General features: G+C 37.2%; 19 protein-coding genes across 32 annotated transcripts; 10 read left to right on the forward strand and 9 right to left on the reverse strand.

Moving 5' to 3' along the window:
• Window positions 1–997: 997 nt before the first annotated feature.
• LOC101890368 (sarcoplasmic reticulum histidine-rich calcium-binding protein) lies at window positions 998–74,523 on the forward strand. Of its 3 annotated transcripts, none has more exons than XM_059121306.1 (6): window positions 998–1,468; window positions 5,921–7,347; window positions 52,558–52,717; window positions 67,424–67,647; window positions 69,692–70,161; window positions 70,276–74,523. In XM_059121306.1, exons 2-6 carry the CDS (start codon window positions 6,193–6,195, stop codon window positions 70,382–70,384), a joined length of 2,118 nt encoding a protein of 705 aa, XP_058977289.1. In that variant the 5' UTR covers window positions 998–1,468; window positions 5,921–6,192; the 3' UTR covers window positions 70,385–74,523. The 3 variants fall into 3 exon arrangements, with proteins under 3 accessions (XP_058977289.1, XP_058977291.1, XP_058977290.1); XM_059121308.1 differs by having other exon boundaries at window positions 998–1,207; XM_059121307.1 differs by lacking the exon at window positions 998–1,468 and adding an exon at window positions 1,491–2,571.
• LOC131802005 (uncharacterized) lies at window positions 28,267–31,111 on the reverse strand. 2 transcript variants are annotated; one of them, XM_059121309.1, is made up of 6 exons: window positions 30,232–31,111; window positions 30,034–30,174; window positions 29,762–29,974; window positions 29,340–29,690; window positions 29,127–29,286; window positions 28,267–29,060 (listed from the first exon to the last, which is right to left on the reverse strand). In XM_059121309.1, exons 2-6 carry the CDS (start codon window positions 30,151–30,153, stop codon window positions 28,588–28,590), a joined length of 1,317 nt encoding a protein of 438 aa, XP_058977292.1. In that variant the 5' UTR covers window positions 30,154–30,174; window positions 30,232–31,111; the 3' UTR covers window positions 28,267–28,587. The 2 variants fall into 2 exon arrangements, with proteins under 2 accessions (XP_058977292.1, XP_058977293.1); XM_059121310.1 differs by having other exon boundaries at window positions 28,267–29,286; window positions 30,034–31,111.
• Window positions 74,524–74,559: 36 nt separating the features above from the next.
• Window positions 74,560–77,208, reverse strand: LOC131802041 (UDP-glucosyltransferase 2). The gene is made up of 2 exons (XM_059121387.1): window positions 76,559–77,208; window positions 74,560–75,451 (listed from the first exon to the last, which is right to left on the reverse strand). Exons 1-2 carry the CDS (start codon window positions 77,206–77,208, stop codon window positions 74,569–74,571), a joined length of 1,533 nt encoding a protein of 510 aa, XP_058977370.1. The 3' UTR covers window positions 74,560–74,568.
• A 2,000-nt stretch (window positions 77,209–79,208) lies between these two features.
• On the reverse strand, window positions 79,209–95,942 carry LOC101890193 (dynein axonemal heavy chain 2). Its single transcript, XM_005182877.4, has 13 exons — window positions 95,791–95,942; window positions 94,804–95,505; window positions 92,896–94,745; window positions 92,133–92,814; window positions 90,523–90,907; window positions 90,008–90,451; window positions 86,773–89,952; window positions 86,503–86,701; window positions 82,150–86,032; window positions 81,985–82,089; window positions 80,408–81,350; window positions 79,858–80,348; window positions 79,209–79,801 (listed from the first exon to the last, which is right to left on the reverse strand). Exons 1-13 carry the CDS (start codon window positions 95,861–95,863, stop codon window positions 79,254–79,256), a joined length of 13,485 nt encoding a protein of 4,494 aa, XP_005182934.3. The 5' UTR covers window positions 95,864–95,942; the 3' UTR covers window positions 79,209–79,253.
• Window positions 95,943–97,140: 1,198 nt separating this feature from the next.
• Window positions 97,141–100,253, reverse strand: LOC101890537 (uncharacterized). The gene is made up of 3 exons (XM_005182879.3): window positions 99,436–100,253; window positions 99,148–99,373; window positions 97,141–97,570 (listed from the first exon to the last, which is right to left on the reverse strand). Exons 1-3 carry the CDS (start codon window positions 100,134–100,136, stop codon window positions 97,274–97,276), a joined length of 1,224 nt encoding a protein of 407 aa, XP_005182936.2. The 5' UTR covers window positions 100,137–100,253; the 3' UTR covers window positions 97,141–97,273.
• A 2,575-nt stretch (window positions 100,254–102,828) lies between these two features.
• Window positions 102,829–307,391, reverse strand: LOC101890034 (muscle-specific protein 300 kDa). 9 transcript variants are annotated; one of them, XM_059121315.1, is made up of 30 exons: window positions 307,123–307,391; window positions 301,427–302,555; window positions 245,849–245,910; window positions 232,680–232,952; window positions 229,060–229,223; window positions 228,723–228,999; window positions 226,047–228,653; window positions 212,652–225,848; window positions 212,126–212,279; window positions 211,895–212,055; window positions 210,691–211,833; window positions 209,147–209,384; window positions 206,141–208,923; window positions 198,254–198,559; window positions 184,846–184,997; window positions 168,183–169,152; window positions 167,903–168,115; window positions 167,508–167,768; window positions 129,045–164,093; window positions 125,037–125,147; window positions 124,460–124,624; window positions 116,869–124,335; window positions 114,277–114,582; window positions 112,383–112,640; window positions 108,257–111,261; window positions 107,911–107,946; window positions 106,917–107,543; window positions 105,507–105,648; window positions 105,131–105,207; window positions 102,829–104,658 (listed from the first exon to the last, which is right to left on the reverse strand). In XM_059121315.1, the coding sequence occupies exons 2-30, from the start codon at window positions 302,331–302,333 to the stop codon at window positions 104,418–104,420; spliced, it is 71,352 nt and encodes a 23,783-aa protein (XP_058977298.1). In that variant the 5' UTR covers window positions 302,334–302,555; window positions 307,123–307,391; the 3' UTR covers window positions 102,829–104,417. The 9 variants fall into 9 exon arrangements, with proteins under 9 accessions (XP_058977298.1, XP_058977302.1, XP_058977295.1 ...); XM_059121319.1 differs by lacking the exon at window positions 107,911–107,946 and having other exon boundaries at window positions 307,123–307,390; XM_059121312.1 differs by lacking the exons at window positions 301,427–302,555; window positions 307,123–307,391 and adding an exon at window positions 284,773–288,144 and having other exon boundaries at window positions 105,507–105,636.
• A 2,042-nt stretch (window positions 307,392–309,433) lies between these two features.
• Window positions 309,434–314,794, forward strand: LOC101894148 (E3 ubiquitin-protein ligase msl-2). The gene is made up of 3 exons (XM_005180289.4): window positions 309,434–312,200; window positions 312,260–312,899; window positions 312,962–314,794. The coding sequence occupies exons 1-3, from the start codon at window positions 310,776–310,778 to the stop codon at window positions 313,627–313,629; spliced, it is 2,733 nt and encodes a 910-aa protein (XP_005180346.2). The 5' UTR covers window positions 309,434–310,775; the 3' UTR covers window positions 313,630–314,794.
• Window positions 314,795–315,025: 231 nt separating this feature from the next.
• Window positions 315,026–317,895, forward strand: LOC101891975 (Hemolymph juvenile hormone binding protein (JHBP)). The gene is made up of 4 exons (XM_005180276.4): window positions 315,026–315,358; window positions 315,418–315,725; window positions 316,702–316,819; window positions 316,914–317,895. The coding sequence occupies exons 1-4, from the start codon at window positions 315,283–315,285 to the stop codon at window positions 317,786–317,788; spliced, it is 1,377 nt and encodes a 458-aa protein (XP_005180333.1). The 5' UTR covers window positions 315,026–315,282; the 3' UTR covers window positions 317,789–317,895.
• Window positions 317,896–318,008: 113 nt separating this feature from the next.
• Window positions 318,009–321,611, reverse strand: LOC101892148 (exocyst complex component 2). The gene is made up of 10 exons (XM_005180277.4): window positions 321,409–321,611; window positions 320,731–321,351; window positions 320,465–320,679; window positions 320,118–320,400; window positions 319,899–320,062; window positions 319,397–319,836; window positions 318,936–319,250; window positions 318,776–318,873; window positions 318,398–318,716; window positions 318,009–318,277 (listed from the first exon to the last, which is right to left on the reverse strand). Exons 1-10 carry the CDS (start codon window positions 321,515–321,517, stop codon window positions 318,139–318,141), a joined length of 2,703 nt encoding a protein of 900 aa, XP_005180334.1. The 5' UTR covers window positions 321,518–321,611; the 3' UTR covers window positions 318,009–318,138.
• A 1,854-nt stretch (window positions 321,612–323,465) lies between these two features.
• On the forward strand, window positions 323,466–325,311 carry LOC101892608 (AN1-type zinc finger protein 2A). The gene is made up of 3 exons (XM_005180280.4): window positions 323,466–324,008; window positions 324,514–324,643; window positions 324,725–325,311. The coding sequence occupies exons 1-3, from the start codon at window positions 323,569–323,571 to the stop codon at window positions 324,908–324,910; spliced, it is 756 nt and encodes a 251-aa protein (XP_005180337.1). The 5' UTR covers window positions 323,466–323,568; the 3' UTR covers window positions 324,911–325,311.
• On the reverse strand, window positions 325,186–328,642 carry LOC101892315 (conserved oligomeric Golgi complex subunit 3). Its single transcript, XM_005180278.4, has 9 exons — window positions 328,446–328,642; window positions 327,852–328,376; window positions 327,301–327,794; window positions 327,102–327,241; window positions 326,871–327,031; window positions 326,680–326,812; window positions 326,445–326,620; window positions 325,809–326,384; window positions 325,186–325,745 (listed from the first exon to the last, which is right to left on the reverse strand). Exons 1-9 carry the CDS (start codon window positions 328,605–328,607, stop codon window positions 325,350–325,352), a joined length of 2,763 nt encoding a protein of 920 aa, XP_005180335.2. The 5' UTR covers window positions 328,608–328,642; the 3' UTR covers window positions 325,186–325,349.
• A 1,451-nt stretch (window positions 328,643–330,093) lies between these two features.
• Window positions 330,094–350,526, forward strand: LOC101892781 (lethal(2) giant larvae protein). The gene is made up of 12 exons (XM_005180281.4): window positions 330,094–330,256; window positions 330,916–330,988; window positions 332,703–332,843; window positions 345,270–346,048; window positions 346,121–346,666; window positions 346,734–347,248; window positions 347,312–347,439; window positions 347,507–347,615; window positions 347,686–348,337; window positions 348,399–348,859; window positions 349,715–349,823; window positions 349,889–350,526. Exons 3-12 carry the CDS (start codon window positions 332,760–332,762, stop codon window positions 350,019–350,021), a joined length of 3,516 nt encoding a protein of 1,171 aa, XP_005180338.2. The 5' UTR covers window positions 330,094–330,256; window positions 330,916–330,988; window positions 332,703–332,759; the 3' UTR covers window positions 350,022–350,526.
• Window positions 350,527–354,453: 3,927 nt separating this feature from the next.
• LOC101894319 (putative uncharacterized protein DDB_G0271606) lies at window positions 354,454–398,226 on the forward strand. 2 transcript variants are annotated; one of them, XM_059121321.1, is made up of 4 exons: window positions 354,454–355,955; window positions 394,433–396,112; window positions 396,571–396,807; window positions 396,933–398,226. In XM_059121321.1, the coding sequence occupies exons 2-4, from the start codon at window positions 394,631–394,633 to the stop codon at window positions 397,467–397,469; spliced, it is 2,256 nt and encodes a 751-aa protein (XP_058977304.1). In that variant the 5' UTR covers window positions 354,454–355,955; window positions 394,433–394,630; the 3' UTR covers window positions 397,470–398,226. The 2 variants fall into 2 exon arrangements, with proteins under 2 accessions (XP_058977304.1, XP_058977305.1); XM_059121322.1 differs by having other exon boundaries at window positions 354,459–354,614.
• A 5,440-nt stretch (window positions 398,227–403,666) lies between these two features.
• On the forward strand, window positions 403,667–408,279 carry LOC131802042 (uncharacterized). The gene is made up of 5 exons (XM_059121388.1): window positions 403,667–404,018; window positions 405,907–406,056; window positions 406,119–406,388; window positions 406,445–406,701; window positions 407,031–408,279. The coding sequence occupies exons 1-5, from the start codon at window positions 403,667–403,669 to the stop codon at window positions 408,204–408,206; spliced, it is 2,205 nt and encodes a 734-aa protein (XP_058977371.1). The 3' UTR covers window positions 408,207–408,279.
• Window positions 408,280–410,430: 2,151 nt separating this feature from the next.
• On the forward strand, window positions 410,431–413,841 carry LOC131802007 (pre-mRNA-processing factor 40 homolog A-like). Of its 2 annotated transcripts, XR_009342003.1 has the most exons (7): window positions 410,431–411,145; window positions 411,207–411,454; window positions 411,525–412,876; window positions 412,935–412,997; window positions 413,054–413,143; window positions 413,204–413,567; window positions 413,632–413,841. XR_009342003.1 is itself a non-coding variant. In XM_059121323.1 (6 exons), the coding sequence occupies exons 1-6, from the start codon at window positions 410,748–410,750 to the stop codon at window positions 413,492–413,494; spliced, it is 2,442 nt and encodes an 813-aa protein (XP_058977306.1). In that variant the 5' UTR covers window positions 410,431–410,747; the 3' UTR covers window positions 413,495–413,841. The 2 variants fall into 2 exon arrangements, 1 of the variants encoding a protein (XP_058977306.1); XM_059121323.1 differs by having other exon boundaries at window positions 413,204–413,841.
• A 4-nt stretch (window positions 413,842–413,845) lies between these two features.
• On the reverse strand, window positions 413,846–416,858 carry LOC131802009 (splicing factor 3B subunit 2-like). The gene is made up of 5 exons (XM_059121324.1): window positions 416,714–416,858; window positions 415,827–416,653; window positions 414,802–415,768; window positions 414,498–414,742; window positions 413,846–414,432 (listed from the first exon to the last, which is right to left on the reverse strand). The coding sequence occupies exons 1-5, from the start codon at window positions 416,732–416,734 to the stop codon at window positions 414,066–414,068; spliced, it is 2,427 nt and encodes an 808-aa protein (XP_058977307.1). The 5' UTR covers window positions 416,735–416,858; the 3' UTR covers window positions 413,846–414,065.
• A 2,237-nt stretch (window positions 416,859–419,095) lies between these two features.
• Window positions 419,096–420,184, forward strand: LOC131800533 (histidine protein methyltransferase 1 homolog). The gene is made up of 3 exons (XM_059121325.1): window positions 419,096–419,187; window positions 419,244–419,664; window positions 419,724–420,184. The coding sequence occupies exons 1-3, from the start codon at window positions 419,111–419,113 to the stop codon at window positions 420,147–420,149; spliced, it is 924 nt and encodes a 307-aa protein (XP_058977308.1). The 5' UTR covers window positions 419,096–419,110; the 3' UTR covers window positions 420,150–420,184.
• A 4,624-nt stretch (window positions 420,185–424,808) lies between these two features.
• On the forward strand, window positions 424,809–429,933 carry LOC131802010 (uncharacterized). The gene has a single exon (XM_059121326.1). The coding sequence runs from the start codon at window positions 426,105–426,107 to the stop codon at window positions 428,967–428,969; it is 2,865 nt and encodes a 954-aa protein (XP_058977309.1). The 5' UTR covers window positions 424,809–426,104; the 3' UTR covers window positions 428,970–429,933.
• A 110,495-nt stretch (window positions 429,934–540,428) lies between these two features.
• LOC131802043 (uncharacterized) lies at window positions 540,429–544,811 on the reverse strand. Its single transcript, XM_059121389.1, has 2 exons — window positions 542,777–544,811; window positions 540,429–540,826 (listed from the first exon to the last, which is right to left on the reverse strand). Exons 1-2 carry the CDS (start codon window positions 544,809–544,811, stop codon window positions 540,429–540,431), a joined length of 2,433 nt encoding a protein of 810 aa, XP_058977372.1.
• Window positions 544,812–576,716: the final 31,905 nt, after the last annotated feature.

Genomic DNA, 576,716 nt, shown 5'->3' on the forward strand with positions numbered 1-576,716 from the left:
AAAAAATCCCTTTGATTCTGAGGACTAATAATTCGCCGAAGTCGTGTGACGTGGGTGGGCGTTAAGCTTGTTTTACTAATTATTTCATAATTTATTTATAGCATGTCGATTAGAGCGAAGAGTTAGTTGTTATGTAAAAACTGGTAAAACAAATTGTTACAAACAGCCCACGCATTTTATTTTCCTTGACGGCTATCCGCCGCTCACAACATTGCTGCAAACTGTTGCAAATAATAATCGCAACTTACGCAAAGAAATAAATTCTGGCGATTACCTGAACAGGTCATATTGGCTGGGAGAGTGCTCAGCAAGGAGAGTGCTTGGCAAGGAAGCTGGTCTGAAAATTAACTTAGTCATTGGGAATACTTGCGAGTAAGAGGTCACAAGTTTACATCATTTTAATTGGTATTTGTTTACAAATATCGAGTCTACAATTAGATAATTTCTGAAAACTTACATTTTACTAAAATTGTTTTGACCTGGAGAATAAAACACAAACAAACATACTGGAGATTCCATCAAAAACCATGTACGCCTGTGTACTTGGCGATCAAATATCATCCAAATAGACTCAAAAGAGAACTTGCTGACTGCTTGAGTGGAAACATTAACTCAACTCCAAATGATACCGGCTTTTTTACTTGCTCCCATTTGATTCTCGCTACGATTTTTCTCAAAATTCATTCATTGAGAAATTCATGAAAAAAGCCGGTTGAGTGACTCCCCACCACGAGAGCAGAACACAGAGACCGATGAATGGTTGCTGGTTGAGAGATTGGAGCTCTTTTTGCGGCGCTCTGTTTACTACATAAACAGAGAGCCCGAAAATCAGCTGCAAAACAAACACAAAGTGCCTCCTTCGTCACGATAATGACGTTACTGTTCATCATGAAGTTGAAGGCGATAATGAATGAAATCATCATTGTCTGGATCGGCGTTGATCGTGCGGTTGCTTTGAATCGTGTGGCATTTTTGAACAGAAACGCGAGAACTGCGGACGAGTGCACAACACCACAGCGCTCTGTTAACCGACACCGAGAAATTAATAATTCAATAAATTATCAGAAAATAAATGTTTGCTCGCCCCCGAAGAGCGAAATACTGAAAAGAAATACGCAAACTTATAATATAAATTCAAACCAACGGGGATTTTGAACAAAACCTCAGAAGAACAACAATAATATTGAACGAGCAAAAATACGAAAATGTGTGAAATTGTGGAGTGTAAAGATTTGCATTAAGTTTTTTAGCGGTTGATTCACATCCATCGGTTCGATGCATCTTTTATAGACTTCCATGAAGAAGGATCATAAAATAATCCAGGCAGTGAAGTGCCATAATTTTTTTACAACACCTCCGGATGAGGACCACCAACACTTCGTAACATTAATTCGTCGTATAAACCTGATAGTGATAACATTTGCAAGCGTTCGCCTTTGCAGTCGGTCGTCGGTCGGTCGATCTATCGGTCAGTAAACCTGTGAGGCATTGCTAAGAGCAAGTCTGAAATTTTATGTTTTTAGAAATTTGAGTAAAACAACTGTGAATGTCTCCGAACACCCCCACAGCCAACATCAATCTATGAGTCGGCTAGATTATGGGCAGCAATTAATTTTGAAAACGTGATCATCAATTTGACAAAACAAAAAACAAAAGTAAATTAAAAACACAACAGCATCACAACAAACAGTGATAATGTGCAATACAACATTGCAAAGGCGGTGAATTCTTTTAATTTCTACAACAACAAAGCTTAGGAAAATCATTGTCGATACCCTTGTAGTAGGCGTTGTTGGCCAGGCAACGATATTCCCAAAACCCAGTGTGAAATGAAATACCAAAATCGATTCCAACATCACTTCGAACAACCACAACAAAAACAACATAATTAAACAAAAAGTGCATTAATTTGGGTTTTCTGCTCTTTGGGTCTTGTCTGTTTGCTCGCAACTCTTGTTTGTCTACAGATAATTCCGAAATCACTTTTGCCACCACAAAACGTAAAAGTCAATAAATTCATCGCTGCTCGGCTGATCATGGAAGCAAAGTTGAACAAATAAACGACGATCGCGCCAAACAAGCAAACGAGCAGCCAGCCAACCAGTCAGTCCGTCAGAGAACAAGAAAGCTTCTTTCGACTTGAGCAATTCATTAGATCCACCTGTCATCTAGTGGCGGCAGCAGCAGCAGCAGCGGCGGCAGCTATCGCTTGATGCTGTTTGTTGTTATTGTTAATTCGTGAAATTACAACAGCAATAATTACAAAAACAAAAGTAGCTACCATTCAAAGATTAATGAAACAAAAAAAAAACAACAACAACAAAATCAGTTACTGCTAAACAAATGCAACAACAACAACAGAAAAAATTTCAAGTGTAACATGCAAATTTATAAATTTTTAATTGGGTCGTCGTCGTCGTAGCCATCGATGTCTGTCGGTCTGTCTGTCTGTCCGTCCGTCCGTCTGTTGTCGCTGCCGTCTATGCATTCAATCGTAGATGTTGTGTCGTGACGTGTTACCATAGCCGCAGTGACATTTTTGTTTCTCGCCGTTGCATTTGGTGGACAAAAGTGCGTAACTATTCACGAAATGCGTTAAATTTCCATGTGAACAAAAATCTCTCGAAGACATCTGAATTGTGCGAATCGTTAACGTGAGAGTGGTGGCCAGAGTGTGTCTACAGCAAATGGTTTGTAGTTCAATAGTATGGTAATAACAGTGGGTCAATAGGTGCCGCCATCATACCGATAGAGTTCATCTTCGCCTTGAATCCTAGTTGAACAATAATAGTGCAAATTTGGGACCGAATTGAGGTCCCCGTTGCCATTACATGTGATATATTTCTTTCTTCTGTAAACTAATATAGACCATTGTAACATCGGATCTTATGATAAATACATAAACAGAATAAACAATGTATGTGCGTTCCCGTACTAAAAAAAAAACCTTTCAAAATATTTATAAATAACAATTTTGTAAAAATTACAAAATTCTTGCAAAAGTACCAGGTTCTCGAAAAGGTCTTAGATTTAGGCAAACCGTTGTCGTTACCCTTGTAGGCGTTGTTGGCAATGCAACGATATTACCAAAACCAATTGGAATGCAATACCAAAATCGAATACCCTAATGGCTGTATACATTGTTTTTGAAAATAAATGTCCACAATTTGGAAGTGTTGTTCTGGAATTAACCTCGTCATTATGATTCGCCAAACAATACTGAGTAGAGACGTCGCATTAAACTGTCAAACAAGCTGTCCGATAACAGAGTGATTCATATTAAAAATGCTCTTAAAAGCGCCCTTTGTGTGAATATTTGGGAATTTAAGAGAGCATATATCCGAAATGACAGAAATAATATACAAAAAAATCTTAAAAACAACAATGTCTCAAAATTTCAAAAGTAACGTATGCACATCTGTCTGAAACCCTACTTATACTTTCTAACCGGACAGTTTGTAATTCGATTTTTAAGTTGATTTGTTCAACCAATGTTTATATCAAAATATTCTTCACGAAGTACCACCCCCACATAGGTGTTAAACTTTGAATAATCATAACTCCTATAAAATTGAAAATACATTGCTCAGAAAAGGTCAACATTTTAAATAAGTTAAACTCCCTTAAAATACTCTTCCCTTTTTTTCAGAGTGTAAAGATAGTAGTGATAGATAGTAGTAGTGTAGTGTAAAGATAGGATATATAGGTCCAATCTTTATGTATATATAAATAAATGGTCAAGTTATGAGGTCATATATCTGTCTGAAAACGAACTGAGGTTATTTTAACTTATCATTATAGAACTTTTAGACTGTTCAACGAGAATGTTAATAACGTTTTATAAACAAAGTAAAACAAAATCCAAAGTTTCCGAAATGAATACTACTTAGCATGAGTCCTTACAAGTCTCAGACAAATTTCAAAGATATGTCTGAAAATGTCTTATATACACATACTTTTTATACCCTCAGTCATATGGCTACAGAGGAAATATATCATTTGATACGACCAAAACGTGCCTCATCGAAATAACGATTTTAGACCATAGGTCTCTTTGAATCAAATCCGTTTCAGGACATCCGTCTATCTGGCTGGCTGGTTCGGGAGTATCGATTTGGTCCAAACTTGGTACATGATAATATTATTATCAAACTTAGATCGAGTTCGGAGATGGGCATATCGGTATTCATGAAACCCATAGAACGCGAAATTAACATCCGATTCCATTCAGACTTGGCACATATTAAAATTTCTATCTATAAAAAATCTTTTATAAAGATGGTAGAGATCGGACCATTCCTTCTGGTACCTCTCCCCCCAAAAGGTCAAAGTTTTGAATAACCAAACCGACAATAATATCCGAAATAAGCATTCAATCTCTTGAAATTTCACCCATACAAACAGTTTTACTAACACAAGAGCTGTTGTGAAGATAACCCCTTCTGGTACCTCACCCACAAAGGGTCATAATTATCAATACTTTTATCTGTCGTAACTTGCAAAACAACTCAGCGATTCTTAACAACTTTCTATACCTAAATACATATCTCTCAACCAGAAACCTGAGTTGATACGGAATTTATGATTTCGCATAAAATTGGGTATAAATGATCGATTTTCTTCTATTTTTGCCCATACCAATATTTTAACCTGTATAAGATTAAGTATGAAAATAGAATACCTTGGTCGGCTATACCTGGTGCATCACGCACATTTGAACATTTTCTAAAAATTGTAATATATCTCATATAAAATGAAGGAAGTAACCAATGTAGTCCAAACCTGGCACGTCGAAATATTTGTATCATATTTATTTAGAGGGTCAACAATTTGAATAATACAAAGTCAAATATTTTTAAATAATCGAATATTGGCTGAGGGTATACATCTGTCGGCAAAAACGACTGTTACTTTTTAGCTTATTATAAGACATTTCAATAAGATATTTTCCAATAAAGAGTTTCGAAGGGTGCCTTGTTTGTGGCATGATTCTGCTGGATTATATTTTCTATGCAGTTTAAATTGATGTTAGGAATTAGAAAATCCAACTAGTTTAGGATTTATTAATTATAATGTGTACAAATATGACCCAAATTTCGCCATATCTCTTATAATATTCTTGCAGAGATAAAACGAGGTGGCTATTTATTTTTTATAAAAGTTTTATTAATTAGAGAACAAACTTGAAAAATGGTATGAGAATCAAATTTTAAGTAAAGAAAAAAATATGTTTTACAGAAAATTTTGAAATATTCAGAGTGTCACAACAATATCATGGTTTCCCCACTGTCCCAATTGCATATTCCATGTCACTGCCGACTGCAGTGGTCTAATGTTGTCTCTTGTTACGGAGTCACTTTTCGGGCAAAATACGACGTCATTACCACGTCCATGTAATTAATAAATGGACGCATTTAAAAATGCGATTAAGGCAAACGAAAATAAAAAAAGAAAAACAAAAATACAAGCACTTCTACTCGAACATAAATTTAACGTTTAATTGACATTATTAAAACTCAATTGACAAGAATATTATCGAGGAACGGTAGCAGTGACGTGGTAATTTTACATTTCACGAAGGGGCAATTAAAAAATCAATCTGTAATCACTTATTTTCAACCGGAAGTTAAATTTCTCCCTCTCCAATTCCATGACCCACATAACACTTTCATTTGGTATCCCATTGCGAAAACGTAACAAAAACGCCACTGCTAATTGCCATAAAACACTCAACACCGCCACCACTTTTTCGTGCGAATCACTTCATCTGCTTTCAAGAAAATAATAAAAAGTATATTAATAATTATTTGTGAAGAAAAAGCAAGAATGCGAGCCTAAAGAGCTTCCACAAACCAACAACAAAAAATATAAGCGTGCAGAATTTCTAAGAATTTTCCAAAACATAATTCTATATTTTCAGCACACAGAAAAGATCTTTAAGATTACGATTTAACAAGAAAACAAAGTGAGAATGAAAAGAATGAAAAAATCCAGTGAAGGTGTGAAAAAAGTGAAAATAATATTAAACGATAAAAAACAACAGAGAAAACTCTATTCAACATAGGAAAGAGAAAAAAAGTAAAACAAAAAATAAATAAATACCACAACAACAACCAATTAACACATATCCAAACCGAAAGGAAATACAATACCCAACAACAGCAACAGACACTTCCAAAAAATACGGACAATATGAAACTGCAACCCCACCTTAGGAAAATGTTTGACTTTCACACGCTTGTGATCCTGGTGTGGTGTCTAACCCCAATGCAGACGCCTCGCCCCACACACGGACTACTTCTAGAACAACAAAGTAATCACAGTCATCCCGGCCATCATCATCGTCATCATCACCGTCATCATTATCCACGGCAGCAACAGCTCAGCCATTATCACCATACCACACCTAGAATAGAAGATGAGGAAGGAGAAGCCACCACAAACACACCTCTGTCCCTGATGGATGATAATGCGATCACCAACAGAGAGGACGAAGAGCTTCTTCTTTTCAAAGGCATCAATTCGTGGAGCTCCAGCACCACGAAACCCGCCAGACATCACCGCCACCAACACTACAACCATCGGCATCACTCGTCGGAGCAACAGGACAAAAATCAAAGTCGTAATGGACAACATTTAATTTTAACCTCGTCCAGTTTATCATCGCCAACATCGGCGGCTTCAACATCCTCCAAGTCATCCTTCTCAAATTCCATATTGGAACAACCGCAGCAGCAACAACAACAACACCACCACCACACCCATCATCAACGAGGGCAGCCACATCATCCACATCCCCAGCAATCATCGTCAGCCGCCTCATCGCCGACCCAGAGATTAGGACCAACACCTTTACCACCACTGCCGTCATATTTCTTATCAGCTACAACGCAAAAACACAATCACCCAGCCGGCCATGGAAATGGCGACGGTGGCGGCCATCAAAGACGGCTGTCTTCTAAGGCGGCCGAAGATGCAAGTCCTGCGGAACGGTCTAAATTTAGCTCTCATAAAACCGTATCATTGGAGCGAGACAATTACCAGAAACCACAACAACAGCATCATCAGGAGCACCAGAACCAGAACCATCACCCAACAAAGCATCTTCAGCCTCAGACGAAAGATTTGACAATGAAACGAGACTATGACGACGACGATGATTTGCAAGGGCGACACACACGAACACCGCAGGAAGATGCTGATTACTATGAGGAGTACAACGACAGCGACGACGAAGATGCCGATGATGACAATGAGGAGGAAGATGATATTGACGGCTTCGCAGATGACACCGATAACAATTTAAGTGATCGCTCCTATGCCCGAATAACCCGTTCCAAACTAGATGTAAGTACCTGCCAATATGCATTGATGTGTTTCTTTTTTCTTCTATTTTACTATTTCGCTTTTCAGTTACAGGGTGAACCATAAATCATGTTGCAAATTTAAAATTTTATTTAGTAAAAATTTCTTGAGATTGCATTTTAAAGTAAAACAATTTTTACAAACAGGTCCTTTAACTAGTAGGCGATAAGACCTGTTTTCTGGACCAACAAAAAGGTACTAGAAATTTATTTGTTTTTAGCTAATATCCTTCCTTCAGAGCTAAATTCTTCAAATTTCTCACGTATATTTTCCAGACAATAGATAAAGTGAAGTTTTATGAGCTCCAGGGTTATTCAAAATTTTGGCCCTTTGTGTGGGAGATACCAGAAGGTGTAAACCTATATATCCCATCTTCACAGCTGACCTTATATTAGCAAAAATAATGGGATGTGTGAAATATGAAGATAACCGCATGTTTATTTCGGATTTTATAATCGTTTGACCCTTTGTGGGGGAGGTACCACAAGGAATGGTCCGATATCTCCCACCTTTATAACAGATCTTGCGTTGATATAAATGTTAAGATGTACCAAGCCATGGAATCAATCGGATGTTAATTTCGTGTTTTATGAGCCTAATGGATATTCAAAATTTTGACCCGTTGTGGGGGGGGGGGGGGTTACCAGAGGGAATAGACCGATATACACCGGACCTTGGGCTAATAAAAATATTGGAATGTGTGTAATTTGAAGACAATCGGACTCATGCAGCACATTTTATAAGAGTTAAACTTATTCAAAATGGGGGAAGGAGGTACTTGTTGGAGTTGACCGATACTGTGAATTTTCATACCTGACATAGCTATCATGTAAATATTAGGATTCGCAAAGTCCGAACAAAATCGGATTATCCTTTCTCTTTGTGTGCAGTAAAGTGTTTATTTTGAAAATATCGACTTTTAGTGGGGAGGTTCAGAAGTAGTAGACCGATATTGTTCATCTCCGAACTCGATCTCATAATTATATTACGATGTACCAAGATTGGAACAAATCGGATTCTGCCTTCGACGGACATTGCTAGATCGACTCCAAGTGTTCTGTAACGCTTTTTGTCCAAAGAGACCTAAGCCTAGAACCGTTATTTCGATGAGGCACGTTTTGGCCCTATCAAATGATATATACCCTCTGTAGCCACATGACTGAGGATATAATTATCTTAAATTTTGCGAGGAATTGAGCAACATATTTGAGACCCTTTGAGTATGGTTAAAGTATTATTGGGAACCCGAAATCCTTAGGGATTTTGATCCACTAGCCGAATACTATTACCTCCACTTATAATTATACATCTCCCAGGCCATGACCCCACAGTGACATAAATCCTTAATGAGGGAATTGAATCGATAAATTCGTCGCTAAAATATATGTTCGTCAGAAATTCGAATAAATTTCAAAAATTTTCGGAATGAATGAGATGATGTATTCGCGCTCAAACAAGATCATCTCTCTTATGTTGGACGCACTCACACACTCATTGTTATCCATTAACTTTTGTCACACTCTGTCAGATGGAAATAGATGCATGTATCCCCACACTATTTCATCCGTATTCCGACATTTTAATTTAATCATTGGCATTTCGGTTGGACTTTATGAATCATAGTTGGCTGTCGCCCGTAAATATATTCACCTTCTTTACGACGAAACATTGTAAGCGATGACAGTTAATATTAAAAAAATAGCCAGCCAGCCAGCTAGGAAGGCTGGTAGGCAGACCGCCAGACATGACCGACAGTCCGACCGTGCGAGCGGACATGCAGACTAGAAGCAGGCAAACAAAAACATAATATAAAAGAAAAACAATTTGAAATTGCTGTAGTACATTATATTTAGCCCGCCTGCTACTGGGGTTTTTTGTACCACACACACACACAGTCACACGTACAACAAAAGCAACGACAACAAATCGTAGACAAAAATGGAATGTGTTTTCCGTGCAGACATAGATTTGTATCCTCTGTTATGAGACAGTGAATTGGAGAACATTTTTCGTTTTCATTTCAAAAGTTCTAAAGGGATAGGAAGGAGGCAACTAAGTTGTACTATATATTGTAAAATTATCCACAAAAAATGCACGATGAGCAATAACATAGGAATTCCCACATTGTTTCCAAATCAAGCCAAGGAAGGGCATTTGAGGATTATGGTAAAAAGGATATATTGTGAGGAGAACTTGAATTCGCCACTTAAAAAAGTTGTATTCCCTGGATTTTTGCCAGTAATATTGTATGTGTTATGTACGAAATGTTAACTCGAATATTGTAAAGATGGACAGGACCTTTATATTTATGAAAACATTCGAAGAAAATTACTTTGATTATACAATTATACAGGGTGTGATAAAAAACTGCAACAAAGTCAAAGGCCATAATTTTTAATTATTTTGTTAAATTTTATTGAATGAAAGCAATAAATGTCGGAAATAGCATCAAATTTTAAAATAAGTTTAGATTTGTTCGAATTGGTCACATTTTGCACGAATTATGACCTAAATTGCTCTGCGGTATTTTAGCCCATTCCCGGCAAAGCGCTTGCTTGAGGTGATCGACACTTTGGTATTTTTTAATGCCAACCTTACTTTCCAAAATACTCCATATACAATAGTCCAACGGACTGGTATCCGGAGATTTTGATCTCCATTGTGCGCTGGAAATGAAGCGAAGAACATCATTTTGTAACCATTCTTGGGTGGCGCGTGCTGAGTGCGATGGTGCTGAGTCCTGTTGGAATGTCCAGGGCCTGCGGCCAAAATGTTTGCGTGCCCATGGCTTTAATACACCCTTCAGAATATTTTCGCGATAATATTCGGCTTTTATTCAGATGCCACCGTTGATTACTACGAGCGGAGATCGACCATCGGATGTTATGGCGGCCCACACCATCACCATGGCCGGCGCTTGAGTTCTGGTGGGCAACCGAAGGTGCACATTTTCAGCTGACCTCTTTGGCAAGTAAACACGATCATTTGTTTGTTTACAAACTGCTGGACAACGAATGTTTTCTCATCGGAGAAAACCAAATTCGGCAGTTCACCACTTTCGGCCAAGCGAAGCTACTCTTTAGCTCTTTTGAGTTATTGCAGTTTTTGAATGGAATATTGAGATATGTTCAGCTTACGAGCCATTTTTCGGCCACTGCGACGCGGGTTTCGATCAAGTCGCTTCAATACTTTCCGAACCATTTCTGTTGATGTTGCTGTTTTCTTCCGTCCAATTCCTTGACGTCAGGCTACGCTGCCAGTATCACGATAACGAGCGATGGTACGAGACACAAAAGATTTATTCACATTTAAATGCCGGAATGCTCTAACGATAGCCACTTGTGTTTTTCCAGCCAAATATAAAGAAATCACATTATCACTCTTGAATTCCATCACGAATATTCGAATTCTCACCAAAATGATTATGTACGCTTGTAAACAATATAGTGAACTCTCACTAGAATAATTTTAACAGCTGTCGGACGAGTGGTTTAGAAACGACAGCAGTGTGAAATTTGAAGACAATCAAGCTATTACATCACATTTTATAAGCTAGACGGACGGACATCACTAAATCAACCACAAATGTCCTGAAACGGATTTGGTCCAAAGAGACCTAGGATTTAAAATCGTCGTTTTTCTAGCCGTATGCCTGAGGAAATAATAATAAAATAAAATATAAGAAAACATCACTTTCAGAAAATGGAAGATCTCTGAAACCAATATTTCCAATACGTTGCATACATTTTCGACCAATTGCTACATTTAGTCACTTACCCCCTCACGAAATTGCGTAGGTGGTAAAATATATTTATATGTGTGGATCTCCTTGAAATAAAAATAAAATAAATGTTCTAACAACAATAAAAAGCAATTATTCTATTTTTATTTCATATCTTGAAAAGAAGCAACAACATTTTCGTATAACTAACTGAGTACCTCACAGTCATGTTTGTGAACAGATATCGGAATGATATTCAAAGTGTTGATGTTTATTTTGAAAAATGAAAAAAAAAAAACGATTTATGTTTGTTTTAATGAATACATTTTAAAAAGCAAATGATTTTGAATGGCGTGCAGCACGAGTCTAAAGCAAATAAATTTTGTAGACATATTTATATCTTTTGAAAAATTTTCTTTTGGCAAATATTCAAATTGTTTTAAACAAAAAAAACATTCACACACCTTTGAAGAAAGGTGCTTCACAGGTAGAGATTTTTTGAAAATTTTTAAAAATCAAGATAAGATAAAATGTAAACGTAGAAACCTGAGTGCCATTGAGGTGAATTAGAAGTTCCTTCTTTTATGCTTCTGCTTAAATTAATTCCATTTGGAATAGAACCCATTCAATCCATTTTGAACACTGTACACCAGAGGTTTTGTCTGCCACATTCAGCTTACAGGTGCAAACACTTGTTTAACAATTCATAGAAGCAATTCAGGCCTCAAAGATAGTCATGAAAAGGAAGGAAGGGGGACACAGACGAAGATAAGATGAATAATTGTGAGTTGTTAATTGCAACGAGACTTCTTTCGGATGTATTTAACAAATTGCCACCATGTTAAAGGGGAGGAGGACCGCCAATGTGTTGTTTATACATCTTCAAATAATAATAGTCATAACTTCCACCCACCAATCTGCCAGACACACAGACACACTCACATCAACGACTCGAAAGATCAACATCCAATTCAGATTCCTCCTTCCATGGGCTGAAGATTGTTCGTTTTTAATGTTCCCAACACAACCACTAAACCGTAAACACATTCTCATTGTTACAGATGGAGTTTTTTTTATTAATTTGTGGAGACTTCTTTTATTACTTAATTTGTTGTTGTTGTTCTTATTTTGGTAAGCAAAACAAAAATTTGATGGCGCTGTTGGGTGACTACTTTTGTGCCACCATTAGTGGAATTTAAGACCTCCATTTAACAATAAATATATTTTAAGCTTTGGCTGTTGTTTTTTTTTTCAGTTTAGCATTTGTATTTGGAAATATTTCAATATGTGCAATGTTGTCCTGGACCCCCCGTTTTTTACATTTTTAAAAATGCTATTTTTTAAATGTTGTGCATCTTACAGATAGTTTATGGGTAATTTTTTTACAAAAGCATTTTATCGTGGGTCCATCGACTTATCTTCTGCAGTAACTCGATTCTTAAGAATGCTGTGAATGATTTCATTGCTCAGGAATTTGTACTTCATTTCTCCAGTTGAGAATCCACTCAAGTTTATTTTGATTAGCTGGAAAAGTGAATGTGGAAACTTGTTTTTTTACTTTTACTTTAAATATATCTGCATGATGTAATATTTTATGCAGATTACAAAATTGTACGCACACATTAGTGTTTTTACAAGGTAGGTTCAGTGTTTTTGTGGCATAATTGTTCAACAAGGCATATACCCATGGTAATTTGTGGGAATTTGTTACTATCGAATACATTAATGTATTTTTTTTACCAGATATGTATGTGTCTTCGTATTTAGGCTCAAATTATATTTAAAGAAATTCATTTATCTTGTATTTAAACATCATGAAGAGACAAATAATAAGAATGTATCTATTTGTTTTCGACAACCTATGATAAACTCATGCGTATGTACTTTTGGTTCGTATACCATGTGCGATGTAAAGGTGAGGGCCTCAACCATATTCTAAGGTATATGATGCCACCAAATTGACGGTTTGAGACTTTAAGGCTCCTAACGAAATCCATTTTAGGACATTTGAAGTCGATATACAGGGTGAGATGAAAAAACTACAACCAACTTCAGATTGCTTTCATGTCTAAGCCACTCGTCCGATAGCTGTTAAAATTATTCCAGTGACAGCTCATTATATTGTTTTCAAGCGTACAGAAAAAAAAGTTATTCGTGATGGAATTCAAGCATGATTTCTTTATATTTGGCTGGAAAATCTCAAGTGACTATCGTTAGAGCCCTCCAGCATTTAAATGTGAATAAATATTTTGTGTCTCGTAACATCGCTCGTTACCGTAATACTGGTAGCGTAGCCCCAGAAAACAGCAACATCAGCAGAAATGGTTCAAAAAGTAAAGAAGGGACTTGATCGAAACCCGCGTCGCAGTTGCCTGAAAATGGCTTGTGAGCTGAACATACCGGAATATTTCATTCGGCAAATATTGAAAAATGAGCTCGGGCAAAGCCATTGAAATTCCAAAATGTGCAAGAACTTACACCGCAACAGAAAGAAAATAGACTCAAAAGAGCTAAAGAGTTGGTTCGCTTGGCTGAAAGAGGTGAACTGCGAATTTGGTTTTCTTCGATGAGAAAACTTTCGTTGTCCAGCAGTTTGTAAACAAAGAAAATGATCGTGTTTACTTGCCAAAGAGGTCAGTTGAAAATGTGCACCTTCGGTTGGCCACCAGAACATAAGCGCCGGCCATGGTTATGGTGTGGGCAGCCATAACAGTCGATGGTCGATCTCCACTCGTATTAATCAACCGTGGCATCAGAATAAATGCCGAATATTATCGCGAAAATATTCTGGAGGGTGTATTAAAACCTCGGGTACGCAAACATTTTGGCATCAGACCTTGGACATTCCAACAGGACGTAGCACCATCGCACTGAGCACGCGCCATCCAAGAATGGTTACAAAATGAAGTTCCGTGTTTCATTTCCAGAGCACAATGGCCACCAAAATCTCCGAATACCAATCCGTTGAACTATTGTGTCTGGAGCATTTTGGAAAGCAAGGTTGGCACTAAAAAACACCAAAGTGTCGATCACCTCAAGCAAGCTCTTCGCCGGGAATGAACCAAAATACCGCAGGGCAATATTCGGGCACCGTGTGATGATTTTATTGAACGTTTCAAGGCCATAATTCGTGCCAAAGGTGACCAATTCGAACAAATCTAAACTTATTGTAAAATTTGAAGCTATTTCCGACATATTTTGCTTTCATTCAATAAAATTAAAAAATTGATTTGTGGAAATAGCATAATATTGTCCAAAAGAAGTAAAACATAATATCGGAAGATATGCATAATTACAATTTTTTCGGATTTGCATTTGTAATGAACCAATTAAAATAATTACAAATTGAAAGCAAAACTGTGCTCGCTGTCACCGCCAAAAATACATCTGTTTACTTTTACGCTTTCAATGTAGGATATCCACCTTTAATTAAAGACATTTATCGGTGTCTCTTCGTTGGCAAAACATTCGATATCTCGAACATGAAATTTGTCTGTCGGCCGATCTACAGACACCTTAGACTGATTCGTTGTTAACATTTCGACTTCCTTGGCTCAAAAACATTAAAGGAGCCAAAATGCCCAGACATAATAATTCGTACTGGCCAAACGGCTTTTAACAAATTTGTTTTATTAGCTGGCACCCAAAAAGCAAAAAGAAGGAAAAATAAGTTAAGCTGATCCCGTGATCAAAAGTATGAAGTAAGAGTATTAAAAATGCTTCCTACTGACAGGTATTAGGTTGTACTTAAATTAGACTACTATGTTAGCGAAAGCAAGCTTGGCATGTGTGAATGGTTGGGTGAGTGTTTGTGAGTGTGTGTGCAAGGAAAATGGGGAAAATGCAAACAAATTAATTCTTCGTGATCCTTGCAGATTATTCGAATGGAATTTATTTTACGTAACTGGGGTACATTTTAAATATTATTTACTTTTTCCACAGCTTTCGTGGCAACAACTTTGTAACAAAGATGCTTAAAAGAAACAACCGAAAAGGTATCACACGGGAAAAATTCATGGATTGGAATAATTCAAAAGAGGGATCATACTTCAGTATAAGCAAACAATTTTCGATAACTTTCAAATAGATATAATTTTTTAAAGTATACGTTTTTGTTCTCAAGAGAAGGCATAATCATCAGCGAATAAGGTCAAATACATGAACATAAATTATATACGATTTCAAATAAAATATGAGAATAAAAACTTTTGACACTATATACCACCACAATTATAAAAAAGGAAAATTAATAATACGCCTTTTTTAAAAACACATTTTCAATATTTGGTAACTTTTAGGAAAATCATATCATACATACATCCACTGGCGAAATGACGGCTTCATAGATGATAGAACTATGGAAACAATACAGTTTTCGATTCAATAAAATGTAGAGTGAAGAATGAAGCTACATCGATTAGTAGCACAACTCAAGAGTTTTAAAACATCTCCGAGTTTTAAGATTGGGCCTTTGTTATAATGGTGCCAACAAAAACTTTAAAGAAAATCGAACACTTATTTACAATTCTATTGGAATAATTGATAGCCAAAAGTATAACCGGAAGGAAAATATTAATTATATATCTGGTTAAAATAAATATTAATACTCGAAGTTTGATGAAATTCGCTGAATTGTTCCACATGTTATAAGGGTTATAATTATTCAAATTGTTGGCCCCTTGTGAGGGAGGTACCTGGAAGAGTTCGCCGATAAATTTAATATCAGAAATCAATATTCTTCAGATCTCTGGTTGAGAGATATATGAAAGGTATACTTATTCAAAATTTGGACACTTTGTGGGGAAGGTACCTCAAGGACCAACCCGATATTATCCATCTTCAAACCAGATCTTGTGTTAATGGAAATATTAAAATGTGAGAAGCTTACAATGAATTGAATGCTTATTTCGCATTGTATGACAGTTTAGGTTATTCGAAATTTTGGCTTCTTATGATCAGTTCGCTTCTTGTGATCGAATGCTCATTTCGCGTTTTACGACCTTCACAGTTATTCAAAATTTTGACCCGTTGTGGGGTGGTACCAGAAGGAGGTCCGGGTGCCATATTTTTACATTTTTTTTAAATTTTATTGAATGAAATAGCATCAAAATTTAGGATAAGTTTAGGTTTGTTCGAATTGGTCACCTTTAGCAAGAATTATGGCCTTCAAACGACCAATGAAACCGTCACATGCTGTCCGAATGTTGCTCTGCGGTATTATGGCCCATTCCCGGCGAAGTGCTTGTTTGAGGTGATCGAAACTTTGATATTTTTTAATGCCAACCTTGCTTTTAAAAATACTCCAGACACGATAGTCCAACGGATTGGTATTCGGAGATTTTGGTGGTCATTGTGCGCTGATAATGAAGCGAGGAACCTCATTTTGTAACTAATCTTGGGTGGCGCGTGCTGAGTGCGATGGTGCTGAGTCCTGTTGGAATGTCCAAGGTCTGCGGCCAAAATGTTTGCGTGCCCATGGCTTTAATACACCCTCCAGAATATTTTCGCGATAATATTCGGCATTTATTATGATGCCGACTAATACGAGCGCATAGCGAACATCGGCTGTTATGGCGGCCCATACCATCACCACGGCCGGCGCTTGAGTTCTGGGGGACTTATTCAAATTTAAATGCTGAAGCGCTCTAATCATAGTTTTCCAGAAATCACACTATCACGCTTAAATTCCATCACGAATAACCTTTTCTGGAAAATTCTCACCAAAAAGCTTTTCTACGCTTGTAAACAATATAATGAGCTGTCACTGGAATAATTTTAATAGCTGTCAGACGAGTGGCTTAGAAATGACATCAGTCTGAATTTGTTTGTAGACTTTTCATCTCGCCCTATATATTGCACATCTCCGAACTCGATCTATGTTTGATGTACCAAGTTCGGACCAAATCTGATGCTTCCTTCGAGAGTTATCGTGCGCACCAGCCAGGAAGTCAGACGGGCATTGCTAGATCGACTTCAAATGTCCTGAAACGGATTTGGTTTCGATAAGACACATTTTGGCTGTATTAAATGATATATACCCTTATTGAGGAATTTTAAAAACCGAGGCCAATAAATTGTGACTCTCGTCTAAAACTTCCACATTCTTATCCCATATAAATGTAGAGAAATTCCTTATAAGCTACAAGCACCATGGGTTGTACTCACTGACAATTAAAAAAAAATCAAGCTTTACGATTTAGCACATTTCGCGCCCTAATAACTAGTACCAATTACAAACAGCTACCCACCAATATTTACGCCCGTATATAATTTAGGGAATACCAATCTATTTTGTTCTCTGAATTTCCAAAAAGCCTCCTTACAGTCTCCCGTTTCGTCGGGGCGTAGGTATTTAGTCAATGGGTCAGTTTGTTAACGTCTTACAACATTTTCACATAAATAATGTTTGTTAAAAAATTTTGTTGATAAAAATATCAAATTGCTCAGGTAAATTAATTTTTTAAAGGTAAGATAATCGAAACAAGTAAACGTTAACCCTTACGTCGAATGCTACCCTTAAAAAGACATAATTATTTTAAAGTATACAATATAACAGAAGTGCTAGCTTGAGCACCATTCGAACATTAAACCTGGGTCAAAGAAGTGTTAAATGATTCGCTTCTTTTCCTTCGCACACTCATGCTGTTGTATCCTTTGAAAGAAATTGCCCAAAAAAAAATTGCATTCCCTTTGTGCCTTAAATTCATTCGACAACTGTCATAACTGAAGAAAGAAACTCAAATCAGCGACTGATACCATCAACTCAACAACATCAATGACATCGATAAACCTGAATTTCGTTTCAATTTTTTCTTTGGCACATTTTTTGCCAGTTTGGTAATTTAGCCTGTTTTTTGTCAGCCGGGTTTCGTTCGTTCAAAAAGCCAAAATGGGCACAAAACATTTGCATTTACATGATTTTATGAGAAAACGAACGTCTTTTACTTTTTAATGGCTTCACTTTATCATTTGTCCCTTTTTGTCTGGAACAGCAATTGCTTGGCTGCTGTGTGGCGAGCTGGCCGTTTGGAGGCTTCGAAGTTGTTTAACTGTGTGGGTGGCTGCTTTGAGAAATATTGGCAAATAAAATTCAACTTCATCGGTATTGCTTTTATTTCAGTTGCCGTTATTGTTGTTGCTGTTGCGGCTGCTGCAGTCAAAGGTTAGCTCCAGAGATTTACAATTATTTGGCTTAACATTCGCCCCATTCGTTTCGGGTCTGCAAATTATTATCTGTTGTTGTATTTTGTTAAACAGTGAGAAACTAAATCAATGACAACAAATTGAATGCAATTTATGAGATCGATTTTGAGGTGGGTTGTTTGTTTTGGCTTTCGATAAGCGATTTTAATTTATAAATGGAAAAGTTGGTTAAAAACGTTGGTTGTGAGCAGTATATTTTGGGGCACAATGTAGAGAGTAAGGAATGACGCTCTGTTGGTGGATATTGCCGACAGTCAGATTTTTCTCTGGACTTTATCACCATTTTGATATGTAGGTCATTCTTGATCTAAAAAAGTCCATAAATAATACAAAATGAAAATAATCAATATTCATTATTCTGTTTCCCCGATTTTAAATGTTTTGAAGTTTGATTGCTCTAGTCTGGAGTATTCCCCCATTGGCTTATCCTCATATTACTCCTTATCACAGAGAGCAGTGTTTTTATACCCTCAGCCATATGGCTACAGAGGGCATACAGGAAAGTAGACTCAAAAGAGCTAAAGAGTTGCTTCTTCGGTTGGTCATCAGAACTCAAGCGCCAGCCATGGTGATGGTGAGGGCCTCCATAACAGCCGATGGTCGCTCTCCGCTCGTATTAATCGACACTCAGCACGCGAGTTAATTCTTGTAGTAATCCGAGTATTAAAAAAAACACAAGTTTATTCGTTGGTTGCTCAAAAATTACTCCTCTTTATTGAAAACAATAATTAAAATGAAAGTTACGATTATAACTTATTTAAAGTGAAAATTGCAATAACTGCATTTTGACAATTTATAAAATTATTAGTAATTCTATAGCTGGTGGCCTGTTTACAATTCTTTGAAATTTAAATATATGCTTATTTAACAATTCTTTTATTGAACAATTCTTTATTTTACAGTTCTTTTTCGGTCTGTTGAACTATTTAAAATTCTTACTAATTTTATATGTAGCAATTCATACGGTTATTGACTTATTAGCAATTCTTAATAATTTTTATTATTTATTTGCTTGATTTAACCTTGGTGGCTTTGTAGGTGCTTGTGTTAATGTTGTTGTTGTTGATGTTGTTTCTGTAACTCCTCCCCCCTTAGTATGGAGCGATGGCCAAAAGAATTGATGGTCAGAAGCGACAACAGTATTGGCGGGAAGTTCATTTACCACTAATTTTGTCTTCTGTTTCATTATATAGGTGAAAATTACAATTCCAATTATTAACATTAAAGTTCCATAATTTATGTGTCTGTGAAGTTCTGTATTGTTTGATAACTCTTCGATGGCTAACTTATTTTCTAGATGGTACTCTTTGAGTTTAGGTATATTTAAAGTTTCTATTGTAGACAAAGGTTTTATGTTTATTTCTGTGGGTAGTTTTACAATAAAATCGTCCCAATATATGTTTGGGTTATCTTCGTAGATAATTCCGTTAATAATAACATTACAGTTTTTAAAATTTATTAATAAGTTGCCTTCAATATTATGTTTTTCGGAGTTACATGATGTTTTCATTTCTGTGGTCGGTAAATTTTTTATTAACACAAGTCCTTGTTCAGGTTGTGATATTTCTGTAATTTGGCCTATATTATTGAGATTACAATTAGCTTCTAAATTACTTATGATTTTTCCAAAGCATGAAGAATTTTCCATAGTTTCTTGTAGTGAACTTTCTTTACAATAATATATGTTTTCGATTTTCTTACATAAATTTTCGAAATATTGAATTTTATTATTATTATAAATTGTGTAAGGTTTTATAACTATTTCTTTTGTTTTATTAATTGGTATAGGAATTGTATGGGAAATTGTGTAATTGGTTAATGGGATGTGGGGAATTTGAATGTTAAAAACGATATTGGTATCATTGTAAAATGCCTGTAATTGTAAGAGTTCATATAAATGTTCTGTTGTATCAATTTTAATTGACTGATTCTCTAAATTGTTCCCTATTTCTTCTAACTCTTGCGTATTTAATATCATCTTGGGTATAATTCCGAGGCTAGACAATGTCATCGCTTCAGAAACATCTTTAATATGATTTGTCAGTAAATCAATGTGGAAATTAATCTGATTTAAATACTGCATATCATTTATAAGTCTTGAGTTGGAATTTATGCTATTTTGAGAATTCTTTATTGACTCTACTATTATATCTTGTTCTTTATTTATGTGGTCTGTGATATTTTCTATTCTTTCAATGATTCTAGTACTAAGTATATTCTGTTTACTGGTTTCAGTTTGTAATTTATTTGTTAGATTAAATATAGCCTGGTTAATACGGAGAGCATCATTATCGTCCATATTACCTGTGATAAATTTAACTGCTGAACCTATACCATTAAATAATCCTCTTTTCCTGCGGTATTTAGGAGTTATTGAATTCAATTTATCCTTAAGGTCTTTAAGTTTAAATTTTGTTACCTTTAAGGAATCTCTGTTGTAATATGTGGGAGTAAATTGTTTGACAGATTCCTCAATTTTCATGACATTATCCTTATAAGAATCTAATTTTATTATATGTATAAGGTTGATATAGTCAATTATTGTTTTAGCAGTTCCCAGTTTTATTTGTAATAATCCCTGGGTGTCTTTTAAATTGTGTACCTCCAGTGTTTGTGTGTGTATCATGGGTATTAATCTGAAATAAAAGATTATGAAAATTGTTTTTTTCTTATTTTTGATTTGTGAAGTTTCGTGTTTTGTGTAGTAAGTAATGTTGCTTTGTTGTTTTGTTTCACTTTGTGCCTAGAAAATCTCGGTGTTAATTTGTTTCTCCTACATTCCTTCCTGTATATATAGTTATCTACATCATAATTTAGTGGATCTTGTCTGTCTGCATTAAGTTTTTCTATGCGTTTGTCCGTGTCGGTTTCCAATTTTTCCTTAATAGATTCGTAGAGTTGTGTTCGAAATTGATTAATTTTAGAAAGATATTCGTGTTCATTGTTAAATGTAATTTGACGGTTAATTTTATAGGTTCTTCCATAGAAAAGTTCGAAAGGTGTAATTTTAGTAGAAGAATGTATTGCGTTATTATAGGTTATAAGAACTTCTGTTAGGATGTCGTCATGATCCATTTCTAACTTTTTTTCTTTAATTTTCTCGACTATTAATCTGTAAGTTTCAGTTAATGTTGAATGGAGTCTTTCTACGGGGGAATTGCTAGAAGATTGTTGAAAAGATGTAAAGTGTAGGTCAATTTGGTATTGCTGACAAAAGTCTTTAAATATGTTTGATGTGAATTCGGTTCCTTGGTCACAAACTATTTTGTTAGGTATGCCATGCAGGCTAAGAAAATGTTTTAAAGATTTAATAACGCAAAGGCTGTTTCTCGCTGTTAGAGTATATGCTGCGGCGAATTTGGAAAATTTGTCTATAATGGTTAAAATATTTTTGCTGTTAATCGTGTAAATGTCTATATGTATTATATCTAATGGTTTTACAGGTGTGGGAGGTTTTTCAAACTTATTCTTCGGAGGATGTCTATCATATTTTAGTCTTTGGCATGAAGTACAATTATTTATTGTTTGAGCTATCTTTGATTTCATGTATGGAAAGTAATATTCGCGTTTTAGGTGGTCATAGGTTTCTTGTATGCCTCTGTGATTATTGTTTTCGTGATAGTCTTGAATGATTTTATCCTGATTATCGTTTTCTTTTATGTCCTTTACTATTTCAGTACACCTAACTAAACGAAAAATTTTGCTTTGTGCAAAATGTTTGGAATATACATTTTGAATAATGCGAAAAGTTTCATTATCTGTAAAAATTGCCGTGGTTTTATTGGGCGCTAGATGATTTTTAAAAATTTGTGTTATAATTTCCTCCGTATAATTGGGGTATGTAAATGTTTTTCTATATTTGTTTTTAAAAACTACTTCTTGTTTTATGTGAGAATTAGAGTTTCCTGTCTTAAATAATGTTTGTAAATTAAAATCATTTATTGGTTTTTCCGAAATCGGAATACCATCATCGCAGTTTTCCTCTGCAGAGTGAATAGTACTACCAGAAGTGGCTTGATTTGACGTTGTATCAAATGCATTTATGTTTAGATTGACTGATGTGTCAGTCTTTATGCGACTAAGGGCATCGGCGTTTGTGTTTAGTTTGCCTTTTTTGTATATAATTTCATAATCGAATTCTTCTAATTTCAGTCGCCATCTTATTAATTTAGAGTTTGGCTCTTTCAGGCTCATAATCCATGTGAGTGGTTTATGATCTGTTATGATTCTGAACTGGTGACCAAATAGGTATGGTCGAAAATATTTTGTAGCCCAAACTATGGCTAAGAGCTCTTTTTCTATTGTTGAGTAATTGATTTCCGATGTCGTGAGTGTGCGACTTGCGTAACAAATCGGTTTGTCGTTCCCTATAGGTCCTTGCGAAAGAATGGCTCCTAGCGCAAAATTACTTGCGTCTGTCGTAAGATTGAAAGGCTTAGAAAAATCTGGATATTGTAAGATAGGGTCATTTACCAAGAGTTGTTTACAAATTTCAAACGTTTTTTTATAGTTATCGTCGACTATAACAGTTTTATTTTTCTTCAGACAAGCTGTAAATGGCTTTGTTATTTTGGCAAAGTCTTTAATAAATTTACGGTAATAACCTAGTAGACCTAAAAACGATTTTATTTCTTTTTGATTTGTGGGTATAGGAAAGTTTTGGATCGCCTTTATTTTGTCAGGATTTGGTTTTACTCCTTCTGTGGTCACTAAATGGCCCAAAAATGCGCATTCCTTATGTAAGAATTCAGACTTATCTAATTGAATCTTAAGATTAGCTTCTCTAAGGGCTTCAAAAACTTTTCTTAAATTTTCCGAATGTTCTTGGAGTGAGGTTGAATAGACAATGATGTCGTCTAAATAGACAAGACACACTGTTCCTATCAAATCTTTAAGAACGCAATCCATCACCCGTTGAAATGTTGATGGTGCATTTTTTAAGCCGAAGGGCATTCTCACAAATTCGTAGTGCCCATTTTCTACTGTAAATGCTGTCTTGGGAATATCTTTTGGATTCATTTCTATTTGATGGAATCCGCTAGCCAAGTCCAATGTGGTAAAATACATGCACTTGCCAAGTTTGTCCAGTATTTCATTTATGTTTGGTATTGGGTATCTATCTGATATTGTTTTATCGTTTAGTTTCCTGTAATCAATAACTAAACGCCACTTTTTTTTCCCACTAGCATCTGCTTTTTTTGGGACTATCCAAACAGGTGCACTCCATGGTGAGTAGCTTTCCCGTATGATACCCTGATTTAACATGTCTGAAATTTGTTTTTTTACTTCTTCTTTGTGGATATGGGGGTATCTATATGATTTTGTGTAAATAGGAATGTCGTCTCTTGTGACAATGTTGTGTTTGATTTTATTGGTGAAGGTAAGGGACTGATTATCTTGAAGAAAAATATCTTCAAATTCTTTACATAGTTTTGTGATAACCTTTTGTTCTTCCATATTCAAATGATCAATTCTAAGATTGTCCAGTAACTGAGGGCTTTGAAATTCAGGAATATGTTCGAAGCTTATATTATTAATTTCCCTATAATATGAATTTTTTATTGGATCTACTTTAATTGGGTTTTCGATTAAAATTATTTTGTCCGAGTTTGACTTATTATTTATTTCAACGAAGCTGTACCAGTTTTCAGCCTTGTACATACCAGGTGAAATGGTTACTTCTGGGTTAATTGATATTGCGGGGATTAGGAAATCGCCACTTTCTAAATCTACAGGAATTTTCATAATTGCTTTAGTTTTTGGTGATATAAGAAATTTACCGGAAGTTAAGTTTGGTTTAAAAGACAAAGGGATGCAGCAATTGTTTGTAATTAATTGCTTTTTCTCGAGGTCTATTTTTGCACCTAAATTAGTAAGTATATCGAGTCCAATGAGACCATCGAAATAGTTATGAAATTTAAAGACAAAGAATTCCAGGATTCCACATTCTCGGAATTCTATGAACATAGGGATGTTAACTTTTGTATTCAATTGGTGTTTGTTTAACACAGTGGTTATGATTATTGGTGCACAGTTTTCTATGTTTAATTTTCCTGTATATTCTGGGTTTATAAAGGATGCTGATGCGCCTGTGTCTATAAGAAAACGGAGTGGACGCCCAAATGGAGATGAAATGTTTATGTAAGGCAGGTTAGTGCCATGTTTGTTTATGTCTAGGTATCCTGTTGGGTTTTGGAGGCATCTAATTGAAAATTTTGTACATCCTCTATCTCGTTGTAATTGTCCAACTCAGGTAAATAATTAGGAATGTTATAGTTTACAGGATCTGAATAGGTATTAAAGTTCCTATAGTTATGGTCAATATGATGTACTTCTCTTGGAAATCTACGTGTTTGTCCACTATTATTCCTTAGATGAGTATAGCCTGAACTAGTGTCCATGGGTTCTGGTGGTGGAAGATTTGTGTTACTGTCTAAACGTTGTTGTCTAAAATTGCTAAATTGGTTTTGATTGTTTGTGGCTGTAGGGTATTGTGTTTGCATAGGTGTTGGTAAAAAACTCTGTGCTAACTGAGGTCTATTAATTGGTGTTGGTAAATTTAATTGGGGTCTATTAAATGGTTGATTCATTGGTAATTGTGGTCTATTGAAATGCATAGGTGGACTATAAATCGCGTTTTGTTGTCTATAATGATTTGGAGTGAATGGTTTTTTAATGTTAGGGTAAGAATGTTGTGAATTGTACTGTCTATGAGTTTCTTGCCTTTTCAAAATGTTCCTGTTTTCTTGTCTTATATAAAACATGTTTTGTTCGGTAATACAGTATGAAAAAGCTATCGGTAAAGTATCTGGCTTCATAGCCCTAATGGAAGAGCCTAATGGTTCTCTAAGTCCAGATAAAAATGTGTTAAGGCACATTTTATCAAATAAATCTCGTTTAGCTTTTATTATGTTGGCATCTACCTCGTGTATCATCAGATTATTGTTAATTGAAGCTTGGATCTCTACAACTGAACTATAAAATTCCTCAAGTGTCTTATTATTTTGTTTTAGTAGGTGTAAGTCTCGAATCAATGAAGTTTCATTTCGTTTATCAGAGTAATGTAATATGAGATTATTTTTAATGCTCTGCCAGCTCAAGTCTGTGCTATACATATTCAAAATCTCATTTGCTTCTCCTTCAATTTTGTTACGTATAGACCTTAAAATCATCTTGCCAAGAGGGGTGCCATCAATGGGTGTTAATACTGTAAGTATTTCCTCCACATTGCTTATGAAATCGTATAGCAATCTCGGATTTCCATCAAATTTTGGAAGATCCTTGACAGCATCTGGGATTCTTAAGGAATCCAGTATATTTCTTTCTGTCGAGGGTGAACTGTTCGTAGAATTCATTACACCACTTTGATTATTTTGACTGATACTCATATCGGTTTCAGATTCTGGGATAGGAATAAGGGTTCTTGGGATAGTACACCCAGAGAAAAAATGACAACATCCGTGTATGAAATGACCACATCCGTGTATGATAGTGTATCAACCACGTTTGGTGTCAAAATGAGCACGCTGTTGTCATTTTGACACCGAGATTTTGGCAACGATTTCAACAACAGATGTGCATGAAATGAGCACATACGTGGTCATTTCGAGCACGCCCCGTTGTCAGATTGTCAACGCTTCGTTGTCAGATCGTCAACGCTTCGTTGTCAGATTGTCAACGCTCCGTTGTCGGATTGTCAACGCCCGTTGTCAGATTGAAATCAATGGTGGTCATTTTTTGATATCCGTTCCTTTTCCATTTTATACCCTTAGTAGAAGAAACGACATTTTTTGAAAAGTATTTTATTGAACGAAACCAATTACATAAATTCAATATAAATACATATTTGATTTAACAAAACAATTCGAATTACATATATTCAATGTATAGAAACAAATTAAATTAACTTAAATCTGAAATAAACTTTTCCATTATTCATAGGATATAAGTGAAATGGGTAAGTAATAAAATCTAAAATTGGTATTAAAAAAATTGTATCCTCATTCAGAGAACCAACTTCATACGATTGTAAATGGTAATCAAAGTTTTTAACTTTTACTTGGTTACATAAAATGTAAACATTTTCATTTTCAATTATTAAATGTTTAATTTTGAAAAGTTCAATTGCGGCATTATTTGTTGCTAAATAATAGTTTTTTTTATACCTAGTTCCCTTAAAAAAAATGTCATCAGACACTTTGCAATTTTGGTAATTTAAAACTGGCTTACTTTTTTTGTAACAATATTCCTCTTTTGCCAAATCTTCGATGGTATGCGTATTAATGATAACATTTGGTTCTAAGTTATCTTCGTGTTTTAATAAAAAATTGGAAAATTTCAATCCAGACTTAATAGATAATGAACGACAGGGATTTACTCTTGATGTAGTATTTCCTAAATAGGCTTTTGCTTCCTTGTGTTTAGCTTCGAATCTCATGCTCCAGAGATATTTAAGGGGACCACATTTTCGGATAGCTGTGGGATAGTGGACAAGAAAGTGGTGTTTCGGTTTTAACGAACCGTATAATGTTATATAAAGTGAATGGTGATCTCTAATTAATTCTTCCAATTTTATTAAATCGTCTTCTATATAACTTGGTCTTAAAAGTAAATCGATTATTTGTAATAATATTATAAAAACTTTCCAGTGATCGTTGGAGAAAGGAATTAAATCGCCTACCATTAAAGGTAAAAAATTAGTAAAACACATAGTTTCACTAGCTGTCATTTTTAAGTTATAGTTTTTCAATCTACATAAATCTAGTGGTCCAGATTTATTTCCCACTTCAATTTCTCCAAATTGGAATAAAGATTTTCTGCTGTTAATACAATCTAACGTAACAATATTTTCTTGAATCAGCCCGAGAATTACATTAGACATATCGTAGACACATATGCCCTCGAAAATGTCATGCATAATATCAAAACAAAAATTTTCAGTGACGTTAAAATTTGGTAAAGATTCGAAGATACACTTGTTTTTAATACCTGTTTCTTGAAAATTATTTTCCAATACATTTGAGTTGTAATTCTCTTGGTTTCTTAAACTATCTAAATGCTGAATTGCGTCGAATTGCATTTGGGACTTTTTTCTTCTACATACCCGGCAAAATCTTTTAGAGTTAAATGATTGCACGTAGCCTAAAATACTATTAACTGCTAAATTATCTCCAATAATTACACCTAAAATAAAATGCACCTTCTGAACACTTTGTTGAACACAAATTTCAACCCCTTCTTCTAGAATTTTTAACTCTTCTACAAGATTGTGAAATGAAACTTCATTTCCACGTTCTTTTAAATCCTTTGATGGTATAAACGCAGCAGTTAATATATAATCAAGTTTTGACAACAAGTGCTGTGGCATTGAAGGAAAGCTAATATAACAACCACATATGGAAAATGTATGGGTTCCAAGAGGATTATTAATTTGAAAATCATCCATGTAAAGGACATAGGGAATAACTAAATTGTACTGATATTTTAATAATTTAGTTTTATATAACTCACCGTTTGTAAAATTTTGTAAAACAGGTGAATTTAGGAATTTTTTGGAGTTTTCTAATGTCAAATCTAAGAGATTTGGAATTTTAAAAAGGGCACTTATCATGAATTTCAGTGGCATTATATAAATATTGGATAACTTTGGACCTAAACTGGGATTTCCGCTGATAACAATTTCCGAGACTTGATTGCTAATTACATAAACCTTTGGATCATCATAAAAGTTTAGTTCTTTTAAAATTTTTAAAAGTCTATATTCCGTTCTAGTTTCTTCGAAAGGATTTTTACAAAAGTTTAGTAAGTACCTTAAGTCTTCATAATTTGGATGATCAGTTATATATTTTTCAATTGTACATGAAATGGATGAAAGCAGAATTGAAACAGAATGTTGTATTTCTATAACATGATTTCTAGGCATATAGCTTTGACCATGTAATTGTAAAGACAGATATAAGGTTTTCTTTTTCAAAACATTTAAATCCTTTTCTATTGTATTGTTGTTAATAACAGTTTCACTGTTTGTATAATCATTTTCTTTTGATGATGACATTTCAACTGGCACATTAATGGCTTTAACCATTGGTGGAGCTTTTGTGTGATTCTTGTGAAGTTTTTCTAAATGAATTCTGAATGACGTAAATTTTGTAAATGTTTGCTTACAGTTGTCCTGAACGCATTGTACTTTTAAAAATTTAGTGGACATTAAATGGTCTGTTTTCAAATGAGCTATTAAAAGATTTGCCTTATCAAAATGCTTACGGCAACGAAAGCAAATATACATTTTGAATTGTACTTTAATTATTGTTGCAGAAATTAATAAGTGAAGTCAAATTAACTGATTTTATATCATATACAGTATTAATTTCATAAAAATATTTTTGGATAAAAATCCATGGAATTTGGCAGGCATTTGGATATTTTAAAGAAAGTGCATGAAAAATTTTATAACATGTATCTAAACATTCGAGGAACGATTGAAATTTTAACAAATTGTGGTTAAAAAAAACATAAAAACCTTTTATATTGAAATCGGACAAACCCTCCACAATTATAAATGGCTGTATAGTTAATCCAGCATTGTAATACTTTTCAGTGACTGTATCAATTTGCCTTTTATAATCGTTAATTGTCGGTAGTCGCAGTACGAAACTTTCCTGCGAATCAGCTATTGTTACTTTTTTTCGTAATTTACCGTTTCCACATTTAAACCTAGCAGGTGATGGTAAAACTGAATTCAACAGTATTGCGTATATATAATCTTGAGCATCTGCAACCGAAATATAAAATAAATATTACTTTTAATGTTTATGATAAATCAGGAATTAAAATTTACCTATGCTGCTTGCCGTCAAAACATTTGCGAAGAGTTGTTTGCAATGTTCGTTATGAATATTTTTCCCATAATAATTGTAAATTTTTTTCTTAAATTGGTCCCATTTAGAAAGTAGAAGATTGCCTTTCTGTGGATACATAATATCGAAATCAATGTTGACCTAAAACGAAACATTAGTATCCATATACAAATAAATAGCTCATGGCTACTTACCAATTCTGAAGCTCTTGCATCGGACAACTTCGTCCATTCAAGGAGAAATGTATGGCTACTTAAATTTTTTATATCTCTTTGCCGTATGTTAAAAGATCTTTTCCATTTTTCGCAGATCGATCCCCAATCATTACATTCTCTTAGTAAGGAAGCTTTCAATGAATTTTCAACTGATTCATCAATTTCGGGAACATCTTTGTTACAAAAATTAGGAGATGTGTGAGTTGCTGCTTTGCTTGTGCTAGGCTCGGAAATCAAAAGCTTTATTCTTTTGGACTTCTTGTTTCTATACTTGGCATAAAGTTTTCCGCTTGCGTTGTTCTTTCCTTTTCTTGAAATGTAATAATAATCCTAAAAATAAAGACATATTATAAGTTAAGAAACTACATAATCAGATACGTTGTTTATATTGTTAATCTTACCCTCATTTCGTTTTCAAGAGGAAAAACGGAACAAATTTCATCCAATATGCGCATATAGTCTTGAGTGTAAAGAGTAACATTGTTGGTTAAAATATCTTCAATAATTATATTAATTATATCATCTCTTTGCTCGTCACTTAATTTCTTATTAACGCTACTACATTCAAGCGCTAGTTTCCCCTTCGAGGTATGTGTTAACAATTCCGTTAGATCCTATATTAAATAAAAAAACTACATTAACTATGCTTACACAAATATTACTCTTACCTTACCTCTGACAAAATTCCTTTGGCTTTTGAGCAGTTCGAACCTGTAGTGTCGGGAGTACCAGGAGTACTTGCAGGTGTCTCGTTGCGTTTCCACCATTCACCTATTTTAGATGGAACTGACATAGTTTCGTCATCAATCCCGAGCTATTGTTATGACAATATTAATACTGAGTTCAACTCTGTAAAACAAATAATACGTACCTTTCGTTTTTTCCAAGCAAAGAGCTTTTCTCTGAATTCAACACGCAGTCCCAATGGTGGCACTGCTTCCTTTAAATCTTCTTTTTTCAAGTACTGCAAGCTGCGAAATGTTACATGTGATGCTAAAAGAACAAAAAAGAAAATTCTTTGTTAATTACACTGATTAACTGAAAAATTCATTTTTATTTACTTACCTTTTAATTGTTCAAAAAGCGACTCCATATTTATTCCTTTTAAGAACTCCCTTAACATATAATCGTCCTCATTGTTTTCCGCATCTTGACTGCTGCAATGGTTTGTATCGCGAACCACAACAATATTGCCATCGATTTCTAACAACTCACCAATGATATTTTGAGGATCTTGCGAATTATTATTCATTTTCAATAAATTTTTTGCACAATGCGTCCTTTCTCTTTCAATAACACGGAAAAAATGGTAAATATGCAGCCGATTGCACACGAGTAAAAAAAATGACAACGGTGGTGCATGATTCATACACGGTAGTTGCTAAAATGGCAACGATCGTGTACGATTCATGCACGTCGGTGTACAAAGTAACAACGGTGGTGCATCATTATGCAGGTGGTGGTGCATAATTCATACACGACCGGTGTCATATTGACAACGACCGTGTGTGAATCATGCACCACCGTTGTCATTTTTTACTCGTGTGTAATCGGCTGCAATTACCAATATTACAAATGGACAAATTAAGCACGGCTGTTGTTGGTACCGAAAGTTGACCACGTCTCGGTGTCAATTTGAGCACGTTCGTGCACAATTCACCAACAGCCGTTGTTGAAAAATATAACAACGGGTCGTTGCGAAAATGACAACATACGTGCTTGATTTCGCAACGGGATTTTTCCCTCAGTGTATAAGGACGAAATTTACGCATATGCTTATTTTTTCTCTTTAATTCAATCAATTATTTTCTTTAGAAAGCAAAATTATTTTATAATATCGAAATATATATGTTTATATTTAAATATATTCACTTAAATAATATTTAATAGGTAAATTATTTAAAATATTATCTATTTTTTCTTTTCTTTGAAAAACACGGTTAAATTGTTTTATATTTGTTCACAATATAAGTTTTCACTTTTACTTTTATTAGTCTTTAAACTGAATCTTGAATCTTTAAAATATGTTTCTATTTTATCTTTTAGTAAAATATTTAATAGTATTGCTTGTTTCTAGCACTTTTCCACAATAAATCTGGTAATAATAGAAATTTTCACTTACAATATTAAAATTATAGTTCTTATTGACATTATTGTTGGTAACGTTGACTGGAATCGGTTGTCCTTAAAGTAGTTTTCCTTGGCAGATGTCCGTACAGATGTCCTCTCTTGTTGGTTCTGCTTTTCCTCGTGATGATCCGTCACGGATGCTGGTTCTGTTCTGTTCTTTTCAGACGATTATCCTTCGTCTTCTATGTAATTCCGTGCGCTTTTTTTTTCGTTTGCGATAAACCGTCACAACACTTATTTAATTTTTTTTTTTTTTTTTTTTTTTGTAGCGCAGGAACCAGAACTACCCGACTGCGCCAGTTAATTCTTGTAGTAATCCGAGTATTAAAAAAAACACAAGTTTATTCGTTGGTTGCTCAAAAATTACTCCTCTTTATTGAAAACAATAATTAAAATGAAAGTTACGATTATAACTTATTTAAAGTGAAAATTGCAATAACTGCATTTTGACAATTTATAAAATTATTAGTAATTCTATAGCTGGTGGCCTGTTTACAATTCTTTGAAATTTAAATATATGCTTATTTAACAATTCTTTTATTGAACAATTCTTTATTTTACAGTTCTTTTTCGGTCTGTTGAACTATTTAAAATTCTTACTAATTTTATATGTAGCAATTCATACGGTTATTGACTTATTAGCAATTCTTAATAATTTTTATTATTTATTTGCTTGATTTAACCTTGGTGGCTTTGTAGGTGCTTGTGTTAATGTTGTTGTTGTTGATGTTGTTTCTGTAACTCGCGCCACCCAAGAATAGCTACAAAATGAGGTTCCTCGTTCATTTCCAGCTCACAATGGCCACCAAAAACTTCGGATACCAATCCGTTGTACTATTGTGTTTAGAGTATTTTGGCAAACAAGATTGGCACTTAGAAATACCAAAGTGTCGATCATCTCAAGCAAGTGCTTCGCCGGGAATGGACCAAAATACCGCAGAGCAACATTCGGGCAGCGTGGGACGGTTTCATTGTCCGTTTGAAGGCCATAATTCGAATAAATCTAATCTTATTGTATAATTCTATGCTATTACCGACATTTTTTTCTTTCATTCAATAAAATTTTCATTTCAATTCACTCAAAAAATGTAAAAATTGTGGCGCTTGAATCGGTTCCAGTTTTTTAGTCTCACCCTGTATACCATGTTCTATTTACCCTATAAAAATAGTTACACTATTCGCCATTATTTTAACCGTAATTGGTTCCATATCAAAATAATGAATTCAATAATCATTTCTGTAGAACTAAAGCATATGAATGCCAATTCTTCAAAAAAAAAAGGAAGATTATTTTTATTTTACTCTCCAAACACCCTGAGTTTCAGACATGTCCAAAATGTGCGAACTTCTTTCACAAAGTCCACTATACTGTTATTACAGTATAGTTATAAAACATATATATATACGAATTTTTGCAATAGCTTTGTGCAATACAAAAGACACTTTACGAGTTGGCAGTCCGTTCCATTGCATAGTTGGAATTTAAATGATTCGTTCATTGGCTAAATGCTACTGACCCAATATTTATGGATAGCCCCAGCCTTATGCGTATGTCCTACATACATATGTACGCACATAGGAATGTACACGCATGTGATACGAATGTGTACCTATAAAACGATATAAAAGTAAACGTTTTCTAAAATCATACTAGCTGGACGAACAGAAAAGGTCTCCACATGGCAAAAAAAAAAAAAAAAAAAAAAAAAAAAAAAACTGAAAAAACCCTTCACCAATGTCACAATAATGGCTGATGTAAAATTAGTGCCCCATGTAGTTATGGACTTCTGCTTCCTCTTCTTCTTTTTTTTCTGTGCTGTTCAAACCAGTTGGCTGGTTTCATTCAAGCCGGCAGCCGTCACTTGCAATTTTTCTCATAATTCTTGTGGATGCAACCGGTAGAAAATGGCAGCGGCAGCATCAGTGCAGCACCTCTGTGTGGCCAACGTCAATCGCCCCAATTATGAACTTTTGCTCGGCTCTTTCTTACCACTGCCATGCCAAGCCATGGCAATTTGGCCAACAGCAATTGTGTAAAAGTGAAACCACCTCGCATAGCCATACTAGGCAGCATTAGTGCCATCTTCAGCACCGGGAAAACGATAACAAGGCCCAGCCATTGAACGAGTCTTCCGCTTTTTCCTGTTCGTTTTTGTTGTAGAAAACAAGGCAACAACTCAGAGCGAAAAACGGTGTTCTCGTTTCAAGGTATTTGAACTATGGAATGGCATGAATCTCTTTCACAATCTCTGTCATTCGATGGTTGACAATTTGTGTAACCACATTCCGCTGGCGATGTCCACGTATTGTCAACCCGCCCGCCCATGGGAATTTAATTGCCCCGGTATGATGTATTGTGTGGCTGCGTGATGTGCCCCGCACCGACTACTTGGCGCAGAATTACAGTGTTCATGTCATAATTACCGATAATTTGAGGGCAAAATGTAATTATTTAGGCTTAAATGCTGATATTCAGCTGTCGTAATGAACGGTTGTTCCGACCGGGTCCCTAGCTGATGATAGACAGCTACGACATCTACGAAATCTTCTTGTCTCCACTTCTTGTGTTATTGTTGTTGTTTGATGTTTTTGTTTAGGCGGGGGGATGGTCATTGATCTTGTTCGATCACTTGGCCGCTGTGCATGTGTGTGTTTCGGCTCCTTCATTATCAGCGTTGCCATTGTCATCGATGCAGTCCGCAGGTCGGTGATCATGAAAGATCTTTTGTTCGATCCCCCAATACCGCAGTCATAAATAAAGATATTAAATACTATCGAAGATTTACAGTATCATTTCGGACAGAGACTTAATCGGACTATTGTTTTGGATGTTTTGTTTAAACAGACAGGGGGCAGCGCACACACGCCGAGCCAAACAGAAGCTATCCCATTCAAGTATTGAGAATGGAAATTTATGAGATACTTTATAACCGTTGTGCGGCGGTTCGGTGGGCAACATGAATGAAATGGAATTCCATTATGCAAATGAAGATGTCTGACCATGAAATTACCATGACGTCATATACACACACACATGGGGGAAGATAGATAGATAGATAAGAAAACCTAAGAAATACTACATCTTCCGTTGGTCATGATGATTTTTTTGGGGTTTCTCAACTATTTGATACTTCCGTTAGAGTAAAATGAAGGAATGACTCAGATTTGTGGAGGAATCTGTTTCCCCTTAAAACTCGATAATTGAACAGAAGGTACTATAGTGTCATCATTATGTTTGTATATGAAGGTTATTCAATATATTACACAAAATTGGGATTTACAAAATATTAAGGAATTCGGATATTGATTTTCCGCCAGCTTTAATATTTCAAAATGTTAAAAATATTGAGGTTTCGGAAGGTGTAGTCCAACATTATTCACATTCGCATATACCAAGTGTGAGCTTATATGAAAAATATTTATAAATTTTAACAAGAGAAGACTTATATATCCCATTGTCACACTTGCTCTGATATAGGCAAAAATATTGGATTTGTTAGCTTTGGAAAGTATCGGACACTAATATTATATTTTAAGAGGGCTATCATTGTTCAAAATTGTGGCGGACGGACATTTATATGTTAAGCTATATATGTCTCACGGTGGATGGAATTACAATTATATAACTTTCAATCCTAACAGGTAAAACGCGTTCAATTCAGCCGGTCGAACCTTTAATACCATGAGGTAAATATATTCGGCAACCATCGACTGTTATCGCGGCCCATACCATCACCATGGCTGGCGCTTGAGTTCTGGTGGCCAACCGAAGGTGCACATTTTCAGCTGACCTCTTTGGCAGGTAAACACGATAATTTTGTTTGTTTACAAACTGCTGGGCAACGAATGTTTTCTCATCGGAGAAAACCAAATTCGGCAGTTCACCACTTTCGGCCAAGCAAAGCAACTCTTTAGTTCTTTTGAGGCTTTTTTCTTTTTTAGCGGTGTAAGTTCTTGCACTTTTTGGAATTTCAATGGCTTTACCCCGAGCTAATTTTTTAATATTTGGAATATTCCGATATGTTCAGCTCACGAGCCATTATTCGGCCACTGCGACGCGGGTTTCGATAAAGTCGCTTCTTTACTTTTCGAACCATTTCTGCTGATGTTGCTGTTTTTTCCGTCCACTTCCTTTACGTCGGGCTACTCTACCAGTATCACGGTAACGAGCGATGATACGAGACACAAAAGATTTACTCTCATTTAAATGCTGGAGTGCTCTAACGATAGCCACATGTGGTTTTCCAGCCAAATATAAAGAAATCACACTATCACTCTGAATTCCATCACGAATAACATTTTTCTGGAAAATTCTCACCAAAATGATTTTGAACGCTGGAAACAATATAATAAGCTGTGACTGAAATATTTTAAACAGCTATCAGACGCGTGGCTTAGAAATGACAGCAGTCTGAAGTTGGTTGTAGCTTTTTCATCCCACCCTGCATGTGTTTTTTCTGTACAAAATCACAACTGAATACCGAATACGGTGTGGTAGAAAAATGTGGACCAACATGAACTCCTTATGAACTTAACCTCGAACTGACAAAATACACATGTATGCAATATTTTGGTTCGTAAGTTAGCATGATTACAACAGACAGACAGAAAGATAGACGGACGGACATTGCAAAATGGACTTTTATCGAATTTTACGCTGATCAAGAATATATATACATTGTAGAATCTAGCATGTGTAATTCGAAAAGTTACAAAGGGAATGGCAAAGTTAATATACCCTCCATACCACTGAGAGTTTTGGGATTCCGCAAAAGGAACACGGCCATAATCTTAATTACCACCTTCATAGACAAGATAGTTCCTAAAGATTCACATTTATAATTTTGAAAGTTCTTAGACAACACAGATGTAGTCTCGGTAGCTCTTTAAAGATCTACGTTTACAGTTCTGCTATCCCTAGAAAATCGACTACATAAGTGGATTTAACACCATAGGAAACATTAGATAACCTCTTAAAATATCACATATCTCTAAAGTAAATATAGTCTTATTTGCCTCTCCTCAATCCCAAAGTCCTGATTTAAACTATTTTGAAATATGTAAACAGATCACACTGCAATGAAAAGCATCAACAGATGTCAACAGATTTTTATTTAATTTTTGAAAAAGGACCCGGGCGAAAGAAATAGCGTTTTCCTTTGTTCAACTTAGTTTGTTCTTTCAATTCTAGTTTCCATAACTCAAAATTTTATAACGCTTCCTGAAATAATTCCCCAACGTTTTATAAACCAAAATTACTTTTGATAATTTTCTCTTTCGTCTACACATTATTACTCGCTTATGAAAGGCTAATGTATATTATAACAACTTCAAATTAGCAAAATATGATGAACAGAGTTGTTGAATATTCTACACCACTAGAAGCTCCTTTTGAAAAACAATTCAAACTTTAATACCCATCATAAAATTCAAACACTTACTTCCTCAATAAAAATGCCAAATATGCTAAGAAAAATTCGCTATACCACCACGGAATGAACGATCGAACCAAGGAATGAACATGTGTAACTAATACCTTTGTCATAATTATAAACAATGGTCGATGGTAGGCGCCGCCAAATTCTCCAAAAAACCAATAAACTAATCCCCTAAACACCAGCGAAAAACGGCAACTAAATCGATTTAATCGACAGAAATTCCAAGGCACGTTTGCACCAATTTATGACCATTTTTGCTGCTCTGCATGCAAATTCCTGCGCTTTGGCAAGCCATGCAGACAAGGAGCAGCGACAAGCTATCAAGCAGCTATCAAGCAGCTATCAACCGACGGCCGACAGCCCACCGACCGACCGACTGTTGGAGGGGTTCCCAGCTGCTCGGCACACAGGCATGCCTAGGTGGCCTGTGATCGATCGATCTAACCATGGGGCTATTGAAACGCTAGATCATCAGCCGTATATTTGTGCTGCGTGCCGGAAATAAAACTTTCCTCTGGCAATATTTGTTGTTGCAGTCATGTTGATTTTGTTGCTGTCGAATGGAGAAAGATGGAGATGTGCAAGTTATAGTTGTTGCTAATACCCCTATGAACTCCAGAACATAAAAAAAACATTCCAAGCACATCATCCAGGCATCTCGCCAATGGAGATACACGAAAAAGAGAATATTATCATGCTTCCCAGCGAACAAACAAAGTTGTATTCATTGACCCCAACACATTTGCATTCATCTATTGCAAGCACCACACGCTGCATTTCTATGTATATGCGTGTTTGTGTGCGTATTTAAGCTATCTATCTGCATACATACTTGCAGCGTCATTACATGGCAGGAGTGGAGGACCCGATCGAATGTGTGCTGAAAATGTTGTTGTCGAAGTTGTTTTTGGCCATTGTCTGTTTAATTGTTTGTCGAATAGAATAGAAACAACAGCAGTTGCAGCCGCAACAACGTCAACATCAACGACAACATCATCAGCAACGGCATCAAAAACAACATCAACATCGCAATCACCATCAAATCATGGGGACGACCAATGGACAATTTGCCGCAGCAACAGCTCAGCAGCCAGCCAGTCTCATCGCTGTAATGTAAATGTTTATATTAATGTTTATTTTCTCCCAAAACAAACAACAACTACACCCGGAGTTGAAACACACAGCATAGCCACAACATCATAATCATCATTAGAAACCAAAACAAAATATATGTTTGAGGAAAAAAGCGTAAATTATCCACTGCGGGAAATGCAAGCGCTGCGTTTTTTTATTAAAGCAATATGAAAAAATCTAACAAATTTCTTTGGGGGATATTTAATACACTCGAAGAAAAATGTCGGGTTTTCTTGAATCCAAGTAATATTTATTCCAAGTAATATTTATTGATAAATATATATTTTTCAAACGGATGAATGTAAGGCTGTGTGCCGAAATATGCCCAGCGTACGGAATTTAAAGTTAAACAAATTCAACATTGGCAGAACTTTTTTTCCATTTCGGATGATGTGGCCTGTACTAAATAGTACTAAATTTGAAATTAGGCGAAGAAATAGAGCTGAAATCTTTAAATTTGATTAAGATGTCCCCGTTGGTGTCTGTGGTTACGATATGGAGGTGGTTTTAAAAATGCGTTTTATATTTGTACTAAAAGTACTAGGTATGGTACTAAATGTGGTATTCGGTGAAGGGATAGGGCTGAAATCCTTAAATTTGATGTTGAGGTCACTGTTGGTACAAGGAATTGAGATATGGAGGTGGTTTAATAATTTATACTAAAAGTACTACATTTTATATTGGGTGAAGGAATATAGCTGAAATTTGATAGAAATGCCTCTGTTGGCGTCTATGATTAAGATTTTTGAAAAGCGTTCTATATTTTTGTATGTTGAAAATAACAACGAGTAGAAACTTTAAATGCCCTCCACAATTTAGAACGAATTTGGAAATTTTCAAAAATTGTCAAATTCCAACAACATTTTTTTAAACCTTTCAAATGCCAAATATATCCGTTATATTGGGGTCTATACGAAGACGTGGACCTGCATAGACAACTTTTGCCATAAGCCATTACAATATTCAAATACGAAACATAAGAAAAATCCAGTGAATAATGTGGCTTAAACCATCAAAATACCGAATATAGGGATGTACCGTTATATCGGGGCTATTCGAAGACCTTGACCTGCATAGACAATTTTCTATCGCAGCCTGTAGTACCTATTAGTAACTTCAAATACAAAATTTCAAACAATTTCGGTGAATATTGTAAATTTCGGTGTAAAAACACCGAATATAGGGCGGTGCTGGTATATGGGTTCTATAAGAAGGCCTGGACCTGCATAGACAATTTTCTATAAAAGACTGTAGCTGCCATTACGAACTCTAAATAGGAAATTTGAAACAACTTCGGTGAATAATGTCGCTAAAATAATCAAACTACCCAATATTGGGAGGTACCGTTATATGGAGGATATACGAAGACGCGGATAAGGACGTGGACGTGTATAGAAATTTCTCTTCCAGGGGGAACTCCTTGTGTAGATTTTCAGACAATTCCATTGAAAAATTTGGCTACAGTCATCAAAATACCGAATCGTGGACTGATATAGCCCATCTTCGAACTTGACTTGCCTGAAGACAAAAGACAGATTTAGCCTACTATCTTTATTCATTTTGAGTCTAGCGTGATTACAACTGACAAAAGGACGGACGGGGCTAAATCGTCTTAAAAATTTACGCTGATCAAGAAAATACAAGTTTTGACAGGTCTACAGGGTGAGATAAAAAAACTGCATCAAAGTTAAACGCCACAATTTTTACATATTCAATGTTATTGAATTAAAGCAAAAAATGTCGGAAATAGCATCAAATCAGATTTGTTCGAATTGGTCACCTTTGATACGAATTGTGGCCTTCAAACGGTCAATGAAACCATCACACGCTTACCGAATGTTGCTCTGCGGTATTTTGGCCCATTTCCGGCGATGCGCTTGCTTGAGGTGATCGACAATTTGGTATTTTTTAGTGCCAACCTCGCTTTCCAAAATACTCCAGATATTATAGCCCAACGGATTGGTATCCGGAGATTTTGGTGGCAATTGCGCGTTGGAAATGAAACGAGGAACCTCATTTTGTAACGATTCTTGGGTGGCGCGTGCTGAGTGCGGTGGTGCTGAGTCCTATTGGAATGTCCAAGGTCTGCGGCCACAATGTTTGCATGCCCAATGCTTTAATATACCCTCCAGAATATTTTCGCGATAATATTCGGCATTTATTCTGATGCCATGGTCGATTAATATAGCAGAGAGTGACCATTGGCTGTTATGGTGGCCCACACCATCACCATTGCCGGTGCTTCAGTTCTGGTGGCCAACCGAACATTCCCAGCTGACCTCTTTGGCAAGTAAACACGATCATTTTGTTTGTTCACAAACTGCTGGACAACGAATGTTTTCTCATCGGAAAAAAAAACCAAACTCGTCAGTTCACCACTTTCGGCCAAGCGAAGCATCTCTTTAGCTCTTTAGAGTCCATTTCAATTTCGATAGCTTTACCCCGGGCTCATTTTTCATTGCGATATGTTCAGCTCACAAGCCATTTTTCGGCCACTGCGATGCGGTTTCGATCCAGTCGCTTCTTTACTTTTCGAATCATTTGCTGTTTTCTTCCGTCCACTTCCTTGACGTCGGGCTACGCTACCAGTATCACGGTAACGAGCGATGGTACGAGACACAAAATATTTATTCACATTTAAATGCTGGAGTGCTTTAACGATAGCCACTTGTGGTTTTCCAAATATGCCAAATATAAAGAAATCACACTATCACGCTTGAATTCCATCACGAATAACTTTTTTCTGGAAAATTCTCACCAAAAGGATTTTGTACGCTCGTAAACAATATAATGAGCTGTCACTGGAATAATGTTAATAGACGTCGGACGAGTGGCTTAGAAATGACAGTAGTTTGAAATTGGTTGCAGTTTTTTCATCTCACCCTGTATACATACTTTGTTAGGTCTAAAATTATTATTTCGATGAGTTATAAACGGAATGATGAACTTAATATACCCTTCATACTATGTATGGTGGAGGGTATAAAAAATTTACTATTTGTAATTGGAGAATATTACAATTAGGCGAATTCAAAAATTATAAATTTTTACAATGGTTTAATTTGATGGATATGGAAGAAGATATGGCCAACCAAGATTTTGTCGAAAATTTTTGTAGATATCCACAACAATCTTAATATATAATTTTTAATTCCGTTTGCAACACGGTCTGGTCGAACTTTACCCATATACTTTTTATTTTGAATATCTATAAATTTTTCAAACATCTTCTCTTCTCTCAAACATTTTCTCACAAACGTTCGAACTCCATTATTTCCTTAACTGTATATATATTTTTAATGTAATTATGAATTTGGCCACTCATTGCGGGAACATGAACATTATGTAATTACCGATAATGTTAATGCATTGAGTATTTTACTTATAAAAAATATAATGAAATTTTATTAAATGCACTTTTTGTTGTCTTTTGTTGTTGTCATTGTAATTTCTTGTTGCTGTTGTTACTTTGACCATAATCTTTTTGAGTGTTTTTTTTTTCTTATGTTCGAAGAGGGAGGGAATAACATTTGTATATCGTAAACTTGTCGCCAAGTTCATAAATAACAAAGTCATCAGACATTGTCGACAGCGGCGTCGGGCACTGTGGAAAACACAACGACGTGGCTAATTTAAAAAAAGTGTTGATGTTTAGACGTCGCAACGAAGGATTTACCCTCCAGACGAATCAACAATTTGTCTAATTGACCCGTGTGGTGGTCATTGGATAAAACTAATAATAGTGCTGGAGCTCCTAACGGAACATGTTCGATAATAACATACAATGTTGGAAAATAAACACATACATGTGTGTGTGTATATAAATGTATAGGGAAGTGAAGAGAGTAATTGAGCAAGAGGAATTTTCATATTCAAAATATCTGTAGTCAAATCAGAGGAGATTATTGTGTGGTCAGAATTAATAATCTGAATTTTACTAGCCTATGTTTTAAAGCCAGACAAAGATCAGGAAATCTTCAGAAAAAAAATTGGCAACAAGTTTTAATGTTAATGCACGACTTTTTGGCGCCTATCCAAATTTAACGATCTGATTTCAGTTCCGTCAAAGATATTATTACATTAAGCTAACTCAATCCAATTAGGAAACAATCCATAACCACGTTGAATATTTATAGTACTGTTGCACTTTTTGACTTTATGCCTGTCTCACAAAAGAGCTTTATTTTCGAATAATAAGAATCACATAAACGATTTTAATAGCGATTTTATTGTTGCAATTTAACACAAAATGAAGAGTTGTTTTTTATTGTCGTATGACTAAAAACAAAATATTTATCGAAAATTGCCTTTATCATATATCGAATAATAAAATGATGAAAAAAAGAAAAATAAGAAAGACGGTATTTTTCGTCGATCTAAATTTGTTGAAATCCAGCATCATGGGGAAAGTACACCTTTGAACATATTTCTGAATCTATTGAGAATCGGGTTTCGAGTGACATAAGTATCGGTACCATATTACACCCATGTTGTTTGTTGAATAGTAATTAAAGTTATCGTAGCTTTGGTTAGAGGTATTTTTCACTCCTTTCTTTATTTCTCATGAGTACAAGCACACGAGTCATGAGGAGATAGATTCTCCAAACAAAATTGGGCAATAATTGCTTATTTGACCAGGGCATATTGGAATACTATTTCAGAAGTTGAATTTCCTTCCGATACTTTTACCCTATATTCGCATTAACATTGCGAAAAAAACGGGGCCGATGTGCATTCGCCTCAACGAATATTCTGTGGTATATAAGGCAAAACTTTTAAATCAGTAAATCAGGAAAGTACTAAACCCTATTCTGCAAAAACATGTGTCTCATCGATTGATTTAGATTTTACAGATAAAGTGGGCCTACAACAAATGTCTTTATTGGCCTAATAAGTTCCATACGTTCCGTAGCTGCAAATTACAAATTATCACAAAATACACAAGTAGCAATTTGAAAACAAATATATTTGACCAAATTTCACAATTTTTCTCAAATGGAATTCCCAAACTTGAGAATATACTGTGCGAATGACAACCCCCTTGATCTTTTATAACGAGTACATCGAAATACGCAGAGATAAGTGTAAAAATGTTTGATATTTTTAAGTGAGTCACTGATAAGGTACATGTGTCTTGTCTCAATTTCGATTAGAGACTCAATATGCAATTCAAAGCTTGTTCAAATGACTTCGACATACGACTGGAAAAGTGTCAAGTGCTTTGTAATCGGTCCACTCTCAATTGACGGAACGAATGACTGATCTAAAGTGTTCCGTTGCCATCGTCGCCGCATCGCAATCAATACGTTTAATTATGATTTCTAAAAATTACGTGATAATCGACTGCTGGAAAGTGTTTAAGAGGGTTTGTGGCAATTAGTTTAATTCCGATTTCACACAATTAACGAATCGTTCGTTCACACAATGTGAGCGCTAACGAGTTTTAAATAAACAAATAAAATAAATTGTTCATAATTGTAATTGCCAAGAATGACAATTGTTGAAGTGCTTTTATTGGTTACGTGATAACATCAATACAACACTGTCGCGTTCGATTCGAGTAGCGTTAATTTCATGTTTATGAATCTATTCTTATTTACGGGCTTTGATTCCTAATCGAATACGTATTCTATGAATTATGGTTGGGGTTATGATTTAAATGAACTCCATTTTTTGGAAAAGGAAAAAAACAGAATCAAATATGAAATCAAAAAATCTAAGGGAAAATCCTTCGATTATGATTATAAGAAATAAATAGAATATGGGTATGCAATCTTTGTAGCTTTTAGGACACAATTAAATAATAAAGGGTACAATAAAATATAAATAATCACATCTTTTAAATATTCAACTCATTTTTTCATTACCTCAACGCCCAATGGAATAGATTTTTATCCTGTTTACCGGAGACGGATCAGCTTATCCGAGACTGATCTGGCCCGATTCTGCTAAACAACAATATAAGTATTTTAAACCCTTTGTTCCCCGAATAGTTATTCTTGCAAATAAAAATATTTTACAGAAATGTAGAAAATTTTGTTTAAAGAGAGTAAACTAAAATAGACAATTAGTATGGGGAAGAAAATTCGACTTTATTGTTAAATTTGTGCAAACCCGTGGCACAAACTGTTAAAAATTACTAAAAACCTCTCCAACAAGTGGATAAAATAAAGTTATTTTGCTCTTTGAGGAGTTATGCAAAATAGTCTGTTTTTGGCCCCAGACTTGAAAGACCAAAAAACTTTAAAAAGTTCACATTATGGGTTATTGCCAAACTTATGGCAAATTATACCTTACAACAAAATTTTTCCTAAATGACAACTATAATGACCGATTTTTGTTCAAACCCCAAAGATGTACGCGGTTGAGAACATGAAGAAAATCTCATCCGATTACCACCTGAATTCCATAATCCTAGGATAACTACCAATTTAAGAAAATCTTTAATTTGGAAAACCAATAGAAAAAAAAACAATTAGTTCGGCCCGGCCGAATACCCTCCCTCCACCATTTGGAACGAATTTTGAAAAAGAATTAATAAAATCCGCTAAAAATTTTGTCAAAATCTTAAAAATACTGAATGTAGGAAGTCGTAGTTCATGCATGGGCAATAATCAAATACGAAACTTGAAAAATCCGGTGAATAATGAAAAATATACCGAATGAACATAGGGAGCTACCGATATATGGGGGCTATAGGAACACGTAAACCCGCATAGACAGCTTTCTGTCATAGGCTGTAGTACCCATTACAAACTCTAAATACGAAATTTGAAAAAAATTCAGATGAAAAATGTTCCTAAAATCATTGAAATACCTAATATCGGGGGCACAGTTGTATGGGGGCTAGACGAAGGCATGGATCTGCATATAGACAATTTTCTGTCATAGACTGTAGTACCCATTAAGAACTTCAAATACAAAATGTGTAACAATTCCCGTGAATAATGTCGCAAAAATCATAAAAATACCGAATGTAGGGTTTTACTGCTATTTCGGGGCTTTACGATATCGTAAACCTATACAGGCAATTCTCTTCCAGAGAGTAATGTACTCACAAAGAACTCCTTTTGTGGATTTTCAGACAATTCCATTGTATCGAGAGTACAGTTATTTGGTGGCTGTACAATATCGTGGACCGATATAGCCCTTCTTCGAACTTGATCTGCTTGCAAACAAAAGACATACCTATGCAAACTTCAAGATTTCTATTTTTATTTCTTTTGAGTTTAACCTGATTACAACAGACGGACAGACGAACGGACGGACAGGGCTAAATTGTCTTAGAATTTTACGCTGATCAAGAATAAAAATACTTTGTTGGGTTTAAAATTATTACTTCGATGAGTTACAAATGGACTGACGAACTTAATATATCTTCCATATTGGATTTTTCATTCCAATGTCACCCAAAATCTTTGAATCTTGAAATTATATTAAGACATACGGTACAATTTTGATTCGTCGGTCAAATATTATATTTTACGAGTAAAAATACTTATCCCTAAAAAAAAACAAACAAATCGAAAGGTTTCTACCCCAAACCGAAAATATTGTCATTTTGAAACAAACGCGTGTTTTTGGGGGAAATCCCCCACATTGGCAACACTTGGCATACAAATAAACATGTCAATGTAACGAACATAACAACAACAATTAAAATGTACTCACCTTCAAATGGTCAGTTTTGTTGTTATTTGGTATTCTGGCCGCAACAGCTATCATTCGGTTGACACTTCCTTCTTTTGTTCAATTTTCTTTTAGCGAAAAAATAAACCATGGATTTTCTTTTTCTATAAATACCTAAATAGGTATTTTCACTTTTGCTTAAACACGGCGTACCTACCTACACGAAATGTTCACACCTATTTCGCACGCACTCACGCACACCCACTTATCTACGCATCTGTTGATATTAATTTTCATTGAATTGCAAAAAAATGCAAGTTAAAACAAACAAAACAACACCAAACGCCACATTTAAATAGCTATTAAAACAAAACAAAAAAATGAAAATGAATGACACACTCACGACATGAACAAAGAGGGAGGGAGAGACAGAGAGAGATCATAACAACACAGCTCCCCTTTTGAAATTATCAAATATGTACACAACAAAGCAAAGAGCATAGAATCGGGCGACAGTTTTGCTCTCCATGTCACTCATTTTTTTGATTTTCTCCACAACAAAAACAATAACACCTTGTACTTGATTTGGCGTCGTTTTATCATTTGACAAATTAAAATATGACTTTTTTGCAAATTTTAAGTAAATTTCGACTTTTATTTCACACTTTTTTGGTTACCGAGTATTCTTTGTTTAGTTTTTAATCACTATTTTGATATTTAAGTTATTATTGATGAACACAAATTGTATTAAAAACGCGGACGCGGATCTTAACATCTTTCTTCGGCAAATTTTTTTAACAACTGACATTTGTTGGAGAATATTGAGAAAGGGTTGCCAAAGTTACGTTTTAAATAGAATCGAGTAAAAAAGGACAATATTCGGGAGGGGATGTAATTGTAATGCACCCAACTGCTTCACCTGGAGAGAAATATTTAGATATAGCAAGTTGTATACAATCGCCGACTTGTATCGCAAGTTATGACAGATATAAGAATTGGAAATTGAGACCGTTTGTGGGTGAGGTACCAGAAGGTGTTGGCAGGGTTGGTTGGGGGATCTACCATCTTCACAACAGATTTTGCGTTAGCAAAAATGTTTGGATGTGTGAAATTTGAAGAGAGTTAGATGTTTATTTCTCGTTTTGTTTTTCAAAATTGTAAACCCTTTGTGGGGGAAGTACCACAAGCTGTGAGCCGATATATCTCATTTTCACAGCAGATCTTGAGTTAGTAAAGATAATGGAATGTGTGAAATTTCTAGAGAATCGGATGTTTATGTCGGATTTTTGATCGTTTTGGTTATTCAAAATCTTGAACTCTATAAGGGAGAGTTACGAGAAGAAATGGTCTGATCTCTCCCATCTTTATAACAGATCTAGTGTTGATGGAAATATTAAGATATGCCAAGTCTGAATGGAATCGGGTGTTAATTTCGTGTTTTATGATTTTCATTGATATTCAAAATATTGAACCTTTGTAAGGGAGATACCAGAAGGAGTGGTCCGATATATTCCATTTTCACAGCAGATCTTGTTTTAGTCGAAATAATGCGATGTGAGAAATATAAAGAGAACTGGGTGCTTCTTTCGGATTTTATAATCGTTTCGGTTATTCCAAATTTTGACCCTTTGTGGCGGAGTATCCAGAAGGAATATTTTTTATCGAAAATGTTGACCTTTTGTGGGGGATGTACCAGGAGGAGTGAAACGATATTGCCCATATCCGAAGTCGATCTAAGTTTGATAATAATATTACGATGTAAAAAGTTTGGACCAAATCGGATACTGCACCCTCAAAGGGTTATCGTGCGCACCAACCAGACAGACAGACAGACAGACGACTTCAAATGTCCTGAAGCGGATTTTGTCCCAAGTGACTATGGTCTAGAACTGTTATTTCGTTTTTGCTCGTATCAAATGGTATATACCCTAGCCCTAGCCATATACCTGAGGATATAACTATCTCGTTTCCTTTGTCGTGAAGAAAATAGAAAATAAGCCCAACATCGAACATCCTTCAATAGTTGAATTTCGCCCTCATCTTTCAACAACAAAATTCAATTAAATCGAAATATATACCCTAAGTTCGAAAGTAAAAAAGCTTATGTAGGAATTGAAATATAAACAGTTTCCTTTAGGGTAACACATCTATTCACATTTTCTTCAATTATGAAGTGAGAACCTCATAAATAGTTTGTTGATTTTCACGTATCATTTCAAATATGTATGTCATACCCCTTGGAATGTCGAAAAGAAGACAACATATCCAGGGTCTTGCCAATATTAATAATTACACACACACACATATGTATTAAGTATATAATGCCCAACAAACAACACAATTTTAAACAAGGAACGGCCTAAATGTTTGGACAAAGTTTATGCCAATTTTACGGTCTTTCGTTAATTTCAATTATTCTGTAGATGAACGTACATTTCGCTATAACCCGACCAGGCAAAAAAACACCCAATCATTGTCATCGTCGTCAGACACACCTTGACAATGTTCAAACACCTTCTTTTATTATTTTTGATTTTTTTTTCTTCTCTATGGCATTGTCAAAGGATCATGAATTGACTGTTAAAAATGGCAACAACAACAAAAACAAACGGAATGTCTGTCGCCTCGTAAAAGATTGCAACAATACAAAAATGTACTAATAATGGAACGCTGGAACCACCGCCAAGACGCTGACTGTCTGACGGACAAATCCACATAAATCCCCATCACAGAAGGCGAGAGAAAAAGAGAGGATTTAAAAATTCTTAAACGACTTCTTATCGGATTTGAGTGTGGCATTTCTTTTAATGTGATTGGGATTTGAAGGCGTGAGTTTGGGCAAAATGTATGTATGTTCATACATGTCCATGTTGCAAACATGCGAAATGTATTTATTGGTGGGGTTGGTATGTATATAGGTATTACGAGAAGTTAATTCTTTATTTTTTAACTCTTTAAAAAAAGGAAGCATATTTAAACGAGAATAAAATCCGCTACATGCTCTTGATACACATAAATTAATACAACTTTAGTAAAATTCGTATTTTATTAATTTTTCTTTTCCTTTCAAAAATTTTAGAGCCTGGACCTGAAAAGAGTAGTTTTCAATCCGAATATACCTTTATTATTCACTTGACTTTGCCAATTAAGATATTTTCCATAAAATCCAGTTCTCAAGAACTCAAACAAATCTCATATGTGTCTTTCCAAAAGTCACCCACATCAAAAATTATGTGACTTTGTTTCAAAAATGTTCTTGCCGGTTGGTGGGTGGGTGTTTGTTTTTGCAAAAATATTTACAAGTATAACAACAAATGACTGCTTGTTCATCTGTCTTCTAAATTATTCATGACTTTTAATATTGGAATTCAATTAAGCGTTACCTTTTTTTTTGGCAAATTTGCACAACATTTCATTTACATGAAAACGGTAATGGCGAGTTATTTCAGTGGTTATTCGTAGAAAAAATATTTATGTGTATATATGGCAGGTAATTTGTCAAAATGTAGTGTTGATTTGAAAATTACATTGGAAAATGTTGATTAGCAAAAAATCGAAATTTGAGCAAAGCTTGCTGGCCTTGGCATCTAGATATGTTTTATTTTTAGAATGTAGGATGACAAGTTTTCGATTAAGATACGCTCGATTACACTTTACAAATGAAAGAGGTCCCATATATAGATGTGTTTCACCCGATTTCGAATTTCAAGTGAGCCAGAGATTAAACATTTATCTGTGACAAAAAAAAATTGCAAGGACGCAAGGATACGAGCTTTTAGTTTCTAATTCCGATCCATTCTAAAAACTAGAGAAATCATGGCACAATTACTCAAAGAAGTTAATAATTTAAAATTTTTAATGGAATGAAATTTGAGTAAAAAGCAGACATAAAAAAATGGACAAAATCAATCCTGTTTTTTTTTTAGAAAATACGGACGTACAAAATATTTTACCATAGTAGGGATGTTGGGTATATGTGTACGTTAGGTAAAATTTTTGCTCTGCAGTATTTTGGCCCATTCCTGGTGAAGCGCTTGCTTGAGGTGATCGACACTTTGGTATTTTTTAGTGCCAACCTTGCTTTCCAAATACCCTTGACACAATAGCCCAACGGATTGGTATCCGGAGATTTTGGTGATCATTGTGCGCTGGAAATGAAGAGAGGAACGCCATTTTGTAACCATTCTTGGGTGGCGCGTGCAGAGTCCTGTTGGTCGATTAATACGAGCGGAGAGCGACCATCAGCTGTTATGTCGGCCCACACCATCACCATGACCGGCGTTTGAGTTCTGGTGGCTAACCAAAGGTGCACATTTTCAGCTGACCTCTTTGGCAAGTAAACTGATGGACAACAATTTTTTTTCTCAATGGAGAAAACCAAATTTAGTAGTTCACTACTTTCGCTCTTTTGAGTCTATTTTCTTTCTGTTGCGGTGAAAATCCTTGCCCTTTTTGGAATTTTAACGAGCCATTTTTCGGCCACTGCGACGCGGGGTTGTTTTCTTCCGCCCACTTCCTTGACGTCAGCTACGCTACCAGTATCACGGTAACGAGCGATGGTACGAGACACAACAGATTTATTCACATTTAAATGGTGGAGTGCTCTAACGTTAGCCACTTGTGTTTTTCCAGCCAAATATAAAGAAATCACACTATGACGCTTGAATTCCGAATGAATCACCACAAATGGTACTGCATTAAATACCATTGTTATTGAGCGCATACGAAGAGCCGGAATTCCAAAATGTGCTATTTTAAGTAATATCGGATGATATTTTATATCGAGATAACGTATGTGAGAGATTTTTAAATACTGTGCTGAAGTACTCAAATTAAATACTTGCAACAACTAGTTTCTTCGTTTAATTATAAGTGTGTTCATGCCGACGTCGATATATAGGTACTGTTTTCCATAATGAAATGTTTAACGACTTGATAACCTGTAGTCCGACATTTAAAATTTTAGTATTATTATCAACTATTCGTATGATGTCTTTCGTATCACAACCCAAGACAGCAAAACTTATCAACTTCACCCCATGCTCCAAAAATGCTTTGAGGAGGCTCATTTTCGATTATTTCAAAGGCAATGATAAACTCAGTTATATGGCTAAAAAGATCAGCCTGCACATTTTCAAATATCCTGTGACACTTTGAATAGAATATTCTCGATCGTATGCAAATGGCTCGTCCTTTTGAGCACTAAAAATATAAGTTTGCCTTGAGACTTTATTCTATATGAGTTTATGTTTTAGTATTTCTTTTTCTTTGTCTGTGACTACTCATTAAATGTCCCTTATATGTCTTGTGAAATAAACGAATAAATCCTTTGTCGACCAACATGGTTCTATCGGATTTTCTTTAAAGTGTTGTGACAATTATCCTCTTAATTTTATTCACTTCATTTCCAACTACCTGTGCCCACCACCAGCTGCATGTTTTAAAAAGAATAAAATGTGGTTATCCTTAATGGCGACAATTTAACCAGGCAGCCTTGCACATTCATGAAAAAGAAGCCTTTTCATTATTTTATTTTTTTAACATAAAAATTCAAAACTAAGTTAGTAACACTTTAAGAACGTGGTAATATTAAAAAAAAAAACAATTATCCAGAAAAAAATCTCCACTCTCTTTCAAGTATGCATTTCCAGTTAACTTTAAATGATAAGGAATTTCAAGATCTGATTTCGAGGAATTTAAACGGTAAACAGATTATGTCGACCTCACGTGTTTAACGAGGTATACATTTAAGTCCTCTTGCCACCACACTGTGCTTTTATTTAAGTTTAACGTTTAATGTCCCCCACCCCCCATTACGTATATCCTTGGATGGTGCAACGAATTCTCCAAAAGAATACCAGTGGAAAATCTAGGTTATTTCCTTCCTTAGCTCTTGGACATAACGAGTTAATTGCATTGCAATTGTTCTGCAAAAATCAGAGAGAAAGAGAACATTTCCAAGGATTTTATTATGCAAATAATGGCATGCAGCCACACCCCCAGGAAGACTAAGAAATTCTTATTATTTTTGAAGAAATTTAATTTAACTTAAATTTACACCAAAATGTTGAAAACTATTCTTTTGTAATATCTCCTTGTTCTGGCGCTGTGGAACGAACATCCATCCACCTTGAGCTCTTGGTCACATGACAAACATTTGTTCAACCTTCGCTCCAACTGGTTACAGTAACTTGAGAATGAAAGCTACTTTGGCCAGCAGCTGAACGCTGTTAGTTCATCGATAGTAGATTCCCACTTGTGATTCCCATTTGTTGTGTACTTGACTACTGGTTTTCCTTTGCCTTTGAATGGTGGACGCTCTCCTATGGCCATTGAAACAATCGGAGTGGTGGCAGGAACGGCAACAGCAGTATTGGTTTCTTTGAAGTGATTCCACTTGAGAGTGCTCAATACACGGGAAACGATAAATAATCTTCCATTGCTGGTGCTGGTAGTGGTGGTGTCGATTGTTTTTTGCTGGAACGAATGGTGAAACTTTAGAAAATGGGTCGCACTGGGTGGTTGGAATGTTATCGCAATGTTGCTTCCTTCTTATCAGATATAAGCAATAAATGTCCGTCCCTCTGCCACCTCCAACACTACAAGCTATCATTGCAATCATTTTTCACTCGTGGTGGTGGCGGTGGTCAGTAGTTCTTGTTGTCAGTGCCAATCGAAAACAAAAACAAAAAAGATTGCAGCTGCTACTCATTCCATTCTAAACTGTGTCATTCTCCAAGTGCAAGTGGGTTTGCCAATGGATGACCAACTTGCCTTCACTCTCCCTCCCCCAATTTACTGAGCTCTTGAAATGCTGCCATTGATATTTTTGTAATAGATTATCTCCATCTTCGATTTTCTTGCAGGATGATTATGTCGATGACGAGCCCTATCGCAATGCGGTCGACGAGGAAATGCAAGGTGATGCACCCGGTGTACTGACGGAGCAAAAATACCAGGAACTTGGCAATGAAAAGGGAGTTCAGCAAGCTCGAGAACGCTACATTCAGGAACAAAAGAGGCCAAGTAAGTATCGCTTGTCATAAATGAATGAACTTTTTTTTTGCGGCACCATGAATCAGGGAATCGATCGATGAATGGCAAACTGACAAAATGAGTTAATGAATGAATACGTGCTGCATTCACGCGGGCACACACACACAAACACTCACGCACACATGCCTGTCGTTGTGTTCATTACGCATTCAGGCATTGTTCATTGTTCAGTCGCTTTTATTTGCATTTAGAAGTAATTAATTGTCGCTTCATAAAACACTGTTTTATTATCCAGATGCGGTATCGGACCTTAAATGGCCACGATTGGAGGAATGTCGTCTTAATTGCTTGCTATTCAAATTAGACGTGATGAAGATATGCCAGCAACAGATTAATTAACCGGCAATGATTCGCTCGATTGTCTGGTGTCTGGGCCAACTATTTGTGGCCACAATTCCTGAACGAAAGGTTAATTTGTGGGTTAACTTTGGATTTTCATGCGATATATAAAGGCGATGAAGAAATATGCTGCTTTGTATTGCAGAGAGTGTTGAATGTTGTCCTATTTCTTAGTTATACCATCGGCTTAATGGGTACAGAGGGTACCATATGAAAAGAGCAAAAATGTGATTCATAAAAAAAGTTAAATAGTATCAGTCGGTTTTGCCGACAGGTATATACCCTCAGCCAATGTTCGATTATTTCAATATATTTTGACCCTCTGTGGAGTGGGCTCTGAAGGAATGTTCCAATATTGTCCATTTCACATCGGACCTAAATAATTATGATATAAATATTGCGACGTGCCATGTTGGGGCAATATCGGGTAACTCCTTCACTTTATATGAGACATGTGATAATTTTTAAAAAATGTTGAAATGTGCGTTGTTTTTCAAAATCTTGAACCATATGTGGGGGAGGTACCAGAAGAAATTGCCCGATCTCTATCATCTATATAACAGATCTTGTTTTGATGTTCGTATTGCGATGTACCAAGTCTGAATGGAATCGGATGTTAATTTCGCTTTTTATGAGCTTCATGGATGCTCAAAAATGTGACCCTTTGGGGGAGGAGGTACCAGAAGTGGAGTGGACCGATATATCCAATCGTCACAGCAGATCTTGTGTTAGAAATAATGGAATGTGTGAAATATAAAGAGAGCCAGAGGCTGGTCGCTTTGGTTATTCAAAACTTTGATCCTTTGTGGGGGAAGTACCAGAAGGAATGGTTCGATCTATACCATCTTTATAACAGATCTTGTGTTGATGGAAATATTGAGATGTGTCAAGTATAAATTGAATCTGTAATTAATTTCGTATTGTATTAGCTTCATGGATATTTAAAATGTTGATTCTTTGAGGGGAAGGTACCTGAAGGAGTGGACCAATATATTCCATCTTCACCCCTGACCTTGGGTGGTAATAAAAATATTGCGATGTGCGTAATTTGAAGACAATGGGAGTCTACATCACATTTTATAAGAGTTATAATTATTCAATATTTTGTCCCTTTGTGGGGGAGGTACACCGTACCTTGCACTGATACAAATATTAGGATTTGCAAAGTTGGAGCAAAATCGAGTAATCCTTTTTCTTTCTGTGCACTAAATTATTATGTTTCAAAATGTTGACCTTTTGTAGGGCGGTACCTGAAGGAGTGGACAGATATTGCCTATCTCCGAAATCGATATAAGTTTGACAATAATATTACGAGGTACCTGGTTTGGATTAAATCGAAAAATCCCATCGAGAGTTTTCGCGTCCAACAGCCAGCAGGCAGACAGACGGACATCGCTAGATCCTAACGGATTTGGTCCAAATAGACCTAGGGTCTAAAACTGTTATTTCGAAGAGGTACGTTTTGGCCATATCAAATAATGTATACCCGCTCTAGACATATGGCTGAGGGTATAAAAACTTAAATCTCGAAAAGTGGGAGAGATATGCCGGCTCAGAAAAACACTAATTGTTAACTTCTTCTTCAATTCACAATTTTGTATAAATATAACACGAACAGAATATCTTCAAACTTTGGCACCTCTAAAAGTGGGACATATTGACCCATTTTTTTCGGTGAGTTCCGAGAAACAGCCAGAACTTTAAAGAAAGTTATAGAGGGAACGGAATCCATGATTTTACTCACTTATGGCACATTGCATCAAGTGTCCTGAATTTAAATGTTAATAACTCTAAATAAAGTAAAAACGCTTATTTCCGGTCAGATCGAACATTTAATATACCCTACTATGGGGTTAGGAAATCCTCTCGCAGTTTAAGGTGTACTCCTTCGAAGGATGAAAAATTCACTAAAAGTCCTCACAACTACATAGACAATTTCAGCTGCGGTTTATGGTATATTGCGAATTTCAAATACCCACATTGAAAGTATGCTTTTGAACAATGTGGCTAGAATCATCAACATACTTAATACCTGAGCATACCGTAATATGGGGGTAAATGAAAATATTCTATCATCGGAGGAAGACCTTATTTCTAACCATAAATATCCAATTTTAAATAAAATCGTTGGAAAATATTGCTAAAATCGCCAAAATACTGAACATGTGGCATTTATAAATTTAGAAGTCTATAAGAAAACGTGGGCCATTGCGACATCTAAATATCAAATTTTCGTAAGAAAGTGTTTGTGAAATCGTCAAAATACCGATTATCAGGAGGTACCCGTATATGGTATGATCTAGTAAAAAAAAATCATGCAAAAAGTACTAAAATTGTCAGAATAGTAATAATCTTGAGAAGGAGAAATTGTAAATTATGGTGAATTTCCTTTAAGGTGAAAAGTTCCTCGATTTGGCCCTGATTTAGCACATTCTAATATAAAATTTTATTCAGACTTATATCTACATATATTAGGTTCACACCGTTCTTCATCGGTGTTAAGATTCTGGGCCCAAAATTGCTTTGAACGAATATACGTAACTATCAAAGTTAGTAACCGGAAAAATTGTCAGCATTTCCCAAATTTAGATTCAACTTAGGTTAATTTTAAATATGGACCTTACCGTTCTACTCTTTCTGATACCACAAATCGTAAACATTGAAATCTTTGTTCCCAATTTAACTGAACATTCCCCATCATAAAATTGTGTGAAAAAGAATTTATCAGCTTATCTAAGAATTTTCATAACACACTAGATCTTTTCTCATGAAAATTAAAAAGAAAAATCCTCCCATGTCCCAAAGCCTCTTATTTTTCGCTTCACGTCAATTTAAAAGATTCCCAATGATTATCGCCTTTTTTTGAAATCAAACGATTGGAAAATGAAAAAGTGCATTATCAGGCAACAGTAAACCGTTAATGTTGTAACAACATTCGTACAAGCCATAAACACACATACTTTGTCAATAATATGTATGTATGTATATATGTACATATATTACAAAATACATGTTTTTGTTTGTTCCTCCTATCATCCGTGTGATCACACAACAATATAGCACTTCGACCAGAAGGAACATCTGTTTGACTAACGTATCTCTCTCTCTTTCGCTCTGGTCGACAACTAACCTCCGGGACGGGTAAGGAAAAACATGGAATAAAAGACAAGTTAAGAATCTTTTGCTCCGTGTCTTTTAACCACATTGCCTGGCAAAGCTAATATAACCACGAGAACATAATCATTAACATGGCTTAGCTATTGTTTTTGTTTCTTTTGCGTTATCGTATTCACACTCTGCTACCAAAGACCTAGATGTCTTGCGACAATACAACAATGGACATTGGGGTGGTAAATGACGTTAGTTGTGGGAAAATTCGAAGATATAGACCTCAAAGTAATATCAAGTAAATATACATAAACAATTGCAATGAAATTGTTGTGATTGTTATCAGTCATCCAATGTTCGATTATTAAAATATATTTTGACTTCTGTTATGATTGTTTAAATTGTTGACCCTCTCTGGAGTAGTTTTCGAAGGAATGGGCCAATATTGACCATTTTGTATCGCACCTAAATCAATATGATATAAATATTGCGATGTTCAAGGTTTGGACCGTATTGGTTGCTTCCTGCTCTTTGTAGGATATTTTTCGAAAATGTTGAAATATAAATGTGAAATATACTTATATAGTGAAACAATTAGTGATACGAGAAAAAAAATCAAAAAATATCCAATTTTATGCAAAATCATTCCATATTCATCTTAGGTTTTTGGTTATGAGAAATATATATATATATATATATATATATATATATATATATATATATATATATATATATATATATATATATATATATATATATATATGTATGTATGATGGAAATATTGAGATGTACTAAATCTGAATGGAATCGGATATTAATTTCGCGTTTTATGAGCTTCAGGGATATTCAAACTTTTTACCATTTGTGTGGGAGGTGCCAGAAGGAGTGGACCGATATATCTCATCTTCACATCAGATCTTTACTTTGTAGAAATAATGGGATGTTTAAAATATGAAAAGAAACGGATGCATATTACGGGTTTTATAATCGTTTTGGTTATTCAAAACTTCGACCGTTGTGGGGGAGGTACCAGAAGAACTGGTTCGATCTCGACCTTCTTTATAATAGATCTTGTGCTGATACAAGTATTCATATGTGCCAAGTCTGAATGGAACCGGATGTTAATTTAGCGTTTTATGACCTTAATGGGTATTCAAAATGATGACCCTTTGTGGAGGAGGTATCAGAAAGAGTGGACCGATATATTCCATCTTCACACCAGGCCTTTAGTTAATAAAAACATTGTAATTTGAAGACAATCGGAGTCCTACATCACATTTTATTAGAGATATAATTTTTCAAAATTTGGTCCCTTTGTGTGGGAGGTACTTGGTAGAGTGGACCGATATTGTCCATTTTCGCTTTTGACCTAACACTGATTCAAATATTAGGATTTACAAAGTTGGAGCAAAATCGGTGCACTAAAATTGGACCAAATCAGATACTCCCTTCGAGAGTCATCATGCCCACCAGCCAGCCAGACAGACGGGCGGACGGAGGGCATTGCTAGATCGACTCCAAATGTCCCGAAACGATTTGGCGCAAAGAGAACTAGGGTCTAAAATCATTATTTCGATCTGCAGCCATATGGCTGAGGGTGTAACAATGTGGTTAAAAAAATAAAGCTATATACTTAAGGCTACTTAAAATCGGGAGAAGTCTTTATACCCATTATCTGGCTTTATTGTAAAACGTCGACCTTTCACCAAGTGGAAGTACTCGATGACAAATCCCAATATAAAATTATATCTAAATAATTTCAAAAACCGGGTCCAAACTTCTTAAATTGCTAAGATATGCCGGAATAGGCCAAGAAACTTTTTTCAAACTTTCGACATATGAAGGTACCCCAAATCGTTAGTGTTTTGGCGAACTTTTTTAAAAACTAAACATTTCGAATTTTTAATGGCCCAAGAACCTTGAAACCAAAAATTGGAAATACCACCTGAAGTACTTTGACAGTTTTTATGACATTTTCAACGAAATTAGAGATAAGTAAAAAATTAAAAATCTGAAATGTTCTGTTATTTGCCTCATATAATGGTAACATCTAACTTCCAACTGACTTGGATAATGTGGTACTTTAAGATGGTATTTAATATAATGTGGCATTTTAAGAAAAATGTTCCAAAACGGTATATTGATATTCATATTTTTAGAGAATAGAGCTTCGCCGAATACTGTATTTCGGCGATATTACAAATAACAGGATATCTTTTGCTTCAAGCCAAAAGCTGTCGCTTGTGACCAATTTGCTTCACTATAACCGAAATACACATACCAAGAATTAGTTTGAGGGGGTGTTAGCGAACAACCCATTATTTAAAAAAGTTTTTCGGTATACCCCAATAAATTCAAAGTCATGTATGGCCATTAACTTGTATCAAGTGACTTTTTTCAGTTTTTGTTTCCAAAGAATCTATACGAACACAAAGTCATCATCAGCTTCAGCTTCCTCGTGGTTCAACACTGCCAACATGTCGTTTACATTTATCATGACCAGTGAACAGCGTCGAGATGAATCATACTTTGCATGCGAAACGCAATTGGCGTAGAGGGGCCGAAGGTAGGACAATAATGACTTTTCTGAGAGGGGAAATCGCAGCTGATCTTCAGGTCGATTATTGTCAACTGTTCACCAAACCATTCATGAATGGTATTGACACTGAACTCGGGATTGACAACAACGACAGACAACCAGACGAACAAACAAAATGAGAAAATATTTCGTTGTTGCTGTCATTGTAATTGTGGAAATGCTTCGAATTCGACTTCGCCAGCACCACTACCGTAACCACAAATAATTGCCAAGTAATTTTCAAGATTTTGTTGTCGTCTCTCGAGATGACTTTTGTTGCAACAACGGGTTAGGCGTTTGGCTTCCACATTTCAATTGCATTCAAACTAACACACAGACATACACACAAATGCAATAGGTATCATACATTGTATGCGCATGGCTAAATGGATGAATAGATGAATGAATAGCTGGGAGATGTCATTGATGACTTGCTGCATAATTTTACTACAGTTACAGCTAATTGTGAATTGACAACTGCGAAATGGAGCAAATTATTGAGTGTATGTGTGTGTGTGTGAGTATATGTTGTCAGGAATAATGTTAATCAATTAACATGTCAGTTTTGTAACGTCGAACAGTCGAAGAATAGCAAACGTTTGACGTTCATTATTTTGCCTTGATTTGCACCAGTAAATTTCAGTGAGTCGAAGTGGGCGAAACACTAAACTAACTACAACGCATAAATATCGACTAAAAATTCTGATACTGTTCAAATTGTAGTGTAGTGCAGAAAATATCATATTTGTATAGACTTGAGGAAAATATTTTCTGTAAGGGGCATATCTTTGCAATAGCTTAAATCTTATCATGTTATATAAGGACTGTACCAATATAATTCATGCCAGTAGCGTTATAACTCAATAAGAACGCCAGATACAAAAATTTGTTAAAATTAAGTGGAAATGTGACTGCAGTGTACACAATTCGAATGGTCGACTCACCTTCATCAACTAACTATTCCCGAAAAAATCAAAAGTTCTCTAGCAATTTGTAGAGCTTTCCAGTAATACAGAAAAGTTTAGTAATTTTCAAACCTCAACATTAAATGATGCGAAATATACCTCAAAATATTGGTGTCCCGTGGTCAAGGCCTTATAAAAGACCCACAATGTCTGCACATGCTTTGACACATTCCTTAAAAAAATAAGTGAATAAGGACATTTTGTAAATTTCGAATGGAATTTTTTACATACAGGGTATGATAAAAAAAACTGCAAACAAAATTTACATTTTTTTTTAAATTGATTCAATTAAAGCCAAAAATATCGGAAATAGCATCACATTTTAGAATTAGTTTAGATTTGTTCGAAATGGTCACCTTTGGCACGAATTATGGCTTTGAAACGGCCAATGAAAGCGTCACACGCTGCCCGAATGTTGCTCTGCGGTATTTTGGCCCATTCCCGGCAAAGCGCTTGCTTGAGGTAATCGACACTTCGGTGTTTTTTAGTGCCAACCTTGCTTTCCAAAATACTTCAGACACAATAGTCCAACGGATTGGTATCCAGAGATTTTGGTGGCCGTTCTCATTTTGTAACCATTCTTGGGTGGTGCGTTTCTTTTATTCCAATGCCACGGTCGATTAATACGAGCGGAGTGCGACCATCGGCTGTTAAGGTGGCCCACACCATCACCATGGCCGGCGCTTAAGTTCTGGTGGCCAACCGAAGTTGCACATTTTCAGCTGACCTCTTTGGCAAGTAAACACGATCATTTTGTTTGTTTACAAACTGCTGGACAACGAATGTTTTCTCATCGGAGAAAACCAAATTCGTCAGTTCACCACTTTCGGCCAAGCGAAGCTACTCCTTAGCTCTTTTGAGTCTATTTTCTTCCTGTTGCAATCTAAGTTCTTGCACTTTTTGCAATTTCAATGGCTTTACCCCGAACTCGTTTTTCAATATTTGCCGAATGGAATATTGCGACATGTTTAGCTCACGAGCCATTTTTCGGCCACTGCGACACTGGCAACATCACAATTCGAACCTTATTCAGAATATTTATTTTACAAAAAAAGTGAAAAAAAGTGATGGACTGTCGTAGGACTTTTTGGATCCGGCTAGATGAGATATTAGATATTTCAAAATGTTTCCGTTTTTAGGGACTCGAAATTATCATTTTTCAACTTTAAACATTTTAAATAATACAAAATAGTTTCAAAAATGTTCAACAGGGTTTCTATTTTATTGAGGTGTTAGAGTTGCCTGACTTCTCCCTTCAAATCTTTCCCGATTACCTTGTTTATTTCGTATTCAATGAGTTATGGCATCACTTTCAAAGGGAAAATTAAAGTAAGCAGAAAAGACCATGTGAAAATCAGATCCAACAAATGTCCATAAATCTCCGCGTGGACCTAGAAAGAGACATGTCGAAGAGGAAAGATCCGTCTCTAAGTCCATAGAAGAGAAAAATTAACATCATTACCACGTGATGTGAAACATTATTTCAACCGCATTCAAGATTGAGTTCAGCAATTCAACAAATTGACTTCAGATTTGATATATTTAAGGTTTCTCGCATTTTTCAAAAGTAACGACAACTTAACTTAATTTTTAAACCCTTTCAACACTTGGAGTATGTTTTTAATCAACATAACACAAACATGGCTCATCCGAATTTTTGAATTAGATTAGTCAGTGACATTTTCACATGACGTATACCTAATATTTCTCGGTCCATTAAAAACAATACGTATACGCCCATATAGCACACTTTTCGTATAACAAATAAAAAACATCGAAACAAAATATTTCAGACAAATTCCCGTAGTATTTTAATATTAGCCGGATATTCGTAGCCATCTCTACAGTGCTTTAGTAACAAATCAATGGAAGCTATTTCCCCAAATGAAATTTGCAAGCAAACTATTAACACAAGAATGGGAACTTATCCATTTCAAATAAAATCATCACGCATGCATGCTAGCGCATGTTGTGAATGTGTGCCACTGGGTAATGTCACTTGCAAATGTTGTCACACTTTTCATTCCCCGAATCTCGAAAATGGACTCTGGGTGGTGACACCAGCAAATGCTTGCCAAAAGAAGAGACGCATGACACGGACTCTGACTTTATTTCAAGCAAGAAATCTATGGACCTGCCTGCCTAAATAGTCCATTGAAAGAGACAGTCCGAATCGAGATGCCTCGATGACAACCAAAGTGGGTTATTTCGCTTCGCATAGAGGCAGTTTTACTTTTCACCTGCCATTTTGGCAAATCATCATTGCTGTTGCTGCTGCCGTGGATGTCTGCCCAAATGTCTGCATTTTCTGATGTGAAATGAACTGAGTTGGTCGCATGTGTGACGTTGTCATTATCATTCAGGTGGACAATCTTAAGTCGTCGCTTTGGGACAATGGAAGTTGACAGCGTGGCTACCGTAAACTATAATTGTGGCCAAAACGCCTGCTGATAACCAGTTGTGGAAAATGTGTGTGTGTGTGTATTTTGTTCGATGTTTAGGTAATCCTCTTAATTATTGTCACAGCGTATCTGTCTGTCTGTCTGTCGGTCTGTCCGCCCATCCGACAACTCTTATGAAAATTGGTACTTTGATCAGTGATTGGCGATTGTGTGTCACACGATATGGGGGCATTGCATTGCGGATTTGTGGATATGTAAATGATGTCCATAAAACAAAAACATTGTTGGTTGGCTGCTCGCCTGCCTGGCTGGCCTGCCGGCTGCTGTTGCTGATACCTCCTGACAACGACAGCAGCAGCAGCAGCAACAATTGCTCTTCGAACATATCAAATGCATGGAAAATAAATGTGCCCAATGCCCCGACACAAGAAGTCCCATTTATCAGCAGAGTCTGCAATAATTTATGTTATAACAACGATCCAATCCGATCCGATCGATCCGAATTGGCAGTGAGGCAATCATTCGCCGAACCGGGCCTAGCAGTGTGCCAACATAGCAAAATAGAGTCATAAAACGTCACTTATCACGTATTAGACGCGTTTGCATATACAAATAGCTGAGAAGAGTCTGCGGCAGCGATAGCCTCCTTTGGTTGGTTATTCAGCTGCTAAGCAGCAGAACTCATGCTGGCCAACTATAGTCTATCGCCATTTGTCGGTGAGAGCAGCAGCCGTGGCAGCATCTGAGCTTGCCTCAATTACCCACAAAGACTTAACGCCCATTTTGCCTGTTCGTTTCGCTCAAGCAAATTAGAGAAAGCAGCTTTTTATTATTCGCTGCCATATGACGCTTGCGATGCACAATTTCTTGTTGTTACCGTTGATGGTGGCTAATTAATGGGGTATGCCGAAAGATACCAGACAAAAAAAGTTAAAATATATTCCAAAAGAAACATACCCAACGACACACTTTTTATAAATCGGATAACTAACCTATAAGTTTGACAAGAACATTTCGATCGGGACAAGTGGGTATATTCTGTCCATTTTGTATGGTCGTCGGATAACATTTAGCGGTTTAGGTTTTCTGATGATTTTAGGGAAATTATTCAACGGAATTGATTCAAATTTGGTATTTAAGGTTTGTAATGGGTACTACAGCCTCTGACAAAAAAAGGTCCACGTCTTCGTATAACCACCATATAACGATTCTTCCCGATATTCGGTATTTTGATGATTTTAGCAACTTTATACACCTGAATTGTTTTACCGTTCGTACTCGAAGTTTGTAATGGATACTTCAACCTATGACAGACAATTGTCTATGCAGGCCCACGTCCACTTTGCATACCCTACATATAACGGCACGTCAGTTTTTTCGGTATTTTTATATATATATTATATTAGCGACATTATTCAACGGGGTTGGTTTAAATTTCGTATGTGAAGGTCTTCATATAGCCCCCATATATAGCGGTTTTCATTCAAACGATATTTTTCGGAAAAATTTTAAGTTTTTGCAGTTTCTTCCAGATGGTGGAGGATAAATACCCTGATGTTGATATCGTATACACTATATAGCCAGATTTCGGAAATGTAGCAGAAACTATAAAGAAATCTTGCTTGGTGAAAACATCCGACCTTTGGAAATCAATGCAAATATAAATTTGGAAATTATTTGCAATTTATGTCGAACAATTTCATTGATGACTTCTTTGCCAGCCCGGCCAATTGTCTTCTACGACACACTCTAATATACTTGCATTTTATCATCCGCATACAACACATGTATGTAGATCATTTGCAGCTTATAAAGATCATAAATGTAGACAAACTGCCTAACAGAGGAGCAGCAATCTGCGAAATCGATCAAATGTTAGATGGCGATCGATAGTTTGAAAATCATTCATTAGATTTGCCACCCATTATTTTCATCTATGCCACCCAAGTCAAAGGAATTTGCCACCATGAATTTGTGGCAACTTCTCAACACACACACACACACAAATGGTTGCACTCACACACTCATACACACACAGAAAACATGACACCCATCGAGTCAAGTATTAGGCGAAAATTTCCTCAATTATGTTATTGGTATTCGAGAAAACGTCTTACAATATTGCCACAACGATGATAACTTGCCACATGTTGCAAGTTAGCAGATTTGATTAGAAGACTGCATACAACAAGACCAACAACGAAAGCAACACAAAAATTATAGTCATGTTGAAATCATTGTGTAAATTTTGCCGGAGGGTATCTCGTGATCATTCCAACAACTGGTATTTGGAAAATGTTTGTCCAACCACACAAGACGATCAGGCGAATGTGTGTAAGAGAGAGAGAGAGAGAGAGAGAGAGAGTAATGGGAAAAGGGAAATATTTTGCTTGAATGATAAATAACTACACCCTCGTAATACATAAGGCTATCGGGCAAATGAAATAGTCCTAAACATGGGATATATAGGGTGAAATGAAAAAAAAAAAAACTGCAACCAACTTCAGACTGCTGTCATTTCTAAGCCACTCGTCCGACAGCTGTTAAAATTATTCCAGTGACAGCTCATTATATTGTTTACAAGCGTACAAAAGTATTTTGGTGAGAATTTTCCAGAAAAAAAATTATTCGCCATGGAATTCAAGCGTGATAGTGTGATTTCTTTATATTTGGCTGGAGAACCACAAGTGGCTTTCGATAGAGCACTCCAGCAGTTAAATGTGAACAAATCTTTTGTGTCTCGTATCATCGCCCGTTACCGTGATTCTGGTAGCGTAGCCCGACGTCAAGGATGTGGTCGGAAGAAAACAGCAACATCAGCAGAAATGGTTCGAAAAATCAAAGAAGCGACTTGATGGAAACACTCGTCGCAGTGGCCGAAAAATGGCTCGTGAGCTGAACATATCGCAATATTCCATTCGAAAGGTATTGGAAAATGAGCTCGGGGTAAAGCCATTGAAATTCCAAAAAGTACAAGAACTTACACCGCTAAAAAAGAAAACAGACTCAAAAAAGCTAAGGAGTTGCTTAGCTTGGCCGAAAGTGGTAAACTGCCGAATTTGGTTTTATCCGATGAGAAAACATTCCCTGTCCAGCAGTTTGTAAACAAACAAAATGATCGTGTTTACTTGTCAAAGAGGTCAGCTGAAAATGTGCACCTTCGGTTGGCCACCAGAACTCAAGTGCCGGCCATGGTGATGATGTGGGCCGGCATAACAGCCGATGGTCACTCTCAGTCAGAATAAATGCAAAATATATTATCCCGAAAATATTCTGTATTAAAGCCTTGGGCACGCAAACATTTTGTCGGCAGACCTTGGACATTCCAATAGAATGGTTACAAAATAAGGTCCCTCACTTTATTTCCGGCACACAATGGCCACCAAAATCTCCGGATATTAATCCGTTGGACTATTGTGTCTGGAGTATTTTGGAAAGCAAGGTTGGCACTAAAAAATACCAAAGTGTCGATCACCTCAAGCAGGCGCTTCGCCGGGAATGGGCAAAAATACCGCAGAGCAACATTTGGCCAGCGTGAGATGGTTTCATTGGCCGTTTGAGGGCCATAATTCGTGCCAAAGGTGACCAATTCGAATAAATCTGAACTAAATCTAAAAATTGATGCTATTTCCGAAATTTTTTGCTTTAATTCAATAAAATTTGAAAAAAATGTAAAAATTATGGCGTTTGGCTTTGTTGCAGTTTTTTCTCTCACACTGTATTTAAAATATGGATTTTGTTTATTTTTATTGGAATCCATTTTCCGACTTGACTTGACTTATCGATGATAATCGATGAGGTCCCCTCACCAGCAATACTCGAACGTACTCTTCTTTTTGACGTTAATAGTATAGTGCCGATCGCCAGAAGAACTTGTCATAACAATAATCTTTGATTCTAAACTTACTCTGTAGAATTAGAGAGCCTACAAGTCCTTTCGACTGTTTTGAAACATATAAAAGTAATGCTTTTTTTAATTGCGATACTTTTTTAATCATCCGCCAAATTCTTCGCCGAACATTCACCCCCATCTCGCTATCGCCCATCCCGGAAAGCTGTTCATATTCTAATAACATCAAAAGCCATTAAAAGACAAGCAAACAAAATTGCCAAAGTTCAAATTCTTTGAACTGCTTTATGTTCTCTGGCCAATAAACTTGTTGTAACTCTTGGTGTTGTTGGAGTTGTTGTTCATGTGGCTTTTAAATGTTTACACTCGCCAGTGATGGACAAACTTGAATCAGACTCCCATGAGCTTGCTTAATCCGCCTCGGCCATTAAACACATTTGCCGGATAAAAGGTATTTACTGTTAGAAATTAATTACGCTAATGCCAGAATCGTATGGAACCCCAACAACAACAACAACGGACCCATGGACAAAATGCATAATCGATCAATGGACTGCCGTTACCAGGAACTCAATGAGCAGCCAGCCATCAAACATTCACTTGGCTAGACACGCAATGATTTTATGCACTCATTTGTTGAATGGCTATCTGGCTGGCAGTTTGGCTGGTTGACTGACTGAGTGGCCGTCTTGAGGCCTGGGACATGCATACCTTCACTTTAATGCATAATTTTGTGTAAATGACCGCCTCCACAGCAGCACAGCCGCGGCGGCAGAATGACCAGGAATAAACCATGGAAACCTGGAAAAGGAGACGATCTGAATCTAGGAGCTAATTCTGGAAAATGCAAATTATATGACACGGCTGTTAAAGCGCCTGCGTACGCCGCATTGCACGGCTGTCAAGCTGACAATAGGCCAGGCTTGCTAGCCCTAACAATGCCGTGTTTCTTGTTTTTATTTTAAGCTAGAAAAACATAAACTTCATGAGAATGGCTAGGCTTCGAACAATGCCATGTTGTTGGGCATTCGGTAGGAAGGGACTGGCCATTTCATTGCTAAGTGTTCGTAATAAAGTTGTCCTTGTTGTGCGCATGCGCATGGATAGGTAGGTAATTTCCAGGCTATGCCATAAATATGCCCGCTGCCAATGACTATTGAGATGAGTTATGCTGACATCTGGCTGGCCGTTTAGATGGTCGGTTTTCTGCTTCACTGGCTGGCCAACCGGCCGCCTGACTGATTGAGTGAGTTGTTGCAGATTTAACTCCTCCACATTACTGAAAGTGCCAACTCACAAAGATCACCAACGCTGGTCTGAATTGCATATTCTTAGATTTGGTGTTCTGCTGTGTGTTGTTGTTGTTGTTGTTCTTTTATGTTTATGACTTGATTTTATTTATTTTCTTTTCTTTTGTCTCCTCCTTTTTCGCAGGAACTCCACACGAACTGGCCACAGAACATTGGCAACGCATGATACATGCCACCAAATGTCGGAAGCCAATGCCACGCGTTATACCCGTTTCGAACAATACCTCGAAACGCTACGAGCCTTATGCCACGATTTTGCACAGATGTGGAGAAGATACTGGCTGCTGCGGTTCCACGGCCAGTGTCTGCACGGTGAAGCGACAAGAAGTTGTCATGGTCTATGTATTTGTAAGTATTTCAATTCCATATTTGAGTTGATTGCTGTCCAAGTGGCCCGTGTGTCTATCTCTCGGCCGGGCCTTCATAAATTGTTTGACAAATTGTTTGAATATGAAATTCCGAAGGCGTTGTGATAAATATACCCATTTTATGAAAAATAACAACGGAAGAAAAACAGAATAGATCGATCCGACATGCACATGTGCCAGATGGGTTTATAAAAAAAAGAAAGATTTTCTTTGGGATTTGATCTGGAATAGATGGGTAAAGACTACGGAAAGGGTAATAACGTTTAATGAAAGAGAAGGGAGTTAAATAAAATAAAAGTCAAGTTTCCTCATCCCTCTCGTTTAAAAATCTAGAGAAACCTTATTCTAAAGAAAGTACAGGGTGAGGTAAAAAACTGCAACTAATTCAAACGCCATCATTTTAAAATTTTTCTTTTTTTAATTGCATTGACTGAAAGTAAAAAATGTCGGAAGTAGCATCAAATTTTAGAATAAATTTAGATTTGTTCGAATTGGTCACCTTTGGCACGAATTATGACCTTCAAACGGCCGTCACACGCTGCCCGCTGCGTTATTTTGGCCCATTCCCGGCGAAGCGCTTGCTTGATATGAACGACACTTTGTTATTTTTTAGTCCCAACCTTGCTTTCCAAAATACTCCGGATACAATGGTCCAACGGATTGGTATCCGGAGATTTTGGTGGCCATTGTGCGCTGGAAATGAAGCGAGGAACCTCGTTTGTAACCATTCTTGGGTGGCGCGTGATGGTGCTGGGTCCTGTTGGAATGCCCAAGATCTGCGGCAAAAAAAAAACAGCAGTGATCCACATGGCATTTTTCAAAATTCTAGCTATACTTCTTCGAAAATAGTACCATTGGTACCATTTTAATATCCCAGAAGTAAAGCAGCTAAGTTCGGCCGGGCCGTACTTATAATAACCTCCACCATATGGAAGGAACTTGAAAAATTTAAATAAAAAATCTTAAAACTACCATTTAAATGAAAACCGTTATATGGGTGCTATAGAAGATGTGAACCTGTGAATAGGCTTTAGTTCCCATTACGAAATACCGAATACGGGGAGGTACCTTTTTATGGGGGCTATATGAAAACGTGGACTGACATGGCCCGTTTACGAACTTAACCTACCGGAAAAAATAGGCATGTATGCAAAATTTTAGCCTTCTACCTCAATTCGTTCAAAAGATATCGCGATTACAACAGACGGACAGATAGACCGATGGACATCGCTTAGACATGTCCATCCAGACATGATCCAGAATATATTTACTTTGTAGGGTCTGTGATAAATATTTCGAGGAATTACAAACGGAATGGCAAAGCTAATATATACTTCCATAGGTGTAGGGTATAAGAATGCCTTCAGATGAACATTATTGTATTCGAATCCGTATCCTTACTTCGACAGTAACATTTCCTTAAAGAAATTTCAAGACTCAAGCTTCTGCAGTCATTTTGCAGTTTTTATACCAGTAGTGGAATTCTCTAAGTCATTTTTGAGTTACCGAATCGCACTACAGAGGTCACTTCTTAGCGTATGGTACAGTAGACTAATTTTTAAAATTCCAGATATAACCATACAATATTTCATACTTATCAGTACCTCTTCACCTCACCTGTCTTGTTTCGCTCTAATTGCAACCTACATGCGAAACTTCAATATCCTAGATTTTAAAGACAGAATTGCAGTCTTTTCTACTTTATAGCTCCAAAGCCTTATCTCACGCCTATGCAGCGATAGTAAGCAATCTCTCAAGTATCTTTAACATTTCGAATTTTGCAGTTTCTTTTAGAATCTCAACCAAACTAACTTATTACACCAGCCTCGTAAACATGCATTCACTGTTTTATTGGAAAAAATAACATATTCATACGAATCGATAGGACTAAATACGATCAGATCGTTGGTGTCCGACATGATGCCGCTTTTTTAGTGGCTTCGTCTCTGAATCTTAATAATTATTTAAATGACTCTCATCTTCAACCACTTGGCATGCCTTTTTTATTTATTTTCTGTTTCCAGTCCTATGACTTTAATTATCGCAAAGAAATCGAGGCGTTACCAATGCAGAACCACACCGAGTGTCATTGTGTCAATCGCGCCAGTTTGCAGTATGAATCGATGCCACGTGGTAAAAGATCTGGTTCATGGCAGCATCATCATCCTCGATCGTCACAATTGCAAAAACCTCCGCATCATCACCAGCACAAGAGCCATCTACAAGCGAGCGCAGCGGCCGCGGCATCGCCAATGTCTCGATCAGATATAACATCGCCAGGGCAGCCGCAGTACCATCACTATTCAGAGAATATGCTTAGTTGTCATTGTCCTCGACATTTTAGTGCCTTGGAAGAGGATGTTGAACGCTACGCTCATCTGCCTCGACCACACACGGTTGTGACGCGCAAATGCCGCTGTGATTGCTTGGCGAATAATCCCACATGTCTGCGGTTTAAGCATGGCGAAGAAGGATTCGCCCTGGAAGATCGCAAGTAAGTAACGTTGGCTGTTTATTTTTAGTCTGAACTAGAACTCAAAACTCGATTTCGATTTAATCCATTGCTAACTGTGTATGGGTGTTTGTGTGTTTCTTTCCCTTTTTACAGATGCATCGGTGAGCATGATTGCAAGCCTCCCGTATGTGCCTTTGGCGAATACAATGCTCAGTCGGGAAGATGTCCCACTTATCGGTCACATGGCAAGCCCAAATTTTGAGAAACCGACGAATTTCCATTTTACTTTACGTTTTCACCTAAGCTAAGTTTCCAAATTAGTCATATTCATCGATTGAATTTAGGTTTAGTTTTAATTGTCGATATTGTGGATGTGTGAGTTTTTTTTTGTGTTTTTAATTTTAATTATTATAATTATGTTTTTTTGTTTTTAGTTATAGTCACTTTATTTTTATTTTATTTTTGTAAAGACTATCTGTTTTCCTTGCCATAAAAGAATATTCCCTGCTTCCAAATGAAACTTATTACATTTAAAAAAAAACGTTGGAAATCAAAAGCAGATCATATAATCGAATGCAATTTGAGTTCATAAAGGAGAGAGGCAAGTGTGAGGCCACCTTCCCCCATTCCTCTCCTCTCTTGTGCACATCAAAAAATGCCATATTTAACGTCCTACAACATAATATCGCTTGTTTACTAAAAAAAAGATACATAACTCAAACATAGGGACCTTTGGAGTTAAAACAATTTTCATTTTTTCTACATATCTTAATTTATTTTTTTGTTGTTGCAAAATGGTTAGACTTAACATTAACATTATTGTTATTTAAAAAACAGGGGGAGGGCAGAGAAAACCTAGGTTTCGGAAAGAGCCACCAATCCTCATCAGTTACCCTGCTTTTTGTGTGGGCATATTCTCTCGTTCAGGTAAACAAAAGCATAACAAGTGGAGGGAGATGAAATTTTTTTATAAGTGCGGAGAAATGCCAAAAGAATGCAAACAGAAAGAGTTTAATTTAATTCTTTGGAACCTCTTCTATTGAGCTTACTATTTCGTCACTTGGGTTAACAAAGCTTTTTGTCATATCAGTTACTGTGGTTTCCGTTGGAATTGCAATTTTCGAATTTCGAAAAAATGAAATTTGTGCTGAATTTCGCAGATTCTTTTCGAAATTAGAAAAAAAAAATTCTGAAAAAAAATTTTTTCGAAGAAATCTGAGAGAATTACAATTTTCGAATTTCGAAAAATTTAAAGTTGTGCTGAATTGTACTCGGTTTGTGCCCATTTGTGTCGTTAAAACTTTTAAGATATCTTTCGATGACAAGTGATATGGTATGATTGATAAGTGAGCACAACTCAGCACAATTTACCTCATCTCAATATTTGAATTTTTACAACAATTACAGCGATTTTTCTGAAAAAGTACCGTTTTTTTATTCGAAATTTTCATCTTGAAAACGGTTAAAGATATTGAGAAAAAATAAACGGCGCAAATTAGCACAAATCAAACAGAACTCAGCACAACTCTCAATTTTTCGAAATTCGAAAATTGCATTTCTTGCATTTTAAAATAACTCCTGGGGAGAATATCCCTAGATAAAAAGCAGGAAAACTAATGAGAATTGGTGACTCTTTCCGAAACCTAGGTATTCCCTCCCTTACCCCCTGGTAAACATTACCATCTTTCACCCTACAACACATAATGGTAAGGGTATTATGTCTATGCGCATTTGTTTGTAAAATGGAGAAGGAAGCGAGATAGACCCATAGTTACCCATAGGATCTTCATAGAATCATTCGATGTATTTTTGTGAACAAAATGCAGGTCGTATTTATTATCCAATTCAGATGAAATTTTTCAAGCAATAATTTTTTGGCCCAAGGACTATCTCTGTTCATCTTCAACCGAGTTAGGGTTAATTGTGCAGCAAATGGCTAATATCAGCCAAAATAAACTGAATTTTGGCAATTCCGAAAGAATTCATCATAGAAATAAGTTCTTCAAATTTGTTGAAAATTTGTTCACATATAGCTATAGCTCCCCCTCCCCCATATAACGGTACCTTGGTATCGGTATTTTGATGATTTTAGCGACATTATTCACCGTAATTGTTTCAAATTTGTTATTTGAGATTCGTAATGGGATACTACAGCCTATGACAGTAAATTGTCTGTGCAGGTCCACGTCTTCGTATAGCCCCCATATAACAGTACCTCCCAAAATTCGGTATTTTGATGATATTAGCGTCATTATTTCAAATTACGTATTTAGAGCTCGTAATGAGAACTACAGTCTGTGACAGAAAATTACCCATGCAGGTCCAGGTCTTCGTATAGGCCCCATATCCCCTCCTTATATTCGGTATTTTGACGAGTTTAGGTACAATACCTACCGAAATTGTTTGAGATATCGTATTTGACGTTAGTAATGGATGCTATAGCCTGTGACAGAAAATTGTGTATGCTGGTCCAGGTCTTCGCTCAGCTCTGATATAACGGTACCTCCCTATATACGATATTTTGATGATTTTAGCTACATTATTCACCGGTAATGGCTAATGACAAACAATGCCTATGTTGGTCCACGTCGTATAAACCCAATATAACGGCTATATTCGGTATTTTTAAAATTTTGACAGAATTTTTTAAGGATTTTATTTTTTGAAAATTTCTAAATTCGTTCCAAATGGTGGAGGGCATTCAAAGTTCGGCCCGGCCGAACTTACTGCTTTTTAACTTGTTTTTTTTTTTAATTTTATTAAATGAAAGCAAAAAAGTGTGGGAAATAGCATCAAATTTTAGAATAAATTTAGATTTGCTCGAATTGGTCAACTTTGGCACGAATAATGGCCTTCATACGGTCAATGAAACCGTCACACTCTGCCCGAATGTTGCTCTGCGGTATTTTGGCCCATTCCCGGCGAAGCGCTTGCTTGAGGTGATCGACACTTTGGCATTTTTTAGTGCCAACCTTGCTTATATCCAAAAATTTCCAGGCACAATAGTCTAACGGATTGGTATCAGGAGATTTTAGCACTGGAAATGGAGCGAGGAACCTCATTTTCGCGATAATATTCGGCATTTATTCTGATGCCACGGTCGATTAATACGAGCGGAGAGCGACCATCGGCTGTTATGGTGGCCCACACCATCACTATGGCTGGCGCTTGAGTTCTGGTGGCCAACCGAAGGTGAACATTTTGGATATAGCTCCCATATATATCTTGAGTTTTATTGTTCACCAAATGGCTACTATCAGCCCAAATGTACTGAACGGCACTTCCAATGGAATTCAGCGTAAAAGCAAGTACTTCACATTTTGGTGAAAATCGGTGCAGATAAAGCTATAGCTCCTATATAAATGAGTAATATGCACTGATATAGTCGGCACCACCTGACTTTTGACCTTTACTTGCTGATGTTCATAAAAAAAAAACAATGGGATAAAGCCAACTAGCTCGCAACAACAAAATACTATGGTATCCCGAGCAAACCTTAAGTTTACTTAATTTTTTAATATCTGAAGTTATATTGAGTTTATAAGCATTTAAAATCATTAAACCATGTTTGCTTATGCACAGAAATTTAGCGCTGATATTTGGCGGCCTCTTTGCAAATTATTATATTATTTTTTTGTTTTATAATCTTTTAAATTCGTGAAGTCAAATTTTTAAAATGCATTTTTCTCCGAACTTTATTTATTGAAGATTCTTTGAGTAAATAAGCGATATACAAACATATATATATTAAAGATTGATATGCGCTTTATTTTCACACAATATAAGTATGTAGTAGATTCAAAGGAATTTCGGTTCTTCTAATCTCAACCAGCATACTTCGAGTCTCAAAAAAAACAAGATTTTCTCTTTGATTTTCTAAAATATAGATGCAAACACAAATAAATTAATAAATATATTTTTACACATCATTTTTGTATATACATATATAAGTCGATTACATATTCACATTAAAAAGTATTTTACTAACATTCGAAATATTTAAACGGAAAAACAACATTCAGTATGTACTTAATTCTATTTTTAATAATTTATATACATAATTTGTAATTGATGAGAACTTCTTCGAATATACATATACATACAAACATATATATATACATACATAATAAATAAATAAATAAATACTATATATAAGTTAAGTATAAAATACAAGAGGATACAGAAAAAGAAGGATATTTTTGAAAATAAATTCCTTATTTTAAACATTACTAAGCTTGCGTGTGTATGTGTGTAAATTGCAATCGTAGCATATACATGCATACAAACATATATTTTTATTTGTCTTGATTTTAAAGATTTTTTGTTGTTTTTTTACAAATAAATAATTATGATTTTTTTTACATAAAATGCTACATAATAAAGCTAGTCATATGACGACAATTACCGGTAATATTTGATTTTGAGCTTAACCTTGGAGGTAAGTTTTTATGATTCGAGCTTCTTTTCCAACCAATTGCATAATTTGACTACAATTAACAATATTACAATGACAATTAAATAAATATCTAATGAATAATATTCAAAAAAGTTCAAATCCCTCAGAGGACTGTGTAAATGTCTTGCACCGCCGTATCGCATGACATATTCCAGCCAAAAGATGACGCTTTCTTCGCTGCTTTGGGGCCTGTCGCGATATAATCGAGAGAATGCCAATGCATTTCTATGATACCGATCAGTCTTTAGAAGTTCGTTGAGCGTATCCACCAATTGGGCTGAGGTGAGATTATAAATGTCCAATGCCATGCCCAACTGTTTGGTTTGTATTCTGGCCACGTTGGCTCTCTGATCGCCAAAGAAAGCAAAACCCAAAATGGGTTTAGCATGGCTATACACTTCCGAAACACTGCCCTTGCCGCCATGCGTTATAAAAAGCTTTGTATTATTCCAGGCTAATATTGCATTTTGAGGCCACCAAGCACGACATTTAATGTTTGGGGAGAGTTTTTCCAAGTCCTCACAGTCTCGGTCATAAGTCCATATAACTGTATAGTTGATGAATAATTTAAACGCCTCAACGAAAACTCTTGGCATATTTCTATCCAACATTGACCACTTAACTCGGGAACCAAAACTCAGATAGATAATGTCCTTTCCCTCATTTAGGATGGTTTCGAGATCACTGTCACAGTGTTCAGTGGAAGTTTTGTTGGCATATAGTTTTGAATATTGCAGACCACCAATTTCAATAATCCCCGGTACCTGTGGACCAATGGGACCCTCACTCAACGAATGGTGATTGACAAACGTCAGGGAGACATTTTTTCGTATTTCCCAAAATGTAGGGTATTCGGGTTGGGGGAAGTGTTCACTGAAATTAAAAAAGAATATAAATATTCATCAAAAGCAGAACTGAAAACTAAAGTAACTAAAATTCTTCTCAAAGAAAAAATAATCTTGTTCGGCCGTTACGAATTTTTACACATCATATAGCTAAGTGGACTGACTTAAAAAAAACAAGGAACTTTGTTGAGTTTAAGCAAACTTGGATTGAAGAGAAAACTTTTTATATACCATCGAGGACTAACAACGACTACCAATATCAAATTTGATTTTTTTTAACTACAGGCTGAGATGAAAAAACTGCAACCAACTTTAGACTGCTGCCATTTCGAAGCCACTCGTCCGACAGCTGTTAAAATTATTTCAATCACAGCTCATTATACTGTTTACAAGCGTACAAAAACATGGTGAGAATTTTCCAGAAAAAAGAGTTATTCGTGATGGAATTCAAGCGTGATATTGTAATTTCTTTATATTTGCTAAAAAAAACACCAGTGGCTATCGTTAGAGCACTCCAGCATTCAAATGTGAATAAATCTTTTGTGTCTCACACCATCGCTCGTTACCGTGATACTGGTAACGTAGCCAGACGTCAAGGAAGTGGACGGAAGAAAACAGCAACATCAGCAGAAATGGTTCGAAAAGTATGGAAGTGACTTGATCGAAACCCACGTCGCAGTGACCGAAAAGTGGCTCGCGAGCTGAACATATCGCAATATTTCATTCGGCAAATATTAAAAAAGGAGCTCGGGGTAAAGCCATTGAATTTCAAAAAAGTGCAAGAAGATACATCGCAACAGGAAGAAAATAGACTCAAAATAATCCAAAAATTACAAAAAATGTGGCAGGATGTCCATCCATTTTGATTACTTCGTGATGTAAACTTTCAAACCCCCGATGCACCCTCACAATCTTTTGAGTGTTTTGAGTGGCAACCGTATGCCACTATCAACTATCCCTCACTTTTTATAGGGAATATCTAATGAAGGCTGTCCGTTATACCATCCAAGGCAATAGTATATTGGCTCGGAGCTGATTTTGATGAAAAATATCGATAGAGTCTATACAAATAGCAACACAAGCACACACGAGTTTACATTCATTTTATACGTTATCCTTTCATCCTAGTACTCACTCATACACTTCCTTCATTTTGTGCAAAGCAATGCTTTCGACGAACTTCTCGAACCATCCAAATGCAACACCCCTCCAACCTCTGTATTGATGTCGATCGTAGGGTTGAGGCACATATCGTCTGTATTCCGGATTACCAATTAATTTATGAATAAATCCAATTGGCTGCCCAGTCCAAATCACCACCGAGGGACACTTAAAATGAGCAGCCACACCCAATTGGTAGTCATTGAAGAGGTAACCCAATAGCATAAGATCGAAATGATGGTCTCTCGGATCCTTCATAAATTTACGCCACGCTGGATCGTTCATAAACTCTGAGGTGTCATCGATACGCTTCATCATGGATTCAATCTGTTCCAAGGCATTCGAATTTGGCAAATGCCTCGATCTCGTGTACTCCGATGATAACTTTATCCATTTTAGATTTTCAGGAGCTGAGGAGAATTCTTGCACTTCCAGAGTGGTTATAACGGTTACATTGTGTCCCCTGTCCAGTAGCAAATTTACAATTGATGTGTAGAGCAGCAAATGGGAACGGTGGCTATTGATGAACAGGGCCAATATGTTGGATGCGTTGGTCAGCTTGAAACTCCAGCTGCTAATTAAGGCCACTGCCAGAACGAACGAAGTGAACGGTGACCCAAACATTTTTCGAATGCCATTTGGAAAAAAATTAACCGTTTGCCAGCTATGTTTTGCATGGAAAAGACTTATCTGACGTTGAAAGGCAATTAACAATCAATCACTTCATTAGGTTGATAAAGAAAACGCCGCGACATGCGTTGGTGGTCAGTGTAGCGCCAGCGATTTTTTTATCTATTCGACCCTTTTCTGTTGGGGGCTGACGACAGTTGTCTATCACTTGGTAGTCATTAAAATGCAATTATATTTAAAAAGTTTTACAAAACTATTGTATTATTAAATAATCCAGATTTTTGAAATAATAAATATATGGAAATAAATTCTGATTTGTGGCTAAAATATGGGAATAATGTTGGTGGGGCACATCGCGCTTTTTAGTTCAAATATTATATCGCAATTGCAAAATCCAAGGTTTCGTGGGGGTTATTTCTAGGTTCGGATTTCTTACATTCGTAATTAGCAATATGTATAGCGAACTATATGTTCAAAGTGGACCATGTGTTGGGAGAATGAAACGAATAGCAATTCTTGTTTCCTGTTCCGCATTGACATGGCAGTGATAAAAAAAAAAAAAATTCTTGAAGAAAAGGACCAATATTGTTTGTCCAAATTCTAGTGTTAACACAAATACCAACATATAAATAGACTAACTGTATGAAATAACCAGCCCAACACCAGGTGTCCTAACAAGGCTTTCAAATAAAATTGTACCGAAGATATGTTACGAACACATATTATATAGACTATGCAACAACAGCCGCTGGTTTCTCCATTCGCGATCGTTTTTTGAATTGGGCACTCCACAAATGTCATTAAAGCGTCAACCCCAATAACGTTCCTTGTTGTGTCCTTGAAAAGCATGAACATTTTCCAGAACCTAATCGAGAAATCGTCTTGACTTATGAGGCCCATTTACACCTCGCAAGCTCAATCGGAAATACGAGAGGATTCGTTGAGAAGCCTCTCCATACTCAACGTGTGAAAGTTTGGGGCATTTTATGGTCATGCGTAGTCATTGTTTCGATTCAAGATCCCAAAAATTATTCGTTATGGAATTCAAGCGTGATAGTGTGATTTCTTTATATTTGGCTGGAAAACCACATGTAGCTATCGTTAGAACACTCCAGCATTTAAATGTGAATAAATCTTTTCTTGCCTCGTACCATCGCTCGTTACCGTGATACGAGTAGCGTAGCCCGACGTCAAGGAAGTGGACGGAAGGGAACAGCAACATCAGCAGAAATGGTTCGAAAAGTATAGAAGCGACTTGATCGAAACCCGCGTCGCAGTGACCGAGAAAAGGCCCGTGAGCTGAACATATCGCAATATTCCATTCGACTAATATTGAAAAATAAGCTCAGCGTAAAGCCATTGAAATTCCAAAAAGTGCAAGAACTTACATCGCAACAGAAAGAAAATAGACTCAAGAGAGCTTCATTGGCCCTTTGAAGGCCATAATTTGTGCGAAAGGTAACCAATTCGAACAAATCCAAACTTTTTCTAAAATTTGATGCTATATTTTTGACTTTCATTCAATAAAATTTAAAAAAAAATGTAAAAATTATAGCGTTTGACTTTGTTGCAGTTTTTTATCTCACCCTGTATACATTTTTTTTGACCTTTTGTGGATAAGGTACCATTTCTCATTTCATTTGATTATGGTATCAATATTAAAATAAGTAAAAGTTATATAAATCATATAAAAGGCACCAAAAAAAACGTTCTGATATATCCCATCTTCACCCTAAGTTTTATACTGACTGAAATATTGGGATGTGCGAAGTTGTGTGAAAATCGGACAAGTTTTTTTATTTTATTGGGATAATTATTACTTTCAATGTCAAACCATTTTAGGGGAGGTACAAAGATAATTGCTCTCAGATGTAATTTTGAGAATAATCTTATAGCTGTGACCACACATAAATCTTTCGAAAATAATCCAATATTTCATTCCTTTTGATGTTAAGAAACTCTTATGCAATACCCCTATAATGAGACACCCCACACATATTCAACGCAAACATTTATTAAACAATTAACCTCAATTAAAATTATGTACTCAAACTCAACAACAATGCTGTGCCCCGTTTAATCCAGTAATCGGCAGTTTCTGATCCAGATTTCAAGTCAACAGCTATTACAAACGAACCGGCCCGTTCCGGATAATAGTAGGCGGGACACGAGTAGATTCCTTTGGTTCTCCTCTTCGTTTGTTCGACTGGCTTGAAATGTATGACCGGCATGGGGTAGACCAGTTCCATGGGTAAAGGATCGGTTAAACACTGACCCTTACGCAGCCAACCGGCACCCTCCAAAAACAAGCCACGGACATAGACACCACCACCCTCGCGCACTATACGAGCTGCTGCAGCGTCTTCCTCTACGAAAACAAAAAATTCCCAACCCAATTCATCGATGGGCGTACGACTCGAGCGAGCTGACGTTTGCAGAACTGCTGTTATGAATCCCGTGGGAAAGGTGTAGGCTGCCAACCAAAACAACGTTGGCGGTTTCAGAACCTTGGCCCACTGGGCGAAATGTTCAATGCGAAAGACCAAATCTCGGGACCACGAAGCCAATGGCTTTGTGGACTGATAACCTATTAAGAAAGAAGGATGAGCCCACAGCGCACAGAGAAAACACTTAGTCCCTTACTTTTTAACCACACCAAAGGCACCCGACCCTCGTACACCGCCTGATATATGTCTTCCAAATCGGTGCTCATCACCACCAACCCCTTTATGCCCATTTGCAAATCCCTGAGATGGATTTTGATATTCCGCAAAAGGACATTGTAACGTTCCATCTCCTGCAGCAGTACCACCTCCAATGGTGTGCGCTTCAGGCCAATTAGTTTTGCGGTTTGCTCGTAATTCAGTTCATCCGGAGTACTTGAAGCGATGTCGTGGGCCAAACGCAACACCTTTTGCTCTTTACTCTCACCCACCGATGCTGAGGATTGGACTTGCATTGAGATGAGGGTTTCGAACAGCAGACGCGTCTCTCCAATCAGGGAAGCAATATCAGCATTGGGATGTTGTCCAAAGGCCTCAGGCCTATCAAATGTAGGAAATTGCTGTATTTGATCCAGATACGACTGAACATCACCATCCGGTGGTATAAAATAATTGGGCAAAGAGGATAATCTAAAAGGGTGTTGTGGATGCGGAACACAGAAGGAAATCTCATAGAAATTCGCACTTACCTATGCTTGGACACATTTATTGTGTCGTCGCAATAGAACTGATTGATGTAGGTGGTCAATAGCCTGCGATCCCAATCGTCTGTGACATGACCACCATAATTGACGCCAGCAATTAGATATTTCAAAGCTCCCCACGGAGTGTTCTCATATTCATTCAAATACAACAGCAACAAGACCTCGGAAACCTCAAAATCCGAATCATTAAAACTATAAATGACATTCCAGCCCAGCTGCAGGAACTTCTTGCGTTCCAGGAGTATTGTGTGAAAGAAACAAAGCGAAAACAGAAGTCTCTTGTACTTCGATGCGTCATTGGCCATTTCGAAGTTGTCTTCATTGACATTATTGTATAGCCGTTTCATGTTGGCCTTAATGCCTCTGGGTGGCTCTGTGGTCATTTTAATGCTGGACTGTAGTATGGAGATGGGGAATTCGGGATGTGGACTCGAACTTAGCCACAAACGAAAGCGTTTATGCAGTTTCATAGACTGCATGGTGGCAATAATTTTATCCAGTGTCGGCATCCAGCTCAGGGACAGGTGGCAATTGGCCAGAAATACCCAGTTACCATCCCTGATGCCGTCCATTATCAATTTGGTTGCCACTGGCGCTTGTCCCTGACCCAAGCTCAGCGAAAACATGCGGGCGGACATTTTCACCTGTTCGGCCAATGTGAGCAGTGATTGGGCGGGATCCACTCCCGGAGATAAGACAAATATTAGAGGCGTCTGTGCTATGGACTCTTCAAATGTAACCTTCAAATCCAATACTGGGGGTTCCACGAACCGTGTTCCCAAGGAATTGACGATAAATTGGGTCAGACAAAATTGTATGCGATCGGGCCGAAGACATCTTACCACGCAAATTTTCTGAAAGTCTGTAAGTTTGTCGTTCCATTCACCGACCAGATCTTCCACTTCGGGATTTGTCGTGGCATACCAAACTGAGAAGGCGAACAAATAATTACGAAAGTTGCAAAGAATAGTTAAACTGAAATATAAACATTAGGGTGTCCATAATCGAAATCGAGTGAACTATTCTGTTCAGGTTAGTGGGGCTGGTAGACGAGTTAAAAACGGCTATTTGGCTCGACATGGATGCCACTTTTGTTCTATTTTTTATACCCTCAGCCATATGGCTAGAGAAGGTATATATCATTTGATATGGACAAAAACGTGTCTCATCGAAATAATGGTTTGGGCCATTTGATACCATTTGGTACCTCCCCCCCACAAAGAGCCAAATTTTATAATAAGTTATACTTCTAACTAGTAGGACATTTTAAGAAAATATAATAATAATAATCCTCTCTTTAAACCCCCTTTCGCTCTACATATTTAGCGGAGTAAAACCTAATAGCATGGGTGCCAGCTTCTGAATCCCTGCTACCTGATTATAAAGGATTAGCATCTAATATTGGTATTTTAAAATAGTTTTGCTGTTTCGCATTTTCTGGAATTTTCTCAGATTTAATTTAACACCTCTCGTCCTCTCTCTCCTTTTCTGTGTATTCCTAGTCTTACCATTACAAGTTATGCAAATACCGCATATATTTTGCCATTGCAATAACAACTCACCCTGCCACAGTTTGGCACTCTGCTCGAAAGAATCGATAATGCCATGGAAACCAGCCACTTTGTCCAATTCCGTTACATTGTCCCACGCCTGTTCACTGATCCAATCTAAAATTGAATACAAAATTATGACAGGACCACATTCCCTTGCAATAATGCATAACATACGTGGAGCAGGATTCGGTGGCTGACCTTGTTTGTCCAAAACAATGCCACCCTTCAGAATGAATTCATATTCCGCTTCGACCAACCTCCCGGCATTGGCCAAAATTTGGGCGGTCATGTGAATTGAGAACAAGAGTTTGTGTTTCTCGAAGAGGCCACGGCAGGTGTTTTTGTACACCGCATAGGTGTGATAGTCATTGATATTCATAATACGTTCGAAGACGATCTGATGCTTGGGACTGCGCTCGATGGACTGCGTGAAGAGCAGTATATAGGCCGACAGGGAGAAGACGTACATTGGATCTATCTTCGACATGTCCATGAGGACGAAGAACAAAATTGAGGCTCGCTCGGCAGCAGGTTGATACTCTTGACGCGCCGTGTCTATTTCAATCTCAGTCACTTCGGCCGTGCTCAGGGACTCCTTGACCAGTGTTGAGGTTTGCCGAGACTTCTGCAATGTGGCAAACAGCTCGTCGTCTTCCAGCAGCGATCCCCTACTCTCATTAAGCAATCTCAAAATTTCATTGTCCAAATCTATTAGAGTTCTCTTGTTGCGGGCTATAGTCACCACCAGTTCGTCCTTTTGCTCCTCCAAGGCCGGCTTCTCCTTGCGCACTATGATACCCAGTAGCTGGGTCTGCAAACCATCCTGCTTCAGGGCGAAATTGACAATTGTAGTTTTCGACGATATCTCCGGAGGGTAATGGGGATTGGTCATTTTTGTTGTTATGTACAGTCGGAAATTGTCATTGAAGGTAGAAAATTTGTCATTGAATTTGATTAGCTTCTGACCACCCTGCAGGGTATAGCTCTTGCGCAATATGGGATTAAGGGACTGATCAATGCTTTCACCCACATTCTGCAGTAGAACTGGATTGCCATTCTGCAGTGCCAACTCCAGAGTTTTCAAATAATCCAATTGCCCGCAATCGATTAGTTTCAAATCATTCTTCTCTTCGTAATTTTTTATCCAAGAGTTGGCTTGCATTTGCGGATCAATAATTAGAGGCCAACGACTGCCCCGAGTCACAATGACACCATTCTCGGTGCTAAAATCATCAGCAGGCAAGCCCTGAATATTCCACTCACGAATAGTAACTGCATCGGAGAGAAAACCCGTGATCTTCAGGTCTTCGGTGGCTGGTATTAACTTTTCCTTGATGAGCAGAGCCCATCGTTCCAAAAGAATCTCACGATATTTGGTGTCGAATGGACCCAAGTAGGACATAAAGGCGGTGGATATAAGACAATCCCCGGGCAGCTTTTCGAATTGTTTATCCAGCTGGGCGACTGTTTCAATCCAGCGCTCCCGTTCACCCGACAGAGATTCCACCAAGATGATGGCTCTCTCCAGTTGTTTTCTCAGGCGTTCCTCCTTCAAACGAAGCTCATTCAGAAGATCTGTTTTCTCTTTCAACTTCCTATAGAGTTCGGCCAGTTGTGCGTTTAACTCCTCCAGTTTCTTTCTGGCTGCAGCTAGCTGTGCTTGCTTCTCTGCCAACGAACGCATCGCATTATCCAACTTCTCCTGCTTGGGCGCCACTATGCGATAAACTTTACCATAGTTTTCAATTGCTATTATCCACTGCATTAAAGACTTGCAAGCTAAAGACACCACGGCGACCTTGTCCGGTTCCAACTCGGGATTTTTTGTATACAAGGCAATGCGTTTCAAGGTTTTATCCGATATATTGTCGCGATCAAAGTTTTTGAGATCATTGAGAAACGTTGCTTCGCCCAACACCTTCTTCGCATTCTCCCATGTAGGTTCTTTGCCAATTAATATCAGAACAGCTTCCATTACCTTTTCGATCTTCATGGGTGGACGTCCGTATGACTTGACCTCAGCCACATCTTTTTTGTTGAGAGCATCTAGAGCCTTGACAGCGGCATCCACCATTGGCATAACAACATCTAGATCAGCCTTGGCGGTGGCTGCCAAATCTAAGCAGATCACCTCATCACGTCGAATGATAACTGCCTCGGCATCCACTTTCTCTTTTTGCTCTGTCGCCTCCGTCTTTTGCTCCTCAATAATGGCGATGAACTCTTCGCACTCCACCGCCAACATTTTCACCTGTTCCGAACTCACTTTCAGCTCTTCGGACATCACAGTCACCTTTTCCTGAGTTTCGGCTATTTTCGAAAGGCCATTGCGTAACTTGTTGGCACTGGATGATATTTCAAAGCGCTTGCTTTGCAGAAGCTCCTTGAAACCGCTTACCAGCTGCAAATAATTTAAAGACGTCACGTAGTTTTGCCGTTTCACCTCTAAGAGCATCATCTGAGAGATTTCCGTGACGCTGGAGTGTATGACTGAAAAGGCATAGGCCACATCCCTTTGCAGTGTCTCCTCGGTGCTCATTACTAAATTGTCACGATGTTTTTCATCTTCTCTGCCGGGCACTGGCACGTTAATTTTGAATTCTGATAGGAACTTGGCTGCGACTTCCAACAATGCTTCCTGAGGCCATAATCTAAACCAATTCGGTGTGGTGTTGTTAATCAGGGCCGGATATTGGCGAATATAGGATCGAAAAGCCTCCCCGATGGGACTCATGGCCAGGGCAATATGCATGTTGTCCCGTACATTTTGCATGAAGAAATTGTACAAGGCTTCCGTGGTTAGTTGGATTCCCGCCTTCTTTGCCGGCCTTTCCAATTCAGTCTTTAGTTCCTCAAATTCATCCGCCTTGAAGAGATTTATTTCGCCGGTGCTCAGCATATTATTGAGGATTTCTAAGAAGGTATCTTCGACCACCTGCTCGCCGCTGAAGATGAAAACTGTTGCCCTCTGTTTCACCCCAGTCACTTTGTATAGGTTCTTCAGGTCCTCCTTAAATTCCTGTGTCTTGTACTTTTTAGTCACCTCAATTTGAAATACACCCATCTCCAGAATAAAGGCTGCCAACTTGACCAATACCTGTCTACCGGAACCACCAATGCCAATGTTTAAAACATGGCCCCGGGGTTGTGATATGACCCGGACAATCCGGCAGACATGTTCGATAGCCTCTTTGAAGAAGACCAAATTCATGCGAGCCATGCCAGGGAAATTGTTGTACTCCATCAACTGGTCATTGATGTATGAACGCAAGTTGTCTGCGTTCAGGTCCTCGTAGAAGCCTTGCATACTCATAAACTCACCGAAAATCGGCACAACTTTATTGGGGCACAAACTGTGAAAGGTGACCTCCATGTGTTTTCCCAGGACATCATTAATCTCGTTGACAAACCAATCGTAGTCGTTGTCATCCACCAGCCGATCACAGAACACCCGAAAACACTCGTGTATCCACAGCCTCAGAAATTGGGCCTTCTTCACCAGCACCTCGGAATTGGCTCGTAGCAAACCCTGGAATACCTTGGATATATCACGCAGATTGAACAGATAATGAGACCTGTTCGGAGTGGGTAGCATTTTTGAGACCACATCGTTGTAGAGGTGGATGGTGGCCGCAGAGATGCGATGCCACAGTTCGCGCACCTCATTGGCGAATGGTTGCAACTTCTGACGTATCATCGTTCCGAAAATACGCATTATCACAGCCTCGGTGGGAAAGGTCATGTTCAAAAGGAAAAATCGACTCATGGTGCGCGACGATATCACTTGGCGACCACCGCCAGGAGGACCCATGGCTGCCATTAGCAGAGTGTTGGTGACATAGATCTTCTGCTGGTTTCTTCGATTGAACCAGTATTTGTAGTCAATCCATTGCCGTATCAACTCCAATGGAGGCTGTGATCCGTACACATCCTTAGCGGGCATATTAAAGTCATCCATAAAGCAGATCATTTTCTTGCCACCAATCGGAACGAAATGCGTCTTTGTTCTTTTCTCGGTGCGATTTTCAATGGATTCCTGTAAACCGGCAGCGGTGGTCTGTAAATAAGAGGATAGGGGTCTTTTGGTTCTTTTATTTAAAATTTTTGTTATCCGTAGCACTGACTAAGACCTTATATACAGACAATTCAAGGACTACAAAAAATCTTAATCCGAAATGTAACCAAATGTGGGGGAGGGGGAACTTGCCCCATTATTTAGGTTACTTTGCGGTATAAACTTTTCAAAAACAGATACCTGTGTCTCCTATTTTTAGCTCTACTTTCATAATCTGCTGCATTTTTGGTGTAATTAATAAAGTGAATTTTGTCGCACAGTGTAATTTTGTGTTATAAGGCCCAACAAGTGAAATGAAAAATTTTATAAGGAAATCGTTTTCATTTCAAATTTTCATAGAACAAGCGTCTAACCCCAGAGGTATTGGATAACAGCGCATGCGCAAATCCACATGCGCATTTAATAATCTCCCAACTTTTGTTGATTAGTTCAACGAACAACGCTGCACTTACCTGGGCCGATATATTGATGGAGAGGACAGTAAATTTTGTCTTGTCACAGGACTCCATTACACTGACGGCCGTTGAGGTTTTGCCCGTGCCAACATTGCCAACCATCAGTACCGGATGATTGTCTTGCAAAAGTTTTGAAACCAAATACTCATAACGAACTGTGTCCACGGTGGGAACAATGATTTTGTAAAACGGTTCCCTAGCAGAAGAAGAATATCAAGAAAGGCACATTTTAACAACACCCACTCCCTCCCCCACCCCTCTACTTACTCTTCGTTAAATCTCCATGTGTCGGACAGTTTGCTATCCCAGGGCAGAAAACACCTCTGCACTGGATCAACGTAATAATCATAAATGGTGTCCTTGATGGGGAAACAGCTGTCCAACTCTCTTATGTAGGCATCTTGCCGCAAGCGTCCCCGTTCATCGACAGTGCCGCAGACGGACCAAACCAAACAGAACATGAACCATAATTTACACATGGTCTCCAGCAACTCTTCGTTGCCCACAACAATGCCATTTTGTTTGGTGGCGAATCCTTCGAGGAGGTGACACATCGACATCACCACATTCAGTTCGTTGGTCTTGACAATTTCCTTGCACTCGGAGTTCTTGAATGTCAGAACTTTGTCCAAGAACTCATCGAAGTACTGGCGGATATACTTGACATATTCGGGGGGTTTCTGTCGCTGTAGCCATGACTCGACAAAGGGTCTCCACCCCCAATCACGATAATCATTGTAGACCATACCACAGCGGGACACTGTGGCAGGTGAGGCCACTGCCAGGTCGGCCACCTCGAACAGCAACGACACCTGGGCCGGCATGGTTATGCGCTCACTGTTGACCAGCGTCAGTATCTTGTTGTCATCCATTACGGAATTCATATTTTCTATCCACACAGCATCAACGGGACCATCGAATAGCAGCCACTTCTGAGTTGGATCTTCGTCGGCGCATATGATGCGCATTATCGAACTTAGAACACCATCCAACCATTCTCCCGTCGCCAAGTTGTACTCTCCATAGAGTTCGGCTAAATTGAGAGCCTTGGGATTGACAGGATGTACCGCCACTGCCGGCCAACCGGTTTTCTTTTGGGAATTCATACGTCCGAAGGCACCCTGCAAGCATTTCCAAGTAACCGACTTCGCCGTGTTAGTATCGCCAATAATCATCGTAGAGTGTCTCGAATTCTTGGTCTCATACAACTCGATTACCTTCTTCACAGCACTTGGTATGACTTGCAGTCCGTTTGCCAGCAGCTCATCCTCAATGGCTGTTTGGAAATCGCTGTAGTCTATCAGGGGCACTTCCACTCCGGGGAATATATCCGACATTATGCCATTGAAGAGTGGCAAATCATTGGCCGTCAAGCGGGCCACATTCATATCGCGCATGGCCAAGTAGACCACCTCCTCTTCGCTGGCATGAGGCAATTGACGTCTCTTGCGTCCCGCATAGCGCAGCAGAGCTACCATTGAACGCAAACCGAAATCATAGTGGTATTGCTTGGACAGCTGCTGCTTGGCCAATTCGTACAGAGTGTAGACCTTGCGGGCCAAACTTCGGGTGTTGGTGAAACCGTCAGAATACAGGGTGTTCTCGGCTATAATTACATTGTCGGGCACCATCATAGAAATCGGTCGAAACATGGACTTCAAATTGTCAGGCAACTCAGTACGGCCGGCATAGCCCGGATTCATGGTGATAAAGAGTCCCACAGTCGGAACCAGTTTTATCTTTTGACCCTCGAAGACGAATTCACTCAGTTTGGCAGACAGTGCCGACAAAATCGACATAATTTGTTGGGCCACCACTGACAGCACTTCGATGTTTATGCGATTGAACTCATCGAAACAGCCCCAGGAACCGGTCTGAGCCAAACCGGAAAAATTCTTGCCAATGCTTTTGAAATCTAAGCCCTCCGAACAATTGGTGACAATGACCCACATACCCAGGGCCTTCCCCAAATCTTTTACCGTCTCCGTTTTACCAGTGCCTGCAGGTCCCTTGGGACTGCCGCCACGATACAAATGCAAAGCCGTTGTCAGCGTAATGTAGCATCGATCGGTGAGAGGAGTTATCACCAATCGGCCTGAATTGCCAATGTACTCATATCCGTACCAGTGCTCAGTGTTCGTCTGTCGTATGACGCACGATTCCGACTCACGATGCCAATAGAAACGCAGCTGGGAGAACCACTCAAAGTGCGACACATCCTTGCAATTGGTTTTGTACATCCTCTCAATGACATCTCGTCCATGTATTTCGACCGTGATCAGAGTGTTCACCTTGAGGCGCATTATCCTATTCAAATCTTTGCGAGACATCTCCGAGAGTTTGCCCAGATTTTTACTCTGCTTGCGCTTCAGCTTGCGCAGGGGTTTCTTTTGATCGACCATTTTACAGTGGACCAGGCTGCGCGTACACTCCGTGGTCCATTGGATTAGACATGTAGTATTAACCAGTTGGCCCGGCCACAACGACAGCCACTTCTCCCGATTCGATGCGAGCTTTCGCAGCGAGGCTCTGGTCAGCTTCAACTGTTCCCGCATTACAGCAAACATATAATCCTGAACCATTGTCAGCCATTTCTCAGAGGGACCATCTATGTAAATGACATGGAGGAATTCCACATACTCTCCGTCGTCTGAATACATGCCCAGAGCTTGCCAGCGATTCATGGCCTTGCCAACTCGTCTCAACTCCAGCTTAACCAGGTTATCGAATAGCTTTTTCAAATGGATTTGCACCAAATCCGGCCGCTTGTTGTTGCCCAGAATTTCCAAAAGATCGTCATTGGAAATGAAATAGAAACGGGGAAATAGTTGCCTCTTCCGTTCCAGATATATTTCCAATGCCCTCTGTATAGCCTCCAAACGTTCGTCCATTTTCTGAAAACGGTTGAGCAAAAAGGGAGGAGCCTTCAAATGGGTAGCTCTTAAAGCTGTCTTGGCCTCAAACATTTTCGACGACAGCAGTGAAAATTCATCGGTTATGGCAGCGAACCGGGTCGCCTCACTTGGTAGTTGTTTACGTATGTCTTCCCCCGAAAATATGTTCTCCAGATACAACCACTGGCGTTGCACCTGCAATGCTTTTTCCAAAGTCTCCGAGATGTAGGATAAGGTTTTCTCCCAATAATCCACCACCGCGGCGAAAGGTTCAACAAACCTGGTGGATTTCATGGCTGAAATCTGGACCATATGTTCCTCCAGCAGTTGGCTGCACTCATCCACGCTCTTGATTTTGTAGATGCCATCTCGGTATGGCGTCATTTCAAAGGCTTGTTTCCGCCAAATGCTGGCAATATTTTTAATTCCATTTTCGATTTGCAACTCCATGGTGGCGGCATTCGATATGTCTTGAATATCCTCGGAATAGGCTTGAAAATCCAATGCGATAATTAATTCCAATGTGAATTTCTCCGAATTTTCATCGAAGTCCCTGGAAAAACAGATGATGAAAAAAGCCATCCCTTAGGGTAGAATATTTAACCTACACTTGCATCAGCTCCCTAACGCGATCCCAATGCCTGGGGCGCATACAAGGATTTTTCAGAGCCGTTATCAAGGGCAGTGTCCTGCGAAAACTATCCAAATTCTTGGTGGTCGTAATCAGCATATCCCAATTACGTGGATAGTACTTCTTGTTCAGGGCGCTAAATTCCTTGTACAGACCCAAGGCTGTGTCCTCCATGAGGTCAATGTTAATTTTCCAAAAATTGCCCACACGCCACTCATTCCAAGCATTCTGCCATTCCAAGATGAGTTCCCAAATGTTTTGCACAATTTTCACTTCCCCATCTAATTTTTTCAGGTCCATATTTTCCGGCTGATTGATGCGAAAAATCGCCAAATCATTGATAAGACTTTCTTCGAATTTGAAACAAGCGGCCACTTTATCGGATATAATTTTCAGATATTTCAATGCTATTTTGGGATTTCTAAAGGCGAAGGGAGGGAAGGGAAATTAGGAAGATGAAGGGGAGGGGGCATGTGATGGAGAAGGTATTACGTTTGTGAGGAGGTGGGTAATTTAAGCATAAAGTCAGCCAGAAACTCCTTCATGATGGCACGGAATTTATCTGCTTGTTGCAGCAGATTCGCCTTGAATTCCTCTTTGGTGTTGTCCAACATTTCTCCGGCCTCTCCCAGTTTCTTGAGATATGTTTCCCACGTGGGCTGCAGATTAACCACCAATAACCGGGTATTTTCCACAATGTCGATTTGATATTTGTCTAAAACTTTGAAAAGTTCCAAAATTTCGGGGAATTCGTCCTGTTTTAAGGGTGCTTCCGTTCGCAGGCGATTAAATAGTTCAGTTGCTTCACGGGCCTCTTTCAATGTTCGTGGTACCACACTAATTCGTTTCTCATTGCGTTTGACATAGCGATAGACACCTGTAATTCAGCAAGAACAATAACAAAAATGACAGCATTATTTTTCAGATGTCTATATAGCTCCATATTTTCCTATGGCCCCCACGTAACGGTACCCTCTTGTATTCGGCATTCTGGTAATTTTTTTTTAACAAGGTTGTTTAAAATCCGGTACTTAAGGTTCGTTATTGGTTTTAATTCCTGTACCACTGATATTGGTTCACGTTTTGCTATAGCATAGCGAACACGATACGTGGATTTTAAAGGAATATTTTTTAAAGACGAAGAGACTATAATACGTGGATTTTTAAAGGAATATTTTTTAAAGACGAAGAGACTATAATACGTGGATTTTTAAAGGAATATTTTTTAAAGACGAAGAGACTATAATACGTGGATTTTTAAAGGAATATTTTTCAAGCGCCCACAGAAGGACCAACAGAACGTTGAACGTGGATTTTTAAAGGAATATTTTTCAAGGACCAAGAGATTAGATTTTTTTTCAAGCAACTGCAATCCATCGAACTTGGGATTTTAAAGGACCAACAGATTTTTAAAAGAATATTTTTTCAGGACCAACAGGCCACCAAACTTGGATTTTTAAAGAAAATAATTTGTCAAGCACCAAATCAAACTTTGATTTTTAAAGGAATATTTTTTCAAGGTCCATCAGACCACGGAATGGGGATTATTAAAGGAATATTTTTCAAGGCCAACAGATCATCAAACTTCGTTTTTAAAGGATTTTTTATTTCAAGTGCGCACAGATCACCAAACATGGATTTTTAAAGGAATATTATTTTCAAAGGATTTTTTTTAAAGGACCAACAGAACGCGGAACGTGAATTTTTAAAGGAATATTTTTCAAGGACCAACAAACCACCAAACCTGGATTTGTAAAAGAAAAGGACCAACTTCGATTTTTAAAGGATTATTTTCAAGGACCAACGTAAATAAATAGTTTTTCAAGGACTAATAGACCGCCAGATTTGTGCTATTGGACTCTATGCTGCTGAAAATTATTTCAATCAAATTTTCAAAGAAATTACTTTGACCAAAACATAAAAAGCTACTGGACCGGTACTTAGGTTCACTTCATAGGTAAACATTTATTACGTTCCAGCGTTAACTTCCACTCATGGGTACTTTTATACCAAAACGACCCTATTTTTGATTTGACTGGTTTCAAAGTTCTAACTACTAAACATAATTTTGTAAATTAATTTAGATATGCATTCTCACTCACTTTTAATCCGCGAAGTTGCTCGTTTCGTAAGCAACTTCACATTCAATAGCTGCCAGCGTTCTATGTAATCCATGATGGTGTTTTTCAAGGCCGTTTGATTTACCATTATAAAGTAGACATTGACAATGGCATCTTTCATGGCGATCAACTCCGCCTGGGAGCTGTACGATTCAATGCTGTCCTCAAAAATGTCGGCGGTTTGGTCGGTATCCTCAATACGCTTTACAAACGCCGCTTCGCTGCACTCCCAAATGTCGCTGCAACCTGTCCAATTGTGCACAAATTTATCGATTTCCTCTTTGCTGTAATCAACTTCGATGCTAATTTTCTCTTGGATATCGGCTATGATAGCATCCTCCATCATTAGCTTAGCAAAGGGTTGTCGACAAAGCTCACGGGGCATTTCCAATTTCTGGGCTATTCTCGGTATAGCTTCTAAGCTGCTGTGAATTCGACTTAGCATGCCCATCATTAATGTTTCAATGGTCGCCATGGTGGGACTGAGACTTAGCTTTTGGTCTTGAATATCTATGGAAATAATAATTATGGGAGCGGGATTTATGTCGCCCTCCGAGCGTAAAGCAAAATACACATTGTTCAAAGAGTTGCGAGCACAAATTAGCAAAGCCTCCGCCAGCATATCTTCGAAACGATGTACATACTTATACCATTCTGCCGTCATCTGAAAAAGGAAATGCAGATAAATATTCATCTATCTTTATCAAAAATCTCAAGGCGAACACGAAACCAACTCCCCACTCACATCTTCAATGACATTTTGAAATTCCTTAAAGACCGCATAAAGCAAATCGATTATCGTGTTGAAGAGATTCAAAATTTGATTGGTTGCTCGTCGATTGTAAGCATTGACATTTGCCTCGAACGAAGACAACTCCACGGCTCCGGGTAGGGTGAACTTAACCAAAGGTGTATCGCATATTTGCTCGCATATCTTGGCAATGTGACGGTTGGCGCGTTTATAGATATCTAAAGACTCCTGCAAGCGATTGGTGTGCTTGGCACAATCGGCTATATAGGCATCACTTAACTCGCCGCCCCATGTCAGTTTGAATAGGCCCGGAGCTATTTTGCGATCACATGACTGTATGAGGGCCCTGAAGAGTTTTCGCTCCTCCTCGGATAGGGCCGATAAGATGCGATTGTAATCGAGACACACAGCTATGACACTGTTGTAGACAAACTGCAGGGTGGCATATTTCTCATAGAGCTTTTTAATCGTTCCGGGAATCTGGAAACCCATTTGCTCAAAATGTTGGGCCTGTTGGCAAATACTCAACACGGAACGATCCATATTGCACTCCAAGAGTCCCTTCTTGGCTTTACTGCGCACAAGCAGGGTACGATCCAAACGGCTCAGCAGATTGCCACTGCCACAGCTTCGGACCCATTCTTCAAATGACTTTTTCATTTCTTTTTCGAAATCCCTCTTCAAGTTGTCGAATTTTGCCAAAGTGGAAGCTGCTTCAGGAACCGCTGGTAACCACTCGGAATTCTTGAGACGATCCCTTAACCACTGCAAACGTTCCATATTTATGCGATAACTCACCGCTCTCGAGGCGTAGTAATTAAGCCAAGATTCATGAAGCTTAACCCGATCCATTAGAGCCCGAACGGTGCTCTCCATTTCCTTGACAAACATTGTCCAAACTTCGCTGACCATGCCGAGATAGGTTTTACGAATGGAACTCCTGTAGGAGTAAAAGAGTACTGCATGTAATACCTCCAGGGCCTCCTCAATGTTGCAAACTCTTTGGAATGCACTCGCCATCAGACGTTGCACGGTCTCCTCTAGGCTCTGGACTGTTTTGCGATATTTTAGCACTTCCTCGTACCAAATATTCTTGTGGACGTTAAGAATCAAATCTTTCGAATCGCTTTTCAGCAGCTCCAAGGTCTGACGAAACTCAGTTTCCATTCTCTCCGCGGTCTGTTCAAACTCTCCACCATTTGTTCCCCCAAAACGGGGTTTGGGTATCTCGTCGCTCTCATCCAAACGGGCAAAGACAATCATTGACTCACAAATATCGATTAAATCATGCAGTCGCTCTATGAAGGCATCGACATGGTTGAAAATCATCGCATTGTCCAGATCCCATCCGGCGTTAGGTTGTTTCTGAGCCAAGTCCTTGGACATGCGTTCGTATATCAGTTTGTACGACAAACAGCAGTCCACGGACATGTTGCACATCCGAATGCCAAATCGGGAATTGCCCTGCAGTATTTTGTCCACATCCGTCTTCGATACACAGAAGCGGATAATTTGATTGCTAACATCGCGGAAGAGATTCGTTATCAGGTCCTTGCGATTATAGAAGGGAGAGTTGAGCCAAATGTAGCGAATAAAGTTCACAATACGTGGCAAAACGCCAGGCACCGTTGCAGGACTGTCACACTTGTCAATGCGTGAGCAGGGCTCGATCAGCAAATGCAGATATTTGATGTTGGACTTGGCCTCCGTCATTTCCAAACGACACTCCGCTATGAGTTCATCGATTTGCTTGATATAGACGGAGTGGGAAGTGCGCAGTACGTTAATGATATTCTGGACATCCAATTGATCCAATTGCGTGTTGATGCCATGTAACACTTCGTCTGAAACCAGAATTGACCATTAAATTACCATTGCATCATTCCCGTTAGAAATACTCACATCGGTAAAGCCAAAATTCATATTCCTCCTCGGGAACTACTAGATCGTGCGGCACCACCAGCACCTTGTCCGACAATAACGAACGTATCTGGGTTGTCCAAAAAACCACAATCGATTCCATATTCTTCACAAATTCTCTGTCGTGAGCCACATTCTCCCGGGCCATCTGCTGCACCACATATGGCACATACAGAATTGTCAGTCCGGCCATTTTCGAATTGAGATTGGTGAGGTAACCCAATAACTTGTCCATAGCTTGGGCGAATCGTGATTTCACATTTTCATTCCAGTCCGAATAGTTGCGAAAGACCGGGGCATAGACCAATTGCAGGACCCTTAGCAAACAGCCATCAACATCTTCGTGGACAGTGCCAAAGTTGACTTCATCATGGAATCCTTCCACAGAGAAAATGTGATTTGGTGTACGACTGAAATAGCTTAGATCTGAGACAGGCGTAAGGGGAAAGCCCAGACAGGCAGTCAACTTATTGCCATCGTAGAAGAGCGTCACCAGCACCTCATTGACCTCCAACAGCCAACGTCTCAAAACATCCAATGTCTCTTCCCTCCAATCTCGATGATCCAAAGCGAAAAGCATGCACATGCGTTGCATATAATCGACCAGTTTGATCAACTCTTCGTCCGTGTATGTCGGCCGGGGTATTTCCGGAGTTTGTGGTAACTGCTCCTTTACGTTTTCATCTGTGGCGGAGAGTTAATAAGGAGTATTCAAAAAATGACATTATTATATGATTTAATTTTTGTGTTTTGAATTGTTAAGGTTAAGATTCTTACTGATATGAAATTTGCCAATGAAATGTCTTTTTTCATTGCAAATTTCAGATCATTGAGCTCATCTCTTAAGTGAAATAAACAAATAAAATGTTAATATATATACACATTACTAATTCACAAATTAATAAAAGGTAATAATGGGTGGGGAAAGTTTGCGAAGAATTCAGAATTGTATAAATGTCTCGAACTTACCTTCCTCGCCAGACGAGCAATAACTGCTTAGCTGATCCCATTGATCCCCAGCGCCGTTATTTTGATCCGTCATTTTTTCTTCTAATTTAAATTGGAGTCGCTTCTTGCGTTCTTGTTCTTTTGAAAATTATTTTTTTTGTATTGAAAATAACCACATGAAAATGTGTGACAATTATTATTTGACTCAAGTTTTTTCTTTATTTTTGACGGTTAGTACAAGGCCTATTTTTTTTATTGCCATAGCATATTGAGAGATTGTTAACATTTTGTTTTGACATAAAACAAGTTGTCATAGAAATATATATTTTTTTCATTTATTAGCAACAGGCTAAAATTTTAAAAATAATGAAGTCTAACAGTGCAATGAAACTGGTGACATCTATTGTTGTTTTAATATAAAGATAGCGAAGGCGTGTTCAATAAGCACTACATTACAACGGGTATGCCATCTAGTATTAGATAGTAAGGTATTGATAATTTTGTACAGTTTAAAAACTGTACAAGCAAATATCATATCAAAGACATAAAGTAAAAAAGACCTCACATTTTAGTGTTGCTATGTTTAAGTAGGTGGCGCTAGTTGTATAAAAAATTGTCACCCTATCCTCATATATTTCATAGAAATCGAAGCACTTCGTTATATTTATTTCAGATGTAGATAAGGTGCGTATCTATATATATACAATTGCAAAAATATTTAAATATAAGATTGATATAGATATACACATAATGTTTGGCCGATGAAAGAAAACGTGTATCTTTTTCTGCGTTATTCTTTAAAAACAAATTTACATTACTACTCTGCCTGGGACACCCAAGAAAGAGGTTTGAGTTTGAAAACCTTCAAACTGCTGTTATTTCTAAGCCACTCTTCCGACAGCTGTTAAGATTATTCCAGTGAGAGCTCATTTATTTTTTACAAGGGTACAAAAGCATTTTGGCGCGAATTTTTCAGAAAAAATATGTTATTCGTGATGGAATTCAAGCGGGATAGAAAATTGTGTATGCAGGGCCAGTTCTTGGCATAGCCCCGATATAAGGGTACCTCCTTGTAATCAGTATTTTAATGATTTTAGCTAGACTAGCCACCGTATTTTTTTCATGTTTCGTATTTGAATATTGTAATGCTTACGACAAATAATGCCTATGCAGGTTTTCGTATAGACCCCAATATAACTGCTACATTTTTAAGATCGTAAGAGAATTTTTAACGGATTTTATTTATTTTTTTTGACAATTTCCAAATTCATTCCAAATTATGAAGGATATTCAAAGTTTTTTACTTTTTATAATTCGGATTTCATAACAACGTATCGTTACTTTTTTGTGAAATATAAACTGAGTGTAAGGTATTATCTATAATTAAAGATTTGTATTTGCACACAATGAATAACATACAAATATAAATTCGAAATAAAAATTGTCATAAATAAATATTTTGTAAATATGAATTAGTTTTTAAAATAAATTACTTCTTAAAAAATTAATGTAGGGCAATTTCATCTCTCCGGTTTTCATCAGTCAAATATTGGCACGCATTTCCACAGTTCTGATCCATTTCGAGGTCACAGCAACAAATACATGGTTCAACATCTGATCCAACATTGGCCATATCAGAATCGATGGAAACTGCTTCTTCGAGGGTTACGCACCTCACTTTGGGAGGGCACTTGACAACGACTAATGCATTACCATCATCGTCAAAAGATGATTCCAGTTCGCAGTAGCTATGAAATCGACTTTTAAACATAAAATATTTAGTGAGGCAGCAAATTAATAACTGAAAAGAGAACGAAAACAATTGTGGGTAATGGAAACGTTTCCATATTTAGAATACACTCAACATTTAAATGGAACAGTTGCAATTACTTAAATCTGCCGTGTCGTTTTTGTTTGTTTTTGCAAAAATTTTATTTTCTTAAAAAAAAAAGTTAAATTTAAAAAAAATTGATCGAAATTAATTTAATAATATCAGCTTATTAATCTAAAATGAGCATACAGAAATTAATTTCGATGGAAATTTTTTCGATTTCGAATTTGAGAGTTTTGCCCAAGTTGACGGAGTTTGGGCAAACTCTAATTTTCCAAATATTCTAAAAGCTTTTGTTATTGTCTGAACTGTGTTTTCCAAGTGTAAGAATATTTACAATATTTGTCCAATTATAAGAATAACATAGCTTAGCCAACTAGAGTTTCAAAAAAAAAAAAAAAAAAAAAAAACAAGTAAAAAAGCAACTAAATTCGGCCGGGCCGAACTTTTAATACCCTCCACCATTTGGTAGGAACTTGAAAAATTTCAAAAAACTTCCGTAAACTACCCCTTGGATGAAAAATGATATATGGAGACTATACGAAACTGCTTATAAAATTTTTTGTCAAAGGCTGTAGTACTAATTACGAACTTCAAATGCCAAATTTATAACAATACCGATGACTAATGTCGCTAAAATCATCAAAATACCGAATATCGGGATGTACAGTTGTATGGGGATATACGAAAACGTGAATCTACATACGATTTTTTTGTCATAGGCTGTAGTACCTATTACGAACTTTAAATACGAAATTTGTTACAATTTCGGTGAATAATGTCGCACAAATCGTAAAAGTACCGAGATTGGCAGGTATCGTCATATGGCGACTATACGAAGACTTGGACCTTCATACAAAAATGTTTGTCGTAGGTTGTAGTACCCATTACGAACTTCAAATACGAAATTTGAAATAATTCCTGTAGTGTCGCTGAAATCATCAAAACACCGAATATCGGGAGGTACCGTTATTTGGGGGCAATACGAAAACGTGAACCTGCGTACAAAAATTTTTGTCATAGGCTGTAGTACCTATTACGAACATAAAATATGAAATTTGAAATGACTCCGATAAATACTGTCGCTAAACTCATGAAAATACAGAATAACAGAGGTACCGTTATATGGAGGCTATACGAAAACGTCGACCGACATGGCCCATTTACGAACTTAACCTGCTTCCTGGTAAACTATGCATGTAAGCATAATTTTATCAGATCGTCTTAGAATTTTACGCTGTTCCAGATTATAAATATTTCGAGGAATTACAAAAGGAATGACAAAGTTAATATACCCTCCATAGGATGGTGGAGGGAATAACAAGAAAAGCCACAATTGAGAATTTCATTGACATTTTTAAGCCGTACAATAGTATTTGGTTAAACAATGCCATTTGTTGTGAGAAGCTAGAGAATTTATAGAAAACCGATACCCACCAAATTGGTTCAAATTTTATAATAATACCAAAATTTAAAGAATATTGAAATATAGTAACTGCGCAATAATGTGGGAGTTAAAAATTAAGGGAAAAATAATTTTAACTCACATCTATTAGTACAGCTGCTGATACCAAAACCATCAGGATATGCATTGCATACCACAAATATTCCTTGAAGAGCGGTAGACAAGGTTTTGTGTTGATTTCTGTGAAATTCAAATGCGACATGCTAGATATACTACCGTCATCGGTATCATCACTGCGAGGAAGATAGTTCTGATAGCACGACAAGCTGTTATGTTTACAGCAAGCATATGGAGCCAAAATTCGCAATCTAAAAACACAAATATTAACATAAATATGAGGCTGTAATATAAGACCAAATAGTATGCCAACCCAATATCATCACCACCATCAACGTCTTCAATTGATAAACTTGGATTTTCATATGAGATCGACAATTCCGTTGATTCGTGATTGCCTTGTGGCTCCTTTCGTACACAGTCAGTTATTATTCTGGATTCTTTAGAATTGTGTTTGAAACGGCCTCCATTATATAGCCTAGAATCTTTCGATAGTTTAACGGTCGTCTTAGGCATCCATGTGGCATGCATCCAATCATCATATCCCTCGACACCACAACACTCATTATTATACTGTATCTCATCCCAAAGAAACTTCCAGGCTGGACTTGTGTAATACACCTCCATGCCGTGGAACAGCATCAGCGATACATTCGCACCCAGAATTTCTGGCATATCAAGCAGACACCACATTGTCACACAGCCACCAACAATAATAATACAACAAAACACCGACCACACCATCAAAAGGAATTGAATGCTGCGCGAGTATCTTCGCGTCCATATAGTTCTCCACATCGAAAGACTACATAGGTATGTTGCAATCAGTTGGAAGCCCATTATATACAAATTGACTAATGTTGAGAACAATAAACGTTTCTCCGTGGGCGCCATAAATGACCCCAACACATTTTGATACGCCGCCGTTATCGTTACAATGGCAATGCCAAGCTTGATCTCTAGTACTAATAAAATATTGACAATTAAGCGAAAATGTCGAAAGGGTTCACGCATTTGTCCATTGTTTTCTTTTCGAAATTCGGTTTATATGATTTTTAAGGAATATAACGAATATTTATGATGTCAAAAGTACTTGTGTAATAGGTGAGGTCGAACATGGGATGGTTGATAACTTTTCTACAAAAATATACCTCGACGTAAATTCTGTTTCTTCCCTCAAGCAATCTTATTGCAAAAAATTATGGTCCACAAAATGCAAATTTTTATTAATATTTTGAATTTGTTTAAACAGTTCAAAACAAAATCCATGGTGGAAATACCAGGTAGCAACATAGGCGAAAATTACAACAAAGCAACTTTTTTGGAAACTTGATATATCAAAGTTGTAGTCAGGGCAAATTGATTTGAAGTACAAAATTTGGGGCAAATTATTTTTCCAATCAAAATATTGAATTAAAAATTTTCAAAATTGTTGTTTTTTCTATTACAAAAGCAAATATTCAAAACTTCCAACATCGATTGAAAGTAATGCTGAAGCCGCTGCATCTTGGTTTGATTATAGCACGTTCAATACAACATTTTTGAAAATCACAGAGACTGGAAATGGAGTGATCGTAGTCTCCAGCGGGCCAACGAAGGACATTTGAGGTAATATAAGTCCAATCGTTGTTATCTCTTCATCTCATCCTTACACAGCATGCAGTCTTGGTAACGTTGGCAAAGTTGATTTCATATTCAACAGCGATAATGTCTTTACAAGAAAATATCCGGAAAATTAGTTTTGATGCTTTAAAATTAGGTTTTGTGGTGGTTCTGGGGTATATATACCAGAAGGATTTCGCAGATATATATGAAGAGATCTTGTGTTAGCGAAAATGTATGTATGTGTGAAATCTGAAGAGAGGTGGTTGCTTCTTTCTTTTTCTTTGAGCGTTTTTTTTTTTTTTTTCAAATTTTGAACCCTTTTTATAACACATCTTGTGTTGATAGAAATATTGCGATTTGCCAAGTCTGAATGGAATTGGATGTAAATTTCACGTTATATGAGCTTCATTGATATTCAAAATGTTGACCCCTTATTTCGATGAGGCACGTTTTGGCAGTATCATATGGTCATATGGGTATAATAAAGTCATTAATAATAGTGCTCGATTGATTTGTGGTAACATTACTTGGCCTTGGTGCATTTTTTACTTCATATTGTGTCAACAATTTTCATTGGTAAATTAAAATCACTTTTAAGAGACCTGACCAAACTCAATACAAATGTTTCGATCTCGTACATATATATATATATATATATATATATATATATATATATATATATATATATATATATATATATATATATATATATATATATATATATATATATATATATATATATATATATATATATATATATATAGATAGGTGTCTCTTGTCGGATATATTCTGTGCCGTTAAAATATTTTTTAAGATACTATTTTATTATTTAATGCACCATGTCAGTTTAAAGTGCCCTGGAGACGTTCAAATTTGTTCATCAAGCAAGTGCGTATGTATTAGTGTGTGACTTCGTGTTTTGCTCGCAAACGTTCAAACAAGTTTGTCAAACATTCATTTTGTAATTGTTTTCGTTGAGTGCAGTCATGTCGTCGTCGGAAGATGAGTGGCTTTTTGTGACAGCAGTTGTGTTAAAAAAAAAAAATTTTGAAATGAAAAAGAAAATATGGATGAAAAAGCAGCTTTTGAAGGAGCTGCGAATGAGTAGTGTTGATGACTACAGAATTTTTTTGAGGATATTTATTTTCAATATATTTATTTTTTTAACATCTTCAACAGTACCATCGGGGTACTGTTCCTTATAAAAATCAAGGAGTATATTATATTGTTTTTTCCCTATTACTGTACGAGTCTGTCCGTACATTCCACAATGCATCAAGGCATTGGTACATTTCAATAAATTGTATTGTAAATGTTTTTCGTCCGCACACTTACTATTCATGTTTACTCCTCAACGTTACAACACAAATGGCCTTTTTTGTTTGACAAACACTAATGGAGACGTACAAATAGATTTGCGCAAATAAAAATATCAAAATATTTTGATTTTCGATCAAGCAGAGCCGACAACAAATGTGTGTAGCCGACGAAAGCCGATTAGACTCACATGGACACACACATATAAGCTGCTTGACGAAAAAATTGAACGTCTCCAGGGCACTTAACAAAATCTAGACTAATTCAGGTGATTTTCTTTAAGCTACTGCACAACTGTCTTTTATTGAACCCCATTATGGCCAATGTTGGCATCAAATATTCTTCAAATTATATTCTATTTATATATGCCTTTAATTAATTACAAAACACATTAAAAATTATAATTTTTTATATATAGCTTTTATTGCAATTTTTAGAAAAATGTGATAATGTTTTTTTTCTGTATGTTAATTCATATATGTATGTATATATATTTTTAAATAGAATATATTTATTATTAGTTTTATAATTTAGTTGCATATATCTTATACACTTCATTTTGTATAAGGAAACTTAATACGTAATGTTAGGTTAGTTTTATTTTTATTTTTCATTAAATGATATACAATAATAACAATAAGAAATATAATATTAATTACAAATACAAATAATAAAAGCAATAATAAGGATTGATAGTTTACTATTTTAAATATGTTTTTATTTTATAGGTACAAGAGTAAGAATAACACAAATTAGCAAAATGTGATGGATATTAATTAACAAACAAAAATAAGTATACAATGGAAAAATAAACTCTTATAACATAAATAATAATATATATATTTTTTTCTTTCTTCATCAGACAACACAAAACATTTAAAAGTCGAAAACTAATTGAAAAATACAGCAAGATTTTTGTTTTTTTTTTTTTTTTTTTTAATTTCAAATGCTTAAAGCATAAAATAACAACTTAAAACAGCAAAAAAAAATAATAATAAATCAAAATTGAAAATATTTATGGAGGGAGAGTTGTTTTAATTTATACAAAACCTTGTTAGAGGTCATTATTTTAGTTTAGTTTTCTTTGTCTTCTTTGCATTTACATTTAGTAACATGTTTTCGATTTCCGTTTTTTTGTTTTTAATTTTAAGAGAACAAATTTTATATATAAATTTTGTTTAATGGTTTAGCACCGGCATAGGACACTTGCTGCTTCGTTTTTTAGGTTTATTTAAAATTTTTTTGTACATCCTTATGCAATACAAATAGTAGAGGGAAGCTAACTTTATTATGTTTTTATTAAAATATCACTAGTGTTTTGTTTTTTAAGCAAAAATATGTGGGAATGTTTTATTTGTTTGTAAAACTACAACGGGGCATTTGAAGATTTAAAGAATTATTAAAATCTCATAGAGCATTGGCAATGAATACAGGGAGAGATTTGGTATTCATGTGCTCGATATTTCAATAACTTTTAAATTCAAAACGAAATCCTTTATAGTTGGAATTTTTGTGGCGTTTTCCGTCAGGGAAAAAATACACAAAACCTATGAGAACATTAATATTTGGGAGACTGTTCAAGGTATTGTTTTTATTTTCCACAGAAGTGTAGCCAAGGCGGGTCATGTGGTGTTTCTTAGTTCGAAGAGCTGGAGAGAATTTTGAAAGATTTGTCTTAACTAAATTGCTTGCTTCCCACAAAGAAAGAGTACTACTCTTTGTATTGCAAAGGATATTTTTTGTTTAGTTAACATATCACATATTTTATTTTGAATCCACAAATGTTCCACGATAGGTGTTTTCAAAATAAAATTGAATATATTTTTTCGTAATTTATCAAATTTTTTTATATGTTTTTCCTGTTTTTATGTCGTTTTATGTGCGTTTCGTACATTAAATTTTAATTTCTTATAAAATATATTAACTTTTAAAGTATGTTTTTGTTTTAAATTTGTTCGTCATTGTAAATTTTTGTTAAGGAAATAGAGGAGGGGACTTAATTTTGTTCCTGCAAAAATGTACAAATTATTGAATTCCTCTCAAATACACATTCATTGTTTGTTAAGGAAATAGAGGAGGGGACTTAATTTTGTTCCTGCAAAAATGTACAAATTATTGAATTCCTCTCAAATACACATTCATTCACGCAATATTACATAATACCGTATTTTGTTTATAAACATTTCATACAACTAATTACAATTTAATTTCATCATTTTATGTAAATACAATATAATTTTTGTTTTCTTTAAATGTTCAACATTGTTTTTTATCTTTGTAGCTTACTTTTAAATGAGTTTCTTAATTATGTATTTTCTTTTAGGAAGATAGGCAAGGATAAGAGGATATTGGTTGTTAGTTACTAGTCATATCTTATGTTGGTGGCGGTCCATGAGGATAGGAGAGCATTGGCTCCAGACTACGGGCAAATGTGTTTGAGAACATGCAGGTATAATCCTCACCGTGGGGCACAAGTGTGGCAACACCCAACAACAGTAACATGAGCGCTTGTATGGGCAGCGAGGCACGAGCAACACGTCCTAGGAATCTGGCGCCTCTGGCAAGTACGGTGGTATTTATGACATCTCCATCGGCAGCATCGCCATCGGCTTGGCTATAGAAGTTTAAGAAGATATGAGTAAAGAATACCATCAGTTAATAACATTTAGAAAACAATAGCTCATAAACAATAACCATAAAAATAGCATTCTTAAGAAGAAACATATGCAGGGAATTGATTTTCACATATTTTGAAAATTTTCATGTGAATATTGTTGTAATATCAGAAATTAGAGATCATATCGCAAATATTTTATATTTGCAGTTTCTAAAAAAATTAAACTGCAAATTAAAAAATATATATATTTTAAATCTGTGCCTTTCTGCATATATTTCTCCCAATAAACAAGCTTTTCTTCTATACACTCGACTTAAAGAATGGGTGAATTACAGCGTGCATTTCTTAAACAATAATTTACTACAAAGGGTTTTTTCTCATAGAGGGGTACTTTTTACGTTAAATAGATAATAAATAAAAAATGAAAATAAAAATACTATTCTACAACTACAAAGACAACAATATTTACTTTGCATTTTCAGTGTTTGGTGCGGCAGCCTGCATAGAAGAGGAAGAAGGTAATGTCGTTACAGATTGATCCAAAAGCTGTTTAAGAAAAAAAATCATAAAAAGAAAAAAAAAAACATAAAATTAAAAACAAATTCAAAAATTATACAAACAAATACGAATACAAAAGAAACAAAACAATATTATTTTCATCAACAGTTCAATTTGTTGAACAAAATATGGTTACCAATTTCACTCTTGTTATTATTCTTGTATTTATATGCAAACCCTATTTTTCACAGTGCTTTAAATTATAGTCAATAAAATTCCTTCACTGTTGTTTTAAGTAAAATTAAAAAGAAATGATCAAATAATAACTCTTAAATTCAATGACTTACCTCACTTGAGAGCATGTGCAACGATACACCCAAGTTGTCACCATCAACACCGAGAACAGCACCCAATTTCACAATATAAATGCCGGACAAGCGGCGCAACGACTGCAGCCTCAGTCTCAGGTCGGTCAATCTGGAAAGGGTTCTTTAATTTAGTGTATGAGTTATAAAGCTCCCAAGGGTTAAGGATAATGAGGGGTTAGCATGGGCGGACGAAAAAATTTCGAGTTCAAACAAAAAAATTGCAAATCAAATGAAAAAAACATCGCCGAAAGGTTTGATTGGTTGGTGGGTTGAAGGTGGAGAACGGGGCGAACAAACGTAACGAGTAATGAAGAATATTAATACGATTTTAATTTCGATATAATAAAAAGCATTCCAAAGGGAGTTATTCGTGGAAATGCAGTATATAAATTTTAAATGTATTCTGTTAATATTGTTTTCGGGCGAGAAAGCAGTGGAAAGAAAGATCGTGTAATCATATCAATCATATTTATATGCGTATATGTATCCAAAGATTTTATGCTAATTCAAAATGGAAGAAATTGTGAAAAACATATGTGATAAATGACCTCAATGATGGATAGAAAAAAAAAGCAAAAGAAACTATAGAATATAACATATTTAATAAAAGATCTCTAAAATAAACTCGATTGAACCGCAAACGTGCAAGGCTCTCTATTTGTCTACTGTGTGTCTGTAATCGTTTATACAAAATACCATAGTTTTAAAAGTGGCTAGGCCTATTTCGAATTTGTACATGGAAAATTGGATATCTACAACTGAGATTTATATCAACATTTTGTATTTTTTTCTTCATGGGGATTGAAACACTGTCAATTGGTGTTCTAACCGATTTCCCCTTTAAGATGCATAAAGAGGGCAAGGATGTGGGGATTAACGGATTGTATAACACAATAACATTATAAAGAAAACAATCACTTGTTACTCAGACATATTACGACACAATTTCGTATTGAAGAAGAAGAATAAACCTAAAATTACAAAAATAAAATTCAAAAAAAAAAATTAGAAGGTAATATCTCGAAATTCTCTCAGTTATCCCATTTTTAGTTATGATATACAAATTACTTTCAAACTACAATTTCAACAGCTACAACTACCGTTACGGAGAGGGGTACAAAATGAAATGGATTGCAATGAGCAAAAGCCATTACTGAACCACAGACACGCATATCCGTTTAAGTTCAGCTTTGGACATTCGCCTTAAAGAAATCACATTTCGATACCGCCTGCTCTTGAGTCTCTTTTTCATGAGTATATACTCTACAAAGTTCTACACACACATACACATAAGTAGAACAAATACAAACATTTACAATTTCTATGCTGAATCCCATTTAGAAAATTTTCATCGTGCCGCCCTACGGCTCCGGCATATAGATAACTTACCTTGCATACGTATGTGTAGACTCCTGCTCAGAACCTTCGACAGATTTGAGCAATTGATCGGCGGCGTCTTGCAAACTAACCACTCTTGGTTCGCAACGTTCCAATTCGCCACGCAAGTCCTTGAACTTTTCAAATTTAGCTTGCAGTATGGCACGATCTTCGGTTAGATCGACAGGCTCGGAGGCCTTGATATTGGCTTCGGTTTGTTGCAACCAAGCGCAGAGTTCATCGATGATGGAATGGAATTCACTATTACCCATCAATGCTGTTTGTAGCTGACCCTGCCATTTGGTGGCGTTGATACACACATTGTTCCAACGTTCGTTGTCCTGCTGCAGGCGATCTCTCAACTGCCGGGCTTTGTCCGTGTCCAAAGTGTGTGTGGCCAAATGGTCACCCACCACGTTAAGGGAATTCACAATCGATTTGTGGCTTTCCAGATCAAGCAGAAATTCGCGATGGTCTTGGACAACATCTTCCAGCAATTCAATGTTAGACGGTGGCGCAGATTGGGCCTTTTGAGTGCCTTCAGCGAATTGCAGCCATTGTTCGAGACGCCAGAGATCATTGTCGATTTGTTGCCAGTTACGTTGTGTGCAGAGCGGACATGTTAGTCGCCCGATCTCGCTATAGAACGAAAGAAACATAAATTAATATGACGTTGTAGAAATGAATGTAAATATGTGTTTAATGTTATAAGTCCACTACCCTAAAACCAGAACACAAACAAATAAGGCAGACATTTAAGGCGGTGAATAAACGACATATTTTTCTAAAAGTGGTTCGTTCACAAATACAGACAAGAAACGCGGTTATAGAACAAGGAAGACTTTTTGTATTTTTGAGCGAATCAGACTATGTGAAAGCTAGGATTCTTCTTTGTTTTATCGATCGATTTCTTGCTCTGTGAACGCCTTAAGTCTAGTGCCACTTGGACGAATGATTGGATGAGTGGTTATAGGTGGTGAGCGCTTAAAAATATCGGGAAACTTACTGTGTACATTGGTACTTATAAGCAAGTGGCAATTTGCTGCATTTTTATTTGAGGCCGTAAAGCAGTTGTAAAGGCATAGATGATGGCAAATAGATGGTGTTTTTTTTTTGTACAACAGAAAGACAAAAGGTGAACGCATTGTTGTTGTTGGTGGTGGTGGTGGTGGTTGTGTTTGTTGTGTAATAATGATTTGTTATTAACAAAAGCGTGTAGTTTGGGAATGAGAGCATTATTGATGTTGTAGATAGAAGAGAACATAAAGAAGTTCAAGTTAGGCGTTTTTAATTCAAATACCAAAACCATTTCTAAATACAAATAAAATTATTAAAGGATAGTGAGGACATACCTTGAATTTTGATCGTTTTGCTGTCGCGCCTTCCATTGAGACTGTAAAGTTGCGTAACGTAACATCAACTCTGCCACTGTTTCGGTTTGGGCGTCTTCTTTGCTGGCATTGCATTCGCTCAACAGCAGTTGACTCAAGTGTTTCACCAATTCGGTTGAGGACTGTGCATTGCTGAGGAGTTTGGACATCTTCTGGGGGCCTGGTTTTCGGGTGCGATCGCATATTGTCTTCTGCAGATCGTTGAGATTAGTTTGACATTCGGCTATGGCTGTTTCCAATTCCATAATGTAGGCATCTTTGGCGGTAATTGAGGTTTCCCGGGCCATAGGGGCTTTACGCAATTTACGTTTGGATAGAGTATCCACTTGGACACCGGCATCCGATTCTCCAACCCTAGTAGCCGTAATGGCAGCTTCGGCAGCCGCCGCACCTAAGGAGGCAGCCTTCGAAACCCATTCTGTTTTGATGGTAGTTATCTTAGTCTGAACTTCACGCCATAATGTCGTCAGTTGAGTTAGCAAAGTAACAATTGTCGTCAGATCTTCTTGCTTCTTCAGTTTGCCCTTGGCTTCCGCGGCCAATTTATCAGCATTTTGAATTTGAACTTCGACCTTTTGCAGTTTACGTTCAAAGCTGTCGATTCTACGCAATGCCTCTTTGGCTTCTTCAGGGGTCGTGGGTGTGGATTCTACCAACTTTGCAATATCACCATGAATTAGACTCAAACTATGAACTGCCTCGTCTTGGGCCTTTTTAAAGTCACGATACAGGGCCAATTCTTTGTTAATGGTGTCGGTTATGCCATGGCATCTGCTACTCAATTGCTTCCATTTAGTCAGCATTACTTTGGTTGGCATTGTCAACTTTTGAATGTTCTCGGGATCTACACCCGAACTGGAGGTCAATTTTGCATAGATCTGTTCCAAAAGCTTTAGGTTGGGCTCCTGGCTTTCCAATTGCTTGAGTTTTTGCTCGACAGCCTGTTGTCTTTCCTCCACCTGTTCCTTGGACAGTTTGCTTAAATCACGTTCCAAGGCGCTTATTTCAGTCTCCTGCGTCTGCAGCCAAGCCTTGTGTTCGGTGGTCAGTTTTATTAGTTGTTGCAACATGTTCCACACGGTGAGAATACGTTGTTTTCTCTCGGCCGATTGGCTACAAACATGTTTCCAGCGGGTTTCCAAGTTTTGGGCGGCTAAGGCAAGATTTGCTGTATTGAGATGTGCCCTCCAGGTGTCGGCATCGTTAAGTAACATCTCCACGAGATTCAAAACTTCACCAACATTACTGCTCTTTTGTTCCACGGAGCGTTGGATTTTCTCGTGCTCTTTTAATTTGGCCTCAATTACGGGAGGAGTGTAAGAATCGAAGGTCAATGGTTTACCCAACTCCGATTCAACTTCGAACATCCATGATCGCAGGAGGGCAATGCGTTCCTCTAGACGTTGCAAGGTCATTTTGAGGTCGTTGATTTTGCTTGTACGCTGTTTACACAGATACTTGATGCGATCCCATCTGTCAATTAGAGTGTCAGATTTCTCTTGCACTTCGGAGCGTACGGCTTCGCCATGTTGCGTCTGATCGGCGTATAAAGCCATTATTTCACGAGCCGACGACAAAAGCCATTCACGATCCCTCTCACGGAGTGTGAGTTCCGTATTAATTTGTTTTTCCAATTGTTTGGCAAATTCTTCTGGATTGGCTACGGCAGAAATGTCAGAGGTACGTTCCAGACGTTCTTCCAATTTGTCCAACCATTTAGATAGCCGTTCGTAGCGATTCTTAAAGTTGGCCAGAAGCATGAGGCGTTCTTCGATGGTATTGATAAGTGTCGAGAGTTCGTAGTCAATATCTGAATGTTGCTGCCACAAAATCCAAATTGATTGGCGTATGGATTTCATGTCATGGGGGCTAATGCACTCCTTCAGTTCTTCTTGCAGTACATTGAGGCCTTCCAACGTTGGCGTCAACTGTGACAGGGCAACTCGTTGATTCCTCAATTGGCCGAGGCATTCTTGAATAGCTTCTTGGGAGATTGGCAGGTTAGCTTCAGTCTTGGATACCAGCTGTTGAGCGGCGCCCAACTGATTTTGTACATTGGCCACCTTCTGCTCATATTGTTTCTCCAAATCCTTGATTTTAGTCAAGAATCCAGACCAGGTCTCCAAGGCAGCCTTGAGGTTGTTGACCCTCTGTACTACAGAGGCCTGTTCCATGCGCACCGACGTGGCCAATGCATCATCACAGAATTTCGTAAGTTCCTGTTGTTCATTTTTCAGTTTGGCACACAACTCTTCGCCGACTGGCATTTGGTTGATGAGGATTTCCATGCGCTGTTGCAAACGATTGAGACGTTTCAGGTGGATATATCTCAGTTGGAGAGCACTGCGTTCCTTCTCACGCTCCTTCAACCACTCGAGTAGGACTTGTAAGTCTCGTCTATAACTGTTCCAAACATCCATGCGGCGTTCCAATTCTACATTGCGCTGTGTAATACGCGACAGCGTCTCATTGTGCATGTTGGTCAGCTGTTTGAACTGTTCACTGACCTCGGGCTCTTGCTCCTGCTCAGCCTCAGTGTGGGAAGCCAAAACATTTTGTTGCGACACCAATAGATTCTGATGGATTTCACAAAGATGCTGCTGCTCCTTCAGGGCAGTGTAGTCTTCGGGTATGGCACACGATAGGAAGGATTGAACGTGTTGCAAATACTGACGCCACAAACGGAATGCCTCGGTTGAGTTCTGAGAACGTACCAACTTGGTGGACAAACGATGATATTCCTGGAAGGTGTCTTGGAAAACTTGTTGCCACAATTCCAGGACCTCAATAATCGAGGTCTCATCTCGCTGTTGACCATTCTCCACCAAGGGCAACGTGTTTTCCACTTCACGTTCCCTCAACTGTTTCAACTGTTCTTCGGTACGGGCCAAGGTTTGCAAATGGTTTCTGAGAATATTCAGTTGGTCCTCACTCTCTTTGGGGGTGCGGGATTCTTGACTGATATCCTATAAATGGAGATAGTGCGGAAAACAAACGGAAATTAGTAAAATTTGAATTTGAATCTTTTTCTGCTTGCTTCTACTTCGGACAAATGGGTTAGCGTGTGTCTATGCAACAAATGCGTTTTGCATACTAATCACTTGGCACTTGATATTGCAGCGCGTGGCATTTTTTCGAATCAGTTACCACCGCTACTGCTGGTACTACTACTACTGTCTGCATTTCTGATAATGACCTCATCCATAATTTTGCGCAAAAATCAATACTAGAACAAACAACAACAACAGCAAAGCACATACCATACCTCCCCACCCCAACCTGTGGGGAATGAGCAAATGTGGTTTGGCCATGTGCGTGTTAGACGCCAAAGCTCAAGTGAGCAAGGCAGGCTAATGGAAGAAGGTATGTGTTTTATTTGATGTCCTCTATTAGGAGTGTATGCTATATACGTTTTCATAATGAGCGCTGACCACGCAGCAACCTATAAACAAGGCCAACGCCGTTAGGGGCTTGGTTATGTATTTCAAATATTTCGTAATGGCCAGTAGTCGTCCAGAAAGTACCAGAGTGGAGTCATTTGCCAAATACTGTCATTCTTTAAGGATTAATGTAGTGCAGATATAAATATTGTAGTGCTACTATTTATTGTTATTGTTTTTTAGAAACATCTACCAACGGATTTTTAAAAATAGGTGGTTGTGAGAATTTTCATGAAACTTAATCCATTGTGTTGTTGTGTTTGTTGTTTCAATACAATTCTAATAGAAGATAGTAATTATCTAAAATTTCGCAAGGGTTTGAAAACTACCAATCGAAATGAATGCTTTACGAATCTTTAATACACCATTATCCTAAACCTAACTACTAATTATTAACAAGTTGTTTTGGTTCTGTTTTTCGATACCAGTGTACCAGTGTTAAGCAAATCACTGACTAAACTTCACAACAATTAGCTTGATTTTAACGATGCTCACAGCGACTAGTTTTCAACACTCAACTAATTGTGTATTTGTTAATTGTTCACCCAAAACGTCGTTAGCTTTTTTCTTTTCATTTCAGGCCTATTTGTTGGTAATTATGACACAGACAACATGATAAATGGAATAGAATGCTGAAACAAACATACCTGTCGCACATTGTCAAAATATTCCTTGGCATCGGAGCAGTTCTTTTCGATTTCTTTGCGTTCGCGTTCCTGGGCCTCGGCAACATTTGCCAATGTTGTAATGGCCTCCTTGCAGTTCTCTAGACGCTGGCCAAGTTCTTCCAATTCACCATGCATAAAGTTGGAGGCATCCAAGCCAATATCGGCAGCTATTTTTGAAACCATATCGCGCAACTCTAACAGCTTGTCATCCTGGTTGTTCAAATTGTCTTGACAGGCCTGAAATAGAAATGGGTAGAGTTGGGTGAAAATAAATTCAAATAAAATGAATAATGAAAGAGAGATAAAAGCAAAAGTGTGCCTTGTGTTTAAATTTAGCAATGCAATTGCATTTCAGAAGGGCGTGTGGTAGGCCAACAGCTTTCTTTTCCTCCTCAAAAGAAGCTATAAATACTTCATTTCACAGACAGTGAAGAAAGTGACCGATATTCAGGCATCGCCACTGCCGGCATCTATAGGTGGGTTCTCTTGCTTTATTTACATGTCATTCACTTGACTTACAGTTGTTCCATTCTTGTTTTGCTGACCGGTGTCATTTCACTAATATTTAATTCAAAAATTATCGATTTTATTTTACGCTAGTCTCTGAGCGGACGAGGCAACTGACCACCACCTTCCATAAGTCAGTCACCTACCTAACCAAAACTGACAAGGGAGCAGGGGGTTGGTTGTGTGACTGGAGTAGTATGTTGTTTGGTTTCCGTTCGTCATACATGACATTTTGTAGATATTTACTTGTGTCAATAGAAATGTTCGTATGTCTACATGTCTAGTATTTCTGTATACTGTAGATATCAATGACCATTAGTCTATAATATATTAATGTGTGTTTTATTTTCACTATTTCTTCTGTGCTTTTATTATTAATTCGTGAAAATATTTTCGATTACATGCTGTAGGATTACATGTACACAGGAAAAGAGAAAATAAAACGAAAAACTGATTTTAAATAAATGAAGCAGTTCATTCTATGCCTATGCAACCTCTATACCAAATTATGATTTTCAAAATCCAATTTAAGTAAAATATAACTACTCCTGATCAGATCATTAGAACAATAATCAAAATCCGCAACAAAGAAATTATATTTTCAAAAAACCCGTTACGAACCCATTGTAAATCCTTCCACATTTTTGCCTCTCACTGTAGCCTGCATTATTGATCAATCGAATTAACGTAGGAAATAATCAACAAAACAACAATCGCTGGGCCAAAAATATCTGACACAATTTCGAAAATTGTTATTTCGTTTTTTTTTTCGATTAATTACAGCAATTACAAAAAGACAGATAAGAAAACGATTAGCAGCGAGCCAAAAATGTCTGCTATACATTGGGATTTACGACTGGCTGCAGATTCACGGCAATTAGAATTTGTAGAAAAACGTTTTGATTTCCCATATAAATACGGAAGCAGACTAGAATTTCAACATCGCCATCCCTAACATTATTTTCACTTTCAGAAGAATTAGATTTGAAACGGTTTTTATCTTAGTTAGTGAAATCATTTTCACTTCTTTGCAAAATAAACAAAACAATGAGTTGTGAATAAATAATGTAAAAGATAAGCTTGTTGTGGCGGAATATTTTTTACGGTTAACATTATAATTTTTTCTCAACTACTACTCTTTCTTATTGTACAGGCTGGCTGATAAGAATTCTGCTGAACTCAAACAAAAAAAAAAAACATAAAGAATGAAATATGCAGCCCAATGTACATACTTTTAACTCCCAGTCATAGAAACCCTCCCACCCACACCCTCTTCGTGGTGCGTAAAGTTTGTGGGTTCTTTTCAGCTTTTTCTTGTGGTTAACTAAAAGTTTTTTTTTTTTTTTTTTTTTTTTGTGGAACTTACCTTGGCATGTTGCATTGATTCCATGGGTTGTTTGAAGGTCTTCACCGTATCCATTTGTTGTTCAATATATTCCTTGACTTGAGCTGAGGCGTTGTGGTATTTGTGCCAGAGTTCTACAGCACGCTGGTAACGTGTACACAGACTCTGCAGATTATCGGATGTATCATTCCAGGCTACGACAGCTTCTTGGACGGCTGATTCGATTTGCTCAACTATCTGAACATCACAAGTTTCGATTAGAGGTTTTGCCGATGTCTGTAAATCATCTAACAAAGTCTCGCGATTTTGTAAATCACCAGCGAGTCCCTGGACATGGAGAAATGGAAAATAATTTTTGAGTTTTACTTAAATTTTCACTTCAAATTTTTCATATACGACACTTTCAATTCATTTGGTATATTTGTGTATTTCAATATTCAACGTTCATAGTTTTCAATTTGAGTTTGAAAAAACTTTCGTTTCATTTCATAGTAGCAAGCGATTAACGTAAACCGACCACGACGACCGTGCACGTCTTCCGAGTCCGCGAGTTTTGTATTAACTAAACGACTTAGGGTTTTACCAGTCAGTCGGTCGGTCCATCAACTTTCGTAAAAACGAACACTTATTTTGGTCTGTCACACTCGTTCTCTGCCAACGGTTTTGGCGCTTTTTGCCCGCGGCAGTTGTAAACGAATTATGTGGCCGGTGGTTTTGTTATCAAAATCCCCACAACTGGTGAATGAGTAAAACGAAATTGTGACAATGTTCTGGTTGTTGTATTCGTCTCCGTCGTTGCCGTTACCGCGAGTGGAAAATCTTTACTAATTTATTATGAATAATTATTATGAAGAAATTTAAAGCAAGTGCGTTTTGGTGTTACTTCATCTACCGCTGACAACTAATTACTTCATGTTTTTATTTGGTCATAGTTACTTATAGGTCTTCCCGTCAGCTCTGCCCAGTCGACTGCCCATAACGGCCAATGACCAAACTAAAGTGAATGGCCATTCTGACTACCTAAGACACATTGTTTTTTCATTGTTGCTGTTTTCAGTGTGCCGCCCAAGACATGGCAAAGCAATGCAGGCATGCACGCATATCATGCGAATAGACATAATGTCTGTCCCCGAGACAGAGAAAAACTCAACTGGATTAGTTTTATTTTTTAGTTAATCCTGCGAAAATACCAATTGTAAAGATATAGTTGAGTGTTTGTTTTTATTTTAATATTTTCGAGTTGGACCGACTTATCGTCAATGTTCAATGTGTTTGTTTTCCAAAATGTTCAATGGGCACAGTGGGTGGAAACCGGAAACAGGGACGAGAGTGAATTTCTACTAAAACTTGTTTTTTTCCTAAAATGTCATCTTTGGAAAATGTTTAGCTCAACATTGAGAAGTATAGTTAAGGTAAGAGTCGGTTGTTATGGTCTTAGCATATGGTCCCAAAATTATATTTTGCGAAGTTCGGAAACTTCACATTTCAAACAGAAAGTGGTTTATATAGGGTCTACGTTTACGAAGAGCCACACCTTATGTTATAGTTATGTTGAAAGTAAATTTTGTCCGGGGTTTGTTGTAACGCTTTGTGGGGAGGGGCCTGATATTCGATATTTTTCATTTTCACCTCATCTAAGTCGGATGGATTATATGAGATCCAAGACTATTTACATTGTAAGATAAGTACCAAAAGAGGTGGGTTGATGCTGTCAGGTACAAATATTATGATTATTTTAATCAAATTGGATATTGCATTCACTTTCTACGAGAGATATGCTTGTTTCAAAATTGAACATTGTTGGGAGTGAGTTTCCTATTAGGTGCTGTGAAATTTCATCTATTTAAATTTCGATTTGTTATTATTATTGATTTGAATTTTTGCATTAATATATTTTCTTTTGAATAGCTTTTACAAGGAATTAACAAAGTTTGTATTCTATGGTTTACAGGGATGAACTTGATTCGTTTTCTAATAATATTCAAATCATCATTCGTTTGAAAAATATTTCTTTTGTTTTCGACACACTGTGTCATATTTGAGTTTTCCTAAATAATTTGTTTATTTCCTAAATAAAATACATACATATGTCATTTGTCATGTCCACATGCCAGGCATTCAAACAGCTTGCCAGTCAGCCAGCCAGCCAGCATATTTTCGAGTGTTAAACGAAAATAAGGTCATTAACAATATTGACGAATATAATATGTGAAGGAAAAACAAAAGCGATAACCGCCAGTAGGCAGGTACCGGAAACTATCCACTTTCGTTGATAGGAGTGTGTGCCGCCTGTGTGCGTTTTCGCGAACTATTTCACCCACATTGTTGACGATGAGAGATAAACACAAATGGAAGAGGGTAGGTATAAATGACTCGTTCATTTGTCGGACAATATTATCAAAACAAGTCATATCTTAAAAAAACAAGGGCTTGCCATAGGTCAGGTAATCGATTAACGTTTACTGGCGACTAACGGAAGCTATTAAACTTAGTGGGTATCAATAATTCGTATCGCCGCTTAATTAGATTTGTGAATAAATTGAAACCGAAACATATCAAAACGATTGAAAATCACATATACGTTGCGGATAATAATGCCTTCTTATCACTTACCTCTAGACGTTCAGTGGCCTTGCGTAAGCGCTCGTAATCGACTTGTCCATGGACCTTCAACAACTCCATCATAAAATCGGTCTCCTGCACAGAATTGTGCACCAGTTCCAGTTGCCGTTCGTAACGCATCCACAGAGCCAAGCGATTACGCAATATTGTCATAATATTGGTACATTTGCTCTCAAGGAATGCGTGATCGTCCTGTAGTTGTGATATATCACGTTCCAGTTTAACCGGCGACACCGACATTTTCAAACGCATTGGCAGCGTGTGCAACATTTGCCGTATGCGCATGATTTCCTGCCAGGCTCCAATTAGGTCGTCGCCTACCGATTGGCAGTCGACCACGGCCTTTTCGATGGCATCGCTTCCCAACTTCTCGGCAGTTTCGCATTCGTCCAGAATTACGGAAAGCTTGGCATGGTGTTTGCGTAGATTCGAGATACCCTCTTGGATGGCCTGCAGCTGTTGTTTGAGTACAGCGGCGCCCTCAAGTTCCTCGGCAATTTGAGTGGTGATCTTGTGTGAGAGGGCGAAGAGTTCGCCCACCTTCTCCGGCTCTATGGCAGGCTCCTGCAGACCAATGCGGCCCAACTCGTTGCCAATGAAGCCAACGCGTGTGCGCAACACCTGCAAGCGCTCAATGTACAGGCTAAGTTCTTCGTCATTCTTAATGACTCCTTTCATGCTCGTCATTGTCAAGTAGATTTCTTGCAATTCTCTCTCAACCAATTTCAGTTTATCTTCGGGAGCTACATCCTCCGAGGACAAAGATCGGACAATTTTATTCTGTATACGTTCAATGTCCTGGGCGAGAGCATTACATCTGTCCTCCAACTGAGCATGGAACTGTCTCTGTAGCATTTCGTCAGCGAGCGGTATGACTTGCAGGGACTTTTCGAAGCTGTTGCCAGCCTCGGTACGAATGTTGTTGTGCATTTCGAATTGAGCCTTGATTTCCCAGAACTGACGCATGTGTTCGATCGGTTGCTCCAAGGGGTATTCGGGTATTTGTATCTTCTTTAGTTCCTTCTCACTATCGCGCACAAACGTTTCCATTTTATCCGTTTGATTGACATATTGGGTCCAGATATCCTTGAACACCAACAAACGATGCAAGTAGACGGATACCTCTTCCCGCAACTTGAGAAGGACTATCAGCGCCTCGTTGGTTTCTTCCACCAAATTGGGAGCTTGAATTAGGTCTTGCAACTTGTTGGCAATGTTTGAGATGTGAGTCATCTTGACGTAGTGGTGGGAGATGTCCTGACTCAATGATTGGTATAGGGTGGTGTATTGGTCATAGTCGGCGGATGTGACGGCAGAAAGGTCGGGTACTCTCTGTTGGGCCACTTGTAACCATTGCAGCTCGTCTTTCATGCCCTTCTCCAGAACGGTCCATTTCGAGGCAGCTTGCACCAATTTCGATGACCTTTCGGAAGCTTTCTCCAAGAGAACTGTAGCTCTATTGTACAGTTCCTTGTGCAGTTCAGAATGCTTTTCCCTGGTCTCACTGTCGATATTCTCCTCAAGGGATTCTAGCATGGCGCGGCAGTGGCTTAGGTTGACAAAGAATTTGCGATGTTTCTGAACCTCGTTGTTCAGCTGTTCCAAACTGCTCGTAACAATCGGACCCTCGACCAATTTGTCAGCCAAGACGGTTATATTTGTGAACTCTTTCAATGTTTGCTCATACTCATCGGCCAGGGCCTGCAATTGCAGGAGACGATCTCGTTCGGCAATAATGTTGTTGTTGATATTGCGACAAGCCTCATGGGCAGTGTAGATGTCCTGAGGAACCTTTTTGCCAGGGAAATCTCTTTGGAAAGCCCGAGCATTCAACATGAGTTGGGAGATTTGGCTAAGAGTGGAATTGTTTTGCGATTCCAATTCATCCAAGGCCGACAACTTCTGTTTCAGGGTTCCGTCTTGGTTAACAACTGTCTCGTAGCGTTCCTGCAAATCTTCCAGCAGTCCCGAGATGCGATGCACCAATACAACAAAATTGTTCCATTTTTCAAGGTCCTTAATATCTTGATCTTGGTTATCGTGAGTCTTCTCCTGGACGGCACTCACGTGCATCTTCAGGGCATCCACGCACTGCTGAACTTCCGGCTGCTTGACTATATCCGACTTGCCCAGTTGAGTTTCCAATTGATTTACACTCTGACCGATGATGTTCAACTCGTCATTGAGCTCGTTGTAGTTCTTGACCTTCTCTTCGGATGGACCGTCATTGGTCTGTTGACGTATCAAATAGACACGGTATTCGATTGTCTCCAACCAGGTGGAAATCTTTTCAATGACAGTAATAACAGTGGTTTGGATCACTTTTTCATTGCCATCCTCCAAGGCCTTCTCAAGGTCAGTCAAACTATCGTTAACTTCTTGGACTCTCTGGTCCAGGGGAACTTCCTTGATTTGCTGTGACAGTGTGGCCAAGTGCAGAACATTGCTGAGAGGAGTCTGGTGGGACTCTGCCTCTTTCAAGTGTTTCATGCGACCTCCAATTGATTGTTTGGCCTCCTTCCAAGGGTCTTGCCGCTCTATAATGATTGTCTGCTGCCCAGGGTAATGCAAGAGACTCTCCGACAGAATGAGTGCCTGAGATGCATCTTTAACGGCTGGCTGCTCTTTGGGAATGTTTGCCGCAGCAGTCATCCATATGCTCTCCTCGTGGCGAATGTTTTCCTCATCGTTATCGGGTCCGGGCGTTATGGGCACTGCAATTTCTTCCATTGGCGAGGTGACTTCTTCAATGGTCACCGTGGACGTAGGTCGGGAACGTGGCTTGGATGTTTGTTGGGCAGCAATGCTCACCTTGTTCTGCTCGCTCACGTGGACTGGCAGGTCGGGGAATTGTTCGATGACTGTGGTTTTTGTGATTTGCAATTGCACTGTCTGTGGTTTCTTCGCATCGCCGGGTTGGACGGTAATCATGGGCTCCATACCGTGGGCATCATCAATTTCCACATGGACATTAACCTGGGGAGTATCGTCGACTAAAGACGACTCATCGCCTTCCTGCCTCTGTGATTTCTTATCTTTCTTAGGCAACTCAATGGTTTCTGTGTGTTCATAGATCACAGGTTGAGCCTCAGAGGTATCCGAATCAGCTGGTATCGTAACTGTGGTTTGTATTTCCAAATTATAAGGTTCTCCAGAGGAGAGTGAAGATTCTTCCGATGGTGGAGCCATTTCAACTGTCTGAGATGGTTCTTCACGAGGTGATGTCTGACTGTCGGTAGTGGATGTCAAAATGAGTTCCAAGGTTGATGTCTGTTGTTCCTTCTGTTCAACAGGAAGCTTTCCAACCTCTTGTGGTTCTGGCGTTATTGTCTGAACATATGACTCATGCATTGGTTTTTCCTCGGTAACAGTAAATTGCTCTGAAGTTTCAATTTTCGGTTCAGGCAATTCGATGGCGACATCGTCAATTAACTCCCTGACCAAGGGATTAATGACATCAGCCGTGGAGACTTCAGGTTCACGCGGAGAATCTCTGGGTGCTGTTTGCAATTCCTTTTCAAGTGTGGAAATGACAACAGTCTGGCTAAATATGTGGCTAGTTTCGGGTTTAATTTCCTCCTCAGTTTGAACTTGTTCTGTAGCAGTTTCAACGGGCAAAGAAGTCTCCGTTGGCTGGGTGTCTTCCAAAGGTTGGTCCAATTTTTCCGTTTGTACCTCAGTTTCGCTGACATCAATGTGAATGGTTTGAGATTCCACTTCTTTGTTGTCTGGTACAACTTCCAGACTGGTTTGCTGACCTGTCTCTTCGACTGTGACACGAGGAGATGTCTGAATTTCTTTAACATCTTTCTCAATTTCAATCGCTTCCTCTACTGTCTTAGGCTCTTCACGAGGAGTGGTCTGCTGTTGCACATCCTGGACGAAAGTTAATTCAACAACGTCCACCGGAACTACAATTTCCTTAATGGGCTCACGTGGAGAATCAGATTCAGGCGATATAATGGCCTCTTCTACCACTCGTACCGTGGTGTCCGCAGTAATGCTAGAAGCCTCGCTTTCTGGACTAAGCTCTAGCACAGTCTCCTGTTGAATTTTACCTTCAGATTGTAAACTTTCAGAAGGCAAGCTTGTATCATATTCCAGGGATGAAAGCGGCATGTGGCTGTCATCATCAGCGGGGGCCTTCAGTGACTGCTTTTTCTTACTAAGCTTTTTCTTTTTACCGCTATCATCGTCACTTTCCTCGTCGACTGTTGCCGTTTCGGCTTCGTAACCAATTTCAGAAACTGTTGATAGCTCTTCAGGTTCTGGTACAACTGGTTCTTCAGTTGCGATTTCGGCAACTGGAGATTCTACAGCTTCTACTTTTGGCTCTTCTACTTCTGTCGTCGGTTTCGGCTTCTTCTTTTTCTTTTTACTTCGTTTGGTATCATCCTCGTCGTCACCGGAAGCAACTGGAACCTTGCCGGTTTCAATGATGGTCATTGTTACTTTCGGCTGGTCAGAGGCTGTTGGATGTGAGTCTTCCGACTCGGCCATTATGACTTTAAGGACACTGGAACCGTTGCGTTCAATAGATGGCGCTGTCATCGTTATAGGCGAAGCAGTGGCTTCTCCAGTGATGAACAATTGAGTGGTAGATTTTATGTCGAGTGTAGGTTTTTCTTCAGCAGGTCGCACCATGAATTGATCTTCGGTGGATACTTCGGACTCTAAGCTGCTCTCAGGTTTTTCTTCCGCTCTGGGAAGATCCTCATGAATTTCGCTGTCTTCACGTTTAATAATGTGGGAGATTTCTTCCGCTTCGGCAATAGGTTTCGGTACGCCAGGCAATGTGGTTTCCACGGTAGTTTTCACAATTGTAATAGTTGCCTTGGCCGGTGAAGATTCTACTGGCAGGGGTTTTTCGTCCTGTTGTGGATGAATTGCAGTTTCCTTGATTTCGCTCACTGCCATAGGTTGCTGCCGTTCACTTTCAAGCAGTTGTGTTAAGACTTCCTGTGACATCTCAGAAGGTGGTTTAACTGATACAACTTCCTCAGACTTAGTATCGACCCTTGGAGTAGTTTCCTGTCTTTCACTCATGAGGAATTGATCCAAAATGTCTTTAGGTGCATCCGGAGGCATTTGCTCAATAGCAACGACTGATGTGATTGTTTCTTTAGTTGTTTCGACAACAGGTTCCATAGCCTTTGTTTCTCTTTCCTCTACTGATGCAGATGCTGGAGTGGCATGTTCCTCTGGCTCAACAACCTCAATTGGATGACTGTCCATGTTTTCTTCAGTTGTGGTAACAGTTGTTGTGACCGCTATTGGTTTAGGAGGACTTTCATCGGACTGTATGGTTCTATCAAATTCATATTTTTCCAACGAGACTGGATAGCCTGTTTCTTCGCTTAGAGGCCAAATAGGTTCAACGCTTGAGCTTGGCTCGCTTGGTACGGCTGGTGTTTCAGTGTGTTGAGAGAATTCAATATTCGTGGGCTGTAGATGATGTTTAACAGGCCATATGTCGTGGATATCTTGCACGGCGTGCTCCACCTCATCCGCCTCCTTCTTTGGCTGCAGCTGCTCAACTAATTGGACTGAAACATTGGAACTGATTGATGGTTCGACTTCTTTGCGGTCTGGCTGTTCTACTAGGGTGTGTTCGACAATTTTTTCAACTTCTACTTGGGGTGCAGGCAAGTCAACAATTTCTACTGGTGCTTCATGAATTCGACTTTCAGAAGTCTCTGTTGTTGTAGTAGTTGTTGTTGTTTCTGTTGTTTCAGCAATAGGCTGTGGTTGTTGTTGTTCTTGTGTTTCGTGTTTTGTGGTTGGAGTCATTTGGGTGGTAGTAGTGGTAATAGTTGTAGAATCAATATCAAATACCTGTTGTGGGGCAAACTGAGCTCCCGCATCTGTCATGTCGGTGGAGATTTCCTGAATAACTACCCCAGGCTCTTGGGTTAAACGGTTGAATTCCTCTTCGGTCACCACTTTGCCATTGACAGTGCGTATTATGTTGACATTGACCTCGGGTGGTATTTCCTCTTCCGTAACCTCAATTTCTTCGGGTTCTTCAATCACTTCTTCGGTGACATGTTCTACACCATCGATGATAACGATACGCTTAATGATCTTTCGTGTCTTACGAACAATCTTTCGCGTAACCTGCTGGACAATGGATTGAATGGTGCTTTGGTTCAGGCCTTCTGCTGTTGCCAATTGGATTTGCTGTGGATCTATAGGCATAGCCGAGGCACCGCCTTCACGGAATTCTTCATATTTAACAACTTCCGGTGGCGTTTCGAACTCTTTAACAACCACAGCCTCCGGATTGGATCCATCAACCAGAGTGCCACGAGTTTGATGGGTAACAACAGTGCTGTAGCCTGTCTTATCGTCTCCGGTGGTATCGACTGTTTGTATATTTTCCAAATTGATTTGATCGGTCGACTTGACTTGAATGTTACCATCAGCGTCGGTGACAGTGGCAATGGTGCTGACTTGTTGTTGCTGCACTATTTCCTGGCGACTACGGGTGACTTTCTTGACAACAATGTGCTTGGTGCCGTCGGGTGCAACCACTACTTCCGTGGTGGTCTCATCTGGTTCTACAAATGTCGTCTCGAAAGTCGAGGGTACGTTCTTCAATACCAATTCGGTCGACCTTTCGATATCACCCTGTGGTGTCTGGTGATAACGGGCTTCGATTTCAACATTTTCTTGCTGCTCGGGAACATCGATATTCGGCACGGTATCGATTTTAATGGTCTCCTGGCCGAACTGCTTAATCTGTGTTATTGTTATGTTCTCCGTGGGTTTCACCTCCTTTTGCGTTTGCATGGCCATTTCAACAGTTTCCACATCCTTAGGTGCCTCCACCAAAGGCAAACTAGTCTGGGCCTCAACTGTGGCACTTTCCTTTACTGCCTCTTTTGGTTTCTCCAAACTGGCTGATGTCTGTGTTTCGACATTGTAAACTGCGGGTATTACCTCCTCTTCTGGCATGGGACTGGAGCCCACTGTGCTATCATTGGAGGCAAGAGATTCGTCGACCTTGCTCACAGGAGGCTGTATGGCCTGATCCTCTTCAATTCGCTGGCGTCGTTCTTCCTCTTCTTTGGCTCTACGCAACTCCACAATTCTATTTTCAATTGTAAAGATGCGTTTGGTGGCAACCGAAATTTGTTCCCTCAGTATGGTGATGACGTACTGTAACTGTTCAATCAGGCTATTGGCCATGGGTGCTACATCTTCGTGAGCCAACAAATGTTTGGTCTTATCGGCCAAGTCTTCCAGGGATTGTTGCCTTTCCTTCAGAGTGCGCAAGAGATGTTGACTCTTTTCGACGTGTAACTTCAACGTGGGTTCGTCAGTTGGACTGTCAGCGGTCAGTTCGAGATCCTTAAGTTCTTGGGTGACTTCGAGTATCCAACTTTCGATTGAGGTCAAATGCTGTTGATATTCCTCAAGTTCTTGGGTGCGTTTCTTTTGACCATGTACGGCGCTCTGTGGACGAGAAATGAGGAGTGAGTTTTTTTCAGAGCAAAAAGGATTCCACAAAAGTACGTTGTAAAATTTGAAATGTATTGAACCTATATAACCCTTAACCCATTTGTTTCGTTTATCTTACCGCTATCATGGTAATGCCCTGTTGTGTGCGTCTCAGTAGAAGATCGATGCGATCGATTATGTCGTTCAGTAGACGTTCAGTGCCAGGATCTGTTGGAAGCGTTTGGCTGACTGCCTTTAATCTTTGGGCTTCCTGTTCCTGATATTCCAGATTCTCCTGAATTATCTGCAGAAGTGTAAATTGACATTTAGTATTTAACCGTACACATTTGCATAAATTGTCAATATCAATTATCTAAATCAACTACTTCGGGGATAGAGATAGACAGAGGTAGAAAGAGACTTCAGATAGAAAACCTAAGGGAAAATTCAATACTCCCAAACGGCTTTGTATGAAATGCGGATAGTTTATGATAGTTTCATGATGCTTTTAAAACAGAGTTAAAACACTCATTGCTTATGGGCAAGTAACAAACGAGATTTGTGGGCGAGGACATGTGTTTGCCTCAATAAACACTTTTGTATTTTGTTAGTTTAAAAAAAACTCGATTATTGAAATAAAGTTGTGTGCAATTAAAACTGTTAGTCGAAAATACGTATCGAAACTTGAAATAGAATTTTATTTTTCTTCGACTTACCTTCAGGCCTTGTAGCATACCATCCAAACTGTCCTGCGGTAAATATGCAATGGCGCCCTCTACAGTGGTTAGCGATTGAAGCAATTCATCAACTTCTTGATTTATAACATCCTGTGGTGGTGATGATGATTTCATATTTCAGTTTGTATATGTGTGTGTGTGGGTGGTTGGGTGTATGTTTGGTATTAACAAAACAAAAACAAATCGGAATGTTAAAAAGGTTTTTTTTTTTTTGCAAGAAAGAACAAGAATTAATAATTTTTGCATTTTTATGGGCATTTCAAATAAAATTATAAAATAAACAATTAGAAGAACACTTGAAGAATGTATAAAAAAATTGTAGAACAAAAGCGGTTTTCAAATTGGATATGCAAGACAGAAAAATAACAGTAGTTAGAGGTAAGAAGAGAAAAGCTATAGACAATATCTTAACGGATGTAAATATATTCATAGGATAGGTAGTTATAAAAATATATAGAAATAATTTGGCTCATATAGATACATATGTATAGAGTATAGACCTTAAGGTTCGTGGTATATACATGGGCTTAGTTAGTTTCCCACATGCTTCGATGGAACGGGGGGAAGGGAAAATATAATGATTTTAAATAAAAATTTCTTAAGTAACGATATGCTTATATTCTTAAATATTTATATACAAGTTATATTTATGTAACAGTAATTGCTTTCAATACTGATTGTATTGATATGTCGGAAAGAAGTAATGCGTTGTGGTTTGAGACCTATTTTACACCAAAGTTCAACTATTTTTTTTTTTTTGACAATGATTGAAAATGCCCTGCTCTTATTATTTTCAACATTAAAAACACTTGCCTTTAAACGGCTAGTTAGACTATTTTGGGAATATTTGGGCAATCATTTTTGCACATTTTCTCTTCCACATGATATTCAAGAATGGCCAGAGAATAAGACCGAATTTTATACTAAATGAATAATTATGTTGTTTGAAACATCTGTCGAAGTTCAAAGACTCTTAGCAAGAGAAGAACACAAAAATGCAACAAAGAAAGTAATATTAATACTACAAATTGTACAGTTCTCGCTGCTTCGGACACATTTCGCAAAATACAAAAGTTCTTTGTATGTGAGGATATGTCAAAACTATGGTTTCCGAATTAACACTTTCAAAGAAATTTAGGTCGAACATTGGTTTTCTTTCTGTGTAACGGTAGGATAGAGATTTCAAAATGAATGATTATTCAAAAAAATTAACAAAATCCCGAAACATGGAGGATTGTCATTTGAAATTCTCAATCATATGGAAAAATATTGATTTTCCATTTATAGAATTAGAATAGGCAACATTTGGTCTGTTCCAGAACTGCAAGAATGTAAACGTTTTTACTACGATAACCTATTTTCCCATTATAGAATCGGAAAAAATTGCAACAGAGCAATTACTTCCAAATATAAATAGAAGTCGAGTTAATCGAGTAATTTACATTTTTTTTTACAAATAGCTTTATTTTCAACACGGCACTGGCCAATTATTTAAAAATAATGTAAAATATTTTCAATTTCCATAAAAATTAAAATTTTGAAAATAAAAATTAATTTCTTTTTTAAATTTATAGATTTTCTAAATGTAGAATATCAGAGCATTTTCAATCACTTCACTATTGTCACGTCTAAACTTTTTACAGAGGCACACATAAGAAATTATCCTTACAATTTCACCATATTTATATTTAACAGTAATCGCAAATGAAATCAATTTAGCAGATATTTGTTTCAAACACTTACACCCAGCCAAACATGTCGTGTGCCTTTAATTTGAAGTAAATATTCGTTGGCACTCAACTTTTTGTGGCATAATAAAAACAAACCAAAAAAAATATATCACGCAATTATGCAAAAAAACGAAAAAGAACACAAAGGAAATCAAAAGCGACTTCGGTGGAGAGTTGTAAAATTCTGTTGCAAGACTGAAAATTAAAAATAACACCACACATGGTTTTATAGTTTTTGGATGCAACAGTTGCCGGCATCAAAACGCAGCGAAATTTCTTCTCCGTTTTTGTTTGTTTTCTTTTTAGCGGCTATTTTTAAAATTGGCCTATGTCGAAGTACCACATCAAATGCATTTGAATACAAAATGACAATCTCATGTTTATCTCCTGCTTGCTTGCTGATTCTACACAAAGAAATATGAAGTCTGAAATTCAACGATTTCGTTCGTTTCTCCTGAAGTGGATGTTAGGTTGAATGGCTTTTTGACTAAATTTCTCGAGATTTATGTATATGAGTTCAATAAACCTGATCACATTTTTCTATCGTCAAATACACACGGTAGCAAACTAAATGGCAATTCTCGCTTATTTATTGCAGACAACACGAAAAGTAAGGTTATGAAAAGAATATGCAAATCATGACGACAAAACAATTGCAAAACGCTATGCTTCTGCTGATTTATGGGGCGAAACTTTGGTTTTATTGAGTTTCTTTTAAAAATATAAATGTAAATATTTTTGATATTTTAAAATCAAGCCACTTATTTTAGAGGCACGCAAATTAAGTCGATATTTGAAATTTAATTGATCTGAAGGGTTTCTTCCAAGGGATTTCAAAGAGTTAAGTTGATAAAAAAAGCAACCCATTTTTCATAATAAACTATAAACTCTCAAATTTCTTTAAAGCTGGTATGACATTGTAACATATCTGTAACATAACCTTACTTTCCCTACTCCAATCTGAATGCGACCTATTTTTGGTTCTAAAACACTTTGTAAATAAATAACTATCTGCAGTAGCCTGCGGGTGTTCATGTATTTGGATATGGTGCAAAATTTGTGGGTGGTAAAGTGCTGAAGGATATCGTTATTGAGGTTTGTTGCAAAACAAAACCTGGGTGTTGTGTAGTATTGAAATGTGTGTTTGGATTCAAAATTTGGTTATTAACGGTGTAAATGGTTCCTGGACTTGTTGGTTTCTAGTTTACCAAAAAAATACTGTTACGGGACAACAACTACTCTAATGGATTAATTAAACATGCTTTTCTTTTATTTTGGGTTAAATCGTTTTTTTTTTTTTTGTATATTTTGTTAGTTATTTTTATTAATAAAATATTGTTGTTTATATACTACGAATACTAAAACTAATTAAGGAATTGGTTTGTTTTGTTTAATTAATAGTTAGGTATTACTCATTTTCAATCCAAGGTTAATTTTGAGTTAATTAAAAAAAAAAGAAAAATAAATCAAAAAATAATAATAAAAAATAAATTTTAAACGCAAAACTTAACGAAAAGGCAAAAATAAAAAAAAATTAAAGAAAAACACAACTAAAAATATATTATAATAAGTGCAAAAAAACATTATGATAAGGACAACAAATAGGTGACGACAATTACATTTGAAATGTTGTCTAATGGCTTTTTAAAAGAGAATAAATAAAAAAGGTTAAGGAAAACAATTAAAGCTTTTTTTTTCCTTTTGCGGTACACGAGAAATAAAAAAAGTTGTTAAAAAGCGCAATATGTCCATGGAGAGATGTGGTACATTTGCTTCAAATCAAATTGAAAATTTCCAATTTTTTTTATTTCTCGAATTAACCAAGTACCCACAATTTTGGCAAAGTCTTTAAGATATTTTTCATTCAAAATTGTGTTTACTTTGATCATCTGAATTGATTAATTATATAGAAATTAAAAAAAATGTTACGAACTCATTAAAGACATACATACATATACATATATAAATGCAATGATTCAAGTGATATATAAAATATATATAGATAAAAAATATATGTTCATCTTTTTCGTTCAGTTCAGTTCAGCTCAATTGAGTTTAGTTTCGTTTAGATTTGATTTGATTTCGCTTAGCAATTATTGTTGGAACTAATGTTAGGATTCAAATGAAACTAGATTCCAAACATTCATTCTTTACACCAATCAAAACCGTTCAAAAGCCATAAACATAGACCAAAACCACAAATAAAAGCTGTTATTAATAAAATTAGCAGAGTACGTATTCTCAACGTTATTATCACCTTCGCCTGTTGTTGATGTTGCTGCTGCTGCTGTTGGATGCCGTCTAGACCCAAACCTGTAACGGTGGTTGTGGTCGTCGTGGTTGTGCGCCGAAGTACGTTGCTGGGGTCACTCACAACGATGGGATTGTAAACCTCCTCCGTAACCGTTGTGGTTGTAGTGGTGGTTTGTGTTGTTGTGATGGGTGTTTGAATTGTGGTTAGTGGTAACTGGGTGGTTGGTGTTGTTGCTGCTGCTGCTGTGACAATATCTTGTCCTTCTTCCTCTTTGGTCACCTGGGTGGTGGTCACCGTTGTAACTGTGCCCGGCGTGACAACTTGGACAACATTCTGGCCGGATGTTGCAGATTCCTCTTCGGTGGTTGTTGTTGTTGATGTTGTGATCTTCGAAGCTTCTTCGGTTGTTGAAGAAACTACGGGAACTACATGGTGTTCAGTGACAGTTGTAGTTTCTGTAGCTTCCACCTTAATATCGTCCTTGGGTTCCGAAGTTGTTTGAAGCTGTAATTGAGGTACAACTTCTTCATATGTTGTTGTCACAATTATTTCTTCTTCTCTGGGTGCTGCAACTTCTTCAGTGGTGGCCACAGTTACAACTTCCTCAACAGTTGTTGATGGCTGTTGTTGTTGTTGATGTTGCTGAGGATGTGTTGGCTCTGTCGATTGGGTTGTTACTGCCGCCACTACGGCTGGTGCCAAGGCGGCACCAACCACTTGGGGCAACAGTGATGCTGCTGTTTCTACTGCTTGTGTCTTTGCCGTCTGGACCGCCATCGTTGCTTGAGCCGCGGCATTTAGTATTGTGGTAGTAGTAGCTTTAGCTAAGGGTGTTAGTTTACTAACAAGACTTACATTTTGTGTGGAGTCGGTATCGGTAACGATATCGGGGGATATGAGGGATTCAGATTGGGAGGGAACGGGAGTTGTTGTATTGTTAGTTTCAGTGGGAGCAGCAGGAATGCTTGTTGGCTGAGGAGCAGTAGCAGTAGCGTTGGTATCTTTTTCTTTGTCTTCTACCACTTTACTAGCAGAACTAGCATCTACCTTGCCCTCTTCTTCCTGTCCCTCTAAGGCTAAATATGTACTTTGGTCACGCCAATGGCCAATACCACCTGGCAGATCAGTCGACATATATTGCGAGGAGCAGGAGCCGTAGCTGCCACCCTTGCTCATGTCGTGTTCGGGTGTGGGTGTTACATGACCACTACTATCACTACCTGGTCCACCTCTGTGATCGTCGTCATCGTCTTTGGGTTTACGTATTTCTGGTATGGCGTTGGCATCACCACCCTCTTCGTCATCGTCATCATCGTCGTCGTCATCGGAGTCACCAGCGTCTGGTTTAGTGTCGGTCTTCTTTTGTAAATCACCGAAATCGTCTTTTTCGTCGGGTTTCGTTAAATCGTTCGATCTCGCCAATTTCTCAGAAGTCTCTGCAGTCACAGCGGGCAGAACACTTTCAACTGAATCTGCCTTCAGTTCGTTGGATACCCAAGAATCCTTGGACAAGTTCACCAGAAGAGTGTCTGTTGCCGGCTGAGAGCCCATGCTAATTTCATTGGGGGGAATGCTAACGTCAGAGATTGTCGTGGTCGTAGACTCAACAACAATCTCAGTATCAGTCTTTTCAGTTGTGTCGGAGGTCAGTGTGGGTTCTTCATCAGTCTTTTGGACAGAATCTGTAAGGGATTCTTGTGGTTCAACTAAGTGGACCAAGGAGCCTTCGTGCCTGAGTATTTGATAGTAATCTGTAACGATCTTGGGGAAGTTGTCATTAAGTAAATTCTTCAACAAGGAGTCGGTACTCTTCGCCGGTTCTTCCTCTACAAGAGGGGTGGCTGTACCCTCAGTCATATTTGGATCTGGTGGACAGACACAAATAATGGGTTTGTAGTCGTCGGAAGTTGTAGTGGTTGTGTCGCTTGTAATAACCTGAGTTTCTGTTACCTGAGTTTGCTCTAGAGGTTCTTGAATCTGGGGGACAGTGGATTGGCTTAATGCCCACTTGGATTCAAAAACATTGGATGAGGGCAACGCCTTCGATCTTAAATCAATACTTAAGTTCATTAGCAATTGATCTGTTTGCGAAACTACTTCACTTGACTGAACGCTATCGTCGCTAGGAGCAGAATCACAAATGATGTCCTTAGTTGGTTGTTCTTGTTGTTCTGGCGAAGCTTCGACGGTGTTGCTTTCGTCGTCGATTGTAGCAGAATCAGTTTGAGGTTCTTGTGGAGCATGTTTGGTTTTGAGAGCATTTTCGAAGATTTCATACTTCGTTGTCCAGTACTTGTTAATTTCTTGGTACAAATTGTAGCGCAGTTCGTCTTCGTGAATGCGTTTCAATTCATCAGCGTCGACAACTGTACACAGTTCGGTGGTTTCGGGAATAACATCGGGTTCGGTGTGACTGGTAACCACCGTAGAAACATATGTAGAAACCTCCTTCTTCTCACCCTCAGCGGGTGGTGGTGTGTGAGTGGTCACTGTTGTGGCTACATAGGAAGAGGGTGACTCTTCTCTGGTCTCTACCGATAGATCCTTGTGAGTGGTAACAGTGGTGGTCAAATAAATTTGAGATTCATCGGTTTCACTGGTTGGTTGAGGTTTGGGATCTTGGTAATCGGTAGTTTTACTAACCACGACTGAAGACCATGACACCGGTGATTCTTCTGTTTCTGTATGTTTGCTGACTTCAGAGACAGGTTCTTGCTGCGGTTGTTGTCCTTGTGTGAATACCTTTTCTTCAGTCTGAATAATAGCTGCCCACGATGTGGGTGTTTCTGTTGGCGATTGGACTGGGATTTCAGGAACTTCGATTTCTTCGGATATTGGAATTACAATTTCACTTGGTTTCAGTGTTGCTGACCAATAGCTGGTCTGAGATACAAAACCTTCAAGGGGCTGATCCGTTTTCTCGGCTTCGATAAATTGTTGTGTCAACGATTCACTTGTCGGTGCCTCGATTTCTTCGGGCTTGAATTCCTCGTCTCTCGAATCACTTATCTCTTCAGACACAGTACTTTCTTGCTCAGTTTGTTCACTTGTTGTTGTTGTTACAGTCACAATTTCTTCAACTGTTTCAATTGTTGAGGGTTTCTCCTGAACTGTAGCTGGTTCAACGAACACCTTTTCCTCAGTCTTAATAATGGCCGCCCATGATGTGGGTGTTTCTGTTGGCGACTGGACTGGGATTTCAGGAATTTCGACTTCGTCGGATGTTGGAATTACAATTTCACTTGGTTTGAGGGTTGCTGACCAATAGCTGGTCTGAGATACAAAACCTTCAATGGACTGATCCTTTTTCTCGGCTTCGATAAATTGTTGAGTCAACGATGCACTTGTTGGTGTTTCAATTTCTTTGGGTTGGAATTCCTCGACTCTCGAATCAGGTGTAGTCTCATCAACAGTAGGTTTCTCCTTAACTTCACCATCGGATTGAAGTTGCTCGATTGACACTGAAACTTCGCTCGTCTCCTTCTCCTCAGGTTCAATGGATGTTGGGTTCTCCTGTAATTTTTCAGGGGCAACATGTTGAGAGTCGAATTCCTCCACGCTATGTGGCTCACTCGTTGTTGTCACACTTACAATTTCTTCAATTGTTGTTGTTTTCTCCTTGACATCATGTGCTGCCACCTGGACAGTAGCGGGTTCGACAAACACCTTTTCATCAGTCTTAATTATGGCCGCCCATGATGTGGGAGTTTCAGTGGGAGATTGTACGGGCACTTCCACTGTATCTTCGGGAACAGTAAGCTTCTCTGGTTTCAGGGTAGCTGACCAGTAGTGAGTCTGTGCAACGAAAGTGTCAGGCTCTGGAATCTCACTCGATTCAGATACCTCACTGATGACGTCTTTCTCTACTTTAGGTTGATCAAACGACTCAGTTGTAGTAACGGTCATAGTCTCCTCACTGGTGGTTTCAGATTCAGTGACTGGTTTTTCAAACACTTTCTGTTCGGTCTTTACAATGGCAGCCCATGATTTTGGAGTTTCAGTGGGCGATTGTACAGGCACTACAATGGGCTCTTCGGTGGCTTCCGGTGTTTTAGCTCTGTGTTCCGGTTTCAAAGTGGCTGACCAGTAGTGAGTTTCCGAAACGAAAGCATCTGCCTCAGGCACTCCTTCGGAAGTTGAGGTGTGCTTTTCCATCTTTTGGTCCTTGGACTTCTTGTCCTTCTTCTTTTTCGTTTTCGGTGTCTCTTCACCTTGTCTTTCGGATTCCAAGAATTTTTCGGTTATTGAAGGCTGTTCAACTGATTGTGGCAGAGTTGTGGATGGTTTACATACATCAGGGGTTTCAGTCACCTCTGGTTCTTCGACCAAGGAAATGGGTTCATCAAACACCTTTTCCTCCGTTTTTATTATGGCAGCCCAAGACTTGGGTGTTTCCGTTGGTGATTCCACTGGTACAACAACTCCTTCTTCCTTGTCAGGTACTATTATTTGGGCAGGCTTCAAAGTTGCTGACCAATAGGAAGTTTGCGAGACAAACGAGTCAGGTTCCTGGGTTGTTTCATAAGTCGTTTCCCTGACTTCTTTCACAACTCTTCCGCTGGGGGAGACACTCTTAGATTCTGGCTTCTTCTTGGTCTTTTGCTTAGGTTTCTTCTCCTTCTTTTCTGCCTCCAGTTTCACACTGATCATGGTCTTAGGCTGATCTGGAACCTGTGGCGCCTCCGTTACCTGTGCAACTGGTAATGCACTTTCGGTGATAACACGAATCTTTTGGACAGGTTGGGGCACATTTTGTGCGGCAATGGCAGCCCAAGACATACCAGAAACCACAGGAGATGGAGCTGGTGTAGGTAGCTCCACAGTAACTTGTTCAGTAGTAACTGATTCCTCTACGGGCTCGGGTTCCTTGACAGGTTCAGGAGATGAAACATCAATCTGAGCAACAGCCTCTGGCTGAGCAACTTGTTGAACTGGCTCTGAACTACGAGATGGGCGTGCTTTCTTCGATTTCTTAGTAGATTTACGTGACTGATTGGATTGTGATCTGGAACGAGATCTGGGTCTAACAGTCAACCATTCAGATGTAGAATCAGTGTCCACCGCATCTAAAGGAACCTCAGTAACTTCGATAGTGGGACGTTCTTGTTTGCGAGACTTTCTTGATGTAGTAACTGTCGTCTGCGTTTCTTCACTTTCAACTGTGGTTGTCCACGGTGTAATGGGTACCGGTTGTTCAACTATTGGATGAGGCTCCGATTCTGTCTCACGCCAGGTCATTGATGTAGGTTCGTCATTCCAATTGGTTTCCTCTAGATCGGTTACAATCCTTTCAATAGCCGCTACCATTTCTGTCGATTCGAATTCGGGCTGTAAAGGTTCTGGGTGTGTAACTTCATCACTTGAAGCCAACATAGATGTTGAAGTTTCAGGCATTTGCACTGATGGAGTGTCATTGCGTCGGGTTGGTAATGGTGAATATCGTACTTTTCCCGGTTCTGTCAATCCTGATTTTCTTACAACCTCAGCATAGGTTTCAGATAAGGACCACACAGACGGTGGTGCTGGAGTACTAGGCAATGGCACAATAATTTCAGTAACTTCTGGTTGAACGACAATTGGAGTTACATTTTCGTCTTCAGTCTTTGTCTTCTTCTCCTCAGGCTCTACTTCTGGTTCACTCTCTTGGATTGATGGAATGACCTCGACGGATTCCTCAACATGGGGAACTTCTGAGATCTCTTGCACAACAGGTTCGGAGGAAGGAAGAGTTTTTACTTCATCCTGGGAAACAATCACCCATGAATCTTCGTGGCTCTCTTCGATGACTTCGTCATACCAAGAGGTTTCCCTTACAGGTTCTTCTACAGTTTGGACATTTTCAATGACATATTCGTTGCCAGTCTGTGCCTGAATATCTTCTGCAGGAATATCGTTCGATGTCTCATAAGACATTACAGTTTCTTCGGTAGTAATAGTTTCCTCAATTTCTACTTCAGGTTTACGTTCTTGCTGAATAAACGTGGATGAAACTTCTCTCACGATTTGCGGTTGGACAGGAATATTCTCCTTTAGCACCGCCGACCACGACTTCAGCAGTGGTGGTGGTTGAGGAGAGATTGGTCGCTCCATTTTCGGAACAGCATCAATATGTGTTTTGGCATCAAGTATTTCTACCTTTTCAGATGTTTCTCTAGGCTTCTTATCCTTATCCTTCTTCTCCTTTTTCTTTTTCATTGGAGTTTCCACGGTTACGCCTTCAGGAATGCGTTCAGGCTTATCATCCTTTCCATGTTCTCTGGATTCAAATTCATAGCGGTCTTGTCCTTCTTGTTGCAAGAAGTCTGTTACTGTTTGTTTAATATTCTTGGTAACTGTAACCACTTGTTGGACAGATGTTTCAGGCACTGTTTTCATTTCTTCTGTTGCAGTTGGAGACCCACCTGTAACTTCTTCAGTTAAAGAAACTACTGGAGGCACAGTTTCTTTCTCCTTTTTGTCCTTCTTCTTCGATTTCTTATCCTTTGGTGCTTGTTCTGATACGTCAACAGATTTATCCTCCTTCAACAAAGCAGACCATGATATAGGAGCAGGAGCAACAGGCTCAGGAGACTGTTTAACTTCTTCGACAGCATCATGAGGAACTTCTGTTATGACTGTCTCAACTGTTTCCGTGATTACTGTATCAACTGCAGCTGGAGCTTCGGTGGAAGAAACAACAACAATTTCTTTCTCTTTTTTGTCCTTCTTTTTCTTCGATTTCTTGTCCTTTGGAGCCATTTCCTCGACAGTCGATTCAGGTTTTGGTTCCTCAATAAGTTTATCCTCCTTCAACAAATCGGACCATGATTTTGGAGTAACATTCTCAGAGGAAGGTTTGGTCTCTTCCACAACATAATGTGATATTTCAGTGGTGACTGTCTCGACGGATTCTGTAATGACTGTGTCGGTTGCAGTTGGAGCTTCAGCAGGAACTTCTTGAGTGCAAGAAGGAACATCAGACACAATTTCTTTCATCTGTTCGTCCTTCTTCTTCGATTTCTTATCCTTTGGAGCTTGTTCTGATACGTCAACAGTTTTATCTTCCTTTAACAAATCAGACCATGATTTGGGAGCAGGAGCAACAACCTCAGGAGAAGGTTTGATTTCTTCGACAACATCATGTGCCACAACTGTTACAACTGTTTCGGTGATGACTTCATCAACTGTAGTTGGGGCTTCAGCTGCAATAACTGTTTCCACAGTTTCTGCATTGACTGCATCAACTTCAGCGATAACTGCTTCAGTGGGAGGAACAACAACAAGTTCTTTTTTGTCCGTTTTCTTCTTTGATTTCTTATCCTTCGGAGTTATTTCCTCCGCTGCCACTTCGGATGTGGGTTCCTCAACAGGTTTATCCTCCTTCAACAAATCAGACCATGATTTAGGAGCAGGAGCAACAACCTCAGGAGAAGGTTTGATTTCTTCGACAACATCAGTTGCAACTTCTGTTATGACTGTCTCAACTGTTTCAGTGACGACTGTATCAACTCCAGTTGGAGCTTCATCGATAGGTGCTTCAGTTGAAGGAGCAACAACAGAGTCTTTCTCTTTTTTGTCCTTCTTTTTCTTTGATTTCTTATCCTTCGGAGTTATTTCCTCGACAGTGAATTCAAGTTTTGGTTCATCCTCCTTCAACAAATCAGACCATGACTTTGGAGCAGGAGCAACAACCTCAGGAGAAGGTTCGATTTCTTCGACAACATCAGTTGCAACTTCTGTTATGACCGTCTCAACTGTTTCCGTGATGACTGTATCAACTGCAGTCGGAGGTTCATCGATGGGTGCTTCAGTCGAAGGAACAACAACAATTTCTTTCTCTTTTTTGTCCTTCTTTTTCTTTGATTTCTTATCCTTCGGAGGCATTTCTTCGACAGTTGATTTAGGTTTTAGTTCCTCAGCTGGTTTTTCTTCCTTCAACAAATCAGACCATGATTTAGGAGCAGGAGCAAGAACCTCAGGAGAAGATTTGATTTCTTCGACAACATCAGTTGAAACTTCTGTTATGACCGTCTCAACTGTTTCCGTGATGACTGTATCAACTGCAGTCGGAGCTTCATCGATGGGTGCTTCAGTCGAAGGAACAACAACAATTTCTTTCTCTTTTTTGTCCTTCTTTTTCTTTGATTTCTTATCCTTCGGAGGCATTTCTTCGACAGTTGATTCAGGTTTTAGTTCCTCAGCTGGTTTTTCTTCCTTCAACAAATCAGACCATGATTTAGGAGCAGGAGCAAGAACCTCAGGAGAAGATTTGATTTCTTCGACAACATCAGTTGAAACTTCTGTTATGACCGTCTCAACTGTTTCCGTGATGACTGTATCAACTGCAGTCGGAGCTTCATCGATGGGTGCTTCAGTCGAAGGAACAACAACAATTTCTTTCTCTTTTTTGTCCTTCTTTTTCTTTGATTTCTTATCCTTCGGAGGCATTTCTTCGACAGTTGATTCAGGTTTTAGTTCCTCAACTGGTTTTTCTTCCTTCAACAAATCAGACCATGATTTAGGAGCAGGAGCAACAACCTCAGGAGAAGATTTGATTTCTTCGACAACATCAGTTGCAACTTCTGTTATGACCGTCTCAACTGTTTCCGTGATGACTGTATCAACTGCAGTCGGAGCTTCATCGATGGGTGCTTCAGTCGAAGGAACAACAACAATTTCTTTCTCTTTTTTGTCCTTCTTTTTCTTTGATTTCTTATCCTTCGGAGGCATTTCTTCGACAGTTGATTCAGGTTTTAGTTCCTCAACTGGTTTTTCTTCCTTCAACAAATCAGACCATGATTTAGGAGCAGGAGCAACAACCTCAGGAGAAGGTTTGATTTCTTCGACAACGTCATGTGAAACTTCTGTTATGACTGTCTCAACTGTTTCCGTGACGACTGTATCAACTGCAGTTGGAGCTTCATCGATGGGTGCTTCAGTCGAAGGAACAACAACAGTTTCTTTCTCTTTTTTGTCTTTCTTTTTCTTTGATTTCTTATCCTTCGGAGTTATTTCCTCGACAGTCGATTCAAGCTTTGGTTCCTCAACAGGCTTGTCCTCCTTCAACAAATCAGACCATGATTTAGGAGGAGCAGGAGCAAGAACCTCAGGAGAAGATTTGATTTCTTCGACAACATCAGTTGCAACTTCTGTTATGACTGTCTTAACTGTTTCCGTGATGACCGTATCAACTGTAGTTGGAGCTTCAGCGATAGTTTCTGCAGTGGGAGGAACGACATGGGACACAATTTCTTTTTCCTTTTTGTCCTTCTTTTTCTTAGATTTTTTATCCTTTGGCATTGTTTCCTCTAGAGGTACATCAGGTGCTGATACATCAACAGGTTTCTCCTCCTGCAACAAATCAGTCGTTTTGACTGTATCGACAATGGTTAGGGATTTCTCTTCTTCTGTAGATGGTTTTGGTTCTGTTTCTTCCAAAACGACAGCCTTTGGAACAGTAACTTCAGCAGGATTAATGTCCTCTTTCAATAAATCGGCCCAAGATTTTGGGGCTGGAGTTATGGGTTCAACCTTCTCCGAAATTCCGCGTTCCAAGTTGTCCACTTGTGTTTCTGTTACGTCTGTTTCCGAAATTACGGTAATGATTGTTTCCACTACAGTTGGAGGTTTACCAGTCACTTCTGCAATAACTTCAGATTCAGCCGGTATGGCACGATCTTCCTCTATTGTTTCGGGGACAGATTCGACAACTTGAGTTAGATTTTCGACATTTGATTCCGTAACCACAGTGGTTGTGGTTTCAACTACTGAAACATGCTTCTCTTGCTTCTCAACTTTTGGAACAACGTGCTGCACATCGTCTTCAGTCTCGAATTCAGAAATGATTGAATCTAATGTGGTTGGGGCAGGCACTCTTTCTGTTTCGGAAATATCCGTGGAAGTATTAACATTTTCAACCACTTGGAGTTCTTCCACAACACCTTCAGTTGGTTTTTCGGGTTGAGTCGAAACCACAAATTCTTCAACAATTGGGGATTCTTCAACTTCTGTCTCTTCGTCCACATTTTCTGAAACTGGCGTAACTTCTTCCACGACTTGTTCCTCGGGTTGTGGTGCCTTCGTCGTGGTTTCTTCAGTAGTTTGTAGGCCAACGATGCTGGTCTCCGTTACAATTGTAGTAACGGTTTCAGTCAGAACAGAGGATTTTTCAGTGTTATCTTCAACTGGTGCGAGACCTTCGTCATCCCTATCAATTGGCTCAACAACAACCTGTTGTTCATCGACTGGGAACTGAACTTGTTTTTCCTCTTCGATGATGTTTGTCACTGTCTGTTCAAGCGTTTGCGAGAAATCTTCTTCCACATCATCGGACCACAATGTTTGTGCAGGCTTGCTATCTTTGACTAAAGCTTCTTCAACTGGATATTCGTTAGCCTCAGCTATAACTTCTAGTTCATTTTCTCTTTCGCAAACCGAAACTGTAGTTTCATCCTCTAGCGGAACTTCGGGCTGAGGCTTTTCAATTTGTGGTGTCGGGAACCATGATTGTTCTATTTCCTCAACTGGCGTCCAAGGTTTGCTTGTAATCTCTTTGACTTCTTCGAAAGTTGTTGTGGTAGAAGTGATGGTGGTGATTTCCGATACCATTTGCTCGGTCTCTGGAAGAACATCTGTTGGTTCATCGGATTGGATCTCAACAGGTTCTATAGGCAGACGTTCTTTCTTGGATTTTTTATCAATCTTTGGTTTCTTTGTTACGGAGGTTTCAATACTAGCTGTCGTTATTGGTTGCGGCTCATCGATAACCGTCGGTTGTTTTGCTGGTTTCTTTTCTTTGGGTTTCCTTTCAGGCAGTCTGGAATGCAATTCTTGGTGAATGAATTCCTGAGTCTTCTTCTTTGTGTCGAACGAAGTCTTCTTCAATGTATCGACAAATGGTTGAGTAATGTTCTCCTTCAAAATATCTGACCAAGACTTCATATGACCGCTGGGAACCTCTGGAATTGGTTTCTGTTGTTGACTTAGTGTTTCAGCCTCATCTTCACTTGCGGGTAGAGACCAAGAGGTGGTTTCAGGTTGCTGCACCACTTCAGCTTCCTTTGTTTCGCACTCGGTCTGGTCTAAAATTTCAACAATGTCTAAGGTCTCCTCCCTAACGGGAATCTCAGTAACAGCTTCGGTTATTATTTGCTTGTGTTTTGGTCTTCTTGGTTTTGGAGAATCCGAGGGACTTTCCTTCTTTGCTGGTGCCGTGATCGTTACCATTGGTTCAGAAGATTCCTCAGCAACAGTTTTACTGACAATAGCAGACCAGGACATTCCTGTTGGTTTTTGAATATCCTGATCAAGCGGCGACACATATTCCACTTCGGGTTCTTCAACGACAACAGCCGGTTGGGATATTTCAGAGGGGAGGAGCATTGGTTTCTTTGTTTCCTCCTTAAGTTGTTTCTCTTTCTTCTTCTTCGTCTTGTCCCTCTTAGAAAGTTTGACTTCCGATTTTTCATCGATTGTATCGGAGTCAGAAGAAGATTTTATAGGCGCCTTCGTGTGTGGAACTTCTGTGTGAGATGGAGCCATTATTTCTTCTTTAGGTGGCTCCGGAGCCTTCCTTAGTATGTCAGACCAAGACATCACAGCGCTGGGCTGAGTAGAATGTATTTCAACGGTCTCTTGCGAGACTTCTTCACGACGTTCTTCAAGAAGTGTGTCCTCAGAGGAAATTTCTATATTTTCACTTACAATTTCCTGTGGGATGGGTTTCTTGATAACTTGCTTCTTGTCCTTCTTCTCACGTTTTCTCACGGGTTCGGCCTTAACCTTTTCGGTCTCGAGGAAGGAAGCGGTCTTTTGTGCAACAGATGGCTGCTTCTTTACGTCTTCCTTAGGTTCGGGTTTCTTCATTTCCTCTGCAACTGCTTGTGGTTCTGGTGCTTGCTGAAGCACGTTGGACCATGACATAGCTGACGATGAGGTGACAGTTGTGGTTGTTGTCAAAGACTCGGAAGTTATAGTTACTGCTTCAGTTACTGTGGACACTACTTCTTCAGAATCCACTATCGGCTCAACAGGTTCTGGACTCTTCTCCCGTTTAGGTACAACAACAGCTGCGGCACGCTCAGGGCTCTGCTTACGGCCAGCGTGTTTCTTTTCCTTCTTTTCTCGTTTCTTTTGAGGTTCAGCCTTTACTTTTTCTGTTTCTAGGAAGGTAGCAGTTGTTTGTGCTATGGAAGGCTTCTTGGCCTCTTCCTTTGACTCATCGTTCTTTACCTTGTCTTCTGCAGCAACTGGTTCAGGAGCTTGTTGCAGTATGGATGACCATGACATTTTTGGAGAAGGAGATGTAGTCTCCAGTGTCTCAGTGGTTGTAGCAACTGTCTCAGTAGCAATAACTTCTTGAGTAGTAGTCACTGTTTCTTTTGTTGGCACCTCTGTTTCCGCTATCTTCTCTGGTTTTGTTTCTCCAACGTCTTCGCTCTTTTGGGGACTAGTCTTCCGAGCGGCGTGTTTCTTTTCCTTCTTTTCACGTTTCTTTACTCTTTCTGTTTCGGGGGTGGAAACTGTTTCTGTGGGAGCCAGTGATGGTTTCTTGACGTCTTCCTTTGGTTCGGTTTTCTTGACTACCTCGGGCAGTGGTTCCGGAGCTTGTTGAAGTATAGACGACCAGGACAGTTTTGGTAATGTGGTGGTTGTCTCCAAACTATCAGCCGAAGTTGTAATTGTTTCTGTGACGGTAATGACTTGTTGTCCAGTGGTCACAGTTTCGGTAGAGGTCTCCTCCGTCGAGACCTCAACCTCTTGAACCTTCGGTTGTTGAGGCTCATCGACAATGTCCACCTTTTCAGGACTAGACTTTCGAGTAGAGTGTTTCTTGTCCTTCTTTTCTCGTTTCTTCTGCGGTTCGACTTTTACCTTTTCGGTTTCCAGGAAGGTTGTCGTGCTTTGAGCCACATCAGTTCTCATAGATTCCTGATTCGGTTCGGGTTTCATCACCTGCTCTGGAATAGGCTCGGGAGCCTTTTGAAGAATGGTGGACCATGACATTGTAGGGGCAGAAGAAGTAATTTCTTGCTTCTCAGAAGAAATTGTAACCCGGTTAGTATCGGTGATGATGACATGCTGTTCAGTTAACAGAGTTTCAGTAGTTGTAACCTCAGGTAAAGCAATTGACTCTGGCGATATCTCTTGTTTTGGTTCGTCAACAACATCGCTCTTTTCGGCGCTAGTCTTTCTAGCATCCTTTTTCTTGTCCTTCTTTTCTCGCTTCTTTTGAGGTTCGGTCTTTGCCTTCTCGGTTTCGAGGAAAATGGCAGTTTTTTGTGCCACAGAAGGTTTCTTGCTTTCCTCCTTGGGTTCAGGTTTTTTAACTTCCTCCAGAACTGGCTCTGGAGCTTGCTGAAGAATGGAAGACCATGACATTGTTGGTGACGTCGTTTCTAAAGTCTCGGAAGTGGAGGAAATGGTCTTCGAAACAACAATATCTTCTTGTTGAGTGATCACAGTTTCAGGTGTTTTATCGATGACCGCGGGCTTCTCTGCTGCAGGAATTTCTTCCTGTTTTGGTTCTACAACAGTTTCGTCCTTTTCTGGACTGGACTTGCGAGAAGCATGTTTCTTGGTCTTCTTTTCACGCTTTCTTGCTGGCTCAGTCGCAATCATTTCTGATTCCTTAGATTCGGGCTTCTTCGACTCTTCTTTCTTTGCTTCCTCGACAGTAGGCTCAGGAGCTTGTTGAAGAATAGAGGACCATGACATTATTTGTGAAGTAGTTGTGACTGAAGTTGTTTCCAATGCTTCGGAGACGGCGGTAGTGACGTCTGTAACTTCAACTATCTCTTGTTCACTAGCCACCGGCTCGTTCGCACGTTCCTCTGGTTTGTGTTCCACAACAATTTCACTTTTCTCGGGACTAGGCTTGCGGAGAGTTTGTTTTTTGTCTTTCTTCTCTCGTTTCTTTTTAGGTTCAGCCTTGACTTTCTCAGTTTCGAGGAACATAGCCGTTTGTTGAGCCAATGATGTTTTCGGTTCAGCGCCTCCGCTAGGTTCTGCGGGGATATTCACCTGTTGCGGAGCTTCTGGTTCGGGGGCCAGTTGAACAATTGAAGACCATGACATTTTAGTTGTTTGAGTGGGCAATTCCATTGTCGTGGAGGAAGTTTTTTCCTCAATAGTGGTGATAGGTTTCTTCTCTGTGGTTGGCTCAGCCACAACAACTGCTTGTGGCTGCACTTCAGGTTCAGGTTGACTGTCCTCAACTTCAACCCTAGTTTTTGGTTTCTTGTTCTTCTTTTCGCGTTTGTCCTTAGTATCTTTTGGTTTGTCGCCTTTAGGCTCCTCTATCGGCTTAACGTCTTGTGCCTTTGTTTCTTCTATTGCTGGTTCTGGAACCTGTTGAACTATCGAAGACCATGACATTTTGTTAGTGATAGTTGTGGTGGTGGTTTCCACACTGGTTGTCGTTGCATCAGTGAGTTCTTCGGTTTTAATGACGGTAGTATCCTGTGTTTCTTCCTGAACGCTTTCAACGTCATGTGGTTTCAAATCGTCAGCGATAGTCTTCTCCTTCTTTTCCTTCTTATGTTTTTCGGTCTTCATCGGTTTTTCCTCCTTCACAGGAATATCAGATACCTTCTGTTTATTATCCTCGGTTTTTGGAGGCTCTACAGGGGTAACAGTGACAGGACGTTGGTGAATGTGTTTCTTCTCTAAATCAATAAATTCAGTCGTTTGTTTCAGCATATCGGCATATGTGGTAGAAGGTTTAGTCTGCTTCAACTCCACAGTCTCCATAGCTTCTTCCGCTTCTTCAATAAGTTCGACCATGGCGTCGTCCTTCCATGAAACATCCAGTTGGGGCAGATCGAAGGCAGTACTGATTTGGGTTGATTCTGTTGTTGGTTTGTCATCGTGTGATTTCACAATTCCAGTTACATATTCCTGGGAAACAGTCGACGTCCAAGATGATTCAGTTTCCGATGATGCCAATTCAGCTGTTGCCACTTGAGTTGCATCTACTGTGGTATTTTCTTCTACAACTTCGGTATGTGGTTGCAATGGGGCAGTGAACGGTTTTTCGGGCACTTGAACTTCATCGACAGAAGGTTTCTCTAATACTTTAACTGATGGTTCTTCTACAGGAACTTGGTGTAATACTTCGGCATAAGCAGGATTCTTATCCTGCTCGGTTGCTTCAGCAACAAGCTCAACTTGTTCAAGAATTTGCTCAACCGCATTTGGCTTTTTGGAAACATCCTCAGTAACTGGTTGTGGTTCTTGAATTTCTGTGTCCTTGTCAGTGGTCTCTGCTACCACAGTAACAATTGTCGTTTCCTTTACCACAGAAGTCTCTTCAACAGATTCAGTTGTTTGGATTTGTTCCAAAGGAGCTGCATATGGAGCTGGCTCTGTTTTGGTTTCTTCGTCAGAGAATGCCATCGGTTCATCCATAACATCCATCCAAGCATTTGTGGATTCATCGACTGGCAAACCGGCATAGGCGGGTTTCGTAACTTCCTTGGGTTCTTCAGGAGCTGATTTGATTGGTTCTGGTTCTTTGGGAACTTCTTCAGTAGCAGGTTGTGGTTCTACTTTTTCTGTGTCCCTTTCCGTGATCTCTGGTTTAAATTGTTCCGGAACTTGCTCAACTGCGGTTGGCTCTTTGGAAACTTGTTGAGTTTCCTCAGTAACTTGTTGTGGCTCTTGAATTTCTGTGACCTTGTCAGTGGTCTCTGTTACCACGGTAACAATCGTTGTTTCCTTTACGACAGACGTCTCTTCGACAGATTCAGTTGTTTGTAATTTTTCCAAAGGAGCTGGCTCTGTTTCGGTTTCTTCGTCAGAGAATGCCATAGGTTCATCCATAACATCCATCCAAGCGTTTGTGGAGTCATCGACTGGCAAACCGGCATAGGCGGGTTTCGTAGCTTGCTTGGGTTCTTCAGGATCTGATTTGACCTGTTCTGGCTCTTTGGGAATATCCTCAGTAGCAGGTTGTGGTTCTTGTTTTTCTGTGACTTTCTCAGCTGTCTCTGCTGAAGGAACTGTATCAACTTGTGCCGGAACTTGGTCAACTGCCATTGGCTCTTTGGAAACTTGTTGAGTTTCCTCAGTAACTTGTTCTTGAAGTTCTGTGACCTTGTCAGTGGTCTCTGTCACCACAGTAACAATCGTTGTTTCCTTTACAACATTAGTAGAAGTCTCTTCGACAGATTCAGTTGTTTGTAATTTTTCCAAAGAAGCTGCATATGGAGCTGGCTCTGTTTCGGTTTCTTCGTCAGAGAATGCCATAGGTTCATCCATAACATCCATCCAAGCGTTTGTGGAGTCATCGACTGGCAAACCGGCATAGGCGGGTTTCGTAACTTCCTTGGGTTCTTCAGGAACTGATTTGACCTGTTCTGGCTCTTTGGGAACATCCTCAGTAGCAGGTTGTGGTTCTTGTTTTTCTGTGACTTTCTCAGCTGTCTCTGCTGAAGGAACTGTATCAACTTGTGCCGGAACTTGGTCAACTTGTTGAGTTTCCTCAGTAACTGGCTCTTGAATTTCTGTGACCTTGTCAGTGGTCTCTGTCACCACAGTAACAATCGTTGTTTCCTTTACAACATTAGTAGATGTCTCTTCGACAGATTCAGTTGTTTGTAATTTTTCCAAAGGAGCTGCATATGGAGCTGGCTCTGTTTCGGTTTCTTCGTCAGAGAATGCCATAGGTTCATCCATAACATCCATCCAAGCATTTGTAGAGTCATCGACTGGCAAACCGGCATAGGCAGGTTTCGTAACTTCCTTGGGTTCTTCAGAAACCGGTTTGACTTGTTCTGGCTCTTTGGGAACTTCTCCAATAACAGGTTGTGGTTCTTGTTTTTCTGTGACCTCTTCCGTGATCTCTGGTTTAAATTGTTCCGGAACTTGCTCAACTGCCGTTGGCTCTTTGGAAACTTGTTGAGTTTCCTCAGTAACTAGTTGTGGCTCTTGAATTTCTGTGACCTTGTCAGTGGTCTCTGTCACCACAGTAACAATCGTTGTTTCCTTAACAACACTAACAGAAGTCTCTTCGACAGATTCAGTTGTTTGTAATTTTTCCAAAGGAGCTGCATATGGAGCTGGCTCTGTTTCGGTTTCTTCGTCAGAGAATGCCATAGGCTCATCCATAACATCCATCCAAGCATTTGTGGAGTCATCGACTGGCAAACCGGCATAGGCGGGTTTCGTAACTTCCTTGAGTTCTTCAGGAACTGATTTGACCTGTTCTGGTTCTTTGGGAACTTCCTCAGTAACAGGTTGTGGTTCTTGTTTTTCTGTGACTTTCTCAGCTGTCTCTGCAGAAGGAACTTGGTCAACTTGTGCCGGGACTTGCTCAACTGTCGTTGGCTCTTTGGAAACTTGTTGAGTTTCCTCAGTAACTTGTTGTGGCTCTTGAATTTCTGTGACCTTGTCAGTGGTCTCTGTCACCACAGTAACAATCGTTGTTTCCTTAACAACATTAGCAGAAGTCTCTTCGACAGATTCAGTTGTTTGTAATTCTTCCAAAGGAGCTACATATGGAGCTGGCTCAGTTTCTGCTTCATCATCAGAGAATGTCATAGGTTCGTCCATAACATCCATCCAAGCATTTGTGGATTCATCGACTGGCAAACCTGCATAGGCAGGTTTCGTTACTTCTTTGGGTTCTTCAGAAACTGGTTTGACTTGTTCTGGCTCTTTGGGAACTTCTTCAATGACAGGTTGTGGTTCTTCTTTTTCTGTGACCTTTTCCGTGATCTGTGGTGTAACTTGTTCCGGAACTTGCTGAACTACCGTTGGCTCTTTGGAAACTTGTTGAGTTTCCTCAGTAACTTGTTCTTGAAGTTCTGTGACCTTGTCAGTGGTCTCTGTAACCACAGTAACAATCGTTGTTTCCTTAACAACATTAGCAGAAGTCTCTTCGACAGATTCAGTTGTTTGTAATTGTTCCAAAGGAGCTGCATATGGAGCTGGCTCAGTTTCTGCTTCATCATCAGAGAATGTCATAGGTTCATCCATCCAAGCATTTGTGGATTCATCGACTGGCAAACCGGCATAGGCAGGTTTCGTAACTTCCTTGGGTTCTTCGGCTACAGATTTGACTTGTTCTGGCTCTTTGGGAACTTCCTCGTTAGCAGGTTGAGGTTCTTGTTTTTCTGTGACCTTCTCAGCTGTCTCTGCAGAAGGAACTGGGTCAACATGTTCAGAAACAACTGTTGGCTCATTGGAAACTTGTTGAGTTTCCTCAGTAACTGGTTGTGCTTCTTCCAATAATGTGACCTTGTCCGTGGTCTCTGTAAACACAGTAACAATCGTTGTTTCTTTGACGACATCAGTAGAAATTTCTTCAATAGCTTCAGTTGTTTGTAATTGTTCCAAAGGAGCTGCATATGGAGCTGGCTCAGTTTCTGCTTCATCATCAGAGAATGTCATAGGTTCGTCCATAACATCCATCCAAGCATTTGTGGATTCATCGACTGGCAAACCTGCATAGGCAGGTTTCGTTACTTCTTTGGGTTCTTCAGAAACTGGATTGCCTTGTTCTGGCTCTTTGGGAACTTCTTCAATGACAGGTTGTGGTTCTTCTTTTTCTGTGACCTTTTCCGTGATCTGTGGTGTAACTTGTTCCGGAACTTGCTGAACTGCCGTTGGCTCTTTGGAAACTTGTTGAGTTTCCTCGGTAACTAGTTGTGGCTCTTGAATTTCTGTGACCTTATCAGTGGTCTCTGTCACCACAGTAACAATCGTTGTTTCCTTAACAACATTAGCAGAAGTCTCTTCGACAGATTCAGTTGTTTGTAATTCTTCCAAAGGAGCTACATATGGGGCTGGCTCAGTTTCTGCTTCATCATCGAAGAATGTCATAGGTTCATCCATAACATCCATCCAAGCATTTGTGGATTCATCGACTGGCAAACCGGCATAGGCAGGTTTCGTAACTTCCTTGGGTTCTTCAGCTACAGATTTGACGTGTTCTGGCTCTTTGGGAACTTTCTCGTTAGCAGGTTGAGGTTCTTGTTTTTCTGTGACCTTCTCAGCTGTCTCTGCAGAAGGAACTGGGTCAACATGTTCAGAAACAACTGTTGGCTCTTTGGAAACTTGTTGAGTTTCCTCAGTAACTGGTTGTGCTTCTTCCAATAATGTGACCTTGTCCGTGGTCTCTGTAAACACAGTAACAATCGTTGTTTCTTTGACGACATCAGTAGAAATTTCTTCAATAGCTTCAGTTGTTCGAATTTGTTCCAAAGGAGCCGTATATGGAACTGGCTCTGCTTCGGTTTCATCGTCGGAGAACACCATCGGTTCATCGATTACATTCATCCAAGCGTTTGTTGAATCGTCAACTGGCAAACCGGCATAAGCAGGTTTCTTAGGCTCTTCGGTCACTTTAACGGGTTCTTCAGGAACTTGTTTTAGTTCCTCTGTGACTGGCTTAGGCTCAGCAGCATTTGGTTGTGTTTCTTTCTCAATGTTCTTGGATTCCGTTTCGATGTGCAAAGTTTCCTCGGTTATCATCTCCGTAATTTCGGTAACAACAGTTTCAGTCGATGTTTCTTTCAATTCCATTGACTGCAGCTCCCTTGGTTCCTCAACATCTTTCTCAAGCTCTTCAAGCGGGTTTTCTGTTTCTTCGAAGACTTGCATAGATTCTTCAACAGCTTCGCTGGAAACGTTGGATTCTTCTTTTGTTTCAATAGCTTCCGTCTTGTTGGGCTCATCTTCAGTTTTGTCAATAGGTTGCAGTGGCGCGGTAAATAGCGTGTCTTCCACCTTGTCTGGTTGTGTTTCTTCCACAAACTGTTGTCTTGCAGGCTCTACTTTTTCAACCAGCTGTTCTTCGATATCTTCGTCTTCGAACATAGCCGTCCAAGAGGTGGTATCAATCTTTTTCTTTCCTGACATTGCACGCTTTTCGGCTTCCAAGAAACTGCTAGTGCTTTCGCTCACAATGTTAGCCCACGAGGGAGCGGAGGCTTCATATGGATCAACTTGAGGGGTAGATTTCTCGATCTCTTCGACACGTATTGGCACCTGTTCCTTCTTCGGTGTATCCTTCTTGTTCTTCTTCTTGGGCATCTCGACTGGTTCTTGTTTTGCCGGTTTCACTTCTTTAGCAGGTTTAGGTTTGGGAGTGTCTTCCATGCGATCTATTTGACTGGCAATCTTGGCCCAAGTGATGGTGTTGGTATCTTCAGCCGGTTGTTGAACTTCGACCTCTATAACAGGTTCTTCCACAACCTTTGTAGCTGGTTCGGTTTTGTGTGGAATTTCAACGTAATCGTCATCGTAAAAGCGAGCAGACTTTTCTTGCTTGCGCTTCGGCTCGGGTTTTACTTTTTGTGATTTCTCTGATTTCTTCGGCGCTTGGATCTTAGTTGCCTCAGGTTGACGAACTGGCGACTTCTTTCGTTGACTGATATCATCAATCCACTCGCCAGGTTTTTTAACCAATGAAGCCCACGAGAAGCCATTGTTTTGTGGTTCAGGCTGTTGGGGCTCGACAGGTTTTTCGAACTCAATCACAGGCGAATCCTCAACGACCACAACGGGTTCTTTCTCAACAGGCTTAGCCAGGGGTTCTTCTTTCTTGGACTTTCTTTCCTTACGTTTCCTTGGCGATTTGTCGCTATCATCAGAATCGGTTTGTTTCGATTTGGATTGATCACGATTTTGTTTAGATTTTTTGTCCTTAACTTTTGTGGGCTCCTCTTTCTTTTCCTGTACAGGTTTCTCAGGCTTCTTACCTTTGGATGTTATGGTATCAATCCATTCGCCTGGACGTTTCACCAAAGCAGCCCATGTTGAGGTATTCACCTGGACGTCCTTCTGCTCCGTGATGGCATGTTCTTCTTGTACTTTAATGATGGTTTCAGGTTCTTCTGCCGCCAAAGATTCTTGCTCGGTTAACTTAACTGGTTTTAGTTCTTCCGCAACATTATCTTCTTCTGAAGTGGTTTGTAAAGGCGTGGACAAAGGTTTGCGGGTTTCATCCTTTTTAGATTTAACCTTCTTGGGCTTTTCTTTCTTGGGTTTGGACGGCTCTTTAGATTCCTCAACCGCCACAGGTTCTGCTGCTGGTTTTTGCTTCTTCCTCAATGTGTCGTCAACCCATTCGCCTGGCTTTTGAACCAAGGCGGCCCATGAGAATTCCGACTTAGTTGTGGTAGTTGTCGTTGTTGCCGTTTCCACGTCCTCCGTTGCTTGTGGTACGTCAGTTTGTGGCTTATCGCTGTCTGATTCTGAAGACGTATGTGGTTCAGGCTTGACAATGAACTCTTCAATTGGCTCCCGTTGGGGCGATTTCTTTGCCTTCTTGTCCTTCCTTTCCTTCGTTGGTTTTTCTTTCTTCTGTTTTTCTGGTTTTTCTTTTGCTTCGGTTTTGGTAACAACCTCAGCTGGTCGTACAGATTGTTTAGTGGCTTCCAGTGGCGTAGGTTCGACAACTACGTCTGATTTCGACTCCAAGAGAATATCAGCATAAGTTTTGCCATTGGCAGCAGCTTGTTGCCAGACATTGGGGGTTTCCTCCGCAACATCCTCGGAGACCAAGGGCTCAAAGGTGTCCACCGTTTTCTGTTGTTGCTGTGTTTGAATGGATTGGAACACATCCGAGAACTTCTCTACCTTTTCAGGCTTAGGCAACTTGTCTTGTCGTTTTGGTGATTTCGGATGTTTCTTAGATGTTTTTCCGGGAGCTTGGACCTTCTCCTGGGGCTTACGCGACTGCCTACTTCTCGGCACAAATTCATTATAAATTCTCTCATTGGCCAAGAATGTGTGGGTTTGGTCAGAGTAGGCATGACGCAAATATGAGGGTGTGAACTCTGGAGCATCGGCGGAAAGCTTCGATGTCATAGCTATGGAGGCAACGTTTGGTGTCGTGTCCTCCAGAACGCTAGACCAGGTATCAATAATTGTTTTCTCATCTTGCTGAACGATGGGCTCGTCAGGAGTATCGGTCCACTGTTGTTGTGGGAGATCGGTTGAAAGTTCCACAAACACTGGATGCATTTGTTCGGAGGGTCGTCTGGGAACAAATTCTTTAATTTTGCTTATGTCCTGGGTGATAACAACCTTTTCAATATTTGTTGGTTCCGGAGAAGCTACAAGAACTGGGGAAGATTCATCTGATGTCAAGGATTCGGTGACGGTTTCACTGACTTCGTCGGTAGTTGTTGTAACTGAGATTTCTTTAGGTTCTTCGTTTTCGGTATTTGCCAGTGGTTCTAATGGAGATTCGAATGCTTTGTCAGTCGAAGATTTCGCAGAGGTGGATTCTTTTACGACGGTTGTTTCCTTATCCTCTCCTTCCTCATCGGAAGGTACAATAGGTTTCTTGGGTTCAGCAGATTTTAGTTCTATTTCCGTGGTTTCAACTATGACTGTTGTGGTTTCTGTTGAGGTTGAAACAGTATCATTGATCGCTTCCTTAACAAGGGGTTCTACAGGCGTTTCGGCCACAGTTTCCTTTTCTTTAGGTGTTTCTTCAACTGTTGCAGTTTCTTGTGTCTTTGGTGCTATAGATTCAGGTTGATGTTCCTCTACTGTGACATTCTCTGGCTGTTCGTCATCAGAAAGCACCATAGGCTCGTCAATGACATCCATCCAAGTGTTGGTGGTTTCATCGATTGGCAGACCAGCATAAGCAGGTTTCTTGGGTTCCTCCGCCATCTTTTGCATTTCAGTTGTTTCAACTGTGACAGTGGTGGTGGTAGTTTCTGTGACTGTGGAAACAATATCTTCAGTCTTTGGTTCGACAATGGGTTCAACAGTTGGATCAACTAGCTTTTCGACCACAACTGTCTTTTCTTCAGATGTTGTTGATTCAGATTGTTGTTCAGGAGCAGTCACTGTTTCTTCTTCATCAGAAAGTACCATAGGCTCGTCGATGACATCCATCCAAGTGTTGGTGGATTCGTCTATTGGCAAACCAGCATAAGCAGGTTTCTTGGGTTCCTCTGTCTTCTTTAAAGCCACTTCAGTCGTTTCAACAGTGACAGTGGTAACTGTTTCTGTTGTAGTGGAAGCAGTGTCCTCAGTATCTGGTTCGACAAGGGGTTCCATAGGTGCTTCGAATGGTTTTTCATCTCCTTTGTCCTGGTGTTTAAGTGTTTCTTCAACGATGACTGTTTCTGGTTCCCTTGGCAACACAGATTCAGGCTGTTTCTCCTGTACTGGAGATGTTTCTGGTTCTTCATCATCAGAAAGCACCATAGGCTCGTCAATAACATCCATCCAAGTGTTGGTAGTTTCGTCGATTGGCAGACCAGCATAAGCAGGTTTCTTGGGTTCCTCCGCCATCTTTTGCATTTCAGTTGTTTCAACTGTGACAGTGGTGGTGGTAGTTTCTGTGACTGTGGAAACAATATCTTCAGTCTTTGGTTCGACAATGGGTTCCACAGTTGGATCAACTAGCTTTTCGACCATAACTGTCTTTTCTTCAGATGTTGTTGATTCAGATTGTTGTTCAGGAGCAGTCACTGTTTCTTCTTCATCAGAAAGTACAATAGGCTCGTCGATGACATCCATCCAAGTGTTGGTGGATTCGTCTATTGGCAAACCAGCATAAGCAGGTTTCTTGGGCTCCTCTGTCTTCTTCATCTCCACCTCAGTGGTTTCAACTGTGACAGTGGAAATTGTTTCTGTTGTAGGGGAAACGTTGTCGTCAGTCATTGGTTCGACAAGGGGTTCCATAGGTGCTTCGAATGGTTTTTCGTCTCCTTTGTCCTGGTGTTTAGGTGTTTCTTCAACCATGATTGTTTCTGGTTCAATTGGCAATGCAGATTCAGGCTGTTTCTCCTGTGCTGGAGATGTTGCTGGTTCTTCATCATCAGAAAGTACCATAGGCTCGTCAATGACATCCATCCAAGTGTTGGTGGTTTCGTCGATTGGCAGACCAGCATAAGCAGGTTTCTTGGGTTCCTCCGCCATCTTTTGCATTTCAGTTGTTTCAACTGTGACAGTGGTGGTGGTAGTTTCTGTGACTGTGGAAACAATATCTTCAGTCTTTGGTTCGACAATGGGTTCCACAGTTGGTTCAACTTGTTTTTCGACAACAACTGCCTTTTCTTCAGATGTTTCCTGAACTTGCACTGTCTCTGGTTCCCTTGGTAATACAGATTCAGGCAGTTTCTCCGGTACTGGAGCAGTCACTGTTTCTTCTTCGTCAGAAAGTACCACAGGTTCGTCGATGACATCCATCCAAGTATTGGTGGATTCGTCTATTGGCAAACCAGCATAAGCAGGTTTCTTGGGTTCCTCTGTCTTCTTTGTCTCCATTTCAGTGGTTTCAACTGTGACCGTGGAGATTGTTTCAGTGACTGTGGTGGTAGTGTCGGTCACCTGCTCGGCAAGAGGCTCCATAGGCGATTCAAACGGTTTTTCATTCTCGATAGGTTTGTCTTTAAGTGTTTCTTCAACTTCAACAGTTTCTGGTTCCTTTGCTAACACAGGTTCAGGTTGTTGTTCTGGAGCAGTCTCTGGTTCCTCGTCATCAGAAAGTACCATAGGCTCGTCGATGACATCCATCCAAGTATTGGTGGAGTCATCGATTGGCAAACCAGCATAAGCAGGTTTCTTTGGTTCCTCTGATTCTTTTTCGGATACAGTGGTTTCGACAGTAACTTTGGTTGTTGTTTCTGTTGTTGTTGTTACAATTTCTTCAGCCTTTTGTTCGACAAGTGGTTCTAAAGGTGTTTCTTGGACTACATTCTCAACCTTTTCGGCTTGGGGTTCTTCTACTGTCGTCTCTGGCACTTGAGAAACCGATTCGTTGGTCTCTTGTTTCGGGATATCAGCTAGTTCTTCTACTTGATCCTCTACAACTTGCTCAGTTTCCTTGCGGCTTAAGGAAAGCACAAGTTTTGATTCAGCTTCATTGAAAGCTCCTACATTGTATTTGGGAATTTCAAAGTTGACATAGTTGTCGGGTGTTGGTTGCGCTTCTAGTTCTGCAACTTCTTCGGAGAATGGTTGTAATGGGGCTGAGAATGGTTTCTCAATAACGACTTCCTCGAAAGTTTCCTGTTGTGGTTCTTGTTCAAGAACTACATCGTCTTCCTTCGGGACTGGTGTTTCAACCATTTGTTCTGGTTGTTCAACTTGTTGTACAATCTCCTCGGTTTCTTCCCTTGACAATGTGGTCAGAATAAATTGTTTTTCTGCAACGTTAAAGGCATTGACATTAAATTTGGGAACTTCGAAGTTGTAGTAATTATCCAACTGCTCTTTAGATTCAGGTTCAGATGCTCCAGCTGGTACTTCTGGTTCAGTGAGGGTTTTCTCTTCGACGGGTTTTTCTTCAGCATTAGTTTCAGGTTGTTCGACTGGATGAACAATCTCCTTAACAGATTCCTCTTTCTCAATCTCAACAGGTTTAACGGTTGTTAGTACCATTTGCTGTTCCGCAACGTTAAAAGCACCCAAATTATATTTGGGAATTTCAAAGTTGTAGAATGTCTCTGTTTCGGAAATGGTAGAAACTTCTGGTTCAGTTGTCTTCTTGGTCTCAGCTGGGAAGGATTTCTCCTCCTCAACTAATGTTTCGGTAATCTTTTCATTGATTACTTCTGAGGTTGTTGTAACATGCTCCTCCACAATTTGTTGAACCGAAGTAACTGTTGTTTCAGTCTCCTTAATTTCAGTGCTCTCTTCGGTTGATTCAACTGATTCTGGTTCCTTGGTTTGGTCAGTTAATACAATTTCGGGTTCAGTTTCAGGTTTAACAGATTCTACAATTTCGGTAGTTTCTGGTATTTCCTGAACTTCTGTAATTTGTTGTTCGACGCAAGTCGTAGTTTCGGTAAGCGATTCGACGACTTCTTTCTGCTCCGATTCTTTAGTAAGCAACATTTGTGATTCTGCTCGATTGAAAGCTCCAACATTATATTTGGGAATTTCAAAGTTGTAGTAACTGACTACAGGTTGAGGTTCAGCTGCCTCGGGGACAACTTCAACCTCGGACTTCTCAACAATAGTTGAGACCGTCACCTGCTCGGGGAATGGCTGCAAAGGTGCCTCAAATGGTTTATCTGTCGGAGATTCCTTTTCAAATTTGGTTACATGCTCGTCTGTGATTGCTGTTGTTGTTGTTGTTGTTGCAATTTGCTCATCATCCTTGTTGACCTGTTGCTGTTGTTCACTAGATCTTAATATATAATAGCTGCTTTCAGCCAAGAGCATTTGCGGCAAATAGTATTTGGGGATTTCAAAGAGTAAAGCGGACGGACTTACGACGCTATGTATGTTAGTTGCAAGCTCAGTAGCTTTCAGTGTAGTGGTGGTGCTTACCAGACTAGTAGTATTTTTAGCAATTGTATCGTCTGCTTTAGGAACATCAACAACAACAATATTAGTATTAGAAACAAGTGTGGTTTGCTCTTCTTCTTTGGGACTGATAGCGGTGGTCGAGACTTCTTCGACCTCCTTTGCATTTTCTAATGGTTCAGCCAATTTTGTGGACTCAGGTGTTTCCCTAACGCTTTCAGCCTTAATGAATTCTTCGGGCAGGGCTGGACGCTTCTTCTTATCTTTCTTAGCTAACTGTCTCTGGATTTCCTTGAAGAGAGATTCCTCTTCAGGGGTCATTTCACCTAGTTCGGGTATGACATCCTTCTCGCTAACCTGAATATCTTCGACGGGCCTAACTTCTACCTCTTCTTGTTGTACTAACTGAGCGTCAACTGGATGTGGTTGGGATTTGTCAACAACATCCTCTACCTTAACATCTTCCTGGACTACTTGGGTCAAAATCTCTTTCCTACCTACAATAACCTCAGCGGGTACTTCACACTCTTCGTCAATCTCATGAATGAACTCCTTGTTGTCCACAAGTGGTTCAGGCAATTTCTCTATTACCTTCTCCACTTCGTCACTAACATTGATTCCTGCCTCTACATTTTCGGTCACAGTTTCGGTAACGCGAAGGCTCACTTCGGGGAAATCTAAATGCATCTTAACTATGGGTGTCTTGTGCTTCTCCTCATGGGTAATGAGGGAGATTTTCTGTACGCTACCGGGTGGATACTTGCCATCGATGCCATCGCCTACATAGACTACGTTCTTACCATCGTCGGATTCAAAGCTACATCTTTGAGCCATTGAAAGAGCGGTATGTTTCGAGGTAAATTTGGTGGTAGTTGTGGTGGTGGTAGTGAAAGTGGAACTGTCTTGACTGTCTGTGTTTTGTGATTGGTGTAATTGAGTTGTGGTGGTGGTAGTGGTTGAGGTGGAGGTCGGTTTGGGTGTCATGGGCAAAGCTACTGTCTCTATACCTACAATCCTTACACCAGTGGCAGAGCTGTCAGATGTCTTGGCAACCTCCTCCAAACCACTCAGAACTATTTCCTGGGGTTCAGGTGTTGCACCTAACAACCTAGCGTTGCTACTATAACTGCTACTGCGTGAAACAGATGTGGAGGAGGAGGATATTGTCTTGTCCGTCTCGGAACTGTCGGGTATTTCAATGGTCGATTTGACCACAACGTCATCTTCTGGAGTCTCGTCAGATTCTTCCATGACAACACGACCGTCCTGCGAAATCTTCTTAACAATGCGCATCGTGCGTATGGTGGTGGTTTTGATAATGGCACCATCCAATTGGTTGGTGGTAACGCTAACCGTTTCACTTGGTTCCTCAATAATGGTGGGAGGAGCCGTTTCAGATTCAGATTGGGAAGAAATCGACATATCTTCGGAAGTTTCAGTGTCTTGCGATTTGCGTTTGACAATCTTAGTTGTTCGAATGGTTGTTGTTTTGACCACGCCACCAGCTTCCTCCGCTTCCAAGGCCTGGACAGGCTCCAGGGCCATTTCAGTTGGTTCCTGTTTGCTTTCTGTAACTTCAGTCGGGGATTGCTCATCCGCCGTTGAGATAAGTTCACTTTCAGAATTTTGAGAAATCTTCTTAACGATCTTCGTAGTGCGTACAATAGTTTTCTTAATGACTTCACCACTCACATCCGATGATTCCCACGAGGATTCTTCAATGGGTGCAGTTTCTACAGGTTCCTTAACCACTGGCTCCGGTTCTTTTTCTTTGCGATCTTCAGGCTTGGGTGCATCAATGCCCTCCGCTGGACTATCTGCAGCAGGGGCTTTTGTTGTGGTGACCTCTTCTGTTTCACAATTTTCTTCGTTCTTAATTTTCTTGATCTTCTTGGTGGTGCGTATTATTGTAGTCTTTACCACACCGCCTTCGCGTTGGGGTTCGTCGGTGGTTGGGGAAGTTGCACTTGTTTCGGTCAGGGGCTCTGTTGTGTGTTTGTGTTCGGCATCCGTCTTCTCAGACAGAGGTTGCAAGGGCGCTTCGAAGAGCTGTTCGGACAGTGGTTCTTCGGCTTTGTCAGTGATACGCTTAGTAATACGCTTCGTAGTTGTTGTCGTAGTCTTCGTCACGGTTTGATCTTCGGCCACTGGCTTTTCGGCATTCACTTCTTTTGGAGAATCAGCTGTAGGTGTTGTTACCACAGATATTTCAGTCTTCATTGGCAGTTCGGTGACCTCTTGTGTAACCTTGGGCTCCTCGTCGAAAACTTCTTCGGTTATTTCCTCGCCATTTTCGTTGATTCGCTTGATAATACGTTTGGTAATGGTGGTCAGTGTTTTGGTTATAGTACCACCTTGAATTACCTGCGAAGTGGTTGTGGTAACCGGTTCACTGGTTGTGGTGGTAATTTCCTCGTTTTGTTCCTTTGTCGGTTCCTCAAAAACAATTGTGGTTTGAGTGGTCGTTGGCAATTCAGAAACTTCCTTGGTAACAACTGGCTCTTCGTCAAATACTTCTTCAATGACTTCCTCGCCGTTTTCATTGATTCGCTTTATGATACGTTTGGTAATGGTAGTCAGTGTTCGGGTGATGGTGCCACCTTGGACAATTTGTGCCGTGGCTCCAGTAGAAGGTAGCTGAGTTTCGGGAACATTGACTTCCGCTTTGTTGTCTTCTTTGGGTTCGCCCGACACTACATAAGTTTCGGTTTTTGTAGGTAATTCCAATACTTCTTGTTTGACAACTGGCTCCTCATCGAAAACTTCCTCAACAACTTCCTGGCCATTTTCATCGATGCGCTTGACAATACGCTTGGTTATTGTGGTTAAGGTTCGGGTAACGGAACCACCACGAATAATCTGCGATGTAGTGGTCGAAGTCACATCGGAATCGGCAACATGTTCAAATGGCACCGGGGACACCGATGTTTGGACAGTAACGGGCAGCTCAGTCACATCTTGAATAACTTGTGGTTCTTCGTCGGAGACTTCTTCGATGATTTCTTCTCCATCTTCCGTGATACGCTTGACAATGCGTTTAGTGATGGTGGTCAATGTCCTGGTAACGGTGCCTCCTTGAACGACCTGTGTGACTGTAGTGGTGGTCGGTACATCGACGGACTCGGAAAGAACGTGTTCAGTAGTTCTAATTGCCTCCCTTGCGGGCTCAGTGACAACTGGAGATTCCGCGGAAGTTTGAGGTTGTTCCGGAACCTGTGTTTGTTCCAATGCCGCGGCTTCGAGGGTTCTCTTAAGGGTATCAACAATAACTTCTGTCGAAACAATTTCAGGCTCGGAAATAATTTCTACAACCTGAATATTTTGCACGGAATCTTCAATGGGTTGCAAAGGAACGGTGTAGGGCGATTTTGCCTTCGCATCATCCGCGGATTGTGGCACTTTTTCACCTGAATTTGGCTCAGCCGAAACTGGCACTGGGATTTCTTGGGACTCAGTCGTTGTGATGTTTGTGGTAATGGTCGATACAGTTTCGGTCACATTTTCTTCCATACGAGTTTGTTGATCCCAGGCGCTTGATTCAGTAATGGTGGTCTCAACTGTTGCTATAGCTTCTGGAAGTGACTTTTCTTCCTGCAAAGTTTGTAACGGTTCTGAAGTATCTTTGGACTCAATGGTGACAATTTCCCGGACAGTTTCTGCAACATGAAGATTTTCAGATTTTGAAATGTGCTTCTCTTGTTCCACCATTTGCAAAGGTTTCGCTGAGGTCACGTTAACTAAATTCTCGACAGGTTGAGATGTCTTAACTTCTGTTGGTTTTGGATCTTTCTTTGTATCTTTAGGTGCCTTTGCAGGTTCTTCAGGTAATACCTCGAATTTGTGCTGTTCTTCATTTGCAACTAATTCAATTGGTTGAGATGTCTTAACTTCTGCTGGTTCTGAATCTTTCTTTGCGTCTTTAAGTGCCTTTGCAGGTTCTTCGGGTAATATCTCGATTCCTGGCTGTTCTTCATTTGCAACTGTTTCGATTGGTTCCAGAGGAGCAGAATAAATATCTTCTGGTTTCTCCTCCTGAGACTCAACCACTGTTGTTGTAGTGGATATTGTTGTTGTGGTTTTGACTTCAGATGTGCTCTGCTGATGATCAACAACTGTTTGGACATTTTCTTGCATCTGAACATCTTCAACGATTGGTTTTTGTTCAGGTTCCTTGGATTTCTTCTTATCTTTTCTGGACTTCTTCGTTTTTTCCTTGGGTGTATCTTTGGGCGTTTCCACCAATGGTTTCTCTTCGGTTGTTAACACTTCCGAAACTGTTGTTGTGGGTTTAGTAGTTAAAGATGTAGCAACAATGCTGGGCAATTCTTCTTTTATAACAGAAGAGTCCAAAGGTTCCAACGAAGCTGAGTAAAGAGTTTCACTTGTTGTTGTGGTTGTTTTTGTCTCTTTCATTGACTTTACGTCCGCAACAATTTCCCCAATGGGCGCAGTATTCTGTTCTGCTGCAGGTTCAGGGCTTGATGTTTCGAGTTCAGGAACACTCTCAGTAACTTCGCTCGATTCTTTAACGTCTACAGTTGTGGAGGTTACCGTTGTTGTTACAGTGGTGATCGTTTCGCTTTCGGCAGCAGAGCTAACAGTTTCCGAAACCTTCGATTCTACAGATGGTTTCTTATCTTTCTTAGATTTTTTGTTTTTAAGCTCGTCCGTGACGGGAATATCACTGGGCTTTTCTTGTGCCAGTACTTGCACGGCCTCGGCTGGCATAGGAGACTCCTCTAGTTTGGCGTTGCTGTCCTCTTTGGAGTCTACAATTGTAGAGCTTACCATAGTAGTTACAGTAGTGGTGACCTCGCCCACTGGAACCTCTTCAGTTGTTGTGTGGGAAACTTTAGGTTCTACGGAGGGTTTTTTATCTTTCTTCGATTTCTTGCCCTTGGATTTTTCCTCTGGTTGTGGTTGTTCAACAGCATGCACTACAGGAAGGTTGTCTTTCTGAACTGGCTCACGTACGGTCTCGACTGTGACTTCTTCAACAGTTTGACCATTTTCTCTTTGCTCGAATGGCTGAAGTGGTGCCTCGAAAGGTTTTTCGCACACACTTTCGTCTTTCACGACAATGGTGGTTTGTTCGGTGCTTGGCAACTGCACAACTTCCTGCTGGATTTCAGGTTCATCCTCATCGATCTCTTGAATCAGTTCTTCGCCAGTTTCAGTGATGGTCTTTATGATCCTCTTGGTTTTCTTGATGACTGTCTTGGTAATTGTACCATCGGTTTTCAAGATGGTCTTGGACACAGTGAAATCGTCCAGGTTTTCACTCTGGGTAGGCAATTCGATTTTTTCCACAACAACATTTTCTTGTGGAGCCTCGTCCACAACCTCTTCTTCCACTATTTCTTCTTTGCCATCGACAATTATTTTGACAATTCTCTTAGTGATGCACTTGGTCACGGTTTTGGTCGTGAGGATGCCACCGGATTCCAGGGTGGTAGTCCTTGAGGTAACATTCTCTATTATCTGAGGTTCGCTTTCGAATGTTGTTACTTGTGGTGAGCCGATTTCAGTGGTTTCGATGGTGGTTATCTTTTCGGTTTTCTTGGGCTCTGTGGAAGTTTTCGATTGTTCGGAGGATTTCTTTCCCTTCTTCGATTTTTTAGAAGGCTGTTCCTTAACCTGAACCTCTTCCACTTCCGGTTTGGTCTTGGGTTCTACAATAGGAGCTTCAACTTTCGTTTCCTTCACTGGTTCCTTTGGCTCTTGTGGACTTGTTTTCTTTTTAGGTTCAGCAACGGGTGTTTCCACTTTAGTTTCCCTCAATGGTTCAGCACCGAACTGCTCCTCTTGGCTTGACTTCTTCTTGGGTTTCTTGTCTTTTTTGTTGGTCGCGTTGTGTTTTTGTTCGGATTCAATAAACTGGACATTTGTGTTCGAAGTTTCTTTCACTTCGACATTTGTGGGTTTCTTAGGTTCCTCCTTCTTGTCCTTTTTGTCTTTCTGTACGGGAAGTTCCTTCTGCGGTTTTACCTCAGCATCAGCTTTGGCGACTTCCTTCTTGGTTTTCGTATCTTTTGTTGGCTTTTGTTCTCGCACAATGTCGGCCATTTGTGGCTTCTTCTCAACGAGAGGAGATTTCTCTTCTTTGGATTTCTTCTTGGTGGGGGGTACTTCCCTTTTGTCTTTTTTGGGTTCTGAGTTAGGTTTCGTCGTTGTGGTCGTCGTACTCGTCGAGTGTTGTTTCTCGAAATTGATAAAGTCTTGCAAAGAGACGGCCTTTTCTTCTCGAGATCTTTTGGTTTTCCTCACAGGCTGTTGTTTGGGCGCCTCAAATGTTTCCACACTTGCTGAAGCCGCAGCATTACGCTGCTGGGCCTTTTGTGGCTTGTGGCTAGCTTCAGCAACTGTGGTCTCTCCGTAAACATTTGCCGCGCCAGTCTGTGGTTCTTCCATCATCTTTTGTCTCTTGTTGCGACTCTCATCGCGAGGTGATTTAAATCTCTGATCTTTGGATTTGCTGGGTTGTGGTTTCGTTATTGTCGTCGTCTTAGTCGTTGTTGTCGTCGTGGTTTCCGTTTTGGTTGTCTGATTATTTACAGGGGTTTGGGCGCTTACACTGGCGGGTGTAGCGGCAACTTTGACATGGGCGGGTTGATGACTGGATGGCTGGAAATTTTGACCATGTCTTAGACCGAATAAAACTTCGGCGTATGTGGTACCGGCCATTTGTGGTTTGGTTGCTTCCACAACTTGAGCTTGTTGCTGTTGTGGCAGTGTCGTCTCGTGGACATACGTTATGTACTCTTCGCGGCGAGTACTGGCCGTCTGTGTTGGTGGTGGAGCTGCTACTGCTGGAGCAGCGCTTTCTTGGCTGATTTCTTCTGCAGGCTGGGCAATACCAGCTGCTGGTGCGGTCGGCTGGGCAGGTATACTCTCTTGGGGTATACTTTCTATTTCATTTATATCGAACTGACCGAACGTCAGGTCGGGTATGGGTTCTTCAACCTGAATTTCTTGGGGTTCGTAGAGTGTTGGGGCCGGTTGTTCCGGCTGTTGGTTTGCTTGAATGGTTGTCGTTTGAACTGTCGTGGAGGTGGTAACAGTTGTTTGTTGTTGCTGCTGCTGTTGCTGTATCATGGAGGCTAATGTCGTAGCAACATTGGACAATGTGTCCATGGTGGTGTATTGGACAGTTTGTTGCTGAAGTTGAGGCTGACTTTGTTGTGGCGGTTCCGCTAATTGCTGGGCTACTGGGGTGTCATAAACATATTGCTGATACTCCTGAGTACCGGGTTGTTGGTAATAGATCTGTTCATTGGTATTGTAAATGTTCTGATAGGTCTGATCGGCTGGTTGCTGGCTTGGCTGATAATAGCCGGTGGTAACCAGTTGGTATTGTGTGGCCTGTGCGGGGTATTGATAGCCCGTATACGTTGTTTGTATGGTTGTGGGCTGTGTGTATTGCACTTGCATCATTTGTTCGTAGAAGGCATCTGTGGTCGAAGGCTGCTGCACTGGCGTTGGCTGGGCCACGTATCCCCATTGATCGCTGTCTTGCAAATTTTCATACATGGATTGATACAATTGGGGGTCCGGTTGTAAATAGGTAGCCTGAATCTCCTCAGCCGACATGGGAATGTTGGAGTTATAAGTACTTACGTAGCTGCTGGAACTTGCGGTTTGTTGTGGCTCGGGTTGCGCAACGACAGGCTCTTGGGTGGCGGCATAGCCAGAGGTTTCGTGGATAGTCTCTGTGTAATAAGTGTTGTCGGGAACAACAACCTCGCTAACCTGTTGAATTTGGGGTTGCGCTTCTTGAGGTGGCGCCTGCACCACTTCCGGAACCGCTTGAATAGGAACCATAACGGTTTCCGAGGTTGTTGTGGTCGTGGTAGTTGTAATTTGATTTTGCTCGTTGGCATGTGAAACCATCTGGCTTTGCTCGACTTCTCGGTGTGCCTTTCTTTGCTGCTGAGCTGCCTTGAGAGTTGCCTGTCTTTGTCGTTCCAGTTCAATGCCCCTCAGAACCTCAGCATATGACGTCGACCCTGGTGCCCACATGGGACTCTTCGAGCGGGTTCGATCTTCGGCAGAGGGCAAGTTCAATTGAGCTGTGGTCGTGGTGGTAGTCGTGTGGAAGGTTTGGTGTTCCTCGGGGGCTAAATGGTGTCGCGATTGAGGTTCAGCACCACTTGTGGCTGAGGTTTGCTGTTGTCTTCGTCTGGGAGAACGTCCTCTTCTCTGTTCTCTGGGCGGACGCAGTGGTTGCTTACCGGCCTGCGGTTGAGCACTACTACGTTCCTGGTGCAAAAATTCCTCAGACTTGACATTAGTGGTGGTGCGAGTGGTGCTAGGAACATTTTCGAATATCATCTCCTCAATCGGCGAATGCTGTGGATGAGGTTCTATAATCGTTACACTTTGAGGTTGTGGCACATTGTCGGTTGTATCGGTGGTGGTGGTGATGTTGGGGGTAGCGGTATGTTTACCTCTATGTTCACGAGCCTTTTTGCGGTCTGGTCTTGACGACGAGGAAGAGCTGGTGGTCGTTCTTGTGGTCTTTGTCGTGGTGGTGATTACTTTGTGCATTATGCCCTGTTCGTCGACGTACTCTTCCGTTGTGGTATTCACCTTGGTTTCGGGCGTTTCTCTTGCGATTTGTACGGGCGTCATAGACGACAAGGTCACGGGGCTAGTATGGCTTTTATCTGATTCGGGCGAGGATTGACCTGTAAGTACCTCGGCGTAAGTCAGACCTATCTTAGAGGGTTTCAACATCATGGAAACGGACGATGATGTTGCGACCACCGAATGTGGGTCCAGTTTGTATGACAAAGCGGCAACCCCATCATATCTTTGTTGCATATCTTCGATGGATGCACGTAGAGCCTGGTCAGTTGCAATAAAAAATAATGTGGGAGAAATTTGCCAAAAACGTTAGGTTTTGTGGAAAACAGTAATTGTGGGGGTATACAAAGAAACCTAACCTAAAAATCAACAACAACAAAAGCCTACAAAGACACCTTTCCGATTCCTTGCGAATCAAGGAGTAAAAAAAATCTAGTAAATGTAAATTAAAATTCTGTGGCATTTATTATTTATTTTTTCCTCTTCTCTTTTTTTTTGATTTTCAGATCTGAGGGGTCATGTTCCTTGCAATAATAAAATATAAACTATAAATAATATCAGATACTATGTTAGATATATGGGGGAGGGGGGAAATGACAATTGGTGGAATGTTTTTTTTTTATTTAAAAGACATTTTTGGAAAGGAAAATCTCTTTGTTTTTAGCTTGGGAGAAAACACAAAAAACACTCAACACTCATTGCCATTCCCTCCATTTCCCCCCAATGTGGCGGTGGCTGCTTAAATATAAGGATGACTTAAACCTATAGTTCGGGTAAGGGGTGGTGGGCAATGGTGGACAGTTACAAAGTTTATAATTCTAGAAGGGTTTCATCTGGAGTACCACGATGTATCATAAGTTTTATGCGCTCATTTCGGGAGGTTATTTTCGAGTGGAGATTTTTGACACGTTCTCGACACGCCTATTGTTTTGGAACATCGAAGAATCGAGACATGTGGATTGGGGGGACCAAAATGGGTTTTGTGTGGATATGTATGGATTTGTGTGTGTGTGTTTGTGATGGATGCGTGTGTGTGTTGATATTTATATAAGAGAATACAAGCAAATATTCAATAGGTAAACCCGACAAAGAAGAAGGCAATCATTTCGATTTAATTGTTTTTATAATTATTGTTATTGTCATTTGGAATACAAAAGTTGAATGGTAGTGGAGAGCATTAGATTGTTAAAATAAAGCACAATTATGTTGAGAGAGAGAGAGCGATATATAAAGAGGTTAGATCAGAGATCAACAGATTAATTAGCACATTTAAGTGTGATAAAATATCATGTAAGAGAGAGAGAGAGCGAGCGAGCGGGAACAAAGGCAACAAATAATTATGATTTTGTTTGTTTGTTTTTTTTTATACCAATACCGTTTAAGAGCAGAGTAGAGCAACAACACCGGATTTTGTTTAAATGTGGATGGAATTTGATTTGGAATGTAGTTTTTGTTTTTGTTTAATGGAAATGTCGATAAAAGAAAAAAGAGAAAATTTTTTATGTCAAATAAAAACCAAATACCAAACAAAAATAATATAAGACATATAAAACAAGGTAGAGAGAGAGAGAGATAAAACCATATAACCCATACAAATGAGAAACTAAATAATATACAGGGAGATAAAAAGAGAGCGAGAGAGTGAATGAAATCATAAACTAATACCATTTTACCAAAATAAAAATGAAATAATGCTAATGATATATATACTTTTTTTGTTTTTGTAATGGAACCACTTATTGGTGGGTGATTAAACTAGCTACCAAAAAATTGTTTTTGAATTATAACCAAAAGCCATGAGTGATGATGATATCAAATCAAAATGAGGTGAGGTAATTACACAGAAGGAGGGGCCCAATTGCCAATGCATTGTGGCCATGTCAAGTCCCTGCTTCTGTTAACAATGTCAATTTTTGCAATGTGGTTTGTGATGCTCTTTTGCAGTGATGATTCTTGTGTACGTTTCGTTGGTGAGTGAGATTGGGGGTAACTTGGGTGGGTGATATGTTTGTGGGTGATTGGTGATGAGGGATTTTTCTCCAAACTTATTTTTCTTTCTTTCAGATCTAATACAAAACTGATTCTCGTTTAACTTACAACTATAAATGATGTTGTTATCAATCAAAGACAAAGAAAAACTGGAAATGACTTACCCTTCAATTGCAAAATTCTTGCAATAATATATTTAATTAAATACAAATAATGTATATAAGGAAAAAAGAAAACTTAAGCTAATAATTCAAAAGGGAACATGGCTATAAGGTACTGGTCTGAACAGATATGGAATTGTAATTAAAAAAGTTAATATTTTTATTTTTAAATCAAATTTGTAAACGTTATAGCCACATTACACTTTATAATTAATCTAATAAAAATTCGAGTCATTTCATTGATTTTCGTGGCAAATCTCAACACTTTTCCTCATTTCAAATTTCTAACTCAACCTAAATAAAGTAAAACGTGTGTGTATTCATTATTAGTTCTGCCTGAGTGTGTTCGTATAAAAATACACACAATTTGTAGTTCTGACACTATGGCTATAAAAAAGAATATTTTTTGAACGTCTATATGTATAGAAGTGTGTATGTAGTTTTTTTTTTTTTTGGAGGTTAAATTGTATTTTTAAACTAAACAAAAAAAGGCACACTCATCAATGAGAAATCCTAAATATTACTTCATGGCCTTACAAAAAAAAAAAAAAAAAAAAAAAAAAAATGATGAAAAAAACTTGTCACGGGATGTTTCTGGACACCTAAGAAAAAACTTTGCCACGTGACAACAACATTTCTTGAGGTATTTCAATTCCAGTCAATTCTATTTTTTCGTTTTAGATTTTGTTACTGTCTGAAGGATGATGTTATTTTGGGTGTGCGTTTCGAATGAAAATGATTCTGGATGATTTGTTAAAATATTCACATGAAAAATGTCGAAATACATATTATGACAGCGATCACGTTGGTATGTGTGTATGTTGGTCGGAAAGCATTGCTTTTTTCCTTCAAGGCACAATATGAATGGTATAAGTGATGTTGGGGTTCATGACCATGATCAGGGCGGGCGCACAAAATGTTTTTGTTCGTTCAAGTGACAAGATATTAGTCAAAATTTTGAATATGAAGGCTGCCTGAAGTGATGTTAGGGAAAAAAGAACGGCGCAACTCAAAAAATAAACAAAAATTCAGCAAAATCAAAAGGAAATAAAAAAAAAAAAACTAAAAATAAAGTTAAGATAAGGAAAATAAAAAAATCTAACAACTTTTCTTATTTGGCTTTTGCTTCTGCTTCTTCTCGAAACAGCCACCGTGCAACGAAAATATCTTTTTTCTCGTTATTAATTTGTTATTGTAGCTGTAATATTGTTTGCTGGGTTATTCTGGACGTTCCATCATTACAATCATCATCAGTGGATGTTGGTTTAGTAACAAAGAGCCATAACTCATCATCATCATTAGGATTGAGAGCTCAAAACTAAACTAAAACATTTGATGCAAACGTAATACAATGTTTGTGGATAAAGTAGTAATGAGGATGAGGATAACTCCTAAACACCTTGCAAAATATAACTCTTTCTAATTTCAAATGGTTTCCTTTTTTCCCCTCCTGGGATAATTGCCTGCACAATGCCTAACTTTCTAATAAACAAGAAATTCGATTCGGAATAAAAGGGGTACGTACCTGTTGCTCGGCCAGTGCACGCTCACGATCATGTGGCAGATATGTGGGTGCCATGACCAGCCTCAACTGTTGTTCCTCTTGGATTATCTTTTGCCTCAACGTTTGCATTTGCTGTTGATATACATCGATTTGTTGCAGGGTTTCTTCCAAGCCAGAACTGGTGGTTTTCACCAAACCAGCCAAGCTATCCAGAACCTTTAACAAATCATCAACATTTTCGCTCAGACGTGGATCTCCACCCATGCCGTTCTTAAAGTGGACCTGTAAGTAAAGACATGTCCAGAAAGCAAAGGAAGAGAAAAAAGGGGAAGATTTGTTGGTGAGTCGGGTGTGTCTTTTCGAATGGTAGAAAAAAACCAAGCAGAGTATCAAAACTACATCTTCTCTGGCCATACCTCCAACTTTTCAATAGACAGTCTTAGTTTGGTCTTCTGTACATTTATATCGGCCATTGTCTTCTCGCAATAGCCCAACTGATCCCTCAGCGGTTTCTTTTTGTGTTGGGGCGATTCCAAAGACTGTTTGGTTTTCTCTATCCAGCTGCGTATATCCTTAATTTTACGTTCACATTGATCCCATTCTTCGCAGGCTTCTTGTAGCAATGAGTTCTGGAAGAAAAATGTTTTTTTTTATATTACTGATGCCTCCTAGTGAGGAGGGGAGGCGACGACATACCCTCTCTAGCAATACAGCTTCCACAGCAACCTTCGCATCCTCGGCTTCTTGCAGTTTGTCCTTGAGATCGCCAACCGTTGTCACCTGGCCTATGTGTTCCAATTCCTTGTCCATTTCGCTCAAGTGTTTTACAATGGGTTTAATACTCTTCACAGCCGTCACGTAATCATTGAGTTTACTGCGGGCCTCGGGCAGGGTCTTCAGTTCAATACTTTGTTCCAGGAATACACGTTTCTCGGCCACCCAGGCCATGACTATCTGGTACAGGTTCATAAAGCGGGTCCAGGCATCTAAACTATCACCAACTTGCTGTTTCTTCTCATCCAGCCAGGAACGCACTTGTCCCAGCTGTTGGGCCAGCTGGTCGATTGTGGTCTGCACCAGCAGTTTTTCGTCGCTGCTGCGGCAATTGTCAATGATCAGCTGGCCGTTGGTCTTAACCATTGTGAAACGTTCGTAGATGCCGGTGATTTCCTGATTGATGCGGTGCAACAGTTCCTTCATCTGTGCCGGTGCCAGGCTGCGGTCCTGCACCTCTACTTCGGCTTGCATCAGCCACTTCTGTATTTCATCGACGCCGGCAAGATAGTCTGTGCGTACGGTTTTGGCACGTTTGAATTCCTTCTGTTTCGACTCCATGTTGCCCTGGACACGTTCCGATAACAACTCGAGTGCGGTAAACTCTTGATCAATATCACTGGGTACGAGGTTTTGCTTCTTCAAGTACAGCTCCTTGGTTGTACTGACTAGGCTTTGGCTTTCCTTGACGGTCTTCTTGACTTCACTATCCAGATTCTCCAGTTGTTTTTCGATTTTGGCAATATTCTCATCAAATGCATGAACACCCTGGATTTCCTCCAACAAGGCGTTGAATTTGTCTTGTAGCGTAGAGATCTTACGGAAGATGGTCTCGATTTCTTCTAGATCACGACCAACCTGACGATCCTTATCGTGCAAAGAGTCGTTCAATCTGAAAATTACAAGAAAAATATTGAAAAGAATGCAAAAATTATTGAGAACAATTTCCGAATTATTTGAATGGCTATTTTGTTGCTTGGTTGCTGTTTCCAAGCACGCGGTTCTGTCAAACACCAAAAATTGTATTTCCAATGGTTTCCAAAACTATATGCTCTTTGTGGTCAATGACGTAGTCATGCCGTGGTCTGCTGTGCGGCGGTGTCTTTTTTTTTTTTGTTGTTCTTTCAACTTGAAAGACGTCGAAGAGGGGGTGGTGGTGATGGTGCTCTAGCAAGCGGTTATAATATTTTAGCCGCAGCGCACTATAGGCCCAAGCAATGTGCTGTTTCTTTATTATTCCTATTATTCGGTTTATTTCTTGGATTGTTGAAATTCTGCCGTGTTTCTTCGTTGCTTTGTATTATTAAGTATTCTTTGTCATATATACGTATGTAAGTATGTATGTTCGAGGGTATACTGCATATATGTAAAACAATTGCTGTTTGTTTTTATTTTTCAAAAAATTTCTGTTTTATTGTTGTTGTATCCACACAAAAAGTCTCAAAAAGGCTGGGAAGATTGCCGTGGAAAAAGTAAATGCGGCTGTTTAGCTACAAGTTTCTACTCAAAGTGAACAACGCAATATTTCGCACACAAGGGCCAGCCAGCCAGCCAACCATCAGATCATCATCTACCAAAAGAATATTCGAAATCGAAAATTCGAACATTGAATTGATTCATACATTCGCTCATTCATCACGGTCAAAAGAGGCGAGCGAGCGAATGGAACTCAGACAGGCGGCCAATGGCCAAACTAGTTGGCCATGGTAGGAAGGAGCGGCAAATGTGTGTATGGCGGCATAATTTGTGTACTCTCATAATGTTCTCAACTTGAGAAATGTTTGAAGACGCGTGCCTTTGAGGCCTCTTTTTCCAATAGAGAAGATCCCCTAGCATAAAGAGAAAATAATTTCTCCCTCTTTACACTCAAACTTTTAAACTAATCAACCCTTAAAGATCGGGCAAAGAGACTCTGTCTTCTTGGGGTGCTAAATTAATTCTCTAAGAGAGAAAGAGAGTAGATTTTTTATTATAAAAACAATAACTCAAAAATAATCTATGAAAATGATTTACTCAGCTATTGAGGAGAAGAAGAGAGCTGTCAGCATGTCCACTCTTTTCTTAATGTTTATAAATATTTTCATGGTTTTCAATAAACAATGACTACATACAACCATTATCTAGCAATTCAAAAGAAAAGTGAAAATTACTTTGAGGAAAATATGTTTCTCTCAGATTTTTTGATTAACATACAGAGAATCATAACTTCTCAATTAAAAATAGCTCCTTTCTAAGTCAAAGGGCGAAGCCGAACTGGAAAATTGTCTAGGCCGGTAATTTGCAGCTAGTATTATCGAGCAATGCAAGAAGTGTACATTTGCTATCTCGAATGGTATTCCCCAATATACGTTTTTATTCAGGCTGCGTATACATGTATCCATGTTTTTAAATCTCTTTCAATATTTAAATATAATTTTTATTTGAAGATATTGAAATAATAAATTAAAGTATGATTATTTCTCCTTATACTAAGTTAAAGAAAATGATTTTTATATTCATTTGCATTTTCTAGCTTTTTTAGCGGCCTTGGTCAAATAACAGCCTTTGTTTGTGAAATTCGAAACAAGCTAATTCGAATTTTGTTTTGAATTTTTCAAATAATTTTATGTAAACAACAGAAAGGATGTAAATTCCCTCGAATTCGCTTGTTTCGAATTTCATAAACAAAGGCCGCTAAACCAGCTACAAATTGCAAATAAAATTAAAAAAATTGTTTTCTTTAAATGTTGTCCGAAAAGAAATAATCATACTTCATTCATTATTTCAATATTTTCATATAAACATTTGATTAAAATATTGAAACAATTTTTCAATCAATTTTGAAAAAAAAAATCAAATTCTATTATTTTCTCTTTCTCTCGATTTCATTGAAAATTGTTTTAGAATCTCCGAATTTCTTTGGGAAAATATCACATACAAAAAAAAAAAAAAAAAACACTATTGCCGGCCTCATTTTCAAAACGCCATGTCTCGACATTAACTGGCACTAATTTTGTGCGAGTGTGTGTTTGAGTGTGTGCGATCTGCTTTTCTGATTATTTTTAGATCATTTTCGGTTTTTATTTTAATTTTTCTTCTCTGTTGTGTTTTTATTTTGATATGCGTCGCATAAGAATTGTTAAATTAGAAAATATAATAAAAGCACACAACAGCAGCGTACAGTTTTCGGTACAAAAACAAATGTTTTTTCTCAATTTTAGAAGTGACGTCATTTCTACAAATATATCCGAAAGGCGTTACTAGACAAAAACGACGTTACGCTTCAATAGAATTCATCAATTGAAATAAACAAAACAAAAAAAAACAAATGCAAATTCTTCCATGGTATTTGTTGTTGTTTTTGCTGTTCGCCATGAATCAACTGGGCAGAACAATTAAATGTTTTAAATATTAAAAATTTTGAAAGGCAAGAGTCATCATCGAACATCATTTGATTCTCTTATATTCTCCTTCATTATTGCTGCGTTTACTTTATCACTAATTGACTGACTAACTGACTGACCGGCACACCTTGTTTGGAGATGCCATTCGAAATGTAAATAAATACAAATGAATTTTTATAAAAAAAAAATCCAGAAGAAGTGAAATTAATTTATGGCATTCCCGTGCAGCAATATATGTTAGAAAAAAGAAAATAATGTCACGTTGCCGATGATGTCTTGTGACGTGTGTTCGTCTTGAGGCCACCACAATGCGATTAGCCAAATATGAAACAAAATTTTGCTATGAAGAAATGATTCCAATTGGAATATGGCCAAAAGTCCATTGTTATTTGTATTCTTTTCTAAAATTCTAATAATACAAACAACACACACACACATATACACAAGTCAAAATAATAACAATAGAACAACGTAAAATCTCTTCACACATTTCCATCTATCTAAGAAAGCATGCATGGGTACGCTATGCGGGAAAGAAAAGTTTGAAATTAAAAAAGATTAACATTATTGAATATTTATGTTAATACTTTGTGAAGATTTATGACAATTTTTGTTTTCCAAAAAAAAAAAAAAAAAAATGTAGACAAACTATTTGCATGGGTGTTTAATGTTTCCTCTTTGAGTATTTAGAAAAAATTTTAAAATTCAAAATAAATGTTTGAAATTCGAAACCTTCAAAGTGAAAACGGATAAACATGTTCAAAGTGAGTGAAGTGCGATCATTTTGCTGTCATTATTTGTCACAAAAAAAAAAAAAAAAAAATTAAAATATGTCCTTGCATGACAATTTGCTAAAATATCGAATGTCTATGCGGAAAAAGTAATATATATTTACAAATGCATAAATGCAGAAATTTTTTAAAGTTTTTGTTTCTCATTGTCTTTTGCGTATTTTCATTTTTTACTTTTGACATTTTTATGATCGAAAAATAAATTAGATTTTAATTTCACTTTCACAAGAGGCCATAAACAGCAGTTTTCATGTTATTAAAAAATTAAAAAAAAAAAATCTAAAGGATTTATTAGCATGTTTCTTGCTAACGTTTAAGCTACAGCTGGTGCTCAAGCCGTTCGACTATTAACCATTAGTCGAATCCAAAATACGAAACGAAAGGAAAGGTTCATTAAAAATGTTTGATAAATTGCATTGCATTGTAAACAGATTATTGGCAAAGAAAGTTTGTTTGGAGTGGTTGGGAATTCTGAAGGAGAGTTTTTGGGATTAATGCAACTCCTCCATTCACGATAGTGGTGAAGTGGTTTAATTTGTCCATAAACATTTTTGGTTGGTTTCATGACTTTTCTTCTTGCGCAGCACAATTTGCATAGAGCCAACTAACCAATCAGACAGACAGACCGACAGACAGACATCCACGGCGACCGACAGCTACACAGCTAAAAGCACTGCCAGGCAACCAAATCTCGGCCCGTTGTTATTTTGTAAGTGAATGGCACCTAAACGGCAAAAAGAAATGCCGAAAAAAATATATCTGCGGCACGAAATTTAGGTCAATTGTGGTGTTATTTGACTTACGACTAGGCAGGCGACAGTCGAGCAGCTTCGAAAGAAACCAAAATTCACAAAACTCTTTTGAGCAACCATACGATAAAGAGAGAGGGGGGGCTATGGATTTAAGAATTTTCTTTCAGAAAAATGCAAAGAAAAAAGGGCAAACAACAAAAGCGAATTGCTTTCGTTTCATTTAGCATTAATGCTAAACATATTTTCTCTGGCATTGCCCGAAAGTAAATGACCGACCTCTCAAATAAATGGCCATGTAGAGTTTGGCTTTTGCATTTAGTTTTCAACTCGTTTTGCTAATCGCTTGCTGCTGTTAACATAGCTGCCGTTGGTTTGTGTGTGGTTTTCGGAGCCTGACTGACTGCCTGCCTGCCGACTGCTGCCGTTAGTGTTTCTGGTGAACGAATTTTAAATATTAAATGAAGTCAGACTCGATATTCACGAAACGAGCAAGAGAACAGAATAGAAGATGACTTAATGTGATGAGTTTCTAGAAAGCCAGGTTCATGGCTTGTTTTTGTGCTTTTTTGTATTGTGACATTTTTTACACGCCGCTTAGCGAAGACCCACCTTTTTCTGTAGACGTCTTTTGGCTTGATAAATTCCTTACGATAAGGATTTTACAACAAAAGCGTAGGTTGTGTGTGTGCGTGTGATTGAAATGGAGACGCCTGAGTTGTTGGGAATAGCTCAGCTTCAGTTTCAGCACAACTACTCAACCTTCTTTTAAACAAATAAAAGGCTGGAGTGTGCCCGGGTTTTATAGCCAATGGAAAAGCTACAAGTTTGCCTCTAACGTAAGACAGTTGTTGTTGGTTTTGTAAAAACTAAAATCAATCATACGCCTTGGTAATCCACAAAGCAGGCAAGTATGATTGATATCACAGCCGTTGTTAAGGATTAAAATCCTTGCTCCTCCTCCTCCTGCTACTCCTTTTTTTGCGTTTGTCTTTTCTCCTTGCTTGCGTTCTCTGTGTCTGTGTGAGTAGAGCCGGTGGCAAAAAGAAAGTTAAGTGAAAAGATTAGCCAGACAAAAAGGTCAAAGATTTTATACTTGTGGTTTTCGTAACAGAAATGCTTCCAAAATTTTGGCAAGCCTGCGTTTCGTCCTTGCTTGCCTTCCGCGCTGCTGCCGTTTTTATCACGCACTTTGGATAACGACAAAAAATCTCTCTCTACTTTTTTATCTTTCTATTATTGTTCTTTTTCACACAATTTTGTATTTGTAGAAATACTTTTAGAAATTGTTCCTCTTTCAACGAAACGGAAAAAAAATTATTCAATCGCTTCTTCTTTTTCTTCTTTTTTCTCAACTATGCGTGTTGTATGAATTCTTTATTTCTTGCTTTCTTTCAATTTCCAGCCATCCAGTAAAAACACGTCTGCTTATCTCTAAGACTATATTAACACTGAATGCGGCAGCCAGCAAAAAGTACGGAAATAACGATCGCATACATTTTTTTTTGGCAAAAAAATAACTTGAAATGTGTTAAGCTAACACCAACAGCAAACAACAACCAACCATACACTCGCTAAGAAACAAGAAATTCACCACAATCAGCAGAGAGCTTTTGTTGGAAATCTTAAAGAGAACTAACAACATACCAAACACACACACACACACAGAGACTTATAAACTTTGCTCTCATTCGCTCTCGAATGGGTTATAAATGTGATGTGTTGCCTCCATTAGCGAGCTGTGTTGACGTTTTTTTTTCTTTTCTTTGTTATTTTTTTGGTGGTTTATTTGTTTATTTATTTTTTATAGAATTAAAAAAACGGAATCATGCAAATGACAGGTTTAACGCTAGTCATGGAATTAACGAGATTTATCGGCAGTAGAATATTTTCGGTTTGAGATGAAATGAAAGCATTTAAATTTAGACGTTTTTTGTTGTTGTTTTCGGACAAAAGACGAGTCATTTCTTGAAATTAAGAACAATAATTTTGTTTTCATGAAATTAGATCGGGACTTGGGTGCAATAAGTCATATAAAACCTCACTTAACCAGAATATTTTCTTTGCAGATGTTTCAGGCAAAGAAAATACTAACATTTGTAACATTTAAGGCCAGAATGAATTAATTAATTAATATTTTGGTGATTTTTTCAAAGTAGAAGCAATAGCCACATTGACGACAATCTTCCGAGGTGTTGTCTCTCATTGCAATTGCTGCATTAAGTTTATTTATCAATAATATATACATGTCTACAAATCTCTGTATATATGCAATATTATATAGACACCGGCAAACAACACTTTTTTCGAAAAGATCTTCAAGTTTCTATTGAGTAATGGAAAACGTGTTGTCGCCCAGGAAGTCCACCAACATTTATCAGTTCTTTAGATAAGAATGCAATTTACCACAAAAAAAAAAATAATATTAACGATAAGAAAAAATGCCGGTAATTCTCAAAACGGCGATGAGAGGGAGACGACGGAGAATTTGAATTTGTTCAAAAGCTCCGTGGTGAATTTCGTAGCCGGTCTCTGCTCTCTCAATAGTTGAACTGCTACATCATCATCATCAGTGATGTCAATGTTATGATTCATTGCTAAAAAGTGAAACTACTTTAATTAAACTGAAACAAACAAGCGATCCTCAATATGCATTGCACGTACAATGGAATGGGAATAGGAGTTGGGGGAGTTCAAAAATTAATCTGCAATCAAAAATTTGTTTTGTTGTTTTTCGCAATTATAAAGTTTTGGTGTATGCACACCATATATGGGGACATAAATAGGAATGAGCAAATTATTATATTTTTTGTTAACACTTTTGGGCAAAATAATTATTGTAAATTATAAAAACAAACTGTTTTTCAATTCGAAGATATTCTTTAATTATGATTTCACTGAAAAGTTTATATTCGTTGGTTCTCGGGTGGAAATACCAGGTCTCGTATTAGGTTTCAAAGGGTTTTTTGTTTCCAATGACCGCTTATATGCATAGGACCAAGGGTTCCAAGTATGTGTTCAATATTTTGTTTCACACATAAACAGATTAAATAGGATTTTATGAAAATGCTGTCAAATCAACAAAAAAAATCCTGGAAATAAGCGTTTTAGAACCCATAAAGTATATACAGGGTGAGATGAAAAAAACTGCAACCAATTTTGGACTGCTGTCATTTCTAAGCCACTCGTCCGACAGCTGTTAAAATTATTCCCGTGACAGCTGATTATATTGTTTACAAGCGTACAAAAGCATTTTGGTGAGAATTTTCGGGAAAAAAGTTATTCGTGATGGAATTCAAGCGTGATAGTGATGGAATTCAAGCGTGGCCGAAAAATGGGTCGTGAGCTGAACATATCGCAATATTCCATTCGGCAAATATTGAAAAATGAACTCGGGGTAAAGCCATTGAAATTCCAAACAGATCAAAAGAGCTTAAGAGTTTCTTCGCTTGGCCGAAATGGTTAATTTGCAAGTTTCTCCGATGAGAAAACATTCCATGTCCAGCAGTTTGTAAACAAACAAAATTATCGTGTTCACTTTCCACAGAGGTCAGCTGAAAATGTGTACCTTCGGTTGGCCACCAGAACTCAAGCGGCGGTCATGGTGATGGTGTGGGCCGCTATAACAGCCGATGATCGCTCTCCGCTCGTATTAATCAGAATAAATGCCGAATATTATCGCCAAATATTCAGGAGGGTGTATTAAAGCCACGGGCACGCAAACACTTTGGCCACAGACCTTGAACATTCCAACAGGACTTAGCACCATCGCATTCAACACGCGCCACCACGAATGGTTACAAAATGATGTTCCTCGCTTCATTCCCAGCGCACAATGGCCACCAAAATCTCCGGATACCAATCCGTTGGACTATTGTGTCGGGAGAATTTTGGAAAGCAAGGTTGGCACTAAAAAATACGAAAGTGTCGATCACCTCAAGCAAGCGCTTCGTTCTCCACTAATAAACAAACGTTGTTTTTATAAAAACAACTATAGAAGGATTAAGCCTGACCATTTTGCAACAACAAATAAAAAAATGTAAAAATTATGACGTTTGACTTTGATGCAGTTTTTTATCTCACCCTGTACTCTACCATCCATTTTTAAATTAATGATGTAATGCGTATGCACTTGGCGTATGAGTAACGACCTGTTGGGTCATAAATCATACGCTCCCCTTGAGCCAATGCATTAACACACACATTCCGGCCTTAATCTTTGTTGACAAATTTTTGCAGAAAAGTGCATAAAATCTCACAGATAAAAGTGAAATTGATTTCTTTGCAGGCTACTTTTTGGGTTCTAGAAATGCTAAGGAAAGAAAGCTGCCAAAATCCCTCCAAAATCGCCAAAGTTGATATACTGGCATGAACAGTAAACAGCATGTATGAGGCATTAAGTCTCTCTCTAGCCCCTCCTCTCTCTAGCTCTCTTGCAGTAAAAACAAGTGAAACCAGAAGTAATAAATAAAAACAATAAAAAATAATAAAACAACTCTTTTCTGCGAGAAAAATTTGTTTAAAAATAATTTATAATTATGTGATTACCTCATTGCCTTTAATAGCAAAAAAACTAAACACAAAAAAAAAACAAAACCAAAAACATTGAAAAAGTTTAGTTTGCGTTTTTTTTTTTTTTTTTCGTCATTCAAATACAAATAACGTGAGAATACCTCATAGACAACAACAATGCCAAGAACAAAAAAAAAACATAGCAACGAATCGAATGCAAACCAAACATGTGTTTGATTTGTTAGCTGGGGGAATGTCGGCAAACTAAAAGATGGGCGAGGGGGTGAGTTGGGGGAAGAAGGAGGAGAGAGAGAGAAGACAAACAATAGGCTCCAATTCGACCACAAAAACGTAGTACCGTACAACTGTTCAATGCTAGTCGTAAACAAATACATGCACACACACATACATGCATGTCTATTAGTCGTCTAAGAACTTTGGCACACACATACATATGTATGTGTTTGAGCTTTGCCTCACTGTTCGCTGCAGATAAAATATTTCAAATGATGAATTGTATATACTCGATACAATATTTGTTATTGTTGTTGTTTACACTATGCACATCGTAGAAACCATTAGATACAAACACACTCACACACACCCAACCACAACACACACACTGTTGCATATACTATGTATACGGATACTTATATCAGCGATATTTGCATTTTGCCGGTAAATGTGAATGAATTTCTTCGAAAATGATTTCACACTTTCTACGTTTCGGCTGCTGTTATTAACGCGATGGCGATTATGGCGCCGCTGTCGTTATTCTGTTAATCATGGTAGTGTTCACTAAACAGAGAGAGAGTGGGAGAGAAATAGAGGGAGAGAGGGAAGCTGCACTGCGTTACTAATCGAAGAAGAACTAGCTCATTGCGTTTGCCCCCATTTCGTGTAATTCGTTATTGTGCAAGGCGAAAATCTAAATGTGCCGCTTCAAATGTTTTGTTGTTCGATAGGCAAGGGCAATTGTGAAATTATGAGGGATACCCTGTTTGTTCTAAGTTGTATTTAAGAACGTGAGAAAATATCGCGATTGGATTTTTATTCTATAACTTTGCCATTTCTGTTTCGGTATATTTTTAGGTTAAAAAAAAAAAAAAAAAAAAAAAAAATATATATATATATATATATATATATATATATATATATATATATATATATATATATATATATATATATATATATATCTGAACCGATTTCGATCAAATTTGGCATACTTATTTTCAGGCCTAATTTGATTCCATATTGTTTGGGCTGATAATACACGTTTCGTGCACAATAAAAATGCAAATCGGATGAAGATATATATGAGAGCTATATCTAAATGTTGACCGATTATTTACAATTTCAATAGGGTTAGTCCTTGGGTCAAACAAATGATTTGTGTAAAATTTAATCTGGATCGGGTAATAAATGCGACCTGTGCTTTGTTTACAAAAATACATGGACAGTCGGACGGACATGCATTAATCGACTCAGAATGTGATTCTATGCAGATAATCAAAAGGAACTATGGTCTATCTCGTTTCCTTTTGCCTGTTACAATACCCTGGCCACCTTGTGGTGTATGGTATAAAATTAGAACAGTAAAACTAAAAACATATTAAACCTCTGCATATGCTTTGGCTTGCATTAATGGTAAAAGTCGCCCGACAAAGGCCGAAAATTTTGCAATTTGTACCACAGGCAAAAGTCGACTTCGACTTTAAGGTTCCAAGTTCAGGAAAAGGGTAATCTTGGAATTTCGGTACCAACCGAATCGGCTGTAATTTTATATTACGGGTTCTCACTGCAACAATTTCCAATACTGATCTACAGCTCTGTAAAATCCATATTAAGTGCATCCCGATTTTGAAGTTTTCAGCCAAAAATTCTAACCGAATAAAGTTTGAGGCTATGGTCCTAATCACATTTTCAGACAAAAACAACAGCGATTTTATATTAAATGTCTGGTCTGTTCGAAAATGTGGTCTGAAAATTTCCAAAATTTTCTTTAAGTTCTTCGACACGATATTAAAACATATTTTTTCGATTTCTTCTCACCAGCCACTTTCCCTTCGTTATTATAGAGACATATACAAAATAATAGACTTTTTATTGGCCTTGTTAACCCCCCATTGTTCAGCAAAAGTCGTGATCTCAACTTAAACAAATAGTTGACGTTAATTAATAGCAACTCAATTCATACAAAATTTGCAAAAAAAAATAAATCAAATTTAAATATGCAAACTTGAGGCACCAGCCATCTATGCGGAAAAGATGTGCGATCGAATGCAGTGCAACAACAACAAAAAACTGGTTAGTAGCTAGCTTGCAGCGAAGCTAATATTCAATCATTTCAATGTCAAGAGTAAACTTTAGCAGGTTTGGCGTTGAACAGACTTCTAAATTGAATTTGACTTTCAGCAGCGTCATTGTCAATTGACTCGAGAATGGAGAGAATAGAGTTGTGGTGAAGTGGATAGAATTATTAAAAAGCACACACACACATTAAATAAACAATCGATCGAGGATTACTAGGATTGTTTGCCAATTATTAAAAACAATTATTATTATCTCAGACTTCGAACAACGCAATATTCTCAACAAGTATTTCCAATGTAGTAATTCATATAAAAATAGTATTTTAACACGCCAAATAGCCAGCCAGAGGCTGACCGGCTAGGCTGCAATGACATCACATCCATCAACGGAATCTGTTTATTTATTTATCTGGCATGGCTCTGCTGTGCATACAAAACGCAAATGGAAAATACACAAAACTAAAATAAAAATCAAACAAATAATGGACAAATAAAATGAGTCGGAGACACGTTTGCCAAAAAAAAGAAGGCCAGATCGCCCAGAGAAAAAAAATACACTTACAAAAACGATCAGTTCATGAAAATTGAACTTTTTTTGGAGGATGTCAAGTTTTACATAAGGAAAATCCAGCAGCCCAAATATGCAGTTTGACCCAGAATTGCTCGTTTTGTAGCATTTGAAAACGTTGTGGCCTCTGTGAAGTACTTTCCTGCAAATCACTTAAAACAACTTGAATTTCCATTTATGATGACAGTTCTGACAAACGCAATGATAATATTTACTTTTCATTAGGAGAGTATTGAAATGAAAAACATCTGTTTTTGGCATACAAAAGATATAATATCTTTTTTTTTAATTTTTGAAATGCAACACTTTTTCTAGGGTATTCCCCCATATTTTTTTTCTTTTGCAACAAAGGAAATGGTCTTCATATGTTTTCCCCATCTTTTGTGATTTCAACACAATCCCATTGAAATGGAAGTGATTCTGTGCTGCAAACATATGTATGAATGTAGACACGCGTGACTGAAATTGAAATGGGTTGTGGAAGGAGAAGAGGGGAAATTCTGGAAGCGATCGTGGAACTAGTCTACATATGATGCAATGTTTTTTCTTTAAAAACTTAAGCGTGATTCACTCATCATCAATGAACAAGTTTTCGAATGACTATCAGCCATAGTTTGTAATTCTGAATAATTACACAAGGTTACAAGGTATTGAAGTGGAATGTAAATTCAGAATTAACACATTTTTAAAATTGATACAATAAGGCATTTTGAATAAGAAATTTTTAAAAATACAATTCTGAGCATTATCTGATAAAATATCATTAACATTTTGAGTTCAAAAAAAAATAGATAATAATAATAATAAAGTAAGCAAATTATTTCTTATTAAAATATTGAACAGGAACATTAAGACGACATTCCTCTAAATGTACAGGGCGAGATGAAAAAACTGTTATTTTGTTCACAAGCGTGCAAAAGCATATTGCTGAGAATTTTCCAGAAAAAAAATATTCGTGATGGATTTCAAGCGTGATAGTGTGATTTCTTCATATATGGCTGGAACAACACAAGTGGCTATCGTTAGAGCACTCCAGCATTAAACTGTGAATAAATATTTTGTGTCTCGTACCATCGCTCGTTACCGTGATACTAGCAGCGTAGCCCGACGTCAAGGAAGTGGACGGAAGAAAATAGCAACATCAGCTGAAATGGTTCGAAAATTAAAAGAGCGACTTGATCGAAACCCGCGTCGCAGTGGCCGATAATGGCTCGTGAGCTGAACATTCGGAAAATATTCCATTCGGCAAATATTGAAAACACCAATTGAAATTCCAATAGGTGCAAGAACTTACACCGCAATAGAAAGAAAATAGACTCAAAGGAGCTAAAGAGTTGCTACGCTTGGCCGAAAGTGGCGAACTGCCGAATTTGGTTTTCTCCGATGAGAAAACATTCGTTGTCCTGCAGTTTGTAAATAAACTAAAATCTCCGAATACAAATCCACCAATCCGTTGGACTATTGTGTCCGGATTATTTCTGAAAGCAAGGTTGGCACTAAAAAATACCAAAGCAATCTTCACCGGGAATGGGCCATAATACCACAGATCAACATTCGGCAGAGTGTGACGGTTTCATTGGCCGTTTGAAGGCCATAATTCGTAAAAATCTAAGAATATTCTAATACTTGATGCTATTTTCGACATCTTTTGCTTTCATTCAATACAATTTAAAAAAATGTAAAAATTATGGCGTTTGACTTTGTTGCAGTTTTTTTATCTTACCCTGTATATGTCATTAAACAAACGGCAGGACTCGAAATTCACCTGCCTTTGGTAGTGGCCGGCCACAAAGGGTCAACATTTCATACAACTGTGAATCTACCATCAGACAAAGACGTCTTTAAGTTGGTCCGAACAAAGGCTACGTAGTTATACTATTGCAGTCGGAGTTATGTTAGGTGTTTATGTCTTAAAGTGAAGTTGGGGGATGAATATTGTGATTTTTTTTAGCCATTTCAGAATAACTTCGTTTATAGGCATAGACTTCTCTTTCGCTTCTATAAGAAGAGTTGTGCCTACCTAGTTCGATCCAAAGAATTGGTTCCTTATCAAGTTCCGTGGAATCGGGACGTTTGTATAAAAACTCTGCGTATGAGTGATATGAAATATATGAAATCACTCATACGTTTGGGAACTGGTGTACTGACCTATGAACTAAATTAACCCAACTCTATGTATAAAAAATCAACTTCGACAAATGTAAATCTAAGTTGGAGAAATATTGAAATCTTTCATTGAAATGGTTAAAGACATATTAATCACTAATCGTTTCCACTAATCAATTTCTACTCTCAAAACGAACAATTGTGGCCATGAAGATGCATCGAAGTGGAAGCACTCTTACGTGGGAGTGGCCATCACATTGCACTGGTAACCATGCCCACTTGCCATGGCTAAAATGAGGTTCAACCATTCGCTAATTCTGCAAATTCGTCTCTACATTTGAATAGTTTATAACGCAGTTGGGGGACTGCCATTCACTTGTTCTTGTTCTCTTCATTCGACTGCTTAAGTATGTTTAAGAAAACTGTTTCCACTATCTTTAAAATTAATGTAATTATTTTATTATGTTAAAAGTTAAGCAAATGAAATCGTCGACGATCACTGATCCGTTGCTTTCTTGGTCTAGAATAAATGCTTTTGCCTTTTTTTGTGAGCGCACCGAGAATGGTGTATAAAGAAGATAAACACATTATTACAACGGTAATAATCTTAACGACCGACAATAAAAGTGGTTTCGTATGAATAAAAATGAATGATATCTTTGAGAGAAAAAGAAAGAAAAAAATTAACCCGAAAAGGGTTTTTAACTTGGTGGTTATCGAATTAAACTGCAGTAATTAATAAGGCAGAGTTGTTCGAAATGCCACAAAAAGGCGAAAAAAATTGTAATACCGATACTTAAGTAGGACCAAAAATCTGAATATTGGCATTTTCTAAAATTTCACTGTAGGAGAAAATAAGCTTTACGACCTGTTTCTGTACGACAATACGAATGTGAATACGAAAGATAAACACCATTCCTAATAAGTTTTTTTTTTATATTGAAATACAAAATTTGCAAAAAACACATTTGGATTGATGTTTTACGTTCGCAAATAATAATTAGACCTAAAAGCATCAAATACTGTCAACCTTCTCTAAGAAGGCCCTTTTATAATAAATCTGATCTGTACGGCCTTATTATGCCTAGGTGCGCTTAGTAGTACAAATGCTGTTGCTACTACCACGAAACGGTAAAACACATTTCGTGTTGAAAAGCCAACCTTGTCGTTGAAAAGCATACGACGCGCCTTGTTGCTTTGCCACATTTGTTTCCAACAACAATTTCGAGTGAGAAAATGCAATTAAAAATAAAAACAGAAAATTAAATGTAACGAAAAACCCCAAAGAAAAATTAACGGCAGTGACGACGATGAGTGCTGAGTTTTCAGCGTAAAACAAAAATACAAAACCTAAAGTCGAAAAGTCAGGCGGACGGAGGGGCGCACAGGCACACAAACAAACCAAGAAATGCGACATATGAAAAATAAAACGTTTGTAAATGGCTACAAAACCACATGGGCTCGAATTACAAAATCTGGTCCAGGAAAAATAATTACAGAAAAAAAAAACACAATTATCCGGAAATATCAGAAAATGTGTGGTCGTCTTAGGTAGTCAGTCATTCGGCCCAATGGCTGAGAACAATAGAGCACTTCGTCTAGCCAAACTAAAAGCATATGCATATAACTTTAATTGTAATTCAAGTATTTGAATTTCTATTTTTAATTAGACCATTGCGGTGGTCAATTGTAGTGGCATTTAGTGATCAGCTAGCCAGCCAAGCCATCTGGCCAGTGCTGTTCACTCAACCTGTTGATGGCACTGTCCGGCCACCATATTTACACGATGGGACAATGTACTTTACATGGGATTTGTTGTTGTTAAACTCTAACGGAACTTCATTCTATGGCGCAATTGGCAAATATCAATTTCCGGCATACGAAAATAATCATTGAAAAAAAGACCCAAGGCATGTAAAAAAACTATGTAGAATTGATTTGCTGGGCATGCCCACTAAATGTTTTGTTATTTCACAAAGAGGTATATTTCAAAAAAAAAAAAAAGAGACGCCCAGAAGTTCAACCAGCCAAAGAGAACTGGGCATTTTGGAAAACCATTGTCATATATATGATGTTGATGTTGTTGTATTTTTAATTGTTTACTATTCAAATGATATTTCCATCACATCGATCAAATAAAGCAAAGTAATGTTGTTGTACTCACTCTTGTTGCTGCTTCACTAAGTTATCCAATTTGGCCTGTAGGGCCTCCGCCGAGGGTTTGTGTACTTCCCCAAGGAATGTGACGATTGATTTTGAGAGCGCCTCAATATCTTTATGTGATGATTTAAGTTCTTCCGATTCGCTGAGTATTTCCTGTTTCAAAAGAAAAACGATAACAACAAAAACAAATAAATTAGAAAAAATATCAAAGAAATCGACGAAATCGACATTAATTGGGAATGTTATCACAGCAAATTGATAAAGCAGCAGGCATCAAACAATGCCCTCAAGCAACCACAATAAATATCTTTTGGGGTTTGGTTCGCTTCAAAGGGATTGTTGTTCGAGCCATTTTAAACAAGTTGACGCATTTTTGGTTGGTTTGTTGTGTTTTTTTTTTTTTTTTTTTTTTTTTATTCTTCTATTTCTTTGGTATAAATAAACCAGTTGTGGCCGATATTGTTTTTTTTTAACTTAAGAACCACAAATTAGATATGCATATTAATTTCTGAACACCAGGCTTCAGGCTAATTAAGAGGGTGATGAGCAAAACAAAAGATAAAAGAGGAAATAGCTTTGGAATCTAACCAATTCGAACTGGATTTTTTAAATAAAAATAGATTTTCTTTTTATTTTGGCAATTCCGATGTTCCTCAATCGAATTGGGAATTTTTATTTTTTAGATACAGAAGAGATTTAGAGATAAGGCTCTTTGGACCAAATCCGTTTCAGGACTTAGGAGTAATTCAGGGAAAATATTTTACTTCATAGAAAGAGAAAGGATCATTTGTTTTTGTTCCTACATAACAATTCCTAATATTAGCGTCAGTGCTAGGAAAATATCAGCCCACTCATTTTATGCTCTCAGCCATATGGCTATAGAGGATAGATGATATATATTTGATATGGCCAAAACGTGCCTCATCGAAATTGCGGTTTTAGACCTTAGGTCACTCTGGACCAAATTCGGTTTAGGATATTTGGAGTCGATCTAGTGATGTCCGTCCAACATATATTTTTATGAGATAAAAAAGCAACAAAATCAAACGCCATAATTTTTTTTTTTAATTTTACTGAATGAAAGCAAAAAATGTCGGAAATAACATCAAATTTTAGAATAAGTTTAGATTTGTTTGAATTGGTCACCTTTGACACGAATTATGGCCTTCAAACGGCCAATGAAACCGTCACACGCTGCCCGAATGTTGCTCTGTGGTATTTTGGCCCATTCCCGGCGAGGCGCTTGCTTGAGATGATCGACACTTTGGTATTATTTAGTGCCAACCTTGCTTTCCAAAATATTCCAAACGGACTGGTATTTGGAGATTTTGGTGGACATTGTGCGCTGGAAGTGAAGCAAGGAACCTCATTTTGTAACCATTCTTGGGTGGCGCGTGCTGAGTGCAATGGTGCTGAGTCCTGTTGGAATGTCCAAGGTATGCGGCCAAAGGTTTGCGTGCCCAAGTCTTTAATACACCCTCCAGAATATTTTTCGCATTATTATTCGGCATTTATTCTGATGCCACGGTCGATTAATACGAGCGGAGAGCGACCATCGGCCGTTATGGCGGCCTGCATCATCACCATGGCCGGCGTTTGAGTTCTGGTGGTCAACCGAAGGTGCATGTAAACACGGGCATTTTGTTTGTTTACAAGCTGCTGGACATAGAATGTCTTTTTCTTTTGCTGGACATAGAATGTCTTTTTCTCTGTTGCGTTGTAAGTTCTTGCACTTTTTGGCTTTAGCCCGAGCTCATTTTTTAATATTTGCCGAATGGAATATTGCGATATGTTTAGCTCACTAGCCAATTTTCGGTCACTGCGACGAGGGTTTCGATAAAGTCGCTTCTTTACTTTTCGAACCATTTTTGCTGATGTTGCTGTTTTTTCCGTCCACTTCCTTGACGTCGGGCTATGCTACCAGTATCACGGTAACGAGCGATGGTAGGAGATTGGAGTGCTCTAACGATAGCCACTTGTGGTTTTCCAGTAAAATATAAAGGAATCACACTATCACGCTTGAATTCCATCACGAACAACATTTTTTCTTGAAAATTCTCACCAGAATGCTTTTGTACGCTTGTAGACAATGTAATGTGATGCCACTGGAATAATTTTAACAGCTGTCGGACGAGTCGCTTAGAAATGACAGCAGTCTGAATTTGGTTGCAGTTTTTTAATCTCACCCAGTATTTTGCTGTCAGAAATGTTGGATTGTGTGAAGATAGTTTGGAAACTTTTTTCAAATTTTATGGGACTTTCAATTGATCAAGATTTTTATGGTGAGTTACCAGAAAAAGTCGACATATTAAAATGATAACAATTCATAATGTTCTCTTCTTCATTTTCAACTATTCTTTCGTCATCCAACTCGCGCACAGAAGAACGAATGAAAGTAGCTAAATCGACTAAAATTTCCCGAAACGGATCCCGCCCTTAATTCCGAACAAACTCCAGTTTGACCGTATAACTAAGGGTATAAAACTACAAAAGTGTAAAACTATTAGAATTATACACATTGCTTTTATCAGAATCTGCTCTGATAGAAGCACTCCATGGCAGACATAACACGCTTTGGGTATTTACCAAAATTTTATCTAAAATACAGAGGGTTAATGACGTGAATGCTAACCCAGAATATACTTGAATTATGCAAGCGGTTTTCAACAAATACACCGGCATATAACAAATGGAATGATAAACCTAATTTGCCACCTATCCCAAACATCATGGGTGGCTAAATTTGGATCTATAACTCATTAATCGTTGTAGGTATTTAAAATTTCTTTACACCTCAAAACTAAATAAATACTTTTCTAAACATTTGTACGCGTACGTGCATATGTAAACGTATCTAAATGTAAACATGTGTGAAGAAGAATGCAACAACAACAACAAAAACTCTGAAAACTACTAAAAAATTCTCGACCAGACTTTCGAAGGTCAGCAACCAAAAAATGTTTGTATTTTTTCAGAGCGATCGTTGATCGCCATCAACACCACATCGCCCAAAAAAAGCGCCACAAACGTAACAACAACAAAAAACTACAACAAAAGCACTTAATTGAAAATAAAAACTAACAACAACAACAGCGATTTTTTTATAAAAGCTCAGCTTAAAATTAACAAAACCTCTCAATTTAAATTCAATAGAAAGAGGGGAAAAACATGACGGCTAGAAAGACCGCGTTTGGAGAGCGAGGTTGGAGGTAGAAGCAGGGTGGTAGGCCAATACATGTTTGAAATACAATTTGATGAGATTGTGTGTTCACCAGGCATAACGTACAAATATACATATGTAGCCAAGTTCATACACATGTACATATAGCGGGGTAGCGGGGAACGGAGGTGTGACAGCAGTCCGCAATGATGTTGTCATCAAGCTCACAGTAACAAATTTTGTGATTATTTATTATTGTCACTTTTTGTCATTGTTGCTGTTGTTGTTGCCATTGTAAGTTTGTTCCATTCGTTGTTGTTGTCTTCTTATACAACTCAGTTGTCAGTTTAGTTCATTTGTTTGTTGTTTATGACCATTGGAATTCAAAAGAAAAGAAAAAAACGAGGAAAATTGAATGAGAGAACCCGCGAAAGAACGAACGAAGCGTTTTATTTAAAGTATGACACCATCGAAGAAACGACGACAAAATAAAAGAACAGCACAACAACAAATATGATAACAACAATATTTACGTTGTAGTGGTAACAACAAAAATAAAGTGCGTCTATTTTTTTTTTATTTTATTTTTTTGTAATGAATAGATTGCGAGCAGAGAGTGTTTTGCTAAGAAGCCACAGAGGGGAAATGCCACATAAACGGTGGTGCTGGTGGTCTAAGCCAAGAATGCGACTGGAGGCATCTATCTTCAGGGCTTTGTTTACATTAACAATGAAATTATGAATGAATAATGTGTAAATAATAAAATAAATCATGGCATATCTACAAATGTATGTTATGTATGTGAGACAGGTTGTAATGGTAAAATGGAACTCTTCCCGAATGTGGGTTAATCAGGTGTACATTATTTGAAAATTGGGCTTAAATGTTTAGCTTCGTTAAGTTTGGACGAAATCGTACTTAGCACTGTTATTTTCTGATTTTTTAGCAGTTATCCGATATCTGCTCTAATTTTCGAGATATTCATGCAAAAAGCATTCATTTGATTTCTTTTTTTTAATTAACAACACTAAGTATCATTCAATGGGGGTGGATTGGAAAATTCTAAAAAAAAAGGTTCCAAAAAAGTTTGGGGGTCCTAGGCCAATCTTTTTAGGGTCCATTATATGTAGCCATAACGAAATTCAAAGTACCTTAAATATTTTGGTCTACACTTCACAAAAATTACAATAGATTTTTCCAAGTGGATTCATATTTTTACACCCTCTATCTTGGAAAGGATGGTATATTAAATATGTCATTCCATTTGTAACACCTCTAAATATTCGGCATAGACCCCATTAAGTATTTATACAGGGTGATATGAAAAAACTTCAACCAACTTCAGACTGCTGTCATTCATAAGCCACTCGTCCGACAGCTGTTAAAATTATTCCAGTGACTGCTCAATATATTGTTTAGAAGCGTATAAAAGCATTTTGGTGAGAATTTTCCAGAAAAAAAGTTATTCGTGATATAATTCAAGCGTAATAGTGTGATTTCCTTATATTTGGTTGGAAAACCACATGTGGCTATCGTTAGAGCACGCCAGCATTTAATAGTGAATAAATCTTTTGTGTCTCGTACCATCGCTCGTTACCGCGATACTGTAGGTAGCGTATCCCGACTTCAAGGAAGTGAACGAAAGAAAACAGAAACATCAGCAGAAATGGTTCGAACATAAAGAAGCGACTTGATCTAAACCCGCGTCGCAGTGGCCGAAAAATTGCTCGTGAGCTGAACATATCGCAATATTCCATTCGGCAAATATTGAAAAATAAGCTGGGGGTAAAGCCATTGAAATGTCAAAAAGTGCAAGAACTTACACCGCAACAGAAAGAAAATAGACTCAAAAGAGCTAAAGAGTTGCTTCGCTTGGCCGATAGTGGTGAACTGCCGAATTTGGTTTTCTCCGATGAGAAAACATTTAAATAATTGTCTAGCAGTTGGTAAACAAACAAAATAAACGTGTTTACTTGCCAAAGAAGACAACTGAAAATGTGCACATTCGGTTGGCCACCAGAACACATACCACAAAATTATGTCCAATTTGGTATTAAGGACTAACAATAGACTACAATTTTTGTAGTATAAAATTTTCTATAAAGGCTCCCGTTTGTTATGCCCCCCATATAACGGCTCCAGCCACTATATCGTTTTATTTTTTTTTTTATTTTTTGAAAACTCTAACTGAAGGTATTGTCAGCTATTTCTGGGGTCTGGTGACATTTTTCAATTCATTAGGCCCTTATTTTTCATATTTGCTTCTCTTAGCAAAAATGTTTCAATGTAGGTCAACGTTTCGGACTAGCGTCCATATAAATGTACCTCTTGATTTTATCTACTTCCAATATATTTGGCTAAAAAATTCTATTAAGGTTACATTCATCTTACATAAAAAAATCAATATGTGTAGGTATATGTTTTCTAAAAACATATTTCAAAATTTATTTGTTATGTTTATTAAAAAATTGGACAAAATGGTGGGAGTTATGAAAAATCGGTGACTTATTTCATGATTTAAAATGTGAATTTTTTTGGGAAACTGAGAACACGAAGCGTCAATTTAGTCAAATAATTTTGCAGATTTTTAAGAAGTATTGCCATCTGTAACAATGTCGAATAATGTCGCCAAATATTGATTATAATTGCGATATTCGAAATCTATCGTATCCATACATTTTATTTATTTTTCTTTTCACAACAATTATTATCTGTTATATTTTTTTCTGAAAGCCGCACAAAGAACAGCTTGATAAATGAACAAACACAAAATGCAATTTATTAATATTTTGCTTTATCGAAAGTGAGTTAAATACTTTGGAATGTCAAAAATAAAAAAAAATATTAACATTTCAGTATTATCGTTACGTTAAATTGATGTTAATTTTTGCAAAACATAGAACGTATCCAATCAACTCGTGGTCTTGACTTTCCAAAAAAAAAAAAAAAAAAAAAACGCGTCATATAAACAATTCTACAAATGTACGCATATCATTACGGCTTTGTATTAACAACCGGTTCAAATAAACACAGAAAATACTCAACCACAAAATGACGGATAAAAAATTTACGGGGTATACAAAAATTCTAACGAATTGTGAGATTATCAAAAAACACACACATAAAAAACGAAATAAAAAGTAACAAAAACAATATAAACCATTATTTAAAAACATACAAAAAGATAGGCTTTAGATATGAAGACTAAAAATAAAACCAGAAAAAAAAGAGATGCCGCCTTGTGACAAATTTAAATATTTTATTATTCATTGTAAAACCAATTATTTTCACATTACAACTTTTTTCCCTCATCATCAATTAAAAATTTACGCTGTTGACATATTTAGGCCCTTCCCCCAAGGCATTCCCCAAAATTATGGAATTCATATCAACTGGCATCTCTAATCTCCACCATCTAACGCAGGCGCGTTTCGTGGCTACCAAATTGTAAAAAAATATACAAACTAACATTATGTTACTCTCACAACAAACACAAAACAAAGAGCCCCAACAACAATCAAGTTCACGGTCAAACATTGTACTCATACTTCAGAGGTCGTAGCAACCAGAATCGGAAGCCAGGCATGCCGGCAGAAGGGAATTCAAAAGAGAATTGTAAATATTTTTCAACTAACGCCAACGCTTAACACATTTGATATGAAAACTTGGATGCAAAATATGGTGGGGGGAGGGGTAATTACCCGATTGATATAATTGATGAATGAACACTACACGAGGTTCGCACGGAATAATGTTTGGGGTGGATTTTACATACTTAGACAGGTTGAAAGTAAATACAAAAACTTGAAAATAATTCTTGGGTAAAAATGATAATTTTTAAATACTATGAGTGATTATGTATTTACAACCTACACCTTGAAAATGAGGGTATTTTAACATTGTCAATCCGTTTGTAACATCCCTAAATATTTGTCGTAGACCTCATTAAGTATATATATTCATGATCAGCATAAAATTCCAAGTCGATTTAATGATGTTTGTCTGCCCATCTGCCTCTCTGTTGAAATCACGATACAGCCGACATTGACGTAGAGCGTCAAAATTTAGCAGAACAATTTGTATTGTGTCTAGGATGATTGGTATTGAAAATGATATATCGGTCCACGTTTTAATATAGCCCCCATATAACGGTACCTCCCGATATTCAGTATTTTAATGATTTTTACCACAGGTCATAATGGACTCTAGCTCGTGTGGCGATACATTGTAAGTATAGGTCCACGTTTTGATATAACCCCATAGAACGGTACCTGCCGATATTCGATATTTTGATAACAATTGGTATTTCATAATATATAGCGCACATATAACGATACCTACCGATATTCGGTATTTTGATAATCCTAATCACATTTTTTTTTTAATTCGTACTGTAATAGTACAAAAAGGACGGAATAGTACAAAATAATTTAACATGGAAATTTCGTGAAATATGGGTGATTTGATGGAAATTAAAGGATGAAGTTAAAATCGTCAAATATTGCACCGGGGTCAGCCAGGAAGTTGGAACTATGATATCATTGAATAGCAAGTGCCCGCCACTTCGTCAGCGAAAAATCTACCTTAAAATTTTAGATTCGTCCCAACAGAAGGAGTTAGGCCTATTTATACCCTCCACCATAGCATGGAGGGTATATTAAGTTTGTCATTCCGTTTATAACACCTTGAATATACATTTTAGACCCCACAAAGTATATATATTCTTGATCATCATAAAATTCGATTTAGCGATGTAAGTCCGTGTGTGGAAATCACTCTAGCTTCCGAACGAAATGAAGTAGTTTGATTAAATTTTTCTCAAATGTATATTATGTCTGCAGAACTTTTGGTATTAAAAATGGGACATGTAGGTCCACGTTTTAGTATAGCCCCCATATAACGGTACCTCCCGATATTCGGTATTTTGATGATTTTAGCGACATTTTTCAGCCTAAAACAAAATATTGTCTGTGCAGGTCCACATTTTGGTATAGCCCCCATATATTGATGATTTTAGCTACATTATTCACCAATTTTTTTCGAGTTTCGCATTTTAATATTGCAATGGCTTAGGACAAAAGTTGCCTATGCAGGTCCACGTCGTCGTTTAGACCCTGATATGACGGCTACATTTAGTATTTTTAAGATTTCAACTGAATTTTTAACGGATTTCATTTTTTCGAAAATTGCCAAATTCGTTCCAGATGGTGGAGGGTATTCAAAGTTCGGCCCGGCCGAACTTACAGCTTTTTTACTTGTTAATATTTAAAATGTATAATTTTTTCATTTTGAGGGGGAAATGTTTACCTTTTATACCTCAAGTCTTAAAAATCTTTCATTTTGAAGTTTACGGAGAAAGATCTTATTTTTTTCGCCCGAAACAATTTTAACGTCATACGTAAAGCCTTGAAACAGTGATTTCAGTATCAAATTTCATAATTTCAGCTCTATCCCTTCGCCCAATACCAAAATTTAGTAACATTTAGTAGTTTTCGTATAATTTTAGTACTCATCCCTTTACCCAATTATTACTTTTCGAACAACCATAATAGGCATTTCCAAACCTCCGAACCTTAACCTCAGACACCAACACTAACATATATTCAAATTTCAGCTCTATTAATTCACCAAATACCAAATTTATACAAGAAGTTTTGGAAAATAAAAGTGGGAGTAAAAATGTTTGAAATAGAGTAAAAGCTTACTCTAAGAGTGAAAGCGAGTGGAAAAACTATTTTGTTTTCAGATTTGCCCATACATGTAGTAATAACAAACCGGTGCGGACTGGGAACTGGAAATTCACACATTTACATATAAAACAACCATTGTACAACGACTAAAAGAGTACCCGTCAAAAATATAACCATGTTTACTCTCGCTCGAAAAGGAGCAAAACATACTCGCTCTTATTCGAGTGGTATAGATAAATGGAATTAAATCAATTTCGGTTTATACTCGCAGGAGTACTCCCGCTCAAATTCAAGTAGAGACTGAAACCCGCTAGAGCATTTTCGAGCTCTGATATTAAATAACATTCGCATTATAAAGTAAAACACTCCACCTTCTGTATTGAAGATCGGAGTGAAGTATGACAGTGATTTTCTTTGCTATCGACAGCTTTCGGAAAAGCATAAAAAACTATCAAAATAAGTACTCTTTCTATAATTTTAAAACGAAAGTAAAATTTCCACACAGCTGCACGTGTTACTAAAACCAGTGTTATTTTTCAAAAACTGTAAAAACGGTATATTTATATAACCTCATTATTATTACATTCGAAATTGTATGTTTTAACGAGAAAAGTATACATAAAATACTTCCGTTTTTACTGTAATTCCCCTGAAAAAGAATAAACTTGAAAAAAAAAATGGAAATAAGGTCGTCTCTCTTCCTCTGCTCCCAAAGAGAGAATATATGTAAATTAGAACAAACGACACTTGACAAATTAACCTAATTAGACGTTGCTAGATAATTGACATAACTTTTAATTATTATGGACATATCAGTATTGCTTTTTCTAGTATTTGCCTTTTTTTATGACTCACGGCAGACGGCTTCTTCGTTTCCACTTCATTATTAAATAGCAAACAGACAAAAAAAATAACACTGCTTATCAGTTCTTGGGAGGCATGCTTGGGACCCACACATCACACTCACATATTTATGTGTTTGAAGGCAACAGTCACTGGGCCTGTAGATCAGTGGATCATTGGTTTTAGTCGTTGCTACGATTACGTTTAATTGAAAGCTTAATTATCTGAGGCGATTAAGAAAATTTGCTGCTCTATACACCACCACATAGATTCGATGTTCGTTATTTTTTTCTTTTCGTTTTCATCCATTTGAATCAATGAATGTTGGCGTTTCACGCTTTCATTGTTTATTTGTGCTGGCTAAAAATAGCCGCCTAATCGGTTTTGTAATCGAAGATTGTTTGCAAAAAAAAAACTGCATTGGGAATTCCATACAATTATTGCAGTTAATAAATTTTATTATATAATTTTTTTTTGTTTTTCAATTATAAAAGCCAACCATGCAACCTGCTGGCGGCATGCATCTATCCATCCATTAGTCGTTTATTTATTTAATTATTTTTTATTTTCGTTTTTAAAACCTTCGCGTCTGTCTATGTGACGACCGACCATGAGCCACAATGGCTTTTTAATGAAAAAAGTAGAATTTATAAAATTAAAAATCACTTAGTACAGACACAAATACTCGCGCAAACAGACACACATATGAAATGAATGAAATAATAAACAAATCACGAGAATCGAATTTGCATAAAAAATTGCTAAACTGGTATTGAGTCAATTATTGAGAAATATGAAAGTAATGTTGACATGAAACCAAAGGCGTAGAGTCAAATGAAATTCTGAATAAATTATACCATGATTCTTCAATTTCACTTCAAGTCCCAAAAGACAATATTCGAGGTGGGATAGTGAAATTAAGTACTCTGGCCCCAAAACGGCTACACTTAACATTTATAAACAAATATAAAATTTCAAGTGGTATGCTGTGAGCTTCAATTAGCACAACTTGAAAAAAAATTGTTTTTTATTCAGATTGTTATATGAATATACAGGGTGAGATGAAAAAACTGCAACCAAATTCTGACTGCTGACATTTTTATGCCACTCGTCCGACAGCTGTTAAAATTATTCCCGTGACAGCTCATTAACTGTTTATAAGCGTACAAAAGCATTTTGGTGCGAATTTTCCAGAAAAAAATGTTATTCGCGGTGGAATTCAAACGTGATAGTGTGATTTCTTTATATTTGGCTGGAAAACACAAGTGGCTATCGTTAGAGCACTCCAGCATTTAAATGTGAATAAATGTTTCGAGTCTCGTACCATCGCTCGTTACCGTAATACTGGTAGCGTAGCCCGACGTCAAGGAAGTGGACGGAAGAAAACAGCAACATCAGCAGAAATGGTTCGAAAAGTAACGAAGCGACTCGAAAATCGAAACCCGCGTCGCAGTGGCCGAAAAATGGCTCGTGAGCTGAACATATCGCAATATTGAATTGGGCAAATATTGAAAAATGAGCTCGGGGTTAAGCCATTCAAAATTCAAAAAAGTGCAAGAACTTACTCCGCAACAGAAAGAAAATAGACACAAAAAAGCTATGGAGTTGCTTCGCTTGACCGAAAGTGGTGAACTGACGCATTTGGTTTACTCCGATGAGAAAACTTTCGTTGTCCAGCAGTTTGTAAACAAACAAAATGATTGTGTTTACTTGCCAAAGAGGTCGGCTGAAAATGTACACCTTCGGTTGGCCACCAGAACTCAAGCACCGGCCACGGTGATGTTGTGGGCCGCCATAAAACCCGATGGTCGCTCTCCGCTCGTATTAATCGACTAAATGCCGAATATTATCGCGAAAATATTCTGGAGGGTGTATTAAAGCTTTGGGTACTCAAACATTTTGGCTGCAGTCTTTCGACAATTCAACAGGACCCAGCACCATCGCACTCAGCACGCGCCACCCTAGAATGGTTACAAAATTAGGTTCCTCGCTTCATTTACAGCGCACAATGGCCACCAAAATCTCTGTATACCAATCCGTTGGACTATTGTGGCTGGAGTATTTCGGAAAGCAAGGTTGGTACTAACAAATACCAAAGTGTCGATCACCTCAAGCAAGCGCTTCGCCGGGAAAGGGCCAAAATACCGCAGAGCAACATTGAGGCAGCGTGTGACGGTTTCATTGGCCGTTTGGAAGTCATAATTTGTGCCAAAGTTGACCAATTCGAACAAATCTAAAGTTATTCTAAAAGTTTATGCTATTTCCGAAATTTTGGCTTTCATTCAATAAAATTTAAAAAATGTTAGAATTTATGGCGTTTGACTTTGTTGCAGCTTTTTTTTATTTCACCCTGTATAAGTCAAGTCTTCAAAATATCGAAACTAATAAGATCCGATACGAGAATTGGTTGCATATTTTGCTTTAATGAGCCTTTTTTTATTCAAACTGTTTACCATGGTGAGGGAGATTTTGCAATTTCATGAAATATCTAATTGCTCCAAATTTTGACCCGTTGTGTGGGAGGTACCAGATTAAGTGGCACAACAAATTTCATGTTCATACCAGACCTTGTTTTGGCAAAAATATTGAGATGCGCTACACTTTAAAACTTTAAGAAATCGAACCCTTATTTCAAATTTGATAAGAGTTGTAACAATTCAAAATGTTGACCCTTTTTTGGGGAGGTACTTGCTTAATGGAGTGGACCAATATTGTCCATTATCAGTGATCCGAATATTAGGATTTGCGAGGGTTGAACAAAATTGTATGATCCTTTCTTGTTCTATTAAGCATTATTTTCTATGAAAATTTCGATCTTTTGTGGGGAAGGTAGCAGAAGGAGTGGATCGATATTGCCCATCTCCGAACTCGATCTATGTTTAATAATAACAATATTACGATGTACCAAGTTTAGACCAAATAACATACTTCCTCCGAGAGTTATCGTTCATACCAGCCAGACAGACGGACGGTCGGATGCCCCTAGATCAATTCCAAATATTCTGAACGGATTTGGTCCCAAGAGACCGTTATTTCGACGAGGCATGTTTTGGCCGAATTAAATGATATATACCCTCTGTAGCCATATGGCGGGGGGTATAAAACCAACATCTTCGCATTCATCTATAAAAAGTCTTCTGCACTAGGTCTCTCTATTCTAATGTTACACTTTAAGGTACACATCCGCTTTATGAGCCAGGAATGCTGTTGAATTAATTTTTTATTACAAAACTCGTTCCTTTTGTTAAAATGAAGTCTAGCGGAAGTAATTGAAATCCATACACAACTAAGTGTTAGGCCTCCTTCTAATAATACATGTATTACCAACAATAATAGATATTATCTTGTCTATGAACACCGACGAGTAGACATTAACAACAACAGCAACAACGCAAAGAGTCTACCAAAAATTTATGGCCCAAAAGTTTTGCAAAGAAGAAACTTGATTGTGGCTGCCCACACCGCTTAGGCTGTTAAAATTGCTTGCTTGCTTGCCTGCTCGGCGCTAGTTAAGCCTAAAAACCTGATTGGAATTGATAAACTGTGAATAAATGCCGAATATAGCTGGCGAAGGGCGGTGTTAAGGTTTCAACTGGTTTTTCTTTGAGTTTTACAACAACAACCAAAAAATCACGTCACTTGTGTAAATTGCCGAATTGTTGTTAAGTAGATAAAACAAAATAATAATAAATTAAAATAACATCGGAAACACTTACCTGGATGGCATGCTTTGTATCTTCCAAGTGACGACGAGATCTTACCACTGGGTCGACATTGCGGAATTTATCCGACAAACGTCCAATGGCCTTTTCCCAGCTCAATAAGCGATTCTCGAATTCGTCCCACTTATCGGCGACAGATTGCAAATTGTCACGCCTCTTCTCCAACGAAGCAATGAGGTCCTGCCACAAGCGATTCAATTCAAGATTGTCCTGCTCAATCAGCTGACGATTGCGGGCATCAGCTTGACGCAAAAGTCCTTGGGCTTGTTGATTGGCTAGAGTGATGTCACTTGTTTGACTCTGCGGAGAAAGAAGAGCAGAAAGAGAAATAAGATAAAATTGTAGTTAAAAGACAAATTATATATTTTATTTATATAGGAAACCCCCTCTCTCTCTCTAACACTCTCTTAGGCTAAATATTAACATCTTGTGAATTGTTAAAGAGAGCACAGTAAAAAAGAGAAAACTGCCAAGAAGGAAGAATTGTTGTGGACATATGTACAGAGATAAATATAAGGAGAACAGATGACTTTTCTTAACAAGAATTAATAAAACAATAAAAAAGTTTAAAGAATATAAAGTTAGAATTGTTTTAACAATTTCTTTAATGCAAAAAAAAAACTCCGTCTTCCACGGGAGACAGAGTTTATGTATAATCTTAATTTTGAGGATGAGCATATTACTAAGTATTGAATTTTCCATTGGGGTAGTCATCGACTGACTACTAGAGTATCTCTTCATTTTGAACATTGCGAAACGAACATAACAGTTCCAAGGAAATCGGAACATATGCCTCCATGGACACATGCCTTTAACATGTGTACCCACATCGGTAAATGTAGCAAATTTCAACTGAAACGGCAACACTATCTATCCATCCAAAAAGAGCTTCGTTGGAATGTTTTCGTGTCTCTCCCCTTTGCCTTTTTGGCATGTCCTTTTTTTGTTTTATCTTATTTTTTGTCATTCTGTTCTTTCTTTAAGGGATAATTCAAGGGTAAAAGAGGTCATCATCTATTTCACAATCAAAGTAAATGTCTCTCCTCTCAGTTCACACCTCACTCGCTCGCTCGCTCACCTTTAGAAGCTGCTTTCAATATTTCTTTTTTATTCAAATTAAACTTAAAAAAAAATGACGTCGCTTTGTGTTTTGTAAAATATTTTAATTTGTTTGTTAAACAAACAACTTAAAGTTGTTTTTTATTTGTTGTAATTCTTCCACGATTTCTCACTTCTTTTTTTCGTCACTTGGTTAGGTATTCTTATCTCGGCACGATTAGGCCTATATTTTTTTTTTTACAATATGTTTTGTTTTTTATTTGTTTTTTGTTTCATTCAATCAACGATAATTCACTTTGTTGGTGTTGTTGTTGTTTATTGTATTATATACAAAATTTTTGTTCAGACAATTTTTGAAATTGCTTCACTTTGAATGAAAAATGAAAAAAGTATTTCTTTTTCACACACCAAAATAACACCGGATTCTGATTGATCTAAAAACAACGTGGACTCATGTCTCGTAACGAAAATTCACACAAATGCGACGTCCATTAAAGCTCACTTTGAAATGAAACCTCAACTCTGGCCATGCCGAGGCAAAAGCTGCTGCTGCTGCCAGACTTCATACAGATACTCACAGCCATACGGTGAGTGTGTGTTTGTGTTTCCCCACTACAAAACTACCACCATTACAAAACGTGAACAAGTGTTTTCCACTCTTTGAAAGAGAGTTTTTCTTCGTCGTCTCATCAGATACATGTGCCGGCTAGCGGCAGCTGTGGCCGTAGCATAAAAACAAAACAATGACATTCGTCAATTAGGGCTGCCATCAGACTTTAGCCGGTAAAAAATTAGGATCTTGTGAAACTTGTTAACGGGGAAATTTTATGGGATGAACAGCCATCTAAATAGGGGCAAAGCATTTCCATGGGGAAATCCATGCTTTCATAAAATCTGCACTGTGTATATTGAATTGTTCAACTAAATAGCGATAGCTACTATTGCGGTCCAATATATTGTGATTCAATGCTGTCCAAGGTTTATCCTGGTACTGATGACTTGCAAGGCATTTAAGAAAGCAGTAAGGAAAGACAAAATATAAAAAAATTTACTGAGTTAACTTTGGATTCTATTAGGTCCCAAAAATCCATCGGAATGGATAAATGCAGCGTTGGCCGCCTATCACAGTAAATTGGGGGAATTTTCATATTGTAGCTAACTCCATATCCTTTTATTTAAATCCATTCTTAACATATCTTGGTTAAGCTATAAATGAATCAAGTTAAAAAGTATCAGTCGGTTTTGCCGACAGATGTATACCCCCAGCCTTGACTTATGACTATTCAAGCAAGTTCGGTCCCTTTATGGTGGAGGTTCCAAAACAGTTGATCTATATTGACCAATTCGTATCTGACCTAAGGCTGATATAAATATTACAACGAACCATATTTAGGCTATATCGGCTACTTCCTATACTTTATATGAGATATGTGCACATTTTTGGAAAATTTGGAAATATGCGTTAGGTAACAGTTATAGCGGACCGAAGTATTCCATTTTTATAATTTATCTAATACGGAAAAAATACTGACATTTGCCAAATTTGAAAGAAATCAAATATTTATATCCAATTTTATGCGAAATCATAAATTTCGACAAACCAGATTTCTGGTTAAGAGAAATGCTCAGATATAGCCAGATGTAAAGAATCCGGTTATGCTTTCTTTTTCTTGTTTCGCAAGTCATGATAGATATAAGTATTGGAAATTGTGACCCTTTGTGGGTGAGGTTGCAGAATGGGTTGGTTTATTAGTGGAGAACGATGGTAATGTTTACCAGGGGGTAAGGCAGGGAATACCTAGGTTTTGGAAAGACCCACCAATCCTCATTAGTTCCCTTGTTTTTTGTCTGGGATATTCTCCCCAGAAGTTATTTTAAAAATAACTTCTATGATAAAAACATTTTTTACCCAAGTGACGAGATCGTAAGCTCAATAGAAGAGGAACCAAAGAATTAAATAAAACTAAAATTCTTTTGGAAAAACATCGTTCTCCACTAATAAACAAACGTTGTTTTTATAAAAACAACAATAAAGGGATAAAACCTGACCATTTTGCAACAACAAAATACTACGGTATCCCGAACAAACAAGCCAACACTGTTCTTAAATGCCTACATTTCTAATTTTCCGTCTTACTGGCAACCCTACATACCTCTCCAACCTCATTTCGTGATAGCACAGTCGAAGAGAAACTAAACTCGAGTAGACACCAGAAAAAAAGTATCTCATCAAATGGGCAACCAACCATTTTCGGGGGTAACCATGAAAAACACGTTTTACTTGAAGTTCCCATTCGTGTTGTGCTTGGCTAACGTCATCAATTACACTTTTTTCGCATTGCCATACAACCAAAGAGATTCTCTATCTATCTCTCACAACAGGCTGACACACACACATACACCAAATTACATATATGAGACAATTTTAAGGTGGAGTCCATAACAATAAGCCGGTCTAAGTTAGGGCCAAAACAAAAAAAAAAAACACTTTGAAACAACAAATGTTTAGACCGGCTGCATGCATCACAGGGAGATGCTTCTGTGTGGGGGAAATCTATTGTCAGCAACGATTTTCATTACATTCCTTTATGGCCAAAGAACACGGAAGAGACAGTATTTAATAATGTCTGGTCATTGCAGACAGTTTTGAAATTCTATAGCACATACATATGTATGTAACAATGTAAAGACATTTGTTGTTGCATTCCAAGAAAGACTTTTGTATGTTTTTTTTTTTTTTAACAACTGAAGATTTGTTTCCTAGGAGGAAGTAGATGCTACGGATAAAATTCACCTTTGTTGAATTTTGTGGCATTTCGAATTGATTTGGTGTTCATTTAGTAATTGAAAAAGTAAAGTATTTGACTCATCCACACACATGGTACATTTTAACCATCAACCTCTCTTACTCATGCGAGAATCAGCTGTAAATTGCCTCCGAAATTAATAATATTTGGCAATTATACAAAAAAATAAAATTTGTTTTTAAGGTAATTTAATGCAAACTGTATGGAACGTAACAGTTTGAATTTATGGGTACTGTGTATTCAGATTGTAATAATCGCAATAATTGTAGTATTTTAGAAGTTGCTCTCTTTGCTTTGGAACAGATTGCGAGTGGCTGAACTCTTTTTTAAATCAATAAAAAAAAATATGTTTTCTCTGCCTTTTACAATGTGTCTATAATCAATTTAAAAGAGAAGATCGATGGCGTGGTGTGGATGCTTGGATAAAACTCGGTTAATTTCAAAAAAATATTTAGGTACCCCTTTCTGTGATCTACACATTATATCAAATCAAGCCTTTGTTATAAGTGTTTCTTTTTAATTTCTTCAATATTTCTGGGGTTTATAAAGAACTGTAAAATAACCTCTCAACCGGTAATATATTGTTGCTGACAACCAGTCTATAAATAGCTGTATTGGCCCATAAAAATTCCTTCGCCATTTTAGAAATGCAATTCAAATGATACCAACTTTTCTTGTATGCGGGCAAGAACTGGATGTCTTTTCCCTTTTTTTTCCTGTCATATGCCGGTTAAACGCCGGTAAAAGTAGCTGAAACTTGAATATGAACCACAACCATATGACAATGACAACAAATTTTCTGCATGAGCGCAAAGAAATTGTGTTAAGCTCTCCCATTGAGAGCTTTATCAACGGCGGAGCACATTGTTGGACAATTACAATTAACAATGACATCATCATTTGCCGGTAATCAAATGCCAAAAAACAATAACAATTTGCCTTGTAAAAGAGTCGTCTCTTTGGATGAGAGAAAACTTGGGAGATTAAAGAGAAATCGAGTTTTTTGTTTCTTTTCGATGGCACACAGAGTGAGCCTGTATCGATTATCTTCTCATTCGCCACTACTTGGATAAGACACATTCATCTTCTACCCAACTCAGCTGTTTTGTTTTCCTTTTATTTTGTTTTTGGCTAAGAGAGACTAGACAAGTCATGCAACGCCTGGATGGATGGCAGTAACTTGAAGATACTTGTATACGAAATGTATGGCATGACGACCAGAGATACAAATGATACGAATGGTGGGGGTATGGCCAGTCAGCCAGTCAGCCAACCAGCCACATGGATAATGAAAACGCGAAACGTTTGTCTTGTTTGTCACAGCCAGACAAACTGCGTGCTTAAACGATGTTGTTTTTGCAGCTCTGCTTAAGTGAAGTTCGTATGTGGAAGTCCATATATTACTGACAGTGTTGGCTTATTTCATAGGATAGGGATGTCGATAAAAGAAATTCGATAATTCCAACAATCTAAGTAACGTGTAAGAGATCGAATTATTTTAGGATCTGGTTTAGAGTTATTTGGTAGCCATGAAAGAAAAATGGAATGAAAATCTCCAATTCTGCTCTCCACAAATCCCTCAAAATTGTACACGTCCGACATCCGAAACATTAAGGAAAGACTACGTAACACCCTATACCATTATTCGCATTTAGAGGGACGTGGTGTAGGGTATAAAAATAGTAGGTTGAACTAAATCTCGTGAAATGTTTAAAATGGTTTTATACCCCCCTTTGACCTAAACCAACAAATTACAACTAATTAGGTTTTGAAAGTGCGTCTAAAGCCCTTATAGTATTCACATATGAAAAGAGTTGGATGCTTATTTTGCTTTCTTTGAGCGTTTTGTTTTTCAAAATCTTGAACCCTATGTGGGGGAGGCACCAGAAGAAATGGTGCCTCCCCCACATAGGGTTCATAACAAATCTTGTGTTGACGGAAATATTTAGATGTGTCAAGTCTGAATGGAATCGGATGTTAATTTTGCGTCTATGAGCTTCATGGATATTCAAAATTTTGACCCTTTGTGGGGGAGGTACCAGAAGGAGTGGACCGATATATTCCATCTTAACACCAGACCTTGGGTTAATAAAATTATTGGGATATGTAAAATTTGAAGACAATCGGACTCTTAAATCACTTTTTATATGAGTTGTAATAATTCAAAATTTGGATTCTTTGTGGGGTAGGAACTTGATAGAGCGGACCGATATTGCCCATTTTCGCAGCTGACCTAGAACTGACGCAAATATTAAGATTTGCAAAGTTGGAGAAAAATCGGATAACCGTTTCTCTTTGAAAATCTCGACTTTTTGTGGGGAGTTACCAAAGGAGTGGACCGATATATTCCATCTTAACTTAAATTATTGGAGAGGGTGAAATTTGATGACAATAGGACTCTTACATCACATTTTATTAAAAAGTTTGACCCTTTGTGGGGGAGGTACTTAGTGCAGTGGACCGATATTGTCAACTTTCGCACCTGTCCTAGCACTGACGCAAATATTAGCATTTGCAAAGTTGGAGAAAAATCGGATTATCGTTTCTCTTTCTGTGCAGAAAATACATTTTTTGAGAATTTCGACCTTTTGTGGGGGATAGAAGGAGTATGCCGTTATTGCCCATCTCCAAAATCGATCTAAGTTTGATAATAATATTACGATATATCAAGTTTGGATCAAATCTAATACTTCCTTCAAGGGTTATCGTAAAGACGGACGGACGCACATCACTAAACCAACTCCATATATCCTGAAACGGACTTGGCCCAAAGAGACCTAGGGTCTAAAACCGTTATTTCGATGAGTCACGTTTTGGCCGTATCAAATGATATATATCCTCTCTAGTCATATGGCTGAGGGTATAAAAAACGTTCTTTTCCAATTTTCAATGTTCTATATATATGGTTTCTCTCTGAACAATTAGGTGGATAGACATAAATTGATTTTGAATTTAATGCCGATCTCCTGGAAAGAATATCACCAGACAAGTGCTGATTATGATTGAGGTGGCTCTTACCGAAACCAAGGTATTCCCTTCCTTAAACCTTGGTATAAAATAACATCTTTCTTCACTTATAAATAAAAGTTGTTTTTATAAAAACAATAATAATTTTTCAACGAGGTGTTGTAAAAGAATTAACTGATCTAATATACCCCATACTGTGGTGGAAGGTATACAAATTGCAGATGAAACATTACTGAATGTAACCTCAAAATACTGAATGCATTAAAGTGGACCGATGTACCGTTTTCCATGTCAAACATCCTACGAAAACCTCCATCTAAAATATTGAGAATTCTATTGTGTTGCCAATAGACGGACATGTATACATATATATGATATAAAAATCAATAGAAGACATTCCTAATGTTCAAGAATCCTACAGTTTTAAGCAAAGCTCACAGTAAGTTTCAATAGCTCAACATTAAAAAGTCACTCAGGCTATTCGACTTGATGATTAATGGAATCAATATTCTTTCACACTGGCAAAATATAAAAACTGCCTAAAAATATGGCACACTATACAAAATACATATGTACATTATTTTTCATTTTTTTATGTCTGCCTTATGTCAAAACCCCAGCCTACATAACGAATGCAAAATGCGAATGCACTTGGGTTGCATAATTCTCCAAACTCACAAATGCTTGGCGACTGATTGACGACAAGCGTGTGGGTATGCCTTTAAAGGAGTTTGCAACAATTACGTTTTTTTGGGTAGGCAAACCAAACAGGAATGCTTCTTATGCTTTGCCAATGGATGGTGTTTTGTTGACCGTACATGTAAAACACAGAACATATTTCGCTATAGAACATAACTTTTAATTGAAATTTCCTTAAACAAAAATTCGTTTGAAATTAAAAACTACACAAATCATTTAACTTGATAATCGAATTTTCCTAAATTGGTGTAATATATAAACACTTACACAGCCCTAAGCAATAAATATCATTATTACATAATTGATTCCAAGAGAGATTATCCCGCAATAAATACATTTTTTGACTCACCTGAACATTACCAATGGCATGGGTCAATTTCTGTATGTTGAAGTGAACACCAGCCAAATTCTGCACTGGCTCATCGGAGAACTTCGAGCGTTCAATGGTGGCCTTGACACGTTCCACTGATTGTTGATACTCACGCCACAACTCGTTCTCCTTCTCCAACTCACCCTGTTGGGTCTTAGCCTGGGCCAAGGTGTTGGTCAGTTTTGTCTGGAATTGGGACAGTTCGGCAGACAGCTCAGTTTGTTCAAAGTTATTCAGGGATGGCCATATCTTGTCGGCGGCATCTTGAATCTGTTTGTGCACCAAATTGCGTATGGGCTGTTCATTGCCGAAGAACACTTTGTGCTCTTCCAGATCACGTGTCAGATTCTCATAATCAATGCCGTGTTTGCCAACTTGCAAACGATCCTCGGCCTCATGCAACCAATCCTTGAATTGCGATACCAATTTCATGTAGTCCAGGCGGGAATTGCGGTTGTTAATGAGATATTTCTCACGTTCCTCCAATTCCTGTGGCAATGAGGATACCAACGAACGTCCTTCCGACAACATTTCGACCAGGGAGCTGGGCATGCCAACTTCGCTCTTAATGCCACTGTTGATTTTATTGAATTTATCCAGATAGGATTGTACCTCAGAGCTGAGGTCCTTGTGTTTCTGCAGTTCACGCTCAACACTATCGGGATCGCGATCGAGCAGAGGTCTGGATTTGACTGTACCTTCGTTGTTGTGCAACCAGTCGAGGATTTCAGACAATTCAGCAGCCATTTTCTTGTGGTGCTCCAATTGGATTTGATGTTTCTGTCTTTGTTGTTCGACAGCCTTGCGCAGATTGCCCAATTGGTTCTTCAACGACTGCAGTTGCTCGGTAATGGAGTTCTTGTCGGCAGCAGTGCCTTCGGAGGCAATCTTCTGTCCCTTATCAGTTGCGGAGGCCAAAACACCTTCACATTCCTGGATCTTAGCAATGACATCGTCGTATTTGTTGATCTTCTCCTCCAAGCTATCGGGAGCGTTTTCAATGTCAATAATGACATCGGTGTATTTCATGATGAAGGCGATGATCTCATTGATCAGGGCAATGAATTGTTCGCGCAACAACAGCAATTGTCTCAAATGGGCCAATTGATCTTCGATGAGTTTAATCATATCATCCTGTTGGGCCAAAATGCTCTGCAATTCTGGCAGATCATCAACTTTCATGTCGCCCATTTTCTGTTTACTGTCCTTCAATTCCTTGAGAATGCCCTCGTAGGCACCCAACAACTCCTGGACGTCTTCAATCTTGGAGCCAACTGGCTTGTTAAGATCTCGCAAACGTTGCTGGACGGTGTTCAAGAAGTCCATGCATTCGGTAAGCTTAGACTTGGCATCCTTATATTTCTTGATGTGATCACCCAAGGTGTTCACTCGGTCGGCCAAACACTGCTTAACCTTACCATAACGGTCCTTCATATTCTTCAGCTCCTCGTTCAACTTGAGCTTGTCGGGATTGCTTAGAGTGGGCACGATGCTCTTACCCTGTTCATTGATGTCGTTCATCAGACCACCCATGCCATCGGCATTCTCCATAAGTTTCTTGTAGTGGGCCAGCTGTTCTTCCAACACAGGAAGGCTTGAGGTTCTCAGTTCACCTTCGGTGGCAGTTTCCATTTCATTGAGCCAATCGCCCATCTTCTTCTTGGCGTCTTCAAAGGCCTTGCGACCTTGCAATAGATCTGCCAAGGACTTGCCTCGCTTGGCACTTTCATCCTTGAGTGTCTTGTAGTCGGCATCAATTTCATCCAAAATCTTTTGCAGGGCAGCCTTGTCGGCATCCGAACAATCCTTCATTATATTTGCAGCCTGGCGTTGGACATCGCTTAGCACGCTATCGCTGAATTGTTTGGCATCGTCATCATATTTCTTGTTCTCTTGCAGTTTCACTTCGATTTCGGCCGAGGTCAGTGGATGATAGACTGGTAATTTTCTAACTTCGGATATCTTGGATTTCAACCAGGCACGAGCCTTCTCCAGATCATTCTCCAAAGCTTTGCGAGCCTTGCCAGCATCCAAAGCCTTCTCCATTTCAGATTTCAATACTCCCGACAAATTCTTTTGTTCGCTATTCAAATTGCGCAATGCCGATTCCAATTGGGCATATTCTGCAGGTTCCAATTCGGGCTGCATATTGGCAATTCTCTTTTCCAGAGCGTCGGCCAACGATTGCTTACCTTCGGCATCTTTCATTAGAGCCTTAAGAGCTTGCTGTCTAGCCTCGGCGGCCTTAGGTTCGTAGCCCAAGGTGGTGGGTGCTTGTAGTTCTTGGATTTTATCCTTGACCCAGTTTTGAAGTTGATCAATTTCACCCTTGACACCACCAACACTCTTATTGGTCACATCCAACAATTGGGCCTTGCGATCTAAACGCTTGCCTAAATCGACATAGCGGCGGTCCAATGATTTCATTTGTTCCTCAACCTGTTGGCCATCCAAATTGCTGATGACTTCGGCCACTTGGGCAGCCTTGTTCTTTAGTTCTTGGAGCTTTTGAGGACCTTGTTGTTGGTATTCGTTCTTAATTTCGGAAATGGCAGCCATTTTTTGGGCACAATTCAAGCCGGAACCCTTGTCGAGAACATCCATACGCTTGATCAAGCCATCGATCCAATTCTGCATATCTTGTACGCCCTGGCGATAGTTGTCGATAACATTTTGGCCAGCTTGTTTCTTGGCAATGGCATCCATGAGTGCTGATTCCAATTTGTCAATGTTGTCATCGAGATCTGTATCATCTTCAGCAACTAAATGAAGAGAGTTTAGTACATTAGGATTTGTAGAAAGATTACGAATGGGATTTGAGTTATAAAAATAACTTTATTGTGACCCAAACCCCCTTTATTGGTTATTCCGAAATTTTTTGAAAATACTTTAATATGTTCTTTGGAAAAAAAGGTATTGAAAATACACTGACAGACTAATTCCACTATTCCATTTCAAAATGTTAATTATCTCATTTCGACTTACGTGATCCAGTCATTTCCAACATCAATTGGGAGCGCTTGTCTCCAATGGAATTCAACAAGTCATTCATGGCAACCAACTCCTGTTTGGCGGCTTCGGGACGCAATTTGCATGGTCTGGTTAACCAATCTGTCACCGAGCTCTGTTGCTTCTTAATCCAGTCACCCAATTCGGCGCGTTGTTTCTGCTGTTGCTCCAATTCACTAACGGAGGCAATCAATCCACCCAAGTGGGATTGAACCTATAAAGGATAAACAAAAGTGGGATTATTAGAAAAAAATTGTTTTCACAATGTCATAGAAAACAACAAAGAAGCCAATTAAAAAGAAGCGTTAAGAAGGAGATTTTTGCCAACACCATAAATACCATAACAATTTCCCAATTTTTTTCTTTAAATTTACGTTCTTTCCATTAGCAGGACTTGGCCTGGACATATGTCGGGACATCACACTCACATAACTGTAGAAGAGTTAGTTTAGCTTACCTTAGTCTTTAGAGCATACAATGTGTGGACAATATATATTTCGGAACGTATTATGGTTTTGAATCTCTGAATACGTTCATGTGAAACGGCGTCCAGTAAAGTATCACTAACTTCAGAAATCTCAACGTCTAGCAGATCATCTTCGTTGTCTTGCGTTGAGTTTTGAGTTTGTTTACTGGGTATCTGTTTGTTGGCATTATATTGTTGTTGTTTGTTTTGGTGTTGATTTTGTTGTTCATTAAATTATAGGAGGTGGAAGCATTGTTGGTTGTTTTTTGGGTGGATTTGGGCGTTTAAAAGGTGTTAGAGGCACAACAAAATAAAATTAAGGATTTTGCGGGGTATTTGTTTTGCAAAACACAAACATATGGATATAAAGTGCATAGTGCAGCAAATAAAAGGAAAAAAAAAAATAAAAAACAAAATATAATTATGATTATTAGTAAAAAAAAAACAAAAATATTAAAAATAAGCAGAGTTTGCAAAATGTGTTCTAAAGACGATTACTGCTACTATTCTACATAAATATAAAATGCTCTAAAAAGTATCGATCTACTTCAGTGAGTTTACAGATGTTTGGGTTATTCTGTTATCTACCATACATTTTGTTAGTATCTGTAAACTATTTATATACAATAATTGAAGGTCCATCTTGGTCATATTTCCCAACAGTTTAATTTCAATACGAATACCCCCAAAGAGTAGTAAATATATTAAAGTTATTGGTTGGATCTCCTAAAACTGTCATCTAACAAGGACTATAATTTACAGAAAATCCAACTTGGTTTAGAAAAGTTAAAAATTTTAACTAGAAATCCGTCCAGAGAAGTTGTGTGAATGGGCTACAATAGCTTCTTTGTCAGTATAGAATATCGTCTATATCCCTCCTAATTTTGAACTATTATCAGAATAATTTGCAAACTCTTAAAGCCTTAAATAAAGATGAGAAATTATCAAAATCGTTATTTCAAACTACAATAAAAATAACAACAACAGAAACAAACATAAGTCAATATACAAAACTACGTCATATAGATGCCTATTTAATCCGCCTAGTACATACCTGGTCCAGCAGATCTTCCAACTTGGCGCGCACAATTAATTCACGCTCTGGAATAACTTGCATAGCTGTTTCCAGCGGTGAACTGGGGCGACTGATGGATGCGGTTGCTGCCTCGCATGCCTGCACGGCACTGGCCAAACGTGACTTTTCGTGATTCAATTTGTTTTGCATATTCTGGGCACACTTCAATTGATTCTGAGCCATTTCCAAGGTGGTGGCTGGAGCATCCAATTCCGTTTGAATAATCGGTTCATATTCTTCCAAATTACGCATAATGCTGTCCAAGGTGTCTTCGTACTCTTGGAACTTAGCCAAGGACTCTTGCAGGCGATTGCGTATCTGTACGGAGGTTTGGAGCAGGGAATTGTAGCTGTCCTGAATGTTCTTCAATTGGGATTCGACTGTGTCGCGAATGGCAGGTGTGGTAGGTTCGTAGCGTTTTATTTGATTTTGACCCTTGGCATTGAGGTCATCAATGTTGGCTTGGTATTTCTGGATTTCATCCAGCAATGCTTCATGCTGTTTGATTTGTTCTTGGGTTTGTTGGCGATTCGATATAAAGAGCGAGTTGTGAGCCATGAGTTGGAAAGAAATCTGCAACAACCACTTCTCAACATCTTGCAAGGCTTGATGATAAGAGGTGTAGTCATTGATTTCGGATTCCAATTCCTTGATGTGATTGTTGCAATCGTTCTTGACCTTATCCCAACGACCTTGCAGGCGATGGACATCATCAAAATCAACACCCAGTTCCTTGGCTTCGGACATTAGGTTTTCCAATTCTGAGCCCTTAAGCTTGATGTCGTTCTGCATAGTCTTGTAGCGTTCTAATTGGGTCTTCATCTCACCAAGTTCGCCCTTAGTATCTGGCACAGTCTTAAGGGTCTGCTCCATGTCGCTCAACCATTTGTCGAGCTTCTCTTTGTTGGCAGAAAAGTCGGACCAGCGATTTTGGGCTTGTTTCAAATCGATCAACTTCTGTTTAACAGCCAAACCCAATGTGTCCCAATCCTCACGCACCTTTGTCATAAGATCACGTAATTTCTCTTGTTTATCTTCTGGCAGGACATTTGATGCCTTGGTATAGGCATCTTGAACCATGCCCAAAAGATGTTGGCCTTCGGGCAAACGCGATGACAAAGACTGGATAAGAAGAATAAAAATTCAGACGTTAATTTTTTTCATAAAAATAACAACAACTTACATTAACGGTCTCAATTTGCTGAGTAATTTGTTGGATATCACCCTCGCCGTTGCAGCCATCCAAAATGTGTTGGGCCTTTTCGATCCAAGCATCCATCTCGTTTTTATAGTTCAAGAATTCGGTGTGATCCGACAAGTTCTTTTCGATCTTAGCCACCAAACCTGCGATTATGTAAACAAAATCGATTAAAAATGACGGCGGGTATGCATACATTTCCACTAAGCAACCTACCTTGAGCGGATGTCAGCAATTTGGTGTAGTTGGCTTGGGTGTCAACCGTTTGATCTCTAACTCTGGAACAAGCACTGTGCTCCATCAGCAGTTCACACGAATCATTCAGTTCTTCGACATTATCCTTTTCGGCGACAACTTCTTCCAAGAGTTTCTACAGAGGAGAAAGCAAGGGGATTAGATTACTTTTTATTCGACCACTGTTCGCAAGTGAGTAGTTTAGTATGGAGGAGAAAGGCAATTAGTTCGTAAAGGGGTTAATTGATTTACAAGGATATAGTTTTGTTTGCGGGGTTAGCTTAGTTATTACAGAGGTGCTGAAATCTTAAATATCTAAGGTTAGAATACGAATTGAAATGATATCACGAAGTGCTTTTGTGAGGGTGTTGTTGTTGTTTCGCATTTGGAAGTTGCTTAGATAAGGGGGTTAGTGGTGCCGTTTGGTTTTATTTTTGGTTGCTACGAAAGCGTGTGGTAGTCACAGTACATTTAGTTATGCCACCTGGTGGCGACTGGTGGCACTTACCTTGGCATTCACCAAATCTTCGGGGGTCTTATTTTCCGATTCGTTGGCTTGATTGACTCTCTTGGTCATGTCTTCGATCCATTTATTGATCTTATTGAATTTCTGCAAGAAGCTCGACCATACATTCAGGCATGTCTCCAAGTTGGAACGAGCATCGCGCGACATGACTTGAATGGCTTCCCATTCGGAGTTCAGATGTTTAATCTCTTGTTGCACTGTGTCTTGGCCTTCGCTGCCGCTGGTGTTGATGACAGCCTGGGAAAGTTCTTGGCATGCCTCCAACAAGGACTTGCCCTCGAGCATTGTGGCATCGATTTCGCCCAGCTTGTTAATGCGATCTTCGACTTGTTGCTTCTCGCCATGACAGTCGGAGCACTGCTCGATGTCCATGCGAGTCTTGCGCAACCATTCTTGGGTCTCGTTGAAGGCTTGCTTGTATTTATCGTGATTGTTTACTTGATTCTCCAGCGATTCAATGATGGAATTGACCTTGGCTTGCAGTTCATCGAACTTATCCATGCCAGGCTTGAAATCGTTGCGATCCAAAGAGTTGTCTTCATTCAGACGTTTATTGATTTTCTCGACGATGTCGCTGTGGCCATTGAAATCTCTCTGTATGGCTCTGAACTTCTCCAGAGCGGCTCTCTTCTCACTCAAATCGTTGAGGAACTCACCGGTGGTCTTGAGACTAGGCTCAACATCCTCCAGCCATTCTTGCAGAAGTTTGTACAATTTGAAGATTTCTTCCAGCTGAGCCAAACGGTTCATCAACTTCTGCTTGACATCATTCATTTGTGTCAGCAAATCGTCATAGTCCTGTTTCAAGGCATCAGTGTCCTCTTGAACCTTGGCGGCTCCAGTGGGCTCGGTATTCATAATAACCTTTTCCTTCAATTCCATCAAGTAGCGCAATTTATTTTGACCCGATTCGAAACCTTGTCTCAGATTCTTTACGGTATTCAATTTGGCTTGGACCTCACTCAAAGTACCCGGTATGACCTCGCATTTCTGCAACTTCTCACGGGTCTGCTCAATCCATGACTGACACTCTTCGTAGAGGGTGTGATGTTGTTGGTGTTCTTGATAGTGCATCTCAAGACGACGCATCACTTCCTTGGCCAAAGTCAACAGCGCGTTGTATTTGGTGGTCAGTTGCATAACGGCATTACTGATGCGGGTGTCGGAGCAAGTCTCCAACAGCATTTGTGCCTTCATGTTCAAGTGATCCAAAGTCTTCTGCCAGTCGAACAGAGTCTGCAAGTGTCCTTGGAACTCCTCCAATACGACCTTCTTTTGAATCAGGTTCTCCTGCAATTTGTTGTAGGATTGAACCAAAGCCTCGGTTTTGGTCAACCAATCCAAAGCCTCGGTATATTGGTCTTGATAGTCGGACCACTTGACAATGCCCATTTCCAAATAGTCTTTGGTCTTCTTAAGATTGTCCACGTAGGCATCGAATTCTTCCTGCAAGAGAGCCACCTCTTGTTCAATGATCTCACGATCTTCGGGCTCGGCACTGCGACAAGCGATTTCACCTTGTTCCAAGGCAGCTTCCAATTTCTTTTGACCTTCGGGAACTTCACCTTGCAAAATCTTAAGCTGATGAGTTTTCTCAGCCAAGGCCTGCTTATCGCCAGTGGGTTCGGAACATTTGCTGAGGCGCTCCTTGGCGTTGCGCAACCATGTGGCGAAGTCATTGCCGGCATCAATTAAAGCCTGGTATTGATCGATAGTATTCTTTTGCTTTTCGTACAGATCCTTGGCCTGCTTGGTAAGGGTTTCATATTTGCTGGAAATTTCCGAAGCTGGAGCTCCCTGTTGCAAATCGGAAGCCTTGCAGGTGACAGATTGAATCATGGGTTCAAAGGAGACTATATCCTGGACAATGTTGTTGGTCTGTCTCAAGTTGGCCTTGCGTTCGCTCAAACCACTGCTCAAGCGTGGTTGGCCCTTGGACTTTGTAATCTTCTGCTCACAAGCCTGTTGCAACTTGGCCTCGCGATCTTGAATCCATTGTTGCAGCTGGGAATAGCTGGAACTGTAATCGGCCCATTGCAAGAGATTCGTTTCCAATTGCACCTTGGCCGTGGACATTTTCTTGACCAGGCGGTCCCAGTCGTTTTGCAAATCCTTCATTTCACTGTTGATAGCATCGCGGCCATCGGAGCGAGTGTTGCGCACCACCTTCTCGCCATTGTTAATGGCGGTGTGGACAAGATTCTGACCCACCTCACGGTTGCGTATAAGTTCCTGAATCTTTTCCAAGCGCTTCTCCAAAAGCTCCTTCGATCCGGCACTTGAAGATTCGCTACATTCACGAATGACTTCCTTGGCGTTTTCGATCCAAGCATGGGCCGCTTTCATGTTGCCATTGAATTCACGGTGTTGTTCGCAATTGGTTTCGACCTTCTTGAGGACATCCTTAGCCAGGTTGACCTGCACCTGATAGACTGAGTTCAAATGTCTCAACTGATTGTTGACATACGTATCGAGGTGGGATTTTAGTAGGCCTGCTGCGGATTTATTGAATTTCTCAATGTCGTCCTTGCCCTTTTCTAACCGTTTCATGATGTCGCGCATATCAGCCACCTGTTTTTCTTTTTCCGGCAAGTTGGGCATAAGGTTGAGTTTATGGTTCTTGACCAAAACATCGATTTGTTGGAGCCACTCAATGAGGCGCTCGTACTCCTCCTTATAGGTACGCCACTGCGACATAGTTTCTTCAAGGTTCTCCTTTTGCGAGTTAATGTCGCGGAACAGACTTTCGAAACTGTCACGCAAAGAGCGGATATCATTGCGTATGATTTCCTGACCTTGTGGAGATGTGCTGGCCAGCACCACTTCACCAGTGTGCGTCAGGTGTTCAACCAACAACTCACCTTGGGCCTGTTTGTTCAGCATATTTTCGGTGGCCTGTACAGCATTTTCTATGGCCAGTTTATCGCTCAGTGAGCTTTGCTTCAACGAGGGGAACTTCTCGCGGGCCCTGCTAATCCAGCTTACCAAATCATCATAGGCCTCTTTGTACAACCTGTGATCGCGATACTGATCTTGTCTTTCGGACAGCAATTTCTGCGACTTGGCCGCCAATTCGTCGAATCGGTCCAAAACCTTTTGGGCCTGGAAGGCCGACTGACTTTGCTGGCCACTGGCAATCATATCCTTGGCCTGCGACTTAAGTGCATCGACGTCGATCTTCTCGACACGCACCTTTTCCTCAGTTGTCTTGACCCGATCCAGTTGTGCTCTCTTCTCAGGCATGGTGGCTTGTAGTTCGGAGAGCTCCTTCAATGTGTTATCCAACCAATCGTTGAATTTCGAAACATTTTGTACCTGCTCCAGGAAACCAGACCATTGCGTTATGGAATCATCCAGTTGGGCCTTGACATCAACGATGCGCAGGGCAATTGCCGACCATAATTCTTGCAAGTCCGCCAATTCTTTGTTAATGGCGTCGTGACCGTTGGGCGCCGTGTTGGCCAAAACGTTTTGAGCCATTTCCACGATGCTGAGCACCTTGGCAGAACCTTCGTCCTTCATGAGGATGATATCTTGGATGGTAGCTAATTTCTTGTCCAATTCTTTTTGACTCATCGAGCTCATGTCGGAGCAGTAGTCGAGTTTTTCCTTAATGCCATTTATCCAGGAGGTGCATTCCGAAATGCTATTCTCAAAGTCTTGATGGGTAGTGACATACTGTTGCCAACGATTGTTAAGTTCCTTCACTTTGTGGAAGAGCTGTTGGTATTTCGTGACCAATTCAGGTCCAGAGCTACGTGATGCCGAGGGACCCTTCATCAGCAGCTGAGCCTTTTCGGAGACATTGTCAATTTCCAATTCCTTGGCTCTAACCTCGCCTTGCAAATTCTTCAACTCCTCCAATTGAGATTTCTTTTCGCCCAAGTTTGGTTTCAAGTCGATGGAGTGCAACTTATTGTCACAGTCTCTAATCCAGGCCAAGCATTGGTCACGCAACTGTTCGTAGTCGGACCACTGTTGGAGACGCAACTCGATGGCTTCTATGGTGGAATTAAGTTCGGCAATCAAACCCTCCCACTCCTGTTGGGTGTTGTCGATTTGGGTCTTGATATTCACTTGACCGGCGTCTACGGTGCCGGGAATTACCTTCTCACCCAGAGACCTAACTTGATCCACGCGGGGGAATTCATCGGCCAAACTGGCCTTCAAATTCTTCAAGCGATCCATGTTGGTGTGCAGAGATACCTGCTCCAAGTCCAAATCTCCCCAATAGTCAATGGTGGAATGGGTTGATTCGATGAATTCCTGGGCATCCATAACGGCCTTGCAGTACTGCTGGTGGGCACTGACAATGCGTTCGTAGTTCTCCACATATTGCTGGGCTCTCTTCTGGACTTTGTTGTAGCGGTCCACAATTTCCTTGGTGGCCGCTTCGACATGCTCCGTCTTCTCGGGCAAATTGGCGGCGATTTCTTGCAGATTGCCAATTTCCGCTTGGTGGTTCTGTATGTCGTTCAGAGAGTCGCGGTAATTCTGCAACTTGGCCCGTTTTTCATCCAAGGTGGTCTTGAGTTCAATTTCGCCGGGTACTGCCTTTTCAATTTCGGCCAACCAGTTCTTGAGTTTTTCGGCGATTTCGTCGAAACCGGACCATTTAGACATTTTGTCTTGGATCTTGCGGCTGTTGCTGGTGATGTTGTCGAAGAGTTGGTCGAACGTTTGTTGCAATTCCTCCAGTTGGGAGCGTATGGCTTCGCGTCCTTCGGTGGCTGTTGATGGGTAGCACTTCTCGCCGCACTCAATGGTGTTGTTAAGCAGCAAAGTAGCAGAGGGCTGTTGAGCCAACAGTTCCTGGACAGCAATTTGTTTCTTAAGCAAATCATCGCGGGAGCCGACCTGGCTTAAATCGCTACTATCGTCGTATTTGGCTTGAGCACTGGCCAACCAATCGGAACATTGCTTGTACTTTTCGTTGAACATCTGGTGATCTTGAACAGCCTGTTCGCACTTCTTCAAAATCTCCTTTGTGGTGGCCTGGATAGATTGGAATCGCGAGGTAACCTGTTGCACATTCACAGCAATGCGAGTTTCGCCCGAACTTTGGATCAACTCGGAGGAGTCGTCCTTGATTTTCTCGAACTCTACTTCCTTTTGGCGCAAATTGTGGTTAAGACTCTGGAATTTGTTCAGCTGTTCTTCCTTCTCTTCCAAAGTGGCTTTGGGATTATAGTTCTTCAGGGCATTTTCCGATTCGCCCAGCCATGAGATTAGCTGATCCAAATTGACCTCATAGTCATTCCATTGTTGCAGGCGACTTTCTAGACCGCTCTTAACATCAGTCAGAGCAGCTGAGAACTTCTCAAAGTCAGCACGCAAGTTGCTGAGATCGCGGGTCATCGCCTCCTTGGAACGAGCTGGCAAGACCTTGGTGTTGTTGTCAATGTGATCGGACAGAATCTGTAGTTTTTGCAAGCCTTCAGGTAGGGAATCCATAATCTCGCTGACCTTATTCAGGCGAGCCTGCAAGGCTGGTTTGTTACCCGAATAGTCAGAGTAGCCGGTCAAACGATCCCAAAGGTTCTTCTGGTAGTCCTGTTGGGCCTTTTGCAATTCACTGAACTGTTGATATACGTCAAAGGCTTCCTCCAGCTGTTGCAGTAAATTGTTGCAATCGGCAGAGACTTTGTCGTATCTCTGGTTCACCTTCTCGACAGCCTGCTTGATTTCAGCGGCATTGGCTGGCAAAGCGGAACTCTGCAACAAGCCGGCCTTTTCATTTACAGCCTCAACTATACGCTTATGCGAATTGATATCCTGCTGGGTGGTCTTGAATTTATAGAGCTTCGAGCGGATCTCCTGGGCACTGGTCCAGGTTGAGGGATTCTCATTCTGCACTGCCTTCTCAACTTGATCCAACCAATTGATCACTTGGCCAAGTATGTCTTGGTAGCTGGAGAGCTGAACTGTCTGGGCTTCCTGTTTCTTTTGCAAGTTGCGAATACCTTCGTCCAATTTGTCCCAGCGATCGCGAATATCACGCATTTCCTTGCGCAATTTCTCGCGACCTTGGGTGGAAGTTTCGGGCAAGGCCTTTTCACCGGCAGCATTGAGAGCGGCAAACAAGGTGTCGGCTTGTTCCCTCTCCGACAGTAGAATGGGAAGGATGTTCGACACTTGGGATGCATCTTCCTTTTCGGCATTTTGCAATTGCTTTTCGATGGGTTCCAACCAGAGGTCAACCTCATTGTATTTGTCCTGATAGAATTGATGGTCATCAACGAGGTTGGACCAGCGGTTCACGACTTCCTTGCTGAGCACTTGCAGCAACTGATAGCGGTTGGTGATTTGAGAAGTCAACGTCTTCAAACGCTCGGCTCCGCAATTGTTCAGCAAAGCATGGGCCGCATCGGCAAAGGCATCGATCTCCTTCTCCTTTTGCAGAATCAGATCGCGTTGAATCTTGTATTTCTCCAGTTGTTCAACCTTTTCGTGCAGGGTGGATTGCAGTTGTTGTTCGCGGAACACAGCCTCGGCAGCGCGACACCATTTTGTGAGCTCTTCCAATTTTTCCTCAAAGTTCTGCCATTGCTGAAGAACGTCCTTTTGTTTGCCCTCAATACCTTCGATATCATCGAAGTGAGATTTAATGGTCACCTCCAGTTCGTTGATTTCCTTGTCGAGGACATCGACTCCCTTCTCGGAGGTCGATGGTTTCACCTTTTCGAATTGCTCTCGAATGTCGGATACCAGTTTCATGGCTTGTGGTTTATTCTGAGACAAACTCTGGAGGGTCTCAATTTTGCGTTTGATATCGGATTTTTCTCCATAGGCATCATCGCACTCCAGCAGCTTGGCCTTTTCACCCGAAATCCAGGATTTGGCAGCCGCAATTTGGTTGTTCAGCTCATTGTGTTTTTGCACACAATCGTCCAGGTTATTCAAGATCTCCTCCGACTTCTGGACAATGTTGTTGAAGAGTTGTTTGATCGATTGCAAATAAACATTCAGGGAATTGTCCTTGATTTGATCGACCAGGACTTGGGCCTTGTCGCACACGTTGTCCACCAACACATTGTGGGTGGTGATTTCCTGGTGCAACAACTTGTGGTTCTGCAATTGGGCACGTTTCTCCTGCAGAGTGGTCTTGGGTTCGGTGTGAGATTGCATGGCCTTATCGACATCCTTGAGCCACTTGGTCAACTGATCCTGGGCAATGGAGAAGTCATTGAATTGCAACAGGCAGTGGTCAATCTTTTGGGAGGCTTGATTCAAGTCATCGGTGTAATTGTCCCACATAGTGCGTAGATTTCGGAGCTGTTGTCTGATGATTTCACGACCATCGGGACTAGTGTGACCATAGAGTTTCTCACCACGATCGATGAGATTCTCAAAGGCAGTGCTGTCATTGATACGCTTGTCGGACATGTCGCGCAATTTATTTTGGCGCTCTTGCAGAATGGCTTGGTCGCCAACGATGTCCTTGTTCTTCTCCAACTCATCAATGCAGGATTGTAAATCCTTTTTGAATTTCTCATAATCTTGATCGAAGGCTTCGTGATCCTTGACATAGTTCTGGTATTTAGCCACTGATTCCTTGCAGAGATTTTTCAAAGTTTGATATCTGGTATTGAGGCGGGACAGTTTTAGATTCAAATCTGTTTCGCCCTCAATTTCACGTCCTTGATCCATCAAGTCATTGATGGATTTGGCACGCTTCTCAATATCCTTCGAGATGTCGAGCAACTGTTGGAGATGAGCCTTCTTGGCCTCGGCAGTGTTCTTCAGCGATTGATTCTTAACAATGGCCTCGACATTCTTCATCCAATTGTCCAGTTCATCGATCACCGTCTCGAACTCATCCCATTTCGAGCAGAGCTGTCTAAGTTTGACTTGCGAGTCTTGGCACAACATCATGAAGTCATCCCAGGCCTGTTTGGGTTCCTGGAAGCTCTTCAACAAAGCCGGATGGCCAGAGGGATGAGTCTGGGATAGGACGGTGTTCAGAAGTTGCTGGCAAGTTTCGAAAATGGTGTCACCTTCAGGTTTGTGCTGCAACAGATTTTCTACGACCTGAAGCTTCTCTTCTGCTCCTTCCTTTTCGAAAGTGGTCTCATTCAGAATATCTATGGCTTCCGATTTAATTGTGTTCAGCCAATCTTGTGCCTTTTCCAATACCTGGTCGTAGGCTTCGTGTTTGGCCACTTGATTGGTGACGACATTGATGCGGTCGGTAATTTTCTTGGCCAGGTCGGTGTATTCGTTTATGGACTCTTCGGTCTTGCGTTCCGATTCATCATCGCAAAGAGCCACAGCACGTTCCTGCAATTGTTTCAAAGCATTCTTGTGCAGGGTGGCCTCTTGCAATTGGATCTTGTAATTTTGCAGAGCAGCTTTCTTGGCCGCCAGTGTGGGATAGAGTTCGTCAGCCTTGAGGACCTTGGCCTTGGACTCGTTGAGATAATGCGAAACTTGGGCATAGCTTTCCTCAATTGTGGTCTTTTGAATGAGGACACCTTCGACCTGTTGCAAGAGAGCATTGGCTTCGTCTCTCAAATAGTCGAAGTTTTCTCTCAGATTTCTTAGCTGAGCACGAATCTTTTCCCTGTTCTCGGGTGTCACAGTGGGATACAACGACTCTCCCAGGTCGACAACATTGTTGAGGATCACTTGACCATTGTCGAATGTGTTCAGATAATTCTTAATGGTCTGCAATTGTTGTGCAGTGGCTGATGACGAGCCGGGAGAACCCATTCTAGCCAATTCTTGGAATTCAATCTTGGCTTCGCCCAACCATTCGGTGGCTTCGTTGAGAGCACGATTGTATTCGTCATTGGCCTTCGATGCGTCCTTCAATTTGTCCATGTATTGTTGCAATCCCTTGCCCACAGTCTGGTAGCGTTGCACTAAGTGCGTCACAAATTGACCGATGCGGGCTTCTGGGTTCTTGTTAATCAACTGCTGGGAGGTCTTCTCCAAGTTGTTAATCACAGGCTCGTGATTGTCAATGTCCTGCTTCAATAGCATCAATTCCTCCATCTTCTGTGGAATATTTGTCAGGTCGATTTGATTGCTTGTCTCGGCCTTAATGCGACCCTCAATGTCTCGTAGCCAAGAGTTGAGTTCCTCATTGGATTTCTCGTACTGAGTCCACAGATCGACATTCTCATCGAGGATGTTTTTAATTTGATCGAAAGCCTTTTGTAGATCGCTCATCTCGCCATTCAGACGTTCTGAGTCCTTGATAAGTTCGGCCATATTTTGTGGCGTTTCAATGGCTTTCAACATTTCTAGGGAATTGGCAATGTCTGCCTGACGCTTCGTGCAGTCGTCCAAAGCTTTGCTAACTTCTTGAAGCGACGATTTCTTCACATCCAAATTGTATTTGTCCGAAGTGCTTTCGGGTTGGCACCAATTCACCTTCTCCTTTTGTGTTTGAATGATGCGCTTCAACATGTTGACGCGATCGGCATGGAACTTCTTCAGGAATTGCAGCAGAGAGTTTTCGATTTTCTTGGCATAGACTTCTACGCCCTCGTATCTCTTTTGGACATTGTTCAGCTCCTTGGGAATTATGGATTCACTGAAAGTGGGATAGAGGATGCGCAGCTCTTCGACCTTCTGCTTGATATTGTCAATATCGTTGCCGGTTTGACCTAGCTGGCCTTGCAAAGCTCTACACTGTTGTAGACGTTCCAGTATCTTGGCATTGTCGCCGGACATATCGTCGCACTTGATGAGCTGTTCCCTGAGCTTGGCCACATTTTCACCGGCTTGTTTGATGTTTTTACGCAACTCCTGTTCCTGATCGTTGAACTGGGCTGTAATGCTGTTCAAACGTTCCGCATTGGACTCGACCTCTTGGAATTGGGCATTCAAAAGTTCATTGAGTGCGGTTAAGGCAGGTATTTCAACGTTGTTGTTGATCTTGAGAAGTTCGGCGGATTTTTCTGCAATGGTATCCTTCAGGGCCTGGTATGAGGGCAACTCAGAGCGATATTTCGTGAGACGCATGGGGGCAAATTCAATTTCCATGCTGTTATCGGCGGCGTCACACAAACCCTGGTTAGTCTCTGTCAACCATGGTACGAGATCCTTCTTGGCGTCCTCGATTTGAGACCAAATAATCGCTTCAGTCTCATACATGTGGGCATTCTTAACGGTCTTGTCGTGCAACTCCTGCCACTTCTGTTTGGCTTCGGCAAAGTCTTTGGGTATATCTTGGGGCATGACCTCGCCAATGTTGTCGAACAACTTTCCGACATTGGCCACCTTGCGGTCCAACTCATCGAGCACCACCTTCGACTTGCGGACTTGATCCATGGTTTTGCGAGTCTTTTCAGAGGCTTGATGCAATTCAACCTCGTCTCTGGGTTGTTGTGGGATCGAGTGATACAAATCTTGGGCCTTCTTCAGCTCTTGGCTGAACTTATTCTTGCAGTCGGCGAATTCTCTCAAGGCCTGCGAGATCAATTGGTATTTCTGAATACGTTCGGCAATTTCGCCTTGCAAGGAGTCATAGTCCTTGTCCAAATGCAGGAGAGTCTCCTGAATGGCTGGCATACTGGCGATGTCTTCGCGCATCAGTTGATTGCCCTCGTCGTGAATGCGATTCTTCAAGTCCGATTGGACCTTGAGGGCATCATTCAGTGCTACCAAGTCGCAGATGATTTGATCAATATTATCCAAGTTCGGCTTGCGTTTCAAGATGTCAGCCAATTTGGCTCTGTTGTCCTGTAAGGCTTGGCCTAAATTATTCTCCAAGTTGTGGAATTTATCCTTGCGGACTTGCATTTGTTCGATTTGTTGCTTTTGATTTTGCGTGCGCAGTTGCAGATTTTCCAGTTTGTTTTCAACATCGTTCACAATCTGGGTGGCAATGTATGGTTTGCGGGTCAGAGCATCCTTGAGATGGATGACAGGATTCTCATCGATTTCCTTGGCTTGAGTCTTCCAATAAGGCACTGTTTTGGCAATAGTTTCTATTTCGGACATTATCTTATTCAAGTCCTGCGATTGCGGAGCATCGGGCTTCTCGATTTGATGTTTGATGTAGTTCAAGTGGTTTTCGGTCTCATGTTTCCAATTCAACAGTTCCGTCCACTTTTCTAAGCAGGATTTCTTTTGTTGCATGTTGGTTTCGAGATTTTGATAGTTAACCACCAAGGCGGAATAGGCTTCGTTGAGGCTCTTGCTCTCCTCGGGGGAGGCGGCAAGGGACAATTGCTTAACTTCGTCGTAGATGGCATTGAAGGCAGGTTTCTTGTCGTTATGCTCCTGCAACAGGGCATGGATGACATGCAAACTTGTCTCGACACGTTCCGGATTGATTTCTTCCACTTGGGCGACTTGGGACCTCAGAGAGTCCATCCAATTGGAGAAGTTAACCATTTTAGCGTTGAAATCTTGACGAGCAATAATGGCATCGGAGATTTCATTGATGTTGGCGCGAGTGGCTTCGGAAAGCTTTTGTAGCTTGCCCTTCAAACCAGTTACGCGGTCTTTTACGGCAACTGCTCCTTCGGGAGCTAAATGTAAGCTAATTTGATCGGCAGCCTGACCGAGGGCCACGAGTTTGGCTTGCTGTTCGGATATTTCATTGTTGAACGACTTGAGACGAACCAATTCGTTCTCCAACTTATCAATGTGCGGCGTATTGAGGATGCTGGGTTTACGGGCTACCATTTGTTCGCCCTTCTCCACCCAATCCTCCAATTTACCCGCTTCATTTTCAAACGATTTCCAGTTGGCGACGAGTTTTTCTAACTTAGCACTAGCCTGTTTGGCATTCTCATGCACGGACGTCCAACGGGAATGCATGGCATCTACTTCATCGGGGGCATTGGTTTTGCATAACATTTTGTGTGTAATGTTTGAGATGCCTTGGAGACGGTCTAATTGCTCCAAGCAATGATTTTCAAATTGTAAGGCATTCTGTTGCAGAGCAACAGCTTCTTCAAGGGACAATGGCTTAGGGACTATGTTATTTACCTTGATTTCGCATTCCTCCACGATGGGCTTCAGGTGCTGCAGGCCAGTCTGGAATTGTTGCCAATTGACAAGATCTTCCTTGACGGCTTGGGCTTGGTGATCCACGTTGCGGTTAATGGCACTGAGTACTTCCTGCAGTTTGGTGATCTCTCCTTTGAGGCGTTTCGCTTCAGCAATATTGCCCTCCTTGGGCGCCAATTCGGAAGCATCGGCAGCCAGGATGTCCAATTCTTTCATGCGGTCACCCAAGACAGTCTTGAAAGCGTTGACCTTCATCACACGTTCCTCGGGTGTCAAGTCCTCCGAATGCAAAGCTTCAATGGCCTTGGGCGCTACCTTATTGGCCCATTCTTGCAGAGCAGCCAAGCGTGACTTGTAGTTATTCCATTTGGCGCTGTAATCTTCTAGGTAGCCAACACGGTCCTTGACATGTTCCATGGTGTTGAAGAACATCTTTTCGACTTCGGTTACTTCCTTCTCCAGGATGGGTCTCTTCTCAGCTGCAGCCAAGGGAGCCAATTCAGCCTTCAAGGCATGCAACTTGGGCAGCAGTTGGTGCGAGGCTTGTTGCAACTGAGCATTCAGTTCACGTTTAGCCTTCAAATCTTGGCTTACGTTCTTAGGATCCGTTTGCAAAGGAGTGAGGGCACGCAATTCGGTTTCGGCCATTTGCAGAAGATGGCAAATTTCGGCCTTCTGATCGGAAAAGTCATTCCAAACAGCTTGGGTACCCTTCAGGGCTTGCAACTTGTCGGAAGTTTCAGTGTAGGCCTCATTCCAGCCGGTTTCCAAGTTCTTAACTTCGACCTGGACAAAGGATGGTGCATGCACATCCTTGCTCAAATCACGACCTCTCTGCAACATGGACATAATGTGAGGACGTTGATGGTCCAATTGATTGATGGCATATTGCTGCTCCTCAATTAGTTTGTTGACACGCTCCAGGCTGTCGGGTGGTGGTATGCTGGCTGCCTGCTCCTTAACTTTGCTAAGAAGGCACACGACTTCGTGAACCTCACGACGGTAGGTGTAGCATTTGGAGAACACCTCCGTCTTAACCATGGTGATCTCAATGGTTGGTATGAGGTTCTTGTAACGAGCAATCAAGTCTTCCAACTTCTTTTGTTCGGCATTGGCCTCGTCTTCGGTGGCATAGCTGAGTAGGTGATCCAAAGTCTTGACCAACCACTTCATATCTTCACGTTTATTGTCGGCTTCTTGGCAGATTTTCTAAAGGCGGAAAAGAGTAGAGAATTAATTGAATTGTCTAAGGAAAAGCACTTTATGAAAATGAAATAAGTTTAATGACAGAAAGTCTAATCGTTTACCACAAGTTCCCTGAGCTGCATGTGTCAATTAAATGGAAATATGCGAGTTAGTTATTGAAGCGTTATAGTTATGCTTGGTATGTTATTTCAGTTAACCTACCTGGAATACGACTTTTTCCTTCTCGAACTCTTCCATGCTGTTGACCTCGTTGACAATATTCTTCAAACTCTTGTCCACGGTGTCCATCCATTCCACCATTTCGGTGAATTTGTCGTGATAGGATTCCCATTGGGCGGGGATTTGCTGTAAGGTTTCGCGCATTGAGGCAATCTTGTTAGTCAGGTGGGTGTATTGAGAGTGGGCGTTCTTGTAGGCATCCTCGAGACTGCTATCACCTGGTTTTTGCTGCTTGTAGGCCTGGCCCAAGCGATGCATGTTCTGCAAAGACTTCTCCAAACGAGGCAAGCAGCCAGATTGAAGGAAGTATTGCTGATTACGTTTCAAAATTGAATCAACATCCTCATTACGATTGAGAGCCTGTTCTTCCAAATTCAATTCCTTTTCAACCTCTTGCATGGTCTGTTGGAAGGCCTGCTCATCCGAACGGAATTCCAGCTTCATTAGATGCAGAGGAGCCTGACCCAAAACATTTTGCCAGCGGTTCTGCAGTTGTTCAACTGAATCCACAACTGGCTTTTGTTCTTGAGTGGGCAGGGTTTTCAACAGTTCTTGAGCAGAGTCTACCAAATCGGGCATCCATCTTTGATTGACATTTTCAAAGAAGTACTTCTGCGTTTCAATGGTGGTCTTGGTCTCGATGTGCTTTTCAATGATTATTGTTTCGGCCTGGGTCAACCATTCCGTAACCACCCTCTCATTGTCCTTGTAACGGTTCCAGCTGTTCAGGGAATCCGTCAAGCGCTGCTCCCATTGTTGCGAATTGTTGATGACGTAGTTGAAGCGGTCATTCAACTGTTGCATGTTGTGTTGGGCTTGTGTGGTATCAATGTTCTCATCCTGGACTACATTCCTCAGCAGATTTTGGAAGACTTTGTTCTTGCTTTCCAGCATAGATCGGTAGTAAACGGTACGCGAGAAGAATGTCTTGTGTTTGGTGAGCTCTTCATTGATCTTGTCACGTCCACCGGCCAAGGTGTGGGTGCCAAGCAACGACTCGGCTTCGTTCAGCCATTGATGGATTTCCTTTTGGCCGGCTTCCAAAGACTCCTGTTGGATAAGCAATTGATGGATCAAATGCAGCTTGCTGGGAATTTGGGCTCTAATGCGCACCAAAGCTTCCTTCTCTTGTTTCAGGGTCTTCATCATGTTGTCGACCTCTTCACGCGACAGATCTTGGATCATGCCTTGAATGTTGCGGCTGATGGTCTTGAACAACTCCTCATTGTCGTCTATTTCGGAGGCCAGTTTTTGTAATTCATCGCCATATTTGCGAATGGCTTCGCTGTCTCCCAATTGTTGTTTTTGGTTTAAGACGCTTTCGGCATAACGCAACCATTGCGAAAGTTTTTCGATGCCAGATTTGTATTCCTGGCGAGCTCGGATGATGTCACCGGCATGCATGTATTTCTTGGTATTGGCAAAGAGGCGTTCAAAGCGCTCGGACAACATGCCATGATGCTGTCTCAGATTTTGAGCTATGGGCTCTTCGCAAGAAGCAATCAAGTAGTTGGCAGCATTGGCAAGAGCATCGAACTTATCCTTCCACACGGAAATGTCTTGGAAGAATTCCAATTTCTCATCTTCCGATTGCATGGCCTTTTGCTCGGCCACACGTAGCCACTCTTCGCAGTTGGGTGCCAATTGATGCCATGTCTTCCAGCAATTGACCACTTCCTCCAAGGAGTTCTGACAACATTTCAACTCCATGGAGACACGCTTCCATCGTTCCTCGGTCTCATACATGAAACGATCAATGTCAATGGTCTCTTTGCGAGACACGTTGCCGTCACGTTTGTATTCGTCAACCACTTGTTGCATGTCGACAAAAGCCTTTTGGAATTCTTGGAAAATCTTGTTGCGCGACACAAAGTTCTTGTACTGTTCCAGTTGAAGGGCCACCTTGTCTTCGGTACCATATTTACCGGTCCATCCCTTCATCTTGTTCTCGACCAGATTCAAGAAGGCCACCAAACAGCACTTGTGTTCCAAGAACTTCAATCTGATTCTACGTTCACTGGCCCGTGGGCCCACATCCTGCAAACGTTTCTCCATGTTGCGCAACTGTTCCAAAGGCACTTGTTGGGCCAAAGGCGAACGCTTGGCGTTGTCGAACATGGCAATGATGCGAGGCAAATCGGCAAAGAACAGTTTATGCTCCTCCAATTTGCGTGATATGATGGCGGCCGTTTCTTCATTCATGGAACTGGGGATATCATTGTCCATCAGAATTTTCTCAGCCTCAGCCAGCCATTTGCCAACCTCACCAAAGTCACCGGGTAGCTCTGAATCCAGGAGCCACAACCAGTACATCATTTGATATTGGACGCGTTGCCACAGGCTGTTAATGTCTTCCCAGGTGTGTTTGGGCACCTGGAGGAAACCACTTTGTGATTCCACCAATTGCTTCAAGCGATTGTAGGTTGGTATGTGGGCATCAACCTCGGAGCGAGCAATCAGATATTCGGCAAAGTCTCGCGGGAACGAATTGCCCAGGACCATGGGCTCATATTCCGTGGTTTTCTCCACCAAGAAACGTCTCAGCTCGTCCAGTTCTTGATGGATATGTGACAGATCCTTGTTAGCACCCTGGAAAATGAAAATAAAGATAATTTTTTGAGATTTGCTCAACCTAAAATCCACTCTGTCTGGTATTACCTTTGGTTCGGGATACTTGTGCAAGAATTGAGCCACATAAGTCATAATACTCTTTTCATCGGGCTTGGGTACATCCACATCCTCAGCATCAAGCAACTTGGCAATGCCCAATTTGCTTTCGGCCACATCGAAAGCAGTTTCGAGACGTTGACGGTTGCTTGTCTTCTTCAGTTCAGCCAAATTAACCAGATTAGCCTTAATGGCATCGATGAGGGCCAGGAAGGCGACACCATCTCTCCAACTGGCGCCGAAATCCTTAACCTCTACACCGCTCTCTCTGCAATTTAGACAAATGATCAGAATACAATGTGGGAGAGAAAGTCAATTCAATACTTACTTTGGCAGAGCATTGGTTACCCAGTTAAGTAAAGTCTTACGGGCTCCCTGCTTCCATTTCTCGGCCTTGACATCGCTGGCATTCTTGCCAACACTGTCCAGAGAACTAACCGAACCACTGATACCATGACCCAAATATTCAAGGTTGCGGCTATTCTCTTCGATCTGTAAAAAGGTACAAGAGAAAAAAGAACACAAGTTGTTCAAGCAGTTAGTAAGGCTTCCCAATTAATGGATGTTTTTTTTTTCTTGTTTTTAAATATCTGACATTCTCTTCAAGTGAAAAAGAAAACAAAACACACAATGTGGTAGCAAACTAAAGGGGCACAACGAAACTAAAATCGAGGAAAATAATATAAATGAAAATGTGAGGAGATGTTCTTAAAAAAATTAACTATCCACAGGTATAAAGGGGTTAAAGTTTGCCGGGTCGAATTGTTAATACTCTCCACCATGTGAAGAATAACTGTAGAAAGTATGTTTTACGATTCGATATTGCGGAAATTGAGACTATTATTTAGTTATGAGAAGCAATAATGAATTTCAGTTCTCAATTTACACTAAAAATCTGACGATAACGTGATCTGGGTGCAAAGCCAAAAATTGTAAGTGGGCTCTCATCAACAGCCTAAAGAAGTACAGTAACATGGGATTATGTATAGAAGTATAGTAATGTAGGCAGATGACGCAGTTTTAATTTCCGTCGGCTTTGTTTTTGTGGGAGTCGATTGGTTGCCAATGACAGTACGATTTAGAGATAATTTGGGTTGGATATGTTGACTTCATGTTCAAAGTATGAGAAATAATTCCTATTCACCACATTGTTTGGTGGGGCAAATTCCATTACTATCATCTGGGTTTATATCCAGTACGAATTAAGTAGCCTTGGCAGAGATTTAATCACCATTGGCGACTTTCTTTTCCTGTTTCAGATTTGGTTCAACCAAAGGGTGTCCCTGCAACTGTTACTACCCGAATGCCATCAAGACCACTATATCAGCCGAATAGAAAACTATACTCGAATAGCACTGTGGTTGGGATTTTTAGACCCTAGGTCGCTTTGGACCAAATCCGTTTCAGTCGATCTAGCGATGTCCGTCCGTCCGTTTCTCTGGCTGGTGCCCACAATAACTCTCGAAGGTAGTATCCAATTTGATCCAAACATGATACCTTATAATATTATTGTCAAACTTAGATCGAGTTCGGAGATGGGCAATATCGGTCCACTCCTTTTGGTACATCCCACTCAAAATGTCAACATTTTCAAAGAAAATAATTTATTGCACAGAAAGAAAAAGGATAATACGATTTTGCTCCTACTTTGCAAATCCTAATTATTGCACCAAGTGAGAAAATGGACAATATCGGTCCACTCTATCAAGTACCTCCCCCACAAAGGGTCAAAAGTTTAAATAGCTATAACTCTTATAAAATGTTATGTAAGAATCCGATTGTCTTCAAATTACACACATAACAATTTTTTATTAATCCAATGTCTGGTGTAAAGAAGGAATGTTTCGGTCCACTTCATCTGATCTGATCTCCCCCAAAAAGAGTAAAAATTTTGAAAACCCATTAAGCTCATAATACACGATATAAACATCCGATTTCATTCAGACTTGGCACATCTCAATATTTCTATCAACACAAGATCTGTTATATGATGGTAGAGATTGGAGCATTCCTTCTGGTACCTCCCCCACAAAGGGTCAAAGTTTTGAATAACCAAAACGGTTATAAAATTCGTCATATTTCACACATCCCAATATTTCCATTAACACAAGATCTGGTATGGAGATGGGATATCTCGGCCCACTCCTTTGGGTACCTCCCCCGTATAGACTCAAAAGAACTAAAGAGTTGCTTCGCTTGGCCGAAAGTGGTGAACTGCCGAATTTTGTTTTCTCCGATGAGAAAGTATTCGTTATCCAGCAGATGGTCAGCTGAAAATGTGCACCTTCGGTGGGCCACCAGAACTCAAGTGCTGGCCATGGTGATGGTGTGGGTCGCCATAGCAGCCACATGGTCGCTCTCCGCTCGTATTAATCGACCGTAGCGTCAGAATAAATGCCGAATATGATCACGAAAATATTCTGGAGGTTGTATTAAAGCCTTGGGCACGCAAACATTTTGGCCGCAGGCCTTGGACATTCCAACAGGACTCAGCACGTGCCACCCAAAAATGGTTACAAAATGAGGTTCCTCGCCACAATGGCCACCAAAATCTCCGAATACTAATCCACCGGATTGGACTATTGTGTCGAGAATTTTGGCACTAAAAATACCAAAGTGTCGATCACCTCAGGCAAGCGCTTCGCCGAGAATGGACCAAAATACAGCAGAACAACATTCGGGCAGCGTGTGACGGTTTCATTATCCGTTTGAAGTCCATAATTCGTGCCAAAGGTGACCAATTCGAACAAATCTAAACTTATTCTAAAATTTGATGTTATTTCCGAAATTTTTTGCTTTCATTCAATAAAATTTTCAAAAAAAAAAAAAAATTAAAAATTATGGGGTTTGACTTTGTTAGAGTTTTTTATCTCAACCTGTAGAAGGTCAACATTGGCTGAGGTATACATCTGTCGGCAAAACCAATTGATACTTTTTTACGTTTTTCCTTGAAAGGAAAAGATTTTAAACAATAACAGACAGTTTTGTCGAACGTAGCAGCTCTAAATGTGACCATCTTCAATGCCATTAAACGAGGGAATAATACAAACATAACTACGATATCCAACCGAATCCGTTGTTTTCCCTTAAAAAATATGTTCGAATCGTTGCCCAGGAATTATGGTTTTTCAAATTTTTGCCATATTTAAATGATGAATTAAAAATATTTCATTGTTCTCCTTGGCATTTAATACCGGGAATAAATACGGTGTTCTAAAAATGAAAATAAAATGTTCAACTCAGTGACAAACTAATGTGAGATGTAATCAAAATCATAAAAATAAATCAAAATTAACGAAAGAAAGGAAGAGATGTGCATTAAAATCGGATTTCATACAAAACACAGCAACAACATCAACAGTTGGCACACACATTCATACAACTAAATACGCTACACTGCAAGAAAGAATAAATCAATATGTATCTCGAATTGCTCTAGATGACTACAAACTAGGTTTGACTACAGTTTTCAAAATTACCTGTGGCTTATAATTAATAACTACTAATAGATTTTTCCGTCTCTTTTTACGAATCTATTTTGTTTTAGCAATAATTTTGATTTTGGAAGTACAGTTTTACGACAAATCGATAAAAATGATTGGTTTCAAAAAAAAATTGAAAATAAGTAGAAGAGAAGAAGAAGAAAAATACATTGATATAAATTAACAACAATGACATTTGATATTTCATAATTTTCTGTGTGCGTGTGTGTGAGACGACATCTTCGAACTGTGAAAAGCCTTTCTAGAATATGAGGAGAAGAAAATCTATTGATTTTGGTATGAGCATGGGTGTTGAGCGATGATGACCAGTGATTTTTTCAACTTTAGGGTGTTTTTCTTTTCTATTTGGAGTGCTATTGTTTGCATTTGGTTTTGTTGTTCTTTTTTGGTGCTATTATTCAATATTATTTATTTAGACTAGTTTTCTTTTCTTTGGCCAACTTACCTGGAAGTACAAAATGATTGTCCATATCAAACCCAAAACGACTGGTGGTCTCCCATCCACCAAATCGGCTGGATTGATATTAACCAACTTGATACGTTTGCTGGCCAAGAATTGCAGGGCGGTATTGGCATTGCTGAGGAAGTGTGGACGTCTCAGAACTCGACCCTTTTCAACGGGCAATTTCTCACCGGACAACACTTCGAGAAGTGCTATCAGTTTGGTGCCATCGCGCAGATCATTGATTAAATCATCAACTCGAAGCGGTGGAACACGCTGTAAGCAAAAGAAAGAGAGGAAAATATTTAATATAAAATATTAAAAATATAATTGGTTTTAAGATGAATATGGAGAAATAAATATAAAAACGAGAAATATAACTGCCCAATACTTTTTTTTTCATTTCGACAATGGTAGAGTAGACGAATTTCAAATGTATTTTTAATAATTTATCGATATGTTAGGAAGAAACATTTTTTCTCATTTTCATGTGATTATAATTAAGTAAAATTTATGGCAGCACCTGCTTGTTTCTAAGAATTCTCTGTAGAATTTTCCTATTTAAACGACAACGACACGAAACATTGATTTTTTGTACCCTGTATATAATTGATGGGGAAAAGACATATCATAGACATGTTTTCAAATCTGGAATCAATATTTGTATTATTTATACGCTCTTCGTCCAAGCATATCTTTTAAGGTTTCGATTTTCCCATTGATATATTTTTGGTATCAAAAATTGCACATATCCTATAAATCATTATTTAGTACCAATGGGGACCAATCGTTTCCGAAAACCCTTTGAGTACGAAACTCCAAAAACATCTCTGTACGACGGATTGCTAATCATAGTAAAGATTCAGAGACTTTTCCTCGCTTAATACAACTGACTGACCAAGAATCAACGCCTACGCGAAACGGCAGAAACTAGAATCTTGAAGTTTTGCACGGGGGTTAGACTTGGTGCATAGGCAAGTGAAAAGGGTTCTTGGAAAGGGTCTTTGGAAATAGCACTAAAATCAACTAAAACTTTGTATGGACAAACCGGATGAGCTAGAATTCTGAAATTTGGAATGAGAGTCTCTGATGTAGAGCAGGATCGATGAAGCAAAGGGTTTTTGGAAATTTAAACATTAAGGTTAGGAAAGCTTCAGAAATGGTATTAAACTTCTAAAATGGTACCATTTGGCATTATGTAAATTGATAAGGCTAAAAAATTACAATTTGGTATGAGAATTGAGGTTGGAAAGTAAATTTGATATGAAAAGCTGATTTTGGAAATGTGCACTAAATGCGCGAATTGTACTAAATGGTGATAAACATGAAATGCATGTTCGTAAAGTACTAAATAATATTATATTTGTTACAATTTGGTATTGGGTGAATAGATAGTACTTGAAATATGAAATTTGGTATTAGAGTCTCTGTTCATGTGCAGCCTGGGCGTAGGTGGTTTCGGAAATGTGCATTATGCATGTATTGAGTGAACAGATACAATTTTCAAATTTGATTTATAGAATCGGACGTTACGAGAGTTTATGAGCTTCGTGGATACTCTAAATTTTGACCCTTTGTAGGGGGGTTTACCGGACCGCTATATCCCATCTTCACACCAGACCTTGGGATAGTAAAAATATTGTGATGTGTGTAATTTGAAGAGAACCAGATGCTTATTTCAGATTTTATGATAGTTTTGGTTATTCAAATTTTAACCCTTTGTGGGGAAGGTACCACAAGGAATGGTTCGATCTCTACCATCTTTATGAGATCTTGGATTCAAAAAAATATTGTGTTGTGTGTAATTTGAAGACAATCAGACTCTTACATCACATTTTATAAAAGTTTGTGGGCACCTTTCGTACCCTTTAGTTCGAATTTCATTAAACTACCATCATACCGAACTCTTGTGTTTCACGATTCTAGAATCCGCCGTTTCGTTTATATAAAAATGAACTATACTTTTTTATATCAAAAATGTATCTAAACGAAGTGTCTACCTCTAAAAAGAAGGGCTATAATCATTGTAATTTAAAAATAAAGACTAACATTTTTTCAGTGCAGACCAAATTAAGGACTGGGCTAAATGCCTAAAAAGGGCAAATATGCATTCCCTCTTTTCATTCAAAAAAATCTGGTAATTTAACGTTAATATCCGATTCCTTTCGTTTTTTTCACACCAAATGTTATTATCACCGTCTTTTTTTATAATAGCAGAATAATTACGGCAAATTTGTTAGCACGATTATTCCATTGCCCATTTGAAATGACCGCAGCGGTGAGTGTGTGCATTGAAATAATTGGATTTCAGCCAGAGTCCATCAAGACCCGCAACAGCCTTAATTATGATTACAACGAACGGTCGGATGGACGGATGAATGAACGAACGAGTGTATTCAAGGTCCAGCAAACGGCAAATGATTTTTTTCTCACATAAAATAGCTGCCATTAATTGAACGAGCTAGACAAATGTTGGCCCCATGTCATGGCGGATACTTTCTAAAACTTTGATTTATATTCAAAACATTGCCAGTCACAGGTATTGTCGTTGCAATGCTTCTTTTTAAAATTTTTCTTGTAAAATGCGTCGGAGTGAAAATCTGTCACACATTCCAAAGTTTTGACAAAAGACAATAAACGTGATCAAAAAGAAAATATGAGAGGAGGGTGGTGCTGCTAAATCTGGTATCCATTCTACAAACTACTTATAAATAATATTGGTGAGAGGCCGAAAAGAAATTGTATTTCTTGTATTTCATCCCATTCGAAACAAATATTTGAGGCCAACAACAACAACAACAAAGAAACCCACACAAATGACCGGCCGGCTGACAAACAACGACGCTACATCGGAATACTTGGAAGCCCATTCCCATTGTTGGTGCCATGACTAGCTGTTGTGCATTTTATGCCGGCCGGCCGGCAGCCGCCGCATTAGTCAACCAACAAATCCCATGAACCAGCGATGGAATCTCAAAATCTCATTCAAAGCACAACAAAATCAAACAAACGAACGAACAGCCGAACGGGTGAACTAACGTGGCAGCCAAGTTCCAAGTGCTATCTGCCAGAGATACATGTCTGTAGACAAATGAAAAAAAAATATGCAAGTCAGCCAGTTAGCCAACCACTCATATTGGAAACAAGACAGCAGCAAACTTAACATTCACTGCTGGTATTCTTTCTTGGCCTCGCACTGCACTGCAGCAGCACCGAAGTAGTTGCAGATTTGTTAGCGACTTTTTGTGTTTTGATTTTGTTTTGATTTGCCATGCACCGGGCAATTGAAGGAAAAGAGAGATATTGGCCAAAACTTTATTTGCACTGCAGTGTTACCATGGCTGATAAGGTGTTGAGATTAAAAAGTTATTAAGAAGGAATTATCGGAAAATAATGAATGGAAACGTTCTATTAAATGACGTAACTAAAAAGCAAAACTGTTTTAATATTTAATAATTTTTGGAAATTGTATAAATAATTTTCTTAAAGCAACCAAAGGGTTGTGAACTTAAAACCCTAAAGGCCAGATTAGAAAAAAAACAAGCCGGACCGAACTTTTGAAACCCTCCACCTTTGGTTAAAGGAGACATTTTTATATAAAAATATCTGAATTAAAGTCTGTTCCAATTCATATACCACTAAGGCCGTTTGGATAATACAGTTAAACTTATCAAAAAACCATAAAGTGAGTGAGGCCGTTATATGGGGGCCATACCAATGCAGACAACTTTATATTACAACGGTTGTTAAATACTGTGGGTCTTCATTGCCAAATTTGGAAAATTATTAAAATGCCGAATATCGGTGGGTATCCTTATATGTGTGCTATAGGAAAACATGGACCTAGATATTCAATGTTCTTCCATCGGAGCTAAAACCCATTATGACCTACAAATGCACTCCAGCAACATCAGCAGAAATGTTTCGAAAGCAAAGCAGCGACTTGATCGAAACTCGCGTCGCAGTTGCCGAAAAATGGCTCGCGAGCTGAACATATCGCAATATTCTATTCGGCAAATATTGAAAAATGAGCTCGGGGTAAAGCCATTGAAATTCCAAGATGCAAGAACTTACACCGCAACAGAAAGAAAATAGATTCAAACAAGCTAAAGATTTGCTTCGCTTGGCCGAAAGTGGTGAACGGTACGAATTTGGTTTTCTCCGATGAGAAAACATTCGTCGTCCAACAGTTTCTAAACAAACAAAATGATTGTGTTTACTTGTGTGCACATTCGATTGGCCACCAGAACTCAAGCGCCGGCCATGGTGATGGTGTGGGCCGCCATAACTGCCGATGGTCGCTCTCTCTCATCGACAGTGGTATCAGAATAAATACCGAATATTATCGCGAAAATATTCTGAAGAGTGTATTAAAGCCTTGGGCACGCAAACATTTTGGCCGCAGACCTTGGACATTCCAACAGGACTCAGCACCATCGCACTATTGTGTCTGGAGTATTTTGGAAAGCAAGGTAGGCACTAAAAAATTCCAATGTGTCGATCACCTCAAGCAAGCTCTTTGCCGGGAATGGGCCAAAATACCGCAGTGCAACATTCGGGCAGTTTGAAGGCCATTTTTCGTGCCAAAGGTGACCAATTCGAACAAATCTAAACTTATTCTAAATGTTGATGCTATTTCCGACATCTCTTACGTTAATTCAATAAAATTTAAAAAAAGTAAAAATTACGGCGTTTGACTTTGTTGCAGTTTTTTATCTCACCCTGTATATACTTTATGGGGTTTACGAGGAATATTAAGGGATATTACAAACGGAATGACAAAGTTAATATACCCTCCTTTCCAATGTGAAAGGCATAAAAATGATAAAAAATCATCAAAATACCAAGTTCCTGTATGGAAAAGGGACTATACCAAAACTTGGACCTGTATGGATAGTTCTATGCATGAATGTTACCTATATACTGAAGACACTGTCATTTTACAGCAAATTCAGATTCGGATTAAAATTTGACTAAAACAGCCAAAAGACTTTAAATATGTCGTACAGTTTTATAGAGGCCATACCAAAACTTGGGCTTGTTTGACCTATTTTTCCAGCTAGAGTAATTTTTACAGATGAACAGACAGACGTACGAACATCTCTAAATCGACATAGAATTTTATGCTGATCAAGAAAATATATAGACCTTAAGGGGTCTCTCTCCATACATTGGTGGAGCGTATAACAAAGAGTAAACTCTTTCGTCTTAGCAAGTGATGTCCCTTACCTTTCTTATGTATAATTCCTTGTATATCCCCATCACCATTGAAATATTTTACTCAAACATGGGTAGTTTTAATATATCAAAAAAAAATCGAATCCTAAATTAGCCTATCTGCAACGTAGTAGAACTTAAAGTCCAGATATTTACACAGTCAGTATTTAAATATCCAATACCTTACTTGAGCCACAAATATTTGGCAACACTGGCCAATTGGCAAGGCATTATAAGAGAGTGTTAAATAAAAGTTTTTGGCAAAAAAAAATCACAACAACAAGAACAACAACAAAAAAACAATTGCAATTCATACATCAAATATTGAAACAAGTTTTTTATTTGGCTTCATTTGGCAAACACGAAAGATAAAAACATAACCCAACACACAGTCGGACAGCCGGACAGCAATCAAAACGAAAAGCCAAAAATCCTAGAAGGCGATTACGATTGCGACACGCTAGGCTTAATGTGGCCACCATTGAATCCAAAATGCCACACTTTTAACAACACACGCATACACCCTGGTCAACTACAATTCATTTTGTTGGGCAGACAGTCAGATCGACAGGCCATGGAGGCTAAAATCTCCACAACGCCTCTTCTTTTTTTTTTTTTTTTGCTGCGAATGTCTTGGTTGTTGTCTGCCAAGCTGGCGTGGCGTGTGAGTGATATTTTGCATGTGGCAACGTAGAAAACGGGTAGAGATCAGAAAAAAGTGAACGACCACGGCAAAAGCAACGAAAAAAAGAAAAATGAATTTTGAAAGAAATTTGCTATCCTTTAACGTCGTCTTGTCTTCTGCTGCGCTGAAGCAGCATCTGAAAGCCACCAAATATTGGCATTCGTTTTGCAGCTGAACGCTGAGGATTGCGTGGGTTCTGTTTAATGTGAAAAAGAAACGTTGCAAGAAAAGTGATTGTAAAAAAGCTACAACTTCATCATCGTGTCATCTGTATCCGCTGTTTATCTGCTGCAACGTCTTACAACAAATTCCCTCTTGACAACCTCAATCCTTTTTTTTTTTTTTGAATGTTTACGAAAGTTGTTTCTTTGTGTCCGTTACACAGTCGCCATCCCAAACGAAATGTTTATTTGGAACGGTCAATGGACCTACTAAGTGTGTGTGTCGGGATTTTTACTTAAGTTTCAGATTGAAAATCCACCAAAACATATTTTAGGACATGTTCATGAGGTATCTGACACACTGACAAATAATGTGCGATGTCAGATCAAAATGTTGTTGTTGTTGTTGTTTTGAATGACATTGCAGACATTTGGGAATGTTGACACACCACATCCAAAAGGCCAATATTAGATAAAACAATAGGGAGACAAGAATTGACAAAAATTATGTAAATTGGTAAGATTTTTTTAAGGGATTGGATCACAAGAATAGAATCCACAACAAACTTTTTTTGGTTTATCATTGCTCTGTTCCAGAAACTGCATGAATCTACTAGTTTTTATATTTTTTTGCCGATAGAATGAAGAAAAAATTGGCCACAAGAACTCAAGCGCCGGTCATGGTGAGGGCCGCCATAACAGCCGATGGCCGCTCTCCGCTCGTATTAATCTACCGTGGCATCAGAATAAATGCCGAATATTTTCGCGAAAATATTCTGAAGGGTTTATTTAAGCCTTGAACACGTAAACATTTTGGCCGCAGACCTTGGACATTCCCACAGGACTCAGCACCATCGATAATAATAATTGTTACAAAATGAGGTTCCTCGCTTCATTTCCAGCGCAAAATGGCCACCAAAATCTCCGGATACCAATCCGTTGGACTAATGTGTCTGGAGTATTTTGGAAAGCAAGGTTGGCATATACAAATACCAAAGTGTCGATCACCTCAAGCAAGGGCTTTGCCGGAAATGTGCCAAAATACCGCAGAGCAACAATCGGGCAGCGTGTGACGGTTTCATTGGCCGAACAAATCAAAACATATTCTAAAATGTGATGCTATTTTCGAAATTTTTTGCTTTCATTCAATAAAATTTAAAAAAAAAGTTAAAAATTTGGCCTTTGACTTTGTTGCAGTTTTCTTATGTCACCCTGTTTTTTTAGAACAATTCCACCGAAAATGAAAAAAAGGCCAAACTGAAAAATGTTGGTCCAACAATTTTTACTTGGCAATTTTATTTAATTTCAGATCGGATCTACATTTCTTTGGAATTGAACGTCTATGTGCAACATATTCTACACGCTTCAATCTCGGTTATACGCAAAAACCTTGTTTGCGCTCTCAAGAAAAATTTACAACATCTAAAAAAAACGACAGATCATAAAACTCAACACAGTTTGACACGAAACTACAATAACAATCATTTGAACACTGAAAACTTTATTTGCATTTTTTATTGTTTTTTATTTAAATTACAAATTTGTCAAGTTCGGTTTTGACGTATTTCTTTGGAAGCTTTGAAACAAACAGAAACAAAACACGTCGTTAAATCACAACAATCTAATGTTTTATTTAAGAGTGAATATCGTTTTTTTCGAATTCGTCTGTCTGTGTTTTCCATTTTTTCGACTCCATTCCCTTTTTAACAACCGCCGTTTATTGTCTCCAAATGAACGGCGGCTATTTTTAATCAAAAATTTATATAATTCTGGTTTCAAGGTGAACACGTTCCGAGTGTGTATCTCAAAACTGGACATGTAGCACAAATGGTTTAGACGAGGCGAAACAATTCTGATCACCTGGGACCTACAGGAAAAAAAAACAAACAACCAAAACAAAATGCATTTGTTTTGAGTCAAATGTGTGTGTTTTTTTCAATTTCCCATCATGTGACATCAGGGGGCATTAGAGCTGTCATACAAATGATTTATTTATTAGCAATCAGCTTTGAAGGAAATTTAGAGTGTACTGAGAAAAAAATCGGCTTAAAGGTGAACTATTTGTGATTTTCTCACGTGGATTGCACTTTACGAGCGTAGATTGAAATAAACTTTAGAAAATGTATGATCTCATTTAAAACTGAATAGTGTGAGGCGGTATAAAAACCCAGGATGATTTGAAATTAATACTTTGGGAGGGCTGGCATTGACTGTAAATTTCTCGAATCGATTTACTATATTCATACCCTACAACACTATGTGTGGGGGTTATAATAAGTTTGATTTGTCCAAAAATTATGTAACACCTCGAAATATTGGTCTCCGACATAGGAAACTATATATGGATCTTCCTATCTCGCCGAGCTGAGTCGATCTAGCAGTGTATGTCCGTCCGTCAGTCTGTCTGACCATGTTAATTTCTAATCACTCTACAGGTCGCAATTATGGCCGATTCTCACGAAATTTAAAATGTAGGTGGGGTTAGGATCAGAATAGAAGATTATTTTTTTTTCTTTTTTTTTTTTTTTGTAGGTGTTCGTACAATATTTGGGGGTTGAAATGGACCAAAAACAGAAAAAAATCCTGATTTTGCATTTGATCTACAGGTCGCAATTATAGCACAATCGACGCGGAATTTAGCATAGGGCTAGAGTATAGGGCTGGTCAGAAGTCTACAATTTTCTTTGGACATCGGACAATGTTTAGCGGGTAAAATAGGGCACAACTTTTATGTAAATAATATGCAATTGTCACCAAACCGCGAATATTTTTGGCCATTTCGAACTTGTGAGAATTGCCAAAACCCGTCTAGCCGTTCTTGAGTTATAAGCGGTCTAACTAACACCCCCTTCATTGATATATTTTGCTATATATGCGATACCTTGGATATGAGCATCAATGTAACAGTCAGAAGTGACATTTTCATTAATTTGTAGTTTCCCAGGATTCAAAATATTCGCGGTTTGGTGGAAATTTAATATTATTTAGATTATAAAATTTCCATAAAGAATTTTATATCAAGATATCGAATATATAGCAAAATATATCAATTAAGGGGATGTTAGTTAGACCGCTTATAACTCAAGAACGGCTAGACGGGGTTTGGCAATTCTCACACATACGAAATGACCTCTTGCTAGAAAAGGATAAACCTAAGAAAATCGCGTGAATATATGTCAATAAAAAGGTGAATATTTTTTTAGATTTTTTGTCATATTTTTTATCGCATGAGATTTTTTTTCATATTTGACTCACAATATTGAAATTTTCGTAATATTGTTTCATCTTACAACACTATGTTTTGGGAGTATTATATTCATGTTTCAATTATCGTCCGATTCTCAAGAAATTTTTCATGGGGATAGAGTTAGGGTTCGAATTAAAGTCTATTGTTTTTCAATACGTATATTTAGAGGTTCAAATGGGCCAAAAATTAAAACTTCCTTGATCTTGCAGTGGCTCTACGGTTAACAATTATAAATCAATCCACACGGAATTTTACATGAGGTTTACAACATCAAAGAAGTGTAGCACTTTTGTGTGAAATTGTTTTGGATACCTTCAGGCACTACATAGAGTGTAAATATAAGGAAAATATCCCCGGTAAAAAAACCAAAGGTAACATTTGTGCATTTTTTCGCGAAAAATATAGTCGTACACCTGTCTATGGCAAAACAAAGTGACATAATTTCGTTGACATACTAAATACCTATGTTATCTTTATAAACATTGTACTTTCATTTGTCGAACACACGCACATACACCTAAAATTGGTGTTAACAATTGATAACAACGGCAAGTGAATTTGTTTTTGGTAAACACTTGTTTTGTTTATAAATTCACAAAAGATTGCAGAAAATATTTCAGTTATTTACCGAATGCAATTAACACCAAAAACTGTTGGCGTTTTTTATTTGCAGACCATCATGTGATAAGAATATAAAAATCCTTTTGATATGACTTGCATTTAGTATAGATTGGCGATATTTTAAAGATTGATAAATGAAAGAGAATTGTCATAATTCTCACGCAGACCTCTGCTATGCTACCAAAATCACTGTTGAGCAAAGGAATGCCATGGCAAAGAATTCATTTCTTGGCATCCGCATTTTTTGAATGACATTTGTCTAGCCGACCGACAAACATCAATGTCACGACAATGATATACGAATGACAGACCATTTCATTTAAATAAATTACAAAATAATTTAGATAAACAAGACATTATTTATAAAAAATATATATATGTATGTGTAGGTACATATATATTTATATGTTATATTTAAATCGCTGAAGAGTGAAAGTATTTTAAACGAACGAAAATTTCGAGATATTAAAAATATACGACATTTTTTATTTTAAATTTTATCGTTTCGTTGGCAACAAAAAGTACTTGGCCTATTGTCAAAATATTCCTCAATTGGCACCGAGTACTTACACAGCGATGGGCCCTTTTTTACTTTGATTGGTACCTTTGTACCAATTTCCAAGGACATTTCTTTTCTCGACATTTTTCAAATAGCTTTAACCATGATGTCAATTTCACGTTTCTAACTTCTGGACATTCGTAGAAAAACCATGGTACACTTTTTAGAACGGCTCAGATATTCTCTACTTTTTTATACTCTCCACGATAGTATGGATTGTATATTATGGAGGTATTATTAAGTTAGTATTTGGTGTTAAAAATATATAACGTATTCTCAGATGAAATATTTTCTAAATATTCCCACATTGTCGTATAACCGCTATATAACCATATCGAGCGATATTCGGTAATTCCCATCACAGAAAATTACCTGCATGGGTCCTTTATATCCCCCAAATAATGGTATTTTCCAATATTCGTCATTTTTTTCGATTTTAAACAGGATTGTCACAAAGGTGGTATTATGAGTTCGTAATAGTCATCGTCTCACCGGCAAATATTTGGCTATAGACGTCCACGTATAGTCCACCAACCCTACTTTCGATGTTTGAATAATTTTCGCAGCGTTTTTCATCGGAATTATCAAGATACTTCCAAATGGTGGAGGGTATTAAAGGTTAAGCTTGGCCGAAGTTACTACATCTTAGAAATGCTTCATAGAGGGTTAAGACATAAGGTCTCTTCGGACCAAACCCGTTTTAGGACATTTGGAGTCGATCTAGGGGTACCGATACTCGGTATTTTCATAATTTTAGCGACATTATTTACAGGAATTATTTCAAATTTCGCATTTGAAGTTCGTAATGGGTACTACAGCCTATGACAATAAGTTTTCATTTAAGTGATAGATTAAGTAATTTTGTTGCAATTGTTCAAGTTCCTATCGTATGGTGGAGGGTATTAAAAGTTCGGCCTGGCCCAACTTAGCTGCACTTTTACTTGTTATATTCTAAACATAAATCCAACATAACAATGTTTTAAGTGACCTTTTTTTAAACCAGGATTCAGGCCAGTTTTTAAACCATTGCCTTTCTAACTAAATGGAAAAACTTATTCGGGTATGGCTCAAAAATGATTTTGTCAAAGAAATCTAATTTGATTGCTTTAAAAGTTCAAAAGAAATTATTCTATTTAAAAAAATTAACACTCCTTAATATTAAAATAACATTTCCCAAAAATAATTATGACAACAATGTATTTCCCATAATTAAAGGAAAAACATTTCACCTTGTTTTGCTTGCGGAAAAAAATAATTGCCTGACGTAAAACAAATCATAATAATTATATACCATTTAAACAGGAAAATCACCAAATCGGAACATTAATCATCCCGTCGTCTGTTATGTCATTGACTTATCACACCATTTTCTAAAGATAAACATGAAATAAAATAAATATTTCCCAAAAGATAAATTCGCATCTGTTGAGACAAATTCTTGACATTTTTCCTCTCCCCTCACGGGGTGGGCTGTTTGTTTTGCTCTGACGCAAGTATTTTGAAATAGAAATGCTTAAATGTTTATTTCATAAATAACAAAAATAATAATAATAGACGAATTTGTTTCTATTTTTGTAGTCATAAAATATCTATCTATTTTCGCCGGATTGCAACACACATGTGTGTTGAGGTGTCGAAATTGATTAAGTCCCTTATTTTTCTCCCGATTACGATATGGAAAATGAACTTTGTAATGAGATAATTTGGTTAGAACGAATTACTTATCATCACCCAGTAATAACCACAAGGGAAATGATTTGGTGTGTGCGTTTTTTTTTTTTTTAATGAGCAAAAACTATTTTGTATTCCAATCAATATCACAATCTATATTATGTTAAGGATGAAATAACTCATCTGAATCACAACAACTACGTCATATTCCGCACTGAGTATATCCATCACTTTTATTGGCGTCTGATTTCTTGGCCCTCTCTCACTCCCTGCCTCTCGCTTTCTCCCAATCGGCATTGTTTTCCTATGTAAACAATGTGAATAATATTTCACTTCACAGGAAAAGCGAAACAAAAATTAGCAAACAATTTTTGTTGTTTTTGGGTTCCCCAAAAAAAAGAGATTTATTATTAACAAAATGTTTACATCAAATTGCAAATGCCAGAAATTTCCACTATTTTTAGATCAAAAATGAGGATGAGTAACTTGTGAGCAAAAGTGAAAAGCCCCAACATCCAAGTCGATGATGTGAAGAAATTTTAATTATCAAACCGAAAACATATGGCTGGCTGGGCAAGAAAAATGAACCATGAAAAGCAAACATTAAAGAGGTTATGGCCAATTATTCAGACAAAAGAAAGGTAATTGTGCCAGGAATTATTTAAATGAAATGAAAATAAAACTGGGAAAAGGATTTTTCCATTAGAACAATTTGAAATATCGATTTTGTTTATGTGAAACTCATAGCTTCTCTAGAGGTGTAGTAAAATCATAATATTTGACCTGATGATTTCTTAGATATACATAGGGGAATTATGTCTAAGTTTGAACCAATAATCACCAATATCAACAGGGTTCCTCCTTAAATACCAACAGCGGATAAAATCAGAAAAATAGGACTTTGGATTCAAAAAATAAAAATAAAAAATACATTACATTTCTCTATATTTCTCTACATTTAGTAGCAAAAATATGACGGCTCCCAAATGTTTACAAAAATGATTTACTCACCTTCGAGAGGTATGAATTAATCCAATTAGTGAATGTTTTCTTTTGAACACGTTCTTGTTCCTCTGCAAAGAAAAAAAATCGAAAATATTTCAATTAATAAAATGTATTGGAATAAAAAGTAGTTGCATTAGTATTATGTTAAGTCAGGTTGTCAGATGGTACGAGACACAATCGATTTATTCACATTTGAGTGCTGGAGTGCTCTAACGATAGCCACTTGTGGTTTTCCAGCCAAATATAAAGAAAATACACTATCACGCTTAAATGCCATCACGAATAACTTTTTTCTGGAAAATTCTCACCAAAATGATTTTGTATGCTTGTAAACAATATAATGAGCTGTCACTCGAATAACTTGAAAAGCTGTCGGACGAGTGGCTCAGAAATGACAGCAGTCTGAAAGTGGTTGCAGTTTCTTCATCTAACCTGTATTAGAGCTATAATTATTCAAAATGTCGACCCTTTGTGGGCAACTTAGTTGGTGGGGTTGGCCGATATGGTCAATTCGCGCTGATAAAAATTTTAAGATTTGCAAAATTTGAACAAAATCAGGTGATAACATTTGAAAAACTAAGTTCGGCCTTGCCGAACTTTTAGTACCTTCCACCATTTGGAAGAATCTAGAAACATGTATACCTTTATACGGAGGCTATACGAAGACGTGGAACTGTATACGAAATTGGTTGTAATACCCATTAAGATCTTCAAATACGAAGTTTGAAACAATTCCTGTGAATAATGTCGCTAACATCATCAAAATACAACATAAAGGGAGGTACCGTCATATAGGGGCTATACGAAGACGTGGACATGCATACGAAATGTTTAGCCATAGGCCCATTAAAAACTTCGAATACGAAATTCAAAACAATTCGCTAAACTCCTCAAAATACCGAATATCGGGATGCACCGTTATATGGGGGCTATACGAAAACGTGGACCGGCCTGGTCTATTCACGAACTTAACCTGCCTACTGGCAAAATACAAATGTGCGCAAAATTTTAGCATTCTATCTCAATTCGTTCGAAAGATAACGTGATTAAAAGAGACAGACAAACGCATCGGGTATCGCTAAATCGTCTTAGAATTCTACGTTGATCCAGAATATATATACTTAGTAGAGTTTATCATAAATATTTCGAGGAGTTACAAACGGAATGACAAAGCTAATATACCCTCCATATAATGGTGAAGGGTATAAAAATATTAAGATTTAAAAAATTTGAACAAAATCGGATGATCTTCTCTCTTTCCACAAGGTAAAGTATTTTCTTTCAGAATATTGTCTTTTGTGGGGGAGGCACCACAAGGAGTGCATCGATATTGACTACCTTCGCATAAAAACGCCTGGAATTGGGATTTTTCTTTCGAATTACATAAAGGCTAGTTTACCCATACATTTTTACATTTACATTTATATTCAGCATTTTTATAGCATACTTTTAGGCGTCCACCCAATTTTTAAACTGAGCAGAAATGCTTTCCGATTTTCTTCAGTTTTCGTTTGATTGCAATATGTAAAAATAGAGTATGTGTTAAATAAGGGAGATATTTCTTAAAAATGAAAAGTGAACTGACAAGGCCGAGATCGCCAAAATCCAGCAACTGAAATGTTATTGAAAGTATGTTACAACGTAACCTGGGGCCACATGAAAACGACAATTTAAAAAAAATGACAGACATTGATTATTTATTTACTTTTTTTATTGTTGCGAATCTTCAATTTTCAAAACCACACACTTAAATCATTACCAGCTATCATGAAATACACAACAAGACATTAACCCAGCTCTAATAACTTTATGTGTAAGCTATACCAAATAATCATTTAGAGTTCATAATTTTTATGGCCTGCGGTGAACGAAAAAAAAAACTAAATAAAAATACGAAACACGAAACCACTGCCTGTATTAGGTGGTGTAATGTTCAACAACGATCGTGCCCCCATTAGTCAAGCGATATTAGTTTCCCAGTGATGCGTTTTAATGGTTCATCTAATACAGTTATGAACTTTATAAAAAAGCCATAAACTATTTCATTACAATTAAAAAAAAAATACAGACTTTCGTAATAATTTTAATTCATGCTTCGTGGGGAAACAGTTCTCGGGTGAAATTCACAGAGGAAATGCATTTTAATGGGGTGTGAAAAAATCTCTTAAAAAGCATTGATGTGTTTAAATTAAAAAAACACATACATACATACACATATGTGTATACATCTGTGTAGGAGAATTTATGAATTAAAATTATGGGAAAATATATTAAAAATAAATATAATTAAATTAAAAGTGGGTAAACGCAAAGCAAATATAAATCATGTCGAACTGTGATGAACGAGTCAACACTAATATATGAGAAAAATAGAAAATTTTTTAAAAATGATTTTTTTAATAATTTCATATAAATAAATGTCTTAAAATTCCTTTCACTTCATTGTTTAATCGAAATATATCTAATTTAATCGACTTAACGATGCCATTCCGTTTTATTTCGAATGACTTGTGCTATTTGAGTTTATGGTAACCCCCCTCGTTCTTTAATGGCATTTTTATTTCGCATCGTGGAATTTCGAAAATTATGCCATATTAATGTTTATTAGCACACATTCGCACAACGAACCATAATTATCACAAAATGGTATGCAAACAAAACAAAGTAAAAGAACAAAAAATTAAACATAGAAATGCTTCTTATCAGACATAAGAATGCCAGCTTTGCTATCTAAGAATTTCCAATTTCTAATTTTAGACCGCAGACATTTCCTGCATGGAACGTCCAAACATGCAATGCTAACCCCGAGGCGTGCACACAAGTCCGTCCCATCAGCCAACCTATTTGTTTAATATGTATGACTTAACGGGTTTCGCAAAAGTCATAAAGTTATGCGGCCAATTAGAAAGGTCTGCGGCGAAAAACTTTCTCAAATGTGGAAAGTGCATTTATGAAGTAATGATGTCAAGTAGAATTAGGTGGGGGAATAGAATATAACATAATTTATGTATTTTTTATGTATGGTTCAATATGAGGTGGAGGTTGAAACTTGCCCTTCCCTTGGGGTTTATGTTAATTTGAGACTTATGGCAAAATAGGAATCATATCCAATGATTTAAGGCTAGGATACACACAATGTCAGAATCATATGTAACGATACTTTTCTACATTTATTTTACGCATTTTTATAACACACTTTAACTCGCTTCACATAATTTGTTATTTATGAGGAAACACTTTATGTAGAATAGTATAATATATTAATAATATTATATTGATATATTAATATATTCATGGTATAATTAATATAATATATGTACAGGGTGAGATGAAAAAACTGCAACCAACTTCAGACTGCTGTCATTTCTAGGCCACTCGCCCGACAGCTGTTAAAATTATTCCAGTGGCAGCTCACTATTTCTAGACGGTCACATGTGCCAAAATCTATTTTATATGGTCAGATATTACCAATTCGGCATTTAGAAACCTAAAATCATTTGAAAATGTATATGGAAGCTATATCCAAATCGGAGCCGATAAATATCACTTTCAATAGAGTTGGTCATTGGATCAAAAAAGGAAACTGGTCAAAGTTTTGTATCAATGGAAGAATTAATGCATGGAGAGAAGGGCGAAAGGGTATTTAGTATGCTCTTCCATGTTTTTTAATAATAAAAATATTATACAATTTTGGAATAATTTTGAATTTTCGTTTTTTGGAAACATGCAAAAAATACGAATGTTTTGGGGTTTATTCAATCATTTAAGAAATTGGTGAAAAACAAATTAAAATATAATAAACTACAAAGTTGAATTAAAATTGTCAAATTACATAAAAAATATTTCAATGATGACACTCTCTAATATCTTTTTTTAATTTCTTCAAATCTAGTAATCATTTAAATTAAATAGTTTCGTTCACTATGTTGTTAAGCCAGTAATCGATTTTTTTGAATTCTTCGACAAAATTTTATGTCACAAATATTGGCCTCAAAACCGTCACTATTACTTGACGTAATAAAGCTTATTAATGATAAGTACAACGCACGTACGTCACACGCACAAACACCTCGACAAAAAGAAAATACGACTCACCTCATGCCAGTCGAAGCAGTGGTCATTAAGAAAAACATTCTTCAAGAAAATAAAAAAAAAACTGGGCAATTTTCCAAAAGAAAAAGAAAACCTCTAACATACACACATACATATACCCATACTTATGTTTACATATTTAACAAATATACATATATTGAATTCAAATCGAATTGCAGCGAAGTCAAGCGCGATAGTGGGTACTCTGAGGCGTGTGGCCGGCAATTAGATGGCAAAGTGTAAACAAATGCATTGTAACAAAATAATGTAATTGGCCAAAAGATAAGATACGAAATACGCTCACACATACACACACACTCAATCTTACACACCAACCAAAGTCGGGCAAGATTTACACACAAAAGGCGTGCATTAATTAATTATCATTGTATTTGGTGGGTACTACTCTTAATTTTTTTCAATTACAACATTTTTAGTTGTAATTCTTTTTTTGTTGCAACATGTGTAAATAATGAAAACAATAAAGAAATAGAATTAATTGCGATAATAATCTAAATTGGTGGTCAATTTTTTTTTTATCAGAAACATATGTATGTACCAAATTGGCGTAGTGGTCTTAGAGAAATCTGTCATTAAAAATACTCGAACACAAGTTACTTTAACATTGAATAAATTACATTTTTTTAAATATTGAATTTTTTTCAAAATTTTAATGGTGGTTGTGAAATTTCTTTCGAAATGAAACACATTTCTATTAACAAACATGTCATTCTTTATTTTTGTTTTTCTTCAATTTATTTGTGTTTTCAATTTCTTGTCTTTGGCGTTATTGTTGTTGTTTTTTTCGCAAGAAACTAGTTCAAGGTTTTGAGTGCAAAATATCTATTTGGCCAAAAAAAAAGAAAGAAAAACATTTTTGACAGTTTTAGATCATTTCAGAATAGAAAAGAAAATTTGAAAATGTTTTCTGTTGTTGTTGTTGTTGTTTGATTTGGCTAGTGTTTTTGTCGGTTTTGAATATTTATTACCACTTATGAAACTATTTTCAATGTCAATTTTAATGAAGCATCAGACAGGGCCGGGCTGGGCTAGGCTGTCCGCTACTAATGCCACAGAACTTGAAATCACATTTGCAAATTGAGAATGGGTGGTCGTGAAAAGGAATGAAGAAATTATTTTTTTCTGCCTTTCTTTTTTTTTTTTTTTTTGATGAAGGTCACCGAAGAACGCATTTGATTAGATAATATTTTATGCATATGAAATATATTGCTTGGAATTTTTTAATGGACACTTTCAAGAAATTTCTGGACAATCTGCAAAATTATGAATGTGTCAATCAATCATCGATACATTAATCCTCAGAGATGTTAAATATATGATGAAACATATGCAAATTAAAAAAACCCTGTTGCAAATAAAACTTGTGCAGAAATATTTAGAGGAATGTGCTTTAAATATATTTATTTTTTTAAAGTGGCAAAAATTCAAATTTTTTAAATTCATGAGATGTGGGTAGAAAAATGGAATTTATTTTCAAGAATATAAAACATACCCATACAAACAACGAATGGACATTCCCGTCAGTGTGGCATTAAATTGAAGACCGTAGTTCAAGATTTGATAATGGGTAATACCCTCTTACGTACGACAGGTGGACAAAACATGATATTTTCCATATAAAATGTGAAAAATGTCTTCAAATTGAAAATTTCGAGATTCCTTTGGGCTCCTGATTTTTTGTATTTTAGAATGTTTTTTTCCAACATTTCCATCCGAATCAGCTGTAATTTGACATTTGGGTTTATCCGTATGTAGAAGTGAAATCTGAGTCCACTGTTTAAAGTAGCCTGTATATAACGTACCGTCGCATGGGTGATTTTAGCGACATTATTTACCGAAATTGTTTCAAATTTCGTATTTGAAGTTCGTAATCAGCACTACAGCCTATGACAATAAATTACTTATGCAGGGCATGGTATTCGTATATCCCCAATATAACGGTTACATTTTTACAAGTTCCTTCTAAATGGTGGAAGGTATTTAAAGTTCGGCCAGGCTAAACTCAGGTGCTTTTCTACCTGTTTTCAATTTGGGTTCTCATTGAAAATTTTGTCGCATAAAAATGCTTGACACATCTCTAAGTAGAGGTGGGTGTAATTTATATTTTAAAAACTAGTGTGCACATCCTAACAAAATTTATTCAACGTAGATCCTGGGTTTGGAGAGGTACCACATTTTAACATTTTTCAAAAAGTGACACATATATCACATAAAGTTATATAAATAGTCGATATAGTCTAAAGCTGGCATTTTGTAATATTCATATCGGATTTAGGTCAGATACAAAATGGATGACATTGAGCCACTCCCACTCGAAACCATCCTCAGAACGCCGGTCAAATTAAATAGATGAAAATTGGCCGAGGATGTATAACTATCGGCAAAACCGACCAACGACGAATAAAATATCCCAATTTATCGAATCTGTGATCCTATTTGTGGCCAACTTATTTTGAATAACCTTAAATTTCCTTCCCGTTTACTCTAACCCTTTAAAGGGAGCTTTATTGACAGATGATTTATTTTCTCTAAAATATCATTTCTATAATGTGTAGGACATTTCAGAGGTCGCTGGAGTCAAACCCTTCGAAATGGTTCTTATTCTGATTTAGAGAGAGTAAATATTATGACTTTCTGAAGGTATGATAAGGAAGTTAGACCGATTTTAACCAAATTTCATAAATTTATTTCTAAATTTAACTCAGTCGTATCTGCTTAGGGTTTTAGTTCGACACCTATTACAAAGAACATACTTCCTTAAGAACAACTATCACAAAAAATTTCAAAGGAATAATTCTCAATTACTTTGTGTCTTTAGAGGAAATGTGAGAATATCAGAATATCTACATCAAACGTATTCTGTGAGGAGGTGTTGAGAAAAAATATGTCAGTAACAACTCCCTTCTCAAGTCGCTCTATTTAATTCACTGGAACCCATATCTCATCTCAATTTTTTATAAATATTATTTTTATCTGAAATATTCCCAATATAAAAATAGTTTATAATTAAGAATGTTTCTCTTTTTCAGAATATTAACTTAATCAAAATAACATTACAATTATTGTTCTCCATACAAATTATTTTTTTAATTTTCTTCATGGGAACACAATATTTTAATAAATTAAATTATTGTATGTGCTCTGGCAAATCCAATTCAAATTCGTTCCATTGATCATCTTTAATAATCTAGTGAATTTAATGTCCAACATATGTTACCCTTAAACTTAGTAGCCATAAAAAACTGTTTCCATGGTTCCCGACCGACACTTTTTATTGTCTGAATGAAAAGGCAAATTGTTGTTTAGAAAAATATGACACCCACACAGACCGCCACTACGTGCGTAAAAGTGCCGGCAGGCAGGCAGGCCAAACACCAATAGGCGTTCAGCTGCTTCTCACACAGACATGTGGCCCGAACAAGATGATGGACTTTCTTCCAAACAAAAATTGGATGGTGATGTCCGAAATATGCTCTGCATGCTTGTCTTTTATAATAATCGAAGAATGGAACCACATGAAAACAGCCATGCAGCAAGACGTCCGTCTCATTCCTCCGCAATTTCAACCCACTCAAGATCTTATTTTTTTCTTTTCGTATGGCAAGAAAAATCAAATAATTTAGATTATCTTATTCGAATTTTTTAAACACACATGTGGGCGCCGAAATACGTGTGCCAGTGCTGGTAGCAGTCATATTTTTGGAAATTTTGTGGAGAGGTTCTGGAAAGAACCATCAACGTGTTATACTCTTGTTAAGCAAACAGAAAAACGACAAGATGAAACAAGAAACAAGATGAGTGAAATTGTCTGTCAATAAAAATTATTATTTTCGTTTTTAATTTAATTTTCTGTTGTTTGTGGTCCAAGCGATCTTTCACACTCAATATTACTTACATGGTCGCTAACAATGTGAAAAAATAAAATTCTCAAATTCATCTTTGGACACATCCAAATGTCATTCATATGTTTTACAATCCATTTCGCCCCACACAAATGGGTCTGCCAATCTCGTTTTGTATTTGAAAGATTTATTTGAAAATTGTTCCACTTGGAAATCTTTAAATACGACCAGCACCTCACAATTTAAATACATTTCTAAAAAAAATAAACAATTTCACCTTAAAAATACACCGACAAACACACACATATATATTTCTGCTGTTCTATATAAAAATAAGTATCGTGTCATCCGGGGGTTCATTGAGAACAATAATTTCGGTATAGATAATAAAGATATCAACAGAATTTGAAACATCAAAAGAGTCGAGAGAAAATATTTGTTTATAATGGCTTTATTAAAGGGGGGCATATATAAATGTTTTTACAAGAAATATTTTCTTTGTTGGGTCTTGAGTTGGTGGGCGGATTATTTATTGTGCCGCCAGACTTAAAAAACACATGTTTTTTCTAAATGACAGTTTACATAAAGAACATGAGTTTTTGACAATAGTCAAACATGGAACCATGTATATTATACAGTAAATATTTTCCCGTTACTCGGGCAATTTCAGAACCAAAAAATGCGACTCTACAAATGGAAAATGAGGTATGAAAATATTAAAAATGACGTATTGTTTTCAAAATATCTCGACATTACTGTTTTATGTCAAATTTCAAAATAATGTTGCAAATCCTTTACTTGGCATTTACACAAGGCAACTTAAATTAAATCAGAATAGTGTTTTACTACCGCATACATACGGAACCGATTCCTCACTGTCTAACTTTTTTTCGAAGACAGCCAAATCTAATAGATTTTGACATTAGAAACAAATTTAAAAATTATAAAAAACAAGAATCGGATTTGTTTTAAAAACAACAAATAGCATACAAAAAAAAAATAGGAGACAAAAACGAAAAAAACGCAAAATGTAGGACCAATATAAAAACGAACCTTCATAGTTAAATTTCTGTTATAGCTGGCAGTACCCATACGAAATTTGAAACAATTCCGATGAGTAATGTCGCTAAAACCATTAAAATACCGAATATAGGGAGGTACTGTTATATGGAGGCTATACCAAAACGTGGACCTACATATATGGGAGCTACAGCTGTATCTGAACCGATTTTCTCGGAATTTGATGTACTTGATTCTAGTCTGAATTCGGTCGGATATGCCAAAATTCAGGCCATTTGGACTGATATTGGCCATTTGGTGCACAATCAATCCGAAATCGGTTGAGGATATATATGGGACCTATATCCAAATCTGAACCGATCTTAATCAAATTTGACAAAGGTATTTTCAGGCTGTACCTAATAATTGGTACCAAATATCGTTGTTGTCGAATGAATATTACGAATGCGAAGAACTTAAACACCAAATCAGATGAAATATATATAGGAGCTATAGCTATATCTGAACCGATTTTCTCGATTTTTTCCCGATTAATATACTTGCTACTAGACTGAATTCGGTCGGAAATTCCAAAATGCAGGTCATTTGGACTTATATTAGCAATTAGGTGCGCAATTTATCCGAAATCGGTTGAGTATATACATATATATATATATATCTGAAACGATCTTTACTTATTTCGGAGCTGTATCTGATATTTGGTACCAAAGATCATTGTTGTGGAATGCATATTACGCTTGTGAGGGACTTTAAATCCCAAATCGGATAAGACATATATGGGAGTTATAGCTATATCTGAACCGATTTTCAGCAAATTTGAAATACTGGTTTGTAGGATGAATTCCGTCGTAATTGCCAAAATTCGGTCTATTTGGGCTGATATTAGCCATTTGGTGCGCATAAACCTGATATCGGATAAAGATATATATGGGAGTTATATCCTAATCTGAACCGATCTCGATTAAATTTGACAGATGTATTTTTGAGCAGTATCTGATATCCGGTACCAAATATCATTGTTGTCGAATGCATATTACTAATGTGAGAGACTAAAACACCAAATCGGATGAAACATATATATGGGAGCTATAGCTATATCTGAACCGAAATTTGATTTACTTTCTTCTAGACTGAATTCGGTGGGATGTACTAAAATACAGGTCATTTTGGACTTATAATAGCCATTAGGTGCGCAATTTACCCGAAATCGGTTGAAGATATATGGGAGCTATATCTAAATCTGATCGGATTATCACCAATTTCAATAGGGTTAGTCTTGGGCCCAAACAAATGATTTGTGCGTTAACTCGATTGGACAATAAATGCAACCTGTACTTTGTTTGCAAAAGTACATGGACAGACAGACGGACATACATAAATCGACTCAGAAAGTGATTCTATGGAGATTCTCAAAAGTAACTATGGGTCTATATCGCTTCCTTCTTCATGTTACCAAACAAATGTACAAAGACATAATACCCTGACCACGGTGTGGTGTAAAGTATAAAAGTAAGGGTTAAGAAAATCGGCCACAGGGCCTGAGAGTCACTTCACCAAATTTCCTCATGAAAATAATATATACGGCCAAGCAATATAAATGTCCGAAATGTTTCTCCATCAGCCAGAACAACGTACTTCTAATCCCCAATGATAGTGAAAAATGTAAAACGCCTTCGATCAAAAGCAATTCCCCATTAGTTATCCCACATTAAATATTCATTATCTTCCCCAGCATGCATACGTAAGTGTGTATCTAATTTTTTATTGATGCGAATAAACCCATAAAATTGTATAGATTAGCATCTGTTACGAAACATGTTGAGATGTCCACAAATATATATTTTTTTCCAAGAAAAGTATCGAATCGAAAACCGGTCATATCACTTCCCAGAGAACATTTAAAGAAGAAAACCACAACCCAAAAAACTTTAATTACTCTGACATCTCTTTGATGTGGAATTTTGTTAACTAGTTTTTTCTTTCTATTTCTAGTTTTTGCAATTTGATTATCTTTCTTAGACACATCTGCCGCACAGAGAGGCGAATTGACATGTGTTCTCGATACACGTTTAAATGATCGACGGTCAGTCATATTTTTTTTTTTCTTTTCTAAAATATTGCCCCTTCACTTGACAAGCCAAGACAATTGCAATCAATTCAATTCCGAAGATGTGAAAGTGAGTATTGTGATCTGTGGTCTCGAAATATCATTCGCAAGGTGTTGAAAGCATTGTCGCCGCTTCTTTTATTAGCTTCTGTCCACCCCTGCATCCCCCTTAGCAGTTATTGATTACAACAGAGCCGGTACTTTTGTAATGGTGAGCTTTGCCATTAGAAATGTATTTTTTTCCCTCGTTGAACTACAAAGTTGGCCAGTTGCAGTTAAATGATATTCGTATTGAAAATGTGATTTTTATATAAATTTGTTATAAGCTTAAATTGACACAAAGTATTCGCTGTTGTTGTAGCTGTTGTTGGCATGCTCTAGGGAATGACGTTATTGTGCAATTCCATTGAAAAGTGATCTCAAGAAAATGAAAACGATTGACGCTTTAATGAGGTTTTGCTATTTGAAATGGATAATGACAATTGTTGATTAGTAAATATTTTTTGAATGATGTCAAAATATTGAAAAACGAGCGGCTCAAAAACATTCTGAAATTTCTACCTTTTTTTACATTAAATTACACAAAATTATGAGGGGAATTTTATATGGATATATATATAAGGACAGAACAGATTCATAAGTGTATATTTAAAACTGTTAAAGAGTCACGTTTCAGAAGGCTTTACAAAACGTTGTCTCAATTAATGAATATTTGAAAATATCAGTTGCCAGACGCTCGGGGGAATCAATAAAATGTTCAGATTTCAGATGCAGCTATACAGGGTGAGATGAAAAAATGCAAAGAACTTCAGACTGCTGTCATTTATAGGATACTCGTCCGACAGTTGTTAAAATTATTCCAGTGACAGCTCATTATATTGTTTACAAGCGTACAAAAGCATTTTGGTGAGAATTTTCCCGAAAAAAGTTATTGGCTGGAAAACCACAAGTGGCTATCGTAAGAGCACGCCAGCATTTAAATGTGAATAAATCGTTTGTGTCTCGTGCCATCGCTCGTTACCATGATACTGGTAGCGTAGCCCGACGTCAAAGAAGTGGACGGAAGAAAACAGCAAAATTAGCAGAAATGGTTCGAAAAGTAAAGAAGCGACTTGATCGAAACCCGCGTCGCAGGGGCCGAAAAATGGCTCGTGAACTGAATATATCGCAATATTCCATTCGACAAATATGGAAAAATGAGCTCGGGGTAAAGCCATTGAAATTCCAAAAAGTGCAAGAACTTACACCGCAACAGAAAGAAAGTGGTGAACTGCCGAATTTGATTTTCTCCGATGAGAAAACATTCGTTGTCCAAAATGATCGTGTTTCGGTTGGCCACCAGAACTCAAGGGCCGGCCATGGTGATGATGTGGGTCGTCATAACACCCGATGGTCGTTTTCCGCTCGTATTAATCGACCGTGGCATCAGAATAAATGCCGAATATTATCGCGAAAAAAATTCTGGAGGGTGTATTAAAGCCTTGGTACGCAAACATTTTAGCCGCAGACCTCGGGCATTCCAACAGGACTCAACACCATCTCAGCACTCGCCACCCAAGAATGGTTACAAAATGAGGCTACTCGCTTCATTTCCTGCGCACAATGCCCACCAAAATCTCCGGATACCAATCCGTTGGACTATTGTGTCTGGAGTATTTTGGAAAGCAAGGCTGGCACTAAAAAGTACCAAAGTGTCGATCACCTCAAGCAAGCGCTACGTCGGGAATGGGCCAAGATACCGCAGAGCAACATTCTGGCAGTGTGTGGCGGTTTCATAATTCGTCAAAATTCGTACCAAGGGTGACCAATTCGAATAAATCTAAATTTATTCTGAAATTTGATGCTATTTCCGACATTTTTTTGCTTTCATTCAATAAAATTTGTTGCAGTTTTTTATCTCACCATGTATTTCTGTAAATTGTCCATGTCTTCGGCCATTTATTTTCAATAATACGACCGATTTTTCAATAATACGACCTAAACTTTTATCAACCAACTTGACACGCATTATTTGGGATATTACAGTATTTTAAAAGCTTATGACGTTTTATACTTTTTCTACCTTTCATACATGTATATGATATTTACAACTTTTCGACAGTCGAAAACCTAAAAAACTGTCAAACAGACCATCTGTGATTGATTATTAACCAAAAATATTATACTTTCTTTGGCGTACGCTGTACAACACGTTCTTCACATTTCCATAATTCCACCTCGAAGCAGTTCTCTGTTTGCAAAAATGTATTAAATTATCAAATATCAGTTGACCGCAAAGACATTAGAAATATAGAAATCTGTGCTACGCATATCAGACTGGATTTCCTACTATTAATCAACAACACATGTATTCAAATTATTTGAATTTCCTCTGTTTCTGATTCTCACCTTGTCCAAGGTCCCAAAATTTGGACAGACGACGCGTAAACAATCACTTGTTTTAGAAACTTTTGATTTGTTGTTTTTTTGTTTTTATTAAAATTTCGGTTTTATGTACACATACAAACAAAAAAAGTTGGAGGGGTGAATTTATGTTCAATTCACAAAACCTGCCATCAATGGATGGGCTGAGTTGGCCGCAAATAGCTTCCATAATGTGCGGAAGATTTCATTCAAGCGTGCGGTTGCTTAGTTTATGGCTGCGAATAGCACAGATTCCCATGTAAGTATGTATGTAGTAGAGTTTTGTTATTTGTAAAATTTTGTACAGAACACTAGGGTGGTCGCATGCCGTTGAAAACCAAATTATAATTTAAAACCAGAAAACTTGATGTCCATTATTTGCCAAAAATCGAAAAAAGCTTCACATGATAAAACAAAAGTTTTCCCTAATAAAATTAAAAAAATGTGAGTAAGCAATGGAAAATATGTTTTTTGCGCTTTATTTCAATTTTGTTATTTTTTAATTACATCTGTTTTCAAATGTCGATTTTCAACAACATCTCAATGTATTTGAGCGTGTGCTTTAATGCAAATCACAAAATTCCTCTTTTCTTCTATGCCGATTGGTGTTTTCTTTTTTTTTTTCTTTGAATTTTACAACACCAAAGGTATTCAAATTTATGTGAAACGCCTCACTGGGAGGCGTTCATGTGGAACGTAATTTTGAAATATTGAATGATTTGTTAAAAGTCAGGTTTATTTTTATTTGTTGTTATTATTTGGAATATCAGCCGTGAACAATTACTGCATTTGAATACTGGCGATTACCGGATTGATGGATGAATGATCTCCCAATAAAAAGCGAATGAATAAAGCTAAATGTAGGTCAAATCAAATTCCGAAACCAACAAAAACACACGCGAGTCGAAGATGAATGATATGTTAATGATTCCATATTGGTTTTGCTTTGGTCTGCTTTGGTTCGGTTCACATTTCATATTCTCGCCAAGCATAACCCACAACATCAGTCAGTGAACATCGGAGGTAATGAATGAATGCGACACCATGGAATCATGTCACAGCAATGACAAAAACCGTGAAAATTTAAAGAAAAATGAAAACAAGAAACGAAACCAAATGACAAGTGAAGGTGACTTTGATTTTTAGTCCACAACTGAAGAGGCTAATGTTGACAAGTCGAGCGTAAGGAAACAACAAAACATAAGTAGCATGTTCAATGTGTTTATGAGTGGGGTCTAAGAAATGTTAAGGTGTTAAAATCGTTACTTAGGAAGACAGACTAAACGAAATAATTTCTGGAATAAATATGTGTGTACACATACATATACAGGTCAAAGAGGTTATAAGTAACTAACTAGCCTTAAATTTGTTTTTGCAGTTTTTTTCCAGATTATTGATATTGAAATTTTAATATCGTAAAGTATAACATCTATGGTTCAATTTTATACTAGTTCTTTACAAACTTATGTTCTAGTTCCTAAAATAGCAAAAACTAGAGTATCGGCATTAAGAAGCTTGCTTGTTAGGAGTCTTATTGATGTGAAATACAAAGAATTGGAGGTGCGTCCTCAGGTTGGAGGTTCCTATTGTATTGCTCCATTTGTTATTACTAGGGTCATCTATCCAATTTGACGAAACGTAAACATACAGGAATCCACTACAATTACTATTTTTGCTACTTTGTACTAGTAAACAGTTTATGTTCCGAAAAAAACATTACCCGTGGGCAAATTAAGACGCCAAATTAAAGACGCTATCTTTATAAATATTTTGTAGGCGAATTCGGTGTACTATAAATATTAGAAAGATTGCGATATTCTAGTTGCCTAAATGTTTAAAGGATTTAAATTTTTAATTATTCTATTAACCCACTTGCTGCTTAAACTATTACTCTCAGAAAGAACTCAAAATTTTTCTCTTTTACTAGTTTTGAAACGATGCAGAATTTGGGCACACTCTGAAAAAAATAGGTTGGAATGTGTTGGAAAACTTTACCACTATAGCAATTATATTGACTTGAAAAGGGCGTTCTGGACAACAATAATATAATTATTGCCTTCTCTCACTTTTTTAATGATAAAACCAGTAAATAAAATCTAGAAGTCGGGCGGAACCGATTTCATTCTTCATATAAAGAAAAACAATTAAAACAGCCCACCATTTCGAAGGAACTTGAAACATTTCAAAAAAAATCGAAAACTACGATTTTTTTGCCATAAGTTGTAGTACCCATTAATATCTTTCAATACGAAATTTGAAACGATTCCGCCGAATAATGTTGCTGAAATCGTAAAAAACAGACTATCGGGAGGTACCATTATATGGGGGCTATACGAAGACTTGAACCTGCATAAACTAGGCTGTAGTACACATTACGAACTTCAAATACGAAATTTGTAATAATTCCGGTAAATAATCTCGTCAAAATCATGAAAATACCGAATATCGGGAGGAACCGTTATATGGGGGCTATACGAAGGCGTACGAAATTTTTTGCCTTATGTTGTAGTACCCATTAGGATCTTCCAGTAGGAAATTTGAAACTATTCCGGTGAATAGTGTTGCTGAAATCATCAAAATACCGAATATCGGAAGGAGGCTATACGAAAATGTGGACCGTCATGGCCATTTCCAAACTTAACCTGTCTGCGAAAGATTGCGTGATTACAACAGACAGATGGACATCGCTAGATCGTCTTAGAATTTTACGCTGATCTAGAATATATATAAGTTAATGTTAGAAGTTAAAGTTTATTTCACACTGCTATGGTGTTTCTTTATTTTGTTACTAACATTTATGTTGCGGTGCTATGCACCTCTCTTGTTGGATTTACAATTATGAATCCCTCAACTTAAAACTAATATTATACTGCAGCCTGGTCGTGCTCGTTATTACGCTGAGTCATCACTTGCGGTGCGCTGGTATTAGTGCGCGTGTTTGTGGCGGATGACTGCCCTGGTGTCATATTCCTGTTGATTTGTCGGACTGCTTGCGCAGCATAATGATGGGAATGTTTACTAGTTGGTTTGCATATTTAGTTTGATGTTTATTAGGGTGAGCCGTTAACTCCTCCCTCTCGAATTATCAAGCGTCTCGATTGATGTGTTTAGAAATATGGCAGATTATAAAGACTGCCGCGTTGATTCAAGTTAATATTGTGGTTTGCTAGTTGTTTTGTTTTGATAACAGATTCTGTTGTGCCGGCTGCCAATTGGCTTTCTGACACAGTCATTTCTATTTGAGGTCTAGACATTCCTTCATGTGGGGTCATTTTTATAATTTTCATACTAGTTTTGCGCCTTTGCCTCATTTTTACTGCCATCAGGAGGATGACCAATGCTAATATGAGACTGATGTTAAAACATAAACTGGTCTTGAATTCAGTATTTAGACGCTCGATTCTTTTATTACTTTTCACGTGCAACGTTTTTAGTAGTTGTAGAGATAGTATTTCTTCGGTGTAGTTGTTTCTAGCTGAGTGTTTTAGTAGCGCAGGCAACGGTTTGGAGTAAGCAGCTTCTTCGACGGTGAAATTTTTGTTGCCTATCCTAATTGTAGAATTACTAAATCTTATTAAATAAGTTCCTGTTACATTTTTTTCGTTTCCATTTATGACAATATTTTCTTTTATGTTATTTATCAAAATTAATCCAGGTTCTATTTCCTCTAAATTATTAATGTGATCTGCATTTACTATTGAACAATTATGTGGGATATTAGTTACTAATTTAGGAATACATGTATTGTTTGTTATATTGGCTACATTAGATTCTAGACATAATTCAATACCATTTATTTTTTGACAAGGATTTTTAATTCCAAATGTTGCTCTTTCACATTTTACAATTTTCTTATAATCAAGATTTAAAACAGTATTTTGATTTTTTACAGGTCTTATGGTTATGACATTACAAATTTCTTTTACAGTTTTGGGAATGCTTATAATGTAAATTATATTAGTACTATTGTTTACAATTTTTATTCGTGCGAAATTTAAAGCTTGTTCAATGTTTTGAAACGGGATTTCATCTTGATTAAATATTTCTTCTATTTTTCTAATTTCTATTTCCGATAAAATAAATGTGTTTACAATGTTGGATTTTGTTAAATGAATGGCCGAATTAATATTCGTTATTTCCTCCTTTAAAATTTCAACTTTGTACTTTGCCTGCAATATGAGGGTATTACGGAAGTCCTCACTAGTCTTTAAAATTTTTGAAATACTATTTGTCGCATTCGTTATCTCCTGCATTCTTTCTATTAGATCTCTGTTGATTATTAACTGGTTATTGCTGTTGTCTGTTAACTCATTGATTTTGTTTTTCAAAAGCATAAGGTCATCATGGTCTGGACTACCTGCCAGCCATTTCCACGCCGTTCCAATCTCATCAAGAGATCTTTTAGATCTCTCTTCAGGCATTAGCCGATTTATAAGGTGAGATAGGGTAGTGATGTCATTATGTAGGAAGGGGAGTAGTGGGTGGTTGTCTGGAATTCCTTTGGCCAAGTCGTCCTTGATCCTCTCTAGAGTGTCATGATATTCCTTGATGTTAATAACATGCAAAATTTTGAATGTCCCTGTTTGTATTTTTCCTATTCCACTCTCTATAAGAACCACTTCTGATTGAGAGTAGTCCAATATTTCTGTGACCCCTAGGCAACCTGTAATTAAGAACTGGAAACCCGGTAAATAAGTAAGTCAGTTTCTGATATGACTCTTATGGACTATTCTCCCTGATTGAGTCAGGACAGTTGAGTGCCTATTCTCCTTTACAACTTCTTCTTTGAAACGTTTAGATAATTTGGTTCCTAATCTCTTGTTCTGTTTGACAAATATTTTCTGACCTTCTTGATATTCTTTTGGTTCTTCCCTAACACGATTATGATTTGCCAAATCATTTTCCTGTTTCCTCAAGAGTCTTTCGTAGTTGTTAAGGCGAGTCCTTTCGTAGTCCTCTGGTCCAAAGGTCGTCGGTCGTCCAAAAAATAGATCTACGGGTTTCTTTCCAATTGACGAATGTATTGTGTGATTGTACTTGTTAACGCTATCTTGCAATAGCTCCTCAAAAGAGTAATCGGGTCGCTCACACTTACTGCAACGCATAATTTCCGATAAGGTCGAATGGAATCTCTCTATTTGCCCATTAACCTCGCTCTTATAAGGCGGTGCCGTAAAAATTTCCATGCCAAGTTCGTCTTCCAACATAAACCGAATGGTCTGAGAATTGAAAGATCGCTCGTTATCAAATACAATTGACTTCGGGACCCCAAAGTAGAAAATTATTTCTCTCAATGGTTTCCTAATGTCTTCAATGCCTTTGCCATTTATCATTCTGGTTACTGCGAATTTTGTAAATTTGTCTATTGCGGTTAAAACTCGAAACTTGTCTGTAGAGAAGATATCTATGTGGATTGTATGCCCAGGATAAGTTGGCATAGGTGTCTTATTAAGTTTGGGAGCGTTCGGATGTCGCTCATACTTATTTTCTTTACATACTTTACAGATATTGATCACATTCTTTATTTTCCTAGTCATGGAAGGGAAGTAATAGCTCTCTAAAATTTGTCTCCTATTCTCGGCATTATTCCTATGTGCTCTGTTGTGAGTCTCAATAATGATTTGTTTTTGTCTCTCCTCATCAGTAACATCTTCAACCATTGTTCGAGCGAATCGTACTTTAATGTTTCTGAAGTGATGAGGGTACAGTGCTTGAATCATAAGCATAACTGGCTCTGAGGTCTTGATGCCGTTGACTACTGTAGGATTTAGGTATCTCTTTAATATGACTTTCAGATCTGATTCCGCTAGACTGGTTTCTTTAATGATATGTCTATGGTAGGAGGGAAATACAATGTTAAATTCATATGAGGAAGCTGATGATTCCTCAATAATGATCTGATTTTTGAAGGTATTTATTGGCACCTCAGCGGAAGGAATTAGGTCTTCCGATGAGTCCTCGGCACTGTGAACCGTGGGCGTTAGGGAGTTAACATCTGTCACTGGTGGTCTCGATAGCGTGTCCGCGACTACATTCGTGCTACCTGGTTTATAAATTAACTCGTAATTATATTCTTCTAACTGTGCCTTCCACTTCTTCATCTTCACATTTGTGTTCTTGTTGCTTAGCGCAAATGTCAAAGGTTGATGGTCGGTAAATATCTTTATGCTTCTTGCTCCATACAAGTAACAATTCAATTCCTTTAAAGCCCAAATTATCGCCAGCATTTCTTTCTCATTTGTCGCATATTCCTCTTCTGCCCTACTGAGAGTTCTAGAAAGGTATGTGATAGGTCTATTGCCTTGAGATAAAACTGCTCCTAAAGCGTATTTCGAGGCGTCAGTAGTGAGTTCAAAGGGCTTATCAAAGTCGGGATAGTTCAAAACGACTTCCTCCGATACCAAACAGTTCTTGAGCTGTTTGAAACTTTCAATCTGTTCGGAATTCAAATTGACACTGATTTTTTTTGACTGGTTTCTCGGGGTTTTCCCTATATCGCCTCTCATCATGGAAGTTAATGGTTTGGCTATTTGAGCATAGCCCCTTATGAATCTCCGATAATGTCCGGTCAAACCCAGGAACGATCGCAAGTCATGAACTGTTCTAGGTTGAGGGAAATTAACTATGGCCTTAAGTCTGTCTGGGTTTGCAGAAAAACCTCCTTCCTTTACATTGAACCCTAAGAAGTCAATTTCTTCCTTTAAGAATTCACTCTTGTCCAAATGAACTTTCAGATTAGAGTCTTCCAAAGTGCGGAATATTATCCTCAAATTTTCAATGTGTTCCTTTTTAGTCCTACCAAATATCAAAATGTCATCAATGTAGACGTAGCACCGTTTCCCTATATGCTCTCTAAGAATATCATCTAGAGCTCTTTGGAATATTGCAGACGCGTTACGTAGTCCAAATGGTAGTCTTGTGAACTCGAACTTTCCATTCTTGACGGAAAAAGCTGTTTTCTCAATATCGGATTCCCTAAGTGGAATCTGATGGAATCCGCTCTTTAAATCTATGGTGGAAAAGTATTTCTGTTCGCCTAAGTTAGCCAAGATTTCTGTAATTTCAGGTATGGGGTATCTGTCAGGTCTAGTTATCTCATTAAGTTTCCTATAGTCAATAACCATGCGGTATTTTTTCACACCTGAAGCATCTGGTTTTTTTGGTACTATCCAAACTGGAGCATTATATGCGGACCTGGAAGGGCGAATTATCCCGTCCCTTAATAGTTCTTCTATCTGTTTGTCAATTTCGGATTTCAATGCCATTGGATACGGATAGGATTTTGAATAAACTGGACTATCACTACTCGTATTAATTTCAGCTTGTACGATTGTTGAATAAGTGAGTTTTTTATTGGGATCTGCAAAAAGGTTTGGATGGTCATCCAAAATATTCCTGACTTCTTTTTCATCTTCGGGATTTAGATGATTTAAACGTAGATTCATGTTATTAATCTCATCAATTTGCAGCTCTTTCAAAGGAAATTTCTTTCCATCCAGAATTGTGAGATAGGATCTCCAAGTGTAAATCACTGCATTCAAAGATTTCAGGGTATCATTCCCTATTATCCCATCAAAGGTCTCTAGACCAGGAAGGATGTAAAATTCTAACTTTCCGATCCCGCAATTAAAAATGTCAATAAAACTATGGGTCTCTATACTAACTATGCCGCCTACGGACTTAACATGAAAAGGTTTCTGGTTCTTTAGAGGGTTTCTAATAAATTTGCCATTAATATAATTTTTGTTCGAACCGGTGTCTATAAGAAATTTAAGTTCGTTGCCATTTTTCATTCTGAAAGGGAGGTATGGCAACGTTGAAGCTAGTCTAAAAAATTAACGTCATCTACAATTGCCAACTGATCGTCTAGATCCTCCTCGTACGCTTCGTCATAGGAAACCTCATATTCCTGTTCATCAGAACCATTCATTTCATCCGGCTCTGCATCCTCACGTATTTGGGCCTCAACATTAAACATTCTCTGCTGCTTTTGCGGCTGATGAATATTTCCTGAATTATTTCTCTTAAAGTTAGGCTGAACATTGTTAAAAGCATTACTCAACTGTGGCCTATTCTGATAGTTTACCTGCCTAGTCTGTATTGATTGATCCACGTCCATTGGTACAGCAGGTTTAGGAGGAAGTGGGGGTCTGTATCCTCCGTATTGGGGGTGTCCAAAATTATTCACTACTGGAGGTCGATTCGAAAAGTTCGCCGGCCCTCCGTATTGTTGTTCTCCACTTCGGAAATTCCGATAACGATATTGAGTAGGGCCTCTGTACCTTTGGTCACCTTGAAAATTCCTATCACCAATCGTCAGCTGTGGGTAAAAATGTCTAGGAGGGTTAGTTTGGGGGATCCTGTTTGGTCTAGATCCTTTCTCGGTAGCGTGTTGAATACGCACACCTAGATTACCTAATTTTAAACAGGCATTTAGAGCCTGAGGCAAACTTGTCGGGTTTGTAACACTCATTAAGCTTGGAAGATTACCATTAAGTCCTCGAATAAAGGTGTCCAAAGCCTTGTCCCTATATGTTTGGGTCAATACATCCAAAGCCTCGTTCCCTATATCCAGACAATCAATCTTGTCCAGAATCAAAGACAAATGGTGGTAAACCTTCTGGTAAAAATCTGTTATGGTTTGCCCACCCTGAGATAGGACGGTCATTTGATACTCTAAGGTCGAAATATCTCTCTTATCTGAAAAATGAAGCACTAAACACTTTCTTATCGCTTTCCAATTTAATGGGGTCCGATAAGACTCCAAAGCCGTGTCGGCCTCACCAACAATTTTATGCCTAACAGTGTGTAGAATTGTGAAGTATTTGGTTGTTCCCCTTTGTGACTCATAAATGTTCATGATCCTATCAACAGCTTTCCTCCACGAACTAAATTCTCCTGGCTTGCCCGAGAATTCCCTTAACGTCTTCACTATGTCTGGTATTCTCTCTCCTTCTGAGATATCCCCGGATCCTTCTATGTCGACATCTTTAGTGGCGGTAACATCCTCCCCCTGTTTGAGAAGGTTTGCCACCGTCTCACTTATTATTCGTTTCACCTCATTAGTCTGACTTTCCGTAAAGGGATTAAACCTTACGGGAGCTGCCCCAGAAGGCGAAGATGTCTGTCCTGAAACACTCATAGCTTCGACCCTTGTTATTAAGTTGTTTAAATCTTCCGGCATTGGCCGCTCGAAAAAAAGGAGAAAAAGAAAACAATTTCTTTAAACTTATTTCAGCACGGATATGACTCTTTAAATTTGGATGCCACACTCTATTTTTTTGTTTAACTTAATCTAACATTTCATATTTCTTACATTTGTTAATTTCGCACAAATATGATTTTTTTTGTAAATTTAGATGTCACACTTTATTTTTTGTTTTACCTTACTCTAACATTTCTTTCTTCTTACTTTGTTATTTTTGTTAAACGTATTCTAGCACAAATATGATTTTTGTAAATTAGATTTCACACTTTCACTTTCTGTGTTATTCCTTATTTTGTTTAATTTTATTTTAACATTTCTTCTTTTTTACTTTTGTTAAATTTATAATAACTTACTAATAATAATTTGATCATTTTCCTTATATCCCGGTAGTCCGCTAGTTCTTACGTAACATCCTTTTCGTACTCCTACTCAGGAACGGTTCTCGTACCGGCTGTTGGGATGTTTTAATCCTTGTGGTTGTTGGGTTCTAGGATGTGTTGATCCTTGTAGTTGTTGGGCGCCAGTTAATGTTAGAAGTTAAAGTTTATTTCACACTGCTATGGTGTTTCTTTATTTTGTTACTAACATTTATGTTGCGGTGCTATGCACCTCTCTTGTTGGATTTACAATTATGAATCCCTCAACTTAAAACTAATATTATACTGCAGCCTGGTCGTGCTCGTTATTACGCTGAGTCATCACTTGCGGTGCGCTGGTATTAGTGCGCGTGTTTGTGGCGGATGACTGCCCTGGTGTCATATTCCTGTTGATTTGTCGGACTGCTTGCGCAGCATAATGATGGGAATGTTTACTAGTTGGTTTGCATATTTAGTTTGATGTTTATTAGGGTGAGCCGTTAACTTATATACTTTGTAGGGTCTATTATGAATATTTCGAGAATGAATGGTGGAGGGTATAAAAAATATAACAAATGGGATGAACAAGATATATGGTAACTTAAGCTATATCTGAACCGATGTTGACATACTTTTTTCTAGACTCAATTTGGTGGTAATTGCTAAATTCCATTCCATTTTGCCTAATATTACATCTTTGGTACGCAATTAAAAGCAAATCGGACGAAGATATATATGGGAGCTATATCCAAATCTGACCCGATCTCGATAAATGATTTCTGTGATGTATTTGATATATTACCCTAAATATTATTGTTACAGAGTGCATATTACGGCTGCGGGGGACAACAATATCAAATCGAATGAACAATATAAATGAGAGCTATAGCTATATCTGAACCGATTTCGATCAAATTTAGCATACTATTTACATGCTTAAGTTGTTCGTATATATATATATATATATATATATATATATATATATATATATATATATATATATATATATATATATATATATATATATATATATATATATATATATATATATATATATATATATGGGATCTATATCTAATTTTTTTTTTCCGATTATCTCCAATTTCTATAGTGTTCGTCCTTGGACAAAACAAATGTTTTGAGCAACATTTTTTCTTGATCGGGTAATAAATGCGACCTATTATTTGTTTACAAAAATACTTGGACAGACAGAGGGAAGGACGGACATGCATAAATCGACTCAGAATGTGATTCTATGCAGATCATCAAGAGGACTATGGGTCTATCTCATTTCCTTTTGTTTGTTACAAACAAATGGACAAAGATATAATACCCTGACCCCTGGTGTTGGGTATAAGAATTGTAACACCAACTGAACAACATATTATTATATATATATATAATTATTGCCTTCCCTAAATTTTTAAGGGTATATCTTCGTCGGATTTTCCTTTATAGTGAAACAGAGATTATTAAAATGCCCTACGCGGGAGCAATTGCTAAGAAAGTAACGAGAACTGGCGAAAAGTCAACACTAAGTGTCGGTAAAATTTACCAAGTGCATAATATCAAAAAAAAATCGTTGAAAAATTTGGGGGCTAAGCTGAAACGTGGACCTGCACAGCTAATTACGTATAAGATTACCTTAACTTATTTCGAACTCCTAATATGAAAATTGAAATAATTCCGGTGATAAGTGAATTTGCGAACATAGGGAGACACCATTACATGGGGGATATAAGAAGATGCGGACCTGTATTGTCTGACCTAGGAGTTAAAACCCATTATGAACTCAAACTACCATGTTGGAATCAATACCAAAATTATCAAAAATCCGAATATCTGGAGGTATATGGGGACTATACCAAAACTTGGATATTTATAATAAAGTTCTCTGCAAGGAGGTTTCTTACATACTGGGATAACAAACTAAACGGTTTAAAATTGTGACTGAAACCTCCAAGAAAAACATTTAATTTGTCAATATAGTTATATGAGGGACAATAACCAAACGTGGACCTATATGCCCCATTTTCAATACCACAAATTCTACGGACCTTAAATGCATTTGAACAAAATTTTATACTATTCCTTTATGAATAGATTAACTTTGTTTCTAACATTTCTCATTGCACAGTCCTTAAGATCTTCATTTATTTATTTTTAAAGCGATTTTATTATGAACAAAACATAGAAAACTATGTTGAACTGCAATACACAATGGCATTAAACCATTAGTCACTATGTCTACACCTTGGGTCCTCCCGTTTTCTTGGAAGATAAGCAAAAGACATGAACGAACATAACCACATTTTGAACTACAAAAAAAAGTGAATTCCTCTATTCAAGGTATCCAGCTGAACATCGAACATGATTTCATTTCTGAAACGAATCTATTTTTAGATCGCTCTAACCATAAAACCAGGAGACAATAATCTTAACCGCAACGCAAATGTAATGCTGCTGGAAAACAGCAATAACAACAACAATGAACTAAACGGCAGCAACAGCAATGTCGACAGCATCGACACGAACGATCGGAGAAGTCAATTGTTAAATGTAAATTCTATAAAAAGTATACACTGAGAGAAATAGATTGGATGAGGAATGGAAGCTTAAGGCAAGGTTCTAATGATTTGTCGTGTATCATACAAAGAAGGTTCTGCGAATAAGATTTCCCTTACTTGACTGACAATCTATAATATCTACAGATTTTACTAAGACCCTTAATAAATTAGTAATATTTTATTATTTTTATCAATACTTATCGTAGCAAGTTGAATCCAATCAAATGTACATACCTGAAAATAAAAAAAATAATTGCAATTAATTTGTTGTTTGTTGTTAGTACATATATTTTAACTATATAATAAATAATCATATACATTTCGATGGACTGAAATTTTATATCTAGTTCCTTATAAAGTCAAGTTTCTTTCAGTGTTTACATTTTTTTCGCCTTTTTTTAGTAAAATGAGGTCTAAAGCCCAATGACGCCAATAAAAGGTAGTAGACAAAAGGTAATTTGAGATTTATTTGCAAAAAGCAGTTAATTGGAAAAATCTCACCAAGGTAGGTTAGTTGTGAAATGAAGCAAAGGTTTTTTCTCTATTGAATTTAGAGCACATAAAAACTAAATATTCTTTATATAAATTTAATAAAAAAAACAATGGCTGCAGTCAGAAACAAGGTAGAGGGAGAATTTACAAAAAAATATATTAAACAAAAACAGGTAAAAAAGCTGTAAGTTCGGCCGGGCCGAATTTTGAATACCCTTCACCATTTGGAACGAATTTGGCAATTTTCAAAAAATAAAATCCGTTAAAAATTCTATTAAAATCTTAAAAATAGCGAACGTAGCCATCATATTAGGGTCTATACGACTACGTGGACCTGCATAGACCACATTTGTCAAGAGCCATTACAATACTCAAATATGAAACCTGAAAAAAATCTGTTTATAATGTTGCTAAAATCATCCTCCGGTATGTACCGATATATGGGGGCTATACGAAGACGTGGACCTGCACAGACGGTTTTCTGTCATAGGCTGCAGTATAAATTACGAACTTCAAATACCAATTTTGAAACGAGTCCGGTGAATAATGTAGCTAAAATCATCAAAGAACAGAATATCGGAATATGCCGTTATATGTGGGCTATACCAAAACGTGGACCTACATGGTCCATTTTCCATACCAAAAATCCTGCGGATATAATATACATTTTAAAAAATTTTTATCAACATACTTAATTTCGTACGGAAGCTAGTGATTTCCACAGACGGACGGACATCGCTAAATCGACGTAGAATTTAATGCTGATAAAGAATAAATATACTTTGGTCTAAAATGTATATTTCGAGGTGTTACAAGCGGAATGACAATCTTAATATACCCTACTTTTGTGGAGGGTATAACAAATCTTTTTTTAGAAGGAAATATATAGATAGGAATCATGAATTTTATTCCGAAAACCAATTCATGACACTTTGTTATACCCTGCACCACACTGTGGTCATAGGTCCTTTTGATGACGGCAGAGAATCACATTCTGAGTTGGTGTATGCATATCTGTCCGTCTGTCTATGTATTTTTATAAACAAGGTACAGGTCGCATTTATTGTCTGATTGGCATAAAACTTTCCACAAATCAGTTGTTCGGTCCAAGGACCAAAACCTATTGCAATTGGTGATAATCGGTCCAAATTTAGATATAGCTCACATACATATCTTCGTCCGATAGTGTGATAGTGATTCGTGATAGTGTAATTTCTTTATATTTGGCTGGAAAACTACAAGTGGCTATCGTTAGAGCACTCTTTGTGTCTCGTACCATTGCTCGTTACCGTGATACTGGTAGCGTAGCCCGATGTCAAGGAAGTGGACGGAAGAAAACAACAACATCAGCAGAAACGGTTCGAAAAGTAAAGAAGCGACTTGACCGAAACCCGTGTCGCAGTGGCCGAAAAATGGCTCGTGAGCTGAATATATCGCAATATTCTATACGGCAAATATTGAAAAATGAGCTCGTGATAGAGCCATTGAAATTTCAAAATGTGCAAGAACTTACACCGCAACAGAAAGAAAATATACTCAAAAGAGCTAAGAGTTGCTTCGCTTGGCTGAAAGTGGTGAACTGCCGAATTTGGTTTTCTCCGATGAGAAAACATTCGTTGTCCAGCAGTTTGTAAACAAACGAAATGATCGTGTTTACTTGCCAAAGAGGTCAGCTGAAAATGTGCACCTTCGCTTGGCCACCAGAACTCAAGCGCCGGCCATGGTGATGGTGTGGGTCGATGTGGTAACAGTCGATGGTCGCTCTCCGCTCGTATTAATCGACTGCGGCACCAGAATAAATGCCGAATATTATCGCGAAAATATTCTGGAGGGTGCATTAAAGCCTTGGACATGCAATATTTGGCCGCAGACCTTGGGCATTCCAACAGGATTCAGCAACATCGCACTCAGCACGCGCCACCCAAGAATGGTTACAAAATGATGTTCCTCGCTTAATTTCTAGCACACAGTGTCCACTAAAATCTCCGGATACCAATCCGTTGGACTATTGTGTCTGCAGTATTTTGGAAAGCAAAGTTGGCCCTAAAAATACCAAAGTGTCGATCATCTCAAGCAAGCACTTCACCGGGAATGGGCCCAAAATACCGCAGAGCAACATTCGGGCAGCAACATTCATTGGCCGTATTCGAACAAATCTAAACTTATATCTTTATCCGATATCATGTTTATAGTGCACCAAATAACTAATATCAAGCCATATGGACTGACTTTTAGTGATTCCGACTGAATAATCCTAGAAACAAATACTTCAAATTTTGATGAAAGCTATGGCTCCTATATATATGTTTCATCCGATTCGGTGTTCAAGTCTCTCACATGCCTACTATACACTTCACAAAAATGATATTTGATACCGGGCATCAGACACAGCTCGAAAATACCTGTCTAATTTTATCAAGATCGGTTCAGAATTTTATATAGCTTCGATATACAACTTCATCCGATTTTACGGCTATTGTTCGCCATATATGTAATATCAGCCCAAATTGGATAGATTTTTTCATATTCAACTGAATTTTCCCATTTGGTTAAATGCGGTCCGAAGTTCTGTTCTCTAAGCTGTTCCCATATTGTGACTACTCTAAAGCCATTATACGCATTCAAATAAGGTTCGTAGTTGGTAAGATCTAATTTACATAAATTTCCTTCTTTTTTGTTACGAAAGCTCTACTAAATACGTGTGGGCTATCATATAGACGGCCCCGCCCGTCTTTTGGCCTTACTATTTTTTTTTTTTTTTTGGTAATTGTCTTTATGTTTTTTCTTATTAATTTTAAATCTCATTTTATTTTCAGTTATTAACTTAATTTTTTTACTGGTTGTAATGCACTGTTTAGGTGTTACAATTAATAACATCCCACGTCGTTGTGCTGGCGCAACCAAAATAGCTATCTCGTTTCGAGAAATAAAGTTTTGAAAATTTTCCCCCAAAAAAATCATCTATCCAACGCCTTAATAACAAAGCCATGGTAATTTGCAACTTCCTAAAGTGGTTGGTTGGCCGTTTGACGTTGAGTGGTTGGATGTCTCAAAATTAAACTAAACAAAACAAAGCACAGCCTCATTCACAAATTATAGAGTTAAAGCCAAAGTAGGCATTTAAAAGCGTTAATTATGAAGACAGATTGAGAAGTACAATTACATGTTGTTCATTAGTTGGACTGTCGCACAGTGGGTCATAAACATACAAATCTATTAAAATATCACGACACAAATCTGTGACCTTCAGATAAACATCAGGCAAATGCTGCCATAATGATTCTATTTTTTTGTTTCTAAAGTTAAGTGGATTGTATTCAAGTTCTTAAAACATAATCATCGGCCAATATTTTTGTGCCAATATACAGTAATTATTCCATTTTTAATTTACTTCAAACATTCTCCGGCCTTTGAACCCTAAAATTATGTCGGCTGATTTATGATAAGCAGCCATGCAAAAAAAAAAAAAAATAGTTTCTGTAGACCCGCGCCATCGACTTCAGCGTTTAGGCAAATTGTTCAACAATTATCGGCAATAATTACTTAACGTCCATTATTATTATTTGTTTTTTTTTTTTTTTTTTCGAAAGAGTTGGGTCTTCATGTTCGTCTAATGAATGAATGAAGGTACTGGGTGCCAGCAGTAACAACAAATAATGAGACAAGACAATTTGGTTTACCACGCCACGCCACAGCTACCATTTTGCACTTTATTTGCCTTTTATGTTTTGAAAACATTTCGAACAACAACAGCAACAACAGCAGCGAAAAACACCCCAAAGTACATACTTTAATCTTTTCACTAATTTTGTGTTTTTCCTCTTGTTGTTATTGTTGCTCTACTCGTTGTTTGTAAGCTTTAAACGTAAGGCTAGACACATAAACTTTATCGTTGGAAATTTCTTTCTTTAACTTTTCAGTTTTTTTTCAGCTTTTTTGCAAAATGAATTAATTTGTTTGGCAAAACCTTAAAAGAAAATTAAAATTCACACGCAAATGTCAGTGAGACCGACAGACTGTTGTTATCTTCGTCTATGAAGACTCGGCTCTTCCAGTCGAACCAATGTACAACAACACAAACACCACGACAACCATCGATATTGGCAAAAAATAATAATAAAGTATTGATATTGTCTGTTAGTATTAACAACAATAAAAATGTTAATTCTGTTAAGTGAGCCGACACATGCAAACCTAAAATTCATTCGACAAACGAATTTGGAATATTGATGAGCGAGAAATCATCTGCGGCAAAAAAAAATACTCAAACTGAATGAGAATTACAATGCAGCAAAGGTCGGTCTTTGAGTGAGCAACTTCAGTTTTTGTGTTCGGGAAATTTGGAAGTAAATAGTTAAAAACAGGTTCGCCCTAATCGATTTTCTTATTCCCTAAACCATGTAAAAACTTATACCGCAATTTCCTTGATCTTTAAATACCTAAAATTTACAGTTCCCATTTTGTGGGAGTCAGCCTCCCACTCACTAACATTATGGTACACCTCGTTAAATATACGAACCTTTAAAGCAGCTATATATGGGGATATTACACAATCAGGATCTTCATTGCCATTTTTTCGGGAAGATTGGTTCTTCCTAATAGAAGTTCAAAGTACCAGATTTCAATGTCCGGGAAGATTAATTTAAATTTGTCTAACAAATACACAGACCACCTATACATTAATGATCATTGAAGACATAGTTATGAAAGAAATATAAAATATCAGGAAAATTTGGAGTCACTTTATTCTGTATGTATTAAAATTAAAAATAGTGCAGGGTTAAGACCAGAGTCAAATGAAAAAATTTGGGGGTATCGGTCATATGTTGCCTGATCGAGACATTAAAGGACAATATGAATTTTTTCCAATCTTTATAGTTTTTTCACATCACATTAATCACATTAAACTATAAAGATTGAAAAAAATGCATATTATCCTTTAATGTCTCGATCAGGTAACAGATAGCCAACGACATGCAAAGAATGCATTGGAAATATTACGGAAATATGTTATACTAAAATCGCCGAAAAATGGTGGAAAACAGCAGAGAAAAGAATGAAATATGATAGACATGGTCTCAACTATCTATTCCAGATCATTTTACTTTACATTGAACCGATAAATATTGATCAGCATAAAATTTTATGTCGATTTAGCGATGTCCGTCCGTTTGTCCGTCTATGGAAATCACTCTAGCTTCCGACAAAATGAAGTAGGTTGGTAAAATTTTACTCAAATGTGTATTATGTCTGCAGGACTTTTGGTATTGAAAATGGGTGATGTAGGCCCACGTTTTGGTATAGCCCCCATATAATGGTACCTCCCGATATTCGGTATTTTGGTGATTTAAGCGACATTATTAACCGGAAATGTTTCAAATTTGTTATTTGAAGTTCGTAATGAGTGCTACAGCCTATGACAGAAAATTGTCTGTGAAAGATCCACGTCTTCGTATAGCCCCCATATATTGGTACCCTCCGATATTCGACATTTCAATGATTTTAGCGATATTATTAACCGGAATTGTTTCAAATTTAGTGTTTGCAGTTCGTAATGAATACTACAGCCTATGACAGAAAATTGTCTGTGCAGGTCCACGTCTTTTCATAGCCCCAATATAATGTTACATCCCTATATTCGCAATTTTGATGATATTAGCAACATTATTCACCGATTTTTTTATTCAAGTTTCGCATTTGAATATTGTAATGGTTCATGACAAAAGATTTTTACAGAATTTTTAACGGATTTTATTTCTTTGAAAATTTCCAAAATCGTTCCAAATGGTGGAGGATATTCAAAAATCGACCCGGTCAAACTTACAGCTTTTTTACTTGTTTTTGTAAATATTAGTGTATATGTAGATGGCGCTCGTTGCCACACATTGTTTTTTTTTTTTAATTTTCTTTTTTATTTTAAATTTATTGAAAAGTTCATCACATCCTATATCAATACTCTATATCATAATGGAGGGCACATTATTTTGTCACAATTTTACTATTTCACACTAGAATTGAAAATATCACCTTCAAGATGTGCTATAAATTCCAAAACCTTGTTTGCATTAATTCGTCGAAAAGTTCTACACCAATTTCGAGGAGGTAACCAAAATCACGCCGTACCTTGTATATCCAATACAATTTAACGGGGCTATACCTTATTAAACTTTATCAACGACAAAAAAAAATGGAGGGACGACATTCCATTTCGTCCTAAACTACACATATTCAAATGCCAACATCGCACACGAAATGACGAAATGAATTACATTTAGCAACCTCTGGTGTAGGGTAATCCATTTTGAAGCAGTTCATTCAGCAGTCAATCACTCAGCCAGCCAGTAGTTCCTTTATTAATTCATTCATTCATTGGATTTATTTGCAACGTTGTTTTTTGTGCTTTATGTAATCATTCAAATGGGAGCTAAATTAAACGAGTTGACTTGCAACACTCTTTCGAACAGCGAACCAAAAAAAAAAAAAAAAAACAAAGAAATAATTTATTCATAGTTTGTTATTTTAATGAGGGGGAGTCTGGGTAGCCAACCAAACAAAAAAAAAACAACAACAAACAAAACCAACAACCATTAAACCAACTAGTCCATTTAACATATTTTTATGTTGTTTTATTGTTTCTTTCTTGTTATTGTTTTTTTTTTTTCGTTTGTTGTTTCTATAATTCCAGCGGATCCAAGGCTTCACTTGGCCATTGGTGAGGGTGGAGTGCGTGCGTATCGTTTTAGTTGGCGTAGTCAGGTAAATTGTGGTCGCTGCTGGTGGCTGCCTGGCTGAGTGACTGTCGGTTGTTGGGGTTGAAATTGTTAAGAATAATTCTTTTTCCATTTCATGTCTGGAACAATAGCAACAACAACATCAGCCATCGTCTAAATAACAAAACTAACCCAAATTCATTTTGTCTGACATAGGTGCGGCCCGGGTTTGGCCTTCTTTTTTGTGTTTTTGATGGCTGTTGGCTGTTGGATTGTCGGCTTTTAGCAGCAGTCATTTAAGGCCTTCTCTGGTGTTGCTGGCTTTAAGTTGACTGGCTGAGTGTGTATGTGTGTGTGCGTGGTTTGAGTCGTGTTAGCTTGAAATATTTCATTACCAATATGATTTATTCCGATAGAAGTTTCCTTCTTCAAGGAATAAGTTGGCGTCATGGTGTAGATGTACGTCCACTCTTTCTTGGAAATTTCTTTCCTTTTTTTGAGGAGTGACATCAACAATATTGATTTTTTCCGTTCAATTTCTTTGACTGCTATGAAATCAAACGGTTAATAAATAATGTTAACATTGAAATAAATTCACCACATAAAGAAATTAAAAAATAAGTTATCATATTTTTTGTTATTTTCTAATTTTTGTTGCTGTTTTTCGTGAATTGTTTCACGAAGTTCACTTTAATGTAATTTTAAATTTGAAGTGTTGTCCTAAAATATCAATTTCACACATAATGTAGTTTTAAGTGTTGCAGGTCTTTTAAATTCAAAATTTAAATCGTTATTTCTAAAAAATATGCTTCTTTAGATTTAGCAAACTAATATAAATTAAAGACACCTCCGATATGAAAAAGGGCGAAAATAACAAAAAAAGTGCAAATCACTTCTAAATTTTGGTTTTGTGGAAATCACAAGAGAACCAGTCATTTAGACTATTCATAAAAATATACAGCAACAACAAAAACGATATTTCAAAAGAAAATACCGAATAATTACAGATTTAGTTCTTCTGAAAAATGGAATGAACTGAAAAATGAGCTAGTCCTCAGGATGGAAAAAAAGAGCGATCTTCCTCTAGCCTTCTCACACTAAGAGAATGCAGATAAAAAAAAAATTCAAATACAGGGTGCGATGAAAACACTGCAACCAACTTCAGACTGCTGTCATTTCTAAGCCACTCGTCCGACAGCTGTTAAAATTATTCCAGTTGCAGCTCATTATATTGTTTACGAGCTGTACGCATTTTGGTGAGAATTTTCCAGAAAAAAAGTTATTCGTGATGGAATTTAATCGTGATAGTGTTATTTGGCTGGAAAACCACAAGTGGCTGTCGTTAGAGCACTCCCGCATTTAAATGTGGATAAATCTTTTGTGTCTCGTACGTTACCTGTTACTGGTAGCGTAGCCCGACGTCAAGGAAGTGGACGGAAGAAAACAGCAACATCAACAGAAATTGTTCGAAAAGTAAAGAAGCGACTTGATCAAAACCCGCATCGCTGTGGCCAAAAAATGGCTCGTGAGCTGAACCATTCCATTAGCAAATATTGAAAAATGAGCTCGGGATAAAGCCATTGAAATGCCAAAAATTGCAAGAACTTACACCGCAACAGAAAAAAATAGACTCAGAAGAGCTAAAGATTGCTTCACTTGGCCGAAAGTGGCGAACTGCCGAATTTGATTTTCTCCGATGAGAAAACTTTCGTTGTCCAGCAGTTTGTAAACAAACAAAATGATCGAGTTTACTTGCCAAGGAGGTCAACTGAAAATGTGCACATTCGGTTGGCCACCCGAACTCAAGCGCCGGCTATGGTGTTGGTGTAGGCCGTCATAACAGCCGATGGTCGCTCTCCGCTCGTATTAATCGACCATGGCATTAGAATAAATGCCAAATATTATCGCGAATATATTCTGGAGGGTATATACACTCAAAAATTTTAGCCGCAGACCTTGGGCATTCCAACAGGACTCAGCACCATCGCACTCAGCACGCGCCACCCATGAATGTTTACAAAATTAAGGTTCCTCGCTTCATTTCCAGCGCACAATGGCCACCAAAATCTCCGGATACCAATCCGTTGGACTATTGTGTCTGGAATATTTTGGAAAGCAAGGCTGGCACTAAAAAATACCAAAGTGTCGATCACATCAAGCAAGCGCTTCGCCGGGAATGGGCCAAAATACCGCAGAGCAACCTTCGGGCTGTGTGTGTGGGTTTCATTGGCCGTTTGAAGGCCATAATTCGTGCCAAAGGTGACCAATTCGAACAAATCTAAACTTATCTAAAATTTGATGCTATTTCCAACAGTTTTCGCTTCCATTAAATAAAATTAAAACCAAATAATAAAAATTATGGCTTTTGACTTTGTTGCAGTTTTTTATCTCACCTTGTATGTCTATAACAGAAAATTGTCAATGCAGGTACATATCTTCGCATAGCCCCATATAACGGTACCTCCCTATATTCAATATTTTAATGTTTTTTTTAGCGATATTATTTACCGAATATGTTTTAATTTTTGTATTTGAAGTTCGTAATGGATACTACAGCCTATGACAGAAAATTATCTATGCGGGTCCAGGTCTTCGTATAGCCCCTAGCCCCTAAATATCGGTACCTCCCTATATTCGTTATTTTGATGATTTTAGAAATTCAAATTGGCACTTCGAAATGGGTACTGCAGCCTGTGGCAGAAAATTGCCAATGCGAGTTCACGTCTTCGTCTTTTAAGTATTTAAGAGATTTTTAAGGGATTCTATTTTTTATTTATTTATTTAATTATTTATTTATTTATTTATTTTATTTTTTTTTTTTGAAAATTTCCAACGACTATAAGAATTAAAAATATCTCGCTTAGCTCATTTCATTGTTTGTCAATAAATATTAATAACTCCATAAGAAAAATCATTCTTCAATGGCATTTTCAAATTACACTTTGAAGTAGATCCAATAAACTCTTAAAAAGCATTAAAAACAACCTCAAGATAACAAACAAATGATATCATCGCCAGCAGCCAAGAATAAAACAGTCAACAACAAAATGTGGCAAATAAAAGCAAATAAATAAACAATTAATGTGGACATAAAGCTTGCGACCATCCTACTGGAATACCAGTTGACGTTGGCTTGCAATGTCTCCTCAGAAAAGGGAACACCAATGATGAGATGAGAAAAAAACGATGACAATAATATTCGAAACAACAAAACTAAAAACAAATATTCATTCTATCTAGTCTTAAATGAGATTCTAAGAAAGCACAGCCAATGAACGACAGAAAGTCCAAACAACAACAACAGCAACTTATACTAAATGTTAAATAAATATTTAAATATTTATTCTATGTGTTTTTTTTCGGCACGCCGGTAATACGGGTAGCCAGGCAACAACATCCATTCCCATGGATTATTTCAAATCCATATGGAAAAATGCTAAACTCAAACTCAAAATTAACCAAAACTAAATGTTTAATTCAAATCAAGCCGAGGACGAGAATGTTGTGTCATTAACAATAAAATATATTTCCAGTGAAACTTTGAAGGAGGGAATAATGTGGCAAATAGCTCACACACACACACACTTACACACTCAGAATAAAAAATGATGTCATTTTTGTTTCGTTAGAGTATTTAGCCAAGAAATTTGTTGGTGTTTTTTGTTGTTGCTGTTGCTATTTTGCCTTGATTCTCTTGACATACGACGTAGATTATCGATTGAGTTACAATGACATAGCGATTTGATAGGTTTGATTGTCTAGTTGACTGGCTGACTGGCTGGTAGGCCGACAGCTGCAGTCAATAACACTTAGATCATCCTTTGAGGTTAAAGTTGAGATTTTTTTTTTAATTTAATTCAATCAAAAGTTTATTTAACATTTATAAATTAGTTATAATTGTGCTCAATCGCTTAATATGAGTATTTATTTTCCAAATTATTTAATTTCATATAATTATACTGATTGAGATAGGGTAATATTTTGTCGGCATATAAATTCTACTATTCTGGCAAAGAAGTGAACCAAATTCCCGAATTAAGGGTACTCCTACCATCATTAGCGAAGACATATTATTTTCGTTTTTTTTTTTTTTTCAGAAAATGAAACAAACCGAATGAAATACACCCGACATTCTGAATTCTGCCAGATATGGCGATTTCTCTCCGAACGTGTCAATTTTCAAATTTGTTTGGAGACTTAATTTTTGATTTGGCGACATGGCGATTTTTTGCGGATTATAGAACAGTTGTCAACTTCGTTGGCGAATTATAGAAAATTGCGCATTTTTATGTCATCCACCATAGTATGGAGGGTATTGGTCCAAACATGGTACATCGTAATATTTTTAGATCGAGTTCGGAGATGGGCAATATTGGTTCACTCCTTCTGGTACCTCCCCCAGAAAAGGCCGAAATTAACTTCCGATTCCATTTAGACCATTTCCATTTCTTCTCGTACCTCCCCCTCATAGGGTTCAAACTTTTGATAAACAAGCCGCTCAAAGAAAGCGAAATAAAAGATACGAAATTGGAGAAAGTCGGTCAAAATTTAGATATAACTCCCATATATAACTTAGTCCAAATGGGATGGAATTTGGTACTTACGACTGAATTGAGTCTAGAATCAAGTATGTCAAATTTGGTGATGATCGGTTCAGATATAGCTAAAGCTCCCACATATATTGTTCATCCGATTTGTTATACTTGTTGCTCACAGCCGTAATATGCACTCCGTAACAACGATATTCAGGGAAATATATCAAATACAGCCCAGAAATATATTTGCCAAATTTTATCGAGATCGATTCAGAGTTTGATAAAGCTCCCATATATCTTTATCCGATTTCAAGGTAATTGTGCACCAAAAGGGCAAAACAAGCCTCAATTAAAAAGATACAAATTCTTCGGACTTCAAATTCTTCGGACTGAACTTTAATTTATAATTATACTCATAGCTTGTATGATTATCCCATATAAAGTTTTAATTGTTATGTGAAGCTCAACTAAATCTGCAAAGTGGTGTAGGGCATCATAAAGTCGGCCCCGCCCGACTTTAAGACTTTCTTTGCTGGTTTTATTTGTATTAGTTGAAGTATAACAATGGAATACTTCGGTTTATCGGTACATCACCGCACATTTTAACATTTTCAAAAATTTACCACAGATGTCATATAAAATAAAGAAAGTAACCAAGATAGTCCAAGCTTGGCACTTCGTAATATTTGTCATATTTATTAAGGTCCGATACGAAATGGATAATATTGGTCCACTCCTTCGGAATCTACTCCATAGATGGTCAACAATTTGAATAATCATAACACAAGTCAAAATATATTTAAATAATCGAACATAGACTGAGGGTATACATCTGTCGGCAAACCCGACCGATACTTTTTAACTTGTTTTCCAAATACTTTGCCACTTTTGAAATACGTTAGCAACAAATAGCGATCTGATAGATAAAATAAATAAAACATTGCCAATGTTCAAGTGTTAATTGATTGTATTAGAGTAGAGACTTCAAAAATCAACAACGACTATTTAGAGGTGAAAAATAATTTCAAAGGCATTAAATTCCAATTAAAAATCTTTCGAGTTACAAATGTACATATCATGGTTTAGATCATTATTTATAGGTCTCAAAAGAGTCCGAGTTTATCTTATCGGGGTAAGCTATGGCAAAACAAATAATACAAGTCAACAAATTCATTGATAGATAAAAAATGGTGGAAGAGCAAGTAGTTATTTAATACTCTCGGAAAAATATTAACCATGCAAATACTAGACACACTGGCACACCGAATTCTTGAGATTGTAATATATAAATTAGCAGAGATGTGCTAAATAAAAGCCAACCTGTTTTAATATCGAATAATCTATGGCTGTATTTAATTTATAGACCATCCCGCATCCGCTTTCAATTCGCAAGGAAAAAATATTCTTTTACACAAGAGCCGTATAAACCTTAAAATATACTCTCCCATTCATCTGTGGCAACCATAATCATCGATAACTTCGATAATCGGTTACATTTCAATACAATTACATGAAACTGCAAGGACGGTTGGAAGGGCGGAGGTGAGGCAGGAAAACTAAACACCAAATATATTTACCTCGTTTCTCCTTGATGTGTGAATCGTATTGTGAATTACTACGGGCAAAATTGATTGCTGCCATAGTGGATTGGAATTCCTGGTATTCGTTTGTGGAATGTGCTGTAGTTGTTGCTGCTGCTGTAGCGGAGGTGTTGTGAACGGTACTTTGAGGATGTTGAGTCTGCGGCAAGGGCAGACTCTTAGACAAAGTACCCTGGCTAGGGACACTAGCCGTTGTGGAATGCGTTTGTTGGGAATGGACTGTTGTCGTTATGGCACTTGATTCCAAATCGGACGTGGCGGCAGACCGTGCTGGCACTATAACAATGCTGCTAGCAGCGGCACCCTCAGTATCCGAATCGTCCGATATTTCAGCCGATTGATGCTGGTACGACGCTTTGTGGGCAAATTCGCCACTACCGTGACCGAGACCGTCGCGACCGTAATTCAGGAGCTCTAAACGTTTCTTAACTAAATCGCCACCCGCGGCTGTACTACTCGTAGTGTGCGCAATCTGACGTTCAACGTCCAACGTCTCACCAAAGAAATATTTGTGCGGTTTCTGCTGTCGGGGTGATGTGGGGGAATAACCAATCCGTGATGGGTCGGATGCAGGTGCTGGCGGTGTCGTTGCTTGGGTGGATACTTCTCTTTTTACAAATCCACGTTGAGATTCTTCTGAGGGCGAAGAACCTTGCGATTGTATCGTTTTCGTAAGACTAGTCGTCTTTCTGCCCGGAACGGTCTCAAAGGATTCGTATTGTGATTCACTGCGACGACTGCTGCTGCTTCTGCTGCTGCTGGTCTGGTGTTGATGGGAAGTAGTTGTTATTTTTGTCGTAGTCTTGGCAGTTAAGGTCGAGGGGCTCGAAGGGTGGTAGTGGTGGTGTTGTTGTTGTTGCGTTTGCCATGGCATTTGTTCTGTTTGCTTGGTGGTTTCCACGTGAAATTGCTGCTGCAGCTGTTGGGGGTGGCTCAGAGTGCCTTTGCCCACAATAATGTCAATGTTAGCAGGTGTTTCCAAAGAAACCGTTCCTGAGCTCACGGAAGGCTCGAATAGACGTCGTTTGGCCGAAAGTGAGTCAGTTTGATCAAAGGATTCACTGTAGCTGCTTGTCATTTCCATTTGCTGTTCCTCCTGTTCCAATTTGATGCAGATACGGCGACCACCGGCCATCATATCCACCGAGCGGGAAGGAGTCGAGGCTCTCATCTCCCGATGTGGTGAATTGCGTGGCGATAGGTAACCTTCGCCATGACGGAAGATTTTCTCCTCATGCTTACTGCCATCCGATGTCATGGAAGAGGTGACAATGGTGGTGACACCATCTGCTGACTTCACCTCACGAACGGTTCTTTCGCCCTCTAAAAATCTGGCCGAAGCCAACTTGCCATCTGGACTAAGAGGACTCAAAGAACAGGACGATGCCGAGGAGGGGGGCGTTATCGAGGAATGATGTCTGGTTGTAGTGCGTAGCGTAACATTGAAAGGGCTCTCGAAGGGTTCCATTGGAGGTGGCGGATGGCGTCGATATCTTTGAGTTGTGCGTAACGTGACATTGAAGGGACTCGAGGAACTGGAGTGTTCCTCCAATTCAATGCGACCAGTTACCGCGCCAGGCGTAATCTTACTGGTTGTCTTCAGGGTAACATTGAATGGACTTGCCAATTGGTCTTCCTGCACCTCTACTTTGCGCGGCTTGGGCTGGGGCGTCGAGCGAAGTTGTATTTGCTGAAAGGCCTGCTTAGCTGCTTCGGCCTCAGCCAAACCACGTTTGCGTTCCTCACGTAGACGCTTCTCAATCTCGAACACATCAATGTCGAAGGGATTGTCATCGCTGGTGGGCATCTCTTGGCCACTAGGCACTGAAGTGTCCATGGGAAGATTAAGTTCCGTACCGCTTCCACTTCCTGAGGACCACACCTTCTCATACAAGGCCACTTTCTTCTTCAGACGTTGAGGCGTTTGAGGTGGTGTGGTCAACCGTTCCGAGGCCTCCTCAACCAAATACTCTCGGGAACTGGAGGATGAATGCATAAATTCCTGGGATTGCTTTATTGTCTTCTTAAAAGTCCTGGTAATGGTGGATGATTCGTGCAGCTCTGACCCAAACACCTGATCGCTGACAGTAGCAATATTTGGGCCACCAACAGTAGTCGTGTCCTCCACATCCCTCTGGCCTTGGCTGCTAACATGTGGTTGTCCGGACAATGTGCTGCTAGTCGTGGTGGTAGATGACTCAACAGCTGTTCGTACTATACGACGTTTGCGCTTTGCTGGCACAGGAGCATGTTGCGTATTTTCCGGTGGTAGTGGTGGTTGATTGCCGGCATTGACTCCTTCAGCCGTCGTCGGTGGAGGGTCTTGCTCGTGCTTTTTATCTGTGCTACTATCCATTGTCGACGAGCATTTAAGTCCCACATCAATTTTTCACAAGCGGTTATTAAGTACTGCGCTCTCTCTGGCTCTCCTTCTCTCTTTCGGTCTTTCGGCTTTTCTTTAAATGAAAACGTTTACAACTTGGAAATTACGGTAAGTACGGACACATTACAACGAATACAAAACGAACGTAAATTGCACGACAACTCGAATTGATTTTTCCTAACACGGACCACGCCGAACGTGTACCACTCGCTTCGTAAGGGCGGTGCAAATGCCGGTAAATGGGTTAACAATTTTACACACAATTTTCTCACACACTATTTTGCAGTTTTGTTTTTTCTTTTTGAATTTCCTTCGTTTTTTGAATTAATTTTGGTTTCTTACGTTTGACAGGCGAAATTTCGAAACTGATAACACAAACACTTACAAAAATTAAATAACAAATTTCAAACGCAAATTTCCAACTTTTTTTGGGATGCCATTCACTCATCCATTCATAAATAAAAAACGATGCTCTTTTTCTTTCTTTTGTCGTCCTCCTAACGTAAGCCGAACACTGAGCAGCTTGGCTGCTTGCCGTCTGTCGTGGGAATCTTCTGGTCTGGTTTTCTAACTTCAACCACTTCTCTATAACTTTCTTGTTTTATTTGTTGTTGCTTGATACACCTAGGAAAGGGCGTTTTTGGTTGGAGTTTTTCTTCTTTGCTTCATTCACAATCTTTTCTTCCTTTTTTTACTGGTTTTTTGATTTATTATCTAATTTTTCTTCTTTTGTTATCAAACACCTCTTTCTGGTTTACACCGTCGATGGTGATGTTTACTTTGTTTTATTCTTAGCGAGCATTCTAACTCATCTTCTTTCACTCAAAATGATTCTTCTTTTTTCTGTTTCTTTTAACACTGTGTGTGCTGTCTCACTTTTATTTTTCCTTATCAAAAACAATTTCAAACGAACTAAAAAATTCCAATCCGTAGTGGCTGATGCCGTTTTCGTTACTGATTTTTGAAACGGCAAGTCAAACTTAACATACCTTTGCTGGGTGCGCAGTTATTTGTTGGTGAGAAAAACAACAACTTGAATTTCAGTTAAGAGAAGCGTGCAAGTGGTGGAAGAGAGACCCCAAGGTAAGAGAGTGTTTATCAGTGATGGTAAAACTTGAAATGTTACTCTTTGTGAACAACAAAATGTACGGCATGAATTGAAATTGGTAAGCGTTTGTGAAGATAGACTTGGACAATTTTAAAATAATATGCGATAAGAAAATATTGTTCCTAATCGTACCATTATTAGGGTAAATGGAATAGGTGAAAACGCCACGAGATTGTTTTAAAGAGATTCTGAGGCCTTTTTAAGTATTTCATGTATATGGACAAGGTGAGCAAGCAACGAAATGGAATTCTAATAGGACTACCAGAGTGAAAATCACGTATCATAGCGTATAAAGCGTTACTTCCAATAATCACTTAAGTCACTTCCTCGACAGTGAAAAAAAAATATTTTCATTATTTTTATACCCTCCACCACGTTTGTAATATACATTTTAGACCCCACAAATTGTCGCCTGCCCGTCCGTCTTGGGAAATCACTCTAGCTTCCGAACGAAATGAAGTAGGCTGAAAAAAATTTACTCAAATGTTTACTATGTCTGCAATACTGTTGGTATTGAAAATGGGCCATGTAGGTCCACGTTGTGGAATAGCCCCCATATAACGGTACCTCCCGATATTCGGTATTTTGATGATTCTAGTGACATTATTCACCGGAAATGTTTCAAATTTGGTATTGGAAGTTCGTAATGTATACTACGGCCTATGGCAGAAAATTCCCTGTGCAGGTTCACGTCTTCGTATAGCCCCTATATAACGGTACCTCCCGATATTCGGTATTTTGATGATTCTAGCGACATTATTCACCGGAATTGCTTCAAATTTGCATCAAATTTTGAATATGTTTAGATTTGTCCGAATTGGTCGCCCTTGGCACGAATTATAGCCAATGAAACCCTCACACGCTGCCCGAATGTTTCTCTGCTGTATTTTGGCCCATTCCAGGCGAAGCGGTTGCTTGAGGTGATCGACACTTTGGTATTTTTTAGTGCCAAGATTGCTTTCCAAAATACTCCAGACAAAATAGTCCAACGGATTGGTATCCGGAGATTTTGGTGGTCATTGTGCGCTGGAAATGAAGCGAGGAACCTCATTTTGTAACCATTCTTGGGTGGTGCGAGCTGAGTCTTGTTGGAATGTCCAAGGTCTGCGGCCAAAATGTTGGCGTGCTCAAGGCTTTAATACACCCTCCAAAATAATTACGCGATAATATTCGACATTTATTCTTATGCCCCGGTCGATTAATACGAGCGGAGGCGATCATCGGCTGTTATGGCGGCCCACATCATCACCAAGGCCTGCGCTTGAGTTCTGGTGGCTAACCGAAGGTGCACATTTTCAGCTGATCTTTTTGGCAAATAAACACGATCATTTTGTTTGTTCGGTTCGAATCCCAAGCCGAACATTTCATTTTTAAAATAAAATAGAATAATTCTTAAGAATCGAAAAAAAAAAAAACTCAGTTAATTTATTTAAAAAACAATCTCTGCCCATTGTACGTAAAATGTCATTTCTCAAAAACGACTTCATAAAAAACTACGAACAACTGTTCCATCATAAATAATCGAAAGTTTGAATCATACAAACAAACTTTCGAACATTCAAATTGAATGTGATGGAATTTAAAACGCTTTCCTGGAAGAGAAACTGAACATATTGCATGAATTGAACAATTACTCTCTTAAAATACAAATCAAAATAAAAATACTCTCTTAAGTGAGCGACGACATACAAAAGTTTGTTGTCAACTTTGCCGGCTAATGAGAAATTCGACCGGTTTTCCGAGGGGTAAAAATACTTCGTCGTAAATAGTTGTGAGACCTCTCGCGAAAATGTTCGTGTATTATGGGGTGGCATTTACACTGGTATCTAATTATAATTGGTGGCGCTAAAAGTAATGTGTGTTTATGTGCGCACATACATACGTTCAAATGTAAGTATGTATAAATGTAATAAACTGTGTATTCAATGAGAAACAAGTCACATGCCAAAATGAGAGCTTTAACATTAAAGAAGCTGACTTTGATTAACGTGACATTTCTGGACTTGAATTAGTTTACGAAAAAAAATAGATTTGAAAACTGGAGCTGTTTTCATTTCTTTTACTTATTTGTATTTCTTTGAATTAAATGTAAACTTCTTAAAGGATTTTAAAAAATTGCGTAGGTATTTATTTTTTATTGATTGACAACGATAAATACAGGGTCCATTTACCATATACAATTTTAAATTCTTATTTGTTCGATTTCAAATCGTTCAAATGGTTCTGACGTAACCCCAACTTTGTAATGTTGCTGATGTCATTTAATCGTTTTTGTTATTTTTTCGTTCTAACTAAAACTAAGAGAAAAAATTAATAAATGTTCAAACTTGTTTCAAATGCATCTATGTTTTTGGTTTTGTTTTTTCCAATTGTCGATGCAGTGATCGCATCCAAAAGGTGTTCACCTCAAACACTGAGTGAGTGACACCGTAAAAAATATTGTTTTCGTGTCACTGGCGCATAGCAAATCTGTTCACCGATAACCTTCACATTGCGGATCAATAGCATAAATCAACAACAACAACAGCAGCGTAGTGCAACAGATATCATGAAAACGATCAATAACTCGATAAAGTATTGGTAGGTACCTAAGTTCAGTTCATTTCAACTTGATTTTCTTAAAACGAAATTTAGTGCTAATAATTTATTTAAGTAAAATAAATTTGGGAGATTTATTTTCATTTATTAAAGTTGTTTTCTATTTAAGCAAGTCACACAGTATTTTTTCTACAACATACCTACTGGGCCATTGTTTCTTATTTTTTTTTTCAACTTTTTACAAAGATAGCAAATTATAATTTATATTGAAGGTTTTTATATATAATGAAGTAAAATATATAAAATAATGCAACTTCAGACTGCTGTCACTTCTAAGCCACATGTCCGACAGCTGTTATTATTCCAATGACAGCTCATTATATTGTTTACAAGCGTACAAAAGCATTTTGGTAAGAATTTACCAGAAAAATGATAGTGTCATTTCTTTATACTTGGGTGGAAAACCACAAGTGGCTATCGTTAGAACACCCCGACGTCAAGGAAGTGGACGGAAGAAAACAGCAACATCCGCAGAAATGGTTCGAAAGTAAAGAAGTGACTTGATCGAAACTCGTGTCGCAGTGGCGAAAAATGGATCGTGAGCTGAACATATCGCAATATTCCATTCGGCAAATATTGAAAAATGATCTCGGGATAAAGCCATTGAAATTGAAAGAACTTACACCGCAAGAGAAAGGAAATAGACTCAAAAGAGCTAAAGAGTTGTTTCGCTTGGCCGAAAGTGGTAAACTGCCGAATTTGATTTTCTCCGATGAGAAAACATTCGTTGTCCAGCAGTTTGTAAACAAACAAAATGATCGTGTTTACTTGCCAAAGAGGTCAGCTCAAAATGTGCACCTTCGGTTGGCCACCAGAACTCAAGCACCGTCCACGGTGATGGTGTGGGCCGCCATAAAAGCCGATGGTCGCTCTCTCGACCGTGGCATCAGAATAAATACCGAATATTATCGGGAAGATATTCTGGACTGTGTATTAAAGCGCTGAGCACGCAAAAATTTTGACCGCAGATCTAGGACATTCCAAAAGGATTCAGCACTATTGCACTTAGCACGCGCCACCCAAGAATCTCCGGATACCAATCCGTTAGACTGCTATTTTGGAAAGCAAGGTTGGCACTAAACAATTAAAGAATGCTGTCTAAACGTATATGGCGGCCAACGTATCCAATTTGAGTTTGAGACTACTAATTTATTTATATATTATGTATGTAGCTCCATCAGTGAATTTACCGAGAGATGGAAGGTTAACTCAAGATGCAATACATATAATTTATTACCTTGAATGATCTTCAAAAATATCATTCAAAAGACTTATGGCAGAAGACAAAATTTGTTTTCGTTTTATCAAAGCTTAGCAATATGCGAAAAAATACAAGACAAACATTACAAACATATATAAGCAAGCAGGGAGACTATTGCCAATTACATATTCATATATGTATGTATATACGGTTCATTCATAAAAACAACATTTATATACTAATGGATTTTATCTTATCTTCAATCGACAGCATAAATGCCGCTGAATATAACTTTATAGATACATAAATATATACAAAAAAAGTATATTTTGAAAAAAGAAAAAGAAAACACTTTCATATTCAATGAAACAAAAAAGAAAATTCTGCAAATAATGAATACAAAAAAATAGAATAAAATCAATTAAATTAACCATGGCCATGAGCAAAGTCATCGTTATTTTTAAAATTCATTCATTTTGTGTATCTGCCTGTTTGGGAATTTGCAAAGAAAACTTGTGATTGTTATTGTTGTTGTTGCTGTTGTTTAAGTTCAATTCGCTTGCCTTTCTATTTGTAGGAGTTTATTTTAAAAGATGTTCCAATTGCAGATTCGAAGCAATGATGCCATTCCTCATTGATTTTCTTTTTATTGTCTGAGGTAGAAGAACAACAATTCAAAAGATATTTTCGTATTTCGATCGTTCCCTCTCCCAATTGCCGTTTGTGTCGGAATCGACTGCGAGGAAAATGTGCATTCCCTATTTCAAATACACTCGCCTGTCGTTAATGAAAAGTTCATGACTAATCGGGAATTTCAACAACAAATTTAGTACAAAAATTTGCATACATTGTTGTTGTTGTTGATGATGATATACGAAAAGGAGACTAGCCGCAAATATTTGGCCTTATAAAATGCTGTTGCCAATATTGTCCAAATGTTAATGGCCAAGATTGTACTTGAAAATAGGGTCAATATTATTTATAGTGGGATTAAACTTTGGTGTAAGCGAGAGGATGGGGAGAACATTATAGATGATCTTTAAAAAAATCGAGTATCAGAAAAAACAGCAAAAGAAATGTTTTCTCAATGTTTGTAGAAATTTACAATTGGCATGAGATAATATAGGCATCAATGTAAAAATAAAAGGTAAAAAATCTTAAATATATGTTGTTTATGTAGCCATATTGCGGCACATAGTAGAACTAAGAAGGTATCGCCATGCAATCACATGTTTGCATTTTTTTTTCAAAATTATTCTTTTGGCAATATTTTTAAAATGTTTATGTTGGTTTTGGTTAGTTGGTGGCACGATAACTCGCGAATGGAGTATCCGATTTGGTGTTAAGATACCTGGTACCAAATATAATTGTTGCATGCATATTACGAATTTGAGGGTCTTAAACACCAAATCGGATGGAAAATATATATGGAAGCTATAGCTATATCTGAACAGATTTTCAAATCTAATGTACTGGCTTCTAAACTGAATTCAGTTGGATATGCCGAAATTCAGGTCATTTGGATTGATATTGGCTATTTGGTGCACAATTAACCCGAAATCGGTTGAGGATATATATGGAAGCTATGTGCAAATCTGAACCGATCTTTACAAAATTTGAAACACTTATTTCAGAGCTGTATCTGATAACTGGCACCAACGGTCATTGTTGTGGAATGCCTATTACTCTTGTGAGGGACTTAATACCTTAAATTGCATAAAACATATATATGGAAGCAATAGCTATATCTGAACCGATTTACACCAATTTTAAAGTACTGGTTTATAGGATGAATTCAGTCGTAAATTCCAATTCAGTCCATTTGGGCTGATATTAGCCATACGGTGCACAATAAACCTGATATCGGATAAAGATATAAATGAGAGCTATATCCTAACCGATCTCGACAAAATTTGACAGTTCGGTACCAAGTATCATTCTTTTGGAGTGCATATTACGCATGTGGGGGACTTAAAACCCCAAATCGAATGAAATATATATATGAGAGCTGTAGCTATATCTGAACCGATTTTCTCCAAATTTGATATTTTTGCTTCTAGACTGAATTTTGTCGGATGTACCAAAATACAGGTCCTTTGGACTTAGATTAGCCATTTTGGTGCCCAATCAACCCTAAATCGGTTGATGATACACGAGAGCTATATCTAAATCTCTTCTGATTATCACCACTTTCAATATGGTTCGTCCTTGGGTTGATGATACATGAGAGCTATATCTAAATCTCTTCCGATTATCACCACTTTCAATGTGGTTCGTCCTTGGGCCAAACAAATATTGTTTGCAAAATTTCATCTCAATCGGATAATAAATGCGACCAGCATTTTGTTCACAAGAATACATGAACGGACGGACTGGCATGCGACTCAGAAAGTGATTCTATAAATATCCTCAAAAGTAACTATGGGTCTATCTCGCTTCCTTCTCCATGCTACAAAGAGATACAGAAAGACATAATACCCTTACCACTATGTGGTGTAAAAAAACACCCAAATTGTGGGCGAAAGCTGAACTTGGTCTTTTTAAATTTTATAGAGAAATTCTTACTATTCTGAAACATGAAGTATATATATATATATATATATATATATATATATATATATATATATATATATATATATATATATATATATATATATATATATCATTAATCATACTGTGTGAAAATATTATATAGAAAAATATATATAATTCCACATTCATAACATTAGAATTATGTTTATCCATTTCTTCTTTTAAAATTATTGAATAAACAATTCAAAATCTTTGCATTTGCCTTTTAACGAAAAATAGAAGAGTTGATAAAAATAGATGGCCAATATTAGCAAATCGGCAAATGTAAACACAAACCAAATTGAAATTGAAATGAGTACAACTCTTGCGGCTATACACATTTCTATGTGTTCGGCAATATTTGCTTTGGCAGTCGGCGGCACAGTGGCCAGGTGAATTATTTGCTAAACAGTGAAAATCTATTTTCAAATTTTCGATCTTCAACGTATGTAAAATTTGTGGTTTAATAACGTGGTTTCGTCAAAAGATCTAAAAGTAATCGATTTGTCATTAAAAGGTCATCACCAACAAAAGTGAGAGCAAGCGTTTCATTTGTAATAAAATATTCTCATTTGACTGTGTGTTTAGAAGATCTCCTGCCTGCCATCCACTTAAAATCCCATCAAACACAAAAGAAATATAAAATTGGAAAAACTACTTTCAAGTTATTTTTATATCGCAGACCGAGATATAGACAAATAGGCTAGCAAGCAGTCAGCCTGCCAGCCAGGCAGACAGTTAGCTAGCCTATTTCGGATGGTTAACATAGAGTACGTAGTCGGGAGAATCGACACGATACTGCACACACTTGAACAATGCATTCAGATAAAAATACTTATCCACTCTCTGTTAAGGCGAACACAAAATGCCCAAAGAGAGAGAAAGAGAGGGAAGCATCAAGGAAAGAAAGACACATATCCCATTTTGTGTTCAACAAGAAACAAGAAATTGGAAAAATTATTTTTGGATATGAAAATACGGGAGAAAGAGAAAATGATGCAATCCCATCGAATAGCTAGCTGGCAGCGAACGGACGAACGGAATAGGCAAAGAACCACACACATCATTAATCTTACCAAAGATCCCAAAACGAAAATAAACAAATACAACAACTTGTCCATTTTTGTTGTTTCCTCCGTCCGTCCATCCGTTTGGTTATTTCGGATCAGTACATCACTTTAACAACGTGTTACAATAGAACCGAAAAAAACTAAAAAAAAAAAACAATTGTTTGTTCTTTTTAAATTTTTCCTTTTTTTTGCTTGTTTCGAGGATTAAGTGAATATTTTGGGGGGAAAATGTTTCTCCCCACTCGAACATAAATAAAACAACAACTTCATCACCAATGATGTCACACATCATTCAAAGAAATAAATTATACCCATCTACCGGATAAGGAAATTTTAAGTGATTCGAATAGAAGTAGAGATTATATCTTTGATGTATAAAGTCTAGATAGAATGCACTTAACTGGAGTGGTAGAAGACAAATGAACTACACATTTTTATGTAAACGAAATGTTAGTCTAATCATTTAATCAAAATTGTTGCGGGCTTAATACGATTTGTAGCCCATTATAGCCTTCTTCAGATAATAATTTGTAAAGTAGTGTTTTCATTTACAAAGACGCACTTTTAAACGCGTAAGGTAGAATAAAAGAGGAAGGGTGTATTTCGGAATGGTTTTTGGGACAGCTTTTTAAGTTTTCAACTGTCATAATTTGTAAACGTCATACTTATGTATAAAACGTATAAAAAGTACAAAACGTTATAAACACTTGATAGATGATACTATAGAATCCGTTTCGATACTATGGAGGGTATATAAACTTTGTCGCTTTGTTTGTAACTCTTCAAAATGCTAATGTTAGACCCAACAAAGTATATATATTCTGGATCAGTCGATTTAACGATTTCTATCTCCCATCCGTCTGTTGTAATCACATAATTGTATAATAGATATAAAAGGCTAAAATTTTGCACATACGTGTATTTTGTCAGTAGGCAGATTAAGTTCGTGAATGGGCCTCCTGTGGCATAACATTGTCTGTAAAGGTCCACGTTTTTCTGTAGCCCTCATAGAACGGTACCTCCCGACATTCCGTATTTTTGTGATTTAGATCACATTTTCTAAAAGAATTATTTAATATTCGGCACTTAAAGTTTGGAACGGTTTTTATCTCCTGTGGACGAACATTGTCCATATAAGTCCCTGTTTTCCAAAAGTCTCCATATAACGGTACCTCCCAGTATTCGGCATTCTGATGATTTAAGACTGATTTTCTAAACGAATTCTTATAAATTAGGGACTTAGGGTTTGTAATGTGTTGTACCTCTTGTGGTTCATCATGCCTTATACAGGTTCACGTTTTGCTATAGCCCCCCATACCTCTGTACTTCCCGATATTGATGGTTCTCGTCTCAGATTTCAGTATAGTTCTCATATAATCTATAATTTTCAACACATCCGAAATATTTCCTCAAACAGGATGGAATTTAGCATCGAGAGTCAAATTAATGATAGAATGGTGTGCGTGACACCCCTGGAGCCTAGAAAAAAAGTTGTAATCTCCAAAAAAATAGGCCACAAGCTCCACCCCCTACCCGCCTAAGCAAGACTTTTGCATTACTAATCGTTTTTACAGTGCCACCATTGTTCGATTTTAAATTGGGCTCTATATCTCTCTCATCGTTCGTTGTCCACTTGGCTGATCTCACTTTGTTTACAATAACAATACCTATCAGCGATAAAACAATTTGCATTAATTAAAAATTTACAATCAGACAATAACTCAATACTGTCGGCAAATTTTAATTGAATTTCAAAATAAATGCAAGCGTTTTAGCCTTGATCGAAATGAAAATGAGATGTGATCATCATTACCAACATCCAACCCCCATCCCCACACAAGACCGGCAGCAGAACGTCAGCGAAAACAACAGCATCAGCATCACTGTCGTAGCTGTCGCTCAAATACTTTCATTCATTCGAATCGTTTGATGAGAGCAACTGCACAAAAAGCATAACAGGCATGAAAAACGAAAGGAAAATCATTAGATCACAGAATCGATGGCAACAATGTAAAACGGGGGAAAATGAGATACCTATGTATTGTCGTATATGGTGGTGGTGTGGCATGTGCTCCTAGCACCAATCAAACAATTAATCATCGCTTGGATGAAATTTAGAATGACAATCGTTGGCCATCAGCATATTTTCAATAGAAATTTATTCTAGTTTTAATTAATATCGTATTAAAAAAAAAAAAACTATAAACACAGTCTAGTGGTTTGCAAATTATTCGATTTGAAAAAATTCAAAACATTAAGGTGTTTAGTTTGGCAACATCCGTTTGTCGTTTTCACGTAAAAATGCAATTTCTCAGTACATCGGAAACTGTTTCCAGACATACAGGGTGAGATGAAAAAACTGCAACCAACTTTAGACTGCTGTCATTTCGAAGCCACTCGTCTGACAGCTGGTAAAATTATTCCAGTGACAGCTCATTATATTGTTTACGAGCGTACAAAAGCATTTTGGTGAGAATTTTCCAGAAAAAAAAGTTATTCGTGATGGAATTCAAGCGTAATAGCGTGATTTCTTTATATTTGGCTGGAAAATCACAAGTGGCTATCGTTAGAGCACTCCAGCAATTAAATGTGTGTGTGTCTCGTACCATCGCTAGTTACCGCGATACTGGTAGCGTAGTCCGACGGCAAGGAAGTGGACGAATGAAAACAGCAACATCAGCAGAAATGGTTCAAAAAGTAAAGAAGCAGGGGCCGAAAAATGGCTTGTGAGCTGAACATATCGCAATATTCCATTCGGCAAATATTGAAAAATGAGTTCGGAGTAAAGCCATTGAAATTCCAAAAAGTGGAAGAACTTACACCGCAATAGAATTAAAATAGACTCAAAAGAGCTAAAGAGTTGCTTCGCTTGGCCGAAAGTGGTGAACTGCCGAATTTGGGTTTTTCCGATGAGAAAACATTCGTTGTCCAGCAGTTTGTAAACAAACAAAATGATCGTGTTGACTTGCCAAAGAGGTCAGCTGAAAATGTGCACCTTCGGTTGGCCACCAGAACTCAAGTGCCGGCCATGGAGTGGGCCGCCATAACAGCCAATGGTCGCTCTCCGCTCGTATTAATCGACCGTGGCATCAGAAAAAATGCCGAATATTATAGCGAAAATATTCTGGAAGGTGTATTAAAGCCTTGGGCACGCAAACATTTTGGCTGCAGACTTTGAACATTCCAACAGGACTCAGCACGTGCCTCCCAAGAATGGTTACAAAATGAGGTTCCTCACCTCATTTCCAGCGCACAATGGCCAACAAAACCTCCGGATACCAATCCGTTGGACTATTCTGTCTGGAGTATTTTGGAAAGCTAGGTTGCCACTAAAAAAGTACCAAAGTGTGGATCACCTCAAGCAAGCGCTTCGCCGGAATTGGCCAAAATACCGCAGACCAACATTCAGTCAGCGCGTGACGGTTTCATTGGCCGTTTGAAGGCCATAATTCGTGCCAAAGGTGACCAACTCGAACAAATCTAAACTTATTCTAAAATTTCATTCTTTTTCCGACATTTTTTGCTTTCATTCAATAAAATTTAAAAGAAAGGTAAAAATTATGGCGATTATATTTATTCGTAAGATTAGTCCTTGATAAATAAAGGCATAAGGGTTCATCATACGTTAAAGTAAATAGATTTAAGAAAAACCGGAAATATTGGAATATTGGAAATATGTAAATAATAAAGCCTTGAACTGCAAGTAAAAGAAAATTACAGTAGTTCGCCTGTGGCGTCTGAACATTTGTGTGTCTTCCCCGAGTGATTCATTTTGGCCACAAATACCTTCGATTTCGATTTTTGGCAAATTATGCCATTTGGCAATTGTTTGCTTTGGTCAATTGTCATGCCAAGCATGAGGCTGTTTATTTTGTTTGTTAACAATTTTCAACACATCTACAAAATAATGTCATTATGTCATTTCTATTTTATATGTACGTATGTGATTAGTTTAAGCAAATACTGAATAATAATAATAATATTCGATACAACACACGTTCAGATGCAAACCAAAAGGAGAAAACAAATCTTTATGTTTAACGAAATCTGTTTTTAATTATTCATATTTTGTTTTATTTCCAAAAAACAAATTTTTATGAGTTCTCATTCTGCATTTTACAATGCAATTCACATTTCATATTTTTTGATGTGTTTGTTTTTTTTTTTTTTTTAATGAAAAGAGATTTCAACAAGATTTATTTATATATATATATATATATGTATGTGTTTTTATTGTTATGGGTTTTCTCATAATTGTGAAATTTCGAAATGTTTTTGCACCAAAATTCAACATTTAAATAACTTGATAATAAATTAAACTATACGATGTAGACATACATATATATTCATCTATTTTATTTGGGTGTGTGTTTGTGTGTTTCAGTATATTTAGTTAATTGTTCCTCTACCTACATCTGCATTTCATGCAATTAATTATTAAATTTATGTAAGCATTTTTATGGCGCCAATGCAGTTTCCTCTTCCTTCAACCTTCCTATGTTTAAAAACTATTGTTCGCTTGTTTCGAAAAATATAAATTATATTGGATATTTTTAAACACTGCAAAGAAGAAATTTTTAACAAGTTAAAAAGTTTCAGTCGGATTTTGCCGACAGATGTATACCCTCAGCTATTGTCCGTTCATCATGTAATTAGTATTCATCATGTTGAGCCTTTATGGGAAGGGCTCCGAAGCAGTTGACCAATATTGTCAAACCCCTCTCTGATATATGTCTGATATAAATATTACAGCGTACCATTTTTAGACCATATCACTTGATAATGGAATATGTAAAGAGAATGTTGAAATCTAATTCTAATGAAAATTTTGAGACCTCCAAAATGTAGAGAAAATCGATTATTTTTTTTTAAGGCTGAAAAATTCTTTCATATCAGATCTCTTGTTGAGGGAAATATTAAGATATATAGGTTTGAATGGAATCGCTGACATACTCCGCAAGGTATGAGTGTTTTAAGTATTTAAAATTGAGATCGTTCGTAGGGGAAGTACCACAAGAGGTAGGCCGATATCTATCATCTTCTCACCATATCTTGTTTTAGTAGAAATATTGAAATATGTGAAATTCGAAAATAATCGGACGCTTATTTCGCATTTTTAGTGAGTTTTGTTATTAAAAATCTTTTTATGAGGCTCATGGATATTCCAAATTTTGACCCTTTGTGGGGGAGGTACCAGAGGGAATGGAATATATTTCATATTCACACCAGAACTTGGGTTAATAAAAATATTGTGTTGTGTGTAATTTGAAGACAATCGGACTCTTACACCCTTGGTGGAGGAGGTACTTGATGCAGTGGACCTAGCTAACACTGATGTAAATATTAGGATTTGCAAATTTGGAGAAAAATCGGATTATCCTTTCTCTTTCTGTGCAGTAAATTTTTTTTTTTGCAAATTTTGACCTTTTGTGGGGGAGATACCAGTAGGAGTGGGCCGATATTGCCCATCTCCAAACTCGATTCAAGTTTGATAATAATATTACGACATATGGCATATGTAGTGGTCTATACCATAAGTTTTCCACTAAAATGTACATAATGACTTCTGTTGCAAGAATGTATACATTTTTACTACTATTTTCCTATGACATCGAAATAATAGCGAAAATAGTAGATTATTTTACTTTAAATATAAAATGAATTATAAAAATAAAAAAATCGGTAAACTTTAGACTCACCTTGTAGTTGCAGAATTGTCATCTGATATTCTGCCAACTTCTCATCGACATAGTCTTGCGATTGATTCGCGATTATTTCTGCTGTTGATGGACCATATTCCTCTTCATCATCGTAAATCACATAGGATTTAGGTTGCGGAGGTTCGAGCGGTACACCAACATAGTCGTATTGGTTTTGTGATTGAGGACGTTGTTGTGGTGATTGACCTATGGATGATGATGGGTATTGTTGTTGTTGTGATAATGGTGGTTGATGTTGTTGTCTCATATATTGCTGTTGCTGTGTTTCGTAGGTATGAGACATAGGTGTTTGACGATTACTGCCAAAGGTGAAATCCGAATTCGGTGTTTGACAGACAATCGGCGACGGAGTGGGAGACAATTGAAATGAACTTGCAGCAGCGGCCGCCCCGCCACCAACGCCATATGAGTTTTGCAGCTGCAATGGACGGAAAGGTTTGGGACCATTACTCTGAGCCCCACCGTATGGGGTTGGAGAGGCACCCACCTTGGGTGGCAGCTGTGGTGTGGTTGGCTGCGAATTGGCAAAGAAGGATGGCTGCATGAAGGGTGAGGGCGACTGATTGCCGGCCAATGGGGACTGCTGCGGCCACTGTGGTCGTGGATGCGGTATGTTATTTGTGCCACGGGTTCCGCGGAGATTATTGGGTCCCGGAGACATGGCATGGCCGAATGGTGTGGGACTCATTGGCGCTGGCGAGGGCATAGAGGGGCGACGTGGTCCCGATATAATTGGTGGAGGGCTTGGAGCTACCGGAGTCCAAGGTGATGGTGGCCTATACATAAACGATGAGGGTGACGGCGATGGTGGATTGGGTCCACGAGGATTCCAGCCACGTGGTCCACCAAAAGGTGGTTGATTTGGCGGCGGTTGCTGCCCGGACATTTTTTCGTTATTTTCTTAACGGTTTGTAAGACGGGATAGTTTCTTATTTCAGTTTGCAAAGTATTTCTGGAAATTATTTTTTTGTTTTTAATTTTCACTTCTGCTTCTAAGCACTTTTCTCTGTTAATTTTCTTTTCACTTTCAATTCAATTTTAAAAAATATATATTTATCTTTTTTGTGCTTTATTAATTCTGGACACTTGTTTATTGCAACATTTTACACTGAAAGAAATAGAGAAAATATCATCAATTTGCCTGTGATTTTAGATTTAGATACGCAAATATTGTTTCGATTTCAAACGCCACTAAAGGAGAACGAGAACAAAAGAATGAGTGGTGACACCTCCCCTTGGCAGCAACTGGGACGCACCTGTCTGTCCCAATTATTTATGGTGCCATGCTTGTTTATGACAGCAGGATTGGAAATCGAAAGAAAAAACAAACGATGTCATTCATATTTCGGGCACCTACTGAATTCCATCATCGAAGCAACGAAGTCAGATGACGGGAGATGATCGAAAACATTCCATGTCACATTTATTTTAAACATTTATGTCACTATTCTGGGTCACTTGGTGTCCACAGACAAACAAACATGTGTTTGTACATTAGAGTGTGCCAAATTTTCAAAATCATAATAAATGGATCGAATTTCGTTTCAACATCAACAATTTACTGCTAATGAATCCCATTAAATACTCGAAATCTTGTTATAAAATCGTTTACCGATGGATTGAGGTCGATTGTTTGCTAAATACAAATTGTTAATTTCATAAAACCTCTTTCAATGTGGCGGAATAAAAAGAGCACTTTTCTTTAGAAGCTGACGACATTTTCCTGATTATTTTTTTTTTCCAATCCGCCTCCACATTGACCTTGTATATTCAGTAAAGACACGATTCGACTCTCATACCGCACGACTCTCATAGTCGTCTGTGTTTGACTCTAAACGCCATGTCCGATCGCCTAGCACACGTTCAAAATTATGATTAGCTCAGTATTTCATTTCGTTTCGAATGGAATTAAAACTGTCAAAATTGGCCACGTAAATACAAACAAAATGAATGAAGTCACCTGCACACTTCCTCCTTCGTCGGCTATATAATGGCTTGGATTACGCTAATTTATTGTTGAATATCTTTTGCCAAAATAATATATATATTTTTATTTGTCATTATTCTCTTCATCCAATGAAAAGAGATGAGCGCTCCATTCTTTATCTCCAATGAGACTTTTTTGTAAACACGCTATATCATGCTTCATCGTCGTGAAGATGTTCAGAAAAATAAATTATAATTTCAGAACAGCCGATCGCTGAGAGTTGGGTTCATAAATTCCGTTTATTTCAATGATATTCAATATGCTTGTGAATTGGTTCATATCTGCATATGTGACGATGAACTTAAAGATTATTAATTAACCAGTTCTAGAACCTGCATGAGTGTATAAGTTTTATTTTCATAATTGTGTTCTCCGTTATGATAATTTTCTATCAGCTGATGTTACGGAATAATTCCTACTGAGTAAATTTCCCGGTAAGAATTCACTCTTCACAGGCTAAACTTTTGGTTTATCGAAAATGTTGTATTGTTTTAAATAAATTACTACAAAATATTGACTTATTGCACACATCTACAAAATGTTTTTTGCCAAATTTCAAAGCTCTTTACGAAAACTTCATGGGATCTCTGAGTAATATATGTCCTTAAAAACCGTTCAAAAAAGATTTTAGAAATTTTTGCAATTTTTTCTCATATCAGTGAGAATCGGCTATCGTAGTAAAAACTTTTACACTCTCAAAGTTCTGAACATACAAAAACATTTTGGTGAGAATTTTCCAGAAAAAAAGTTATTCGTGATGGAATTCAAGCGTGATGCTGTGATTTCTTTATATTTGTCTGGAAAACCACAAGTGGCTATCGGTAGAGCCCTCCAGCTTTTAAATGTGAATAAATCTTTCGTGTCTCGTACCGTCGCTCATTACCGTGATACTGGTAGCGTAGCCCGATGTCAAGGAAGTGGACGGAAGAGAACAGCAATATCAGCAGAACTGGTTCGAAAAGTAAAGAAGCCACTTCATCGAAATCCGCGTCACAGTGGCCGAAAAATGGCTCGTGAGCTAAACATTTCGCAATATTCCAAATATTGAAAAATAAGCTCGGGGTAAAGCCATTGAAATTCAAAAAGTGCAATAACTTACAGCGCAACTGAAAGAAAATAGACTCAAAAGAGCTAAAGAGTTGCTTTGTTTGGCCGAAAATGGTGAACTGTCGAATTTGGTTTTCTCCGATGAGAAAACATTCGTGTGTCATTGGTGTGGGCCGCCATAACAGCTGATGGTCGCTCTCCGCTCGTATTAATCGACCGTGGCATCAGAATAAATGCCGAAAAGAATAAAGCCTTGGGCACGCAAACATTTTGGCCGCAGACCTTGGACATTCCAACAGGACTCAGCACGCGCCACCAAGAATGGTTACAAAAATAGGTTCCTCGCTTTTGGAAAGCATGGTTGGCACTAAAAAATGCCAAAGTATCGATCACCTCAAGCAAGCGCTTCGCCGGGAATGGGCCAAAATATCCCAGAGCAACATTCAGGCAGCGTGTGACGGTTTCATTGGCCGTTTGAAGGGCATAATTCCTGCCAAAAGGGACCAATTCGAACAAATCTAAACTTATTCTAAAATTGTATGCTATTTCCCACATTTTTTGCTTTCATTCAATAGAATTGAAAAAAAAATGTAAAAATTATGCCGCTTGACTTTGTTCCAGTTTTTTATCTCACCCTGTATATACAATATTCCGCCACCGGAGCTAGAACCCATTACGAAACACAAATATAACTTTTTACAGAAATCCGTAGAATAATATGACTAAAACCATCAAAATACCGAATATTGGGAGGAACTGTTATATAGCGGCTACCCCAAAACGTGGACCGGTATGTCTCATTTTCAATACCAACCATCCTAGCGACAATACAAACTATTATACCAAAGTAATGTGGGCTGTATTGTGATTTCAAAAGACGAACATCGTTAGAATTTTATGCTGATCATGAATATATATACTTTATGGGGTCTACGACGAATATTTAGGGATGTTGCAAACGGAATGACAAATTAAATATACGCTCTTGTTCAAGTTGGAGGGTATAAAAATGAGTTTTTTCTTACCAATTAAATTTTATTACCATTAAAAAAAAAACTCATGACTATCATCGAATAATGCTCAAAAATAGACAAATTGGTACTACCCTCATATTTTGAGCAAACCTTCTCTTTCTCTCCTCTAAAATAGACAAATTGGTACTACCCTCATATTTTGAGCAAACCTTCTCTTTCTCTCCTCTAAAATAGACCAAAAACGTTCCCCGCCAACATTCATATCCTTGTTTTGGGACATTTTTCTAATGATTTTTAATGAAAGAAAGTTTTGTTGGAAAAAGTGTGTATAGTCAATTTTAGATGTATCCCTAATTTATCTTCAAACTTTACAAGTTTGGCCGAATAAATTGCGACTTTTGTGGAAAAGAAAGGAAGCGAATTTTTGGGAGAGAAGGAGAAAAAATAAAATTTCCCATAAAACTCAATTTTGTTTTCTAATCACTTTCCCTGTCCGTTTATGGACTCAATAAGTGGGGCTGCCTGGAAACTGAAAGAGTTACTTTATCCGCCTAAAAAAATTATTAATTTCAAATCAATTATAAACAATATATTAATAGTCTAAAAAAATATTTAATTTCAAATCAATTATAAACAATATATTAATAGTATTTAATGGTTTCTGTATAATTTTACTAAATTTTCTAATAGTATCATTTTAATATTTTTAATCTCAAAACCAAAAGAATTTGCAACAACGCGAAAATGAACCAGGAAGTCTGCATTGAATCACTGCGTTCAGTATTTCAAAAACGAAACATATACAATTTTTATAAATTCCTCTTCAACTTATAACTCCAGCACACTTTTGTATTCCAGACAACCACTATCAACCAGCCAACCAAATCTATGAATGTAGAAAGGACCATTCGCCAAAAAAAATTGTTTTTTAAGTTTTCTCTCATTACGATTCCACAATTTTTAGTTCCTGGCAAAGTCAAAATACAAATCTCTCAAAAGTGGTGGTGGAGATTCAACCATTTTCCTCTGCTACATGAAACAAAATAAATAGGAACTTGGTTTCGGGAGCCGAGCACATCCAAGCGCACAATGGCGCGCTGTTTTATTTTTTCAATATTGTGTTGTTTTTTTGATGTTTGCTCCCGCCGACTGCCGGCAATGCTTTGGCCGATGATTTTGAAAATTCAAAAATAGAAATGAACTCAGTTCGTTAAACTGTGTGTGCAGCAGTAGCACCGTCATTGGCGTCTTCAACACGATACCACAAAATTCTGGCCACCAAAGGTATAACAAGCAAGAGAGTGCCACTCACTTCTTCTGTGTGTCCCACCACATTCGTCTGTTCCATCCGACTCTATTAGAAATTTTTAATTTCACTTTTTAAAATTATAACTTATTTTTTTAATTTCTAATATATTTTGCATTGATTTTTGCTCTCGTTGATTTGAAATCGAAACAATGTGTGTAATGCTTTTTTAGCTCTTTTTTTCACATAAAATTTTAATATTTCTTAGAAATTCTTGAAATCATATCGAAAGTGGCCGTGTGAAGAGGACACGCCATTTTGTGTGTGAGATCGTATCGAACAAAAAATTCCCACTTCGATTATGTAATTGTAGAAAAAGCTGTCACTGTCACTTTTCTTCGCCTCGTTCTGCGACACTAACCAGTAAAATTACCACGTTTTTTTCGCACGCTTACACGGCGTTTTAACGGCTTTATCCCGTACGTAACGTAACGTTTTCAAAATTGTAACAGACTTTTATTATCTCTCCTCCGTTCTATGCACATATACCACGATATGCTTTGTAAATTATAGATGAGGGGGCGACGTGTGTGTGTTGGTGTTTGAGTGTATTCTATGTTAGAGATGAGGAAGATTTACTATTTGTGTGTGGAACAACGAATCCTCTCGAGAAGAAAAACCGAGAACAACACTCGACGAGTACGAAACACTAACTGATCGACCAAATGAAAATTCCAATTAGAATTTTCAGAAAATTCGAATCCCCACGCAGATTTTCACCAACACACTCGAATTATGGCAAACGAAGAGCAGAACATTTCCTTCGTGTAAATACGAAGAAGCACCCAAGATGTGAGCTAGCCAAGCAAGCATCTAGCCAGCCAGCTAGACAGCCAAACAAGCAACTCAAGAACTGAGCATATGTGTCTGTCTGGTGGTGGTGATTGTGGCGTGCTCTGATCGATCTTCACACATACTTACCATTTTGTTACAAATCTTTTTGAGAGGGTTGACGTCGACCGACCAATGCAAATATGTAACATTAAAATGGAAAAATCAATCGATTGGACGTAAGCAAATTATGTATATGTATCTGCGTGCCTTCATTCATCTACTTGATCCAACTTTTTGAGATGACCCACAGAATTTTATTCTCTATCCCAAAAGGTCATCCGTGAATTATAGAATTACAGGGAATAGGCACCTAACATTATTTCATTTTCAAATCATTGAGGATGCCTTTAGAAGTAAATTTCTAAAGCACTCACGCTGCCTTAGTGCAATAAGTAAGTCCTAAGACAAACGAGAATATTCACGGAGAAGGAAATAAGTTTTATGGGAAAGAAGAGAGATGAATGAAGCAAATTTCATTTTTTCCTCAGCCGGCTCCCTTAAAAATACAATGTTCTTTTCGCGCAAACTTCACACGAGTTTTTACCAACTAAGGTGTATGCATGCATTGGAACAACTAACATTTTTGCAACAACAATATAATTGTTTTATAAAGAAAAATTTCAAGGGAAATAATACACAACAAGTAAAATACATTAAGTTCGGCCGGGCCGAACTTTTATTACTCTCCACCATTATGACCTACAAATAACCAGATCGGTGCAGATTTTTTATAGCTTTGATATACACCTTCATCCGCTTTTAACGTTATTGCTATGTAATATCAGCCCAAATTGAATAGATTTTTTCAAATTCTACCGAATCTTACCATTTGGTGAAACTTTGCACTGTACGGCAATGTTATTTGGTTCAAAGTTGGTATGACCTGCTTCACATAAATTCCTAATGTAAACATTTTTTGTTGCGGGAGTTCCACTAAATACACATAGTGGTTTAGGATATCATATAGTTGGCTCCGCCCGACTTTTGACCTTTCCTTACTGGTTCATGCATTGAAGTACTGCTGGGAATGCTAATTTGAAATGAGGTTACCTTTATTTATATGCACCATGATTGAAACAAATAAATAAACAAAACAAAGAATTGGGTAAGTAATTCTTGTTGGACAAGCACATATGCACAGTTTTTTATGGATGTGTACTGTTTTGAATAAACAAAAAAATATTGAAATGCAAAATTTGCACGTTAACGGACAACAAACTGCACAATTTGTTCTTAAATTTTGTGGTATAAGCTCTACTTTGCACTCATGTTTTATACGGATTTTATGAAAAAAATTAATATAAACAAAACTATTTGTCCAAATGTCTATTTAACACAATAAGAGTCCACTACAGAGTTGCATTTTCCTAGTTGCTTGAAGTGAACAATCTTTCCCATCGAGTCATTAATGGGATAAAGAACAAATATTTTGGGAATTAAGTAGATATTTAATAATTAATGGTCGAATAACGAATAGACACCGAGTCACGTGTCATGTTAACGAGAGAAGTGTTACATCGCTCTGGGACAATTGCTTTTCCCAGATAGTAGAGGAACAACAAACTAGTAAAATTGTCAAAATTATTTTATTGTCTTTCTCCGGTGCAGGGATATGGGTCTTTAAACAGGAACCAGGGTAAAGCCGAAATATATTATTTTAATAAATTCTCAAATAATGTTCCAATGTTCCAGAACCTGCAAAATTTACAACTTTTACAATTTTTTTGGATATAATAAAGGGAAAGTCGGTTCTCGTAGAAAAAAAGTCTTACATTTCACTTCATTTATTTCATACAATTCAATATAAATAAGCCAACATGGCCAAAATCTTATATTAACATACAACAGTATAAAAACAATCTATAACAAAATTAATCCTAAAAAAACTAAATAAATAACAAAAATTATAAACGAATAGTAAAATATATACAAAAAATAATAATAATAATTTAAATTTAGTAGCAATTAGACCCTCAGACAAAACTCCTCTACCAAGCTGAACAACAGTTTAGCAAGGTAGAGAGGAAAAAGGCAAGAGGCATCAATACACTTAAGCGCTAATCATAACTCGTTTCCAACCGAGCGAATGTAGCTACTACAAGTATAGCAAAAAAATCCTTAAAAAAGAAAAAATCAATAAAATTATGTACTAAATGGAAAATAAACAACCATAAAAATGGCCCCCAGCCAATAACTAAAAAGAAATAACAAAATATAACCCGCGACCAGAAACTCAATGAACAGACAAATATTCAAAACACCTCTTCTTGTACATATCAAAAGAACAGGTAAAATTACGCAGGGCCAGAGGGAGCTGATTCCACAATCTCGCAACTCTCACAACAAACGCCTTCTCACCAACTACAGACGAAAGTTCTGAAATAGACTTTCTTCAGTCTTGTAAAAATTTGTAAAATTTTGTAATATAGTACTTCCGGTACTGGAGCACAACATATTTTGGTGTATAATGCCACTTTGAATATAAAGGGAACTATTTGAACTAAATACACGAACGGGGTTTCAATAGTTCGATTGCTCCTTTCACAGAATATTTTTTTATTTGAACTTTACAATTCCCGAACAACACAACTCTAATAATTACTAGAACAAACAGCTGTTGCGGCGTGTTGCCTCTTCCACTTTCTATACATTTCGGCGTATTCGGCGTGTTGCCCTTTTCTTCATTCGCAACTCTTTGTGTATTGGTGTATACTTGTACAAAGTTGTTGATGTGTTTGGGTACAGAGTACACAGAAACAAAGCGCGCCGCCGCCGATTAGTCTACACCTGATAAGACGCCGCCGCTGCCGAAAAAAGGGTTCCACTCCGTTGTCTAATTATTAGTATTTGTAAGAATTTTTGCAAAAATTGCAAAATATTTCCGAAAAGATTTGATATATTTAATATCGTCGAGGAGAATTGTAGCAAAATAAAGTATTGGAAAAACTTCAACATTTAACAGTCTGTGCATGTAAAGTGAATTCTTATTGGAAATAAAACAATTTGTGCGTTTCTGGTATACGAGACGAAAGCGATACAAACAATGAGCGGAAAAGTGGAATAAATAAAACAAAAACAGTATTATCTATCGCTCGCAAGAGGAATTTATTTGCTCTGAACGGTTCCATTGGCCTAGTGTTTGGTGGAATTTGTCGGGAAGACTTGTCATGTGTTAATTATATGTCCCTTAACAACAAACGACACATCCGATCTTTTGTTGCTATGAATGCTGCTGTAAGTGTTTATGTAAACGCAGCTAAGCTGGTGCTCCAGACCACGGAACTATCATCCGCCAATTCCAGCACCAATAACGAGTTGCCCCGGCAATTGTTGAATCTACGACAGCTGCTTTCATGTGTTGTTTGCTGTCGTTTGGCAACAGATCCTTTCTCACCCAGCCATGGACACTGCAACCACAGTGTGTGTCGCCTTTGTATACGTGGTCAGAAGAATCTGAGTCCATCGTGCGTTCATTGTCGCGAAAATCGGGACTATAAGACCTATGAAGAGAATAAACAGCTGCGATGTTTGTTGGTCTGTTACAAAAGTCTATGCGAACACTTACGTAGCAGTCATATATTTCCCCAATTAGCAGGACGAAAATTGCTGCAGTTTAATGTAATGTCACCCACGTTAAGTATGCCACAAATGTCTTTGCAAGATTTGATTGTTGAAGGAGCCAGTTATGATGACATTATGTCAAGCTTTTCAAAAGACTTGCCCAAGCCACAAGTTTCATATGCACCTAACAACCCTCACCCAAAGCAGCAGCCACAAATGCCGGCATTGGTGGTGCCACTATCAACCACAGCCGCCACACCATTAGCTCCCCTGCAGCAAAACATCAAATGTTCTGGTGTAACTCAGTCAACAGCGCCCAAGGCGTCAACACCGCCAACCTCAGCTAGCGGACCAATTTCCAATCTACCCCAAACTCACGTACCAAAAATTAAAGTCGAGACAACTTCGCCAACCTTTAAGCCTTTATCACATTTGTCAGCTCCCGCAAATCACGGCTCAACGCCAGGTCCGCAACAGAGTTCCAATACAACAACATATAACCATCCTCAACTAATTCAACTAAATCAGCTTAAAAATGCTGGTAACATTACATACATTGGTCCTAACACTAGGGGCATCGTAGTGCCCATTGTTTCTTCTTCCGGTACAACCACAGTGCCACTCTCTATAGCATCAGCTAGATTACAGACACTCAATAGACAGCTTGCTCAAGCAAGGGCTTTGCAAGTAGTTTCCTCGGCAACTACACCCACTGCGACAAATACACAACAATCGTCCGTGTCTTCTTCTGCCACAGACGTAAAACCCCAATTGGCCACATTTAAGGTTTCCTTGGCGCCAACGCAGTTGGCAAAAACAGTTCCTTCACTGAATACGTCCTCCTTGCGCACATCTGCCCCTACAGCCACCACTACATTGACAAATGCATTTACAACCGCTACCGTAACATCGCAAATTCGCAATCCTCCTGCCATTAAAACAGTTTCCAATGGTTCTGCAATGTACTCTGTGCTATATACAGGAATTGGCAATAAAATTACCATCAAGAGGAAAACAGATGGTGATGAAGATGTGGCCCAAAAGGTTCGTATTGCAAAAGAAAATATTGCAGAGAAAGTTGTATTTAATTATTTAATTTACAGAAAAATGTCTCGACATCAGCTCCCAATGCCACCATTTTGCGACCCATATCGAAAACCATTAATAAGAAGAGAGGATGCCGCTGTGGCAATACCACATCCACTCCTGGCAAATTGACTTGTTGCGGTCAACGTTGTCCCTGTTACGTGGACTCAAAGTCATGCATAGGCTGTAAATGTCGTGGATGCCGTAATCCCCATCGTCCAGATGGTATGAAAGTACGACCTGTGATACCAGAACTTGCCTGTTATGAAATACAAATGGCAGACGATCATGGAAATGTCAATGAATTGCCGATAGCAACCAGCTCCACTAGGTTGGCGCCACCTACAAATGGGGAAGCCAACGAAACAGTGGCATCTCCAGCAGCAACCACACCACTTAATATGAAGCCAAGTTTTGAAGGCGCAGCTGCATTAGTTAGCAGAAATGTGCAAGTGACTCCTCGTAGCAGTCCTCTGCCTAATACAACAACTAACACGGTGTCTGTACAACACACGCCCAATGTGACGCAGGCGTCCTTAAGCTCATCTACAACATCGGTAGCATCGACAATATCAACAACACCGGGTAATATTGTCCAATTAGATCAAATGCAAAGGGAATCTCTACTTATACAAAATGCAGAAGGAAAATTTCAAGGTAACTGACGGATGATTCAAATGCTTTAGTACATTAATATTAATTTATTTTTTCCTCATCAGTTGTTAATTTGTTTACAACGGGTACATCACAATCCGCAAATCAAGTACCAGGACTGCAAATGCTTCAGTCACTACCTCAAGCTGTGGTTTCAGTTTCCGGAAGCAACAATTTTATTTTGCCCTCAACAATAAGTACAACTGCCCAACATGCAAGTTCACCAGTAGCTACAGCATCATTGCCACTTATTTTACAAAACCAGCAACAACATCAGCCACAAATATTTCAACAACAACAGCAGCATCACCAAGCCTTGACTTCCCAAAGAATATCCACGGGCACGTTACCTTTGCAGCTGCAACAACAATTAAAACAAAATATAATAACAGTTCATACAATAGGTTCCAACGCAAATGCTAACACTTCACCAGCTTCTGCATCAGTTTTAACTCCTTCCTCGTCACCCGCCCCCACCACAGCCACCCTTACCTTAGCTCCAATGATGATCAGCAACCCCCAGACTCAGACCGCCAATAGCACTACAACAGAAATCCTGGAGAATTGTGGTGAAATGAGTCAGCATTATACAAATCTCGTCGTAACGTCTTCTAGTGCAGCTTCGGGAAGAGATGTTACATCGCTGCCAGTTGTATCATTGGGAGGTGGCGGTACAATTACCCATCGTAATACCACAATAAATCTGAAGTCCTTAGGTAGTCCCAATACATGAGTAAATGCGTAATTTTCGTGTCTCAAACAAAAATTATACAAATTTTACTCCCACCCACAATTCAGTTTGTTGTTAACATATCAAAGCCAGTGTTTCCTTTTTGTTCGACACAGTCTTACCGTCACCTAAAACCCCTAAGTATTTTTCTGTTACAAAAAAAAAAAAAAACACACACACACGCAGACACCGTACCAGATGCATTTAAAATTTTCATTTAACATATGTTCCCGCATGAAAGTGTTTTGTGGTGACTGCAAAGGGGAATTGACGGAAAAATGGATTTTATGTTTTATTTTAATAAAACATCCCAGTCTAGCACATATACGTACACATATTTATATAAAGTAAACACACACATGAATATATATAATATCAATGTTAGGCATTAGTTTTTCTCCAAGGATCGTACATAGTTGTTTCCATGATCTACACAAACCTACTATAGATAATAATTCAAACCACGTTTATGTGACTTATACATATGTGTATCACATATACTCGTATGTGTCTACATACGATAACGTGAAGATTGAAATATATCTATGGAAGAGTTATGTGTACGACATATAAGCGGTTATGTATTGTATTTCAAACTGTATACATCAAAACATTACATTTAGGGCTCGAAAACCAATGGTGAAAGTATTCAAAAACGGAAACAAAGTAGATTTTTCCCCATTATTTAATCTCAACATCAAATTCATAGAATCTAGAACTAAATTAGATTTAATAATTTTTATATATTTTTGTCGTAAAGAGAATTATTATCTTAACTGGATATTAGCATGCGTTTTATGGGTTTTTAGTTTTAATTTGAACGTAAGACCAGGTCTTAAGCATCGATCTGTTTTATTTTTATTTAATTATTCGCTTTAAATATTTTACGACTGCAAATTTCCAATCTATTTAAATAAGTGTTGCTTATTACGTTTAAGTATTTATAAATTTAATATTGAAAAGGTAAACAAAAGAAATGTATATGAAATTTTTCATAATAAAACGAAATATTTATTAAAATAATGAAAACAACAAAAAAAACGATGTACATTTGGATAGTGTTCAGTTAACTATTAAGAGATTACGTACGAATGCAATAAATAACAATTATTTCCATTAGAACCAATATTAAAAACCAATAATAACAATAAATTTTAGAAAAAAATGTGAAAATCCCAAGTCTATATATTATGTATTCCAAGGGTTAGGGCATCGAAAACGTTATTATTTTTTTAACAGAAAACCACTGTTGCTTTGTTATCTGCTGCCGCATCTCTGTCAATAGCTCACTCTCAGAATTTGTCTCTCCAGCGATTTGTCTTATGTCGGAATGTCTGTCCCAAACATAACATCGCATCAGTAGCAGCATCCGCATTTGTAGTGTGATCGTCAAGGAAGGCGTTTGTATTTTTTCACTCAAACCATCTTAGCGCAGTAGTTGGAAGAACAGAACACAAATTAAAGGCTCTTTGACAACGCACAAACAAAGACCCCAGCCAAGAAAACGAGCGACTCAGAATTATCTTCAGCGCTTCTTTCTACACAGTGTGATGGTGTCTTCGATTATAAAGAGTAGCGTGTGTGTGCATTGATTTACTTACTTACAACTGATAACTCAGTGGAAATAAGCCGTAGACCGAATTAAAAACACGGAAAATGAGAATACAAAGATCGTGGTTGATTTTGCTGGGCACTCTTGCTTTGATGTGTCAAGCAAGATCACAGGAAATCGGTAAATACTTGAAATGAATTAATAATCAATGGATATAAAATGTGTTTAATGGGTTCTAGAGGACCAACATGGAGAGGAAACCACCGACAACATCGCACACGCCGAAGCAGATAATGCAAATTCCCTAGACGAGCACAACGTCAAAGTTAGTGAAAATCGTTTGGCAGCCCAGCTCTATGCCGTATTGAATCACTACAAACAGGAAGATCCAATAGGATTTCCTGGTGCTCCAGTGCCTGATCCCATGGATGTACCCGATATGAAGAAAAACCTTGGTATGGCTACATTAAGTATGTACGATGTCCAATCCTATGGCTTATCAAAATTTCGCATTGTCAGCATAAAGGCCGATTTGAATGCTATGACGGTACGTACACACACACACTCATACAAGTTCGAAAAATTGAAGCTTTGTGCAAACTATAACTATCTCAATCTTATCTCCAAGACAGCTAAATATATATTTAAAAGTGGTTATCAGGGCAAACGATCTCGGAATTCGCAATTGACCTTTTCTTTCCAATAATTTTACAATTTAGTTTGAGTTCTACAGTGACTCAATATTCGGATTAAGGCGTATTACGCAGTGTTTGAATTTGCTGCCAGCAAAGCTGTGGATAAATCAAAAATAAGCTGTGGATTTGCTGTGGTAGTGTTTTGTTTCAAAAGCAACAGTTGTCGCTGTGCTTCGACTGTAAAATTTTCACAGCACAGTTGACTGTCACAGTCATCATCCCTGTTTTAGGGACTATAATGAAGTAGGCAAGTGATGTTCAAACCTTTCATGGGTGTCACTGCCAACAGAGCTGTAACGCTTTTAGAGACACAAGATAGTAAATCTCGAAATTTAAAAACTTGTATTACTAACAGTAAATAATTGCAGATGCCTATTATTTACTTAATAATACATATGCATAAGGCTCTAACAAACATTAAAAAGCATTAAAAGCCATTCCACTCACCGGGATAAAATCATGATGTGGATAGCGATCAGCAAATATTGCAAAGCTCTGTTATATGGAGTACTATGAAGTTAAGCCAATGGGGAAATACTCTCAGACTTCAGCAATCACCTTTGAAAATTCTTAGAATTAAATCAGAGTTTTGTAGGAATAGAATTGGAGAAGTTGTAAAATGTCGACACTAGACTTATACGACAAAGTGCTTATAGTACGTAGATATACGATTCTTATTACCACGCAATCTTTAAACAGAAATCAAATTTTCTATAAGCAGAAATATTTTTCATTTAATCGAGAGTGATCGGATTGTTTGTACGATCTTTGAAAATTTTCTGCACGAAATAAAATTATTATTTTCATTTTCTTTTTTAACCACAACAGGTCAAATGTGCTGTTGAGCTGGACGAAATGATAACAAAAGGCTCGTACACATTAACATCTTTCTTCTCCAAGGCGAATGGTCCTTTTATTGTTATTCTAAAAAAAGTTTTGATTACTGGTATGTTTAGTTTCGAAATTTAGTTATTCTATGTGTAACTCGATTAATTCGCATATTTACGTATTTTGTTTCTCCGTATTTGTGTATTTTGCAGGTGTCGCAACATTAGCTGTACAAAGAGACGGCCACTTACTTACCGATCACATTAAAATGGATGTCACATTCGCCGATATGTCTATGGATTTCCAGAATTTGGGCTTTCTTGGAACAGTTTTCCAGGGAATTGTAAATTCGGCACCCAATCTAGTGTTTGATGCTATGAAGCCGTTTATGTTGCAAGAAGCCGATTCAAAATTGAGAGAAGATATCGATAAAAACATTGCCAAATTAATGGGTGACAAATTATTGCCAAATTCCATAAGTCCACTAGACATGGCTATTGCTGAAGGACGCAAACAAGTGCGTGAAATGGGTTATGATCCTTTCCGCCTGCCCGACTACAATCGTACAATGGGAGTGTTCGGAATGCAGTTATCGAACACTTGGATTCATGGATTATCTACATTCTATAGGCACGGTGATGTCATTGCCTCCATGGAAAATAATACTATATTCTTAGAGGTCACTGTAGGAACTCAACAAATTGCCGGCGGTGGCCAGTGGGAAGTGAATGGAGGACTAGTTTCGCGAGTTGGCCACATTCAATTCACTTTACAATACATTCGATTGACTGTCGATGTGAGTCAGCCACTGGATACAAGAAAACGTCCACAAATCAATGACTTACAAATTGATATGGGCAACATTCAAGTGAGGTGTGACGGTGCTGGCACCTTGGACTATGTTATGGAATTTGTGGTAAATATTTTGCCAAACCTCTTGCGTTATCAAATCATGGACGCTTTGGAGAATCCCATTAGAATGCGCATTCAAGAGAAGTTCAATACCATTGACGTTGAACAAACCATTAAGGAAAACTTTGAGAAATACCAAAACGGAGAAAAGGTTTCCTTCGATTTTAAGTTGTAAATGTGCAGATTATACCTTAAATCGTAATTATAAATGTAGACAAATTAATAAAATATTTTTTAACGATTTTGGTTGTAAAAAGTTGAATGACCATGTTTAGGACTTAACTATTCCTTGTCAATTTAATGTGCAATATTTATCTGTTGTCAATGCTCAGCTATGGAAAATGCAAATGACATTTTAGAATTTAATTGTGTGTAAAAACAAAAACCTGTGTGTATATTTTCGATAAAAAATGAAATACTGTGTATTATATAAATATTTGTTGGGAGCAGAGCACACACACATATATAGAGTACTATAAATGGAATATATTTGAAATTGCACAATGGTAGATTCAAAATAACTCGTTATGGTTCTTTTACAAAGAAACACATCAATTGTAATTTCATTCGTTCCTTCACATGTTCCAAAATTTCGTCAGCCTGTTTCATTTGTTCAGCATTTAATGGAGGATTGATTGCTTCCAGAGCTTCCAGGAAATAGTTTCTGTAAATTGATACATTGTTTGTTACATAAAAGATATAAACATGAAATTCGAGCTACTGAATTTCTGAATCCCTTTTTTTAAAAGCTTCCTTATTCAATGTAACATGACATTTTACCTACCTCCCCGTTTCGTTGGTATAAATACGCATGGTATCTCTCAACAAACGTATATCAACATTTGCCTGTATGGCACCAGAGTAACTGAATTGTGGAACACAACTCATAAGACGGGCTAATTCTTCCGATATCGTTAATACAATCGGTTCCAAAATAGATCGTAGCAAGGCCGGTGATATAGTGTATATTTCGGAATAAACAGCTACTAAATTATCACAACATTCATGGGCATAGGGACGCAAGTTTCCAATGGGCATTTCAATATCCCATTGAAATCCACCCAAGTACATGGAGGGCTCAATTGTTCCAACCAAAGGATCGCCTGAAAAAGTAAATACTCAGTTGAGCTCAGTAGCAAACAGAATCGATCTTTTCACTTACCTTTATGCTCTACATATGCATCCAAAATATTGGAAAATAATTTGTTAACTGAATATCGCGCAGTTTCAATTGCCAGGGATGGTAATGGATAACCGTACCTAAAATGCCAAACCATTTCGGTTATCATTAGTCTCTGAAAGTTAACATGTTTACCTCCTACCTTTCGAAAAGTTTGCCTACTCTATGGAAGAAGCTCTTGTTGCAATAGGCACAATTAGCTAAACAGCACAACATTCGTTGTTCCCAGGTTATGGCCGTGGAAGGGGAAAGACTGGCAAATCTTCCTGAGGCAGGTCCGCTACTCTGATTATTGGGATAGCCCAACAATTGCGACACATTGTGAGTTGGGGTTTCTTCTTTGTGTGAATTAAAAGCCAGTTCCTGAATCACATCGCAAAAACATAATAACATTTTTTGTAAACGCAACGAAACTTCTCGTTGTCCATCAGATTCCGTTTCTAAAAGATTGCCCTCCCTAAAAAGAAACCAATTACAGAACCAAATATTCTTCTAACATATATCTTCAAGCAATAATTAAATTTTTACAGAGTCCGACAAAGAAAATCATATTCAAATTTACACAAAATATACAGGAAAAAATATAAAACACATAAGACTTACCTTATTTCAGGATTAATACAGGCTTGTTGGGCTTCATCTAGAGTCTCTATTAATAAGTCTTCTAAGCGCTGGGGCAGCAAGGTAGCACCCGGAAAATCTTCTACGCCCATTTCCCATGTCTCCAAATCAGTTAATTTACTGCATTTCTGCGTAGCTCTTTCAAAGATATTGGAAAAACAATGTAACCGTGTTTCGTCGATGAACTTTTGAACAATATCCAAGGCTGAAGATGGTAAATCTAAACTTATCAATGTCGCATAGGTTATACGGGTATATCGTAAACATTGCGGAAGCCAAGCTTTAAAAATGTCATGGGAACCATGAGAAATGGGCCATATAAGTCCCACACTTTGACGCAAAGACCGTGCTTCAGCATCTGTAGTGCACATTGCGATTTTTAGATATATACAAAATTTTTCTATCGCATTTAAAATCATTCTCTAAAAATTCATGAAATGTTCAATAAATATTTATGTGCTTTAGAACAGGACGACGTACGCACCTTAAAATCTCCAGGACGTGGATCATTTGGACCTCGTAGTTCTCCTGTAAAATACATCTGACCCAAACGCCAAAGATCGGGTAATTGTGAAGCAGCTATCTCACAAATTTCCTCACAAAATGCAACTCTATTGGGTGGTTGGGATGGGTCCCGATTTTTACTTTCTGTAAGGAATATATTAATAAAATACGATGAAACTGTCGTCTAGTGTACACATACTTTCTGCGCCTTGGGCATCTTTTGAGGCATACTGCTCAAATGTCTGCTTAAACGTCTGTTCCAGGTATTTTGCCCTCGCATCTATGGCGTCCCAAGCAGGATCGGCATTTCGCAACTTATCATTGATATTGGATCCAGATTGTTGAACTTCCAAACTAATCAGAGCTTTGATAAGTTTGCGTTGTTGTTCCACACTTTGCGGCATTTTAATAACTTTCTCATGAAGTTGTTTACGAATTTGCAAAATGCGATGATCCACTTCTTCCATAACCGTACGGAAAATCTAAATTCAAAATGAGAGATCAATATCATTCTTATCAGTTCCATTATTGTTTCAAATGTATTACGGGAATCTCTGTTTTTCCAAAACGACTTTTTGCTCTGGCATAGTCGTTGACCACTATATCATACTCCCCAGCTGCAGCCTTCTTTTCAACTGAGTTGGGCAAACAAAAAAGAAATTTGTGACGCGACAAGGCCAACAAAACTGCTCGCGTAGAATCTGCTTTTTCCTTGCGCACTAGAACATCCGTAAATATGTCCTCCGACTTTGAAATTGAGTCTGGGAATAAATATTAGCTTTAATTTTAAGTGATGTAAAGATCTGACATACTTTCAATTTGTTGTTCCAATACATTAAGCGGTTCAGGACCGTACTGATTCAAGTCCTCCAGCAACTTATCACGGATATTCATCATGGTGTCTAACTGATCGATGACGGAACCTGCATTCGATTTTAAAAATGACAGTTGACCCTCTTTTTGACTCTCTACTTTCCGGTTTAAATGTTTTAGTCCAACTTTTAAGTCTGCAAATGTTGTTGCCGAGTGTTTCTCTAATAGAAAAAGAGCGGGAGAGAAATTCTCCTGGAGAAGATCCCCACTAGAACTTGGAAATAACTCCCGTAAATTGTCGACATTTTTTTGTTCATTTCCTTCTGTGGAAAGACCTAAAGGGTCTTCTTGTGTGAGCACCGACTGAACTAATGTTCTGCGACCCCAGGCAAAGTTTTGTGTAGGTGCCTCTTCAATCCAAACAGCCGATTCTTTTAGGGGACCAATAATCTCGTGATTTCCAATTGCCCGAAATTGCACAGAGGACGTGCCTTCACCTCCACTACGGGTTGTCACAATGATGTCTCCCAGACCTTTAGCAGGACCCGTACGGGCTATAATTTTATTTGGCGAAACCCATTCAGCAGAAAGCAAGCAGTCGGAGCCACATATTTTCAGACCTTAAAACAAAAACAATACATTATTCGCCTCCCCAAAAAAACAAATTGATTACTCACCAATTAAATCAATGGATTCAGTTCCCAAAAATTCTCCTCGTATAATAACTCGAGTACCAGGAGGGCCTTCTTTGGGCGATAATCCAGTGACCACGGGTTGTGGAGCCATTTCTTTAACCCAGATTTAAATTTTCTTTTCCTTGTCGTATCCCTGCCAGAAATGGTGCGAGTCAATTTAGGTGATAACGGCCGCCGCCCTCTTTAGTGATAACGCCGTCATAAAAATTGTGAGCAACTCAAATATAACACTATTCACACGAATTAAGTAAGAAAATAATAATTCATTGCTTTTGAAAATGTTTTTTTTTTTTATTTTACAAAACAATAAATACGTACACATGTTAAAATTAAGAAGGTAAAGCCACTTCAAATGAACATACCATCTCTACATCATAGGAATTGGCGAAGCACAACATACGGTGTTTTGGGGAACTTTTGGAACCCAATATCCCGGGAAGAATGGATTCTCCGAAAATTGTATGTTCTTGTATTTACGGTATAAACTGAATGTTTATTTGGGTACCTAAGATAAGATATATTAAATGAAATTCCGCATTAACCAATTACGCCATGTCCTTTTCTTACTACCTACCCATGGTAAAATTAAGAAGGTAAAGTAATTTCAAATAAAAATTCCCATCATTGCATTTCCTGTAATTTACCGTGTTACATTTCACTACAAAAAAACAGGTTCCCATCTCTGTTTCTGGGTATACAATGGAATTATAAATACAAATTTTGACAATGAGATGTTGTCAAATGAATAATTTTTGAAAAAATTGTAAACATATGATTGCATGACTTTACCTCCTTGATTCTACAATGCACCTACCAAAAAATTAACGTTGTACAAATTTATAATTATTAACATTCATCAAATTATTATATTTTTCAGTTACAAACATTCATATTTTTTGTATTATCGTTTATATTTTCAAGGAAAAATCGTTTAATTGTCAATTTTGAAATTGTTCTACTTTGAAATTTTATACTCCCGACGTATTTGCGTAACTCTCATATAAATACAGGTGTTTAAAGTGTGAGGTGAAAAACGTCGGCAACAGCAAGTGTTATTGTACGATAAACGTAACAACAACTACGTGCAGATTTGTTTTTGGACGTAATACCTAAAATGTAAACACAACACTATAGAGCTCATGGTACAATAAGAAAGGTTGCTCAACTTCAAATAAACTAGAAAAACGAAACTCTTCGCTGGATTCTTATTGCGCCAAATAGACTTTTAAATATGCAACAGTTGGTTTTGTTTATTTTGTTTTTGGATTTTTTTTGGACGTAATACCTAAAATGTAAACACAACACTATAGAGCTCATGGTACAATAAGAAAGGTTGCTCAACTTCAAATAAACTAGAAAAATGAAACTCTTCGCTGGATTCTTATTGCGCCAAATAGACTTTTAAATATACAACAGTTGGTTTTGTTTATTTTGTTTTTGGATTTGTTTTTGGACGTAATACCTAAAATGTAAACACAACACTATAGAGCTCATGGTACAATAAGAAAGGTTGCTCAACTTCAAATAAACTAGAAAAATGCAACTCTTCGCTGGAGTCTTATTGCGCCAAATAGACTTTTAAATATGCAACAGTGGTTTTGTTTATTTTTTTTTTTAAATGCTCATATTGTGGAAAAGCCGCTAAACAAGAATGGAAATTTGGGGTTATTCCACAAAATTGAATAACAACAGAAGTAGTAGTATAATACAGTATTATCCCAAAATTTTACAAGTGTCGCCCACACTTTTATGAGACACAACACAAAGCTAAATTACTTTTCAACAAATTTTGGACCGTCTTGAAATTTTTATCATTTTCTTTTAAGCGTGCCACTCAATTGCCTTTTTATATTTTTGAAAAAAAAATAACTTTTATCCCTTTAGCACTTTCTCCAACAAACTGAGACTTGCCGCAAGTAAACTTGCCTAATGTAAATTCGGTCTTTGCAGGTTCCGAGACACAACTATTGAATTTACTTTTCAACAAATTTTGAAACACCTTGTTATTGCTCCTTGATTAATAGTATATATTTATAGGTCCCTACCTCCATAATGTTTAGTCATCTCCGCGTAAACAAGCAAGTCTCGTTGTGAAACTAAATATATTGTTGTAAAAATTACGGAAGTAAATAAAATAAAAAAATGGAATTTCCAAATTTGGGACAACATTGCTCAGAGAAATCGTGCAACAGGCTGGACTTTTTGCCAATGAAGTGTGACGCCTGCAAAAGTGTTTTCTGTTCATCCCATTTCAATTACGAACATCATAATTGCAAACACGGAAGGAAAGATCATCAAGTGCCTTTGTGCCCGCTATGTGGGGACCCAGTACCAACAGCTCCGGGTGTCGAACCAGATCTTACTGTTGGCCAACATATTGATAAACAATGTAAATCAGATTCTCGAAAGATATTCACCAACCGATGTTCATACAAGTCATGCAAGCGAAAGGAGTTAATACCAGTCAATTGTTCGCAGTGCAAAAGGAACTTCTGTTTGCGACATCGACACACAGCAGATCACGAATGTCAAGCGGGAAAAACGACTGGAACTGTATTCGAAGAACCAAAGACAATGGCTGGGTAAGCTTTCAATTCTTTTAATTTTATGAATTTGGCAATTTGTTGACCAAGCCTGGCATGTTACAGTCAGTAGTGTTAACCCAGACTAATCCTTAATACTAAGATAATAACATAAATAGATGCTCGAAAATCTCCTAGATCACACTTAAATGTAGATATGGGTCAATAATAATAATTGCGATAATGTGCATTGGCGGTCAGTTGGTAAGAGCATTGCAACAGTGACTCATAGCTATTTGCACATTTTAGACCAACATCTATTATGTTCCAGAACATCTATTATGCTATGGAAAAAATTGCAAAACTGGAATAGCAGGTTCTGGAAATGAGCAACCTTTAACGGGAAAAATTTGAACCTCTTTGGGCCTTAAGTCAAGTTTATATTAGAGGGAGCATAGGTTAGACGTATAATTGTATATTTTTTTATTTTGTTCCACTATTTCAATTATGAAAGCACAATTCTGTGACAAAACCGAAACGAATAAACAATTATTTCCTCTTATAGCAAAGCTGCTGAATTACGAAGAACCCAGAAACCACCGAATACACTATTTGACGTTGCCCCAAAACCTACTACTGCAGCCGTAAGAGAAACAGCTGCTCAGAGATTGACTCAAAACATACAGGGCAATATGGTAAGTATTTGGAGCAAAAAAGCCATCAAAATCTTAGAAAAAGACATAGCATGGAGTGAATATCAAATTATTATTTTTTAGACTGAAGATGAAGCACTGGCCCGTGCAATAGCTTTGTCCATCATGGAATTGGATGAAAGCAATGATCGAAATCGACGCAATGAGGCTGCAGCCAACAGTACCCAAAGACGAAACAATACTACTGTTCCAGTGGGAGGACGCGATGCCCAACAAGGAAATGGGAAAGACAAGTGTTCATTGTCATAGTTCAGACTCTCAGCAAATTGCCAACCTGATCACTCTTACCTAAATTATGTAGTTTAATATTTAAAGTTTAGGGGTTTAATTTGCCAATTGCTACCAAATGATGCCATAAATAATGGGCTCAAGTAGTCACAATACTTTCAAACATTCTGTAGTCAAGATACTTTCAAACATTCTCAACAAGTTATAATTGTATGAACCACCTCTATACCAATTTTTGGTTCTGTAGACAGATTTAAGCACTTTTCTTAGGATCCTGTTGTACTTTGACGAATTAATTTGGATTTGTTATTGCATAAGTTTATTATTGTTTTAGTACTATGTAAAGATAATAATAAAAGAAAATTACACATTTTAAATTAACAAATAAAACTTCGTTTTTACAACACATTTTATATCAGTAATGATTGGTTGCTTTTGATTGACATATCAAATCTTTTGTCTAATGTCCCGGCAATTGCTGAGATGTCAAAGGAGGGGGTACTGGTGATTGGGCTGTGGGTGAAGTCACAGTACTATTATTGCCCGAAGATTCCGATACTTCTGTTAAATTTTCCATATGATTGGGCACATTGGTGCAACTTTCGAAGCTAACTTTCTTGTCCAAAGAAATCTTTCTGGGAGGTGTGGGGCATCCAGTTTCACTAGAAGATGCGCTTATTTTACTCTGCGAAGCGGAGAAGTTAACAATAGCCTCAGCAGCGAGAATACTGGCACTCGAAAGTAATATAGAGACCTGCTCTGCTGAAGGACAGCTGGTAATGATCATATCATCGGCACTATATCCATTCGTCGTCAACAATTGCTCCAATCTTACAAATGATTGTATTACATTATTCTGAAAGTGATGCACATATATAATGAATATAACACACGATTAATAAATACTTTATATTCTCACCCTAATTGGTCTAAATATGATAAACTCAGTATCTCGGTTACTCAAATACAATTGCATAGATCTTTGTAGGGCCGGCAATTTGGTCTTGATTAGGCGCTGAGTTTCCTGAATGACACTGCTAATTTGTTGTGGACTTGCCCAAGTACTTTGACGCAATGTATAGTTTATTTTTGTTACGGGTTGTTGTTGCGTTTGATCTTTACCGGTTTTAGTATCGCTATTTACAACAACTTGGGCTTTATCCAGGAATGTAATTAGTGGTGCAGCCAATGTTTGCACGGCGTCCTTAATAAACTGCTCACAACTCAATTTCAATTGCCTATCTACCTCTTTCCGAGAATCTAAGAGGTGTTCCTTAATTTGTGGCGTACCTTCAAGCAAAAATTCTAGTAACGCATTATTGCTTCCCATCGAAAAAAGCTGTTTTCGTTTCTGCAACAGGCCAAATGCCGCTGTTTTTACTTTGCTAAAATCCAAGGAAGTCTCCTTAGCTGTAAAGTCCACTCGAAATGGCGCAATTTGTTCACGTAATATGAGCAAATGCTTTATCTCAAATAATTCGCCATCGATGGGAGTCTTAAAAGAAAACAAAAATAATTCTCTATTGAACATCAGTACCGGGTGGGAAATAATTACCTTGGCTTGTGCTATTTTTGTAGCAGCTGATGAAACACTTTGTATACATAACTTTAAGGCCTCCTGTGATAATCCTTGAAATATTGGTCTATCGACACAACGATAAAGGCGTGACAAGCATACAAGGGTACGCCTTACAGTTGGATACCACATTCCATGTAAATCTGCTGGTGAATCTAAAAAGGCATTAACGATTCAAAATATGTTTTTGTATGTCGGTCTTCCAACCACTTACTCATATTTCTAACTCGGCTAACACTCGTGTCAATGCTTTCAGCATCTGTTATGTTTGAGTTTGTAGATATTAACGATGATCTTGAGTCAAAGCGTTTTAATTGGGCTGGTTCTTGCAGGGATAAAGCTATGCTCTAAAAGAGAACAGTAATTCTAAACTGTATGTAAATGGGATTAAACGAATGGTATTACCTCCATCATTTCTAATTTTTCTGGGTAAGCCAGATCCCCAGCTGAGGGGTTATAGTTTAAAATATCTGATTGCAAATACAAATGCGCTCTAAATACTAAACGTTCCTGGGCGTCTTGTAACAATTGATTAGCGACTGAAGAAAAAGCTTCGAGAGGAGTGGCTACACGTAAATCAAAAATGAACATATTATACAATGTCAATATTAAAGCTAATACCAAAGTTAAACTCACGATTCTGCTGAACATGTTCTTCCAACATTTCTATTCTTAAAATGGAGCAAATTTCGGCCAGCGTTTCCAAATGATTTATGTGGATAATAAAAGGACGCATTGTGTCATATAAAATATTACATAAGCTTTCCAAATAGGAACTGCAATGGAAAAAAGCGATATGCAAGGGCCATAATTTTTAAAATTATATAAAGCTTACGTTAGCAATTCACTTTCGGTGGCAAAAAACTGGTAATACAAACGATGTTCGTCTTGACAGACGTGTACCAGAAATGAACACGAACTTCGCATCAATGTGCAGTGGTCACCCTTATGTTGAGCCTTTATTTCTTTGATTGCCTTATCCACAGATGGTGTCATTATTGTCGATCTTTCGTTCAGATAATTCTGCTGCAATTCTGCCAAAAGATTCGCATATTCGTGGCAAACATCCACACGAGATTCAATCATTTGTGAAACTCGCTTTACTTTTGCCGCTGAAGTTTGATACTTTCCGTAGTACAGGGCAAATGCGGCATCAGGCGACGTAGGAGCAATGTCTCCACTGCTATTCGGTGTTGTATTTCTAGGCCGTAGTGTAGCTTCCGTTGCTTGAGACATAACCGTATTGAAATAATTCTTTATCAAAGTAACAGCTTTGGCCAAACAATGTTTGTATTTAATAGTATACGCATGGGAGTCTTTGAATTTTGGCTGAAAATGTAACCAAATTATAAAATATATTTTGATAGAAATACATCGTTATCTTACGTGTTCCTTTAAATATGTAAGACAATCATCGATTTTGTTCAAACATTCTCTGAATGATTCTGAAGCTACTGACAAAGTGGGGCTATGCAAACGCTGATTAAGCAACTCAACCTGGCTAAAGTAGTGTAGGCGTTTATGAATATCTTCTCCCAACTTCTGAAGTTTTTCTTGTTCTTCTATCAACTTTTCACTTGCAGTGTTTAATGCATCAGTTTTGTCGGACACGAATGCGTACTCATCTCTTAGGGTTTTCAAACGACCCATGGCTTGTTCAATTTGCTCTAAAATGTGAGCACATTCATTACTCCTTGTCACCAGTTGTTGCAGGTAGCGATGAGATGCTATGTCTGCATTTTCTTGAATTTCGGCATGAACTCGGTCATACCATAACAAAAAGTCATGGGTAGTGTCAATACCCGTTGCAGAGGGCAGTTGTAAGTCGTTAAGGGAGGAAACAATCCCATTTTCTTCAGTGTCATCGTGCTTATTTTGGGAGTCTGTGTTGTTGTCCTCCTGAACTGGGGTCTGGAATTAATATTAAACAAATAAATAAGATGCAATGTCCCAAACAACAAAGCGGCATATGAATTTTACATCCACTTCCTGTGACCACACTAGATTGATTTGTTCTAGACATTCTTCTTGCACCACATTCAAAGCGGCTAAGGCGTTACTCTTCGTTTCCCATTGAAGCAATCTGGATCTTATTTTCCGTAAATTTTCATTTTCCAGTTGAACACTCGCGACGTCATCCATTCTGCCAGCATCGTCCAAAACTATAAAGTAGAGATGACAAACAATCGATAGTATAAATACTTTATATTTAAAGGGAATATCGATTGTTAGTTTTTTCTATCGATATTCTCGGAAGAATTGTCAGTGCTAATAGCTTGTGCTCTGTTCCAGAACTGCAAGAATCTGTACATTTTTACTATTTCCTTCGATAACATAAAGGGAAAATTGTTATCGGAGTAAAAAATTGTAGACACTTGCAGGTTCTGGGACAGAGCATTGCTCTCACTGTCACTTGAACTATTGATCTGTTCCAGTACCTGCAAAAATTTACTAGTTTTGAAATTTTCTTCGATATCATAAAGGGAAAATCCGTAATCCTAGTAAAAACATTTATATTCTTACAATTCTGTAAGATACCATATGTTGTTTGCTTTAAAAATGCTCCTTTTCAAGGAAGATGTAGTGAAAAATCAGAAAGAAGGAACAATATTTATCGTAGTTAAAATATATACATCCTTGCAGTTCTGCAATTGGGCAAAATAAAGTTATTTTTCAATTTTTGAAATCATTAAATTATCATTAGTAAACCGTGGTAGTAAAAAACATTGATATGTCAACAAGGTTAATATTTTTTTTTAATAAATAGATCTACGAAGGCAATCAGAGTTTTCAAGAATTTTTACAAATTTAAATAATTTTTCATTCAAAATTTCCAATTTCAAAATTGGTGTGACAGTCCCAGCAGCTGTGTCAATGCGACTAACTCATGGCAGAAGAATACAGATAGATGCATCAACGCTTGGGAGCATTGATGTGTCAAAAACAAATTAAATATTTTTTCAAATATAAGTAGATTTTTATATGTTTTCTTATACTACGTCATTCGGAGGCTATTATAATTTGGGTTTTTCAACAATTTTTACAAATTTAAATAAATTTTCATTCAACATTTTCAATTCCAAAATTGGTTTGACAGTTAATTGTCCCAGCAGCTGTGTCGACGCGTCTACCTATATTCTTCTACCATGGACTAAAGGGCTAAGTACATACGAAGCTTGAAGTAAGGGCTAGGCATATTAATGTCAAATTATAATGGAAAACGACGGCTGGATTTTAGTGCGGCTCTGTAATCCCTTTGTGAAATGTCACAACATATGCCTAGCCATGACTTCAAGCTTCTTATTTACTTAGCCCTTTACTGTAAGAATGTGAAACGTTTTACTATGATAACCGATATTCCCTTTATGATATCGAAAAAAATTCATAACTAGTAGATTCTTTAATAATATCTGGATAAGGATAACTGCATACACGAATTAATGTTAAATATTTTTTTATTCCAAGACAGCCACCCGTAAAAATATAGAAGCCGACCGATGAACTATGGTCTCTACATCGACAATCGATTACAAAAGTATACTTTGCAATTTTCACCATACGCAAAAATCGAATTCGATTTTTCAACACCAAATGTCGATTAATCGAAAGTCGACTTACGTATCCCTAGCTGAGAACTCGACTTGTTTTGATTTAAATTACGAGGAACTCGGACGTGTGCTTACGCGGATAAATTTGCCGTTCGAAGTTGCATTTTTGTTGCTAGTTTTCAAAATAGAACATTTGTTGTGTGTCTTCGACGATAAACAAAAATACGTTTTAGAATATTTATGGTAAATTATTTAAAGAATAACAATTATAGCTACTACTGACTAGTGGTGTGTATTCAAGTGTGACGGCAAGCAAACGACGCTAACACAAACCTGTTTTGAGTGTAAAATGCATGAAATTAAAAGAATACAAATTACGTGTTGTATCTGCAGACAAGGCGTCCCTATGTATTTTATTCAATAAATTTAACATATATATTGCGGTATCATACCAAGATTTGCAAACAATTTCAGAAAATATTCGCTTAACTTCCCACAACACAGTGACTCACGCGCGTCATCATTGAAACAACAAAAAAAAACAAGAAACGTCATCGACCGAATCAAGATGATTTGTGATTATTTAAGCAAATGAGAAAATACAAGAAAATGTTAAAAATATCTCATTTTTTCTATTGAATTCTATTAAAAAATATAAAATTTAAATGTATGGAAAATATAAAAATGTGACTGAAAGTCAAAAAATATCAATGCACAGTCAAGCGTCAAAGGCTTGAGAGTTTGTCGTTTAAAGAAAAACAATGGGAAAATGCAATCACTAATATCTAGAAGAAATGTCTAAAGACAATACATACATACATATTTATTCTGTCGTAGCAGCCATGAATTGTTTGATTAATAAAGTGTTCGGGTGTGGTTTTCCCTTTTCTTTTTATTTTTAGTCACCTTTTACTCTATGCCATTTCCAATAACAACAAAAACGTTTTAAGCATTTGAATATTTATTTGAAGTTGGGTAAGTTGTTCACATTTCATTGGCATATAGTTATTTTGTTAATAGGGCCAGGCAACTATTTTGTTTTGAGTATGTGCGTGTGTAGGGTATGTGCCGGTGTTTTTGTGGCCATTGTTTACGACAATGATACCTGTTAGGTATTTGTTTGATTGCAGATATTCTCTTCTACAATGCAGACACGATTGCTCTTTGATCCTTGTTGAGGAAGAGAGAGAGGGAGATGTAGAATACAAGAGGAGAACATCGTTTTTTTCAATGTCTGCTCTGAAGGTCACTAAAATTAGTCACACATTCGACAATAATTTCTGTACAAATGCTTAGCTTTACTGAGATGAAAATAATTACCAAAAAAATATTTTCAATAGGCCATAAAATCTGAATTGGGCAGTAATTCTTAATAAAAGAAAACGAACAAATAAAAAGTAATGGATTGAAAATGCTTATAAGGGCGCGAAGAAGGCTCCGTTTTCGCTAATAATAATAGGTATTGAGAACATAAAATATATAGCATTTATTTTTATTGTTTCCAACATAATTTTAAATGTAAAAATTAGACTATATTTCTTATCTAATATGTCATTATTTTTACTTGGAAAGTAGAGAATTCTGTTTCATGGTCACAGTTTCGGCGCTGGTTCTATGAACATCGATATTTAATAGTCTAATACACCAATGACACCCATGGTAATAAGATATTTGATAGACCAAAAATATCAAGGACTAACAAGGACTCCACAATTAAAAAAAAAAAACGTACATAACTTATCTAGCTTTATTTTTTGGTATAGGTATATGTAACACACACATGCATGGACGATAAATATTAAAAATAACTTGGAGTATTAGTGGATTCCTTAAATATATTCTTAAAATAAATGAAATTACGCAAATACAAATAAAAAAATTTTATATAGGTATGTCTATTTTTTTTTAATTTCGAGATATCCATAATACTAAAGCCTCCTTCATACCATAATACTAATGCCTCCAAGGCCAATAAATAGTAATACTAATGTAATTATGCTCCTAAGTAGAAAAAAATTATTTTAAGTAACAATATTAGTTCTAATTGTGATCCAAAAAAAATTAAAGAAAAAATTGTTTTAGTTCAATGAAAAGAATACCTCAGTCTGAAAAATTCCATTTAACGACGATGTTATTGTAATTATTTTACAGTCATATTCAAAAATTTTAAAATTTAATTTAACTTCTCGGCATTTGTTTATATTAAAATAAGTATATATAAATTCATCGGGGGTATATTTAAAATAAAATGCATGACAAAAGCAACCAACTAAAGACAACAAAAATTTTGTTTTCGCCACAACACAGCACCCAACAACCAGTTTGCTTTAAAACAAGTTTTGTAATTTTAGCTTGTAAATGTTACATGAGAAGTCAGCGAGCGCAAAGTGGCATCGAACAAGAAGTTTTCCAATGGTTTGGTTATTTTTTTCTTTGCACGAAGCAAACGATAACAATTTTGGTAAAGAAAAAGAGATTTTCCAAATAAACTGAAAAATAAATGTAGGTTTTCTGAAGCAAAAAAATATGTCTCCTGCATTACTAACGCCTCCAGAGTAAATATTCCAGTTTATTTGCCTTAATGTTAGGAAATGCCCACATACATATACACCTATAAGATTTCTATCTCTTTTTTTTAATAGCTAACATTTCCCTACATCTTTAAATCTTTCTGTTTTGTCTATTGCAGATTTGCCATTCGCCTGACCATTATTTCTTTCCATACATTTAAACTGGACTTGACAACATGTTGAAATTTATACGTGGCAAAGGACAACAGCCTACAGCTGAAAGGCAACGCTTACAAAAGGAATTATTTTCGTATAGAAAGGTGAGTTTTAAGTTGTGTTTTTGGTTGTAAACTAAAATCATGGTCATTGCTTTGTATCATGACAAACTATTACAGACAAAGCACAGATTTGAACGTCTTTAAATTACTGATTTATGCTACCTGGGAAATTCTTTGAATTTTAGCTAATGGTTTTTTCACAAAATGAAATTATGTACTAGATACATGTAATATTTGGAAAGTCAGTTTGCACAAATTAATGTTTTTAATGAGGTGGAATTATTGGCTTATGATTATTTAGTCCCACCATAAAAGTCAAATCAACATGTAATACACTTTTCATTTATATTTTGGAAATCTCGTCCTTTATTCTTTAAATAAGCATTCGCCAGAACATTGTACAATATAATACTTCTTGAAAATGTAAACAACAGAAATGATGATGCCTATAATTTCAATTGAAAATGTCTGTCTGTTTGTCCGTTTTAACTAGAATGACTAAAATTTTCTTCAGAGAGTAATACAATTTGTATTGGTTCTTATCTAAATATTTTAATTATTATCAATTTTATGTATATAAAAAAGTTACTAAAATACCTGCCATAAAAGTTTTCGAGTAAAATTTTGTAAGTTCTCTGTATGAAAATTGTCAAGAAACCTTTCTAAATACATACCATAGTGTATTTAAATAAGTTTTGATTTAAAATAATTTACTGGGTCTTTGTGGAAAAAGATAGCATTCAGATTTTCTTACAGATTGTTACAAAATTGTAGAGAATCATGTTACATGAAGCTCAGGGCCTACAAAAACAGATTCAATTTCACAATTATTTATAGAAACCAATTACTTAAATGAGCCCTACATTTAATAACATTTGCGTATTGTGTCATTTGTAAAGTACTGCTGTAGAGTACATAATCAGTTGGCGTTGTACAACACCCTTCTACTTAAAGAATAAACGAAAATGTAGTTGTGGATAGATTCTTGACACAAAAAATTATATTCGACATGTGAATGACTTCATTTTGTGTATGGCTTTGAAATTCTTCGATTTCAGTTATCTTTGTTATTAGCTTTTTTTGCTTTCCGTCTATACACATATTCAATCGAAAAGTGTTGGAGTAGCGTGAATGTATTAAACCTGGACAATTTTATCACGCCCATTTACTATACCAACTTCTTTTGTTCCATATTTGTTTGTTGTTATCGATACTTAAGTAGTTAATGTGATATGCCGTTTTTTTTGTATTGGTGGGCAATGAGAACACCGAGAAGTAGAAGAAGAAGCTTAAAGTAATTCTAAACAAACGTGACAATCCATAGATAAACGATAAAAAATACATGATTAACTGTTACATTTTACCTCTTTGGAGGAAAAGAGAAATGGGTGGTGGCGACCAACCAAGACTTTGTGCCAACACTTTTAACTGGCTTAACTAACAAGTTTTGCAATATTTCTGTTTCTAAAGCAGAGTAGAGATAACATTACATCAAATGATACGAATAAATACTTGTACTTGTGCTTCCGAATGCAGAAAATGCATGGATATTTAATTTAAAATCGTGGCAGTGAGTTCGTAGTTGGCTGTTTATGGGGACAACTCAGAAGTGGACTGGGCGGTGTACGAATGAACGAACGACACTGTGTGACGTAGCCGCAGAATACCAATAAAGCCAAAAGCAAAATATTCTTTCTTTTCTATTGAAAAGAAAATAAATATGAAATAACGTTCGTACCTAAGGTGTGGCCGGTTGTTGCAGTTGGGTGTTATGTAGGTATGTTTTACCAAATTTACTTTCCTTTATGGCCCATTTATGTACCCATATTGGTAATTTTGTTTAAGAAACCGCGCGAAACCGGTCCCTTCAAAACATTGACATATGTAGGCAGGTATGTCCATACATACATATGTAGATTTATGCCGGTTATTTCTATTCTTTGTGCATGTGCTGAGTGTGTTTTCCACTTCTTTGCCAACCAAATCTTGTGTAAAATTTCTGATTTATTGCTGGCCTTTTTGTGTGGTTGTCAATAGGAAAACCGGCATATTTCTCTTTATTAATATCGTTTGCTTCTGAGTCATCATTACCGTTAGAGGTGTGGTTTAAAAATGCTGGTTAACCCCTATATTAATAAGCACTCAATGCGGGTAAAGTTGATGTATTTGTCGTTAATTGTCATAATTAGAAGCAAAAATAAATTCCGACATTATTTCGAAATTTCCAGTGTATGTATAAAAAATATATTTTTAAGTCCTAGAAGAATAAAGTTGGTACATATTAACGCAAATTTTTTCTAATAAAAATGGATGCTAACAGCGTGGCTTTTCTTGGTGATACTAAGTGATTACCAGGAGATCTAATGTTCTAGTTATTTTCATTTTTGATATAAATCTTAATTAAATAATAGTTACCGATATATTCTACACTAATATAAATCTAAAAAGGTTAGTCTCGTTTTTATATTGATCATCTTCTTTTCGCTTTCGCACACAAACATGACATAATTAATTTGAATAAGCCATGTACAAATGACGATATATGGGAGAAATCAGTTAATTAACCTAAAAACTTTGTCATTCAGACTTTCCTTTCGTTTTCCAATAGTCACAAAATAACGTTAATCCGTTCTACATCCACCGTTCGTTCATAAATATATGAATTCTTTTACATTTGCACGTGATACTCGATGACATCACTATGTCCATTTTTCAAATTCGTGTAGCTAAATCAAACTGAAAAACTATGATAAAGGTGAGATAGCAATTTAATATGTTTAAAAGGAAATTATGTCTGTGCGGATATTTTGGGGGAAGTTTCGCCCATAGAAACCTTTTCTACCTTTCAATGCAATGTTTATGCTACTGTTTTGGATTTTCCGGAAGTAGTAACGTTATTCGTGCATTTCCGCTGTTTTTGTTCTTAGCCGAAATTGAGCGGCATATTTATAGAATTTGTATTTCTCTAGTGCTTGTGTGGGGGATGGTGACTGGTTTTTGTCATACTTCAACACAAGAAGTTTATGTTCATGGCTCTTTGTTTATTATAGGAGAATGTCTGTGTTATGGTAATTTATTTTTAATTACTTTTCAATGTTAAGTAATGGGAAAGTGTATTTTTTTGTTATGGGGCAACTGCAACTGATTATGTTGCATTTTGTTTATGTGTCACATTTCATTTGGTCTTGTAGATGTGTGCATAAGAATTGTATGTTAACTACACCATTTTCAATTGTAATTTAGAAACTAAATTTTTATTGTTGAAATTCCATTAGAAACCCATAAATTACAAGTTCGGAAATCATTTGAAGCTCATTATCCTGTTTGCGATAGGGATCGGAATTCAGAACTTGTTATCGGAAAGATAGACTTATCCAACCGATGTTCTGAGATTTCAATGCATAAAATTAATTCGGAGTTTTTTAATTAAAATCGTATTTTTTCTGTGCACAATACTGAGGATTTATGTCATTAATGAAATGGTTTGCATTTATTCTAGTTTTGTTTTATGTCTTATATACATACATATTTAAATGTATGTATGTTCATTGAACCTGTGATCTCATGTTCATTTTAGGTTCATTCAAGTTAAAGTAATTGAAAGAAAAAACATTTATAATAGTAGTGAGAAGATATAGTTGTCTATTGTTTCTCTTAATTTAGACACTATGAAATTTTCGGTCATGATGTCACAGCGTTATATAATAATTTGAGAATTCTAACAGAAAATAGCAAAACTATTGAACTATGAAACTATTAAATATAAAATATTTAAAGATAATATAATTATACCATTGAATTATTTGTAATTGCTAAGATTGTAATACCTATACTAATCCAAGAAGGCGGAAGAAATAAAAAATAAATAACATTAATTGGAATATGTAATAATCGCACGACTGCAACAGGCGCCCGCCGAAATCTGTTAACATGAACGAACGGAATGCCTTTCTTCTTTTTAAAAATAACTTGTTTTTAGAATCCTGAAGTAAAAGTTAAGTTTACCATATACAGGGTGAGATGAAAATAGTGCAACCAAATTCAGACTGTGGTCATTTCTAAGCCACTCGTCCGACAGCTGTTAAAATCATTCCAGCGACCGTTCATTATATTATTTACTAGCGTACAAAAGCATTTTGGTGAGAATTTTCCAGAAAAAAAGTCATTCTTGTGGAATTCAAGCGTGATAGTATCTTCATATTTGGCTGAAAACCACAAGTGGCTATCGTTAGAGCACTCCAGCATTCTAATGTCAATAAATCTTTTGTGTCTCGTACCATCGCTCGGAAGTGGACGGAAGAAAACAGCAACATCAGCAGAAATGGTTCGAAAAGTAAAGAAACGACTTGATCGAAACCCCCGTCGCAGGGGACGAAAAATAGTTCCTCGCTTCATTTCCAGCGCGCAATGGCCACCAAAATATCCGGATACCAATTCGTTGGACTATTGTGTCTGGAGTATTTTGGAAAGCAAGGTTGGCACTAAAAAATACCAAAGTGTCGATCACCTAAGGCGAGCGCTTCGCCGGGAATGGGCCAAAATGCCGCAGAGCAACATTCGGGCAGCGTGTGGTTTCATTGGCCGTTTGAATGCCTTAATTCGTGCCAAAGGTGACCAATTCGAACAAATCTAAACTTATTCTAAAATTTGATGCTATTTCCGAAATTTTTGCTTTCATTCAATAAAAGTAAAAAAAAATGTAGAAATTATGACGTTTGACTTTGTTGCAGTATTTTTTTTTTATCTCACCCTGTATATTTTGTATTCTTAAAGCAATTTCGACTTTTCTCCCGATGTGTTTGCTTTCAATCTATTTATTGTCTTCTTCTTGCACAATATTTGTTATGTTTCTTCACATTAAAAAATACATTAATATTTCTTTGATTACATTTTGTGTTATCAAGGATTGTAATTATTTTCAGATAAGTTGCGTATGGTGGTGGTATTAATCATTATTTTAGGTTTCACCCAGTTTTGTTTTTAGTTAGGTATACGTTATCTATTCCGTTGTTCTTTTATTGGATTCGAATGCTTCCCTCCTTATCATTATATCTATTGATAACACATAAACAATGCGTTGTTTCCGATGCCTTGACATGTTCGTGGTCTATAGAGCTCACCCAACATAAAAACTGTTCGTTTACAAGATAAGATAATAATGTCGGCTACACATGTTGATACATATACAGTGGACGCCAGGTGACTCTTTAGCGAAACCATTAAGGTATATATTTTTTTTAGTATTCGAAAATATATGTTAGATTTATACCAAATGGCGTTTATTTATTTCAATCCATTCATGTAATAGAATCCTTTAAGGCAAAAAAAAAAAAAAAAAAACGTTGCTTCGAATAAATTCTAAGCAAACTAAAATCATTACAAATAATATTAATAAAACACTGATTAAGTATGAGATTGGCATGTCTCTTCTTGTTTGACCACTATTGTGATTGTTTTGACCACTATTTTTAATATGGAAAAGATATTATTTTGTTCGTTAAAGCAAAGCAGGATACACATGCATTTCGTAAAACGATGTGTTGTAAGATACATATTTTGGATTCCGAATAGAAATAAACATTTTGCTGTTATAAATTCATAACACTGAAATTCCAACCTAAGACTTGGTGAAAGAGCGTTAAAAGTCTCCATTTCGAAACAAAACAGAGTTTTGACCTAGCTGCAGAAATACTTATTTATATTTAAAATGTTAAAAATTATATTTTGGCCTACTGTACAGCAGCAATTTATAAATTACAACACCGCTACACTTGCTAATGCAATTCCAAGTTTGTCAGGTTCTTAAATAGCACTCAGATAAGACTGAGTTTTTAGAGCTTTTGTGTGGCAATGGTAGGGGGTAATGTTACTGATGATGATGGTATTGTGCAAATAAATAAACACGGTTGGTTAGTTGATAAGGTGGAAATGTCTATTGACTCATATTTTGTGTGTGAGCAAGTCAACAGTAAATACTACCGTTAGCGGTGGATAAAAATGAAAAGTTTCCTTACCATCGATTTCTACGCAGATATATATATATAATGGCAAATTTTTGAATCCATGGATTGCGCAGTACATCGACATGGTTGTCTCCAAGATGTATTGTATATCTTGACCCAGCTTTGAAATCAATTTAAGGCACTAAAGACTTTTTCGTCTGCAGAGTTTTTCTGTAGAATAACACATATCTTCCATTGCAGAATGAATTTGTTGAGATATATACAACATTGGATAAAAAAACAATAAAACAATTAGATCACAAATGACCGTCACTGCTAGAAAGAAAACAACAGAAAATTGCCACTTCAGCTGAAAAGCATTTAATTAAAGAACACTGTCGTCGTTTATGGAAGAATGTTTTGAATATTTGATTAGTAAAGTACTTTTTCCACGAGTTCTTTTTTGTGACTCTCGTCGCTGAAAACGCACACTAGCATACACACAGAACCCCAATTTCAAAACTGATTCATCGATTCGAAACTGCAAGCAAGACGATGACAGCGTCTTAAAAATATTCAAGAGTTTAGCAGATACTATTCCCTTTAGATGGTTGGCTGACTGGCTGGTTAGTTGGCATTCAAACACATAAAAATATATTTTCTTTTTACCAGAAGACTGACTGACTGACTGGCACAGTCGGCGACTGTACATAGCTGAATAACGATGAATAGTTGTTGAAAATAATTTTGAGAAACAAATCATTTAAATCAAAGTCTACTTTCAAGTACTTCTTCGTCTTCGTTAAGAAGTAGAAGAAAAGAAAAAAAAAAAGAAAGCTCTATATAAATCCATTGAAAATTAAGGTCAATGATTGTTGTTTGTAAATGGCCTTTGAATTGTATACGGAGATGGGTGGATGGATGCACACACATGTCTCTGTGGGATCATTAATAAAAGTACTGATAAACCACGAACGGGCAAAGAACGCATCAGTACATCTAAAGTCAAGAAAGTAATTTAAATGGATAACAACTTCTTTACGTACAGCAGACAAAATGGAAGCGCAGACTTGAGACTGTTTTTCTTATTACATGTCCCACTATTGCATATATCAATAACATGGACTGGACTGGGGAGGGCAAAATCAACAGCATCAGCATCTTGGCATACAACTTGCAAAGTGGAAGTTTTTACTTCAATTTAGTTCTTAATTGGTAGATTAATAAAAGCAGCAGTCTGCTATCTATGGAGACAAGTTGAAAATAAGCAAGTGAATTTAATATAATTTCTCGATTTATAAACATGTAGTGTTTAATTGTTGTCTCTGTCTTTAAACAGAACATTATGAATTTACATTATTGTTTTTTTTTTAAACTAAACAACATTTTTATCATGTTTGCAACTTTTTTCTGCACATCCAAACCAATGCGAAAAAATTGTTACATAATTATCAACTTGGATTACATAGGAAAACCAGGGAACTAGACGACAAAAGGTGGCACCAATTAAACACACCACAAAAATGTAAACCACCAGTGGATGCCACAAACTCTTATTTCTTCTGTGTCGAATATTTAATTTGATGAGAGCAGCAACAGTACTCTCGGGCCACCGACGCCAACAACAAAGACCGACTATTTTTAACTGAAAACCAATTCGATTCGAATTCCAACTAACAATCTTGCGTATCATATAACACCAACATCAAAAGAGTTAGTAGCGACATTCCATTACGACATAGCTGTAGAGATCTATCACCAACATCATTTGTCGGTTGCATTACAATAACAAAACAAATTTTAGTATAATTTGGCATAAATAATAACTGTAGCACAGCATGTATCACATTCGTTAAAAAATACAGCACTAAAATAGATGAAAAGTAGTAAAGTTATTGTTTATTGTTTTTTTGGAACTGTTCTTGCCACCATGGACTAGGTAGCTGCATTAATGGAATAGGTTACATTAAATATGTTGTGGGTTGCATTTTTTTCTTAAATAATATGTTCAGAATACTCTGCTCTATAAGAAAATTAACGTTGTCGATTATATAAGAGATGGTAAAGCTATATTTCTTCAGCAGCTCAGGAATAGAGGGAAGGAATCGTAATTTTTGGAATATTTGTAGAAAGTTTGCAAACTCGTGTAATCAAGTTTTGTGGCGCACCTCCAACCACCCTCTACCATCTAACCACAAGTCACACATTAATTCAAACAACTATCCCTACCATCTATCCACTCGATACGAATTTGTGTTGGTAATCACAAAGCAGATGTTAACAATAAACTCCCTCCCCCTCCATTGAAAGCAATGTTTGTTGTTGTGGGTACGTGTGATTATTATTGTAATAAACTTAAATAATATATGCATATTTTTTCATTCATACTTTCATTTCCTCTTCAAAAACAAAAAAGCCACCAACAACAATGACATACATTATGTGTATAAGAGATTTATGGTTGAACAAAATCAGTAAATTCTGCATTTGTTGAATAAGAAAATGTACAATTTCGTATGTCTTTGTTTGTCACCGGATACTACATGGTAGATAAAAATAGAATTTTAATATTGCCATAATAATTGTTAATGGTCACCTGATTTTAATAGGGTATCTGATTATCATTATCTGATTACATAAATAGATTTCTTACTCCAAGGGTCCATAGAATTGCTATACTGCGCAGAGGACGTAGAAGTCTACCAAAGGCTTTATTGTGGTCCTCTGAAATATCCAGTAAGATATATAAAAAAAGAAATATTTCGCAAAAAGCTACGATATCGAAAAAAGTAATAAATATATTTACAGATTCATTTACAACATAATTTTGATGACCTCTATGTGAATTAAAACAATTTAGGGGAAAAAACAGATCGAGTTTCACAACGATTGTAGGATGGGGATATATACATCCGCTGTGAAACTCGATAGCAGTATGACAAAAGATCTGGCAACCAAGGCTTTGTAGGGAATTTGTGATTTGTAAGAATTGATATACTTTGTGGAGAAGATTAATGTAGGACAATATCGATATAGTCCAAATATTACGAAGATTAATTAAATGCTCGCAGTTTCAGGGTTAAAAAAATATAAAGTCTTATAATATTTATACCCTACACCACACTGTGTGCACAAGGAAACGAAATAGACCCATAGTTCCCTTTGATCGATGTTTGTCCGCCCGATTGTCCATGTCTCCGTGTTGAGATGAAATTTGTTACAAACCCTATTAAAATTGGCGAGGATTTGTCCAGATTCTCACCATTTTCACTAGGGCCAAACAAATGATTTATGATGCGACCTGTACTTTGTTTACAAAATAAAAATGGAATTGTAGATATATTTCAATTTTATTGAGAGCCATATGTGATATTAGGTGATGTTTTTCCCCATATAAACGGGTAGCTCTTCTAAATACGCACAGTGGTGTAGCGAATCATATAGCCGGCACCGTCCGACTTTTCACGTTTCTTCACTGCTTTTAATTTGACCCTGAAGGCTATCTTTCACTTTCAACCGCAATTTTGACCGTATAAGGTAGACATTATATATGAATTAGTTCCTTTAAATATACGCTTATACAGGCTTCACCATAGCGTAAAAGATATGTAAAGTTTAAAGAATATATATTTTTATTAGGATACAATTTGTCACGGATTTTACTCAAATGTATTTTAGGTTTCGGTTTCGACATAGCATTCATAGCTTCTCATTTATGATATTCCCACAAATCGGTATTTGAATGCTTTTCGCCCAACTTTACAACGAAATGTTACGCAAATTATTATTTGGGAAATTTTTTTTATACTTATATATTAAACTTTTTAATTTTTATTTATTATGAAATTAATATTAATTTTGGTTCTAAGTGGACAGCTTTTTTTGGATTTATTCCCCTCAGAAACAATATGTATATAATGTTCAAAACCGAATTTAGAGAATACTTATTTAAAAAGATTTTTCCTGCTCAACTTAATGTGGTAGCAATTTGGTTCCTGAACTAATTTGCAATAATAATTATGATATTTGTTGGTAATTTACAAGAAAACAATCAATCTTAATCGGGTAATATAATGACATTATATTTTGCAATTTAAAAAAATGCATTGAAGTGATTGATGTGTCCAAAATATTAAAAAAACAGATTTCTACGTTTAGACTGAAGGGAAATGGACACCACGTCAAGAATATAGGCATGAATATTTTATAACCTGTCATATACGTAACATTCATACCAGCCATCACTGATCTGTTTTTGGGTAATTTATCAATACACAAGTAAACATTAATTATGTTTGTACCTTTTGTTTCATATTCCATTCCTACAAAAAGAGCATATTTATTTTGGTATAAGAGAGTAAAATATTTATCGCACTTTCGAAAATATTGAGAGAAACACCTTCTCTCCGCCTTGTTCACTCACGAATTGTATATTGGGGTTTCTTTTGTTTCAATTAACCTTGTTCTTACCAAATTGGGTCGTATAACAATGTTGGCTAGAGGCACAATAGAAGATAACAATTGGATAAATGTGTTGACAAGCTATGCCAAAACTTTCCGGAGAGATACTGAATGTCAGAGTGGTGGTGGGCAACGAAACAACTGGTATCAAATTTAACCAATTCTTCTAAGAGTCCAAGAGTCGACCAAATCAACCTCCCTCCATCCACTGGCGACCAAACATCAGCCAGCCAACACAATTTCTTATTGTACTCTAAGAAAGAGAAATACATAATGATCGTTGGTTGGTCGATGTTGTCTGTGTGTGGTGTTTTAAACTTTTGCTAACAAAGCCAACTTCTCCAAGTTCAAAACTTAAAAACACAAAAGCGAAAGAATACCAAAATAAACCGCAACGGCAAACATAAAACTCTCTAAGCTAACTATAGCATGAGAAGGACAGACTGACAAACCGACACTACGGTAAACTAACATACCGACTGAACGAGCAGCCACCTAGCCAGCCAACCATAGTTTTGGGTAAAAGCATTTTATTGCTTCTCCTTCACTTCTTCTTCAACGTCTTAGCCTTCTCATTGCTCTGGAGTTATATTTTCTGAACTTTGCTTCAATTGTGGATCTATCTATACAGAGCGGTGTGTGTCTTTTGGCTTTTTAGTTGCTCGTCTCGAACAATGCGATTCAGTTAGACAATGCTATTTTATACAGAAGGTTTCCGTAAAGGTTTACGTTTGGACAACGGTGGTGGAGCTGATGCTAACGGCATTGATGATGGTGGTGGCGGTCACGAAGTTCAAATGGTACTCGAAATGATAAAAAAAAAACAAAGTTAACGGTTATAAAAAATATATATTTGCATTGTTTTTGTGTGTGAAGTTTATTTTTCGATTGGATTTGAATAAAAAAAATAATATTGTGAGGTGATCTTTTAAATATTGAAAATTTAAATATAATCACAAATCGCGTACCGTGTAAGATGTATGATCAAATGAAATAACAATTATTTGTTTCCAAAAGATTTCATGTGAAATTTATGAGAATCCGTCTTTCACGTAAACATATGGAAAATAGGAATGTATACGGTATTAAAATAAAACTTAAAGAAAAGTCAACTAAAAATATACCTTTGCTTTTTCAAAATAAGGAAACTTATTTGTCAATACTACAATTATTTGTTCTGTTCCATAGCCTGCAGCGATCGACTATTTTTGCAATTTCTTTTCGATATCGTAAAGGAAAACGGTTACTTTAACATTCTTTCAGTTCTGGAACAGACCAATTATTGAATCAATTTGCGTAAAAACCTTGCAATACATGACATGAAAAAAATACGCGTTTTCTTTTAATTACACAAATTTGGTGAAAATGACTTCTCAGTTAGATTGTTGTCAATATGTGTTGGAAAATAATTAGTGAATTCTCGCATCCTTTTTTGTTAAAAATCGGCATTGAAAGGGCAGAGCGATTAATAATTGACTACACTTTAATTCTTAAATACATACAAGCTGCCCTTCATGGAATTTCATATAAGGAAGTCAAATGGACTTTATGACTTAATATTGTTCAAGTTTTTCTTCCCACTCCACAACTTGTGGATTTTCTAAATTCATAAATTCTGAGTAGAGTTTCATTCATAACTAGTGCAGAACGACAAAAAGTTGTTAGTTCATATTTTTTGTTTGTTGTTGTTTTATTTTTTAGTTTATTTCTGTAGTTTCTTTCTGAAGAATGGTTTTACAATTTTCATGAAGCAAAGCGAAAAGAAACTTCGCTACGCCAAAGAAAACCTGAAATAAGCCTTACTTGTATAATCCGTCTAGTTACATAGATAGTGTATGTATGTTGTATGTATTTAGCTATGTAACTTCACGGAGTTGAATACACACACACAGATACCTTTGGTTGTAGGTATTTCTTTTCTCCGTCATTGTGGTTGTGGAGATTTGTTTCGCAGTTGATGTATGTTAGTGCCATTTAAAATGTAATTTGCTTAACCATCCATCGAAGCAAGCAAACGGTAACTAATTTCGCTTTTTACTCCCTTCTTTTCTTTTTTTCTTTGTAGACCGCTCAACATGGATTTCCACACAAGCCATCAGCAATGTCCTATGACCCCATATCGAAATTAATGGCCATTGGTACACAAACTGGAGCTATCAAAGTATTTGGACAACCTGGCGTGGAGTTTTATGGCCAACATGCACTGGTCAATAATTTGGGCTCAGAATTGAATGTTCAGCTGATCGAGTGGGTATATGGAACAGGACGCCTCTTGTCGTTGACTGCTGCAAACCAATTGATTCTGTGGGAACCAGCCGGTGCTACACTGGTAGCTGTTAAAACCCTACCATTCGATGGTAAATTGAAGAAGGTATCCTCTTTATGCTGTTCCTTGGATAAAGATGTCGTATGGATTGGTACCGAGGGCGGCAATGTGTATCAGTTCGATTTACACACATTTTCGGTACGCGAGCCCGTTATTTATCACGACGTTGTGTTGGAACAAGTGCCTCCCACATACAAATTAAATCCTGGTGCAATTGAATCCATTCGCCAGCTGCCAAATGACCACAGTAAACTATTGATTGCCTATAACCGAGGTCTCTGTGTTTTATGGGACTTGGAGACGTCATCAGTGTTAAAGGCGTACATTGCCCCTGGCCATGGTCAGAGTGTTGGACTTTTCGTGAATTCAACAGGTTCCCAATTTACCTGGTATCATGCTGATGGCTCATTTGCTACTTGGAATATAGGCAGCGGCGATCCACCTAAAAATGTGAATTATGTGCCTTATGGACCTGATCCATGTAAAAGTATTAACCGTTTGTACAAAGGCAAAAGGGGGTGAGTAATAACTTTAAACTTTTAAGGGTCCACTTAAGACAATGTGTTCTGTTCTGTCTCCGCTTTCAAAAGATCCAGCGAAGTTTCCATCTTCTCGGGTGGTATGCCACGTTCGGCATATGGTGATCACCATTGTGTCTCTGTTCATGATTCGGATGGCAATAAAATATGTTTGGATTTCACTTCCAAAGTTATTGACTTTTTTGTAACTTATGCCGAAGATTCGCCTGACACCGCCGAAGTACTGATTGTTTTACTCGAAGAAGAGTTGTGCGCCTATGATCTGACCGATCCAAAGATTCCACCCATAAAAGCTCCTTATTTGCATTCAGTCCATACTTCAGCTGTTACCTGCAATTACTTGGCCTCACAAGTAAGTCATGAGGTATATGCAAAAATTGTCAAAGCCGGAGAAGAGCAGGATCAACATTATAGTGGCATTGAATGGCCTATAAAGGGAGGCGAATTGGCAGAGACCGAGGATGATGAAGTTGAAGATAGTGAAAAACAATACGAAATTTTGCTAACGGGCCATGAAGACGGTTCTGTGAAATTCTGGGATTGCACAGGGGTTGTATTGAAACCTATATACAACTTTAAGACGGCGCTATTATTTGGGTATGAACAATGAAATTCTCTCGAAACAATATAAAACTAAAACTAAGAGAAATATTTTCAATTGTAGCCACGAAAATCAAGATGATATGCCTGCTGCCGATAATTCTGAACCAGTTGATGAAGGTGATCCTCCATTCCGTAAGGCTGGTCTTTTCGATCCATACTCCGATGATCCACGTTTAGCTGTAAAGAAAATTGCCCTGTGTCCAAAAACGGGTCGCTTGATTGTCGGCGGTACAGCTGGTCAAATTGTTATAGCCCATTTTGAGGCGGATGAATCCAAGAAAGCCCCCTTGAAAGTTAGCTCCATGAATTTGGTCAGTGATCGTGATGGTTTTGTTTGGAAGGGTCATGATCAATTAAGTGTTCGCGAAAATTTACTCGAACCTAATGCTGAACCAGTAGGAGATGACGGTGTTCATATTACGGGTGTTTTGCAAGTGTCACCACCGGCGAGCATAACCTGCTTAGCCTTGGAAGCTAATTGGGGTTTGGTAGCAGGCGGAACTGCCCATGGTTTGGTATTGTTTGATTTCAACAATTTTCTTCCCGTATTCAACCGATGCACGTTGAATCCTAATGGTAAGGATTTTCTTTGGAAAATACGAATATCCACCGATTTTAAATGTGATTGTATTTACATAGATCTCACTGGTGCTGGTGAGCAATTGCCACGTCGCAAATCTTTTAAGAAATCGTTGCGTGAATCATTCCGGAAATTGCGTAAAGGCAGATCTACACGCAACAATCCTTCAAATCAAGTACCAACAACTGTAAGTAGATTTGAATGTTTAATTTTTGAGATCTGTTGAACACTGGAATTTTATATCATCTCCATAGCTGGAAGCTCGTCCCGTAGAACGTCAAGTAGAAGCACGTTCCACAAGTGATGACGGCATGGGTTCTATGGTGCGTTGCCTGCTCTTCGCCAAGACTTATATTACAAATGGTATGTAACAGATTTGTTTGTGAATGTTCCGACTATACTAAATAAAGCGACCTCTATATATATCTTCCAGTAAACATAACTTCACCTACTTTGTGGTCGGCTACAAATGCCAGTACAATTTCGGTATTCTTGTTACATTTACCACCGGCACAGACTGCTGCCACATCGGTTCCACCAACAGGTGTTGACGCCAATGCTTCGGCACCGCCACCCCAAACACGTCGTGTATCAGCCCAAATTGCAAAAGAAATACAGCTTAAACATCGCGCCCCTGTTGTAGGAATAACCGTTTTCGATGCATCAGGTTGCCCTGTTGATCAGTTGGGTGGCGGCAATGGAACTGCTCCCCATCGTGTTCTCATTGCATCCGAAGAACAATTCAAAATATTTTCACTGCCACAATTAAAACCCATCAACAAGTATAAGTTAACTGCCAACGAAGGGGCTCGAGTTCGACGCATACAATTGGCCTCGTTTTCATGCCGTGTACCTGCCGAACTTTTGCAAGGTGCTCAGTCTGGTAGTTCTCCAACAAAGTCGACACGTTCCCATGACCAAAACGAGGGTGGAGCCAACACTAGTATGACTTCGGCAAGCAATTTGGAAAATTATCATGAAATGGCTTTGGTTTGTTTGACGAATTTGGGTGATTTAATGGTGTTGTCGGTGCCTGAATTGAAACGGCAACTGAATGCTGCCGCTGTAAGAAGGGAAGATATTAAGTAAGAGGCTGGAAAATATTTTTTTAATTTTAGAGAATAATGTCTGAACTTTCTTTTTTAGTGGAATTTCTTCACTCTGCTTCACTAACTACGGCGAAGCTTTGTATATGATGTCCTCTTCAGAGTTGCAACGCATTGCCTTGGCTACATCTAAGGCAGTTACACCACAAGGTACCATTTCTGTTGACCAACTGCAAATTAATGAGTCTGTGCAAAATGATGATAAGGAATCTGTAAAGGAAGATTACGAAGCTAACGCAGCTTCCTCACCGACTCATGCACCAGCTGCCGCCAAACGTACCGCCGCCGCTACAAGTATTACAACAACCTCGACTTCCAGCAAAACAGTTGACGTTGAACATTCCGGCGGATTATCGAATGGCATTGGTGAAGGCAATTCGCCCAATAAGGCCAATGAAACTATTAGCAGTTCGATTGGCGATATTACCGTGGATTCTGTAAGAGATCATTTGAATGCCACTACCACCACATTGTGTTCCACTACAACGGAGGAGACAGTTGGTAAGTTATTAAGCCCTCTTTGGACTAAATACATGTGTAATCTGCTTTGTCTGTTTTGTTGTAATATTTTGTATTGTACCATTTTGTCATTTATTGTTGTGAGTGGGTGGAAGCGGAATGCTAACTCTAACAAAGTAGTTCATATGTTAACACATTCATGCGATTATTACTAACAATATAATATTACCATTGAAACCAGTTTTCCATAAAAGTCAATAACGAGACACAATCATCACTTCATTTTGGTATTTTTTCAAAACTAAAACATAAATACGCACAGTCATAATGTGATGTGAACGTAAATGCGCAAATACAGTGACACGGTGTCGTCGTGCGTATCGCATTTGATTTCGAATAATGGTGCTCACATATTTATGAATATCCCAATTGTTTAATATTTTCTCTATACATTTTTCTAAAAAGCTACTGTAAAAATGTTTTTTCTAAATTGTTTTGTGGAAAAAATATCATGAACCAAACATAATCATTCCATACCAGATCATTAAATTTCACTGATGTTTAGCATACCTCAGGCTAGCGTCATTAGCATTACAATTTGGTTTTGTGTCTGTGTTCATTTTTATTTTCCCTTATATTTCTTTTTGACTGATATGCTAACACTTTGCTTTACAGGCGCAACAAGATGAATGATTTGATTAAGTTTGGTTGTATTTTGAAATACATATTTACATACATACCCCTCTGCATGCACATTAATGTATTGAATTTTTAAGTTCTTTTACTATTCATTAATAATATAATTAAGGTAAATGGTTGCTATAGCTTATGGGCTTGTAGATAAAACTTGGAGAAAATAATTTTCTAAAATAATCACATTTCACTGTTTTTTGCTAGGCCGTCTATCTGTTATGAGCACCCAAACCAATCAGACACTTACAAGTGTCAACATGAAGGACATACCCGATATAAATATACCTAATTTAATGGATTTGGCACCCTTAAGGTAAGTTGTGTGTACCACAAATGTTTGCATACAGTTGAATTCATTGATTTTTTTTCACGTTCCAGCAATACCACCGAAACCAGCACCAGTTCTGTCGTAATTAAATCTGTCATAACAAGCATTTCTCATGAGAAGACAAATGGGGAATCCGAAACGATAACTACGAAAACAACAACACACGAAGAAAGCCAATTCTAAATTATTATTTAAACACTGCTGCTTCATCACGACTAAAATCAACACCACCACAACATTGCAAAATAAAAAAAAAACAAATATCTATAAGAAAAAAAAGTAATGAGTACACCATGCATGTATTTACACCCTGTATTTTTATGTTATCATCGTTTTTCTTAGTTGTAAACGTTTTTTCTTTCTTCCTATTTACTGTCTCCCGTACCATGTAGTTATTTTAAGTATTGCATTTTCTTTGACTCTCAAATTGTAATCATTCAAACTTTCATATCAATCCTGTTATTTGGGATACCCGCCCTCTTCCCCCAAAGGATAACAAATTCGCAAGTTAATATAATCGATTTGAAGAAATTAGTATTAATACTATCAAACAAAATACCGTTATAAAATTGTTGACCACAGAATATCATTTGACCTTATATACAAACATATAAAAATACCATCGTTTTAGTATTTAATTTTATACTTAACTATGAATAAAAACAAAACACTTTTTATACAAAAGAAATTCAATTTTGAAGGAAAACGAAGTGCTGCAAAGTCATTCCCATTATTGAGCTGAAATTAGCGGTATTGATTCAAATCAATAAACTCAAGACTTTCCAGGTTTAAAAAACCATTCGCCTTTATTGAAAATTGTTTTATTGTCTCGACTTGCAAATAACACGGTGCTACAATCATTGCAACTGGAGTTTTTCGATTTGGCAATACAGTGACAAAGAAATTGGTGCCAAGTAACAATTCCATCATTCAAATTGCAACTAGCATAACAGTGTTGCAGTGAAACATACAAATATTTTCTTGCACATTGTCATGTATTGTACAAATTAAAAAGAAAAATCCAAATAATAATACCCTTAAAATTTGTTAAATCTGTAACTCGTGCACTGTGGTTTTATAGCCATAAGTAGGTATGTGTGTTGTTGACAAGTTAAATAAAACAAAAAAGAATCAAAAGCATTTATTATCATATACAATCATATACAAACTATAACAACGTAAAGTACAACCTCATAATGAATTGCCTTAAACGTGAGAACAAATACTGCTTTCTTTCCAATCATTTTATTTGCATTCTTGAAAAGTTTCTGTTTTTTACAATGAAGTCTTTTTGATTTAATCCGTTTCATACGTTTTAGGAATTTTTGTCCTTTTTATACTCTAATTTATCGTTTCACTTCACATGTTTCCAATCTTAATTATACAAAAATATATTTTTACTACATATATAGAATTGAAAAAGGCGTCGCATCAAAATTGTTTAATTATATGTGGAATACTATTTTTGGACTTTTTTATGTATTTAAAACAATATTTTTTGATATTTGTAATAAAAATAATATTTTAATAAAATCTGATTGATATAAATGTTGTTTCCTATAGTAAACCAGGGGAGTGGTAAATATTATAACATGAATGCTGGGTTAAGAACATATTTCGGGAAATTATGTGTGCTAGATTCATGATTTCATCTACTAGTGTCATCCTGCAACAATTGGAATTACGCTCACAACTCCACTTCTTTAATTCCATTCTGAGTCTTTCCTGTAGGTCAATTGAATTTTTATACAGTTCAGAGAAGCTGAAATAGAAATCACCACTACCAAAGCATTGGGCCCAGCTATATCATTCTCATATTCGACATCAAAAAACTTTGATCGAAATTGATCAAAGTTTTTGATTTAATGCAGCGAAAATGTACATATTCAAATTAATTTTAATAGCCATTTTTTTCTTCTTCAAGGGGACAGCTTATTCAGCTATACCTAATTATTGCCACTACTACTACTGCTAGACTCGATTTCGATTCCATCAGCGTGGAATTTTCTTCACGAACTATTATCGGATTTGCAAATACTTCAGGCACTTCCATAGTCAGAGCCAAATTCTGAACTCCGTTATCGTAAAAAAACGCCTTCCAAAATAATTTGAATGTGTTAATATTCAATTAAATTAAAAATACCAACATTGGACATTTCTGCAGTTGCTTTTCATACCCTACACCACACTGTTGTTAGGGGATTAAGTCTTTGTGCACTTGTTTTTACCATAGAGAAGAAAGCGAGATAGACCTATAGTTCCTTTTGATGATCTGTATAAAATCACATTCTAAGTCGATCTATGTGCCTAAAAATGTAATTAAACTCAAATAGGATGGATTTAATGGATATAGATTCCGATTCTTTGATTTCTAGGGGGATATACCACCCATATATTAGTTCCTTTTGACTTTTAATTCTAAAACGATTTAATTCTTATCAATTCCCCATAAAAACGTTTTCGATCGAAAGCGAGAATTTGACCCTTGAAAACTATCCAGCAATATACTTATCAACAGTTTAAACAAGGGAATATCGCAAACATTAGTTCTTCGTTCTTCTTTACATTTAAGCCGACATTATTCCGTATTTTAGTCTAATCTATTTATCTACGGCACTAGTGATTCACTCTAAAGTGTTCCCCATAAATAAAAAAGTGTTCACTACAAAATCCTTCTGAGGGAGAATTGAGATTCGCCGTTAGAATTGACATTGTGACAGCTGTTAGTCTGTCCAAGTCTTAAATGATGTCCCGCATGAAACATTGGCAATCACCGTAAAATAATGCTTCACCCGATGTGTCCAAATTCCACGTGGTGATATCCTCCAAGAGAAGACCAGCAGTATCATCTCAAACATGAAGATGTTAAAGCTATTCCAGTGACAGCTCATTATATTGTTTACAAGCGTACAAAGCATTTTAGTCAATATTTTCCAGAAAAAAATTATTCGTGAAGGAATTCAAACGTGATAGTGTGATTTCTTTATATTTGGCTGGAAAACCACAAGTGACTATCGTTAGAGCACTCCAGCATTTAAATGTGAATAAATATTTTGTGTCTCATACCATCGCTGGTTACCGTGATACTAGGAAGTGGGCGGAAGAAAACAACAACATCTGCAGAAATGGTTTGAAAAGTAAACAAGCGACTTGATCGGGCGAAGGTGGTGAACTGCCGAATTTGGTTTTCTCCGATGAGAAAACATTCGTGTTTACTTGCCAAAGAGGTCAGCTGGAAATGTGCCTTCGGTTGGCCACCAGAACTCAAGCGCCGGAGATGGTTTGGGCCGCCAAAACAGCCGATGGTCCTCTGCGCTCGTATTAATCGACCGTGAATAAATGCTCAATATTATCGCGAAAATATTCCTGAGGGTGTATTAAAGCCTTGAGCACGCAAACATTTTGGCCGCAGAACTTGGACATTCCAACAGGACTCAGCCACCCAAGAATGGTTACAAAATGAGGTTCCTTGCTTCATTTCCAGCGCTCAATGGCCACCAAAATCTCCGGATACCAATACGTTGGACTATTGTGTCTGGAGTATTTTGGAAAGCAAGGATCACCTCAAGCAAGCTCTTCGCCGGGAATGGGCCAAAGTACCGTAGAGCAGCGTGTTGCGGTATCATTGGCCGTTTGATAGGCATAATTCGTGCCAAAGGTGACTATTTCGAACAAATCTAAACTTATTCTAAAATTTGATTCTATTTCCGCCATTTTTTGCTTTCATTCAATGAAATTTAAAACAAATGTAAAAATTATGGCGTTTGACTTTGTTGCAGTTTTTTTGTCTCACCCTGTATAGCCCAACATAATAATAAGTATCTGTACGTAAATGTTGAAGGCTAGATCAGAGCTGTGCAATAATATTACGTCTTGGGTACACGAAGTCTTCATTCGTGTGATAAGTTACCTGATTTTTTGCATCTGAACTATGTCTTGTGACCGAGATACCAGGATATGCTGTTTTTTTATACGTATTTTTTTACAAATTTATAGGGGTGGTACGATTTTGGAACTCTTTCTAGTTTTATGTAAATATTGCCATGTGCAAAGTTTGGACAGAATCGGATAATCTCTGCAACAGTTATCATGCCCACCAGGCAGCATATTGTATTTATTTCAATTGAAAAGAAAATAAGTCTATTTCCAAGAATTTCCGAGTTGGGTGCAATTAGGTGATTTTGAAATCATTTTTATTTTGGAATACTCAAGCCAATTTTTCGGGTTTTTAGAGAACAAAGGGACAAGTTCTCTAAAAACCCGAAAAAATTGGCTTGAGTATTCCAAAATAAAAATGATTTCAAAATCACCTAATTGCAAACTCTGAGTATAGAAGAACTGTCAAAATTTCTCTCTTGTAAAGAGAGCAAAAGAGAGCGTCTTTTGCATAATATTTGTGTTAACAGACGACTTTCAGTAACAATTTGTAACAATTGTTTCTCATTTTTGGATAATCAGACAGATCTTGTAATACGATTTTTTGAAAACCAAAATCCGTTACAAATCTCAAAGTTTCAAATGTTCGCCGGAATAACCGACAATCTGGCAACATTTTGTATCTGATGAATATCGAGAGTCCCATACAGTCACAAACATCTTCAACACTCAGCACGTTAATTCAGTTAACTCTCAGACGCTCATGGTGTACGTTGGTTCGCGCATAACCATTTCTTTTTCGACCACTAGTGTTGGTGTTTTGTCTTACCAAAAACCAAAACAGAAAAAAGAATAACAAAAAAACGGAGTAAAATTTTAAAAGAAATATGCGTATAAAAGGTGATTGGGAAAAACATATTGAGAAGGAGTGGAAGAAATAGTGTGGTGAACAAGATCGCAACAAACAGCAAAACAAAACAACCACGACGGTCAATGCAAAAAATTCAAACTGAAAACATAACGAGCAAAAATTGAAGTAGTTAAAGTAAAGAAAAAAATCCAATAGGTACACACCATACCATCATTCCAGCCATAATACCATAAACAGAGAAAGAAGTATCTATAAGACACCGATACCGAACAACAAACAAACATCAAACCGAGAATCGTTTGCCAAAAAAAAACCGAGAAGAACAAATTAATATTTAATGAAAACAACAAAAAAAGTTTTAAAAAACCATCTGACGGGATTGTTGAAAGTCGTTCAAGCATTAATTACGACGTCTTTGCCTTGTGTAGTCATCGCAGGGTGCAGATTCAATCCAAACAGTTGCCTTTACAACAAAAACAAATACCATTGATGATCTTGAAGATTGTTGTTTGCCGTTTTTGTTGATCGGGCGTAGCATAAAAAGTGTGTGTGTGTGTGTATGTGTTCGCTTATGTCGGAGGAGGACTGTTTTTTGTTTATAATTACAACAAATTCCAAATGAATTAAAAGTGCGTTCGAAATACATTTGAGTTGAGTCAATACTGCCTTGTCAATTAATAGCTGTGTGTCAGTGCGCGAATTCAATCGATTCAATACAATTCAGACAAACGAATGTTCAAGGAAGTGATAAAGAAGAGTGCGGGCGTTAAAATTGTTTATTGTCCTTAGTTCCCAAGATACGTGATGTATGTTTGTATGCCAAATAGTTCGTGGCGAAAATGCGAATAAGTTGATCTTGTTTTTATGCGTCATAATTTGATCGCATTTAATGTTGTATAAAAAATGAATTAATTGAGCATTTTCTCGACAAAGAAACCTTGAAAAAGCTTTATTACGCCTCCGTTCATCTCTTCAGCCACTGCGGACAGAAAATCCACTTGGAGTCAGGACTAAAACAAAATTCACGAAAACCACCACTACAACCAACCACATATCGTATCGAACCAAGCTAGTTTAGCACGATTTGTACGAGGAGAGCAAGGAGCACTGCAGAAGCCACAGACATTCCAAGTTACTTGTTACACAAGAAGAAGTCAAAAGAAGGAATTCTTGGTGAATGTTTTGTTGTTGTTGTAGTTAGCCGTTTTCCATTAAATTCCACTGAGACTACCAAACATCTCGTCTGCCAGCCATCCAACCAACCATTCAGCTATTAAGCCTGTGTGCACTCCAAAAATAACATTGCGCATTTCATGCAACACTTTGTTGCAGTTAAGGGACACAGGGTTCTACATTGAAACCTGATTCGGGTAAGTTCGATTAGAAGTATTGCAATTGGCATTGTCTTGTTTTTGTATAAACAACAAATTGGCGCCCTTTTTAGACGAACCTGTGAATTTGCATTCTGGTTTTAAAGGATGCCTATTTGCTATAATTTTTAGGACCCATGCTTTATTTGTTTGACTTATGCATCTTCTTATAATTTCTGAATACATCATTAAATAATAATGACATTAAAAATGTATTTCAAAGTGTTTTTGAAATAAATCTACGTTCGTTTAGATCTAGAGTTTTATTTGGATTAATTTTAAGAAACATACAGTTATTGAAAACGACGGGAACAATGTAAACAACGATTTAAATAATGTAAATAATATAAAAAAAAACTTGGATTATGACAAATGGAGTATACTGTCAATCCCTATAATTTGGAGGTTCTGAGTGGGCCTATACCTGCGGCCATACTTAAACGTGGAAAATTATATTCCATTTTATACCTAGTATGGAGGGTATATTAAGTTTGTCATTCCGTTTGTAACACCTCGTCGAAGTATATATTTTAGACCCCCCACAAAGTATATATATTTTTGATCAGAATAAAATTCTATGTCGATTTAGCGATGTCCGTCCGTCTGTCCTTCTATCTGTCTGTGTAGATCACTCTAGCTTTCGAACGAAATGAAATAGCTTGATAAAATTTTACTCAAATGTGTATTGTGTCTGCAGGACTTTTGGTATTGAAAATGGGTCATGTTGGTCCACGTTTTGGTATAGCCCTCATATAATTGTACCTCCCTTTTGGGTATTTTCGTGATTTAAGCGACATTATTTAACGGAAATGTTTCAAATTCGGTATTTGAAATTCGTAATGGATACTACAGCCTTTGACAGAAAATTGTCTGTGCAAATCCACGTCTCCATATAGCCCCCATATAACGGTACCTCCCGATATTCGGTACTTTGATGATTTTAGAGACATTTTTCACCGGTACTGTTTCAAATTTGATATTTGAAGTTCGTAATGGATACTACAACTTATGACAGAAAATTATTTGGGCAGGTCCACGCCTTCGTATAGCTCCCATATAACGGTACATCCCGATATCCGGTATTTTGATGATTTTAGCAACATTATTCGCCGGAATTGTTTCAAATTTTTTATTTTGAAGTTCGTAATAGATATTACAGCCTATGACAGAAAATTGTCTGGGCAGATCCGAGTCTTCGTATAGCTCCCATATAATGGTACCTCCTTTTTCGGTATTTTGATGATTTTAGCGACATTATTACTGGAATTGCTTCAAATTTGGTATTTAAAGTTCATAATGCATACTACAGCCTACGACATAAAATTGTCTGTGCATGTCCACGTCTTCATATACCCCCCATATAATGGTACCTCCCGTTATTATTCGGTATTTTGATGATTATAGCGACATTATGTGTCCAACGCCTGCATTCGGTATTTTTAAAATTTTAACAGAATATTTAACGTATTTTATTATTTTGAAAATTGAAAAATTCGTTTCAAATAGTGGAGGGTATTCAAAGATCGGGCCGGCCGAACTTACAGCTTTTTTACTTGTTAAGACTAAACATTGTGACATTTCTGTAGTTCTGGAACAGAATAACAGGCGTACATCGCAATGAACGAGAACACGTCGAAGTGTTGCAAACCGAATGAATTATATCCTCATTCATAATTGTTCAATTCTAAAGGATTATTATAGCTGCACTACTGCAATTCAAAAGTAATTCTTCTATGGTTTCTTTTGGAACAATTGCGGCTGGTGTAAAGTTTTACGTTTGTATGTACTCTGAATCTTTCTGCTTTCCTTTCTATGCAGAGCTTAATACATACCATATATTTTTCAATGTCCATGTTTTAGATGCAGTTCTACTTAATCATTTATTAAAAAGTAGTATTTATTAAAATGTGGTGTGCTAATAAAATAATATATAAAACTATAACCTGTTTTATAAGATCCTAGTGCATATGATTTCCGACAATCCTTACCCGAAATAATTTATGAGAAGTTGAAGTTTATGTTCCCTAAATATCTAGTTGACATTTATTGTGGTTTCGTTCGGTTCAAGCCAAAAAAAAATCTTAACATCAGTACCTCTGAGAGATTACCAAACGAATGACATCAGATAGTCCTTTAACTCTCCACAAATTACATTCGTGTGTTAGATATACATACATAGGTTGTTTTTTTTGTTATTGTTTTTCACTTGACAATGACCTTTCTTACACATACAATCCTTTGTCGCTTGTAAGTCAGCCAGCCACCAGTAACCAGCCAGAAAACCCGTCCGGTCTGTCATTGATAGCATCCAATTACAGCTTACAACATTAAATTATGTTTATGTGACTGACTGATAATGAAGCGAAAGATCAAACAAGAATTGAATTGTGATGCCGCACAACACAACAACAACAAATTTGGTAACTAAAATCACAAAACACCGAAAAAGGCCAAAAAAAAAAGAGTCAAAATGTTCCCAATGCCGCTATGCCCATCATCCCAAGTGAACAAACAAACATGCGACTGAAAACAACAACAAAAACATAAGCAAGGGATCCATAATCGTCACCCATCGTCAATGTTGGTTGGTGCCGTCATCGTTCCATATCTTGACTTTCATCATTAATGTCTTAACATATTTAATAACATTGGCGGAAAAATAAAAACCAAAAAATTTAATGAAAATTGATTTCATAAATGTTGGGATATTACATACGTCTGTACAGACATTGCATGCGGTTGTGTAAAGTAACTATTAAGTATCGAATTTTCAACTCATAATTAAAATAAATAGTTAAAAGGTAATAAGAAAATTTAAAAGAAATAAAAGTGCGATCTGTTGGACGAATAAAGTCCACTCTGAAGCCAGAAAAAGTCCACTTTGAAGCATTCTGCAATAGCCAGTTGATTAAAAAGCCAATTTTTGTTCATAACATTTGGGCCTTTATTTGACTGGTTTATAGCTTTAAAGGTAAAATTGGTGCAGAACCTTTTATATCCTCTACAATGAGAAGTCTTCAAATTTTGTGAAATTAGTTGTCTTAAAGTTCCTTAAAAATACTGGTTTATAGGTACTTTACTCACTAAGATTTCAAAATTCTTCCATGATATGGATTATCATTAATAATTACTGCCACAGTGCTACAAATTTAATTGGAAATGGCTGAAAACTTCAAAATACTCCAAATAGTGAACCTATTTTGAAAACATTCGCAGGAAGAGTTCGGACTGAAACCTACAAAAGTAACATAACTGTAAATTTACAAACTCCAAACACCAAGTTTGACATCATTCGGTTGAAAAATGTAGCTAAAATCATAAAAATACCAAATATTAGGATGTACCGTTACTTATGTAAAGCGGTTATGCGATGACATGGATCTCTATAAGCGATTTTCTGTTATTGGAGGTGGTGCCCTTTATGAACTCCAAATACCGAATCATCATCAAAACACCCAATATAGGGGGTACAGTTATATGGAGGCTATACCCAAACTTGGATCTAAAGGGTTAGATGAAAAAACTGCAACCAACTTCAGACTGCTGTCATTTCAAAGCCACTCGTCCGACAGCAAAAGCATTTTGGTGAGAGTTTTCCAGAAAAAAAGTTTTTGGTGATGGAATTCAAGCATGATAGTGTAATTTCTTAATATTTTGCTGGAAAACCACAAGTGGCTATCGTTGGAGCACTCCAGCATTTAAATGTGAATAAATCTTTTGTGTCTCGTACCATCGCTCGTTATCGTGATACTGGTAGCGTAGCCCGACGTCGAGGAAGTGGACGGATGAAAACAGCAAAATCAGCAGATATGGTTCGAAAAGTAAAGAAGCGACTTGATCGAAACGAATGGCTCGTGAGCTGAACATATCGCAATATTCCATTCGGTAAATATTGAAAAATGAGCTTTTGGAGTAAAGCCATAAAAATTCCAAAAAGTGCAAGAATTTACACCGCAACAAAAAGAAAATAGACTCAAAATAGCTAAAGAGTTGCTTTGTTTGGCCGAAAGTGGTGAACTGCCGAATTTGGATTTCGTTATGGCGTTTGAATTTGTTGCAGTTTTTTATCTCAAAATAGCTAAAGAGTTGCTTTGTTTGGCCGAAAGTGGTGAACTGCCGAATTTGGATTTCGTTATGGCGTTTGAATTTGTTGCAGTTTTTTATCTCACCCTATAGTTAATGAAAGACCCATAAAAATGGATAGTAGCCCTATGATTTCAGTTTTCTCCATTAAAAAATTTCCGAAAATTTTTACCATTTAGATATGCAGTATAAATAAACCATAGGAAGTTAATGAATATTCGCAAATTTAGTCTTTACATTTTCTCATCGTTTTCCGAGGTTATTACCTTTCATCTTCGTTTTATTCATTTTTGGATAACTCATTCCATGCAAGAGTGTAGCAAGTGTATGGTTTCCGTTCCGTTTCGAAAACAAAACGAATGAATTGCATTCCGAAAACTGCCATCGTCTTTATCGTCAGGGCCAGCGGGTTTATCGCTGCGAAGAAAGTCAAAACAAAACAAAAATGGAATGGGAAATGACATTCATCTGTGTATCTGCATTCACAAATTGGACGAGTCGAGTCGGTGTTTGTTTTTGTTGTTGATGTTTGGTGGTTATGCCGTATCATTTCATTTCTTTTTTATTTATCATCTCTGTTTTAAACTGCAACCTGTTGGATAAAGATGGACGGACGGACGGACTGACTGGCGGTCTGATAGACAGACATACAAAAGAGCGAATGTTTTGCATCTGTTCAGAGCAGCAGCCGCTGCCGAAGAATGCTACTTCTTGATGCAGAAGCTGAAAGCCACAGCCATAGCTCTCCACACCAACATGTGTCATGACTGGCTGCACTAAATCACAGCCCTTTCTCTTTGTCTGTACTCGTTCGAACTGTTTACGTTACTCAACAGGTCTTGGCAGCGATGAAGAAACTTTAAACCGAATCAAAGCCAAAACGACCCGGCATTTCAAACATCATTAACTTTGGCTTTGCTGCCACGCCAAAATGAAAACATTGGCCCCAACAACGCCATAATGATGATGACGATGATCAGCAAAATCGTCATCATCATCAGCAGCACCACCATTACAATCAGCTCCCATCATCAAGCGAATGCCGTTGCTATATTCGGTGGATTTCATTGTTGGAGCATTTCCATAGATATGCAAAGTTCGTTGCCGTTTCCATGCGATCAGTCATGGTGACGATATTTTTTTTTTTTGGTGGGATTTTGGGGCTTGGCTTACAATTTGTTGTTGGAATATTTGTGACTCCCCTCGCCGCAGTTGCTTGTCTTGGACGCGATTGTTTTTATTTCACTTTTTATGCTGAGTTGGATTTGTCAATGAAATAGTAAATAGCAGCCTCGTTCGTTAATATCGCCACTCTCAGTTCGGTGGTATCACTCGCTCTTTCACCGAGTATTTTTGTGTGGCTAAGCCTAAATGCGGCTTCAATACAACGAAAAAAGAAAAGACTTTCTTTTCTTTTTCTTTTTTCTTGCAAAGCCACTTCAAACACACAAAGAAATACATTCAACCAACAACTCGGTTGTCCGTCCGTCTGTCTGTCTGTCTTTGGACGGTGGCACTCGTATTGTTTGTTTGAGAAAGGTTAAATGTAAATCGATTGAAATACAAGAAACTTAACAAATGGCAAATGGGGTGTACTCGAAAAAGTGTTCGAAATTGTTAAAATAATTATTTTTAAATACAAGTTCGAAATAATCTGATATTAATGAACGAACCTAAAAATACTTTTTATAAAATTCCCAAATATCCATCTGCAAATAATTGTTCTGAACCTGCAAGAATCTACTAGTTTTGCAATTTTTTGTCGATCTTATTAAGGGAAAAGCAGTTATCGCAGTAAAAACTTTGGCATTCTTGCAGTTCTGGAACAGACCAAATAATTGTTTTGAGAATGGGACATATTGGTTCGCTTTTATGTATAGCACAAATATGAAGGTTCTTACGGATTTAGACAAATTCGGTTTTAGGGAAATTGCATTTTTTTCGATTTTATCTCTCTCTGCAAACAGGCCATTCTAAATTGTTGAAAATTTTTAAAATCAGCCCAGCCGCTCTTGAGTTATAAGCATAGTAACTAACAACACAATCTTTTTATACCCTCCATCATTCTATTAGCTTTGTCATTCCGTTTGTAACTCCTCCAAATATTCATAATAGACCCTACAAAGTATATATATTCTGGATCAGCGTAAAATTCTAAGACGATCTAGCGATGTCTGTCTGTCATAATCACGTTATCCTTCGATGGGATTGAGGTAGAAAGCTAAAATTTAGTTCGTAATGGGTCATGTCGGTCCACGTTTTCGTATGGCCCCTATGTAACGATACCTCCCAATATTCGGTATTTTCATTTAATTTAACGACATTATTAACCGGAATTATTTCATATTTAAAGTTCGTAATAGGAACTACAGTTATTTCCAACCGACTAAGCTGTGTCTTCTTTCAAAATTGTTGACCACCCTACAAATGTTGAACATTTTTATCTGGCTTACTTAAAAACTATTCGTGTAACATTTTACAACACCCCATCTCTTTTTGCATATCACGAAAATTAAACATTTGTCAGCTTGCAATTTTACATGTCCATTTTAATAGTTCATTTGTCTATTGATTGATTGAATGAATGGGCTCTACACGATGTAAGACAACCGGTGCATATCATCCTTCTCAAAGAACATTTGTCTGATGATCACAAATTCGTGTCCATTGCTGGAACAGCAGCATAAATGGGCGAAAATACTGGGGTTGTGGCCCGATTGGCATTGAAATGTGTGTATGCGTGTGTTTGTTTTAATGATGATTGAGTCGTCACTCTAGCCGGCTAACTGCACACATTCCGTTGTGGCAACAACACGAACATTACTGTAACCTATTTTAATTCTATCCTGGAATGAGTTTTTCTTGTTGTTGTCGTTTTGTTCTCTTGCAACGGTATGAACGGTGTGTGCGTGTGTGTTGGAGAATATTTACAGATTGTAATTACATGAAAAGAATTTCAAGGTGTTTGTCAGTCAACAGCTTTCGATAATTGAATAGTTATACCGGCCGTCCACAATTACTTGCTCTAAATGAATGAGTGACTGACTGGTTGACTGACTGACTGCATCATGACTGTGTTATAAGGCGGTGTATCAAAGATAACAAACTTGTCAGAATAAGATATGTTCAATGTCCGAACAATGATAATGAAATGCCGTTGTGGAAATGGGCAATAACATGAGATTTTTCGGGGTTTAAATATAAAAACAACAAGAATTCATAAGGTGCGAAAATCCAATTGAATTTAATTGTAAAACCCCATAAACAGATTGATTTATCTTGAATAGGAGTTTAGGGTAAGTACAAATAAAAAATGGGTTTTTTGGATTCGAATATGACATATGAATAGCTCACACAGACAGCCTAAATAATTACCAATTTTGATATCAAAATAAATTATTGTAATTAGATTTCAGAATAAAAAATGATTGAATATATTTCGCTGCGGTAAAAAAATTGAAATTGGCAATATTTTAATTAGTTTGCCTCTTATGTGGTGTAAGATCAAATGTTGTCATATTTTGTTTTCCAATACGCATTGTACACGTGTGCAAACTTAAAGTTGGAATTTAAAAAATATTTGACAGTTTTTTTTGGATTTTTAGCCAAATCACCTTGACATCAAAAGAAGACAAAGGTGCATTTTCAAGGTGACATGGAAAGGCAAGTCGATATTACTTTTTGTGGACTCCTTGGAGAAAATCTTTTGACGGCAGGAAAGATCAAGACCTCACCTTATTACCTTATGCTACCTTGTTAAATCTACCTTGAACAGGACTAAGACCTGAATTCGCCTTATGTTTGCCCTTTTTGTACCATCAGTCATATGGTTAGAGAGGGTATATATCATTTGATACGGCAAAAACTTGCCTGGTCGAAATAACGGTTTTAGACCCTAGGTCTTTTTGAACCAAATCCGTTTCAGGACATTTGAAGTCGATTTAGCGATGTCCGTCCGTCTGTCTGCCTGCTTGTGCGCACGAAAAATCTCGAAGGGAGTATCCGATTTGGTCCAAACTTTGGAGGTGGGCAATATCGGTCCACTCCTTCTGGTACCTCCCCAACAGTAGGCCAAAATTTTCATAAAAAAATAATTTACCGCAAAAGAAGGGAACTGATAGTTTGATTTTGTTCAAATTGTGACATTTGCATTACTCCTTCTTCCTACTACTTCTAATACCTCCTCCACAAAGTTTAATAACCAAAACGCTCATAAAATGCTAATAAACTTGGCACATCCCGAAATTTCTACAAAAATAAGATCTGATGTGAAGATGGGATATGTCGGACAACTCCTTTGAATACTCTCCCCACAAAGGGTTAACATTTGGAATATTTAAAACGCTCATAAAATGTGAAATATGCTTCGGATTCTCTTTAAATTTCGCACATCCCAATATTGTAACCATTACAAGTTAGGGTGTGAAAATGGGATATGCCAGTTCACACCTTCTGATGCCTCCTCCACAAAGGTCAAAATTTTTAATAATGAATTATTTTACAACTTTTGTTTAGGATTTTTATTCAGAAATTGAGAGTAGTTGTAGTTAACATATCAAAATTTGCAAGACAATACTTCCCAGCAAACATAATGCTTCGCAATGTCAGAATTTTTTTCTAAGGTTTTTTTTTTTTTTTTTTGATTACCTGCGACTGGTTCTGTTTTTGAATATTTCATCTGCTTGAAGAAATATTATTTAGTTTTAAACTTCCTCGGATTGTTTTTTCTGTTTGTATATTGCCTCATTTGTCCCCATTGTGGTAGCAGAGTCGAGCTGTTTTGGCCAAACCTCGTCTCCAGACTCCATTTCTATTTTGAACGAACGAAATCAAACTCGTTCTTCGTAAATATTTGATGGTATGCAATAAACTTGGTTTGCTGGGTTAAAAATAATTGTTGTTCCTTTTGCCGGGGGTATGTGAATGTATGCTGTGAAGAGTGAAAGATAATGATAGTAAAATGTCATGAAAATAAAGGCCAAAGTAACACAGAGCCAACCACTTAGACACAAAACCAACCAGTCAAAGAGCTGAAGAACCAGCCATCTAGACAATTACATTTGGCAGCTATTAACGAGTGTAAATAGTTTTTGAAACAAAACTCAGAGACGTCAATTTGTCTTGAGAAGTTTCACGAAATTATATGGGTGGGGGAACATTCTCCAGTTTTTTCATGCAGACACCGGTAAGAGATTTGAACAAATCTTGACAGTTCAGCAAAAAGGAAGACAAACATATTACCTACCCACCCCAAATTATTGCCCAACATACAGCTCCGACGTCCCTGATACACCAATAAAATCTTACAAATCCTACAAAAAAAAAACAAACTTAAATTGCAATTTGCAAACATAAAACATGAAATAAAACCAAAAATTGAAAATAATTTGATGGCATGACAGCGAAGGTAGGTATATATGTTGTTTGGAACCCTCAACATACATACTGTACATAGGTACATAGGTATGTATGTTCATATATTTTTACATATCAAATTCGTTGTTCATGCATAGAGGAATTTGAGTGTGTTTGTGTGTGTTGTATGCGAATGTGTTTTGATTTAAGAGCACTTAATTTTTTTTGGGGGGAAAAAACTTCAATCATTGTCAAAAAAATAAAATTACAAAATGGCTTGAAGTGAAGTTCGTCGTTGTCGATGTTGGTGGCAGACGACAATGGGCCAAAACACATAGACAACATCAGCATCTTTGACAATCAACATACAGCGGCATCCGTGGCAGCAGCAGCAACAGTTAATGGCATATAACACAAAGCTCCAAATCCACAATTTCCGCCACTTATGACAGACAGACAGACGGACGGACGGACAAGCAAGTAACCGAGTAAACCAAATAACATGTACTTTCTAATTTCTAAACATCTTTTTTGATCGGCATACTGTTGCTGTTGTTTTTGCTGCTGCTGTTGTTGTTTTGGAGTGTTGTTTCAGACATTTCTTCAATGCCTTGCCTAGGAAACAAGTTCTGCTCTTTGGAGAGATACAAAAGCAAAATATTAAACGAAGCTGTAAAACAACAAAAAACTGTACTCCATAACGACAACAACAAATTATTTATATTAAAACACACACATTTGTTGTTGTGTTAGTGTTTTAGCTTTTGGCACACTCTAGGAAAACCGCACAACCAAAACAAACATTGAAGCAATTTTACTCCAAGGAAGGAACTTCAAAATAAAGGATAGTCAGTCATTCAGAGAGGACCAGATAATGCATTTATAGGGTTGCCGTTTCTGTCTGTAGGTGGTCGTAATTTGTTGCCCATTTAAATATTTTTTTTAGTTACCACGAATGAATCAAGTTGAATATATTCCATTGAATATATGTCCTTTTTATCCGTATTACATTTATAGAATTTTGTACTTTTATTACCCTCAGCCATATGGCTAGAGGGGGTATATATCATTTGATGCGGCCAAAACGTACCTTATCGAAATAACGGTTTTCGACCCCTGCTCTCTTTTGACCAAATCCGATTCAGGACATTTGGAGTCGATGCGCACGATAACACTGGAAAAAAGTGTCCGATTTGATTCAAACTTGGTACATCGTAATATTATTGTTAAACATAGATCGAGTTCAGAGATGAGCAATATCGGTTCACTCCATCGAGTACCTCTCCCACAAAGGGTCAAAGTTTTGAATAACCAAGACGATCATAAAATCCGAAATAAGCATCCTGTTCTCTTCAAATTACACACATCACAATATTTTAATTAAGCAAAAGTCTTGTGTGAAGATAGAATATATCGGTCCACTCCTTGTGGTACCTGCCCCTCACAGGGTTCAAATTTGATGTAACTATGAAGCTCAAAAACGCGAAAATAATATCCGATAGCATTCAGACTTGGTATATCTCAATATCTCCATCAACACAAGATCTGTTATGAAGATGGTAGAGATCGGATCATTCCTTCTGGTACCTCCCCAAATAAGGTTCAAGATTTTGAAAAACAAAACGCTCAAGGAAATCCAGCTCTCTTCAAATTTTACAGATACATACATTTTTCTAACACAAGATCTATTCTGAAGATGATATATATATGCGAACCCATTCTGGTACCTCACCCACAAAGGGTGACAATTTCCAATACTTATATCTGTCATAACATGCGAAACAAGTCAGAAATCGGATATGAATATGTAATTTATCGAAATTTAGGTTTCCGCACATACCAATATTTTAATTTCTATTAGATGAAATATGAAAATGGCATACTTCGGTTCGCTGTATATGTTACCTCACGCATATGTCCACATTTTTCAAAAATTTGCACATATTTCATATAAAGTACAGGAAGAAGTCGATCTAGTCCAAATCTGGCACGTTGTAATATTTATATCAGTCTTAGGTCATATAGAAATTGGGCAAAATTGGCCAACTTCTTCAGTTTGAATAATTATAACTCAAGGCTGGGAGTATACATCTGTCGGCAAAACCGTCTGATCTATTTTATTTGTTAATATAAATCGTACAGTCCTACTTGATTTTTTATTCACCTCAAAATTAACTTAGAATTGGATGCTGAAAACGTTTTTATGTTTTTTCTTTGGGTCCCCGAAGAATATTTCGAGGTATAGCAAACAGAATGACAGCGTAGATTTACCCACTATCTTGCAAGCCCATTTTTGAGTAAATATCCGATATATATTTATCCATCTTCTCTCGATCCTTGCTCATAGTAGAATACAAGACACATGCCATACAAATATGTGTATATACGTATTTACGCGATTGCTATGGGCAGTAGGTTACTCAAGACTTCTCTTGGCAGTGGCGACGAGAATGGCAAAAACAGAAGCAACATTCGCCATGGTTCGTTCATACCCACTGCGCATTAAAAAAACTTGTAAAGTATAAAAAATCTATAAAATCTTATGTCCGTCATATGAATGTTGGATGCACACATTCAAAGTCATTCATTCCATAATGGCTAAACGATAATCAATAGTGATATACATATGTACGTGTGTGTGTTAGATGTTTGTTACTTCTTTTCTCTTCCCCCTAACTGTGCATTACTGTCGTAGATTCCGTAGAAGACAAGATCAGCAGTCAAACCAACTGAACAATAACAACAACAACAACAGCGAAAAGAACAGCTAACAAGAAAACAGTAGCTGTAGCTGTTTGTAAAATGCTTTTCATGGCATTTTCCGCTGCCGATAGAATGCTCCAGTTGGAGGTCATAATATCAACGATCTTTATTACCTATATTATGCCACACAGAAACATACACACACACACACACCGAGGTCTTTTCTCTATATGTGTGTGTGAGTGCCATGCGTCATTATGACCATGCTGGTGGTCATCATACGACCGTTGTCCATTGAGCGGTACCCGGTTGGAGTTCTTGTTCTTTTGTTTTTTCCCACTGCTTTTGCAACATCTGCAACATCCGCTTGTTGCTTCTGCTGCTTGTGAAGATTAACTTGCTGCAAAGTAAGACTTGAAGTAAGTGTGTTGTTAGTGTTGGTGTAACAACTGTTGTTGCTGTCACAATGACGAAATTCGATTTTTTCTTTTACTTTTTCTGCGGATGCTACCGTTCATTATGACAGAGTTACAAATGTCATCGGCACTGGTAGTGGTAGTGGTCTGTCATGTGACCTCACAGCAAACGGTTATTTGAACTTTAAGTAGGCTTATGAATGAATTCGACTAAACGAGGGGACATCATGTGGTCCATTCATGGCAATATCTACTGAGTTGTAATGTTCATTTGCAAAAAAACAGAGTCAAGAGATGGTGCCAAACACATTTGAACGTATTCGAAAAGTAATTATATGAACGATGGCTGAATACTGGAGTGTAGGATTAGAGATATCAAACCAAAACCAAAAAAAATATTGGCAAATAGGTGTTTTAATGAAGATCTTTTTTACGCCTTTCATACTAGTGTCGGCCTGACCTCTTGCAGAGTTATTCCGAAACACAAAGATTTCCGTTTTACGTGTTTATTTATTATTAAAAATCACTTCTCGCTTAAATGCAGTAGCTGCAGCTCAAAGTAATTGGTTGATATTTACGAAAAGTTTGCCGTTGATGAAATAAATAATCACGCCAATCTCCTCGCTATTCCAGTAGCTTTTCTTTTTTTTTTTTTGGCAAATGCTTTTGAACCGGTTTAATCCAAATCAAATCACATCGGCCTGTAGGACCGGGTAATTAAGTTTAATGTGTTATTTACGGTTTTACATGAGTGTGAAAAAATCTATTAACAAATCACATTTATCAAATTTGACTTTTCGATAAATTAAGAGCGGCATTTTCAATTAAAATTAATTAGCATCAAATGTTGACTTTGATGCATGTATGGACTTCCAGAAAAGCTTGCTACACGATTTGCATGCTCTTGTAAGCGGATATTACATTTAATGTGTTTTTCTCTGCAAGTTATGTTTGTATTATTGATAAAAAAAAGACCAACCTCCTTTCACTATTACGATTTTTAATGCTTATCTGTCACAACTCCTAAGATTTTAATTATCTTTCGCCAGATATGTTTGTTTGTGTAAAGTGTAAAAAAAAGAAAAAGTGTAAAAGATATATCAACAATCAAACAAAAAAGTTGATATTGTAATTTTGATGTGGCTATTGAATCAAATTTACGAAATCCTGTGTGCGGTTTTCTAACCAAATTAGCTGAAATCGTAAACATCGAATAATGGATTTTTCTTTTTAGACCAAACGCGTCAGGACATTTGGAATCGATCTAGAGATGTACGTCCGTCCGTCTGGCTGGTTGGTGCGCACGATAACTCTCGAAGGGTGTGTCCGATTTAATCCAAACTTGGTACATCGTAGTACTATTGTCAAACTGAGATCGAGTTCGGAGATGGGCAATATCGGTCCACTCCTTCTGATATTTCCCAAACAAAATGTTAACATTTTCAAAAAGACATTGCGAATCCTAATATTTGCATCAGTGCTTGGTCAATTGCGAAAATGGCCTCAAGTACATAGTGTCAAAAATTTGAATAATTATAACTCTTATAAAATGTGTTGTAAGTGTCTTCAAATTACACACATCACAATATTCTCGGTACACTGCTTCTGGTACCTCTCCCATAAAGGGTCAACATTTTGATTATTCATGATGCTCATAAAACACGAAATTAACATCCGATCCCATTTAGACCTGGCACATCTCAATATTTCAATGAACACAAGATCTGTTATAAAGATGGAGAAAGATGTTATAGAGATCGGACCATTTCTTCTAATACTTCACCACAATGGGTCAAAGCTTTGAATAACCAAAATCATCAGAAAATCCGAAATAAGCATCTGGTTCTCTTCAAATTACACACATTACAATATTGTTATTAACCCTAGGTCTGGTGTGAAATGGGGATATATAGATCCACTCCTTCTGGTACCTCCAGAAGTCGAAATTTATGATTTCGTATAAAATTGGAAATAAATTTTCGATTTCCTTTAAATTTTGCACATACCAATATTTTTATCTGTATTGGATAAAGTATGAAAATGTAATACTTCGGTCCGCTATATCTGTTACTTCACGCATATTTCCAAATTTTCCGAAAATTTGAACATATCTCATATAAAGTATTGAAAGTAGTCGATATAGTCCAAATCTAGCACATTGTATTATTTTTATCAGTCTTAGGTCACATAGGAATTGATCAATATTGGGCAACTGCTTCGGACCAACCGCCCCATAAAGGATCAACAGTTTAAATAATCATAACCTAAGACTGGGGGTATAAATCTGTCGGCAAAATATTTCCAATAAAAGATTTGTTTACCATATCTCCCGCTTACAGTTCAATCAGATTGAAATACTTTAGCAAACACATTAGCTATAATTAGACGAAAAAGAGGTTCCAATATAGGACCAAAAGCTTTCTATGTGTTAATTTTTTTAAAATAAATTGACAATGTGGAATTTACCTCCCGACGTAACGTCTTATGAAAATCCAGTTCTTACAAAGAAATGACCATCTCTGAACTAAATAGCCTAGTCAAATAGACCACAAAACAAACAAAAAAATCCAAATCTGTGAGAAAATTTCTCCATATGAATGAAATACATTAAACGAACATACTGACAATTTGTGTCAAAGTGACAAATGCCAAGCATGAAAAAATGTTGTAATAATCTTGGACCGGTAATTAGTTTGCTGTCCAAAATGTTAAACGCTTTAAACGAATAGCAATTTGTCTTGCTTAACACGCTTTGTGATGACAATGATGTAGTCTTCTCGCCCGGATCGACGTCACCGGCTTTGTAGTTCAAACATTTGCTTACATTGTAATGAACATTTGTTGTTTGACATTTGTCTTACAAGCGGGCCGAGTACAGGCGTATAACCCCCTCTTTGATAAGTGAAACGATATGGCCTAACAAGTAATTCATAATTTCCAATGAGTTACTCTAGTTTGCTTTAGACGTGAGGGTTTATGTGTGAATGTGTGGGCATAAAATCCGGAAGTGCTTAGTAACATGTATTGCATGCTCACTGTTTGGGAGGGGGACTGTTCTTTTTCTTGGCTTTTTCGTACTGGGAGTTTGGTCGCCACCACGAATACACATATATACATACGTATGTAACCGCTTGAGCAACCACGAATTGCCATAAAACAATTGAGCCGGTATTATTTAATCACGTTGGCACCGGTTTGATTCGTGGCAAACATATGGTTTTGTTCGTTGCTTTATTACCTGGCATATTTCTTGGGACCTCTCTTTGTTTTGATAATTTTGTCTTAAGGTTGGCAATAAAGAGCGGAAGAATTATTGGCATTTTTCTTTTGTTCCAATTGAACAAATAAAAGCAGGAGATAGGGGTCAAATCATTTTCTCATTTATTTCCGCTGATTATCGTAGATGATTTGTGATGTTTTCACATCCTACTTTAGTAGATGGGGAAAACGGAATGAAAAACAAAAACATATGTTTTGGATTAAAACTAGATGGATCGATATTTCAATACTTCCGTTTTAAAACAAACATGAGATGTTGGAGTTGGTTATAACTTCGAACAGTTGAAAATTGAGGTGGATGACTTTGGGCCCTATCGTGTGTTCATTAATTGGGTCGATGCTCTATTTGTTGTTAATACTATTTTGTCACGCGTCTCTTGCCCATAGCTGTTTAATTTAGAGAATACAAAGTTGTTCCTTTCGTTTGTAACGCCTCAACATGTTATAATGGCTTGGTGTAAGACCAATTGGAAACTAACGTTATTATAAGATTCTAATTCTTAATGTTATCTGTAATTGTTAGCTCTGGCTGCAGAGCAAAATTAAGCTATCAAATTTATCGAAAGTTTTACTCTTGATATAGTTTTCATATTCAACCGGCACATAAAATTCGTTAAATCCAAACATTTTTGTCGTGTTCTATTTATTTTTTTCAAATAACACATTAGAACCCAAAATAAGGCAAACAATTCAAATCATGCTCTTCTAACCCAATAACATCAACAAAACCCTGATTTAATTAATTTGTTTATAATGAATACAAAATACACCAACAATAAAACAGCGGCAGCTTCAAAACTGTGCAGACGCCTTAACGACAGTTCATGCAAGTTTGAATGGATAGCCATCAACGGAATAGCTATCGATCGTGTCAGTTAGAATTGAAGCATTCTTAAGCTTTGTAGAGAGAGCTGTATAGACCCCTTGGGCCACCAACACTGCTTAGAATTACAACAACATCACATTAAAATCTTTTACAACAAACACATCAAATCTAATCGGTACGTTGGCGAGCAGTTTAGCACCAAAGATTTGTTTTTTCTTGTTCAAAATTATTTAAATAGAACGAATAGAGCTAGACAAGGGGCGAATTAACTAATTCTTACACCCAAAGAAAATGTGAAAACATTTATAACCGAGTGAATAGAAGTTATAAATTGAGGTCTCTCTATTGGGGTCAATGAAAGTCATGTGTGGGCGTTACTCTGAGGGGAGTATGTATAATGTACCCATTTATTTTCTATCTACTCATAAATTGATTTAAAAACTAATCATCAGATTGATCTTATAAAGACGTGTTTATTATGGTTTCAAAATCCATAGGAATTGACCACTACTGTTTCTTTTTTCAAGTTTTTCAAGTTCTATATCACCAACATTAGAATTGGAGCATTAAAATGTTCCTGAAGAAACATTCAATCCGAAAAACATTTTGTAAAATAACAATAAATGTTTATCTTCACCCACATTTTCGAAAATATTCACTTTATTTTTTTGGGCCTTGTGCAGAAAATCAAATTCTGAATAGCTTTGAGGAGTAAAGTTTGAGCGAACCCAACTGATTACACTTTTCTCCCAAATAATATATTTTTAAACATTATAGCTCTAGAACTTTTTTATAAATATTATAGTAAAAATTAAGCTGAAGGTTCTGGAATGGACAATATGTATAAACAAATTAAATTATAAAATTGTAAGTGGATTATAATTTTCTAATAAAGATCAGGGGGACATTGTGTAAAATATGAAGAAAATTATTTTTTTCCATAAAAGTCGACCGAATCAGTCCAGTCTGTAAATATAAAAGGGAATTACAATAGGGTCTTAAAATTGAAATATTTTTTCCATTTTTATAGTCTACAACACTATGTGTTGGGGGTATTATAAGTTTGATTGGTCCAAAAATTATGTAACACCTCGAAATATTGGTTTCCCACATAGGAAAGTATATATGGATCTTCCTATCTCGCCGAGCTGAGTCGATGTCGATGAATGTCCGTCCGTTCGCCTGCCATGTCCTGTCTGTCCATGTTAATTTGTAATCACTCTATAGGAGGTGGGGAAATTGAAAATGGGGTAAGGGTCAGAATAGAAGCCTATTGGTTTTTGAGATGATCGCACAGAAAAACTTTTTGATTTTGCTGTTGCTTTACAGGCCACAATTAAGAATCAATCGAATCCGAAATTTCGCATGAAATTAGAGTTTAGGACTGGGCAGAAGCAGACCAATTTGTCATTGGACAATATTCAGCGGGTTAAATAGGGCACAACTTTTATGTAATAAATATGAAAATTTCCATCAAACCGCGAATATTTTTTATCTTGGCGAAATCACAAATGCACGAAAATGTCACTTCTGACCGTTACGTTGATGCTCATATCAATGATATAAATAGCAAAATATGTACAATCTCCTATATCAATGAAGGGGATGCTAGTTAGACCGCTTATAACTCAAGAACGGCTGGACGGATTTTGACAATTCTCTTCTGGACGGCCCTCGAATTATATTTAACGGAAAAAATGGACCACAACTTTTGTGTGAAATTGTTTTTTAGCACGACTTAGAGTATAAATGTAAGGAAAATATCCCCGGTAAAGAACCAAATGTAACATTTGTGCAGAAAAGTGTGGCATATTTTTTGAAATAATCGACTTAAATGTGTTTGGACCTAAGAAGGTTCTCCAATATATTGTAGTGTTGTAGGGTATCACATGGTCGGCCCCTTACGACTTTAGCCTTTGTTAGCTGTGTACTTGACCTTCACTACAAATATTGCAAAATGGGAGCTAACCATTTGGCACAGGCAGGGTATTTATTTACCCCTAAAGGTTTCAAATAACCGAAACCGCCTGCTGAGAACTCGAAGTATGAAATTAAAACAGATTCCGTTATACAAATGTTCCGACAAATGTTCATTCATAAGAAAATTATATATTCATTTTGTTCTATACGACATTTGTCTATGCGACATTTGTGTCTTATTAATAATAGTTACAATACTTGCATTTACAAAATTCTTCGAGTGCAATCATATTTGCATTTTGCAACATAGGAGAGGGCGTGTGTTTGAACCTTTTATGCCCCCCGTATTAATGGCATTGCAATTCTTAAGCTGTGTGGTAACTTTCGATTTTGTTACAACCAGAAGACTTAAATGGTCTTAAGATACATATGCATACACTGTACAAATGTATGTCTATTTTAGTAGAAGTATAACAAATGTGTTAGCAACCGCTGTGTTGTGTTAGAAATTTACATATGAGTTGCTGGGAGGTTACAGGGAGATACTGTGCAATTTACAGTCTAGATATTGGCTGTAATGTTTTGCAAATTTGCACATTTTGTGTAATTGTGAATTGTGTAAATGATTAATTGTTATTGGGCTATGCTATGCTATGGATTTTTTTTTTTGGAAAGGGTATTCCTGAGACCAAACACATTTTCTTACTCAGCAGTAACGAGTCAACAAACAAAGTGGCCTTTCAGCATCTTTTCAACACGATGTGTTTGTCTTATTACCCCAAACAGAAACAAAAAAAAAAAGCTCGGCATTTGGGTAGGCCTATTTCGAAAAGTAGCAGCTTTGCTTGTTCCTATCTTGGCCGCTGATCAGTTCATTTACTTAGGTGTCTGACGTTGCGTGCAGTCGGTTTCGGCAACAAATGATATGTTTTGTAAATTTGTGTACTTTTGAGAAGATTTCTTCTTTTCGCATTTTTTGTTTTGTCTTACATATACACATACGGTGTGTGATATGTGGAGCGTAACTCATATACATATGTATTTATATGAGAATAAGGGAATTTTGGAATGTCACGTGCAGTTTTATCAATTTGTAAATCAATTTTGTTTTCTTGGAAAAACGGGTTTTTCTCTTTAATAGGTAGAAAACATTTTGTAATAATTCCTGGATTTGAAACACTTAGCGAAATGGGGATGGTCGGATCTAATATGGTCTAAAAAGTTGAAAAAACTTCATATTTTTCGAGAGGCAGACACAACAAAATTTTGAAAATTATTTTGTTTTTATGTGGGCTCAACTCGGTTGGTGGTTTTATCAGGCCCTCACTGGGATATAATTCTTTGCAATTTTGTATGTTAAAAATGTTTCAACAACTTTTAGGATTTATGTCTATTTTACTCCATATAAGATTTTAAGTGGATAAAAATTCACCTTACAAAAATCTTTGAATATCTGTCTATATTTTTTAGATAATATTTACACAACGGCATTGGGTGAATTTGGGGCTTTTCAAGGCCCTGGTCGTATTTTTCAGCCTCAGTAGATATCATTGCTTTTTTATTCATTGCAACATTCTTGCGAATTTTTTCAATTTTAGATGTAGAAATAGCTTCATAGAACGGCATATACCCATTTATAGGTATTCCGAATGAATAAAACACATTTTCATACCCTCCACCATTCTATGTCATTCCGTTTGTAACTTCTCGGAGTATTCATAATAGACCCTATAAAGAATATATATTCTGGATCAGCGTAAAATTCTAAGACGATCTAGCGATGTCCATCTGTCTGTCCGTCTGTTGTAATCACGCTATCTTTCGAACGAATTGAGATAGAAGGCTAAAATTGCATAGTTACCAGTAGGCAGGTTGAGTTCGTAAATGGGACATGTCGGTCCACGTTTTCGTATAGCCCCCATATAACGGAACCTCCCGATATTCGGTATTTTCATGGTTTTAGCGACATTATTTACCGGAGTTATTTTAAATTTGGTATTTGAAGTTGTAATGCGTACTACAGCCTATGATAAAGAATTTCGTAAGCAGGCCCTCGTCTTCGTATAGTCTTCATTTAAGTGATAGTTTCCGGAAGTTTTTTTTTTTAATTTCAAGTTCTTTCCAAATGGTGGAGGGTATTAAAAGTTTGGCCCGGCCTAACATAGGTGCTTTTTTACTTGTTTCACTTAATTTCCTACTTTCAGTATTTTCCCAGACTTGGATACCAATTGATTTGATATGGGGTGTTCTATTTTTTAAGTGACGTAAATTGCAAAGTATGGGAAGAGCAAAATTTTTTGGAATACCGAGGCGCTCTATAAATTTAACCTGGACTAAAGACAAAGGTTCTCCAATGTAAATTTAAAAGGAGCCATAAAGTTAAAAATTGGACTGATTATTCGAAAACCTTATGGAGTTTTACTCTTCTGTGCTAATTACATCACACTAACATAGAATTTCTCACACCCCTTACAAAATATGTTGGCAACGTGGACTTCAGAGGTACTGTTATATAGGAGCTGTACCGAAATATATATCTATATTGAATATCTTCTCTAGGATCCTTTTTTCCTTCGAAGAAACCAAAATACAATTCTTTAGCCAAATTAAATGGGAAATGTGGCCAAGACCTTTAAAATAACTAAAATCCTTAGGTACCTATATACATCGACCCCCTTTGGAAATTTACTGCGAAGGGATGTTCTACGCTCTGAGAAACCATGACACGATGTTTAAGCTAAATCGATTGCAAAATGTGACCAAGAACTTCAAAATGGTATCTTTATGTTAGAGTTATACCAAGACTTTGGTAACTTTTTAGAATTTCCCATAACACAAATTGACAGTGGCACCGTGCCTAAAACCCATAACTTCTGCGACGTGAATCATCGATATATCCAAGAGTCAGAATGAATCCAGACAATGTCAAATAGTTAACATTTCTGTAGAATTTTCTTTGTTTTTCGTGTTATATATTTTTTTTGATCGTTCCCCAGCTTTAAAACGGGTCTAGTGTTTAGTTGAAAAACATACCGAAATTCAAATCTTTAAAATTTGCAATATGAAACTTTATATAGCTTCGCAATAACGTAGCCGATACGCAGAGCGAGGGCGCAGTACGAATGAATAACTGAATGAATGATCAAATGCTTATGTCGCCTTCTGATTTTTTTCTTCTGTTTTCCCTTTTTTGCGTTTTAAACTGAATCATCATCAACCTGGGGAGGCAGACAAACAAACAACCAGCCATCCAGTCAGCCAACTGGCGAACAGCATTGTCATGCTGCAGCACACAAAAGTCAACATCATCTTGTGTATCATTTGTCATTTGATCGAACCATGAAGGCAACATCATCAACAGGAACCTTGTTTTGGTGGAAAACTTTTGTTTCTCCTTCAATGAGTGTGATTTGGCTGACTGAATGGGTGACTGAGTGAGTGAGTGACGTGTGTTGTCTTGTGTGGACGAGCAGTTAAGCGAAACGTTTGACTGACTTTACTCCCAATGAGTTTTTTGTTTTGTTTTCATTGCTAACTGGCTGGCATTTTTTATTTACTAAGCCTCATTCATCGGTTGATCTGAGTGTACCTTCTCCCCCTCCCATTACTTCACTCTGGTTACAGTCGCAATTGTTTCTGCTACATGATCGGGGGAACAATGCCAATAATACATTCACTTCATACTTTGTTCACAATGTTTCTTCGTTCACAAATTCGTTGTGGATACTCTGGAAACTGGTTAATGGAGCGTTAAGGAAAACCGATCGGTGTTTGAACATCACCTCCTCTCCCCTCCCTTCCATACCATCATAACTAGCATCGTCAATCTCTCTCCAACGCCACAACGCCTTTGTGCGGTGCTATTCATTGTGTGCCAGGCGACATAAAAACCCACCGAACAGAGCAAGCAAGCGAGTGTGCGAGCGAACGAGCGAGTCGGGAGTGAATGAAAAGCATTGTGTGTGGGTGAGCAGACTTAGTGTCACATTTCCGGCGCGTTGGTGGGAGTATTTTTATCCCCATTATGTCTGTTGGCATGATCGGCTGTCTTACCTGCCACCCGCCCGTCTGCCTGCCGGTCCTCTCGTCCAGTCAGTCGACGTTTTCAGTTTTCTTTACAGTTTTCATATCACTTTTCAAATGCCACAGTTTTCGCTCTGACTTGGATCGTCATTCTTTCAAATGCTTTTCATATGCAAATCATTAAAAATCTACATTTTACGATACTCCTAAGCATCTGTCAATTTATGGAGGGGAAACCCACCAAATGCATTTGTCAAATGCGTAGCTTTTACATTGGTTCACAGGCAATGGGCCGAACTGAAGAGAGATTCATAATTAAAAGTTGTAAATTGAGGAGTTGTGTACACCTACAGGAAATTTACGATGAACGATTTTATTTTAAATTGCTTTGAAGGAACATAAAAATGAAGTTATTATTGGGTTTAGCGGAAAAGTCTAATTAATTTTTAGTCATGTTTTATAGGTAGCAAAAGTGGAATTTGTTTTTTAAAGAAAAATGTTGTTTGTAAACAACTAAAACTAGTAAAATCTTGCCGGTTCAGGAACAGAGCTATAATATACGAAATACATAATAATTTCATTATAGAAGATAGTATCGAATCATTTAAACCATGTAACTTGTAACTATTGCTCTATTCCAGAATCTGCAAGTATCTATTGTTTTTGCCTTATTTATACCCTCCAGCAATCTATAGAGGGTATATTAACTTTGTCATTCAGTTTGTAAATCCTAGAAACATTCATTATATATATATATATTGAGATAGAAGTCCAAAATTTTGCACACATGCCTAGTTTACCTGTAGTCAGTTTAAGTTCGTAAATCGGCCATGTCGGTCCACGTTTTCATATAGCACCCATATAACAGACCATACTAGAAAAACGGTGTTTAGTACCAAATAAATTACCAACAGCTGTCAAAAGTTTTCATAAACACCTGCATTTTATATCAAATATTTGTTAACTCTATTGCGTTATTCTCCCTGCCTGTTTCGTTTGTAAGTTGCACCTGGAACAATACTAAAACAGAACAATTTTCAAAAATTATAGTTACAAAAAAAAAAATAAATAAATAAAAAGCATTAGGTTTGGTATTATGTGGGGGCTATACGAAAACGTGGACCTACACATACTATGTTCCGCCACAGGTGCTATACCTATTATGAACCACAAACACCAATTTTTGAACAAATCCGTGGCAAAAATTATAAAAACACCGAATATCGGGTGTTACCGTTATATGTGGGCTATACCAGAACGTGGATCTATATATACTATGTTTCGGCACAGAAGTTACAACCCATTACGAACTACAAATACAATTTCGTGGAAAAATGTGGGAAAAATCATCAAAATACCGAATATCGGGAGGTACTATTATGTGAAGGCTATACGAAAACGCGGTCCTATACATTCTATGTTCCTGGGCGATGTGTCTACATTTTTATAATTTCAATTAGAATATCATTAAGAGCGCAGTTTCAACAATATCAATAAAAAATGTTGCCATTATTTAAAATATTACACGGAATGTACCAACGGGAATTAGTGGAAGTACTTAACCGATATTGTCTATTTTACCTCACGGTCAAATGTAAAAAAATAAAATTTGAAGAAAAACAAGTAATCATTTGCAATGCACCGAAGGAAAAGAACCGACATTCGACATTTCCGAAATGTAGCAAGCTTATCATGGGGTATATATTTAGTTGAAATTGTTGGTGGTTTTGGAAGAGAGAGAGAGAGCGAGAGAGATAGAGAGAATAATTGAAGCGACATTGCCAATTTTTTAATTGTTAAAAAAATAATACCATATATAAAATTTGGAACAAATCTAGAGTTATTGTAAGAATATTAATCTCTATCCCAAATGACATGGGGCTTACAACCGCATCTTTGACAATATCAAATGATATACACATCAATACCCTCTGTATCCATAAGTCTAAAAATATAGATAATAATACATTAATAAAATTTCAAACAATCACTCTGACCTTGTTTTCCGAATCACAAAAGCGCTTCTTAAGCAGGTCGTTGCGGTGATTGGCCCCTCAATAGGAGAAAGTCAATGAATGGCTAGATCATTCTTCATATCTTGTTAAGAAACCACTGGGCGTCTGCCACTGCATATGAAAATGAATGTTCGGACAGCAGCAGTAAATTGTTGGCCGTGTAAACAGCTAATTATGCCGGGCACATTCACACAAATCAATTAACATTGTTGGAGGGTAAAATTAATTACTTATTTTTTAATTCTCCAAGAACTTTAATTTGAACTCGGGACATATATATTCCAGGGCGATGATGAATGGGTTGTGTGTTACACCTGGAAGGCAGTGACGTAGCTTGGGGGGTAATAATCACACTTTTCTACTTTCTATTTTGAGTTTGTTCCAATGTTTTTATTTCTTCGAGTGTAGTGTGTATCCATTCAAATATCAAAACATGCGTAAATATTTTGTATTTTTTTGTTTTGTTTTCATCTTCTTCTTCTTTGGATTGAAATCCAAATGAATGTTGTTTGTTTGGTATAGACGTTGAACGTTGAACAAAAATCAACACCATTCGAACCATGAAATGAGTGTTTAATTAAGGAAAACGCCACGAAAGACTCTGGGATGTGCGCAACTTCAAATAAACAAATGGAAATCTTATGGACCTTTGGGAGTAAATTAATTGTGGAACTTGCTATGCGTTGTGTAGATCGTTGTACAGAGGAACGGGGGAAAACTATGAACACCTTTTTTATTGCGATTTGATAATTTTGTTGTTTTTTTTTATTCACATTATGTCCAAGGTTGCTGATGATTTTCTTACCTAAGTGTTAAGTTGATTTGATTAGACGGGTTTGGTAGAAAAGGGAATGGAATTGGAGGAGGAGATGTAAACAAACAAATTATGTGTAATTGTTAATAATTTTTTGGATTCGGTAGATTTAAGAAGTGAAAAATTAAATTGTTGTTGCATTAAACAATTGTTTATAAGCCTGAGCAAAAGGTGAGAGAGAAAAATGTAAAATGTTTTACGAGCAAACTAATATTTATGATCATGTAAAATCAACACATAGCGTGAAACTTATTTAAACAATTCAATTTAAAAAGTTATATTCAGTTTGATGTCTAAAGCCACATTTAGATCCATAAAACGCTAAGTAAATATCCAACTGATATGGCTTTGTCATTCACAAACGAGATTTAGAATAATGCCTACCAAACGGAGAGAATGACAATATTGACCACATTAACATGAATGATAAGCAATATTTGCTTGTGTTTTAGCTCCAGCGTAAGCAATAATATAAGCAAATGCCAAGTGATATTCGATATTTAAATTGTAATGTAAACTGAAGTTCGAGTGGATACGACTTTTCTATGCCACATACATCAAACTCAACGTTGGTAATGTTAGCGGTCAATTTTGATGCATACCAGAGTGATAATATTAATGGTGGATATATTTGAATATGAATTGAATCCAATCACACTTCTTTCCAGAGAACAGTGTAAATATTTGATTAAACGTCGAACAGTGATTGAGAACTTGATTTTTGTAGCCAATATAAAAAATATTTATGGGTTTCCATTGCAGAAGCATTAAAGCTATGTTAGGCTATAATTTAGATCTAACTATTTTAATGCGTGAACTAGGTTCTCGTTTTAAAAAAATGTATGGAAAAAGTTAAAATAAATGACTCATTGGTTTACGCCAGCTGATATATTTCCATTCACCTCAGGTGCTACATTTTAATATAACTCAAACTTTCGTTAAGCAAAAACGTGCCTCATCGAAATAACTGTTTAGGCCCTAGGTCTCTTTGGACCAAGCCCGTTTCAGGACATTTGGAGTCGATCTAGCAATGTCCGTCTGCCTGTCTGCCTGTCTTGCTGGTGCGCACGATAACTCTCGAAGGGAGTTTCCGGTTTGATCCAAACTTGGTACATCGTCATTTTATTGTCAATCTTAGAGCGATAATATTTTCCAAGAAAATAATTAACTGCACAGAAAGAGAAAGGATAATCCGATTTTGTTCCAACTTTGCAAATCCTAATATTTGCGTCAGTGCTACTTCAAAGACGAAAATGGACAATATCGGTCAACCCCATCAAGTACCTCCCCCACAACGGGTCAACATTTTGAATAATTATACCTCTTATAAAATGTGATGTAAATGTAATCGCACATTCTTCAAATTACACCCAAGGTCTGGTATGAAAATAGGAAATTTTACACATCCAAATATTTTTTCTAACGCAAGATCTGTTGTGAAGATGATATATAACTGCCAACCCCTTCTGGTACCTCACCCACAAAGGGTCACAATTTCCACTACTTAAATCTGTCATTGCTTGCGAATCAAGTCTGCGATTCTTTGCAACTTGCTATATCTATTTTTTTGCTTAACCAGAAATCTGATATGAATTTGTATGATTATTTTATGATTTCGCATAAAATTGGATATAAATGTTCGATTTTCTTGAAATTTTGCACATACCAATATTTTTTTATCTGTATTGGATGAAGTATGAAAATGAATTATTTGGGTCCGCTATATCTGTTACCTAATATGAAAAATTTGTATAGAAGCAAGTCAATATAATCCGAATCTGGAACGTTGTAATATTTATATCAGTCTTAGGTTAGATCAATATGGGTCAACTGCTTCGGAAGGGTCACCAGTTTAAATAATCATAACTCAAGGCTGGGGGTATACATTTGTCGGCAAAACCGAATGATACTATTTTACTTTTTAATACCTGACTAGGCATGGAGTAATGTTTTCGGAAAAAGGCCATATATACTTTCGCATACATTTTACGTTGATCGTTTTTTTTCTGTTACATAATTTACCGAGAAACCCCATTCCAGAATCACTGTGTACGCAACAAACTATCCGACAAACCAAGATACACAATGTAGCGATCCAAACCGTAATGAGCGTAGAAATCAAAGCAATTTTCAGCATACCTCGTTTTTATGGATGTTGACAGTCATATGGGAACCACTTCAAATACTTAAAATCTGATCAAATTATACTATGAAGGCCATTCACCACCATCAACACTACACTCAAACCTGCTGGAAATACAAATGTCTGTATGTGTATCAATCAACAATTACCGCCAGTACCATCTCTGCACAGAGATTAAGTTTCATTTCTTTCATCTTTATTTTATTTGAAAGAAGTCTAAAACGATAATGGCAATGGTTGTTTGCGGATGATTTCCCCCTAGCGTGAGATCGCCAAAAAAAAGAAACGACAAAGACACCACCACCAACAACAACAGCAACGTCCGATGATATAAAACTATAAAAAGCTATCAATCAGCATTATTATGATCTCCCCCCACATTTTGCTTGGCCGGTCCGGACCACCTTCGCTAAGTCGCCTTACTAAGGAGTACTCATTTCCCCCCTATTCAATTGCCAGCCAAAACCGAGTACACACAGGCACAGATGGCTTCCAACGTCAATCTTCGACGGACATAAATAACTACGAAATATACATCAATGTAAGGCAACATATTTTAAATTCTATGGCGAGGAGAAGGTAGGATGGCATGGCACGGTACGGTTGGGTGTCCATGGCCAACAATGAGAGACATTACAATGAAGACGCTGCGAGATGACTACATTTTTGCAAAATTTAAGTAATGTCTGTTTTGGAAACTTTGGCGTTGTGTGAAAAATATTTTTTCTTGGTTGTTGTTTTGGGAGCGTTTTTTAATGTTTCTACATTTCCGCCGTCACAGTGTCGACGAATGAATGATTTGTAATGGAATGTCTGCTAGTCGGTCATATCAGGTCAGACCAGGCAGGCAAGCAGCGGCCAGGCCGATCGACCAACCAGCCGGGTAATCAATGTGGCATTACTGCTCATTACCGTAACTGCCGAGACCCCCGATGATGTTATTTTTATGGCTGTCTTTTTTTGTTTTCGTTTTTTGGGCGATTAACTTTGCTTTGTGATTTTTTCCTTTGCTTTTGTCTTTGGAATTTGCGATTTGGTGGCGATCTCCAGACAGATTTAAGAGTTCTTTGTTTGCGGCATGATAATGTTGTATAGCTTAAAGGTAATAATGTTGATAATTGCAGGCCACAACGTCAGGCTTCGGAATTTAATGGTCAAATACAGATTGAAAGGGATTTCAGCTAAAAGAGTTTTGAGACAAAAGTCAATGATTATGAGGGTATGTTTTTGTACGACGAATGCGAAAGGATAACTCCATTTCAAATGTGATTTTTTTATTTTAAATTTTACTCAAAATAATATAATATGTGAACAAATCATTTGGAATTGTGCCTTACTTTCGAGAGAGAGAGTCAATACTTAGTGTAAACTATAATTGATATGCTCAGGATTCACCAATTTTCTACAAAAAATGTGTATATTCGCGCCCTGAAATATAATCAGTATTTTCATTTCTTGACAGTGGTTTTGGCGATGACAATGATTTGGACATAAAACATGACTGAGGTTTCTCACATTTCAGCTTTTGGTTATCTTTGTCTTCAACTGTCATCCGAACCAACACAGTATTTCGAAACCAAACTATATTAGCCTTTTAAAGGAACAATTCCACTTAAAATTCTGCATCCATTCCATTACAGAATTATAAGTTGATGGACTTTTTCAGCAAATAGAAATGTTAACTAATAATAAGGATTTCTGAAAAAAAAGAATAGTTTTTGAAGTACAGGGTGAGATAAAAAAAAAACTGCAACAAAGTCAAACGCCATACTTTTTACATTTTTTTGAATGAAAGCAAAAAATTTCGGAAATAGCATCAAATTTTAGAATAAGTTTGGATTTGTTCGGATTGGTCACCATTGGAACGAATTATGGCCTTCAAACGGCCAATGAAACCGTCAAACGCTCTCCGAATGTTTGCTCTGCTGTATTTTGGCCCATTCCAGGCGAAGCGTTTACTTGAGGTGATCGACACTTTGGTATTTTTTAGTGCCTTCTTTTCTTTCCAAAATACTCCAGACACAATAGTCCAACGGATTGGTATCCGGAGATTTTGGTGGCCATTGTGCGCAGGAAATGAAGCGAGGAACCTCATTTTGTAACCGTTCTTGGGTAGCGGGTGCAGAGTTCGATGGTTCTGAGTCTTGTTGGAATGTCCAAGGTCTGTGGCGGCGCTTGAGTTCTAGTGCTCAACCGAAGGTGCACATTTTCAGCTGACCTCTTTGGCAAGTAAATACGATCATTTTGTTTGTGTATAAACTACTGGGCAACGAATGTTTTCTCATCAGAGAAAATCTAATTCGACAGTTCACCACTTTCCGCCAAGCGAAGCAAATCTTTAGTTCTTTTGAGTCTATTCTCTTTCTGTTGCGGTGTAAGTTCTTGCACTTTTTGGAATTCCAATGGTTTTACCCTGAGCTCATTTTTCAATATCTGCCGTATGGAATATTGCTATATGTTCAAGTCTCTTATTTACTTTTCGAACCATTTCTGATGTTGCCGTTACTTCCGTCCACTTTCTTGACGTCGGGCTACGCTACTAGTATCATGGTAACGAGCGATGGCACGAGAAACAAACGATTTATTCACATTTAAATGCTGGAGTGCTCTAACGATAGCCACTTGCGGTTTCCCAGTCAAACACAAAGAAATCACACTACAACGCTTAAATTCCATGGCGAATGACTTTTTTTGGAAAATTCTCATTCATTCTTTTGTACGCTTGCTGTCACTGGAACAATTTTAACAGCTGTCGAAAGAGTGGCTTACAGCAGCGAGTGACAGCAGTCTGAATATGGTTGCAGTTTTTTCCTCTCACCCTGTGTATCTATTTAGGCTTTCAAAATTGTAAAAAAAAACAGTTTTAGGATTTCAAGGGTGTACTATGTGTGGAACACTCAGTGGAAGACTAATGAAAAAGAACTAATGGGTACTACCTCATATTTTCTATAGAGTTTAAAATGGTTTTTGGATAGTAGTTCTTCAAAAAATCGTTGCTTAAACCGTGGATGTTAATTAAAATGTTGATGACCATCGTGGGAGAAAATTTTGAGTCAGTTTCTTCATGTCAGCCTGTCCCAATATTCTTGTAATGAAAGTATGCTATTAATAGGCTGAATACAAATGTGAAGAGGTCATTTTACATATGACGCCAATATTATGTGAAAACTAGCCCCAAAAAATACATGGAGTTCTTTTAGGCATGTGGAATTCATTGAATGGCCCTCACCGAAATAATTCCAAAATAAGCTTTGATGGACAAGGAATACAGATAAACGAATCTACATTTATGTCAATCGGTGTTTATTACAACACTTGTACCACAATAAATCGAATCCTTTACCATAGCGAATAACTTTTTTTGGAAAATTCTCATTCATTCTTTTGTACGCTTGCTGTCACTGGAACAATTTTAACAGCTGTCGAAAGAGTGGCTTACAGCAGCGAGTGACAGCAGTCTGAATATGGTTGCAGTTTTTTCCTCTCACCCTGTGTATCTATTTAGGCTTTCAAAATTGTAAAAAAAAACAGTTTTAGGATTTCAAGGGTGTACTATGTGTGGAACACTCAGTGGAAGACTAATGAAAAAGAACTAATGGGTACTACCTCATATTTTCTATAGAGTTTAAAATGGTTTTTGGATAGTAGTTCTTCAAAAAATCGTTGCTTAAACCGTGGATGTTAATTAAAATGTTGATGACCATCGTGGGAGAAAATTTTGAGTCAGTTTCTTCATGTCAGCCTGTCCCAATATTCTTGTAATGAAAGTATGCTATTAATAGGCTGAATACAAATGTGAAGAGGTCATTTTACATATGACGCCAATATTATGTGAAAACTAGCCCCAAAAAATACATGGAGTTCTTTTAGGCATGTGGAATTCATTGAATGGCCCTCACCGAAATAATTCCAAAATAAGCTTTGATGGACAAGGAATACAGATAAACGAATCTACATTTATGTCAATCGGTGTTTATTACAACACTTGTACCACAATAAATCGAATCCTTTACCATGGCGAATAACTTTTTTTGGAAAATTCTCATTCATTCTTTTGTACGCTTGCTGTCACTGGAACAATTTTAACAGCTGTCGAAAGAGTGGCTTACAGCAGCGAGTGACAGCAGTCTGAATATGGTTGCAGTTTTTTCCTCTCACCCTGTGTATCTATTTAGGCTTTCAAAATTGTAAAAAAAAACAGTTTTAGGATTTCAAGGGTGTACTATGTGTGGAACACTCAGTGGAAGACTAATGAAAAAGAACTAATGGGTACTACCTCATATTTTCTATAGAGTTTAAAATGGTTTTTGGATAGTAGTTCTTCAAAAAATCGTTGCTTAAACCGTGGATGTTAATTAAAATGTTGATGACCATCGTGGGAGAAAATTTTGAGTCAGTTTCTTCATGTCAGCCTGTCCCAATATTCTTGTAATGAAAGTATGCTATTAATAGGCTGAATACAAATGTGAAGAGGTCATTTTACATATGACGCCAATATTATGTGAAAACTAGCCCCAAAAAATACATGGAGTTCTTTTAGGCATGTGGAATTCATTGAATGGCCCTCACCGAAATAATTCCAAAATAAGCTTTGATGGACAAGGAATACAGATAAACGAATCTACATTTATGTCAATCGGTGTTTATTACAACACTTGTACCACAATAAATCGAATCCTTTACGTCCGATGCATCTGAATTTGACATATTCATTCTACTGTAAGATTTACCAATTCGTGTCTCAGGTCTCTTGCATTGCAACAGCAATAACAAGTATCTGTTACACATTGTTCCGAATGTAAGCATGTCGGCTGTAATCTACTTTTATTGTTTCTCAACAACAGCAACAAAAACACCAACAACAACAGCAACAGCAACAGCGGCTGCAAAAAGAGTCTTGTCTTATTTAAAGCCCTAAACAATGTTGCCTCTTTGCAATTTCGATCTTCTTTTATTTGCAGCCAAATATGGGTTCAGAGATTTTGGTTTGAATTACAAAAAAGGGCTTATATCCAGTGCTTGGTTCATTCGTTCGTTGGTTACATTTTTTTCAAGTCAGAAAAGAAGAAAAAAAACTGAACTGAATTGCCTTTCGTTTTCATCTTGGGCTTGTTGTGGGGCTCATGTTGGTGATGATGATGATGTTGCTGGCAGTGGTTGTGGCGGTGCTGGTGGTAATTCCTCAGCTCTTACGTACCTAGCATTTGGAGATCTTTTGGCCTCTATTTACCATTACAAACAGAGTTGATGTTGTTATTGAGGAATGTTTAGCGGTGTTGTTGTTTTTGTTTTGTTGGTTGGCGGACGGGCTGGCTGGTTGCCTGGTCTGAGCCATGTTTTATCAAATACATGAGTAATTCGATGATTTACAACACAATTGTTCAAAATACGACGCAAAGATCGTTTTTTTTTTTCGTTTTGAGGAGTAGGAATATCTAAACAAGCTTTGCTTTGATGCTGTTTTGCTGTTTATTATTGTTGCTGTGTTTTTTCTTTTTTGTGGCGTTGTCATGGCTGTCGTTGTTGTTCTTTACAGAGGAAATGGCCAATAAAAAGATACAATATGTACCACACCAAAGAATCCATACGAAACGGAAAGACAAAACAAAGCCTTCATTCATGTGAAGCCACCATAAGAGAACAAAAAAGACAAAAACAAAGAAACAAACATGTAGCAACAAGAAAAACGGATGTATTTTCCATAAATTCTCATTTCGTGGGACCAGAGTTGTCGTTTCGAATGTTTCAAAATTAAGTTTAAAATAACCATTTTTTTGGTTGATTTAATATTTTAATTTTTCGAATCTTCCTTGCGATCTTTTGCATATATTAAATCATAAAAATGTATGGCACTGTGAAATTTTACCTTTTGGTCGGAAGCTATGACAAAGTTTTTACAATGTTAACCCTGTCCCGGAAAAAATCTTTCCTTGGGTTTTAATTTTTGCCCGTTTGTTTTGTAAACTTGGTTTTGTTTTTGCCATTATTGTCTCGCCCCGATTCTCCGCCACACAGCGTTTGCATAGTTAGTCCACAAACTTAGTAGGAATATTATCTCATCGTTTTCCAAAATGTGCATTAAACCATGCACAACTGCACTGCAATTGTTTCGTTTTGTCTCGACTCAGCTCCTCCGTTCTTGGCTCCGTTGGCTCGTCATTACGTAAATTGTATTATAACACTATGGCAATTTGGGTCATTCAATCTTTCCCAGAGAGAATACAGCTGAAAAAAAGGAATAAATGATTTTAGTGATTCAAAACAAAAGAGAAAATAAAAATAAATAAAAAATAAATTAAAACAAGCAAGTAAAGGTTACAGTCGTGCTGGGCCGACCATGTGATACCCTACAACACTACAATATGTTAGAAGGCCCCTTATGACCAAATCCATTCTGGAAGATTTCGCTTTTGAAATTATGTTATGTACGGAGCACTGCCCAGATATTATCCTTAGCTTTTTGACCAGGGACAATTGCCCAATATTTACGCACTGCGTCGGGCTGTTCGTTGTTGTGGTCTATTCTACAGTTAAATATAATCCAATGGTCACCCAAATCCCTGTCCATAACTCTCTTCTCATGCAAAATTCCGTGTCGATTGGTTTCAATTGTGTGATTAAGATTTTTTTTTCTGTATTCGGTTCATTTGAACCTCTAAATACTTTGCCATCATCTCCAAATTTAGACTCATCTATATGATTTGCTTGTGTACGATATTTGGCTAAATACGTCAACGAAGTCAGCATAAAAAACCAGAAGTTAGCCTTTTGTGTATTTTCCATTGTCCATTCTACGCGCTGTCCTAAACTCTAACTACATGCGAGATTTCGTGTCCTGCAAATCAGGATCATTTTTAGCAGTTGGTCCATATATACACCCATATATATTCTGAGCCTAACGCTACCCTTATGAAAAATTTCGTGAGGATCGGACAATAATTGCAATCTTTATACAATAACCCCAACCTGTGTTGTGAGGAGAAAAAATATTGTAAAATGTATACTTCAATATAAAAAAAAATAAAAATATGAAATAAATAAAAAAGTCACAAAATACCACAAAATCTATATCAACATCATTATTGACACATTTTTAAGCGATTTTTTAATATTTTATTCTTTTATGCCAAGAGGGCTTTCCGAATTGTCAAAATTTGTCAAAATCTGTTCAGTCATTCTTGAGATATAGGCATTCTAGCTAACATCCCTTTCCTTGGTATATACACATTGTATATTTTTCGCTATATATATCCGATATATTTACTATCGGCATCAACGTAACGGTCTGAATTTACCTTTTCGTCTATTTCTGAAAATTTGACTTTTATTTAACACAAATGTTATGGTTTATTTAATCCACTAAATATTACTCGATGACCATCCTAATTTGAAGGCTACAGCTCAGCCCTAAGCTCTAGCCCCATGCTAACTTCCACGTCGATTGGTCTATAATTGCAAACTGTAGAGCAACTGCAAAATTTGGAAATTTTAGTTTTTGGTACAGTTTAACCCCTAAATATTATGCGATCATCTCGAAAAGCAATAGGCTTCTATTCTGACCATCTCTATTTTCAATTTAAGAGGATCGGGCCATAATAGTGACCTGTAGCTTGATTACAAATTACAGACGGACGGACGGACGGACATAAATAGCTAGATCAACTCAGCTCGACGAGATAAGAAGATCCACATATACTTTCCTATGTGGGAAACCAATATTTCGAGGTGTTACATAATTTTTGGCCCAATCAAACTTATAATACCCCCAACACATAGTGTTGTAGGGTATAAAAACAAACACGTAAGGTATTATTTTAAACATTGAAAATTCACTAAATGAGTGATAGAAACGTGAAACAAATATTAATTTAACGTAAACGTAAAACGGATCAGAAAAACACAGTCATAGTGCTGGTGTGTGGAAATTTGTTCGGAATCGAAATTTATGATATTCAATAGTTTTTATTTCTACAAAGTTCCACTGTATGTTCTCTCTTCATCAAAAAGAGAAGAAGAACATTTTATGAAATATATGTTGATGAAATTGCATATTTATTAACTTTAATGTATATAACATGAGATTGTTTATACTTCTTGCATGCTATTGCATCATTAAACCATCTTCTAATTGGTAGTAAAACTGACTTTGCTTCTTGATTAGCATTGCTGCCACCCTATGAATTCCACAAGCTATCATAAGAGCTTTCCATTGATTCCATATTGTTGTGAAATTAAATGAAATTCATAATATGTACATTGGATTATTTCAATCAGCCGATGATATTTCCGACAAAGAAAATGTTGCACGCCATTTGATTGATATATGAAAAGGAAATGTCACATTACGGCATTAAGAGAAGCAACAGCTTCGTTTTGCGACATCCTATTGAACATCTGACCCGACCACTATTTTTTTCTCTTCCTTGCTTTTGCATGCAGATACAGTGCTGATTCTTGTGAAGCAAAGGAAACTAATAATCAATTCAATTGGTTTTAAATGCTTTCACGGAATTGTATATTTGTCCATGTTGTAGTCATCAATGAAAATGTGAAATTTCATTTGCAGGAAATCGGCAGTGGCGTAGCACTCAATAGTCCAGGTTGAGTGACTACGCCACTCAGTGTGCACCTTTCTAGCCATAAATCGAAATACTTTTACTGTCTTCGCTAAACACCCAATCGACATCCTCTTCGTCGTATGCTCTACCTGCCAACAATTTCCATTTTCTCTGGTGCAACTAAAAAATAAAAAACTAACAAATAATTAAAGTCACATTTCACTTTCTACAGCCGTTGAGCGGCAAAGTAAATGTTGATGACAATTTAATTACAGCATTGCTGAACGGCAACGAAAAAGTGTAGCAATCGGCAGAAAATGCAAGCAAGCAAAAAATTATCAGCTATGGCGCCATAAATACTGCCACACGAGTGAGTTGCTCTCACTATCGTCGTCGTTGGATTTAGTCACCCACTGACTTAAATGGAGAGATTAGACCTAGTCCCGAAATGGAGAGGTTTACTTTTTGTATACTTAATCCATGTGGTGCGTGTGGGGTATGGGCGGCCTCGTGATATAAGCTAAACAGCAAAATTCCGCCTGCAATAAAAACACAATTGTTTATTTATTATTATTATAATGTATTTATTCCCATGGCTCAAAACCACTCAGAAGGGACACATTTTGATGCAGTGCGAATATCCTTACATAGTGAGTTGTCTCTGTATCTATTAATTTTACATTACGCCAAGGGAAAAAAGGATATTTGAAACTTACAACTAATACGTGATAGAGAAAATCGGCCGAATTGCCAGCAAATAAATATATCTTAAATTTTAGTTATTTAGCTTTTCTTGCAATGAGCTTGGAACTCGAAGTTTAACAAAAACATTATGGAAGAGGAAGAGGGGGAGGAAGAGAGGATAGATTATGTGATAAGATATTGAGTAGTTTCGATCGAAATCATTTAAATTGACATGGCCTCCATACCATAGTATAGAGGGTATATTAAGTTTGTCTGTGGAAATCACTCTGACTTCCGAACAAAACTAGATTGATAAAATTTTACTCAAATGTATATGTCGTCGTATTGGCCCTAATATAACAGCTACATTCGGTATTTTTAAGATTTTAACAGAATTTTTAGCGGATTTTATTGTTTTTTGAGAATTGCTAAATTCGTTACAAATGGTGTAAGGTATTCAAAGTTCCGAACAGGCCGAATTTACAGCTTTTTAATTTGTTTAAATTATGTATTGTAAATTTTGGAAGAAAACTATGTTTTTAACAGTTCGATATCAATCAATCAATCAATAACACATCTGCAACACTTACGAATAAATCTTATCCTATCATTCTCAAACAAAAACTTCTTTGACGAAAACTTCTTTTGAGCAACGGTATGACTAAAAACTAAAAAATGCTCGACAAAAGTAGAATCTGCTCGATTTCGAGCGAATTTTTTCCTACTCAAAAACGAGTAAAACTTGATCACTCCTATTCGAGCGACATCAAAAAAATGGGTTTGATTTATTTCTGCGCTACCGCTCACGTTCGAATGAGTTTCACACTATGTACAAATTTGTCCATGCCCTGTCAAAATTATGTTTTGAAATTCATTTTGTCAAAACTGTTTGAACATTCTTATTCTTCGAACATTTTCTACAAATTTGAAATAAATTAGGTCTCTTTTCAAATTGACTGTTGTAGGACAATGCTTACAACCCATCTCTTTCCCTCCCATTTTTTTGTTGCATGGCCGCAAAATGATATGATACTCCTTTTAATATACACATTTCCCAAAAACTAAATGTGTTTAAAAGCCTGTCAACAACTGCATATTTGAGTTGCACTCACAAAATTGCGTGACTACTGGCATGGGAATTCATTTGTGGATCGAGCGCACGATAGGTCAGTTGTCCATTTTCGAAACGCACATGACTGCGGAAAGTATGCTCTGCCGAAAGTTGAAAATAATGGATCGAAATAAAATTGTATTTTTACAATGTTTAAGAATTTTTACAACATTGGTACCATACATATTGAATATTATATGAAGATTTACGTTTCCTTGTGTTGAAATAATCTTAAAGAACAAAGTATACAACGTTAAAGTGTTTTTTCCAAGAGTATGAATTCTAAAACCTAGCTGTTTTCCAAATCATTTTGAGGAAATATAATCCATTCGCTGATAACGAACACGGCGCCAAATTGTGTACCACATTTTAAAGGGTTAAAATAAGCTAAAAAAAATTACCACATCATTTATGTGCGTCTTTAGTCTGCTTATGACTGTGCCATCAAATTGCTTGCATCATATTTACTAGCTACTACTATCAACTGAAGTCAGCAACTAATTGCAATAATTGTATTTTCCTCCTTTTCTTTTTCTCTCTTTCGTAGGTTCGAGCTGTGGTGAGACGCTTTTTGCCCAAAAAACCAAAAAATAAAATTGTGCATGCAACCAACCGACATAATGATTTCCAGAGAAGTATTTTAAGTAGGGTTTTTTTCGCCCCCGAAAATAAACCCTAAAGCTCTTCCAGAGAACACAACAACACAAAAAACCAAAACGGCAACGTGCATTTTGTGCCACCATAAATGGTAACACAACGACTGACAATGTCTGCCGTCACCAACACACATAAAATTAATGGAAATTTGATTGTGAGTGCAAACGCAAATGCTGCAGTAGCAACAACAACGACCACGGCATCATCATCGTCATCCAGCAAAACGTTTTTGCATACTAACCCCCACCCATCGAGTCATCAGCACCACCAACACCAACACCACGCCACCAATCAACTGCAACCTTCTCCCAATAGCCTCCAGCAACAGCATCAGTCGCAGCACAGCACAAATTTGAAGTCATCATCATCGGCCATCGGTTTAAGCAAATTGCAGGCACCGCAACAACATCAAAGGCGTTCCTTTATTCCCTCAGCAACGTTGCAGCAGCAGCAGCAGCAACAACAACAACATATAACGGTTGCAACGTCTGGTACGGTCACCCAACCACCCCAAGCGAATCAATTACAAACAGTAGCGACAATACATCAGCCATCCACACCAGGCCAACAACTGCATACCGTCCAATCGGCGTCATCGTCGTTAGGGGCCGTGGGTACCACACAAACCCAAACGACTTCAACGACGGCGGCGGGCACAACAACAGCTCTGAGTGGCGCCAACACCGACCAATTGACGAATCCTTCGAACAGAAGAAATTTTTATCATTTGCAATCTCTGAAATCGGCAACAAATCTAAAGGCTCCAGCCCACTCCATACCGCCGCGCTATCAACCACCGCCACAGCCATCCAATACCAACAACAGTAACTGCCAGCAGCAACAACCACAACACACGACTGGCATTCTGAAGAATTTGCATTCGCAACGATTAACAAACGGCACCAAGAGCAGCACGGGCAGCTCCAACGGTTATACATCATACTTTCCGGAGACTCAGAGCAACGGTCATTTGGGCAACCTAAAATATCCCCCGGATATACCACAACTCTCCAGCGTCTTCATACCCGACTCCTTGAAGAACGCCTCCGCCAGCAACTCGCGTTACTTGCAACAGAAACACCAACAACAAACTAATCAATCACAACTGCAACAGCGATTGCGGAGTGTTAATCAAACAACGACGAACGGCACCACAACCAACAATAGCAACAACAACCATACCAACAACCTGCTAAACGGCCATCAATCGGCATTGACGGAGCAACAGCAGCTACAACAGCAACAACAGGATATGTTAAAATTTGTACGCAAATCCGATCAAGATCATCCTTCACCAAATGCCTCGGTCACGTCCAGTGGTACAGGTGGCATACCGTCGACGGCTGGCCGCCTGACTGCCGAGCAGAATCGCCAGCTACAGTCGCTGATCAATGAATTGCGCGCCCTAAAAGAGCAAAATCAACGGCTCATGGATGACAATCAGGAACTCCGAGATTTGTGTTGTTTTCTGGACGATGACCGGCAGAAGGGTCGAAAACTGGCTCGCGAATGGCAGCGTTTTGGTCGTTATACAGCGAGTGTAATGCGACAAGAGGTGGCAGCATATCAGGTGGGTATTTTTTTGGAAATAAACAAACATTATTTGTAAAAGGTTTTAAAAGCATAGATCTGTATATATATAAGACGAATTAATACACCGATTGGAATATCAAATATATCCACCCAACTTCGGACTACATAATTTTGGGTGAATGAAATGAAAGGAAGAGGTACGAAGTTGTCTATTTCACATCTCGATCATGTCTTTTTGTATGCTCCTCCGAAGTAGTTGAAGAAGAAGTTAGGCTATTTTCCAAAATTTGTTAAACTATAGAAAAGGGATTCCCTTGAAGTTTATTTTCCGACAGTCAGGTAAAAAAACATAAGGTTGAAATTATAGAATCTTGGGCCGCTGTTGTCGCTCTAAATAAAGCATTTATGCCTTTTGCTAAAACAACTGATTGATAACTTGATATTTTTCGTGAACATTAACTAAACGAATCTCATTTTTCCTCTGTTCCATTTCAGAATAAACTACGTCAGCTGGATGATAAACAACAAGAACTCATCACCGATAATTTGGAACTGAAAGAACTCTGCCTTTATTTGGACGAAGAGAGGGCTCACATTGCGGCCAATTCGTTGTGTGTGAACTGTGGTGCCTCTACTCGCAACACGTTGAGAGACGACGGCGACGGTTCAAGTTCAAGTACAAATGCCGATGAAAACATAACTGCTTTGAGAAACTACGAGAGGCAATTACCGGTAAATACAAAACTAGAATAGAATCTAGTCCATGTACCATAAATGCCATAGGAAAGAAATTCGCTAACAATTATTGTTTGTTGTTGTTTTTGTTCTCTTTTTTTTGTTTTTGTATTTTCTAACAGGATCTGCATTTACGTTCAACACTGCAAGACCAAACACTCCAGTACGTGCGATCTTTGGAACGACGCATACAGCAATTGGAGGAGGAACGTTTGACCAACACTACGAACGCGGCAACAACAGCCAACATGGCAAGCCAACAACAACAGCAACAACATCGACCATCACAACAGCATACGACGCAGCAGCAACAACAGCATCAGCAGCAACTGCATCAGCCAACAAATGTCACAACAACAGCAGTAACAAATCACCAAAACCAAAAAATAACAACACAAACATCGACATCGTCGTCGCCATCTGCATTAAATGATGGCTTAGTTGATCCCATATCTGGTCGGCCAGAAGCTGTTGTACGAGCTCTACAAGTTTTAGAAGTCAGAGAACAACTAGAACGCGATAGATTGGGCCATCTAACCGGCAATGCCATCGATCAAATGGATGACGGTGAAAAGGCTTTGGTACGCGAGATGTGTAATGTTGTTTGGCGCAAACTGGAAGCCAGTCCAAATGGTCCGACGACACTGGAGCCACTATAGAAGCTTGTAACTTCAATCAAACACACATCGATGGACACACGCCGTTGCATTTCCACCACCACACCTCTTCTGTTGTAAATTTAAGCAAACTTTTTCCAACTAAACCCAAGCCACCAGACTTTCCCAAAACAAAAACAAATCAAAATCTCGCCAATACTTATTTTGGCTGAACGACGACGAACATCTTTGTTTAGAAAGTTCTGCAACTGAATAGTTGGACATTGGCTTCATCTTTGTAAAATATCAGAATATGAGAAGATTTTCATTGTAGCCCCTTAAAACTTTACTTCTGAACCCCACCCAAAGGCCCGCTAGCAAGGCTCATTATTGGTCTTTTATTTAAGCTTTAATATTTTTGCGATATTTTTTAAGTTGTCCATAAAAATTACGATAATATCGTAAGTTATCCCATTAAGGCAAAACCACTGAGCAAATAATCGGTTATATATTCTTGTCAATATATAATTGTGATTATCGATGTGCACTACATTGCTTATTGCAGTGTAGGGTACACTGTATATTTTTAATAGATTTTCTTTAGAATTTCCCCCATTGGAATTCTTTTGAAATTCGCATTTTTTCTATTCCTTTTTTTATTACTTCGCTGTAATTTTTTCATTATTAATTTATTATTAACTGAATCTAGCTATAGATATGTAAGTTTAACTACATAAATAACCCACTTCCAAAAAATCGAAATAAAATATAAACAAACATACATACATACCTACAAACACATATGTAATTAAAATATAAATCGCATAGGGACGGCGCAAAGCAAAGAGGTAGGTATGCTTACCGATTTGATGGCCCGCTGAAGTTGTCGAAAAAATGGATAACCAGATAGGAATTAAAGTAAACTAAAAAGAGTAGGAAATATCCAGAGTCTGCAATAAATTTAAACTATGTTTTTATAATTGGTCAGAATTTCAAAAATGCATATGATTTTGAATTATTTTATTTTATCTTATACCTATTTATTTTAAATCATAGAGGAAGAACGGAAAATATTATGTTATTCAGTACTGACTTAAGGTCTGTTTCTGCATGACGATAAGAATAAATGCGGAGAATAATCCCTAATTTAATGAGTTTCCTAAATTTTGAATTCAACTCCAAAAAATCAAAAATTTTAAAAGATGTCAATTTTAATTTCATAGAAAATAGGTTTCATTTCTGGTTTGTGTAAGTATGGCTTTCCTTTGTCAAATTAGAAAAGTCTTATTTAAAAAAAATATGATTGCAGGAGATTACTTTAATAATTCTATCCATGGTAAAGTTAAAAGGTATGATGGTCAACCAGCTGAATACAAGTTTTCTGAGTGTGCACGTCTTCTAACAATTTTGTGATGTATACAGTGTGAGATGAAAAAACTGCTGTCATTTCTAAGCCACTCGTCCGACAGCTGTTAAAATTATTCCAGCGACAGCTTATTATATTGTTTACAAGCGTACAAAAGCATTTTGGGGAGAATTTTCCAGAAAAAAAGTTTTTCGTAATGGAATTCAAGCGTCATAGTGTGATTTGTGAAGTGGACGGAAAAAGTAAAGGAGCGACTTGATCGAAACCCACGTCACAGTGGCCGAAAAATGGCTCGTGAGCTGAACATATATTGAAAAACAAGCTCGGGGTAAAGCCATTGATATTCCCAAAATGTAAGAACTTACACCGCAACGGAAAGAAATCAGACTCAAAAGAGCTAAGGAGTTGCTTCGCTTGGCCGAAAGTGGTGAACTGCCGAATTTGGTCAGCTGAAAATGTGCATCTTCGGTTGCCCACCAGAACTCAAGCGCCGGCCATGGTGATGGTGTGGGCCGTTATAACAGCCGACTGTCGCTCTCCGCTCGTATTAATCGACCGTGGTGGCATCAGAATAAATACTGAATATTATCGCGAAAATATTCTGGAGGGTGTATTAAAGCTTTGGGCACGCAAACATTTTGGCCGCAGACCTTGGACATTCCAACAGGACTCAGCACGCACCACCCAAGAATTGTTACCTCGCTTCAATTCCAGCGCACAATGGCCACCAATATCTCCGAATACCAATCCGTTGGACTATTGTGCCTGGAGTACTTTAAATGTAGGATCGTTACGATAGGTCATTAACTGAGCTTTGTTTGCTAGACAAAAATGCCTCTTCATCTCCTTGATCCAAACTATAGAGTTTTTGTAACATGCAAACCTCGGATATTTATAAAAAACATCATTTAAAGATTCAATAAAAAATAAACTGGAAATTTTCTACTTTTCTGTGTCATCCTGACCGCAACAGGGGAGCAAATGTGAGATTCATACAATGTCTTCTTATTAAATGCTCTGTATATTCAGCGTCAGATATTTTTAAGTGATTTCATTGTACATTATTCTACCAGTACCAGCAACAGCTGCAACAACAACAACTTCTTTCCAAAGCAAAGTAAAAAACTTTCTTCTTTTGATGTTCTTGTTACTGCAATAAGTGGCAGTTTTTTCTGCCGCCATTGCTAGCCGATTCGTCTTGTAGCGGTTGCTGTTTAACCTGATTTTTTCTTCCAACAACTACATCTGAGACTTACAACAACATCATCACATGGCAATGACAAAACTTATACCTGCAACAACTTCATAGCGACGAGGAGCGATCTCACAGATGTGGTCATGGCATAAATGAAAATCTTAGTCTCTCGAAAATAGCTATTTTCAGGGTTAACTTGGAGTAGTTATACACCTGACCGTCTATATGTCTCTTTGTTTGGATTAAATACAAAGTCACACACTTTGAAAAAAATAAAAATTTAGAAACCTGTTCCAGAACTGCAAATTCGCAAAACTACTAGATTCTTGCAGGTCCCGGAACAGACCACATGATAACTCATGTACTAACAAATCCTATGTACAACCTTCTTTAGTGCAGTATGTTAAGGCCGTTTTGTCAAAGAGCTAATTAATATACAAACTTAGTATTTCGAAAATAGCAATTACATTTATTTAAATAAATTAAATTTAAATAGATTTGTCCATCACAAATTGATGAGTTGACCTAAAAAAATGAACTTTTCGTTGTTAAAAAATTGTTTTTTCTTTTAAAAATTAGTTGCACCATTACCATTTTTATTTTTAAATACAGTTCAAATTTGAAAAATGTAATTAGAATTTTCACACTATTTTGATAAATTAGGACTTAATTTTCATATCGCGCCCTCTCCCATTCCCATTCCAAACCGCTTCCATCCTCTTAAGAGAATAAACGTGAGCCACAAGAAAATTAAAAAAAATACTGCAACGAAGAAGAACACCAATATATTTATAAAACAAACCGAGAAGGAAAGATGCTGTTTTGCGACCCCACGACAATCATATCATTACAGCTTAAATGAAAAAAGAAACGAAAAACTGGAATTTTCCAAACAATTTACAAAAAATGCATCAGCGTTGACCATAATGTGCTCCAGAAACTATGAACAACATACAAATGCAGAATCGGTAGACTTTGCAACAATGTTTAACGCTAGCGCATACATATGTACACATGCATGTATTTGTGGTGTGGGAATATCCGTTGCAGCATCATTGTTGTTTAATTCGGAATTTAAAAATGTTTTCCAAAGCAACCAAAAGAAAATTGCACGAAACAATCAATGAAAGTGAAGTTTTTTTTCCTTCTTTGAAGATTCTCACAAATCTCTGTTATTTTTGTTGTGAATGAAACGCAAAACTGTCAGAGATAATGTCTCTTGCTAGTTACTCGCTAACAATGGAGAGAAAAAACGACAAACAAAACTCCTGCTCGAAAAAATAATTACGTGGATCGCGCTTAATGTTCGTATACACATAATTAATGAAGACGAAACGAGAAGACCAAGCTGAGATACTTTTCCGTCTGAGAGATCATCTTTGAAGTTCAACAAGCAAGTTGTGGGCTATGAACGGGTGTGTCATAATTAGCTAATGTTTGTTTCTACGGAAGTTGGGAGCATACTGCACTGCACATAAACAGGAATGTACAACGGCATGGGATGGGAAAATGCATTCAAATTGTGAGATAATTTCCATTATTGTTTTCATTTTTATGAAAGTAAAATTGTCTTCATTATTTATAAACAAATAATAAGGTTTTCTCCCTTTCAGAATTATGTGAAAGGAATTAACATAACGGTTTTAAATATAATTGGCATCTTATAGTGAAACACAATGGAAATTAAATAAAAAAAAAAATATAATTGACATGTAACTTCCTTAGAGCCATAGTCGTATGTCAGTCAAAGATAAAAAGCGATCTAAGTAAAAATGTTTTAATAATTTTAATTAAGTCACTGTAATAAGCATCGAATTTTTTAAATATTTTCGTTCAGAGTATTTTTCAATTTTCTCAATTAAAAAAAAAAAGTAAAAAAGCAGTAATTTCGGCCGGGACGAACTTTGAATACCTTCCACCATTTGGAACCAATTAGGAAATTTTCCAAAAAATTAAATCCATCTAAAATTCTATTATCTTAAAAATACCGAATATTGGAAGGTGCCGATATATGGGGGATGTATGATATTGTGGACCTATATAACAAAATACCGAATATCGGGGGAACTGTTATATGGGGACTATACGATATCGGGGTTAAAGTACTCACAAGGAACTCCTTGTGTGGAATTTCAGACAATTCCATCCAAAATGTGGCTAAAATCATCAAAATACCGAATACCGGGGGTACCGTTATATGGGGCTATACGATATCGTAGACCTACATATATACATGTCCTTCAGGCTGTGTAGAATTTCATAGAATTTCATTGAAAAATGTGTCTAAAATCATCAAAATACCGAAAATCGGGCGTACCGTTATATGGGAGCCATACGATATCGTGGACCTATACAGCCTATCTTCGAACTGGACCTGCCTGCAAACAAAAGACCGATCTGTGCAAAATTTTAGCTTCTTATCTTTATTTGTTTTGACTGCAGCGTGATTAAAACAGACGGACGGGCGGACAGGACTAAATCGTCTCAGAATCAAGAGTATATATACTTTGTTAGGTCTAAAATTATTATTTCGATGAGTTACAAACGGAATGACGAAGTTAATATACCCTCCATACTATGTATGGTGGAGTGTATAAAAAACATTGGCCTTAACCTGGCTCTAAAACAATTCTGAAAGTGTATATTTCCTTAAAATTAAGAATTTTGCTAAGAATAATAAAAACAATAATTCTATAATTTCTTTTGGCTTAGAAGAAAATAAATACTTGCCTCTGTGAGGCTACAATTGTTTATCTACATACTTCAAGCATCACGACCAAACAATTTCAATAAAGAAACGTTTAGTTGACAAACTTCCTATGCTAGAGAAAGATTTGAGAGGCAAACTTTCATTGATAATAACAAAAGACTTAAGACACATACACAATTTATTCTATACCGACTAAAAGTGACCAACTTGTTTTCTCCACAACAACTACAACAACAACCACAAAACAATCATTTCTTCAATTTCCATATTTACAAATAATAGAAATAAACCCAGTATATGTTACACTAAGAAAATAAATGTATGACTGTATGTGTGTTTGGCCAAAATCGAGTGAATACTTGTAATGTCAATACTGGAAAAGTCTAACGCATTTCAGCTCTCTCTCGTTGTGTCTATTTCAAGGCTGATAATGGGCATTTAGCCAGCATTTGTTTGGCTGACCAGCATCTCTTGGCTCTGTGGTCCACGGAAGTGTGCAGGCAGAATATTGCACAGCAATGGATTATTTTCAAATTGACGGTGAAAAGGAAAGCACAAGCACGCATTGAGTGAAAACGATTATTTGTTTTTTGTTTCTTTGTTGTTAATAATTTTTACAAAAGAACGTTTAAAAAATCATTAGCGATTAGAAGAATAACTGTTGTCGATTTTGTGAAACGAAAACGAGAGTCATAGATAACAACTCAAGAAAAGAAGAAGAACAATACGAACCAAGAAATCGTAGTAAATTACTAAATTCAAATTCAAAACCGATGGAACTCGCTTTGAAAACAATAACACACACAACGACAGATACGTTTTTTAATACCATAGCCGAAAAGAAGACGAAGAAGAAAGTGTTTTTCAAAATAGCTAATCATCGCCAGCCTCTACCACAACAACAACACAACCACCTCAGTGCTCATTACAAATATTTTACAAGAAAATACCTTTTACTAAAATGCATAACAACCAGAACAACAACAATAATGATAATAGCCTGGTTGTCGGCAGTAGTTGGTGCGGCGCCGCCCCATGCCGCTAGTAGTGATAACAAAGTCAATCGTGCCGCTTGGCCACCTCTGAAGCATCATGACATTTGGAACGATGATCTACAGGATTTAGGGGCAACCAACATCAAACATCAAGGTGCTGATGATTACAGAATTTATGACGATGCCGATCCAACACAACAGGCTAACTATATGCATGCGCTAACCAATGACTCAACGCAAACTCCAAGGGATTTTAATTGGAATCTGTATTCGTTTATGAATTTCTCATCGACGTCCTCCATCATCGACAGCTTGAAAGATGTTAGTTTTCAACGACATAAAAGAGGTGAGAGAGAGAGTGTTTAATGAGAAAATGTTGTATTTTTTGTGGATTCTTATAGACTTAAATAGATACGATTTTTATACATTATAATTTGTATAATACTCTGGAGTTCATGGTATAATGGATTTTTTTCGTTGCATAACCTAAAAGTATGCAATAACAGCACTACTATTCCTAATGAGTTGACTACGCAATTAACGACAATTATCGATAACAGCAGTATTTTAATTGGTTATAATTTCGTAATTAACAAAATTTCTGAACTGAAATAAAGTAGTCGCTAAGCCCCTTCGGACGGGAATAGCGTTGCTAACTTTTAATTCAAGATTTATACGAATATTGTGCGTTTTAAAGCTATCGGTTTTTGCCGTTACAGACGATTATCACTTCCAAATGCAAATTGTTCATTTAAAAAGGAACTAAAATTTAAAAACATTGTAGCTGTCGGTAGGTCTTAACGACTAACATACCGACAAATTTCTTTAATTGCTGAAAATTTGGTCGCTAACTTTAGTTTGAGAATCAAAAAGTGTCAATTTAATAAGATGCTAAATAGACAAATTCAGAACTTGGCTTTTTCTTGCCTTAAGAGGAAGTAAACTGAAAACTGTATCACAAAATTTCATAATTCACGATCATTTTGTTAAAAAAAAATGTTATTATGTAAATAGTGTTTCAACATAAAAAGAATTCAAAATTCCATAATTTTGTAAATTTAAAGGAAAAATATGACCAAAACTTAGAAAATGCTTGGAATCGGATTTATCCGTATAAGGGGACTATACCAAAAAATGCGGCGGTATGACTGATTGTTGTACCAACAATTCTAAATTTAATCCAAAGATCTGCATAAACTCTATTCTAAATAGATATACCTTAAACTATAGGGATCCTATTGTATATGGTGAAAACTATATAATGGTTAAAAAACATTTGCCCTAAGAACCTTCTACCTACTATCAAGTCCTCAACCCAAACTGGTTACTGTGCAGTGAAATTATCAAAGAGTTTTCAGCGAATTTGGAAAAAATACAAGGTTTTTATTAACAAAAATGTATGCTATTTTTTATGGAATGAAATTTGATGTAAAGTAAGTTTTATTTGATGTAGTATCGAGGAAGAGTTTTTACTCGGATTGGATACGTCTCAAATTTAAATTTCTTCTTTTGACACCTTCTACCTAAATCGAAATTGTATGTTACTTTCAGGCGTCAACTCGTAAAAAGTCCGAGAGTACCTTCTTGTTTCTACCATGGTAGAATTTTATGACAAATAAGTTTGTATAATATTTTCAATTTCGCGATCCCGTTTAATTTTTTTTTAAGGAGCAAAAAAAAACACTTTTTATGTCTCTTTTGATTATTAAGATCTTCGAACAAAATGTTTCTCGAAATCCTCTATGCCAAAAATGCACGAATTGCGTGAAATATTAATCCGAATTTTTTTAAAAGTCTGCAAGTATGTATCCCCTTTTTTAGGTTACTTTAAGATGCAAACTTTCAAAACGCCCATAGACGTGTCTTTTTTTAGCTTTAGAAAAAATTGCATGTAGTCGCATGGTGTAATAAAATACACTAGATTACTATGTTAAAAACATAGCTCAGTTTTTTTATGATATCATGAAGGAAAATCGGTTGTCGCACATCAATTTTTAAAATCTTGCAAGTTCTGCAACAAAACACAGAATTATGGTACAATTAATACTGAGTAAATTCTAACTACCTTCTACATCCGTTGTAAAGTACGTGCGTATTGTTTTAGAAACAATAAGTTTATTGCCTTATTGTTTCTAAAAAAAAAACAAAACTGAAAACAAACTTATAGTTGAATTTATGACCATCGTAATATAGTTAAGTTAGAAGTTCGATAACGTAATTTATTCAATTTTTAGTGATTCATTTATTTCCCGTACCCGTGGATGGAGAGTGCTTATCGAACGACGGTCGCCGCACTGGCACCTGTTTCAATGCCTATGAGTGTCGCAACAAAGGTGGACAGGCAAAAGGTGAATGCGCCCATGGTTTCGGAGTTTGTTGTATTTGTAAGTAGCCGAGGTTAGGGAAATTTAATAGGACATTTATTGAACTTACTGCTTTCTTTTAGATATTGCCAATTGCAATGAAACGATCAGCAACAACATTACCTACCTTGTGTCGCCAAGTTTTCCCAGCTTCATGCCCAACAACATTACCAACTGCAAATTAAAAATAAAACTAATGAACGATGACATCAGTCAGTTGCGTTTTGACTTCTATCATTTCATACTGGGCCAGCCCAATCGCCGAACTGGAGTATGTGATGGCGATGTTTTTAATATAACGGGTGGTCCGGGCGGTACATTTTCCTTGTGCGGTCAAAATAGTGGACAGCATGGTGTGTATAATGAAGATAAAGAAATTATTTTATAATGGACTGTATAATTTTCATAGTTTACTACGACGTTGGTGGGCGAATGGTTCCGCGACAAACCCTGTACGGTTCCTTAAGACCATTGCGCTATGAAGATTTATATCCGGGGCGTAATTTAACCGGAGATACTAGCATGGAGATTGAAGTTAATTTGCACTTTGCCCCCAGATTTCTGCCAACTCGTCTGTGGGAAATCCGCATAGCCCAAATTCCATTTAGTCAACGAGCCCCAGCTGGATGTTTGCAGTATTTTACTGGAGCCGAGGGAGTTTTCCAGGTAATTAAGTGAACTATGCTCATTGAAATCTTTCATTGAAGGGTAGTTTAAAAAACACCGGTAGTGGGATTCTATAACTCATTTTTTTAGGTTACCGACAAAAATCGATAACTTTGAAACCCAAAATTTTGATATAAAAACGAAGTTAAAGTTGACCGAAATTACAAGCAATTTAATTTACGGGTTTAAATTTCTTCGAAAATGCTAAAAATTACATTTGACTTAAGTAAACAAAATAAAACCGCTACCGGTTCTATTTTTCAACTTTTTTACTTAAAATTAAAAAATACTTTCCTAAACGATTTTATATGTAATTTTCAATTTTCCAGACTTTCAATTTCGCTGATAATGGTCGCCATCTAGCCAATCAAAACTATCGCATTTGCATGAGACAAGAGGTTGATATGTGTTCCATCGTGTACCAACCATGCGACGATCAATCATTTCGTATCGGACCTAGAACGCCAATGAGGTTTTCTAGTCCAACACAAAATGGTGGTGGAGGAGGGGCTGGAGCTACCCCAGCAGCAACAATGCCATCTAGTATTATGAATATGCCATCGATGGGGAGTATGCCTTTAATGGATCAAATGCAAATGCAGGTGTTATCGGACGATGTTATGGATATAATGAACATGATGACCACAGCCACAACATCGGCAACCGCCTCTCCAAGCAGTACGACTTCTGTTGCCACAATGTCGACTGCTACATCTAGCGAAGCTGTTATGTCTTCTTCAACTGTTGCCACGACAACGCCAACAGCCACAACGACATCAGTCCCTACTACAACATCAACTGCAACCTCAACAACAACATCCCCTTCTAACGATGACCCGGATGAAAGCTCAGAAGTACCTTCATCATCAACAATGGCTACCACTGCAGCTACGATGGCAACTTCCTCTGCAACATCAGATACGACAGCATCAACTATGTCGTCGCCAAGTGCAGATGATCCCGAAGAAAGTTCAGAGGCCACGTCGTTGTCAACTACTACTACCAGACCCACAACCACCCCATCGACCACTTCTACAACCGCAGCTCTCAGTGATGATGTTCAAGGTTCCGGCGATGGCCAGGATGGTGATACCAGATTTCGACCGACACCATCGAATGTCTCTAAGCGACCGCGCCCAACAAGTGGGGGTTTCGACTTATTGGGATTTTTACGAACGGCTTTTGAAATGAGATTTCGCAGTGCAAGACAGGCCACGTTTTTAACAGAAAGACAAAAACGGCAATTTTATAGCAGTTGTCGTGATCGCATAACAATGCCATGTATTGTGGAAGATTTCATTGGAACTGGTCTTGGACCATTGCCCGGTTGTGAACCCGTGCACTGTGGCATGCAGTTCTGCTCAAATGGAATGTGGCCATGTCGCATTGAATCGACAGTAACACCCTTCTATGTGGGGATACATTTCGGCGATGGTAGAGGTAAAGGCAGTCCAGAAGATAATATCGGTGCCTGCCTTCGTTATCAACAAATTCAGTGCATGTGATTAAATTTAATAATAGAATAGAATTGTAGAAAAGGTCTAATGCGAACTGATTAAAAAATTGGAGCAAATCCTATCATTGTGTATTGAATTACCTTATAAATATTTCAAGACCTATCCTTGTAAGAGAAGGCCAAAAATTAATTTTTTTACAAATTGTTGAAATGAAAAGTGAAACAGAAATAATAAAAATTAAAATGATAACGATTAAAAATCACAAAGGCCATTTATTTCTATTTTTATAACGCGAAAATAAAAGCGAAAAAAGTTTTTAATTTAAATAACTGTTTGCCTGCTTTTACGGGACAAATAACGACTTGGATTGAGTTTAAAATCAGCTGACGGCAAATTTTTTAAATTTGTGCTGATGGTAGAGGTCTTTTTCATGGTACAATAAAAAGGTATTGCGAAAGTATCAGCTGATATTTTTTCTCTTTTTTGATGTCATAAAAAATAATAATGAATATAAATGTAATCAAGAATAACTTGAAAAACGTAAAAACTTAGTTGGCATCAAAATTTATACTTTTTTGACTCCTAACCAATGGAATTTTGTTATTTAAAGAGGGACCTAAAGTTTTTGTTGTTGGGATAGTCCCGGAACTCATGTAGAACTTGAATTGTGGCACCATCGAGCCGTTATACAATTCAAAGTTTAATAAATCGAAAGTGTTTGAAAATCAAATGAAAGAGCCGTTGTAAGAATTACGACGAAAGCCACAAAATTGAATGTGAATCCTGCAGTTTTGAAAATGACGTCGGTAGTGAAGATCCCGGTATTTTTGCACCCTTTACTCAGCGGTAATACTCACGATACATTATGTTGATTATGTAATATACACCGTCGTGGTTTGTTTTAATGTTGGTCATAGACGTGGTATGAATTTAGAAGTCTTTGATTTCTGAGAAACTGTCATAAAACTGAATAAAAAGTAATACCATGGTACAATTAAGTCAAGGTATCTTCATATGAAAGAATAATATTCAGCTCTGTATTTTTCTGTAATTTAACTTGTTAAATTTATATTTCATTGAAAAAAGGACCCATCTCTGATTTGTCAAACATCCAATGAATTTATAAATTAACATATTGACAGTAATATGTTGTCAAATGTATAGTTTTGAAAAAAAATATTCATATTTGCTCTGTTTAGAACATGCAAGAATCTACAATTTTTTGCAAAGGAAAATTTTGGAAAAGATAAACTGTTAGCACTGTGTAAACGGGTGCTTCTTTGATACTAGTCCCTTCGTTCATTCACTGAACACATACATTTGACACTCGTTGTTTCTATTCCTTCTTCACTTTCTATACATTCAGCGTTCGGTGTGTTGTCTCCATGGTAGAAGAATAAAGGTAGTTGCATCGATCCAGCTGCTTGGACAATGAACCGTCGAACCAATTTTGTAATTAAAATTTTTCAAAGAAAAATTATTGAAATTTTTAAAAAATTTTGAAACATGCATATCATAATAACCCTTCGATTGGCTTGGTTTAAAAAAACATATAATAATCTACTTATTTTTTACAAAAAGTTTGAAAAATTTTAGCTTTGATGCACCTACTTTTATTCTTCGACAAAGGTTGGCTCTGTGTGCTGAGGGTATTGTATTATTGTATGCTTGTATAATGCAACAGTTGGAACAACTTCATTCATTTTAAATTATGATGACATCGGAACTAAATGTGTCCTTTATAATTGGCAATTGCGTGTGATTTTATTTCTATAATTTTAATGTGCGTACAAAGGATTATCCGTGTGGTTTTTGCGAACGTTGCTATCGACTGGTACAACGAGCAGAAAATCAGAATTTTTAAAATTTTGTACATCCTAGACACATCTTCGTACAACAAGCCCACAAACAATACTGATTTGAATACAACCTCTCCCAAGTTTTACGGTAAAAGAATACAGGTAGATTCATCAATACTTGCGAACATTGATACATATGTCAAGAAATTTTTAAGGTTTCTTTCTAAACTAAGTATATTTGTATATCTATTTCCATACGATGTCAAACGGAAGCTATAATATTCCTTTTTTAAACAATTTTTACAAAGTTGAATATTATTTCATTTAAAACTTTCAATTTCAAAATTGGTTTGCCAGTTCATTGTACCAGCAGTTGTACTTGCATAACGTGTATGCCTTGCATTAGCTTGTTAATGAGACACTGAAAACACAGCGTGACGGCGTCATTTATTTGACACATGACACACCGCCGCCGTCGAGGAAATTGTTCTGCTTCGTTGTCTGATTCCGGCGTATCGTAAATGGTTTCCGATTGTTTTTTGTCCAATAAAAAAATGTACAGTTTGTAAATAATTATATTGTTGTTCAAAAAACTATATCAAGTTAAAGAAAACATTGGAAAACACAAAGTTCGCTGAAAGCCTATAGTTAAAAGTGTCGGGAAAGACGACGCTGCAATTGACAGTTTGAGGTTATGCTGAAAAAAGCTATATCAGACGGTGAAAAGTGAGAGAGAAAAGAAGACAACTGAGAACTGTCAACATCGGTAGCTTGGGAGAAACGTATTAAAATGAATTTACCACCAGCAGCTGGTGCTCCTCCTGCTTTGGGCGGTATGGCATTTCCACCTGTAGTTCCTCAGTTCAATATACCTCCACCTGGATTTGGAGCTCCTCCACCAGCTGAATTAGCTGCTGCATTTGGTTCAGCCCCGCCAAATACTGAATGGACAGAACACAAGGCTCCCGATGGCAGACCCTATTACTACAACAACATTACCAAGCAAAGTTCCTGGGAGAAGCCAGAGGTTTTAATGACACCGGCAGAACGCTTGAAGCATCAGTGTCCATGGAAGGAGTATCGCTCGGATGCAGGGAAAGTCTACTATCACAATGTAACCACCAAAGAATCTAGATGGGATCCGCCGCCAGAATTTTTAGATATGCAGGCAAAAGTAAAAGCTGAAGAGTAAGATTTTTCGTTTATTTATTTGGCGTGAACGAATTTGTTATGTACATATTTATTTCAGAGCTGCTGCAGCAGCAAAAGCGGTTGCTGCTATGACTTCTTCCAGCTTGGCTGGAATTGTCCCACCCGCAGCACTAGCTAGTATATTGCCTGCCACCCTACCAACCGTAGCAAAGATTCATACACCCGATATTCATTCGCCCTTAACCCCAGGTAGTAATGAGAATTCCTCTTCTGCTTTGGACCAAGCTATGGCGGCAACTTTGGCTGCCATTGAAATTCCAACCTCCAACAAAGAGGATAAAGAAAGTAAGTTTTTAGAATTTGGTGTTTAATGAAGATGACTTTTCCTAACGTATGACTTTATTTCTACTTCCAGATAAGAAAGAATCATCAGATGATAATAAAATTGTGTTTAAAGACAAGAAAGAAGCCATTGAAGCATTTAAGGAGCTCTTAAAAGAGAAGAATGTTCCCTCCAACGCCAACTGGGATCAATGTGTCAAAATTCTTTCAAAGGATCCCCGCTATAACTCTTTTAAAAATCTAAATGAAAAGAAACAGACATTCAATGCCTACAAAACTCAAAAACTAAAAGATGAGAAAGAGGAGGCAAGACTTAAAGCTAAGAAGGCCAAAGAGGATTTGGAAAAGTTTCTCATGACCAGTGATAAAATGAACTCAACATTAAGATACTATAAGTGTGAAGAGTTGTTCGCCAGCAATAGAATTTGGACATCAGTACCAGAGCCAGATCGAAGGGATATTTATGAGGATTGCATTTTTAATTTGGCAAAACGTGAAAAGGAGGAGGCTCGGATGATGAAAAAGAGAAACATGAAAGTGCTGGGAGAGCTTCTGGAATCTATGGCCTCTATAACATATTCAACCACATGGGCCGAAGCCCAAGTAATGCTTCTGGAGAACTCTGCTTTTAAGAATGACGTAAATCTACTAGGTATGGACAAAGAGGATGCTCTCATAGTTTTTGAGGAACACATACGCACACTTGAACGTGAAGAGGATGAGGACAAAGAAAGGGAAAAGAAGAGACAAAAGAGGCAGCAACGCAAGAACAGAGACAACTTCCTAACACTCCTAGATTCCCTACACGAGGAAGGGAAGCTTACTTCAATGTCGTTATGGGTGGAACTTTACCCAATAATTTCCGCTGACATTCGATTTTCTGCAATGTTAGGTCAACCAGGCTCAACGCCATTAGATCTATTTAAATTTTATGTAGAAGACTTGAAAGCAAGGTATCACGATGAAAAGAAAATCATCAAGGAAATACTTAAAGAGAAACAGTTCGTTGTTAAGGCCCATACTACATTCGAGGACTTTGCTACTGTTGTGTGTGAAGATAAAAGGTCGGCTACTTTAGACGCGGGCAATGTTAAACTAACATACAACTCATTGCTTGAAAAGGCCGAGGCATTGGAAAAAGAACGTTTGAAAGAAGAAACCAAGCGTCTGCGAAAATTGGAGAATGAAATCAAGGCTGCATGGTTGGAAGCAAACGTATCGCCACATGAACCATTCGATTCTGCGCAAAAGCTTGTGGAGCATTTAGAAGCCTATGCTATTTATGAAAAAGAGCTGGGAGTACGAAAGATTTGGGACGACTTTGTTAGAGAAAGTGAAGATGCATGCACACACCATCATTCGCGGTCGAAGAAATCTAAAAAGAATAAGAAACACAAAAAACGTTTAAGATCCAGTTCTAGATCTGTAAGTAAAAATAAAATTATTTCCAGAAAATATAATTAATATTTGTTTTCTGTTAAAGGATATTGAAAACGATCCTGCCGAGATTGAGAGACCACGCAAAAGAAAATCACGATCCAGATCGGTAAGCACATGAATATAGGCATTAGCTACATTTTTATTATATTCTTGTCTTTATAGATATCAGTTAGTTCGAGTGTGAGCCTTGATAGCATAGACAGGGTTTCCAAGAAGAAGAAAAAGAAGAAGAACAAGAAATCTTCCAGAGACGTAAGTGCAAAAAATGTTAACTTTGGTTATTATTTGTTTTTCAATTAATTTTCATTACAGTCATCATGTGAATCAGAACGCGCTAACTCCATAAACGGTTCTCCGACCACATTGGCCATTGAAGAACTCTTGGCATCGCAGCCCAAGAAAAAGAAGAAAGAAAAAAAGAATAAAAAAGACAAGGAACGCAAACATCACCACGACAAACAACGGTCGGTTACACCTCTTAGTCCCGCTGCCAGCAACCGGTCTCATAGTTCGCGAAATGACGAACAGGCGCTTAGTGAAACAGAGTTGGAGTCGAAACGTGCCGCTCTGTTAGCCCAATTGAACGAACAAATGGAAGAATGATTAGGATTGATCGTCTAGTAAATATTTAAATAGGTACGCTATAATGAGGATACAGAACAATGCCGCATCAGATGTATGTTTCACATCAATATCATTTTCGAACATTGAATATTAGTTTGCTTTCCAAACATTTCTAGTTTCGTACTGTAATCACGTAATTTATGGTTCTTTTTACCGAATATTAAATGCGGTAAGTTTGGACATGATTATTTTAGATTATTTTTTATAAAATCAAGAATTAAACTTTTTTAAGCATATGACATCGGTATTGAGTCACAGCGTTATGAACTAAGTATTCATAAACCTTTAAATAAATCTAAATATAATCAAAAAACTAAGTACATTAATTAGTTATTGGTGTTCTATTTTTTTAGTTGTTGGGGACATTGATCTTTATTTGGAAACAATGACTGTGTTCCACAGTTGCATCGCTTATAAGGTTATTGGGATGCATTATCCGTTTCATTTTTGTATATCCATTGTTTGGGAATGGATAGAATATATTTCCACATTCTCTTTATTAATATTTAAGACTAATTGAACCGAATAACTAATGTACCTTCGTATGGATTTAAAACTTGAATTCTTTATACTTCTTGGTTGTCTTGGCTGGGTCGGCTTGTTGACGTTTGCGTTTGAATTTCTGCTGAGCAACATGTTCAGCCAACATATCTGACAAATCTTCTTTCTGTAAATGATTTTGTTGTTCACGCATTTGCTGTTCGTAGCGTTGGGCCATTGCGTCATTATCCATATCCAACTCCGAGGGATCCAAGGCCAATTCAACGGTTCCTTCTCTACCCGATGCAACAGTAGCTCTCGCTGCGGCCTGTTTTACCCCACCGACATCGTACACATGTGTCGAACCCATCATCGATGCGCCAATGCGGTCAGTACGTTTTTCAGGCAAAACATGATACAAAACTGGTGTCTCATTGCTGCATAAAAACGAATATATTTTTAAGTAAATGTGCTTTTAATCCGCAGAAATATAAATACTTACTCTTCCATTTCCTGCTCAATTTTCTTTTTACGCAATTCAATATTTTCGGGCGTTTCCATTCCTGTCGGCACACTGGTAAGTCCTGATGGCGTAATCAGACCCTCAGCCGGAGTTACCAAACCACTTTCGTCGGGTTGATTTGTCATATCTTCACCGTCCTCTTCTTCTTCGTCTGAAGATTCTTCCGATTCTGATTCCAATTCTCCCCATTGATTGCGTTCAATGTCACCCTCATCAATGCCATTCTAGAATAATTGAATTATTTCTGTAAACGAATTTTTGGAAATACCTTGGTTATACTCACATCCAAATCCACAATATTTGTTCCGAAGACATCACCATATAATGGCTTGCCATTTTCGTCAACAGGTGGTTTACCCCACCCACCCGCATGGTAGCCGAATGAACAGCCTTCAGGAATGGGAGCATTCAAACCAGGTATCTTAAGATTGGGATACGAAGGAGGAGGGCCATAACGCTGCTGAGCAATTAGCCATGGTGGTGGAATTTTGTGGGCATTCGGCCCAACAGGCATTCCCAGAGCTATACGCAATTCTTCAGATAAGTCTCCTGGTTTCTTTTCTTTGAGGCGTGTTTCGAATTCTTTGCCCTCGTAGTAAAGATCGCCATGAATGGTCATTTTGGGTTTAGTTTGCCACTTGAAGAAGGCATCGTGCAGCTTCTGATAGTCAATGTCAATTTTACCCATTTTTGGACGCACTCGTTCGCGCATCTTGCTCTTTAATGATTTTGCATCTTCCTTCTCTTGAAGCGATTCGCGCATTTCCATAATGCCCGTTTTTTTAATGAATGCCGGCAAATCGAATGGTGGTTTTTCAATACCCCGTTTTCCCTGAAGGTATTTTCGCTTGAAACACCAATGTCGTGGTACTTGCACCGTGTTGCGGTAAGCCTTGAGCTGCACCAACAATTTGGGATCTCTGGCAGTGACGTCATGCATTTCGACCACATCGGGTCGGGAGACCAGCTGCTTAAGTTCAGCTACACTGAGGCGCGTGAGTTTTTTCAATTTTCTCTTTGACAGCTTTTCTTTGTCTTCGATCTTATCTTCATCGGCCTCCTCTTCTTCCTCTTCCGGAACACGACTTAGAGCTTTCTTTTGATTGGAGTTTGCTTCTGCATTCTCTGCTGCTGCTTTCTCCTTTTCTGAAACCTTGGGTTTGTTTTCCAATTTGAAAATTTCAAATACTCTATAAAACTGGCGATACATGGGTGCTAAGTCAGCGATAGTAATTCTTTCAGGGACATACCTAGGAAGAAGGGTAATGTGTTACATTATTAAATATTAGATTGATTGAATGGTCTTACTCAATGGTAACATCTTCGGCGGTGGCTTCGATGTCGCCTTTGCCGTTGCTACTAGATTCAGTCTCCTTCTTTCTGTCACCGTGTTTAGACTTGGATTCCTTAGATTTTACTTCCTTCTCGGAGCTGTCCTCTTTTTGTTTTTCTTGATTATCTTCAGTATCATCTCCAACTGTTTCCGCCTCCCTAGATTTTTCTTCAACGCGTGCCTGCTCCTGTTGTCTTTTAATCTGTTTGTTCAGCTTCTTCCGCCGCTTTTTCTTTTTGTTCTTTTCTACTTTACTTAACTTGCCTGCTTTAGACGGGGCACTGCCATTTACTAGATTCTCTCCTTCATCATCAGAATCTTCTCCAGCATCTGCATAATCATTGCTTATAACGCCCCCAGAATGTCCAGCAGGTTGACCAGTATTATCAACATTGGAAAAATCCTCAGTATTCACATCGAACTCTGCTGCTCTCTGATCCTTTAAGGCTAGCACATCCTCCAATGCCTTGGGCAGTACAACTTCAGGACATTTTGCACCGTCTTTGCCATCCTGATTTGAACTCTCGCCATTCGAAGACCCGTCTCCGGAATCAGAATTTCCATTCACCACCTCATTTTGATTGGTAACCGGAGGGGGCTGTTGTTGTTGCTGCTGCTGAGTTGGTGGCGGAACTTGACTGCTGTTTTGTTCTGCAGGAGGACCTGTATTGTGCCAAGGTTGAGGAGGCGGAATCTGTTGGATATTTGGTAAAAATGTCGGTGCAGGCGGCCTCATGCCAGGCGGCAAAGGCATAAGCGGCGGTGGTGGTGCTCCATTTCCAATAGGCGGTAAATTGGCACGCTTAAAATAGCAGATATGTGAAGGACATGAAGAGCAATATACGGTATTTAAGCGACTTACCTCTCCATAGGGATCTGACATATTTGATGAAAATTAAACAAATTTTCCTAGTTATAAATGCAATGTTCCCGAATATCTCTATGTCGTGGTTATTCTTCCTGTAAAAACGCCATCTAAAAGTAAATCACGGTTGTATGAATTAGTAGTAAAATATGCGAAAGATGAGAATAACAAAGAGTCGATGCTTAAGAAAGAGAAAAACTGTGCGTTTTTAATAAGTGTATTCCTTTCTCTTTCACACGTCCATTAAGGCAAGACATAAATTTGATAAAATATAAACAGAAAAGAAGACCTCCGATTAACTCTGTTGTTTACGAATGAGACAAGAGGAAAACACAATCAGCTGGAACCTTTCGCACGTGTCGGCATTCGCTGTCTTTCTGGAGCTTATCCGAGGAAAATTGAACTGAAGGTTCCTTAGAGTACGCTTACCAGAAATTGTCAAGGCAGTAGACGTAAGTAGTATTTCTCAAATTATGAATTGATTCAAGATTAAAGGAGTTAGTGGTTGTTGAGAATGGTGCATGTTTCTACAAATATACTGGAGAGAGTAAGAATACAAAAGGAAGATTCGAATCTACCAGAGCTACCCAATGTACCATAGTCCTATTGGACCGCAGGAAACCTTGGCTGTTATGTACCACGGTCTGCCTGCAATCAAACGCCTTTATCTGTCCAAGCTACTATTTAACGTTCTGCATAGAATAACTGTCTGAGTTATGAAAATCTTTCAATGCCCAATAAATGATTCTGCCCTGGAAGATCTTGAAATGATCTTGATCTTGACTTTTGTCTGTTCTTGCAGCTCTTTGGAACATTCGGCACACATTGCTTTCAATAATTCCCCCTGGCTTAACTCTAGTTTAGTAAAAACTCTTCAATTTTTTCGAAAATTTTTTCAGTGGTAGGTATTTTAACCATGATCCAGGGAAACTATTTTTTTCTTGGGGGACGGACCCGGGACCCCAGATTTTTGACCCGAAAGTCCGGGATCAAGACCCCGACTAGACCCGGATCCACTTACCCGATATAGACAATATGGGTATCTTTGGAAAGCTTATGAAAATACCTATCCAACAAGTGGTCACATGATGGGGTAAGATGTTACGGTTCGGAAGTTATAGTCAAATTATCGATTTTTTGGACCCGGATTTTTTATAAAACCCCCAAAAAGTCAAAAAAAGGTCCATTATGGGGGACAACAAAATTGATGCCAAATTATAGCTGACACTTCTACCTTTCCAAAAAGGTTCAATTTGTGCTAATACCTTTACTGAGTCCAGAGATATGGGTCTTTCCATCCGCATAACAATAAAAAAGGTATATTTTGCGTAAGAATGAAATTCAAAAATCTTTGGTTCGCGTTAGCCGGTGTAGGACATACCCAAAGGAGAAAATCTCAAGCCCCGGCCGAAGGCCGGCTACTTACAAAAGGTATCCAATTTAGAAAACTTTGGTTCGCGTTAGCCGGTGTGGGACATACCCAGAGGAGAAAATCTCAAGCCCCGGCCGAAGGCCGGCTATTTACAAAAAGTGTCAAATTTAGAAAACTTTGGTTCGCGTTAGCCCGTGTGGGACATACCCAGAGGAGAAAATCTCAAGCCCCGGCCGAAGGCCGGCTATATACAAAAAGTGTCAAACTTAGAAAACTTTGGTTCGCGTTAGCCGGTTTAGGACATACCCAGAGGAGAAAATCTCAAGCCCCGGCCGAAGGCCGGCTACCTAAAAAAAGGTATCCAAATTAGGAAACTTTGGTTCGCGTTATCCGGTGTAGGACATACCAAGAGGAGAAAATCTCAAGCCCCGGCCGAAGGCCGGCTATTTACAAAAAGTGCCAAATTTAGAAAACTTTTGTTATTCCGACGACTGCTACGCGAAATAAACACTTTTTTTATTAAAAACATCATTTTAATGAACTGGTTAGAATCGGGTTATGCGGATGGAAAGACCCATATCTCTGGAACCGAAAAAGGTATTAGCACAAATTGTAGCATTTTGGAAAGGTAAGAATGTCAGCTATAATTTGGAAGCAATTTTGTTGACCCCCATAATGGGCCCTTTTTTGACTTTTTGGGGGTTTCATAAAAAATTCGGGTCCAAAAAATCGATAATTTGACTATAACTTCCGAACCATGACAATTTACCCCTTCATGTGACCACTTGTTGGATAGGTATTTCCATAAGCTTTCAATCGATACCCATATTGTCTATATCGGGTAAGTGGATCCGGGTCCAGGCGGGGTCTTGATCCCGGACTTTCGGGTCAAAAATCTGGGGTCCCGGGTCCGTCCCCCAAGAAAAAAATAGTTTCCCGGGATCAGCGTAAAAATACCTACCTCTGGAAAAAATTTCGAAAAAATCTAAGAGTTTTTACTAAACTAGAGTTGTTCCGACATAATGTTCAAGTTTGACTTTCAAGTTGAAGCTGATGATACTCCGTTTTCTATTAAAGAAGGATTCAATGACTCAAAAAGGTAAAAAACATAATAGAATATTTATATACGATTTAACACACATACTCTTATTGCAGTCCAGCAGCGTATGCCGACAAGGAAAGCTTTAAGGAGTGGTACGAATCCGAAGAAATAAAACCGTCGAAGGAAATTTTGGAAAACATCGATGTTTGCAAGTTAAACGCTTTGAGCAAAGACTATAAGGGCGTTTCGCTATGTTATATGGTTTCAGGCTTTCTCTTGGAAGATATCAAGAATAATGCTGACGATGTTACAGATTTAAAAAAGGCTGAAGAGAATCATTCGGATCTCATACCGGCGGTATATGAAGGCGGAGCCAAAATATGGGAATGCACCGAAGATCTGCTAATGTACTTTGCCGAAAATATCCCCACCCTGGAATGGAATGATAAATATGTATTGGATTTAGGCTGTGGTTCTGGACTTCTCGGCATATATGCCTTCAACAATGGATCTAATGTTACTTTTCATGACTATGTATGAACAAGCGAAAATTTTAACGGTTTATCAAGTCCTTAACAAATTTTTTCTTTCAGAACAAGGATGTACTTGAAAAGATTACAATACCAAATGTGCTTTTAAATACAAGGGAAGAATCTGATGAAAATGAGGAAGACATATATAATTTTGATAAATTAGTAGAGAAAACTCGTTATTTCTCAGGTGATTGGGAAAAATGGTGCAGTTCTCCAATATGTGATCAATTGTATGATGTTATTGTTACCTCCGAAACTATTTATAATCCAGAGAATCAACAAAAGTTGCTAAATTGCCTACATACTAAACTAAAAGCGGACGGAAAGATTTATGTGGCAGCTAAGACGTACTATTTTGGAGTAGGAGGAGGACTGCGTCAATTTGAGCAGTTAATTGAAAAGGACAAACGATTTACATTCAAATCGCTATGGTTATCAACGGAAGGTGTAAATAGAGAAATAATAGAATTAAGAAAAATTAATTAATACAAAATAGATGGATACATTGAAGTCTATTAGTACGTTTTTTGGAGTTTTATTTTGCATAAAGTCTTCAAAGAATGGGACAATAATGTTTTATTGGGAATCGTTGAAGTTGCTTCGATTGTAATATAATAACGTTAATTTAAAAGCAACAAAAAATAAATTGTTCATATGCGCTAATAAGTAAGGGTGGTATTGTTGTTAAACCAATCCAGCTGTTGGTATAGTATGGACAGAGATTTTAGGTATGGAAAAATTAAATTTTGTTTATACTAGAGCATATTGCTGGGTAAACCTACATTACAAAAATTTGTCCTATATGCTATGGAATTGGCAATTAAAATCATCTGGGATCACTAAATCCGATAAAATGTAAAAAACTGTGTAAGTATTATCCCAAACAATGTCCATGTTTCTTATACTCTCCACCATAGTATAGGGTCTATTAAGCTTGTCAATCCGTTTGTAGCACCTCGAAATATACATTTTAGACCCCACAATGTGTATATAGCATTTTCAGATTAAATGAAACCTTTTGCAATTCAAATGAATCTTTTTGCAGCGGGAATGAAACCTTTTGCAGTGGAATTGAAACCTTTTGCAGTGGAAATGAAACCTTTTGCAGTGGGAATGAAACCTTTTGCAACCGAAATGAAACCTTTTGCAACCGAAATGAAACCAATTGCAACCGAAATGAAACTTTTTGCAAATCAAATGAAACTTTTAAATTTATAGAAGGAAAAATAACAAAACATTTATATTTTTAGTAGTTTTTAAATTAAATCAATTAATTATAACTAATATATTGACAAAGAGGATTTTTTATTGATTATAAATATCTACATTTATTTATATTATTTCTTAAATTTTCAATTATTGTAATAAAAAATGGTTCTTTACTGATTTGATATAAAATGCTTCCATATTATTAAATTCCAAATGCTTAACGCTAAAAAGAGAAATTTAAGCAAAGTTTGGCCTTTATAGGAATGGCCAGGACTGAAATGTGAAATTAAGCTTTACCACAATTTTTTATAGTTATAGTATACTATTAATCTTACCTAATAAGGGATTCCCGCTTCGCAGCTTTATTGATTATGGAGATAAAGCAGTCGTGATTTCAATAGACAGATAAGTGGAAATCATTAAATCAACTATGATCATAATTGTATATACTTTATGGGGTCTACGACGAATATTTAGAGGTGTTACAAACCGAATGACAAATTTAATATATTCTCCTTTCCATGGAGGAGATTATAAAAAGGTACCTAATTCGGGTCCTTTGAAAAAAATACCTTGAAAATCTTTTTTCAATCTTTCTGCATCTACACTTGTGTTTTATGGAAGCTTAAGAAAAAAATTTATAAAAACATAGTTATTAATAATCAATAAAAAATCCTCTTTGTCAATATATTAGTTATAATTAATTGATTTAATTTAAAAACTACTAAAAATATAAATGTTTTGTTATTTTTCCATATATAAATTTAAAAGTTTAATTTGATTTACAAAAAGTTTCATTTCGGTTGCAAATGGTTTCATTTCGGTTGCAAAGGGTTTCATTTCGGTTGCAAAAGGTTTCATTCCCGCTGCAAAAGGTTTCATTTCCACTGCAAAAGGTTTCAATTCCACTGCAAAAGGTTTCATTCCCGCTGCAAAAAGATTCATTTGAATTGCAAAAGGTTTCATTTAATCTGAAAATGCTATATATTCTTGATCAACATAAAAATCTGTGTCGATTTAGCGATGTCCTTCCGTCTGTTGAAATCACTATAGTTTCCGAACGAAATGAAGTAGATTGATAAAATTTTACTCAAATGTATATTATGTCTGCACGACTTTTGGTATTGAGAATGGGCCATGTAGGTCCACGTTTTGGTATAGCCCCATATAACGGTACCTCGGTATTTTGGTGATTTAAGCGACATTATTCACCGGAAATGTTTCAAATTTGGTATTTGAGGTTCGTAATGGATGCTACAACCTATGATAGGAGATTGTCTGTGCAGGTCCACGTCTTCGTAAAGACCCCATATAACGGTACCTCCCTATATTCGATTTTTGATTATTTTAGTTACATTACTCACCGATTTTTTTTTTAAGTTTCGAATTTGAATATTGCAATGGCTTATGACAAAAGTTACCTATGCAGGTCAATTTCGTCGTATATACCCTAATATAACAGCTACATTCGGTAGTTTAACATATTTTAACAGAATGTTTAACGGATTTTATTGTTTTTTTGAAAATTGCCAAATTCGTTCCAAATGTTGGAATGTTGGTTCGGGCCGGCCGAACTTACAGCTTTTTTTTAAATGTTTTTTTTTTTTTAATTAAGTCTGTGTAGCGTAAGCAAGGGACCAATAATTGGTCTGTTCCAGAACTGCAAGAATGTAAAAGTTTTTACTACGATAACCGATTTTCCCTTTATGATATTGAAGAAAATTGCCAAACAAGTAGATTATTGCAGGTACTGGAACAGAGCAAGTATGTATCGTACATTTTAAAGAATTGAACGCATATACGTACATACATATGAGTAGTTTTCCAATTTTTGCTTTATTAGCCCTTATTATTGAAGTAATACAACGGTATCACTGACCCTGAATACAACAAACCTTCGTTTTGGGGTGTAACGCCAGCCTAGCATAACGTGATTGTCTTTTCCCTTCAACGTAAATTGCAATCAAAGTTTCTTCACCCAAAGGAAAAAAATCATTTACCAAAAAATTAGTGTCGTAAGCATGCAACACAGCACAACTAACCTACGACAATCGCACTCCATGGAAAGGAGTGTTGTTGTTCAAAAGTGACATGATGTGGCACAACATCAAGAAAGCGTAGCTATCTTAAGATGTTACGAATCAGTGCATTTCGGGTTGGGTGGATGGATAGATAGAAAATACAGATATATGTAGAATGTATGTATGTTTGTATCTGTATATGGGGTAATGACAGTGAGATTATCGCCGCGGACTTCAATTAATAATATGTACTATGAAAATGTATTTAAACTTCTTTTATAATATGTATTGAACAAAATATGACCCAAACTTCAAACTAGTAAAGCCTTTAGGCAAATGTAGGAAAAATAAGTGTCATAAGTGTCAGTGGCGTAAAACTTCACGGAATACAAGCAAAAACCTGGAATTCATGTTGAATTCCTTTCAAATTAAGATAAAATATACAACAAATAATATCGAAATTTACGGATATTTTCTAAAATCTTTTAAAAGATCTTTATCTTTGGGCCATATAACAATTTGGCCTCCAAGATGTTAACGGAGTTGTGAAACATATTATCTTTTTCATTATATTTTTCGTAATTTAATAATCATGCCGTACTTATGAAGATAAATATTTACCTTTTAAATAATTTTTGAAATGCTCTAATTCAAATAAATAAATATTTTCCATAAATACCAAAAATGAAAAATTTATATAAACGAACAAAATACTTGCAAGTTTTAAGTCTTTTAGCCCTATTGCTACCGAGGATATATACAGGGTGAGAAAAAAAACTGCAACAAAGTCAAACGCCATAATTTTTACATTTTTTAAAATTTTATTGAATGAAAGCAAAAATGTCGCAAATAGCAACAAATTTTAGAATAAGTTTAGATTTGTTCGAATTGGTTACCTTTGGCACGAATTATGAAACCGTCACACGCTGCCCGAATGTTGCTCTGCGCTATTTTGTAACTGTTTTTAGGTGCGTGCTGAGTGCGATGGTGCTGAGACCTGTTGGAATGTCCAAGGTCTACGGCACAAAATGTTTGCGTGCCCAAGGCTTTAGTATAGCCTCCAGAATATTTTCGCGATAATATTAGGCATTAATTCTGATTTCACGGTCGATTAATACGAGCGGAGAGCTACCATCGGCTGTTATGGCGGCATTCGATCAAGTAGCTTCCTTACTTTTCAAACCATTTCTGCTGATGTTGCTGTTCTTTTCCGTCCACTTCGTTGTCGTCGGGCTATGCTACCAGTGTCACGGTAACGATCGGTGGTACGAGACACAAAAAATTTATTCATATTTAAAAGCTGGAGTGCAATAACGATAGCCACTTGTGGTTTTTCAGCGTTATAGAAAAACGTGGACCTATATATACAATGTTTAGCCATTGTCAAATAATGTGGGCTTTATCATGATTTCAACATACAGACGGACATCGCCTTTCCGGGGTCTATGACGAATACGGAATGACATACTTAATATACCCTCCTTTTCAAAGTGGAGGTTATAAAAATAAGTCACTTAAACGTAACGAAGGTCTTAGCACTGCAACTTTCAACTGTTGCCAATTTTTCCATATTTGTCGATTTTGGTTTTAGTAGGTATGGTAGATATGGAACTCACAATGTCAAATATTTGAAGTCACATCTTAAACGCTAATAAATTAATTCTGAATTTGTAATTCTACGCTAATGATAATAAAAACATTTTTAGACGAGTTTTAACATTGGACATCAACGCAACATTGTTACTTCCAAGGTTTTGGGTTGAATTCGAAATGCCACTTTGTTTCTCAACATTTCTGGTCGAATGTTGCTGGGCTTCGTTACTTCGCCTCAATTTTCCAATTGGAAAGTAAAGAAGTATCACTCATCGCTCTCTCTTCACTTGGCGTTTGTGGTTCACGTTGTGTTGCACGCATGACTGGTCGAAAATGAAGATGCGAAACGAGGCACACAGACGTTGCCTTCAGTTGGACGATGATAATTCAGTTCGTTTCGATTAGCCGTTGCCGATGGTTGGGTGTTTAAAGCCGTCGTTACTGAGCGTTTCCTAAAAAATCATAGTTTAAATACATATCTCACAAAATATCATACATATAGATGTGCATGAAGAAGAGCAAGAAGAAGCTTACATGTAAAACATACAAAAGAGAATAACAAGAATAAACAACAACAAAAACAACAACATTAAGAACAAAAAAGCAATCAAGCATATCATCATAAGCGTCATCATCATTCACTTTTCAAAAAAACAGAAAAAAAAACATATCGGAGAAAACGCGTATAACGTGCAAAAATACCAGTTAACAGGAAAACAAAAAAGAGAATAAATTAAAGTGCAAAACGAAATAGCAAACCAAAAAAAAAAGAAGGAAAACGGATACGCTTGAAAAATTCTAAAACGGATTTGGCATAAATTAAACGAAAAATTGCGTAAACCCGGAACAAGAAGAAGAGAAGCATGAAAAACGGTTGTGCGGTGTTGAAGTACGACGGTGTGCATGTGTCCGATGCCCTGCATTGGTGTGTGTCAGTGTACGGGTCCATGTGAGATTGTGAGATGCATCTACCCAATTAGAAGGGCAGGAGAAGAAGTTTTGTTGCCAATATTTAATTACCGTTACTAGGCCAATTAAATTCTGAAAATATCATTGCAACAGTAACAGCAAAGAATGATGTGAAAAGCAAAGAAGTGAAAAATAAACAACTACAACAAAAATATGATTAATGGAGAAAATTTAATTTCAAAACAAATCCTCAGAGGAAAAGTGACGGAAATGCAAAACAAACCCACAACAAAAAGTTGTTAGCGCAACCTAACCTAAAAAAGGATATCACAAAAATATGCTCAAAGTTGTAAAGTAATTAAGAAAATATTCACAAATTAAGTGTAGTTTAACCCATGACAAAATGTGTACCGCAAAAACAAAAACCGTAAAGTCACAATAACGCCAACAACAACAACAATAAATTATATAACTTCTTCGAAATGTTGTCCCACGAAGAAGAAGATGTGCTTTAGAATCCATTAAAAAGGAAACAATTCCAAATAAACAAAAACGACTCTTGTTGTGTAACAAAAATTAAGGAAACGGAAACACGGGTTGCTTCTCAGCCCCCGCAAAGCAAGGATAACAGGATACCAGTGCTTGCTAACGAACCCTTTTCGTTCGTTGGTTCGTTTGATGTCAATAGTCATTAAGGCGACGTACAAACATGACAAAACTTTGGAAGATGACATTTCTAATCCATTTGCTGGTCCTGCATATAACAACCCTGGTGTTTGGGGTTTCCTCCCATTCATCGCCGTCATCATCGTCGTCGTCGTCGTCCTCATTAACGTCACACTATGGACGTGCTCAAAAAATAAAACATTATGCCGGTTCCGGTACATCGTATCATTTTACGAAAGCCTTGGCTTCGTCATCAGCTGTCGGTTCTTCCTATTCTTCTTCTTCGGCTTCCGCGTCATCCTATCCCACCGATAGGGCACATCACCATCAACAGCAGCAGCAGCATCACCACTACGGCTCAAGTTCCCGCCACATAGGTGCCCGTAAACACCAACAGCAGCAACAACAACTTCCTTTAGATAACATGGCTGTCAGCAGCAGCAGCTACTCTTTTTTGGATAGTCCCACCATATCTGAGGAATATGTCGATCCGTTTCCCCAGCCCCATTTGCCCGACAACACTGTCATCGTCAACCATCAACAGATGAGCACCTGTCAAACGGTGTGCGCCTGCAAATGGAAGGGCGGCAAACAGACCGTCGAGTGCATCGATCGCGAGCTGAAGCAAATACCCAACAATATCGACCCGTCCACCCAAGTTCTGGATATGTCAGGCAACCGGCTCCAGACTATGCTCAATGAACAGTTTGTGCGCATGAATCTGTTGAATCTGCAAAAGCTGTATCTGCGTAACTGTCGCATCGAACACATTGAACCACAGACCTTTAAGGGCCTCACCAATCTTGTCGAATTGGATCTGTCTCAAAATCTCCTCTTCAGCGTTCCATCAATGGCACTCAGTTACATTTCATCGCTGAGAGACCTGACCATAGCTTCCAATCGGATACAGAAGATAGAACCGAATGCCTTTGTGGATACCCCGGCTCTGCATAAATTGGATCTGTCCCACTGCGACATTCAGACGATAGCGCCCCAGGCGTTTGAGGGGCTGGAGGGCCTTACACTGCTGCGTTTGAACGGCAACAAGCTGAGCGAATTGGTGCCAAAGACCATAGAGACCTTGAGTCGCTTGCATGGCATCGAATTACACGACAATCCCTGGATGTGCGATTGTCGTTTGCGCGATGCGAAGCTATGGCTGATGCAAAAGAACATACCCTACCCGGTGGCGCCGGTTTGTGGTGGAGGACCGGAACGTGTGTTGGATCAATCGTTCGCCGATCTGAGTATTGACGACTTTGCCTGCAAACCGGAAATTTTACCCTCATCTCATTATGTTGAAGCGACCATGGGAGAGAATGCATCCATTCTATGTCGAGCCAAGGCCATACCTGCTCCGGTGGTCAACTGGTACTGGAATGGACGTCTCTTAACGAATAACACAGCCTTCAGTTCCCATCAAAGACTCCACATTTTGGAGCATGGGGGATTTGAGAAGACATCTCGCCTGGTTATGACCAATGCCCAAGAAATCGACTCGAGTGAATTCTACTGTGTGGCCGAAAATCGTGCCGGCTCCTCAGAGGCTAACTTCACGTTACATGTGCGTATGCGAGCTGCTGGAATGGCCTCTTTGGGCAGTGGCCAGATTGTGGGTCTCAGTGCTGCCCTGGTCATATTGATAATCTTTGTCCTCCTGTTTGTTATGTTCCTCATGATGCGCCTTAAGCGGGAACCCTATAATGTCTCGAAAACGCCCAACAACATGGAGGTGATTACCAGCATCAACCAGCAGAATATGATCGGAAACAAAACTCAGGCGAACGGCCTGAATGGTACCATGGGTTCGGGAAATGGCAATAATGGCGATGCGAAAATCATAGCTGATGAAATGGATCTCAGTGAAAAGGACTCAGCCTCAACTCAGAGCGCCAACCCCTTGCAAAAGCCTCCGCGACTCACGGACATGAGTTATGCCACGAATGGCAGCGTCTTGTCGACTGCACCATGTTTTATTTCGCCCACAGCATCCGCAGGCAATAATCCTGACCTCATCAACGACACCAAACGTTTCGAGGGTGACGAGTTTACCGATTTGAAGATTCCACCAATTTTGACGAAAGCCCTGAACTCGGAACTAGCCGGTCTCAGTACAAATGGCGAGTACAAACGGGCTGGAGGCTGTGACTCCCTGTATCCCTCTGGTCTGTGGGAAGACATAAGCGCGGGAGCCTGCACCTCATCTTCGGCGGATGATCTGTTTTTGCGACGTTATTCTGACAAAACTCCGATCATGGATAGTACCCAGCTGTATGATTTGCACGAAACCGGCAGCAGTGCGGATAACTTTAGTAAAACTTTTCCGCGCACCTCGTTCAATCACACCTTCCCCTCGAATGATGGCAGTTGCCAGATGAACACTGAATCTACGGCCTCAACAACAACGACGAATCTTTCCAATTCCGGTTCTGGAATTATGGGGGGAATCGGTGGCTATCCCAATGATTATGGTCTGCCGGTTGTGCCTGGGGCCGAACTGCAGCTGCAGCATCACCTGCAAATGAATCCACTACAGAAACAGCTCATGGGCGGAACCTTGGGCCGGCCAGGTGCCAGTAACCCCCTGTGTCGAGCCACCCTAACCTCAAGTAGTTACACCAGCACCACAAGCACAAGTAGTCCACCATTTACCAGCCGGACACTGCCACGTCAGAGGCCTCACAACACGAGCCTCGACAGCACAACGTCCCGAACGTCTCCCATACACAACAACATAACAACAAATCACAACAACACAGCGGTCAATGCCAAAACGATACGTGTCTGGCAGAAGGGCGGTGTTCCTGTTCTTCCTCCGGTCACAGCAATAAAACGGGCCCTGATCAGCACCACAAGTCGAAATTCGCCTGACGAAGGATATCAGGAGGGCTGTGGAACAGATGTGTAAGCGCACCCAACTCTTTGCATCTCTCAAACCAAGCTTTGTTCTTCAACTTGAAAGTAGAATGCTGCTGTGGCAGCATCTCAAATGCGCCTGACTGAATTTTAGTTGCATCTACCCCCGGCCACCCTGTGCCACTACTTGTTTTTGGTCTAAGCAATAATTGTAAAATTCTTTAGGCATAAGTCAGAATGTGTGGACTGATACTGATATATGTGGGACACCAAAAACAAAACAAAAAACAACAACAAAAACAAATTATGAGGAAACAATAAACCCCTCCTCTCCTCCCAAAAACAAAAAAAAAATGTGTAAAGATATGCAAGGTATTGCGTATTAACAGGAATGTGATAGTGTATGCGTAAATAGATAATAATTTTGTAAAGGAATAATTAAATTAATTTTTGAATGAAAGTTAAACAAAAAAATAAATATATAAATATGAAAATAAATTAGTTTGTGTAAAAAAAAAACAACTGTGGAAAGTGAAGATGTTTCCAAGGCCCTCTTTGGGGGGTAAAATAAATTCCATTCCAAATACCAGCAATTCCAGACAATGTGAGTTCAAGTGGATAATTCTAATCATTGTTACATATCAATCAACAATTCTTCCAGCACCAATTTTAAGTAGATGGAACAAGGAATAGTGGGATACAAATTTGGAATATTTTAAAGTTATGATTAAAAAAATAGTATTCACAACACCGGGCAAGTTTGGTCAAAGGACAAATGGTCAATCTTATTGAAAGATTGCAATATGTATTACAAGGTTGCAGCAAATCCAGCTGATTTGATTTAAATGTAAGGCAACGTTTACATTGAAGTCCTTAACTGCGATAGTCTACCAATCGCGCTAAGAAGTATCAATGTAGTAGAAATCTTAACGTAGTGTGGAGTTCTATACAATATCAAAAAGTTGGAAACATATTAGTTTTTAAAGCCAACCAAAATTATTATTTTTATTATTATTTTGAGGCATTATTATTTTGAGACATATATGACAACCAATGTCTATATCAAGGCCTATATAAGATCGAACCTTACGGACCATCAAATTTGCTAACAAAAAGAATTATTGTGATTTAAAATTTAAAAAAACTCAAATCGCAATAGCTTTGAGATGTTAAGTTTATTGTCCAAAGTAGACTTTTTGTCCTAACTTATATGGGGTCAGGATATATCTGTCCGGTTAGCTGACAACTTAGTTTCTGTTATATTATGTTATTTAGAATTCAAATGACATTTGAATTTAAACTATTAATTTTATCCCAAAATAAGTCTTAACTATTGTTCAAAAGGCAATTCTGCAACCACTTTGCCACTTTTTTGGTAGCTGTCGAAATTTATTGTTACGTTAAGAATGGAAATAAAGTATTCTCTGGGAGCTAACGTTAGAAAAGGAACATTTGAGTTTGAATTTTACCGTTTTTGTTGGAAATGATAGATAATTTAAGAAAATCATACTAATATTAGAAAATCGCACTTGTTTACGTGTTGTTTATTATTTATTTACTTTTCGTACTGCAATTCAATCACAAAATTATATTCCGTCGTTCTTCTGAGTGCCCTAAAACACAATTTTCATTTTCAGTAGATATAGCCAACCTTGTAGTAATTTTACCAAATGCCTTTCAAAAATAATATTGTGTAAATTCTGTCTTTTATAGTTATATTTTGTAAAAAAAATATAATATATTTTGCAGCGGAAAGAAGTCACCATTTTTTTCTTTTTTTATTAAACTAGAAGAACAACTGATGTACGTTAACCAGTGTTGAGGGATTAAATCACAAAACTGTGACACTTTTTAAGATATTTGAACCTTAAACCATTGACAAATAATGAATGATTGAACAATTATCCTTATTAATTGGTGCAAAATATTGAATATTTCAATTTTTACGTGCTTATTACTTATCCTCTTAATGAAAGCAAATCATTTCATTTACCTAAATCCATCGCATGTGAATCGTTGCTTTTACGTTCCTGCCTTTAATGTGAGGTCCTGCGCAAGACCACAAACAAATTTACAATTAATTATTAAATATGGCTAATTAATTTCCAATGATGACATTATTTGATGTGGTAATCTTGTTTCAATGCCAAAACAATTATTACGAAATGTTAACACATGTTGACGGAAATATTCCCCCCTATTGGGGTAAAAGTCTACATAAATGTCACAAAATTGTTTTTACTTAGCCAACAATAACAAGAGCGTGAAAGTGTCCCCAATGTATCAACATTGTCGATTAACATGGAAGTTATTGATTCAAGTTTTTTCATTGGTGATCCTTGTTCAAATTTAGGGCTGTAAATATTTTGAACTTCTAGGTTATAATAATTGAATTAAAATGAAAATTTAGGTAGAATTAAAAAAAGAACAAAAGGTACGCATTTCGAATATTTATTCAAAGTCATAATTCTCTTACATACTGTGAAAAATGTTATGATGATATTTTCTATATTTTATGATTCAGCGATTATTTGATTAAGTAGATCCAGCCCTTGAGTTCGGAACATGACAGATATATCGAGTTAAATGATCAAAAATGCAGTACAATCCAAAATCGCATGTAAAGCAAACAATGGAATCTCTACTTTAGTCCATTTTTTGCACATCGAAATATTTTTTTTTAGTTGGGGAGAGAAAATGAACAATGGCGGCATGCTATTTATGATTTTGCTTGGTCAGATTCGGTACAAAGATGACCATGTTTTTACCTCTCCTACATATCATACAAGGAAAAAGGAATCCTGTGATTTGGTCAAGACTTCTCCCATCATTATAGTCCTATTGAACTTAGGTTCAGTGCAAACGTGAATTATATAAGGAAACGAGGTAGACCTTTTAGTTCAGGACATTTCCGGAAGCGCTAAAAATATTCAATGTGGTAGAAATCTGGATGTAGTGTAAAATTGTTCAGTTCAAATTGCAATTGTACTTCACCTTTTAATTTTAAGTCAGAAAAAGGCTTAACTATTGTTCGACCTGCAACCGCTTTGCCACATTTTCGGTAGTTGGCAAAATTTATCGATAAGTTAAAAGATTAATTATGAAACGGTCGCTAACAAAAAAATGTTTTTTTTAATAGTCTGCAATCAAAAGGTTTAAACATATTCAACTACATTTAAATTTAATTTTTATAGAACAATGCATGGTAGAAAAATATAGGTAGATGCGTCAACACTTAGGAACATTGTTATGTCAAACAATTTTGAATGTCTTTTCAAATATAAGTAGATTTTTATATGTTTTCCTATACGACGTCCTTCGGAGGTTATTATAACACGGGTTTTTCAACAATTTTTACAAATTTAAAAAATTGTTCATTCAATATTTTCAATTTCAAAATTGGTTTGACAGTTCATTGTCCCAGCAGCTGTGTCGATGCGTCTACCTATATTCTTCTATGGAACAATGTTGGCATGTTTGTTCGGGATACCTTAGTGTTTTGTTGTTGCAAAATAGTTTAATGTCATTATTGTTGTTTTTATAAAAAAACAACGTTTTTTTATTAGTGGAGAACGATGGTAATGTTCACCGGGGGTAAGGCAGGGAATACCTAGGTTTCGGAAAGAGTAAAAAATATTCATCAGTTCCCTTGTCTTTTGTCGGGAATATTCTCCCCAGAAGTTATTTTAAAATTACTCCTATGACAAAAAATTGTTTTACCCAAATGACGAGATCGTAAGCTCAATATAAGAGGAACCAAAGAATTAAATTAAACTAAAATTCTTTAGGAAAATCTTCTAAATTCTACAACCGCACTTATAAACATTTTCATCTCTCTCCAGTTGTTATGCTGTCGTTAACCTGAACGAAATAGCAAAACCATGTAAGTTGGTTTCGACTGTTACAACAAAAAACCCTTTTTTGAATACGTTGACGTTTTGAGACTACATTTTTATGCAGAAAATAAGTTTGACTTGGCATGCGACAAGCTCTGTTGCCGAGATTGGTTAAAACCTCGGCTGGAGATGCTTGATACTTTCAAAGGCACGGAAATTTCTAGCGTCCCATATAAACTTGGCATGTTCTACCATACGTAACAGAAATCAATATAATAGAAATGGTGTTTATAGAATGCAGATCCTGTTCATGAGACATATCCTCATCGGCTTTTTCATGACAAATTTTCTATAGTTGCATTGTTTTAAAAAATTAATAAAAATGTATCCAAAGTTATAAATTTGTATTCCGATGAGTAAATAAATATTTAATGTCTTAACCGCCTACACAGTCGTCCCTTAAGTAGTTCAAAATTGAGTTTATGGGCAGAAGACTATGAGATGCTTGTAAAATAACCGATTCATTAAATAAAAGTAAATCCAACATTTAGATAACAGCATCAGATGTTTTTTTTAAGGACCAATAAGTGATGTCATCTGTTATTTACCCGTATACATTTCATAAATTGTATTCCCAAACAGAAATTTTAATTTTATGAAAGGTTTCCCAATTCGAAAAAAGTTCAATTTCCCTTAAGCACAAGGAAAGTTTTTTTTCTTAAAAAACAAAATGTGTAACTATTGATTAAAATAAATTATAACATAGTTAGCCTCTCCACATCGTGTCTTAAGAGGCTTATGATATAGCAAATTTCCACTTATTAATATTTATTATCCACATTTTAACAATATTATAACGGAAGACAGTGTTAGTTAAACATAGTTTCCTAACACTGAGAAAATGAAAATCACTTTCCTTGTTCCATCTTGCATGCTCTTTGGAAACTTGTTCACGTCGATGGAACTTGTACTTCTTGGCATGTTGTACAGCAACTGGAAATTGCTGGCATTTGGATGCAACCAACCAACTGTAAATTTATTATTATTATTATTATCATTAGCCTTAAGTTTCCTATACTAGACTATAAAACAATAATTGCACATAATTATTAAATATAAATGAAATTTAATTATAAGATTGTATGTAAATATTTCATCTTCCAGTGCTAAATGAAAATAATAACAAAACAAAACTAAATGAAAGAAGAAGAAAAACAACAATAAAACAAATGAAATACATTTACAAGAAACAAACGAAAGTTGCCTATAAATAAAGGAGAGAAAAATAAAGGCATAAAACATAATTTCTGAATTTCCATTTTGTTTTGTTTAATTTATACGTTCGTGCCAAAAGTAAAGGCAAAAGCGTTATATGTTACGTTAACGTAAAAAGAAACCTACTCACAGTAACATACAGAGCTAAGAAAACGTAATTTTTACGGTTCTTTAAGTTCAATTTCTTTTATTTAATGTGGAATTAAATACACAGACACACTCGCATTGCCTCTCCCACAGACGCTCTCCTACATTATATTACCATCACAACCGCCATCATTAGCATCGCCATTATTATTATCAGTAGCATTTCAACATAATCATCATTGTCGTCATCACATACACACATATACATACTTATACAGTCAGTGTCACACTGAGTACATACACAAAGAAGGCAAAATAATCGCAAACCGAGAACGTAAACTTATCGCCACCCCCACCATCAACACCCATATGACATTCATATTGCATAAATGTTGTTGAAATTATTTATTTTCCAATTTACTTTTTTTTTTATTATTTTTTTTTTTGGTAAAATGAGTTACGGGTAAAGGACAACGGAAATGTGAACCAAAAATGTGAACATTTTAAATTTCATAAGAAAATTGTTAAAATATTTAGACAGGTGACAATGATGAGATAAGTTTGATGATGGACATTTCTTTAAGGGCAGTCCAGTTTTTGTCAAATTCTGGGAAAGAACCATTGTTTCTTTAGACCTTTCTTCTTGGAACTGTATTTTTTTATTAAACCATTAAGGAAAGGAGAATAGTCTGGCGGGACCAACCTTATAACGCCTTATACCACAGTGGATATTCAGCAGAACTATACGGGCAGGCGGAGAAACAAGCGTATAAAGTGAGTAGTGACAAACAACAATTTTAATTTCTTCAAAATTAAATAAGACCTAGACGTGGAAAATGCTGCATTATATCAAAGAGACATGTTAGGGAACGGTACGTTCATTTACCCTCATAAGCTGGAGGTTACCTCTGGTTCGCTATCAAGGGAGTAACATTGTTGATTAGCAAAAAGTACAGGTACTTCGTATAGACCTTTCATACTTACAGCGATCTTTATATTATTTCTTTGATGTTTGAAATTAAAATGTTCTAAGTTCTAGATTTCTAAGCTTAGATTTACATCCACCAACTTCTATTTATTTATTTTCACCATTTCAGCAAGAAAATTTATTCAAATAGGTCACAATTCAATCTTTTGGGCTCTTGGGCTATTTTGCAGAAATATATCAAAATAGGACAATTGAGTCCCTCTACTTCTCGATTTTGTGCATCTCACAAGCAACAATTTCGTATTAAATGTATCTGTAACTTTGAATTTTTGATTCTCGGTATTTATATTCATCAGACTTGACAAGTTCCCCAGCCAAAGTCGCTGGAACTTTATCTCAATCCATAGGAGACCTACGAGCTACAAAATTTCCCACATAAATACATCATTTTTTATAGCTTGCAAGGGTTTTATAGTTTGATTGGGCCAAAAGGTTTATAACACTTCCAACTATTGGTCCTAGACCCACGATGTTATATCGATCTTCCTATCTCGTTGAGCTAAGTCGATATAGCAATATATGTCCGTCTGTCCAAGTTTATTTGTAAAAATGCTACAGGTCGCAATTACGATCCGATCCTCATGAAATTTTGCATGGAGTTTGGACTAGGGTTGGGGATACTTCATGATAGAAAAATATTTGGATCAGACCAAAACATAAAAACAGTCAATCTACTTGTAAATAGAAAAACCTTTAACACAAAATTTAGCATGAGTTAAGAACAGGACAGAAGCCTTCCATTTTGAATGGTCATCGGACAATATGTAGAGGGTAAAATGGATCATAGCTTTTGTGTGAAAAATACCAAAATTTCGGTTCAACCAGGAAAATATTAATGTTGAATGTCATATCCGACGAAATAACTGATATGCCCAGACCTTGACCATTAATGATAATTTCGTGCCATATACAGGCTGAGATAAAAAACTACAACATAATTTTTAATTTTTTTTTTTAATTTTATTGAATGAAAGCAAACAATGTCAGAAATAACATCAAATTTTGGAATAAGATTAGATTAGTTCGAATTGGTCACCTGAAACCGTCACACTCTATCCGCATGTTGCTCTGCGGTATTTGGGCCAATTCTCTGTGGAGCGCTTGCTTGAGGTGATCGACAATTTGGTATTTTTTAGTGCCAACCCTGCTTTCCAAAATACTCCAGACACCATAGTCCAACGGATTGGTATCCGGAGATTTTGGTGGCCATTGTGCGTTGGAAATGAAGCAAGGAATCTCATTTTGTATCCATTCTTGGGTGGCGCGTGCTGAGTCTTGCGTGTCCAAGGTTTTAATACTCCACTCCAGAATATTTTCGCGATAATATTCGGCATTTATTTTGGTGCCACGGTCGATTAATACGAGCGGAGAGCGACCATCGGCTGTTTTGGCGGCCCACACCATCACTATGGCCGGCGCTTGAGTTCTGGTGGCCAACCGAAGGTGCATATTTCCAGCTGACCTCTTTTGCAAGTAAACACGATAATTTTGTTAGTTTACAAACTGCTGGACAACGAATGTTTTCTCATCGGAGAAAAACAAATTCGGCAGTTCAACGCTTTCAGCCAAGCGAAGCAACTCTTTAGCTCTTTTGAGTTTATTTTCTTTCTGTTGCGGTGTAAGTTCTTGCACTTTTTGGAATTTCAATGACTTTACCCCGAGCTTATTTTCAATTTTTCAATATTTGCCGAATGGAATATTGCGATATGTTCAGCTCACAAGCCATTTTTTGGCCACTGCGGGTTTCGATCAAGTCGCTTCTTTACTTTTCGAACCATTTCTGCTGATGTTGCTGTGTTCTTCTGTCCACTTCCTTGACGTCGGGATACGCTACCAGTATCACGTAATCGGTAACGAGCAATGGTACGAGACACAAAAGATTTATGCTGTGTTTATGCTGTTTAGTGAGTGCTCTAACAATAGCAACTTGTGGTTTTCCAGCCAAATATAAAGAAATATACCACGCATGAATTCAATCACGAATAACTTTTTTTCTGGAAAATTCTTACCAAAATGCTTTTGTAACCTTGTAAACAATATAATGAGCTGTCACTGGAATTTTAACAGCTGTCGGATGAGTGGATTGGAAATGACAGCTGTCTGAAGTTGGTTTCAGTTTTATCATCTCACCCTGTATAGTCAGATATCGGAAATATGAAAGAATATATGTATAGAAATATAAATTTACGGTTCTGGATGGAAGGCGTAAATTTGTGGTAACTGGCAAGAAATGTTGCATAGCTGTTAAAAAACCGAGCTAACACGTTTACATTGCTATGTTATGTTGGAGCCAATTTCGGTGAGGTGCCTACTTCGTCGAATGTCGATGCTTCATTTTTGTAATTTGTTTTTATCTTTTCCAATTGTTTTTACCTCTGGAAATTATATCAAGAAATTTGAGATTATTGAATGAAATATCTTAGCCTCTTTATGGGATGGCCCTGTTTTAGGAAACTTGATAATGACAGTAAAAGTAAAGTAACTCCACAAATCTAGGAGATAAATGAGTATCGGTTTTAATGGTTGACCTTTTTGAACAAGCCTTTTCTACACCGTTTCCATATGTAATTCGAAGAATTTTAATTATAATATAAGCGTGGTTTCTGTTACTTAGGATTGAATGGTTGATTGATCGTAAAGCTCAAATCTTACCTTTCCAAGGAGAGGGTGTCTTCAAAATAATAATCCCAGTGTGTAAATAAGTGCATTTTTTACCTCCATCATTTTCAACATGTATGGTTTTGAACAACATGTTCGAGTTAATTATTGGCCATTAATTTCTTGTAATTTTACAGAAAGTTAATCGTTTTTTTCCAACACTCTAATTTCTTTTAAACGCTAAATTGGTTTCATTCAAACTCCAAACTATTATGTTTTTGGTTCAATTAGTTCAACTAACCGAAAGTAACTTTTTTTCTGTTTCGAAATAATTTTCACTTTTTTTTTCTTTGAATGGATTTGCAACGAAACTCAGTGTTATCTGTGGGTCTGCCTGACTGAATTTCTGCTTCTCCTGGAGTCTTCTTTGCGAGGGAGGCAGAGACAACATGTCGTTTTTTTCTTTTGTTTTGGGTTGATGTACAACAATCTTAGATTACAACCAACTGTCGTAAGCCAAGCATGACATTGTATAAATGTTGCTTCGTTTTGTGGCAACAGATATTTGGCTGCTTGTATAACTCTCCTCTTAAATGCCCGTGCCAAAGAGATAATGATGTTGAAGACAGCATTGGTTGTTGAAGACGACAAACCAGATGATGATGATGTTGGTGACGGTGACGATGAAGACGATGACGACGACGACGTCGTTGTTGGTGAATTAAACGCTTTTCAAGTTTATCAAACCGTAAACACATCGTAACTTGGCTTAATTTGTTGCCCAAGGTATGTGAAAGTTATTTCAGCAACTTACAACTGCAAGGCACAGACCAAACAGCAACAACAACATCAGCACAGCACTCAAACCCAGCGTCTAAACAAGAATACAATCCAGACATTTCTTTTTGGTAGTTAGTGTTTGTTGTAAGGAAAAGGGAGGAATGCAATGCCACAAAGTAGGACAGGACAGTCACTCTCTCACCACCCACCCCCCGCCTCTTCAGAAGTATTCGTGTCTGCTTGTTTCTCATGTCCATGTTAAAAATCTAGACAATACAAAGGACATGGCAATGCCTAATTTGCTCTGTAAGGCTTTTGATCTTTGTATCCTTAGGAGATACGAGTGTTTTTATTTTTGGCAGTGTGAGTGTGTGTGTGCGCTGTGTTTTTTACAAATTCCTTTGAAATACAAACAACAGACAATATCAAAAGGTGTATTAAGGCTATCGATTTTGCGAAATACATGCCGACTGACCTCCTTTTGGACATGGTCTTCAACTTTTTGTTTTAAGACAGGCCGAGAGTTTTTTCTTTCTAACTTTGAAAATTATTCCATAGCCTAGAGGCCATCACTGGCTGACTGCACGCAAACAGCATTGTGGATTTTTATCAAATTATTGGCCATGTCAAAAATGTCCTTTAACGCGAATTGTTGAAAATTAGAATCAGATATAAAATTTCCTGTGGCCTGCCGTTGTCGTCCATGTCATTTGGCCATTTCGCTGTTTGGAATTTAGTTTTCAAAATAACTGCCACTAAATTCATGACCATATTTATTTTTCCATTGTCTAATCTCAGGCAATTAATCTCATGGTTGATGCATTTTCTGAAAACTAAAACAAACGAAAATTGCAAAAATTAAAAAAAGAAAACTGCAACAACAATGGCAATAGCGACAAAATAAATAGTTTTAAATCAAACTAATTACATTCATTTGTCGCTTTTTCAATATGCTTCGACTGCATGCCAGTTGTTGTTATTGTCTGCCTGCCATTCCTAGCCAATTACATGCATACAAACATACTCGTACGTAGATGTTTGGTCGTGGCTGGATGTGATTTTTTACTGGCCGCCAAAATTAACCCTTTGACAAGCTGCAGAAAAAGAGAATTATTTACTGACAATGTTGTTTGTCATGCCAGCCTTAATGGTTGTCCAAATTATATGGAAGAGGTAAAAACGATTTTTTTTCTTTCAAAAAAATAAATTAATTGGCATTTGCTGCATTCATAGATGATATTAGGTATTGCTGTTATAAGCTTCGCTGGTATATCCTTATTTGTTGATGATAAAAAATGGCTGCATTTTTTAGATTGGCGTTCAAGAGAAGGCGCAGCTTTTATTGCTTTAATTTGCTATTCAATGAGACAAACCGGATAACATATATTTCACATGCCATTTGAGAATTATTAAAAGCCCTCAACTTTGAAAGGAGGATATACTTACTTTGTCATTCGGTTTGTAACACGCCAATTCCTCGTATTTTCTTATATCGGTGGTGCGGAGATTCGACGCAGAGTTTGTAGGTTTAGTTTTCGGATGTGCTCATTCTGTGTCGTCGGTAATATAAAAAGTCATATTGCCTGTCAAATGTTATGGGAATATATACTTATATTTTAGCTTACTGGTAATGAGAATGGTATATAGTTGTCATTAATAGTAATGCTACTTTAAAATATTTAATGTATATCAACGACAGTGAGTGGCGCCCTCTTTACAAAACTTTTTGCTCTCTAAATTTGGTGTCTGGTTACCCTAAGATTTGTAATAATTGTTGCAAATTGTTACTGAAAGTCGTCTGTTTACATGAAAGATCTGCAAAAAGAGAGCGATTTGAGAGAACAATTTTGAGAGTTCTTTCACTGAGAGTTTGACAAATCTTGCTGGGCAAATTTCTTCTTGCAATCACTTGTAGCTCTTCTTCTACTCCTTGCAGTAATTTATATTTGAACAAGCAATTTAAAAACATTTTTTCCGTCTGTTTACTTTTCACAGTTTTCTTACAAAAGAGAATAAACCTACCTTACTTTTTAGAAAGAAATTGCTGGACCATTCCTACAGGTAAAGTAACCCGACAATCCTATTGCCAGTTTCCCATATGTTGATTTTGGAAAATTGCCATCAAGTACTAGTTTTTTATTCCTATATTTTGTGGGCAAAATATTTCTAAAAAAGAGATAGAGGGAGAGAGAACCATGGAATTTGCTCCAAGAGAACCCGATATTTCTATCTTTCACTAGTTTTATGCTAAAAAAAACATCATCAGAAGAATTTACACCGGGGCTGCTCAAGTACAAGAGCTCTCTTGCCAGTTGGCTAGATGGTGGTTGTCTTTATAAATTATTATGGACAACATTCATGTTAAAGAACATGTGAAATGGATCGTTAAATGTAAAGAAAAATACAATTGTTCTTTTTTCTTAAATGCTCCCTTTTTTGGACATCCACTGGCGTCGCTGGATGTTCGTGTACACAACTAATTTACACTATTGCAGAGAAAACTTTGGAATCAGAGTGAAATATATACCTTAATCAGAATCAGTTTTCCATTGAATTTGACGGATGTATGACCTTTTATTACAAGTATTAGTGCTATATGGACTGCATATTATGGCTTTGGGAAGGGTAGAATATAAAATCGGATGAAATATATGTTTGGGAGCCATAACTTATCTCAATCGATTTGGCTCAAATATAGCATTCATTTCAATTGGACAAATATCAAATCGTAAGGAAATGTATATGAAAGCTATATCTTAATCTGAACCGATTTCGACAAAATTTGACAGAGGTATTCGTAGGTCAAACCAAATTATACCAATTTCGATAGCGTTTATGCTTGCAACAGAAAAAAACTAAAAAAAGAATAATAATAAAATCACTGACATTTGACCCCAATTTACCCTTTTTTCTGTTGTGTTAAAATTAATTAACTTCAAACAATTAATTTCCTCATTTAACTTTGTCCTTCCGATTGTGATTTCTCTAAAAACGCATGTCAGCCCCGACCTCAATTTCGTGATGTCCGTGATGTAGAAGGGTTAAATTTTGCACACATGTGTATTTTGCCAGTAGGCAGGTAAAGTTCGTAAATGGGTAATGTTCGTAATGGGTAATGGTAATGTTTTATCGACATTATAGATTGGAAATGTTTCGAATTTCATATTAGAAGTACCTGATGAATACTTCAACATATGACAAAATTGTCTATGCAGTTCTTCGTATAACCCACATATAACGGTACCTTCCTTTTTTCCAGTATTTTGATGATATTAGTGACATTATTCAACGGAATTGTTTTAAATGTCGTATTTTAAGGCCCTAATGGGTACTACAGCCTATGAAAAAATTGCGTATGCAGAGCTTCGTTTTCGTATAGCCTCTACATAACAGGTTTCATTTAAAACGTATTTTTCAACGAATTTTATTAGTAAAAAACATTAATATTAATAAAAAAACAATTTTTGAGCTTGAGCTCACTCTTCTTGGTGTTTAATTATTTATTTTCTCCAATATTTCTAAACTTTTTGAGTTTCATCATCAGGTAGATCTACAAAGCAAATAACAAATATACAACATATTAACATTATCACAACAAGTTAGGACATAAACGCGTGAAAATACAATCACTCAATTGAAAATAATTAGAACAATAAACTTAAACCTAGCTTAAACTTAGATAGTTTTTATTTTCCAATATTTCGGCTGTCTCGGCAGTCATTTTCAGGGAAATACTATAAAGATTCAAATTTACTTCTATTGAGAAAATGGTGGAGGGTATTAAAAAGATAGGCGCGGCCGAACTAAGGTGCTTTTATACTTGGAATTCAGGAGGACTTTAAAATTTTATTTGAAAAGGTAAATTGTAGCAGATTAGGCTCAGTTTCCCACTGAATAGCATTTGAAATACCTACTTGGAACAGTGAGGAAAAAATTTAAGATATTTTATAGCCTAATGCTGTCACGCATTTCAACCTACACACTGTCATTGTGTTGAATAGTAAATGGTTCTAAATTTTTTGTGATTCTCATGTCATTCTTTCCTTCCTCTTAAATATATTCTCTCCTTTTTCTCCAATTTTCTTGCCACCCATCTACATAGATATTTATTTAAGATGCAATTTAATGAATCTGTTGAAACAGAAATGTGCTACCATAAAATAAACAATTTCGAATTTATGCAAATCTAGCAAATCAAGTGTGTTATTCCTGCCATTATGAATGTTAGAGCATTAGTAAAATATTTTCAGTTTTATATTTTTTTTGTGTGTTTTGAAACTCTTAAAGGATTTTTCATTTATTTACATAAAACGATGTACTTTGTAATGGAAATTGCAAGAAAATATCTGGGTACGTGTGTGTGTGTGTGTGTGAATTCCAGAAGTGTAAATCACTAAACAATATATTGCTTTATGCCACAGAGAGTTATTTACATGCTCGGTTTATATTCTTTAATTGAAATAAATAAAAAAGCAAGAATAATAAACAAGAAAATATTTATATTCACCGAAAATAAAAAAGAAAATGAAATTTAGAAAAACAAACAGCAAGTCTTGCAAGGACAAAAGTAATGAATTTATAAATAATTTCAAAGGCAGGTCTTTGAATAAATATGTAAACGACATTTTTACTTCGTTTCTTCTTAAAGTGGCAGAATATTAAATCCATAAGGATACCGGCCTTGAATCTTACTTTATAGATTTAATATGTATTTGTATTTTTTTGATATTTCAAAAACAATGGGTTAATATTTGTTGATATTGAACAACAACAAACCACCCATATGCCTAATAACTCCTACCCCCTCCCACCCCTTTGCTTGGAGCATACATTTTATGATTTTGTGACTTTGTGTCGTTTTCAATATGAAAACATAACATATTTGTAATATGTTTGCGACCAATTAAAACGACTGACAAATGTATTAAAATGTTGTTGTTGTTGTTGTTGTCATCATTCCCTTGCAGTAAACATCTTTTTTTTTTGTTGGTTCGGTTTTTGTTTTTGCAATTCGATATCTATCTGTTCATTTCAATATAATTAAAATAAATTTATGTAAATTAATTCTTTTCGCTTTGTTGTTTTAAAGAGAAAAAGTCATTTTTGTTTTTATTTTTATTTGAAATTGAATTTATGTTTGTCGATGTAGAAAGGGGGAGGGGATGCGCGTCATGGCTGGCAGGACAATATGTGGGCGTAATTGCAGGACACAATTGCGTTATCATGTTTCCATGTGTCAGCTGGGCGAGGGAGTGGAGGTGGGGCACATGCAATCGGAGCAACCAGTTGTAGGCTATGGACATGGCAATTTAATACAGTTTTCAAGTGAATTTATTGGATTTGTGTTAATTACAAACAATAACAATAACATCAATAACAAATTAAATGAATGTTACTAAGTATGTATGAAATGGAACTCGTGTGCGTGCACGTGTGGTGGAGTGTGTGTGTGTAGCTTTGTAGACTTACAATGGTGGGAACTTGAGTGAAATATGCTTGATATGTGTATTTTTGTTTTATTAATTTATAATACCATTAAATGTGGATAATTATTATATTCATTTAGATAAGAAAAATATGCATTAAAAATATTCCATGTAACATATAAATGAAATTTTTATTGGTCATTTAATTGCATTCATTTAAATCAAATTAATACTAATTACAAGAAATATGGAATACATTAATTTTATTAATAAATATTTTTTTTAGAAAATTTAATCTATTATTTGCCCTACTTTAAACGCTCTTTTGTTTTGTGCAATCCTCTGTAATTTCTTGTTATTTTGTTTCGAAATTCCCAACCACTTTCCTCTGATTGTTTCCATTAGTTGGCAAAACTGAAACTAGTTAACTGCTAAAAATTCTGCTATTTTAATGAGTTTTCCAAGCAGAAAGTGGAATGTGGAAAATATCAAAGCCATCTGTTGTTCAAATGAGGAAAATAGAAAAAAAAAAAAAAAAAACAAAACAACATGAATTGCAGTTAATGGTATTGTTATTGTTGGCTTTGCTTTTTTTTGCAACCAGCAGGTAGTTTTCCTAGCCAACTTGTCTGAGAAAATCTCATTAGCAAATAGCCGACAAAGAAGTCCATTAATTATTCCGTTTTATTAAAATTAATTGGAAATTAACGTCTATTGTCTTGTTCAAAGAATTTTAATGAAAATGCAATTAATTTTATTTCGTATTTCATAATTATCTACATTTATAGGAAGAGATGGAAAACATATTGAATATTGTTTTCTAAAGCTATATAATTTTACATACATAATACATACTGAAAGAAGTCAAAAGTTTGGTACATGCTCGTTTGTCTGCCCAAAGAAATAGACGTCGAGTCATAAGGGAACAAAACTTAGTAGGAGTTCTCGTTAAAATGTCACTGAGGCATGTAATTTCTTGCCCAAATAAAACACGCTGGATTTCGCTGCCATCCAGGGCATCTGAATTGTCGGATATATAATCTACACAAAATCAAACAGACCGACTGTTTTAAATCTACAGGATAAGGTAAAAATGTGCAACAAAGTCAAACGCCATAATTTCAAAATTTTTTTAATGTTTTTGAATGAAAGCAAAAAATTTCGGAAATAGTGTCACATTTTAGAATAAGTTTGGATTTGTTCGGATTGGTCCATTGGCATTGACCCATTCCCAGCGAAGCGCTTGCTTGAGGTGATTGACACATTGGTATTTTTTAGTGCCAACCTTGCTCAATACACAATAGTTCAACGGATTGGTATCCGGAGACTCTGGTGTCCATTGTGCGCTGAAAATGCGTGCTGAGTGCCATGGTGCTGAGTCCTGTTGGAATGTCCAAGGTCTGTGGCTTAAATGTTTGCGTGACCAAAACTTTAATACACCCTCCAGAATATTTTCGCGATAATATTCGGCATTTATTCTTGAGTGTCGCTTGAGTTCTGCTATCCAACCGAAGGTGCAATATTTGTACGAAAAGTACTAAATTATTTTATTGGGTGAAGAGTGTTGGTGTCTAGGATTGAGCTATGGAGGAGCTTTGCAAATGAGTACTAAAATTGTACGAAAAGTATAAAATGTTAGTAAATATTGAGTGAAATCCTGAAATTTGATATTGAGGTCTCTGCTGGTATCTGGTGGTGATTTGGTACTATAATTGTTCGAAAAATTGCAAATGGTACTTATTTTGGGTCAATGTTGGTGTCTAGGATGGAGAGATGTTTTTTTGGATATGCGTACCAAATGTTACTAACTTTGGTATTTGGTAAAGGTATAGAGTTGAAATTCTGAAATTTGATATTAATGTCAGTGTTGGTTTCTAGGGTTAGGCTAGGCTTACATATGAAGGCGTTGAAATAGTTTTGTACATAAAAATGGGATATGGACCAATTGTGCAATGTTTTTACCTCCTGTCTATCGACACATAGAATCCTGCTACATGTATATGTATAAAAAGAGTGGTTCTAGGACCAATATTTCCTAGTATTTTAACCTTTTTGACCATAAAATACATAGCTATGGTAACATGTGATGAAATATATACATTGGGCGAGTAGAACGGCATTGTTAATATTTTATTCAAATAAAAAGCAAAGATTGTAATTTCCCAACAACTAAGGTATCCGTTATTAAGGAAAAAAAATAAGTAAATAATATTTAAATTACTTGAAAAAAATTCAATGCATAATACGATTGCAATCGTATACGCTGTAACTTTACAAAAAAAAGATTTCTTTGGATATGTAGCAAGAATAGTTGCCATCAAGATCTTATGCGTGATTCAAAAGACACTTAAAAAATGCTGTAAAATGTATTAATATTTAAAACTTTTTTGAGTAAAGACCCTTGTAAATGTTGTTATTTGGTTGGTTTGAATTAAAAAAAATTAACATTAAAAAAAGTTAGATTTTTTTCCATTTTTCAATTTCTTATATATAGGCTCCTTTAATTAAATTTAATCCCCTTGTTATTTCGAGTATATTGCAGCTCCCAAACTTAGAACTTCTATTCAATGACTCTGTAACACATGTTTTTAATTTGACCTAAGGAAAACCAACGTACTATAATTAAAATACATGACCTTAACAATAATTCCTTAATAACAACAACAACAACCGCCAATGTCATTGCACATTTGAATGTTATTAATATTTATTTTGTTATTTTTTTTATTTTGCTTTTGTGAAACAAGGATATAGTTTAGTTTGTGTCATGGTCGGATGTCTAATGACTGTTAGTTTTTGATATGGCTTGGAACAAGGTTGCAAGGTTGTTGAATGTTCACACACACACACACACACACTCCCGCTCATTTTGCTAAGCGTGCCAGAGGACAATAAATGATTAGTGAATTGTGAAGAGCGAGTTGAGCGGTTGGTCGGTTGTGTGAACAAAAGTGTGAATAATACTGCTTACGTGTCTTCCGAATATTTCGTATAATAAACTTTTGTATTTAATTAGATTTTCATAAACAGACACACATCCATGTAAGCCCCCCTGATTCTTTTGTTTTTGGTTTTTGTTTTCTTGTATTCAGCCAAACAAAGAAATGCTCAGACAATATTAAATTCAATATCATAGCCAATGCTCACGTTCACATTCACGTTCACGTTCATGTCCATCGTCATCGGTACGGCGACCACTATTCCCTCAACGCTAATTATCATTTGTACATATTCAACGAAGCATCCAAATCCCAAACACTTCAACATTCCATTCTGTCCGTCAGTCAGTCAGTCATTCATTGTTCGCTGTTCATTCATTCAATTCAATTTGTTGTATACAAAAACAAGCCGAGAGTTGAAAACAACAACAAAGAGAAACAAGTAAATAAACGAAATGCTCAGCCAAGCCGAACTTGTCAAACACCTACACCATCAATTCTATGTCGAGGGTTTTGAAGAGAGTAGTGCTGTTGTTAAAATTTATTTCAAAAATGTATCAATTGTTCAAAATTGCACTTTGCAAAATTTTTTAAAATTTAAGTCCTTAACAATTATTTGTTAAAAATCTAAAGCGACTTTAAGGAATATAGGGTGATATAAAAAAACTGCAACAAAGTCATAATTTTTAATTTTTTTTTACATTTTATTGAACGAAAGCAAAAATGTCGGAAATAGCATCAAATTTTAGAATAAGTTTAGATTTGTTCGAATTGGTTAATTTTTTGCACGAATCATGACGTTCAAATGGCCTATGAAACCGTCACACGCTGCTAAAATGTTGCTCTGCGCTATTTTGGCCTATTCCCGGCCAAGCGCTTGATTGAGGTGATCGACACTTTAGTATTTTTTTGTACCAACCTTGCTTTCCAGAATACTCCGGACACAATAGTCCAACGTATTTGTATCCGGACATTTTGGTGCCCATTGTGCGCTGCAAATGAAGCGAGGAACTTCGTTTTGTAACCATTCTTGGGTGGCGCGTGCTGAGTGCGATGGTGCTGAGTCCTGTTGGAATGTCCGAGGTCTGCGGCCAAAATGTTTGCGTGCTCAAGGCTTTAATACACCTCCAGAATATTTTCGTGATAATATTCGGCATTTATTCTGATGCCACTGTCGATTAATACGAGACCAACCGAAGGTGCACATTTTCAGCTGACCTCTTTGGCTAGTAAACACGATTTTTTTGTTTACAAACTGCTGGACAACGAATGTTTTCTCATCGGAGACGGAGAAAACCAAATTCGGCAGTTCACCACTTTCGAGCAAGCGAAGAAACTATTTAGCTCTTTTGAGTCTATTTTTTTTCTGTTGCGGTGTAAGTTCTTGCACTTTTTGGAATTTCAATGGCTTTATCCCGATCTCATTTTTCAATATTTGGCAAATAGAATATTGCGATATATTCAGCTAATGAGCCATTTTTCGGCTACTGGGACGCGGGTTTTGATCAAGTCGCTTCTTTACTCTTCGAACCATTTCTGCTGATGTTGCTGTTTTCTTCCGTCCACTTCCTTGCCGTCGGACTACAATACCAGTATCACGATAACAAGCGATGGTACGAGACACAAATGAATAATTCATATTTAAATGCTGGAGTGCTCTAACGATAACCACTTGTGGTTTTCCAGCCGAATCTATAAGAAATCACTCCATCACGCTTGAATTCCATCACGAATAACTTTTCTTGTGAAAATTCTAACCAAAATGCTTTTGTACGCTTGTAAACAATATAATGAGCTGCCACTGGAATAATTTTAACAGCTGTCGGACGAGTGACTTAGAAATGACAGCAGTCTGAAATTATTTTTTTTCAGTCACCCTGTAATTTTAATTGTTCAATTGTTGATGTCCACTTTCTAATTAGGAGAATAGATTTGAAGCCCTTTCACTTGTCAGATTTTCATCACACAATTGATTTCGAATTAATTTCTCAGAATCCTTTTGATTATTTCCAAATGTGTTCACTTTGAATTCTTGCCAGCAGATGGTGTAGGGTGCAGCACAACGGAACGTACAGCGAAAGCAAAACAAACAATTTTTGTGTTACATATTTAATAAGTTATTGATAAATGATTATACATATATGTATACAAATGATTATTATCATGATTATTGTATTATATATATCGCCATCATCATTATTGTTCTTATTATTATATAATCATTATTATATTTATATACATGTATGTACGTATGTATGTATGCATAAGTAGTTAGTAAGCCTGTATTTATACTGTATGTGTATGTATGTTGTATGTACAACCTTTTGAGGCATTCAAAATGTATATAGAACAATAACAAGAAGAAGAAGAAGAATACCAAAACGAAAATCCAAAATCTCAGCATTACATTCTGTATATTCAGTAATTGTGTGAATAATACTCCTCCCTCCCTCCTCCCTCCAGGACCCTAGTACTCCCCCACAAGCATACAACAAACGCCACACAATCTACACACACACAAACTCACCATGTAGCGTATAAGCAATGTATAGCAACAAAAAGTCATACGCAATGCTACAAATTCAATCACAGGACTGCCTTAGAGAGCCGCAACCCGCGGACGAGCGTAAGCTATAAGCTTTGATGTCTGTATGAAATGTGAGTGTGTTTGTATGTTGTGTATGATTGTATGTTTATAGTTTTTGAATGGCAACTTGACTACAAATACAAATGTACTCTACCTTTACTACTACGAACTACAACTACTGCGAACTACTAATACATAAACAAGAGAAAAGAGAGAAAAAAAAAAAACAAAACAACCACTTGAATAAATAATATTAAATTGTTTAGACTATATTCGTATTTTATATTTAAGGCAAAACACAAAAAAGACTTTTTGATTATGAACAACCACAAAAAAAAGAAAGAAAATGAAACAAAAAAGAAACTATAACAAATAAAAGAATGAATGAAACATAAAACCCCAAAAAAATAACAAATAAATTCATATATCTACTAAAAATAAATATGAGCTATGGAAAAAAGATCATATCAAAAAATTATCCAAAAAATGTGTTCCAATTAATTTTTATGCTTTTTGTTCAATGTTGAGTTCCATTTCTATGGGAAAGGTAAATAATAGGTGTTCGAAATAAGTAAGTATTTATATGGACATGCTGAAAATATTTAAAATTGTGGGTAAGGAACAGAGAGAAACCAAAGGCAATCAGTTTGTGGGGGCTCAAATAAGGGGCCACAAAAATCAATTTAAATTTTATAAAGAAAGTTTTTTGCATGAAACTTTTCAGATTGAGAATATTCTACGGCTGTAAAAATTTGCTATAATGAAGGGACATATATGATTATTTGCATGGTGCAATGCTATTTTAATTTTTTTATTTGTTAAATTTAGTTGTGTATGTGTGTGTAATATTTTTATATCCTCTACCATAGTATGGAGGGTACAATAAGTTTGGCATTCCGTTTGTAACACCTCGAACTATACATTTTAGACGCCACAAAGTATATGATCATTCATATTGATCAACTTAAAATTCTATGTCCATTTAGCGATGTCCGTCCGTCTGTCCATCTGTGGAAATCACTCTAGTTCCCCAAACGAATTGAAGTATGTTGATAAAATGTTTCTCAAATATGTGGTTGCTCTGCAGGACGTTTGGTATTTTGTATATATGTCCACGGCACCTCCCTATATTCGGTATTTCGATTATTTTAGCGACATGTCCACGGCACATCCCTATATTCAGTATTTCGATTATTTTAGCGACATTATTTACCGGAATTGTTTCAAATTTTGTATTTGAAGTTCCTAATGGCTACTACAGTCTGCGACAAAAAATTGTTTATGCAGGTCCACATTCTCGTATAGCCCCCATATAACTGTAGACGCTATATTCCGTATTTCGATGATTTTAGCGATATTATTCACCGGAATGTTATTAAATTTCGTATTTGAAATCATACTGGGTACTGCAAGCTATAAGAGAAATTTGACTGTGCAGGTCCTCGTATTCGTATAGACCCCAATATAACGGTAACTCTTTATAATCAGTATTTTTCGACGTATTTTTATTTTAATTTCCAAATTCTTTCCAAATGGTTGATGGTATTTAAAGTTCGGCCCGATCGAATTTATTGCTTTTTTACCTGTTAATTATATGAAGAAGCCTTGCAAACATAAGAGAGCGACTAGTTAGACTTTTACAATAACAATAAGTTGTTATCGTCTTTTTATAGATATGGAGTTACCTGAAAATGAAAATGCATTACACCATGCTTTCCAAGAACAATTATTTAAGTTTCCATCGATTAAACAGCACCCAGTAGTGAAGAAAGTGACATCCAGTTAGTATATCATAGTGGAATAGTTTTTTTTAGTCATTCTTATGTTTTTGGATAAGAATGTGATTTCACATTCGTACAAGCAATAGTCTTTAAGTGAAGTTTTCGTCACTCAAGCGATATTTGTTAGATATTTAATTTCAATGCTTATCAAGTTTGTGTGCAAAATTGGCAAGATTATCCCTTTTTTGGGGAAAAATACATTCATTCTATTTTCGTGTTTTTGGCCTATTTAGTCAAAATCAATGCAAATTTTTTTTTTCGTTTATTTGATAAACAAGAACTTCTTGCATTAGTTTTCATAGTAATTCCGACATTACAACTAAACAGGTAGGTATCTTTACTTGCAACTTTTTTTTAACTAATTATTAATTTATTTTCATCAATCTAACTGCAAACCATAATGTTTGAAAAACGTTTCAATAATCAATCCTGGAGTTATGCCCGATAGCAAACTTTACTCAGCAGTGATGGAAGCGAGTGGACTCCGAGGACGTCATTTTTAGTGTATTCATACTTGACAATGATAGCTGCGTCATGTTGAATACTACTCCGAATTGTCTGGTAAATTTGTTGATATAGAGGCTCTAGACCGAGAAGGTTTTCTCTTGTTGGGAGATGTGGATGGATGACTTTCAATGCAACACCTATGTAGGTCGCAATTTTTTTTTCACTCACCTGCACATTAATTTGCATTCTCTTCACTGGGTTCTATATGGAAAAAAGTTCATTATTTCATTTTTCTCGAACCGAGTAGTTTGAAATTTCAGTTGAATTCATTTTTTATGATCTTTTTTTCAGTTCTAGAACTGTTACCATATCTTGGGAAGTTCTAGATAGATCAAGTGCTATCATCGCTGATCTACGGCACGACCCATTCTATTTATATGTACGACTAATGTGAGAGAATATAACCAAAAATACTCATTGAAAATCGAGTTACCAACCCATTATTTTAATATGAGCATTTCCTACGAAATGGGTAGTTATTTTTGGCCACTGAAGGTCGATTTTTTTTTATCAATTTTATGAGCTGAAAGTCGATATTATTAATCTCTTTTGGATGCCAGAAAATAAGTTATTGTTTTGTGCGGAATTCCCTTGTTTAATAAATGGAATGGTAAGGTGATTTGCAATGAGTATTTTTGCTGATATGTTGGTGATCATTATTAGTATCTATCTTTGTTACTGGCGCCCAATTGACATCTGTGTTTATGAGTCATCTTTGGCAGTATCCTGGATTTAGTGGCGGAACCACCTTTTTATGAGGTTTCGTGGACGATATGGGTGGCTAGAATTTTTTTCCCAGGGTTTGGAAATGATTTGACAACAATTTCCCATAAGTGTCTCTTATCGATTCAATTCTGCTGTTGAAGATAATTAGAAAATAGATAATTAGAAATTCTGCATAAGTTTGAAAAGATTATCGTATATTGGTGTAGAGTATATTAAATTTGTCATTCCGTTTGTAACAACTCAAAATATTGATCTAAGACCACATAAATCATGTTTAGGGTTAGATTCTATGTCGCGTTAGTTATGTCCATCTCGCTGTAAGTCTGTCTGTTGATACGGAGCTTTGATATTAAGCACAAAAATTAATATTATAAACAGGGCGGGATGAAAAAACTGCAACCAACTTCAGATTGCTGTCAGTTCTAAGCCACTTGTCCGGCAGCTGTTAAAATTATTCCATTGATAGATCATTAAATTTTCCAGTAAAAAAGGTTATTCGTGGTGGAATTCAAGCTTGATAGTGTGATTTCTTTATATTCGGCTGGAAAACCACAAGTGGCTAAAGTTAGAGCACTCCAGAATTTAAATGTACGTACCATCGCTCGTTACGTTGATACTGGTACCGTAGCCCGACGTGAAGTGGACGGAAGAAAACAGCAACATCAGCAGAAATGGTTCGAAAAGTAAAGAAACGACTTGATCGAAACCTGCGTCACAATAGCCGAAAAATGGCTTGTGAGCTGAACATATCGCAATATTCCATTCGGCAAATATTGAAAAATTGAAAATGAGCCCTGGGGTAAGCCATTGAAATTCCAAAAAGTGCAAGAACTTACGCCGCAACAGAAAAAAAAATAGACTCAAAAGAGCTAAAGAGTTGCTTTGCTTGGCCGAAAGTGGTGATCTGCCGAATTTGTTTTTCTCCGATGAGAAAACATTTGTAAACAAACAAAATGATCGTGCTTACTTGTCAAAGAAGTAAGCTTAAAATGTGCACCTTCGGTTGACCACCAAAATTCAAGCGCCGGCCATGGTGATATAGTGTGCACTCAGCATGCGCCACCCAAGAATGGTTACAAAATGAGGTTCCTTTCTTAATTTCCAGTGCACACCAAAATCTCCGGTTACCAATCCGTTGGACTATTGTGCCTGGAGTATTTTGGAAAGCAAGGTTGGTACTAAAAAATATCAAAATGTGGGCCAAAATACCGCAGAGTAACATTCGGGCAGCGTGTGTCGGTTTCATTGGTCGTTCGAAGGCCTTTATTCGTGCCAAAGGTGACCAATTCGAAAAAATCTAAACTTATTACAATATAATAATGTACCGGTAGTGTTTTCGATTATGGGAAAATATTAGATTTTAGATGTTTCAGTGCTATTATACCCTAAAATCGAACTTCTAACTTTTTAGTGAAAGCGTACCGGTACACTACCGCTAAAAATGTTAGCAAACTTTGTGCACTGTTTATGTGCGAATGCTGATCATAATACCTTAGCGAATGCTCATAGACTCAGACAGATGCGGTAAAAGGCACTTGACCTGAATATATGAACGTTCTTTTATTTACTTTAATTTATCTTTAATTTCGCTGATTAATTTAAGGAATCTCTCCAAAAGAAGATCTTGGGGGAAGTATGTGGAGAAGTCTTAAATCAAAAATCACACCACATACCACCACAGTCTGAACGTTTTAAACGTTTCATTTGTTTTCATTATTTGTAATTTCACCAACTAAATTGAACTGTCTGAAAAATACAAAAACACATTTCATTGTTGAAAATTAAATTAAATTCCCGTGAAAACTTTTCAAAGAACCAGGCCGAGAGTAATCGAGAATTCGGTTAAGGAAATGCAAACACCGAAGAAACGCTAACGAATTCAAACAAAACCGAATTACGCTGTCTGAACAGAATACATTAGATTATAAAAATTATTATTTCAGTTTATAACTCAGTTAAAAAGTTATTATCCCATTCCAGAAAGGTATTATCACGTCCGTTGATATCCTCAATCAGAGGAGAACACATTTCTGAAGTTTAGTCTTTTTATTATAATGGCGGATGATTAAATAAAGTACGAGCTAAAGCTGAACTCGAAGTGGAGGAGAGGAGGGAAGACTTAAAATTTAATGTCCTGCCGTCATTGCCAAAGTTTGTGGAAAACACTGGCGCTGCGTGTATTGTCGGTCACATGCCATTCAGCCTGCTCTCCTTTCTACGCCGCTCAAGTAGCCATTCTCATGCATCCTAATGGCTCTTTAACAGGATTTCACTGGCTACTTTTCCACTTTTGTCTATTCCTGTCATTAACATCGTATTCCCTTTAATGGCTACTTCTAAGGGTTAAACAATATAATTCATATTACGTTTATTAAATTTTTTAATGTCGATTATTAACACAAAAACAAAAACAAGAAAAAAAGAGCAGAGCAGAGCAGAACCGAGCACCAGAGAACAGAACAGAAAAGATGTTTAAAATGTTGCCGCTGGCGAAGAAAACTCATTCAATTCACATTCTTTGTGAGAAGACTTTTTTCCCCGTTGTCTGTTGCTCATTGTTCGCTTTGGCTTCCTTCCATAATGTTTCCTTTTTATGATGGCGCTTTAGCTGGCAGCCTGGCAGGCAGGCAGTCGTGCAACCAGCATGAATTGTAAGACAAGACAAGTAAATATGTCCGTTTCTGCTATTCGCCATGAGGAATGAAGAAGAAGGGAAAAAGAAACGAGCCGAACCAAACTAAACCGAAATGAAATGTTTTGATGGCAGAGGGAATGACCGTAGGACAACTGACTCCGACTGAGAACAACATCATCATCAAATATGACAACAATATGAAACAAGTTTTGGAATTTGGCTTTATTAAATTCCATTAACTCGGCATCAAATCCTTGAAAAAATACTCTTCTTTTCGTGTCCACCGGCGATGAATGTGGTCGGTCGATGGAAGAAGGGTTTGTTGTTGAAACGAACCCAAAAAGAGACTATCATTGGTCTTCTGCGATTCGCTTCTTGTTTTTTGTTTTGGTAAACAAGAAGGATATGGTTTTGGAAATTGGGTTTCGTTCAATTTTCCAGGGATTGTTTTAGAGGTGTACATTAAAAATTGATGTTTAAATTGTGATATTATAAATGAAAAGTATTATTACTTTACTTAATTAATGGAACGATAAAGAGTACACCGAATTTATAAGCTCCCCACCGGAGGGTTACTTTTTATCATCTCAAACATAAGGTGGAGGTTGAATTTTTTATCAAGTTATTTGTCTAGGGTTTTGTGTCTATATAATTTGTAGATCATCACAACAATTGTAGGACGATAATTTGGCATTTCAAAGTGGACATATGGGACCAAAATGTGAAGTAGAATCGAAGGATTCCGCAATATAATTTATTACAACTACCGATTGATTTTTGGCCTGTCTGATAGGTTTGTTAATATTAAGGCTAACTCTTACATCATTGCAAAGCATAAACCTTTTCTGCCCCGTTTAGAAACTCTATCTAACATGTGATAGGTTGAATGGGTCTCGTAGTAACATCCAGGCAGGTCACCATAGGTATTTGATTTCGTTTATCACACTGGTACATGTAGTTAACACAGATCGATCTATCGAATTACAGGATGTCATATCCGCTGTATACGTGGTAAATAGTGTGGTGGATATTTGCATGTTCTTCACCTCAAACAGCCTGGAAATTCGACCTCAAAACTTTAAGGGAACGTCGAAAATCACGAGATTCGACTACATTAAAGAATTATCTCTTATAGATATTTAATCTATGTGTATATTTGCCAGGAGTTATGCCAAATATAAACCGATACTAATCAATAGTTACAGGTTATGTTCACCAAAATGCGCTTGCTGTAGCTTGCGATTTACGGCCATGGTGCGGCTTAACTCAAAATATGATGAAACATATACATTGGAGTTATGCCTAAATTAAAACAGTTAAAGAACTACCAAATATGTTTGATAAGAGATCGTCAAATATAGAATGGACTCGTGCAGTCATCCTTATAATTGGAGCAGGGTGTGAATTGCAGAAAGGTAGAAAGAAGAGACAGTGAGCTAAGAAAATACTTATAAAGTGTTTGGCGGCAATTTCTTTCATATGGCGAATATCAGTCACATCCAACCTAATTTAGTGGCACATTCGACCTAATTTAGTCTTGTACATCAAATCAAAGAAATTGATGCAGATATAGCGATAGCTCCCATATATATGTTTGATTCGATTTGTCATTTTAAGTCCCTCACATGCGTATTATGCACTCAAAAACAATGATATTTGGTACCAGATACCTACCTTTTGATACATTTTTTCGAGATCGGTTCAGATTTGGATATATCTCCCATACATATCCTTATTGCGATTTCAAGTTTATTGTGCAAATAATGGCTAATGTCCCAAATGGAGTAAATTCCGGGAAGTATGTTTCCATTTTTTGAACTCGGCTCCGATATACAGGGTGAGATAAAAAACTGCAACAAAGTCAAATGCCAAAACTTTTACTTTTTTTTAAACTTCATTGAATGAAAGCAAAAATGTCGGAAATAACATAAAATTTTAGAATAAGTTTAGATTTGTTCGAATGGGAATTATGGCCTTCAAACTGCCAATGAAACCGTCGCACGCTGCCCGAATGTTGTTCTGCGGTATTTTGGCCCATTCCCAGCAAAGCGCTTGCTTGAGGTGATCGACTTTTTTGTATTTTTTAGTGCCAACCTTGCTTTCCAAAATACTCCAGACACAATAGTCCAACGGATTCGTATCCAAAGATTTTGGTATCCATTGTGCACTGGAAATGAAGCGATGAACCTCATTTTGTAACCATTCTTGGGTGGCGGGTGCTGAGTGCGATGGTGCTGAGTTTTGTTGGAAAGTCCATGGTCTGCGGCCAAAATTTTTGCGTGCCCGATGCTTTAATACATCTCCAGAATATTTTCGCGATAATATTCGGCATTTATTCTGATGCCACGGTCGATTAATACGAGCGGTAAGGGACAATCGGCGGCCCACACCATCACCATGGCCGGCACTTGAATTCTGGTGGCCAACCGAAGGTGCACATTTTCAGCTGACCTCTTTGCCAAGTAAACACGACCATTTTGTTTGTTTACAAAATGCTGGACAACGAATGTTTTCTCATCGGAGAAGACCAAATTCAGCAGTTCACCACTTTCGGCCAAGCGAAGCAACTCTTTAGCTCTTTTGAGTCTATTTTCTTTCTGTTGCGGTGTAAGTTCTTACACTTTTTGGAATTTCAATGGCTTTACCCCGAGCTTATTTTTCAATATTTGCAGAATGGAATATCGCTTCTTTACTTTTCGAACCATTTCTGCTGATGTTGCTGTTTTCTTCCGTCCACTTCCTTGACGTCTGGCTACGATACCAGTATCACGGTAATGAGCGATGGTACGAGACACAAATGATTTATTCACATTTAAATGCTGGAGCGCTCTAACTTTAGCCACTTGTTGTTTTCCAGCCGAATATAAATCACAATCACACTTGAATTCCATCAGGAATAACTTTTTTTCGGGAAAATTCTCACCAAAATCGTTTTGTACGCTTGTAAATAATATAATGAGCTGTTACTGCAATAATTTTAACAGTTGTCGGACGAGTGGTTTAGAAATGACAACAGTCTCAAATAGGTTATAGTTTGCTCATCTCACCCTGTATATTAGTTGCCTCTGCAACCAAATTATAACTGCTCTAAAGCCAAAAGTTGATAGGTGGTATGATCTATGATCTAAATTCTTTGGTTACCGGAGCTCTACTAAATATGTGGTGTAGAGTACCATTTAGTCGCCCTGTCCGACTTGTGAATTTTTCTTGCTATTTTTTTGATTTAAATTTTAACGACTTCTTACGCCATATACCTGAGACATAATGCACAATCAACATATATTCAAAGATACAATTTTTGGATAGTAAAAATTATATACTCTTAACAAAAATGTTTAATGATATAAAAAGGAAATATTACTGAAGCCAAAGTAGAATTATTCTCAACTCCAAATCCAAGCAAACATTTCAGTTACTGCAGCTGTTGTTAAGGAGACTAGGTTGGTTCCCTTAGCGGCTCGGAGAAAAAAATCGTCGAGATAAGACGTGGGACCCAAAACTTTAAGCCTATTTTTTATTATTGCCAGACAGATACAGAGGGCACTATTAACAGTATCCTCTTCTCATTGTAAATGTATATGATAAAGAGACGCTTTTTCAATACAAGTAGTCAATTGGTATTGTGGCATTTTGGATTATCTGAAAGCCTATTGATAGAATTTCCTACAGAATATTGAGGGATTCAATGGGATAAGTATGATTCCAACATATCTTTGAATGCTCTATATTTTTTTAAAGTAGTCCTATATATAAGTGAGGTCCCAATGATTTACAAACGTTCCACATTATAGTTAATAGCAAACCTTAAAATTTTTCAGTTGTCTTGGGATTTTCTCCGTCCAAATATTCATTATTTAATGCCTTGCATATTTGTTCGAATTTAATCTCAATACTCTGTATTTTTTTCTAATATCCTTTAAATTGAGTCGATTGTTTTTTTTTTCTTAAATGGATATTTATAAAGTGGAGGAAGAGAACGCGTGTGTTTCTGACAAAAAGTGGATTTTAATGACAATATATCAAAAGATATGTATGTACGTATGTTTATATATCACTCTTATACTCTTAGTAGCAGATGTGTGTGTGTGTGTGCGTATCTATCTGGGTGTATGTATGTTTGAGTGTTTCATATAAATTAAGAACACAATGTTTCTGCCTATGGAGAATTCACCAGCATCCTCTTAGAAGTACATAAAATATAAAATTCTCCAATACGTATATGTATGTGTGTTCTTTTGCACACACACACACACATATATATATATATACGATGTGGTATGAACATAAATGAAGTAGCAGTATGTTGACTTTAAAATCGTCGTTATGTGTGTTTATATATACCATCTGTGTGTATGAGTATGTTTGCCCACATTTCCCTGCGATCCATGTGAAGAATGATGAGCAGACATAAACGTCCCAACATCCAACTGTCATATATTCTGTCACAAATGTATCACGCTCCATTATCTTAACGTTAGGCCTATAATTTGATTAGTAATCTTCTCTTTCTCCATTAATGTTTATGTCATTCGTCATTAGGGAAATTGGTAAGCGGAAAAAGCTGCTCCCTATATGCGAATGCCACTTGCGATATTGTCTGTGGACGAGGGTCGCACACGTAGTCGGGAAATGTCAATGGAATTTTTGAATTAATTCCTTTTCCTTCGGGTTTCAAGTCAAGCTTACTATGACCTATAAATAAAAAATTCTCAAATATCTATATGCCTTCAAATGTTATAGGTTTATTTGCCAAGAAAAATAATTCTGAAAATTTAACTGTTAATTTGCCGAATACGTTGTCGTAATAGATCTTTGCCCAAACGTACCTCCGCAGTTTATATTAGGTGATCCGAAATGCAACTTGGGTCTGAACGAAATTGTTTTGGCCCTCTTTTCCTTTTACGGTCAAGTATGAACCATTAGGGGGTTAGCCAATATACTTATGGGTGCCAGTCATATGTTTAATACCAGGAAAGAAAGTCAGTATAGTGAAAATGGAGGATATCTATGGTAATGCAAATATTCGATAATTATCCCAAAAATCTAGAAGCCACTTTCGACTGTATCTTTGAGAAGTCCGATTAAGCCACTACTTCTTAAAAACTTATACATAAATGCTCCGATCTTTTTGAAAGCCTAAAATCTGTTCTTGATGCTGACATAACCTTTTGCCTCGCATAAAATTATGTTTAACGACACTGTAAAAGTTTGTCGCAGCCAGTGTACTGGATGTTTGAAAAACTTATACCAATGCACACAGGCGATCTACATACATACCTTCACACATACACACACATACATATACAGCAATTCAATGAATATCTTATGATGTTTGCTTTTATCAATGCCTCACTGTTTGTACGATGCTGCTAGCCCGTCAGCCAGCCAGCCAGCGAGTCATTTAGTGATTAAGTGGCTACGTAAAAGTCTTCGTTGTCCCCCTCCTCTCCCCCACTCGTCTCCTCCTAACACCAGCTCAAACTCATTTACTCCAACCTTGCCGATTCGCCGATAGAAGTTCTTTTAAATTCATTCCACTGCATTCTAGTCCACCTTTTTTATGCAACAAGGATGTCAGTTGGATGGCTGCTGTTGAATAATGACTGACTGGATGTTCGGCGGAGAGGCGAAAGGAGTAGAAGAAGAGCAACAAAAAACACACAGCGGCAGAAGTAGGTGAATGGGTGAGGTGAGCAGATTCTCCTTTGGTTTTTTGTAAGTAAATTGCAATGTTTGCTCATTGCTTTCATTCCGTTTGCTGTTCTCCTTTTTGCCTCCAATACCAGATACAAAAAAAAAAAAAAAAAAAAAAAAAAAAACATGGAAACCTGAAATGGAATCGTCGTCATTACAACCGGTTGAACAGAAAGCTAAATAAACATAAAACCAAAGAAACGTATCGAAGACAAAGGAGCAAGGGGGATGCTGGGGTGGCAACCGTGCAGCTGGGACAAGCAAAACAAGATTCTGCACAAATGTGAATTTTCAAAGCGAATAGTTCACATTAAGCAAATAAAAGATTTAGAGGGCGTTTCATGAAATTAAAAATTACCTTTATGAAAATTAATGAAAGATTTTTTGATAATTAATTTTCTTTTCATTTGTTTCGAGGCTTTCAGGAAGTTCTAGTCAAGGAAGAAAATGACGAATGTTTTTCTATTGAGTTGTAATGGAGAATTGGGAACAAGAGGTTGGAAAATGACAGCGTTGGCGTTTGAAGGACTTTCTCTGCTATGCGATAGCCTATTCTACTGCTCTGTTAATGAAGTGAGTCAAAGGTGGGTATGTCAGGAATGTACAAAACGGCCAGACTCCACTAAGCCGAATGGAATGACAGATTAAGCAGTTATCTCTAAACATCAAAACAAGTGCTTTGAGAAGGACACAAAGATTTAGTTGGCAGATGTAAAGTCTTTGGATATTCAAATGGTCATTTGATGTATCACTGATTAGATTCTATTCAACTGCTGGATTTTGTTTCGGAAAAGGGAAAGATCAAAGAATTCTTTTGCGGAATTAAACGATGATGAGTCGTCTCTTAGACAATAGCGGGCAGATTTCTTATTAAAAATGTGAATATGAATGCCTTCCGGGATAGAAAAGGATAAAGTAGCTGCAATTGGACATTTGGGTCATGGAAATAGAAAATGGATGTTATTATTTTTACTAAGTGGCACATTTTTTAAGTTTTTTTTTTTTGTTAAAATATTTTGTAAATTTTGAGTTAAATCGCTCTCTGTTTTAAATAGACAGAGATTTTGAGCATTAATTCCGAATTTTGGTTTTTTGCTAAAATTAAAGAAACTTTGAGAGAACATAAAATAATCAAACACTAATTAAACTGAGACATATCAGGACTATGTGGACAAGTTGTCTAGAGATGACAAGAAAATATCATTCTTGAAGTTTCTGTGATTGGTACCACACTGGTCTGTCAGTTAAATCATACGGAGATCACAAACCAGAGAAGTTGGTGTGCGATAGTACAAAATTGGTAAAGTTGGAAAAGTGAAAAGTTGGAAAAGGGAGTTCCAAATCGTGTAGCTATAGAGCTACCGAACAACAACAGCATGATTCCTTCAATATTCCTAGCCGTTGAAGCCCCTGAGAGGGTGAGAAACCAGCTATACTTTTGCACTAGAGGAACCAAATTTAAAATACTACATAGGTTAGAGTCTAAAACGTATGGGTTAGCCTAGATTTTGTATTTGATACAAGTAATATTAAAGTTTATCTATGTTGCCAATAGTCGTAATACAATAGGCAAATGCTGAGCATCTTCTGATCACCTCTTAATATAAGACCTGGTAGGATTAAATCTTTATAAGTGCAAAAGAAAATTCGATAATGATCCCAATGCTGTACCATATTCTTTGCATTTATAATTCCAGTGAATATCTTTTATTCTCCAACATACAGAACTGTTTCAGTCGAAAGAGATTCAGCTCAAACGAAATTATTTTCTATGTCACACGAAAAAAAAAAAAAAATAACAGCAACGCGATACAGGACCCTAGCTTATAAACGTTTGCTGTTATGGACCCCATGAGTGCTGGGCCCTGATGTCAAAAGGAATTATTTTGTGAGTCTAAAATCCTGACGCTTTTATATGGGGGCCATACCCAAATGGGAACCTCTATAGACAATTTTATACTTCATTTTTATACGTTTATACTGCCGCTGGAGCTAAAACCCACTACGAACTACGAAAAAAAAATATAAATTTTTAGACAAATTAGTGGGAAAATGTGGTAAAAATCATCATTCCGCCGCAGCAGCTAGAGCCCATTACTAACTACAAATATCAATTTTTGGACAAATGTGTGGAGAAATTTGACAAGAATCATCAAAACACCGAATATCGGGAGGTACCAAAACGTGGACTCATATATACTATGTTCCGCTACCGGAGCTAGAACCCATTACGAACTACAATAACCAATTTTTAGACAAATCCGTAAAAAATGTGGCGAACCATCCTAGACACAATACAAATTGTTCTGCCAAATTTTGAAGCTCTGCGTCAAATAATGTGGGCTGTATCGTGATTTCAACAGACAGACAGACAGACAGACGGATATCCTTAAATCGACTTAGAATTTTATGCTGATCATAAATATATACACGTTATGGGGTCTACGAGGAATATTTAGGGATGTTACAAACGGAATGCCTAACATACCCTCCTTTTCAAGTTGGAGGAAATAAAAAATGATTTTAATGTACAGCAGCAAACAACCAGCCACATCATTGCCGATGTGGGACCGTTAGGCTGATTCAGAACAGTATAATTGTAGACTTCTGGGAAAGCCCCCGGTTTGACGAGGAAGAGGGCATGGATACCACGGTTTCGCAGGCTTTGACTTCTAGTCAGGGTTTTACTATCAAGAACGTCGACCTGAATAGTCCTACCAGCACCAATACTAATCCGTCGGTGAATTTAGAAAAGCCCACTCTCTTAAGACAGGAGTCAGATGAGGTAGAAAGAGGACAGAGCCGCGTCTCTCTTGATAAAATGGTCAGTGGCACTTCCATTCTATAAATCGGGACGTTGCCCGGGACTGTGTCTTGTCGTTGTCTTCCGACATCAAGAGAACCAAATCCAAGGAGATGAGGGATATTAAGGCGTACTGTCAAGCAGTAAACTAATGTAGTCGATATATAGTTTAATGGTAAGCAGATACAGCTAGGGGTGGGGGAACTTGAAGTTCGAGAGAACATATCCTAAAACAAAACTAAGAGAACTCCTAATAAGCATGATCCGCATATGTAGAGCAGTGCTGAAACCAGACGAGACCGGGAAAAAATGATAAAGAATTTGACCTTTATCAAATTTGACCTTCTGAGAGTATTAAATATCAAGCCATAAGACTGGTTAGATATCGCTCATTAACTCAGAGAGTGTTATAATTCAAAATCTCGATTTTGCAGAAATTAATTTTAAAGACTTGGAGTTTAAAACGGCTCCAAGTAATAATTATTTTATAATTATTTTAAAAAATAATTATTTTATTGAGCTTATTAACTCTTCAAGAAATTGATCACTCGAAGAAAAATATCAACTCGAAAATGTCTTACAACGGAAAATTTTGAATTCATAACTCATAAATGAGATTTTTGAAGTAAAAAATCTCTATGATATATACAAACATTTTACAATAATCATCTCCAATTGCATTGTCTTCCTAGATTATTATTTATTGATGAAAATTAATTTCATTCCCATTTGTAATACCTCAAATGTCGAATTCCATTTCATTACATATTTTTCATTAATTGCCACATTGCTCTTTGATTATTTTAGTTTAAATTTCATATAAGACAATATTGCCTTTCGTTTTTTATTCATTCCACAGCCACCAAATCCCCAGGCATCAAGACGGTGAAGTGTAGCAGATTATCGGTTAGTGGATTAGATACAACAAAGAAAACGCTCCGATCAGACCTGATGCAAATATATTTTCAATCATGTTGCCATCAACGTTTTATCGTTGTCTAAGTCGTCGTTGTGCCATTCTTCTTCTTCTTCTCCTTCTCCACTGCTGTCCCTTGTCGAGGTAATGCAGGCAGTGTTTTGTTGCAAGGTGTCTGCCTGAATGGTTGGGTAAATATTTCAAAGTTAGCATCGTTGCCATCCATTTCTCTTTCGCTCTCTCTATCTCTCTCGGCTTCTTTGTTTAATTTCCCAGTTGTATTCAGGTGAAAAGTAAATTCCCAAGTAAAAAGTTTTCATCTTTCCTGGAAATTGGTTAAAGAAAAACGGATTTTTTCTCCTTCTCGACTGGTTGCTAAGGGATTTGTACCGGTGACCTATGATAGTCGAGTCGACACCAACAATAATCTAGCTACGATGAGGGTAATGTGTTGCATAGCCGAGCATGAAAAACTAGCAACATTTTGTAAATTATCTTATCGCCTCTCTTTTCGCTGCAGATCGTGGCATATAAATAAATTTCAAGAGGATGTAATAAGGATATTTTGAATATTGTAGAGGAGCCTTCTTTGCTATTTTCTTGTAACCTAATGTAATTTCCACAAATATGTTTTGAGAAATATCAAAAGCCATTGCAGTTGGCCAACAAAGTAGGGCAAATAGCAAACAACAATAAAAAAATGAATAAAACAAAAGAATAAATGAAGAAAACGAACAATTGAGTTTCGTATTTACAGCGACTTTAAGGAGCGAAATGTGAGCAAAAGAAATCCTTGTTTTTTTGTCAGACAATGCTGCTGCTCACGCCTTTGCTTTCCAACTTTTTCCTTAACACCATCATCAGCATCATCGTCACCATCATAAGTGGTAATTGTGTTTTATATTGGGAAGGATATCATTGGGCGCTGCAGTGCGACAAGTGTTCCAAACTTAGATTGTACTTTGGTAGTTTTTGTGTGTTTTTTTTTGTTGGGAAAACGGTTCTTTAGTAGGATGAATAAACAAGGATGGATGTAATAACCGAAGCAGAGCTGTATGGCTTGGACATCAGAAGAATTTCGGTGGAGGTAGCCGGTGCCATCTTCTGTGTGCAGAAGCTTGGCGACAAGTGCAACTAATATAACATTAAAACTTGTTTACTGTATAGGTGGTACTCAAGACAAGTTGGCAAAGAATGAGTACGACACGACAATTGTCGGTCATTCCATTAATACCCTACATAAGAAGTACCAGTTGTGAGACACTAGGCAATGGCGTAATCAGTTTTTTGATTAAAATAAAACCAGTAAAAAATGTTAATATTATGCTGAAGGACTAGATTTTGTATAAACAAATTTAAAAGGAAGAATGGCTGGGGATGGCTTCGGGTGATTGCTCAAATTCTTACTGTATAAGTTTGATAGGTTCCACCCCCCCCCAACACATAGTGTTGTAGGGTATAATAAAAAATGCTAGTTTTTATCTACTGCCAAATTGTGATTAAGTTACGAAGATTCGAAAATTCCTCCATCTCTAACCCTTCAACACGGAGAGTGTCCTTTAGTGTTTACCGCCTTTCTTGCTCAATACAAAGGCAAGATAAAGATACTTTGCTTCTCACCAACCCACTCCAAAACCCTTAGTCAAAAAAGCTTCAAGTAGCTCTACCTCAACAAAAATGACCTTAAGATAGGACTCGGACAGCGATTCAGTATCGTTTGCTACCACCATCAGAAAAAAGCGGACGAGAAGCCTGTGAGGAGACATTGATCTGACTCTTGACTTTGTTAACGACAGCGTTAAAAGACAGCAGCAAGCAATCAAACAGATCATTGCCGATATGGGACAGTTAAGGCTGAGTCAGAACAGTATACTTGCAGATTTTTGGGAAAGCCTCCTATCTGACGAGGAAGAGGGCATGGATACCACGGTAGTGCAGACCTCGACCTATAGGTTCAGGGTTTTACTACCAAGAAAGTCGACGTGAAGAGTACTACCGGCCCAAATATCAACTCGTCGGTAAATATGGTCAAGCCCTCACTCCCAAGGCAGGAGGCAGATGAGGTACCTAGGAGGAAAGAGCGGCATCTTCATTGATAAGGTGGTCAGAGGAATTTCATTCTATCAATGAAGACGCCGCTCTGTCCTCCTTCTACATAGATTGGCTCCTGCTTTGAGATTGCGGGCTTGTCGGTATCTCCCGACACCAAGATTGGCGCTCGAGACGAGGGATAAAAAGGCATATTGGCAAGCAGTACATTATTGTGGTCGATGTGTCAATGGGGGTCCATCCAACCTGAAACTCATTACGAAGTTTGAGAGAACATATTCTAACGGAATACTAAGAAACATCTGCCAAGCAGGATCTCCACATGCAGAAAAGTTGCAATACCAGTAGAGGACTCAAAAAAAAAAAAGAAAAAAAAAAAAAAAAAAAAACGAGACTGCCGGAAATCCCAGCTGAACTGGAAAGGTGTTGTCGAAGGAGGCTGGAACAAAGATCATTTAAAACAGGACTCTGAGGTGCCAGAGCCGGAGGTACCAATCTCCAAACCAAAGGAATGCAAGGCTGAGGTTAAGTCTACGGAGAAAGGCTGCGAGGAAGAAGAGAAAATCGAAGATTCTAAACCATCGAAACCGGCTCTGCCGAACCCATCAGTTGATTCGTCAATGCAACCCGCTACAACGGAGAACGCGGTATAACAACAGTTGGACAGTTGGCAGAGACTACGACGATGTATGGTATAGCGAGCGGATACCCTTATATCTTTTCTGCTGAAACAAACTAATGCATGTAAACCATCAAGGGGATAGTAATTATTAATACGAGTGATTGAGAGAGAAATATTAAGAATTGAACAATTAGAACTATGAAGTGAAGAGTGATACTTAAAAAAAGAAGAAAGGGAAAGAAAATACAAAAATTGGAAACTTAACATGAAATCTAACAGATGCAATATAGAGAATGGTATAGTATTCAAAATTATAGTTACATTCGCAACAATATTGTTTGCCATACCCCAGTGTAGGGTATTTCAATGCCATTGAAGTGTGGAAAGAAAATCAACGAAAATCAACAACAATAACGCTGCCAGAAATGATGCAAAAGTTTCTCCTTTTCTTCGGGTACAACTTTTATAGTTTCCGTTTAATTTTTATTTTTATTTCTATTCGTATTTATGTTTATATTGTTGCTGTTATTTCGTTGGTGTGTGTACGTACCATTGTTGTTGGTGTTGCTGGCTGTTTGTTGTTTTGGCAATTGACAATACTCATACGCAAAGTGGTACTTCAACGCTTCAATCCTTACCAAACAACACTCTTGTCCCAGCGCTCACTGACTCAGTCACTCAGCTACTCACTTTCTCACCAACTACTCTCGCTACGACCAGCAGTTTTGTGAAATTGACAATGGCAGTTGGAGATCTTGTGGTTGTTGTTGTTGTTGCCGATACCAACTTTGAAGTTGACGTTAAGTGAGTGAATGCTGTTATGAAACTTAACTTAAGTGCGGTTACTTTTTAACGAATAATCACTGTTTACGAATGCTGGGGGACCGGGGATATCTCCAGCTTGCCACTCGCCCAAATGATAATGGCCAAGGATTAGTTAGTAAATGATAAGAACATCAGAACAACAGCAGCACATCGGGACAATGTGTTCCCGGCTATAAAGCAAAAGAAATGGAATTGCACAAAAATGAGGTTTATTATCTTCATATCATTCATACATTCCCCACTTCCTTCATTCATACGGAAGGTAGGTCGGTCGGTCAGTCGTCCATTCATTCAGTCATTCGTACCGTCTGTCATACACTTCATACATATTTCTAACATTATCATTTTGAATGGAATATTCGGAATGCCAGTGTGGCAAGACGGGCACGGGACAGGTGGAGGGGGGCTAATGTGTGAGAATAAAAACTTCATTAGAATTTTTATGATTCTCCACTTCCTCTATTTGCTGAAATTATGTGTTGTCGCAGTAGCAATAATTTTAATAACAAAAACTACTTGGGAGTTTATTATAAGCAAAGCTTGCTCTGCCGCCGCTCCCGGATAGACTGCCCCAACCCCTGCCGCAAAAACATGTACAGCCGTACATCAGCAGGTGGTACACTCAAAGAGAGAAATCTGACGTCTGCCATTGAGTTATTGGCAATTTGTGGTTCTGACATTTGTTGTTGTCGATGTTGGCAATTTAAGTGCCACAATTAATTGCTTCTTCTCGAAATTACCCTGCGACCGCAAAACAATTCTAATCAACTCCAACACTACCAGCATCTGTTACAAAACCACAAACAATTTCTCAAATAGAATTTATCTTTAATGACAATCCAACCGAAATGGTTGAACCGCCTGGCAAATGGTGTTCCATGGAAGTTTTTATTGAGTTGGCAAATAAATCGATCGATGGGTGGCATTGAGGCAAACCATGGGAAGGGGGAAATTGTTTGATTCGCACAATTTCGAATAAATGGTAAAAACAAATTTTAATACACATTTTATGAAGATTGGATGGGTTTTCAAAGTGGACATTGAAAGAGGTTAAGTATTTGAAATATTTTGTTAAATAATTGAAACTAATGAAATTGTAAAAAAAAAAACAAAAAAATAACAACAAAAATTTAGAACTCGAAATAAAACGGAATACATGGTAAAGAAGTTGTCTACGGAATTAGAATTGTTTGAGACTAAAATGATTCGTCAAAGGCAGTGCCTCATTTTTAAAGAGGAGAGAATAAAAAATAGATATTTTAGGATAAAATTGAAATGTAACAGAAAATGTAGATAAGAAAGAACGTATAGATGTTTAGTTCTTGGTAGCGCTATCTTATAAATAAAGGAATAGATTTAAAATCGTACAAAAAAAAAATATCTAAAAATCTAAACTCTCACTTTGAAATTGAATGGAGACATTGCCTAACATGAGTAAAGGTATCTTATATATATTGTAAAGTATATCTGCTACTAAAATTATTATTATCTACATTCTAATATATTGGATATGTAATAGATGAACATAATTGAAACGATCAAAATAACGAGCTTAGATACAATGTCTTTATACCCTCAGACATATGGCTGTAGGGGATATACAGGATGAGAAAAAAACTGCCACAAAGTCAAACGCCATAATTTTTACATCTTTTTAAATTTTATTGAATGAAAGCCAAAAATTTCGAAAATAGCATCAAATTTTAGAATAAGTTTAGATTTGTTCGAATTGGTCACCTATGTCACGAATTATATGGCCTTCAAACGGCCAATGAAACCGTCACACGCTGCCCGAATGTTGCTCTGCGATATTTTTGCCCATTCCCGGCGAAGCACTTGCTTGAGGGGATCGACACCTTGGTATTTTTTAGTGGCAAACTTGCTTTCCAAAATGCTCCAGACACAATTGTCCAACGGATTGATATCCGGAGATTTTGGTGGCCATTGTGCGCTGGAAATCAAGCGAGGAACCTCATTTTTTAACCAATCTTGATGGCGCGTGCTGAGTTCTGTTGGATTGTCCAAGGTCTGCGGTCAAAGTGCTTCTTGCTCAAGGCTTTAATACACCCTGCATTTATTCTGATGCCATTGATGCCGGTCGATTAATACGAGCGGAGAGCGACAATCGGCTGTTATGGCGGCCCACACCATCAGCATGGTGGGCGCATGAGTTCTGGTGTCCAACCGAAGGTGCACATTTTCAGCTGACCTTTTTGGCAAGTAAACACGATCATTTTGTTAGTTTACAAACTGCTGGACAACGAATGTTTTCTCATCGGAGAAAACCAAATTCGGCAGTTCGCCACTTTCGGCCAAGCGAAGCAATGTCTTTAGCTCTATTGAGTCTATTTTCTTTCTGTATTTCAATGTCTTCACCCCGAGCTCATTTTTCAGTATTTGCAGAATGGAAAATTGCCATATGTTCAGGGCACGAGTCATTCTTCGGTCACTGTGACGAGGGTATAAAGAAATCACGCTATCACGAATAACTTTTATTCTGGAAATTCTCACCAAAATGCTTTTGTACAACAGCTGTCCGACGAGTGGCATAGAAATGACAGTAGTCTGAAGTTGGTTTCAGTTTTTTCATCTCACCCTGTATATCCCCTTCACAACAGATCAAGTGTTAAAAAAAGTTTATATATGTGAAATTTGAAGAGAAGTGGATACTTATTTCTTTCTACTTTCTTTGGTGAGGTTCCAGAAAAAATAGTCCGATCTCGACCACCTTTATAACAAATCTTGTGGTGATGAAAATATTGAGATGTACCAAGACTGAATGGCATCGGATATCAATTTCGCGTTTTATGAGCATCCTAGATATTCAAAATGTTGACCCTTTGAGGGGGAGGTACCAAAAAAGTGGACCGATATATCCCATCATCGCAGTAGATCTTGTGTTAGTAGAAATAAAGGAATGTGTTAAATATGAAGAGAACGGGATGCCTATTTCGGATTTTATGATCGTTTTGGTTATTCAAAACTTTGACCGTTTGTGAAATGGTCCGATCTCTACCATCTTTATAACCGATATAGTGTTGATAGAAATATTGAGATGTGCTAAGCCTGAATGGCATCGAATGTTAATTTCGCTTTATGAACCTTATGAATATTTAAAATGTTCGCCCTTTGTGGAGGAGTTACAAAAGGGAATGGACCGATGTATCCCATCATCAGACCAGACCTTGGGTTAATAAAAATATTGTGATGTGTGTAATTTGAAGTCAATCGGACTACTGCATCACATTTTATAAGAGTTATAATTATACAAAATGTTGACCCTTAGTGAGGGATGTACTTGTTGGAGTGGCCCAATATTTTCTATTTTCGCACCTGACCTTGATGCATATATTATGATATGCAAAGTTGGAGCAAAACTGAATTATCCTTTTTCTTTTTCTGAGCTATAGCTTTTTTTTTGGAAAATTTCAACCTTTTTTGGGGAGGTACAAGAAAAAGTGGACTTCATATCCGAACTCGTTCTAAGTTTGATAATAATACTAGAATGTACCAAGTTTGGACCAAATCGGATACTCCTTTCGAGAGTTATGGTGCGCACTAGCCAGACAAACAGACAGATGGACATCTCTAGATCAACTCCAAATGTCCTGAAACGGATTTGGTCAAAAGGGACCTAAGGTCTAAAACCGTTATTTCGATGAGGCACGTTTTCGCCGTACTTACTCTCTCTATTAATATGGCTGAGGTTATAATAATAAATCGTAATAAATTATGGAAAGCAAAAAACCAGTAAAAAAAGTTAAAAATGGGGCTGGTCGATTTTATGATACCCTACACCACTATGTATATTCGGTAGAGCTTTCCACCAAATTTTAAGTACTTGATTGTTGACTAAATTCGGTCAGATGTGTCAAACTATTAGGACGACTATTACACAAATGGCGATTCTTATCCTTGGGCCAAACAAATTCATGAAAATCGGAAAATAAATGCGAAAGTCTACTTTTTTTACACAAATACAAGATCAGACGGACGGACATGCGTAATTCGTCTTAGAATGTAATTCTATGAAGATCATTAAAAGGAACTATGGATCAGTTTCGTTTCCTTCTGCATGTAACAAACAAATACACAACGTTATAATACCTTGTACACCAGTGTAGCGTACGGTATAAAAATATAGACAAATATATCCCTGCTGTATGGTCATTATCTATTCGCATATGTCCATATTTCTCCTACCATAAATCCTTAAAAATATGAAAATCTCAAAACATGGTTCAATTAAATTTAAACTTCCCAATCAGTGAGTAATCAGGTATAGTTGAACGGACAGAGTAATTTAGACGCAATGACGTCGAATTATAACTCCCAGAGATTAACCCCACCTCTGACAGACAGTTGGACTCGAGTGTACTTTCAAGCCATATTAATAATGGCCGTCGTAAAGAATAAAACTAAACCAAAAAGTACTTTGGATAAAGAATCGTTTATAGAAAACTATGGACGGAACATAAAAAAAACGCTAAACACACAACAACAATGGACGGAACAGAACAGAACTGTAACAAAACGAAACAAAAGGGTTGTTCGGGTACCGTCTTTTGTTAAGAAATTTCCACAACAACAACAACAGCACAGCAGCAGCAACAAAGAAAAAAGGATTAGTTATTTGTACGTTGAGTAATATTTTGTAAGCCATTCATTCATTCATTCACTCGCTCGCTCGCTACGTCCAAGTCGCCATTCATTCTATTCAGCCGTCATTGTTGCTGTCCATCATCGGGGCCCGCAGAGGACTTTGATGGTAGCCTTGCGCGTAATAATGCTGTTGTTGCGATTGTTTATTTGAAGTACTCCATAAATTGGTGATAGCCCTAGGTTTAGTGTAAGTGGAGCTGTTTCCTCTGCTGCTGCTGCCTCTGCCTCTGCTTTCGCTGCCGGCCTCTCAGCTTGGTTATGAAATACGGATTATGTATCCCTCTAATGGGCAACACTAAAGCGTCAATGAGTTTCGAGTGTGGTACAACAACATCAACAGTAAACACACTAGGCCAGGCACACCACACTGTATTCGGGTTTATGGCAGGACATTTCCGCTTTGAAGTCTCAGCTAAGTGTCCATTACACTGATTTCCGTTTGAATTTTTCATTTGCAATTTACATTTGCAAAATATTAACTGAATACTGTGGACTATGTCCAGGAGCTGAGTTGAGTTGAGTTTTTTTGTCGTTGATGTTGTTGTTGCTGTTGTTTTGCAGCCTATTCACCGCCTAAGTATTGCCATTAATTAATTTCAGTATTCGAAGCTCTGCAGAGGGACAGATGAATTATTGATACAGGAGATTATGCATTAGCATATTTTGTTCTGTTCCTCCTCTGTTCTGTTCGGTGCCATTCTGCTCGGTTCATCTTTATTACTCGGATGAGTTGTTATTGATGGTCATTATTTTAAAGGAGGATGTTATGTAGGTCATTTTGGAAATAGTAGTGCATAACTTAGTGAATCTGGTCTAACTACCAAGGGATTGGATTCCACATTGTCGACTAGTTGTGCTTGGTTTTGTGTGTGTGTGTGTAAGTGTATTGTTGGATATTTTATTAGTGTCAGAAGAATAATATATGTAATGGTATTGAAACAAGTTGGAAACAATGGGAGAATTATCGACTAGGAGAAAAGTATTTTTATGCCGCAAGGAACATTTTCCCAAGCTATTTCCATCAAAAGGAGAAGAAGATATTGACCCTTTTTTGTAATAATGGTGCAAAACTATGGTCAAATATGCCTACGTTTTTTGAGGGCAAAAACGAGATTGTACAGGGTGAGATAAAAAAACTGCAACAAAGTCAAATGCCATAAATTTTACATTTTTTTTTTAAATTTTATTGAATGAAAGCAAAAAGTGTCGGAGCACGGAGCACAGCACCAAATTTTAGAATAAGTTTAGATTGGTCAACTTTGGCACGAATTATGGCCTTCAAACGGCCAATGAAATCGTTACACGTTGCCCGAATGTTGTTCTGTGGTATTTTGACCCATTCCTGGCGAAGCGCGTGCTTGAGGTGATCGACACTTTGGTATTTTTTAGTGCCAAACTTGCTTTTCAAAATACACCAGACAAAATAGTCCAACAGATTGGTATCCGGATATTTTGGTGACCAAGCGAGGAACCTCATTTTGCAACCATTCGTAGGTGGAGCGTGCTGAGTGCGATGGTGCTGAGTCCTGTTGGAATGTCCAAGGTCTGCGGCCAAAATGTTTGCGTACCCAAGGTTTTAATACACGCTCCAGAATATTTTCGTGATAATTGGCATTTATTCTGATGCCACGCTTGATTAATACGAACGGATAGTGACCATCGGCTGTTATGGCGGCCCACATCTTCACCATGGCCGCCGCTCGAGTTTTGGTGGCCAACCAAAGTTGCACATTTTCAGCTGTCCTCTTTGGCAAGTAAACCCGATAATTTTGTTTTTTTACAAACTGTTGGACAACGAATGTTTTCTCATTGGAGACGGAGAAAAACAAATTCGGCAGTTCACACTTTCGGCCAAGATAAGCAACTTTTTAGCTCTTTTGGATCTATTTCCTTTCTGTGGTACGAAAACACAAAAGAGGACCATTGCACAATGGATCCACCTACAATTCTATATATATATTTTATCGTAAACCCTAGAAACTAAAAGTGAACTCAATATCAAAATTTTCGGATTGAAGCCAATACCTAATTTAGCAACATTTAGTACCCATATCCAAAATATATTCAATTCTCCATTCTAGCCACTAACTGTGATCCTAAATTAGTACTATTCAGTACTTTTTAAATAAATATAGTACGCACTTGCAAGATCAGATGAGATTCAAAACCAGATATCAACGGAGACCTCAATATTACATTTCCGAAAACACCACCATATGTCCAGTTTACACGTGAACAAACACGCCAATACCAATTTCGGACTTCTAGCATTATCTCTTCGACCAATTTTTCCAAATTTAGTATGATTAAGTGATTTTCGTACAAATTTTTAAACCCAATTTTAATTCTCAAATCTACCACCAACTAGTATCCCAATACCGTAAGTTCAAAATTACAGCTCCATTCGTTCACACTGAACCAAACTGTTCCAAATTTAGTTTAAAACTTACTTTCCAACCTAGATTCTCATACCAAATTTCAAGTTGTATGTTTACATAACACCACATTCGAAGTTTAGTTCTATTTTAGAACATTTCGTCAACTTAAAGTTCGAATTTTCAACAACCATTAGGTATTTCTATTTTGCACTGCATCAGGACCAAGTTGGGACCAACCTTCGTGAGTTACTTTGTGCAGCGACCGAGAGACATACTGACGGACTGCTATAACTAGATCGTCCTAAAACTTTTTTTCAAAGAGATCTAGGCTTTAAATTCATTTCGACGAGGCATATTTGCCTCAATGATGTACACGATGTTTGAAGGACAAAGGGCTTACCATTTTCCTTACTACATTATCTAAATCTTTGTCAAATAAACACTATATGACAATATATTTTCATATCAGTGAGATTCATATAAAAACTCCCCATTTCAATCAAGGTTAACACATTTGTATCGCATATCTCCCAAGAGATTCATTAATCTTCCCTAAGATAGAGAAGACAGAACCACGACAAGACAGAGACACATTTCGCTGAAATGGAATATCAAATGAAGTGACTGTCCTCCCACATCTATCAACTTGGATGCGCAGTTAATTTTCCTGCATCTCTTTTATCTGCACTTGAAACTTTTTAACCCTCTTTAATATGTAATTGAAATATAAGAAACTTTGGCCAAGGCGAAATGGGGAAAAGGGAGCAAAGTTGAAACGGTTACAAATGAACTTTTTCTCTCGCAGACTGATGGAAGAGATTACGCCGAAACTTGTTTAATGGCGAAACAAGTTCACCGATTCCTTTCGAATTTTAAATGAACTTCCAATCGAACTTTAAATCTTTTCCATGAAATTGTTGTTAATTCGAAATGTAAACAGCGAAGCCAGTCGGTGTGTATGTGTTATAAATATCAGTGACCTATTTGGTTTCTTGCCTCCGAATCGGTGTGGGTGTATGTGTTTCTCTTGGAAATAATGTAAGCAAAATAACGATAAGGAAAGAAACTGCAAATAAAGCATGATTTGTTTAAAAAAACAAGAGCCGGAATTGTTTTCACCTTTTTTTCTGTGGCAAAAAACACACCCAACAAAAGTCAACGATTCGAAAGAGAAATTCCCATTTGAATTCGGTCGGTTGGCCAAGGTTCGGGCTAGGTGACGGTAACTTGGTTTTGTTCCATACAAAACGTCTGGCTTGTTTACACTATGGACCTGCACACACACACAGACACACACACATGCAAACATACACGCGAGCTGTAGTAGTGGCAACCAACTCGCCCTTATAAACTAATTTAATTTTATTCCTTAATATCCTTTAGACACGCAAATCATAAATAAACTAACGATATTATAACTGCAAAAATATTTTCCCACCTGCAATAAATGCTACTTTGGGCCATAAAATGCCAAGTGTCTTTTCATGTTGTTGTTGCTGTTCTTGCTTTTTTTGGTTGTGTCTGGACTGGAGATGTACACACATCCATGGATATTCCCACTACAGAACTGGCGGAACTGTATACAAAATAGCACAATCCAGAGATAGAATCCAAGGACGCGAGGGGAAAACGCTAACGACCACAATAGTAATAGCTGTTTTCTGGTCCCTACAATCTGGGCTTTTTATCATTTTTATATGCCTCCACGGGGCCACAGAGTAAAGCGGCTGAGTGTGTTTTTTTGCTGTTTCTTTTTTTTTTGTTCTATATTTGCGAACTCAACCAGGAACTGTGATTAATGGAATCACAAATTTGTGGCCGCGGTAGTGCGGGGGAGGCCAGCTTTTAAATCATTAAAATGTTTTTAGACTTTCCACGAAATGACATCACACACGACGAACTAATTAGGCTAGTATCTAGCGGGAAGGTATAATTTCGTCCTTTTTAATGGGTTTATTAAATAATTTATCAACAAGTGTTTTTGTTGTCCGAATTAGTTGACGTATTCGCCATGATTTGTATTTGGGTTATATTATGAAATATTTAATGTGTTCGTGCTGTTTTAAATAACGGTGTCCAGTAACGTATGCGATAGGCTATAAATTTGTAACTTTTTTTGAATTTTAATTCAATTTTTTTCTGAGCTAACATATATGTATTTTCCCAATTCGGGAAATCTTTTACTTTTCAAACGTTCAAGTCTAGATGGAATTTTACAAACATTTAACATCTAATTTCTCATTAATTATTCTCTTCAATACTTTGTCATTGATTTCTGTCAGCTTGGGCAAAGCCTGGGCTTTGGGCCATAAAACGCCAAGTGTCTTTTCATGTTGTTGCTGTTGTTCTTGTTTTTTGGTTGTGTCTGGACTGGAGACTGTATATATTTGGTGAGGTCTAAAACACTTATTTCGAGGAGTTAAAAAATTAATATACCTCTAGACAATGTATGCTGTAGGGTATAAAAATAGTGGCATGAATGTGAGCTTCGGACCCATGACACTTTGGGCCCATTCCAATCGACGAGGCTTGTCCGCAGGCAACAATCTTTGCGTCAATTGAATTTTGTACGGAAACAAATGCAAATCAATGCGAATAATCCGTTGTAAAGTGGACCGAGCCATGCCCAACTGCTTATGTTCTTGGGGACCTCTCAACACTGGCTCGTACGGCAGTGATATTCTCGGCCGATCGCCTTGGTCGACTTTTATATGGCCTCTTCGGATTAGAAAGAGCCTTACCAGTCGAAAATTTTTAGTATAAACGCTTAATGGTGTTCTTAGAAGGCGCACTTCTCACATTTTTTAACGTTTTAAAAGCACGTTGAGTTTTCACAATTGACTTCTTCTGTTGAATGTAAATTTGAACTATTTCGGGTGGCATGTATTGGTTCATGGTAAAAATCTGCTTGGACTGACGCTTCAAACGCGGTATGTCATTAAGCGATGTGACATCTCAAAGTTATGGCGTTGCCAGATGGGTCCGTCGAATATGGACAACCCTGTATATGGGAGCTATATCCAAACATACATAAATCGAATCTGAATGTGATTCTATGCAGATCATCAAAAGGAACTATGGGTTAATCTCTTTTCCTTTTGGGGGGTCATACCAAAACGGGAGCCTACTACAAGGATTAAATACCACGTTTAATAGAATTCCATGGAAAACGTGGCCAGCATCATCAAAATACAGAATTTCGGTGGGTACTGTTATCTGGAAGGCGTAGAACATTATGGATAATATTACAATTACCAAATTTTACACAAATGCTATGGAAAATGTGACTTAAATCCCCAAAATAAGGAATATCCGAAGGAACCGTTATATGGGTGCTATGGGAAAACGTAGACCTCATACAGACATTGTTCTGCCACCAGGGGTGGAACATGTTTAAAACTCTCAATACCAAATTTCGATCAACTTCGTAGAAATAAAACCATTCCGAATATCGCAAGGTAGCGTTATATGTGGGCTATACGTAAACTTGGGCCAATATATCTCATTTTCAATACCAACTATCCTAGCCACAACACAAATTACTGTGCAAATGTATGTGCCAAATGTCTATGTCCATTAATGTGGACCGTATTACTATTTCAACAGACAGACAGACGGACATCGTTAATCGAATTTGAATTTTATGTTGATCATGAATATATGTGCTCTTCGACGAATATTTAGTGGTGTTACAGAGGGAATGACAAATTTAATATACCCTCCTTTCAATGGTGAAGGGTACCATAATAATAATGTTACGACTCAGTTGCCTTAAAGATTTATGTCAGTTTTAATGGATCTTCTGGATGAGTGTAAGATTGGAAACCGATTTAGTCATTTGTATGTGTGTTTGTTGTTAATGTTATTTTCGGAGCTAGATGTTGTGGTCCAGAATATTTTATAGAATATCTTATCATCATTATGTATGGAAGTGTAAGGATAATATAATACACTTATTAGAAGCTGGTTAAGTAACAATCGACAAAAGTATTATCTACCTATTGATAGATTTATACAATGGACCAGAAAAACCAATAACTTAAACTCAGCACCTTTTTCTCTTGAAATAATTGTTACTTACATATTTGTAGTCGGATAAATGTTATCACCATCTTAAACTCTCTTCTCATTAACCAAAAATACAATTTCGTGTTTTGGTTGTTTCCTATCTATTCAAGGAAATAGGAACTATCGATATCTAATAAAATATGTATTCATCACTTTTCTAACAAACAAATGTGTAATTTCATCATAGAAATATTTATAGATTATTAATTTGTTTAAATCCCCGCACCCCTTTGATAGCGGAACATTCTGCTCGCTAATACACATTTTCATACTCTGTGAAATCAATTAATTGCATAACGAAGATTTATTATTGTTGTTATCAACGAAACCGGTAACAAAATAGGGGCAGGAACTTTGTGTCGTGCCTGTCAAACGGAAATGTTCGGAGGAGCGGTGTCGGTGCGCAACACCGAACAACAACAGAAACAGAAAAAAGAAGCAAAAGTACAATTAATAACACCTTATCAACACTTTCGACTATCTAGCGGATCGCATCGACGGGGTATGGGTAACAAGGAACACTCTCTCTCTCCCCCTACCCCCTCCCCCTATCTATCCATGCGACCTTTATACCGAATGCGGGCCGGATGTGATGTCAGATGGCAATTGTGTTGATATGAAATGATGAATGTCTTTCGCTGCTAATGTTTAATTGAAGACCCTTTCATGTGTGAAAAATCGTGCCGTGAAGTTGTATCGAAACTTTAGTTTGCACTCGTCTACCTTTAACCTTAATAATTTAGTTTATTTAACATGAACAAGTGTCGGTATAGATTTATGTCCCGACATTAGGATGGCAATGTATGAAAATAAATAAAATTATTAAAACAAACCCAGGCATTTGAATGAAAGGATAAAAAACGCTTAAAATCCAAAATAAACCAACAACATGGCTATCTAATTACTTTATTAAAAGCGTAGCATTTGATTCTATTGGCCCTCTGGCATTTCAGCTGAAGCAGCTACAACATCAACAACAACAGCAACGTGTGAATAGAGTTCAACAATAACGGTAATATTCCGTAATTTACCTCAGGGACTATTAAACTAATGCATTAACCTTTTTTAGGATCTACAAATGAGTGATTTGTTGTGCGGCAATTTATGACCCGGTTTTTTTCTCATTAACTGTAATTTTATTGTACTTTGTTATTGTTGTAATTATGCTAGTTGTTAGCAAGTGATTTCAGCTCGTTTAAGTGTCACAAAAATAATAACAATTTGTTATTCCGTCGGTTACGAGTCGATTAATGGGTTACGGTAATGGCGGAACACGTGCGCATAAATATGAGGAAATGTGGGAAGGATTATCGGAAAAGTGTTAAAAATAAAATGTTGAGTTATGATTGAGATTGGAAATACGTAGATGCAATCGGAATTACAGCATAAATAACCAGTAAAGAAAGGTCAAAAGTCGGCTAGGCCGACTTTATGATACCCTACACCACTATTCATATTTAGTTGAGCTATATTGGGTATTTATATTCGATAGAATAGCTGCAATTTTTGGATTTTCGCAGTAAAAGGAGGAGGAGGTATCCCCGCCATAACGGTAAGATGTCTTGTGTGACTCTACTTTAGTTCAATGTTTAACAATTTTCCACTCTGGTATTCGGAACCATAAATCCGGTTGAGCCCTTCCGGTGAAAAATTGTTTACACTAACAGGTATTTTAATTATTAATTATTCTCTTTTTTGAACTCATTTGCTTTTATTGTCTATTGTGACACATTCTGATTCTAGTCCATGTGTCATAAATATCACGCGTCCTTGCCATTGTTCAGTTTTACATAATTTTGATGAAATCTCACGTGTCTCTAATGTTTTTATTTATTGTCCTGATTGCCCTAAGTTCCATTCCTCAATTAATTATTGACGAAGTCGATTAAACAAAAACTGCCTGTTGGCTGTTAATTGTCCTACAGGATATTAGTTTCTTTTTCGATATTATGCTCATTTAATGAATGACTTTGGAAACACTATGTTACGGGATGTGGTTTTTTTTTTCTAAAATGTTCACTCCTAATATAAAAGTTAGATGTATTTGGAGGTATACAGACGTACACGTGCACATGTCTCTAATGTTTTCTTGATTCTTGTCCTGATTGCCCTAAGTTGTATTCCTAAATTAATAATTGACGAAGTCGATTAATACAAAAACTGGTACTCATTTGTCCCGCAGGATATTAGTTTCTTTTGAGATATTATGCACATTTAATTATCAAAATGACTTTTGAAACTCTATGATGTGGTGCCACACTATGTTACGGGTAATTTATATGTGGTACACCTGTTTTTGAACATTTTTCACTCTTAATATAAAAGTTAGATGTATTTAGAAGTATACATACACACAGACATGCAAGCATAAAGGCGAGTGTGTGTATGTGCACCTACTGCTTCTGCTTCTGCTGCTGATGAATGTAATGTTACAAATGCTAATTAACTTTTAAATACATACATGCATATATGTATGTACGGGGTACATACATTTTGGTATCTCCACATAGAATTTTAGTTGTATGTTGGATAGTAAGGTATGTGTGTATGTAGGTACGTTCGTGCATAAAAACATACATAAATTATTACGTGTTTTTAGTTCAATGTACCAATTTTTATTTACACATTTTGTTATTTCTTGCCTTTCTTTTTGAAAAAGGTTTTAACATGAAATCAAAACTCACACACACACATACACACACTTACATGCCCTGCAACTTGGCGGGAACTTCGGCATGTATGAACATTTTTCGTTGTATTTGAAAACTAGAAAAGGAAATCCTCCATTCGTTGGCAGCCGGTGCAATTAGCAGCACGCAAATTGATAGGAACGAATGGAAATAAAGCCTTTAATGGAGTGTCTAAGAGCTGCAAGCCAGCAGCTGGAAGCAGGGAACAACAAAATGTGGTCATGTTTAAAATATTGATTTTAGTTTGAAATGTTGTTGCGTTACCTCGCCCGTGGAACAACATATGTTAACATGCATAAATATTCAAAGGAACAATAACCACCTCCTCTTTTTTCATAACAAACAAGGCGAAATGTGCGTCTCTGTTGGAGTAATGTAAGCGGTGGAGGGCAATTTTATTAAAGAGGTGGATTTATAAATCAATGCAAGAAAATATTAGAGGAATTGTAAGATTTTGTGAGTTAAAGTCGTAGGAACCGGCCATAAAAAGTGTTTGTCCAAATTTTGTCCATTTTGCGATCGTGGTTTAGAGAAACTACGACGATGCGTAATTTCGCCTTCGAATTATGAAAATATGGACGGATGGCCGAACTGTGGCTGGATAAACTTAAAGTTTTCTTGAATTCACATACCCGAAAAAGATGAGACATACTAGTCTTGTGCAACGAATTTTTTCCCTAGAACTTAGTTGGAAAATAACATTACCAGATATTAAGCTTGGATCAACTCAAACTCAATATCGAAATGGATTGAGGATGATTTAAGGATGGTATTTATGTTTCCCATCTTCGTATTTACTTTTATTGTAAATTTATTTTTGGTTAAGTCAGAATGGAGTTTAAAGGTGTAGTCCAATATTTTATACCCTCCAGCATATAGAGTATGGAGGGTATATTGAGTTTGTCATTCCGTTTGTAACTCATCGAAATAATAATTTTAGAAGTATAAATATTCTTGATCAACGTAAAATTCTAAGACGATTTAACCCTTTCCGTCAAGGGCAAGTTCGAAGATGGGCTATATCGGGCTATATAGCCCCCATATAACGGTACCCCCTATATTGGGTATTTTTATGATCTGAACCACATTTTTCAATGGAATTGTCTAAAATTGTACACAAGGAGTTCATTGTGAGCACTTTACACCCTGAAAGAGAATTGTCAATATAGGTCCACAATATCGTATATCCCACACATAACGGTACTTCCCAATATTCGGTATTTTGATGATTTTAGCAACATTTTTCATAGGAATTGTCTGAAAATTCCCACAAGGAGTTTCGTGTAAGTACTTTATCCCCCAGAAGAGAGTTGTTTATATAGATCCATGATATGGTATTTAACGGTATCCGCCAATATTCAATGTATTTGTCTGAAATTCTACACAAGGAATTCTTTGTGAGTACTTAACCCCCCCCCCCCCCCCACATTGAATTGTCTACATATGCCAACAATATCGCATATCCCCCATCTATCGGCACCTTCCTATATTCAGTATTTTTAAGTTTTTAACAGAATTTTTAATGGATTTCATTTTTTTTTGAAAATTTTCTAATTCGTTCCATATGGTGGAGGGTATTCAAAGTTCGGGCCGGCCCGTTTTTTTTACTTGTTTTAAAATCTGATCTAAGTGTAAGTGTCTTCGGGTCTCCGTCTGTCTGTCTGGCTGGCTATTGTGCATGATAACTCTCGAAGGGAGAATTCGATTTGGTCAAAACTTGGTATATCGTAATATCATTTTCTAACTTCAAACAAGTTCGGAGATGGGCAATATCGGTCAACTACTTCTGGTACCTCCCCCACAAACGGTCGAAAGAAAATATTTTACTACACAGAAAGAGGAAGGATGATTCTATTTTGCTGTATTTTTGGAAATCGTAACATTTGCATCTGAGGTAGGTCAGTTGCGAAAATGGACAACATCGCTCCACTCCATCAATTAGCTCCGCCACAAAGGTTCAAAATGTTGTTGTTGAAACCTCTTACAAAATGTGATATAAGAGCCCGATTGTCTACAAATTTCACACATCGCGATATTTCTATCAACACTAAATTATGTGCGAAGATCCACTGCGTGCACTCCTTCTAGTACCTCCCGCACAAAAGGTCAAAATGTTTACAGTAAATAAAATACCTTATAGGTCAAGAATGTATTATACAATGTATAATATTTATCCGTGCAAAATGGAAAAGATCTACCCAATCCTTAAAGTACCTCTCCACGAAGGGTCAAAATTTCAAATAATTTTAACTGTTATGAAATGTATAATATGAGTCCGATTGTCTTCAAATTTCGTTCATACTTGGAAATTTAAATATTTTTCTCAACCAAAGTTCGGATGTGAACATAGAATTTTTCGACCTCGAAATAAAAGACAAAATATTTGATTAAAAAAACATTCGCATCAAATTGGACATAAATGTTTTACTTTCTTCCTTCGGAACCACTCCCCTAAATTGTCAAAAGTTTTTTTTTTTGTTATTTCGCCGGGATTAAAAATATTCGCGGTTTAATGGAAAATTTGACTTTTATTTAGCACAAATGTTATGTTGGATTTCACCTACCAAATATTACCCGATGACCATCAAAATTGGAAGGGTTTCTACCCAGCCCTAAGCTCTAGCTCCCGCGTCGATTGGTCTAAAATTGCGACCTGTAGAGCAACTGCAAAATTAGAAAAATTTTCAGTTTTTGGTCCATTTCACCCCCTAAATATTATATCTCCATCCGATCCACTAGGCTTCTATACTGGCTCTAGCCCCACCTCTATTCTAAATTTTGTGAAGATCGGGACATAATTGCGATCTGTAGAGTGATTAGAAATTAACATGGACAGACGGACGTAAATACATAGCTAGATAGGAAGACCCATATATACTTCCCTATGTGGGAAACCAAGTGTTACATAATTTTTGGCCCAATGAAACTTATAATACCCCCCACACATAGTGTTATAGGGTATAAAAAGGTTTCGAATTAATCCATTTTAAGAGTTATATTCCTCCTACTTTCAAGCTTTTCCACGGGATAAATTTCTAATGGAGCATCTGATTTTCTCTAAACTTTTTACATTGTAATTTTTAGTTAAATCGTATTCGAAGAGTGTATCTGCCCACATTTCCAGAGTGTTAATTTTTCAAAAAATGGTTGTCGTTCACAACTATATTTTGATTTGCCTTTTATTTTACCATTATTTAACATAAATTTTACAATTGTAGAGAACATTTCAATGCCTTCAAAAGCTCGCAAAAACTCCATGAAATAAGTTACTGTTCGAACAACGGGTGTAAACCTTTAAGTATTACAGTTTGATGGTATTGAACGATCCATGGGGAGTAACCCCTTTAAAGTATCCCTTTTATCCCATCACTCTATAATTTCCACAAAGTACAACATTTATTAGAATAAATTCTAAAACCAATAATTAAAAATGACATTTAAACGTCGTCATTGAACGCCTACATTCGAAGAGGACACCATTACAGCCGTTTAGTTTTCTCCGAAGGGACTTCCCTTCCCAAAGAAGAGACAGAACGCAAAACGAGACGTTGCTGTAAGTAGGAATGCGTCATTAAAAACTAATTTAGAATTCTTTATAGTATTGAAAAATAATAAACAGGGGAAAAAAACACAGCAACTAAGAAATTCAATTAAAAGCCTGGCCAACAAAAGCAGCGCCACTCTCCAAAGGTACTGGCTGTGGTTGTGGTTTTGCTGTTGTAGTTCTTTGGTTGGAAATATTTTGAAATTTCCTTGCGGTCGAATGGAAAGGGGAGCGGAGAAACAAAAGGAAGAAAAAATAGCAATAAATTACACTTTGAGACTAGCTGTAGTTAAGCTCGTTCGGTATTAAGTTGGCTAACCATCCCCCTCTACCCTTTCGCCGATCCTATCCCCATAACGTCTGTCCGAAATAATACTACTTGTTCGACGCCGTTTTCGTTTCGTTTCGTGTCTGTCTGCCTACAACGCCGTTTCATCCGACTGTATGCGAGTGTATTGAAGATATTTAGAACGGCACCAGATTAGATAACAACCAAACGCCAGAGGTAGTTTAAATTGGCATCATGTTGACTTGCCAAATTGCTTATAAAGTTGGCTAGGCCAGTCCACCAGCACTCGCAGCAACTGGCAGCCTCCAAGAGATAAAGACCACCAAACAAAGACCGCACTATTAAAGCCACACGTAGATCCATCCACACACACACACACGCATACTCACACAGACAACCTTAAAGCCAATGACAACGGCGTTAGTAATGCCAAAATAGAAAAGTCTTTTGGGAGTTCATTAAGTTTCGTTAAATGGCGATTTAATTGAAAATCAAAGATTTCGCTTATCACACCATCTCAGTCCTCGTCTGTGTCTCTCCCACACAGACACACTCACACACACACGCATGTACTCGCTTCCCCTTTTGGAATGGCTGTAAGAACATAAGTCTTTTGGAAAATTGGCAAAACCGCAAAAGGATTTTTCCAACGGAATGACTTGAATAGAATTGGTTTGTGAGTGTGTGCGAGAAAAGTATTTGAGTGGGGCTCGGAATGTGCTGAAATTTCATAAAGATTTTTCTTCTTCTTGTTATAACATTTAATATAAAGTTCCCACCGTGTGGTTTGCCTTATTTTATGGAATTTAAGGATAAGAATAGGGTTAAAGTTTCGGGTATGTCTTGCAGCTGATTTGATATGGTTTACTTGCCGAGCAACAAATGGGAGGGTTGTCATTAAAATCTGTTTTACGGATTTTACAGAAGAATGATGAGAGACTAAAGAAATGTTAACGAATTGTTTTAGAACAGAGCTTGTAACGCAGTCTAGTCTATGGCCAAATCTGAAATCCATTGCAATGCTAGCGATGTTGGAAAAGATTAAATACAAGTGTAAGTTTGTGTGTACAATGACAGAGGGCATATTTAATTGTAAAATAAAAAATAACAGGGTTCGCAACAAGCAGAGATATATGTATACATGCATGTCTGCAAATATGTATGCATAACCTGCCGAAACCTTGTGATTTTGTGTTGTTTTTAAGCCCTGCTCTACCAGCAGCAGTGGGTAATATATCTTTGTGCATTTGTCTGTAACAGGCAATAGAAAAAGTTCTGATTGTGGGTAATTCAATTCAATTCAAGCGGAAAAACTAGTAAAAATCGAGTGAAAATGTTTTTGTTGTTTTGGTTTTAATTCCTTGCAAAAACTTTTAATGTCACCACATTTATTATTATAAGTCATGTTTCAGAACTCAGAGCCACTGGTCAAATTTTCTCGATGATCAATTTAAAAAATTAAAGACCCTCCTTCTCCTATAAAAGGGAGTTGGATGTTTATTTCGTCTTCTTTTAGCGTTTCGTTGTTCAAAATCGTGAACCCTATGTGGAGGAGGTACCAGAAATATTGAGATGTACCAAGACTGAAGGAAATCGGATATAAATTTCCCATTTTATGAGGTTCATGGGTGTTCAAAATGTTTGACCCTTAAGACGGAGCTACCTGAAGGAATGGTCCGATCTCCACCATCTTCACAGCAGATCTTGGGTTAATATTGTGATGTGTGTAAATTGTGGCGAATCGGATGCTTATTTTGGATTTTATGATCGTTTTGGTTATTCAAAACTTTGACCATTTATGGGGAGGTACCAGAAGGATTGGGCGAATTTTTACTATCTTTATAACAGATCTTACTTTGAGGAAAATATTGAAACGTGCGAAGTCTGAATGGAATCGGATGTTAATTTCGTGTTTTATGAGCTTCATGAATATTCAAATTTTTGACCCTTTGGAGGTTCATCATGGAGTGGACCGATATTGTTTATTTTCGGACCTGATGTAGTACTGATGGAAATATTAGGTTTTGCAAACTTGGGTCCCTTTGGACCCTTTGCAGGTTCTTCATGGAGTGGACCGATATTGTCTATTTAGCACTAATGGAAATATTAGGTTTTGCAAAATAGGGTTAAAATCGGATCATTTTTTTTTTTTTTTTTTTTTTGAAAATTTTAACTTTTTGAGGAGGAGGTACCAAAAGAACTTGACCGATATTGCCCATCTCCGAACTCGATCTAAGTTTGATAATAATATTACAATGTACTAAGTTTAGACCACATCGAATACTCCCTTCGAGAGTTATAGTGCACACCAGCCAGACAGAGGGACGGACGGGCATCGCAAGATCGACTCCAACTGTCTTGAAACGGATTTGGTCCAAAGAAACCTGGGGTCAAAAACCGTTATTTCGATGAGGTACGTTTTGGCGTATCAAATTATACAGGGTTAGATAAAAAAACTGCAACAAAGTCATACTCGGCATTCATTCTGATGCCATGGTCGATTAATACGGGCGGAGAGCGACCATCGGCTGTTTTTTCGACCATCACCATGGCCGGCGCTTGAGTTCTGGTGGCCAACCGAAGGTGCACATTTTCAGCTGACCTCATTTATTTTGTTTGTTAACAAACTGCCGGACAACGAATGTTTTCTCATCGGAGAAAACCAAATTCGGCAGTTCACCACTTTCGCCCAAGCGAAGCAACATTTTAACTCTTTTGAGTCTATTTTTTTCTGTTGCGGTGTAAGTTCTTGCACCTTTTGAAATTTCAATGGGTTTACCCCGAGCTCATTTTCAATATTTGCCGAATGGAATATTGCGACATGTTCTGCTCACGAGTCATTTTTCGGCCACTGCGACGCGGGTTTCGATTAAGTCGCTTCTTTTTTACTTTTCGAACCATTTCTGCTGATGTTGCTGTTTTCTTCCATCCACTTCCTTGACGTCGGGCTACGCTACCAGTATCACGGTAACGAGCGATGGTACGAGACACAAAAGATTTATTCACATTTAAATGCTGGAGTGATCTAACGATAGCCCCTTATGGTTTTCCAGCCAAATATAAAGAAATCACACTATCACGCTTAAATTTCATTACGAATAACTTTTTTTTGGGAAAATTCACACCAAAATGCTTTTGTACGCTTGTAAACTAAATAATTAGCTGTCACTGGAATAATTTTAACAGCTGTCGGACGAGTGGCTTAGAAATGAAAGCAGTCTGAAGTTTATTGCAGTTTTTTCATCTCACCCTGTATAAATGTTTCATGTGATTTTATATTTTACTCCCTCACAGCCGTAAAATACTCACCACTAGAAGTACCTCTGCTAAATTTAATAGAGATCGGTTTCGATTTGGATTTAACTCCCATATATATCTTTATCCGATTTCATGATTATTGTGCTTAAAAAGTTTAATATCAACTCAAATAACTTGGATTTTGATGAATATCGGTTCAGATAACTATTTTCGACATTAAATTATAACTGCTTAAACCCTTAGTTCTCATAAATTCCCAAAAAAGTTTATTCGTTATATGTAGCTCTTCTATATGTGAAAAGGGGTGTAGGGTATAATAAAGTCGGCCCAGCACGCCTTTGACCTTTCTTTACTGGTTTTCTCTAATTTAATGTAAATACTACATTTGACTACTTAGGATGAACTTTGGATCATTCGATTAAATGCTGACAAGAATAAAGTTTTGACCCAGCTGAAATGTACCATGGATATCCATACATATATTGCGCCCGATTTCATATTAAAGCCAACTCAAAGTCCTTATACATCATTTAGCAATAGTATTAGGTCAAGATTTTACATAAAGCCATGAATACTTATGTTCTATTTGGTGGAAATTTCATTAAATTTCAAAGCAAAGCCTTAAGAAAGTTATGATTGGTGTAGGGTATCATTATTCGGACGAGCCTGACTTTTTCTTTTCTCTGCTGGGTTTTTAAAGCTCCTGCCATGTCGCCTTAATGGCAGCCAATTACATTCCCCTGACTTTCGGCGAGCAGTTCAATTTTCGTTTTAAAAAATCGTTAGCCGCGTATGTTGCGTTCCAGTAGCCAATTACATTTAATAGATTAGCTGGCGAGCAGCTGGAGTACATTAACACCGACAATGGCCAACTGTGACAGATTGTGAAGGGATTTGGATTGAATGTCGCTGACCTGCTGTGAGTGCTTTGATTGGATTACCCACATAGCGGCTGCCCTCGCCATCAACACAGCCATCAGCCACCACCTCTACTCCTCTCCACCCTGCGGCCATTGCCGTGTTCACTAGCATTGCGTGTGAATGTGTTAAATAATGTCTACAAAGAAACCAACAACTGCTACAACTTTTCATGCGACTCATACATGGAACTATTTAAAGTGTGAGTTTGTAAATCTGGTCGGCAAACATTTCGATTCCAACAAAACGTGAAGGCCTTCGCTCTGTGTGTGTCTGTTAACTTTTTTTTTTGCTATTTGCTTTACAAGACATTACGTAGTCGCATTGTAATATGTCATTTGCAAACTATTTTTAAATAAGCCTTAAAACAAAACTACAACAACAACGGCACACAACCAGAGTGACAGTCTTCTCGCTTTCTTTCTTCCGCCCATCGAGGTAAAATGGCCACAGTGTGTGTGTGTGTGGAAAAAATGTGGGAGATACGGTAAAGCCAGTGAAATGTTTAAGGTGGATTTCGGAATGTGTTCTCGGTTTGGTGGGGGAAAGGGGGTCACCTAATACGATTGGGTCTGTACCAATGTGTTTGGTCTGGTTGCCTGTCAAACAGCAATCCAAGTCAACAAAGCCAACAAATAAAAAGTGCAAAAAATGCTCATCCGAGAACGATGTTGTAGTGGTGTTGCTTTGTGTTTCTGTATTTTATGTTTTGCCGTTTTGTCTTCTAAAACACTAACACCAGCAGCAGCAGCAACAACAACACCTATAACAACATCAGCTTTGAACAAATCTACAACAAGCTCTTGTTATAGTTTTGTACCGACATTTTAGAAATGTTGCCTGGTATTGTCATCGCTGTTGTGACTGTCATAGCCGGCACTGGTAGCCGTGGCGAAGCTTCTTGTTTGCTGGCGTTACATTTCTCTGTTTTATTTTTTTTTTTGCCATGGATTTTTATTCTTTATTTATATTTTTTGATATAAAAACATTTCAACACGAATTGTAAACAACGTAACAAAAAAATAGAAAAAAGCAAGCAAAACACCGAAACAAAAACACAGCATTAAAACAAGTGTCAGTTTTTATGACACTTGAGTAACAGCAGGCGACTTTAAAACAGGACAACAAAAAAGCGAGGAGGGGCGTTGGGGGCCAAGGAAATACTACAGCTGTACAGCAAGGACGCCACCAACAGAACACACACCGAGAAGAAGAAGAAGTCGGAGACGAAGAACATCAGCCTCAGTTGTGTGATGTTGGTCGGCACTTTTGTTGTGGCACCGTTTCAAGAGTGCGCTGCAGTAGCGCCAATAGGGCTTCCTTCTGCCGCCCCAGCTATTATTTATATACTTCTTTATATGTGTGTCGAAAACCACATAAATTTAAAACAGACGCTATTCTATGGATTGGAATATATGTTAATTTTTGAAGTGAAGATTTCTCCTCATTCATGTTTTTAAAATTATGCGACCTATCCCAATAAAAATTGGTAATGTGATTCGCTGCTTTAAAGGAATTCAAATGTTAATTAGAATCTCTCAGTACATTGGAATTATTACATGAACAATAAGTAGTCATATTTTATCTATATGTCGACGGTACCATGCTTAAGTGTTCCATACATAATTCCTGACTTTTTGAGTTATGTGTGAATTTGAGGTCAATTTTCCAATATTTGCTCTAATTTTTCAAATATTCAAGTAGAGTAGTCAAAGACTAATCGATTGCCAAAATGTTTACTTTCAATAATTATAATGGTGTTCACAAGAGATTTAAAAAAATGTACTAAGAGATTACCGAAAGTATCAAACTGTACTAAATATTGATGTCACGAAAAGGGTACGTGTGAGGATTAACCTTGGTGCGCAGTGTTGGATAATATTAGATTTTGAGAAATCCGTCCTAAAAAGATAGATAATAATTATTAGAGATTAGAAATTAGGTAGGATTTTAGGAATTTTGTACTATAGACCCACATCCAATTTTTCTGTCCAAAAACATTTCAATTTCTTCATATGTAAACCCTAGAAACCAAGAGTAACCTCAATATCAAAGGTCAGGATTTGAGCCCAGTAAGTTACCCAATTATCAAATTTAGTACCATTTAGTACCATTTAGTACAATATACAATATCTACAACTAGAGTTTTCTCTCAATCACAGACACCAACAATGTAATACCTATTAAATTTCTGGATTTAAGCTCTATTTCTTGACCCAATACCAAATTTGGTACTAGTTTAAACACCTCCATATCTCAATCCCAGAATCCAACATATACCTAAATAATATCTAATATAGTACCTTTTAGTACTTTTGAACAATTAGTTAGTACGCTAGTTCAAAACTACCACCAGATACCAACAGATTTAAATAACAAATTTCAGGATTTTAGCTTTATACATTCACCCCATACCAAATTTAGTGCTATTTACTACTTTTTATATAGTTTTAGTTAAACAGTTCCATATCTCCATCCTAGACACCAACAGTTATCGCAATATATATTTCATAGTTTCAGCTCTATCCATTAGCCCAATAAAAGAATTTAATACCATTTAGTACTTTTCAAACAAATTTGGAACATATTTCTAAACTACGGTCAAATCTGAAACACATATACCTTCAGTAATCTAAATATCAAATCTCACAAATTTATTTCTATCTCTTCACCTAATACCAAATATAGTACTATTCAGTACTTTTCGTACAATTATTGTACCGGGTGAGATAAAAAATCGCAACAAAGTCAAACGCCATAGTTTAATTTTTTTTAAATTTTATTGAATGAAGGCAAAAAAAATGTCGGAAATAGCATCAAATGTTAGAATAAGTTTAGATTTGTTCGAATTGGTCACCTTTGGCACGAATTATGGTCTTCAAATGGCAAATGAAACACACGCTGCCCGAATGTTGCTCTGCGGTATTTTGCCCCATTCCGGCGAAGCGCTTGCTTGAGGTGATCGACACTATGGTATTTTTTAATGCCATTCTTGCTTTTCAAAATTCTCCAAACACACTAGTCCAACGGTTTTGGTATCCGAAGATTTTGTGGCCATTGTGCGCTGGAAATGATAATTTTGTAACCATTCTTTGGTGGCGCGTGCCGAGTCCTGTTGGAATGATTAAGATCTCCCTCCAGAATATTTTCGCAATAATATTCGGCATTTCTTCTGATGCCATGGTCGATTAATACGAGCGAAGAGCGACCATCGGCTGTTATGACGGCCCACACCATCACCATGGCCGGCGCTTGAGTTCTGGTGGCCAACCGAAGGTGTACATTATCAGCTGACCTCTTTAGCAAGTAAACACGATCATTTTGTTTGTTTACAAACTGCTGGACAACGAATGTTTTTTCATCGGAGAAAACCAAATACGGCAGTTCACCACTTTCGGCCAAGCGAAGCAACTCTTTAGCTCTTTTGGGTCTATTTTCTTTCTGTTGCGGTGCAAGTTCATGCACTTTTTGGAATTTCAATGGCTTTACCCCGAGCTCATTTTTCAATATTTGCGGAATGGAACATTGCGATATGTTCAGCTAACGAGCCATTTTTCGGCCACTGTAATGCGGGTTTCGATCAAGTGGCTTCTTTATTTTTTGAACCATTTTTGCTAATGTTGCTGTTTTCTTCCGTCCACTTCCTTGACGTCGGGCTACGCTACAAGTATCACGGAAAATTCTCCTCCACATTTTGAATAATTATATCTGTCATACTAATTATAACTCTCGAAACGAATTGAGGACTGGAATTGATTCTAATTCAAGCACCACACACTGTAAAGCAAACAAAGCAAAAAATATTTCAAAGGAAAACAAATATTTTATACTCCATAAACAAGTCAAAGCAGAAACGAAAAGACGAGCAAAAAACATTCCAAGTTTGGCATAAAAATCACACCATGGTAGATTAGAAAAAAAGAAACGAATTATAGGACAACTTTCAACATGGCCATTGTCAACACCGCTAACACCACCACTGCCATCACCATCACCACCACCACCATCGGCATCGGCAAATGCAAGCCATAAGTAAGAAAATGCTTTATGACAAATATCAACTCAATATTCTCGCACTGGCCCGAAATTGTGGTGGCATATTTGGACAAAATGGTTTTTTGGCATTAATTGGTGTAAATATTTGTATTTGTTTTGCTTTGTGTTTTATTTTCAATTTCTGTGGTCTTTCTCTCTCTCTATCTCTTTGTCGAGTTCTGTTTGGAAATTTGGAGCAAGTTGTATTTGTTGGACAGCGTCCTTCAAGCCGAAGGATATCAAACAAAATTCGACCAAGTGGAATGTTATTCGAACATACCGGCCGTTCTGCCATTTAAATGTTGCGTAATTGTGAAGTATTTTTGCTTATTATTTTGTTATTATTATGTATGTAAATATTTATAAATAAAATAAAAAAAACTTTTGGTAGCCAGTAAAACAATAAGACATATTTTTGTCTTATTAACTTGTTTTCAATTGCGATGTTAATTTTTCTGAAGAAAAACATAATAATTATAAATAAAACAACCTGTAAATATGCCAATTCATTCCAAAAATGCTTGTTAAAATCTTAATTATAAATTATTGATAATTAAATTTGAGTTATCTTATTAGTCTTTTCCAAAAAAGAAAAATAATAAATGTTTTTGAAAACTTATACATTTTTTTAGGAATTGTCAAAGCTTTTGGCTACAGAACACACAATATCTCTCAAACACAATATATCTCATTAGTGAGATGAGTTAATTAGCTATATCGGATCAATCTTTTTCGTGTTTCGGGTCAAATTAGAGTCCGATTATTGTAAAAGTTCTCTCTTCTCAATATTTCAGGCAGCGAGGTAACTTCCACACAAATTGTAAAATTATAAAATTGTTAAAAATGTAGAGTCTCAAAAAGTTAACGGAGTTCACAACTAAGATCAAACTTGAAACATCGAAATATTTGAATTAAACAGATATAAACCGCCAGCCAATGTTCGATTATTTAAAATTATTTTGATTTCTGTTATGATTATTCAAATGTTCGACCCTCTATGGAGTAGGTTCCGAAGAAATAGGCCAATATTGTCGATTACGTATCGGACCTAAACAAATTTGATATAAGTATTGTGACGTGCCAGGTGTGGACTATATTATTTACATTCTTCACTTTATATGAGATACGTGATAATTTTTAAAAAATGTTAAAATGTGCGTGAGGTGAGATGAAAAAAGTGCAACCAACTTCAGACTGCTGTCATTTCTTAGCCATTCGTCCGACAGCTGATAAAATTATACAAGTGTACCAAAGCATTTTGGTGAGAATTTTCCAGAAAAAAGTTATTCGTGATGGAATTCAAGCGTGATAATGTGATTTCTTTATATTTGGCTGAGAAACCACAAGTGGCTATCGTTAGAGCACTCCGGCATTTAAATGTAAATAAATATTTTGTGTCTCGTAACATCGTTCGTTATCGTGGTACTGGTAGCGCAGCCCGACATCAAGGAAGTGGACGGAAGAAAACAGCAACATCACCGGAAATGGTTGGAAAAATAAAAAAAATACTTGATCGAAACCCGCATCGCAGTGGCCGAAAAATGGCTCGTGGAAAATGAGCTCGGGGTGAAGCCATTGAAATTCCAAAAAGTGCAAAAACTTACCCCGTAACTGAAAAGAAAAATAAACTCAAAAGAGCTAAAGAGTTGCTTCGCTTGGCCGAAAGTGGTGAACTGCCGAATTTGGTTTTCTCCGATGAGAAAACATTCGTTGTCCCGCAGTTGGTAAACAAACAAAATGATCGTGTTTACTTGCCAAAGAGGTCAGCTGCAAATGTGCACCTTCGGTTGACCACCAGAACTCAAGCGCCGGCCATGGTGATGATGTTGACCGTTGCATCAAAATAAATGCAGAATATTATCGCGAAAATATTCTGGAGGGTGTATTAAAGCCTTGGGCACGCAAACATTTTGGCCGCAGACCTTGGACATTCCAACAGGACCCAGTACCATCGCACTCAGCACGCGCCACCCAAGAATGGTTAGAAAAGCAGCGTGTGACGGTTTCGTAGGCGGTTTGAAGGCCATAATTAGTGCCAAAGGTGACTAATTCGAACAAATCTAAACTTATTCTTAAATTTGATGCTATTTTCGACATTTTTTGCTTTCATTCAATAAAACTTTAAAAAATGTAAAAATTATGGTTTTTTATCCCACCATGTAGTCGACCGTGGTATTCGATTTTCATACTTCTTCTGATACATATTAAAATATTGGTATGGGCTAAAATACAAGAAAATCGAACATTTACTTCCAATTTTATGCGAAATCATAAATTCCATATTTATTTCAGGTTTCTGGTTGAGATAAATCGCTGATTTGTTTCGCAAGTTATGACAGATAAAAGAATTGAAAATTGTGACCATTTTGTGGAGGTGAGGTGGTTCGCAGATATATATCATCTTTACAATAGATCTTGTGTTAGCAGAAATAGTGGTATTTGTGAAATTTGAAGAAAGGGTGCGCGTTTTGTTTTTCAAAATCTTGAACCCCATGTAGGGGAGGTAAAATGGTCCGATCTGTACCATCTTCACTGCAGATTTTTTTAGTAGAAATCATGGGATGTGTGAAATATGAAGAGTCCGGATGCTTATTTCGGATTTTATAATCATTTTGTTCATTCAAAACTTTGATCCTTTGTGGGGGAGATACCAGAAGTTCGATCTCTACCATCTTTATAACAGATCTTCCCTGATAGAAATGTTGAGATGTGTCAAATCTGAATGGGATTGAATATATCGGCCGATATTAGATGTTGAGTGGCGATGAAATACATAGGTTAACTCCTTCTTGAACCTACCAAAATGTGGATGATCGTTGATCCCATACAAGGCGTATTAGGTATCCTATCCAAACTTTGTGTATCATACAATTTGTAGCGAATATATGGGAGTTATTTTTGTTGCTTCACATAGCCTTTCTTTTCAATTTTTACTAAATTTTGTTTTTTCGAATTTACTGTGTAGTATTTATTGAAACAAGTTGGCAGACAGACCTAATATTTCCTTGACAGCTTGAATACATTACCAAAACATTCAGTTAGTTAAATGTGTGTTTTATTTTCTCATGAAATTAATTTCTCAAAATTGTGTAAATTATGTTATCACTAGTCCGAATTTGAAGTGCATTGCAACTTTTCAGAAAATTTAATTGGAAACGAAAAAAATGTTGATGAAAAATAAGGCAAATATTTTTCTTTGTTTACACCTAAAAGCAAACCACATTTACAAGTTATGAAAATTAAATTAAATTAGGAAAAGGGACAGTACAAAATTGTGTGGCTACCTTTGTTAGTCCGTCATTGGTTTGAAGCTTATTTCTGTTTTTTTTTCTTTTTCTTCTGCAGAATAAAAATAACAACAATATTTGTAATTTAAATTTTTTGTTGGGTGACTTATGTGACCTCCTCGAATATGGCCTCACTTAATGCCGGTGAGAAAAAATATTCATCGGCTTTTTTTTTTCAAGGAATAAGGAATACAGCACATCTTTGTTTTTTGTTCCCTCCATGGCGAGGATTTTCCGCCAGGGACACAAACAAATATTTTGACAATGAAATTGTTTTATTGTTTTGTCTCATTTTTGTGGAACGTGAGAATTTTCGTGACAATCAAAATTATAAATCATGCAAATGCCCGGCTATACTACAATTATATAATACAACAACAACAGACAATGTGGGTGGGTCCTGCATCGCACGCTTCCCAAACACCACGTTCCTTGTTTTTTCCCGGTCGTAGCCGCAAAGAACCAATGATTGTGGGTAGTGGTCATGAGAGTTGGCATTATTATTTGCTCCCCCCTCCCTCAACTTCCCCATCCGGCTGGATTGCGACACGTGTATGCATTGTGTGTCTGACACTTGTTTTGTTGTCTTAAAATTAAAAATTAATTTATTGTGTCAGCCACTAGAAATGAATTTGGGCAAGGTTGTTGGACGGAGCTCTTGCATTTGCATGGCCACAAGCAAAGGTTCGCCTTGATTGTTGAGTGGGTTTGGGCGCCTCTCTTTCACACATTTCTTCGGTTTTGTTCAAATTCTCCAGTCAAACACGCAACCACCGCAGACATACATATAAAATTAAAAGGTGTGAGAAACTATGGACTGGCGGGCGGACCTTGGAAAAGCCTACATTGAAAAAACATATGTTATATAACCGAATGAGAGACGAAACACATAATTTCCTTGGTGGTTTCCAGAAAGGTCAATTCACAAAAATTTCCTTGAAAAGAAAAAAAAAAAAAAATATTAATTAGTATTGAATTTAGTTAGAGGGGTTTTATGTGGAAAAATAAGGAAAGAAAGACAGCTTTAAAAAGGTAAACTTTAATAATTCACGTTAGCTAATGAAGAAACGAGAGAGAGCTTTTATATTTTGTTTATGGGTTCCATAAATACTATTTTTTAAACAAATTTTTATGTAGGTTTTGTAATCCAATTTTTTTGATAACCGTCGTTTATTAATTGGAACAAGTTTAAATAATGGTTCGCCTTACAGCAAATGAAAAAAGGTGCAAATGGGACCAAATATACTACAGAGTGAGATAAAAAACTGCAACAAAGTCAAACGACATAGTTTTTACATTTTATTTTTAATTTTATTAAATGAAAGCAAAAATATCGGAAATAGCGCCAAATTTTAGAATTAGTTAAGATTTTTTTTTTCGAATTGGTCAACTTTGGCACGAATTATGGCCCTCAAACGGCCAATGTAACCGTCACCCGCTGCCTGAATGTTGCTCTACGGTATATTGGCCCATTCCCGGTGAAGCGCTTGCTTGAGGTGACCGACACTTTGGTAATTTTTAGTGCCAACCTTGCTTTCCAAAATACTCCAGACACAATAGTCTAATGGATTGGTATCCGGAGATTTTGGTGGCCATTGTTCGCTGGAAATGAAGCGAGGAATCTCATTATGTAACTTTTCTTGGGTGGCGGAATGTCCAAGGTCTGCGGCCAAAATGTTTGTGTGCCCAAGGCTTTAATACACCCTCCAGAATATTTTCGTCTTTTATTCTGATGCCACTGTCGGTTAATACGAGCGGAGTGCGAAAGCGGCCCACACCATGATGATGGTGCCGGCTTGAGTTCTGGTGGCCAACCGAAGGTGCACATTTTCAGCTGACCTCTTTGGCATGTAAACACGATCATTTTGTTTGTTTACAAACTGCTGGACAACGAATGTTTTCTCATCGGAGAAAACTAAATTCGGCAGTTCACCACTTTCGGCCAAGCGAAGCAACTCCTTAGCTCTTTGAGTCTATTTTCTTTCGGTTGCGGTGAAAGTTCTTGAACTTTTTGGAATTTCAATGTCTCGGGGTAAGCTCATTTTTTCAATATTTGACGAATGGAATATTGCGATATGTTCAGCTCACGAGCCATTTTTCGGCCACCAGTATCACTGTAATAACTACGGTACGAGACGCTAAATATTTATTCACATTTAAATGCCAGAGTGCTCTGACGATAGCCACTTGTTGTTTTCCAGCCAAATATAAAGAAGTCGCACTATCAGCTTGAATTCCATCACGAATAACTTTTTTCTGGATAATTCTCACCAAAAAGTTTTTTTAACGCTTGTAAATAATATAATGAGCTGTCACTGAAATAATTTTAACAGCTGTCCGACGAGTGACTTTGAAATGACAGCAGTATCTCACCCTGTATTTTCGAATGTATACACAAATCTGAACTGATCTCGATAAAATTTGACAGAGGTATTTCTGGCCTGTACCTCATATCTGGTACCAAATGTTACTCTTGTGGAGTGCATTTTACGCATGTGAGTGACTGAATTCCATCCGAAGTGCCAAATTTTAGACCAATTGGGCTGGTATTATCCATTTTGTGTACAATAAAACTGAAATCGGTTGAAGATATATATGAAAGCTATATCTAAATCTGGACCGATCTTGACAAAATTTTAGGCACTTATTTCTGGGCTGTATCTGATATCTGGTACTAAAGATTTTTGTTGTGGAGTGCATATTACGCATGTGAGGGACTCAAAACCCCAAAGCGGATAAAACTTATATATGGGACCAATAGCTATATTTGAACCGATTTTCTCCAAATTTCAGTCCATTTGGGCTGATATTAGCAATATGGAGCACATTAAACCTGGAATCGGTTGAAGATATTATAGGAGCTATATCTAGATCTGAACCGATTCTCAGCAATTACAGTAGGGTTCGTCCTTGGGCCAAACAAATATGGTTTGGCAAATTTCATTTCATCCGGTTAATAAATGGGACCTGCATTTTGTTCACAAAAAATACATGGACAGACGGACCGTCAGTCTTATTGACATGCATAAATCGACTCAGAAAGTGATTCTATGAAGATCCTTAAAAGTAATAATGTGTCTATCTCGCTTCCAAATGCACAAAGACATAATACTCTTACCACTATGTGGTGTAGTTCAAATGTTCTTACGATCTTTATACCCTACAACACTATGTGTTGGGGGTATTATAAGTTTGATTGGGCCAGAATTTATGTAACACCTCGAAATATTGGTTTCCCATATAGGAAAGTATATATGGATCTTCCTAGCTCGCCGAGCTGAGTCGATCTAGCTATGTATGTCCGTCCGTCCGTCTGTCCGTCTGTCCATGTTATTTTGTAATCACGTTACAGGGCGCAATTATGGCCCGATCCTTACGAAATTTTGCACGAAGGTGGGGTTAGAGACAGAATAGAAGCCTATTTCATTTGGAGATGATCGCCAAATGTTTAGGGGTTGAAATGGACCAAATACTGAAAAAATGTCGGATTTTGCAGTAGCTATACAGGTCGCAATTATAGACCAATCGACGAGGAATTTCGCATGTAGCTAATGTTTAGGGCGGGGAAGAAGCCAACCAATTTGGGTTGTCATCGGATAATATTTAGCGGGTAAAATAGACCATATCTTTTGTGTTGAAAAAAATCAAATTTTTTCATTAAACCGTGAATATTTTAAATCCCGGCGAAATCACAAAGCCATGACAAGGTTACTTCTGACCTTTACAATGATGTTAACATCCAACAAATCGGATATATACCAAAATATGTGCGATATATATGTCTATCAAAGAAGATATGCTTGAAAGATCTCTTATATGTCGAGAACGGCTGAACTGATTTCGACAGTTCTCATTAATTCAGAATGGCATCTTGTTAGGAAAGAAAAAACGTCTAAAAAAATCGCATAAAAATATCTCTCTAAAGATGAAAATATTGGTCTTGTAACATTTTCTCATATTTTTTCAATTTTGTCATATTTTTGGCATATTTTCATTTTGAATTAAACATTTGGTAATATTTCTACAGCTAACAAAACTAAGTAGTTAGGATATTAGGATATCATATACAGATCGCATTTATGGCCCGATCCTTACGAAATTTTGCATGGGGATAAGATGAGGGTCAAAATAGATGCCTACTCTTTTTGGAGATGATCGTTTTATATTTAGGGGTTGAAATGGGCCAAAAAACTGCAGGTCGTAATTATCGCCCGATCCTCACGCACATTTGAATGGGGGTTACCGCACATTGCAAAAGCCAAGCAGTTTCGGATGGCCATCCAAAAATATTCAATGTGTGAAATAGTTTGCCAACTTTTGTAGACTAAATACGAAAATGTCCATTCCAGCGACTTTTTGGAGAATTCACAAATACAGAAAAGACGCACTTCTGACTATTTCGTTAAGGCTGATTTCGTTGAAGAATATAGTCAAATGTCTGTATCTCATATAGATGCGTTTCAGTCAAAAACCAATAATAAATGTTAATCTTTTGCCACTTCTGAGAGATTATAGGTCTTTGGGAAATATTGGTTCCAGATCTAGGAAGTCCATTTACGTGCAACATCTTCCAAAAAAGTGGAAATGAGCAAATTAGTTAAAGTTGCTATTATTCGAAAATTAGAGAACGAAACCTGATGGTTTTCTTTTATTATTTGTCACGATATCTTGTGGAATTCTTTCGAGTATCTCGCTTATATAAACAGTATCGTTAATTATAGTGTTGTAGGGTATTCAACGGTCGGCCCCGCTCGACTGTAGCCTTTGCTTACTTGTTTTATTTCTGCTTTCATAAAAATTATGCAAAAGTAGTGCTGGTTTCGACAAATAAAAACTAGAATATGGAACGACAAATAATTAGCAAAGATTTGGGGTATGATCTTTGTCTTTTGTCAGTTTTCACTCTCTTACTGTTCGCACCATTTTTAGTTCTCTGGCTTTTTTAGTTTATTCGATTCTACCTATTTTTGTTTGTTTTGTATCATTGAATAAGGTTTTCGAGCCCGAGGTTCTTGGTAAAATAGTAATAATCAGTTACAGTGAAAAATTCGTTGAAACCCTTCGAAAATCATGGAGTTGTGTCAATCTAGTTCATATTTTGCTAAACGTATAAATGATTTCACAAATGTCATATCACTCATACGCGGAATTTGCATACAAAAGACAGGAGACCACGGAATTAGATAAAGACTAGACGGAACGACTAGATATTCGTTCGATCGAACTATATTGGTACAACTCTAACCATAATACTTTAAAATTTGCAAAACTTTGGAAACAAAAGATTTTTTTATTTCGTTAGCAACATCTCAAACTGTTTCTCATAGTCTCCAAAAATTATGTGTATATTCTTGGTCAGCATAAAATTCTAAGTCGGTGCTTTAGAGATTTGGGGTTAGTTCTGTAATGGAGTAATATTATGTTTTTTGAGTTTTTAAATGACACCCATTTAAATTCAATAACTGATTTCAGGTATTGGAATAACATTATTAAAGGCATCGGCCATTTAAATACCAAAGCACATAATTTCTTATATATCGTGCAAAACTCATTTCCGAAGAAAATCATTACCATTTCAATTTAATGCAAAAATTCCCCCCAGAAAATAGTTTCGGCATTTAATTTACGACTATCTCAGTTTCCTTATCATCGGCAAAAAATGACAGAGGAGGTTCGGCAATAGACCATAAATTAAATGTGTGCCGATGTTATTCACCAGGAGGACAGTACTATTATGGCAAAGGATTCACGAGAAAATTGTCTGCCAGTCGCTTTTCGAATAATTTATTTCCACTTTTCCAACCCCCCTCACGAATAAATTAGCCGGACTGCAAAGTGTCGCCTTGTGGGCGTAATGAAAGGTTAACCTTCCACAGTTAATCCCCTCCCCACCGGTATTGATGGCAAAAGAACACACATTCTTGGTGTTGTTGTTGTCGTTTTCGGTTTTCCGAATTGCTGCAGTCCTTGTTGGCTGATTAAAACTAAGAACTTAATTGAGCACACGCCATAGCTTAGCGGCCCGTGCAGTGAAAACAATTGAAGGAGTTACGTTGGAAATTGCTTGTAAGCTCATAAAAGCAATTGAAAGAACATGAAAAACAATAAAAAGGAATTACGAAAAAAGAAGAACACAAGAAGAGGAAAGTAAAAGCAAAGGAAGACGAAGAAGAAGAAGAAAATCATTGAATCATTTAATTAGTGCTTAGCTTATCATCACAATAAAATGGTATTCCCAGTGTAAGGCGAACAAAACTTGACTGAAAGTAATTAAAATAGAACCTGCAGTCCGAACGGTCATTGTCGACTGTGAGAGTACTCTAACTGCAAGGGTGATTCTTATGGGGGATATTTAAAATTATGAAATGATGTTTCGACCAAAAGTAGATGAGTGTATGTTCATGTGTTTAATTTTTTGGATTAGCAGTGCAAAAGAAAAACAGAAAAGTATTACACACTTATCTTTGTAGTTAAATTTTTGCCGTTGGTTAAGCAGCTCGGGCAAATTTGATGTGGGTGACTTACGAAGTCCACACTGAAGTATATGCAACACTTTGTATTGTTTATCAGCTTCTTCAATCGAAACAATATATCAAGTCTCCGCATTATTTCAAATTTTTTTAATAACTAATAAAATACATTTAACATAATTGGTATGCTTTAGTATACATTAGTACAAAGTCGAACGAATTTTGTACAAAAACACAGTTTTCATTCGCTCCATTAGTATTTCTAAAATTTTCTAATTCAGCATATATAAATAATAATTGACGCCGTTATTCCATAATCTGACTATTAACCTTTTTAGGTTTAATACAAAACGCCTACCCGTTAGCACTGCCAGTACTTTTTAATGACTAACAAGTAAAAAAGTAGCTAATTTGGGCCGGGCCTAACTTTTTATATCCTACACCATTCGGAAGAAACTTTAAAAATTGTCAAAAAAAAAAAAATCAGTGGAAAAATACAGTTCAATAGAAAACCGTTATATGAGGTGCTATACGAAGACGTGGTCCTGCATAAGTAATTTATGCCATAGGCTGTAGTAACGGTTTCGAACTATTTATACGAAATTTGAAACAATTCCTGTGAATAATGTCGCAAAAATCATGAAAATACCTAATATCTGGGGGTACTTTTTTATGGGCGCAATACGAAAATGTGGACCTATTTAGACAATTCTCTTCTAGGGGGTAAAGTACTCGAAAGGAACCCCTTGTGCGGATTTCAAGACAATTCCATTGACAAATTTGGCTGAAATAATAAAAATACCGAATTTCAGGGGGCTATACAATATCGTGGAGCTATTCAGACAATTCTCTTCTAGATGGTAAAGTACTCAGAAGGAGCCCCTTGCGTGGATTTTAAGATAATTCCATTTTAAAAAATTTGGCTGAATCCATCAAAATACCGAATATGGGGGGGTACCTTTATATGGAAAGTGTACTACATCGTGGACCTATATAGACAATTCTCTTCCAGGGATAAAGACTCACAAAGATCTCCTTCAGACAATTCCATTGAAAAATGTGGCTAAAATCATCAAAATACCGAATATCGATGGGTACCATTATATCGGGGCTATACGATATCGTGGACCGATAGAACCTATCTTCGAACTTGACCTGCCTGCAGACAAAAGACAGAATTGTACAAAAGTTGAGCTTCCTATCTTGACAATGCTAAATATTGAAATATGTGAGGCTTGAAGAGAAACGGATGGACATAATTATTGAAAATTTTGACCTTTTGTTAGTGGAGTGGCCCGATATTATCAATCTCCGAACTCGATCTACGTTTGACAATAATGTGACGATGTACCAAGTTCAGATTTCCATTAAGAGTTATCGTGGACACCAACCAGACCGAAAGACGGAAATCTCTGGATCGACTACAAGTGTCCTGGAACGGATTTGGTCTTAAGATATATACCTTCTGTAGCCATATGGCTGAGGGTATACAAATTTTGGATTTGAATATAGGCTGATGATATACACCTGTCTGTAAAATCCACTTATACTACGTCCCACAGAAAGTACACTTCTTGAAACCAAATTTCGCAAAACTTCGGACAAAACGTGACCGCTTTGGTACTAATTTTTCGACGCCTTTACATCATAAATGACTCTCATAAACTACTACATACTCATAAATCAAAAGTCAGAAATTTATCTTGAACAGCACACGATTATGAACACATATCAGCAAGCTCTTAATGTAGAAACTGGTAGCTCCATTTAACGCAACAAAGCGGAATTGCCGATCAAAACTACAGCAACATTGTCTTCGTGTAATGAATGTAAACTTGAGGAAGATTAAGGGAACATTTAATGAAAGAAATTCAATTCATTCACATGTCGTCAGTTTTTATGTCCTTGGGAGGAAGATGGGCGATGGAATCTATCGACAGCAAACGATGGCATTAATCCTTGAACACAAATCGGCTTCATGGGGCAAAAACAATTTAGATTTTCTATTTTTATACCGACTAGTTCATATAAATAAAATCATTAACTCTTCATACAGATGAGACTGAGCTCAAACACACACAGATACACACACCCACACAGACACACATACACTCATCGAAAGAAGAGCATTTCAGATAATTAGTTGGAAAATCATTAGAAAAATCCTTAGAGAAGATGTTGAGGAAACTATGCAAGGCATTTTGGTAATATCACCCGTACCCGTACACATACAAACACTCATACATATGTACACCCAACACAGCTAACTAGACAAAAATGAAGATTCCAGCTGAGCTATTGTTGTTGTTTTGCTGTTCTTTTTTATTTTTATTTCATTTAGTTCCGAAATAGTTGGTACTTTGTTGCTGTTGCTGCTACTGAAAAAATGCAGCACAAATTAAAATCCGATATAAGGACATCATCTTTGTTTGCCAGAACTATTGGAAAATTCTCTTTGCCTTGCAACTCATTATTATTTTGAGGTTGTGTAAGGTTGTTTGTTGTTATTTTCGTTATCGATGTTGTTGCTGTTGTTGTGTTTCTGTTTTCAAATAAATCGGATTAATAGTTCTGATATGTCTTTTGTTGTGTGCATATACTTACTTATATCCCACCCAGTAAGGGAATGTTTCCAACGGATGTAGCATAGCCTTGCTGGAACTCGACTCGACGAGATGGGCCACACTTACGGTGATGAAAATGCAATATTGGGGGAATGAAATAATTTTCGCCGGCGTGAGATTACAACGTAGTTGCCTCTATTATGAAACGAAATGCTAATTAATTTTCTTTGTTCTCGGAATAATTATTCGCGAATTATATCTCGTTGAGGTTATGATTTTAAACTCCGATTCCAAGGAAATTGCTCGTCTGTTGATGCAATTTGTTGTTTGTTGCCACTGGATACGCCAGTTACGTAAATAACACAATTCAAAATTCAGCGAAATAATTAACATATTATCCTGGAATGAATGGTGCGTTTTAGCTAGCTCAAGGGCTTCCGAATAAATTGGTACGAAAGAAAAAGTTCTATAGGCCATGTTCGTAATGTAATTGTAAGGTGGCCACAATGGAAGTGCTTATCGTTTTAATAAAGGAGGTTTGACCTTCCATGAATTACTTTTAAGTGGCCATTATTTCTGATGTTTTTGTTGGGTATATTATTACTTCTTATTATCTCATATTTCATCATTCTATCGGTAAGCGATGAGAAAGTGAACAATTTCAGGAATCTACTACTGCATCAGAAACAGGGACAAAATAGGGAACAGTAAATATGTGTAAAATTAGTTGTAACATATTAGCTACTTTGTGGCGCGTGCTGAGTGCGCTGGTCCTGAGTCCTGTTAGAATGTCCAAGGTCTGCGGCCAATATGTTTGCGTGCACAAGGCTTTAACACACCCTCCAGAATATTATTCTGATGCCAAGGTCGACTAATAGGAGCGGAGGGCGACCATCAGCTGCTATGGTGGCCCACACCATCACTATGGCCGGCGCTTGAGTTCTGGTGGCCAACCAAAGGTCCACATTTTCAGCTGACCTCTTTGGCAAGTAAACACGATCATTTTGTTTTGTTTACAAAGTGCTGGACAAGGAATGTTTTCTCATCGGATAAAACCAAATTCGCCAGTTCACCACTTTCGGTCAAGCGGAGCAACTCTTTATGTTTTTTGAGTCTATTTTTTTCTGTTGCGGTGCAAGTTCCTGCACTTTTTTTATTTTCAATGGCTTTACCATGAGCTCATTTTTCAATATTTGCCGAATGGAATATTGCGGTGTGTTCAGCTCACGAGCCATTTTTCGGCCACTGCGACGCGGGTTTCGATCAGGTCGCTTCCTTACTTTTAAAACCATTTCTGCTGATGTTGCTGTTTTCTTCCGTCCACTTCCTTGACGTCGGGCTACGCTACGATGATACGTGACACAAAAGATTTATTCACATTTAAATGCTGGAGTGTGCTAATAATAGCCGATTGTGGCTTTCCAGTCACACTTGAATTCCATCACGAGTAACTTTTTTCTGGAAAATTCTCACCAAAATGTTTTTGTACGCTTGTAATCAATATAATGAGCTGTCACTGGAATAATTTTAACAGCTGTCGGAAGAGTGGCTTATGAATGACAGCAGTCTGAATTTGGTTGTGGTTTTTTCATCACACTCTGTATTTCATCCGATATGGGGATGCGTAATATAGACTGCACAACAATAATCTTTGGTACAGGATATCAGTTACAGCAAATATCAAATAAGTGTTTACAATGATGTCAAGATCGGTTCAGATTTGGATATAGCTCCCATATATATCTTTATCCGATTTCAGGGTTTTTGTGCACTAAATAACTAATATAAGCCCAAATGGACTGAATTTTGGCTCTTACGATGGAATTTAGTCTTAAAGTAAGTACTTCAAATGTTGATGAAAATCGTTTCAGTTATAGCTATAGCTCCCATATGTATGTTTCATCCGATTTGGTGTTAAAGTCCAAAACACAGGCCAGCTGTAGCTGCTCATTAAAAAAATACAAATCGCCTCAAACTCGCATAGAACAAACACTGCCTGGAAATGTTCACTCCCGTTTTAGAATCTATTATAACTTTGAGATTCTGGTAGTTTTTCCCCGTTGAAAGATTTTAACCTTTATGAAAAATTTCAATTCCATCCGTTACTTATTCACACACCCAATACAAAGACACATGTATGACAGTGCCATTCGAACAAATTCCTTTTTCGTTATCAAAATCTCTTCTACTTTATTGAAATGAGAGAAAAGAACGAGAAGAAGAAGAGCAACAACAAGCAGGACCTATTGAATGCATCCAATTTTTTGTACATTTTGCAATATTTTAAGTATTTTATTTCGGGAGCAGCAACAGAAAGTGCATCGACGATAAATCTCTCCTTTGTTGCTCTTTGTGAAAGGACATGCTGAAGTTGTCATTGTTGTTACAATACAGCCATGTTAGCACACCAACACACACATACACACATACGTGCGTACATGTGTAAGATGTACACATGCACTTTGCTTCGATATTGTATAAGTTTTCGAGAATATGAAATGTATTGCTTACTTTGTGGCATTTGAATGCTTCTCAATGGGGTATTTCGTTCGTTTGCTTGAAATGCACAAAATGTATATTTCGATATGAATGTCGAATCGAAAAGAATTTCGTGAAGTTACGATATGCATCTTTAACGTATGCTCTACCTTCTGTCTGTCTGTCTGTCTGTCTCTCGGCGTGAACGTTGAAGTGTCTAAAATGAAAGTGGAGGAAAGTTTTGTTCATGTAGAAGCGCGTATCAGATCATGTGGCATATTGACATTTTGTATTGAAAGCATTTGTTGTATCTACGCAACACACACACACACAAACTTATGTATCTACCTACCTACGCATGCATGCATGCTTCTTGCTCCATTGTCTCATTTGTGGCAAGAAAATCACGTCGAAAACGAAAAAGTCAAACGGCAGCGGATATGATTTCCAAAATTTCATAACAACAACCAAACGAAAAAGTAGTACCAGTGGCTTTGCTTTGTGGTGGGGGTGTTAAAACGTGTGTGAATAGAAAAGGACTGGTACTCTAGTATATGATTAATAAATAATATGCTTTTTGATAGGACCCGGGGGGACTTATAATGACGAAACATCCTTTGCTATAAATAGCGTCGATGTATGTTTTTTTGTGAAGAGAAAATTGGAAAAATTCGACATTTAAAGTAGGTAATAGACTTTTGCATACATTAGATAGATTATTAGATATATGTAGTTAAGAAAGCTCTGTTTTCCAAGGATATTATTTCAAGGATATTATTATGTTCGAGTCCAACACCATAATTGGTGTTGGACCACAATTTCCATCCATAATTTGTACCACAATAGGGTACAAATTTTCACACAACTTAAAGTTTTCACCCCTTCACCCGAAAAGTAACCCTGACTATAATTCACTAAATTCCAATTAATTTTACTATAGTAGAAAAGGGGTTTGTGGATCAACAATCGCTCAAGAAATGAAAATTATGCATTTTCCAATTCTAATTTAACCCCTTCGTATATCCAACTATTTAGGTATTTGATACTTATATTTACACACCATCATTGCAAACATCCAGGATGAGATAAAAAAACTGTAACCAACTTCAGACTGCTGTCATTTCTAAGCCACTCGTGTGACAGCTGTTAAAATAATTCCAATGGCAGCTCATTATGTTGTTTACAAGCTTACAAAAGCATTTTGGTGAGAATTTTCCAGAAAAAATGTTACTCGTGATGGAATTCAAGCGTGATACTGTGATTTCTTTATATTTGGCTGGAAAACCACAAGTGGTTATCGTTAGAGCACCCCTGCATTTAAATTTGAATAAATCGTTTGTGTCTCGTACCATCGCTCGTTACCGTGATACTGCGTAGCGTAGCCCTAAACAGCAACATCAGCAGAAATGGTTCGAAAAGTAGAGAAGCGACATTGTCGAAACCCGACAATTCGGTCGCAGTTGCCGAGAAATGGTTCGTGAGCTGAACATATCAAAATGTTCACCTTCGGTTGGCCACCAGAACTCAAGCGCGGGACATGGTGATGGTGTGGGCCGCCATAACCGCCGATGGTCGCTCTCCGCTTAATTGACCGTAGCATCAGAATAAATGCCGAATATTGTCGCGAAAATATTCTGAAAGGTATATTAAAGCCTTGGGCACGCAAACATTTTGGCCGCAGCCCTTGGACATTTCAACAGGACTCAGCACCACCACACTCAGCACGCGCCACCCAAGAATGGTTGCAAAATGAGATTCCTCGCTTCATTTCCATGGATACCAATCCGTTGGTCTATTGTGTCTGGAGTATTTTGGAAAGCAAGGTTGGCACTAAATAATATCAAAGTGCCGATCACCTCAAGCAAGCGCTTCGCCGTGAATGGGCCAAAATACCGCAGAGCAACATTCGGGCAGCGTGTGACGGTTTTATTGGCCGTTTAAAGGCCATAATTCGTGCCAAAGTTGACCAATTCGAACAAATCAAAATTTGTTCTACAATTTGATGCTTTTTCCCTCATTTTGTGTTTTTTTGTATTTTTTGCTTTTCCTACTAAATTTAATTGCAAGGTCCGCTTCACCAAGATAGTCCCTCATGCATTTCATAGCTCTAGCTCATACGGATAACATATTTGTCCCTTTTAGAACCTTTTAGTAACTCTAATTCCCTACACACAACTTTTGTTCAAAATAAAGCTGTTGTACGTTCTAGTACTTTTCGTAACCTTAAAGAGCTGATTTCAAAATATCAGAATTGTGTCTGCACAACCACATTTTTATTCCCTACAACACTTTGTGTTGGGGGTATTATAAGTTTGATTGGGCCAAAAATTATGTAACACCTCGAAATATTGGTTTCCCACATAGGAAAGTATATATGGATCTTCCTAGCTCGCCGAGCTGAGTCGATCTAGCTATGTATGTCCGTCCGTCCGTCTGTCCGTCTGTCCATGTTAATTTGTAATCACTCTACAGGTCACAATTATGGCCCGATCTTCACGAAACTTAGAATGGAGGTGGGGTTAGGGTCAGAATAGAACCCTATTTCTTTTGGAGATGATCGCATATTATTTAGGGGTCGAAATGGACCAAAAACTGAAAAAATTCCTGATTTTGCAGTTGCTCTACAGGTCGCAATTATAGACCAATCGACGCGGAAATTAGCATGGGGCTAAAGCTTCGGGCTCTCCGATTTTGATGGTCATCGGGTAATATTTCGTGGGTGAAATAGACTATAACATTTCTGTTAAATAAAAGTGAAATTTTCGATTAAACCGCGAATATTTTTAGTCCCGGCGAAATCATAAATATACGAACAGATCAATTCTGACCGTTACGTAGATGCCGATAGTAAATATATCGGATATATATAGCGAAATATATACAATGTGTATATACAAAGGAAAGGAATGTTAGATGGAATGCTTATATCTCAAGAATGGCTGGACCGATTTTGACAAATTTTGTCAATTCAGAATGGCCTCTTGACATAAAAGAATTAAATCCAAAAAAATCGCATGAAAATGAGTCAAAAATGATCCTAATACAGATTTTGTAGTATTTTGTGACATTTTTTTATTTTTTCATATTTTTTATCGCATGCGATTTGTTCAATTTGACTTATAATATTAAGGTGTACATTTTGTAATATTTTTCAACCTTACAACACAGGTTTGGGATATTATATACAGATTGCAATTATCGTCCGATCCTCACGAAAAGGGTAGGGTTAGGCTCAGTAGGGCTAGGCCTATTGTTTTCAAAGATGTCCGCAATATATTTAGGGGTTGAAATGGACCAACAACTAAAAATGTTCCTGATTTTGCAGCCGTTATAAAGGTCATAAATAGAAACCAAATGACACGAAATCTCGCATGAAGTTAGAGTTTAGGACAGCGGGTAGAATGGACCACTACCTTTGTCTGAAAAATACCAATATTACTTACAGGCGATATTCGAAATAGACAAAATGCGAACTTCTGCCTTTGTTTGCTGATTTCGTTGACGAATATAGCTAAATATCGTAGACAAGAAGATCGTATAGAAGAGTCTTAATTTGGACATACAGAGGGGCCTCTTGCTTTTGGATATGATCGCAAAATACGACGGAGTGCGTAAATATTGGGCAAATGTCCCTGGTCAAAATGCTAAGGGTAATATCTGGGTGAAATAGACTCCAAAATGGATTTGGACATAAGGGGGCTTCTGACATATTGTAGTGTTGTAGGGTATCACATGGTCGGAACCGCACGACTATAGCCTTTGCTTACTTGTTGTATATGTACTTATATATTGAGTACTATTTAATACTTAATACTTTTTAGTAATTAGTACTTCTTTGAATAATTTTCGACACGGTTAAGATTTTTGCCACGATTTTCATAGAAAATGTCTGCATTTAGATACATTTGAATATGCAGCAGATGCATTCCCTCTCCTAACTATCAAAACCACGTCCCTGATGGAGTTTAACTAGAATCTTGATAAATACAGGTGCAGATACATACAATGAAGTTTGTTTATTTGGTTTTCCACCCTCGAGCAAATATTTTGACACTCCCTATTTTAAAATGTATCGAAACATATTCAACCTCGATTTCGTGTTCAAGGTTCACAATAATCAATTTGTTCGAACACCATTGCATGACCTTCTCTAACGTTGATTTAACATCCCATGATACATGCGTGGGCACACATACACACACACACACACACACGAACACCCACACATCGCCTTATGTTTCGCAGTGCATGTGTAGGTGTAGGAATTCTCAAGCATGCATACCACGGAAGCTACTGACAGATGAAAGGATATGCTGTGCGTGTGTGTGAGTGCAAATAGTTTCTGTATCTTAAGCTAGCTGCTTTCGTTGGAAGTCGTGATTGTGAAGTTAGTGGCTGGTGTTATGGTGTTCTTGGGAAAGGATTCTATAAAAGCAGCTATGGCACAACAATGCGATGGCTACGACAACAGCTGCAGCAAAAGTGACGCGTTTAAAAGTTTTCCAACCAAAAAAAAAAAACGAAAAGACAACGAAATGTGAAAAATCAACAACATCAACATGAGGAAGAAAGGGAAAAAAAGGAAGACACATAATGCCAACACAAATGGCGTTTTAGATATAAATACCGCAAAAACTATTGCGAACAAAGATTTTTCAAGAGTTTTGTAAGTCTTTCGGTTGGGTTTTCATCATTTTGTAAGCGAAATATTATCGAGGGGAGTATGAAGTAAGGCAGCGCTAATTTACTTTGAAGGGATTTTTTTGCTAGGGGATTTTAGTGGTTTCAGAAGATTAAGCATTTCTCAAAGCAGCTATAAAGAGATTAGTTTCAATCAATTTTTAGTAAAAAAACACTATGTTTTGAGTGTATTGTAAGTTTGATTGGACTAATAAGTCTAAAACGTTTCGAAATATTAGACCAATAGTCACTATGTGGTAAAACGATCATCAGATCTAGACAAGCTGAGTCGACCTAGCCATGCCTGTCTATATAAAATTTTAATCGCTCACGAAGTTTTTCATGGATAAAGACCAGAATAATTGAAATGGGTCTTTTGAACAGTGTTGACATATTTTGGGATATTTTTCAAATCTGCAGAAACTTAACCTCAAATTAGAGTAGAGCATCACATTGTAGCCAGATGACTTTATCACATATACAGGGAGAGGTAAAAAAATGCAACAAAGTCAAAAACTCACGAGCCATTTTTCGGCCACTGCGTTTCCTTACTTTTCGAACCATTTCTGCTGATGTTACTGTTTTCTTCCGTCTACTTCCTTGACGTCGGGCTACGCTACCAGTATCACGGCAGTGAGCGATGGTACGAGACACAAAAGATTTATTCACATTTAAATGCTGGAGTGCTCTAACGATAGCCACTTGAAATATATACAAATCACACTATCACGCTTGAATTCCATCACGAATAACTATTTCTCTGGAAACTTCTCACCAAATATAATTAATATAATGAGCTGTAACTGGAAAAATGTTAGCAGCTGTTGAACGAGTGGCTTGCAAATGTCAGCAGTGTAAAGTTGGTTACAGTTTTTTCATCTCACCCTGTATAAGTCACAACATACACATTGTATCAATAGCAACAACAACAACGGCTATAGCAAGACTACAAGAACATGTGACGATAACAGCATGAACCAACCACCTCAGTTTTCGTTTGTCGTGTAATGGACAATTCGGTTTTCGGCTATATGCCATTTACCGCATAAGACGAATAATTCTCATTGACTTGGAGGGCTGGTCACATATTGTGTTCAGTTTGGGTTACTATGAGACAGGCTTCCTACTGTATGGGTTTGTCCAAGGATAGTTAGTGATTTTCTGAATCACTTTATGTCTTCCTACTAACAAAATCGTTACCTGGAATTATATTTTCCAAGACTAGCTCTCATTGAGTGGTCGGTAATTAGTTTACACAGGGGCTTCGACTTGTTGTTCCGCAGGAGCCTTGGCTCGCTGTTCCTCATGAGTTTCGACTCCCTGTGCCACTGGAGCTCAGCTCACTGTTCCGCAGGAGTTTCGGTTAGCTGTTCTGCAGGAGATGAAACATTGGTGATGGATTAAGGGTAGTCATAAAACTAAGTGCTACTTAGATTAGTTTCCTAGCCATTGTAGACGACCCAAATAGCTAAACCCGAACATAAACACAGTCAGCTACCGAACGAGTTCCTATCCCTATGCGATGTCTAGGCCATCGCTTACCTATCCCAAACGAGCCCTTTACCATTTACGAAGGTCAAAACGTCGGCTCCCGAGCACATCCACAGTGAGTTGCTGAACCGAACAATCTCGATCCATCTTTGAAGATCTGGACAGCTACTCCCCAGTTTATCTACATCGAACCGCCGTCCCCTAACAAATATACCATGAGTCCTCAAACCATTTTTGAAGACCTGGACATCAACATCCCAACCACCTACATTGTAAACTCAGACGTCACTATAAGCACCATCCTCGATATTCTAGATAACCTTCACCCGGTCTACAACCGACGACCATAAGTTCCCGATTACCTTCAAATCGTTCACTTCTTTAACTCGTCAACATCTCGACAACCGATCACTTTTAAATATTCGACTCTCACCCGCGAGTACTCTCGAGTCGTCGGCTAATCATACTTTACCCGATTAAATATCGTGCATAAACCGTTATCGCTACATAATAGTACCCGATTGTCCACGAGTCGTTTACCTTCTTACCTACAAGACATCATAAACGTTGAATTCCCGACCTCCAATTGAACGGCACTACTTTGAACTCCCCAACGGGTCCGAAGTCCATACGCCGTCTTATATTCAATATTCATCATATCGCATTTCAGCACGAGAAGATTGTAATTTAGAATTAAAAAACAATAAAACACCAGATTTTTACTCCCACACTTTATACTTTATTTCATAAGGTTTAATGGGTCCTTATGGAGATACTGGGTACAGCTGAGCTCACCTCGGCTGACGAGAAAACCACCTTACACATGGTCGGCTCACTCGTCTATAGACTTTGCTTATTTGTTTTTATTTAATTTGACAAAGCCACTACGAAGATCGAGGCTGTTGTCGTAGCTGTCCTATCGACTGGCTTGATTTGATATAAGGTAGCAGCTACTTTCCGGCATCCGCGCTGTATATTTTTTCTGTACAATTTGGATTTTTTTCTTAAAATTTCTGATGACCATTTTTCTTGGTTAAGTGTCCTTTGCCACCCTTTCCCAAATTCCGATTTGAAAGACTCATATTGATGATTCTTATAGCAGAACGTACGCAGGTGGGGATACTTAGGGTCACTGAAATGTTTTTTTTTTTAAATTTTTTTTATATATTTCATGGAAATGGTTTTCAATCCATTTCTGGACAGGTTCAACATCATTTCTGATTCAATTTGGAAATTCCTTGTGTCTTCTATAGTGATAATTCAATTTTTCTTTCGAAGGACGAAATTTATTGATTTTGGTTACAGAAAGAGCTGCAACCCATTAAATTCCCTCCAATTTGATGCTGAGATCATAAATTTATCAAATTCAAAGAACACTTTCCGAAGTTATTATTTCCAAAAAACATTGCAAAGTCTTACCATTTCCCTTGCACCCCACCTCGAAGCAATTTTGCAAACATTTTTAACAAGCTATAAAATAGAAACTCCGTATCGAAGACCTTAGAATATCGATAACGCTAAATAAAATATGTTGCCAAGGAACGGCAAAACTGAATGCATTTTCCCAGAGTAATCTTCTTCGGAATCTTCTGTCTTCAAAAAATCATTATCTTTGTTGGAGCTCAGTTCGCATGAGTGCGATGCAGCTCACAACGTGAACGAAAGACGGCGAAAATAAATCCTCTCAGCTGGTGATACTTTAAGCCGACGAATAAAATGAAAATCATGAAGCTGACATTGCAGCCAACAGCTACGATTGTTGAATGCAAACATTATTTCCATTTTAATGGGAAATGATTGTGAAAATTTAATTACAGTTCATTCCACTTTGGGTCGATGTGAGTGCGAGTGCATGTGTATGTGAAATTCCGATGGTGATGAAGTCAGTTTCTTGTATGGACTTTAATGTATTTCATATATATTCCTGAGTGTTCCGGTCTTGTGTAACTTTATTTTATTCTCTCTTCGCTTCCTTGTAATAGTCTACACATACCAAAGTCGGCATGATGATGTCTTTTCACAATTGGTTTTACATGGCAATTAATGGTATTGGAAGCGACATACACTCAATGAACATAGTTACATATTACACAATTCTACAAGTATTTGAGGAAAGGAATAATGGTTGAGATTAGGAGGTGTGACATCAATAACCCCGATTTTGATATCAACTCTTTTCAAACTACAATTAATTATACAGTAGTATAAATGGTATAAAACAACATGAAGCTTATTAATCGATTTTCCGGCATATACAGGGTAAGATAAAAAAAAAACTGCAACAAAGCCAAACGCCATAATTTTACATTTTTTTTTAAATTTTATTGAATGAAAGCAAAAAATGTCGGAAATAGCATCAAATTTTAGAATAAGTTTAGATTTGTTCGAATTGGTCACCTTTGGCACTAATTATTGCCTTCAAACGACCAATGAAACCGACACACGCTGCCCAAATGTTGGGCGTGCTGAGTACGATGGTGCTGAATCCTATTGGAATGTCCAAGGTCTGCGGCCAAAATGTTTGTGTGCCCAAGGCTTTAATAAACCCTCCACAATAGTTTTGCGTTAATTTTCGGCATTTATTCTGATGCCACGGTCGATTAATACGAGCTGAGAGCGAACATCGGCTGTTATGGAGGCCAACACCATCACCATGGCCGGCGCTTGAGTTCTGGTGGCCAACTGAAGGTGCACAGTTTCAACTGACCTCTTTGGCAATTAAACACGATCAGTTTGATTGTTTACAAACTGCTGGACAACAAATGTTTTCTAATCGGAGAAGACCAAATTCGGCAGTTCACCACTTTCGGCCAAGCGAAGCAAACCACAAAAATGTTTTTGTACGCTTGTAAACCATATAATGAGCTGTCACGGGAAAATTTTTAACAGCTGTTGGACAAGTGGCTTAGAAGCAGCAGTCTAAAGTTGGTTGCAGTTTTTTCATCTCGCCCTGTATATTACAATTCAGTACTTTCTTACCATAATGGTACATATTTCCGGAACCACCCTCATATGTTCAGGCTACACATGAACTGCAACGCTAATACCAAATGTGAGATCTCAAGCACTGTCTTTCTATCACAATTACTCAATGCCAAATTGTACCAAACATAGTACTATTTAGTATTTTTAGTACACATTTCCATACCTCCTTCATATATTAAACTTACTTTCCAACTTTTATTCCTGCACCAACATTTGAAGTGATTAGCTCTATCCATTCACATAATTCCAAATAGTACCATTTTGAAGTTTTGTAACATTTGAGAAATTTTCGTAACCTTATAGTTTGGATTTTTAAAAACCTTTTCAAAACCATCTATCCTGGACTCCTTCAGTGATTCTCATTTAAAATCATTCTGTTTGACAAATACAAAGTATTAAATGTTTAGTTCATAATAGTACTTTTCGTACCCTTTTAGTACGAATTTTCTTAACATATCCCTACACACCTAGATTGACCCCCGTGCAAAAAGATCCAGCCTTTTCGTCTAGGCATTGATTCTCCAGCAGTCAGTCAGCATTTTACTACTCTTTTATATATCCAGATTAAATGGAATTTGTGTATAAGTTTTATTTGTTTTTGGGTCCATAAAAATTACTTTGTCACCTGGTGAAAGTTTTACATAAATGTTAATTATCATTCTGAAATATGGTGAATAATTCTGAAGTATGGTGAAGATTGGGGCGGGATGTAGCACATGTAATTGGTTTTCCATGTTGATACCTTACCTAAAGTTTGGGATATCATCGTTTGGTTTAGTCTGACAATACAACAATGTGTTTATAAATAACATGAGCTACAATTCTGAAATTTGGAATATAATTTGATTTGGTGGTGGTAACATGATAGGGAATTGCTCAACTCTGGCTCAGAACCTTTAATGTAAATTTCTGGCCCACCAATGACACAGAATGCCGAGATATTTAATATGAGGTCCAATTAAAATAATTTTCAAAATTTCAAAATTTGGATCCTCAATTTATTTTTCTGATTTTCAATTTGATAATTCCCACAAGTTTTTCAAACTTGTAAACATGTGTCGCTCCATGCCAGGACTATTGGCAGTTGTAACACCAACAATTATAAAAAAGTACCGACAAGCAAAACTAATTTGGCAAGCCATTTACAAAAGGGGATACAAAAGGCAAACAAATAAAGAAGGCAACAAAGCAATATCGTATTCACAATCGCCAGTATCGAATTGGAAGGGAAAAATAAAACATTAGGCAATATTTTCTCTAAGCAATTTCCGTGGCAGCTTCAAAAATAGAATTGATGAAAAATGAAACAAATAGTTGTCCGTTATTAGTTTTGGCATATGATAAAGTGGAATTGGAGGTGGAGGAGGAGGAGGAGGAGGAGTGGAGCAATAGAGGAAAAGATCATTGAACTCGGAGAAACATCCTTTGTACTATATTATATTCCTTGCAATCGTGTTTATTTTAGGGAGTGAGTGGGAGGTGTAGTCGCGAACCACTTCGGAGTGTGTTGGACGGTAGGTGTTCAATTTGAAAATTCTTAACAAAGCCATTAGTCATGTGGCCATAAGCAAATGAATGCCAATGTCCTTCTGTTTACATTGGATGAAAGGTCATGCAATACTTGACCAAAAGGTTTGAAGAAGGAAAGATGGAAAAATAATTCATAAAGAACCGATTGTTTGTTATGGAAATTCGGTTTCTACGAAATATTTAAACTAGTTTTGGTTTTATTCTTTTTTCTCACTCGACGATATACAATCTTTGTGATTCACCTAAAAACAATATTTTTATGTCAATTTTTAAAGAAATCCATTTGGTCGCCATTTACATGTGAAGACAATAAAAACCCGAATATCGGTTCTATATTTTGCATGCATAACACAACCGAAGTCAGCAATTTTTTTCACTCCAGCAGTAAAGGTCATTATCCTCGGCGCTATTTTGCACTCTTCTACACACACTCTTCTCACAAAAGTCAGTGTCTTTATGTTGTCCGAACAATCAATATTCCGTTTTCCCATTCCATTCCGATTTCCCAATGGTGGCATGGAGGAGAGTACATTGAATGCTAACGTAATTTATTTTCTCGCGTAATTGCTTGCCATGGCACGTAATGCCTTGGCTTCGTTAAACTTAGAAATTTCATTAGAGGCATTGATTTGGGCGTTACCCTTACTCCCTCGTGGCGGGCCAATGTCCTTGGTCTTTGGAGGTAAATCAAGTTTGTGACATTAATTTTCGAAATGCTTGAAAAGTAATTGATTGACACATTGTTCCAGCGTCGATGTTACGTTTGTTTTCTACTTCAATTGAAGGAGGTCAAGAGACTTTTATTGCTGACATTGCCGGGCGATGACGAGAGCATGAAATGTATTATTAAAATTTGTATTGGAAATGATTTTCACATCACCGGAAATAGTTTATATCCCAGCAATGTGAAACAAAAATAGTCAATCCGAAGTAATTGCTTTGCAAATGGAAATTTTATTGAAATACGTTTTTGCTTTAATTAGGAGATTAATTATCAAAATAATCGATTATTTGATGACTTACTCGGCATAGGTATGACAACATTTTGACGGTCCATAAGATATTAAGGATTTCAGAAAATGAAAATGCATTTTTTCAATTCCTTTGCCCAAAATAAACTAATAAAATACAAAATTAATTGAATATTGATATTAGTTATTGGAGTACGAGTCCAAATTTACAGGGTGAGATAAAAAAAAACAGCAACAAAACGCCATAATTTTGACATTTTTTTTTTAAATTTTATTGAATGTAAGCAAAACATGTCGGAAATAGTATCAAAAAAAGTTTAAAATTTTTCCAATTGGTCACCTTTGGCACGAATTGGTTCATTGGCCATTTGCTGGCCGTCTCACGCTGCCCGAATGTTGCACTGCGGTATTTTGGCCCATTCCCGGCGAAGCGCTTGGTTGAGGTGATCGACACTTTGGTATTTTGTAGTGCCAACCTTGCTTTCCAAAATATTCCAAACACAATAGTCCAACGGATTGGTATCCGGAGATTTTGGTGGCCTTTGTGCGCTGGAAATGAAGCGAGGAACCTCATTTTGTAACAATTCTTGGGTGGGGCGTGCTGAGTGCGATGGTGCTGAGTCCTGTTGGAATATCCAAAGTCTGCGGCCAAAATGTTTGCGTGTCCAAGGCTTTACACCCTCCAGAATATTTTCGCTATAATATTCGGCATTTATTCTGACGCCACGGCCGATTAATATGACCGGAGAGCGACCATCGGCTGTTCTGGCGGCCTACACCATGGTGATGGTGCCGGTGCTTGAGTTCTGTGGCCAACCGAAGGTGCACATTTTCAGCTGACCTCTTTGGCAAGTAAACACTATCATTTTGTGTGTTTACAAACTACTGGACAACGAATCGGAGATAATTAAATTCAGCAGTTCACCACTTTCGGTCAAGCGAATCAACTCTTTAGCTCGTTTGAGTCTATTTTCTTTCTGTTGCTGTGTAAGACCTTGTTCTTTTTTGAATTTCAATGGCTTTACCTTGAGATCATTTTTTAATATTTGCCGATTGGGATATTGCGATATTCAGCTTAAGAGCCATTTTTCCGTCACTACGACGCGGGTTTCGATCAATGTTGTGACCGATGGTACGAGGCAAAAAAAATTATTCACCGACTGGTACTCTTTAACTTGGTTTGTTTTAATTTCAACAATCAAATTCTTAGTTAATTGGTACCTTGGGTTACTTGGGCGTATGTGGTACATTCATTAATTGGCCATACATTATACACCACCGGCGCCTAATCAGTTGCTCTTATTTAGATTTTGAAATTCGATAGAGTTTTTGTTCATTTCTATGTCTTTGTCGAATAAATTTGATATTTTTAGCTATGATATTTTATTCATCATTTTTACTAGGTTAAATATAAAGTTTTGTATTGATTGCCTACTCCTGAATTTTTCGCAAATGCAATTCGAAACTCCCCATTACGTCTTCAAATAACCCCAACTATTTAGTTGAATAACATAATCAACTCAATACTACTAGCATTTTTTTGTGTGTCATTTGCCATTGGCGAAAATAACAAATAAACTTTAATGCGACAATTCTTGTTTAAGCTTCAAAATTAAAATGTGGCTTGTGCTCATTCTTGTTTCCATTTTGCAGCAGGACACCACCAACGAAAAAATCAAAACTCAATTTTCATTTCGTACTCAGTTTTCAATAAAAAGCAACAACTTTTGATTCACTAGGCGTGACAACGGGCAAAACGAAATTGAATAGTCCAAAGTGTAGGGGGAAAAAAGAATTGCAACATTGAAAAGAATCGAACTGAATGCAAACAGTGGAGCAAAAAAAAAAAAACGAAATAAAGCAAAACAAGAAAACTATTTGCTTTAACAAATATAAATGCAAGATATGATGCTGGAGGGCGGAAAAGGAAATATATGGTCGCCGTGGCCAAGGATAACAAAAATGGCAAAATGTGTGGTGATGTTACGCAAAAACTACTGATACTACATTAATGAGGCCCTAACCACAGCAACAAGCTGGCTGGCAGGCAGGCAAGCAAGCGAGCAGTAACACCATGATCCACTAAACAAACAAACAATGCATTGCAAGCAACGACAACAACAGCAACAACAATGGCAAAAACAGCAATGGTGACGACAACATCAACAATAATGAGGACTATACGGCCATTCAACCGACCTACAGACCAACCAACAAACCAACCGACAAACAAACAAACAGTCAGTATAGCATAACGGAATAACAAAAGAACCACAGTGGGTACAAATAAAACACCACTGAAATTGAGTCGATAGAAATCGAAACAACCGACAAATGTCAATATGGGAGTTGGTGTTGTTATTGTTGTTTCCTAGCAATGGGTTGGAACGTCAAACGCGATTATAATACTGAAGAAAATAAAAATACTGAAGATGTTAACAATTTAAACAGGTTACTAACCACGAAAATATAAAGATGAAGTTTTATTTAATTTTTTTCTGCTTTTATTTTTTATTCTTTACTACAAAATCAATAACTTTGGATCAGAATGATAATCAAAATTTTAATCGGTACATATGATATGGGCCTCACAAAATGATTCGTTTGGACATCGAAGCCTTCAACTTTTGGGGCTATAACAGCACAAGTTGATAAAGAGATATGTGTATTTTCTTTCTTCGGGTTTCTATCATGCTGCGGTACTAGAATATAGTCAACAATTTTCGTGTTGCATAGTGTAATTTCGCATGTTTAAAAAGTCCATGTTTAAAAATATAATCTCTCTGTCCGTTTTAATGATCATAGCACCAAATTTGGTATTATTTAATTTCTACATCGTTTAGTTATAGTCCAAATATTCAAATAAACTAATTTTTTTTCGCAACAACAACTTTTTCAGACCAAATGTCGAAATAATTGCAACCATGGTACCAAATTAGTAGCATTTTCAGAATCTTAAATATTCGCTCCTAAAGTAATATTCTTCGTATATCCATTTACCTAATGCCAACGGTACTAAATTGAGTACCATTTATCTTTTTTCAAACCATCTTCGTATACATTTTAAAACGGTAAATGCATATTGTTTATATTATATCACCGACTAGCAAGTGCCCGACAATTCGTCAGTGAAAAGTCCACCTTAAAATTTTAGATTCGTTTTAGATTGTTGGGCCTTTTTGGTACCCAAAATTTTGAAATTAAAATTTTGAAGTTTCCCGAGGAGGATACCGATCGCACCATCAAATTTTCTGTCCAAAACTATTTCAACGTCTCCGTATGTAATTCCTAGAAACCAAGAGTGATCTCAATATCAAATATCAGGATTTCAACTTTATCCCTTCACCCAATACCTAATTTAACTCCACATGGTACTTTTCACACAATTTTAGTACTCATTTCCAAAATCACCTCCTTATTTCAATTCCAGATATCAACAAAGACCTCAATATCATACCTGACGATAGTACTTTTTGTACAAATTTAGGACGCATTTTCTAACAACCGCGAAACCTCAATCTCACAGATATCACAAGTCATCTAATGCTATACAAGGGGAGATAAAAAACTGCAATTCTTATTGAATGAAAGAAAAAAATGTCGGAAATATCATCAAATTTTAGAATAAATGTAGATTTGTTGGTCACCTTGGCACGAATTATGACCTTCAAACGACCAATGAAACCATCACACGCCGCACGAATATTCCTCTGCCGTATCTTGGCCCATTCCCGGCGAAGCGCTTCCTTGAGGTGATCGACACTTTGGTATTTTTCAGTGCCAACCTTGCTTTCCAAAATACTGCAGACACAATTTTGGTAGCCATTGTGCGCTGGAAATGAAGCGAGGAACCTCATTTTGTAACCATTCTTTGGTGGCGCGTGCTGAGTGCGATGGTGCTGTGTCCTGTTTTAATTTCCAAGGTCTGCGACCAATATGTTTGCGTGCCCAAGGCTTTAATATACCCTCCAGAATATTTCCGCGATAATATTTGGCATTTATTCTAATTCGGTTAATACGAACGGAGAGCGACCACCGCCATGGTCAGCGCAGTTCACCGCCAAATTCGGCAGTTCGCCACTTTAAATGCTGCAGTGCTCTAACGATAGCCACTTGTGGTTTTCCCAGCCAAATATAAAGAAATCACACCATCACGCTTGACCTATATATATATATATATATATATATATATATATATATATATATATATATATATATATATATATATATATATATATATATATATATATATATATATATATATATATATATATATATATATATATATATATATAGTATAGTACCGGGTGAAATGAAAAAAATGCAACCAACTTCAGACTGCTATCAATTCTAAGCCACTCGTCCGACAGATGTTAAAATTATTCCAGTGACAGCTCATTATATTATTTACAAGTATTTTTCGTAAAACCCTTAGGTTTGTCTATCGTACACAACATCAAAGACTCTGACTCCAAAATTCAGATTTCCACCTCTATTCCTTCTCCAAATACCAAAGTTAATACTATTTAGTACTTTTCGTACATGTTAGTAAATATTTCCAAAACTACCGCCATGTAACAACCAAACCGGACGTAAGGTGATTCCAATATCAAATTTCAGACTTTCAACTCCAAAGTACCAAATTTAGTACTTTTTAGTACGTATTTGAAAAACCACCTTTAAATGTTAATGGTACATATTAAATGTGATCCTAATGCCAATTTTGAGACTTTAAGCAGTATTCAATCAGAACCAAATTATAACGAATTCAGTACAATTTCGTGCATTTGTTACACTCTGTACACACACACATTTTTAAAAACACCAACATATATCAATACTACTTCCCAAACTTAATTCTTACACCAAATATTTTTATTCGTTCAAAAAATACCAAGAGGTACGAAAAGTCTTAATTTCGCCCGGGCGTTGATGAATCAGTCAATCACTCATTTTTTACTCTTTTACATATGCTGATCAATGTACATATGTAATAAGAAGAAAATAAATATGACGATCTCAGATCAAATTGCACAAAATTGTCTACTCTTGTTATTCGAAGATCCAGAAGCCTTTTTGTCATACCAAACATCATATTGTTCTTATAGCATCGATTTTACAGAATTTCGTACCATTTAGTGACAATTATTGTGTGATTTTCATAACCACCAGCTAATATAAAGAGAGTTCCTGTATATGTTAGGATTATTCGACCGTTATTCAAGCTCGAGGTCAAGTTTGAATTAATTATTTCGAATGTCCTCCAAATTCTTGCAGCTTTTCTCACCTATTGTTAATGGTACAAAATTTAGCACAGTTCGTATGTATGTTGCACGAAGTACTTTAACCCCCTCCTTATCCCAACCATATACACCAATAGTGTTCTTTATTCATTTGAAAATTCTGCCTTTATAAATTCCCTTAATAGACGTTGCACAAATTTAACTTCGTTTTAGTAACGTCACGTGGACTCAATAGATTCAAGGATTCAATCATTTGTCACTATTCACTATATATCGAAAAATTCTCTCACGCAAATTTTGAGATTGGTACAGCGAATATCGATATTCGATATTAAGTGCCTTTAAGTAAGTAAGTACAGGGTTGCCCATATTCGACGGACCCATCTGGCAACGCCATAACTTTTGACAGAGATGTCACATCGCTTAATGACATACCGCGTTTGAAGCGTCAGTCCAAGCAGATTTTTACCACGAACCAATACACGCGCTCTGAAATAGTTGAAGTTTACATTCAACAGAAGAAGTCAATTGTGAAAACTCAACGTGCTTTTGAAACATTAAAAAATGTGAGAAGTGCGCCTTCTAAGAACACCATTAAGCGTTTATACGAAAAATTTCGACTGGTAAGGCTCTTTCTAATCCGAAGAGGCCATATAAAAGTCGACCAAGGCGATTGGCCGAGAATATCGCTGCCGTACGAGCCAGTGTTGAGAAGTCCCCAAGAATATCCCAAAAACGCCGTTCTCAGCAGTTGGGCATGGCTCGGTCCACTTTACAACGGATTATTCGAATTGATTTGCATTTGTTCCCGTACAAAATTCAACTGACGCAAAAAATTTTGCCTGCGGACAAGCCTCGTCGATGGAATGGACCCAAGAAAACATGGGTCCGTCGAATATGGGCAACCCTGTACAATACCACTTTTAAACAATTAAATTTCTAAGTACTGCTCGTACATTTTTAGTTCTAATTTCCGGAAATATTTTGGAATTTCATTGTTTGATGATTATATACACCCGTAAATGTAGACTCGTTTTCTAAAAATCCATTTTGAAGATCTAAGGCATATCATGCAGTCATTGAGGTTAAAAACTATAAATTATGTCAAATTATATAATTATTGAACAATGCGAATAGTCTCTAATTTTTTGATCACCGCTGTATCCGAATAAATTTGTTTCGCTTCCGCCTAACGTTAAACTTGTGTAATCCTAGTGACTGAAACATCAACAGCAAAACAATAATAATAATGTCAGTTCAGTTGTTGGATTCGAAACATTTTAACACTTTTTGCTATTGTTTTTCCACCAAAAAAAGAAAGAAAAGAGAAACAACCAAAGGAGCGACCAACACAAAGAGAAAAAACTTGTACGCAAACAAACAATGAAAATCAAACCAAATCAATCGAAGCTAAAGTGAAAAACGCAAATGAATGCCGTGGTGGGGGGAAAGGGTGGTTGGATTTATTTTACGGTTCATGTGGAATGGCTCGACCATGATTGGTGGTGGGGGAATGGCAAGGAATGTAATGTTTGCTCTGCCTCCGGTAACAGTAATACGTAAGGGAAAGAAAATAATTAAAAAAGTTACAGTATTAAAAGAAAAAAAGAAGGTCTGAAGGCTGATATCGATGATTACAAAAATGTTGCCAACTTTCCGATTGCATTGGTGGTGGCGATGCTCTGGGTGTTGGTGGTGGAAACAATAACAGTGGCCAGAACCAATGACAACATCATTGATGTTGCAACTCCTTCACGAAAGTGGATTGAGTGAATGAATGACTTCAATGGCACAATCTGAATGTGAGACATGTCGGTGCAATCTCAAAGGAGGCGAATGCGAGCAAAAAGGATGTGAATGTTTGACTGACATTGTGGCCAGTGGCAATCTCTCCTCGCTCTTGCCATTCGACATGGATGATGCATGCATCATTGTTTTTATTTTATTTACCTTGCGAAAAAAAGGAATTCAGTTACTTTTGTGAATTTGTGCCTTGACGTTTGTGTAGACATTGGCAAAGTTACAACTGAAATGGTTTACTACTCGAACGTACTTACATACATATTAATATACAAAAAATATAACGCCAATGGTAAGCAATATTTGTTGGGAAATGATTCTTAAGACATGGCAATTACATTTTCATGGACATTTCCAATATTTTCTCAATAACTGATGATAAGTTACGTACGCTGTTTGGAGGAGTCCATATAAAAGCGGGTAAAACATGAGTGACAGATTGTTACACAAGATAAGGCAAATGCTAAAATGTGAAACGTAGTTGGAACTTGAATCTAGAAATTTCGTGTTTTGTAAATCAAGGTAATGCGATGCACGAAACAAGGTGTAGTTCGCAAAAGTACAAGATGCAAATGAGGTTGAATTGTATGAGGAGCTAAGTAGAATATGTGGCTGAACCTTACATATAATCGATATTACTTCAATTGAAAAGTTCATTTTCATCCAAATCGAATCTAACAGCCGAAGTATAGCAAATTCCGTTAGCAATTGTTACTATAACTTCGAAATATTGAATATCGGGATATGTCTGCAGTGAAAATGTACAGCAGTTAAAGACAAGCAAGTGAGACTTTGAAATGCTAAGTGGAGTAGGAAATTCATACTTGAAACTTTATAATAAGGAATCGTTATTTAGGGCTATACCTAAACCTGGATGGTGATAATTTATTATGTATGCCCACAGAGGGCATATACAGGGTGAGATAAAAAAACTGCGACAAGTCAAACGCCATAATTTTTAAATTTTATGTTGGAAATAGCATTAATTTTAGAATAAGTTTAGATTTGTTTGAATTTGTCACCTTTGGCACGAATAACGACATTCAAACGGCCAATACAACCGTCTCACGCTGTTGCTCTGCGGTATTTTGGCCCATTCCCGGCGAAGCGCTTGCTTGAGGTGATCGATCGAAACGTTGGTATCTTTTAGTGTCATATCAACGGATTGGTATCCGGAGATTGTACGCTGGAAATAAAGGGAGGAACCTCCTTTTGTAACCATTCCTGGGTGGCGCGTGCTGAGTGCGACGGTGCTGAGTCCTGTTGGAATGTCCGAGGTCTGCAGCCAAAATGTTTGCATGCCCAAGGCTTTAATACACCCTCCAGAATATTTTTGCGATAATCTTCGGCACTTATTCTGATGCCACGGTCGATTAATACTAGCTGAGAGCGACCATCGGCTGTTATAGCGGCGCCCCATGGCCGGCGCTGAGTTCTGGTGGCCAACCGAAGGTGCACTTTTTCAGCTGACCTCTTTGGCAAGTAAACACGATCATTTAGTTTGTTTACAAACTGCTGGACAACGAATGTTTTCTCATCGAAGAAAACCAAATTGAGCAGTTCACCACTTTCGGCCAAGTCAAGCAACTCTTTAGCTCCTTTGTGTCTATTTTATTTCTGTTGCGGTGTAAGTTCTTGGAATTTCAATGGCCGAATGGAATATTGCGTTATGTTCAGCTCACGAGCCATTTTCGGCCACTGCGACGCGGGTTTCGATCAAGTCGTTTCTTTACTTTTCGAACCATTTCTGCTGATGGTGCTGTTTTTTCCCGTCCACTTAATTGACGTCGGGCTACGCTACCAGTATCACGGTAACGAGCGATGGTACGAGACACAAAAGATTTATTCACATTTAAGTGCTGGAGTTCTCTAATGATAGCCACTTGTAGTTTTCCAGCCAATTATTCTTGCTTCCGAACGAGTTGATTGCGAAAATTTTACTCAGCTGTTTTAGGGCTGCAGGATTTATGTTATTGAAAATGGGCCATATGGGTCCACTTTTTTATAGGCCCATATAACTGTACTGACAGACTTAAGCTGTTTTGGGTGTTTTAGTCATAATTTTAAGCTAATTTCACTACAAGTTAGCTATTTGTGTTCCCAGTTTGTCGGAAATATCCTTGCAGAGAACTCTCCATATAGGATCAAGTTTCGGTATGTTCCCCATATAATCATACCTCCCTATGTTCAGTATTTCAATGATTTTAGCTATATTGTTATCTTCTCCAAAGGGAAATTGTGCACATAGACCCATATTTGCATATAGATCCCGTACAACTGTATTTAGCTATTATCGGTACTTTAATGATTTATGTCATATTTTTCTACGGAATTTTTCGAATTCGGTATTCAAAATTGGAAATAAATACCTGTTCTTATGACAGAAAATTATCTATACAGGTCAAAATCTTCAAAAATCGTCCATGAGGAGATTTGGTATTTTGCCAATTCTAACTACATTTGCCAATGGAATAGTCTCAAAATTGTTATTTGAAATTCGCAATAGACACCTCCATTTCTGTCAGATAATGGGCCGAACTTTTCTGTTTTTTACTTGTTTCTTATCTTCATTAATTTTATCGCGAAGAAGGGATGCATAAGTTGGCTACGTTCGTGTGATGTTGTCGTTTAAAACTTGTGAGGCATTAAGAGTTCCATCTAAACGAAATCCCATAATTGCTTTAATAAAATCCACAACCCTCCTCATAGTAAGTTTTATTTTTAATGTTTATTACTAGGGATTGTCCAATTTAAGTGCATGAAATCATAAAAAAATCAATAAACCCAATATTTTGAGTAAATTTGTCTGTTTTGGCTTGGCTTCGACTTAGCCCTCTTAATTTTCAATTGAAATATTCATTTCATTTTTTTATTGGCAATTTGGCGTTAGCAGTCGTATTTATTGTTTTCGAATGCTTTAAGAAGATCTGCAAATACGCCTTTGGCTGCTGCCTGACATCAACACACCAAAGAGTGCACAAGCTGAGCTCTTCGTACGCCAATACCAAAAAAATAATAAACCAACGACTAATATTGATTCTGATGATGAGTGATGTTTGCCATTCAATCCATTTTCATGCAGAGTTTTTCGCTTCATAACTTCCATCCATCCGTCCATCCTCCCATCTATCTGTACATCCACATACGAATATGAATGGTCTGATGGAAACCGACCAAATAGCCAGCCAGCCAGGCCAGCCAGTCAGTTATAGGACGTTCATAATGAATACCAGCCAAACTGATTTGTTTTCCATTTGCCTTGGGCATATAAGTATCTCGGCATATTCATACCCCCCAAAAGAGGCACAAAGAAATATTAATGTCGTTGTGCTGTGTCGGTGTTGTTCTTGTTGTTGCTGCTGCTGGTGTTGGCTTCGGATGGGTGTTACTCTGGTTCATTGTGGGCGTTTATAGTTTAATGTTTGACTTTTTGGCCCCGGAGCAACTCATCAAATCATCTTTGCACAAGCTGTAATGTACTTAGCCTTTTTCACTTTAAGTTTCAATATGCCCACTCCAGTGCAAACTAAAAGATAGACATGTGCATTGGAATGTGTGTGTGTGTGGAACATTAATTATGAAAGTTTCATTTTTTCTTGCTCCCATTTCGTACGTAGTTAGTTTTTGGGGGTATACATTTTACTGCAACATTCAATCGACTAGATGGCAGATGCATTCATATCGAGAGGTCTGGCAATTTATTTCGCCACATTTTTGCTTGATTCTAAAATTCCAGATTGTAATATGCATTATCGATAGCATAACAAATACGGTTTCGAATTCAAGAATATTGATTCAAGATATTTTCCAACAAATCTCTTCAGGCATAATTAACATATATGATGTTGCAATTAGCTATTATTGTAAAAAAATGGAAACATATATCGGCGTATCTGGGATTACTATTTTTTTTTTGATGGAATTTCAAAAAATAAACAAATAATGATAACTTTATAGGGTAACAAAGAGTTGCCATGAAATATATGGTTCTGTTACTCTAAAATCTCATTCACGATGAAGTAGTGTTTGCCAGTAAGCACTTACCAACACATGTGTAAGAATATTTGAAGAGTCAAGATTTTTGCTCTGCCCGTCTGCTGGGCCGAAACATCATCATATTGCTCTTAAAAGCACTTACAACTTTTCTGAAATGAGAAACTTGAAATGCATAAGTGCAAACACACACACACGCACACATCCTGACTCAACATTCATTTAATAACAATACACTTATTCCAGTATGAAATTTTCTATTTGATTGTTTTTTGTTGCTGCATTTATTCCGAGTGAGAAGAAATTAAACTTCTCCTTTGCATAACTAATGCTAAAATCCAATTTCTTGTGTAAACATGAAATCTATCCATTTTTTCCTCTCCTCTCCTGTCCGACCGGCCAAAACTGCTTATGTAATGTCTATACAGTTGTAATGTTAGCATGTGTCTGTGCAACGCCCAAGTTCTTGAGCAAACTTTGACCACAATTCATCTATACTCACTGACAAGAAATGTAAAATATTGTATGACAGTGTAAACCAGAGATACCACAAAATTGCAAAGCGGTGTGCGGTGGGCAGGGGAGGAGAGGGGAGGGAAATCAGGCCAAACAAACCATAAAATCATTCATCATTCCATGTTTGTTTAAATACATATGAATGAATTAATATGGACACACACAGACATACATACATACACACACACACACACACAAACAGATGAACATGAACTTTACATAAGTATTTACAAATACATTTACGTTCAGAAGCTTATAACTTTTCATTCATTCATTCAGTCCTTCGTACAAACTCACACACACAGAGGCAATACAACTTCTCATAAAAGTTTTGGCAAAATATCTGGGCCCTAAAATAGATTGAGCATTTTGTGTTGGAAATGTTTTCCGTCTTTTTCCAAAGTAACATCTTTCTCACACTTTTCGAGAAAAAGTTTACGTTTTGTATTCTCCCTCAGATTCGAATTCATTCCAAGTGCAAACAAAGGTAATACGACGAGTAGTAAAACAAACAGAGAAGAGCTCACACACACACACACACACACATTTCTACTGGCACAACCACAAATCAATATATTACTGAACAAAAGTTATGTGAGGTTAAAACTATGCTCCTCTACTTCTGCCCCTCCCTTCCTCACGCTCATCGTTGGCCATGAGGGGTTTTTCCATTATACAATTCGACTGTCTTGCCTAGTCTGGTCAGGAGGGAGAAATGTCAAATTTGACTTATAGGTGTGTTTGCAAATAGTAAATCAGCCCTAGGGAAAACTTGCTTACACCTCCCTGCTACCTCCCCCCTTGTCCTGCTGTTGCGTAGGGTTTACGTGGTGGGATTTTCATTTAATCTTTAAGTTAACAAAATTACACATGTGTTTGGCCTCGGGCCGGGTTGTTGCAAACATCCACCTTAATGAGTGTATTTTTATGGTTTAAGCATTTATAAATAAGTTATGAGCAAAACATATTTTGCTCACGATTGGGCTAAGATTTGTTGTCGTGCAAAGTTGTGGTAGAACAACTTCTAAAAAAAGAACACAATACAATACCACAATTGTGATGTCAATAACTTATAGAACAAGAAGGACAAGCCCCATTGTTGTTGTTGTGGAGGGGGATTTTATTTAAGTTTATCTGTTAACAAAAGGGGAATTCGCAAGTAATACAAAACCGTTGATCTGTATGAGTTTTAATAAAAAAACTGCAACAGGGTTATAGACTCAATGCAGGTTTATTATACTTATAATTTGGCATTTTTTATGTAGGAAGATTTCAAAATCTTCATCAAATATAGGTCTACAAGTACCTAATCCATTGTAACCACAATTTTTTCAAAATAGACATATCAGTCACTGGTGGAATGTAGCATAGATGTATCTAAGAGTTTTAAGAAAAATCGAACTTTAATTGTACGAAAAGTACTAAACTTACGAATTGGGTACCCCTATGTTTATACCCTATAATGTGGTCAGGGTACTATGTATTTGTGCATTTGTTTGGAGAAGGAAGTGCATTAACATAGAGGAGGAAGGGAGATTGGCCTAGAGTTCCTTTCTGGTGATCTGCATAGAATCATATTCTGATTCGATTTATGCATGTCCATCCAAATACAAATAATGTGTTTGGCACAAAGACGAACACTATGAAATGGGGGATAATCCGACAAAATATAGACATAGCTCCCATATACAGGGTAAGATGAAAAAACTGCAACCAACTTCAGACTGCTGTCATTTCTAAGCCACTCGTCCGACATCTGTTAAAAATATTCCAGTGACAGCTCATTATATTGTTTACAAGCGTACAAAAGCATTTGGGTGAGAACTTTGCAGAAAAAAAGTTATTCGTGATAGAATTCAAGCGTGATAGCCTTCGCCTGGAATGGGCCAAAATACCCCAGAGCGTGCAGCGACGTGCGACGGTTACTCTGGCTGTTTGAAGCCCATATATTGTTCATCCGATTTGGTATTTTTATCCTCCTCATCAAATACAGCTCAGAAATCCCTTAGCCAAATTTTATCGAGACCGGTTCAGATGGTTAAAGTGGTTAATATATATAAAGCCGAATAAAGAAAATAAAGTAAAAACAAACGTACGTTACATTGTGCTATTTTTTCAGTCCCGATTATCGTTAATCAGATATCTCTGGTATTTCACATAAAAAACGAAGTAGTTTTTGTTTTTGACAAATACAATCACAGCCAATACTAATGCCTCTTTCAATTCTAAAGTGTTGATTCTCGAACGGTTTCCATAATGATTTTGGAACTTGCCATATTTTTATTTGGATAAACTAGTTTTGATTGTTTTTACTAAATTTGTGGATGCTGACTCTGCTTTATGGTGGTGGCGAAAAGAGAGAGAGAGAGGGAGAGCGAGTGAGAATATGGTGTCTAATGCCTTGTTTTCCTTTGTTATGCCTTGAACTTTTTGCTGACCAATGCTCCTCTGGGAGCAAAGTTCTTTCCAAGTTCTTATGTGGGCTGAACGTTGATAACTAAGATTATAACACTGATTTACGAGATTGAAAAACAGTGGTAATAACGCTGGCCATGACGATGATGGTTTAAGGCCACAGGGCAACAGAGAAAGTCATCAGCAAAACAGAGCCGCAAAGAAAACCAAATAAAAACAAAAACACCAACACCGACACCGACAACAAATGTTGTATATGAAGGTTTAAATTACAAATCATATCCAGACTGTAAGGCCGTTTAGCCCTTTTTTATTTGCGAGCGTTAACGCCATAATACACTACTTTAACTTTATGGCTTTGGCACAGAGCGATATGGCTTTGGCACAGAGCGCCATTATGCTCCCATACCCACAACACACATACGGACGCCGCACCGCGCCATGTCGTACACTCCGATGAGGCAAAACTTTAATCTAAATCACAGACAGGCTCTCAGCCACATTAACGGCGAAGGCACTGGGAGTGTGGATTTGCATAACAAAAAATCGGATTTATTCGTATTATGAAATACTTTTTATCTGTCTATCTTTTCAAAAGTTCTCGTTTTTTATTGGGACAGTCAGAAGATGGTACCTTGCGATGTGAGATGTGTCGGGTGCGTGCGTATGTGTGCACAACTACTCTTATAGCTTTATTTTATTTGAGACTAGAACAGAAATATACATGTCGACGATAAAGTAGAGGGAGAATGAAATAAAGCAGAATATATAAAAATACAAATTTTATTACAGCACTTGAACGTTGAGCAAATAACAAAGATTGGATTGGACAAATGACAGTAGAAGTGCCATTGTCTTTTACTTATTTCAAGGGTATTTTGTTGGTGCAAATACACCAGCTCGCGAGAGAACAATCTTCTTTTACACCAGGGATGGGTTCAATTCAATCGTTGGTGGTACAGCGAGCGGCAAAAGTGGATTTACAAAACACATAGGAAGCCATTATTTTTTTAAGTATATTTAATGTGGTGTTCTTAAGTATTTGAATATAATGTGAAAAACATACAGATTTTATGATTTATATAGAAAAAAATCAATCAGTCTGTCCAAACAGGAAATCTATAATACTCGGGTACTTCGTACCTATGCTCCACATTTTAATTTTAAAGAGATCTATGAGGATTTGTTCCAGATCTATGAGGATTATCTGAAAGGAGGACCTAAACATGGAGGCAAAGATAATCCAGTCATAGTTCCGGTACATCTTTCATAAAGGATTATAGGTATCAGAGAGGTATACAGAAATTCAAGAATTTTGAGCAGCAAATAAACAATTAATTTTTCCATATAAAATATACAAAAATGCCATAAAAGTAGCAAATAGGCAGCTTTCAATACCTGCAACCAGTTGGAAGAAACTTGCAAAATGTAAAAAAGGTGCCTCTTAAATTATTAAAATATTGAATATCTGATACAGTGAAATGGGCATTTAGGAAGATATGGATTTTCAGGGGTAAATGTCTGTCATACGAACTCAAAATACCAATTTCGTCGAAAAATGTGACATAAATCATTAAAATACCGAATATTGGACGGTGCAGTTATACGGGGTCTATACAAAAATGTGGGCCCATGTAGAAAATTTTCCTTCAGAGAATACAGAAACCATTGTCAACAACAAATACCATCTTCAACATAATTTCGTTGAACAAAATCACTTAGGTCATAAAAATACCGGATATATGGAGGTACGATTATGTGGGAGCTATACGAAGAAGTTCATCTGTACTGGTAACTTTCTGGCATAGAAAATAGTACTTATTGCGAATTTAAAATTTGAAATTCTTAATAATTCAAAAATTGTAAAAATACCGAACAGGAGGTACATTTATATTAGGGCTACAGGAAACTTTTGTTATAGAAGGTAGTACCCATCAGGAACTACAAATACCTAATTTGAAACAATTCCGGTGAAAAGTGTGACACAAAACATCAAAACATCGAATGTCTGGAGGTACAGTTATGTGGGAACTATACCAAAATTTGTACTTATATGGACAGATCTATACAAGGTTATTTCCTACATATTAGGAACATGAACTTGTAACTTGCAGCAAATTCGGTTGAAATCGTGGGCCTTAAATCTGGCGGTATAGATATATGGGGGTTATATCAAAACGAAAGCCGACATATCCCATTTTCAATATCAAAAAAAATTGTAAAACCTAGCTCAATTCGTTCGGAAGCTAGAGTGATTTTCACAGATGGAAGTACATAGCTAACACTGAAAGAATATAGTACTTTGTAGACTCTAAAAAGTATATATTGTGTTGTTACAAACGGAATGAAAAACTTAATGTGCCCTTTATACTACGGTGGTGGGTTATTAAAGTCAGGATATTCAGCTTTCCACAGGACCTTTTTTAAATTATTTTATACGAAATTTTTCATATTTCAGGATATAGTAATTATGTACTATCATTTTGTAAACAAAAATCAACCATTTTATTTATTTTATTACCAACAAAAAAAAAAAAAAAATAGTCCGCACCAAGAGATATTTAAAACGAGGGGACATGTAAAAATTTAAAATTATTTCAGTATCTCAGACTCTCTCGCACACTCTTTGGATCTGTCATAAGCCGAATTCCTAATTTGTTTTCTTAGCATCGTTTATTCAATTGACCCACGTACCCACAGTTGACATTTCCATACACTCTGCGCTCCGTGTATCGATATGCTACGAAGAGAACAAATAGGATTTTGTTTCGCTTTGAGAAAAAGCCGATTAGCATAAATTTATTTATTTGCCATTTTGTTGTTTGTCGACTTGAATGGGGCTATGATATGGGGCTTTCCTGTTTAACTCCTGTATCTATTGAATAATTTTATAGGTCTCTATAACATTTGTTCGAAGCTGGAAACTAACACGAGCAATGGTGTTCAGAATTGATGTTATTCGTTCGCCCCCAACACATGTGTTGGTGTGTGTGGGTGTTGTTTGTGTTGTGTTTATAAATATTCAGCCCCTGCTTTGCAACTAGTCACACATTCTGCATAAAAATGTAGCCAGATTTGAACCTTTTATTTATTCGAGTTTAGTAAATTGTAGGACTTAAGTCGAGCCAAGTCGTTTGAAATTTAGCCTACAATTGTAAGTGCAGACGTTTATGTTTTTCTCCGAAGGAGATTTAAATGTTTAAGCAATGTGAGATTATTTTCTCTCTTTAACAAGGAAGTGAAGCTATCTTGACTCCTTTAATGCCACACATACAAATCAATGCATAAAATAATAATATCGCAGTTGGAACTTTAAGGTACACAATGTAAACACATTGACCATCTGTGGTTTATTTGCCACACAATCTTTGACCTCAGTGTCGGGTTAACCCACATTCTAAGCCGATTCAGGAGGAGTTCGTTCCTATCACCTCCATCCTCTCCATCTCTTCACAACCATTCTATGCAGACATATTAATGGCTGCGATATAACAAAATACAAATGTTCATTGCCACCGCATTTGAAGGTCGCATTACTGATTCCAGTTTAGTTCAACCTTTTTGTTGTTTTCGTCGTAGTCGTTGTTGCTGTTGTTGTTGCTACTGCTATAACCAAATTCACAACATGCAATGTCAGTGTAACCAAAAACCTATTTAAATTATTTAAATAAATGCTGGTTCAGGTGACTTTGCATGCATTGTTTTAATACGATATTAAATATTAACGAAGCTCGTTTGTTTGTTTGTGTGTTGTGGTTTCAATAAATTCGAAGGGTCGTCGTGGTGGGGGGATGATGGGGATCTGTGCGTTTTATTGAAACCCATTTGTCTGAGAAATATTGCTGTTGCTGAAGTTTAATTATTGTTGTTATTTAAATTTGATATGTTAAATTATATGTCTGCCGTGTAGCTGACAAAGTTTAATTTGACGGATTATTCCAAGGACTGAAAATGGATTTGAAGGTTTGTGATTTGTTTTTTTTTTCGATTTGATAAATATGTGATTTGTTAAATTGAATTATGAGGCCTTAAAGAACTATATTTGAAGGGGATATGAGAGGATACAATAATATTAGATGTCATTTTGCACTTTATGTCATTAGTTGGAAAGAAATTTAGAGGCGACAAGATGTCAACAAACATACCGATTCGAATTATATTATTGCAACTTATTTGTTTTTGCAATGCACTATAACATTATTAATAGATGATAATAGTCAAATCCATTTTTCACTATTTTTGATTGTGCTCAGTGTGGCGTATGGGTGTTTTCAAAACAAATGTTTACAAAAATAAAGCATACGCCTAGAGTCACATCGGTCTACCCCTCTTAATACCCTTCTAATATTCATTCTCTTTATTTATAGCATTTTCAGATTAAATGAAACCTTTTGCAATTCAAATGAAACTTTTTGCAGCGGGAATGAAACCTTTTGCAGTGGAATTGAAACCTTTTGCAGTGGAAATGAAACATTTTGCAACCGAAATGAAACTTTTTGCAAATCAAATGAAACTTTTAGATTTTTAGAAGGAAAAATAACAAAACATTTTTATTTTTAGTTGTTTTAAAATTAAATCAACTAATTATAACTAATATATAGTTAAAGAGGAATTTTTATTGATTATTAATATTAATGTTTTTATAATTTTTTTTTCCTAAAAAGCTTCCATAAAACAAAAGTGTAGATGCAGAAAGATTGAAAAAAGTTTTTCAAGGTATTTTTTTTCAAAGGACCCGAATTAGGTATCTTTTTATAATCTCCTCCATGGAAAGGAGGATATATTAAATTTGTCATTCGGTTTGTAACACCTCTAAATATTCGTCGTGGACCCCATAAAGTATACACAATCATGATCATAGTTGATTTAATGATTTTCACTTATCTGTCTATTGAAATCACGACTGCTCTATCTCCATAATCAATAAAGCTGCGAAGCGGGTATCCTTTATTAGGTGAGATTAATAGTATACTATAACTATAAAAAATTGTGGTAAAGCTTAATTTCACATTTCAGTCCTGGCCATACCTATAAAGGCCAAAATGTGTTTAAATTTCTCTTTTTAGCGATAAGCATTTGGAATTTAATAATATGGAAGCATTTTATATCAAATCAATAAAGAACCATTTGTTATTACAATAATTGAAAATATAAATGTAGATATTTATAATCAATAAAAAATCCTCTTTGTCAATATATTAGTTATATTATTATTAATTACTAATTGATTTAATTTAAAAACTACAAAAATTAAAAATGTTTTGTTATTTTTCCTTCTGTTTGAGGATTGCCTATTTTGACAACCCCGGAATATGTTTCATATGTAATTAAACACACTCCTAACTCAAGGGTTCGACTTGAGTATGTAAATTGACTTACTCTGGGCAATTGTGTTGTCTATAGGGCCACTTACGACAAAAGTGTTTTAATACACCTCTCCACCTTTAATCTGACCACGGTTGTCCAACAGCAAGTAGAATTCCCTGAGCAAGCGTAGTTCTTTCTCCTGGAAGAGCAATTTGTCCAAATATGTTGTTTCTCTGTTGAGACACGCCAAAAATTCTCGCCTTCCTTTTGTTCCACTTAATTTTCTCCAAAATTAATTTGCAATTTTTACTCAACCACTGTGTTGGGTAATATCTACTTTTTTGTTTGCCTCTAGCCCGTCACCAAATTAAAACACTTCTTCACTCTTTAGTTGTTTCAAATAAGAATGTTTTACTTCTTTTCTATTCTGGTTTAACAACCAAAGGAATAGCGGGACAATATTTTTTGCATTGAATAGCAGCAGAGCGATCAGCAGAGGCAGAGCAATAACATAAACAGAGATGATGCACTCAACGTATGTATGTATGTTTGTACGTATGTGCGTTCTCTGCCTATCACTTGATCGTCTGACTGCTCATCCATATTTACAATAACAATGCTAGTTATGATGTATTCTCTTTAGGGCGAATTCAAAGTAAATAATAAAAAAAGGGAAAACAGAAAAAATGACATTAAGGTGGCTCTTGTAGCGTTAAAATATTAAGTACTGAAAATAATTAATTTAAATAATGTTATGTTTTCAAAAATGCTCTTTGAGCAACAAATCAAATTTAAATAATATTAAAAAATCATTTGAGTGATTTAACATCCCGGGCCCCATTGAAACCCTGGTTTCAATCAAACTTTATTCTTTAGGAAGTACGGCTAACTTTGCCACGGGACGCTTTAATGTAGTTTGTGATGTCTTGACTTCTGCCACTCGAACAAAACCGTCTGCTCCTGGAATAAGTTTGGTAACACGACCGATGGCCCATTTCATGGGGGGAACATTGTCTTCGTGTATGAGCACCATATCGTTGACTTGAAGATTTTGTTGTGGGTTTTTCCAGCGATAACGATTTTGTAACTGAGCCAAGTATTCTGTGTGCCACCTGCTCCAGAAATGAGACTTTATGGCTGAGATTCGTTGCCACTGTTGTAGATGAGAAATGTCAGAGTCATATTTTATCTTCTCTGGAATACACTGCAACGGGCAACCAATGAGTAAATGCCCTGGAGTAAGCGCTTCTAAGTCGTTGGGATCTGTGGATATCTGGCAGATAGGACGGGAATTTAAAATTGCCTCTATTTCAACAAGGGCTGTGCATAGCTCTTCAAATGTAAGACGAGCACTAGGGAGCGTTCTGAGCAAGTGGCCTTTAGCTGATTTCACAGCAGCTTCCCATAGTCCACCAAAATGAGGAGCTCTGGGAGGAATGAAGGAAAATTCTATGAACTTCGCAGATGAATAATGAGCAACTGCTTCCTTATTTTTGTCGAGGTGGAAAAATTTATGAAAATCACTCAATTTCCTCTCTGCTCCAACAAAATTGGTAGCGTTATCGCAATAAATTCTTGACGGTACACCTCTGCGGCCAGTAAACCGTTTTAATGCTGCTATGAAGGCCTCGCTGGACAAGTCGGATACCGCTTCTAGGTGTACTGCCTTTGATGCGAAACAAACGAAGACAGCAATGTAGGATTTTGATGGAGCTTTCCCTCGAATCCTGAGATACGTTGGTATGGGACCAGCAAAATCAACTCCAACAACATCAAATGGGCGGAAACGGGTAACTCTATCTTTGGGTAAGTTGCCCATTACCTGAGTGAGTAATTTCGGTTTGTATCTTGTGCAATGTATGCACTGATGAACAACATTACGGGCCAAAGACCGACAATTGATAATCCAAAATTGCTGCTGAACCAAAGATACTAAGGCCCTTGGACCAGCATGGTAATTAGAGCGATGAATGTATATCACGATAATTTTTACGAAGGGATCGATTTTGGGCAGGAGCAAAGGAAACTTCATCTCTGGTGTAAGCTCGGCATTTAATAATCGGCCGCCAACTCTTATTAATTGCACTCCAGAGACATCTTCTATAAATGGAGCCAATGATGACAGCTGACCAGAGACAAATCCATGCTTTGATATTTCAAGGAATTCCTCCGAAAAATAATGTTGTTGAATGCACCAGACTATCCTATGGAGAGAATGTGTCAACTCATCTGGAGATATAGAGGGCAAGTGGAGCGATTTCCTTGAACGAATTCGAAATATATATGAGAATATTCTGAGACATTTTAAATAGTTACTGAATTTATGGACTGCTTTTAGGATATAAGGTAAGTCCTCCTTTTTTGTTACCAATGTAATTTTTCGTCTTTCAAGCTGCATGTCCGCTTCGCTTAGACTTGGGCCAGAATAATTTGGCCAATTGAAAGATGGGCCAATAAGAAAGGAAGGGCCTACGAACCAATTCGAAACCAATATATCGGAGACAGAACAACCTCTGGATACTAAATCAGCGGGATTGTATTCAGTAGGAACATATTGCCATAGGACATCAGGGCAAGTTTCTTGAATCTCAGCTACTCTGTTACCCACAAAAGTAGACAAGGTTGAAGAGTGGGAATTAATCCAATGAAGAGTAATCTGAGAATCCGACCAGAAGTAAATTTGAGAAATCGGGAAGTTAAAATATTGCTTTAATTGGCTCCAGAAGGTTGCGAGTAAATGAGCAGCACACAACTCTAATCGAGGCAATGTTCTCGTTTTCAAAGGCGCAACTCTTGACTTTGATGCGATTAAATTTACTGCTATGTTTCCCAAAGAATCTTCACAGCGAAGATATAAACAGCAACCATATGCCTTTATTGAAGCATCTCCAAATCCATGGACCTCTATGTTAGTTGAATTTGGTAGTCGAATGTATCGAGGAATCTTTACTAGGGACAAATTATTGTAATCAGCCATGATGGATTCCCAAGCTGATTCAATTTCTTGAGGAACTGATTCATCCCAATCACATTTTATGATCCAAAGATGTTGGAGCAATATTTTTGACCTGATGATGAGAGGGCTTATTAAACCCATTGGGTCAAATAGCGTCGACGTCAGGGAAAGAATGTTTCTTTTCGTATTATGTGCATATGATTTGGATGGGCGAAACTCAAAATGGAATGTGTCATTATCTGAGTGCCATGTCATACCCAAAGTACTTGTGACGTCATCATTTAGCTTCATTTCTTTTACTTCATCTTCACTTGAGACATAACCTGGGTAATTGCTATGCCATTTCGAGAGTGAAAATTTCGAGTAAGATAAAATTTCGGTGACTTCGTTCTTAATGCGTTTTAAAGATACAAGGTCATCCGCTCCAGTAACCATATCGTCGACATAAAAATCATTCATGATTATGCCTTTTCCTACTTCGTATGGGTTGGGAAAACGTTCTGCGGCATAATGTAGGCTTCGAATTGCGAGATATGGTGCCGAAGCTGTCCCGTATGTAACGGTGTTGAGGGCAAATGTTTTTATCGGTTTGGTGGAGTCATCTCTCCACAGTATAAGCTGAAGTTGTCTATCCTCAGGGTGAACCAAAACCTGACGATACATTTTGACGATATCAGCTGTCATTCCGTAACGATGACACCTGAAACGAAGCAGAGTAATTAATAAATTGTTCTGGATTGTTGGACCCACCATCATAATTTCATTCAGGGATGTTTGTGAAGAGGTTCGACATGATGCGTCGAAAACAACACGCAACTTGGTCGACACACTGCTGGGGCGAAGAACACAGTGATGTGGTATGTAATAGTTGGGAACTGAAATATTAGTGTCGTCCACCTGAGACATATGGCCCAATTCCTCATATTCTTTAAGAAATTGTGAGTAATCCTCTTTTAATTCAGGGTTTTTGTTCAATTTTCTCTCTATGGAAAAGAAACGACGCAAGGCAATGTCTCGTGAATCGCCAAGCATATTTGGGTCACCTTTAAAGGGTAATCTCACCATTAAGCGTCCATCCGATTGAACTGATACATTTTTCACAAAATGGTCTTCACATACTTTTTGTTCCCGGGACATATTTTGGCATTTGCTTTCAACGACGTCAATTTTCCATAGCATTTCAATATTTTTATTTATCTCTTGGAAAATATCTTTGTGTTGTACAATGGAGTAAGTAGATCTTTGTGATGATATTGCCGTTTGACTTGTATACTTTCCAGAGACAATCCATCCCAAGAGAGTTTTTTGTAAAGTGGGCAAATTTTCTCCAAGTTTAATTTGACCAACGGATAAGAGCGAAAAGAATGATTCTGCTCCGAGTAAAATATCGATTCCTCGTCGACGATGAAATTCTGGATCGGCTAGCTCTATGTTGGAGGGCAAATTGAAATTATTAGCGGAAAGATTCTCATCAGGATGATAACCAGTTATATTGCGAGAAACCAGGAACTCTAATGACATATTGAAGTTATTAAGACGAGATCTTATTGTCGTTTGTGTTTTATGAGTAACTCTCAACTTAGAAGAGCCCACTCCAGAGACATCTGTTGAATTTGTGCATTTCTTGAGATTAAGAGATTTGCATAATGTCTCACTTATGAAGTTAACTTGAGAGCAAGAGTCAAGCAGAGCACGGCCCAGTTGATATTTTCTCTCTGAGTCACGAACCAATACTAATGCAGTAGCAAGAATAACAGTACTCACTTGGGGACTGGGTTTGATTTGAAAGGTGCTATGGGTGGCAGCAGATGATGATGACGGTTCTTCTTCTTCCCGGAGACAGGTTGGTTCTGATTGCTTATGAAGAAGCGAGTGATGACGTTGCTTACAAAATCTACATGAATATTTTGAGGGGCAGTGTATGTAACCATGCCCTTTTGATAAACAGTTGAGGCAAAGTTTTTGTTGCTTAGCTTGTTCAATTCGTTGATTAGGAGTAAGAACGATGAACCGCTGACAAGTTGATATCATATGACCCGATTTGGAGCAATGACTGCACACAAAATCTTGAGCCACATTTTTTGTTACGAATGAATGTTGTTTTTGATTATTACTATGTAAGTAATTTGTTGTTATGGTAGGGTTATGCTGTTTTGAAGACCGTCGGCACTGTGCGTCCAATTGCTGACAACGCTTGTCCAACATGGAGCAACATTCAGTCCAAGAGGGTAATTTAGAGTAATCGATGTATTCATCCCATCGTTGTTTGGTTTCAGAATCAACCTTGCTCATTGCGAGATGAATTATGAAGGCATCACAAATTTGTTCAAAGGAGCCAAGGGATTTCAAAGAGCTATAGAGAGCAGAAATTGTATCCACAATATTTCTCAATTGCTTTGGAACAGGTTTATTGGACTTCGGAAGTTCAAACATTGATGTCACATTTTCAAGAAAGATTAGTGTGTCATTATCGTACCGTTCCTTCAATCTTTTAAGGGCACTAGAGTAATTTTCATCAGTGACTTGGAATGCCTTTATGGTTGCAAGCGCTTCCCCACTAAGACACGAGAGTAAGTGGTTGAATTTTTCCGAAGTAGAAATATTTGGGTCATTGTGGACCAAATTGTTAAACGTATTTATAAAGTTCTTATATTCCAGATATTTCCCGTCAAACTTCGGTAATTTTAAGCTGGGTAATCTATTAGATGGGACATGAGGCAACACAAAAGATTGATCAGTTACACTAGGACGTCTATCTTGCCCAATTTGAGTAAGAATTTTTGTTTTAATTGAAACATATAGTTCCTCAATTTCGGCTCTTCCATTATCTCTGGGAGACAATCTTTCTATCTGACTTTGGTAGTAAGAAGCTTGCTTGTAGTGGGATTCTACAATTCCCAACCGACACTCAAGTTCTGTATGAGACAATGAAGTGTTGAATTCAATTATATTTTTAATTCGGGTCATACTCCCCTTTGACGAGCCACGTTGTTGTTTCAATTCCTCAATGGTTGTGTCCCTTTGGGAACCTTGGACTTGTTCATCAGTCATTTGGAATTATAATTTATTATAAATTTGTGTAAAAATGTTTTCCGTTGTTTACCGATGATAGGATTATGTTGCGCAAGAAAAAGAAGCCGGTTTATGAGAATGCCGTCTCAGTCTAATTTTCAGCTTCAGCCACTTGAGCAACGATAGTTTTAAAAATGGCACCAAAAAATTAGATGAAAAGTAGGCGAGAATGCTGTCTCACTCTAAATTTTCAATTCAGCAATATTCCTTATCGCTTATAAAAATGGCTTCGATTCTTTCGCAAAATGACGGAGTAATGGCTGACAGTAAAAAGGCGGGCAAACAAAATCCAAATGCACTTGGGTAATATGGAGCAAAAATTGCAGGTTAAAAAAGACACAAGTGTCCTGTCACGGTCGCCAATGTTTGAGGATTGCCTATTTTGACAACCCCGGAATATGTTTCATATGTAATTAAACACACTCCTAACTCAAGGGTTCTACTTGAGTATGTAAATTGACTTACTCTGGGCAATTGTGTTGTCTATAGGGCCACTTACGACAAAAGTGTTTTAATACACCTCTCCACCTTTAATCTGACCACGGTTGTCCAACAGCAAGTAGAATTCCCTGAGCAAGCGTAGTTCTTTCTCCTGGAAGAGCAATTTGTCCAAATATGTTGTTTCTCTGTTGAGACACGCCAAAAATTCTCGCCTTCCTTTTGTTCCACTTAATTTTCTCCAAAATTAATTTGCAATTTTTACTCAACCACTGTGTTGGGTAATATCTACTTTTTTGTTTGCCTCTAGCCCGTCACCAAATTAAAACACTTCTTCACTCTTTAGTTGTTTCAAATAAGAATGTTTTATTTCTTTTCTATTCTGGTTTAACAACCAAAGGAATAGCGGGACAATATTTTTTGCATTGAATAGCAGCAGAGCGATCAGCAGAGGCAGAGCAATAACATAAACAGAGATGATGCACTCAACGTATGTATGTATGTTTGTACGTATGTGCGTTCTCTGCCTATCACTTGATCGTCTGACTGCTCATCCATATTTACAATAACAATGCTAGTTATGATGTATTCTCTTTAGGGCGAATTCAAAGTAAATAATAAAAAAAGGGAAAACAGAAAAAATGACATTAAGGTGGCTCTTGTAGCGTTAAAATATTAAGTACTGAAAATAATTAATTTAAATAATGTTATGTTTTCAAAAATGCTCTTTGAGCAACAAATCAAATTTAAATAATATTAAAAAATCATTTGAGTGATTTAACACCTTCCATAAATTTAAAAGTTTCATTTGATTTGCAAAAAGTTTCATTTCGGTTGCAAATAGTTTCATTTCGATTGTAAAAGGTTTCATTTCCACTGCAAAAGGTTTCATTTCTGCTGCAAAAAGTTTCATTTAAATTGCAAAAGGTTTAATTTAAATTCCAAAAGGTTTCATTTAATCTGAAAATGCTATATATCTCTTAACCTTATTGTAATCTTAAATATTTAAACTTATTTCTCTTTCAATATAAATATCTCTTAACTTAATCACTTTGTCTTTAACTCTCTCAATTTAATGCCAATATTCTCTTTAACTCTCGATCTTCTCCCAATTTATTATTTTTGTTGTTGGATATACTTTTCATCCGAAAATTTCCATAAAAGCTCGATTTGTAAATAATTTTCAATGTATGTTAGGATGAAGGCATATCTACTAAGTGGTGTTACCGTGGCAGCTGTCTCTGAATAATAAGCATCACATTGAACAGGATATTTATTTCTTAAGAAACATATTCAGTGCTACTTTCTGAATACAATCGTGAAAGAAGAGCATGAAGTTTTAACATATTTCAACCGAGAAATATATATATGTTTTTTTTTTTTTTTGAATTGTTGTCACTTTTCTGGTTTAATATTTTGTTTTTCTGGTAATATTTTCTGACTATGACTTTTTTCTCTCATAATGCATTTTTTCTATGTTTCATTTATTTTATGCAAAATTTAAGTTCCCCCATTAAAAGTTGCACCAAAAACATTAAGTCCAACACATATGATTTTTTACTCCTCAAAAACTTTACCCTTCCAGCGAATGCAACAGCGAATAACTAATAAATTATTTATGTTCATTTCAAATATTTAATATTAATATTTTGTGGTTTTTGAAAACTCCATTAAAGCGCTATAATTTACTATTAAAACTGCAACGTGCAATGGACGGAGAAACGGGGAAATAATGTTGCTGCAGGCGTGCCATAGCCATGAGTTTTTGCTTTCGGGGCAGAGAGAGAGTAGCAGCCAAACAACTATCAGCCAGTTTTATTTAAATATAACACTGAGTTTTAAACAAATATTTATTTAAGTTGATATTTCTGGCACTCAACGAGCTTTCCAAAACGCAACAACGAAGTAAATCAATACATGTTGCGAATAATTATAAATAAACATTTATTCACATCGATGGCGACCAGATGATGAATGAATGGATGAATGAGTGAATGAACGAAAGAATATGAAAACCGATGACGACTTCATTATTCGGTCATTATTCTTTTGCCACAATGCCAACACATTCATGTCTAAGAGTCTGCTGTTGCTTGCCAGGCTCATGTGGGAATCCACATTTCCTTGTCCATTGTTGCAAGTGTTTGAATTTGTATTGCAAGCATCTGCACACTGGGGGCTTACACGCAACAGACAGTCGTGCGACTGCTGTGCACACATCGACATGCAAAATAAGAACACACACACACACACGTTGGCACATGTAGATGTGGTGCTTCTTTTTATTCTCAATTATAACAATTGTAGTAGAGGAATGTTCATTGCTGTCCATTTGCAAGCGTAGTTGTGGGTAAACATTCAAAGCTAGTGCTTTAATGCTCTGCTGTGCCAGTGTTTATGAGTAGTTTGAGGTATGTGTGTGTGTGGGTGTGCGTGTTTTAGCTTCTGTTGAAAATAACTTCATTTAAATTGTCTACTTAAACAATTACATACAATTTTGCTCAAATTCAAATGCCACTGTGTATTGTTATTTTAATTCTCATTTTTTCGTCGTAGAAAAGAGATACATGCAAATAAAACAAAAAACAAACTAAATTGTGACAAACTGAAAGGAAAACAAAAGAAGTATTTAATTATTTTTTTCAATTGTGGACATTTTGGGTAAGATGTAGTAGCAGACAGTAGCAATTTTTTAATTGTAGTAATGTGTCTGTAGATTTTGTGGGGTACTTAAATTTCGTTTTAAGTCCTCAGTATAGCTAACCTGGCGTGGTAGAAGTGGATACATATGCATGAACGATATATTTGTCACCGGAACGATATTGTGGGTTGGTCCGATCTTTTTATACCCTCCACTATACAATGTCATTCCGTTTCCAACACTTCGATATATTCTTGAAAGGTTTTCTGTAAGGTTCACTAATTGGTATAGCCACCATATAACCCATTTTAGTGGCACACGTTTGAATCCAGATAATTTTATTTAAAGGCGTATTGAAAGTTTGGTTCGGCCGAACGTAATATTTTTTTTATTAATTCATATTTAAAAAGTATTGAATTTTTTAAGTGGCCTATGGTTGATGTCGTCTGTTCTTTTTAATTTTTAATAACGCCAAACTTCGCAATTTTGGGTTCGAACCTCACGATATTTTGCATAGAGTTACGGCTCTGAGCGGAACATCTAATTTTTGGGGAGATAATTGCGTAATGTAATTTCATTGCAGCTCTCTTTAATCTTTATAACATATTCTAATGTGGCTCACAGTTTTAATTTTTTTCGTCCACTTCTTTTGTTGTGCCACTTCGGTAGTTCGCAACGCAATAAGCCTTGACAGGTTCTGTTGATTCAGGTTCATCATAGACTATGTTATTTAACCTTAAATGATGCACTTTTGTTCCATTTCACATTTAAATAGAAATTTAAAATTTCTTTTAAAGATTTTTCACCCTTTTTGAGGTGCCTAAAATATATAGTCTTGCTCTAATAGGATTGACTGTTAGCCATTTGGCTAGAGAGAGTATATATCATTTAAAATGGCCAAAACGTAACTCATCGAAATTATTGTTTTTGGCCCTAGGTCTCTTTGGACCAAATCCGTTTCAGGACTTTTGGATTCGATCTAGCGATGTCCGTCCGTCCGACTGTCTGGCTGGCTAGTGCGCACGATAACTCTCCAAGGTAGAATCCGATTTGGTCCAAAAGTGGTACATCGTAATATTATTGTCGAACTTAGATCACGTTCGAAGATGGGCAATATCGGTCTACTTCTTATCGTAACTTCCACACAAAAAAGGTAGAAATTTTCAAAAAAAAAAAAAAAAGAAAAAATATATTAATTTTTACTGAACACAAAGAAAAAGGATAATCCGATTTTTCTCGAACAAATCCTAAAATTTCCACCAGTTCTAATTCAGATTCGAAAATGAACAATGTCGGTCCACTACATCAAGTAACATTTTGAATAATTTTAACTCTTGTACATTGTGATGTAAACGTGCCCAAGTAATCCAAGGTCTGGTGTGAAGATGGAATATATCGGTTCACTCTTTCTGGTACCTCCCACGATCATAAAATCCGAAATAAGCATCAGGTTCTCTTCATATTTCATGCATCCCATTATTTTTAATAATTAATATTTCCATCAACACAAGATCTTCTATAAAGATGGTAGAGGTTGGAAAATTTCTCCCATTTTTTTAAAGTTATTTTTATGATTTTTAGGTAAGGTAAGGTAAGAGGATAAGGTAAGGTAAGAGGATAAGACTTTCTAAGGTTGCTTTGTGGTAATTTCGGTAAGCTAAGCTAACAATTCTTCCCATAAATAGTTATTTGTGGGAAATCGGATTGGGTAGTGGACCTTAAGAGTCACACATTATCGACAAGACTTTTATACATATTTGAGAGTTTTGGCCATAATTAACCCCCGTCACTAAACAAGAACCGTTGTTGTAATCTGACACAAGATTATAAGGAACTATCGAGCTGTAAAAATTCTTATTTCATCTACCTATGTGTATGTGCGGAACGTACTGCTGACCTCCATATTAAAGTTATGAAGTCTTCTTTTATATGCTTGATGTTAATATTAGCGCGAGTATTGGTATTTGTATCACTTCAATAAATGGAGAAGGGGGTCAGGAAAATTTCATCTCGTTTATGAACGTAAACATGACCATTGGCGGAGGAGGTAGAGAGGGCAGGCGAGGCAGGGAGTGCAAAAATATACATTGTATCCATTTCTGTTTATGTGTATTTGCTTGCATTTGTGTGTGGGTGTGTGTGTCTGTGTGTGTGGGAAGTAAAACGGATGTGGCATGCAATTTGAAACTTCCGTTTGCATTTTATGGTGTTTCGCGTAGTTTTCATAGTTATTTCTTTTTTTTGCTTCCCTCCCTGTCTGTTTTTAATTTCTACAGTTCACACATGCACACCATCGTCGTCGTCATCGCCCTCGCCAACACCGCCACCATCACCGCACCATATCACCGATCGGTAGCACCACTTTTATTTGTACACATCCATAGGAGTCCAACTCAAACACTTGCAGTTGCATGTTGGCACACAATGCTCTGGAGTGTTGCTCAAATGGCCAGTGGTACTTTGTTATGGCTGGTAGGTGGATGGATAGTGGGTCCATTAGTGTGTGGGGGACACATTTATTTGCTGATTTCATTTCCAATTTCCATTTTTAGTATAAATGTGAAAACACAAGTGAATCGAAACGAAACGAGCAAATCCAATTGCCGCTGTGTGAGTGCGCGTGTGTATGGGTGTGTGTTGGTGTGTGTGCGTCTGTGTGGTATTAAACTTTTTTAAATTATAATTATTGAAAACAAACAGAATTGAATTTTCCATCAACAATTTGCAATCCAATCGGCTGTGCACACATATATATATATATATATATATATATATATACGCATCATGCATGCAAGAATGTATGTATTCAAATGTACAGGTAAGAGTAAATATAAATATTTCCAAATCCAATGACCATATAAACACTTTGTTAAGCTAAACAAATAAAAATGAACTAGAAATGTTCGGCTAGTTTTCATTTATGTTTTCAGCAGAGCTTTGTGCTATTATTCTCCAAATTAAAATACAAAAAGTGCAGTTTTAAATTAAGACAACTAAACCAAGGATGTTATAGCTGATTGTATTGTCTATTCTAATCTTCTTGTACAAGTTATATGATATCTATTGTGGTAGACAAATGAAGAATGATGGGACCATTGATGTTTATAGACAGGAAAAAGGGATTTGGCATCAACTGTGAAAAAGCAGTAATTCAATGTTGTAGGATTGTTTTTAAAAAAATTAAACAACATTTATGTGGATTAAATTTGTATGGCTTAGTATAGGGAGTTCAAAAATAGAAACCAGATATACCAAAAATTTGACCCACCTCAAGTTAGAAAGAATAAGTAGCCCACTTGGCTTGTACTAAATTGTTTGCTTGTGTTACATTTTTTATGTATGGTATTTATTATGTGGAGGAGATACGAAAGGTAGTGAATCTAAATCTTTACATTTGGCCGTAACCCATCACACATATTACAATGCGAAAAATTTGGACCTAATTGAAGACTTTGTGCGCATTGTAGGAAAACTATTTTTTATATATTGTACCCTTCGTGGCTAAAGCTCTTAATTTTTATTTTTTTTTTAACTTTTTGACAATCTAAAACACAAAAAAGCGTTCTGCGGATTGTTTAGTACCTTTATTATACTTTTTGGGCTAATTTCCGAATGTCCAATACGAATTTTGTAAAACCGTTTTGATTATAATTACCAACGCCAATACAGAAAAAAACAAAGTTTTAGCTCTTTCCGGTCACTCAATTTTAGTACCTTTTTCTACTTTTCGTCCCCTCCAATTAAAAAAGAATTTTAGTGCTCATGTTTGTTGATCGTAGTTCCTCTACTTCACAGAATTCCAAATTTAGTGTATTTTAGTACTTTTTGTAAACTCATTGCCCAAACTTCCAAAAATTCTTTGGTTCGTCTATCCTGCATCACAACACTGACTCCAATTCCAAATTTTAGATTTCCAGCTTTATACCTTCTCCAAACACCAGCTTATATAAAATTTAGCACTTTTCATACTTGTACAAACTTGTTTCCGAATATACCTCCATATATCAACTCCACCTCACAGTAATTGATCCGTATGCCAAATTTTAGATTTTCGTACTTTTTAGTACATATTTCCAAATATCAACCCTACTCACTAAGAGTTAACATATATGCATACATAAGATGTGCCTGAAGTCTGAATGGAATCGGATATTAATTTCGCGTTTTATGAGCTTCGTGAATATTCAAATTTTTGACCCTTTGTGGGGGAGGTACCAGAAGGAGTGGACCGATATTGTACATTTTTATACCAGAAATTGAGTTAATAAAAAATATTGTGACCTGTGCAATTTGAAAACAATCAAACTTTCCCATCACATTTAATACGAGTTATAATTGTTCAAAACTTTTAGCGTTTTTGGGGGAGGTATTTGATGGGTGTACCATTTTCGCACCTGACCTAGCACTGATGCAAATATTAGGATTTGCAAAATTGGAACAAGATCAGAATATCCTTTCTGCAGTAATTTTTTTTTTTTTGGAAATTTTGTCCTCCTGTGGAGTACCAGAAGGAGTAGGCCGATATTGCCCATCTCCGAAATTTGATAATAATATTACGATGTAGCAAGTTTGGACCAAATCGGATATTCCCTTTCAGAGTTATCGTGCACCAGCCAGCAGGACAGACTGACGTAGGGGCATCGCTAGATCGACTTCAAATGCCCTGAAACGGATTTGGTTCAAAGAAACCTAGGATCTAAAACCGTTATTTCGACGGTCAAAACGTGCCTGGCGTATCAAATGATATATACTTCCTTTAGCCATATGGCTGAGTGTATAAAAAGTTTGATTAACGACGGAGGTCGGATATGCCTAGATAGGCTCTTAATATCCTGAAACAGAATTAATCGAAAGGGTATTTAGGTAATTTCTATGGGGAAAACTTTGAAGCATTTGAGTTAAATTTCTTCGTTGTAAGGCCGGAATACCAAATATTAGTTTTCGCTAGTAATACACGCTCGCAAAAAAACCTATTTGGAACGTTCACAAGACATCCTTTACTGGTACAAAGCATCCGCAGTTTAGAAACCACGGTTGTTAGAATATTTTGTAAATCAATTCGCTGAACCACTCACTTTACAGCCTTTAATTAAGGCTAAGAAGAAGGACTCTATAGTATTTAAGAAGGTCACAAGGAAAAAATTCATGAATTCCAAATATTTTAATTTTGAAATCGCTTTCTTCAAATTAAATTAGCTATTGATTCATCATTTTATACAGGTTCCACTGTTTAATTGCTTTTATGAATTTACAGCATCTGCATTGTGAACTGAACAAGTGTCTGGAGGATTATGGTAGTATATTTGAATTGATTACATATTCGAATGTTGTTTTGCTGAAATGTTTTTTCTTATAGCTGCTGTTGTTGTTGTGGCGGGCATTTCAGTTCATTTGGTAAAACTATTCAAGTTCATTATTCCTGGCCAATATTGCAAAGAGAATAAAAAAAAACACAACTAAAAATTACAATTTATTGATAATCCATTTGGAATAAATGATTTTATTATTTATTTTATATTAGCCCAGGAAAAAAGTTTAAAATTTAACATAAGAATATTGATTTTGAAATTACTGCAACAGCAAAATATTTTGTGGCAGTTTATACTTTAAACTCTCTGATATAGAATTTTCTCTGCAAATATTTTTTTAATTAATATCATAATCTCATAAACTTGTCACTGATACGAGTGGGTTTTAGATATATTTCATATTGGCATTTTATTAGTATTCATTATTATCATAGTTCTTCGGGCAAAAAGACACAGCAAATGCGTATTTTAAAATCCTCAAGTTTGATGGAAATCAAATAAAATGTCGATGCGAATTCATTGCTTTTTCGTTTCATTGACATTTCTGTGAATTTGAGAACAAAAAAATTCTTCAAAAAATGGTCCAATCCAACATTACCATCCCGATACTCGACCAGACCAATTGAAATCCAACTAAAGTTCCAGTTAATTGAAACCCAAATAAAGTTCTAAGAACTTCGACCCGCAATGCCGCACTGAAGTGGCTTCGAAAACAATAACAATTCAATAAATGTCCCTTTGGGACATTTCGTCTGTTTGTTAAATAAGAAATGTATAATCGGTTTACAGTTTTTGTTTTCGCAGGAAAAAGGTTTCCCTAATTTCATAACACATTTTGTTTATGTCCAACACCCACCACCACCAGGCCAACAACGACTTGGAATAATTTGAATATTTTCCATGTCTCCGAGATTCTCGGGAAGACATGGCGATTGACTAACATCTGATTAACTCGGTTATTGTAAATGTATTCGTTATTGGAATTTCCTTGGCCATTTGTTTTTGTCTCTCTTTTTGTGCCGCCTCTTGTTTGTGGCAGGAAAACAAACAGAAAGAAGAATGGAACACAACCCAATTTAAGCTGTCCCCAAAAAAACAAGAATTGACTGTATCGGCATTTTGCGCCAAATACTCAAATGGCCATGAAATGGCCCACGTGCCATACCCTTACTCCACCCGAACGGTTTGATGGCAATCGATTGGAAGGGAGTGGCGTGCTATAATCAAACTTCCAGGAATAAACCAAAGGATATACGGATTCTAGAGTAACCAGAATTGTTGAATAAATAAGTAAGGCGGAAGGGAGATTAAAAACAACAGTATTTAAATTGAATTAGAAAAAAGAGTAAACACGACATTTAGTTCCGTCGGGCTTTACTGTTTGTATCCTTTGCCATTCTCAAATCCATTTGGTTTGGTGGTTGCATTAAATCGGGGCTATACTTATCTGTATATGTCTAAAAGGGTAGTGAAATAACTGACCGATCTAGAATCAACGCCTAGACGAATCGTTTGAGACTAGAATCTTGATATTTTAGCAGGGTTTTTGGAAATTCGTACTAAAAAGGTACGATATTCACTAATGTATACTAAAAATTAGATTCTTTATTTGACAAACGGAGTGAAAAGAATTCTGAAACTTGGACTGAAAGTCACTGATGAAGTTGAGGATAGATGTACTAAATTCGAACTTTTAGGTTCCGAACAGTTCTTAGATGGTACTAAACTTCTAAAGTGGTACCATTTGGCATTATGTGACCATGCCAAAGCTTTCATTTTGGTATGAAAATCAAGATTGGAAAGTTAGTTTGATACATAAATATGGTTTGGGAAATTGGTACTAAATGTGCGAACTTTACTATATTTGAAACTTCTTCGTTTAGGGTGAACGGATAAAGCTGGAATTGTGAAATTTTGCACTGAGGTCCCAGTTGGTGCTAAAATTCTGAAATTTAATATTTAGATTACTGATGCTTCGAGATTTGGAGGTGGTTTCGAAGTACGTCTCATATGTGTAAGTCCTAAATGGTACAGCATTTGTTATTGGGTGAAGATATAGTGCCTGGAATCTAAAATTTGGTATGAGGGTTGCTGTTTATGTGTAGCCTGGACATATGGAGGTGGTTTCTTAAATATGTACTATAATTGTACAACAAGCACAGAATGGTACTGTATTTGATGTTGGCTGAAGGGATATACAGGATGGGATAATGACGCAACCAACTTCAGACTGCTGTCATTTCAAAGCCACTCGTCCGACAGCTGTTTAAATTATTCCAGTGACAGCTCATTATATTGTTTACAAGCATAAACAAGCATTTTGGTGAGAATTTTCCAGAAAAAAGTTATTCGTGATGGAATTCAAGCGTGATAGTGTGATTTTTTTATATTTGGCTGGAAAACCACAAGTGGCTATCCCTAGAGTACTCCAGCATTTAAATGTGAAAACATTTTTGTGTCTCGTACCATCGCTCGTTACCGTGATACAGGTAGCGTAGCGTCAAGGAAGTGGACGGAAGAAAACATCAACATCAGCAAAAATGGTTCGAAAAGTAAAGAAACGACTTGATCGAAGCCGTCGCAGTGGCCGAAAAATGGCTAGTGAGCTGAACAAATCGCAATATTCCATTCGGCAAATATTGAAAAATGAGCTCGGGGTAAAGCCATTGAAATTCCAAAAAGTGCAAGAACTTACACTGCAACAGAAAGAAAAGAAACAATGAGTTGTTTCGCTTGGCCGAAAGTGGTGAACTGCCGTATTTGGTCTCTCCCATGAGAAAACATTTGTTGTCTAGCAGTTTGTAAACAAACAATATGATCGGGTTTACTTGCCAAAGAAGTTAGCTGAAAATGGGAACCTTCGGTTGGCCACCGGAACTCAAGTGCTAGGAAATGGTGATGGTGTTGGCCGCCAAGACAGCCGAAGGTCGCTCTCCGCTCGTATTAATCGACCGTGGAATAAGAATAAATGCCGAATATTATCGCGAAAATATTCTGGAGGGTGTATTATAGCCTTGGGCACGCAAACATTTTGGCCGCAGACCTTGGACATTCCAACAGGACTCAGCACCGTCACACTCAGCACGCGCCACCCAAGGATGATTACAAAATGAGGTTCCTCGCTTCATTTCCAGCGCACAATGGCCACCAAAATCTCCGGATGCCAATCTGTTGGACTATTGTGTCAGGAGCATTTTGGAAAGCAAGGTTGGCACTAAAACATACCAAATTGTCGATCACCTAAGGCAAGCTCTTCTCCGAACATGTGTCAAGATATCCCAGAGCAACATTTGGGCAGCGTGTGACGGTGTCATTGGCCGTTTGAAGGCCATAATTCGTGTCAAAGGTGACCAATTCGAACAAATCTATTCTGACATTTTTGCTTTCATTCAGTAAAATTTAAATGAACTAAACAGTTAAATATAACAAGTAAAGAAAGTCTTAAAGTCGGGCGGGTCCGATTTTATGATACCCTACACCACTTTGCTAATTTAGTAGAGCTTCACATAACAATTAAAAGTTTTTATGGGAGAATTAAATCATACAAGCTATGATTATAATTTAAAGTTCAAAGGACTAAATATGCCGAAGCATTTGTATCTTTTAAATTCGGACTTGTGTTGCCCTTTTGGTGCACAAATAATTTAAAATCCGATAAAAATATATACGGGAGCTATATCCAAATCTGAACCGATCTCTATAAAATTTGGCAAAGATATTTCTGAGCTGTATTTGATATATTTCCCTGAATATCGTTGTTACGGAGTGCATATTACGGTTGTGGGTAACAAATATAACAAATCGGATGAACAATATATGTGGAAGCTATAGCTATATCTGAACCGATCTTCACCAAATTTGACATACTAGCTTCTAGACTCAATTCGGTCGTAAGTGCCAAATTCCATCCCATTTAGACGTTTGGTGCACAATAAAATGTGAATCGGACGAAGTTATATATGGGAGCTATATCCAAATCTGAACCGATCTCGATAAAATTTGGCAAATGTATTTCTGAGCTATATTTGATATATTTCCCAAAATATTGTTGTTGCAGAGTGCATAGTACGGCTGCGAAGGACAAAAATAACAAATCGGATGAACAATGTATATGGGAGCTATAGCTATATCTGAACCGATTTCGATCAAATTTGGTATACTTTTTTTCAGGCCTTATTTTGTTGTAAGTGCAAAATTCCATACTATTCGGGCTGATATGACACGTTTGATGCACAATATAAGGCAAATCGGACGAAGATATATATGGGAGCTATATCTCAATTTTGACCGATTATCTCCAATTTCAATAGGGTTGGTCCTTGGGCCAAACAAATGATCTGTGCAAAATTTCATCTGGATTGGGCAATAAATGCGACCTGTACTTTGTTTACAAAAATACATGGACAGACGGACGGACATGCATAAATCGACTCAGAATGTGATTCTATTCACATCATCAAAAGGAACTATGGGTCTATCTCGTTTCCTTTTGCCTGTTACAAACAAATGCACAAATACATAATACCCTGACCACCTTGTGGTGTAGGGTATAAAAATTATGACGTTTTTTTTTATCTCACCCTTTATATTGAAAAAAAGGACCAAAATTACCCTTTGGTAAATCGCTTGAGAGTTAACATTTTGGCCAAAATAATCCTCGTATTTGTAAGCACCCAATGTGCAAAAAATATACCGATGTTAATTCAAAAATGTCAAACAATGTGAAAGTGTGGTGAATTTGCTTCTTATCCTATTTTGAGTTACTTTGCTATTTAACATTTCAAAACACCGAACTATGTCGTCTATTTTTAGCTCTTCTGTTATAATCTACTGGTGTTTTCCTCAAATTTGTGAGTTTAAGGTTAAAGGTCATTCCTCTTCATAATATTTTTTAAATAAAACCAAAGAGTTTTATGCTTTCCACATCAAATACTTTTTGTAAATGTTCCATCGCAATACATGTTTTAATAAAAATTACTTGGATTTTCTTCTGGCTCCAAAACGTTAAGAGGAATTTTCGATTTTATGCAGCATCATATTATTTCCTTGGTTGACATGAAGTGAATTGATTGATTGATTTTTGTCAAATCCATAAACAGTTTTATGAGACAATATTGAGACATAAATTTTATTGGAAATTTAAGGTTTCCAGGAAATTGTAAATCCATGTTGACAACCCGCCTTATAGATCTGATGAAATACATATTTTTTGAGCGACATTTTACTTTTTTTTTTTTTGCTTTACTATCCCCACCGTTTGGTGTTAATAAATCAAATAAAATAGAATTAGGATGCGACAAATGAAGAGATGAGAATTGACTTGGATTAACTTTGCCCGGAAACAGCTGTCAAGCTGAACCAATTGCAAGTACCTGACAATCATTGGAGCTAAAATAAAAACAAAGGAAGCAGCAGGGAAACAACAAAGAACCGAGTGGGATGTTAACAAGAAGATACTATCCATCACCAGCACTACCTTCGACAACAACAAAGGCAACATAATTCTTTGCAGCACGAGGGCACTCGTTAAGCTCTCAAATATTTGCACAATAATGTTTTGCTTCAATATGATTCGATTCGATTCGCCCTGGGATTTTTCATGTTAGCGTTGCTTCGTTCCATACCCACCGGACCATTTTTTGGTTAAGGAAATATTTTTCCAATTCCCAGCATTGTTTTTTTTTCTATGGTTGAGTGTGTGTGTGTGTGTATTTACTAATATTTATGTAAGAGTGCCAACATTTTGTGTTTGTCTTATTTTGAATTCTTGTTGTTGTTGTTTTTTTTTAGTTTTCTCCTTTGGTTATTTTACTATTCTTCCATCTTTACAATTCCAATTGGTGTGTCGTTCCATTCGGTCTGACATTTTAGCCTTTTTTGACACTTTGCACGCTCCGGTCGTTCAATATTTATTCCGTTGTGCATGCAACATTCCTCGGCTGATGGCTTCCTCCTGCTGCTGCTTCTGCTGTCGGAGTCTCGTTATGCTATTTATGGCATATTTAGGAGTTTTTTGTGTTTCGCCAACAATTTGTTTAGCTCTCTTTGTTTGTTGTGCTCCTTTGTGTGTCACGGCGAAATTGGAAGCCTGGACGTGCACGACTCGTAGTCAATTGGCATTCAATTGTGTTCTTCCTCAAAAACAGTTGTCAACCATTTTTGTAGAATACGTTTTGCATGAATGCAATGAACAGTGGTGCTGTCGAAGCCAAGAAGCCAGACATGACAGAATGCCAGGAATGTGCAAATCAGTTAGCCCATAAGATTTGGAGAGATTTTTATGGTAGCATAGATTGGGATATTTCTAATGGAATAATTTCTAATATCTACAGGAAATATGTTTTTTTTTGGTACTTTTCATGTAATTAACCGAATTATATATACCAGATTTAATATAGACCAATATTCATGATCCTAATGAAAACTCAGATGACCACTGTAAAATGGCAATTCATTTGCCTCGTTTCAGCCATCTTAAGGCACTGAGATGGCTGTTCCTTGGGCAACAATGTTTTTGGTTTATGTTGGCGTCAATCGTTTTGTGTTTTATTTATTTTTTTCCTAAACCATTAGAACGAGTCAAGCTGCCTAGGTGGTCTTGCGAATTTCCTTTCAGAAGAGTCCTGTTTTTTATGATGTTTTAACTGTCGTTGTTTCGGGGCACATACCACCATCCCCTCACCACCCAAACACCTCAACCAGCAACGTTCCATCTCAGTGTCACCTTTGTGTCTGCGATGCTGTCAGGCAATCTAGAGGCCATTATTTTCCAAAATTTATGTTTATTTAATGTAAATACCAATTATTTTGTCATTTAATTTTTTGTTGTTGATATTATTTTTGAGGCTATTAGAGGGGTGGAGTGTTGTGGATAGGTATTCGATAAGTTTTTTTTTTTTTTTTTTTTTTGAATATGAGATATAGGTGATTGGTATTTTTTTATTTTAGAATGACGTTATAGACATTTATGTGTTGAATATTTAGTTTTTAGAGAAGCATCGTAGGGTGAGATAAAAAACTGCAACAAAGTCAATCGCCATAATTTTACATATGAAACCGTCACACACTGCCCGAATGCTGCTATGCTGTATTTTGGCCCATTCCCGGTGAAGAACTTGCTTGAGGTGAACGACACTGTGGTATTTTTTAGTGCCAACCTTGATTTCCAAAATACTCCAAACACAATACTCCAACGGTATTCGGAGATTTTGGTGGCCATTGTGCGCTGGAAATGAAGCGAGGAACCTCATTTTTTAAACATTCTTGGGTGGCGCGTGCTGAGTGCGATGGTGCTGAGTCCTGTTTGAATGTCCAAAATGTTTACATGCCCAAGGGTTTAATACACCCTCCAGAATATTTTCGCGATAATTTTAGTCATTTATTCTGATGCCGCGATCGATTAATACGAGCGGAAAGCGACCATCGGCTGTTAGGGCGCCCTACACCATCACCATGGCCGGCGCTTGAGTTCTGGTGGCCAACTGAAGGTGCACATTTTCAGCTGACCTCTTTGGCAAGTAAACACGATCATTTTGTTTGTTTACAAACTTCTGGACAAAGAATGTTTTCTCATCGGAGAAAACCGAATTCGGAAGTTCACAACTTTCGGCCAAGCGAAGCAACTCTTTTGAGTCTATTTTCTTTCTGTTGCGGTGTAAGTTCTTGCCATTTTTGAAATTTCAATGGCTTTACCCCGAGCTTATTTTTCAATATTTGCCGAATGGAGTATTGTGATATTTTAAGCCATCATTTTTCGGCTACTGCGACGCGGGTTTCGATCAAGTCGCTTCTTTACTTTTCGAACCATTTCTACTGATGTTGCTGTTTTCTTCCGTCCACTTCATTGACGTCGGGCTACGCTACTAGTATCACGGCAAAGAGCGATGGTACGAGACACAAAAGATTTATTCACATTTAAATGCTAGAATGCTCTAACGATAGCCATTTGAAGTTTTCCAGCCAAATATAAAGAAATCGCACAATCACGCTTGAATTCCAACACGAATACTTTTTTTTTGTAATCAATATAATGAGCTGTCACTGGAATAATTTTGTCGGACGAGTGGCTTAGAAATGACAGCAGTCTGAAGTAGGTTACAGTTTTTTAATCCCACCCTGTATATTATTGATATTAATTTTTGTATTTCTCAAAAACGTCTTAACGTACCAGGTGTCCTATTGACAAAAATTTAAGTTGGTTCATTCGATTAAATGTGTTTGAAATGCTTATTTGTGGAATTTGTACTAGAATAAATATCTCTAAATACTTTGTCCTGATATGAATTTAACATGAGGGTTAATATAATCAAAAATGTTTAAAAAAATTATTATGAAAATTTGGAAAACTTTCATATATAACAAAACTGTTTAATATGTTCTCCACATCACAACTCTGTAAGTTCTGTTCAACCTTTAAACATCTACAATTTCTGGCAATAACCCTGCCGCTGTATGTGTGTGTGTGAATATCAACACGCAAGTGTAATGTTTGAAAGTTTTCGGGCACACAAAAACACATTATGAGTAGGAGTTACTGGCTATTTTTCTGCGTCCATTTCAATTTGCATCCGGCGTTATTTTTTGTTCTTACATTGTTGTTGTTGTTTTAATTCAGCCACATAGCACACGCTAATTTCCAGCAGAACTTAAAGTGATGATGGCGTGAAAACAGCCAGAAGCCAATATTTTAATTAGAGCTGAAATGTTGGCGTTGTTCTTTTATTCGGTATTTGTGAATTTGGGTTTATTCGTGCGGTGCAGACGAGGCTATTGTCGGCATTTATTTTCGCAAAAAATTGTTCTTCTATAATTAGTTGCTAGTGAATATAACTAGCTAGCTTTCGAAGTCTATATCGTTTAAATTCGCTTTAATAAGTTTTTAACAACGGGAAGTTTTTGGTCAGAAACACAAAATTGTTTTTTTTTTCGTTTTGGTTTATTGGGGATGGGGAAATGTCTAGACAATCGAAAATTTTGAGATGAGGGAAATATATTTTATATTAAAGTGGAAAATTGTTTAGTAAAAATTAGAGTAATTATTCAGACTACTTTGAAAATACAAAATACAATAAAGTAACAAAGATTGATATCCTCCATCATCAGGAAAAAGGGAAGCATTTGAGACAAAAACTTCAAATGTCAAAATACGGAGTACCCGACAGTAATGTTGTATTGGGGCTACTACAAAGAGGGAGCCTTTACTTATCTTAAAACCTTAAAAAACGAATATCTGAGGACATCGTTACGTTTGTCTATACCTTAAACAAGTAATCAAAGCCGATAGACACTCGGGTTTTATCGAGGATATTAATTGGAATTTTAAAAAAATCATTGTATAATTCGGAATAATGAATAGGATTTTGTTATTTTTAAATTTCTCTGATTACAATTTTTAATCTCATGCAAAATTCCGAGTCGATTGTTCTTTAACATATCTTACCTCTAGAATTTTCGGTCCATTTCAACCCCTACATGCGAAATTTCGCGAGGATCGGACCATAAATGCAACAAATTAACATTGGCTGGTGGACACACATACAAGGTGGCGCAAATGTAAACTACCGATGTTTTTTGTCTGTAATTAAAAAAAAATAAATAAAAACTTTGATTCTCCATGTGGATTATTTTTGTTTGGTCTTTTAGTTATTTTACATCGTGTCGAGAATATGATGTCACGTAAAAGGCCGCGCCACAGTTAATTGCCATTTAAGCCTATTTAATGACATTTTCCATCACTTTGGCCACAACTTCCGGCGATATGTCACCACATTCTTGACGGATATTGTCTTTAAGAGCTGAAAGAGTCTGAGGCTTGTTGACATAAACCCCCGACTTCAAAAAGCCCAGCACAAAGAAGTCTGGAGCGGTCAAATCAGGCGATCTTACTAGTCGGTGGAAATCGCCAAGACGGGAGATTAGGCGCCCGGGAAATTCACCCTTCAGATATCGATTGTGGCACGTGCAGTGTGTGCAGTCCCAACTCATCATGTTGCGGCAAAAAGAAGTCGTCGATTTTTGCTTCGTAGCGCTTACCATTCACAGTTACGGTTTGGCCCGCGACGTCTTCGAAGGACAAATGTCCGATGACTCGTCAGCGAAAACAGCACACCATACAGTGACTTTGAGCGGGCTCTTCGTGAGTTACATGCGGATTTTCAGTGCCCCAGAAGCGTAAATTTAGCTTATTAATTATTTTTGATGAAAAATCATATTCTTCTTGATGGTGATTAAGCATATGTTAGACGCGATTGGCGGTCAGTAGCTAGCAGCTGATGCACCATCTTAATTTTGTATGGAAACATATTCAAATCTTGTACCAAAATTCGCTGTAAAGACCGTTGACTGATACCCACTTACGTGGCATGTCGTCTGGTCGATGTCGAAGGCGCTTCCATGATATCCTCGACTACAGCAGCAATATTCCCTGCAGAACGGATACTCCAGGGTCTGTCACGTCTGCCAGCACCTTTTGTTGCTCCAGTCTCTTTGAAGTGAGCGGCTAAAAGTTGCAGTGTTTCACAAGCAGGCTTTGGACGACCAGGAAATTTGCTACGTTATGCCAAAGTCACCAAAGTCACAATATTCCGTTTTATTTTGCATGTGTTTACTACAAAAATGTCAAAACAGAAGTGGCATTAGGGGTCATTTCAAATAGGAGGATTACTTTTGCGCCACATAAGATAGATCAACAGATCAATCGTAATATCCTACGTCCAGGATCAATATTTCGAGGTGGTACAGAATCTTTAGTCCAATAAACTTGTAATACCCCCATGGTTTAATTAGGCCTGGAATGCAAAATTTCTAGCACTTCTGTGGCTAAATTACGAACCAAATACTTATTTATAGGAGATATCTCTCTATGGGGCCGAAATTACCCATCTTTGATTTTGTCCTGTTTTAAAAAAGTACGATAGCTCTGAGCAAAATCGAAACTTTCTATCAAGATTCTTTCTTAAGCTAGCGAGATTACAGGAGACGGACGGATATGACTAAAAATTACATACTGACCGAGATTTCATAGATCCGACACAATTATTTCGATGAATCTTAATCGGAATGACTAGCTAAATAAAACCTTCTTGTTGTTGTCGAGGGTATGAAACCCGAATAACCAAAGGAGATATATCTGTAAGGCCCGACATACTTAAACCCTTTAATTGGATTTTTCAATAATTTTCGCAATTGCCATTTTCGCCGTCAAAATCTCACAGATGCTAGAAAAATGCCATCTAATTGCCTTAACATTAAATCTGTTAAATGTGTCAGTTAATAGCATTTTTACCTTATCCCCTAGTCATTGCAAAGTTGAATATTTAGTTGCAACATTACTCATCAGCCATTTCTTCTCTATTTTAATAGCATTAATAGTTTTACCAAGCCCACATTTAAATGTCTGAGAATAAATCACATAATGCAATGAAGCATACAGTCCATGCTAATGTAATGTGATTATGTGTGTGTGCGCGAGAACCTGAGCATATTACGTCGACAAAGCTGAATTGATAAGAATATCAAAAATGAAATTCTATTAAGAACTGAAAGCAAATGTCTACATATTACCGACATTTCTCTAAAAGATATTCAATCTGCTAATTGAGTTTGATGGCTGAACGAAAATTTTGGGAAATATGGCAGAGGAATTACGAGCGAAGGACATCTGTAATGAGATTATGTCGATGATGGAATTGAGAAATTTCAAAGATGAATGCGAAAGCTATTGAAAGTATTTAGATGGAAATTTATTTTTGGAAATGAAATATATTCGATTTTAGAATATTATTAAGTCTATTGAGAACCTATTTAAACAATACATAAACAATAAGAATAGATATGTACAATTTTGTTACATTTGTTGTATTTATGTTTGTCTGAGAATTCATGAAGTAGTTGACAGTTGCTGTTAAATGTTTTCGTAGAAAGCGAAGCGCGTGTTCGTAACGTTGTACATCTAAATACACTGTGACAGAAAATGGGTAGGTGTGTCAATATTGGCAACGGTCGGCTAAACGTTAATTAACAACAAAACATCGCTTTCTTGTCCACGAGAGTAGTACCTAACATTTTATGAGAAATATCTTTGAAGAAAGTTTTAATGTCAAATAATCTCCTACTCCCTCTATTCTGGTTCAAAAAATTGGGAAGCTAATATAAATTCTACCAAAAATTTCCGGTAGAATCTCAGGATAATTGTGACCTGTATATAATAACCTAAATACGTGGTGTTGAAGGGTGCATAAGCTTTATGAAACGTACATTTCAAAATTGTAACTCAATCACAAAAAAAATACCCTCCACCATAGGGTAAAGAAAACATTTTTATATAAAAGTATCTGAATTAAAACGTGTTCCACTTTAAACTACAAATAGTAGTAAGACCGTTTGGATAATATTGTTAAACTTTTCAAAACACCATAAAGTGGGTAAGGCCGTTGTATGGGGGCCATACCAAAACGGGAACGTCCACAGACAATTTTATACTGCAAGTATTGTCATCTACCAAGTCTTCTTAAATACCAAATTTGAAACAATTTCATGGGTAAATGTGTTTAGGATTATAAAAATATGGAATATCGGTGGGTACCCTTATATGTGGGCTATAGGAAACGCGGACCAAAATTTTCAAAGTTTCGCCACAGGAGCTAGAACCAATTATGAACTACAGATACCAAATTTTGGATAAATACGTGGAAAAATGTGGCAAAAATAATTTAAACACGGACTTTTGGCAGGTACCGTTATATGGAGGCTATACCAAAACGTGTACCTATAAATACCATGTTTCACCACCGAAGCTAGAACCTGTTTCGAACTATAAATACTACTTTTTAGATAAATCCTTGGAAAATATGGCAAAAATCATCAAAATACCGAATATCGGGAGGCACCGTTATATGGCGGCTATAGGAAAATATGGACATAGATATTTAACATTCTTTCACTGGAGCGAAAACCTATTAAGAACTATAAGTACCAACTTTTAGATAAATCCGTGGGAAAATGTGACAAAATTCATCAAAATACTAAATATTGGGAGGTACCGTTATATGAGGGCTATACCAAAACGTGAACCTATATATACCATGTTCCACCACCGGAGCTAGAACCCATTACGAACTATAAATTTCAATTTGTAGACAAATCCGTTAAAAAGTGTGGCAAAATTTTTCAAAATACCGAATATCTGGTGGTACCCTAATATGGCGGCAATTTCAAAACGTAAACCGGGTATAAAAATGACAACAATTATCTCCAACTTCATCTTCAAATTTCATAATAATTGCGACCTGTAACGTGATTACAAATGAAAATGGACTTTGGGAAGGACCCATGTAGCTAGATCGACTAAGCTCAGCAAAATAGGAAGATCCATAAAAAATATGCTATGTGCAGTGCCACACATAGTGTGGTAGGGTGTAAAAATATCACTGCAGATGATTACCAAGATAGTTGAAATATCCGATTAAAGCAACAACATGACAAATATAATTAATGTTGTAATTTATTAAACTTAGGTCAGGTGGGCAAATTAAAGTTATATGTCCTCTCTACTTTAGTGCCTACTCCACACATTGCATTTCAAATAAAGTTCTAACAATTATTGGTCATAACTTTTTCGATACGACCTTTATTTTACAGTAAAGAAGGAAAGCCACCCACCACTAAGCAATGTGTTTCCCCGTTGGACCAGCGGCTTATCTTCCCTGGTTTCGTGTTTTTTAACATTTACCCAAAAATTATCAATATTTTCTGGAATTTTCCGCTCACAACATTTCTGGTTGAAAGTGTAATAATTATTTTTTTGATTTCGACTGATTATTTGGTAAAGAAGATGCATTGTGTGGTTAGATAATTCCGAGCTAATAAACTTTAGTAAATATTTTCTTGAAATATTTTTTTTTTAAGTCAAGAACATGTATATGTTACAAAAATTTAATGTTTTTTTTTGGTACTGATGTAACTCTACTTGTCTTCTCCTTCTTCCGCCATACAATATTTGACAATCCACTTTAGAATAAACACAAATGCCTCCCATGGAATCGCATTGTGAAATGATTTGGTAGCTAGTCTTCACTTTTTTTTGTTTATTTTTTCTTAGGTATCCTTATGGTTTTATGGTTCACCGAGTTTCATGCTGTTTGCTTAAGAATCGTTGAATGGAGAGTAACCAAAATAAGGTCCCAACAACAGCAGTGGCATCGGAGCATTACATTTTTTCTTCTTCTTGTTCGTTTAATGAAGAACCAAATATTTATTTTGCATATTTCCTTCTTCACGTATGTCAATATTGAGTTGCTTTGATCATTCGGTACTACTACCACCTGCTGAGTGCAGGGAAAAGTTATGCCATTTCAGAAATCAATAACATATTTCAAGGAATATGAACTTTAAAACATTATATGAGAAATTATAAATATATAGATTCTCAAAAGCATTTCAATTAAGTAGGGTGGAAGTTGTGTTTATTTTCGGTGGAAAGCAGAGCTTTGTTGCACCCTTAATGAACTAATTTTTTTTTAAACCAATTTTTTTAGACTTACTTTATTGAAAATTTGGCACTCTGGCTTTGGTCAATTTTTTTTTTAATTTTCCGTGCTGAAAACGGAACAAGGTATAGCTTCTTGATATTATCTTTCCGACGAAAAGGGGATAATAAATGTCTCCTTTCCTTTGTGATAGCTTGTTATATTCTTAATTGACTTAGTCCCATTCACATCTTATAAATTTGTTAGGGTATAATTGTAGAGATCACAACAATTAGATAGTATTTGTGTTGTTCAAAACATTTGATTTTTGCAGATGTTTTTACTGTATATTTTTTAAGTTTTTTAATTAAATTCCATTTGAATTGCAGTGTTTTACTTAACCTGAACTCTCCATTTACCATAAATCCATAAAACAATAATGGTTTAGAACATTATACATTTTCTCAGTTATTTGGTAGGATTTGTCACTTTTTAAAGGTGGATTAGACTATGTGTTGCTTTTGTTGGTACAGAACAATGCATTGAATATTTGATTTGTTTTATTTCGTTTTTTCTTCTTCTTCTAAAATCATAAATAATTCCTCTGATGAATGAACAAATATGTTTGCCCAAGTGTATATGTTTGTGTGCATAAGTGTGTGTGTGTGTAAAACATTAGAATATTCATGTTTACACCGGTAATTAAATGCAAAATCAATAAATCAAACAAAGTTTTATGTAACGCTTAAATTAATTTAGTACCTAGTAATGATTGATATTTATGGTTGTTACGATGTACAATAAATTGTTGTATGTTTGTAGAAGTCGTTTGTTATGGCACATCGGGGAAAATAACGCAGTAAATCAAAAATAGAATATCAAAAATTTTCTCAAAGCTTAGGAAGTGCTCCTATAAAACTTAGCTAAGGCGAAAAGTGTTGAAATTTCGATAATTTCAATGCTTAAAATATACCTTTTAAAAGAAAATGTTATCCATTGCCAGCTAAAGTTCAAGAAGACCCCGATAACATTAAAACGTTGAGAAACGTACCTACAATTGTAGAAGCAACAATTTTTGTCAAGTCGAATGATCTCAAGATGACATTAAACGGAACTTTTGCGAGCACAGGCGAAGCAATAAGGTAAGAAATTTTATATGAGATATCATAAAGAGTTGTTATGAGAGTGCGAGACAATTCTGAATTATTAACCAGTAAGCCGCTGATACCCTACACCACTGATCATATACAGGGTGAGATAAAAAAAACTGCAACAAAGTCATTAAATTTTAATGAATGAAAGAAAAAAAGCATGAATAAATTTAGATTTGTTAGAATTGGTCACCTTTGGCACGAATTATGGCCTTCAAACGGCCAATGTAACCGTCATACGCTGCCCGAATGTTGCTCTGCCGTATTTTAGCCCATATTTTTGCTTGAGGTGATCGACACTTTGGTATATTTCAGTGCCAACATTGCTTTTCAAAATACTCCAGACACAATAGTCCAACGGATTGGTATCCGGAGATTTTTGTGGCCATTTTGCGCTGAAAATTCTGCGAGAAACTTCATTTTGTAACCATTCTTTGGTGGCGCGTGCTGAGTGCGATGGTGCTCAGTCCTGTTGGAATGTCCAAGGTAATATTCGGCGTTTATTCCGATGAAACGGTCGATTAATACGAGCGAAGAGCTACCATCAGCTGTTATGGCGGCTCACACCATCATCATGGCCAACCGAAACTGCACATTTTAAGCTGACCTCTTTGGCAAGTAAGCACGATCATTTCGTTTGTTTACAAACTGCTGGACAACGAATGTTTCCTCATCGGAGGAAACCAAATTCGGCAGTTCACCACTTTCGGCCAAGCGAAGCAACTCTTTAGCTGATTTGAGTCTATTTTCTTTCTGTTGTGGTGTAAGTTCTTGCACTTTTTGGAATTTCAATGACCTTACCCCGATCTCATTTTTCAATTTTTGCGGAACAAAATATTGCGATATGTTCAGCTCACGAGCCATTTTTCGGCCACTGCGACGCTGGTTTCGATCAAGTTGCTTCTTTAATTTTCGAACCATTTCTGCCACTTCCTTGACTTTGGGTAACGAGGGATGGTAGGAGACCCAAAGACTAATTCACATTTAAATGCTGGAGTGCCCTTACCATACCCACTTGTGGTTTTCCAGCCAAATATAAATAAATCACACTATCACGCTTGAATTCCATCACGAATAACTTTTTTCTCACCAAAATGCTTTTGTACGCTTTTAAAGCAGAGGTATTTCTATTCTGTAACTGATAGTTGATACCAAATATCGTTGTTTTGGAGAGTTTTTTTTCATGTGTGATGGAGTAAAATACAAAATCGGATGAAACATATGCCTAAACCGATTTTCACCGAACTTGATAAACTTTCTTCTAGGCTAAATTCGGCAAATAGGGCGAAGATATATGTGGGAGCTTTATCTAAATTTTGACCGATTATGTCCAATTTCAATAGGGTTCGCCTTTGTGCCAAACAAATGTTTGGTGCAAAGTTTTATCTTGATCGGGCAATAAATGTGAAATGTACTTTGTTTACAAAAATACATGGACAGAAAGACGAACGGAAAATTTCAGGAAATTTCAGGAAGGTACATTGTTATTTCACTTAACAAATTACAAGCCTGAGACCAAATCGTCATTATGGGTTGAAATAGGAAAGCTGCTTATAATGCCGCGGTCCTTGAGGTACATTGTTATTTCATTTATCATATTAGTAATCCTTTTCGGAACAACCTATTAAAAGTACAAGTCTGAGACCAAGTGACCATTATAGGTAAAAATGCCCACAATTTCGAGATTCTGCAGACCTTTAGACAGAGCTTTTATGTTTGACACATGTTTATAGTTTTTGTTGCATATTTGGAATTACCAATGGCAGTACATGTGCTCGTCTTCGCATTACCACGGTTTTACATTTTAATAGGGTAATAGAATCTCAGTAGGCTGAAAGCATCTCTGACCCACTATTCAAAGTATTTTATATATACTCTTGACTGCGATTAAGGAGCTGGAAAAATCCAAGAATTATCAAATTGCCAGCCATTGCCATGATGTGCCAAACTAGTTTGATCGACTACGACTAGTTGCATCGACTCCGGTCAGTTGTATGAAAAATCTGCGTATGAGTGACATAAAATGTATGACATTTATGAAATCACGCATACGTTCAGAGACTAGTGTACTTAACTGATTCATTTGTCTGTTTGCGCTGGCACATGTGATAGTGTGTTTTATAATATAGTTTGTGACCCACACATGCTGTTGGGACCTCAGTAAGAGGCCACTCGAATAATGGAATTATCTCTGTTCGATGCGTGAAACATTGAATGGCTGCGAGTAAAATTAGTTTAATTGAAAATATTCACAAAAAAAGTCAGATTTGAGTATGCATCCATACAAAGAGGGCCAGGTGATTTTTACTGTCCTCTTTTCTACCCAAATAAGAAATCTTCCGCCTTTTATATTTTCGTCATTTAACCCACGAATCTGAGGATTTAATTCGTATCCAAAGAATTGTTATTACCAAAACAAACTATTTCCAAATTGTCATGCTATTGCCATACCTATCTCAAATCTCCAACAATCCCAAAATAAATACCAAACTAGAAGAGAATGTAACGATCCACTGGGGACCCAATGAACGAAAATAAAATCGGAACCTCATAATTGCGTTACAAACTGGCAATAATTTGCAATTGGAAATCATTGAAATTCTGTGAATCACAAAACGCAAAAAAAAAAAAATCAGAAAAACAGAGAAAACTCACGACACGTACAATAAATTTGATTGGATGAACATCATAGGCAATTTGTTTAAATAAATAAAATCACCTGATGGTGTAGTTGTTGCTTTTGTTGGCGTTGGTGTCTGTGTTGTTGTCATTTATATCTGAATAATCAATACTAACGCCTAAATTCATTCACATCCGAATATATAAATGTATTTGTTTACTAAGCTGTGTCATTTCATTAGTCGAATTGGCGTGCGCTATCTAAATTCCCCTCCACACCGTCCCCCCTCACCACTCCTGTCATGTTTATCGTGGCTGAGTGAAAGGAAGCCAGCCACAATTCGTATAATTTCAATATATTTTGACATTTTGTTTTGCCAAAAGTACGTGTTTGTCATTCATTGTCACTTACTGGGATTAGTTGTGAGGTATTGATTTGGGGAATTGAAAGGGGGTTGGCTGGAGCTGAAGCTGGGCCGTTTAGGGTGGTGATGAATAGAACGATGTCATTTAAATTCAACCTCTTCTCGGCTTCTTCTCCGTCTGATTACGGATACTGAACGCTTCCTTAGGGAAACTCTTCATTATCATCCGAAATGCTGTTGGGACCTGGTGTTGGCGTCTAACAAGATTATGGAGGGGCCATGGTAAAAAAAGTAAAGAAAATAAAATATTCGAAAAGGGAAAAAAGTTTGCAAATCAGGCATATTAGTCTTACAGATTTTCCCCGAATATGGGAGTTGCAAAAGTGTCACCATCCTACATTGCATTCATCGGCACTTGGCATTCGGTTGTCTGGCAAAGCAGGGGAGGAAAACAAAATAAATTTAACGAAATAATGTCAATTGACAATTCGATAAGAAATGAACGGGAAAGTCAAGACGAACATCCGCCGCTGTTTTTGAGCAATCGAATTTTGTTGGCGGTTTACTTCTGTTTTAAGTGATAAAAAAAGAACAAATTGGGAACTTGTTTTTTGTAATCATGGCGATTTGTTTGATTTTGATAAAGGTGTACTTAGTACAAATGACTGATATGTTTCAAGGCCGATGGTTGGGTAGCTCATTTAATTAGAAGAACCCCCCCGTGGTTATGGGGGTTCTCTTTACCGCAGAAAATGATTATTTTATATTAGAATGAAAAGTCGGATACCAAATGACTAGTCGTTTAAATTCCAATGCCACCATGCCAGAATTCAATGCCCCTATCTCGTTTACTGGCACAAGTAAATTGTATTGTTGCCTTTTAAGGTTTGAATGTTCATTCTCATGCATGACTTTGCAAATTTAGCAAATGGTCCTTTGCAGTGATTTTACATGTGAATTTATTTGGTTTTTTCTTCTTCTTCTTTTTATTCTTCTGCAGAGCAACAGAATATTTCATTTATAAAATACTAACTCAAATTGTCTGCTGCCAGTTGCAAATTGTTAGTCCAGTCCAACATGGAGAACAATAGAAATTGTGGTGCTGAAATTCATTGCCACAACAACAGCAGTCCAAACAATAATAACAACAACAACAACATACTTTTGAAACAATTATTTTGTTTTGAGGAAAAGACATTCAAGAGAATTCTAAAAACTAAATTTTTTTCTTTTAATTACATTACAATAGCCTTGTGGGTGCGATGACTTTCATTACCGCCCTAGGCGTAGTTTGGGAGCGGATTTCGAAAATTTACAACCTCATGTTCATAAGAATTTTTATTGTTCTGCAGGGAATTCCAAACTCGGAATGTATTGGTGAGAAATATCTTTAGTTTATGAAGTCAGGAATTTTTCTGTGGTGGTAAAATAAAATGTTGAGTTAAATGGTTGTTGTGACTCTTCAAAAAAAATCAGAGGCATTGAATAATATTTTGGAAAAACAGGCCAATGTTGTGTGAAAAGTTATCTTATAGAGTGAAATTTCCGTTGAATCTGAAAATGATTAAAAGCTATATAATTTTTTTTTTCGTTGTGAACAAATACTTGTTATAGAAAAGTTTGCCATAAAAATCAATGTTTTCTGAATTATTATGAGTTGTAATTGTAGTTCTTCATTTAAAATCCGATATGATTTTGATCTAATACCTTGCACCATATCAATTTTGCTTTTCCCTTTTCTAGAGCCTAGTGACCACACAGCATGAATATTTTTGTTCAGCATTAATTTTGTAATGTGATTTCATGACGAAAATTGGAACACCAGGATTTCTCCACGTATTTCTCCACGTATTTAACTTAAATATGATGACTTATATTATAAAAAATTGAGGAGAAGTTCATACTGACCAAATTTTTGGTACAGTACAACCTAGTTTTTAGTACTTGAATTCAAGCATAATTTCGAACGGATTTGCTTTTAGCTCGAAAATTTGGTTTCTTGTTGCAGATATTGAAAACTAACACCTCGAAACGTTCATAGTCGGAATACCTTAATATGATAACAATGGTTCGAAATTTTTTTTTTTAAATAAAATAAATTTCATTTTTTGGGTTGCTAACGAATTAAAAAGCCCATGGCTTTTTACAGGTTGCGGCAAAGACTCCACAGTGTAATATACTAAATTGACATAGTCATCGTGTTTCCATATTTACCTGAAGCTTTATAAAAGCCTTAAATAGTTTGACGTAAGAACACGAAACTTTGGCACAGCTCGTTCGACCGAAGAAAATAGTTTCATGGACTCCAGTCGTTCGTATGTAAACTCTACGTATGATTGATATGAAATTGTTAAAATCACTCATACGTTTAGGGTCTGGTGTACTGATCTATGATCTTGATTGACACAACTCTACCCGAAACTCTTTGGGAGTTTTGATACCCAAGCCGAGTTCTATCGAATCCACTTCTAATTTTCCACACAAAGATTTGGAAAAATATGAAAGAGCGGGATTTTTTTGCATTTGTCTTATATTTCTACTTATCTACCTGCTTAAAATTATTAATGCCGCATTTTTAATAGATACAATATGGAACAAAAAATTGGTGCATTAGTTTGATACGTTCGTTTACAACTTCTCTAGACTAGTAAATCACTGTAAAATGCTGTTGAAATCGTAAAAATATCGAATATAGTCGTTATATTGGGGTCTATATAAAGACGTGGACCTGCATAGGCAGCTTTTGTCATAAACCATTGCAATATTCAAATACGAAATTTGAAAAAAAAATCCGGCGAGTAATGTAGCAAAATCATCGGTGCTATGCGAAGATATGGAACTGCATAGACAATTTTGAAATATGACATTTCAAACAATTTCGTCAAAATACCGAAAATAGGGAGGTGCTGAAATGGGGCCTATACGAAGACCTGGACCTGCATAGACAGTTGTCTGTCGCAGACTGTAGTTCCCATTACGAAATCTACATAAGAAATTTGAATTAACTCTGGGGAATAATGTCGCTAAAATCATCAATAAAACCTAATATTGGGAGGTGCCGTTATATGGAGGCTATTCGAAGACGTGGGCCTGCATACACAATTTTTGTCATGGAGTGTAGTACTTATTACGAATTCTAAATATGAAATTTGAGATGTTTGTTTATTTGGTGAATAATGTTCTCAAAATTTTCAAAATATCGAAAATCGGGGGTATCCACACATTTCTAGTCCAGGGATAGAGTGCTTAGAAAGAACTTCTAGTATGGATTTTTAGACAAATCCATTCAAAAATGTAGCTAAATTCATCAAAATACGGAATATAGGGAGGTATTGTTATATGGGAGATTTACAATGTCGTGGGCCTATATAGGCATTACTATTTCTGAGGGTAAAGTACTCCGAAGGAACTCCATTTTTCAGACAATTTCATTGAAAAGCTTGGCTACAATCATCAAAATACAAAATATCGGTGAGTAACGTTATATGGAAACAGTGGATCAATATGGACTCTCCCACTTCCCTGACTATGATCAGGGGATCGAAAAACGTATTTTATGTTTTAATCATTTTGACAACTAAGAAGTAAATACGACTTTCTAGTAACAAAATGTTTTCTTTTTTGAAAATTTTAACAACAGTTGGTTTTAAAGTATTCCATACATTACAATTCACAATCCGAATACTGTTCGCATGCATTCATAGATTTTTTCATACATACATTCTCCATCCGGTCGAACAACAACTCACACTTTTCTCGATTTGTGAAATTTCCTTTGTTTAGGTGTTAATTTTCCACCCGGCTCAGGGTGGAATTGCACAATGCTCGACAGCAACTTACATTATCTGGCAAACCAAAAATTCATGTACGCTTCACCTGTTTTCTGGATATGACATTCATGTCCTTGGTAGTTAGGCCACTTAGGCATCAGATACAGCTACACTGTAACACAGACATCCATTCATATTTGACACACACACACTCATATGTATGTGTGTATTCATATTAAAATGATGTTTTCATAAGGATGTAGCATGGATTTTCGGTCAGCATATTTTGCCAGTCAAAACAATTACACGCTTTGTTGCGCTTTCTGTATTGTAGGAATTGGCTTTTGTTCGTCGGCCAGGCTCAACG

The sequence above is a fragment of the Musca domestica genome, unplaced genomic scaffold, assembly GCF_030504385.1.
Source record: "Musca domestica strain aabys unplaced genomic scaffold, Musca_domestica.polishedcontigs.V.1.1 19, whole genome shotgun sequence".
Taxonomy (NCBI): domain Eukaryota; kingdom Metazoa; phylum Arthropoda; class Insecta; order Diptera; family Muscidae; genus Musca; species Musca domestica.

Excerpts from the sequence above, each read along its gene's own strand:
- LOC101891975 (XM_005180276.4), top strand. The coding sequence starts at position 315,283 with ATGAGAATACAAAGATCGTGGTTGATTTTGCTGGGCACTCTTGCTTTG. Across the intron at positions 315,359-315,417 it reads AGCAAGATCACAGGAAATCG|AGGACCAACATGGAGAGGAA; the intron begins GTAAATACTTGA and ends AATGGGTTCTAG. Across the intron at positions 316,820-316,913 it reads AAAAAAAGTTTTGATTACTG|GTGTCGCAACATTAGCTGTA; the intron begins GTATGTTTAGTT and ends TGTATTTTGCAG.
- LOC101892608 (XM_005180280.4), top strand. The coding sequence starts at position 323,569 with ATGGAATTTCCAAATTTGGGACAACATTGCTCAGAGAAATCGTGCAAC. Across the intron at positions 324,009-324,513 it reads GAACCAAAGACAATGGCTGG|CAAAGCTGCTGAATTACGAA; the intron begins GTAAGCTTTCAA and ends TTCCTCTTATAG. Across the intron at positions 324,644-324,724 it reads AAAACATACAGGGCAATATG|ACTGAAGATGAAGCACTGGC; the intron begins GTAAGTATTTGG and ends ATTATTTTTTAG.
- LOC101894148 (XM_005180289.4), top strand. The coding sequence starts at position 310,776 with ATGTCCCTTAACAACAAACGACACATCCGATCTTTTGTTGCTATGAAT. Across the intron at positions 312,201-312,259 it reads ATGAAGATGTGGCCCAAAAG|AAAAATGTCTCGACATCAGC; the intron begins GTTCGTATTGCA and ends TTTAATTTACAG. Across the intron at positions 312,900-312,961 it reads TGCAGAAGGAAAATTTCAAG|TTGTTAATTTGTTTACAACG; the intron begins GTAACTGACGGA and ends TTTCCTCATCAG.
- LOC131802009 (XM_059121324.1), bottom strand. The coding sequence starts at position 416,734 with ATGTCAGATCCCTATGGAGAG. Across the intron at positions 416,654-416,713 it reads TGTCAGATCCCTATGGAGAG|CGTGCCAATTTACCGCCTAT; the intron begins GTAAGTCGCTTA and ends TGCTATTTTAAG. Across the intron at positions 415,769-415,826 it reads GCCGAAGATGTTACCATTGA|GTATGTCCCTGAAAGAATTA; the intron begins GTAAGACCATTC and ends CCTTCTTCCTAG.
- LOC101890368 (XM_059121306.1), top strand. The coding sequence starts at position 6,193 with ATGAAACTGCAACCCCACCTTAGGAAAATGTTTGACTTTCACACGCTT. Across the intron at positions 7,348-52,557 it reads TAACCCGTTCCAAACTAGAT|GATGATTATGTCGATGACGA; the intron begins GTAAGTACCTGC and ends ATTTTCTTGCAG. Across the intron at positions 67,648-69,691 it reads TTGTCATGGTCTATGTATTT|TCCTATGACTTTAATTATCG; the intron begins GTAAGTATTTCA and ends TTCTGTTTCCAG.
- LOC131800533 (XM_059121325.1), top strand. The coding sequence starts at position 419,111 with ATGTTCAAGTTTGACTTTCAAGTTGAAGCTGATGATACTCCGTTTTCT. Across the intron at positions 419,188-419,243 it reads GGATTCAATGACTCAAAAAG|TCCAGCAGCGTATGCCGACA; the intron begins GTAAAAAACATA and ends CTCTTATTGCAG. Across the intron at positions 419,665-419,723 it reads ATGTTACTTTTCATGACTAT|AACAAGGATGTACTTGAAAA; the intron begins GTATGAACAAGC and ends TTTTTCTTTCAG.
- LOC131802041 (XM_059121387.1), bottom strand. The coding sequence starts at position 77,208 with ATGTTTGGGTCACCGTTCACTTCGTTCGTTCTGGCAGTGGCCTTAATT. Across the intron at positions 75,452-76,558 it reads AAAATGAAGGAAGTGTATGA|TGAACACTTCCCCCAACCCG; the intron begins GTGAGTACTAGG and ends TTTTAATTTCAG.
- LOC131802005 (XM_059121309.1), bottom strand. The coding sequence starts at position 30,153 with ATGTCAGTTCCATCTAAAATAGGTGAATGGTGGAAACGCAACGAGACA. Across the intron at positions 29,287-29,339 it reads ATGCAAGAGCTTCAGAATTG|GTCAACATTGATTTCGATAT; the intron begins GTAAGTAGCCAT and ends GTTTCGTTTTAG. Across the intron at positions 29,061-29,126 it reads TTTGACGGCAAGCAGCATAG|ATGCTCAAGATTATATATAC; the intron begins GTAAATTTTAAT and ends TTTCGGTTGCAG.
- LOC131802042 (XM_059121388.1), top strand. The coding sequence starts at position 403,667 with ATGATAATAGCCTGGTTGTCGGCAGTAGTTGGTGCGGCGCCGCCCCAT. Across the intron at positions 406,057-406,118 it reads TTTCGGAGTTTGTTGTATTT|ATATTGCCAATTGCAATGAA; the intron begins GTAAGTAGCCGA and ends GCTTTCTTTTAG. Across the intron at positions 406,702-407,030 it reads GAGCCGAGGGAGTTTTCCAG|ACTTTCAATTTCGCTGATAA; the intron begins GTAATTAAGTGA and ends TCAATTTTCCAG.
- LOC101892148 (XM_005180277.4), bottom strand. The coding sequence starts at position 321,517 with ATGGCTCCACAACCCGTGGTCACTGGATTATCGCCCAAAGAAGGCCCT. Across the intron at positions 320,680-320,730 it reads ATTGGAACAACAAATTGAAA|ACTCAATTTCAAAGTCGGAG; the intron begins GTATGTCAGATC and ends ATTTATTCCCAG. Across the intron at positions 318,717-318,775 it reads TGCATATGTAGAGCATAAAG|GCGATCCTTTGGTTGGAACA; the intron begins GTAAGTGAAAAG and ends TTACTTTTTCAG.
- LOC101894319 (XM_059121321.1), top strand. The coding sequence starts at position 394,631 with ATGGTAACACAACGACTGACAATGTCTGCCGTCACCAACACACATAAA. Across the intron at positions 396,113-396,570 it reads AAGAGGTGGCAGCATATCAG|AATAAACTACGTCAGCTGGA; the intron begins GTGGGTATTTTT and ends GTTCCATTTCAG. Across the intron at positions 396,808-396,932 it reads ACTACGAGAGGCAATTACCG|GATCTGCATTTACGTTCAAC; the intron begins GTAAATACAAAA and ends ATTTTCTAACAG.
- LOC101892781 (XM_005180281.4), top strand. The coding sequence starts at position 332,760 with ATGTTGAAATTTATACGTGGCAAAGGACAACAGCCTACAGCTGAAAGG. Across the intron at positions 332,844-345,269 it reads AATTATTTTCGTATAGAAAG|ACCGCTCAACATGGATTTCC; the intron begins GTGAGTTTTAAG and ends TTTTCTTTGTAG. Across the intron at positions 347,616-347,685 it reads CAAGACTTATATTACAAATG|TAAACATAACTTCACCTACT; the intron begins GTATGTAACAGA and ends TATATCTTCCAG.
- LOC131802043 (XM_059121389.1), bottom strand. The coding sequence starts at position 544,811 with ATGAGCAAGGTTGATTCTGAAACCAAACAACGATGGGATGAATACATC. Across the intron at positions 540,827-542,776 it reads TGACGTCACAAGTACTTTGG|ATCCCAACGACTTAGAAGCG; the intron begins GTATGACATGGC and ends AGATATCCACAG.
- LOC101890537 (XM_005182879.3), bottom strand. The coding sequence starts at position 100,136 with ATGCGTGAACCCTTTCGACATTTTCGCTTAATTGTCAATATTTTATTA. Across the intron at positions 99,374-99,435 it reads GATGGTGGTGATGATATTGG|ATTGCGAATTTTGGCTCCAT; the intron begins GTTGGCATACTA and ends TTGTGTTTTTAG. Across the intron at positions 97,571-99,147 it reads CAGCAGCTGTACTAATAGAT|TTATTAATTTGCTGCCTCAC; the intron begins GTGAGTTAAAAT and ends TTCTCTTTTCAG.
- LOC101892315 (XM_005180278.4), bottom strand. The coding sequence starts at position 328,607 with ATGGATGACGTCGCGAGTGTTCAACTGGAAAATGAAAATTTACGGAAA. Across the intron at positions 327,795-327,851 it reads TTACATATTTAAAGGAACAC|CCAAAATTCAAAGACTCCCA; the intron begins GTAAGATAACGA and ends TTACATTTTCAG. Across the intron at positions 326,385-326,444 it reads CAAAAATAGCACAAGCCAAG|ACTCCCATCGATGGCGAATT; the intron begins GTAATTATTTCC and ends TTTTCTTTTAAG.
- LOC101890193 (XM_005182877.4), bottom strand. The coding sequence starts at position 95,863 with ATGACGGATCAAAATAACGGCGCTGGGGATCAATGGGATCAGCTAAGC. Across the intron at positions 95,506-95,790 it reads TTGCTCGTCTGGCGAGGAAG|ATGAAAACGTAAAGGAGCAG; the intron begins GTAAGTTCGAGA and ends TCTCCGCCACAG. Across the intron at positions 81,351-81,984 it reads GAGTGCCAAACTGTGGCAGG|TTTGGTATGCCACGACAAAT; the intron begins GTGAGTTGTTAT and ends TCGCCTTCTCAG.
- LOC101890034 (XM_059121317.1), bottom strand. The coding sequence starts at position 287,152 with ATGGATAGTAGCACAGATAAAAAGCACGAGCAAGACCCTCCACCGACG. Across the intron at positions 232,953-245,848 it reads TTAATTCATACCTCTCGAAG|CGTGTTCCACCGCTTCGAGT; the intron begins GTGAGTAAATCA and ends TTTTGCTTACAG. Across the intron at positions 225,849-226,046 it reads AGGAAAAAGTCGTATTCCAG|AAAATCTGCCAAGAAGCCGA; the intron begins GTAGGTTAACTG and ends TTCCGCCTTTAG.
- LOC131802010 (XM_059121326.1), top strand. The coding sequence starts at position 426,105 with ATGACAAAACTTTGGAAGATGACATTTCTAATCCATTTGCTGGTCCTG.
- LOC131802007 (XM_059121323.1), top strand. The coding sequence starts at position 410,748 with ATGAATTTACCACCAGCAGCTGGTGCTCCTCCTGCTTTGGGCGGTATG. Across the intron at positions 412,877-412,934 it reads TAAGATCCAGTTCTAGATCT|GATATTGAAAACGATCCTGC; the intron begins GTAAGTAAAAAT and ends TTTCTGTTAAAG. Across the intron at positions 412,998-413,053 it reads GAAAATCACGATCCAGATCG|ATATCAGTTAGTTCGAGTGT; the intron begins GTAAGCACATGA and ends TTGTCTTTATAG.